This window comes from Diabrotica virgifera, chromosome 4 (genome assembly GCF_917563875.1).
Source record: "Diabrotica virgifera virgifera chromosome 4, PGI_DIABVI_V3a".
Taxonomy (NCBI): Eukaryota; Metazoa; Arthropoda; class Insecta; order Coleoptera; family Chrysomelidae; genus Diabrotica; species Diabrotica virgifera.
Genome location: NC_065446.1, coordinates 175,851,353 through 176,428,068, shown reverse-complemented (window position 1 = coordinate 176,428,068; position 576,716 = coordinate 175,851,353). Strand labels below are relative to the sequence as shown.

The window sequence follows — 576,716 nt, the reverse complement described above, 5'->3', positions numbered from 1 at the left end:
CAATCAAAAATTAGGTTGGAGAAAATGTAACCCTCAAAATTCAAAATCGGTATACGTTAAAAAAAATGCATTTTCTCGGCTTTCCACGGAGCAATTTTCTTCATTCTTTTTTTGTTCCCTAATAACTCGAGTAGAGCCATCGAACTAACGCATTATTAAATGTCAAACTTGCTTTTGTTTTGTTATAATAGATTAATTTATTTATAAGAACAGAAAACTACATATTTTTTCCAGTTGTAGGCTTTTTTTAGATAAACTTACTACAAGTGTACCTTTTAAAGTTAAAAACATAAATATTCTCATTTGAAAGTTGTATAATTATTTAAATAATTTTTATTTAAACAAATTAAAATTTTGTGTTATAATAAATAAATTAATTTGTTATAACAAAACAAAAGCAAGTTTGACATTTAATGATGCATTAGTTCAATGGCTCTACTCGAGTTACTTGGGAACAAAAAAAGAATGAAGGAAATTGCTCCATGGAAAGCCGAGAAAATGCATTTTTTTAACGTATACCGATTTTGAACTTTGAGGGTTACATTTTCTCCAACCTAATTTTTGATTGGAATTTTGCTATTTTTGGCAATTTTCACACGTATTATTGATAGTTTTTATTATAATAATATATGTTATGAGTATTTTAAGGATATGAAAATTGGTGTGGAGAAAGAGGACAAAAATAAAAAGGTGATGGTTTAAAAATTATGATCCTATTGTTTATATCTTTGCCGTAAATTCCGGTCAACTCAGGAATTACTCATCATAATTAAACGTTTTTTCTTTTATAAGAAGTGTTTTGCTGCTGCTTTTCGAATACCGTTTTTACAATTTAATTTGGTTTAATATTTCCCGAGATATTCTATTTGTTTATAAGCCAAAAAATTCTTTATAATTTTAAAATATTCCTGAGGCCGCTTAAATTGTCCAACTTCCATTCTGTAAACTACATTAGATAGGTATAGTGTCTTTTTATGAAAAAAATCATAGTTATTCTTATGCATCATAATTATTGTTGTTATTATAGCGAACGTAAATTTTTAATGAACAATTCAATTGTTGCTAAACTGTTCATTCAATTTCCATCGGCTTCTGGAATTATAATCTATACGAAAAGGGCTTTTGCATTATCAAGTTATTTAATTATTGATTAACAATTACTTATCTAAACCTTTAGTTAAAAATTAAAGATTTTGTTGGAAAACCCCGCTTTTTCCGGGGAAAGTTTTCGTCGAAGTAAATCGGAAAAAAACACGTCTCTATGCAGAATTTAATTGCGGTGAATTTTTATTTGCGTGTTTTTGGTCTAAAGTTAAAATCTTTGGGGTTATATAGCAAAAATTGAAAAAAACACGATTTTCGGGCGCCATTTTGTTTATAAAAAAAGTAGCACACTATCTGCGGACTTTGCATATCTATATTATTAATATATACAATCATAAGATTCGATTCCAGCAATAAAATTGCTGGTAAATAACTTTTCCCAAAAATGGCCTATTCTCCGATAATCAGCCCAGACTATATCGAGATTCACTTTGACACTGACGTTAGTAATTTCTTTTTTGAAAAGTTCAGTTGTCAGAAGTGACTGGATAGTACTACACAACCAACGCATCTGCTCATAGCCAATATTATTAATAGTAAACAGACATAAAAATAACATAAACCTTACGCCAATCAATAACTATTTATTTACACCATTATAATGTATTGATAACAAATGACAAAATTATTTATTGTACAAAATAAAAATATTTTGTAGAAATAAACTCCACAAAATTGTATGAGATTAGTAGACACTCCCACTATTTCTAATAATTCTTCTTTTTTTTAATGAAAGATTAAGCTGATTTTAGCAGTTAATAGTGTGAGGTAGGAATTTTTGTGTTGCATGTTTCCTATTCCGAATGTATCAACATGAATCTCGGTAGAGCGAATTCAGTATACCTCAGATTTCGTTGAAGTTGAACCTCCATCGATTTTCATGAAAAGTGGTGAGTGATTTGAGGCTACCTCAAGAAACAAAAGTGATACGGTGCCAACTTGTGCTCTTACCCTGGGGGTGGATGCCACCCCTTCTCGGTGTTGAAAATTACTTTACTTCAAAATAACCCCATAAATCGATAGAGGGACAAATTCTAAGCAAAATTTGTTTTATGGAGTTATTAAAATTAAAATTATTAAAATAAATCAATACTTTTTGAGTTATTAAAGATCAAAGATTTTAATTTTCCTTGAAAAAAAATTCATGTTTTAAAGCAGTTTTTTATAAAAAACTCAAAAACTTTTTAACAAAAAGTGTTTTTACAAAAAAGTTATTATTACCAATAGCCCAGTAAATGAACGGGAAATACGGCGATACAGTGTAATTTTCAGGGGCAACTCCGAATTGCATGAAAATTTGGATATAGGTTTTACTTACCCTCCACTTCAAAGTTGAAATTGTGCCGTTGGTTGCTTTTACTTGGGGGGTGACAGTCGCCCCTTCTCGGGGGTAAAAAAACATATACTCAAGATAAGACCGGAAATGGATAGGTAAATTTACTGATTTTAAGCAACTTGTGTACTATAGAGTTTTTTATGTAAGTAAATACTTTTCGAGTTATTTTCGATTGAAAATGTTTATTTTTCGACAAAAAAACTACGTTTTCTGACGGTTTTTCGCAAATAACTCAAAAAGTAAATATTTGATCGAAAAAAACATCTTTAGCAAAAGTGTAGCTTATAAAAAACTGAAAAAAGTGTGTATCACTAGTCAGAGCTCAATCCTTTTGATACCGTAGGTAACTGGGATGAGTTACTGGGATCAATTTTCCCCTTAGAGGGAGTGTGAGCCGTATTGCTAAATCTGGAAATTATTATTAAATATTTCTAGATTTATGGTTTATAAAGCTTGTTAATATATGGCTAAACAGTTGTTTTTCGTCGTTCCATCCCTACGTATATGTCTATTATGCTCATTAGGGTAGCTTTTTATACTCAAACTTGACAAAACCAAACAGAAAAAGCTATGTCCCTGCTGCCTATAAGTCTGATGTCATTTGTACTGAAAACTTGAGAAAAACTGCACTATAGGCATATACACCAGGGAAAGTATGCATATTAAGCAGAACTCTCAACGGAAATGGCACTGCATCATCCCTAAGAACACAGAGAACTCACAGAGAACATAAGCCTCCCCTAATTATGGAGCAGCAAGCCTACGTCTCTCCGATGAGACTCCAATGAGAGTCGAAAATCGTTGATTCAGAGTGCTGGACTGCGCTCCGTATTCTAAGTGAAAAATAAGATTGTTTTGCCTTCGCATTGCAACTGAATAAAAATGGTACACATTTTTATTTATATTAGTATTACTCCTATAGAGTAACTAGGTCCATTTTCCGTTGGAACTTTACCAAGCTGCAGACGGGGGTTGTGAATTGCATAGTGTAGAATTCCTTCCCTTTTGTCTTCACTGCAGCATCCGTTTGGCTTGCATATTGTAGAAGCCTTGGAGGTGTCACCAGGGAAATGGACCAATAAGTTTTCAATTTAAAAATCTTTTAGTAATATTTTTAATATTTTTCAATATTATTAATGTCGCTATTAGGATTGAAAACTTTACCTTTCAATTGCCAGATGACGTTAGTCACCTAATCCATTCACGTCAGTTGCGGTGTGGGGGATAAACTCTCGTTGTTGGTCAATCAGAGTATGGAGCAGCAGGCCTACGTCTCTCCGATGAGACTCCAATAATAGTCAAAAATCGTCGATTCAGAGTGCTGGACTGCATTCTAAGTGAAAAATAAGATTGTTTTGCCTTCGCATTGCAACTGAATAAAAATGGTATACATTTTTACTCCCCTAAGTTCTTCCAGTTTTGTCGGTCTTGGGCTTTCTGTAACCAATTCCCAGTAATCCTTTTGACGTCGTCTGTCCATCGTGTAGGTGGTCTACCTCTACTTCTTCTATCTGCTCGTGGTCTCCACACTATAATTTTTGGGTTCATCTCCCGTCCTTCATTCTGACTACACGGCCCGCCCTCTTCAGCCATGCTATTCGCTCGATGACATATGTGACGCCTGTTCTTCTTCTGATTTCTTCGTTTCTGACTCTGTCTCTGTGAGTCAGTCCAAGTAGTAACCGTTCCATTCTTCTTTGGGCAACTCTAAGTTTGGTTGCTGTGGCCTGGGTTAACGATAATGTTTCGGCGCCGTAAGTCATGACTGGTAGCACACATTGGTCGAACGTCTTCTTTTTTTTTTGGCTTGTTGCTCTTGAAGATGTGTGATAGAGCTCCATATGCGGCCCATGCAAGGTGATCCTTCTTTGTAATTCGGCAGTTTGATTGTACCTGGCAATTTGGATTTCATGTCCTAAGTATTTATATTTATGGACCAATGCTATTTCGTTGACGTCGACGCGACGTTTGGATTTTCGCGTGGTACCATCAGGTTTGTCATATATGTATTGTGTCTTTCCAAAATTTATATTTAAACCAACTTTCTTACAGGTGGCATCTAACTCAGTAAGCATAGCTCTAATCTCTTTTATGTTGTCTGTTATAAGTTATAAGAACTATGTCGGTTGCGAATCGTAGGTGTGCCAGCCTTTTGTCGTCGACATTTATTCCTTTGGCGTCCCACTCCAATTGTTTGAAAGCATATTCAAGTACCTACTGCCGTAAAGTGTTTAGGAGATAAACTGTCTCTCTGTCTAATTCCTCTTTTGATTTTTATAGCTTTGGCATCATTGTGTAGTCGTTAGTCGGACGGTCATGGTTGCATTATTGTATATTATGTTCGCTATCAGTTTGGAGTACCGATAATCTATACGACTTTCCTCCAACGCTCTCGTTATGCTGTTAATTTCTATATAATCAAATGCTTTGCGAAAGTCTACGAAAGCCAAGACCAATGGTTGGTTGTATTCGATAGATTTTTCTATAATCCCTTTTATGCAGTGGAGGTGGTCGTTAGTGTCAAAGTTTTTCCTAAAACCTGCCTGTTCTCTAGGTTGGTAAAAATCTAATTTTGTTTCCAGTCTACTTGTTATTATTCTTGTGAATAACTTGTAGAGGGGGTTTAATAGGCTTATGGGTCGGTAATTCTCGAGGTTTGCTGGATCGCCCTTTTTGTGTAATAATATGGTAAGTGGGTGTTTCACTTTGGTGTAGACATAAGTTGAACAGTCCCTTTATGTTCTTTAAAAGTCTGTCTCCTCCAATCTTTACGAGGGTGGAGAACGTTCTGGAAAATCAAGAGAGAATATTGGGCGAGAGACGAAACAAGCTGCAGATGCATAGACTGCATGCTGAAGAGGCGGTTGATATATCCAAAATTACTGGGGGATATAATATATCTGTATCTGTAGTAAGAAGGGTGAGTTAAGTAAGTCCCACTGCACTTATGACACAATTGACCCATTGTGCATCCTTCCAGGGAGCTGTCGTCCTTAGCTTGTTTTGCACCTGGCATTTCCAGAACGGTGGACAATGCCCGGGCATCTCCTTTATATGGGCAGATGTAGGCCAAGGTTCGCCGAACGCGTAGTCTTGTATTGACGACAGCTCCGGACATTCACATAGGACATGCTCGACAGATTCGTCTTCTTTCAAGCGTAGGTTTTTCCTGGTAATTTCTGGACTCAAGGTTATCTATAGGCCAGGGTAATAAGCCAAAAATATACCCTGTTCGTGACACTCGAACAGCCAGGGTACTAAAAATAGTTATTTTCCTAACTAGTGCGTAAAGTGACACTTTCACGCACGAGACACTTTCCGCATGCGTTAGGAACAATATTTTTTTCTAGGGCCGTACGTTTGGAAAAAAAGCCACAAAAAATAAAGTTATATCAATTTTTATTTAGAAGTGAAAATACACAAATTAATTCTTTGACAAGGTTCTCAAAACCAAACTTTCAATATAATGGGTTACCACGACGACGATATTGGTTTCCATGACGACGATTCAAAACCATTGAAATTGTCTACTGATCTGACTTTAAAATATTATGTCAAAATTATTTTATTTCATCGAATTGTCACGGTCCCAGGCCGGCCCTGTCAACGCCAGAACTTTCTGGCGACGAACTGTCTGAGGGTGAGAGGAAACTTGTTTACGATCTAGAAGGCCATCGAATACACCTTTTTATTGCTCTGTAAATAATACTTACCTTTCGATTTTTCTGGAAATCAGTAGATTAATTTTATAACTATATAAAGAAACATTTTTTGGAATTAGAGTTTAGTCATAAATTTGTAGCCGTCGCGAAATAAATTGTAAATAAATTATAATAAAGCCGTGGTTATTTTGTAACGTATAAAATTAGTGTAGTATTTTCTAATAAATTAATTAATGTTAAGTGTTTATCGTATTTTGTAAAATAAAAGGTATAAATTCATTGTTTTTCATTTGTTTAGTTGTAAGTTACTAAAAATAAATAAAGTCAACTAAAATTAAACTTAGTGCCTAAAAAAAAACATAAATAATAAAATAGTATAGTCAACCGCGTAAAAAGTCAGTATTATAACATTGGTGATCAGAAGTGGGGATATTTTAAATCAACATAAATTTTCGCGTTAAAATACAGTGTGGAATCTTTAATAATAAATAAATATAAACCGTAATAAATAAAGTGTGTGACCCTGACCATGCCTTCACAGCATAAGCAGAAAATTACTGATCTGCTCGTTAAGGAGCTACGCAACGAATTGAAGGAGAGAGACATGGACACTACTGGGAAAAAGGCTGATCTAGTCGAACGTCTAAAGAACGCTCTGCAGGAAGAGGGTCAAGATCCAGAAACCTATTTGTTTGAAGACAAGCATGCTGCTTTGATCTCGAAAGTTTCTGGTGAAGTTTCGACAGACATTACATCGTTAGAGAACAAAGTTTCTGGAGACATAACATCGTTAGAGAACAAAGTTTCTGGAGACATTACATCGTTAGAGAACAAAGTTTCTGGTGAAATCTTCCAAGTTTCTGGCGAGATTTCGAAAGTTTCCTCGGATGTTTAGAAAGTTTCGGCGAATATAACATCATTAGAACATAGAATTTCTAGTGATATTTTGAAAGTTTCGGGTGATATTTCATCCCTTGAAAGCAAGATGATTGACGAGATCTCTGCTAGCATCTCTAAAGTTACCTCCGATTTTGACGACAAGATATCATCCCTAAAATCTACTTTTGAAGAAAAGATCAAGGAAATAGAAAAGAAAATGGAGGAAACGGAAAAAGTAGACAAAGGGATGGAACCCATCCTAACAGACATTAAAGATGATGAAACCAAATACAAATTGGAGCCACGGCCGATAGTTGAAGGGAGTGTAGGTCATGCTCGTGTTAAGGTGCCAAATTTCGACGGAAAGTCATCATGGAACAACTACATGAAACAGTTCGAATCGGCGGCCAAAGCGAACGGATGGTCCGAAAATGAAAAGGCTGTAAACCTCACTATTGCTCTTCGAGGCGACGCTTTGGATGTCCTCCAGACCATAGCCGTAGAGGAGACAGATGACTTCGAGCAGCTTAAAAAGAGACTGACTATGCGATACGGGCACGAACATTTAGAGCATGTCTATCAGTCGCAGTTTAAAAATTGAAGACAAAAGAAAGATGAAGCTCTTCAAGAAGCTCTACGAGGTCGATATTGCCAGGTTAGTACGATATGCATATCCAACAGCTCCCGAAGACATGATGGAAAAGTTGGCTGTTCAAACATTCATTGATGGCCTTCGTGATCATGAAATGCAAAGAACACTGCGATTAGCTCGTCACAAGAAGCTGGTCGATGTCTTGTCTGCCGCCCTCGAATACGAATCAGCTACCCAGGCCTCTGGCGGGTACAGTAAAGTTAGGACTGTGAAAGATGAAGAGGATGAAGACAAACTGGACCAGATTGTCAATATGATAAATGGCATTTCATACAAGAAAACGAAGACCATAAGGTGCTGGAATTGTGGTGAAATGGGACACGTACGGAGTTCATGTAAGTACCCTAGGTACAATAACAATCAAAAGACTCACCAGCAGGAAAACTAGAACGGGTCGGCCTTAGGGGGGCAGCTTCGACCCGCAATTTTTCCAAAGACCCTCTCATACTAATAGCTTCTTTGAAATGTCGTGAAGATAGTGTATATGTAGAGGGAGAGATAAATGGTAACAACTATACATTGTTGGTGGATATCGGAGCGACCAGGACCATTATACGACCGTCAGTTTTAAACAGTCGTAAGAAACTCTTACCAACGAGGTTGCGACTGCGGACTGCCACAGGTGAAAATGCCAACACCCACGGGGAAATCCAGATACAATTAGGGATTGGAGCAGAAAAGTTCGTCCATACTGTCATAGTTGCAGACATCGAAGAAGATGTTATATTAGGAATGGACGTAATGAATTTGCATGGATTTCAATTAGATTTTAAGAATAGGGTAATCAAAGTTGGCAACGAGGAGGTATTTCTTCATCCACATGATGACAGCACTGTGCTAGCAGCCATTAAACAAGATACAGTTGTGCCTGCGAGGAGTGAAACGATCATCGTAGCGCGGCTACAGTGAATTGTAGAAGAAGGAACACCTGTTATGATGGAGCCATGGAACCACGACGATGAGGTTGGCCGAGGAATCATAATTGGAAAGGAATTGGTTACTTCTGCTAAAGAAATTCCCGTGAGATTGATTAATGTCAACGACTACCCAGTGACCATCAAGAAGGAGACAAAAGTAGGAACTTGTGTACCTGTGACGTCCATAATCCGTCAGACGACAACATCAGATAATTCCAACGACAAGTTCGACCAAATGGTTGCAGTTGCAGGCCAATCTCTAAATCAAATGGAAAAAAGGAAATTAAGGGAATTTCTTAGGCAATATCGTGACATATTCGTACCGAAAGGAGGAAAGACAGGAAGAACGACAGTTGTCAAACATAAAATTGACACTGGTATCACTAGGCCACTGCGTCAAACAGCTCGACGATTACCACAGGCGAAGAGAGAGGAAGCTGAAAGGATTGTTCAAGAAATAAAGAAAGACGGGGTGATAGAACCTTCTACGAGCCCATGGGTATCTCCGGTGGTCCTGGTCAAGAAGAAAGATGGAACTACGAGGTTCTGGGTGGACTGCCGTTTGTTGAACAATGTTACCAAGAAAGATAGTTATCCTCTGCCTCGGATCTACCACGTTGGACACATTGTCTGGAAGTAAATTGCTTTCTACGTTGGACTTGAAGTCTGGATATTGGCAGGTAGAAATGGATCCAGTGGACAAGGAGAAGACGGCCTTCACGACAGGATCTGGATTATGGGAATTCAACGTTATGCCGTTTGGACTCTGTAATGCTCCTGCGACATTTGAGAGGCTTATGGAAAATGTGTTGAGAGGGTTATCATGGAAAACGTGCCTGGTGTATTTAGACGACATAATCGTTTTGGGGAAGACGTTTGAAGACCACCTGAAGAATTTAGAAGACGTTTTTAATCGACTTAAAGCTGCCCGGTTAATGTTAAACCCCAAGAAATGCAAGCTATTTCAACGTAAAGTCAATTATTTAGGTCATAAAGTCAGCAAAGGAGTGGCCGTGGATAAAGGAAAAATCGATTCCATTAAGGAATGGCCTGAACCAACTGATAAACATAAGTGAGAAGTTTTCTGGGACTATGTACTTACTATCGGAGATTCATTAAGAAGTTTGCAAAAATCGCTAAGCCATTAACGCGACTTACAGAGAAAGCAAGGGATTATTGCTGGGATGGAGACTGCCAAATGGCCTTTGAAACTTTGAAAAGGCATTTAATTACAGCACCAATACTAGGGTATCCACTACCAGAAGGAGAGTTAATCTTAGATACGGATGCAAGTAATGTGGGAATTGGAGGAGTGCTGTCGCAGGTCCAAGGAGGACAGGAACGAGTCCTTGGATATTTTAGTAAAGTGCTTTCAAAACCTGAACGAAATTACTGCGTCACGAGAAGAGAACTTCTAGCAGTAGTAAAATCAGTGTAACACTTCTATCAATACCTCTATGGAAGGAAGTTTCTAATCCGAACTGGCCATGCCGCCCTTAAATGGTTAATGCAGTTTAAGAATCCAGAGGGTCAGATAGCCAGATGGATTGGAACGACTTCAGGAATACGATTTCAAGATCGAGCATCGGGCCGAAGTTAGCCACAGGAACGCTGATTCTCTATCTAGAAGACCGTGCCCAGCAGAGTCTTCCCATTGCAACAAAACAGAGTCAAAGGAAGCAGCAGTACTAAGAACAACAGTGGTCAACGACGAGTGGACGCCTACCAAGATCAAGGAAGAACAAGAAAAAGATCCAGTTTTACAGAAGATTCGATAATGGAAAGAAGAAAACCGTCGACCATCTTGGCAAGAAATATCAAGCCTATGCTCAGGAGTTAAGACGTATTGGGCCCAGTGGGACTCACTTATCTTGGAAGACAGCTTGTTTAAACGAGTAATGGAAAATGATGATGGTTCAGCGAGGAGAACACAGTTGGTGATTTCCAAGGGCAAAGTAGCCGAAGTACTTCGTCAGTTACACGACAGTCCATCAGGAGGGCATTTTGGTGTAAAGAAAACCCTTCAGAGAATTCGGGAAGGATTTTATTGGATGAATAGTTCCGACAATGTGAAGGACTTGTGTAAGAAATGTACTACCTGTGCTACAAGTAACGGACCCTACCGGAAAAGAAAGGCTCCTATGAGACAGTATAATGTTGGAAGTCCGTTTGAAAGAATAGCTTTGGATATTGCCGGGCCATTTCCAGAAAGTGACAATGGATTACTTCACGAAGTGGGTTGAGATCTACGCAATTCCGGACCAGAAGGCCGCCACTATTGCAGATGTGCTAATCAAAGACTGTATCAGCCGATTAAGAGTGCCCCTGGAGATCCTTAGTGATCAAGGAAGGAACTTTGAGAGCGACCTATTTCAGGGAATCTGTGATAAAGTAGGCATGAAGAAGACAAGAACCACGGCCTATCACCCGCAATCGGATGGAATGGTGGAGCGTATGAATAAGACAGTCGGCAAGTATTTGACAAAGATGGTGTCCAATCATCAGCGAGACTGGGACCAGTACCTTCCGTTCTTAGCAATGGCCTACAGATCTGCTGTTAATGAATCAATGGGCCAAACACCAGCAAAAGTTCTATTTGGACGCGAGATGCGTCTACCTTGTGATTTAGAGTTTGGATGACGACCTGGAGAAGATGTGGTTGGAGAGGATTATGTGAATGAATTGCGAAAAAGAATGGACGATATACATGAGTTGGTCCGTTCTAATCTTCAGATCGCTAGCGACCGAATGAAAAAACGATACGATACGCAAGCCGAGAAGGGATGTTTCAAGGAGAACGACAAAGTCTGGTTTTATAATTCAAAGAAGCGAACAGGTTGTTCTCCCAAGTTGCAGCAGTTCTGGGAAGGTCCGTACCTCATTGTCAAGAAAATGAATGACGTTATCTACCGAATAAGCAAGATTCCTAGGGGAAAGCCGATGATAGTCCACCATAACCGGTTGGCGCCGTACGAGGGAGACCACGACGTAAATGAAGAAGTGGAAGTAAACCAAGTTCGAGAAATACCTGACCTCATGTTTGAGGAGTTCATGGGGGCCTATGGAGGTACCGGTAAAGCGAGACATGGTGTTACCACTAAAGAAAAGCGAGATCTACTCGCACTTCCCGATGACTATTCACTGGCCCATACCATCCTGGCCAGTATCAAAGACGCACGAGGGTTGTCATCTGCCTTTCGAAGGAAGTTTGGTCGAGTTGCAGAACTTCAATGCCAACTGCCAGCTCCTGGTAAAGCATTGAAACTCCAAGATGCATCACGTTACCTATTCTATCTGGTAACAAAAGACACTGTCCATGACCAACCTACCTACCAAGATGTATGGGATGCATTATTTCAATTAAGAGAGCACGTGTTGGAGTCCGACGTGCAAAGTTAGCCATGCCAAAGTTAGAATGCCGCCAATAAGACTGGAGAGTTATCCGAAATATGGTAGAAGAAATTTTTGAAGACACCGAGGTCCAGGTGTTAGTCTGTTGCAATCCGCATAGTTACTGGTGCGGAGCGAAGACCGTCCCCTGCCACTTTTATACAACTGAGAGTTGTAAAAGAGGGTCCAGTTGCAGATACCAGCATCCAGTTCGAGTCCCGACAAGGTTCCAGGAAGAACCATCTTTTGAGGAGGAGGCAATGTCACGGTCCCAGGCCGGCCCTGTCAACGCCAGAACTTTCTGGCGACGAACTGTCTGAGGGCGAGAGGAAACTTGTTTACGATCTAGAAGGCCATCGAATACACCTTTTTTATTGCTCTGTAAATAATACTTTTCTTTCGATTTTTTTGGAAATCAGTAGATTAATTTTATAACTATTGATGTGATCTTGATTATTGATATGAGATAATATTTTTATATGTCATTTAATTTAATCAGTGCATTAATAATAATCTAATTAATTTACCAGATCACATATCAATATGTTTTCAATCTCAGGGCTTTTTATAAATTTAATTACTTACTTACGTGGCTTCTAAGTATTTCTCAATGGTTCCTAATCGGGATAGGAAAGAAAAGAGTAAAATAATACACACATATGGGTTACAATTATAATCAAAATATTGTTTATTTTATTTAAATGGCAATCACTGCTTAATATTTGCTATATCTTATTATTCTTAAACATAACATTTACACATGGGAATCTTATTTCCTTTTGGTTTCCAATTGAAAGTTTTTATTATCATTTAACTCTTGTGATTTATTAGCAACAATTCTATTTAAGTTTGATGAAGCTTTTCTGATATTATTGATTATGTTCTTCAATTTTAAATGTGGTATTTAATACGAAAAACCCATACATTCATGTCCAAACAAATGAGACTGACCTTTTTCTGGTGAACTGAGAATGTCTTCACACAAGACCCGTTTCCTGCTATCCTTGGCTGCGATCAAAACCTCGTCCTGGCTTCCAGTAATGTTCTCCTTTGAAACTAGCTCGTATATGTTCTCGTTCCTGCTTCTGTCGTGATGCTGTGTTCTACCTTTTTCGAAACTGCAATCAGCTACCGGGAACTCTTGGCTCAAGGAGGTTCTTTACTCTCAACCTGGCCTACCTCTCGTTCCACGATAGATCTCCACACTCACGGAACTACACCGGCTTTCTCACTCTCCGTACACTACCGTCTACTACTGGACTTCACTTCTCGACAGCTCAAAACATTCTGATCTCTCTTTTCAGTCATTCACCTACTTTCTAAATATCCCTTCCAGATTCACAAATCAAACTTCCACCACCAACTCTCATTCGCAGTATTCCTCAAAACCAATTTTTAATCTTTCTAAATATGCTTAATGGATTTCAAGAAAAAATAGTTAATTCCCATTCTAAAATTACTTTCTACTATTTACAAAATTTAATGACCTATTATCTACTTCAACTGAGTCTTATTTAGCATAGGCTAATGATCGAACCTTCCGCGAACAACGATAATGACCTATTATGTATTTCAAATGAGTCTTATTTAGCATAGGCTAATGATCGAACCTTCCGCGAACAACGATAATGGTACGCGCCATTCACTTTGTTTATTCTCGGCGCATTGTCCCGAGTTTCGTAAGCTTCTTCTAATCACTTCTTAAAATTACATATAACAATTTGTTGTATACAGGTTGTTCTACATTTATATGCCCGTGGTTGAGAAAATTGAAAATATTTTATATTAAATTGAATCCTTTTTATAATTATCAAAATTTAATTTTCATATCCAATAGAAATATAACAAATCCCCGCCTTGTATTCGATAAAATTTATCTGCATTTTTAAATAAATTTTCTCGAGGCAAAACCAACTCCCTGTATATTTCCTTACTTTAATCTACGTCTTATACCCCTTCTTCTTGTATTACTCTAATTAGTCCCACCTGTAGAGTAATTGTTTCCTTATTTTCAGTGTCCTCATCCTGTGTTAGAGTGTCGGCTATTATGTTGTCTTTCCCTTTTTCCCATATCAATCTTCTGTCTTTTTCCTCAGATTTTTCACATACTTTTACCGTGCATTCTGCATCCTCGTTTTCATATGCCTCCTCTTCAAATGCCACTGTTTCGATCATATCTTTTTCGCTTTCATTTGTTAGCTTTATTTCTTCTTCTCCTGAGCTCATCTCTTCTTTTGAGGAATCCCAGTTTTCTTTTGCTTCTGATACTCTCAAATTTTCTTCTTCTGGGCTCAACTCTTCTTTTGAGGAGCCACAGGTTTCATTTTCTTTTGTCTTTTTCTGACTTTTTTTCCCTTTTCTTCTTTGTCCTTGCTTCGTTGCCAAATTTATTTCCACTGTTTGTTCTTTACCTGATTCGTCCGTATTTTGTTTCTCCTGTTCCTTGTCCTGTTCTTTTTCTTTTTCTTCTGTTAGTTTCATCGTATTATTTTTAAAATCTATCACTACATGTTTTTCTGCCAATTCGTCAACTCCTACTATCATGTCATGTGACATGTTTGGCATTATTACACATTGTAGTGCATACATATTCTTACCCAGTCGTACCATTACTCGTATGCCTTCATTTATAGTTGCCAATGTCCGTTTGTTTGCGCCCACTAAATTTACCCTAGGTATTTTGTAAATTAAATTTGTTAAGTTAACTTCTTCTATTAGTTTTCTGTTGACCAATGTTATTTCAGATCCAGTGTCTATCATAATTTTAATTGGTTTCTCGTTGATAAATCCATCCACAAATTTTAAATTAACTCCATTTTTCTTTTCGTTGTTTCCTGCCAATTTAATAAACTCCTTGGGGTGACAAAAGATTCCTGTTTGATTTTTGGTTTTTAGTGAGCGCCGTCGTGAAAAGACGCCGGTTGCTCATCGTTGTTTATATTTTCGTCATAATGTCTCTCTCCGTCATATTCATCTGTCTGGGTATTATTTACTTCTCTTCTATTTTCTCTTGGTCTGTCGGATCTGTTTCGGTTTTCTCGATATCCCTGTTCATTTTGTCTACCATTATTTCTGTTTTCTTGATTTGCGAATGTGGTGTTTCTATTCTGGTATTCTCGATTTCTGTCCTCATTCCATTGCCTATTTCTTTGTTCATAATTTCCTCTTCCGTTGTCTCTATTTTCGTTTTCCCTTCTGGGATTAAAATCTCGTCTTATATAGTCCCTCCTATTTTGATTTCTATCTCTGTAATCCTGTGTTTCTCGGGGCCTGTAATCTTCTCGCGACCTTCTTGATTTTCTTTCTCTTAAACGTGATTCTCTTATTTGTAGGATTGGCATAAACTATCTATGTCTTTGTAGTTTTGCAATGTGATATGGTCTTCCAGCGTTTCTTCGAAATGTCTTGCAATCAGTTCGACTAATTGTTCCGATGAGTAATTATATTGTAAATGTTTTGCGTTATAGTAAATTTGTAATGCATATGTCCTTTCTGATATACCCATCCTATCATTGTATTTCCCATTTTGCAATTCCTTGTTAATTTCCAATTGTTGGACCTTTCCCCAGAAATAATTCAAAAATTTTTGTTCAAATTGTTGCCAATTGCCGAATTCTTCTTCTTTGCTATCGAACCATAGGCTTGCTTCATATTTGAGATGGTTTCTGATAGTTTCTTTTGCTGTTTCGAAATTTCCGATGTGCTGTATTTTCTTTTTCAGGCTATTTATGAACGGCACTGGGTGTAATCTTCTTACATCCCCGCCAAACCTTATCTTCACGTCATCTGTGCTATGTATAACCATTTCTCTTCTTTCTCCGACATTTTGTTGAATATTGATTTCCGCAATCTTTCTTTCCACTTCTTCTATGTCTGCTTTAATAGCGTTTTCCAACTTGTTTTCCAAATTTTCTATTTCCTTTTGCTGGCAATTCGTTATCTCCTTTATTTTGATTTTTATTTCTTTAATCTCTAACTCCTGTTTCTCGCTCTTTTCTGCAATCTCCTCTATTTTTTTAACCATTTCCTTCTTAATACTCTCTATATTTCTGTTGTTTTCTTCTATGGCTTGTTTTGTTTCCTGTTGATTGTCATCCATTTTTTTCTCCACTTTATCCATTTTCTTTGATGTTTCTTCCTGATTTTTATCCATTGTCCTTTTTGCTTCATCCATTGCTTGTTTTGTTTCTCTTTGATTGTCATCCAGTTTTTGTTGTGTTTCATCCATTTTCTGTTCCATTCTTTGTGACTGGAGTTGCATCATTTGTAATAATTTATCTATTCCTGATAATTCTTGCTGTTCTGATGCCATGATTGTCTTGTCTAAAATATCTTCTTGGTCTGAATTATTCTCTTGATTTGAATGTTCTTTTTGTTTTTTGTTGTCTTTGCTTTGGCTTCTTGTCACAGACATTTGTTTTCAAGAAGTACTGTCCCCGCCAAATATGAAATTTTACTAGTATGTTACCAAGACGACTTTTTCTCACCCAAATATTATAAATTGTCAATAAATATATCAAATGTAAATATCGTAAAAATAAAACATTAAATCAGTTATGTAAAATTTGTACCTAAAGAGATCTAAAATTTTATGTTATCAAATGTAAGTATCTCACTTTTTACCACAGGCATATAAATTTTCAAATACCGGCTTTACTCTTTCTATCCTTCAAATTTGCCACTAGAAATACTTTTCAATGCTTTCCACGTTGGACGACAGTTGATGTGATCTTGATTATTGATATGAGATAATATTCTTATATGTCATTTAATTTAATCAATGGATTAATAATAATCTAATTAATTTACCAGATCACATATCAATATGTTTTCAATCTCAGGGCTTTTTATAAATTTAATTACTTACTTACGTGGCTTCTAAGTATTTCTCAATGGTTCCTAATCGGGATAGGAAAGAAAAGAGTAAAATAATACACACATATAGGTTACAATTATAATCAAAATATTGTTTATTTTATTTAAATGGCAATCACTGCTTAATATTTGCTATATCTTATTATTCTTAAACATAACATTTACACATGGGAATCTTATTTCCTTTTGGTTTCCAATTGAAAGTTTTTATTATCATTTAACTCTTGTGATTTATTAGCAACAATTCTATTTAAGTTTGATGAAGCTTTTCTGATATTATTGATTATGTTCTTCAATTTTAAATGTGGTATTTAATACGAAAAACCCATACATTCATGTCCAAACAAATGAGACTGACCTTTTTCTGGTGAACTGAGAATGTCTTCACACAAGACCCGTTTCCTGCTATCCTTGGCTGCGATCAAAATCTCGTCCTGGCTTCCAGTAATGTTCTCCTTTGAAACTAGCTCGTATATGTTCTCGTTCCTGCTTCTGTCGTGATGCTGTGTTCTACCTTTTTCGAAACTGCAATCAGCTACCGGGAACTCTTGGCTCAAGGAGGTTCTTTACTCTCAACCTGGCCTACCTCTCGTTCCACGATAGATCTCTCCGTACACTACCGTCTACTACTGGACTTCACTTCTCGACAGCTCAAAACATTCTGATCTCTCTTTTCAGTCATTCACCTACTTTCTAAATATCCCTTCCAGATTCACAAATCAAACTTCCACCACCAACTCTCATTCGCAGTATTCCTCAAAACTAATTTTTAATCTTTCTAAATATGCTTAATGGATTTCAAGAAAAAATAGTTAATTCCCATTCTAAAATTACTTTCTACTATTTACAAAATTTAATGACCTATTATCTATTTCAACTGAGTCTTATTTAGCATAGGCTAATGATCGAACCTTCCGCGAACAACGATAATGACCTATTATGTATTTCAAATGAGTCTTATTTAGCATAGGCTAATGATCGAACCTTCCGCGAACAACGATAATGGTACGCGCCATTCACTTTGTTTATTCTCGGCGCATTGTCCCGAGTTTCGTAAGCTTCTTCTAATCACTTCTTAAAATTACATATAACAATTTGTTGTATACAGGTTGTTCTACATTTATATGCCCGTGGTTGAGAAAATTGAAAATATTTTATATTAAATTGAATCCTTTTTATAATTATCAAAATTTAATTTTCATATCAAATAGAAATATAACACTATATAAAGAGACATTTTTTGGAATTAGAGTTTAGTCATAAATTTGTAGCCGTCGCGAAATAAATTGTAAATAAATTACAATAAAGCCGTCGTTATTTTGTAACGTATAAAATTAGTGTAGTATTTTCTAATAAATTAATTAATGTTAAGTGTTTATCGTAGTTTGTAAAATAAAAGGTATAAATTCATTGTTTTTCATTTGTTTAGTTGTAAGTTACTAAAAATAAATAAAGTCAACTAGAATTAAACTTAGTGCATAAAAAAACATAAATAATAAAATAGTAAAGTCAACCGCGTAAAAAGTCAGTTTTATAACAGAATTATCAGTAGTAATTGCACAAGAGCTCTGAAATTATTGAATTTTTCGCGAGTGACACTTTGACAGTTTTAATTTCACGAGCCGATGGCGAGTGAAATTATGTCAAAGTGTCACGAGAGCAAAAATTCTATATTAATTTCAGAGGTCGAGTGCAATTTTTTGCGATTATTTCATGAATAAAACTGTTCAAAACCAAAATTTTATTGTAATTTATTTATGTAAGTACCATTAAACACACAGTTTTTATAAATATTTGACGATTGAAAGTCATCACTTTTATAATTTTTAAAACATTAATTGTCATTAATGTCACTGAATGTATTTTTTCGTAGCAACGAAGGGCATCTGACGTAATATACTTAACGACGGGAGATTATCAAAAATTATCGATTTAATTCAGATTTCTGTAGCTTTCTATTGGTCAGAATCTCCTATGAATCAAATAATCGCGCTAATTTCATTAAAATATGAACACAATAAGATAAATTTGAAATAAATTAGTAAATAATATCTAAATATTAGTTTATTGCATGTATAATAATATATTATGATGCCATATTACAAGGTATTTTACTTTCCCGCACGCCGTGAGGGAAAATTTACTTTCACGGACGCCGTACGGGAAAGTGCAACTTTCGGAAACTAAATGCGTGCGTGAAAGTGGCTCTTTTAGCACGGCCGTAGAAAAATGCATTTATTAGTAATAAATAATTATGCAAAAGTCTCGTCAATTTTTCCTTATAAACAATTTGAATAACTTTCCTGTTATGGCCGGTACAAAATTTTTTTTACACATTCTAAAAGATGGCCTTTTTACACGAACTTAAAAAATAAGTTAGGTCAATTAGGGCCAAAGTTAGCAACATTTTTTTAAAAATTCACAGCTAATTTGTTTATAATAAATAATGATCGAAATTAGCGCTCTTTCGCTTTCACAGACACGAAGTATTCACAAAAAAATTTTGGTTTTATTTGCTCTTCAAGGGAGTCGTCACTAAAGCTTCAAAAATGAAGTACAAACGCGACCCGCTTGCAACCGACGAAGTTGAAGTATAAAATCCATGATTGAAAAATCAACTTCAAAATCCTACAGTCTTTTGTATCTTGGGAACCAACCAATGGATTTTAATGTTTTTTTTAATTTGTATGTACTTTTAGCGTACTTTACAAATATGGAGTCAGTTGATTCGTAAATTATACTAATTAATTTAATTTGTTTAAACAAAAAAAAAAAACATTTTATTTAATTTTTTACCGGGTTTTAGGTGCACAATTATAAATGTAAAACGCTGTACTTATTTGAAAATAAAAAATATTAATCTTTGTTTTTATAATCATTTTATAACGTTTTCACATATATTTTTAATTTAAGGCATGTTTTTTTTATTTAGCTAATGCCTCGACAACTAATGGCCATTGGCATGGTAGGTACGGTAAATTTTTGCAGTTAGTTACCTAGCGTCATGTGTAGTGTGTGTGTTGAGTAAGTGTCTTGTTACTTTGCAAAGTCGACGTCATTATCTTTGCAAAGAGACGTTAATTGTATCCGAACGTCTGCGGTCCCTCCGGTGAGTACCGATTCCACAAGGACAGAAACTATTTTCATTTATTAATTTATAATAAATAAAAAATTTCTGACCCTGGTGAGATTCGAGCTCACGTCCATTCGGACCTTTCGATCCAAAGGTAGGCGCTCTTACCACTGAGCAACAGAGGGGGTTTTAAGGCAAGTTAATGATTTGTTAAATTGTCAATTAAAAGATTCAAATTACTGCAACTCTAAACAAATTTATAGAGTAAAAGTCACACTTTTATTAAAATTTTTCTTTTTTATATAGTAATTTATACAGAGTGAGTCTGTAATTTGGAATAAATTCAATAGCTATAATACTAATTGTTTTTTTTTTGAAGAATTCTCAGATCTGTCGATTAGTATTTCAAATCGAATTTTTTTACATACAATAATAATGTATAGAGGGTGTCCGAATGTAGAGATATGACGTCATCGTTGATTTTCTTAAATGGCAACACTATCATTTTGATAGCTACTTTAATAGCGTGTGTAAAGTTATACATAACTGCAAAATATCAAATTTTTATTCCCCATCATTTACAAGATAATAAAACATAATTTTAAATCTCTAAATTGGGACACCCTGTATACATTATTATTGTATGTAAAAAAATTCGATTTGAAATACTAATCGACAGGTCTGAGCATTTTTCAAAAAAAAAAACGATTAGTATTTTAACTATTAAATTAATTCCAAATTACAGACATAACTTTATTTTTTATTATCTTGTAAATGGTAGTAAATAAAATTTGATATTTTGCAGTTATACCACCCTATCTAAATAGCTATCAACAGTGTTGATATTTAAGAAAATCAACGATGACGTCATATCTCTAAATTGGGACACCCTGTATACATTATTATTGTATGTAAAAAATTTAGATTTGAAATACTAATTGACAGGTTTGAGTATTTTTCAAAAAACAATCAGTATTTGACTCAATTTGACTAAATTACAGACTCACTCTGTATATATATTTATTACAATTTTTTATCAATCATTACATACATATTATAGTTCTGCACCTAAAACACTGTAAAAAAATTTTTTTGAAAAAAATTATTTTTTTAAACAAATTAAATTGTTTATTACATAATTTATGAATCAACTGACTCCATATTTATAAAGTACTTTAAATACAAAGTACATACAAATTAAAAAAAACATCAAAATCCATTGGTTGGTTACCAAGATACAAAAAAAAAATAATGTGTGTACTTTGTACGCACGTAAGAAGTTATACTTCTATTATATGATTTCAACGAAACCAATATACTTTAAACAGTTTCTTTACTACTTTCCAAAAATTTTTATTAAAACAATACCAAAAATTAAAAAAATAAAAGAATAAAACACACACAAACACATTGAAAAATGCCACAAATGATTTCTGAACAATAATTGTTGCCAAAAATTTTAATTAAATACGTATTTTCTGAAAAAAATTATATAATAATATACTTACAATCATAAAATGTATAAAAAAAAATAAAAAAATAATAACTTGCATTGGGGTTCGAACTCGCTTCCCGTCTATCCCGCCGTACGAAAGTCAAAGCGATTTCCCACTGCGCCACCTTCGCGTATACGTCATGTGGGAATATACACAAACTGAACGTTTACACCATAAACTTTTCGACATTTTGTTTATTTATATGAATTTAATCAAATTATTAGTTTAATTTTTGTCGAATTAAAATACAACAAAATATAGAGTAGGAAAACGATATATTATTAGATGAAGATTTGTAGAAAGTTTGTTCGTAATCAGATATGTAAATTAAAGCATTGCCTACTAATAGGTAAGTACATTATTTTTTTACCTTCATAAAATACAAACATTTAACGCAAAAAGAGGAAAAATCAAGACCTGAGTTTCCATCTAGACAACCTATATATAACCTAGATAGTTTTTACAACGACTCCACAGTCTTCTTGTATAGAATAAGACTAGCCGAAAAGATGAAAAACGAACCTACAGGATCGCCTGAAGAAATGTATAACACTCTTAAAACGTATCTACACGAAGCGGCAAATGAGGCTGTAGGAGAAAAATCATTAGTAGAAACACGGAAAAACTACTGGTGGAACGAGGAACTAGAGGATCTTATAAAACAAAAGAAAGAACTTTATAATAAATGGCTAGCCTCACAAGACCTAGAAGACAGACAAATGTACAAAAGGTACTGCTATATGGTCAAGAAGCAAGTAGCGAAAACAAAAAACGAATTCTGGGACAGAAAATGCCATGAGATCGACAGATTATTAGGGAGCTCAAACCTGGAAAACTGTAAGAGCCCTCAAAACTAATAGAAACGAAAAAGTAACGATAGACCCAATAGGACAAGAAACGTGGAAAAACTATTATGCAGACTTACTAACTGAGAAAAGAGAGAAATTTAAGAATGTTAATTACGACTTCCAAATTACTCAGAATAACTGTGATCCATTTACACTAAAGGAAATAAAACAAGCATTATCGAAAATGAAAAACAATAAAGCTCCTGGGCCCGGAGGTATACCTGTGGAACTCTTTAAATTTTCCCCGGATGTAGTATTGGAAAACTTGACGAAAATATTTAATAAATGTCTGAATGGAGAAAAGATACCATCCGAATGGAAAACTGCAAGCATAAGCTCCATACACAAGAAAGGGAGTAAACATGACTGCACAAACTACAGAGGACTCAGTGTTATAGCTTCTGCAGGTAGACTGTACGGCAGAATACTACGAGATAGAATAGAAAGTCAATATGAGGACTGGGAGGAGCAGAGTGGTTTTAGAGCAGGAAGATCGTGTATTGATAACCTGTTTTGTATAAAACAATTAATTGAAAAATTACTAGCATAAGGGAGTCAGCTACATCTAGTATTTATAGATTTGAGGAAAGCCTATGACAGTGTACCGGTAAATAGACTTTGGGAATCTCTAATAGAGAACAATGTACACCCACAGTACATTAATGCGGTGAAAAGTTTTTACCAAGGAAACAGTAGTTATATAAAAACGAGAGATGGACACTCAGAATACTTTCAGGTTAACAAGGGTCTAAGACAGGGATGCTGCCTGTCCCCTACACTCTTCAAAATTTATATAAACACGGCTCTGAAGAAATGGTTCAGAAAATGTAAGAAAATGGGAGTACAAATAGAAGAGGGTAATCTGACTACTTTGTTATTTGCTGACGATCAGGTGTTTCTAGCGGAGAATACAGAGGACAATGCTTATATGGTTAGAAAACTGATAGAGGAGTATGAAGATTGGGGTCTGGAAATAAATACAAACAAAACAGAATATATGCCAATAGGCTGCACAGGCGAAGACCTAGACTTAGAAGGAAAAATAATAAAAAACACTAAAGAATATAGATACCTGGGAGTTACATTGACGGAAGATGGAAACGACGAAACAGACTACAACAAAAATTAGGTAGAGGAAGAGCCATCACAAGTCATATGGAGTTACTATGGAGTAAAGATATACGAGAAAGTACAAAAAAAAACAACTATATAAAACATTTATTGAAAGTACAGTTACATATGGCTCAGAAATCTGGACAATAAATAAGAAAATGCAGAACCGAATAAACGCAGTAGAGAACAATTTTTGGCGAAGATGCTGTAGATTAACATTACACGATCATGTAAGAACCGATAGAATAAAAGAAATGATGAAGGTGAAAACAACATTAACGGATACGATAGAGAGAAAACAACTATCCTGGTACGGACACATGAGAAGAATGAATGATGAGAGATTACCGATTAAAAGTCCATAGACCAAAGTACATAGTACCGATTAGAAGACCAAAAAAGTCTTGGGAAAAAGGGATCAATATAGCCATGAACAGAAGAAATATAGAAATATATTCATGGCAAAACAGAAAACAATGGCGTTCGAATTGCGATAAACGGCCTATGATGCTGTAAAACAGTCGCTATATATATTTATCTATATATATATATATATATATATATATATATATATATATATATATATATATATATATATATATATATATATATATATATATAGAAGAGGGCGAAACACATTTCTAAGAACAGGTGTTTATATCTTTGATTCTATTCAAGAAATTTTTCCCAACCTGAAATGGTGGATGTTTGAATTGTTCGTAAGGGGATTTTTCCACATTCTCTATTTCATTTGTTTGATTTAGTTACGTTTGGTCGGTAAACCAATAACTTAGATCTTTTGATCACTGAGTGTGTTTCAAAGATTTACATCTTTTGTTTTTTTGTTTTTCAAACATATATTTTACTTATAGTAATTAGGGAATTAAAACGTGAGGCTGTCATGGTCAGATTATGCGGCGTAGATATACGCTCCTGCTATGTCTGGGTCTCGAATGTTGTTTTTTGATGGAATGTGTCTAAAGATATTCAACCTCTCATCTTTATTGATAAGCCCAGAGAGGTTGAAGAGGGCGAAACACATTTCTAAGAACAGGTGTTTATATCTTTGATTCTATTCAAGAAATTTTTCCCAACCTGAAATGGTGGATGTTTGAATTGTTCGTAAGGGGATTTTTCCACATTCTCTATTTCATTTGTTTGATATATATATATATATATATATATATATATATATATATATATATATATATATAATTTTAAGTTTCTGTGGGTTGGAGTCAATAAAAAAGGGTTTAAATAAAATGAGTTATATTTTTTACATCATTTTTGTTTCCACTTTATTAGCAACTCTGTATTTTAGCTCTTGAAAAGGAATGTAATTAACATTCGAAAGCTTGAGAGATATAAAATAGTTTTCTAAAAGCCCTTTTTTATTGACTCCAACCCACAGAAACTTAAAATTGTTTTTTAAATAAGTCAACATAGTACTTCTTTTTCTATATATATATATATATATATATATATATATATATATATATATATATATATATATATATATATATATTATTTTTTTACATTTTCCAAAAAGGTATGAAGATAATTTTTTATTGCAATACAACTGAAACATTTAGAATTACGTACCTGTGGCTTTTCAAAACTATTTAAAAAGTCACTACAATTATAAATTTGATTTTATTTCTGTCCTCACAACAATAAAAACTAATATATTTTATACCTACAACATTTTTGTTTACCGGTAACCTCCATATTGGACAATTTATTGACAGATCATTTCAACACCCAATCAGAGCCCGTATAACGACTAATATCATACTGTCGGTGTGCGCATGCGCCCAGTAAAATAAAAATTCACTCCCAATCGCGCCTAAAGAATTATAACTTCAAAAACTGTAGGATTTTGAAGTTGATATTTCAATTTTAGGTCGCACGGATTTTATGCTTCTACTTCGTCGGTTGCAAGCGGGTCGCGTTTGTACTTCATTTTTGAAGCTTTATTGACGACTCCCTTGAAGAGAAAATAAAACCAAATTTTTTTTAATACTTCATGTATTTGAAAGCCAAAGAGCTCTATTTTCGATCCTTATTTATTATAAACAAATTAGCTATGAATTTTAAAATAATATTGCTAACTTTGGCCCTAATTGACCTAGGCTAACTTATTTTTTTTAAAGTTCGTGTAAAAATGCCATATTTTAGAATATGTAAAAATAATTTTGTACTGGCCATAACAAGAAACTTATTCAAATTGTTTATAAGGAAAAATTGACGAGACTTTTGCATAATTATTTATTACTAATAAGTGAATGTTTTATTAACTTTTTTTAAACAAGTTTGAAAGTTTAGCTCAGTGGTTCCCAACCTTTTATGTCTGGCGACCCACCTTCTGATATTTTTTCATATTCGCGACCCATCCCTCACCCATGATGGCTACTAGCATACGCTACTCAGCTACTGTAAGAGCCACGCCGCGACCCACCTGAAATATGTCCGCGACCCACCGGTTGGGAAACGCTGGTTTAGCTTATGCTCTTTCATTTGACACCTGCAGAATGGTTCTAACATTATGTTCTTCTGACTTATGTTATTGCAAAAAAGCTCTCTGGGATAAACAATTTGAATAAAATATAAACTATTGAATGATTCGCTTCGAAATTTTTGTCCCATAATACGCACCAAAGAACCCTCATTTGACAAAAATTTCAATGCTGTACACTAATTTCTACAATAGTTATTGCAAAATTAATTTTTTTGCAATTTAAACCTTTTTTCTCACTTATATTAACCTTTATCAACCTTTATATTAACCGTATATCAACCTTTGTAATACGTCATTTTAAAGCTTTTTCCATGCTCTCCAAGATGTTTGTTCTAAAGTAACGATAAGGTCCACTGTTTTCCCTTGATTTGAAAAAAAAAAAGGAAAAAGGGACGTTTTTGACACTAAATTGTTTATAAATAAAAGTGGTCGCCAGATCCTACGCAGGAAATAGTTACAATTTGTTCTCATAGGTATTACCTGTAGAAAAAACGCTTCAGTACCCTGGCTGTTCGAGTGTCATGGAAAAAACCTTATTACCCTGGACCACTACCATAAAGATATATAATAGTTATTTATGAAACAGTTCGTGAAGTATGCTTTTTGCGAAGGCACGCGATATTTAGAGCACGAGCGACAACGGAGCGAGTGCTATACATCGCGTAAGTTCGCAAAAAGTACTTCACGCACAGATTCATACAATATTTTATCTACTCTTCGATAAACAAATAAAAAAACTGTAACTATTCGTCACTGGAATTGATTTCTATTCTACAATTTTTAGAACTTTGACATTTAAAAATCCTAACTACTTTCAAACCACAAAACTGTCAAAAATTTTGTTGTAAGTCATTGCTCATATTGTCATCACCATGACAACGCGAAAGTTAAGGATATTTGATTATATGAAAGTGTGCCAAAAAACCCATTGGAAGTGTGCGAAAAAGTAAATCCCATTTAAAATACATTATTACTTCACGCACACTTTAAACCCTTCACGCACTGCTATCTATAATGACAGTTTTCACAAACTAAAAACTGATACATATACATAATATGACAGAGTAGATAAAGGATTTTTTCTACGAGCGTGCAAAAATGTCTACTTTCGCGCACGCGTTTTAGTTTAGAAAGTTTTACTTTTTCGCACGCGTGTTACTTTTCCGCACGCGTTTTACTTTTCCGCACGCGTGTTAATTTAGATATGTTAATATGGCCTTAAAGTAATTATAATACATGCAATAAACTAATATTTAGATATTATTTATTAATTTATTTCAAATATATCTTATTGTGTTCATGTTTTAATGAAATTAACTCGAGAATTCGATGAAATAAAATAATTTTGACATAATATTCGAAAGTCAAATCAGTAGACAATAACAGTGGTTTTGAATCGTCGTCATGGAACCAAGATCGTCGTCATGCTAACCAATTATGCTGAAAGTTTGGTTTTGACAACCTTGTCAAAGAATTAATTTGTGTATGTATTTTCATATTAATTAAATTAATTGATTAAGATTTGGTCATTTTTTAAAGACTCGTAGAAAAAATATTGTTCCTAACGCTTGCAGAAAGTCTCTTTTCCGCACTCGACTGCTTGCCGAACTCCCGCTTCGCGTCGTTCGGCAAACTGCAGTCGCGTGCCGAAAAGTATGACTTTCTGCACTTCTTAGGAAAATAACTATTTTCTAGTATTTTTTGTTAAAATTGTTTTGCTAGTCGATACCCTAATTAAATTTACACTTATAACGGTTAATAATACGATATCGACATTAGTTGCTGTAAATCAATTATTTCTAGTTATGAAATTTATATCTATACATTAGCTATGATACTTACTAAAAAATAAAACAACAATTTTTTCATACAGAAACACCAATAAAAAATAAAATATAATCGATTCGTTTCTTTACACAACCTTTATTAGCTTAAGCAGTATTATTTCTGTATGGTAAGGATGTTCAAGGGTAGTTTATATGTAAGTAATTTAAAAATGAACAATAACAAAATCAATAAATGAGCAGAACTAAAGCCTGGACCAAATTGTGCAAAGTGGTAGAAAATCTCCAATAAATTTATAATAACAATAAAATAATTCCACGTCAAACGAAATCAAGAGACGTATTATATTTCAGTTCAATCAGAGAGTGCCATAAACACCCTTACTAATGTTGTTCTGAAGCTATTTCCTTGTGGCATTTTTGTAATCAACTATTCTAAAGGGGAAATAAGCCACAATTTAACTAAAAAAATGATTTTATTAACGTTTCGACGTCCAAATCGGATGTCGTCAAAATACAAAGTATTAATAAATTAAACAAAAATGTTGTTTAAGGAAAAATACCGAAACAGGTCAATTTTTATTTTTAAATTATGATATTTTGACATATATATCATACTAGTGACGTCATCCATCTGGGCGTGATGACGTAATCGATGATTTTTTTAAATGAGAATAGGCGTCTTGTGTTAGCTTGTTTGAGAGGTTATTCAATTCTCTATTCAGTAATATAAACATTTACATAATTATTTATACAGGGTGTCCAAAAGAAAAATTTTAAATTAAATTGTTTGACAAAAAAAAAGAAGAATGTATGTAATTTATTTAATTCAAAATACATTTTACTGCTGTCAGAAATCAGAAAAAATGTTTATTTCACAAATAAACATTGCTTTTCGCTTAGATTAAAATGTTTAAACTTCAAAGAGGAAAGTGGCTGGTGGGAGCTGGTTTGAACATTTAATTTAATCGAAAAGTAACGTTTATTTGTGAATTGTTTTCGGGCAACAGTAAAATGTATTTTGAAATAAATAATACATACATTCTTCTTTTTTTGTCAATTAATTTAATTTTAAAATTTTTTTGTACACCTTGTATAAATAATTATGTACATGTAATTGTAAATGCTCCCATTACTAAACAGAGAATTAAGCCTTTCAAATGAGCTAGCAAATCATGCTCAGATGGATGACGTCACTAGTATGACATGTATGCTAAAATATCATAATTTAAAAATAAAAATCGACCTATTTCGGGATTTTTTCTTAAAGTCACCGGTTTACGAAATAACGAATATATTCCTTGCATTTGCACCATACTGTATATTCTCAAACCGTTTATTCGATGAAGACGGACGCGCCCCACTCTTTTCTTTAACAAACGTGTTGGATTTTTTCAATTTTTTAACGAATGTCTGAGATGTTTGTACATTTAATCTGTCTAACAGTTTTTTTCGAATAATCCTTCAAGTTTGATGTTTTTTATTTTTTGCTTTTTAATTGATTTTTTATAATATTTTTAATTTTAGTCACTCGTAACTAAAGAAAAGCATTTCTTAAAAAATCTTTTTTCATATTTTTTTATTTTTTACTTTTTAGTCTTACACTTTTCAAACATTAAATATATCGTCATGTTTAAAAAAGGATGTATGTGATAGACACATTTTTTGCATTAAAGTAACGTTTACACGTATCCAGTAACTGGCACCAGTCTCACTGGAATTCCAGTGGCATGAAAAATAGACCTCCTTTCTATTCGAGACAGCAGCGCTGGCAGACAGCGCTCACAGCGCTGGACTGGCGCAAAAAAGTGTTTACATGATGCCACTACCATTCCAGCGCTGTCGTGTCTCGTGTCAGTGCGACTGGCGCCAGTTACTGGATACGTATAAACGCGCCTTTATTTCAACATTTGATACATACATTGTACATTTTCTATAATTTCTTCATACATTTCTTAAATCAAAATCATTATTTACACCTAATACAGTTTTCGCAGTCTTTTTATCTCTTCTAATGCTTTACTAGTGCACGGTGTAGACCCTGTTAATTTCCACTCCATCCATTAACGGTTCGTAACAAACTTTGAATGAATACGCCAAAAGGAATTCTAATATTAATTGTAGCACGAAACGTCTCTACCGGTGGTTTTTCTAAGACTACGTTAAAAACACGAATTTTTTAAATTCGAGTTTTGGTTGAAGTTTTGTTTCCTATCGTATTGAAATTTGACACGAATAAGCGCCGATGTTTATATAAACAAAGATATGAGCGTTCAAAATCGTCGCCGCTTAGGATTTTTATAAACATGATGCACAAACATGAAAAGTAGTCGGAATCGGCAAACAATTTGAAACTTTATTGTTTATTTATGAAGCATAACGTAAAAAATTAACGTTAAGAGGAAACAGTAGCGATCAACAGGTAGCTAAAACGCGTTCCAAGATTGCGGCTGTAATTTTGAATATTTTCTCGAGATATTTGCCACACGTATTCGTAATATAATAAAGAATGGCGGTACAGAGCCCAATTTGAAAAATATATTAATATGTGGAAATTACTCTGTAATTAAATACAATATTAAAAAAACGAGCCTGTACCGCCATTAAGAAGAACAAAAAAATACACTTTCTTCAAATAAACTTTTTTATCCGATGCCTAGATTTTGTGTCATTTTGGAACTACTAAAATTTTTTATTTCATTAGTAGTTCCAAAATGACACAAAATCTAGGCATCGGATAAAAAAGTTTATTTGAAGAAAGTGTATTTTTTTGTTCTTCTTAATGGCGGTACAGGCTCGTTTTTTTAATATTGTATTTAATTACAGAGTAATTTCCACATATTAATATATTTTTCAAATTGGGCTCTGTACCGCCATTCTTTATTATATTACGAATACGTGTACCAAATATCTCGAAAAAATATTCAAAATTACAGCCGCAATCTTGGAACGCGTTTTCGCTACCTGTTGATCGCTACTGTATCACCTTAAAAGTGAAATTATGTTTAGTTCATATAATTAGCTACAATCTGTAAAAGTTTCAAGTTTCTACATTGTAAAAAACAAGTGAATTTAAGCATTTTCCATTAAAATCGTTTTTTAACAATTAATAAACATAAAAAAATTTTATTGACTATTCGTGTATTGTTCCCGCGAATGCATTTGTCTGCAAATTTTCATTCATTTGCATTGAAGAAAAGGCAGTTAAATTATCGTCTAAAGATTTGACCCAAACGATTGAACTAAAGAAAAGCGTTTAATTAAAAATGTGCAGCTCTTACTACTAAGAGATCTTCGGATAATTCAAAAAACAAAATTTTAGGAATACCTACGGGAAAATACGAAAGGACTGTGAAACAAAATCAGCTCTTCAATTTTTCCACAGAATTTTTTAAAGTTAGGAGACAACATCCCAGGCACCCAAGTGACGTCAATAACGTCGAGGAAACGTCAGTTTTTGGTTCAATATATACACATGTTTGAACATTACGTCATATAGACGTCTTTTGTAGGTGATTTTAAATAAGTAAGATTAATGACGTTAAAATACGTTCAACAAACGTTTTCATTTCATGCTTTACCTTCTCACGACACAAAATGGGGAGGAGCTTAAAACTTACATAATATATCACTTATATCGACTTAAAGTACGTTAATGTTACTTTTCAATAATGATATAAAATACAGGGTGTTCCATTTAACATTACTGAGAAAATAATGTACTTGAACTTTGACTCACCCTGTATTTGATATAAAGAAAATTAGCAATATCAATAATTCTCAAAAATTTTGACAATAAATAAAAAAATATGGCATTAATAAACCATTGCTGTTGTGCTTATTTTTATTTATACAGGGAGTTGAACTTGTTACGATTTTCATACAAAATTGGTTATAACTTTGTAAATACCCTGTATAACATTACAAACCTTTATATTTTTGTGATGGAGAAGTTAACACGATTTCGAATATAAAATAAAATATAACGTGTTCCATTAAAAAAAAACATAAGTTAGGTCTGCCACTGTGTTATCGAACACCCTCTGTAACATTCTAATTAATTTTGTAATGTGGAGCTCAAAGGTGGCTAAAATTTTTTTATTAACTTTTATTGCTATCTATTACTATAGCGGAGCTATTGAGCTTTACCCTACTAATCAATCACCCTGTATATGCTGAATTGAGGGTATTGTAATTCTATGCATTTTAGAGAGCCTTCCATTTGGTTGTACTTTTAGCCTATGGGCTAAATTTAAAACGATGAATAAAGGTTGTGTATTTTTAAAACCATAAAATGAAAAATAAATCTAAAGGAACGAAGTAAAAACTACCTTTTTGATATCACGTATTAAAACCGTGATCAAAATGACGTCAATTATGGTGGGAACAATTCACGTGACTTTCGACGTCGAAAAAACGTAATAAACTGACGTGGTTTGGTGATAATTATGACTTCTTTTCAACGTTTTGTAAACGTAATTTGGTTGGCTGTGACAACGCTCCTATTCATCCCCGTCCCCGTATAATGTCAGCTAAGCAATAATTGTTTATTACCAGAATAATAAGAAATGATGTCAAAACGCTATTTTATAGAGCTTCAAAAACCATTGTAACTGACTAAAATAGGCATTATTCAAATTTTAATAGTTTTTGAATTAAACTCTAAACTATCGTAGGACAAACTTTAAAGATGTCTCGAAACTTTGCTTTTTTACTCTTTGAGCGGAAGTGCGACATGTACCTACCTACAAACTGATGCAAGAATCTTGAAAATCAGAGTACAAAAATATTAAAGTTATAGGTTGTCAAACTTAATCAAAAATATTTAGTGGCGGAATTTTGTGCCGGGGAGTGTAGAATAGTATTTTGTGATCGAACCCTTGGATGACCTTGAAGAGCAGGTGGTAAGTTATTGCCCTATGTACAGCTGTTTTTTGGAACAAAGATGTTACCTACCAAGCATTTGATTTTTCTATGGATTACGTATAGGTACTGTGTATACATTCGAAGAATTCGCTCTTACCTGCATTCATTACAAATTCATTCATTTTGTCTGCCAAGTAAATTTTTTTCTAGTTTTCTAGGTGAATTCTGTTTATTTAGATTTTTAGATTCACAGGAAAGAAAGAAATTATAAGCATAAAGAATTATGTCGACTATTAATAAAAAAACAAAGAATCAAAGAAAAATACATAATATACATTTATTTTCAGATTTAAATATAACAAGCAATTCTCCTGGATGTGACCGGAAGATAAACCGAAAGTCGATATTTGAAGCGTATAAATGCAAATCCAGACATTTGACGTATTTATAAGTTGTTTTGAGTAAAATGCAAAAACCTACCAAAATCGTAATTTGACACCCATTATCATCGCGTTTTAACCAAAATTTTCTATGTAGGTATTAGGTATATTTGATAAAGATATTTACAGTCCCGGCGCTAGGGTATAAAGTGCCCGCCTGCAGAACTTGCACATAACAGGCGCCGTTCGGGTTTTTTAATTCAGTTATTTTGTGTAACACCAACAGACAAAAAGATCATTTCCACCACCCGTTATCACCGGCCCTGGATATTTACTACTGAATAACACCAAATACTATTGACTGTACAGTCAATAGTATTTGATAACACATACAGAGGGGCTAAATTATGGAATAAATGCATTTTCTCTAAAATGGACGATTTTGGAGAAAAATACCGAAACATGTAGATTTTTATTTTTAAATTACAATTTTTTGGTATATATGTCATACTAGTAACATATGTCATACTAGTAATCGATAATTTTTTTTAAATAGGAATATGGGTCGTGTGGCAGCTCATTTGAAAGGGTGAAAAAAATGTTTATTGGACAAATAAACATTGCATTTTGCTTAAATTAAATGTTCAAACTGCCAAGAGTTAGGTGGGAGGTTGTTTGTGATTTAATTTAAGCGAAAAGAAATGTTTATTTGTGAAATAAACATTTTTTTCTATTTTCTGACAGCAGTACAATGTATTTTAAATTAAATAAATTACATACATTCTTCTTTTTGCGTCAATTAATTTAATCTAAAAATTATTTTTTTGGTCACCCTGTATAAATAATTATAATAATAAAGTAAGTTATCAATCGAAGTGGCACAGAAAACGACAATAAATGTAGTCTCCATACCACCAGATTGACAACATGTGGAATACTTTCTTTGGTTACACCTCCTGAGATTTTCAAAATTTATAAATCAAACAGGATGCCGAGGAAATTAAAATGAGAGAATTTTCTCTCATCTTAAAATTCTCTCATCTTAATTTCCCCGGCATCCTGTTTGATTTATAAATTTTGAAAATCTCAGGAGGTGTAACCAAAGAAAGTATTCCACGTGTTGTCAATCTGGTGGTATGGAGACGATATTTATTGTCGTTTTCTGTGCTACTTCGATTGATAACTTACTTTGTTTTTCGGTAGATGGCTCTAGTTCATCCGTGACATTTCTTTCTTTGCAATTCGGAAAGGCCCAAAATATGATACGTGGATACGTCGGAGAGAAGAGGATATGGGACTACTGTTGAGGGGGAAAAGACCTCCGAAACCGGTATAGACTCTTCCTGCACTCTCCGATTTAACCAGAGTATTATGTAGCTGCTGCATTTTCGTGTTGAAAAGAAATTGAAAATGTTTATACATTTTTAATTATACTAATATTTATATTACTGAATAGAGAATTGAACACCCTTTCAAATGAGCTACTACACGACCCCTATTCCCATTTGAAAAAATCATCGATTACACCATCACGCTCAGATGGATGACGTCACTAGTAAGAAATATATGCCAAAAAATTGTAATTTATAAATAAAAATAGACCCGTTTCGGGATTTTTCTCCAAAATTGTCCATTTTAGAGAAAATGAATTTATTCCATAATTTAGCCCATCTCTGTATATCAGACTTATTAGTAAAAAGATATTTTGATTTAAAAATTAGACATGTCTGGTTTTGCACGTGAGACTTGCATACGTCTGCTTATGCACTTAAATGAACCTCAACTGATTTTGCATTTCTTATTTTTTATACCGAATATTGATAGCCTCGTGTGTAGTACTAACAAATAACAATCGTCTTAAAATAAAACCAAATTTTAAAAATAATGCTTTTAATGAATGTTTTTAAAATGAATTTTAATTAACCAAACTAAATTATCAATGAATATCAAACAGGTTAATTGGTTTAAATGCAAATGTTTGCTTTTGCACGTAACGAGTGTACACAAATGTTTGGTTTTGCATCTAAGGTATGGTGACCAAATCATAAACTTTAAAAAACGGGACACATCCAAGGAGCAGTGGCGCACCTAGAATTTTTCTCTGGGGGAGAGGGTTGGTTGGGCGTCGAATTTGTTTTGGATTTTTTGTGAAAGACATGTTATATTTTCCTACTTTTGTATATTTTTCATATGCACTGGGGGGTTTAATTACCAAAACCCCCCTGGGTGCGCCACTGCCAAGGAGGGTTTGGAGCGATACCCAAACAGGTAGGGGAAATTAAAACATGGTCTTTTAGCTAATTTGGGACCTATAAATCCTTTTCAATTTACTTTTGAATGTGTAATTTACGTACGATATATGATCAATACTGCGAAACAGAAAACTATAAAACTCCGCCAGAATGGCATGGATCAACAACCCGTCAGAACAAAACAGGGAAGAATACAAAATATCGAGAAACAAAGCCAACTCAACATATAAAAAGAAGAAAAATGACTGGTTTCGCTGGAGGATATTGAAAACGACAGAGAAAACTATCAAATACAACAATAATTTTACAAAAAAGTCAAAGTAGCAAAAAAATACGCCCAGCATTAAAACAGGAGGACTAAAAAAGCAAAAAAAGAAAAACCTTGTTTGAGGACAGACAGATTAGCAAAATATGGGAAGAATATTACGAAAAAATGGTATTCACTGTGAAGGAAATACACTGCGATGAAGAAGTAAGGCAGTACAAGATAACGACGAAGAAAAAATTTTCACATAAAATGAAATAACTGTGGAATAAAATACGGAGAAAGAGAACAGGGAAGACTTACGTAAAGGAATAAACCAGCTAATACAACAAATATGAACAAAACAGACTACCAGCCGATTGGAACGGAGGTATTATAGTAGGTACCTATATACAAAAAAGGAGATCTAGACGAGTGCGAGAATTACAGAGCAATAACTTTATTAAACAACACATATAACATTCTAGAAAATATACTTAACATTAAGACTTAAATCATGCACTGAACGAATATTAGGAAAATACCAGAACATGTTCAGACCGGGGGAGGTCGACGATTAATTCCATACATACAGTGGAGCAAATAATTCAAAAATCGAGAGAATACAACATAGAAATGCACCTAATATTCATGGATTTCAAAAGCTTTTTTGATACAACCAATCGGACAAAAATTATGGAGCAGCTAGAGAATGTTGGAATCCCAGAAAAATTAAGACATAATATGCTAACAGTGAGCCTAAAGAACACCAGAGCAAGGATCAGTTTCAACGGAAGAACTTCTAAGGAGACTAATGTACACAAAGGCGTAAAACAAGGTGACTATCTTTCCGACAGTATTTAATCTGATATTGACAATATCAGATATTGACATAATCTGTAATCATAAGGATGACAAACTTGCAAACAAAAACATTATTACAGATCAACTTCAAATAGTAACATATGCAGATGATTCAGTCATCACAGCGAAGACCAAGATAACACTTGCAGTTGGAAAATTACATAAGGAAGCGAAGAGAATAATAGGACTAGAGATAAACCAGCTCACAGCCAAATACTTGGCGATAGGGAAAGATGAACCAACTCAGAAATATCTAATAACACAGAACCATAAATTTGAAACTGTATCCACCTTAAGCTACTTAGGAGTAAAAATAGGGAAAACCGGAAAAGAGAGAACAGAGGAAAGAATTCTGAAGGACAGAAAAACATCTACACGGTAGAAATCTGCTGAGAAGCAAGACTCTAAGTATAATATGAACCTATATAAGACCTTAATAAGACTTGGTGTTACATATGGGATGAAAACAACGACGATTAACAAGAAAGAGGAAGATAGCCTTCTGAAATTTGAAAGAAAAATAATGAGAACAATACTGGGCCAGGGCCACAATGTAACAAAAGAGGGAGAAATAAGAATGAAAACAAATGCAGAAATTGAAGAAAAATTAAAGAGAGAAAATATAGTCAGATAAAAAAACTCAACCCAACGCAAATACGGGACATTTAGGCGTCCAGAGATACTTTTTCGGGACTCCGCGACAAATCGTTAAAAAACGGGACAATCCCGTTTTTACGGGACGTTTGGTCACACTAATCTAAGGCTAAGTTTAAACTGTCAATAAAGCCATTCAAATGTCTGTTTATGGACTTAGAAGTCAGAAAATCGAATTCGTAGCAATTTTTAAATATGGAATCAATATATACATAACTAATTTGTTGTAAAAAATGTCAAATTAATGTCTGATTTTGCATTTATACGCCTCATTTGGACTCTTCGTGTAACTTTGTGTCCGATTGATATAGATAGATAATACATACCTACTTTTCACTTACCAAATCTCTATGGCTCTATAGAATCCGACTTTCTCCACGTCTGAGCAGAATTATACAGTGCGTCCATAAAGTAACGCATAAATTCGTTATTTCGTAAACCGGCGACTTTAAGGAAATATCCCGAAACAGGTCGATTTTTATTTTTAAATTAAGATTTTTTGGCATATATATCATACTAGTGACGTCATCCATCTGGGCGTGATGACGTAATCGATGATTTTTTAAATGGGAACAGGGGTGATGTGATAGCTCATTTGAAAGGGTATTCAATTATCTATCCAATAATATAAACATTAACATAATTATTTATACAGGGTGTTCAAAAAACATTTTTTAAATTAAAATAAGTGAGACAAAAAGAAGAATATATGTATGTAATTTATTTTAATTCAAAATACATTTTACTACTGTCAGTAAAGAGAAAAAAATTTTATTTGACAAATAAACATTGATTTTCGTTTAAACGAAATGTTCAAACTGCCAAGAGACAGGTGGGTGGCAGCTTTAACATTGAATTTAAGCGAAACACAATATTTATTTGTCAAATAAACATTTTTTCCCTGTTTTCTGACAACAGTAAAACGTATTTTGAATTAAATAAATTACATACATTCTTCTTTTTGTCTCAATTATTTTAATTAAAAAATGTTTTTTTGAACACCTTGTATAAATAAATATGTTAATTTTTATATTAGTGAACAGAGAATTAAATACCCTTTCAAATAAACTATCACATGACCCCTATTCTAATTTAAAAAAAACATCGATTACGTCATCATGCCCAGATGGATGACGTCACTAGTATGATATATATGCCAAAAAATCGGAATTTAAAAATAAAAATCGACCTGTTTCGGGATTTTTCCTTAATATCGCCGGTTTACGAAATAATGAATTTATGCGTTAGCACTGTACTTTCTCTAAGCCAAGCCGCACACCAAAGAAACATGAAACGAAAAACATGTTTCATGAAAAGAAAACACTGCTAAACAAATCTCAAAGTCCGCCTACCAATGAAACGAGTGTTATTCATGCTCATGACCAAGGGCGGATCCAGGACCGATTTTCGGGAGGGGCCATGAACTTTTTTTGGGGCGGGGAGCAGAGGTACCGGGGATAATTTTTAAAAATTAAGGTTACAATGATGAGTTTTAAGTTTTAAGGCACTTTTCACATACTTTTACCATGTGTGAGAAGTGCCTTAAAACTTACCATTCCTGCCGTAGTACCGATTCCTACACATTTCTTCGGATCCAAGTACAGTTCTTTCAACAAGTTTAATACTATTTTCCCAATGCTTCTCCTGTTAGGCCTTGTTCTTTCCCTCTTTCTTGATTTTCACTAATTATTTTTAGGTTCTCGTAAACGTCAATGAATTTGACAAATTATTCACGAATGTTGTTATTGTGTATGTATCTCATATTTACAAAAAGCTGTTCCTCGTGGGATACTTCGGTTGTTTCGTCAAACATGACAGAGTAATAATTTGTATTGTGAACGTGATTCATTATTTGTTCAATTATTTCTTCACCACAACATGTTATTAATTGATTTTCACTGGTGCTGATAATGTATGTATGTTGCTAAGGAAGATGCTGTGAATAGGTGTTATTTAAGAGACTTATCTCCTGATGCTATTTTGAACCTTAACAGTTCCTCTCATTGCTATGTCCAGCATCTTCGTCCAGAAGCAGAAGGCCATCATCACGGTGGACTGTTAGAGGAATATTTTGTCGACCTAAGAACACTATAGATAGACCCTACTATTGGTCGTAATCTTTCTTTATTTTTTTGTATCTGTTTAGACCTCTGAGAGTCTATCTAGTTAATGACTAACTTTTGGGGAATGCGATTTGCGATAACTTTGTAGAAAATTCAGCTCAACCTAAACGCACTCCTTGTGGTATGATGTTTTTTCATGGGTTTGTGTGGCTCCGTCTTTTCTCATGAGTTTGGCGAAAGATGTTAAAGGTTTCGTGACAAGGCTTTGAGCTGTCATCCCTTTATTGTGACGATATTTTCCATTAGAAAAATAAAACGCAATACTTGTAAAACAATTCCTTCTGACTGTGCAAAAATACCAACCAACTCCATTGTTCTAAGTGCTGATGACCCAAGTAACGCTTCATTTCTTTTTTATTATTGGTGTGTATAGAATATGGAAATTGATGCGACTTTGGCGGCTGTCAAGGTCGTTATAACGATTGGCAGTTTGTAAAATTATCAACATTTTGATTTATAAAACATCCTATGTCATTTTTGAAGCTTCCGTTACTGCCTTTTTCAATTCTATTTTTTGTTTTTTAACCAAGAGAAGTGATTCAAATTTACCGCGCCGTAATGCTTGTTTCTAATTGGTCCAACCGCAGGCAAGTTTACTCCACTGTTATTAAATTTTGACACTATATGACATTTATGAAATTTTGGCACTTCGGTTTTCTGCATTATTCCTTTAATTTTTAGATTTTTAGTCTACTTTTATATAAAAAACAGTTGTTTTTAGAACTCTTTAGCGATGTGTCAGTATAATATAATATGTATGGATTATCAACGAAAGCTGATATGCTCAACAAAAAAAGAAGATGAATTTCTTTTCTAGTAGCTTTCTTGGGTGTGAATCTGTCTTTTTAGTTTGCTCCTCTTGGTTAAAAAATCAACTATAGTTCAGAAAACATATTTATCCCCTGTTTTGTACATATGTGTTTGAAATTAAAAACATTTGAACTGCAAATATTTAAATTTATATTTTTTTAAATTCTCGGAGGGGGCCACGGCCCCCATGGCCCCCTCCCTGGATCCGCCCTTGCTCATGACACATTTTTATTTTCGGAGAGTTTCATAAATGGCCGGACATATATTTGTTTAGCAGTGGTTTATTTCCATGAAACGTAATTTACGTTTCATGTTTCTTTGATGTACACAGTACATACCTATAGATTGAAAGATAAATTTTTGAAATAAAATAATTTTTAAACATTATTAACTTTTTGGTTAGTTAAAAAATATATTTTTAATTAACGTGTTTTTTAATAGCGTATTAGTAAAACTCAGGCACATCTAAAAAAGTATGCGTATGCGTACCTATCGAGTAAAAAGTAAAATGCTGTACGGGAACAGTAGGTACTAGGGGAAAAGCGGGCAAAATGGGGTACTTAAGGTTTAAATTGAGATTTAAGGTACTAGCGTTGATTGATGTATTGGGGCTATTAATATTTCAATCAACGGTACTAGTACACTTTAGAAGAACAAAAACAAACATTTTTTCAAGAATTTTTTCTCACAACCTTTATTAAATGAACTTAAAACTTTTTACATATTAATATGTAACTCTTGGAGCGTACAAAAAATATATAATTTTTCATTTATGCACGTACACTAATATTGTATAGGGCGCCAAACTCGAGGCTTCGAAAAAAAGTAGTTCCGATGGCGGACAGTTAATCACATGATTGGGATCACCGAAACAAAAAACTCGTACGGCATTTGCAAAAGGAAGGTTTCTTACGTGACAATTTACCACCGGCAGTGAAAATTCTGCAAAAAAAAATTGTACGGAAATTTGAAAAAATTTTGTGAAAAAATCGCCCTTTTTTCTTCAGTTTTTCATGGTTAAAAAATATTAAATTTTTATTTTTTGGCCAAATTGTGGTAAATTGTCACTTAAGAAACCTTTCTTTTTCAAATGCCGTACGATTTTTTTGTTTCAGAGATTCCAATCCTGAGATTAACTGTCCGCCATCTATTTTCGAGGACTCGAATTTGGCGCCCTCTACAATATTAGTGTACATGAATAAATAGAAAAAGATATTATTTTTGTACTCTCTAAGAGTTAGATATTAATATGTAAAAAGTTTTGTGTTCATTTTTAATAAAGGTTATGAGAAAAAAATCTTGAAAGAAATACTTAATTTTGGTCTTCTAAAGTGTACTAGTACCTCAAAAAAAATCTGTAACTTTTAAGGTCTTGAAATAAGACAAATAATATCATTGTTATAGTAGTAAGTAACTATTTATAAGTAAAAATTACCAATCTTATGGAAATTAGGTCCCAGTGGATTTAGTTCATACTTTGGGAAAATACTCTTTGAAGCATTGTGATAAAAAGTTCTCATGGGCACAACTCGATCGTATGGAGGATTTTCAAGATATAGAGGTACAAACTCGGAAAATTATAAGATTTACTGGGTATTCCAATTCTCTGAGTTACTGGTTATCTGGCAACATGTAGAAGTTTGGATCAAAGAAAAGTACTAGTAGTCTAGGATTTTTTCCTGGTTATCCAATGGCGATCTTTCCTTTGACCTTGACCTTCAACGGACGTCATCTTCTAGAGTTTCGAGGGTTTTTGGCATTAAATTGATATAAACAGATTACTCATGGGTTTTTGGGATCGCTAAACACGAAGATGCCATCAGAATTGACCTCCGGAGCACGTGGTGGCCAGGGCTATGGCAGGGGCGTCATCTTCTAGAGTTTCGATGGTTTTCGGCATTTAATTGATGCAAATGAATTACTCAATGAGCCCAATCCGCTACAACCTGTACACAATGGACATAGAAAATGTTATATCACAAAAGTCCAAAATTATTCAATACGCCGATGATGTTGTTATTTACACCAGTAGCAAATCAGAAGACAAATGTATAGAAAATATCAACACTGAATTTACAGAAATCCAAAAATGCCTAGACAACATGGGACTTTCCATATCCGAGTCCAAAACCAATATATGTATTTTCTCTAGAAACAGAAACAACTATCAAAGACAATTAACAATAGGAAAATATAAACTCTGTATTAGTAACTCTGTAAAATATCTTGGTCTGCATCTAGATAGAAAACTATTATGGAAGGACTGTATCCACCAAATTATCAAAAAGACAAGTAATTCTATAAATATTTTAAAAGCGTTTTGTAAAGCAAAGTGGGGAGCAGACCCAAATACGGCTTTACTATTCTACAAAACAGTGGTACGATCAATAATGGATTATGGAAGTCAACTCTATGGAACAGCAGCAGATACACATCTAAATAAAATCTAGATACAACAAAATAAATGCTTAAGAGTTTGCCTGGGATACCTATCTAAAGTTAACGCCCATAAACATTATACAAGCTGAAGCCGTGGAACCTCCTCTTAAACTAAGAAGACAACTATTGAGCAGAAAATTCATGATAAAAACTATTTCCAAAAAGCTTCTTACCTCAATAGTATACAGTCACTAACAGTTCAAGTTTTGACCCATAGATACTGGCACTTCAAGAAACCCCCCTCATAGTAGAAACTTTCTCAGAAATAGCTGACATTACAGATATAGTCTATTCCAACCAACTCCCCCCGGTTTTAATTTACTCACCTGAACAATTTTTTTTACGTGAAATTAGAACCTAATATTTTGAAAGTCAAGAAGTAGCATGTATCAATCAAAGTTCAACGAAACAAAAAACAAATACTGGCCAAACTATGATTCTATATTCACTGATGGATCAAAGTCAAAAGAATATACCAGTTGTGCCTTTTACCATTTTGAGGAAAATACTGACAAAAAATGTATTTTACCAAAGGAAGCTTCCATATACACTGCAGAATTAACAGCAATAGTGCAAGCTATGATATATATATATATATATATATATATATATATATATATATATATATATATATATATATATACTCGGCTCTAACCACGACAAATTCATAATATGTACGGACAGCAAAAGTGCAGTAGATAAACTTAAAAATGTTAAAATAAATAGATCAGTTAATCACATTGAAGCAAAAATTCTGTATTTACATAATGAGATACACATCAAGAATAAAGTCGTCATATATCTATGGGTAAAGGGACACGCAGGTATAACAGGTAATGAAATGGTGGATGCCTTAGCAAAAACAGCCTCAACATAAGGAGAAGAACTAAATCTTAAACTACCCCCGTCTGATTTATTCTTAAATCAAAGAAACAAAATAAATGAGATGTGCCATAACCTATACAGTGCATCAACAACCGGAACAAACTTTTGTAAACACCAGCAAAGAATCCCCAGAAAACCAAGGTTTTACAAAATACCAAACAGAAACTTTGTCGCCACAATAAATCGAATACGTGCTAACCATGCACTAACACCTTATTATAACCACAAAATGAAAATTACAGACGATCCACTCTGTAGTTGTGGTAAAATGGGTACATTGGTACATGTTTTACTTGAATGTCCAATAAATAATGTAAACTTAACAAACTATATAAAAACTTAATTCACTACAAGATAAACCTTCCAATAGACCTAAATTGTATTATTTTTTCAGGAAATAATGATATACTTTATGTACTTCATCAACACATCATAAATTGTAAACTAAAATTGTAAAATTACTAACCAATTTTGTAAGCAATTCTGCGAAAAAACTAAATGTAAAGCATTATTACAGGAAAAAAAAGGTGATTACAAAAAAAATTAATAAACCAATTAAAATAAAAAAATATAAAAAACAAAAATAAAGAAGTAAATAAAATAAAAAAACAAAAAAAATAAAACAAAAAAAATAAAACAAAAAAAAATAAAACAAAAAAAAATAAAACAAAAAAAAATAAAACAAAAAACACACACACAAAGAAGGCTGAAACCTCCGGGGTGTTGAACCGGGTTGATGCCCTAGCGCTGTGAAGAAAAAAAAAAAGAAATTAAACACCTTACTAATGCTACATATTACTAACAAAACAAATGAATACATCATGCTCAAGTTTGATACTATGAAACAATTTACACAAATTAATTATTCAATCTAACATAGTCTGGCTAATTGGTTCCCACCAAAGCCATAAATTCCACGAAAAAAAATCCACTTAGACCTAATTTCCATAAGGTGTGCGGGGTACTTTTTCTTATTATGTATATGAAAAAACAGAAAATAATGTAAATTACGCCATTATGCCCATCGGATAGGATAAAATGGCGTACGAAATTGAAAACAAGAAAAGCCTATTCACAAAATTCGCATCCAAGTACTGCTTCATCATCCTCATTTTCTACACCTGCACATGAATTTTAAGCCCATTTATGGCAACTGGAACAGCTCATCCATCCTTCTGTGGAACTTAAATTAAAGTCCACGAGGAAAAAATTTCCTGTAGTTGGCTGTATACCATTACAAAAACATAAAATCCTTTATAAAATTAACAAATATACCTTTTATAAAGGATTTTATGTTTAAATAAAAGTCTCCGCAGAAACATCTTTGCCTTGTGAATCCGACTCTACTTTTTTAGTTTTTTTTTTCAATTTCGATTTTTTACTCGTCTGTGATTTGGTTTGATCATTTTTCTTTTTGCTGATTTGGTCACAATAGCCTGCCTTTATTCCTGAGCCAATTCCAGCTACGTTTTGTAAGGTGAAGACGTTAAAATGGCGGTTTTTTATACGTGTTTCTGGGTTTGATTTACCTTAGGCACTTGTCTAAAATAAGATACATATTAGGTTTGTTCCAACTTGTAACGCTTCTGCGCAATAGATAAAATGCGTTCCAACTGAAAATGGACCGTTCATTGTACCGTCCCTTTGTCGTTCCAACTCAACTTGGGATCGTCCGACGTACGGTTTCTGAATCGTCATTTCAGTACACTCGATACGCATCGTATCCGCCATGTTTTACCGTAGCGCCTTATGGGAAAACATGGCGGATACGATTCGTATCGAGTGTTCGTAATCCGGGCCCTGGTCAAAAGCTATTACCGTTTGGACTGACCTGCGCATTATGCAGTACCTCCAAAAATTCTCATTTTAGTTCAGGTTCAGGTGGTAGTTTTATTTTTATTTCAAAGTATTCAAAGTGAAGTTAAGTGCTGTCAGCCGCACTTTTATATTATTTATTAACATTTTATTATTATTAACTTTTTTTTTTCAATTATTAGATTATTTTTGCTTCAATTTTATTGATTCTTCTTTTGTTTTTTAAGTATTTCTCAGTCTTGGTCAATCGTTCATTATAATAATTCACACAATTCTAATTTGACAGGTGTATTTGGTGTTTATGTACATGGAATTTCTTTGTTCTGTTTTATTATCATTTAAATATTGGGGTATTTTTAGCCTCAGTACTTTGGTATTTTTGATTTTTAAAGTACCAAGTTTGCATTATTTATATTTTATGTACATATAAATCTAATAATAATTTGGTATCGTTTTCGTTCCATTTTATAACCGAACTTGATGTTTGTGTTTTGTGAAGATGGTTCTGGCGTGGATAAACAATTACGTATTCTCATAAATATAAATAGGTATTACGTATTCTTATGCACAATGTTTCAACTAGTAACTTACTAAGGTAACTAATATACATTTTTCAAATTTATTAAGAAAAATAAATCACTATTTCTGGTTAAAATACAGAAAGAGGACACAAAGTGGCCAACAAACAAATGACAAAAAATAAATTGTTGTTATTTATTTATTTTTTGCCTTATTTTAAACAAATGGCCAGAATTCAAACCGTCAAACAAATAACCAGTACTTAGGATAGTGTCAAAATCCGTTCCAACACGTCTCACCTTCGCCACAGCCTGCGTGCCGTAAGCGAACGATGCTAAGTCAAAGCATGCGCATAAAATCGATGCCAAACAGTTTCGTGATCGTTTAAAACCGTACAAAAGTGGCAGTTGGAACAAACCTATTATTTTTATTATGCCCATTAGTTATACAGGGTGTCTGCGTAACTTGGAACCATATGGGAAACTTTTTTAATATCAATTTTACGAAAAAAAGTCATTCTTTATAAAGTGCTCTGCATAGTCTAAAACCTAAGTTGCAATCATCAGATATCAAATTTTGTCAACAGTATACGAGGTATGTCAAAAAATATGAATTTCGCTCAAGAGCAAACTACCTTTATATTTCAAAATATCAAAAAATTTTATTATGAAAAGTTATTTGTAATTAAAAACCATATTCAAATATGCAATAACAGCTTGCTACTTGAAAAAAAAATTTCTGAAATTTTCCTAAATTACCGATTCCGAACATCATTTTTATTTATTAGACATGTAATAACTCTTTTATTAATAATTTTAGGAAAAAAAGTTATTCTTCATAAAAATATGTGCATAGTCTAGGCCTCAAGATGCAATCATCAGTTATGCAAGTTTGTTAATTTTATACGAGGTGTGTCAAATAATATGAATTTAGAAAGAGTTTCTAAATTCTTTCTAAATTCATATTATTTGACACACCTCGTATAAAATTAACAAACTTGCATAACTGATGGTTGCATCTTGAGGTTTAGACTATGCACAGATTTTTATGAAGAATAACTTTTTTTCCTAAAATTATTAATAAAAGAGTTATTACATGTCTAATAAATAAAAATGATGTTCGGAATCGGTAATTTAGGAAAATTTCAGAATTTTTTTTTCAAGTAGAAGGCTGTTATTGCATATTTCAATATGGTTTTTAAATAAAAATAACTTTTCATAATAAAATTTTTTGATATTTGGAAATATAAAGGTAGTTTGCTCTTGAGCGAAATTCATATTTTTTGACATACCTCGTATACTGTTGACAAAATTTGATATCTGATGATTGCAACTTAGGTTTTAGACTATGCAGAGCACTTTATAAAGAATGACTTTTTTTCGTAAAATTGATATTAAAAAAGTTTCCCATATGGTTCCAAGTTACGCAGACACCCTATATTACATTTTGCCCAAAGAGCAGATATTGAGATTATGACCTGTTTAAATTATTGAAAGTATTTATTTTTTAACATAATAACAAAGAAATTCTTTAGAACTCATTCACTGTTAGTTGGAAGTAATTTTATTTAATAATAAATTGGTTTAGTAATACTAACGATGGATTATTTTTCCGCCAATATTATAATTCAGTTAATTAAAAACGCACATGTAGGTACTGTTCATAAGAATCGACTAACAGCTAATTATACCTGCATTATGACAGAAACTGTCAACAGGCGTAAATAATATAGACGGAGAGGCAGGGCTGAAAAATCTATTTGAATTTACTAAAGCTAGATTTTTCACAGTTGATTACTGTGAGTGTGTAGAGAAACATACTGCAGTCGGTCAAGCGAAACGTAGAACAGGGGTTACTGAGAGGGTATCAAAGTTGCTTTCCTACGAAGGTAATTATTTCCATTTACTAAGGCTGAAACTCAGTACACACATTCTAAATTAAATATAAATAAAAGTTATTACAGTCGGTCAGCTGTATGACGGGACAGAGCCGGTCGGTCGGCCCCAATAGTTGATTGAGGAAATGAAGCATTTTGGCTCGCAATTTTTTCGTCCAGCATGGATTTACTTGAAATTTTCACAGAAGGTAGGGAATAGTCCAAGGATCATTTTATATATCATGCCGCTATCATACGCTAAAATCTTGGGGGTGGTTGCCACCCCATCTCGGGGGTGGGAATTTTTTTATTACATTTTACCCATGTAATTCGATGGAAAATGTGATTCTAAGAAAAAAATGTTTTTTACATTTTCTTCGTAAAACTAATATTTTTCGAGTTATTCGCGCTTGAATATTACAGTTTTTCGACGAAAAAATCGACTTTTTTTAGAGGGTTTTTTGAGAATACCTCGAAAAATATTCTATACATTTTTGGCGACAAAAAGTTTCTTCAAAAATGATTTTGTAGGATTTTTAAAGAGCTATAAGACTGTGTAAATTAAATTCCGTAAGGTCTCTTAGTTTTTAATTGGGGCGGGTTTAAAGGGCTCGAATAAGGGGGTGTTTGTTGGTAAATAGAGGTTTAAACAGCTATAACTGGCTAACTGTTTACTGTAATGAAAATATATGCAAAGGGTAATTTTAGTCATTAAAAAAGCTACAATTTAGTAATTTTTAATTTTTTTCGTATCTTCAATATTTTCGGAGATATTTTGAAGTAAAAGGTGAAAAATACCAAATTGCAAAAAATCAATTTTTGTTTAAACTCCAATTTTTCCAAAATTAGGCATTTTAAATAGGTCAAACTCCTTGAGTGTATTGATAATATAAATATAAAAGGAACTACAGAAAGGTGAAGACCAATTTTAAATTAGGAAGGTAGTTAAGGAGTTGTTTTCACTGATTTTTTCGTAGAGAAAAGCAGGTACCGACATTTTTTTTGATTATAAGTCGCTTAATTTTTATGCTAGAAACTTTTTATTATTTTTTTGAACGGTCTAATTGTATACTTGAATAAAGATTATTTAAGTTTTCCTCTAAAAATGCAATTTTTTCCCATTATTAGGCTTTGAATATTTCAAATTATGAATTTGAAGAAAAAAGCTAACCTTTAACATGCCGTATCTTGGTTTATATTGGTCTTGAAGATATTATAAGAAAAGAGTTTGATTTGTGTTACTAAAAGATACAATTTCGATATCTACAGTTTTTTTGATTAAATGCATATTTTTCGAGGTATTCTCAAAAAACCGATTTTTTCGTCGAAAAACTTTTATTTTCAAGCGCGAATAACTCGAAAAATATTAGTTTTACGAAGAAAATGTAAAAAATATTTTTTTCTTAGAATCACTTTTTCCATCGAATTACATAGTTAAAATGTAATAAAAAATTCCCACCCCCGAGATGGGGTGGCAACCACCCCAAGGTTTTAGCGTATGATAGCGGCATGATATATAAAATGATCCTTGGACTATTCCCTACCGTCTGTGAAAATATCAAGTAAATCCATGCTGGACGAAAAAATTGGGAGCCAAAATGCTTCATTTCCTCAATCGACTATTGGGGCCGACCGACCAGCTCTGTCCCGTCATACAGTTGACCGACTATAATAACTTTTATTTATATTTAATTTAGAACGTGTGTACTGATTTTCAGCCTTAGTAAATGGAAATAATTACCTTCGTAGGAAAGCAACTTTGATACCCTCTCAGTAACCCCTGTTCTACGTTTCGCTTGACCGACCGCAGTATGTTTCTCTACACACTCACAGTAATCAATTGTGAAAAATCTAGCTTTAGTAAATTCAAATAGATTTTTCAGCGCTGCCTCTTGGTCTAATATAATTTCATTAACGTCGTATAGATGGCGCAAGTGATATTGAAAAAAAGGGAGGTACCCCGTTTTAGGCAGCTACCCCGTTTTGCCCGCTTTTCCCCTACAGCAGCTTTAACAGAACTTGGAGTATGTTTTGGAAAACGTACTTACAAATATTTTGTTTCGGGCGCCGCGCCGGGTGTTTACAGCATAAAAGTCGCAGCATATTATCATGCACGTAGCGTTTCCAGCACGTAACGTTTAGTTTCCGAAAAACCTGATTTTACAAAGATGTGTCTGATACGATACGTTCCAGACAGTGTGCAAATTTACACCAAATGCGCAACTGCCATGGCGGCCATATTTTGAAAATATCACATTTTTAAATAAGATAAACACAAAAATTAACGCTGAGCGCGCTTAATTGTGAATTTTAAATTGATAAAAAAGTAAGGCAGATCGCACATATCATATTATACACTACACAGTTGTCAGACTCGTGTGGGGAGTGAGTCAATACCAAATAAATAGATACCCTCTGAGCTATAGAAATTAAACATTGAGACCATGATTAATATAGTTTATCATTCAATAAGGGCTTCCTTTTTCCAGTAACTCTCGCATTCCATCTCCTCAATTCGTTTTTTAACGCACAAACAGTCTCCAAGATCCGTATATTTCGGCCATAATTTATTATTTATTAAATCGTAATCAAAAACACCATATTCAAACTTCACGAATAGCCAAAACGTTGACCTCCAACTACACTAGAGCCGCCAAGCTAGAGAAATGGCGTACATAGGTGCCATTGTTCATATTTATAACCAATAAAATCAATATTTTTCGGAAACTACCCAGGCAACCAAATAACGTTTACAAAACGTTGAAAAAACGTCATAATTATCACCAAACCACCTCTGTTTATCACGTTTTCTCGACGTCGAAAGTCACGTGAATATGTCCCACCATAATTGCCGTCATTTTTATCACTTTTTAAATACGTGATATCAAAAACGTAGTTTTTATGTCATTTTTAGATTATGTTTCATTTTATGGTTTTAAAGATACACAATAATTATTCGTATGGGCGTTGTTGGTATTGCAATTTTTCATTTAACCGTTTTAAATTTAGCCCATAGGCTAAAAGTAAAACCAAATTGGAAGTCTCTCTAAAAGTAAAACCTATAAGTATAGAATTTTCACTTTTTATATATACTTACTGTGTCAAAATTGAAACAACATATAAACTAATAAATAATTTATTGTTAAAAAACTAAGTTTTCAATCTAATAGCACATAAAACAACATCAAAAAATGTCATTCTACATCCTACCAGACTGAAAACAATGGGAACCTTCTCTGGTAACACCTCCGAGGCTTCTACAATTTGCAAGCCATAACGGATGCTGAGACTAAGGAAGATGAGGGAATTTTACAATTTATAATTCACGTCCCATCTGCTCAGCGCGGTAAAGTTCCAACGAGAATGGTTCCCTTCGTACTCCAATGGGAGTAAACATAAATCAAAAATGAATAACCATTTTCAATTTCGTTGCAACACGAAACTACAGTCGCATCATTATTCCAGTTCAATCAGAGAGTGCAGCAAGCACCTCTACCCAGGCCCGGCCCTAGGGATTTTGCCGCCCTGGGCAAGATCGGCGACCTCAGCCACCCTCCTTAGTAGACCCATGACTCACCACGTTACTTCAACGATCATCAAGATTTTATTTTTATTGATGTGTGCTTTGTGCTAAATTATTTAATATGCCATTTTCTACTTTAATTGAACAATACACGGTTAAAAAAACATATTTGCAAAATTTTCATGAGATTTTAATACATTACTACAGCATTTCCCAAACGGTGGGTCGCGACCCAGTACAGGGCCATGAAAGCAAAATGCCGGGTCGCCTCGCCTCGTCGCTTCAGATCTTCAAGTGAACATGAACATCTTTTACACTGCGAAGTTCGTTGGCTATCAAGAGAGAATTTTTTAAAAAGACTTATTGAATTAATGGAAGAAATTTCACTATTCTTAGAACAACATCCACCAACGGCTATGGATGCAATATTTCAATTTAAAGACAGTTTTCATTATGTCAATTGGTTAATCAAGGTAGCCTACCTTTGTGGTATTTTTTATTACTCGAACAATCTAAATATAACATTACAAAGTAGCAATTAACTGTATTTAAGGTACAAGAGAAGGTGCCCATGCACCACGCACCAAGCACCAAGCACCACGCACCACGCATCAAGCAACGCGCACCAAGCATTATGCACATCGCACCAAGCACCACGCACCACGCACCAAGCACCACGCACCACGCTCCAAGCACCACACATCACGCACCAAGCACCACGCACCAAGCACCACAAACCACGCTCCAAGCACCACGCACTAAGCACCACGCACCAAGCACTACGCACCACGCACAACGCACCAAGCACCACGCACCAAGCACCACGCACCAAGCACCAAGCGCCCCGCACCAAGCACCACGCACCAAGCACCACGCACCAAGCACCACGCACCAAGCATTAAGCACCACGCACCACGAACCAAGCACCACGCACCGCGCACCAAGCAACACGCACCAAGCACCACGCACCACCCACCAAGCAACACGCACCAAACACCACGCACCACACACCATGCACCACGCCCCAAGCACCACGCACCACGCACCAAGCACCACGCATCACGCACCACGCACCAAGCACCACGCACCAAGCACCAAGCACCACGCACCAAGCACCACGCACCACGCACAACGCACCAAGCACCACGCACCAAGCACCACGCACCAAGCAACACGCAGCACGCACCATGCACCAAGCACCAAGCACCACACACCACGCACCAAGCACCACGCACATCGCACATCGCACCACGCACCTCGCACATTGCATCACGCACCTCGCACATCGCACCTCGCACATCGCACCTCGCACATCGCACCTCGCACTTCGCACCTTGCACCTCGCATATTGCACCTCGCACCACGCACTTCGCACCACGCACCTCGCACCTCGGACCTCGCACCTCTCATTCTCACACACACCAGTGTATGTAGTGAGTATGTAGTATGTAAATAGTGGGTCACGAAGGATAAACACAAAAATAACCGGGCCACGGAAAAATAAGTTTGGGAAACGCTGCATTACTATATATTAACATGTTTTAATATCCAAAAACTTACTATCCATATCCATAATTATACACTTACATTTTTAAGTAAGTAGCACTCTACTTATCTTTGGCACGGGAAAAGTCTTTTAATAATTCTCCAAGATCCAAGGACTCAGCTATTTCATGTTCAATAGAGATTGTCGCTAGATCACTCAAACGTTCCTGTGACATAGTTGATCTTAAGTAATTTTTTATTAGTGAGAGAGAGAAAAAGCTTTTCTCCCCAGAGGCCACTGTCACTGCTAGGGTTAATAAAATCCTCAAAGCTACACTAACGTTGGGTGCGAAATCAAAATCATACTCTCTAATTATTTTTAGGGCCTCTAGAGGTGTATTCTTGGGCTTCACAATCGTGGAAAGTACTTTGAGCTCATCTTTTAGATCAGCATAATTTAGATCTTTTGACTCATCAAAAGTTAAAGCATCACACAGCTTAAAACATTTATCTGATAAATCATGCGTCTCTTTGGCGTCTGTCAAATAGCCCTGGAATTTTAAATCACTTCTGAGAGACTTAAAATGGATTTCCGTTTTTCCTAATAAACTCACAGATTGATACATTCTTTCATATCAATACTCTGCAGGAATTTGCTGACTACGTTGATGTGAAGTAAAATGTGCCATATTACCACAGAGCAAAGAAAAGTAAAATCACGGATTTTATTTTAAACTATTTTAGCGTTGTTTTTATTGACAGTGATTTCTACAACAGCATCGTAGATTTCTTCAATTTGGTATCTGATCGGAGTAATTGCATCAATTTTCATCTAGTTCCCATCTAGTTGCGGACAAAGGTTTCAATGTTATGCCATAAATATGATTTTTCAGTATAGCCCAACGATGAATAGATGCTGAGAAAGAGTTGAATTTTTGTCACTACACAAGTAAAAGAAAGAAACTGCAAACTGTGCGGCTTTAGCAGCATCGTTCATGACTAAGTTGGGTGAATGGCTAGAACATGGGACAAAAAGTTCTTCACTTTCATGTTTGTCCCATTATCATACCATTGTCCTCTCATATTTTACAAAGGTTTTCTCAGTTCATTCAGTTCTTGCAAAATAACTAAAATTATGCTATAATACTTTGCCGATTTCAAAAAGTGTTAAATTTTATTTTTGATTTGGTCATGGAGGAGTTGATTAATTTCTTTTTGAATACGTTTTTCCAAGTAGTGATGTTGATTGTTATTAACATTCGTTGTTCTCCTAATGTGCTCTTGTAAAAGAGAATCAAATTTTCCAAAGAGCTCAACAAGCTTTAAAAAATTACCATTGTTGTGATGTAAAAGTTTATCAGAATCGCTCCTCAATGGAAGACACTATTATTGTGCTAAGAACTGCATTATTGATATAAGTCGTTCTATTACATTTTTCCAATGACGAGTTTCTGAATTTGAAACTTTTTGTGTTTCTTTGTCTATGGTTTTGCCAGATTCTAGTCTAATTACTAGTTCTACCACTGTCGCTGTAACTGTAGATGAGCTGGAGACTTAGCGTGGCTGGACAAAGTTTCAGCCATATGTTTCCAATTATTATATCCTTTTTCAGTAAATTTATTTTTTTAAGTGAATTTCTGTGAATTTCATTTAGTTCTGATCCCGATTAGAAGAAGGCGGTGATGAAGAAGAAGACGGTGTTGTCGATTTCCCGCCGAATGAATCTTGCAATTGTTATTGTTTCACTTATTTAATTCTCGTTTTTACAGTTGCATTTTTGCCGCTGTTGTTCATAATATTGATTTTTTATCATATTAAAAACATAATTTATTATTTCTTCAATTTCAAAAATTGGATGTCCTCTAAAATTTGCCGCCCCTAAATGTGCCGCCCTGGGCGGCCGCCCAGTTCGCCCACCCCTGGGGCCGGGCCTGCCTCTACCGGTTTCGAAACTTATTAGTCTCTCATCAGGGTCTCTCATCAGGAGGCATATATGCTGCTCTCTCTCTGACCCAACTAGGACAAACCCCGGCGTGCAGTCACGAATTGCAACGAACGAAATGGCAGGGATGCCCTAACGGCAACTGCTATCAAAAAACTAAGTTTTCAATCTAATAGCACATAAAAAAACATAAAAAAATGTCATTCTACATTCTACCAGACTGAAAACAATGGGAACCTTCTCTGGTAACACCTCTGAGGCTTCTACAATTTGCAAACCATAACGGATGCTGAGACTAAGGAAGATGAGGGAATTTTACAATTTATAATACACGTCCCATCTGCTAATAAGTTTCTAAACCGGTAGAGGTTCTTGCTGCACTCTCTGATTGAACTGGAATAATGATGCGGCTGTAGTTTCGTGTTGCAACGAAATTGAAAATGGTTATTCATTTTTGATTTATGTTTACTCCCATCTCCCATTGGAGTACGAAGGGAACCATTCTCGTTAGAACTTTACCGCGCTGAGCAGATGGGACGTGAATTATAAATTGTAAAATTCCCTCATCTTCCTAAGTCTCAGCATCCGTTATGGCTTGCAAATTGTAGAAGCCTCGGAGGTGTTACCAGAGAAGGTTCTTATTGTTTTCAGTCTGGTAGGATGTAGAATGACATTTTTTGATGTTGTTTTATGTGCTATTAGATTGAAAACTTAGTTTTTTGATAGCAGTTGCCGCTAGGGCATCCCTGCCATTTCGTTCGTTACAATCCGTGACTGCACGCCGGGGTTTGTCCTAGTTGGGTCAGAGAGAGAGAGCAGCATATGTGCCTCCTGATGAGAGACTAATAAGTTTCGAAACCGGTAGAGGTGCTTGCTGCACTCTCTGATTGAACTGGAATAATGATGCGGCCGTAGTTTCGTGTTGCAACAAAATTGAAAATGGTTATTCATTTTTAATTTATTGTTAATTTAATTAAACTCGATAACACATACTTAGTTCATTAACAGAAAATGAACACCAAATTAAAACATTAAATTCGTGTTGCAACAAAATTGAAAATGGTTATTCATTTTTAATTTATTGTTAATTTAATTAAACTCGATAACACATACTTAGTACATTAACAGAAAATGAACACCAAATTAAAACATAACCTCAAACAGTTTTCAAGAAGAATTATTGTATTAAACTTACTCACTTAAGAAAAACTAATGAAAATCTCTTAATTAACAGGTTTCTTCAACTCAATATCTAAATGAAAAGTCTTATTTTACCACACAAAGCACCTAAACAATAAATGAAATACTTACGGAAATTTTGCTCCTCCCAATTTTGTGACGTTAGACTGTCAGACTTATTAGGCTGCCTGAAATGAAAACGTTTTTAGGCGTATTTTAACGTCATTATTCTTACGTGTTTAAAATCACCTACAAAAGACGTTTATACGACACGTATATATATCTTCAAACACGTATATATATTCAACCAAGAACTGACGTTTCCTCGACGTTATTGACGTCACTTGGTTGCCTGGGTAAATGCTACGTGCTGGAAACGATTCTTGCATGATAATCTGCCGCGACCTTAATTATGAACAACTCACACTGTCTGGAACGTATCGTATCAGACACCTTTCAATAAAATCAGGTTTTTCGGAGACTACGCTACGTGCTGGAAACGCTACGTGCATGATAATATGCAGCGACCTTAAGGCACCATTATAGTGTATAAGTTATTGATAACTCTACATTCCCCTATCTCCACTTTTTAAACATTTATTTCCCGATGTCAAATCTCTGAGTCACTTAGTCTCCTTAAGCTACTTCAAGTCTCTTCTAGATCCTCAACCATAGGGTTTTTCAACGATTCTCATTTGTTTCGAGCTTCTGTCATATGTTGTATAATCTGTGTACCTATTATTATACATGGATTATACGACATATGACAGCAGCTCGAAACAAATGAGAATCGTTGAAAAGCCCTATTAATATAATTTGTTTAGTCAAAAGGTTTTTTAATCAATAGTTAATTTTGTTGGACCCACTTCTTTTCTAACAAATTATATCAAATATAGCAGACAATAATAATTTATTCTATAATTAATATCTTAGAATCGTACAAACATGTACCTACACTTTAACATTTTCTTTTGTCCTAGATGTTATAAACATACATAGCAATTTTTCCATAAGGTATTGATTAATAATTATATTGTATTGTTCGTCGCTATAACTTTTCCCATGCGTCACGATTCATTTTCAAACAAATTATGTCAAAACATAAAGTGAAACGAGCGACGGCGCTCCTAGCGGATTACTAATTCAACTTTCACCGGTAATTTTTAAATTTATTATTTAATTGTTATCGCTTAACATTTACAACGCAAAAAAGTAATTAAATTGTAATCGATTTTTTTAAGATTTTACTAATCATTTTGACAAAAATTCTATTGATAAAATATGAATTCCTTACTTCGGATACTTTCACAATTATCGTGTAGATGGCGCTAAGATTTTTAGATTAAATTATAATAACATATTACGAAACATTAAAAAAACTTAAATTCAGTATTTAAAACTAAGTATATTTATAGTCTGGGCTGATTATCGGAGAATATGCCATTTTTGGGAAAACTTATTTACCAGCAATTTTATTGCTGGAATCGAAGCTTATGATTATATATATTAATAATATAGGTATGAAAAGTCCGCAGATAGTGTGCTACTTTTTTTATAAACAAAATGGCGCCCGAAAATCGTGTTTTTTTCAATTATTGCTCTATAACTCCGAAGATTTTAACTTTACAACAAAAACACTCAAATAAAAATTCACCGCAATTAAATTCTGCATAGAGATGTGTTTTTTCCGATCTGCTTCGATGAAAATTTTCCTTGAAAAATCCGGGTTTTCCCAACAAAATCTTTAATTTTCAAATAAAGTTTTAGATAAGTAATTATTTACCAATAATTAAATAATTTGGTGGCTTAAAAGCCTTCTTGGTTTGGATTATAGTTCCAGAAGCTGGTGAAAATTGAACGAATATTTTAGCAACAATTCAATTTTTAATTAATAATTTACGGTCGCAATAATAACCAAAATAATTATGATCCACTGATGAAACTTTGAAATCTTATAAAGATGAGATGCCTATTTAACATTTTGTCGACAAAATATAAATTTTTTATTTTTTTGCATAATCTTCAAATGTTTAAAAAAAAATAGTTATAAACAAATTAACGTTTATCAGAAAGTTTTTATTATATTCTAATTTTAAAAAATAGTTAGAATGCGTATTTTAAATATCTTGAAAATGAATGTTTTAAACCTTTTTTACAACCATTTGCAAAGAAGTTATGAAACAGCAAAGTAAACATACGATTACTGCGTTGTTTATAATTTTTTTTAATTCTTTCAAATCGTAAAAGTAAATTTAAAGTACAAGCTAATTACTTACAAAAAATATCGAATATTAGTTTAACGGTTATATTTTAATTAAAGATTATACATATTTTTATTTGTAATTTACACGCGTGAAAGTAGACTAATACAGTACCGTAGCTATGTATTGTATTATACCCGTAGTGTAGGAAACAGAGGTTGAACCTTGCAAAATGGACACAAGTCCGGTTTTATTTTTTTTTTTCTGTTATATCAAGGGGTGCTTATTATAAGACTAACTTTTTCTGAAAAACTTCGACCCGGAACCACCCTTTTCATCCCTTTAAAGGAGGTAATTTGTGGTTTTTGCGGAACGTAGCCCTTCCTGTACCTTTTACAAAAAAAATTTTTTATAGAAATATGAACAGGACTATATTTTCTACGATTTATTTCCCGACAGCATATGTCTGTCATTCTGTCATCCACCGTATAGCGGAGTTGGCGCCCCAAAGTTGACAAGTTTTTAAAAAATATGTTTTTAAAAAAAATATATTTTTCCCTAACTGTAACGGAAATTAAGAAGAAATCCTACGGCAATTATTTACAAATAAGTGACTGATTTTTTGGTATAGGTTTACCTTAAGGGTAATTGCCCTATTTTTAATTACAGGGTATTACATTTTAAAAAACCCCTCTTTATACCATCTGAACCGTTTATGCTAGAGTAAAAAGACTTTCAGCGATTACCCATGTACTGGTGCTATTTACAAATTTGTATAATGCACCCCCATTTTTTCCCAGAAACCATCCAAAAAAAGAAGAATTAATAAATAAAATGATTTTCTTGGAATCCTTCACATACAATGCCCTTTATTAATATGCTTCATATATCATTTTGTGCACGTTATTATTACCCATGCATGGACACTAAAAGCCATTTCCTAGTGCAACCCCTGTAGCCAAAAAAAAATAAATAAAATGGGTGGCTGAATTTTTTTTTTGTTTTTTGCTTTTTGATCCATATGGGCATATGCTTCATCAATAGTGCTTTTCAAAAATATATATGATTATTGCAACATCCCTGCGGAAACCACCCCTATCCTTGAAAATATACTGCAGAAACTACCCCTATTCCTTGGCGAGGATGTTTTTACGATTTTCTCATTACCTATGCATTCTTTTTAAACAAAACTTATATAAGGTTAAAGACCACTATTTACTCTAAAAATTAGGTCCTATTCATTTTTTTCGTATGAGCAACCGTTACGGCAGTGGCGCCGTAAACCTCATATATGCTTTGGCGGGCTCCAGTTTTTGTTTTTTTTTCGTCATCTGTTCGTTTTATTGATAAAGTACTTATGTAAAATAAAACAACACAGTATAATCTACAAATTATGACCTATGCACATTTTACATTCTTTGCTCCCCAATGCCACAGTGGTGGCCCAAAATCAATTTTTCCATATTTTCGCCACCTACACGCATTTTATTGCATTAATGCTACCTTAATAGCACAATATTCACCCCAAGTGGTCGCTAAGCAGTGGCGGATCCAGGGAGGGGTGATGGGGGCGATTACCCCCACCCCTCTCAAACCAAGTAATATTATATTTAAAGATTATAAAAATATTCATTTATTTTTATTGAAATACTTATATTATATTAATATAATTTTTATAAGAATGACTTTTTATGCTTTAGCGACAGTGGCGGATCCAGCATCGTTAAGAGGGGGATGCCAATTGGCTAAATTTCTATAAAAATAAATGAATACTTTTATAATCTTTAAATATAATATCACTTAGTTTGAGAGAGGGGGAGGTGATCACCCCCATCACCCCTCCCTGAATCCGCCACTGCTTAGCGACCACCTAAGGGTAAATATTGTGCTATTAAGGTAGCATTAATGCAATAAAATGCGTGTAGGTGGTGAAAATATGCAAAAATTGATTTTGGGCCACCACTGTGGCTTTGGGCACAAAGATTGTAAGATGTGCATAGGTCATAATTTGTAGGTTACACTGTGTTGTTTTATTTTACATAAGCACTTTATCAACAAAACGAACAGATGACGAAAAAAAAAACAAAAACTGGAGCCCGCCAAAGCATATATGAGGTTTACGGCGCCACTGTGCCGTAACGGTTGCTTATACGAAAAAAATGAATAGGACCTACTTTTTAGAGTAAATAGTGGTCTTTAACCTTGTATAAGTTTTGTTTAAAAAGAATGCATAGGTAATGAGAAAATCGTAAAAACATGCTCGCCAAGGTATAGGGGTAGTTTCTGCAGTATATTTTCAAGGATAGGGGTGGTTTCCGCAGGGATGTTGCAATAACCATATATATTTTTGAAAAGCAATATTGATGAAGCATATGTCCATATGGATCAAAAGGCAAAAAACAAAAAAATTCAACCCCCCATTTTATTTATTTTTTTTTTTTGGCTACAGGGATTGCACTACGAAATCGCTTTTGGTGTCCATGCATGGGTAATAATAACGTGCACAAAATGATATATGAAGCATATTAATAAAGGGCATTGTGTGTGAAGGATTCCAAGAAAATCACTTTATTTATTATTTCTTCTTTTTTTTGGGGTGGTACCGGGGAAAAAATGGGGGTGCATTATACAAATTTGTAAATAACACCAGTACATGGGTAATCGCTGAAAATCTTTTTACTCTAGCATAAACGGTTCAGATGGTATAAAAAGGGGTTTTTAAAAATGTAACACCCTGTAATTAATAAAAGGGCAATTACCCTTATAAGTGAAACGTATACCAAAAAATCAATCAATTATTTGTGAATAATTACCGCAGAATTTCTTCTTAATTTCCGTTACAGTTAGGGAAAAATATTTATTTTTTTTAAAACATCTTTTTTAAAAACTTGTCAACTTTGGGGCGCCACCCCCGCTAAACGGTGGATGATAGACAGATGCTATCGGGAGATAAATCGTAGAAAATATAGTTCTCTTCATATTTCTATAAAAGAAATTTTTTGTAAAAGTTACAGGAAGGGTTACGTTCCGCAAAAACCACAAATTACCCCATTTAAAGGGGTGAAAAGGGGGGTTCCGGGGCGAAATTTTTTCAGAAAAAGTTAGTCTTATAATAAGCACCCCTTGATATACCAGAAAAAAAATAAAACCGGACTTGTGTCCATTTTGCAAGGTTCAACCTTTGTTTCCTACACTACCGTCAACATACACAACTCACGCGAGTTTAAAGCGTGTCAGTCGCTTCCAGTGAACATCTCCGGCTCTGTATCAAGCCTACTTTCGCGCTAAAAATTACAAAAAAAAGTATTTTTAATCTTTGATTAAAATAGAACCATTGAACTAATATTTGATATTCTTTGTGAGTAATTAGATTGTACCACAGACTCACTTTTAAGCTTTGAAACAATTAAAACAAATTATAAGCGACTAAGCAATCGTATATTTACTTTGCTGTTTCATAACTTTTTTGCAAATGGTTCGAAATTTTTTTTGAAGCATTCATTTTCAAGACCTTTGAAATACGCATTTTAAGTATTTTTTAAAATTAGAATATAATGAACAATTTTTGAGAAATGTTAATTTGTTTATAACTATTTTTTTTAACATTTAAAGATTATGCAAAAAAATAAAAAAATTATATTTTGTCGACAAAATATTAAATAGGCATCACATCTTTATAATCTTTCTAAGTTTGATCAATGTCTCATGATTATTTTGGTTTTCATTGCGACTGTAAATTGTTAATTAACAATTGAATTGTTGCTAAAATATTCGTTTAATTTTCACCGGCTTCTACAGTTATAATCTATACCAAGAAAGCTTTTAATTCACCAAGTTATTTAATTATTGATAAATAGTGGAGTCAATGAAGGTGGATATGAGTTATTACCTCAGATTTCGTTGAACCTCCATCGATTTTCATAAAAATTGGTGAGTGGTTAAAGGATACCTCAAGGAACAAAGGTGACATAGTGCCAACTTGCGCTTTTTGCATTTTAGGCGTGAAATACACCCCTTTTTAAAAATTATTTTTTAGATTTCTGAAAGTGCAGTCACTGTAAGTTTTCACTTCCTATTTCGTTGAACCTTCATCGATTTTCATGAAAATCGGTAAGTAGTTAGAGGATACCTCAAGCAATAAAAGTTATATAGCATCAACTTGCGCTTTTGAATTTTAGGGGTGCAATACACCCCTACTTTTTAAATTGTAAAAAATGCAGATTTCCGCATTATGGCGCAAGTAATCTTTAATTAGGAAAAATAAATATTTGTTTTATAATTATGTGCATGAATTACATTTTTTTTAATTTTTCAAACCTTATAGTAACCAAAAATCCGAAAATTAACAAGTCGAAAATCACGAAAACCTTATTCTTCTATATTTCTGAAAGTGTAGTCACTGAATGTTTTCACCCACGATTTCTTTGAACCTTCATCGATTTTCATGAAAATTGTTGATTAGTTAGAGAATACCCCAAAAAACAAAAGTGATATGGCACCAAGTTGCGCTTTCTGCATTTTAGGGGTGAAATCCACCTTTTTTTTAATGATAAAAATGCAGATTTCAGCATTCTGGCTCAAGCAATCTCGTTTAATTAAGTAAAATAAATATTTCTTTACATTTATGTGCATGATTTATAATTTTTATTAATTTTTCAAACCTTATAGCAACCAAAAATCAGAAAATTAGCAAATCGACAATCACGAAAAAAATTATTCTTTTATATTTCCAAAAAGGCAGTCACTGAAGCTTTTCACCCCTGATTTCGTTGAACCTCCATCAATTTTCATGAAAATCGGTAAGTAGTTAGAGGATACCTCAAGAAACAAAAATGATGTGGTACCAACTTGCGCTTTTATCCTGGGGGTGGATGTTACCCCTTCTCATGGGTGAACACTATTTTATTAAAAATAACCCCATAATTAGATAGAGGAGAAAATTCTAAGCAAACTTTCTTTTATCAAGTTTATAAATTTTTTATTTAATAATATTTCATAATTTAATAAAATATTATTGGTACAGTAAAACCTGCCAATAACGGCCACTAAAAATAGAAAACAATTGACCGTTATAGAAATGTGGCCGCTAATGCTAGGTTTCCTTTTCCACAAATACATAAAATATAATTGAAAATTTATTTATTTTAGTAATTAAAGCAAATCTAATTAAATATAATTCTACAAACAAACGGAACATACTAAAACTAAATTCAATTTACTACAATATAAAACAATATCTATACGAAAAACAACTACAAGAAAAACAGAATTTTTGTTTGTTTTACATTTTTTTAGATAAACGAAACATACTAAAACTAATTTAATATAGGTAATACATAATATAAAACAACATACTATAGCTACTACGAAAAATACGCTTATCACTAAAGTATCGTCGTGCTTTCATGCTATATTCAACAAAACCAACTTGGTACGGCCTTTAATTAGATATCGCAAATCACTTTGGCTGATTTTGTCTGCATATATATTATGTTTGAAGAATCCCTTTTTTTGTGAGACTGAATATAGGACATTTCTCAAGTATGAATTCACATTCATGGTATATCGTTGCTATACAGGGATAATAATCTGTGCAATGTTATGGTACAGGCTACGTTAAATATGAAGTAAATGTGGAAGATATACACTGGTTATTCATTTAAATTTAATTTGATTGTTTTTTAATCGTTTACAATATTTAAAATAATTAAAGACATAAAGTTAGGGATTTCAAAAATAAATTCAGTTCTCACTGGCAGGGTGGGAAATAATAAAGTGCCATACAATATCATTTCATTATAATGCTCATTACAGGCATTACAGGCTGCTCCGTTTGAGAAAACTCATACTCTCAAACTTTGAGAAAACACTCATTCAGTTTCGACCAACCCTGTATTAGCTAAAATTAAACGTTTTGCTAGATTAATAATTTTTAACAATAATAGACTATATTAAAAATCACTTGAACATAAATTGATTTTCTGATGTCAAATCACTACAATTATACAGGGGGTGAATATTGCTATGAAATTTGAAAAAAAAAACGTACTTATCTTTTAAACTACTTCGTATAACATCACAAAACTTGATATTTTAAGAAATAAAACATAGAGGAGAATCCAAAAATGTAAAAATATACAGGGTGTTCCATTAAACAAAAGATAATTTTGTTTCACCCTGTCAATATGGATGGCCCTGTATATTTGGAAATGTATTTAAATTCTGATATTATCTATGCCCCAATCTCACCTAAATAAACTTTTTTCGTGTCTCCTACAACAAACGACTAATTGGACTTCCCACAACCTGTATACATACAAAATCTACGCTATAAAATTTTTTCAAAGAAAATGTTATTGGTTTTTTTTAAAATAACTCAGTTAATTTTTGAAATATGAGATTTATCCAAAAACCATTACAGAGCTAAGTAAACGGTCTATAACACTGTATTAAACATAATTTTCTAAATCCTTTATTTTTTTTAAATACAAGGTGAAATATCCCCGGTTACATGGTTCTCGCAGTAAAATTTAGGTTTTAAATGTTTCTATCTCGGTTATTTTTTGTCGTAAAAAAATATTAAAAAAAGAAAAAGCTTAAATAAAGTTAAAAATAAAATTTTGTTCTCTACCATTTTTTAAGTATATCGAGTATTTTGGGAGTTATTTATTATCAAAAGAAAATGAAATTCACGAAAATTGGAAAAATTCTAATTTTTTAATCGTATTTTTTTTTCAAAAATATGCATTCTAAACCGGTCAAAATTGTTGAAGTTATTACTCATGTTAAAATAAATATAGTTTTAAATGGGTTACTATAAATTTTAATTTTTGTGGAAATGACGTATGTTTCATTTTTCATTCTTCCCCAAAAAATCTGAAATGGTCCTCTTATTTCCATCATAACTTGCTTAATTTTGATGCTATCGACTTCTTATATAGCTTTTTGATAGTTACCTTTGAGTACTTTATTAAAATGTTTAGTATCTATATTTAACAAAGTGCATCGTTTTCCTGTTATTTAAGCTTGAATACTAAGATTTGGGTACTCGCGGAAAAAAAATATACATTCAATTGCATATAACTCACTTTGTATATGTAATAAAGGATTTTTCGAATAAGGGGTTTATTTATTTTTATATTATCTTCGATTTTGGTAATAACAACTTTATATATATAACAAATTTCCGGTAAACGTTTACAGACTTGTCACTACTGGAGCTCGCGAATTTGTAAATATCCCCTCTACATATAGCCCTTTTTAGGGATATTTTTACAAACAAATTTTACATTGTTTGTGATTCATGGTATACAGCCAGTTATAGGGATTCAATTTCCTTGTGGATTTTCTTTCGAAATGGTCCAGCCGATTAACGTTAATTTCTGTGAAGTTCTTCTCAGGTATAGAGGTAAGAGGTCTTCCAATTAAAAAATGTGAAGGTGTGAGACAAGAAAAATCGTTAGGATCGGAAGAAAGAGGAGTAAGAGGTCGTGAATTTAAAATTTACTCAACTTGAAATAAAATAGTTTCAAAATCTTCATATATGAGAAAAGCCTCGGAGAGAACACGCTTTAAATGTCCTTTCATGGACTTTACACCAGTCTCCCAAATACCACCGAAATGAGGGAAGTAAGCGGGAATAAAATGCCAAGCAATTCCTTGAGAGAGAAAGATATGTTTTCATTATTAATATTTAAATTTTTTCCAAATTCCAAAAGATGATTGTTGGCATCTAAAAAGGTAGTAGCATTCAGCCGTGTGATGGATGACCGAAGTTATCTTTAACGTTTGAGTTAAAGTTAAGATTACTCTCAGGTATAACGATTCCCATAACTATTTAGGTAAAATTCGGTGTGATGTATTCTGCAAAGTTATGAGATAGTTATTTTTTCAACATTATATTAGAAATAACATTTGGGGGACAAAGTTTGACGTAACAAAGAGAACCTTATATAGAAATAGTACAAGTTGGAGTGAGCGCGAGAGATTGTTCGGAACATGCCTCAGAATGGGTAGATGACCGTAAAAGTAAATACCCATCGTCGGCCACCGTCGATGACCGAACAGTGCCGAACAGCAAACAGCTGTTCGGGTTCGGTGGTGTTTCAAACGGTAGATAGAAACAGGGTTGCCAGATTGGTGTATTTTCCCACAATTTTGAGGTAATTTGAAAGCGTCTAGGGAAATCTTTCTAAGCAGAAATTGTAGTGGAATTTTTTGGAGGCGGAAAATTATGGAGCATTTTAAGGGGTCATGATAAATTAAATTTGTGAATGTACATAGAACTGTATATTATACTCCCATATAATCGAAGACGATAGAAACTATTAATTATTTCCAGGGCCCTCGTTGATAAGTAGTATAATTTTGGTTTACTGTTCTCTTCATTTGACTACTAATTTATTAAAATTCGGCAAAAATTTAAATTTTGGGTATTTGAGATTCAATTTGAGGGAATTTCAGTTTCTAAGTGGGGAATTTATAAAATATTATCTGGTAACAGTGGATAGAAAGCTCACTAGGTACTTAAAATAAAATTTCAACCTATATCTCTCGATTTGATTTTTGCATAATTTTTAAAATTGTATTACCCTTCTTATCTATTATTGATTATTAAATTATTAGCTTCTAAATTCACTTGATTTCTGTCTAAAAACAAGTCAAAAGATGAACCTAACCTTACATATCCTTACATAACTACAAAGTTATCTCATAACTTGAGGTTTAACGTCGCGTTATAAAGTGACAGTTGATATATCAGATAACTCAAGAATTGTCAAGAAATAACGCAAGTAGTTAAGTTAAATATTATAACATCACACCAATTCGAGGATTATAACTTAACTACAGAATAACTTTACGTTAAAGATAACTTCGGTCATCCATCACACGGCTGAATCAGCTGAATAAAGGGCTTGGGGTTTTCCCCGTCTGGAAATAAATGATTTCAAAGCTGCTACGAAAGCAATACTTGTCAGGTCAATAACGATTTCTAGGTGAACGGCCTTGGACGAGAGGCAAATAAATATGCTAATATAAGTCTTATAAGTTTTAAATCCGCGACCGCGTCTGTCTTTTAAAACAAAAGGTCCCGCATGGTCAACGCCAGTATTAATGAAGGGAAGGTATGAAGTCACTCTAAATTATTCTGGGAAATTTCCCATAAGGGGAAAGTTGGAAGCGGGTCAAGCCCCGCTTGAATACGATAGGATACGCTTCCAAGACGATAGGATAGTTCACCTCCGGATATTACTAACAGCGACGGACCCCTAATAACATTAGCTGAGGTAATAAAAGCCATACAATCATCAAAAGATGGCAGAGCAACAGGATAGCAATGTTTTAGAGGCTATAACTTCGTTCTTCAATACCATTTATACCAGCGGACAATTACCTAATGGTTGGTCCAATTCATTATTCATAGCTTTACCTAAGAAGAAAACAGCAAAAACCTGTGCTGATTATAGGACCATCAGTTTGTTAAACCATTTATTGAAAAGTTTTCTAAAGGTAATACATGGTCGTGTCTACAATAAATGCGAGGAATAACTAAGTGACACACAGTTTGGTTTCCGTAACGGGTTTGGAACCAGAGAGGCATTGTTTGGGATGAACGTACTTGCTCAAAGATGTCGAGATATATCTGTAGACATATACTGTTGTTTTATTGACTTCCAAAAGGCATTTGAATCGTGTTAAGCACTCTATATTGATCAAAGTTCTAAAAGCATAGGAGTACATGTGTGTTGTAGCACATTTTAAAGGTTATTCAATTATCTATATAATGTAGTAAGGTAGTAAGGTATTATTTATACGGGGTGTCCAAAAAGTTTTTGAACTAAATTAATTGACACCAACAGAAGAACGTATGTAGATTATTTAATTCAAAATACATTTTACTTCTGTCAGAAAAGAGGAAAACATGTTTATTTGAAAAATAAAATAAATATTTCTTTTCGCTTAAATTAAATTTCAACTTGCCAAGAGACATATGGTGGGTGGCATCTTTAATTGAATTTGCGCGTAAAATTATATTAATTTGTCGAATAAACATTTTTTCCTCTCTTCTGAGTTACTCTTGAGTTAAATAAATTACATGCATTCTTCTTTTTGTCTCAATTAATTTAATTCAAAAAATTTTTTGGACACTGTTACATAATTAAGTTAATGTTCTATTCTCATTGAAAAAAAAAATCATCGATTACGTCATCACGCCCAGATGGATAACGTCGCTAGAATGATATATCTGTCAAAAAATAAAAATCGACCTGATTCGGGATTTACCTCGAAAATCGCCCATTCGCAAAAAAATGAATTTATTCCAACCTTTATGTGCTAATCAGCATAGCAAAAATGTAATAATCTGAGCTCTAAAAGAGCTCTAAAATTATTGAATTTTTCCCGAGTGACACTTTGACAGTTTTAATTTCACGAGCCGAAGGCTAGTGAAATTATGTCAAAGTGTCACGAGGGCAAAAATTCTATATTAATTTTAGAGATCGAGTGCAATTTGTTGCGATTATTTCATGAATAAAACTGTTCAACACCAAAATTTTATTGTAATTTATTTATGTAAGTACAAATTGGTACAATTAAACACACAGTTGTTATAGATATTAATTTGACGGTTGAAAGTCATCACTTTTATAATTTTTAAAACATTAATTGTCATTAATGTCACTGAATGTATTTTTTTTTGTAGCAACGAAGGGCATCTGACGTAATATACTTGACGACGGGAAATTATAAAAAATTATCGATTTAATTTAGATTTATGTAGCTTTCTATTGGTCAGAATCTCCTATGAATGAAATAATCGCTGTAATCAAGCGATAATTGTCGATTACACAAATGGGTGAGTGTAATTTTCAGTAGTAATTGCACGAGAGCTCTAAAATTATTGAATTTTTCCCGAGTGTCACTTTGACAGTTTTAATTTCACGAGCCGAAGGCGAGTGAAATTATTTCAAAGTGTCACGAGGGCAAAAATTCTATATTAATTTTAGAGATCGAGTGCAATTTGTTGCGATTATTTCATGAATACAACTGTTCAAAACCAAAATTTTATTGTAATTTATTTATGTAAGTACAAGTTAGTACAATTAAACACACAGTTGTTATAAATATTTCACGGTTGAAAGTAATCACTTTTATAATTTTTAAAACATTAATTGTCATTAATGTCACTGAATCTATTTTTTCGTACTAACGAAGGACATCTGACGTAATATACTTGACGACGGGAAATTATCAAAAATTATCGATTTAATTTATTCTATTGGTCAGAATCTCCTTTGAATGAAATAATCATAATAATCATCCTTTTTATAATAATATGTATAACTACCAATTCTTACAGTGCCCTGTAAAGTTGTTGTTCATAACTTAAACCGCACATAATTAAAAACACTGGTATCATAAAGAAATAGATTAATAGATCAGGGAATTAAGCACTAAAAGCACCGAAATAAATCGATTTATAAATACAGCACCTAGAGACTTACCTACAACTTTTTGCATTGTGTTCATGATAATGTAAAAAAAAGTCCACTATAGAAAAATGGGTGTAAATGCTTAATTGCATTTTAAAGTGCATAAAGTGCATCCAAAAGTGCATGAACAGGTCAAAATAAGCCAGATAAAAGGGCCAGATTTTGGATTTTGTTACTTGAGTGTTTTTGGTTGGTGGACCGTTCGAGGGTTATTGGCACTAAATTGATGGAAACAGATTACTTGGAGGTTTTTGGAGCCGCTGAATACGAATGCGCCATCAGAACCTACCCCCGGAGCACCTGGTGCCCAAGGTCACTGCTAAGGCATGTTATCTTCTGGAGTTTGGAGGGTTTTTGAGAACCAGGTATACTGGGGGCAGTGGCGGCTTGTGGTAATTTAAAAAGGGTGTTCAATTAAGGAATGTAATTATAGAAATGGTGCATAAGAGCCGCGGGCAATTGTGGCAAAGGCAAAAAAATTTTGAGGGCCTTGCCAGTTTTTGTCTAAGTTTGATATCATTTATTACTATTGTTCCTATATAAATAAAACATAAAGGAAATATGACATACGTTTTATTATCGTATGCAATACATTAATAAATCAAAGCGAATTAGAAACAAAATTTAAACTTTAAAAATAATATAAAAATGTCTGTAATTTTTGTATTCAATTTATTGAATTTATTCATTTTATTTATACAAAAAATCCATTCTTCGATTTTTGTGTTTTGCAAAAAATCGATAACACGAGCATTAAAGTATGAAGATAACACCAACAGAAAATATTGTACCAAACTGTGAACCGAAACGCTCCACTGGTCTCTGGGTGCACTGCACAAATCCTTACTGTTTTAGATAGGCGAAATGCTGTTTCGCTGATTTTAAGATTTCTCTTTCTAACTATACGGGTAGGTTAGTACCGGCTGGTTCAATTTGAATTCTGCACCAGAGCATAAGTATCTGCATTTGCGACGTGCATCCAGCGGCGTAGAGCAAATAAATATGACTCATAAATAAAGTTATATTTTAACGATTCTATGAGATTTCAAAAATATATTTTAATGATACCATAGTATTAATGAGATTTAAGAAAAAACTTTATTTTAATGAAATTTTATTGGGTGTTCACTGCACAAGTGAACCAATGGAGAAACCGCTCCTGCTGGGGGTCAGTTTAATAATATTAATAATAATAATAATAATAATATAACTCAGGGAACCACTTATTTAATACCGAAGGATCAAAATAACACCCAAGATCCAGCCAGGTACCGCCCAATTACTTGTCTTCCAACTTTGTATAAATTGGTCACATCCTGTATAACCCGGCGTATCTACCAACACTGTGCTCTAAACAATATCATAGAGCCTCAACAGAAAGGATGCGCTAAGGGTTCTATGGGTTGTAAAGAACAACTTATCATCGACTCAGTCATTTCTAACCAGGCATTCACCAAAAAAAGGAACCTCTTTACTGCCTTTATTGACTACAAAAAGGCCTTTGATTCAGTGCCGCATGAATGGCTTATAGATATATTAAGAATATAAAAAGTCGATGATAACATAGTGACTTTTTTAAGGCATATAATGACAAGTTGGAAGACTAAAATTCACCTCCAAATACCTGGTGAAAACAATATCGAAACGGAAAATATCGCAATCAACCGGGGCCTGTTTCAAGGAGACTCGCTGAGTCCATTGTGGTTCTGTTTGGCTATGAACCCTCTATCACAGCTATTAAACTCCACTGACTCAGGTTTTAGCATTAAAAACAACAATACTGTACTAGCGAAGCTTAATCATCTGTTGTATATGGATGATTTGAAATTAATGGCTTCTACTCGAGACAATCTAGAGCAGATGCTAAAAACAGTAGAAACATTCTCTAATGATATTAATATGCAGTTCGGCCTAGACAAGTGCCGTGTTTTGAATATAGTCAGAGGAAAGGTACAGCCCGGTGGATTCGATATGCAAAATGGCCAGAACATCGAGGCCGTGGGTGAAAACGATATATACAAATATCTTTGAGTAAAGCAGGCGCGGAAAATTGACCATAAGCAAATGAAAACTGAAATAACTACTGAGTTTATACGAAGGATAAAACAGCTGCTTCGTTCACAGCTTAACAGTAAAAATTTGTTTAAGGCACTAAACACCTACGTTTGTTCCGCACTTAGCTATTCATTTAGTATTGTTAAGTGGACAAAAACAGATATAGAAAATCTTCAGCGAAAAGTACGAACACACCTCACAAAGGCACAAAAACACCATCCTAAAAGTGCAGTAGAAAGAACAACATTACCACGGAATCTGGGAGGACGAGGACTTATGGATATAGGTGAGCAATTAGATAAACAAATGGCTAATTTAAGAACTTATTTTCAGATGCAAGCTGAGACATCTACTCTACATCAAGCTATTTGCGCAGTAGATGACACAACACCGATCAAACTGAGGGAACCAGAAATGCGCATAAACCACCTCACTAAAGACGAAAAACTGCGCACCTGGATGGCTAAACCTCTGCACGGGCGACATCCCAATGAGGTCAGCCAAGACTATGTCGACAATACAGCGTCGAACTATTGGTTGACATCAGGAAAGATGTTCCCTGAAACGGAGGGTTCATTACTGGCCATTCAGGATCAGGTTATACCAACCAGAAATTACCTGAAATATATCATCAAAGACCTTCAGGTTCAAAACGGCAGATGCCGATATGGATGTCAAGCCCAAGAAACCATCGCAGCATCTTACAGGGGGCTGCCAGGCATTTGCTGCAACTGAATACAAGGAACGGCATGACGCAGTGGGAAAAATCCTTCATCAAGAGATAGCTATCAAGCTGGGACTTCTCCAAACGGATCATCTCCCGTATTATCAATACGTCCCTGAGAGTATGCTTGAGGATGGCAACTACAAGCTATACTGGGACCGCACTGTGCTCACAGACCAAACAGTGGCACATAATAGACCAGATCTTGTACTAGTTAATAAATTAACAAGATAGACAACACTAATTGATGTGGCGATACCTAACAACAATAATCTACGTAGTAAATTTACTGAAAAGATCGCCAAGTACAGAGATCTGGAAATTCAAATACGAAGGCAATGGAGAATGCAAAGTACCCAGACGATACCAATTATTATCTCTACTACTGGAGTCATTCCGAAGACCCTCCTCGAAAGCATAAAAAAGCTGGGTCTAAATGAACACCTTTATAAGACCATGCAGAAAGCTGTACTACTTGCGACGGCCAGATGCGTACGAAAATTTCTGGGAGAAACTCCAGCATACCAAGTCACCTAGGGCTCGAAAACACGGAAAGAGTCCCACCAGAGCTCAATCCTTTTGATACCGTAGGTATCTGGGATGAGTCAATTTTCCCCTTAGAGGGAGTGTGAGCCGTATGGCTAAATCTGGATAATAATAATAATAATGCTTTCTGGGTATCCGTAGCGCCAGTACCCAGAGAGTAGCAGGGATACTTGCCGTGGAACAAAAACTGACACCTGGCAGTAGGTATAAAATGCACACCTATGAGAATGGAGAATAATAATTTATGTTTAGGATCGCTGCCTGGGGATCGCCAGGGCACGTCTGGAGCCGGCGTTGGACGTGACAGCATCCGGGACGTCGGTGGCAGGGTGTTGAGGAGGCGGGCCCCTGTCATACAATCAGCTACAGCCCAACCACAACCACAACCACAAGCGAGCCAAACAACAACAAGAGCTCCACCCGCCGAAGGTGCTGCGCTGGATCATCAGCCGGCGCTCACTCAAGCGGGACGGCCGAGGCAGCGCATGAAATGGACTGTGTCCATTAATGAAAACATTTTGCGCTTCTACTACAAGGTGACAAACCTCGGTCAAGAAACAATCGGCTACCGACAACAGCTGTATGCCGAATTTTGCAGGACGTACCCAGATATTCAAGTATCGGAGCAACGAGTATCAGACCAATACCGGGTAATTATAAGAAACAACCTTATCCCAGAGACTAGACGCAATATCATCAGAAGCGAAGTCGAACGGGAGATCCATAACGATGTTGTAATTGAAGATCAAGTCCCCAATGAAGTTCATGAGCAGATTCCTGAGCTTGCCATACAAGAAACTCAACCTGACAATACAGAGCAGGAAAACAACGAGCTACATGATAACCTAGTAAGCGAAATGGCACGTGCTGTACAAGAGTTTAATGGAACAAACCCACTTAGCAGACCACCGCTACCACGAATAAACTCTTGTAAGAGACTAGGTGTGCTGTTACAAATTGTGAACACTGAAGTCCTACCCAATTATGTCGTAGAAGCCCACACATTAGAGTATCTGCACATGCTAATCTACTGTGCAGCAACAGCAATTGCTAATGTAATGGGCATTAAGATCAGAACACGACGGGGTACTAATAATGGAAGGACTGGTAGCAGAACTGCACCCTGGGAAAAAAGACTGCTCGGAAAGATTGAATTCCTGCGTAGGGATATTGGTCAAGTCACAGAATATATACGAGGTGTAAGAAGTACAAGAGTCATCAGGAGAGCTGAAGAAATAATACGGAATACTGCAAGGCACTCAAGATACGATCCAGAAAACAACACAGCCCAACAGTGCCTGGATACATTAAAACAAAGACTCTCAGTTTATTCAGGACGACTAAGAAGGTACAAAGTGAGTAACAACCGAAAATCCGACAATGCCCTTTTTGAGACTGCTGAGAAGGCGTTCTATCGAAAACTCAATTCCACCGTAGAAAATCTCGATAAGTCTTACCCAAGCCAAGAAGAAATTCATGAGTTTTGGGGAAATCAACTTTCCACACCAGCTGCTCTTAACAACAATGCTGGATGGATAGAAGATACGGCACAGAACTGCCAGCACTACACTACTACTCTCTACGAACCCTTCACCACTGAAGAAGTCTCAAATATCATCAAGGAGCTTCATAACTGGAAATCTCCTGGACCAGACGGAGTTCAAAACTTTTGGCTCAAGAAGTTTTGGAGTGCTCATGAATGCTTATCAACACTAATTAATCATGTTATTTCTAATCCGCAGGATATACCATCATTCCTAACTCAGGGAACCACTTATTTAATACCGAAGGATCAAAATAACACCCAAGATCCAGCAAAATACCGCCCAATTACTTGCCTTCCAACGTTGTATAAATTGGTCACATCCTGTGTAGCCCGGCGTATCTACCAACATTGTGCTCTGAACAATATCATAGAGCCTCAACAGAAAGGATGCGCTAAGGGTTCCATGGGTTGCAAAGAACAACTTATCATCGACTCAGTCATTTCTAATCAAGCATATTCCAAAAAGAGGAATCTATTTACTGCTTTTATTGATTACAAGAAGGCCTTTGACTCAGTGCCGCATGAATGGCTTGTAGATATATTGAGAATATATAAAGTCGATGATAATATTTTTACCTTTTTACAACATATAATGACAGAGTGGAAAACTAGAATTCACCTTCAAATACCTGGTGAAAGTGACATCGAAACTGAAAATATCGTAATCAGCCGGGGCCTGTTTCAAGGAGATTCGTTGAGTCCTCTGTGGTTCTGTCTAGCTATGAACCCACTATCTCAGCTATTGAACTCCTCAGATGCAGGTTTTAGCATCAAAAATAACAACAATGTGGTGGCTAAGCTTAATCATTTATTGTATATGGATGATTTGAAATTAATGGCTTCCACTCGAAACCAACTCGACGAGATGCTAAAAACTGTAGAAACTTTCTCTAATGATATTAGTATGCACTTCGGACTAGATAAGTGCCGTATTTTAAATATAGTCAGAGGAAAAGTACAGCCCGGAGGATTCGATATGCAAAATGGCCAGAACATCGAGGCCATGGGTGAAAACGATATGTATAAATATCTTGGAGTAAAGAAAGCGCGGAAAATTGACCATAAACAAATGAAAACAGAGATAACTACTGAGTTTACACGAAGGGTAAAACAGCTGCTTCGCTCACACCTTAACAGTAGAAATTTGTTTAAGGCACTAAACACCTACGCATGTTCCGCGCTTAGCTACTTATTTGGTATTGTTAAGTGGACAAAAACAGATATAGAAGCTCTTCAGCGAAAAGTACGAACACACCTCACAAAGGCACAAAAACACCATCCTAAAAGTGCAGTAGAAAGAACAACATTACCACGGAATCTAGGAGGAAGAGGACTTATGGATATAGGTGAGCAATTAGATAAACAAATTGCTAATTTAAGAACTTATTTTCAGATGCAGGCTGAAACATCTACTCTACATCGCGCTATCTGCGCAGTAGATGACACAACACCGATAAAACTGGGGGAAGCAGAACTGCGCATAAACCACCTTACTAAGCACGAAAAAGTGCGCGCCTGGGTGGGTAAACCTCTGCACGGGCGACATCCCAATGAGGTCAGCCAAGATTATGTCGACAATATAGCGTCGAACTACTGGTTGACATCAGGAAAGATGTTCCCTGAAACGGAGGGTTCATTACTGGCCATTCAGGATCAGGTTATACCAACCAAAATTTACCTGAAATATATCATCAAAGACCTTCATGTTCAAAACGACAGATGCCGATATGGATGTCAAGCCCAAGAAACCATCCAACATCTTACAGGGAGCTGCCAGGCATTTGCTGCAAATGAGTACAAGGAACGGCATGACGCAGTGGGAAAAATCCTTCATCAGGAGATAGCTATCAAGCTGGGACTTCTCCAAACCGACCATCTCCCATATTATCAATACGTCCCTGAGAGTATGCTTGAGGATGGCAGCTACAAGCTATACTGGGACCGCACTGTGCTCACAGACCAAACAGTGGCGCATAATAGACCAGATCTCGTATTAGTCAATAAATTAACGAGACAAACAACCCTCATTGATGTGGCGATTCCTAACAACAATAATCTACGTACTAAATTTACTGAAAAGATCGCCAAGTATAGAGATCTGGAAATTCAAATACGGAGACAATGGAGAATGCAAAGTACCCAGACGATACCGATTTTTATGTCTACTACTGGAGTCATTCCGAAGAACCTCCTCGAAAGCATAAAAAAGCTGGGTCTTAATGAACATCTTTATAAGACCATGCAGAAAGCAGTTCTACTCGCAACGGCCAGATGTGTACGAAAATTTCTAGGAGATACACCTGCATACCAAGTCACCTAGGGCTCGAAAACACGGAAAGAGTCCCACCAGAGCTCAATACTTTTGATACCCTAGGTATCTGGGATGAGTCAATTTTCCCCTTAGAGGGAGTGTGAGCCGTATGGCTAAATCTGGATAATAATAATAACTTTTATTGACTATAAAAAGGCCTTTGATTCAGTACCGCATGAATGGCTAATAGATATATTGAAAATATACAAAGTAGATGATAACATAGTGACCTTTTTAAGGCATATGATGAGAGATTGGAAGACTAAATTCACCTCCAAATACCTGGTGAAAACAATATCGAAACCGAAAATATCGCAATCAACCGGGGCCTATTTCAAGGAGACTCGTTGAGTCCATTGTGGTTCTGTTTAGCTTTGAACCCCCTTTCCCAGCTATTAAACTCCACTGACTCAGGTTTTAGCATTAAAAGCCATAATACTGTGGTAGCGAAGCTCAATCATCTGTTGTATATGGATGATTTGAAATTAATGGCTTCCACTCGAGAACACCTAGAAGAGATGCTAAAAACTGTAGAAACATTTTCTAATGATATTAGTATATGCAGTTCGGTCTAGACAAGTGCCGTGTTTTGAATATAGTCAGAGGAAAGGTACAGCCCGGTGGATTCGATATGCAAAATGGCCAGAACATCGAGGCCATGGGCGACAACGATATGTACAAATATCTTGGAGTAAAGCACGCGCGGAAAATTGACCATAAGCAAATGAAAACTGAGATAACTACTGAGTTTATAAGAAGGGTAAAACAGCTGCTTCGTTCACAGCTTAACAGTAAAAATTTGTTTAAGGCACTAAACACCTACGTTTGTTCCGCACTTAGCTATTCATTTGGTATTGTTAAGTGGACAAAAACGGATATAGAAAATCTTCAGCGAAAAGTACGAACACACCTCACAAAGGCACAAAAACACCATCCTAAAAGTGCAGTAGAAAGAACAACATTACCACGGAATCTAGGAGGAAGAGGACTTATGGATATAGGTGAGCAATTAGATAAACAAATTGCTAATTTAAGAACTTATTTTCAGATGCAGGCTGAAACATCTACTCTACATCGCGCTATCTGCGCAGTAGATGACACAACACCGATCAAACTGAGGGAAGGAAACTGCGCATAAACCACCTCACTAAGGACGAAAAAGTGCGCGCCTGGATGGGTAAACCTCTGCACGGGCGACATCCCAATGAGGTCAGCCAAGATTATGTCGACAATATAGCGTCGAACTACTGGTTGACATCAGGAAAGATGTTCCCTGAAACGGAGGGTTCATTACTGGCCATTCAGGATCAGGTTATACCAACCAGAAACCTGAAATATATCATCAAAGACCCTCAGGTTCAAAACGACAGATGCCGATATGGATGTCAAGCCCAAGAAACCATCCAACATCTTACAGGGGCTGCCAGGCATTTGCTGCAACTGAATACAAGGAACGGCATGACGCAGTGGGAAAAATCCTTCATCAAGAGATAGCTATCAAGCTGGGACTTCTCCAAACGGACCATCTCCCGTATTATCAATACGTCCCTGAGCTTATGCTTGAGGATGGCAACTACAAGCTATACTGGGACCGCACTGTGCTCACAGACCAAACAGTGGCACATAATAGACCAGATCTCGTACTAGTTAATAAATTAACAAGACAAACAACACTAATTGATGTGGCGATACCTAACAACAATAATCTACGTAGTAAATTCACTGAAAAGATCGCCAAGTACAGAGATCTAGAAATTCAAATACGAAGGCAATGGAGAATGCAAAGTACCCAGACGATACCTATTGTTATGTCTACTACTGGAGTCATTCCGAAGAACCTCCTCGAAAGTATAAAAAGGCTGGGTCTAAATGAACATCTTTACAAGACCATGCAGAAAGCTGTACTACTCGCAACGGCCAGATGTGTACGAAAATTTTTGGGAGATACACCTGCATACCAAGTCACCTAGGGCTCGATAACACGGAAAGAGTCCCACCAGAGCTCAATCCTTTTGATACCGTAGGTATCTGGGATGAGTCAATTTTCCCCTTAGAGGGAGTGTGAGCCGTATGGCTAAATCTGCATAATAATAATAATATCCTGTGGGAGTTTTTAGTCAGTTCTTCTATCAGGCGCGGCCCCCTGCGAATGGGGGATGCTTTCTGGGTATTCTTAGCGCCAATACCCAGAGAGTAGCAGGGATACTTGCCGTGGAACAAAAACTGACACCTGGCAGTAGGTATAAAATGCACACCCATGAGAATGGAGATAAATAATTTATGTTTAGGATCGCTGCCTGGGGATCGCCAGGGCACGTCTGGAGCCGGCGCTGGACGTGACAGCATGCGGGACGTCGGTGGCGGGTGTTGAGGAGGCGGGCCCCTGTCATACAATCAGCTACAGCCCAACCACAACCACAACCACAAGCGAGCCAAACAACAACAAGAGCTCCACCCGCCGAAGGTGTTGCGCTGGATCATCAGCCGGCGCTCACTCAAGCGGGACGACCGAGGCAGCGCATGAAATGGACTGTATCCATTAATGAAAATATTTTGCGCTTCTATTACAAGGTGACAAACCTCGGTCAAGAAACAATCGGCTACCGACAACAGCTGTATGCCGAATTTTGCAGGACGTACCCAGATATTCAAGTATCGGAGCAAAGAGTATCAGATCAATACCGGGTAATCATAAGGAACAACCTTATCCCAGAGACTAGACGCAATTCGATCAAAAGCGAAGTCGAACGGGACATTAATAACCAAGAACAAGTTTTAGATCAAGTCCCTAATGAAATCCTCGATGAGCAGACTCCTGAGATTCCCATGCCAGAAACTCAACCTGATAATACACAACAGGAAAACAACGAGCTGCGCGATAGTCTAGCAAACGAAATGGCTCGTGCCTTACAAGAGTTTAATGGAACAAACCCACTTAGCAGACCACCGCTACCACGAATAAACTCTTGTAAGAAACTAGGTGCGCTGTTACAAATTGTGAACACTGAAGTCCTACCCAATTATGTCGTAGAAGCCCACACATTGGAATATCTGCATATGCTAATCTACTGTGCAGCAACAGCAATTGCTAATGTAATGGGCGTTAAGATCAGAACACGACGGGTTACTAATAACGAAAGAAGTGGTAACAGAATTGCACCCTGGGAAAAAAGACTGCTCGGAAAGATCGAATTATTACGTAGGGATATTGGTATAGTCACAGAATACATACGAGGTGTAACAAGTAGAAAAGTCATCAGAAGAGCTGAAGATATAATGCTGACTACCGCAAGACACTCAAGATATGATCCAGAAAACAACACAGCCCATCAGTGTCTGGACACATTAAAACAAAAGCTCTCCGTTTATTCAAAACGACTAAGGAGGTACAAAGTTAGTAACAACCGCAAAAGCGACAATGCTCTTTTTGAAAGTTCTGAAAAGGCGTTCTATCGAAAACTCAATTCCACTGTAGAACGTGTCGATAAGACTTGCCCAAGCCAAGAAGAGATTCATGAGTTTTGGGGAAATCAACTTTCCACGCCAGCTGCTCTTAACAACAATGCTGGATGGATAGAAGAAACGACACAGAACTGCCAACACCACATTACCACCCTTTACGAACCCTTCACTACTGAAGAAGTCTCAAATACCATCAAAGAGCTTCACAACTGGAAATCTCCTGGACCAGACGGAGTTCAAAACTTTTGGCTCAAGAAGTTTTGGAGTGTTCATGAATGCTTATCAACACTAATTAATCATGTTATTTCTAATCCACAGGATATACCATCATTCCTAACTCAGGGAACCACTTATTTAATTCCGAAGGATCAAAATAACACCCAAGATCCAGCCAAATACCGCCCAATTACTTGTCTTCCAACCTTGTATAAATTGGTCACACCCTGTGTAGCCCGGCGTATCTACCAACACTGTGCTCTGAACAATATCATAGAGCCTCAACAGAAAGGATGCGCTAAGGGTTCCATGGGTTGCAAAGAACAACTCATCATCGACTCAGTCATTTCTAACTAGGCATATTCCAAAAAGAGGAATCTCTTTACTGCCTTCATTGATTACAAGAAGGCCTTTGATTCAGTGCCGCATGAATGGCTTATAGATATATTGAGAATATATAAATTCGATGATAATATAGTGACCTTTTTAGAGCATATAATTACGGAGTGGAAGACTAGAATTCACCTTCAAATACCTGGTGAAAATAACATCGAAACTGAAAATATCGCAATCAGCCGGGGCCTGTTTCAAGGAGATTCGCTCACTCAAGCGGGACGACCGAGGCAGCGCATGAAATGGACTGTGTCCATTAATGAAAACATTTTGCGCTTCTACTACAAGGTGACCAACCTCGGTCAAGAAACAATCGGCTACCGACAACAGCTGTATGCCGAATTTTGCAGGACGTACCCAGATATTCAAGTATCGGAGCAACGAGTATCAGACCAATACCGGGTAATTATAAGAAACAACCTTATCCCAGAGACTAGACGCAATATCGTCAGAAGCGAAGTCGAACGGGAGATTCATAACGATGTTGTAATTGAAGATCAAGTCCCCAATGAAGTTCATGAGCAGATTCCTGAGCTTGCCATACAAGAAACTCAACCTGACAATACAGAGCAGGAAAACAACGAGCTACATGATAACCTAGTAAGCGAAATGGCACGTGCTGTACAAGAGTTTAATGGAACAAACCCACTTAGCAGACCACCGCTACCACGAATAAACTCTTGTAAGAGACTAGGTGTGCTGTTACAAATTGTGAACACTGAAGTCCTACCCAATTATGTCGTAGAAGCCCACACATTAGAGTATCTGCACATGCTAATCTACTGTGCAGCAACAGTAATTTCTAATGTAATGGGCATTAAGAACAGAACACGACGGGGTACTAATAATGGAAGGACTAGTAGCAGAACTGCACCCTGGGAAAAAAGAGTGCTCGGAAAGATTGAATTGCTGCGTAGGGATATTGGTCAAGTCACAGCATATATACGAGGTGTAAGAAGTACAAGAGTCATCAGGAGAGCTGAAGAAATAATACGGAATACTGCAAGACACTCAAGATACGATCCAGAAAACAACACAGCCCAACAGTGCCTGGATACATTAAAACAAAGACTCTCAGTTTATTCAGGACGACTAAGAAGGTACAAAGTGAGTAACAACCGAAAACCCGACAATGCCCTTTTTGAGACTGCTGAGAAGGCGTTCTATCGAAAACTCAATTCCACCGTAGAAAATCTCGATAAGTCTTGCCCAAGCCAAGAAGAAATTCATGAGTTTTGGGGAAATCAACTTTCCACACCAGCTGCTTTTAACAACAATGCTGGATGGATAGAAGATACGGCACAGAACTGCCAACACTACACTACTACTCTCTACGAACCCTTCACCACTGAAGAAGTCTCAACTATCATCAAAGAGCTTCATAACTTGAAATCTCCTGGACCAGACGGAGTTCAAAACTTTTGGCTCAAGAAGTTTTGGAGTGCTCATGAATGCTTATCAACACTAATTAATCATGTTATTTCTAATCCGCAGGATATACCATCATTCCTAACTCAGGGAACCACTTATTTAATACCGAAGGATCAAAATAACACCCAAGATCCAGCAAAATACCGCCCAATTACTTGTCTTCCAACTTTGTATAAATTGGTCACATCCTGTGTAGCCCGGCGTATTTACCAACACTGTGCTCTGAACAATATCATAGAGCCTCAACAGAAAGGATGCGCTAAGGGTTCCATGGGTTGCAAAGAACAACTCATCATCGACTCAGTCATTTCTAACCAGGCATATTCCAAAAAGAGGAATCTATTTACTGCTTTTATTGATTACAACAAGGCCTTTGATTCAATGCCGCATGAATGGCTTATAGATATACTGAGAATATATAAAGTCGATGATAATATAGTGACCTTTTTACAACATATAATGACAGTGTGGAAAACTAGAATTCATCTTCAAATACCTGGTGAAAGTAACATCGAAACTGAAAATATCGTAATCAGCCGGGGCCTGTTTCAAGGAGATTCGTTGAGTCCTCTGTGGTTCTGTCTAGCTATGAACCCACTATCTCAGCTATTGAACTCCACAGATGCAGGTTTTAGCATCAAAAATAACAACAATGTGGTGGCGAAGCTTAATCATTTATTGTACATGGATGATTTGAAATTAATGGCTTCCACTCGAAACCAACTCGACGAGATGCTAAAAACTGTAGAAACTTTTTCTAATGATATTAGTATGCACTTCGGACTAGATAAGTGCCGTATTTTAAATATAGTCAGAGGAAAAGTACAGCCCGGAGGATTCGATATGCAAAATGGCCAGAACATCGAGGCCATGGGTGAAAACGATATGTATAAATATCTTGGAGTAAAGCAAGCGCGGAAAATTGACCATAAACAAATGAAAACAGAGATAACTACTGAGTTTATACGAAGGGTAAAACAGCTGCTTCGCTCACACCTTAACAGTAGAAATTTGTTTAAGGCACTAAACACCTACGCATGTTCCGCGCTTAGCTACTCATTTGGTATTGTTAAGTGGACAAAAACAGATATAGAAGCTCTTCAGCGAAAAGTACGAACACACCTCACAAAGGCACAAAAACACCATCCTAAAAGTGCAGTAGAAAGAACAACATTACCACGGAATCTAGGAGGAAGAGGACTTATGGATATAGGTGAGCAATTAGATAAACAAATTGCTAATTTAAGAACTTATTTTTAGATGCAGGCTGAGACATCTACTCTACATCGCGCTATCTGCGCAGTAGATGACACAACACCGATAAAACTGAGGGAACCAGAAATACGCATAAACCACCTTACTAAGGACGAAAAAGTGCGCGCCTGGATGGGTAAACCTCTGCACGGGCGACATCCCAATGAGGTCAGCCAAGATTATGTCGACAATATAGCGTCGAACTACTGGTTTGACATCAGGAAAGATGTTCCCTGAGACGGAGGGTTCATTACTGGCCATTCAGGATCAGGTTATACCAACAAGAAATTACCTGAAATATATCATCAAAGACCCTCAGGTTCAAAACGACAGATGCCGAGATATGGATGTCAAGCCCAAGAAACCATCCAACATCTTACAGGGGGCTGCAGGCATTTGCTGCAACTGAATACAAACAACGGCATGACGCAGTGGGAAAAATCCTTCATCAAGAGATAGCTATCAAGCTGGGACTTCTCCAAACAGACCATCTCCCGTATTATCAATACGTCCCTGAGAGTATGCTTAAGGATGGCAACTAAAAGCTATACTGGGACCGCAGTGTGCTCACAGACCAAACAGTGGCACATAATAGACCAGATCTCGTACTAGTTAATAAATTAACAAGACAAACAACACTAATTGATGTGGCGATACCTAACAACAATAATCTACGTAGTAAATTTACTGAAAAGATCGCCAAGTACAGAGATCTAGAAATTCAAATACGAAGGCAATGGAGAATGGAAAGTACCCAGAGGATACCGATTATTATGTCTACTACTGGAGTCATTCCGAAGACCCTCCTCGAAAGCATAAAAAAGCTGGGTCTGAATGAACATCTTTATAAGACCATGCAGAAAGCTGTACTACTCGCGACGGCCAGATGCGTACGAAAATTTCTGGGAGATACACCTGCATTCCAAGTCACCTAGGGCTCGATAACACGGAAAGAGTCCCATCAGAGCTCAATCCTTTTGATACCGTAGGTATCTGGGATGAGTCAATTTTCCCCTTAGAGGGAGTGTGAGCCGTATGGCTAAATCTGGGATAATAATAATAAAGGTCACCTCCAGCGCCGGCTCCAAACGTGCCCTGGCGATCTCCAGGCAGCGACCCTAAACATAAACTATCAGTCTCCATTTTCTCTCAAAAATAACAACAATGTGGTGGCGAAGCTTAATTATCTGTTGTATATGGATGATTTGAAATTAATGGCTTTCACTCGAAACCAACTAGATGAGATGCTAAGAACTGTAGAATCCTTTTCAAATGACATTAGTATGCACTTCGGACTAGACAAGTGCCGTGTTTTAAATATAGTCAGAGGAAAACTACAGCCCGGAGGATTCGATATGCAAAATGGCCAGAACATCGAGGCCATGGGTAAAAACGATATGTATAAATATCTTGGAGTAAAGCAAGCGCGGAAAATTGACCATAAGCAAATGAAAACTGAGATAAATGCGGAGTTTATACGAAGGGTAAAACAGCTAGAAATTTGTTTAAGGCACTAAACACCTACGCGTGTTCTGCGCTTAGCTATTCGTTTGGCATTGTTAAGTGGACAAAAACGGACATAAAGAATCTTCAGCGAAAAGTAAGAACACACCTCACAAAGGCACAAAAACACCATCCTAAAAGTGCAGTAGAAAGAACAACATTACCACGGAATCTAGGAGGAAGAGGACTTATGGATATAGGTGAGCAATTAGATAAAAAAATTGCTAATTTAAGAACTTATTTTCAGATGCAAGCTGAGACATCTACTCTACATCGCGCTATTTGCGCAGTAGATGACACAACACCGATCAAACTGAGGGAACCAGAAATGCGCATAAACCACCTCACTAAAGACGAAAAAATGCTCACCTGGATGGGTAAACCTCTGCACGGGAGACATCCCAATGAGGTCAGTCAAGACTATGTCAACAATACAGCGTCGAACTATTGGTTGACATCAGGAAAGATGTTCCCTGAAACGGAGGGTTTATTACTGGCCATTCAGGATCAGGTTATACCAACCAAAAATTACCTGAAATATATCATCAAAGACCCTCAGGTCCAAAACGACAAATGCCGATATGGATGTCAAACTCAAGAAACCATCCAACATCTTACAGGGGCTGCCAGGCATTTGCTACAACTGAATACAAGGAACGGCATGGCGCAGTGGGAAAAATTCTTCATCAAGAGATAGCTATCAAGCTGGGACTTCTCCAAACGGACCATCTTCCATATTATCAATACGTTCCTGAGAGTATGTTTGAGAATGGCAACTACAAGCTATACTGGGACCGCACTATTCTCACAGACCAAACAGTGGCACATAATAGACCAGATCTTGTACTAGTTAATAAATCAACAAGACAAACAACACTAATTCATGTGGCGATACCTAACAACAATAATCTACGTAGTAAATTTACTGAAAAGATCGCCAAGTACAGAGATCTGGAAATTCAAATACGAAGACAATGGAGAATGCAAAGTACCCAGACGATACCTATTATTATGTCTACCACTGGAGTCGTTCCGAAGAACCTCCTCGAACGCATAGAAAAGCTGGGTCTAAATGAACATCTTTACAAGACTGAGATGTTTGGTACAAAAACACTTATGAGCCCAAAACAAATCTTTAATAGACTACATATCAAACACAACTTTTTAATTCTTTTACCTGTAAACTGACTGAAATATAATGTGATAATTAGCAATACATGAGCGTCGCGAGTGGGGTTTATAATTACATGGCCAATACATTACATCACTCCTGTTATGTTGCTATTGTTACGTGGATAGATTGGAATGATAATCTTGCGGGGTTGAATGTCGAGTTGAAACACTGACTAACTTTATAACTTTATTTACGATTTACAACATCAATCAACATAAGGTTACTAAGATGTTGTTTCGCGGGGTGGTCCTTTAGGACACCCTTCTCGCAGGACGGCTCACTAGCATAGTAACGATCTGAATAATAACAATACTACAATACAATAATAATACAATACAATAATGATAATACAATAATAATAATCATATCAATCCCTCTGTGGGCTATTTATATCTCCTTATAATTTGGACTTTGAAAAGTAAAACTATACGTGAGTCTCCACGAGGTTACACAAACAAAACTGCATTAATCAACCTTCGTTTTGTTTGCATATTTAGAAACAATATCTTTTGTAACAACTGAAATTATTTAAAATTATATACATCTTTTGATACATATTATATTATACAGTAAGGAGTTTTTTTCCCTTACTGTACACCTCACCCTAAAATTCTACTGATAACTAAAGTTAGGAACACAACAAAACTAAACTTCAAAATACTACATTTCGAATCCAAAACGTTTTGGTTCTTTTCTAGATCTTACTGGACGTCTATGTGGGGTGCCTGGCTCTTGGATAACATCACATTTTGAGAGTCTAGCTGAGGCTCCCCACTTAGATTTCCTGTTGAGTTTGTAGCGGCTTGGATAACATTTTCCTCGTTATTTGGAATATCATTTTCCTCTGAGCTATCGTGCAACGTCTCCGCAAATGTAATACCTTCTAAATTACTATTAAAATCTATTTTAATTTGATTACAATGTCTTTTCCACGTTAAGTTTACTACCTAACGGATTTACCAAATATGATCTTCAGCTCTTCTATCTAAAATTCGTAAAGTCTTTGCTTTGCACCACTACACCTTGATGTTTCTATAATCTTTAACTAAAACGATATCCCCCACTACAAACTCTACCTGTCTCCTCCCCCTATAATATTTTTTATTATTTTCTTGCGCTTGCATCAAGTTATGTCTAATTTCTGTTAAATCAACTGGATTCTATTGTTGTTTTTGTAAATCATCAGGTTTAATTAAATCTAGACGCGTTCGCAACGCCCTTCCAAAAAATATCTTAGCGGGAGAAGTACCTGTCGACAGGTGCACTGTGTTCCTATATGTTAATTAAAATTTAGACAATGATAAATGAATATTTTTTTGATCAATATCTTTTAACAAAAAATTCTTTACTGTTTTAACGCTATTTTCAGCAGCACCGTTGCATTGTGCAGAAAAGGAGGGTATTGTTATATGTTTAATACATACCATTAATTAAAGTAAAATGTTTAAATTCTTGCGATGTTAGCTGTGGGCCGTTATCGCTGACAAGTACTTCCGGTAAACCATAACGAGCAAAACACTCCCTAAGTTTAGCAATCGTAGCCATTGAGGTGATTGAAGACATTGGAAAAACTTCCACCCATTTAGAAAAAGCATCCAAAATTATAAGAAAATTAGTTTTTCGTGTTTCGGCAAAATCTATATGCACGCGTGACCAACATTTTGAGGAATGCTCCAGCCTTGCAAAGGAACCTTAGGTGGATCTGCCTGCATGCTCTGACAAGGAATGCAATTCTTGCTGAGAACTTCAATTTCTGTATTTAATGATGGCCACTAAATATAAGACCTAGCTAATAATTTTATCTTAACTATACCAAAGTGAGCTGAATGCAATTCATTCAGTAATTTATTTCGTAGTTTACTAGGAACAATTACTCTTTGTCCCCACAATAAGACGCCATCTTCAATAGATATTTCATTTCGTTTAAGGAAGTAGGGTTTAATTTCTAAATCAACTTATGTTAGCCATTTGGCCATAACATATTTAGTTACACGCAGAGCCGGATTTAAGACAGTGGGGGCCCCTGGGCAGAATTTGTGTGGGGGCCCTACCTCCTACCATTAAAAAAATGTTGACCTACTTTTATAAATATATTTTAAAAAAATAAAAAGTACAAGAGCTGTAACTTGTTACAGTAAAATATTAAAAATAATAGTAAGATGTATGGTTAAAGTCTGGGAACTTTTCGAGATATTTGAATTGAAAATTCCTTGAATATGTGGTATATATCTAGTTGCATTAAAACATTGTGTTCAATGCTCATTATGATTCAAACATTCTTGGCCCATCATAGACCGAAGTCGATTTTTAATTAACTTAAATTTTGAGAATAATCTCTATCCACTGCAGTTAGTTAGCATCAGTACTAAATATAAACAAAGTGTCACCTCAACATTTGGAAACGCATCATTCATATTCTTTTCTTTTACCAGTCGGTACATTTGAAGTTCTTTGCTTATATTTAATGAGCCGATTGCCTCTTTAAATGAACTGAAGAATTCTACAAATTATATCAGATGGACACCTAAGTTTTCATGTAAATAATTGCTATATTGGTAAGCGTGAATGCAAGGACTATGTAACGTGAATGCAAGGACTGCAAGGTAATAGTTAGTGAGACAGTAAGCCAACAACATAAGCTGCTTGTTCTGGACATCGAAGTAAAAAGCGAAACTAAACAAAAATATCGGAGAGGACCACAAAAAATCAAGTGGTGGATGCTAAAAGATGAGAAGGAAGGTCTATTCAGGGAAAGAATAGTAGAAAAAATATGTTGGAACATGAAAGGAAGCCCTAACACAATTTGGAGAAAAATGGCCAATATTATTAGAGAGACGGCTATTGAAATACTTGGGAAAACGTCAGGAAAGAAGTTTTGAGGATAAAGAGACTTGGTGGTGGTCAAATGAAGTACAAGGAAAAATAAAAGAGAAGAGAAAATTATATAAAAAGTGGCAAGAAACCAGATCGGACATATATCTTCAAAACTATATGGTCGCCAAAAAGGAAGCGAAAGTAGCAGTAGCAAAAGCTAAAGCAGAAGCGTATTCAAACCTATACGATCAACTTGATACCAGGGAAGGCGAAGCAAAGATATATAAAATAGCCAAACAGAGAGCAAAGAAAGCAAGAGATTTTAATCAGATTAGATGTATCCGAGATGAAAATAATAAAATACTAATTCAAGAAAAGGATGTCAAAAAGAGATGGAGAAAGTATTTTGACAGTTTATTAAATGAAGAATTTAACAGACAGCCTGTGGAGTTAACGGAGACAGTAACAGCAATGGTTACCAGAATAACAAACGAGGAAGTGGCTCAAGCGCTTCAAAAATTAAAGAAAGGAAAAGCACTCGGACCAGATGATATTCCTGGGGAAGTATGGAGAGCATTGGGAGAGACAGGAATAAGTTGGCTAGCAGGTCTATTTAATAGAATTATGGAAGTTGGACAAATGCCAGACGAATGGAGAAGCAGTATAGTACCTGTCTACAAAAACAAGGGAGACATACAACAATGCACAAACTACAGGGCTATAAAACTACTTAGCCACACCATGAAAATATGGGAGAGAGTAATTGATAGACGGATACGTGAAGAAACTGAAATATCCGATAATCAATTTGGCTTTATGCAGGGCAGATCAACAACAGATGCAATTTTCATTGTAAGGCAACTGATGGAAAAATATAGGAATAAAGAGACCAACACTCATATGGTATTCATTGATCTTGAGAAAGCATATGATAGAGTTCCTCGAGAGATTCTGTGGTGGGCACTCAATAAGAAAGGAGTCCCTGGCGAATATGTAAAGATTGTGAGAGATATGTATGAGGGAGTAACGACTAGTGTTAGAACAGGTGTGGGAGAGACTGATAAATTTCAGGTGAAAGTAGGATTGCACCAAGGCTCGGTGCTTAGTCCTTATTTATTCTCATTAATTTTGGACCAGATAACAGCGAAACTACAGGGTAGTATTCCATGGTGCCTAATGTATGCTGATGATGTAGTGTTGATAGGAAATTGTGAAAGAGACTTAGAACAAAAACTGGAACAGTGGAGACAAGCCCTGGAGGAAAAAGGTCTAAAACTTAGTAGGACAAAAACAGAGTATTTGGAATGTTCATTTAAAGATGGAGTTACTACAAAGAAAATGGTATCTTTGGATGGTGAAATGATTGTGAAAAGCAATAGTTTTAAGTACCTGGGATCGGTATTACAGGGTAATGGAGAAATAGATGCAGATGCATGCAGTAGAATTAGGGCTGGATGGATAAAGAGGAAAGAAGCGAGTGGTGTGTTGTGTGACAGAAAAATTCCAATGAAGCTGAAGGGAAAATTCTACAAAACAGCCATAAGACCGGCTATGATGCACGGAACTGAATGTTGGGCAGTGAAAAAGAAAGAGGAACAACGAATGCATGTGGCGGAAATGAGAATGCTTAGATGGATGAGTGGAGTGACAAAGAAGGATAAAATTAGAAATGAGTATATTAGGGGAAGTCTAGGTGTGGCACCAATTGATGCCAAAATGAGAGAGCATAGGTTAAGATGGTTTGGTCATGTTCAACGTCGAGACGTTAATCACCCAATACAAAGATTAGCTGAAGTGCAGATTCCTGGTAGGAGTAGGAGAGGAAGACCAAAGAAGACCTGGGCGGAGACGATAAGGCAGGACATGTTGGAAAAGGGGATTAACATTGATATGACCCAAGATAGAATTGTGTGGAGAAATGCAATTAGAGAAGCCGACCCCGCATAGGGATAAGGCAAAGAGAATGATGATGAATTGCTATATTGGTAAGCTTTAGTGAATTAGCTTCAATTTCATTGAGAGTTAAATTTTACAATTTTCCAAAATGATGTAAAAATCCAAAATTGGAATGAATGAATTCATATGCAGAAAGTCTCTGACTTAAAAAGGTAATGAAGTGATCTATAATAGCGATAAAATTTTGAGTTCTAAACTTCTCTGATGTTCTCATATTTTTCGAAATTGTCACGTCTTGCCTGTATAATTTATTTAAGTGATCTAAGTGCTACCACTCCTGAATTAAGGTCAATATTTGGATCTTAAAGAATACGACTTGTGCTGTTTGTCCTCTCTAATATCCTCTCTGTGTCCAGTAAACATATCCGATTATAAGTATAAACCATTTGCATCGATACGAGTTTTAAATTGTTGCTCATCGTCTTCTGAAATTTTGGATAATGCTTCTTTAATCTGATTACAACCTTTAACTAGCTCTTTTGCGGCATCACCTCCATCTCTAGATTACCATCTAGTAGTATTTGCTCTTTTAGGAACAATAATATTTCTGCCACGGTCTGCGTTGCTATCGCTTAAAAACGCAGCTTTTAAACATTCGATTAACAAGTTGTATCTACATAGAGGAAGTGAAAAAAATATATACATAGGTAGTTCTAAGAAAATGAGAGAATGATATGCTAATGCACAATTAACCCGGTGTTAAATTAACACCCAGTTGCAGCTTTTGAAACTAAATTTAGGCAGTGGGCGGCACAAGGGATCCACAACGCCAAGATAATATTATGTTCTATTTTACCCTGAACACCATTGTATTTTTCACTGATAACTGACGCATTATCGTAGGACGGTGCCCTGCAGTTTTTCAAATCGATATCATGTTCTTGCAAAAATGTCATTAGATAATTAAATAAATATTCTGCTTTATGACCGCGATTTGGCAAAATATGGTAAACTTTTAACAGGAGTGAAACCTTCTATGTAACGAATTAAAACAGTTGATTGATCGGTATGAACTGAATAATATTTTGACTTCTTAATCATTGAAACTGTTTCATTTAATATATTTTGACCCATCGGATGTACAATTTCCTCACATATGGTTGATGAACAGTGGCGGCTCGTGATTTTTACAATAGGGGAGGCTATACCTAACTGTAAAATATCTAGACAAATTTTCACTAGCAAAAAAATGCGCCCAAAAATGTAATTTAAGGTCCCATTTTTTGACCATTTTTTATTTACATTTAGTCTAATTATAGTTAGTATAATCATAGTTAGTCTAATTATAAAAGTTTAATACCAAAGTTTGTGTCGTTTATTTGTTAACAATTCCATCTATTTGTAAATAGATACCTCGCATATCAAAATAAATACAGATTTGAAGTTTTGCAGTCCATACATAATAATCCTGTCGCCAGGGGGGGTACAACGGCCTCCTTAATTCAGATGGACTTACCCAAGTTTTTTTTTATGTATTTTGACCCGTAGAACACGAATTTTTTGGGTAACAGTTGATCCGGATGTCGATAGGATTGTTATAAACAAAGAACTTGAGGAATTACATAGCAGCGATTTTTCACAAAACAAATCATTTTTTTGTATTTTTTGGTGATTCTCAGCAAAAAATGGTCTTACAAGTTTTTTCGTAGGATGCATAGTTTTCGAGATAAACGCGGTTGAACTTTCAAAAAATCGAAAAAGTGCAATTTTTGAACCGGAATAACTTTTGATTAAAAAATAAAATAGCAATTCTGCTTACTGCATTTGAAAATTCAAGTCAAATTACATCTGTTTTGATTATTTGCATTGCTAAAAATTAAGTTTTTATTTGTCAAACTAAGCTATAAACACATAGTGTTTCCCGTGCCAAATGCATGCGTTTTAATGTACGTAATATACGTAGAAATTCTGTATGCGCGCCTACTCGTTCGATTTCAAATTAGAAATGCATTGAAAACACCATTCAATCACTATGTGTTTATAGCTTTGTTTGACAATAAAAAAATTATTTTTTAGCAATGAAAATAATCAAAGTCGATAGAATTTGTCTTGAACTTTCAAATGAAGTAAGCAGAATTGCTATTTTATTTTTCAATCAAAAGTTATTCGGGTTCAAAAATTGCAATCTTTCGATTTTTTAAAAGTTCAACCTCGTTTATGTCGAAAACTATGCATCATACGAAAAAACTTGTAAAAACATTTTTTGCTTAGAATGACTCAAAATATACAAAAAAATGCTTTGTTTTGCGAAAAATCGCTGTTATGTGATTCCTCAAGTTCTTTGTTTATAACAATCTTATCGACATCCGGATCGACTGTTACCCAAAAAATTCGTGTTTTACGGGTCAAAATACATAAAGAAAACTTGGGTAAGTCCATCTGAATTAAGGAGGCCGTTGTACCCCTACTGGCGACAGGACTATAATGAAGCTTCAAATTATTTAAGATACTCAACTAAATTTTTTTAATTCTAAACGCGGCCTACTGCGAATTCAAAAACACCATAAATTACCGATATTTTGCTTTGAGTTAGAGATATCGGAAAAAGTTATTTGAGCAAGTTGTTCCAAATATTATTATAACCCCACATACCAAATTTCATAACAAAATCCGCACTTTTAGATTTTTCATTATTTTTAGTCAGGACCCTAAAATTCGTTGTCCCGAGACGCACACAACCACGCAACGGAGCCGAGAAGCTATTCTGCCTCCCTTGGTATATCTCCGAGCAGCGTGTGATGGCACCGTAGATACCACTGTTAGGAGACCGGGTCTCCTTAAACGCCTGCTGCGCTGCACGGAGCATTAGCAACGGAGACTGCTGGGCTTCTCGGCTCCGTGCTCCGTTCATGCATCTCGGGATAACCCAGGGTCCTGCCTACAATAATATGTAATAAAACTGAGACGCATCATGCGTTCTAATGCTAATGCTCCGTACGTATGGATAATTAGTGATAATATGGAATTTACACGTTGTATAATAGTGAGAGTGCTTGTTTTTTTCGCGATTCATGATAAACAAAACAGTGTAGAGTGTGTAAAAAATTTATGGGGAGGACGAGCCGCCACTGTTGATGAAAGAGAAAGGTAGATGGCATGTCCGCTTCCAGGATTTGAATATTTATTAATATGGTGCTTCAAAAATAATTTTTATGGATCACATGATTTTTATGATCAATTATTGATCATATTCAGCTAATAACTCGAGTAGGTATTTCCAAATAATTTCCATTTTGTGATGAACTCGAAAACTCATTTTCATCAAGAAATGCTAAATCTTGTTCACAAATAAACTTTATAACACTAAAATCAATCTTTGATTAACCATTTTCCAATAATTCTTTATTTCTTGTGTCTGTTTTGCTATTCCAGTATCAATACGCCCAATATCAATTCTTTCGCGTGCTTTAGACATTTCGTAATCCAGAAGCCTACGATCTGTATGTTTCCAATCAGAAAATCCTCTGTGGCTAAAATGTGTACGAACACTAGATAATAATTTACCAACGAAACAATACACTCACCCGATGGAAGGTAAAAAACATAACCATGAACAATGTATTATATCACCCCTACGTTCCTTCGTTTTATACTTGTCATGCATTGTTGAGTTCCTGTATCTCCTGCCAATATCTGTTTAAATAAAAAAAAACACCTCTAACGTTTGGGGATTTGTGGGGGCCCCCGAAATGTAGGGGCCCCGGGCAGCTGCCCAGCCTGCCCTCCCTTAAATCCGGCCCTGGTTACACGAGACAAAATCGGATCTAATTCTGTTTCTTTCCTTATATCATTCACATTAATAGGAATTTCTTCGCTTTCTGCTAAATAATTCAAATTAACAGTTTCCTCTATATTAAACTTGGAAGAATCTAGCCTTATCGACTTATTTGAAGGCAATCTACTTAAAAAGTCTGCTACATTTTTTTGTGTCGATACATGCTTTATATTAAAATTGAAACCACGTAAAAATACTGCATATCGCTGCAATCTATTGGCCGCCGTAATTGGTATCTAGGGCCAAAAATGGATACCAACGCCTTGTTAGCTGTGATTAAATTGAACTTTTTCCCATATAAAAATTGGTAAAAACGATTGATTCCCCACACTATAGCCGTTGCTTCTTTATCTAGAGTTGAATAAGCTCTTTCGGTATCGCTGAGCGTTCTATATACTAGCAAAATACAGTAGGAAAAATGAAAGAATACCCATGGAAGAACATATAAAACACGCTGTATTTTCCTATCACCATGTCACTCAAAAAATTGGCCAGCGCAAGTACATGTAATAATTATTATTACATGTACTTGCGTTGGGCAATTTTCTTTGTGACACGGTGACAGGAAAATACAGCTTGTTTTATATGTTCGTTCATGCGTATTCTTTCATTTTTCCGAGTGTATATTGGTTTTTCGCTACCATCTTTAAAACTATGTGAGGGAACAGCTCCGATCCCATAATCTGAACTATCAACCGTCTAGGGTTGGGTCGTAATGAACAAATACTAGATCTGAAGCTAACATTTGTTTAATAGTGTCAAAGGCTAAATTGACATTCTTCATTCCAGTGCCAAACTACATTTTGTTTTAAAAGCTTATATAAACAATGAACAATGTTTGGGAGATTTGGAATTAATTGATTATAATAATTTATACTTCCCAAAAACGATTTTAGTTGTGTCACATTCGTAGGTTCCGGGATTTCCTCAATAGCACGAATTTTATCTTTACTTTTATGCAAGCCCTTTTTATCGATTATAAATCCGAGATAAGTTACTGATTCCGCGAAAAAATAGATATACTTGGCATATTGAGAAATATTTGTTCCATAATACGTTGGAACTGGGATAGACCTAATACAACTCCGTACAGTAGACGATTAAATGCAAATAATCCCTTATGAGTACTAATAACCGTATATTTCCGAAAATCTGGATGAATCACAACTTGCTGATAAGCTTGACTCAGGTCAATTTTAGAAAACTCTTGACCACCCTGTAACTTAGCAAATAAATCATCGATCCGTGGTAACGAATATTTATCCGCTTCGATAAAAGGATTGATAGTTATTTTGAAATCACCACAAATCCTAACACCTCCATCATTTTTTAAAATCGGTACTATGGGTGTTCCCCATTCCGAAAATTCAACTGCAGATATAATGCCCTCCTGGACCATTTTATTTAATTCCATCTCTACCTTGTTCCTTAGAGAAAAAGGAACCACTCTGGGTTTAAAAAATTTAGGTCTGGCATCTGGTTTAATAATAAATTTTAACTGAAATTTATTAAATGTGCCCAATTTGTCAGAAACTACAGTGGGAAAATCTTTCATTAACCAGCCCATTATTTCATTATTTTTATCTGCTTCAATAAAATTTATTTCCCTGAAACCCATATTATAACACCTAATAAAATTTCTACCTAGCAAAGCTGGAGTTTCTCGATGCATAACATAAAAATCTAAATTATTTGTTTGTTTTGAAAAAGTTACTGGTAAGTTAATTTTGCCCTTAGGATGAACCTTGCCTCCCGAAAAATTAACTAACGATACATTAACTTGAGGTAATGGCTGTGTATTAAAATATTTATTATATCTTATTACCTTTAATATTAATATAAATTGGCGGATCATTATTTGATGATATACATAATACAGATGATTCAGTTCCTTCTTCCAATAAATTTAAAAATCTATTTCTACATACCAGTTTTAAGTGTCCTCGAACGTTACATAGATTGCAGATATAATCCTTATAGGGACATACTGAAGGTGAATGTCTTTTAGCACACCTGAAACACTTTTGAACACTAGCACTGAACTCACGATGAAATCCGAACTATTTCTCGGATTTCCTGAAGTTGAAGGTCTAGACTCTTTAAATCGCCGTTCTTGTTGATGTGCTCTGGCATCAGCGTTGCCAGGCCCAAAAAATTTATTTCCCCAAATAGTGTTTTAAAAGTCGCCAGATTTTCAACAGAATTCCCCAGATTTATAAGGTTTGTTCCAACTCGATACAAAACCGTTCTTGAATCGTTACGCGCATGCGCAATAAAGAAAATTTATGCGCAGTTACGCATTTCTCGTTACTGCGCATACTCGTAACCGTTCAAGAACTGTTTTTTTAGGGAACCCCAGGGAATATCATTGTTCGCGGTAGTCATAATTCACCAAACTGTATTGAGTGTGGCGTATTATGTGGAATCAGTCACCACGATCTTGTCGTTGTAAAACATTTAATATTCACATAATTACTGGACTTTCTAAAATAACTATTTTTTACTAAATTTAATAACATATTTTAGCCAGTTTGATTTCCCCAGATATTAGTCATTTTAAAAAAGTTTTTCCCCAGTCCCAAAGTTTATCAATTTTCCCCAGTTCTGGGGAAAACTCCCCAGACCTAGCATCCCTGTCTGGCATCCGCACGTCCGCACGCTCTGTGATACTTGCAATATTTCCTTACTGCAACTTCCACCCATTATTTGACACACCTCTCTTTCTTCTACTGGTTCCATTTTCACCACACTTCTGCTATCTACTTCGTTAATGCCAGTTATAACTGCTTCTTCAATTTGTGCTGTTTCCATAGCTTTATTAAATGTGATATCTGACTTCAGTGCAAATAGCGTATTCTTTACTTTTCCATCATTATATTTTGAAATAAACATATCTGTTAATTTTGTTTCCAAATTATTTCTAAATTTACAAATACCGCTAGTTTTTTTAAACGTACACTCCAATCTTGTACACTTTCACTTTTTGTTTTCGAAGCACCATAAAACTTTGCCCTTTCTACCCACTATTAACAAGTTTTGTTATAGTAGCTATCTAGGCTTTTTACACTGACATTGAATTCACATTATTCAGGTTTTTTAGGCACGGACAAATCGGATAACAAAATGTAAGCTTCTTCTGAAAGGCTATATAACAAAATAGCTCTTTTAATAGTAACATCTGTAATTTCTCTAGCGATGTAATATTGTTCTAGCCTTTTAATAAAAACATTCCATTCACAAATTCTGGGATTAAATTCCAAATTTAACGATAAATATAATTTTCCGTCTTTCGACATTTTGTTTTCATTTGCTCATATCATGCTCATATCAAACACAACTTTTTAATTCTTTTACCTGCAAACTGACTGAAATATAATGCGATAAATAGCAATACATGAGCGTCGCGAGTGGGGTTTATAATTACAAATTACATGGCCAATACATTACAAAGACCATGCAGATAGCTGTACTACTCGCAACGGCCAGATGTGTACGAAAATTTTTGAGAGATACACCTGCATATCAAGTCACCTAGGGCTCGATAACACGGAAAGAGTCCCACCAGAGCTCAATCCTTTTGATACCGTAGGTATCTGGGATGAGTCAATTTTCCCCTTATGCCTCCTCTACACATCGGCAGACGTGTCCGCGGACGGCATCTGCGTATGCATCCGCAGATGTGTAGATGGGGTAATTTGATCATCTGTTGTTTACCTCGGACCTCTACGACGCATTAGTTTTCGCAGTGAATTCAAAGTAGATATTGCGTCACCCGAGAATTAACAAAGACTGAATGATTTACAGATGTGTACCTACAGATGTGTGGTCACCTCGTGATGATACATCGGCAGATGCATCCGCAGACGCGTCTGCCGATGTGTAGAGGAGGCATTAGAGGGAGTGTGAGCCGTATGGCTAAATCTAGATAAAGGTCACGTCCAGCGCCGGCTCCAGACGTGCCCTGGCGATCCCCAGGCAGCGACCCTAAACATAAACTATTAGTCTCCATTCTCATGGGTGTGCATTTTATACCTACTGCTAGGTGTCAGTTTTTGTTCCACGGCAAGTATTCCTGCTACTCTCTGGGTATTGGCGCTACGAGCACCCAGAAAGCATCCCCCATTCGCAGGGGGCCGCGCCTGATAGAAGAACTGACATAAAACTCCCACAGGATAAAGGTCTTTATTAATATTAAAAAAAAGATACAAAAGTAACAGAACATAAAATTTGAGGCGAGATTCAGTACGTACGTTACTTTTAACAATATTCAGTAACGTATTCTTAAGTGGGTATTACAATTACATTATCCTAAATTCAGGACCGATATTCAGGATACGATTTAGGACACTAAATTCAGTCACCGAAGCTCGCGATTACACCATCCTAAATGTAGGATCGTAAATTATAAAAGACAGGGTTTTAAAACCAAATGTTAAAACCACAGGGGTTCGGTTTAAGCAGGTAAAACTTTTAAAAGCAGGTAAAAAACAAAAGCTTTTCCTAATCAGATTTGAACAACCAGCTTGAGTGACGGACGTGTCGAGTGAATTACTTGTCGTGTCGGTGACATGTTTATCGTTTTGGGTACAAAAGGTACAGTATTGTACCAGATGTTCTCTGATTGTACACCCATCCGATTTTAGACGGCGCTGTACCGTCGCCCCCGTACGAAATTATTCCGATTCGACTTTTTTGCACAAATTTACTCAAAAATAGGTCCTTATAACAAATCCACAGGGTGCTGGGAGGTGCCGAGGTCGGAAAATTGTTAAAACATTTTTTTTTAAACAAATTCAAAAAATCAATTTTTTCACTTCGTATACTTTTTTTTAGATTTTATGAGTTATTCTGGGCAAAAAAGGTCTCTTGTGATTTTTCTCTAAAATTAATTTTTGTCGAGTTATACGCAATTTAAAATTTGAAAAATGCGAAAATCGCCATTTTCAAGGCTTAATATTTTAATTAAAAATAATAATTATTGTGAAAGTCAGAAAGTGACTAAATCAAAGTTTAAAACCTCTCCTTCAAGAGCCTGAAGAAATTTTGTCATTATTTTATTACAAAGCTATGATTTTTAATTATTAACAATTAGCGCTATATAATAATAATTTTTAATCGAGTTATTAAGCGTTGAAAATGGCTATTTCCGCATATTTCAAATTTTAAATCGCGTGTAAATAGACAACAATCAATTTTAAAGAAAAATCACAAGAGACCTTTTTTGCTCAGAATGACTCAAATTATCTAAAGAAATTGTTCGAAGTGAAAAACCTATGGATTTGTTATAAGGGGACGTTCAAGTATTACGTAACGCAGGTTGGGGGAGGGGAAGGGAGGGGGCAAAAATCTTCAAAAATTGCGGTACTTTTGAACGTCCTATTACGGTGCGTTACATAGGGGGAGAGGGGGTCAAAAATCTTCAAAAATCGCGTTACGTAATACTTCGCGTTAAAGTTTGTACAAAAAAAAAGAATGTGTGTGGACTTTGTACGCACCACGTAAGAAGTTATACTTTTATTATATAATTTCAAAGAAATAAATATACTTAACAGGTTATTTGTATTTTATTTAAATATTAAACTAACTTTCTTACCTACCACTTTTAAATTTTTTTTATTAAGACAATACCAAAAATTAAAAAAAAAATGAATCGTCCGGGATTTCTCGATCTCCGGTCACACGCTCGACCACTGAGGTATATTCCCTTTGCTTTGACAGGTTACAAGATTTCTCATACATACTGACAAATTTAATAGACCAAGTGAAGTATACAAAAATACTTTAAATATACTTACTATTATTATAAAACATCTTATTCCCGAGGAAGACAAATCCAAAGACACAAAAGTTATAATAAATAATACATTTACTAAAAACACTAATATATCCTTTTAATGACTTATTGGCGCTGACAGCGCTGATACATACATATCTTGAAAGATTAGCAACTAACTACATACTGTCTGTGTGCGCATGCGCCCGGTATTATAGAATTTCACTCCCCATCGTAAAGAAGTATAACTTCAAAAATCTAATCGAAATAATTTCGCTAACCGGAGAGACGATACAGCCTATAGCGCTAATTGTTAATATGTAATTAAAGATAACAGCTTCGTAATAAAATAATGACTAAAGTTTCTTCAGGATTTTGAAAGCGGGGGTATTAATCTTTGATTTTTTAATCAAGTTATTAAGCCTTAAAATAGCCATTTTCGCATTTTGCATTTTTCAAATATTAAATCGAGCATATCTCGACAATAATCAATTTTAGAGAAAAATGACTAGAAACCTTTTTTGCTCAGAATGACCCAAGTTATCTAAAAAATTTGTTCGAAATGAAACAATTATTTTTGTGAATTTGTATAGAAAAATTGTTTAAACAATTTTTCGACCACTGCACCGCCTGGCACCCTGTGGATTTGTTATACGGACCTGTTTTTAAGAAAGTTTGTGCAAAAAAATCGAGTCGGAATAATTTCGCTAACGGGGGCGACGTTATAGTCCCGACTATTTAGCCATTTAAGATGTCGAAAACCATCCTAATTAGGATGCTAACCGTCTAAATGCGATTACACTATCCTGAATTTAGGACATCCTAAATATCGGACACTAAATTTAGGAAGATGTAATAGCCTCTAAAATCCCCAAAAATCTCCGAGCAATCTGTTTGCATTAATTTAGTGCCGAAAACATACCCTCTAAACTTCAGATGACGTGCCTAGCAGTGAACCTGAGTATTAGATGTTCCGGTGGTCGATTTAAATGGCGTATTCGTCATAAGCGTCCCCAAAAGCACCCGAGTAACAAAATCTGGCACCTAATACACCTCTTTTGACATTTCTATTCACTTTTCGATGCATTTTATGGACTGTAAATTACTTATTAGAAGAATTTTTTTACTAAGCAACAAAATTTGATTAACAAAGTACTCAACTCCAAGAAAGTACCACAAAACTTTTATTAAAATTTTAGTTATTGTTATTAAAAGTATTGGACTCGTCTCGGCCCAAAACGAGCCATCATCAGGAAAAACCAAAACACATGAAAAAACAAAGAATTGACCTACAATACATAATAAAATTAGCGGAATGGGACGTTTCGATGCCGCCGGTTCATCGCCGGCCGTTTCGATGCCGCCGGTTCATCGCCAGTCCATTTCATCGCCGTCATATCTCACATTTCCTAGAATTCTTAATTAATACTAAAAATAACTAATAATTGTAACTGTCGAAAATTCGGAAATATATCAGATAGGGATTAATTGACTGGCGATGAATCGGCCGGCATCGGCATCGAACTGGCGGCATCGAAACGGCGGCGATGAAACGTCCTAGACCCTAAAATTAGACATGAAAAAACCAATATGTTGGGACATCGCGTTCCCATGTTAATTAACATTAATAAAAGCCTTGTGGTACCTTCTTGGAATTGAGTACTTCGTTACCTCTAGACCTGATTTGTGATACTCGTTCATGGTAAATTTTGTTAATTCATTAATATTTTGTAAAATTCAACTATACATTTCCACCCATTTTTCTATGATAAACTTTTTTCTGATGTCATCCTGAGCATAATGCAAAAAGTTGCAAGTTTCTAGGTGCTGTATTTAAAAATCGATTTATTTTTTCCTAAATGCCCTGGTCTATCATCATCATGAATGGTGCTACAGCCCTATGAAAGAGCCTCGACCTTCCCAAGTATATTACGCCAGTCAGTCCTATCCATTGCCAACCGTTGCCAGTTTGCTGCGCCTATTTTTCTCCCATCCTCATCTACACCATCTTTCCATCTAAGTTTTGGCCTACCCTTATTTCTACTTCCCACAGGTTGTGACATAAGGATTCTTCTAGGAGGGTTGTTATGCTGTGATCTTGCTAGATGTCCTACCCATCTTAGTCTTCCTATTCGTATAAGAGATACTACGTCTTTACCACCAAATATATGTTTATATCTATGGTATACCTCGTAGTTGTACCTCCTCCTCCAAATACCATTTTCACAGATGCCACCGAATATGCCTCTCAGGATCCTTCGTTCAAATATAAGCAGAAAGTTTTCATCTGCCTTGGAGATGGTCCATGTCTCCGATCCATATGTCAACACTGGTTGTATAAGGGTTTTGTATATGGTTATTTTTGTTTTTTGACTTAAGTTTCTGCTTCTCATATGTCTACTCAGTCCAAAATAGCATTTGTTCGCTAGGATTATCCTTCGCTTGATTTCTTCCGTCTTGACGTTCTCCTTGGTGATAAGGGAGTCTAAGTATGTGAATTTGTCCACCACTTCAAAGGTAGAGTTATCAACAGAGAATTGGTGACCGATGTTTCTGGTTCTATTGTTGAGTGTTGATGCCATCATCTTAGTTCTCTCCTCGTTTACTTTCAGGCCCATATTTTTTGAGGCATTTGAGAAGGTGGTATACATTTTTTCTAGTTTGCGTGTTGTGCGGGCAACTAGGTCCACGTCATCGGCATATGCCAAAATTTGGGATGATTTATTAAAAATATTTCCTCTGTTGTCTATTCGGGCATCTCTGATATTTATTATTTTTTAGGTGTTTTATTACATCCCGTACTTCTTGAATTGATGGAGGCTCTAATGGTGTATTGTTGGTTGCTCTTGGGTTCGGTTGATTTGGATCTTCTACTTCGATGGTAAGTAGTTCTTTATAGTGATCCACCCACCTTTTCAATATTTCTTCTTTTGTATTGAGTATGTGCCCCTCCTTATCCTTACATAGTCTTAGCCTTGGTTTGAATTCCTTTCTTGCATTATTCAGAGTTTTATAGAATTTTCTTGTTTGATTTTCCTGTTTTAATGCCTCAAGTTCTTCCAGTATTCTATTTTCATAAATTCTCTTTTTTCTTCTATGAATGTACTTCTCTTCTCTTCTAAGGTCTTTATATTTTTGTTGTTTTTCTCGGGTTCTTCTTTGCTGCATCTGTTTATATGCATCGTTCTTTCTTCTTGTAATGTCCTCACACTCAGCATCGAACCAGTCATTGCGTGATGGTGGTTTCTCTGGCCCTAGAATATTATTTGCTGCGTCTTTAATATTACTTTTACACATTTCCCATTGTTCGCTGGTTGTTAGATTCTCATTAATTATGCAGTTAGTTTCGATATAGTTTTGAAACCTTTCTACCGTTTGCGGATTTTTGAGGAGTTCAATATTAAGGCGCGTTGTTTTGGTACTTCTCTCCTTCTTCGCGTTTGAGATTCTAGCTCGAATTCTTGTGCCAATTAGAAAGTGATCTGAATCAATATTGGCGCCTCGGTAGGTCCGGACATCCATCAAGTTTGAGAAATGTCTAGCATCTATGAGCATATGATCAATTTGGTTGTTCGTTAATCCATCGGGCGAGGTCCAAGTTCCCATATGTATTTTTTTGTGTAGAAAACATGTGCTTCCTACGATCATGTTCTTTGCGGCTGCGAAGGTGACTGCTCGGTGCCCATTCGAATTGGTATTATTATGGAGACTATATTTACCGATGTGCGGTAGATATATTTCTTCCCCTCCGATTTTTGCATTCAGATCACCGATTACTATTTTAATGTCACTTCTGGGACAACTGTCATATGCTCTTTCTAATTCATCATAGAATTCGTCTTTTTCTTCGTCTTCCTTGTCCTCTGTTGGGGCATGTACATTAATAAGACTTATATTAAAGAACTTGCCCCTGATCCTTAAGCAGCTCATTCGTGGATTAATCGGCTTAAAATGTATAACCAAATGCTTGACTTTATTATTGACTATAAAGCAGGGGTGGGCAAACTTTTTTTAGTAAGGGCCACAAAATGTTTTTGGTCTATTACCGAGGTCCGCAATATTTGTTACCTTTCGAATTTTTAACTGTTTACTAATGTTGTTTAAGGGGGGAGTAGAATTTGAAATCATCATTTCAAGCACCTTTTTTGAATTCTGTTTAAGACTATGGCAGAATTATTGTATTTTTAAGTTAAATAATCATATCCAGTACAATTCAAAGAATATTCAAAAAAAAATTTCAAGACCAAATATTGAAAAATAAGCCAACGGTGGCAAATTTTTACCGACACCTCAAAAAAAATGGAATTTCCAGTAGACATCATAACTCGTCATTAGATCATGTGAAACAAAAAATTCAAAAATATTTTATTAGCTTATGAGTCAGTCTCTCGAGGTTTATCGCTGTCGAATTTTTGACGATTTTTGAGTTTTTGATATCAATTAAAATTCAATCAATTACAAAGTCAGAATTCAAATACCGAAATTTTTGGTAAAAAAGAGTGAAAATCAACATACTTCTTGTTACAAAAAATAAGCATAAAACAAAAAATATCTCGACGAGGTTAGCTCATGAAATGTCTAAAGAAAATATATGAAAAATTTCAGGTGGATCTGTCAAGTAGCTTTTGAGTTACAATGTCCACCGCCTTTCAATAAAGCAGTTGTTAGAAAAACACGTTTAGTTTTGACAACTTTTATTTTAAATTTCTTCTTGTCAAATCGTAAAGTGATGCACAGCGGAATATGTTTTGAATCGCAGAGAAATTTACAAAAGAAAGGGGAACACCTGTTGAACGTTTCTCACTACGCTCAAGCTGCTGCAAAGCGTGTCGAAGGTAGGGATATTAAACATGCTGTATTTCGGGTAATTTTCCTACTGTCAAACTGAAATTTTCAGAGAGTATTCTTGAAGCTATTTAGTCCTGTCGCCAGGGGGGGTACAACGGCCTCCTTAATTCAGATGGACTTGCCCAAGTTTTGTTTATATATTTTGACCCGCAGAATACGAATTTTTTGGGTAACAGTTGATCCGGATGTCGATAAGATTGTTATAGACAAAGAACTTGAGGAATTACATAACAGCGATTTCTCGCAAAACAAAACATCCTTTTGTATTTTTTGGGTCATTTTAAGCAAAAAATATTCCTACAAGTTTGTTCGTAGAATGCATAGTTTTCGAGATAAACGCGGTTGAACTTTCAAAAAATCGAAAAATTGTAATTTTTGAACCCAAATAACTTTTGATTAAAAAATAAAGTAGCAATTCTGCTTACCGCATTTGAAAGTTTAAGTCAAATTATATCGGTTTTGATTATTTGCATTGCTAAAAATTTGTTATTTTATTGTTATACAAAGCTTTAAACACCTAGTATGTGAGTGATGTTTTCAATGATTTCTCATTTAAAATCGAACGAGTAGGTAGAGTAGCAACAAGTGCAAGCGAGGCAATTTCTACGTAGCATGCGTTAAAACGCATGTATTAGGCACGGGAAACACTATGTGTTTATAGATTAGTTTAACAATAAAAGAATTAATTTTTAGCAATGCAAATAATCAAAACCGGTATATTTTGACTTAAACTTTCAAATGCGGTAAGCAGAATTGCTACTTTATTTTTTAATCAAAAGTTATTCGGGTTCAAAAATTGCAATTTTTCGATTTTTTGAAAGTTCAACCGCGGTTATCTCGAAAACTATGCATTCTACGAAAAAACTTGTAGGAATATTTTTTGCTTAAAATGATCCAAAAAATACAAAAATATGTTTTGTTTTGCGAGAAATCGCTGTTATGTAATTCCTCAAGTTCTTTGTCTATAACAATCTTATCGACATCCGGATATACTGTTACCCAAAAAATTCGTATTCTACGGGTCAAAATATATAAAAAAAACTTGGGTAAGTCCATCTGAATTAAGGAGGCCGTTGTACCCCCCCTGGCGACAGGACTAATTTACTTTCATATAAAATAATAAAAAAAATCGAAAGTTTCAAAATTTTCAAACCATATTTACTCCTCCTATAAGTACCACATTCACACTTATTTAAGCATAGTATTTCCCCTAAATAATATATATGTGTACATATTTAATTATTTTTATTTTATCTATGAACCTATTTCTTTTTTCACTAATATTCTTCTAAAGCTATTTTCTTGTTGCATCTTATGCAATTTACTATTTTATTTTAGAATAAGCCACAATTTAAGTTTGAAATTAAATTTATTTGATGTTTCGATTTCCACTTCGGAAATCGTTATCAAAATACAAAACATTAATAAATTAAGCATTTATTTAATTATTTTAATTTATTAATGTTTTGTATTTTGATAACGATTTTCGTAGTAGAAATCGAAACGTCAAATAAATTTAATTTCAAACTTAAATTGTGATAATCTGTGAGTGTGAAAATAACATATCTTCAAAATCTTTGACACCATTTTCAAAACTCGTCAGCAAGTTACAATGATTTTCTTCATAAATTTTAAACTTATTTTCTGCTACATTATTTAATGATTTTATGAGAAAAATAATTGGACCAATTCTTTCTTTTTTATATGATCAATGAATAGTTTGAGTTTTATTATAAAAGTTTCATTTTGCGTTCAAAACTTATAAATTTAGCAAATTCGTAGCAGTGTTTAATTTCTAAAAATATAGTAATTTTCTCCACTAATTCACAGCATCTTTTAAAAACATTTTCTAAACTTAACCATCGAATATGATTGTCGATTGTTGTTAAGACATCAATATGTTCTGTTTCTAACTCTTCAAAAAATGCTGTGAATGCACGATGATTTAAACCTATTGAACGAATAAAATTAACAATATTAGTTATAATTTTATTGAAATGACGAATTGAAATGTCTACTTGCAAAACATTTTTGCACAATACCTGCTGATGGATTATGCAGTGAAGAAAAGTAAATCAGGGAGTCAATTCTCGAGAACGATCGTTCGCTGAACGTATACGTTCGTGACGTAATGAGCGAACGTTTCTAAAAAATGCAATTCTGGAGGAATGAATCTTGAACGATTCGTTCGAAATCATCGCTCAAAGTGATCGTTCGACAACGAGTGGTCTTCATCATACGTTCGATAATAGTAACTTCGTTCTTCTTAACCTCAACTCTGTTTTTTGTTGTAAATAAGATTTTGGGAAAATGAATGTGGAAGATTTGATATTAGAAAATATGATGAGTGTTGTGAGGGAAGCTGAAATTTTAGTGGAAGACAGCCGCGAAAGACATTTTTATGATATATTTAGGTTAGATTCCTGGTAATTTTACATTCTTTCAAAAATTGATTGGTACAGTAAATAAGTTATTTTTAGATATATGTACTTAGTAATTATAAGATAATGAATGTAAATACACGTTATCCAGGCGCTACACATGATGAACTTATTTGGAATCAATACAACTACCAAAATGTGCCAGGAAATCTTTTTTTAAGATCAAGGTCATTTTACCTATTAGGTCAGAATTTATTTATAATATAGAGAATTGACCTTGAATTAGTAGAATAAGATTTAATTAGTACTGTTATATTATTATGAATTATTTTCACAATAATTAAAGAAATAAATTGAAAATTTACTGACTTTTACTAATTATTGCGTAATTACTAATTATTTAACTGAAATCATTTTTCATTTTCATAATGTAATATATTTCAATATTGGTGAATGAATGTGACAAATCAGGTTTTAAATAAACACCCAAAAAAAAACAGTTTTATCCCATGGAACACAAACTTTTCAATAATATTTACCACGATGCCAAATCTATAGATCTGTTAAAATGAGCGAATACGTTCATCGGAGCGAGTAGTTAAAAATATCCTCGAGAATTAACATTGCGGGAACTATACGTTCAATCAGGGCCGGCCCTAGGGTTTGCGGCGCCCTAGGCGAAAACAAATTTTGCGCCCTCATTACAGTTGAAAAAGTTCAACTAGCACTTTACCGGGACACGGTATTTCAACTCTGTGTTATGTTAATAATTTAATTTAATTTAATAAACCTTTGATTAATGACTGGGATATATAAATAAAATAACTGCTATTTTACATAACACAAACTTTAATTTCATAAAAAGCAAATGTAATTACATAAGACGTACTTTAACCAAAGGCATATGGGTTTAATGGGTCAAAGTTGAATTCTGTACATATAATTTTCATCATAAAAAACGGAGACTCAAAGTTAGTCTACAAATCTTTTATAACACTGTCTTAAACAATACACTGACTAACATATTGCAATATTGTTTGCTATTGGATTACTGTTCTATTAACTTCGGACTGAAAGTCACTTTTAAATACAGATTAGAAATTAACAGTATTTCTTGGCTAAAAACTAAAGTCCTAAGGGCACTTTTCTTGCTTTCTGCTTAGCAAATTCTTGAATGAGAACTTTTAAGTCTACTTGTCTTGCTCTCTCACTTTCAATAGATATTGTCGCCAGACCTACAAGTCTCTCCTGGCACATTGTACTGCGGAGATAGGTTTTAATTAATTTAAGTTTGGAAAAACTCCGTTCTGCACTAGCTACAGAAAGTGGCATCGTAAGCAAAATACGAAGTGCTACACATATGTTAGGAAATCCATTCTCAAGGTTGTGTTGGTAAATGTAGTTTAGGACTTCTTCAGGGCTTGATATAGAGTCGATGAGATGATGAGAAATTGCTTTCAATTCAGAACACAGTCCTACAGCATCAATATCAGATTCAATTAAACGTCCATCTTTTTGAATTCCTAATGATTTTTCTAAGTTGTTGCACATCGACTTAACCTCAGATGTAGTCTTGTTTTTAAGATCAGTAATGTTGTATAAAAATCCAAAGACACCAGATACTGTATTTAACTGGGAAAATCTTTCTTTTACCGCATTAGCAGCCGTGTCTAAAAGAGCAAAATAAAATTGAATCTTGAAACTTTCTGACGGGTCACTGGCAACATTTGCTGATTCATCTGTTGATTCATAATCAAACATTTTCTTCTTTTTTCTTATTCGGACCTTCTCCCTCTCAAAAATTGGTTCTATTCCAACTTCTTCTGCTACTTCCTTAGCATCAACCAGAACTCTCTGAAACTGTACATCACTTCTGGCTGTAACCAAAAACTCTTCGGTTTTTTTCAGGTGACTAACTGCTTTCTGGAGACTCAAATCCTTTTCTTGTAGTATCTTACTGGTTAGGTTTACCTGAAATAAAATATTGTGCCATGTAACAAGGGCAACAATAAACTTGAAGTCTGAGAGGTGTTTAAGTAATCCAAGTGCTTCTACCTTCGCAATACTGCCACTTGATCCTTTTAGAGAAGTGTCCTCAGAAATCTCCTCCAAAGCATCACACACATGAGACAAGTGGTACCGCAGAGGCGTTAGTGCATCAATTCGACTGGACCATCTTGTATCACTTAAGGGTTTTAATGTCAAAGCTGGAACATGACGGCGCAAAACATCCCATCGTCGAGTTGATGCCGAAAAAAACACATATGTTCGTTGAACCACATCGAAAAAAGTAGTAACCTCTACACAGCACGAAGCTGCATCGTTCACAACAAGGTTCAAAGTGTGTGAGCAGCATGGAACATAAAATGCACGTGGGTTGACATCTAAAATTCTCTTTTGAACTCCACTTTCTTTTCCTCTCATGTTGCTTCCGTTGTCATAACCTTGCCCACGAATATTCTCTACAGGCAAAGAAATCTCTTTTAACTTTTCTAAAACTACTTCCGTCATATACTCACCACTGGTACTTTCAGTGAGAGGCACAAATCCCAAAAAGTGTTCTTTTACAAGTACTTGATGATAACTAGATACTTCTGTTGAGGATGCCAGAGATGACTTTGGTAGTTCAACAAATCGAATAATAATTGTCATTTGCTCTACGTGACTAACATCTGGTGTGCAGTCTAAAATAATAGAAAAATATTTAGCCGTATGTACTGAGGACAATATATCTGCATTTATTGCATTAGCTAAAGTTTGAATCATCTCATTTTGTATATTTTTCCCTAAGTAATGAGTGTGCCTGTTGACATCACTTTTGATTTTTCTTAGATGCTCATTCATTATTGGGTCAAACATGGCCAAATATTCAATAAATTTTAAAAAATTTCCGTTGTCATTAACATCTAATTTTTCTGTCGTGCCGCGAAATGACAAGTTTTGGGACCCAAGAGTTTTGACGAGAGCAAACAGCCGTTCTAGAATTTTCTGCCAGTAAATTTCCTCTTGTTTTATTTTTTGTTCATAAACATTGTCAACAGTTAAATTTTTTTTAAGTGCTTTTTTCAGTGTTTTCCATTTTTCAAAGTTTTGAAGGTGATCATTTGATGTTTCGTGCGTTTCAAGGAGGGCCGACATATTGTGCCAGTCATTACAACCACTTTTGCCTAATGAAGAAGAGACATTTATGCCGCCAAACACCTTACAACAAAAACAGAAAACTTTGTCGGTAGATTTTGAGTATTGAAGATAGTCTCGGTACACATATTCACCATTTGGAAGCCTCCTTCTATAATGAAAGTCAGAAAATTTTCTGTTATTCACACCCTTCGGAAATTTTCCTTTTACTTGGTCAGGTCCATGCTCTACTAAAATGGTTCGTAAAGTTTGGCGATTAATATTTAGAGTGTCCCAAGACGCTGGATCAGCATAATCAAGCGTAACTTTGGGTGAGATTGAATTTTCCGGCAGTAATTCCACTGCATTATCTGTAACGTCAACGTCCATTTCAACGAAATTATTTTGAAATTCTTGCAGTTGACGTTCGTTGTTTTCTGCAGAAGTAGATGGCGGTTCAATAGCTGTTATCCTCCTAGGACATTCTTGAGGTTGGATCTGGATGATTCCCCCAGAAGTAGAAGGTGATTCAGTATCTGTTTTCTCTGTAGCATATTCTTGAGGTAGGAGCTGGTTGGTTTTTCCAGAGGTGGAAGGTGATTCATTATAACTTTCCTCCCTAAGAGTTGTGTCATTTGGTTTAATTAAATATTTTTCAAAAGACCCTTTAGCTTTTTTTGCTGACTCCTCTCTTTCCTGTCTTCTTTTCTTAAACCAAGAGCCCGAGTGTTTTCCTGACATCATATCTGGAAAGAAAACAATGATTGGATTAAGCTAACTTCATTTTGAAAAAATGAAAAAATTTTGAATGTCTTTACTCAAGATATGAAATTAGGATTACACCCCCAAGAAGCAAGGACTTCTCTTAAATAAAATTACATTAATAGCCTATTATTTTAATATTATTTATAAATACATTTAAAGTAGGCCTAATTTTGAAATCAATTTGATAGAAATTAGAAGTTAAAAAATTTTACAAAAAAATCCAATGGTCATTCTTGCTTAAAAAGTCAAGTTATACTGTTTTCAACAAAAAATAATTTGTTTTGATAAATATTTGGAAGCAAAATTAGAAATGTCCAGGTGGATTTCAAAACTAATAATTCATTCAACATTCATATTGTGTAATATTAAATAAATTAAACAACCACTCAGTTCGCCCAAATCCCAGAACAGCAGCCAGCATGACCAGCACTCAGCAGCCAGTTCCTAATCAATCACATCGGCATCGTAGGCGAAACAGAGGCAAGTGTTCACAAGGGGTTTTCTTTAAGTTATGATAATTAAACAATCTCAATTTTGATTTGATTTAGGCCTATATACAACAACAATATGACAATGGCCTATATGATATGATGACTGAAAAAAATTATAAATATGAAGAGTATAAGCTACTTACTTGTTAATTCAAACTTCCTTTTGCAGTTTTGTTATCGTAAATTAACAACTACTACTACTGTCAATCAATGCACAAACAAAGTCAACAACACTGCACTACTACACTAAACTGAAAAGTGAAAATGCATAACACGCAGCGCCCTAATGACAGACTAGTACTCTTATTCTGTTCACGCTATGACTGCTGGCTTGACTGAAGTGAAGAGTGTGGGGTTGCCGCGACCACTGCGCCACTAAGTAGGCTTACGCTCAGCGAGGTTGCCAAAACGAGTAATTAATGTTAACGTTAAGTTATAGTTTTGCGTTTTCTTATTTTATAAGACAACTAAAATAAAATATCCTTCACCTTTCATTACCCAGTGATTTTTCTGTCTCTGCGAGTTACACAACTACTACATGAGAAAGTACTACGTCCCTAATTTTGCGCCCTAGGCGGATTTTGCGCCCTAGGCGGCCGCCTAGTTCGCCTATATGGACGGGCCGGCCCTGCGTTCAATTTCATTCGTTCGTGAGCGTGTACGCTCAGGGAACGATCATTCTCGAGAATTGACTCCCAGGTTCTGGAAACTGTTGAACGTAATCTTTAAGTGTTCTCAACATTACAATATTTGCTCCTCTTAAATTTGGTGCTCCGTCAGTTGTTACACTTACTTGATGGTTACAAGTTAATTTAAACTTTTCCACACAGTTCCTGACTACTTCGAAAATATCATTTCCAGTTGTTGAAATTTGATGGATTTCATTAAGAAAGCCGATACATCTCTGTGCCAAAAAGCCAAATAAATGCCCGTGTTATTTTGAAAATTTCACACCTGTAATTTTGAACCAATCAAAATACGTTATTTTGACAGATCACCATGGCAACGGAGGTATTTTATCGGACATTTTTTGCTCGTGGGGTACCCAACAGCGAATTATAGTGGAAATTTTTTGACGTTTACAATAACAGAACATTTTTGACAGACTGGTTTTTATTTGTTTACATAATTTTTTTTTCTGGTTCTGGCTTTGGTTTAGAACTAGAACCTTTAGCCACGTAATTGTATAACTTATTACTAAGTCAGGGGAGTAATGTGTAGTGTGTGTGTTGAGTAAGTGTCTTGTTACTTTGCAAAGTCGACGTCATTGTCTTTGCAAAGAGACGCTAATTGTTTCCGAACGTCTGCGGTCCCTCCGGTGAGTACCGATCCCACAAGGATGTTTACATAATTTAAAATAAAACGCCAAAAAATTATTTTCTATCACTTGTAGTTACTCAAAACTTATGTAAAATTGAAGAATATACTATTTTCTATCTTGAAATGGTATTCCCATGCAACTACAATGAGTAGAAATTACGAATTTGAAAGCCTAAATAATTGCTGACAAAGCTATGGCGCGCTATTAATCTGTTCATGCAGCTTTGGATTTTCAAATGCAAATTTGGTGTGGAATTTTCTTACCGAATACCACGCGAAGTCAAATTAATATCCGGAAATTTTTTTTTGATCATGAATATTTTTAGAAAATTTCCGTCGTCTGCGACTCGGGAAATTTTCAAAATATTCATGACCTCAAAAAAATTTCCGGAAATAATTTGACCTCTAGTGGTATTACTAGTGAAAATTTGAGGAAAAATCACCCGCTGCGAAAGTGTTAATAATTAATAGCTGCACTATATTTAATTATCATCATCATGGCATCTACACTCCTGGCGGAGTAATTGCCGCCTTCTTTGGGCTCTTCCGATTCATTTGTCCCGGTGAATCAGTCCGCATTAACATGTTGGTTTGTGGTTAACAATTGGATAATAATTGGTTGTGTGACTTGGCATCTTCTACAATTTTTCTCTATTCGTTCCTGTTTTTGCCTGTGGTTGCTCATTCTGTAACTCCCATCTTCTTAAGGTCCTCAACTATCTGGTTTTTGGTCTTCCTCGTGGTCTGCCTGATATAGGTCTCCATTGGTAATTTTCTTGATAACGGCTTCTGGATTTCTCCTTTCCATGAGTCTCTGTGCCTTGATAAATCTGACGTTATCTTCTCCGTTCAAAAGTTCTCTTACTTCGTGGTTCATGAGTTTTCTAAATTAATTATTACCTAAGTTCAGTGGGCCTGCTATCCTCCGAATTATTCTTCTCTCTAGGATCCTCAATCTTCCTTCCTGTTTTTGTGTCAGACACGTTACTTCAGCACCATATGTGATTACTGATCTAATTGCTGAATTTAATTATCAATAATAGCAATAATTAAAAAATCTTTAACTTTAAATGAAAATAATTTACTTTTTTCCGCGGGCCGCATAAAAATGTTTAAAGGGCCGCATGCGGCCCGCGGGCCGCACTTTGCCCACCCCTGCTATAAAGGCTGTCCCAAATTCATGTCTAGTTCTATGGCAGCTATAGTACATGTTGTAGTTTGTTTTTTGGATTATGCCATGACATGTCCATCGTACTTCTTGTATTGCAGTAATATCGGCGTTATATTGTGCTAATATGTCGCATAGTTTGCGGATATTTCCAGGTTCGTTGAGTGTGCGAACGTTCCAGGTAAATATTTTAAGAGCATTGTCCTTATTTCGTTGCATAGGTCGTCGTTGAGATTTCCGTCCGGCATCTTTAACTTTCGATTTCGTAACTATGGATTTTTACAGGGTTGGGTAGTTAACCCAACGCCAAACCCCCTTTTCGGAGGGCCATTTCACCCGCTCTCGTCAGTTCCCGACCCAACTTTCCACCCGGGTTGGATACCGGATCTCCAGATTGGGTTGCTCGGTTAACAGGGGACACCAACGTGAAGGTGAGAGTCGGATTTGAGTAGAAGAGGCTAAGTGGAGTAAACTGGAATCAACTCCATGTTTTCGCATTCTACCCCTTTATCCCCCGCCCTGGTCTATACGAATTCTTATTAACTATGTTCATTACTGCCCGTGAACATACTCAATCAAAATAATTCTTCGAAAAAAAAAACATATATTAATCTAGACTGATCCTTCATTTATCAATATTGGTTGAGATATCAAAATACCTACGTAGCTAACATATTGGCTGCCAGCAACGCGCCTCTCGCGTTCTTCATATGATTCATCTTATGGGGTGTAATCTAGCTCGCGTCCGTTTACACGTGCACCCTGGGTAATGCTAAATGAGCTAGTGCGATAGTTAACGACTAGTCTATCTCTTATAGATCTCCTAGTCGTCGATATACATGGAAACAGCTACAAAAACTAGTTCTTCTCAGAACTATATGACAAGAAGCATTGGACCAATCCTCCGAATATGCCAACTAAATATAGAGGCACTTAGTAAATCAAAGTGTGAGGTACTATCTAAAATCCTGCTAGAAAATAACATTGACGTGGCTACCATTCAAGAAACTCATGTAGGTGATGAAACTGATCTAAAACGTAGGGGCAAAGTACCAGGATATGAAATCCTTGGTGTAACATATTGTAACATGACTATTGTAATTACTTATAATTACAATAAAACTAGCGGTTCGTATTTATATACGACTTTATTATTTATTTATACAAGTTTACTTTACAAACTTTAGCTTAAGACTAAACTCTATTCACAAAAATTATGCCTTATATATCCTAGTCGTTATTCTCGATCATTCCGGGCTAAGCCAGCTCTCCGACTATCGTGTGACCTTCCAACAACCGCGCATCGGTTCCACGTATAGCGTGCTTCGATCTAGACTTTTCTCGGCTTACGCCTTGCGGCCGGTGACTCATTGTTTTGCTACATTGCTCCCCTCTTAAGATCTGAGCGTCCCGATCAGCAACTCTAGATGAAGGCCCAGGATGGCGGAATCTACACGACTCTCCAGCTTTGCATACACCCTTCAAGAAGAAATAACAGTCTACTGTCTTTGAAGGATCCGACATCTTCGGGTTCATGCAACACACAGTAATTCGTACGCCAGTTTCTCTGAAGACAACTTCAAGCATGCTTCTCACAATCTTCCAATCCAGATTTTCTACTGCATGGCCTATTTTTGGTAAAGCCAAATCTTTGATGTCATAATTACACACGATTTTCTTCAAATTACTTAGAGCACGCCATATGTTCTCATAGCTTGGCGTGTCCGTATAAGACTTCCTGGTCACCATATACAGCAAAGATCGAGGACCATCTTCCAATCGCAGTACTCTTCCAATTTTAGGCTGCTGATTTCTTAACTCGTCCAGGCGGCCGAACTTTCTATTGAATACGGACGAGATTCCTTTAGTCATCTCGAGGTCTTGGGCAACACAGTGGGCTAGAGAGACGTTTTCTGGAACACCAAACAGATCTTGCTGAACTTCTGTGGTCACGCCGAATCTAGCACTCTTTCTTTCTGCGTAATTTGACATAAATTCCTTAAAACTTGGCTGTGCGGCATCTTTCATTTCCTGTTTTAGGACTCGGGCTTCTTCTGTTTCATTGGAGCCAGCATATGGTGCAAGACGATTTATGTGAATAACTTTTGGTTTACCGTTTGGCAACTTCTTAATTCTGTATATTACGTCATTTATTTTCTTCTTAACTTCATACGGACCTTCCCATTGTCTTTGTAGTTTAGGACACAAGCCGCGACGACGTTGTGGATTATAAAGCCAGACAAGATCACCTATTTCGAAGCTTTCATTCTTGCATCGAGAATCATATTGATCTTTCATTCTGTCACTGGCTATCTGGATGTGTTGTCGGGCAAATTCATGAATGTTGTTCATTCGTAACTTCAGGCGGTCGACGTATTCTTCGCCTGCAACATGTTCCTCGGAAGGTCTGCAGCCAAACTCTAGGTCGCAGGGCAAACGAACTTCACGACCCAACATCAGGCAGGTTGGCGTTTGACCTGTAGTTTCATTTACGGCCGAGCGGTAGGCCATCAGGAATAAATGAATGTGTTGGTCCCAATCTCGCTGATGTTCAGATACAACTTTGGACAAGTGTTTACCCATCGTTCGGTTCATCCTCTCGACCATTCCATCTGATTGAGGATGCAGGGGTGTTGTTCTGGTCTTATTGGCACCAATCAATTTACAAACGTTTTGGAAAAGAGCTGACTCAAAGTTCCGCCCTTGGTCGGAGTGGATCTCCAAGGGAACACCAAATCGGCTGAAGAAATCTTTAACAAGTACCTCTGCAACGGTAGCAGCTTCTTGATTTGGTAATGCATAGGCCTCGGTCCATTTCGTAAAATAATCCATGGCTACCAGGATGTATTTATTTCCAGCATCAGTTTCTGGAAATGGACCTGCAATGTCGATTGCTACTCTTTCCATAGGACTGCCAACATTATACTGTCTCATGGGTGCTCTCTTTTTACCAACTGGACCATTACCGGATGCACACAGTTCACATTTCTGGCACCATCTTCTTACATCATCTTTACAGTTCACCCAATAGAACCGTTCTCGAACCTTTTGCAGAGTCTTCGTAATACCAAAGTGTCCACCTGATGTACCGTCATGCAACTGACGCAATACTTCTGACACTTTACTTTTAGGTACAATCAACTGAAGCTTAGATTCTGTACCATCATCGTTCTCAAAGGTTCTGTACAGAAGATCATCTTTTAGTATCAGGCAATTCCATTGGCTCCAGTAGGCCTTGACTTCCGGACTACATGCACTAATGTTTTGCCAACTAGGTCTCTCACCTCGACGCATCCAATCCAATACTCTTTTTATACATGGATCATCTTCTTGGGCGTGTTGTAACTGTTGGGGCTGCCATTGTTCATTAACTACGGTGGTTCGTCTCACGGGGCAAAATCGTTCCTCTACTTTAAGCCGGTGATTACAACTTTCACCGCATGGCCGTATCGAGGAAGCATCTGTATTTGAACGAACTCTTCCAGCCCTCTTCACGCGTCTCTTCGGCATCGTGTCACGAATCACCTTCCGTACCATTTCCACCAAACGTTCATCTTTTCTCTTATCGCCTTTTTCCACGGCTATTACTCGATTGTTTCGTGAAGCTTGGCTAGCTGCTTCGTGTTCCAAGGCAATAGCAAGTGCTTCATCTAAAACTTTCGGTCTTGCTAGTCGTAAAGCTTTCTGTAGTTCATTATCTTTCAGCCCATTGACGAAGGTATCTACTGCAATTTCTTCCAAAACGCTGTCTGGCACCTCTGGATAAGCCAACCGCACAACACGAGCCACATCTGCTTCAAATTCTTGCAGATTCTCACTTGCTCGTTGACTTCTACTTCGCAGTTGTGCTTTGTATACTTGTTGTAGATGGGCATCTCCATAGCGTTTTTCTAGATGAGTGAACAAGGTCTGGTAACAATTTTCTTGACCCTTAGGAATTGATCTTAATATATCTGCAGCATCACCTCGCAAAGCAGCAGTCAAGGAAACAGCCTTTTCCTGTTCGGTCCAATGATTGGCGGTCGCAATAGCTTCAAATTGTCTAAGATATATGGACCAAGAGGACTTTCCATCGAATGGTGGTAATTTGAATCTCATATTATGCGACGTTTCGTCTCTCGGTAGTTCATCTTTCACTACAGGATCTAACGCTGCTGCATTAACTGATGGTTGTACTTTTGTATCGGTTATCATGCTCTCTAGTTGTTTGATCTTTTCTTCTACGGTCTCTACACTTTTCTGCATCTTATCGAATGTTCTAGAAACTTCTTCAAATTTCTCGTCATTCTGTCTACAAACGTCTTTAATTACTTGAGAAACACTTTCAAATTTCTCGTCGCTTTTTCTAGAAGTTTCATCGATCTTTTGAGAAACACTTTCAAATTTCGATAAGATTACTTGTTCTGCTGACTGGAAGTGGAACGTCTTTGGGTCTTCTCCGTTCTTCGTGAGGACATCCTCGAGTCGTGCTTGTAGGACTATCTTGAGCCCACTGCTGTCCAGATCCCGTTCCTCTAGCTGTTCACGGAGCTGTTTTACTGTAAGTTCTTGTAGCAACATCTTTGGTCGGCACACACGTACTTTCCAGAATGTCTTTTAACAGTCTTTCCGAATACCGAACAATCAACGCACTTTAACTATTCCCGACGAATAAAGTCCAAAAGTCTTTTAAAGTCTTTCCGAATACGAACAATTAACGCACTCCGGTTATTCCCGACGAATAAAGTTCAAAAGTCTTTTAAAGTCTCTCTGTAATTCACTTATTTATATCGCACTAAGTTTACCGAACACCGACACCAACTGTAACATGACTATTGTAATTACTTATAATTACAATAAAACTAGCGGTTCGTATTTATATACGACTTTATTATTTATTTATACAAGTTTACTTTACAAACTTTAGCTTAAGACTAAACTCTATTCACAAAAATTATGCCTTATATATCCTAGTCGTTATTCTCGATCATTCCGGGCTAAGCCAGCTCTCCGACTATCGTGTGACCTTCCAACAACCGCGCATCGGTTCCACGTATAGCGTGCTTCGATCTAGACTTTTCTCGGCTTACGCCTTGCGGCCGGTGACTCATTGTTTTGCTACAATATCACCATATATACGGCTGTATAACATACATCCGCAGCAACATAGAAAATGCCTATCTAGTGGACACCAGTACCAATGGAAACATTCAAATCATTACAGTAACAAACGAAGAACTTACAATTGCTAATATATACAAGCCCCCAGAAACCCAGTGGCCTCCAGAAGTACTGCCTCATCTTTACCATCCGGCAGTTTATATGGGAGATTTTAATAGCCATCATACGATGTGGAAATATCACAGCAATGACCAGAACGGCGAAGCACTTGTAGAGTGGGCAGAAGGAAACAACCTTAGTCTAATATTTAATGCAAAAGACAGGGGAACATTTAGATCCGCAGCGTGGAGAAAGGAATACAACCCAGACCTCTGTTTCTCAACCCAAAACTCTTAAAATCAACCTGTCAATATAACAAGAAAAGTCCTGAAGAATTTCTCACACAGCCAACATCGTCCAATAATATATGAAGTAGGCATCCAGGTCCCGATAGTCCGATCCACTCCCAGACCAAGATGGAATTTTCAGAAGGCAGACTGGCAAAAATTCTCTACTGAACTTGATAAAACTATAAGATGGGTTCCAGCCACACCGGAAAGCTACGATAGATTTGTAGGTGCAGTGATATCAACTGCAAAAAAGTGTATACCAAGAGGTTACCGCAAAGAGTATATTCCAGGCTGGAATAATGAATGTGAAGAACTCTACAATGACTATATAGAGAATGGTGACCCAGATGTAGCTAATGACCTACTGCAAACATTAAATGAAGCCCGGAGAGATAAATGGATAAAAACAACGGAGAAAATGGACTTTAAAAGATCGAGCAGACAATCTTGGAGCCTACTTAGAAAGCTAGGGGGAAGTGCCCCGCTCGTTCGAAAACCCCACTTTTTGTCCCCCGACCAAATAGCTAGCAGAATAGTGACCCTATCTAGGGCTCCACGTGACAAAGAACATACAAAATATATAAAAAAAGGAACTCAACAACTTACGTCAAACAGCCGGACATAACCCAAGGTTCTCCCACGAATTCACCAACGAAGAAATAACATCAGCCCTCCGAGACATGAAAACTGGCAAGGCGCCTGGTTTTGATGGGATACATCCTGAGTTCCTACTACAATGCGGTCAAAGGACAAGAAAATGGTTGGCTTCGTTCTATTCACTGATCCTTAGAACTGGAAACATACCAAAAGCTTTTAAAAAAGCAAAATAATTGCTGTATTAAAACCCAATAAACCCCACGATAAAGTTGAAAGCTATCGTCCTATAGCACTTCTCAGTTGCTGCTATAAACTGCTGGAACGACTTATCCTAAACCGAATAGGCCCACAAATTCTTGAAAATATCCCACTCGAACAAGCAGGTTTCATACCTAATCGAAGCTGCGCAGATCAGGTTCTAAGTCTAACTACGCATATAGAAGCAGGCTTCCAAAACAGGCAACAAAAGACGGCTGTCGTCTTTGTGGATTTGACAGCTGCCTACGACACAGTTTGGAAGGAGGGACTCCTCTATAAACTAACCAAACTAATCTCATACCAAATAATATTGCAACTAATAAACAACATACTCTCTGATCGATACTTCCAGGTAATCCACGGTAATGACATAAGCAAACAGAGGAAATTAAATAATGGACTACCCCAAGGATCAGTCCTTGCTCCGATGCTTTTCAACTTATATATATCGGACCTACCTGACACTGATGGAAGAAAGTTTGGCTACGCTGACGACCTAGCAATAGCAGTACAACACAAACAGTTTGAAATTACTCAAAACGTGCTGACAAACGACCTCAACAAACTATATGAATACTTCACAAAATGGCGCCTGATACCCAACTTAAATAAAACTGAGATAAGCTGTTTTCACCTCAATAACAAACAGGCAAACCAAAAATTAGAGGTCAAAATGAGAAATGTAGTACTACCCTACCAACCTTACCCAAAATATCTGGGGGTTACCTTGGACAGGACTCTCTCGTTTAAAAAACATCTACAAATAACTGCACAAAAAATAAGTAGTAGAAATAACCTTATCCAGAATCTTTGTGGTACCAACTGGGGCGCATCTGCGGACACACTACGAACATCTGTGCTAAGTTTGGTCTACTCTGTGGCAGAGTACTGTGCACCGGTCTGGCTAAATAGTCGTCATGTGAAGATAGTTGATACGCAGCTTAATATAGCAATGAGAATGATTAGTGGCTGCATCAAGACTACTCCACTATATTGGCTTCCCATCCTTAGCCATATACCTCCGCCTATCCTACGAAGACAAAAGGCCTTGATAACGGAGTATTCGAAAGTAAATAGCAACTTGCAACTACCAATCCATGAAGACATCCCGAGTTTAGCAGCAAACCGACTCCCATCCAGAAAACCACCCATAAGAACAGCCCAACAGCTAACGGCAGATGATTTCAATGTTACCTCCAGATGACGCACGCTGTGGACTGAGGAAGCCTTACCTGAAGTATCCAACCTTATTGACCCAGTCCAAAAGCCTGATGGCTTCGACCAGCCACGAAACATATGGAAGAGCCTAAACCGAATTAGAACGGGACATGCAGTATGCGCACACAACCTACATAAATGGGGGAAACAGCCTACCTCCAGCTGCGACTGTGGTGCTCCAGATCAAACCATCCAACACATAGTGGAGACATGTGAATTGAGGGCGTACCGAGGAGACCCAAAATACTTTTTCAAAACTACGCCTGCAGGCCTTGAATGGATAGCTTAACTCGACTTAAAGATATAACCTTATCTGTTTGTATTATCTTATATTTTATCTGTATTTTGTCTATGTTCGTTTTTATATAAGCTTATGTTTGTATTTTTGAATTATGTACTTACGTTTTTTTTACAATTATTATTGTATTTATTCCATGTATTGAGCCATACGCTAAATAAATCTTATGGGTCTATTATTTCGCTGGCACATGGAGAATAACATCTTATTGCGGGTGGCAGTCAAAAGGTTAAGCATGCTGGTGCGTAAAATATTAATAAAAACACAATATTGTACCTAGTTGGCTATGACACTAAATTTGCTTAAACATTTGACATACTATTTTTATAGTTTCAGCTGCATTGTTACCATTAATAATATGAACTTTTCTAATAAGGAACTGAATAATATTATGGTTTTTGTGCTAGGAGAGTATAACAAAAATGTGCTACTAGCATTAAGAATTTATTACCAGAAATTCCCTGATAGATGACAACCTAGAAGATAAACTACTTTTGAAAGTTTACTTAAACGATTTCAACAGACTAGACACTTAGATTGTGAGAACGGTCGTACTAATATGCAGATCCTCAGTGACACTAAGGATTACATTTAATTCATTTTATTCATTTACAATTTCAGTTCATTTACAGCTTTTGTTCGATTTCTCATAATCTAAGTATCCAGTCCGTTGAAACTGTTCTAGTAAACTTTCAAAAGTTTCTCTTCTTGGTTGTCGTTGATCAGGAAATTGCTGATTTAAAATTATTATTGCTAGTAGTACATTCTTGTTAAACTCTCCTAGCAAAACAAAAAAAGGTAATCAGGTTCTCATTAGAAAAGTTCATATTAGTAATGGTAACAAACAAAGCAATTGGAACTATAAAAATAGAATAATGTCAAATGCTTAAGCAAGTTTAGTGTCATAGCCATCTAGGTAGAATATTGTATGTTTTTACTAATATTTTACGCACCAACAAGCTTAACTAAGTAGGTATTTTGATATATCAACCAATATTGATAAATAAAGGATGAGTCTAGATTAATTTTTTTTTTGAAAAATTAGGTTTGATTTAATATTTTCACGGCCACCTAATAAAATTTCACGTAATTTCTGTTGCAATTAATGTTTGGCTTAAAGAATCACGAATAACTCACAAGTTAAAACACTTAGGTATAGGGAATGCTTAAGAAATAAAAAAGTACCATAAAATATTATTTTATTACAATACTAAAATACAGGGTGTTCCATTTAAGAAAACTCAGAAAATAGTCATTTCGGGTTTCGACCAACCCTGTATACTAAAATTAAACATTTCGCTATATTAATAATGTTTAGCAATAGTAGACTATATTAAAATTTGTTTGAGCATAAATAGAAATTTTATTGAAAAATCACTACAATTCTACAGGGTGTGAATATTGCTACGAAATTAATAAAAAAAAACGTAATTATATTTTAAACTACCTCATATAATATTACGAAACTCTATATTTTATGAAAAAAGACATCGAGAAGACATAGAATCCAAAAATGTAAAAATATACAGGGTGTTCCATTTGAAAAAACGTAAGTTTGTGTCATCTGTCAATATGGGTGGCCCTGTTTATTTGAAAATATGTTCAAATTATGGTCCTTTCTGTGCTCCAACTTTTACCTAAATAATTTTTTTCGTATCTCTTACGACAAACGAGTAATTGGACACACTAATGCCCCATCCTGTATACAAACTAACAAAAAAAGTTTTAGAAAAATATAAGCTTGTTTGAATTTTTCCGAAACAATGCAAGTTTTCGTTCTACGGTATGCGGCAAAATAAACAGTAAGGTCAGTTGGGGTAAGAGGTATTTAGGGTAAGTGCGACCACACAGGACAATAGAGCGATATTAACAGTTAGGGTCGGCAACACTGTGACAACATGTTCACTATATAGTACTTTTTAAGCCAGGGTAATATGGCAACTGCCCATTAATCGAGCAGTCAGCTGTCAGAATTGTAACCTCACATAGTCGTTTCAACTTGCAGATCAAGTAGGTGAGTAATTTTTTAAAAATCGATATTACTTAGACTTTTTGTTATTCTTCTACTTTTATGGTATAAGTATTATAAAAACCTAATAAACTAATGGAAAATTGTTTTATTTGCCGTATAAAAGCTGTTATTTTTTAGTTATCGATGTGGACGCACTTACCCCCAAAAATGTGTGGAAGGTTTAAGTGCGTCCACGTGTGTAACGCACTTACCCCCTTTCTTGGTTTCAATATTATGTTCGAATTTTTCTGATTTTCAGAAACATGCCGAGAAATTATACGAGAAAATCGCAAAGAGGTGCTAATAATTATACTAAGGACCAATTGCAAGCTGCCATCGAAAGCGTTAAAAGTAAGCAATTGTCTCTAAGAAAAGCAAGTTCCCTTTATAAAATACCTAAGATGACAATTCTGAACCATGTCACAGGGCGTAGGGGCACCAAGAGCAAACGTTTGGGGAGAGACTTGGATATTCCTTATGAAGACGAACAAAAAATTATCCAGGCCATTAAGTTAATGGAAAAGGGCGGATTTGGTTTGTCCAGATCAGAGGTGCTTGAAAAAGTTGGACAATATGTGATAAAAAATAAATTGAAAACAAGATTTAAAGACGGCGTCCCTGGCCCTGATTGGTTTATAGGTTTCCGAAAAAGACACCGACTCTCAATAAAAAAACCCCAAGCTGTAGAAATGGCAAGAAAAAAATGTGTATATCCATTTATAATATACGACTATTTTGATCTGCTAAAGCGTACAATTATTGAGCTTGGTCTGGAAAATAAGCCAGATCAGATATGGAATCTAGATGAAACGAGTTTTTGTGTAGACCCTAAAAAAACCAAAATTGTTGGTGCCATTGGAACTGCTGCAACCAGAACAATCAGCACTCCAGGAAGAGAAAACACGACAGTTTTGATGACTTGCAGTGCAGCTGGGTCAAAAGGAACACCCCTTATTATTTTTAAAGGCTTGCATATTTACTGAGAGTGGACTGCTTCAAAGGAAGATCCCTAAAAACCTGAAGTTTTTTATGCTGCAACAAAGAAAGGTTGGATGGAATCTCAGGGTTTTCAGAACTATTTCAGCAAAGCTTTAATTTCTGACTTTAAAGATAAGCTCCCTATACTTTTAATCTATGATGGCCATGCAACACACATCAGTATAAGTTTGATTGAAGAGGCTATGAAGGAACGAGTGACAATTTTAAAGCTTCCACCTCACTCCAGTCACTTACTTCAACCTCTAGATGTAGCCGTGTTTAAGTCGATTAAGGACAGATGGGATGCAAAGCTAGTTCAATGGCAACGTGGACACCCAGGAAATAAAATATTTAAAAAAACCTTCTCGGTGCTAACCAAAACAATATGGAAAGAGACAGACCCCGTAATAATTCAACACGGATTTAGGAAAGCCGGTATCTACCCCGTTAATGATCAAGTTATAGCCTCCGACAAGTTTCATCCTTCGGCGTACAAAAGATGGCAAAATAGTCAAACAGAAACAATACATGTAACAGCTGATGAAGATCCGAATAGAGAACCAGAGATTTTAAAGACTGGTCCATCCGGTACATCAGCTAATAGCAACATCTCCGATACTAATGAAGTCACAATTGAAGTCGCGGAAAGTCCAAGCCCATCGCATCGCCAACTAACACCCACCAATTGTACCCCTCACAGCACGTCCTTATGGCATGTAACCTTCGACCAAATTTTAGCAACAACTATGAAAATTGGTACAAAAGACAACGACGAAAAATAGCCCAAGAAAAGAGTAGCAGGTGGAGCGGAGGTTATTACAAGAAATGAAGTGCTAGTGCGCCTAAAAGAAAAAGAAACCGTACAAAAGGGGCCAAAACAAAGGAAAGGCACAAAGAAGAATAACAATGAAGTAGCAGGTAATTCCAGGTTAAAGGACATTTTGGACAGCGACGAAGACGATGAAGAAACAGTCGAATATGCAGAAGAGGATACGTTGGAAGATATACATGAACAAATTAATGACTGAAGAGAACGAGGAGTTAGATGAAATGACGAGAAGCTTGTCTGAATTATCTGTTGACAATTGGGTATTAGTTCAATTTCCAGGAAAGAAAAATATTAAATATTATGTAGGGAAAATAATACACCTTAAAGATAAAGAGGTAGAGATAAAGTTTTCTAGAAAAAGTGCATTTTTCATGAAAAAATCAATATTTAAATTTTCTTTGGTTGAGGACGTTTCTATTGTGTTTGAAACGGACATTATTAAGCTCTTGCCGGATCCCGAAATTGGAAGGCGAGGAGAAATATCATTTTAAATATCGTTTAGCGGCTAAAACGTGGAATAGCTTTAAAAAAAATTTGTTTACAATTTATCACCATGTGTACTTCCTACGTAAATAAATATAAGGATACCATTTACTTTACAATTTAACGATAAATCAAAGATATTTTGTTTTTTGCGTTTTAAGTTCTTCCTCTGTTTAAAGTTTACGAGCTTGTAACTTTTTTTTAAATAAAGATACTTTGAGTTTCAAAAGAGCTTCTTATTAACAAAGATTCAAGTAAAATGCTCTTACCTCCAGAGTAAGTATACAGGGTGTTTCATTAATAATTGTCCATATAGTAACTGAAGAAACCTTAGCACAAAATACGAAGATTTAACCTAAAACACTTAAATAAAATGTGGTTCCTTACTGAGTTACAGGGTGTTTTATCTAAAAATTTAAAAACTATTTTTGCTCAGCATTTTAAAACTATTCGACGTATCCTTTTCATGCTTACCAGAAAGTGCGACTACTAGACACCCTACTAAATTATGATAAACAACCGTTTATAGCTACTACCAGAGGCGTACGACAGGGGATGGTGGATGGTTGACCCTTCTCAAATTCTACGCCACTGGAAGAATTACTATTTTAGTGCTATTTTTAGATTCCCCAATACTTTGTACGTAAATAATATACTCTTCATTGGTAACGATAAAGTCATTAGTTTTCGAGATATTTGAAGTTAAATATGAAACGGCACAGTTATTTTGATTAATTTATGATATGATTATTATGATTAAAATTTAAAAATTATTTGTACCCAATACTTTAAAACTATTTGGCGTATCCTTATCATACTTGGCAGAAAGTGTAGGTACTTTACACCCTACTAAATTAAGATAAATAAACGTTTCTAGTTACTACCAGAGGCGAGACGTACGACAGGGGATCGTGGCTGGTTGACCCTTCCCAAATTCTACGCCACTGGCAAAATTGCTATTTTAGTGTAATTTTTTTATTTTGCAATAATTTTTATGTAGATAATATACTCTTGATTCGTAACGATAAAATGATTAGTTTTCGAGATATTTGAAATTAAAAATGAAGCGACACAATACACTGATTAAAATAACCGTGTCGTTTCATTTTTAACTTCAAAGATCTCGAAAACTAATGACTTTATCGTTACGAATGAAGAGTATATTATTTTCATAGAAAGTATTGGAGAATCCAAAAATGGAACTAAAATAGCAATTTCGCCAGTGGCGTAGAATTTGGAAAGGGTCAACCATTCACTTTCCCCCGTTGTACGCCTCTGGTAATAGCCAGAAACGTTTGTTTAACATAATTTAGTAGTCTGTATAGTAGCTATACTTCCTGCCAAGTATGGAAAGGATACGTCGAATAGTTTTAAAATGCTGAGCAAAAATATTTTTTAAATCTTTAGATAAAACACCCTGTAACTCAGTAAGGAACCACATTTTATTTAAGTGTTTTAGGTTAAATCTTCGTATTTTCTGCTAAGGTTTCTCCAGTTACTATATGGACAATTATTAATGAAACACCCTGTATATGCCGTATATAAAAATATATCTCCAAATTCGCTTTTACCCCAATTGAGCGGGGTAAGTGCGACCACTTGCCTTAAAAAAAATAATATAATTTTCTCTTAAACCGATATAAAAAAAAATTAAGAACTCAAGGTGTAGTTAATGCCTGTATCTTTCATTGTATTGACCGCGGGAAAAAATTGTATTGATCGCCGGGAATTTTTAGGGCACCTTCGAATGCTTTATATTTTAACTATGTTAATTTTGTATGGCACTTACCCCAACTGACCTTACTGAAATTCGTATGCCTCAAATTTGTATGTGCCGGGTGCCGAAACGTACTGAGTGGTTTCCGAACATCGTTATAACGTATGTGAATGTCGCCATAATGTTAGTTGGTTCAGAATAATAGTTCTCAGTTTTGCAGAAAAATTTTTTATGGTGGAGTACTATTTTCGGTCATAAGCAAAAAGGTCAGGAAAACAGTCCAGGCTTAAAATCAAACAATGGCTTTAGCAGGACGGGACAACCTGTCACACTGTCAGGGCGTCTCTTCGAATACTGCGCGATCATATTGGGAGTTGCCACTCACCAGAACCACAGAATATGTAACCATACAGAAGCGAATCTTACTGTCGTTTCCATTGATTTTGTGGTGACCGAAATATTTGACCTTATGCACCAGTTACAGAATAGAACTTGATGTTCTTAGGAATAGACCATTCCAAATTAGGTAATATTTTTTACAACTAGTTATTAATTAAATATGAAATATAAAATTTAATTATAAAATTAAATTAAATATAAAATAAAACATATATAAATATAAAATTTAGCGATAAACAACTGTCACGTCAGTCGCAAAAGTGAAGTTGCACCAGTTACGTTGACACATGAGCATGAAAATTATGTTACCGTTTTCGGCAGGAGTTTCGCTTCTGTGTGGTTATTTATTCTGTGCCAGAACTAACGCCACCAGATGCGTACATATGGGGAATGCTGAAGGAGTCAGATAGATCCACTGTCTGCCATTTCGGAAATGCGGAAGGGAATTAAAGATTTTTTCGTGCCAGAGGTAGTGGCGGATCTAGAAATTTTCCTTAAGAGGGAAAATTTGCCTTAGGGGGGAAGTTCCGATGAGTAACCACCCAACAGACATAAAAAAGATAAACTCAGATTACATAGAAGACATAAATAATAACTTATAGGCATTAAGTTCCCTTAATTTTCCTAACTAGCGTGTTTATTGGGTTGAATTTGTCTTTCTGTTGTTTCGGTTTCATGTCAGCTATACCCTATTCCACGAACATAAGCCTGTTTTGGATTACTTCGACAACGAATATTTTACTGTGCAAAATAAGAAGAACGAGAGTAAATTGCAAATTACATTGCTGTTTATTGGAATAATTATTGGCGCCATTTACTTTCGTACTTCTTATGTTGCACAGTAAAATATTCGTTGTCGAAGTAATCCAAAACAGGCGTATGTTCGTGGAATGGCCCATAATATATTGTTATGTTTGAACAATTTTTTTTCTTTAATTTTGGACCTTGTTAGGGATGGAAATTTCCTCATGTTTGCTCCCCTTAGATCCGCCACTGTCCAGAGGCATATTTAACATCTGTTTTATCGGGAACGTACGTCGTCGTGAATAATGTTCGCAAAGCTATATGATATATGATGTGGATTAGATATACAGGGTGTCCCGAAAAGATTGGTCATAAATTATACCACAGATTCTGGGGTCAAAAATAGGTTGATTGAACGTCACTTACCTATATACAATAATGCACACAAAAAAAGTTACAGCCCTTTGAAGTAACAAAATGAAAATCGATTTTTTTTCATATATCGAAAACTCTTAGAGATTTTTTATTGAAAATAGACATGTGGAATTCTTATCGCAGCAACATCTTAAAAGAAAATTAACGTGAAATTTGTGCACCCCATACAAATTTTATGGGGGTTGTGTTCCCTTAAACCCCCCCAAACTTTTGTGTACGTTGAACTTAAATTATTATTGTGGCATCATTAGTTAAACTAAATATTTTTAAAACTTTTTTGCCTCTTAGTACTTTTTCGATAAGCTAGTGTTTATCGAGATATTTTGAATATTTGTCGAATCCACCACATATTTGTATATGGTTAAGTACGATTATAGAGACTTGTTAATAATCTGAAAATTTATTTATAACTTACATTTTTAGGTATATTTTGAAGAAGAAGCCACATCTCGATAAAAGGTGACATCAAAAAAAGACTAAGAGGCAAAAAAGTTTTAAAAACACTGTGTTTAACTAATGGTATCACAATAATAGTTTAATTGGAACGTACACAAACATTCGGGGGGTTTAAAGGAACAAAACCCCCATAAAATTTGTGTGGGGTGGACAAATGTCACTATAATTTTGTTTTAAGATGTTCCTACCATAAGAATGATACATGTCCATTGTCAATAAAAAATCTCTAACAGTTTTCGATATATTGAAAAAAATCGATTTTCATTTTGTAACTTCAAAGAGCTGTAACTTTTTTTATGAGCACATTTGTACTAAGGTAAGTTAGGTTCAATCGAACTATTTTTGACCCCAGAATGTGTGGTATAATTTATGACCAATCTTTTCGGGACACCCTGTACAAAGAATCATAAACAACTCAATATTCATTTCAGTACTGTTTATTTTGCCGCATACTGTAGGTATATTGACTTCCTTTATAAGAATATGTTTTTATTAAAATTAAACCTGTGTTTTACTGAGTCTATTGTCTGACAGATCTAACCCGTCACAATCCCAGAAGAGAAGTAAAAGTGGGCTGCCATGTATTTGAATCGGGTCAACATTATAAGGGTAAGAAAACATACCCTTGAACTAAAAAATGTAAAGTTATTCACTAAAATAAGTCAACATGAGTATGAACATTTGTAATTAGAAAATTAACAATAGGTTTATGTTTAAATGAGTTTTTAAAATCATCATATTTACCTCACAATAGTGCATTTAATCAATTATTCATAAATAGATAACTATTAATTTTTGTAGGTACCTACAATGCATTACCTGCATTTTCGCATTATACAAATCTACTTCGTCGAGAGAATACGAATCTAAAAATTACAAAATTAGTTTAATAGATTGGTAAGTAGCTTTTTTTGTGTATATTTCTGTATTTCTACATTTCTATAGTGCTAATCTTTGAAAAATATACCGGGTGGTGAATCGTCAAACGGGCCATAGGAAAATCAATGGGAAATTCTAAATTATGGTACATTAATGGTATAGCCTTCCTAATTAGCAGTCAATTAAGGGACAAGGTGATAGATTTCAAAGCAATATGTGGAAGATTACTTTTGTCAGAATAAAGAACAAGCAATCTAATTTAACATTCATTAATGCATATGCTCCCACTGAGAATGCGAAACAAGAAGACAAAAATGATTTTTACAAGAAACTCGAAGAGATATATGAAAATATACCCAAGAATGACATATTAATTTTACTAGTTGATTTCAACGCAATGATAGGAAAGGAAGATATAAACAAGGACGTCGCTGGTAAGGAAACTCTCCACACAACTACGAATACTAATGGGATAATGCTTTGTAACCTAGCAGCAGCAACAGACACATTTATAATGAGCACACACTTCAAACACAAAAAAGAACATAAGGTAACGTGGCTAATACCAGGATCAACTGAGAGAATCAAATCGATCATATTTTGATTTCAAAAAAGTGGAGGAGAACAATTCAAGATGTCAGGTCGTACCGTGGTGCAAATGCAGATTCTGACCACTTCTTAGTAATAGGAAATATGGAAATGAAAATAATTAAAGACACAAAGAAATACACGAAAAGAAAAAATTGGAACGTAAGGAAACTAGATTCGGATACTGTTCAGAAAGATTATTCTAAAGAGTTTGAAGCAAATTTAAAAGTTACGAACCCTAATAACATAGAAGAAACGTGGAAAGAAATAAAAGGTCACATTTCGATAGCAGCGGGAAAAGTAATCGGATACAAAGAAATAAAAAGGCAAAAAGAATGGTATGACGAGGACTGCGAAACAGCAACCAGGGAAAAAAATCTAGCTCGAAAGAAATGGCTGAAAACAGGCAGAGAAGAGGATTTGGAAGAGTATAGGAGAAAAAAGAAAGACTCAGACAAATGCTGTACAACCAAAAAAAAAAGATATGGATTGATGAAGTTATAGAAGAGATGGAAGTAAATAGCAAGAATAATGTAAAGCTTTACAAATATATAAAATCACAAAATAAGAAGAAACCAACAGTTAAGATTGATGCCAAGGTATGGGAGAAATACTACGAAGAGTTATTTAAGTCGAGAGAAAGTTCTCTCGAATATACAAATAATGCAGACCTTGATGATGAAATCGAAATCGAAAAACCGTCATATGAGGACTTTTTACGTGTGATAAGAAACCTAAAACAAAAGAAAGCAGCAGGCCCAGATGAAATCCCAAACGAGCTAATAAAACGAGGCGGAGAAGAACTACAACGGAAAATATACGAGCTAATACTAAGGATTTGGGAAGAAGAAAGAATGCCCGAAGAATGGAAAACTGGATGGATATTTCCGATCCTAAAGAAAGGGGTAGAGATGCATCAAGTCAAACTAGTTTGATTTTATTCAATAAACTTGACTTGACTTGAAAATCAAACTTTTTTTGTAAAAAAGTTTGACTTGACTTGATTTTGATATCTTTAGGTTTGACTTGAAATCAAACTTCTTCAAACAGTTTGAAGTTTGAATGTCATATTGGCAATGTGTTTATTTCCAATTCTAATTGAGAGCGTACGGATTTTGTTGTGACTTATTTGGATAGGTCTGAATCTGTATTCTGCTACTCCGCAAATTAGTTTGTAGTTCATATTTAGACGTCCATGTTTGGCTTGTTTATTACGTTCGTTTTGAAGTGTGTGGCTTTGGGAGATAATATCTGAATGTGGATATTTTTTGGTTCAGAAAAAGTACCAGAACAAATTGAGTCTGATATTGAAGGTATTCCCACTGCAAAAATTAAGAGAAACAATCTGTAGTAGAAGCAGTATTAATTAAGAAAAATAAATATACTGATTTATTTGATGTTGCGGCAGGTAATTTCAAAACAATGAAAATTGCAAAGTGCATACATATTTCTATTATGTAAAAATAAAGAACAGCGTTATAAAATCACAAACAGTGAACTAATTCTAAAGGACAGCGTTATGCATAACTCGACCAAGCGCCATTTCTTTAAAATCGAGATAACAGCGGATTCTGGTGACACATAGCTAAAACTATCTTGGAAAAATCCCTGTTATTGTCACGTTAACGGTTACTAAGAAAAACAAAAATAAACCAAGCGACATTCTGTCTATTAAGGGTTTTTAGTTTTGCATAACAATACTATATTCATAACTGCCATTCTTAACTGCCATTCATAACTGCCATATATCCATAACTGCCATTCATAACAGTTTCGCAATTGTAGACTAAGCGCCGACTTTGGTCTGTTTATGCTAAACTAAGCGTTTGGCCAGAATAACAGTTTTGTCCCCATTAATGTACACATTAATTTTGAAGTTTCCGTCAAAAAATGATGGAATTTTTTTAAAGTGAAAATGTTGTGTTTATATATATGTAATTAAATTGAAAAATACAAAAAATAATCTTTATAAAATCTTTTTATTATGTCTAACGTGCTATGTACTAAGAATATAGTATAGTATAAGTCATAAAATGGACCTTTCGGGATTCTTCTATATTTTGAATTTTGAATGTTTATTAATCATTTATGTACTAAGAGTATAAATCGATAGCCTGTTTTTCATGTATAAATATTGATTTTATTCCAACAGTACAACTTTTAATTTCAAAAGTCTGCTTTGTAAGGTACAGGTCAACTTCTACTGTTAGTACCTTCTGCTTTCACTTACGCAGCTTGACTTATACTTTTAGTACACACCAAATGTTGAGATTCTGGGGGATTTGAGTAGAAGGGGTATGCCGGCACGACTATAGGTATAGGGAAATCAATGTGTTAGAGAGAGAAGTACCTTCCCAATGAGTAAGAGTGAGATAGATGCTGACGTCACAAGTAATCTTCCATAATGGAATCTACCATAGTTATTTTCCGCTAGATGACACCAATCCGCCATTTTTATTCCATTTCAGTATTTTTAGATGGCGGCATAGCCAAAACGGCACTAAAGCATATCTCCGTTGTTATTGGTCCGATCGTGACATGTGAGGTATCATAGGAAAGGGGAGGGGGTAACGAATACGTTAACACAAAAACAAAGATGGCGGCATAGCCAAAACGGCACTAAAGCATATCTCCGTTGTTATTGGTTCGATCGTGACATGTGAGGTATCATAGGAAAGGGGAGGGGGTAACGAATACGTTAACACAAAAAACAAAAATGGCGGCATAGCCAAAACGGCACTAAAGCATATCTCCGTTGTTATTGGTTCGACGTGTGAGGTATTGGAAAGGAGCGCGTTGGCTCGTGACGTACAAAGGGATCGTTGGAAAGAGGCACGTTGCATATACTATATTTTATCTACGACCATAACACAATATGTTATTTAAACCAATCACGTGCAGAAATCTAAGCTTAACGAGTTGCATGCTATATTTTATCTACGACCGCAACATATTCGGCATTTTTTTTTCCAATTCGCCATTTTTATTCAAATTCACCATTTTTATTCCAATTCACCATTTTTAGTCCATTTTTCCTTGACATTACGTCGAAGAAATCTACCATAGTTTACCTATTAGCCGCTAGATGACGCCATTGTTAGTCCATTTTTATTTAAATTTACCATTTTTATTCCAATTCGCTATTTTTATTCCAATTTGTCTTGATACCGATATTACGCTGAAGGAATCTACCATAATTCGTTCTAAATATGATCTCAAATAAAATCCCTTACATAAAACAAATTGAATTCATCGATATGAAAAAGAACTTCGACTGAGTTGACAAAGACAAAAAAAATCTAGAAGGAAGATATTTAATAGAAAAAGATTGCAAATTTTCAAAGCAAAAGTCTTTTAGAGTAATTCGATTGAGAAAATTATATATACACAAGTAAAAAGAGAGGCATAGACAATAAAAGTTGTAGGTATGTAGTACCTAATGACAAAGACAAAAAAAATCTAGAAGGAAGATATTTAATAGAAAAAGATTGCAATTTTTCAAAGCAAAAGTCTTTTAGAGTAATTCGATTGAGAAAATTATATATACACAAGTAAAAAGAGAGGCATAGACAATAAAAGTTGTAGGTATGTAGTACCTAAACGGCTTAACGTAGAGAGGCATATATTTTATCTACGACCGTAACATAATTTATGTGTAAGCGATGGTGACATCTCATTAGCATTGGTCTGATTGGAGATTGTGGTACGTTAAAGGTGTGGGGAGTATCGAATATGTTATTTAATCCATAAACTAACCGTTACGAGCTGCATACTATATTTTATCTACGGCCATAACATTTGGTGCCACCAATTCGCCATTTTTATTCCAATTCACCATTTTTATTCCATTTCAGTATTTTTAGTTAAACTCGCTATTTTTATTCCAATTTGTCCTGATACAGATATTACGTTGAAGGAATCTACCATAATTCGTTCTAAATGTGATCTCAAAATCCCATACATAAAACAAATTGAATTCATCGATATGAAAAAGAACTTCGACTGAGTGCATTATAAATGACAAAGACAAAAAAAAATCTAGAAGGAAGATATTTAATAGAAAAAGATAGCAAATTTTCAAAGCAAAAGTCTTTTAGAGTAATTCGATTGAGAAAATTATATATACACAAGTAAAAAGAGAGGTATAGACAATAAAAGTTGTAGGCATGTAGTACCTAAACGGATTAACGTAGAGAGGCATAGACGTAAGGAGAGACGTGGACAATAAAAGTTGTAGACATGCCTAAATGGCGTAACGTAGAGAGGCATAGACAATAAAAGTTGTAGGTATGTAGTGCCCAACGGTATGGGCGCACAAAAAAATTTCCTAGATCTACTGACAAACTGGGCATTTCGCAACATCTAGCAACAGCGCCTCCCATAAGAGTCTGTGTATTAGAGTTAGATAGAAAATCAATTTTTCCCCAGATGCTGGGGGAAATTAAAAAAAAATTTAAGGTCCATTCTGCTCATTTTTGTCTCGTTTTGTGGTGGAGGCCCGACTTTTACGTCACGATTGGACCAATAAAACAGAAGATATAACTAATGCCCTTTTGGCTGTATCCTGAAAATACGTAACTAATGCCCCTGATAACGTATAAGATATAATAGAAGCAGTATTTTGATATGTCCAATCCATCCCTCTCTGAGAGATATGCGAGGTATCATGTGATTTAACAAATTGAATAATATAGAAAAATTAAACATAACATCATGCCATAAAGACATTAGATACAAATGATTTAACCACCAGACACAGAAAAATCAAATAGAGCAGAATGTTAAAAAGGAGTTCTGTATCTTCGGTCCTCTTGGTGCAATAGGGACATACGAATTCTCAAATGATACGATTTAACCAATAGAGTTCAGTGACAGAAAAATAAAATACATCATGTCAAAAGGGTCTTAGATACGTATTTTCCGTCCAATCGCAACTTACAGTACCTCAACCAATAAAATACAATGGCATAAAAATCAAATACATCAGCATGTCAAAAAGGCTTTAGTATTTTCTTTTCTACTGAGAAACATCCAAATCTTTCGTAAAATATTATACACGGGCGTTCTTTCTATATGTCCAAACTAGTAAACCTCTTATTTTTAACACGCAACTCTCAATATTTACATTATTTCTTCCTAGAAAATATCAGTGTATCAAAATGGAATACAAATATATGCAAACCACCAATTGCTAAATCTATCATTATATCGCTAATACCTAAAATACATATCAGATAAATTCTTTCGCTAAGTCCAAACCACCGATATTTCTCACATTATTTTCAAACCAGATTTAGAGTTCTAGTCAAGCATAAAAATCAAATACATCAGCATGTCAAAAGGGTTTTAGTATTTTCGTTTCTACTAAGAAACATCCAAACTTTTCGTATACTATCGTGTTGTATACTTTTGTACACTATTGGTTTTTATAATTTGTTTAAATTTTTTTAATAAATGTAGCAATAACTTCGAAATTATGGCATTTAGTTGTAGGGAAAATAACATGAAAAATAATCAGTATTTCTTTAGGACTTCAAAACTCAAATAACGACTTCTTGTCCTATTAGAAATACGGAATTGGATTTCCAGAAAAACGGAAAATCTGACAACAATGTAATTGTCACTATAATATAGACCGCCTCAGAAAATTCATACCCATCAAAATCTATAAAAATCTTGCAAGCCGTTTCCGAGATAATTGAGTGTTTCCATACATAAAACTCACTCTGTATGCAAACCAGATTTAGAGTTCTAGTCAGACATAAAAATCAAATACATCAGCATGTCAAAAGGGCTTTAGTATTTTCGTTTTTACTGAGAAACATCCAAATCTTTCGTACTCTATTATACACAGGCGTTCTTTCATTATGTCCAAACTAGTAAACCTCTTATTTTTACCATGCAACTCTCAATATTTACATTATCTCTCCCTAGGTGCAAAATGTCAGTATATGAAGCATAAATATATGCAAGCCACTAATTGCTAAATCTATCATTATATCGATAATACCTACAATACATATCAGATAAATTCTTTCGCTAAGTCCAAACCACCGATATTTCTCATATTATTTTCAAACCAGATTTAGAGTTCTAATCAGTTGGAGAATACAAATTTTTGTTATAAAGTACGTTTTAAATGTGATCTCAAATAAAATCCCATGCATAAAACAAATTGAATTCATCGATATGAAAAAGAACTTCGACTTAGTGCAATATAAATGACAAAGACAAAAAATATATCTAAAAGGAAGATATCTAATAGAAATAGGTCGCAAATTTTCAAAGCAAAAGTCTTTTAGTATAATTAGAGTAATCCGATTGAGAAAATTACTTATTATGGGTATACACAAGTTAATAATAAGCAAAAAATCGAACTTCTATTGATCCAATCAAAAAAAATCAAATACATTTGTACTATGAGAATGATCTCCGAAAGGGAAATCGATAGGTCAAAATAAACTAATTTTAAAGTAAAAATGTGGCTTATTCACAATAAAAATAATAAATAATAAATTTTCTTGCGCTCCTTATTGTTTTACGAAAGATACAAAAAAAAACACGAAAAATACACGATACGTAGGTAGAAAATAATGTCATTATTAATTATGACTTAATCATTCTTTCGAATGTTTTTAGTACGCATGACTCTAAGAATTTACCCTGGTATGATTCTGGTTTCGAAGGATCTTTGGACGGTTTTAAAATAATTCGAACTAGGTTTCGAAGGATCTTTGGACGGTTTTAAAATAATTCGAACTAAATATATTCTTACCAACCATCTGGAAACTTAAGGTGTGTGTCGATATAATTCTTTATTTGCACTAACGCCATTACTACAATCGGAAATTTTCTTAATCATTCTATAAGTACAGTATTTTAATTGCATTTTAAACAGGTTTCTAATTCACTTATGGAAAAATTAGAATTAGAATCAGAATCAGATTAGAACTTTCATATTGTGATACATTTGTCTATGGAAGAAAATAATACGGTATGTATAAGATACAAAATTCAAGCATTGGAAAAGCCATACAAGAGGCACACCAAATTCAAAAATCTTGACTATTTAGTCTAAACATGAATTAAAATTTCTAGTTCTATCTTCTAGCTTCTCATCCAGCTTGAAATAGGATATTAGTATTCATATTTATTATTTCAAAAATTTTAAGATATCGTGTCTTTTGTTGTAGGTATACTGTCACATTTTCAATACATATTACCCAATTTTTACTTACCCATCATCGAGTTAATTTATAAATGCAATAAGTAACTCCTTAAGATATTATGCTTTCAAAAAACGCTACCAACCAATCTCCTTCATATTGGCTAGTTTCAAATGTATTTCTACAATTACACCATTATTTGCCGAAATATTTTAAAGCAGTGTTGACAACGTCTAAAAAACTGTACATAATTTGGTACATAAATATCAAAAATGATGATCAAAATTGCTTTTATTAGATGATTATTAGCTCTCTTTATCCAGCTAAAATAAAATAAATAAAGAACTTACATCGTCATATCCATATACTGTTTTGAAAACCGAGGACTTGGAAGCTCCAATAAGTCATAACTCGAAGTTTGAAATAGTAAATAGTATATCAGTGAATGTTTATGCTTTGGAATTAAATCAAGTTAAGGAAAAATAATTTTACGAATTAGTGCCTGCTTGCCTAAACAAAACAAACTTGATAGACATGTAAATTTGAATCTTATTCAGGATAAATATTTTCTAAAATTAAATGATTACCTACGACTCTCATCGTAGTGACGATGGAAATATTGAAATAAAATATCATTACTGCTGGAAAAAAAGGTGTCTAGGTTGTTACACTATATAACCAAAAAAGAAAACTAATTCACCCAGATTTATTGGAAAAATTTACTGTTTCACCGTATCATTAAAATCTTACAAAAAAAGAAATATCGAATTAAATAAACAATACATAATAGAACTAAGAAGTAAATTACGAATATCAGAGTGCATGAGATACGAAATAAACATCTTACAAGCAAAACTATCGATACAACAAATACATATTATATACATTATTCACTTGAAAATTTTAAAGTAATGTTGGCTGAATGTCCAAGAAACTGAGTATATTTAGCCTCTTTTACAATATTTCTGAAAAACTTCAACGAATTTGTCTATTTAGCGAAAAAAAAATCTAATTCACGCAGTTTTATCGGAAAACTTTGCTATTTACCATTTTTATTCACTGTCTTTTTAATCTGTTGAGTAACATCTTTAATTTATTTTGATTTTTAAGAAGTTTTCTAACCTCCTCTAATTACGATTTTTTGTAGAATTTGGACTGGTTGTATTGAATTATGATAGGTATGTGTATCTGATTACGCAATAATTTCAAAGAGACATTCTTTGTAGCTTAGTATAAATTGGTCTTCTAATACTAAAATATTATAAAAAAATAATAGAGTAAAGCAATACAGGAGACTTAAAAATGGTTTAAAATCTCATGAAATCTTGTTTATTTAGTCTAAACATGAATTAAAATTTATATTGTTCATACTTATTATTTCAAGATTTTTAAGAACGTTTCTAATTATCCATCATCCAGTTAATTTATAAATTATGAAATAGGTATCACTATGATATATTATGCAGCAATAACTATGTTTTCAAAAACTATACCAACCAATCTCTTTCATTCTGACGATGTATTTATACAATTACAACATTATTTACTTAAAAAGTTTAAAGCAATGTTGGCTGAATGTCCAAAAAACTGAGTATATTTAGCCTATTTTACAATATTTCTGAAAAACTTCAACGAATTTGTCTATTTACCGAAAAAAAAATCTAATTCACACAGTTTTATTGGAAAAATTTACTATTTCACCATTTTATTCACTGTCTTTTTAATCTGTTGAGTAACATCTTTAATTTATTTTGATTTTTATGAAGTTGTCTAACCTCGTGTAATTACGATTTTTTGTAGAATTTGGATTGGTTTTATAGGATTATGATAGGTATGTGTATCTGATAACACAATAATTCCAAAGAGACATTCGTTGTAGCTTAGTGTAAATTGGTCTTCTAATACTAAAACATTATAAAACATAATAGATTAAAGTAATACAGGAGACTTAAAAAAGTGTTAAAATCTCATGGTACAAAAAAGAAAATGTCTCGAGTGTGAATTTAAAAATGGAGTTACTACAAAAAAGAAGATGGTACATACCTTTGAATATTAAAAATATTTGAAAAATTTTAATTTTTTTTTTTGTAGATTGTGTAGTTAATACTAAAAATTAGTAAGGAAATAAAAATGATTATAAATTAAAAAAATCTTCGACGTTTGTTCTTAGAGCATGTGAAACATTAATAATTACCAAAAAATTTCAGTAGGTACCTTTAAATATTAAAAGTATTTGAAAAATTTTAATTTTTGTAGATTGTGTAGTTAATACTAAAAAATTAGTATGGAAATAAAAATACATATCAATTAAAAAAAATCTTCAGCGTTTGTTCTTAGAGCGTAGTTCGAGTATGCCCGAACTTTCCCGATCCCCAATATATCTACTTCTTCTTGTAGTGCTCATCCATTTTGGATGTTGACGATTATCCTAGAAATATATACTTTGCATACTAATGTACTGAAAAGATTTGTAGTTGTTGTGCTGCACCACATATATAGATTTTTTAGCCAGAAAATCCTTCACCTTCCTGGTTTTCTTCTACTTTTCTCTGTAAAATTAGTTGCAGCAGTTCATATCTTCGCTCTTTCTTACAATGTGTCGGATGTATTCGATTTTAACTGTTTTATTGTGGGTACCAGCTCTTTTTCTTTTTTAATTCTTAATAAAATAATCTAATTAGTTACGTGATCTGAGTAAGATATATACAAAAATAAGAAAAAAATGTTTTATTTCTTTGGAATAAAATAAAAAAGCCAAGTTGGTTGACTGGTTTAAAGTATTGCAGTGCAGGGGATTTGAACCTATGATCCAACACTTACTTATTTTCAATGCAATGTAACAAAGTCTTAAATCGCTCGACCAACGTGGCTTTGGAACTTTGCTCTAAAAAACAACGATGATATTCACATGTTATGACATTCCTATTGACAATAAAAAGAAATAAAATGTTTTTCAAATAATATTTTATTCAAAATACTGTTATTTAGAGTGTGAGCTTTATGATTATAAATAAAAAAATCTTTGACGTTTGTTCTTAGAGCATGTGAAACATTAATAATTACCAAAAAATTACGGTACCTTTAAATATTAAAAGTATTTGAAAAATTTTAATTTTTGTAGATTGTGTGTGTAGTTAATACCAAAAATTAGTGTGGAAATAAAAATAAATATCAACTAAAAAAAAATTTTCAGCGTTTGTTCTTAGAGCGTAGTTCGAGTATGCCCGAACTTTCCCGATTTCCCAATATTAGCTGTGAGTTTTGGCTTAGGATACCCATATAAAAAGCATGGAAAACGAAAAGTTTCAGCGTTTGTTCTTAGAGCGTAGTTCGAGTATGCCCGAACTTTCCCGATTTCCCAATATTAGCTGTGAGTTTTGGCATAGGATACCCATAGGATCCTGGACGCTCATATAAAAAGCATGGAAAACGGAAAGTCTACCTTGGACAGAGGAATCCTGTGATGGACATTTAAGTCAACCTTGGACAAAAATTCAATACAAATTAAATGGGTCAATTCTCTATTAGACATGATACAGTTTAGCTTGGACTGAACTATTCTAAATAAAATTCCAAGAGTTATCGATAACTCTTGGAATTTTATTTAGAATAGTTCAGTCCAAGCTAAACTGTATCATGTCTAATAGAGAATTGACCCATTTAATTTGTATTGAATTTTTGTCCAAGGTTGACTTAAATGTCCATCACAGGATTCCTCTGTCCAAGGTAGACTTTCCGTTTTCCATGCTTTTTATATGAGCGTCCAGGATCCTATGTTATTTAAACCAATCACGTGCAGAAATCTAAGCTTAACGAGTTGCATACTATATTTTATCTACGACCGCAACATATTCGGCATTTTTTTTCCAATTCGCCATTTTTATTCAAATTCACCATTTTTATTCCAATTCACCATTTTTAGTCCATTTTTCCTTGACATTACGTCGAAGAAATCTACCATAGTTTACCTATTAGCCGCTAGATGACGCCATTGTTAGTCCATTTTTATTTAAATTTACCATTTTTATTCCAATTCGCTATTTTTATTCCAATTTGTCTTGATACCGATATTACGCTGAAGGAATCTACCATAATTCGTTCTAAATATGATCTCAAATAAAATCCCTTACATAGGATCCTGGACGCTCATATAAAAAGCATGGAAAACGGAAAGTCTACCTTGGACAGAGGAATCCTGTGATGGACATTTAAGTCAACCTTGGACAAAAATTCAATACAAATTAAATGGGTCAATTCTCTATTAGACATGATACAGTTTAGCTTGGACTGAACTATTCTAAATAAAATTCCAAGAGTTATCACATTCGAAAAGTGTTTTTTGTATTACTAAATAAAATACCAAGATGTTACATATTATTTATTAACAAATTATAATAATTCTAATAATTTTAAAATGGTTTCTCTTTGCAGTTCTGCCTTTTTATTTAAACCTAAATTCATTAGTTCACTAATAATTTTTCGTTTTTGATGCATTTTTTCCTTGTATGATTTTCGTATCGCCATCCCACGTTCACTTTTGTAAAATGTTCTTCTCTTTTCATTTGCTTCATTTTTCCTTCTAATACCTTCCTCACCTCTTTCACACTTGCAGGTTGATTTGACATGTAGTTCATGCTCTGATGTATATTTTTCTAAATTGCTAACGCCTCTGCTCGCTAGGGTAGAAATGTCTTTGCGTATACCTGCACAGAACTTTCCTCTCGAATGTAACCATTCTGATTTAAATACTCTTCTCTCGTAATGGGAGTGAGGTTTACCTAAAAGTCCATCTCCATCTCGACGAAGGGGTTTTTGACCATCAGCACAGGCAATGTATCTCAAAACACCAACACAATGATCCAAACAAATAATTTTTCTAAATGTAGTTTTTGGATGTAGTCTTTTCCCTGCACGTTGTAGTTTCTTCTTGTAAGCCAACATTGTAGATCCATTCGTAAAATGAATTAATGAATGGAGATGTTCATGTGCAGTACTTCCGTCGTCTGCTACTAAATGACAACGGCAAATGGAATACCATTTTACATTAGGAGCACATGCTAGAAGAGAAAAATCACTCTCATTTAAGAGTAAATGATACCATTCTCTTGGTGACTCTTCGTAATCCTTCGCCATATCCGCCGGAGAAAGAGCATTAATGTCGTTGACACTCAAAAGAGCCAGATAGTCACTTTTTGACAAAATAGACATATTTTAACTGGATACTTAAGAACAAAGAACTGAACTCTTAAAGCTGTCTCACTAGACTAAACGAGTCCTTACAACGTCGTTAAATTTATCTGCCAGTACAGCTTCCCCCACCCTAATTGATTACCTTACGCATGCGTCATTCACGCGGTCAAAGGTCAAAGTCTTGTTGCCTAGACCTGCAATAATTAACCAAGTTAATCCAACAATGTCGATCTGCTGTTCTGACACAGTACCTAAATCACAACTCCACGTTCGATGTAGATAAATTATGAATTAAATTATTTAGATATAAATTGCAGTTGCAGAACGTGGGGTTGTGATTTAACAGCAGATCGAAATTGTTGGATTAACTTGGTTAATTATTGCAGGTCTAGACAACGAGACTTTGACCTTTGACCGCGTGAATGGCGCATGCGTAAAGATAAAAAGCATGGAAAACGGAAAGTTTGCCTTGGACAAGTGACGCCGTCACTTGTCCAAGGTAAACTTTCCGTTTTCCATGCTTTTTATCTTTACGCATGCGCCATTCACGCGGTCAAAGGTCAAAGTCTCGTTGTCTAGACCTGCAATAATTAACCAAGTTAATCCAACAATTTCGATCTGCTGTTAAATCACAACCCCACGTTCTGCAACTGCAATTTATATCTAAATAATTTAATTCATAATTTATCTACATCGAACGTGGAGTTGTGATTTAGGTACTGTGTCAGAACAGCAGATCGACATTGTTGGATTAACTTGGTTAATTATTGCAGGTCTAGGCAACAAGACTTTGACCTTTGACCGCGTGAATGACGCATGCGTAAGGTAATCAATTAGGGTGGGGGAAGCTGTACTGGCAGATAAATTTAACGACGTTGTAAGGACTCGTTTAGTCTAGTGAGACAGCTTTAAGAGTTCAGTTCTTTGTTCTTAAGTATCCAGTTAAAATATGTCTATTTTGTCAAAAAGTGACTATCTGGCTCTTTTGAGTGTCAACGACATTAATGCTCTTTCTCCGGCGGATATGGCGAAGGATTACGAAGAGTCACCAAGAGAATGGTATCATTTACTCTTAAATGAGAGTGATTTTTCTCTTCTAGCATGTGCTCCTAATGTAAAATGGTATTCCATTTGCCGTTGTCATTTAGTAGCAGACGACGGAAGTACTGCACATGAACATCTCCATTCATTAATTCATTTTACGAATGGATCTACAATGTTGGCTTACAAGAAGAAACTACAACGTGCAGGGAAAAGACTACATCCAAAAACTACATTTAGAAAAATTATTTGTTTGGATCATTGTGTTGGTGTTTTGAGATACATTGCCTGTGCTGATGGTCAAAAACCCCTTCGTCGAGATGGAGATGGACTTTTAGGTAAACCTCACTCCCATTACGAGAGAAGAGTATTTAAATCAGAATGGTTACATTCGAGAGGAAAGTTCTGTGCAGGTATACGCAAAGACATTTCTACCCTAGCGAGCAGAGGCGTTAGCAATTTAGAAAAATATACATCAGAGCATGAACTACATGTCAAATCAACCTGCAAGTGTGAAAGAGGTGAGGAAGGTATTAGAAGGAAAAATGAAGCAAATGAAAAGAGAAGAACATTTTACAAAAGTGAACGTGGGATGGCGATACGAAAATCATACAAGGAAAAAATGCATCAAAAACGAAAAATTATTAGTGAACTAATGAATTTAGGTTTAAATAAAAAGGCAGAACTGCAAAGAGAAACCATTTTAAAATTATTAGAATTATTATAATTTGTTAATAAATAATATGTAACATCTTGGTATTTTATTTAGTAATACAAAAAACACTTTTCGAATGTGATAACTCTTGGAATTTTATTTAGAATAGTTCAGTCCAAGCTAAACTGTATCATGTCTAATAGAGAATTGACCCATTTAATTTGTATTGAATTTTTGTCCAAGGTTGACTTAAATGTCCATCACAGGATTCCTCTGTCCAAGGTAGACTTTCCGTTTTCCATGCTTTTTATATGAGCGTCCAGGATCCTATGTAAGGGATTTTATTTGAGATCATATTTAGAACGAATTATGGTAGATTCCTTCAGCGTAATATCGGTATCAAGACAAATTGGAATAAAAATAGCGAATTGGAATAAAAATGGTAAATTTAAATAAAAATGGACTAACAATGGCGTCATCTAGCGGCTAATAGGTAAACTATGGTAGATTTCTTCGACGTAATGTCAAGGAAAAATGGACTAAAAATGGTGAATTGGAATAAAAATGGTGAATTTGAATAAAAATGGCGAATTGGAAAAAAAATGCCGAATATGTTGCGGTCGTAGATAAAATATAGTATGCAACTCGTTAAGCTTAGATTTCTGCACGTGATTGGTTTAAATAACATATTGTGTTATGGTCGTAGATAAAATATAGTATATGCAACGTGCCTCTTTCCAACGATCCCTTTGTACGTCACGAGCCAACGCGCTCCTTTCCAATACCTCACACGTCGAACCAATAACAACGGAGATATGCTTTAGTACCGTTTTGGCTATGCCGCCATCTTTGTTTTTTGTGTTAACGTATTCGTTACCCCCTCCCCTTTCCTATGATACCTCACATGTCACGATCGAACCAATAACAACGGAGATATGCTTTAGTGCCGTTGAAATGGAAAAATATTGAAATGGAAAAATACTGAAATGGAATAAAAATGGCGGATTGGTGGCGCCATCTAGTGGAAAATAACTACACTATTCCATCGCTGTGACGTCAGCATCTATCTCACTCTTACTCATTGGAAAGGTACTTCTCTCTCTAACACATTGATTTCCCTATCTTGGTAGTCATACAAACGTTGGTCATCTACTGATTTGTATTGAAAAAATGTAGATAATCCAAATTTGACCATAAAATTTCAAGGAATTAACATCCATTATGTTTTCCATCTTTTGCGTTATTTTGTCGGTTATTAGCGCACTCATCACTGTATATCATTTTGAGGATTTTTGTCAGATATTGATAATATTCTATAGAAAACATTCTATATTTATGTATTTTATTTATACCATTTTTAATGTTTTGTCTTATATGTAAGTTTTTACGGACTTTTGTTGTTTTCATTTATATTATTTGATTATTCTTTTAAAAATCATTAATAAGTTTTGATTTTGGAATTGTCAAATTTATTTTAAAATAATAAAAAAGTAGCAATATTTTTTTTTATAGATTATGCAAAGTAGAATGGTTTTATTTTGATGCATTTGAAGTAGATTCTGAACCGTTTGATATTTTATAAAAAGGTTTTAGAAATAGTATTTTCTTTCTTTTCTCAAAATCGCCAAGTTTTATTCTGAATATCCATTTCAGTGTTAAAACATATTTTGCAAAGTATATGAATATACAGGGACTTACAAAATTATACTCAATTTGGTCTAACTTACAGACCTGGAAAAAGGGGTTGGTACGGAAACAGATTTTTGAGGTTCTTTGTTTTCTTCCTTTTTAACTTTCCTGAACCTTTTTTTATGACTTTCGTTCTGTCGTTGAAGACGGTGCCGATGTTTATTGTTACCGGTTATAAAAGCAGACAATTATAAAAATAGCTAGATCCCATTTAAACCAAAAACTGTTCATTTAGTATTTTTTTTATTTAATTTTGTTGTGCGTGCTAAAAAATAGTTTACTGTGAAAGTGTCAGTGTTCTATTGTACATGATTTTTAAAAATGAGTAGAGGGAAACAAATACTAAAATTATTGGAACTAAAGGATGATTTATATGGCACTCAATGTATTATTAAATTTCTTATCTTAATTGGCAACTGACATGTCTATCTCAATAAAAAAGTATATAAAAAAAAATAAAAAAAAATAAAATACAGGATCCTTTGTAAAAGGTATATTTAAAAGACCCTAATAATGGTTACATCACAAAACAAAACGTTTTCGGATTAACAAGTAATCCATTATCAGTGTTAAGCCAATAACATGCATGCGTGAGCCACCAAAAAGTTATGGGTAAAAACCCTTTAAAAAATATAGTCGACACTCAATTTTCAATATGTGAGGTTCATCCCTTTCATATCACATCCACGTGGGTTAGAGTCCTGTGTTACCCTGGGTAATATCCAGGAATATTTGCAACATCTAACTATTTTAAACATAATAAGTAGTATAGTATAATATAAGATCTTATACCTTTTAAAGGGTTTTTACCCATAACTTTTTGATGGCTCACGTATGCATGTTATTGGCTTAACACTGATGATGGAATACTTGTTAATCCGAAAACGTTTTGTTTTGTGATGCAACCCTTATTAGGGTCTTTTAAATATACCTTTTAGGAAGGATCCTGTATTTTTGTGATTTATGGTATACAGCCAGCTACAGGAATTTTATTTTCCTCGTGGATTGTTAAAAAAGTATATCTACGAAATAAATTATTTTTCAAACTCTTTCAAACTAGTTTGACAAACAGTTTGAATTTTCAAACCTGTACGATTGACCAGTTTGACTTGACTTGAATTATTTGTCAGAAGGATTGACTTGAGTTTGACTTGAAATTAAGTCAAACTCAAGTCAAACTCAAGTCAAATTCAAACATTCAAGTCAAACTTGTGCAACTCTAGAAAGGGGACACTACAAAATGCAACAACTATAGAGGAGTAACACTGTTAAACAGCTGCTACAAGATATTGACAGCACTAATCAGACAAAAACTCTCAAAAGACATTGAAACTAAAATAGGAGACTACCAGCACGGATTTAGAGAGGGAAGGTCAACAATAGACGCAGTTCACATAATCACACAGTCAATTGAGAAATGCTACGAACATGATATCGACTTACACATCCTTTTCATAGATTTCAAGCAAGCCTTTGACAGCTTAACAAGACCCGACCTAATAGAAGACATGAAAAACCTAGATATACCAATGAAACTTATAAAACTTACGAAAATGACAATGGAAGGATCGACTGCAGCAATAATTACAGATAACGGTATCACCAAAATTATAGAAATAGCAGGTGGAATACGACAAGGTGACTCTCTATCAACGTCATTATTTAATGTCGCAATAGAAGGAACAATAAGAGCTACAGTTTAAAGGAAGTATTTACCTACCTGAACAGTTTAAAGGAAGAATTTACGAAGTTATGCAAGGAAGCATCCAAAAGGCGTTTAGAAATAAATCAAAACAAAACAAAATACCTAATTTGCTCAATAAAAAATGCAGATAATGTAACAAGTTTAAATATTGGTGAATATAAGTTTGAAAAGGTAGAACACTTTAAATATCTTGGAGTCTTAGTTAATGGAACTAACGATAGAAGCATCGTAATCAGAGAAAAAATCCAGGAAGGAAACGGAGCCTACTGGAAATACAATAACTTCCTAAAAGATAAGAAGCTTACTCAGAATACTAAACTGAAGATTTACAAAGCAGCAATTAGACCAGTAATCACATATGGTGCTGAGATAATGTAGTAAGAGGACTTCTGCAAGGAGAAGACATCATTAGATTTATCAAGGCACAGAGACTCAGATGGATGGGACATATAGAAAGGAGAAATCCAGAAGCCGTCATCAAGAAAATTTCCAAATGGAGACCTGTATCAAGCAGACCACGAGGGAGACCCAAAACTAGATGGGGGAACCAGATAGTCGAGGATCTTAAGAAGATGGGAGTCAGAGAATGGGCAACCATAAGCAAAAACAGGAACGAATGGAGAAAAATTGTAGAAGATGCCAAGTCACACAACCAATTGTAAAACCAAAATGTTAATGTGGATTGATTCACCGCGACAAACGAATCGGAAGAGCCCAAAGAGGGCGGCAATCACTCCGCCAGGAGTGTGGATGCCATGATGATGATGATGATGATTAATTTTTGTATGTACCTACAATGCATTACCTGCATTTTCGCATTATAAAAATCTACTTCGTCGAGAGAATACGAATCTAAAAATTACAAAATTAGTTTAATATATTGGTAAGCAGCTTTTTTGTTTGTATATTTCTGTATTTATACATTTCTATAGTGCTAACCTTTGAAAAATGGCCGCATATGAAATGCCTCCCGAAAAAGGGTTTCTTACCTGTCGCTAAAATGGTCACATACGAATTGCCTCCCAAGCTTTAAATAAATTACATGCTTCTAATCTTTATGTGAAGGTGAGACGTTGCCACATCTTCGTCCCTTTGTAAATTTTTGGCAAAATTGGTATTTTGTTATTTAATTTATTTTATTTTCAACCTTTATTGTATTAAACATTATCGACACTATGCGGTATTTGTAAATTTCAACTAACTTATACATATGTAATTAGTTTTATAACCATTATAATATATTTTATAATAACCATTATTTTTTGTTATTAATAATTTAACAAAAATGCAAAAACATAATAAGTATTTTATAAGAATCCTAAAGATTGACGGTTTGTTCAAAGCTAGTAAGTTCATTAGATTATAATATGGGGGATAAACGTTTTCTTGCAATAGCTGCATATTCAACAAATTTCTTTTTCTACGAGCGTGCAAAAATGTCTACTTTCGCGCACGCATTTTAGTTTAGAAAGTTTCACTTTTCCGCACGCGTGTTACTTTTCCGCACGCGGTTTTTACTTTTCCGCACGCGTGTTAATTTAGATATGTTAATATGGCCTTAAAGTAATTATAATACATGCAATAAACTAATATTTAGATATTATTTACTAATTTATTTCGCGAAATTAACGCGACAATTCGATGAAATAAAATTATTTTGACATAATATTCGAAAGTCAAATCGGTAGACAATAACAGTCGTTTTGAATCATCGTCATGGAAACCAAGATCGTCGTCATGCTAACTAATTATATTGAAAGTTTGGTTTTGACAACCTTGTCAAAGAATTAATTTGTGTATATATTTTCATATTAATTAAATTAAATGATTAAAATTTTTAAATTTTTTAAAGACTCTTAGAAAAAATATTGTTCCTAACTCTTGCAGAAAGTCTCTTTTCCGCACTCGACTGCTTGCCGAACTCCCGCTTCGGGTCGTTCGGCAAAACTGCAGTCGCGTGCGGAAAAGAATGACTTTCTGCACTTGTTAGGAAAATAACTATTTTGTCACATATTTGTCACATGCAAAAAATATATGATCCAAGTCACTTATTGTATTGCAATTTTCACACAAATCCGACTGTATTTTGTTGATTTTATATAGATGTGCGGGATAACAGGCATGTCCAAATTTTAGTCGAGAGATAGTAACAATATCGTGTCTTGAAAAATCTAAATTTTTATGCCAATTATCTGTCGGGAGTTTCGGATGTAAAAGAGCATACCTTGTCGGACAATTTATACAGTATTGACTCCATTGAAGTTTCCAGTTATCATGTAATCTGGTTTTACTTATATTATGGTTATACATTCTTGAAGTCCAATATCACTCAATGTTTCCTAGCCACTGAAAATGCTCTCTTTTGCCAACTGATCTACTTTTTCATTATTTTCGAGTCCAATATGAGCTTCGATCCACGTGAATACTATATTACACTGCATAGTTGTTAGATTAGATAATTCTTTTTGTTTGTTTATATTCTCTTTTGTAAATTGTGCTAATGGGCTAAATGTTGTCTAAATACTTGAAAGTTTATTAGTTCCTGCATCAGTCAGTTTGTCTATTTCGAGCTTGTCAGTTCGTCGATTTCAAGATCAAATTGTATTTAAGTCATAACATCCGAAATAATGGACAACGATAAATGTCAGTCAAAAGGGCAAACCTTTACTATCAATTGATGGTTTTACATTCGGTTTTCAAAAAATGTTGGCCAAAGTTACAGTAAAACGGTGGACATGTACTAAAAAACCTGCATATCATTTGTGAAAACACAAGGGTGTGAAAATACGATAATTGAATCAATATTAGATCATAACCACGAGAATGCTTCAAAACAAAGTGATGGTGTGGGCTGTGCTTTTTATATACCATCACTAGATGTCAAAGAAAAATTTAAACTGAATTCCAATACATCAATATTTTCAGCAGAAACCATAGCTATCATAAAAGCATGCCAACACGCCGAAAATAAAAATCTAAAAAAATAAACATATGTATTATTATTATCCGACTCATTATCAGTTTTAAAAAGTTTCTCTAGTCAACTAGACGAAAATTCTGTTAACGTAAATCCCTACATAAAAGAATTAAAAATACTTTAAGGTAAAAGTACCTATTCATGGAATTATAAAATGGAATTATAAATATGAGAGAGATTAGAATCGGAATTGGAATTACCCAGAAAAGCTGGATATTAGATTGTCGGTAACAACTTTCTTTTCTAAAAAGAAATTTGTCGTACTGTGAAATATGTATGTGAAACAAATTTTATGTACACTGCATTAAGAATTAGAAAAATCAACATAGATAAGATACTACCTATTTAAATTATGATTTGGCAACATTTTGTCATTATATAGAGATTAAATAGACAAAATATCAGCCTAAATGATATTTACCTGAAAATGTGGGAGGCATTTCGATAACACCGTGAAAAATATACCGAGTGGTGAATCGTCAAACGGGCCATAGGAAAATCAATGGGAAATTCTAAATTATTGAATTCCTGCTTCTCTAATTATTTTACATCAAAATTCATGAAAAACTATTTGTAGAGAACTGTAATTTCTATTAAAAATTGTTACTTGTTCTACGAATTAACTTTACTTTACTTGGGACCGTTCAAGTATTACGTAACGCAGGTGGAGGGGGGGGGTCAAAAATCTTCAAAAATTGCGTTACGCAATAGTTAAACGCCCATTAGAGTGCGTTACGTAAAGGGGAGGGGGGTCAAAAATCTTCAAAAATCGCGTTACGTAATACTTGAACGCTCCCTTAATCAGTAGACCCATTTGTACCTTTCGGTGTTGGGCCATTTATAATACAATTCATTAAATTACAATATTTTACAATCTTCTGAATTGTCCTAGCTCTTAACGAACTTTCTCCATTCCTTCCTATTGGATGCTATCTGTGTTGCTTCCTGCCAAGTCTTACCCTTACTCTGCAGTATCTGCGAAATGTCACTGTTCCATTCTTTAATGGGTCTTCCTCTTCTATTCTTACCTATTGGTTTGGCGTCCCACACTCTTTTCACTTGTCTATTATTGTCCATCCGGGTTAGATGTCCGAACCATGCCAATTTTTTCTCCTTGATTGAGTCGAGTATCGGTTTGATTTTGAGTCTTTCTCTTATATCTTCATTTCTGATTCTATCAGTTCTTTTTACTCCCATCGTTCTTCTGAGGTATTTCATCTCTGCTGCCTGTATTCTGTTCTGATGTCTTTTGTTTAATATCAAATTTTCTGCTCCATATGTCACCGTAGGTCTATATATTGTTTTGTATATTGTCATCTTGGTCTTTGTTGATATTTCTTTGTTATTAAGGAATCCTCTATCTAGTGCTTGGAATAGTTTTCCTGTGTTTTCCATTCTGTTGTTAAGATCGTCCTCGATGTCTCCTTTGTTGTTGATTACTGTTCCTAAATATTTGTATGAATTTGTCTGTATTATTTGATGTTGGTCTATCATTACTTCTATTTGATCTTCCGTCCCTTGTTTCCTTGATATATTTTCATTATCTGAGTCTTCTATTTATTTACGTTTAAGTTGTATTTGCTTGCTTCTAGGTTCCATTTCTGTAAGTTGTATTTCAGTTTTTCTGCTGTTTCCGCAATTAATACTATGTCGTCTGCAAATATACACATCTCAGCGTTTATCATTTGCATTCTGTTCCAACCGATGCAGTATTTCTTGAAAGTTTTCTTACATTCTTTCACTATCTCATCTATTACATTTATGAATAGCACTGGGCTGAGACTTACCCCTTGTCTAACTCCTTGAGTTGTTTCAAATGGTTCTAACTGTATATTTAACATTCTTACTATATTTGTTGTTTTCATGTATATACTCTTTGTTGCTTCTATCAGTTCTTCACTTACTTCCTTCTTCTTTAGGCTTTCCCATATATCTTTTCTTTTGACTGAGTCGAATGCTTTTTCCATGTCTATAAAGCTCAGATATATTTCTCTATTTTTCTTTAATGCTTGTTCTATTACTTGTTGCATGGTGAATATATGGTCTTGTGTGTTGTGTCCTTTCCTGAATCCACTTTGTACGTCCTCTAATTTATGTTCGATTTCTTTTCTGATTTTCCTTTCTATTATGGTTTCGTATACTTTTGCTGCTACGCATAGTAGTGATATACCTCTATAGGTAGTTCTTACAGTCTCTTGTGTTTCCTTTCTTTTAAATAGGTTAATTACTGCATATGTCCATTCTCTGGGTATTACTTTTCTCTTCCATATTAGGTTATACATATACAGCGTGTTAGTAAATAAGTATGAAAAAATTTAAGGGCTAATTCTACATGAAAAAATATTGCCGGTTTGTTCTATAAATATATGTCCGCAAATGATTCGTTTCCGAGATACGGGGTGTTAAAATTTTTATTTTAAACTGCCAATTTATTTATTGCTCTAAGACCAGTTGAGCTATTGAAGCGTTTTACATGTCTGCTCATATGGGAACAAGGAAAGACTATCTATAGAGATACTGGGGGGTAAGAATGGGGCTAAAGAAGAAGAAGCAGACACATAAAGCCTCGTTGCGGGACGGCAGCTCATTTGTTGTGCGGGAGCTAGGTCGCAGATTCGTTAGGGAGGGTGAAGGGGTGTTAAGATGACTACACTACCATAACTAAATACATAAGGGTACTTACTCTGACTAGAGGATCTTTCTACTATTTAACAAAAAGGGACGCCGTTTGAAATAAATCCTCTATTTCACCTATGGGTACTTACTGGATACTTTCTTACTTACGGGTACCAATCGGGGGGACAATCATCATTGATTCCTCTTTGGGGTTACATTGGGACAACATCTTTCCTTATTATTGGCTTCTATGCCATATTCTTTCTTTTCTTCTGAACTAAAACTTTCATACAGTTGCATTAGTTTTCTGTTAAAATTTTTCCAAAGGCTACAGAAATGAGATGATAGATACACTTTCACAAACATTTATTTAAAACTTTACGGTGGTTTTTTTTTAAACAAACAAAAAAACTTTTAACAGGAAATGATTTTACAGGACAAAATATCTACAAATCTTTTACATTACAAAAAAAATCTTCAATTTAACATAACAAAAGAATGACAAAAGAACTTGTTGGACAGTGTATGTCAAAACAAAATTTTGACGCAGCTGTCAAAGGTCAAAGTCACTGTCATTTTAATTTACAAGTTGCATCATGAAAGCACAAACAACTATTATTTTTCAAAACTCTTTACCAACAAAAATATTTATCCATTTGGGATCCTTGCAAAATTTAAAAAAATATATCATACCATATTTAAACAAAATCCTTTATCACACGTCACAAACTACACGGAAAGGGGGTTCATCTACAAACAAACAGGGTCATCGACCTGAGGTGGGCTTCATGGCTTCCTTTTTATTTCGGGGCAATCAACTGGATAAACATCACGGGACTGGAACTCAAAATGTCTACATCAGGACATCAATCGGGACTCGGAAGACTTCATTTAAACAGGAACTTGGACAAGATACAGGGACTTCATACCACGCCGGCGTATAGTACTGCGTCACAACTCAAACACAGTGTAAGAGCACCCAACTTCACTACGGGGTAAAAAAAAAACATCGTGCCCTCACACTAGATCTTCCAGAACGACATACTATACCCTTTACCGGCGGATAACAAAAGGCACCACGCCCTTTTGGGGTGAGTCGGCAAGCGATCTTCACGCTTGAAGAAATCAAACCGGACTGATCTGCGCTTCGGTCTGAAGCCACAGATCGGGGAAAATACGACGGAAGTACCGAGCGATTTTGATCCTTAGGGATGCTTAGTTGACAAGAACTCAACTTTCAGTTCAAGATTTGTTCTAGAAAGTTCATCTACGCATTAGAACTGTACTTTTGTCAACACTTCTTACAAATTCTGTTTTTGCGTCTCAAATAAACAGGAATCTTGTAACACATTGAAATGTTGCTGCAATACTTCATGGCTGTATACAGGGTCGGCTTGGGATCTTATAATGATATTGAACTTCACAAAATAAATTGGAAAATAGACATTTTTTTGGGAATTGGGATTTTAAATTAATGTTGGAGTTTTTTCAAACGCTACAAAGCCTCCGCGCAAAAGAGAAACCTGGATAAGATTATCCAGTTTTCGATAACAAACAGAAAAAAATCCAACATGGACATCTTAGGTGTGACAGGACAACAATATCAAAATATTTAGATAATGGCTAGTGGGGATTAAACAAAACAAAAAAGTCGTTAGGGATTGGGCTAGCGTGCCATCAATCGCCAGACTCTTTAAAGTCGAGTAGACTTAAATGTTTCTTGACTCTACAAAGAACTGTAGGTGACAAGAGTTTCTGTGCCTTGGGAAAGAAACTAAACTTGTGCCCTGTGTGGACCTCGCTGACATCCACAGCAGTAACACAAGTGACATACCAGGGCAGACACAGCCTTGTCACCTCGTTGCCTAACCGCGAGCGGTTCACAAAAACTAAAAAGTTGATGTTTGACAGATAAACATCTGCCCAAACTCTGCTAACACCTAGCGAGTTTCACGGGACATTTCGGCAACGGTTCTGCAAAACGAGGATTTAGACAATCCAGTCTAAACACCTCAGTGAGACAAAATCTCACCAACAACTTACTTCAACAACTCATTCAAACAAGACAGGGCTAGACAAAGGGGTATATGACAACAACAAGGGCTAAAATCAAAACAAGACTAACAAGGGGGAGGGGGTATGTGTGACAACAACAAAAGACCAAAAAGACTAGTATACTGGGTTCAAACAGGATATCAAACTTTTTAAACAAGACTAAGGGAAATGAACGCAACATATGATATAGAGAACACTACATCATTACGTTTTCACTCAACAGTCCAATCTAGGACATAAGAACCTTTCATGAATATTCACTAGACAACTCTCTCATTTTCAAATCACAAACTGGGGGAAGACTTCATTTTCAAAACAGGGCTACACTTCACTTTTCGAAACAGGGGATAGACTTCATTTTTCAAGACAGGGGGGTTGGGCTTTACTTTTCAAAACTGGGGATAGACTTACTTTTCAAAACTGGGGGCATTTCATTTCTCAAGACTGGGGGTGGACTTTATTTTTCAAAACGGGGGGCTACTTTTTCAAAACAGGGGGTGAAAGCAACACGCAAGGGGAAGACCAAAGGGACATTGGAAAGTATGACAGTTCTGACGAACAACCGCTTCCATTTATCGACCGAAAGCAAGCTTCACCTGTACTCAACGCGGCCAGATCCTAACCTCACCAGCCTTGTCACAGCTTCTGCTCTTGGCCTACTTTCAATCAACAAAGAGAAGAGAGGTCAACTAACTATTCGCCAAAAAAAATCAAACCCCAGCACGGACACGGGCTAACAGACAACACAGGCTAATAGACAACACGGGCTAATAGACAACACGGGCTAATAGACAACACGGGCTAATAGACAACACGGGACAACAGACAATGGGCTCTAAAACTTCCAGACAAAACAGGGATAGACAAACAAACAGACAACAACATACTTTTTGACTTCTAGATATACTCAGGGGCTTACAAACACAAACAATATTGAAATTTGGTTCCTATATGAGCTCACACGGGATAAGACATTTCTTGCTCCGACTACTAATGAAAGTGTTCACAGATAGCTGAACAACACTTCCTTCATCACGAGTATTACACTTGTGACATGTCAGATACAAAAAGACATACTTCATTCACGGGGGGACTTCAACTACTTCACTGGGGGGGAGACTTCAACTACTACTTCACGGGCTCTTTTTAACTAACCTCTGGCATCCTTTTGACACCTACAAAGATAGATTAGTCAAAAAAAAAAAAAAAAACAAGGGGCAACACAGACAAGGGGGGGGCTTTTTCAGGGGCTAACTTCTACACTTCAAGACAGTTATTCTCAAACAGTGTCGACAGAGAACGCTATCTTCAAATCTAAAAGTGACAGCTTTTCTCCTGGCTGCTTAAAAAAAACACAGAAGTGGGGGGCCTCTCCACGGTTTCCCTCTTCACTTCTTCACGGGGCCACTTCTCAAGGGGATGACTTCTCAATGGGATGACTTCTCCAACTAACCTGTGGCATGACATACACCAACAGAGATAGGCTTCGCTGGAAAAACAAGGGACTACTCTCACACAGACTATACGGGGCTAAGCTCATACACGGACCATACCAACAACATCACACATCTAATCAAATGACCAAATCAATAAATCACAAAAAACGATTATTCTGTAAAAAAACTGTTGATCTATAGGAATACATGCAAAAAATACAACATACTGTTATACTTCATAATTGGATTCAATATTCAAAATATTTAACGTTACTTTTAATCAAAATTTTCAAAAAAAATTTTACGTTACTTTTTTATTCAACTGTTTGTCTATATATTTCATCTATATTTTCAAAAAAATTCAAATCAATGCTTTCATCATGGGTACAATATCAATACAATACAGTTAGTACGCTACAATAACATACAATTCTGTTCTACGATACTTACAATACAATACAATACCAGTATACATATGGGGTTACAAGTTAAATACACTATGATGTATGAAATGGTACATGCCTATACAATCAACAGCACGACCAAATCAACATCACAACAAAATGTGTACATACTTACACCTCTTTGGAAAAATTATTAACTTTTGCAACAAAAACTACAAAAATGGGCTCTTTCATGGGGACTAACAGACTGAAACAGTTTCGGGGGCACTAACAGACATGAAACAGTTTCTGGGGGCAAGACAAGAGGAATCTGGGCTAAACTACATGGGAAGACTTGGGCGATATTTACTCGGGTCAAACTTCAGGGTGTACGTTACAAATGTAACACTAAGTGGGGGGTGGCTAAAGACATTGGGGACTAGTAGATAGGCTAACTACTAGTTGAACATGTCTACAAGCTAGACTTGTAACAATGGGCATACAAAACATGACACGAGTCGAGCTTCCATGTTATCGGAAACACTTGCACCACAAACTGAGATCGGCTACCCAAGACGGGCACTGCCTAACAGTTGTAGTACAAATGAGACCGAAAGGAGGCTAAAGGGATATGGTAGTGGGCACATGCTAATGGGGTCAGGGGGTAGAAATAACACGCCCCACGTTGTCGGGGCCAGTTGAAGCATTCAACTGGACAAGACAACTACTGGATACTGAAGGAGGCAGAAAAATGAATCGGCCCCACGTTGGGCGCCATTTGAAGCGTTTTACATGTCTGCTCATATGGGAACAAGGAAAGACTATCTATAGAGATACTGGGGGGTAAGAATGGGGCTAAAGAAGAAGAAGCAGACACATAAAGCCTCGTTGCGGGACGGCAGCTCATTTGTTGTGCGGGAGCTAGGTCGCAGATTCGTTAGGGAGGGTGAAGGGGTGTTAAGATGACTACACTACCATAACTAAATACATAAGGGTACTTACTCTGACTAGAGGATCTTTCTACTATTTAACAAAAAGGGACGCCGTTTGAAATAAATCCTCTATTTCACCTATGGGTACTTACTGGATACTTTCTTACTTACGGGTACCAATCGGGGGGACAATCATCATTGATTCCTCTTTGGGGTTACATTGGGACAACATCTTTCCTTATTATTGGCTTCTATGCCATATTCTTTCTTTTCTTCTGAACTAAAACTTTCATACAGTTGCATTAGTTTTCTGTTAAAATTTTTCCAAAGGCTACAGAAATGAGATGATAGATACACTTTCACAAACATTTATTTAAAACTTTACGGTGGTTTTTTTTTAAACAAACAAAAAAACTTTTAACAGGAAATGATTTTACAGGACAAAATATCTACAAATCTTTTACATTACAAAAAAAATCTTCAATTTAACATAACAAAAGAATGACAAAAGAACTTGTTGGACAGTGTATGTCAAAACAAAATTTTGACGCAGCTGTCAAAGGTCAAAGTCACTGTCATTTTAATTTACAAGTTGCATCATGAAAGCACAAACAACTATTATTTTTCAAAACTCTTTACCAACAAAAATATTTATCCATTTGGGATCCTTGCAAAATTTAAAAAAATATATCATACCATATTTAAACAAAATCCTTTATCACACGTCACAAACTACACGGAAAGGGGGTTCATCTACAAACAAACAGGGTCATCGACCTGAGGTGGGCTTCATGGCTTCCTTTTTATTTCGGGGCAATCAACTGGATAAACATCACGGGACTGGAACTCAAAATGTCTACATCAGGACATCAATCGGGACTCGGAAGACTTCATTTAAACAGGAACTTGGACAAGATACAGGGACTTCATACCACGCCGGCGTATAGTACTGCGTCACAACTCAAACACAGTGTAAGAGCACCCAACTTCACTACGGGGTAAAAAAAAACATCGTGCCCTCACACTAGATCTTCCAGAACGACATACTATACCCTTTACCGGCGGATAACAAAAGGCACCACGCCCTTTTGGGGTGAGTCGGCAAGCGATCTTCACGCTTGAAGAAATCAAACCGGACTGATCTGCGCTTCGGTCTGAAGCCACAGATCGGGGAAAATACGACGGAAGTACCGAGCGATTTTGATCCTTAGGGATGCTTAGTTGACAAGAACTCAACTTTCAGTTCAAGATTTGTTCTAGAAAGTTCATCTACGCATTAGAACTGTACTTTTGTCAACACTTCTTACAAATTCTGTTTTTGCGTCTCAAATAAACAGGAATCTTGTAACACATTGAAATGTTGCTGCAATACTTCATGGCTGTATACAGGGTCGGCTTGGGATCTTATAATGATATTGAACTTCACAAAATAAATTGGAAAATAGACATTTTTTTGGGAATTGGGATTTTAAATTAATGTTGGAGTTTTTTCAAACGCTACACTATGAAAATGAAATTTGGTGAGTTTTAGGAAATACTTATTGTGCATTTTTTGATATCCAATTAAGAATTTTGTATTCATCATTGGCGCGCATACGGGTAATAGTCAGAATTTTTTTAAAGAAAAAAATAGTACCCCACTGAGATCTTTCAAATTAAAAATTATTTGGTGCCACTGCGGTATGCGGTCTACCGTCTAATATGTGGTCTACGGCAATTTAGCTGATTCGGCATGCGGTCTACGTACAAAAACAAATTAGAGAAACTATTACAAACATTACTATTTTATTATTACTAACAGCTTCACTGTTCAATTGGTAATTATACAAAGAGTCTACATTCTACCACATCCAATACTATTTTAATATTAAATATCATGCAACCGCAGTATCGGTTTTTGCCTGAAAGGAGGAAGACCTAAGGCGAGGCGCCCATTGAGGTGGAATGGCCGTGGCCCGTGGCGTGGTATTGGTTATTAGAGATGGTTCGGCCAGCTATTTTGATATAGCAGTTGCTTTTTTATTTTTCATTATTCAACATTTTCAAGATGATATGAGAAAAGCAAAATCATATTTGTTTGTTTTGTTTGAAAAAGCATTGTTGTTGGTATTTAATGTGAACATATAAATAATAATTGTTACTAAAATAATACATCTAAGTACGAACATTTTTTGAAATGACAAAAAAATTTAACAAAATACATGGTGGTTGTAATATTTATATGGTCGTAGTATTTATTTAAATTTTCTGTTGTTTTCACCCAATTTTGAAAAAATGTGAAAACTTTGAATTATCCACGTCCGTCTGTCCGTCTGTCTGTCTGTCTGTCTCTCTGTAATCACAACTCCTCCGTCAATATACCAGCTAGAATGACAAATGTGGTGTCAAATGAAAGCTTATAATCCAAGGATAGTACTAAAGGTGATAAATTTGATCTAGGCTGTTTGTCCGTCGGTCTGTCCGACCGCGAATATAACTTCTCCGTCATTATACCAGGTAGAATGACAAATGAGGTGTTAAATGAAAGCTTATGATTCAAGGATAGTACTAAAGGTGCTAAATTTGATCTAGGCTGTTTGTCCGTCGGTCTGTCCGACCGCGAATATAACTTCTCTGTCATTATACCAGGTAGAATGACAAATGAGTTGTCAAATGAAAGCTTCTAATCCAAGGATAGTACTAAAGGTAATAAATTTGATCTAGGCTGTTTGTCCGTAGGTCTGTCCGACCGCGAATATAACTTCTCCGTCATTATACCAGGTAGAATGACAAATGAGGTGTCAAATGAAAGCTTATAATCCAAGGACAGTACTAAAGGTGATAAATTTGATCTAGGCTGTTTGTCCGTCGGTCTGTCCGACCGCGAATATAACTTCTCTGTCATTATACCAGGTAGAATGACAAATGAGTAGAATGACAAATGAGGTGTCAAATGAAAGCTTATAATCCAAGGATGGTACTAAAGGTGAGATATTTGACCTAGGCTGCTGTACGTCGGTCCGTCCGACCGCGAATATAACTCTACCGTCATTATACCAGGTAGAATGACAAATAATGTGTCAAATGAAACATTATAATCCAAGGATGGTACTTAAGGTGATAAATTTGATCTAGGCTGTCTGTCCGTCGGTCTGTCCGTCCGCGAATATAACTTCTCCGTCATTATACCAGGTAGAATGACAAATAAGGTGTCAAATGAAAGCTTATGATTCAAGGATAGTACTAAAGGTGCTAAATTTGATCTAGGCTGTTTGTCCGTCGGTCTGTCCGACCGCGAATATAACTTCTCTGTCATTATACCAGGTAGAATGACAAATGAGTTGTCAAATGAAAGCTTCTAATCCAAGGATAGTACTAAAGGTAATAAATTTGATCTAGGCTGTTTGTCCGTAGGTCTGTCCGACCGCGAATATAACTTCTCCGTCATTATACCAGGTAGAATGACAAATGAGGTGTCAAATGAAAGCTTATAATCCAAGGACAGTACTAAAGGTGATAAATTTGATCTAGGCTGTTTGTCCGTCGGTCTGTCCGACCGCGAATATAACTTCTCTGTCATTATACCAGGTAGAATGACAAATGAGTAGAATGACAAATGAGGTGTCAAATGAAAGCTTATAATCCAAGGATGGTACTAAAGGTGAGATATTTGACCTAGGCTGCTGTACGTCGGTCCGTCCGACCGAGAATATAACTCCTCCGTCATTATACCAGGTAGAATGACAAATGAGGTGTCAAATGAAAGCTTATAATCCAAGGATGGTACTAAAGGTGAAAAATCTGACCTAGAATTTTCGGTTTTAGAAATGAAACCGGAAGTGCTTTTTTAAAGTAGCCGGAGTAGTATAAGCGATATATTATTCGACGTGCTTTAGCAAGATGGGAACAAATGTATACTTTTGGTTTTTATATCATTTCCGGTTAAAAAATTTTAACCGGAAGTGCCATATTATGGACACAAAAATAGTACATGTGATATATTTGAAATTTGACCTCGGAGTTGCGGTTGTAGAGCTGCAATAGGAAGTACCGTTGGAAAGTCACTGAAATAGCATAAGATATATTATTCGACGTGCGTTAGTAAGATGAGAAAAAATATTTGGTTGTAATATTTATATATTTATTATTTATATGGTTACTATGGGTACTAAAGGTGAGAAATTTGACCTAGGATTTTAGAATAAACCGGAAGTACTGTTTAAAGTCGCCGGAGTAGTATAAGCGATGTATTATTCGACGTGCCTTAGCAAGACGAGAACAAATGTATAATTTTGGTTTTTAAATAATTTCGGGTTAAAAAGTTCTAACCGGAAGTGCCATATTATAGACACAGAAATAGTACATGTGATATATTTGAAATTTGACCTCAGAGTTGCGGCTTTAGAGCTGCAATAGGAAAATACCGTTGGAAAGTCACCGAAATGGGGGCAAATGGAAATAGTATAAGATATATTATTCGACGTGCCTTAGCAAGATGAGAACAAATGTATAAATTTGGTTTTTATATCATTTCCGGTTAAAAAGTTCTAACCGGAAGTTAGGCCACATAATAAGACGGGAAAAGTACTCCCCGCTAAGGCTCATAATCCAAGGAAATATCTCGGGAAAGAGAAATGTGGGACGTAGGAGGATTTATACAAATACAATAGTTCAGAGCTGCAGCCAACAAAGTTAAGATTGCTGTGATGGTAGCCAACCTCCGATAGGAGACGGTACTTCAAGAAGAAGAAGAACCGGATGCTTTTTGGGTTCATATCATTTCCCGTTAAAAAGTTCTTAACCGAAGTACCATATCAGATTCGCAGAAATGGTACATGTGACATTAATTGAAGTGTATTGAAAAGTCGAGTTTAAATCTTTTGTTCCGGTTTTGAAATTATTTCCGTTTAAACAATTATGACCGAAAGTTTAGTAAAAATGACTAAAAATTAGCGAAATATTTTATCCATCAAAGCAAAGTTACACGAAGAGTTCAAATATCGACTTCCGGTTCTACTTTCGATCCCCATGGGTGAAAACCTAGGACTTAGAAAGTTCAATTATTTGTAGTTAATTAATACATAATTTGTGAAATTAGAATAATAATTCTTATGATTTATGCGTTTTATTCACTTTGTAAAGATTTTTTTTGTCAGCATTGTAATATTATATTACAGCGCAGTAGACTAAGTACTATATAGTAGCACCGATTAACTTTTATTTCTTTAGTTTGCCAACCTCAATGCTAAAAATCCAAAGAAGCGAAAACATCATTATTGGGTGCACCCTATCTGGCAAAAAAAAATAAAAATTTGCAATTTTTACGTTTATAAAAAGGATTTGAACTTGAAGTGGTGGTATTTTGGAAGTGCCGCGCCGTAGCGCCAGTCCCCTTGCCACTAATCGACAGCAGGTTTAATTTTCGAGTGGTACTCGAATGGTGACCACGTTGAGTTTGTGTTGCAATATACGAGGACGTATTTAAAAATTTAAAAATCATACAAGACGATCAACAATTTAACATAAATATATTAAATATTTATTTATATAGAAACTTTTTAATTCCTGGATTTTTCGGTAAAACTCTTTTCGGCTATTTGCCATTTTTAATAAGCACTTTAATTAATAATTATTATATATTGCTAGCTTTGTTATTTGACTATTGACACATTATGGCAGAGAGTCAAATCAAGAATTGAATCTAGCATCTCAAAAATCCAACAAGTAAAAATGTAAGTACCAGTTATAGGAATATCCCTGTTTATGGAATATAAATTAGAGGTCCCGAAACGTTTCCATTTACTTTTTAAGGGGGTAGGCGCAAAATCTTGGTCCAATGCTATTTAAGTTCATTTTTTTTCATTTTTTCGAATGCTGAAAAATCCAATAAATATTTTTGAAAAATTTAAACGCAGAATGAAAGACTACATTATTACCGAGTTCCGAAAGTGTCTTAAAATATACAAAAAGTTTAGTTTGAATTAAATACTTGAAATTAAAAATCACAATAAATTTTCTCTTTTTTTCACGCCTGTATATTATAATTATAAACATTATAAAAGTTTTCAGGGACTTTCGGCCCTCGGTAATAATGTAATTTTTCGTTATGAGTTTGAATTTTTCAAAATACTTATTAGTTTTCTCAGAATTCGAAAAAAAATGCATTTAAAAGCATTGGACCAAAATTTTGCGCCTACCCCCTTAATAAATTTATCCGTTTGTTGAAATATCTTTTAATAAAATAATACCGCTGTTTATAATATTTTTTAACTAAACGAATAAATTTTTACGTACAATATCCTAAAAATTTAAATTATATCGGGTATTATGCTTTATTGCAAATGCCTCAAAGGCCTGTATAGCTGTTTTATATTATTAAGGCCGATTCACATAATAGCTCAGGTCACGCTCCGCTTACGGTCAGCTCAAGCCACGATCAAAATATTCTCTCGGAGAAACCACGCGGTCAAAAAAAGGGACAGAACTTGACCGTCGCGTTTAGTGCGGATAGCATGATTAAAATGCGTGTAAGAATAGTTGACCGAACCTTGAGCTGAGCGTGAGCGGACCGTGACCTGAGCTATAATGTGAATCAGCCTTTAGGGTTTCTCAGGTAATAAATCGACCGCTTACCGCCAATACCTCCTATCTACATAAATAGAAATTGTGCAGGAGGAAGAAAAAACTAATTATTTTTTTATTTTTTATATTACACAACCCTGCTTCTATAAGGTAAAATACTATAGCTTTTTTCATATTTTAATATAGTTACTAGGTGTTTGTAAGTAATATAAAGTTTACATATTTGACTTAGGAGAAATTGGTAGTATAAAATTGAAACTGAAAGGAAGTTGGTAGTAAATGGACTTTTATTAAAAATGCATATTCACAACTAAAGTTTTCATTCTAACGAAAATAAAAGTTTTAAGTCTACTTATTTATGTGGCAAGGAATCATAGAAGCCATGACAGTCAGATGGTATGACCGTTTTAAGTTCCTGCAGGTGTTTAAATTTGGTGGCCGTTATAGGTATTGGTGTGTTGTGCATAGGTTTGTATTCCGTAATGACTGGTATTTGCCGTGGTCGTAATGGTAAGTCTGTCCAATCATCATCAAAGTTGAGTTTAACTTGGATGTTCCCAGTAGGTTTGTACATAATTGCTTTAATGTCCATTACCCTCGGGTCACCAACCTTACGCCCAGGTCGTATAGTTGTGTATCTCCAGGTTGACTCATCTGCGTAATTTTTGAAAAAATTGTGTGGAATCATCAGAGCTTCATATGGAAAGGGACGGGTTCTAGCTTCTTTTGTCGCTGCCAAGTAATCGCTAGGTAAATAAATATTTCTGTTTTTCAACTTACGTTCTATAGCACTGTGCACCGCGTCCCCTTCCATTTGCGTATGTCCAACCTCGAGGAACTTTTGAGTCATGGTAACGCCATGATGCATACAAAAATTTAACAGTGCATTAGCAAGAATTGCATTCCGATTTTGGCTTGTGCATCCGTCTGTAAAAAGAATAATTGGTAAGCGCTTAGATAAACAGTGTCTTTCCAGGTAATCTATTAATAATGAGGCAAAAGTGGAAGCTGTAACATCACTGTCGATTTCGGAAAACCAGTAGCAGGTGGCGTGATGAGTAGTCGTGTCGTATACTGTGAAATTATGGCATGCCAATTTGGTTTTAAAATAGATCGCACTGGCAGTTATACAGGGACTAACTTTAACTGCTTGTACATCAGCGGTCAATAAAATGCATTCATTTCTTACTGCCCTTCCTTTGTCACACATTTTTTCATTTCTAGCTTTGTCCTTATTTTTTATGTGTTGCTCGTAAAGTTCTTCACTTAAATTACCAACGGAGTGTGCTACACAGGTGTCACACATATCCTTTTTTAACTGGTGAATGGACAAATTCTTGCTATGAAATACTTCATTAAACTTTTTCATCGAGAATGCGGAGGTATTTTTTGATGAACAGTATTCTTTATAGATATTATATAGATTGGCTTGCGATTTGTAAAGTGGTTCTAGGAAAAGTTTATTAGTATTTTTTCGATTGTAGTGGGATGGCATTTTAGGTAATGCATCCAAAAAGTTATCGAGATGTCTAGCCTGCATGTCAACATTAACCTTACTAGTTTTTCTTCTATTCAAGTTGGCATTGTTTTGTGATGGATGCATACCGTAACGACCTTTTTTAACCCATGATTGAACCGTAAATGAACCCAAACAAAGGGTGTTGAGGAACGTGGTTCGACATACAGGCCGTCGAAGTGTGTTCCCATGCTCATCATTTCCTGGTAGTGAAAATTGGAGAGTATTACTGCGTCTAGACGTATTTTCTGTAGTATTTCGTTTTGTACTTGTTGTATGGACGTTAGTAGATACAAAAATTTTTCTCTGGTCCCATGTTAGGTCGGACCAAAAATGGTGAAATAAATTTTTTCTGTCTTCGTCACTTATTTGTTCACATACCCTTTTCTTGCTTCTTTTGCAGAAGTTTGATTCACACCTTACTCCCAATATTCTTTCCGGTCGCATTTTATTTTGTTTCATTTTTTCATGTTTTGGATTTGTGTAACCCAAGTATTTTTTGCCTTGCATCCTGAGTAGTTTGTTATAATTTTTTTTCCATTGCCCTTTGTCTCCTTTTCTTTTACGTGAATTTCCTTCTCTCAAGTCTCCATGGAAAATTTCTTGGGTGTATGTTACATCATCTGCGTCAGTTAGCAGCTCAACTGGAGAAGAACAAGGAGATACTGCTTCTTCGGATGGTTGGTAACTACTACTTGTATAACATTCTGAAAAGTCACTCGAATTAGAACTTGAATCTGCTGAATCCAAGGAAGCTTCTTTTTGTGTCAATGGAAATGTTTGTGTTGAACATGGTTCAACGTTTGAAAGTGTTTTTGATAACTCAGTAGGTGTAGGTGTATTTAGTGTAATGTCACACTCCTCATTTCGTGAAGATATGGGTTGTTCAAATGGTGTAGTAATTGGAGGCGTAATTGATGGTGGTGAGGTCAGTGAAGCTTTATATAACAGCGGCAACTGTGCATTACAACGTTCTAGAATCTTGCGAGTTCTAGGCAACATGTCTATCTGTAATGGAAAAACAATAACTACTAACTGTTATTTTGCGAAGCTTCGTAACGTAATCGTTAGTATAATAATTATTGACCTGATATTAACAGTTATTAATCTATACGACTTAAAATACGTATTTCATTACAAATGTAAAACACCAACATCATAAATCTTATCTTATCTACAGTCAAAATACTATTACTTTTAATTAGCCCAACAACTGTTAAGCACAGAAATACCTCCTATCTTAAATGCCCTATTATATAAAAGTTAATTTACTTTACATTTACAAGAATACCAATACCTCCTATCTAGAAAACATGACTAAAAAAATAGTATGGCATCATAAAACTATACATTTTAACGCGAGTTATTAGTAAACTATTTATACTAAATACTATTCATAATAAACATGCTAAAATATACAATAAAACTTACATTTTGTTTTGGAATTGTTTGCAGCACACGTGTCTGTCACAATATTATTATAGGTTATACGGAAGATAGAAGTTGTTGCTTCTTTGAAAAGTACGGATACATTTAGAAGGTATTGTCATACAAAGAGTTTCTCACATTACAGATTACGTACAAATACGAGTCATTGGCACATAATACATTTCGCTATACATTAGTAGATGGCGTAAAAACCTCATTTTCGACAAAACTGTTAGATAGGAGGTATTGGCGGTAAGCAGTCGAAATACTTTATAACAACTGTTATACAAACTCGCCGACAAATTTACTGGTGGTAAAATTATTTTACTTTTCTACAAATTTCTATACAGTGCCCACCTACTTACTTCGTCTAATCTACTTACCGTTGCACGTGATCCGCGTCATAGCCCGTGACGTCACATGATACCAACACGAAATATTTTGGCGGTAGGTGTGTTTTTTTAGAATCATTTTTCCGAGTACACGGGAATTACAGCCACTAGATATATTTTATTATATACGCGTAGAAATAATATTTGAAGATTTCTATTAATGTTAACTTAAAGAAATACACAATAATATGTTTCATTTCATTTGTATACCTAAATGGACTATAAAGCGTTTTTATGAAGCACATTTGTTCGGAACACACTATAACTGTAATCGAACGAATGTGACATTTTAGCATAAATTGGTAACATTTATTTGACAGTTGCGGTGATGATACTTCATATTTGTTTTTATTCTTTATTATAAGTATATTTGTTTTATTATATTTACTGTTTATATTATTTACTTTAACTTAAGATTATAACTTAATTCTTGTTTTCTATTTCTAAAGTTTTTATTTATTTACATTGAATATGAATTTGTTTTTTTGTATAATCCACTTCCGCAAAAATTATGTGATATACTTGATTTAAAATGACTTTAAGAATTATTGCGCGATCCCTCTTCAGGTGACAGCCATAACTTTGATTTTTTTAAATGGGAGAGTACATTATGTGACACCTCATTTAGAAGCCTTTAAAACACTGATTACAATAATGTATAATAGTTTAATCCTTTTTGAGAGCGTAGGCAGAAAATTTCGGTTGAATTCTTTTTAAATGCAATCATATTTTCGAATCCTGAGAAAACTAACAAGTAGTTTTGAAAAGTTTAAACACACAATGAAATATTACATTATTACCGAGGGACAAAAGTCCCTTAGAATAAACAAAAAGTTTCTTTAGAGTGATATATTTAAAATTAAATATCACACTCAATTTTCTCTTTTTTTTTTCGCCCCTGTAACTTTTTATTAAAATAAACATTATAGAATTCCTCAGAGATTTTTGGATCCTCGGTAACACTGTAGTCTTGTATTTTGCGTTTAAATTTTTTAAAAACACTTATTAGTTTTCTTAGGATTCGAAAAAAATGAATGCATTTAAAAATAATTCAAACGAAATTTTGCGCCTACGCTCTCAAAAAGGATTAAAGTATTATATATTTTTGTAATCAGTATTTCAAAGGCTTTTAAATGAGGTGTCACATTATGTACTTTCCTATTTAAAAAAAATCAAAGATGTGGCTGTCACCTGAAGAGAAAACAAACTTTGGAAAACTGTATGTTCTACACTACTCACGTACTTTTCAATACTATTTTACTTGATGTTATTAATTAGGAATGTGCAGGGCATTGCTATATATTTCATTTGGAGCAATTTCCGAAGTGGAAGTTTAATTTTACCTCCAAATTCAAATCTTTCCAATTCAATTCCTAATAATATTGTGGCTTATTCTCAGTTAAAACAAGTAATAATTGGACTTCGTAAGTCCTAGGTTTTCACCCAAACTAATCGAAAGTAGAACTGATAGTCGATATTTGAACGCTTCGTGTAACTTTGCGTCGATCGATATACGATTTTACTAATTTTGAGTCATTTTGACTAAACTTTGCGTCATCATTATTTAAACAGAAATTACTTCAAAACAGGAACTAAAGATTAAAAGTCAACTTTTCAATACTCTTCGATTGTTGTGTTACATATACTATTTCTGCGACTATAGTGGCAATTCTTGTTAGAACTTTTTAAGCGGAAATGATATAAAAACCAAAACCAAAATTTTTTCTCATTTTGCTAAGGCACGTCGAATGATATATCGCTTATACTATTTCGGTGACTTTAGAACAGTTCATACGGTTGCAACTCTAAACCCGGAAGTCCGATGTCAAATGTCTCATCTTTAATACCATCCTTGGGTTATAAGCCTTCATTCGGCACTTCATTTGTCATTCTATCTGTATTAATAATGGAGGAGTTGTATTCGCGGACGGAAAGACAGATGAACAGACAGTGATGGAACCGAAAGTATATATTTATTCTCTTCTTGCAAAGTAACGTCGAATAATATATCACGTGTACTATTCCGGTGACTTTAAAACAGTACTTCTGGTCGCATTTCTAAAACCGGAAGTCCTAGGTAAAATTTCGCACATTTATTACCATCCTTGGATTATAAGCTTTCATTCGACACCTCAATTGTTATTCTATCTGGTATAGTGACGGATGAGTAATATTCGCAGTCGGACGGAAAGACGGATAGACAGCCTAGGTCAAATTTCTCACCTTTAGTACCATCCTTGTATTATAAACTTCCATGTGACATCTCATTTGTCATTCTACCTGGTATAATGGCGGAGGAGTTATATTTGCGGTCGGACGGACCGACGGACAGACCGCCTCGGTCAAATATCTCACCTTTAGTACCATCCTTGGATTATAAGCTTTCATTTGAGACCTCATTTGTAATTCTACCTGGTATAATGACGGAGGAGTTATATTCGCGGTCGAACGGACCGACGGACAGACAGCCTACGTCAAATACCTCACCTTTAGTACCATCCTTGGATTATAAGCTTTCATTTGATACCTCATTTGTAATTCTACCTGGTATAATGACGGAGGAGTTATATTCGCGGTCGGACGGACCGACGGACAGACAGGATACGTCAAATATCTCACCTTTAGTACCATCCTTGGATTATAAGCTTTCATTTGACACCTAATTTGTCATTCTAGCTGGTATATTGACGGAGTAGTTGTGATTACAGACGGACAGACAGACAGACGGACGTGGGTAATTCAAAGTTTTCACATTTTTTCAAAATTGGGTGAAAACAAAAGTAAATTTAAATAAACAGTACGACCATATAAATGTTACAACCACCATGTATTTTGTTATATTGTTTTTGTCAGTTCAAAAAATATCCGTACTTAGATGTATTATTTTAACAATAATTATAATTATTTATATTATTTATATGTTCTCATTAAATGCCAACAAAACTGCTTTTTGAAACAAAACAAACAAATATTATTTTGCTTTTCTTATATCAACATGAATACGTTGAATAATGCTGAAAAAGTAACTGCTGTATCAAAACAGCGAGTCGGCCACCTCTACTCAATACCACGCCACGGGCCACGGCCATTCCACCTCAGTGGGCGCCTTGCCTAACACTTCGGTCCAAACCCAACTTAGAGTGAGAGAACCGCAGGGCAGGAGGTATTTGACCGCTGCGCGCAATCACAACCCACCCTTTTTATTATCACTAAACGGTCTTTTCAGCGTTTTAAATTAACACTCAAGGCCCATTTCGTTGATTCAAGTTTATATAGGCAACCCAAATTACACGCCGCTAATCCTCGGTTCGGGATTTAGACAGAATAACACGTGAAGTGTGACGTAAAGCACAAGTATGACAAGTAAAGTATAAATATAAATAATAAATAAAAAGTTTGTAATAGTTTCTCTAATTTGTTTTTGTACGTAGACCGCATGCCGAATCAGCTAAACTGCCGTAGATCGCATATCAGACGGTAGACCGCATACCAAACTAGAAACTCTGCCGTAGACCGCATACCGAAGTAGCACCAATTATTTTTAAATTCCACAATTAATTTTTGATAAAAAACCTTTCTTGCCTTTTTTTCATATGGTCCACCGTTTTTATGCAGCAAAATAAAACATCTTGACGCGTGTTTTTCATTTCTTAATACATTATCAAGAACTATCCAATATAATAATACTAAACTAGAACAATAACAGAAAATATTACTAATAAGATTGTAACTAGGTGCAAAGCTGCAAGAAATGTTTAAAATGATCTCCTTTACAGGTAACAGAAGAATTTTATATTCATCATTGACTCGCGTACGGGTAATGGTCTGAATTTTTTTAAGAAAAAGATAGTTCGCCACTGAGATTTGTCAAACTAAAAATCATTTTCAAATTTCTCGTTCAATTTACAACAAAAAATCTTTCTTGTCTTTTTTACATATGAGACGCCGTTTTTATGCAAAAAAATAAAATAGCTTAACGTTTACAAAGTATTTGAACTAAGTTCTTATGCATATGGAAACCACCTCAAATACTTTGTAAGCGTTAAGATGTTTTATTTTTTTGTATAAAAATGGCGCCTCGTATGAAAAAAATGTAAGAAAGATTTTTTGTCGTAAATTTAATGAGGAATTCAAAAATAATGTTTAGTTTGACATATCTCAGTGGCGTACTATTCTTTTCTTAAAAAAATTCAGACCATTACCCGTACGCGCGCCAATGATGAATATAAAATTCTTCTGTTAACCTGTAAAGGAGATCACTTTAAACATTTCTTGCAGCTTTGCACCTAGGTAAAATCTTGTTGGTAATATTTTCTGTTATTGTTCTAGTTTAGTATTATTATATTGGATAGTTTTTGATAATGTATTAAGAAATGAAAAATACGCGTCAAGATGTTTTATTTTTCTGCATAAAAAAGGTACACCATATGAAAAAAGACAAGAACGGTTTTTATCAAAAATTAATCTTGGAATTTAAAAATAATTTTTAATTTGAAATACCTCAGTGGCGTACTAATTTTTTCTTTAAAAAATTCAGACTATTACCTGTATGCGCGCCAATGATGAATACAAAATTCTTAATTGTATGTCAAAAAATGCACAATAAGTACCTCCTAAAACTCACCAAATTTCATTTTCATACCTCAACTGGTCTTAGAGTAATAAATAAATTGGCAGTTTGAAATGAAAATTTTAACACCCCGTATCTCGGAAACGAAGCATTTGCGGACATATGTTTGTAGAGCGAACAGGCATTATTTTTCATGTAGAATTATCCCTTAAATTTTTTCATACTTATTTACTAACACCCTGTATGTATAACAATTTTTCTTTTGTTTTTACTCCTATATATTTCATCATTTCTGGTGCTACTTCATCGCTTCCTGGTGCTTTTCCAATCTTTATCTTGCTTATTGCTTCTTCTAGTTCTTCTTTTTCTATAGTTTCTGGATTTTCCGTGTTTCTCATGGATACTCTTTTGATGTGGCTTTCCTTCTCCATTGTATTCGCTTCTCCATTCAGTATCAGTTGGAAATGTTCCCTCCATCTTTCCATTATTGTTTTATCGTCATTTATTATTGTGGCTTCCTTGTTCATTATTTGTTTCAGTTTCGTTTCTTTGTTGCTTCTTAGGTTTTTCAGTGTTCTATAAAATAATTGTACGTTTTCTGTGCTGTTTTCTTCCATTTTTTCTCAGAATTTTTCCCAACTTTTCTTTTTCTCTTTCTTAACCATCTCTTTAACTTTTGTTCTTTGTCTCTTATAATTTTCATATTTCTGTTGTGTTTTGTCTTGTATGCATTCTTTCCATAATTTCTTCTTTTCTTTTATTTCTCTTTTCACTTCATCGTTCCACCAATACGTTCGTTTCCCTCTGTTGTTATTTCTTGTAGTTCCACATATTGATTTAGCTGTTTTTATCATCGCATTTTGAAATTTTCCCCATTCTTCTTCTATTGTTTCTGTTATTTCATGTTCATTGTCCATCTCTTTCTCTAGCCCTTCTGTGTATCTTATTTTCGTTGTTTCTTCCCTTACTTTATACATTTTTATTATTTCTTTGTGTTTTCTGTTTATGTTCTCATTTCTTTTTATTTTTTTCTTTTGCTTTTGAATGTGGTTCCTAGTAGATAGTGGTCACTACCAATTTCATAACTCCCTTTCACCCTTACGTCTCTTATCCAGTTCTTCTCTGTTTTTTGCGCTATAGTATAGTCTATAATTGATTGTTCGTTTCTTGATTTGACTTTTCTTGTGATCTTGTGTATCCTTTTATGTTAAAAGTGTGTTTTCATAATCACCAGGTTATTGTCTAGACAGAATTCAAGTAGTAATTTTCCATTTTTGTTTATTTTTTCCTCCCCATAAGGTCCGATGACATTGTTCCATTTTTCTGCTTCTTTCCCCACTCTACTGTTCATGCCTCCTGTGATCACAATTTTCTCTGTACAATCATTTATCACTTCTTGTAATTTGTCCCAGAACTCATTCTTTTCGTTTTTTGTTGCGTCTTCTTCTTCCTCTGTATCCATATATATGTCTACTCTTAGTATACGTTCGTTGTAATATATCCAATTTTTTACTTTGTTGATACTATCCTTCTTAATCATGCACGCTACTCCTGCCTGAGCTCTCTTCGTTTCTTCCACTCCACTGTATATTAGTAACATTCCGTTTTCTAATATTATTGATCCTCTACTTTTTTTCTTTGTCTCTGTTATAGCTACTATTTCAATGTTCTTATCTCTAATTTCTTCCCCCAGTTCTATTTCTTTCCCATTTATACCTCTTACATTCCATGATACCATTTCCAAAATTGTTCTGTTTTTTCTGTGTTTAAGTTGTACTTCAATTTGTTTTTCCTTCCGTTTGTGTTCTTATCTTTAAATCTGCTCATGTCGCTGTTCTGTGCCTGTTTTGTTTCTCGGTCCATCATTGTGTTTTCTTCAGCTAGTTTTTTGAACAAGTTGGTTCTGTATTGTATGTTACTTTTTCTATCCGGCTTGTTTTTTGGTTCCACTTCCATTTAATGCCTTCAATAACTATGAATCCATATCCAATTTTTGTCCTTTTCCCATTAGTCTTTTCATCTGCTGCTATCTTCCTAAGGTTTCTTTGTATTTCTATCTCTTTTAATGTTAGGTCACATTCTATATTTACTCTATTTTGCTTATAGCTCATTAGTTTACCCTTGGCTTTCAGTATTTTCATTTTATCTTCGAATTTTTTACATTCGATAACACACATTGTTTCATTTATCTTTTGTACCCTATTTATTTCTGTACCCTATTTTTGTACCCTATTTTACTCCCATTTTTGTTTCTATGAAGTTCTCTACTTGCTCTGCTTCTATTGTGTCTAGTGGTAAGCCTCTCATTATTAGGTTATTTTTCTTCTTTTCTTTCTGACATGCTTCCAAGGTTATTTCTATTTTATCTATTTTTTGTTTCATCGTAGCCATTTCTTTCTTTAGATTTTCATTTTCTCTTATTATTTCTTTCATTTGCAATTTGTATTCACTATTTTCCTTCCTAATTTCTTTTAGTTCCTCAATCATATTACCCATTGTATTTTTTATATATTCCAGGTCCTTGTTTTTCTTTTTATTATCGCTTGCTAATTGTCTCATTAGTTCCATCATTTCGTTCTGGCTGCTGGTTTCATTCGTTGATGGTTTCGACCTGTCTGGTGTTCGGTTCACTTTTCTGCTCCTGCTAAATATATCTAGCTCCTCTTTGCTTTTTCTTTTACCGTCTTCATTAATGCTATCATTACCATCTGCCATCTTTCTTCTTATTCAAATAATCTACGAATTAAACGTATTCCAAAATTTGGCAAAAATACAGGGTGTAACAAAAATACAGGTCATAAATTAAACCACATATTCTGGGACCAAAAACAGTTCGAATGAACCTAACTTACCTTGGTACAAATATGCACACAAAAGAAGTTACAGCCCTTTGAAGTTACAAAATGAAAATCGATTTTTTTTTAATATATCGAAAACTATTAGAGGTTTTTTGTTGAAAATAGACATGTTGCATTCTTATGGGAAGAGCATCTTAAAGAAAAATTATAGTCATATTTGTGCACCCCATAAAAATTTTATGGGGGTTTTGTTCCCTTAAACCCCCCAAACTTTTGTGTCCGTTCCAAATAAATTATTATTGTGGTGCCATTAGTTAAATTCACTATTTTTAAAACTTTTTTGCCTCTTAGTATTTTTTCAATAAGGCAGTTTTTATCGAGTTGCGGCTTCTTTTTTAATATGTTTACATAAAAATTTTATGAGGGTTTTGTTCCTTTAAACCCCCCAAATGTTTGTGTACGTTCCAATTAAACTATTACTGCGGTACCATTAGTTAAACACAGTGTTTTTAAAACTTTTTTGCCTCTTTGTATTTTCTTGATAAAGCATCTTTTATCGAGATGTGGCTTCTTTTTTAATATGGTTCAAAATATACTTAAAAATGTAAATCATAAATAAATTTTCATATATTACATATTACCAAGTCTCCATAACCGTACTTTACCATACCATATACAAATATGTGGTGGATTTGACAAATATTCAAATATCTCGATAAAAACTGACTTTTGAAAAAAGTACTAAGAGACAAAAAAGTTTTTAAAAACTTGTGTTTAACTAATGGCTCTACAAAAATAATAAAATTGGAACGTACACAAAAGTTTGGGGGGTTTAAAAGAACCAAACCCCCATAAAATTTTTATGGGGTGTCCAAATTTCATTATAATTTTTTCTTAAAATACTACTGACATAAGAATACCAATTGTCCATTTTCAATAAAAAATATCTAATAGTTTTCGATATATTGGAAAAAATCGATTTTTATTTTGTAATTTCAAAGGGCTGTAACTTTTTTTCCGTGCACATTTGTACTAAGGTAAGTTAGGTTCAATCGAACTATTTTTGGTCCCAGAATATGCGATTAAATTTATGACCTGTATTTTTGTTACACCCTGTATATAGTACATTTGCCAGAGTATTATTAGTCCAACCGTGAGAGATTTGACCTCTAAAACTCATACGAACAAGCTGAATGTTACTGACTATTTCACTAGACTATTTTTAACTGATAAAACGTCATAGCAATGCCACGTTTCCTACTGACAAAACTCCTTTCCTACTGACAAAAATCAAGATTTGGATGCCAGTCAGGTGAAGAAATCAAAAAATTGTTTTCGGAAAATGTCCCATTGAACACTCAGAGGTCCATTTGGACCCAATTTTCGGAGTTCCTACGGGTGAGAAAGGCAATGGCGAAGACTATAAAGAGTCGTCTGTAAAGTCAATGTGGAATACTACAGCAAAAATGGTGCAAGAAAAATAGGTATTTTACGGAGTACGGCATAAAAATCGACCCTTTCACAGATATATCTTTCAAATGTGCAAGATTGGCCAGAGATACCAAGCGGAGGCAGCTTCAAAGTGTTTAAGAAAAAAGAAAACTCAGTTCAAAAGCATTATCTACCGAAGAACTATTAAAAATCGTCCAAATCTACGACGAGGAAACCTCCGATGAAGCACTAAACAGTGTTTTCACCTTTATTTAATTTGAACTTGCTTGGAGAGGCAATGAGGCCTTGGTTGAGGATCTTGGTTCAAAAACTGTCCACTTGGAATCAACACCGTATCTAAGTGGACAAAAATGTCAGCTGAAAAAATTGGAATATAGTATGGTATAGTTAGACCCAAACCCAGACATCCAAAGTGAAAGTTATCCTCCAACACCAAATTGTTCTATATGGTCCACATAAGGTTCAGAAAAAAGTCACACCATTTTGAGCGTCGGGTTTGGGGGGAGAGGGGGGAGAAATCTGCAAATTCGTAGTTTTTTACGTTTTTCGTCAATATTTCTAAAACTAAGCGGTTTAGCATGAACAACCCTCTACACAAAATTGTTCTACATTAAATTTGAAATAAAAAAGGCCCTAAATTTTTTTTCTACTTTTTCTATACGGCTAGTTGCCAAAAGTTGTGACTAGTATTTATATACTCCTATACCAAATTTGGGCCGGTTTAAAAAATAATTAACCGGGCCCCCTGGCCCTTCAAATTTTTTTTTGGTCAATTTTTTTTTTCAAATTCTTGTACAAGGCTAGTGGCTCAAAGTTGGAACTACTATTTATATAATCCTATATCAAATTTGGGCCGGTTTAAAAAGTAATTAACCGGGCCCCCCGGCCCTTAAAGAATTTTTATTTTGTTAAAAAAATGCTAGGGGCTATTAAAAAAGCTTCTGTTGTCATATTATATTGTTAAGCGAAAGAAAGATAATACAGTCGACAGGAAAAAATACTTAAGCTTTTAAATGCCGTTTTAGAAGATCTAAATTAAATTTTCAAAAATAATACAACGCTGGTCATCGACAAAAATAAAATTCGGAGAGGAGTTAAGGAAAACAGACGGCAACTCTAGCGCGAGAATAAAAATTTAAACAACTCAATTAAAGGGCTATACTGTGATGAAAGAAAATATCAAACCATGGTCTTCGGAAACGAGAGGCGAATTATGAAACCTGAAGACCATATAGCTTTAATCGAAGGACCCGGTAATTTATATTTTGGGTACTTAGCTCTGAGCCATTCTCGTGTCATAGATATTGTCGAAGGAATATCTATTATTATTTACAAAGCCATAATATAGATCTAAGCAGTTTAAGTGTTATGGGATGTGATAGTACAAATGTCAATACGTCTGGAAGGTGGAATCATTGGAATTATAGAAAGGCGAGTGCATAAACCATTACAGCGGAATGTATGCCCGTTGCACGCTACTGAACTTGCCTTGCGATATTTTCTGCAAAAACTAGATGCGCACACAAAAGGTCCCTATTCATATTCTGAGCTGATTGGATCCCCTCTTCCCAATTGCGAAAAAATGCCTGTTATTAAATTTAAACCCATAAAAGCTATGCTGCCTCTTGTAAACGAAAATGATCTAAGTCCAGATCAACAGTATTTATTCGAACTATATAATTATATAGTTTTCTCCAATATTATAATAATAATAATAATTTGAGATGGAATATGTTCTCAAAGTTTGGCAGAGAGAAGTCCAGGATGGCACAAACACGTTGGTTCATGACAGCGAACCGCATTAGAGTTTATGTAGCTACAACTGATCCTTTGTGAAAGCTTAAAGATTTTAGCTGAGTTTGTATTACAAGACAAGTATATTCTCGTATGAGGTTTGAGATAAAAACTTAGCCAAGATTAAAATATGGTGCCAGGCATCTATGGAAAGTAATACAGGCCTCGAGAGATTTTCCGAGTAATGTCTCATCAATTATCAATAAAGTTATTCACGACAATGCTTAATTTGCACACCCGGAAGTCATTCAAATTTGTATGTTAACAGATTCACGTTAACGTATTAGAGAGGTTGCTGTCAGAAAAATTTTAAAATGTAGGAAGGCTGGTAGAAAATTGCGTTTTCATAGTAACCCAAATCCCTAAATCAATTCCGATACAGAAGATTACATACATCTCATAGTGGGCGGGTGGAACTCGCCATGCAGCTACCTCATCGTGATGAGTTCTGGGTTAAATAAATAATAATACACAAAATAATGTTAAATATGTCCATAATAGTTCAATGTAACAACCTTTCGTGCCGAATATTGATTCAAGCAAAGAGGAGCACAGTTCACAGCGCAAAAATAGTAAATAAATATGAATTGTTTAGATCTACCCCTCTTTTATATTTTTAGTCCTGGGGGCTGGTTAAATTTTTTTAAATCATGATGAAAATTTCTTAATGAGATAGTAGCACCGATATTAATATTTTAGACACTAGCCCGCCCCAAAAATAAAGCAAAAAAAAAATAATTTTGTTAGGCCCCCGGGGGCCCGGTCAAAAATATTTTAATTCGGCCTATGTTTGGTACACAGTATTAGGACTACCATACACAACTTTTTTTTACTAGCCCGTTTAAAATTTCCCAAAAAAATTATTTTTGCCCTTTTTCGGCCCGGCCTACTATGCATAACCCTTCTAAAATAAACGGTTACAAAGTTACGGAGGTAGTATAGTATAATTGGTCCAAAAAAAGGCCTAACCCAGACATCCAAAGTAAAAGTTTTTCTTCAACACCAAATTGTTCTATATGGTCCACATATTGTTCAGTAAAAAGTTACACCATTTTGAGCGTTCGGTTTGGGGGGAGATGGGGGACAAGTCGGTAAATTAGTAGTTTTTTTACGTTTTTGGTCAATATTTCTAAAACTGTGCTTTAGCGTAGGGAATGTTCAGAATGTTCTCTAGAAAAATGTTCTACATAAAATTTAAAACAAAAAAGGTTCTATACATAATCGTTATAAAATCAACGGTTCTAGAGTTACGAAGGGTGAAAAATGGAGGTTTTCGATACTTTTTATATTTACCGATTTCTCCCCCCTCTCCCCCCAAACCCGACGCTCAAAATGGTGTGACTTTTTTCTGGACATTGTGTGGACCATATAGAACAATTTTGTGTTGAAGGATAACTTTCACTTTGGATGTCTGGGTTATGCCATCTTTTGGATCAACTATACCACACTAATACGGAATAGACACAAAAAAACATAAAATAACAAAGCATTTTCATTGATCTTCTGCTGTGTCAGCCTTGTTCAAATGTTCAAGCAAGGTGTTTCTGAACAGGAGTTAAATAAATTAACGGGTCACTCAAATTCAAGCTCTCTAAAACCATATCTGCAGCTGGATTCCAATCACCACCAGAAGTTGATCGAAAATCTCAGAACAACAAATAAAGCGCTGGACCTTCGAGTTACCAAATGCTACAGGTCAATAATAATACACAAAATCATGCTTTGGTAGAAAAGAATGGGCAAACTACTATAGCTTATAATAATTGTACATTTAATATCGTTAACAAATAAGTAAAGATTATGTTTCGTTGATATGGTGCATTAATTGTCTCGTGAAATAGTCTTGTCGAATATCATTCGAGAGAAAATTATTTACCGACAAAATTTTCTTCTGGTTTTATTCAAGTTTGTTGCCTTTTGGCAATTTTCGCTTATGAAATTTTGACAAAATGAGTCGAAATTTAACATTTAACATTTAACATTTTAACAATTTAACATTTTAACAATTTAACATTTTAACAATTTAACATTTTAACATTTAACTGTCGAAATTGAATTCGCGAAAATTGCCAGGCAACAAACTTTCATACCAGTCGAAAAGATTGCCGGAAAAATTTTCTCTTATAATATTATACATATATGAAAATATGCCCTATGTTACGATAGCGATTAGCGAACGTGCAAATGAGAAATATTTTTATTGGTCTTGTGGACCAAGGAATGTCTCAGAGGAACATAGTTCAGTGATAAATATAACACAGGGTGTTGTGTCAAAAACCTATGTTAGGTATCAGCAGGGCTGCTTTATCCATTAGGCAATATAAACAGTTGCCTAGGGCAACTAATTATGAGAGGACGGCAAAAATACTGTACAAAATATATTTGTATATAGAAATTAAAATCGAATAACATTTAAGTACATCGTACATCTATCAATGGAATATAAGTGGGCATTCATTCCTAGAAAACAAATTGCATTTTGTTAACACTATTCATTCAAAAAGGACAGAAGTCGTAAATTTAGGGATTATTGGGCCGTCGGCAGCACCGCAAAGACGGCGGGCGCATTGTTCTATAATTTTTTTTAAACTGAATCCTTTTGGGTTATTCGTGGTTGAAAATTTGCCAGTTTCATTGAAAAATGTCGCCTTTTGGGACGGTTTTTGCGAATACCTTAGAAATTATGCATCTAACGAAAAAAACTATATAAAATATTTTTGTAACTTATGAAAAATCAAAGAGATTCGTTCCTTCATAAGTCTTCTAGTGATAACATAAAAAGAGATATGGTAGGTGAAATGAAATTTTTTTTGTGCATGCTCAAATGGGTGTATCAATTTAATAACAGAGAAATGGTCGATTTTAAGGGTATAATGCTATCAATATCTTTTGTAAGTACTGCCTGAAAAGACCTTTAAAATGACCACACTGTTAAATTTCGAATACATTCAAACTAAGCGAGATATGGTGCAACAAAAAGGATGACTAATTTATTTTAAGATAAAATGCGAAGTATGTATATTTTAACCCCTCATCCACCAGATTTATATGCATCGTTTTGCTTCTACAATACCTTTTACTATAGTGTTATTTCTATGTTCAACAAGTTGGACGGGTTTAAAATGTATGGTTTTTGAAAAAAATAAGATCAAATTATAGAGAGCATTATTAAGTTTTAACTAAGCGAGATATGGTGCAACAAAAAGGATGACTAATTTATTTTAAGATAAAATGCGAAGTATGTATATTTTAACCCCTCATCCACCAGATTTATATGCATCGTTTTGCTTCTACAATACCTTTTACTATAGTGTTATTTCTATGTTCAACAAGTTTTACGGGTTTAAAATGTATGGTTTTTGAAAAAAATAAGATCAAATTATAGAGAGCATTATTAAGTTTTTTTTTAAATCTTTCTTTTTCTTCATGTAACATGTAACTCGAAAATGATAATAATCACTTTCGAATTACATGGAGAAAAAGGAAGATTTTTAAGAAAATTTAAAAATGCGCTCTATAATTTGATTTTATTCTTTTCAAAAATCATTCATATTAAACCCGTCTAAGTTTTTGAATATAGAAATAACATAATAGTAGAAGGTATTCTAGAAGAAAAACGATGCATTTAAATTCTGATGGATGAGGAGTTAAATACACTTCTCATTTTTCCTTTAAATACATTAGTCATAAGTTTTTTGCACCATATCTCGCTTAGTTTGAATGTAACCGACATTTAACAGTTCTCGTTTTAACGGTCTTTTCAAGCACTACAAAAAGTATTCGTAGCATTATACCCCTAAAATCGACAATTTCTCTGTTATTTTAAGTTGAATACACCGAATGAGCATGCAACAAAAACATCTTTTTCCACCTACCATCTCTCTTTTTATTAAAACTAGAAGATTTATGAAAAAATTAATCTCTCTGATTTTTCATAAACTACAAAAATGTTTGATATAGTTTTTTTCGTTAGATGCACAATTTTTATGGTATTCCCAAAAAACGGTCTCCGAAAAGTGTCATTTTTCAATGAAAATGGCAAATTTTTAACCACGAATAACTCAAAAAGCATTGAGTTTTCAAAAAAATTTATAAAACAGTTATTGCTTAGAATTGGGTTCTCTGACCACTTCCAGTGTTGGTTTGATGAAAAAAATGTTCACCCCCGAGAATGGGTGGGAACCACTCCTAAGTTAAAAGCGTCATAGGATATAGCCTAGACTTTGTTTCTTGAGCTATTCCCTACTTACAGTGAAAATATCAAGTAAATTGATGTAGTAGGATGGGATTCTGAGTCAAATACCCTCACTGACTGCACTAATAGATACCTACATCATTCATACATTAATGCATTCACTTAAAGGTTCATTTGGATACCACAATAAAATCACCCAATCACCAATAATTGGCATACCTAAATATTCAAAGAAGAGTGGATTGAAAGATATTTTCCCTAATTTTGATATTGCTTTGCGCATTTATTTGTGCCTCCCAGTTGCCAACCAACGTGTCCGCTGAAAGGTCATTTTCGAAAATGTTAAGAATTTAAAATAGTCATGAAAATAATTTCCGATCAAGTATGACGCAAGAACGTCTTAACAATTTGTCGATTTTGTCCATAGAAAGTGACGTAACAAAGGCGATAAATTATGACATTATTGATGATTTTTCCAAAGAAAAATCAAGAAAAAAATCTGATGTGATCGAACTGGAATGACAATTTTTATTTATTCTTAATTAAATAAAAAAAAGATCCAACAATTTCTCATCTACAGCTCCAAAAGCAGCTTTTGGAAGCTACAGGTGTACGTGTTTCAGTTAAAACGATAAAAAAAGAGTTCGTGTGTACAGGATTGTACAGCAGGTGACAGTCACGAGTTCCTGAGTTATCCAGGCAGCACAAAATTGATCGTATAAATTGGTATCTTCAACACCAAAACAAGAAAATTGGAAACTGACAAAATTTGCTATTTTCAGACAAACCCAGAATTTTTGTAAAATCACATGACCGACCAATTCGTATACGTGGAGGGTAGGGATTTCAATCCAGCAGTATTTTCAATCCAGCTGGATTTTTGCAAGATTGGCCTGAATCCAGCTGGATTCAGCGCGGATCCAGCAAAATGTGGAATCAAAATAAAAACACGATTTTAATGTTTTTTTGTGTGTATGCTAAATTTCTAAACAACAGAAACATTAATTATTTAGTTTTTTGAAAGTGATATCTTAAAAACATACGCCTTACCTACTTCGCACAGAACTGCACATATAGCCAGTAGCGGAGAAAGCCCTTCCGGCCTCTATGCTGGTCGGTTTTAAGGTCATTAAAAATAGTCATAGACCATTGACAAACGATCGCCTTTCACTCCTTCGGTCTCATAAACAGCCATTACCTTTTCCAAAATATTACCGTAATCTTTTTGAGAATCAGTTTCTTTGGCTATAAATGTTTTCTCTGTCTCGTTTCAATTCAATCTCAAGTTCTTGTTCCAAAGTAAAATTCACGGGTTCCGAATTAGTTAGCCCATCTTCTTCCATTATCTCTTGCACTGGTTCCACAGTTACTTGTTTATTTATACGAATCAACAAATTTTTCATCTCTTGTCGCATTGCATTCTTTTTCGGTATGGGGAAGTAACCAGGATTGTTTAGACCTTCGTCATACTTTTTTTGATTTTATAAATACACTAATGTACCTTAATGAAGGAGGAATATGAACAGTGGGGCTTGAAAATTAATGTGGAAAAAACTAAATACCTACCCATAGGAGCTGAGCTAGCCAATATCGAACTAGAGGATAATGAACAAATCACATCCTGTAGTGAATACACGTACCTGGGAGTAATCTTCGATAGAACGGGAAAATACGATGAGGAAATAAAGAAAAGGGTAACACAATCTAGAAGAACAATTGGATGCCTAAATGGAATACTTTGGAGCTCCGAAATAGGAATACAGCGAAAATACAACATCTATGAAACACTTATTAAAAGCAGCCTACTTTACGGAGCAGAAACTTGGAGAATAACCGAAAACAACAGGAAAAAATTAGAAGCTGTAGAAATGGATGTGTTTAGAAGATCGTTAGGTATATCCCGTAGGGAAAGAATTCGAAATGAGGAAGTAAGACGACGAATTGGAATAGATGGTTACTTAACAACAGACATTGAGAGGAAACAGTTGATTTGGTATGGTCATGTTCAAAGAATGGAAGACACAAGATTGCCCAAAAAGATCTTGGAGTAGGTACCACCAAACCGCAAAAAACGAGGAAGACCCAAAAAGACGTGGAAAGACCCAAAGCAATGAGTACAAGGGATCTTAGAGATGGCCAATGGGATGATAGAAGGACGTGGAAGTTAGGCATCGGACAACGTCGAAAGACGTTCTAAAACCGATACATACATACATACCTGTAATCTCATAGAGGCGCCGTTCCGTGATTCTGATGCGTAGTGCTTCCGATAGATCGGCATTAAGGCTAGAGTCCTGGCTATTTAGTTTGTCTAAGACAAATTTCATGGTTGTGTCGGCCGTTATCAAAGTGGACTCTATTCTGCAAAGAGCTTCTTCTTCTTCTTAAGGTGCCGTGTCTGTATTCAGACGTTGGCCGTTATCATGTTTACAATTTCCTGAAACCTCTCTCCTCTCTATCAGCTGCTGCGCGACATAATTCTTCTACTGTGCAGCCACACCATTGTCTAATATTACGCATCCATGAAAGTTTCTTTCGACCAATCCATCTCTTTCCCTCCACTTTTCCTTGTATTATAAGGCGAAGCAGATGGTATTTAGGTCCTCGAATTAACCCGTGTTGAGCTGCCCCCCCCCCCACTTGCAAAAATTAAGAAACAAATAGCCCTGATTTATGAGCTATTTATGAGCTTTCATATTCCGCAAACTAAAAATTTTGAGCTCGTTCCACTGAGCAGGAATTTAATACTTTAGTGGGGGGCTGACTCAGCCCCCCCACTACTTAAAAATAGGAATATTGAATCGGTTTTTGCGGCAGAATTACGAGCTATTTATGAGCTCTTGAAATTATATAGTTTCGATTTTTGAGCTCATCCCCTTCACCTCCAAACAACCCTTCAATTGATTTAACTTAAGAGAAAAATGCTGAGAAAACTTAAAATATATCGTATTGCGAATATAATTCCTATAGCTTATATACTCTAAGAATAAACTATTAAATCACGTGCATTTTGATTATTAAGCTACAACCCCTTCGCAAGAAAACCACCCTATCTTCCCGGCTTAAGAGAAAGTTGTGCTTAAAATGCATTAAATTAATTATTTGGCGACTACATATCATTTAATAATTTATAAGCTTCCAAATTACGCGCATTTAGATCAGTAAATTGCAATTTATTTTGTATAGTGCAGTCACTGAAAGTAAAAATCAACGATTACCTTCAATTTCGGTGAACCTTCATAGATTTTCACGAAAATTGGTCAGTGGTTAGAGGATACCTCAAGAAACAAAGGTGACATGGTACCACCTTGCGCCTTTACCCTGAGGGTGGATACCGCCCCTTCTCGGGGGTGAAAATTATTTTATAAAAAATAACTGCACAAATCTATAAAAGAACAAATTATAAGCAAAATTTATTATATAAATCTATTAAAATAAGTCAATACTTTTTAAGTTATTAAAGATCAAAAACTTTAATTATTCGTGTAAAAAATGCATGTTTTGAAGCGGTTTTTCGTAAATCACTGAAAAACTGTAAGTTTTTACAAAAAAGTTAATAGTAGTTTAATTCGTATAGCTTATATTCTAAGAATAAACTCTTAAATCACGCGCCTTTCGATTATTGAGCTACAACCCCTTCGCAAGAAAACCACCCCATATTCCCGGCTTAAGAAAAAGTTGTACTTAAAATAATTTAAATTAATTATTTGGCGACTAGATATCGTTTAATAATTTATGAGCTCGCAAAATATACGCATCTCAATTATTGAATTGCCATTTTCTTTCTATAGTGCAGTCACTGAAGGTAAAAATCAACTATGAACTTCGATTTCGGTAAATCTCCATTCATTTTCACGAAAATTGGTGACCGGATTTTGATGCTATCAACTTTTTCTGGAGCTCATTTTTGATACGTATTTCTAAGTACTTTGACAAGTATTAAGTACCTAAGTGCTATAAAATGCATCTCTTTCCCGTTATTTAAACTTGAATCCTTAGATTTGAACAGTCGCAGAAAAAAATATACATTTAATTACCAATAACTTACTTTAAATTAACATTAAAGGGTTTTTCAAGTAAGCAATTTATTGTATTTTTTATTAGCTTCCATTTTAGTGATGAAAACTTTTTTGTAAAAACTTTTTTAGCAGTTTGAACAGTTTTTGAGTTATTTATGAAAAATCGCTTTAAAGCATGCATTTTTTTTCACAAAAATTAAAATATTTAATCTTTAATAACTCAAAAAGTATTGATTTATTTTAATCACATTATATAAAAAATTTTACTTACAATTTGTCCCTCACTCGATTTGTGGGGTTATTTTTAATAAAGTAATTTTCTCCCTTGAGAAGGGGTGACATATACCCCAGGCTAAAACCCCAAGTTGTTATTGTCAATTCGTGAAAATTAATGGAGATTTACCGAAATCGAAGGTCATAGTTGATTTTTACCTTCAGTGACTGCACTATAGAAAGAAAATGGCAATTCAATAATTGAGATGCGTATATTTTGCAAGCTCATAAATTATTAAACGAAATGTAGTCGCCAAATAATTAATTTAAATTATTTTAAGTACAACTCTTCGTTAAGCCGGGAATATGGGATGGTTTTCTTGCGAAGGGGTTGTAGCTCTATAATCGAAGGGCGCGTGATTTAAGAGTTTATTTTTAGAATATAAGCTATACGAATTAAACTACTATTAACGTTTTTGTAAAAACTTACAGTTTTTCAGTGATTTACGAAAAACCGCTTTAAAACATGCATTTTTTTCACGAATAATTAAAATATTTGATCTTTAATAACTTAAAAAGTATTGACTTATTTTATTAACTTTATATAATAAATTTTGCTTTTAATTTGTTCTTTTATTGATTTGTGCAGTTATTTTTTATAAAATAATTTTCACCCACGAGAAGGGGCGGTATCCACCCTCAGGGTAAAGGCGCAAGGTGGTACCATGTCACCTTTGTTTCTTGACGTATCCTCTAACCACTGACAAATTTTCGTGAAAATCGATGAAGGTTCACCGAAATTGAAGGTAATCGTTGATTTTTACCTTCAGTGACTGCACTATACAAAATAAATTGCAATTTACTGATCTAAATGAGCGTAGTTTGGAAGCTTATAAATTATTAAATGGTATGTAGTTGCCAAATAATTAGTTTAATGCATTTTAAGTACAACTTTCTCTTAAGCCGGGAAGATAGGGTGGTTTTCTTGCGAAGGGGTCGTAGCTCAATAATCGAAATGCACGTGATTTAATAGTTTATTCTTAGAGTATATAAGCTGTAGGAATTATATCCGCAATACGATATATTTTAAGTTTTCTCAGCATTTTTCTTAAGTTAAATCAATTAAAGGGTTGTTTGGAGGTGAAGGGGATGAGCTCAAAAATCGAAACTATATAATTTCAAGAGCTCATAAATAGCTCGTAATTCTGCCGCAAAAACCGATTCAATATTCCTATTTTTAAGTAGTGGGGGGGGGCTGAGTCAGCCCCCCACTAAAGTATTAAATTCCTGCTCAGTGGAACGAGCTCAAAATTTTTAGTTTGCGGAATATGAAAGCTCATAAATAGCTCATAAATCAGGGCTATTTGTTTCTTAATTTTTGCAAGTGGGGGGGGGGGGGCAGCTCAACACGGGTCTCGAATTATATGGCCGAAGTATTCTGTTTTTCTCGTCTTTATGATGCTTATGAGCAGACGTTCTGAATTCATCATTTGAAGAACATCTTCATTGGAAGTGTGCGAAACCCACGATATCTTCAGGATTCGTCGATATATATCCCACGATATATCGATACAGGTTTCTGTTACATAAAACTGGTTTCCAGGTCATAAAAGCCTTCCGTGATATTTCGATCCTAGTTATTATCTCTTACTTGACCTTGATCTATATTAATCTTTCCAACTACCATCTACTTTGTTTTTGAAATGTTGATTTTAAAGCCTCTCCGATAACTTGCTTCACTGACAAGATTTAGTAGTGTCTGAAGATCTTGTAAATTTTCAGCAAGAATGGCTGTATCGTCAGTGTATCTAATATTGTTGATTACTTCTTCGCCTAGCCTTACTCCTAAAGAGCTTCTACAGCTGGTTAAAAGTGACGATTAACTCATTGATTATTGACCACTCGCCAACAGAGAATTTTATCGTAGAATCAATGTATATCAACGCTTTATCGATGCAAACTTTTAAGCTATAGAAACTTTCCAGCACATTGAGCTACTGCCAGCGCGATAGAATGGCAAGTTGCCGACGCACGGCTTTGAATAAGGAGGCTAATGAAGACATTAAGTAACTTATTTCGAGTTTAGCACGTTTGCGGATCCGCACGGTTTGCTGGATCCAGCATGTATAAAAAGCGCTGGATCCAGCTGGATCGCTGGATGCTGGATCCAGCTATTGCAATCTCTAGTGAAGGGTGGTGAAGACCAGAAATAACGAAAACTACCAGATCTGTTCACAAATATGAAGTAGGAAGTGTCATGTTCTGGGGAGCCATAATGATCGGTAAAAACTAATTTAATTTTTGTCCAACCAGCTTTAACAGATCGCAGGTTTGTTGATTTGGTTCTAGAACCTATAGGTAGGTTCAGGAGAGGAGAAATGAGAGAAAATTTAATTTTCATGCATGACAATGCACCTATATAAGTTTTATTCTTTATAAAATGATGTGTGTTCGTTGTGGAATTAAATAACGAAACTATTGAAGGAAATGCACAAGTTTTATTTACATGTTAACAGCTCAGAGTACAAAACGATACTGAATTAAAGAATACAAATACAAAATATTTCTTAAAATCTTTCATAGTCCTGGCACATATCATTGACACTTCGAAATTATCAGCTTGGGTGTTCCTCATCTGCGGTGTAGACTAGATATTGAGATAAAAATGCACACAGTGGCGTGCTCGCCATAACATATATACCAGCAGAGTGACTACAGATTTTCTTGAAGCAGAAGATATCATTCTTCTGCAGTCCTGCTTGCTCACCCGACCTTAACCCTACACAGAACTTGTGGGATATACTTAAAAGAAAAATTAGAGCCCGCTTGGATAATCCACAAAATACTGCACAGCCAGTACAAGCTTCTCTTGAAAAATGGAACTACATACCCAATTTGATTAGGAGCATGCTCACGTAAATTGAAGCTTGCATAAACTGACTAAAAAAAAAAACATAAATAATAAATAGAAACAATTTAAACATTATTTGTTTTACATTGAAATTTTTCATGCTATTGAAATTAAAACAAATAGTTTCAATTTTTTATTTCCAGACTTTATTGTTTGCTTCAATTTATTTATATGTGTTGGGGAATAAACTGCTTTAAAATATTGTTTCACTTCGTATGTTGGTTTTTTTTTTAATTTAAATTCGCTTGAAATTATAAGAAATACCAGATGATTCCATATAAGTTTGGTTGTGTGTATCTGTTGCCCCATAAATTGTAAATTTTTAACTTAAGAGGCTACAGTAGCGATCAACAGGTAGCATCAAACGCGTTCCAAGATTGCGGCTCTAATTTTGAATATTTTGTCGAGATATTTGGCACACATATTCGTAATTAATAAAGAATGGCGGTACAGAGCCCAATTTCAGAAATATGTTAGTACGTGGAAATTACTCTATAACTAAATAAAATATTGAAAAAAGCAGCCTGTACCACCATTAAGAAGAAAAAACAAATAAACTTTCTTCAAATAAACTTTTTTATCCTATGCCTAGATGTTGTGTAATTTTGGAACTACTAAAATTTTTTATTTCTAACAAGAAATCGAACATATTATAACTAAATAACTAAGAGCTCTAAAATTATTGAATTTTTCCCGAGTGACACTTTGACAGTTTTAATTTCACGAGCCAAAGGCGAGTGAAATTATGTCCAAATGTCACGAGGGCAAAAATTCTATATTAATTTTAGAGTTCGAGTGCAATTTGTTGCGATTATTTCATGAATAAAACTGTTCAAAACCAAAATTTTATTGTAATTTATCATTTTATATTGTAATTTTAATTTGTAATTTTATATTGTAATTTTTACGTAAGTACAAATTAGTACAATTAAACACAAAGTTTTTATAAATATTTTACGGTTGAAAGTCATCACTTTTATAATTTTTAAAACATTAATTGCCATTAATGTCACTGAATGTATTTTTTCGTAGCAACGAAGGGCATCTGACGTAATATACTTAACGACGGGCAATTATCAAAAATTATCGATTTAATTCAGATATCTGTAGCTTTCTATTGGTCAGAATCTTCTATGAATGAAATAATCAGTAGTAATTTCATAAGAGCTCTAAAATTATTGAATTTTTCCCGAGTGACACTTTGACAGTTTTAATTTCACGAGCCGAAGGCGAGTGAAATTATGTCAAAAGTGTCACGAGGGCAAAAATTCTATATTAATTTTAGAGATCGAGTGCAATTTGTTGCGATTATTTCATAAATAAAACTGTTCAAAACCAAAATTTTATTGTAATTTATTTATGTAAGTACAAATTAGTACAATTAAACACACAGTTGTTATAAATATTTTAGGGTTGAAAGTCATCACTTTTATAATTTTTAAAACATTAATTGCCATTAATGTCACTGAATGTATTTTTTCGTAGCAACGAAGAGCATCTGACGTAATATACTTGACGACGGGAAATTATCAAAAATTATCAATTTAATTTAGATTTCTGTAGCTTTCTATTGGTCAGAATCTCCTATGAATGAAATAATCACTGTCATTTTGACAAACCTGCGTCAGATTTTCTCTAATCTGTTCTGTCATCTTTATCGATATCTGTTCAGTGCAGTAGTGTGTTAATTTAAGAATTCGTTTTTGTTGTTTCATAGGAAAATAGTGTTTATTAATAGTTAATTTATTGTATATTTGTTGTTGTTGTATAAGTTGTTGGCCTCTTTGAAAGAATAGATTGTTTTTAATTGTGAGTTTTAGTTATATGTACTCGTAGGTAGGTAAGTATATTTTACGTAAAAATATTTCGAATTCTAATGCGAGTATATAAAGTTTTAGGAGGATTTTTTATTCTAAAAATATTATCAATAGTTTAACAAAATGGAAAAAGTAAATCAAACGAAAAATAAAGTGAAACCTTTCAAGAAAAAGTCCATTAAAAAACGTGCCAAAATTATGCGAAAATCGAAATTTGTTTCGCTTCACAACAAAAACTGATTGTTTATTATTGTTTTATTATTAGATATTTCATGCAAATACCTTTCTAAATACCTATCTTAACATAAAATTTTCACCCATTTTGGTTTATTTTTATAAATATCTATTTATTAATATTAAAATCGTTTTCTATTACTTCCATTTAGCGCTACTATGATATTGTCAAAATATTAATCTTAGATAATGTCAAAGATTACCACTGTTGCCAAAGTTTATGATACTATCTCCCGAAATTATATTTTGTTGCTACCTGTTGATCGCTACTGTTTACTCTTAAAAAAAATTATTATGAATTATGGATAGTTTTGTTCTAGCATTTTTCTAAATAATTTCAAGCAAACCTACTTTTGAATTTTATATAAACTTTGATAATATTTGTTTTACTTTACATTTTTATAATTTGCAGCAACAAAATGTCCGTAGCAGACTTTTTCATAGATAAAAATGTATTCATTACTGGAGGCAGTGGATTTCTAGGAAAACTGATAATAGAAAAGCTTCTAAGATCATGTCCAGGCATCGGAAAAATCTATGTTTTGTTAAGACCAAGAAAAGGTAAAGCAATTGAAGAGCGTCTTGAAAAAATTATCGAATCACCTGTAAGTAATTCCTGATAATTTATCGTTTAACAATATTATTTAAAATCGCACGATATTGTTTATACAATGATGAGCGCGCTAATAACCGCCAAAATAACGCAAAAGATGGCAAACATATTAAGTTGTGAGATAAAAAGAGATGAAAGTACTAGAGGTAGGCAGTTTTGCGACACAAGCCTGTAAATGTAGGTACATTATATTTATTATTTCCCACCTTTAGACGTATCAGAGGAGTATGTCAACTAAAACTGTCACTGTCACAGTGGTAGTTGCCAAATTTGTCCGATACGTCTAAAGGTGGCAAATAATTAATAGAATGTAAGTTTCTAGGTTTCTATTGCTAAATTTCCCATCTCTGAAGTTTCATCTCTTTTTATCTCACAACTTAATATGTTTTTCGTCTTTTACTTTATTTTACCGGTTATTAGCGCACTCATAACTGTAGATACATACATATATTAAAAAACTAAATACCTACTAAAAAACAATGATATTTTTGTAAAATCAGATGAAAAGCAGTAATATACTTTTCGTATATATATTTACCATCCAACATCTAGGGTCATACCAATAATAATTAGAGATGCAACAAGTCAAACTAGTTTGATTCTACTCAACAAACTTGACTTGAAAACCAAACTTTTTTTGTACAAAAGTTTGACTTGACTTGATTTCGATATCCAAAAGTTTGACTATAATATTGCGCATCGTGGTTATTTCGAATTCTAAATTGAGAGCGTACTGCATTTAGACGAGCAGCACACCCCAAAAAAACGCTTATTTCTCGAGATACTGACCACGGAGAGGTGAATGGCCAATTTTTGTCATACTGTATGTTTTTGATAGTGCTGAAAACGAAAATGAGGTTTATTTTAAATTTTAAGTGGGGAACATTGTCAAAATCGCAATTTTACCCTAAAAATAAAAAAAATGAAATCACGTTTTTTTGCGTTTAGTAATAACTACAGCTCTGTTTAATTTTAATATTTTTTCTAAAAATTGTACAGCTGGTTCCTAAAAAAACTGATACGACTCGTAGTAAGATTTGATTATTTTGAGCTGTGTTTGATTGGTCTGACATTATTTTATATAATGACATAATTATTATTATTGACACATGATAGTATTGATACATGATATTATTAGACAAATAATAAAATAAACAAACAAACAGCCATTTTTTAAGGTTGAACGAGTTGAACAGAATAATAGTCTAAGAACTAGTGAACCCTCCGACTAACGGTCGTCCTGTAAGGTTAGAAATTTGTCTAGTGATAATTCATAGCACACCAAGGCTAAAAACCATGACCTGGCAGGCATCAGCCGTACACGTGTATCTACCAGGTGAATCGAAAAGTGCATAGTTTAGGGGTAAAATAAACTTTCTCCTGTAAGGTTTAAATTTAAGTATGTATTTGAGTAAGTCATTTAGAAGAAATGTGTACAATGACAGACGATTCTGAAGAGCATAAGACCTTGCCAGGCGAGGGGAAGGATTAGGGGTTTTCCTAAAATTATTTTTTTTGTATCGAACAAATTTTTTTTTAGGTTTTTTGAATCATTTCCAATAGAAAAGGTCTTTAGTGATTTTTCTCTTAAGTTAATATTTTTTGTTATATAAGCGATTGAAAATTTTGAAAATTGCGAAATCGGCCATTTTTAACCCTAAATCGGACATTTATCTAAAAATTTCAAAGTTGCCAAGGTAGGTGGATATTGTTTAAATATTGATTGATGAAATCCCAAAGAGTTTTTTTCAATACAATATCGGAAACCCCTTTGCTTTTTAATTGCTAATCAAGCGGGCGCGACACTGTAGTATAAGTGAGGACGTTTGAGTTGGCATAAATTCATTATCTCGAGAATAAGCAAATTTCAAGAGAAATCGTCAGACAGTTCGATGTTAATTTTTAAATTAGGACTTTTTGGTATATATATAATACTAGTGACGTCATCCATCTGAGCGTGATGACGTAATCGATGATTTTTTTTAAATGAGAGTAGGGGTTGTGTGATAGCTCATTTGAAAGGTTATTTAATTCTCTATTGAGTAATATAAACATTAACATAGTCATTTATACAGGGTGTACAAGAAAATTTTTCTTCTATTTGTCAAATTTAATCAAAGTTAATTTAATAAAAAAAATTTTTTGTACATCCTGTATAAATAATTATGTTAATGTTTATATTAGTGAATAGAGAATTAAATAACCTTTCAAATGAGTTATCACACAACCCCTACTCTCATTTAAAAAAATCATCGATTACGTCATCACGCTCAGATGGATGACGTCACTAGTATTATATATATGCCAAAAGTCCTAATTTAAAAATAAAAATAGACCTGTTTGAGGATTTCTCTTGAAATTTGCCCATTCTCGAGATAATGAATTTATGCCAACTCAAACGTCCTCACTTATACTACAGTGTCGCGCCCGCTTGATTAGCAATTAAAAAAAAAGGGGTTTCCAATATTGTATTGCAAAAAACTCTTTGGGAATTCATCAATCAATGTTTAAAGAATATCTACCTACCTTGGCAACTTTGAAATTTTTAGATAAATGTCCGATTTAGGGTTAAAAATGGCCAATTTCGCAATTTTCAAAATTTTCAATCGCTTATATAACAAAAACTATTATCTTAAGAGAAAAATCACTAAACACCTTTTCTGTTTGGAATGATTCAAAAACCATAAAAAATTGTTCGATGAAAAAAAATAATTTTAGGAAAAACCCCTAATCTTTCCCCTCGCCTGGCAAGGTCTTATGCTCTTCAGAATCGCCTGTCATTGTACACATTTCTTCTAAATGACTTACTCAAACACATACTTAAATTTAAACCTTACAGGAGAAAGTTTATTTTACCCCTAAACTATGCACTTTTCGATTCACCTGGTAGATACACGCCTGTCAGGTCATGGTTTTTAGCCTTGGTGTGCTATGAATTATCACTAGACACTATGACCGTTAGTCGGAGGGTTCACTAGCTCTTAGACTATAAGTTATCTGACAAATTTTAAGTTTTGGCAGTGACACTGACAGCATGTAAATAATAAATATTTATCCTTCAAAACACACTGAGTCGTATCAGTTTTTTTTAACCAGCTGTACAGTATATGTTGCACACAATAGTATCTGTTTCAAGCTTTTAGTCTTATTCTAGTAAAAGTTATGAATTTCTTAAAGTACAAGGTGCAGATTCGTGAATTGCAAACTTTAATCGCAAAAGTTGGGTGACACAATTTGAAATTTAGATTTTTAATTACATTATTGTTAAAGCATAGAGTACAAATAAGTTTTCTGGAAAGTTTTAGATCAAAATGTTTTATAGAAAACAAATGGTGCAACTTTTAATATCGACGTTATAAATCCCCAAAATAACGCTAATTTTTCGAGATACTGATCATGGGTGGTAAATGGCTAATTTTTGTCTTACTCTATGTTTTTGATGGTGATGAAAACGAAAATGAAGTTTATTTTGAATTTTAGGTGGGGGAACATTGTCAAAATCGCAATTTGACCATAAAAATAAAAAAAATTAAACTAAATTAAACAAAAGCTAAATTTCAAATTTCGTCACTCAACTTTTGCGATTAAACTTTACAATGCACAAATCTGCACCTTGTACTTAAAAAAAATCATAACTTTTAATAGAATAAAAATAAAAGCTTGAAACAGGTCTTTGTCTTCAAAAATGTTAGAACTATATACTGTATAAATTTCAGAAAATATATTAAAATGGAATAAAGTTGTAGCGAGGTAAACGCAAAAAAACGTGATTTCATTTTTTTTTTATTTTTAGGGTAAAATTGCGATTTTGACAATGTTCCCCCACATAAAATTAAAAATAAACCTCATTTTCGTTTTCAGCACCATCAAAAACATACAGTATGACTAAAATTGACTATTCACCTCTCCGTGGTCAGTACCTAGTCATTTTGGGGGTGCCTGCCGCTCGCCTACTTTTGTTTCAACTTATTTGGACAGGTCTAAACCTGTATACGCCAGGGAAATAAGGCAAAAATATACCATGTTCGGGACACTTGAGCAGCCAGGTTGCAAATGGGTTTTTTGGGTACTATAATATACCTAATACATTATAAATACAAAAATGCCCGTGACAGTTCGGACGAGAATTTTAGTTATTAACAAATAAGGGGCAAAAATGACAGGTTTTTCGTTTAAATCGCTACAGGTAAAAATAAGGTAATTAAATATCTTATTTATAGTATCCTTCTTTTAGTATATGAGCAAAGGTTTTAAAATGGCTGTTTTTGAATTTTAATCCGATTCTTTGTTGCTTCGGAAATTTCAAAAAAACATTAAAATTTCGAAAATAAAAAATTGCTATAACTTTTGCGAAAATGAACTTAAGACTTTCATATTGCATGAAAAGTTGAGTCAAACAGTCCATATAATGCACAAAAAAAATTTAAGACGATTCGTCAATTAGTTTTAATATTATTCAATTTGTTTATCCCAAAGAGCTTTTTTTCGCAATGTTATTGTTCAGAAAATAGTAATAATATAGCAATTCTGTGGAAACCACGTGAAAGAAGAATAGTTATATTTTCAAAGCATTTAAAAAAATCGTTAAAAAGTCATTTTTATCATTCCGAAAACATTTTTCTAAATGGCATTCTTGGCTTAAAAACAATTTGAATAACTTTGTTAATATTGACCCTAGACTAAAACTACTTTGGGATTTGGAAAGCTGGTATTTTTACACGAATTTTCAAAAAAAAAGAACATTTTGCCTAGATTAATTAGGGTCAAAGTTAGCCACTTTTTTTATTTAATTCACAGCTACTTTGTTTATAACAATTAAGCAACCTAACTATCGCCATTTTGAAGTTCAAGGTATATAGTTTATGTGTAAAGTTTGACTAAACTTTGAACTTCAATAAAGTGGTTAATAAAGCTTTAAAAATTACGTCCTAACGAAATCGATTCGTGGTCGGTGGAGGGGAATAATTATTAAAATCCATGCACTCAAAAAATTAAATTAATTCTTTAAACATAATATGCTCCAATTAATATCTCTGAAGCTTTTTGATGGATTTTGATCATAATTTTTTAAATTTGTATCTACTCGTAGTCTTGTAGAGTACTTTATGTACACATAAATCCACCTAACATTACAAAATGTTAGAGGAAACCCCCTTCTCACTCAGGGATATGAAAAATAGATTACGACCGATTCTAAGACCTACCGAATATATATATATAATTTCATAACAATCGGTCAAGCGGTCTCAGACAAGTATGGCAACTAACAGTGTGACAGGAGAATTTTATAGATGCAAATATAGAGATGCCTATTAAATAATAGGGATTGGTGACAGAAGAGTGAAAATTAAGGAGTGTATGTATTTTTTAATTCTACTCCATATAAAATTAAGGTAGACAATTTTGTACAAAAAAATAAAAAAAATGTCAAGGGGGCAACCCCTTATAATTTATGGGCATGAAAAATAGATTAGAAACTATTCTCAGTCAGTGGCGGCTTGTGATAACTTAAAAAGGGGTGTTCAATTAAGTAATGTAATTATAGAAATGGTGGATAAGAGCCGCGGGCAATTGTGGCAAAGGCAAAAAGTTTTTGAGGGCCTCGCCCGTTTTTGTCTAAATTTGATATTATTTATTACTGTTGTTCCTATATAAATAAAACATAAAAGAAATATGACATACGTTTTATTATCGTATGCAATACATTAATAAATCAAAGCGAATTAGAAACAAAATTTAACTTTTAAAAATAATATAAAAATGTCTGTAATTTTGTATTCAATTTATTGAATTTATTCATTTTATTTATACAAAAAATCCATTCTTCGATTTTTGTGTTTTGCAAAAACAACGATAACACGAGCATTAAAGTATGAAGATAACACCAACAGAAAATATTGTACCAAACTGTGAACCGAAACGCTCCACTGGTCTCTGCGTGTACTGCACAAATCCTCACTGTTTTAGATAGGCGAAATGCTTTTTCACCGATTTTAAGATTTCTCTTTCTAACTACAGGCGTAGGTTAGCATCGGCTGGTTCAATTTGAATTCTGCACCAGAGCATAAGTAAATATCTGCACTGCAGCGGCGTGGAGCAAATAAATATGATTCGTAAATAAAGTTATATTTTAATGATTCTGAGATTTCAAAAATATATTTTAATGACACTATAGTATTAATAAGATTTAAAAAAACTTTATTTTAATGAAATTTTATTGGGTGTTCACTGCACAAGTGAACCAATGGAGAAACCGCCCCTGTTCTCAGTCCTACAGAATTGCTGTATCATATTATCATTTTCTGAACAATAACATTGCAAAAAAGCTCTTTTGGATAAAAAATTGAACAAAATTTAAACTAATTGACGAATCGTCTTGAAATTTTTTGTGCATGATATGTACCGGTTCTCTCAATTTTTCGTGCAATATCAAAGTCTTAAGTTAATTTTCGCAAAAGTTATAACAAATTTTTTATTTTAGAAATTTTAGTGTTATTTGGCAATTAACGAAGCAACAAATGATCGGACCAAAATTCAAAAACTGTCATTTTAAACCTTTGCTCATCTACTAAAAGACGAATACTCCAAATAAGGTATTTAATTACCCTATTTTTATCTGTAGGGATTTAAACGAAAAAACTGCCATTTTTTACCCTTATTTGTTAATAACTAAAGTTCTCGTCCAAACTGTGACGGGTAATTTTGTATTTATAATGTATTAGGTATATAGTACCCAAAAACCCATTTGCAACATGGCTGCTTAAAACCTTATTTCTCTGGACTAGTACTCTGCTACTCCGCAAATTAGTTATAGTTCATATTTCGAAGTATTTACCTTGACTTGTTTGTTACGGTCGTTTTGAAGTCTGTGCTTTGTGCGATAATGGCTGAACCTGAACCATTTTCAGCTCAGAATACGTACCAGAACAAAAAATTAAGTCTGATTTTGAAGGTATTTCTACTGCAAAAATTAAGATAAAAAAATCTGTAGACGAAGCAGAATTAATTAAGAAAAAGGCGGCATGCGACTGCAAAAAAATGAAAATTGCAAAGTGCATATTATGCAAAAATAAAGAATAGCATTATAAAGTGATAAATAGTTTTTTAAAACGACATCTGATGCAAAGTCACAAAAAATGCATTGAGCTTACTCTGAAAAAATATATTATTTTGTTGTTCCTTCATAAATTTTTGTTGAAGTAGATTAAATTACACTTGGTATGATAAAAAACCATCCAATGAATTTTTTGTTGTAATCTAGTAACACTCAAATAAAAAAGTGAAATGGTTGACACATTATCACCAATTACCGATAAAACAAAACTTGCCAACAAGCAATTGTATGCGTACATGAATCATTTTCTTGAATTTACGACTCCATTTTGACTGAAATCGCTACCCGTATCAAGTTATTTTTATATGGGACTCATTATATTTATAATTTGGTTATCTTGATTGGCAACTAACATTTCTATCTCGACAAAAAAAGTATATCTGTTACAGTTCAAGTTGATTATCCAGTTGGAGTTGACTCCAACTAGTTGGAGTCAACTCTAACGGCTGGTTTCAGTACAAGTTGATTATAAATATAAAATGAAGATTTATATTCAACATTTACTAGTAAAAGTAGACTCCAACTAGGAAAAGTATACTCTTCCCAATGCCATTTAGTAAAAGTTGATTCTGATTCACACAAACAGCCGATTCTAGAAATTAAATGTTACTGAATATGTTCAAATTAGTCTAGACTGTATCGTCGCCCCGTTAGGTAAATTACTCCGATTCGAATTTTTGGCACAAACTTACTCAAAAAGAGGTCCTTATAACAAATCTACTAGGTGCCAGGCAGTACCTTGATCGATAAATTGTTTAAACAATTTTTTTAGAGAAATTCACAAAAATAATTTTTTCACTTCACAAAATAATTTTCCTAACAAGTGCAGAAAGTCATACTTTTCCGCACGCGACTGCAGTTTGCCGAACGACGCGGAGTTCGGCAAGCAGTCGAGTGCGGAAAAGAGACTTTCTGCAAGCGTTAGGAACAATATTTTTTCTACGAGTCTTTAAAAAATGACCAAATCTTAATCAATTAATTTAATTAATATGAAAATACATACACAAATTAATTCTTTGACAAGGTTGTCAAAACCAAACTTTCAGCATAATTGGTTAGCATGACGACGATCTTGGTTTCCATGACGACGATTCAAAACCACAGTTATTGTCTACTGATTTGACTTTTGAATATTATGTCAAAATTATTTTATTTCATCGAATTCTCGCGTTAATTTCATTAAAACATGAACACAATAAGATATATTTGAAATAAATTAGTAAATAATATCTAAATATTAGTTTATTGTATGTATTATAATTACTTTAAGGCCATATTAACATATCTAAATTAACACGCGTGCGGAAAAGTAAAACGCCTGCGGAAAAGTAAAACGCGTGCGGAAAAGTAAAACTTTCTAAACTAAAACGCGTTCGCGAAAGTAGACATTTTTGCACGCTCGTAGAAAAAAGGTATTTTGTGATTTTTCTCTAAAATTTATTGTTGTCGAGTTATACGCGATTTAAAATTTGAAAAATGCGAAAATAGCCATTTTCAAGGCTTAATAACTCGGTTAAAATCCATTATTATGAAAGTCAGAAAGTGACCAAGTTTATAGCCCCCTCTACAAGATCCAGCAGAAATTTTTTGTCACTATTTTATTACTAAGCTTTATCTTTAATTAACAACAATGAACTAAGTGCGTATTAGGCGGCCGTCAATGGTGAGTGCTAAAGAGATGCACCATTCCAGCTGTCCAATATCGTATGGCATTTTTGCCTTTCGGACAGTTCCGGCGCCAATTACACCTTTAACCCTGTTTCAAGTAACTAGTGTCGATGTACACTAGCCCAGGGGGACCTACGGCTTAACGTGCTCTCCGAGACACGGTGAGACGGCTCGTGTCATTATTGGAAATGAAAATGGTTTGTCGTTGGCAGGGCTCGAACCCACGTGCACTGGCGTAAGAGGCCAGCGATTATGCCGTTACTCCACGGCCGCTCGCTCGACTTTCACAATAATTATCTTTAACCGAGTTATTAAACATTGAAAATGGTTATTTTGGCGATTTTCAAATTTTAAGTCGCTAATAACTCGACAACAGTCAATTTTAGAGAAAAAAAGGCCAAAGGATCTAAAAAAAAATTGTACGAAGTGAAAAAATTATTTTTGCGAATTTGTTTAAAATCATTGTTTATCGCCAAACGTCACTAAAATCATTCATTATTGTACTCATTTGCCCTCATTTTCGGCAGTAAAGTATCACTTTGTTGTATTGAAAGAAGAATGTTACTTTACCTGCCGCGATTATTAATCAAATTAACCGAGATTGAATGTAAGTGGTCAATGGCAGCAATCGATTATTTATTTGAGTGAAATTAAAATTTATTTACTTTAATTATTAAAAATATTGTACAAAATTTATCTTATTATTAATAAAATTTATGACAAAAAGTAAAATTCTGTAGTGTTTCGCAATTATATTGATACAAAATAAATCAAAACTTTACAGATTTATTAATTAGGTAGGTATACATTATTGATAACTATCGATTAAACATCAAAACCGGCCATCGTGCAAAAGTCATCTGTCATTACTGTCATACGAATTTTTTATTTCGTCTAAAATTAAAAAAAATTCCTCAAAGTTGTAAGTAAGTGTTAATGTTTTTTATGATTGACGAGACAATTTTGTACGCACCACCTCAATACTCTTTATCGAACGCGTCTGTTGCTCGCTTCGCTTCCTCTGCTCGTAATATCAGACTCGTTCGATAAAGAGCCACTTTACTGACTTGGTACATAAATAACTATTAAACAATTTTTCGACCACGGTACTGCCTAATACCGTCTGTCCGACAGCGAGTATAACTCCTCGTTAATTATAACAGGTAGAATGACAAATGAGGTGTCAAAGGAAATATTAATATCCAAGGATGGTACCTACTAAAGGTGACAAATTTAACCTAGGCTGTCTATCCGTCCGTCCGCGAATATAACTCCTCCGTCATTATAACAGGTAGAATGACAAATCTTCTTCTTCTTCTTTTTGTATAGACATTACTTTGTCTGTTTTTTCAATGTGCCTCTAGTAAGTTGTCGTTCCATCGTTTTCGTGGTCTTCCCACTGAACGTCCTCCTATTGGGGAACCGTCTCTCGCTGTCCTGACTACATTCTATTCTATTCTTCTGTTTCTTACCCAGTTATTACTGTTATCCACCTTGCATCTCCGTCGTATATCTGTACTTCTAGCACTGTCCTATAGAGTCTTACTATCGATTTTTCGAAGGGTTTTCATCTCGGCTGTTTCGAGCAATCTTTTTGTCCTCTCTGTGTCGGGGATGTGTTTCTGCCGCGTATGTCATTATTGGTCTGATGACTGATTTGTAAATTCTGCCTTTCATTTCTTTTCCATATGACAAATGATGTGTCAAATGAAAGCTTATAATCCAAGGATGGTAATATTCATTTTCTTTTTTCATCCATTAAATCCAATATTTCCTCTGTCATCCATCTTTGCTTCCGTGGTCGCTGTTTTGTGAGCATTTCAGTTGCCGTTGCAAGGGCGTGTCTGATTTCCTCCCGAAGGCGAAAGTTAAGGATGTTTAATTGTATGAGTGTGCTAAAAAACAGTGCGAAAAAGCCATTTAAAATACATTGTTACTTCAGACACATTTTAAACCCTTCATGTACTGCTATCTATATTTACAATTTTCACACAATAAAACCTTTACTTACATAATATGAGATAAAGTAGATAAAAATTACTTTTGTGAATTTGGTTAACAAAAATTGGTTAAACAATTTTTCGACCGCGGTACCGCGTGACACCCTGTGCATTTGTTATAAGGATTGTTATACGGATGTACATATTTCTTTGAGTACGTTTGTGCAAAAAATCGAATCAGAATAATTTACCTAACGGGGGCGACGTTACAGACTATACTAATAAGTAGTTGAAACGGTCAAAACAAAGAGACGCACACTCATCAAAAATGCACTTGAGATTCTCGTATAATCAACATTTACTGAATCGATCCAGTAAGAGTCAACTCCAACTAGTAAATGTTGATTTAAATTTTTAAAATCAACTTTTACTGCTCGTTTCAGTTGGAGTTGACTCCAACTAGTTGGAGTCAACTCTAACTGAGAATCAACTTGAACTGTAACATATCTACTAAATAAATCATTTTCTAAAACTATTTCAAACTAGTTTGACAAACAGTTTAAATTTTCAAACCTGTAACCACTGACCAGTTTGACTTGACTTAAATTATTTGTAGCAAGGATTGACTTGAGTTTGACTTGAAATTAAGTCAAACTCAATTCAATTTCAAACATTCAAGTCAAACTTGTGCAACTCTATCAATAATAATGTTATTTAAATAAATATCCCGCTTAACACTATTCTATCACCTCTTTCTATCATACCCCTTTATTCTTCTAAAGAATATGTAAAGCATCATTGGGCGTATTGACCATTGGGCGTTTAACGTGGATTAGCATGTGAATAGCCTCAAATAAAATATTGTAGATGTAATCGCGCGTTATCAAAACGCGCGTTAGGCCGATGTCAGATTATGCGTTTTGACCGGATGCGTTTCCGCCGCATCCGGTGAAAACGCATAGTGTGACAGATCGGTCCGGTTGCGTTAGAAACGGATGCGTTTTGAGTCATCGGTACGCGCTTACAAACTGCACCAGACTAAACGCATAGTGTGACAGGTCGGTCCGGTTGCATTGGAAACGGATGCGTTTTCACCGCATGCGGTCAAAACGCATAATGTGGCATCGGCCTTAAGCGGTTGTCATGTGAACATGGCCTAAAAGTTTTATTTCCAAACTTATCATTCCTGCTAAATATGACTTCGTTGGTTAAAGTCTAATCAAAAACAATTTTCTTTTTTACTTCTTTCACTTTTAGGGCAGGGTAATAAGGATTATCTCGGGACACTCAAAGATCCACGTAGCTGACTACATTTTTAGTTATTGTAGACAGGCCCGGACTGGCCCGCCGGCCCACCGGCCATCGGGCCGGTGCGCCTTTTGCCTTGGTTACTATCTATCCATTAAAAAAATTAAACGCTGAAAAAAATTTTTTTTTGAACTGTTACACAAATATGATGCAGCTACCATTCCCCTAAAAAATGTTTCTACTGCTTGTGATTCCGCCGTTTGGCACCAGAAACCTACATAATGAAGCCAGTGGGTACAACAAAATACCAGATATCAGATAATCAAATAACGTAGGCTATTCGGGCGCCTTTCATGGATATCAATATCCGCTCCGAGAACGCGCAGCGCCCTCGAAGACCATTTTTACGATTCCGGCGCCTTTTGTAGGTATTAATGTCCGCTGTTCCTGTTATAATAAATTGCTTAGATGCGACGAACGGCGCCCTCGAAGACCATTTTTACGATTCAAACGCCTTTGTGTGTATCAATATCTGCTCCGAGGACGCGCGCGCCCTCGAAGACAATTTTTACGATTCGGGCGCCTTTCGTAGGTATCAACATCCACTGTTTCTATTATAATAAATTGCTTGTATGCAACGCACGGCGCCCTCGAAGACTATTTCTACGATTTGAGCGCCTTTCGTGGGTATCAATTTCCGCTGTTTCTATTATAATAAAAAGCTTAGATGCAACGCGCGGCGCCCTCGAAGACCTTTTGTTGGTATCAATATCTGCTCCGAGGACGCGCGGCGCCCTCGAAGACCATTTTTAAGATTCGGGCGCCTTTCGTATCCACGGTTTCTGTTATAATAAATAGCTTAGATGAGTCGCGCGGCTATTTTACGATTCAGGAGCCTTTCGTAGGTATCAATGTCATCTGTTTATATTATATTACAATAGTGTTACATCCCACAATTGGCCTAATGAGTGCAGTTTTCTGCGCGCCATAACTAAATCATACATACAGGATTTTTGCACCCTAGAATCATACATCATAATGAAGCCAGTGGGTACAACAAAATTCAACTCGTATCAGGTAATCAAAGGCCAACACACATAGCTCGAAAATGGCACAAAGGTTTTTCTGACCTCTTATGGTTCAGTTGTGCGGCGAGCCTTAGCTTCTCCGGTATGACTCCGTCTACGGTACCGTATGCCAGTTACCTTTCGGATCTTTATCCATCCAACGGCCTCGCCGAGTTCCAACTCAGTAAAGGGTACCGCCTCTATGAAACAAGTAACACTTAAACGTCTGTTCTCCACTTGAGGAAAGCGCTCCCGTATTAAACAGTCTCTTCTCCTCGGGCAGGGGATAGTGTGTCTTTTCCCCTTCTGTTAGATACACACCATCTTGAAACACTGTCCCCAGATACCTCTTTTGAGATCCTGAAGCAGGTTACTCCACTTTTCTCTCTTCAATCATGTAATCTCATTTCTGTACTGGTTCTGCATTCGCTTTAATTCATTGATTCTCTTTTTCCTGCTTGAAATTTTAATAACCTCTTCCACTCCATTCTTACTCTCATACAATTCGTTCTCTGATATTCAAGCCCCTCATTCTACCAGTACGGTTATTTTCTTTCATACCACCCATTTGACCTAACACAAGCCAACTCCGGTGCCCCACTCAGATCCTCGATCAGCTCACTCACATCCTCGCATCTCAGACCAATCAAGCTAAAAGCACCCACAAAGACTTACTCATTTAAAAATCTCTTTAGATCGATATCTTCATCTTTCCGTTTCTTCCTTTTGCTCGCTAGTTCAAAACTCACATATTTATGTAAGCTGAGTGATTCTTCTTTTAAAACAGTCCAGCTTACGACCCTGTTTAGAAGTAACGTTGAAACCAGCGAGATGTCCGGAAAGTATTTACTATTACCTACGAACGTAGGTGCATGGATCCATTATCATAGGTATTTCCCTCTCCCATCTTGAACTCTTTGGTTCCATGGACGATCGTTCACATTCAGGTTACCGGCGCATCCCCTTGTCCATCCTTTATTTCAAAAGTTCTAGAATTATATTTTTGTCTATACTTACGCACTCTTTTAAGTCAGACATTGTCATTCTAGTTGGTCGGAGTTGGTCATTCTAGTTATTCTGGTGTAACAAACTCATGTATTGATTGGTATAGTACTGTTCTCTTAGCATTGTCGTACGCGGCTTTGAAGTCAACAAATAGACGATGGGTTTTACCATCGGTAACCGGAGACCGGTACACTCTCCGTCCCAGCCTCTTGGATAATCGAGTCAATATACTCTTCATATACTCAAAGCGGGACATTTGGTGAAACATAGCAATTGCACACCATCAGGTATCAAACTTGTACTTCAACATACCGATTCTTAACAAAGTGTCTGGTGATGCCAACTCCTCGGTTCATCACGTATATGGTCACGTTAAATCTCTTATCTTTAATGATTCTTTGTTGAGAGACTAAATGTGATAACATTCCCTTCGTGTGAGTACCTCTGCAACGTCGTGAGCGGCCCTCGCCCTTCCCATATTTATTTAAAGGAACTTCGAATTAGATGGTTCTTATCTCTCTAACATACCTATAGGCTGTCTGAGTTCTGGTCCTAGGTGCTTTCATCCACCCTTTCCTCATCCCTTGTGGCCAGGTGTCTCTTAAGCCCCCGCTTTTCGAGGATGAGTTTTTTATACTGCGGGCACTGTAAGCTGTGGGCTCTGTGACCGGATTCTTTACAAGTGAGGCAAAAAGTCGCCTTATCGACTTACCTTAAAAGTATCGTGCCTGGTGCCCCCTTTGCCACATCTGTAGTAGGAGTCCGTCATGTTTTCTCCCTTGCAATCGGTTTTACTATGCCCGAACTGCAGGCATCTAAAGCAGCGCTGGGCATGCAGTCTCTCTCGAATCTTGCACGAGTTCCAGTCAATTGGTATATGTTTTCTTTCCAGAGGCTTCTTGGCTGTGATGTGTGTCAGTCCGACCATGACGTTTGTGTTCCCTTCTCTATTTTCCCTTCCTCCGTGCGGGCCACGATATTCTTCTTCAGGCGCTTGGCCTGTTCTTTCCCTGCCACTTTGAGGGTGAAGTCCTCGTCCGTAGTATTCTTAGCGCTTGTGATGCTAATCGCCTCCTTATTTGTGTCTAGGCTACCCTTGATTTGCTTGAGCAATTCGGCATGGGATTTTCTACCTTCCTTCATGATCACCTTCTGCGTCTACATCCTACTTTCCCCGCATTCATACTCCACCTGCGCGAGGTGAAAGTCCATACCCATAAATCTAACTTCCAGGAGCTTCCTGAAGTTCCTACCTTTGTAGCCCCCACTACTCTTAGGGACGCCTCTCTGGTCGCCAGTATCTCCATGTCTTTCCTCAATTTAGAAATAATTGCCAGTAGTCTCTTGTCCCCGTCGATTTCCGTCACCCCTTTCTCTACAGGGACCATGAAAATATTCTGACGGTTTTCCCTGGTCTATTCCTTCTGACCCGTCCTTGTCATCGTACTCATAGTACTAAGTTGGAAGTACTCCACCTTTCCTGGTTTGTAAGTACCTCCTGCACATACTCCCAGTTCCTGTTTTTCCTTGTCAGGTCGTGGAACCTTTCCCCCTCACTGATTCCATGACCACTACTAAGTCGCATGTAGGTTTATCCTATCTTCCCGGTTTGGCGACCCTATAGTGAGCTTCTTCCCATCTTTATGATGTCCTTTATTTTTTAAAGTCTCTTTCTCCTGAGTTCAGAACCGTTGCGATCATTTCTATCTCTTCTTCACTAAGTTTTTCGGGAAAGAACTCTTCGAAGCCGACCTGTGTGGACACTCCTGCCGTTTCCTTAGTCGTTCCTTCCTCACCGGTGTGCTCTACTATTCTATTTCGTTTCTCAATGCTGCCGAGGGCGACTTGTCTGAGATTGCTCTTCATGTCTTTGGTGACTATCTTTAAGTTTTTTACCTCATTCTTGATCTCGACCTTCGTGTTTGTATGGTCGGACATTAGTTTCACTAAATTATTTGAAACTCTGGTAAGTTTATCCATTGTTCTTACCATAACTGTTATGTCGGAGCTCTCCTCCTTCTCTCTAGGTCTTTTCTCCCCAAGTGAGGAGCTCCTTTGCAAGGTTGTCTCCCCTGGGAGATCCGTCTTGGTCAGGTCCCTACCACTGACCGGAGATCTTCGAACAGATCCCATTCTTCCGAAGATCATAGTCTCTTTCTTCCTCTTTCCCTCTTCGCTTAGAATTTTTCCTTTGTTCCCTTTACTAGAATGAACACCTTATCATCTCATTCATACCTTGTTAAAGCTGCACCACCACCGGTGACACGCTCCATTCTCACTTCGTTTTGTTTTATTTTTTCCTAAGTGATTAAATACTTATCCATATAGTTCCCGCGATTAGGAGAGAATTATACTGTCCGGCGAGGCAGTGAGCCCTTGCCCACGCTAAGGCTTGAATTACAAAGGACTTTCGCCAGTTCTCCGAGGGCTCCGTTTGCGAGCGACTGACATTATGCCATTCACTGCTCATTTACGGATCACCTGAAACAGTGTGATTGCGGCTTTTTTATCGAGGTTTACTCTGCTATTTTAGAGCGCTCTAAGAATTCGAAATAATTTTAAAAGTACCTTCTGTTGAACACCAATGATCATGATTGTTGATCAATGTTTTTGAACCAGTAGATTCTTCTGTAGAAGCAGTTGAAAAATGGTAAATTACTTTATTGTTTTAAATTAATATTAAACTTAAAAAAATTCACAAGTAATATTAATTTACTTTACATGTAGGCCTGGATCTTGCGTACCAAAAAAAAGTTGTATAATAGCAAGCTGAAAATTTGTTAATAAGTTAACAGTGTCTAATCGGACAAACTTTGATGTACTTGTGTTTGGAAACACTGGAACAGGGGAAGTTTTAATTGTACAACAGGTTAAAAATTTGGAACGTCAGACTACGAAAACGTCCCATGTATTTTGTCGGACAGAACTTCCAATTAATTTGTTTCCCTTTCATTCAACTCTTATGCAAAAATCAGACTGCTATTTATCACCAACATAATTTCTGTCATTTAACATGTTCTACGTGTCTGACTTATTAAAATGCTCAGTTGGTACCAGTCTGATTTTTCCATGAGAGTTTAATGAGTGAGTAAAAAATAAATTGGAAGTTCTGTCCGACAAAATACATGTGACAGTTTTCGTAGTCTGACGTTTCAAATTTTTAACCTGTTACCACAATTAAAACTTCACATATTCCAGTGTTCCCATACATCCAAGTTTATCCGACTAGACATCGTTAACCTATAAACACATTTTCAGCTTGCTATTATACAACTTTTTTTGGTACGCGGGATCCAGGCCTAATGCACTAGGATTTCAAAAAAGTTTGATGCAAAAGCTTAGAAGGGGGTCTGGCGCCTTTGTTTAGAGATTGGGTTGGCGCCTTTTTTAGAATTTGGGTTGGCGCCTTTTTTAGGAGCCAGTCCGGCCCTGATTGTAGACCTATAGAAAGAAAACCTACCTGTTTCCTGCCTGGAGTTCACGTCCGTTTTTTAATTATTAACAATTTAGTGCAAAAATCGCGATTTTTTTCGATTTTTTGCACCCTATTCAAAAGCTAAATAGTTGACATAAAATAACAAAATTCAATTTTTTAGAACATTGAAAAACCTTCAAAATGCCTATTTTTTAAAATTAAAAAGTTAATTTGTTGCTACGCAAACTACAAAATAAGTGAAAATCGTTATTTATTAATAACTTTTATTAAAACAAACTTAAAACTTTAGTGTTTCAACCAAAGTTGGGTATTGGGGTACTTAACAAACCCTCAAAATTTGAGACCGATCCATTAATTAGTTTAAGAGTTATCCTAATTGTTTATCCCAGAGACCTTTATTTTGCAATAACATAAGACAGAAAATAATGAAGATATGGCAAATCTGAGTATGCCAAATGAAAGTAGAAGAGTGATTAACATAGAGTGACATAGTATCAAACTGTATTAAAAAAAGATAAAAAAAAATTAATTAATATAGTCAAAAATACTAATGCCAAATTTTTGAAATTTTGTAGTTTATAAACATTAAGAAAAATTTTAAAAATGTTATCCGTAGAAACAATATTTTTATATATTCGAAAAGTTAGTATTTTAACACGAATTTTCAAATAAAAAAATTTAGCCTGGGTTCATTTGGGACAAAGTTAGCCATGTGTTTTTTTAATTCACAGCTAAGTTGTTTATAATAATTAAAGAATCTTATTAATGCTATTTTAAAGAATGGGATTTGTGTTTTTTCTTGAAAAATTTGCACAAACATTGTACCTTCACAGCACCCTCTACGATTTTTCAAAAATGTAGTTCAAACGATTGCTAGGGAAAACCTACAAATCCACCGAATTAAAATGCCGAAAAAGCAATTTCAAATTAATATAATTGTCTGTATCTCCGGATCAACTCAATGGATTTTGATCTTTCTTTTTTAATTGATATGTAATTTCTACGTGCATTACAAATATGCAATTTGTTTATAAATTTATTAATTAATAAACAGTCTAATTTGTTTAAACAATTCATGAAAAAATATTTTTTTACAAAAATCTATTTTTTTAATCATAGTATCAATAATGATCGTATAAAAAGTTAAAGTACACTTTAATAAATAAATTATTTTTATTAGATAATTATTTATTAAAGATAATTTATTTATTAAAGTATACCTTAACTTTTTCTATGATTAATAATGATAGTATAATTAAAATCATGGATTTTTGGGAAAAAAATATTTTTTCAAAAATTGTTTCAACAAATTAGACTGTTTATTAATTAATAAATGTCTAGACAAATTGCATATTTGTAATGTACAGAAAAATAACATATAAATTAAAAAAGAACGATCAAAATATATTCAGTAGATCCCGAGAGAAGTAGAGAATTATAGTAGTTTTAAGTTGACTTTTTAGTTTTTGAACTCGTTTATTTGTCGGTTCCCAGTTCCCCTTCACTTACCACGACTAGTCACCAATTGAACTACAGTTTTAAAAATTTGTGTAGAATACCAGCTTTTCCAATATCTAAAAGGATTTTTTCTACGGATAATAGTTTTAAAGTTATTCTAAATGTTTATAAACTACAAAATTTCAACAATTTGGCATTAGGATTTTTGACTATATTAATTAATTTTTTTATCTTTTTTTAAGACAGTTTGATACTATCACTCTTCTACTTTCATTTGGCATACTAAGAATTGCCCTATCTTCATTATTTTCTGTCTTATGTTATTGCAAAATAAGGGTTTCTGGGATAAACAATTAGAATAACTCTTAAACTAATTAATGGATCGGTCTCAAATTTTGAGGGTTTGTTAAGTACCCCAATATCCAACTTTGGGTGAAACACTAAAGTTTTAAAGTTGTTTTAGTAAAAGTTATTAACAAATAACAATTTTCACTTATTATGCAGTTTGCGTAGCAACAAATTAACTTTTTAACTTTATAAAATCGGCATTTTGAAGGTTTTTCAATAATTAAAAAACGGACGTGAACTCTAGGCAGGAAACAGATAGGTTTTCTTCCTATAGGTGTACAATAACTAAAAAAGTAGTCAGCCACCTGGATCTTTGAGTGTCCCGAATATGGTCTATTTCTAGCTTATTCCCCTGAAGTACCTTTTTTGCTGTTAATTTCATTTGGATTGGCAATATTTAGTAATTCACCTGCTTCATTCTCTGTGGATACAACCCGATTAGTTCTAAAATCACTAATAAAACTTACTAAATATTTAAGAAAAATAACTAAATGTGATAAATTTATAATTGGATGTACCTGGGAGGTGGCCATATATACAGCCTCTGAAGATATCTAATGAGAGTGAAACGTACGTAAGGGCGTTTATGGGCGATTATAGCCAGATAAAACCTTAACTAAATGTCTCTAAAATCTAGTTTTCAAATAGTTTTGGAAAACTTCCGGTCACAACTTTTAATTTTACAAATTAAGAGGCTACAGTAGCGCGTCATCAAAAACGGAAGACGCGGTCCAAGATTGCGGCTTTAATTTTGAATATTTTGTCGAGATATTTGACACACATATTCGTAATATAGTAAACAATGGCAGTACAAAGCCCAATTTGAGAAATATGTTAGGATGTGGAAATTACTCTATAATTAAATACAATATTAAAAAACGAGCCTGTACCGCCATTAAGAAGAACAAAAAATAGCTACACTTTCTTCAAATAAACTTTTTTTATCCCATATCTAGATTTTTTGTCACATTGGAACTACTAAAAATCTTTATCTCTAACAAGAAATCGAACACATTATAACTAATAATAGTACGTTCTTTAACGGTAAAATATTGCAAAACCTCTAAATTTTAAAAATCCGCTTGGAATGACTTGAAATTTGGCATACACATAGCTAACAAGTCAAAGAAAAAATAATGTGATATTGTGCCGATGTGTGCTTTTGCCCTAGGGGTGCCTTTCACCCTTTCTGGGGGGTGAAAAAATATACGTCCAAAGTAAGTTCGGAAATGGATAAATTGACTAATTTTAAGTAACTTTTGTTTTATAGAGTTTTTTCATTAAGTCAACAACCGCGCTTTTAGACGGTTTTTCGCAAATAACTCAAAAAGTAAGTATTTTGCCGAAAAAAGCATCCTTAGCAAAAATATAGCCCGCAAAAAATGTGTATATTTTAGGTATCTATACCTGGTAAAAGCAGAGTTATAGTTAATGAAAAATAGGTTCATATTCGTTTAATTCCAAATGGAATACTTTAACGTGAAATAACCAAAAAATTAAGCACTTTTTGAGGAAAACTCATTAAAAATTATTTAAAGTATTTAAAAAAGGTTTCATTTTTGTTTTATAAAAAATTTCTAGCATCAAAAGTAAACAAGTTACGCTCAAAATAAAGTTAGTCCCTTTTTTTTGATAAAAAATCGGGAAAATCACCTCCTAATTAGTATCTCCGATGAACTTAATCGTTACCACTTCACAAGTGTCTTTACTCGTGTATGTATTGTTTATATGATCTGTAAGTTTCATCGGTTCAAAGTCCTTATTTTTGCAAGAGCTGTAGTTAAAAGGGCTTGAACGAGTCACTGATCACGAGTGTATGCAAATTTAGAAACACAAAATCTTAATCAATTTTTGTCTTAGAGAAAAACAAAAAATACAAGATATTCAGAAAAGTAATACTGACTTTTTTGTTTTTTGAGATTTTTGGTATCTAACAGTTTTTAAGTTATTTTGAAAAAAAGCATATTTTTCAAAATTAAAAATTTTAAAAATATTATTTTAAAACCAAATTTTTTCAAAAATAAGCACTTTGAGTCAATGAAACTTACATAATATCATATAAACACAACTTAAGTTAAATAATTTGTGGAGCGGTAAAGATTAATTTCAGTTAGGTTGCCAATTAGGGGGTGATCTTCCCGATTTTTTTTTTGCCAAAACAAAAGGGAGCAACTTTATTTTGAGCGTAACTTGCTTAAATTTGATGCTAGAAACTTTTTATAAAATCAGAAATAAAGCTTTTTTAAACACTTTAAAAAAGTTGTAATAGGTTTTCCCCAAAAAGTGCTTTATTTTTTGGATATTTCACGTTGAAATAGTCTATTTGAAATTTGGCGAATATGAACCTATTTTTCATTGCCTATAACTCTGCTTCTACGAGGTCCAGAGGCCTCAAGCGTACACCATTTTTTTATTTTTTCACAGGCTATATTTTTCCTAAGAACGTTTTTTTCGACAAAATACTTACTTTTTGAGTTATTTGCGAAAAACCGTCTAAAAACGTGGTTATTTTGTTGAAAAATGAACATATTCACTCGCAAATAACTCGAAAAGTGTTGACTTGGCGAAAAAACTCTATAGAACAAAAGTTACTTAAAAATAGTTAGTTTATCTATTTTTGGACTTATTTTTGACATATATTTTTTCACCCCCAAAAGGGGGTGAAAGTCACCCCCAGGGCAAAAGCACACATCGGCACAATATCACTTTTTTGCCAAATTTCATCTCAATCCAAGCGGTTCTTTAAAATTTACCGCAAAAACCGTGATAGAATGTACCTACTATAACTGATTAGGCAACATACAGAAATAGTTACTGTCATTTTGACCAGCCTGCGTAAGATTTCTAAGTATAATAGCATGATTCTCTTATCTGTTCTGTTATCTGTATCGATATCTGTTCAGTACAGTAGTGTATTATTTTAAGAATTCGTTAGTGTTTATTTATAATTAATTTATTATATTTTTGTGTAATAAAACTAAGTTGTTGGACTATTTGAAAAAATAGATAATTGTTAATTGTGAGTTTTACTTTTAGGTAAGTATATTTACGTAAAAATATTTCGAATTCTAATGCGAGTATATAAAGTTTTAGGGGGATTTTTAGTCTAGAAATATCATCAACAGTTTAAAAATTAAATTTTAAATTTAAATAAAAAACCAAAATACACGCTTTTAATAAATTTTTCACCTATTTTGGTTAATTTTTATAAATATTTATTTACTAATAATAAAATTGTTTTCTATTACATCCAATTAGCGCGCCTATGAGTTAATGTCACAATATTCAAATTATGTTAAATAATCCCGACGCACTGTTGCCAAAGTTTCGCAGAACTTTCAAAAAAATTTGCTACTATCTCCTGAAGCAGGGCCGTGCCGTGATATGATGCGGTGAGGCAGTCGCATCAGGCGGCATTACAAGGGGGGCGGCATAATCATTAAAATCAAAAATTAAAGTGTAAGATTGTGTAAAAATGTTGTCAGAAACTATAGAAAAATTGAAAAGTTAGAGAGACAATATCACTAATGACAAATGAAAATTTAATAAAATTGCAGAAAATCTTGATATAAGTTGCGAATTTTCAGCTGAAAAAGAAAATTCGAGCCAGGATAAAAAGCGTTTATTTGATTACGAAAAATCTGTAGACGGGCTCTTAACAGATGGAGCTACATTTAAAATGAATTTGTTCATCTATATATTAATCCGGCCGCTCACGGTACTGCGGTGTCGTTCGACAAAATCGTCAATGATATCAATTCTGCAATACTGAAGCAGATAGACTGTCTGTCTGCGGTAAAATTGTACGACTTTGTTGGATGCACGGTAACACACGATCAAAATGTTTGCCGATTAGGTCGAATTCGACCAAATTGATCGACGCCGCAGTATCGTTAGTGGCTGGCTTTATGCATTGTCGTTAAGTGGGTAGGCGCAAAATTTGCTTGTATGTAGAATCATTTTAAGTGCATTCATTTTTTTAGAATCCTGGGAAAACTAATTAGTATTTTTGAAAAATTTAAACGTAGAATAAAAGATTGCATTATTACCGAGGGCCGAAAATCCATGAAAACCTCTATAATGTTTATTTGAACAATTTCAGGGGTGAAAAAAAAGAGAAAATTGAGTCTACTTTTTAATTTCAAATATCTTATTCAATAGAAACTTTTGTTTATTCTAAGAGACTTTCGGCTCTCGGTTTCTTTCTTTCAGTCATTCAATCTGTTTTTCAAAAATATTTAATAGTTTTTTCAGGTTTCGAAAAAAAATGAATGCATTTAAAAAGCATTGCAAGCAAATTTGCGCCTATGCTCTTAATTCTTTGATTGATCGATTTTCGCTTCTAGAAACTCATAACTTTGTAAGCGTTAAGATATTTTTTGCATAAAAACGGAGCGTCGTATGAAAAAAGGGGAAGATATATCTTTGTCACAAATTAAACAAGGAATTCAAATTTTTTTTAATTTAAAATATCTCAGTGGCATACTATTTTTTTTTTCTATAAAAAAATTCAGGCCATTACCAATATGCGCGCCAATGGTGCGTATAAAATTCTTAGTTGTATGCAGTGGCGGCCCGTGAGGTAGTGCCATAGAGCCATGGCACTACCTTGCTAACTATCCATAAACATATTTTTTATCTTCAAAACTTTTTAATTCCTATTAATTTTTTTGTGTGTATTTCTTTTGATCTTCATAAATTATATAAAATATGGCAACTATGGGCGCAATACAATCCCTGCCGACAGCGGAGAGTATTCGACAGGAGAATCTCCTTCGCGCCGAAGTCAGTACTGGCACGAGTAAAGAGAGAAAGATTTTACGAGCATTATATGTAAGTGACAGAGAAAGAGCTATATTGGACTATTAGTATACCTTAACATTAGAATCTCTGTGCCAGGCACGAGGGTACAGGGTTGCCAGATTGGGGGAATTTCCCCCAAATTTGGGGTATTTTTTCTTATTTGGGGGATTTTTTGGGGGTATGCACTGAATGGGGGATTTTTTGGAGGAAAATTTTTTCGCATTGGGGTTTTTTGGGGTATAATTTTAAGAACACATTCCATTGCTTGGCCGATTTTGAATTTCAAGTTATAAACTGTGATTCACAAAAATCTTATATAAATTCATTTACAGTCGATTCTGCCATCTAGTACAAACTACTTAACTTATTTTGTAAAGCATTACAGTTTTCTTCAATAGCGACACAACAAAATTTGGTGAGGGCATGAAGCCAGGTCTATTTATTTTGAGTTTCTTTACGTGCTGGTTTGTCGCTTTTATTATGTATATTTTCTGTTAAAAAGTTTTTGTATTTATAATTAAACTTTTGGTGCATCATGATCGTGGGTATTTTGATAATATTTTGATTATTTCTTAAGTTTAATTTATTAATTGACAATAAAGATTAGTATTTTAAAATTTTTTTGGTGGTTTTTCGCTAGAAAAAAAACTACAAATGTTATAAGGTGTTGTGGAGCTTTCGAGTTAGCTTTAAGAGGTCACGACGAAAAAGAAAATTCAGAAAATAGAGGCATATTTAAGGAGCTGGTCAATTTTAGCGCCGAATTAGACAACGACTTAAAGGTTCATATTATTCAAAGTACCAGATCTTTCAAAGGTCTACCTTCTCCGGACATTTAGTTGCTTCTAATTTATTTATGTCGGAGAAGTTTTCTGCTTATAAGCATCAGTTCTCCGAATCATTTCTTAATGAACCATGGAGACTGGAGACAATTTTAATTTTTAAGAAAAACTCGGTTTAAAACTGAATTAGAAGTAGGTACTGTATTAGCGAGACGAATTAAGTACTACCTCTGGGGCTGTTTCGCTATCGGTTTTATTGTAGAGGGAAGGTTCAAAAAGCACATTTGAAGAAACTATTAAACTTTTAAGTATTTTAGTTACCATTCCTATATCAACATCTGAAGCAGAACGCTGTTTTTCGATGTTTACATCGAAACCTAGTGCTTTAGGTATGCTATCTGCAGAAAAGCATTTTGTAAATTGTATTGATAATTTTAATTATAAAGTCATTGAAAACTTTGCAACCAAAAAATAGAAGAATGAACTTCATATATCGTAAACTTTAAAAGTGACATTACAAAAATTTGTGCATGTGTGTGAATAATGAAATAGTATTATTTTTATAAATTGGTAAATAGAGACTAAATCGTAATAACAATTTTCAAGCACTATCAGCAGTAAATGCTGGTGGTAGGTTAAGAGGTTTTTATTATTAATTAATTTACGGAACTGTTTTGATCAATGTTGGACAATTGCTTGGCACCTCAGATCAATAAACTTAAGATATGTACATAAGATAAAAGTATCCGCGCATATTTTTTTTAGTTTTTGTTGTCAGTATACCTTTTTTTGACAATATCGTGAATCCGTCACTAAAAATTTTGGCGGCTGCCCGAGTTGTGGCACTACCTTCTTAAAGTGGTACGAGCCGCCACTGGTTGTATGTCAAAAAATGCACAATAACTACCTCTTATATACCTCAATAACTACCTTATGCACAATAACTATACCTCTAATAAATAAATCGTCTGCTTGTAATCACAATTTCAACACCTCGTATCTCGGAAACGAAGCATTTGCGTACATACTATGTTTATCGTGCAAATTGTCATTATTTTATATGTAGAATTGCCCATTAAAGTTTGTCATACTTATTTAAAAACAACCTGTATAAGGGGCGGCATTTTAAAGACTTGCATCATATTGAAAATATGTACCGCACGGCTCTGTCCCGAAGTTATAGTAAAGACGCGCTACTGTTGGCTCTTAAAGTCGGTACACCTACCTTATATTTGAGCTTTTCAATGCGCGTTCATAGAGATATATCATACGTCTAGTTTTGAGATATAAACGATTTATCTAAACCAGTGTTTCCCAAACTTATCTAAAGCGCGACCCCTTTTTGTTAAAAAAATTGTTCACGACCCCCTACTCATCACCCAAACCAAAATAGCGACAAAAATAGCGTGCCTAATTTACAACTGATGGTTTCTCAAATTTTATTTTACTTTACTGTTTAAATTCAAACTAAATACATTTAAAAAATTCAACAATTATTTTAATAATTGCGATCTGTCCCACTAGTACACTAGTAGTACTTCTGCCAGACTAGCATTTACAATAAAAATAAATAATAAAAAGTCGACTACACATTGTACACCGCGACATCTTTGTGTCTACATCGCAATACTTTTCCATGATATTCGCGAAGGCTCTACTCCTTACTTCGCTACTAGATGGCACTCTGGAACGTTCTCGTAGCCTCGTTTTGGCTTTATATAAGCGGCGATGTGCAATGAGACCTCAGTTCGAAACAGCACGTTGTGGCGAATGCAGCGGTATTAAGTAAAGAGTAAATATTTTGCGACTTACGTATTCCCGTTTACGTATTTACGTCTACGATAAATTACAAATTATGGATAAGTTTTTAAAAAGAAGTGCAGAACCATCTACGTCTGAAAGTGGCAGTAATAAAAAGAAAAACAGACTTTACAGTGATGAATATCTTAAATATGGTTTTACCATTATTTCCAATAAACCACAATGTGTTATTTGTGGAGAAGTATTGTCAAACGAAAGCATGAAGCCATCAAAGTTACTTCGACATTAAAATAGCAAACATCCAGATAAAAAAGACAAACCCGTAGAATTCTTTGAAAGAAAGCTGAACGTCCTTCACAAACAGCAAGATACTTTTCAATTGGCAACCACTACTAACGAAAAAGCATTATTAGCAAGTTATAAAGTTGCTTATCGCGTTGCCAAAACTAGTAATCCGCACACAATTGCTGAAAATCTCATTTTGCCAGCAGCTGTTGAAGTGGTACATATAATGATTGGTGAAAAAGAGTCTGCAAAGTTAAAAACAATACCTCTGTCAAATAATACTATCCAAAGAAGAATTAGTGATATGGCAGAAGATATTCAAGCGCAAGTTGTGGAAAATCTTAATAAATGCACGTACTTCTCTCTTCAAATGGACGAATCCACGGATATATCTAACTGTGCCCAATTTATTACGTTTGTAAGATATGATACAAATAATGGCATTCAAGAAGATATTTTATTTTGTTCCCCATTGGAGACCAATACCACTGGAAAATGTTTATTCGACAGTTTTGTGAAACGCACAAGTAAATATGTTATTGACTGGGGAAAATGTATTGCTATATGCACAGATGGCGCTAAAGCTATGACAGGACATCAATCTGGTCTTGTCGTCAGATTACAAGAAATAATGCCTAATGCCACATGGAGACATTGTTTTTTACATCGAGAAACTCTGGCGTCAAAAGCTTTACCTCCTGAAATGGACTGTGTTATGAAATCCATCATTAAAGTTGTAAATTCCATTAAAGGAAAAGCTTTACAGACCCGTATTTTTCGAAAAATCTGCGAAGACATGGATGCTATATTTCAAAATCTTCTTTATCACACCGAAGTAAGGTGGTTTTCAAGGGGCAACGTCTTAAAAAGAGTATTTGACTTAAGAGCAGAGCTTTTAATGTATTTGAAAGATGAGAAGTCCCCATATGAAAATCAATTTTCCGATCCTATTTGGCTTTTGAAACTAGGTTTCCTTGCTGATATATTCGAACAATTAAATATTTTGAACAGTAATTTGCAAGGTCGCGACATTAATATAATTACAGCCACAGATAAAATTAAGGGGTTTATAAGAAAAATCGATTTATGGTCAACTTCACTTGGCAAAAAGCAGCTCGATTCATTCCAGTGCGTTCAGGAAATTATAGAAAATGTATGTTACAGTGCTACAAATTTTGAACAAGTTTATGCAGGCATGCAAGTTACTTTGCTTAATTTAAAACAACAGCTCTGTGATTATTTCCCCGAAGAAATTCAAAACAGTTACGATAGTTGCAGATGGATACTGAATCCGTTTTTAGCCGATTCCTTTCAACATGCTGAAATACCAATAAACATGAAAGAACAACTTATTGAAATATCAAGTGATGGAATGTTGAAGCTCCAATTTTTTTCCCAGAACCCGGACGAATTTTGGACCAAAAAGATGCAGGAATACCCTCAGTTGGCGAATGAAGCTGTAAAATGTTTGGTTCCATTTGTAACATCATATTTATGTGAGTTAAGTTTCTCGTCTATGACTGCCATTAAAACAAAAGTGAGAAATCGTCTCGTACTTGAAAACGATATAATTGTGTGTGTCTCAAATACACAGCCTAGATTTGAAAGACTAGTTTCAAAAAAACAGGCGCATGGGTCTCATTAACATTGTAATATTTGACTTTATTTTTTTCTTTTACTTTTAAGGACTTTAAATATTTAGTTTTATGTTTCGTTTGATAATTAATTGTTAATTTTTATTTACGGCTTTATTAAAATAAAAATACATGATTTAACAAAGTAGTGTTTTTGTCTTATTTTGGAAATTTCCGGCGACCCCCCTAGTACCTCATTGCGACCCCCCAGGGGGTCGCGACCCACACTTTGGGAAACACTGATCTAAACGATAAATACAGGGTGTCCAGAAACTCTACGGACAAACTAAGACAGGAGATTCCTCAGATAATTTTAAGACATTTTAACCTGATTCATATAGTCCGAAAATGCTTCCTAAGGCAGCTAGGGTTCTTTGAAGATGGCGTCTTGTAATCAGTTTTTCTTAAATAATTCCACAACGCTTATATTTAGAAAAACGAAAATTGGTACACTTACTTATCTTCCCAAGATAAATCTATTCCATCTATTGCGAATTTCTAGTACCGGTCATAGGCGTCCGTTTTGGGTAGGGCTACGGTTATTTTATCGCATGACTTTTATGTCTTTAACTTTTAAGCATTTTTGATACTGGATTATTAAATTGTAAGATATTCTAGTGCTAAACGTTACTCTTGCTTTAAGTCGGTAGGATACATCGTTTTCTAGAAAAATCGATTTGAAAATTTTTCGTTTTTTGAATATCCAATTTTTTTTTAACCGTTTAGAGAAACGAAAACTGGTACATTTATTTATATTCCAGAGATGAATCGATTTCATTAATTGCAAATTTCTAGTATCTGCCATATGCGTCCGTTTTGGGTAGGTCAACGGTTATTTTATCGCATAACTTTTTTGTCTTTAATTTTTGAGCATTTTTGACTCTAGATTATTAAATTATGAGGTATTTTAATATCAAAAGTTACTCTTGCTTTAAGTTGGCAAAATACACCGATTTTTTTTATTTTTTTCAATTTTTTTTTAAATTAAAAAAACGAAAAACTTTCAAATTGATTTTTCTCGAAAACGGTGTCTTCTACCGACTTAAATCGAGAGTACCTTTTAGCACTAAAATACCTAACAATTTAATAATCCAGTATCAAAAATGCTTAAAAGTTAAAGACAAAAAAGTTATGCGATAAAATAACCGTTGCCCTACCCAAAACGGACACCTATGACCGGTACTCGAAATTCGAAATGGATGAAATCGATTTACCTCTGGAAGAGAAATATGCCCACCAATTTTTGTTTTTCTAAATTGAAGAGTTCTGGAGGTATTTAAGAAAAACTGATTACAAGACGCCATCTTCGAAGAGCTCTAGCTCCCTTAGGAAGCATTTTCGGACTAGATGAATTGGGTTAAAATGTCTTAAAATTACCTCAGGAATCTCCTGTCTTCGTTTGTCGGTAGAGTTTCTGGACACCCTGTATATGTAACTTCCGGTTGCAACTAAAGAACCGAAAGTCCAAACTGAAATTATTTACCATTACTGTCTTGCCCTATTCAAGTACTGTTATTTGACACCTTATATTTTTCTTTATCGTCCATAACAACATAGGAGATGTGACTACAGACGGACGGACAGACGGACAAACGGACGTTGATAATTCAACGTTTTCACCATTTTTTTAATGATGTAGAATGGATGAAAACAATATTGCAGCAAGATGTATGCATATTACGGTATAGAGGAGCAGGGCCCCGTAAGGGCTACTGGCGCCTGTGTACATAAAAGGAATTTGGCGCCCCTTAAGGCATTTTGGATCATGTTTTTTATTTATTGAAGTTATAATTCTTTAGGCGCGATTGGAAAAAATGTTGAGAGTTAATTTTTATAACAGTATGAAGCACGCGCACACAGATAATATTAATAAAAACGGAAGTCTGAAGTCAGTTACTAAATGTTGTTCTGAAGCTATTTCCTTGTGGCATTTTTATAATTACGTATTTTTTATGGGAAATAAGCCATAAATATTGGCGATATCATTTTAAAGTCTTCTACTTTAAAATGTATAATATACGTCTGAATTGCCAATATAAATGAGTCAGATTAAATAAATTATTAGAAGAATTTTTTTACTTAGCAACAACATGTTTGTTTTATTTTAATAGTATTTTGTATTTTGACAACGAAACCCGATTTGGGCTTCGAAACGTTAATAAATTCATTTTTTAGTAAAATTGTGGCTTATTTCCCATAAAAAATACGTCAGTTACTAAATCTTTCAACTTCGTTATAAAATCAAAAATTATAGATAGCTAGGTATAATAGAAAAATAAAAAATTCTTCTGCTATTGGAGAAGCGATATTTTCAGAGACTTTGCTGTTGCAAATTCATTAATTACATCGCTAAAATTTATACCATCACAAAGGCTATAGCGGGATAAGATGGTAAAATCTGCACTCGGCTCGATTCTTACTTGGTATAGGGTAATCGAAAGTACATACCTAAAAACCCCCTAACCAAAATTTTAGCTTCCTACGTGGCCCCAGGTGTCCACTATCGGAAAAAATGTGTTTTTTCAAAAAAAAATTTTTTTGAGCGAACCTTTGTTTTAAAAACTGTCAAAAAATTTTTGAATATAGATTTTTATGCCCAAAAACATACTGATTTTTTCAGATTTTTCGGATCAAAGTTAAGCTCAGGAAAAATTTTTGAATTTTTCAAAAATTTTTTAGGTTATGTAGATAATTTTTGGCTAGCTCCGAAATATTTTTTTAGTGTATTTTTTTCACTCTTTTCAATGGCGAAGATAGGTTTGCCATTTTCTCGCCGGAAATTCCTCAAAATTTGAAAAACCCATTTTTTAGTGTGTCCCCCTCATATTTTTAGCGTTTACTGAGCGATCCTTTGATTTAAAAAATACGAAAATATTTTGAATTAAACATGCATTGTTTTGTCCAAAAGCATCCAGATTTTTTTGATTAAAATTGAGCTCAGGAAAAATTTTTAAATTTTTCAAAAAATTTTTAGGTTATGTAGATAATTTTTGGCTAGCTGTGAAATAATTTTTTTTAGTGTATTTTTTCCACTCTTTTGAATGGCGAAGATAGATTTGCCAGTTTCTCGCAGGAAATTCTTTAAAATTCGAAAAAACTCATTTTTTAGTGTGTCCCCCTCATATTTTTAGCGTTTACTGAGCGATCCCTTGATTTAAAAAATCCGAAAATATTTTGAATTGAACATACATTGTTTTGCCCAAAAGCATCCTGATTTTTTCAGATTTTTTTTGATTAAAATTGAGCTCAGGAAAAATTTTTGAATTTTTCAAAAAAATTTTAGGTTATGTAGATTTTGGCTAGCTGTGAAATAGTTTTTTTTAGTGTATTTTTTTCCACTCTTTTGAATGGCGAAGATAAATTTGCAGTTTCTCGTCGAAAATTCCTCAAAATTCGAAAAAACTCATTTTGTAGTGTCCCCCCCTCATATTTTTAGCATTTACTGAACGATCCTTTGCTTTAAAAAATCTGAAAAAAATTTTGAACATACATTGTTTTGCCAAAAAATACTGATTTTTTCAGATTTTTTGGAAAATTGAGCCCAGGAAATTTTTTTGAATTATTCAAAAAAATTTAGTTATTCAAAAAAATTTAGGTTAGTAAAAGTTAGTTAGTAAAAGTTTAGGTATGTAAGTAATTTTTGGCAAACTTCGAAATAATTATATTTTCGTAAATTTTTTCTTTCGTTCTTTTGAATGACGCGGCTAGATTTGCCATTTTCTCTCTGGAACTTCCCTACAATTCTAAAAATTAAAAAAAAAACTGTATTGATGTCTTCCCCTCCTCACATTTTTAGCACATAAACTGCATGTCAATTAACTACTATTTTTTGATAACTACTACAAACTATTTTTGATATTTTGTTTGTTATGTCTATTGATATGATCAGGTTTGCCATTTTCAGACCAAAACCTGCTCAAAATACAACAAACGCTCTTTTTTGATATTTGTCACGCATTAATTAAATTAATGCGTGACAATAACGATTTTTGCTCCCCCTTTATTCGAGTGGTGATTATCATTTACATATTATAATTTATGGATCAAATTAATAGATATATATTTATTTTCATATTGAACCTTTTTTTGTTTCAATTTTTTTTAATAATAATGAAATATATAATTACAAAATTACAACCTAGTAAACTATATGCTCTAATTTACATTAAAATACTAGTTTGAGTCTTCGTCACTATGTATCTTAGTTTATTACGGGATCAGTATCTGATATGTATGATAAACAAGTCTGAAAGCATTTTTGCTGGTCTAATAATTTTTGACTTATACCTAGCATTGCTAATAAGATAATAAATGATTGCTGCAATGTGAGAACAGGACCCTACGCCCTACAGTTCCTAATCCGTTGGCACAGTCACAAGCATGGCGCAAAATACCTCCGTACCTGGCTTGACCTAACTGGTAGGTCGCCGAAAAAAATTCTTTTACATCCCTTTCGTTCATCTCCGGAAAATCATCAATTTCTTGACCAGTTAGTTTTACCGCAGTAGTGGGCCGCCTGAACCATCTCTGTGTTTTAACCTCTAATGCTAATGTATTTTCCTTTGATTTGGAGTCCAAAATTCTTCGAATTATTATCTCTTGCAATCCATCATCATATTTATCACTATAAGCATTTACCAAAAGTGTTATTGGGGAAACATGTAATCTTAGCATATGAAGCAGCTTTTGGTATAAGTCTATTGTCCAATTGCTGGTGAAAGGACTTGTATTTTTTGCTAAGGATGCTATGGATTGCCTTCAAAACCCATATCAGTTTTGTGAAGAAGCAAGATTCATTTGCTTCAATCGCACTTAAATTAGACTTTTTTATTCTAAGGCATGCATAAGAACCTTGAATTCTTGATTTTTAGGTAGGGTATCACATCCCTAAAACCTCTGTCCACGATGCAAACATCACCTTCCTTCATGACACCAGTGATGATCCAGTTCTTATACCAACTGGATCATCCATTACTTTTCTCATAATAGTTGTGTCGGTTTTGGTAATTATTTTTACATTTTTGACGACGTAAATATGTCCCATCAAAAACCAAAGCAAGTTCATCATTGAAAAGCTTTTTTACATAAACTGAAGTGTGGTTGATTATTAAATCATCCATTTAATACATAGCATTCTGGAAATATTCCGCAGATATTGGTTATATTATGTCTATTTAAATTATGAACCAGCCTTACACCTAAAGGTAGAAATGCTTAGGACTAAGTAAGTAAGTAAATTACGAACTGGATCATCAAATAATCGTATTTCATCTGTTTTCCTATTAAAAAATTAAATAAAAGTTTCAGATTTTTATCATCGGTTATTAACTCGTTTGAAAAAATGATGTTTTAGCAAAATATTTTGGTGTAAAAAGTATTAAAAGAGTCACGTATAAATTAGATTATGTGCTTAAAATATGGAAGAACATATCAAAAAAGAACTTTTGTTTTGGTTTGAAAACGGCAAACCTGATCATGTCAGTAGAAATAATAACAAACAAAATAGCAAAAACCGTTATTTATTGATATGCAGTTTATGGGCTCAAAAATGGGAAGGCGAGACACCAAAAAAGTGTTTTTTTATTTTTCGAAATGTGAGGAAGTTCCGAAGAGAAAATCTAACCCCACCATTTAAAAAACGAAAAAAAAAAATCACGAAAATATAATTATTTCGAAATTTTCCAAAAATTACTTACATACCTAACCTAATTTTTTTTTTGAAAAATTCAAAAATTTTCCTTGGCTCAAATTTAATCAAAAAAATCTGAACAAATCAGGATGCTTTTGGGCAAAACAATATACGTTCAATTTTATTCGGATTTTTTAAAGCAAAGGATCGCTCAGTAAACGCTAAAAATATGAGGCAGGCACTAAAAAATGAGTTTTTTCGAATTTTGAGGAATTTCCGGCGAGAAAATGGCAAATCTATCTTCGCCATTTAAAAGAGTGGAAAAATACACTAAAAAAAATTATTTCGCAGCTAGCCAAAAATTACCTACATAAACTAAAAATTTTTTGAAAAATTCAAAAATTTTTCCTGAGCTCAATTTTAATCAAAAAAATCCGAAAAAATCAGGATGCTTTTGGACAAAACAATGTATGTTCAATTCAAAATATTTTCGGATTTTTTAAATCAAGGGATCGCTCAGTAAACGCTAAAAATATGAGGGGGGACACTAAAAAATGGGTTTTTTCGAATTTTGAGGAATTTCCGGCGAGAAACAGGCAAATCTATCTTCGCCATTCAAAAGAGTGGAAAAAATACACTAAAAAAAATTATTTCTCAGCTAGCCAAAAATTATCTACATAACCTAAAATTTTTTTGAAAAATTCAAAAATTTTTCCTGACCTCAATTTTAATCAAAAAAATCCGAAAAAATCAGGATGCTTCTGGAAAAAACTATGTATATTCAATTAAAAAAATTTTCGGATTTTTTAAGTCAAGGGATTGCTCAGTAAACGCTAAAAATATGAGGGGGGACACTAAAATATGGGTTTTTTCGAATTTTGAGTAATTTCCGGTGAGAAACTGGCAAATCTATCTTCGCCATTCAAAAGAGTGGAAAAAATACACTAAAAAAAATTATTTCGCAGCTAGCCAAAAATTATCTACATAACCTAAAAAATTTTTGAAAAACTCAAAAATTTTTCCTGAACTCAATTTTAATCAAAAAAATCTGAAAAAATCAGGATGCTTTTGGACAAAACAATGTATGCTTAATTCAAAATATTTTCGGATTTTTTAAATCAAAGGATCGCTCAGTAAACGCTAAAAATATGAGTGGGACACACTAAAAAATGGGTTTTTTCGAATTTTGAGGAATTTCCGGCGAGAAAATGGCAAATCTATCTTCGCCATTCAAAAGAGTGGAAAAAATACACTAAAAAAAATTATTTCGCAGCTAGCCAAAAATTATCTACATAACCTAAAATTTTGTTGAACAATTCAAAAATTTTTCCTGAGCTCAATTTTAATCAAAAAAATCTGAAAAAATCAGGATACTTTTTAGCAAAACAATGTATGTTCTATTCAAAATATTTCCGGGATCGCTCAGTAAACGCTAAAAATATGAGGGAAGATACTAAGAAATGGGTTTTTTTGAATTTTGAGGAATTTCCGGCGAGAAACTGGCAAATCTATCTTCGCCATTCAAAAAAGTGGAAAAAAAATACACTAAAAAAAATTATTTCACAGCTAACCAAAAATTATCTACAAAAGCTAAAAATTTTTTGAAAAATTCAAAAATTTTTCCTGAGCTCAATTTTAATCAAAAAAATCTGGATGCTTTTGGACAAAACAATGTATGTTTAATACAAAATATTTTCGGATTTTTTAAATCAAAGGGTCGCTCAGTAAACGCTAAAAATATGAGGGGGGCACACTAAAAAATGGGTTTTTTCGAATTTTGAGGAATTTCCGGCGAGAAAATGGCAAATCTATCTTCGCCATTCAAAAGAGTGGAAAAAACACACTAAAAAAAATTATTTCGCAGCTAGCCAAAAATTATCTACATAACCTAAAAATTTTTTGAAAAATTCAAAAATTTTTCCTGAGCTCAATTTTAATCAAAAAAATCTGAAAAAATCAGGATACTTTTTAGCAAAACAATGTATGTTCTATTCAAAATATTTCCGGATTTTTTATATCAAGGGATCGCTCAGTAAACGCTAAAAATATGAGGGAAGACACTAAGAAATGGGTTTTTTTGAATTTTGAGGAATTTCCGGCGAGAAACTGGCAAATCTATCTTCGCCATTCAAAAAAGTGGAAAAAAATACACTAAAAAAAATTATTTCACAGCTAACCAAAAATTATCTACATAACCTAAAATTTTTTTGAAAAATTCAAAAATTTTTCCTGAGCTCAATTTTAATCAAAAAAATCTGGATGTTTTTGGACAAAACAATGTATGTTTAATTCAAAATATTTTCGGATTTTTTAAATCAAAGGGTCGCTCAGTAAACGCTAAAAATATGAGGGGGACACACTAAAAAATGGGTTTTTTCGAATTTTGAGGAATTTCCGGCGATAAAATGGCAAATCTATCTTCGCCATTCAAAAGAGTGGAAAAATACACTAAAAAAAATTATTTCGCAGCTAGCCAAAAATTATCTACATAACCTAAAATTTTTTTGAAAAATTCAAAAATTTTTCCTGAGCTCAATTTTGATCCGAAAAATCTGAAAAAAATCAATGTGTTTTTGGGCATAAAAATCTATATTCACAAACTTTTTCACAGTTTTTAACGCAAAGGTTTGCCCAAAAAAAATTTTTTCGAAAAAACACATTTTTTACGATAGGGGACACCTGGGGCCACGTAGGGAGCTAAAATTTTGGATAGGGGAGTTTTTAGGTATGTACTTTCGATTGATCTATACCAAGTAAGAATCGAGCCGAGTGCAAATTTTACCATCTTATCCCGCTATAGCCTTTCTTGTTCCTAATTGGAACAAGAGAATTTGATTTTCCTAATTGAAAATTGCTAATATTGCTAGCCCAGACAATCTTTTTCGAAGCATTGTCGATCTTAAATAATGTTTAATGATTTTTAAACTTTGAAAAAGATAGCTCTCCAGAAGCTCCATACATAGTCTGGGCTGATTATCGGAGAATAGGCCATTTTTGGGAAAAGTTATTTACCAGCAATTTTATTGCTGGAATCGAATCTTATAATTGTATATATTAATAATATAGATATGCAAAGTCCGCAGATAGTGTGCTACTTTTTTTATAAACAAAATGGCGCTCGAAAATCGTGTTTTTTTCAATTTTTGCTCTATAACTCCAAAGATTTTAACTTTAGACCAAAAACACCCAAATAAAAATTCACCGCAATTAAATTCTGCATACAGATGTGTTTTTTCCGATTTACTTCGACGAAAACTTTCCCCGGAAAAAGCGGGTTTTTCCAACAAAATCTTTAATTTTCAACTAAACTTTTAGAAAAGTAGTTGTTAATCAATAATTAAATAACTTGGTAACGTAAAAGCTCTTTTCGTATATATTATTATATCTTATTTTTTTATTATTTCGTCCATGTTCAGGTTGAACAACAGAGGACTTAGGGAATCTCCCTGTCTTATCCCATTACCAGCTTCAGTTGGGTCAGTTAGTTCTTCATCTACTTTTACTTTTATTGTGTTGTTCTGGTAGATATTTTCGATCGTTTTAATTATTCCTAGAGGTACCTCTCTTGCGTACAATAAATGGATAACGTCTTTTAATTTTACCCTGTCAAATGCCTTCTTAAGGTCCACGAAACATAAGTATGCCGGTTTGTTGTATTCTAACGATTTTTCTTGAATCTGCCTCATTATAAATATAGCGTCGGTGCATGATCTTCCCGACCTAAAACCTTGTTGTTCTTCTGCTAATGTTATAATTTTATTCAGTTTGTTTGTTATTACTTTGGTCGTTAATTTTAGTGTTGTGTTTAATAAATTAATTCCTCTGTAATTCTCCGGGTCCAATTTTTCTCCCTTTTTGAAGAGAGGTATTAGGATGCTTGATCTCCATTCTTGTGGTAGGTATTCTGTTTTTGAGTCGGCTAAAACCCACGAAGACTTGTAACGTCACGGAGTAAGTAAGTAAGCTTTGGGGGTGGAAAAAGCTTTGTGGGCAAGTTACAACAGGCTCAAAAACCAATTTTGTACCAATACACTGCTAACTGCTATAGTTTTAAATGTCTACTTCTAATTTTTATTTTTTTGCTAATAAAATGTTGATTTCTTTGTTTGGTATGAAAATGTTATTTCCATTACATTCTTAATTTTAGATATTTAATCCATTGCGTCATCAAAATCCAGATGCTTTGAGGAAACTCATTCCAATTAAAGGCGATGTTTCGGAATTAAATTTAGGTTTGTAAATTTACACTATATATTTATAAATCCTGTTGAGCTGCCCCCCCCTCACCTTGCAGAAATTAAAAAACAAATAGCGCTAAATTACGAGCTTTGATACGGTATATGAGCTTTCATATACCGTAAATTAAAAATTTTGAGCTTGTTACACTAGGCAGGAATTTAATTTTTTTGTGGCTGAGTCAGCCCCCTCCACCCATTACTTAAAAATAGAGATTTGCGGCAGAATTACGAGGTATTTATGAGCTTTCGAAGTGATATAGTTTCGATTTTTCACAAACAATCCTTTAATTGATTCAACTTACGAGAAAAATGTTAAACTGAAGGAAATGACTGAAGAAAATGTTTAAATCGGCAACATTGCTTATTACACTATCGTTGTTTAATCGCCGAATGACGGCGGAGGACGGAGCGACGGTGCATTAGCGTGGGAACTGGGGACCGTCTAGTATTCAACGGCGCGCAGTGTTACCATGTGTTGGATGTATATCTAATTTAAAACTAAACATGCTGTATAAGTATAACCATTCAAAAGATACGAGGGGGAGGGGACTTTTAGCTAGCAATCTATAGATTCTCTAGACCAAAGAATTAGTGGAAATAAGCATGTAGTTCTGTAAAGTCATCATCATCATCTTGGTGCTACAGCCCTTAGAGGGCCTCGACCTTCTCAAGCATTCTACGCCATTCTGTTCTGTCCCTTGCTTGCATTTTCCAGTTGCCGACTCAGATCTTCTCGGCATTATGTGTTACCCCGTCCATCCACCTCAGCTTTGATCTACCCCGTCTTCTCATTCCCACGGGTTGCGCTGTTAGAATCTTTTTTATCATGTTCGATTCAGGGGCCCGGGCTACATGTCCTGCCCACTGCAGGCGGTTTCGCTTAATTATAGTGATAATATCTTTTCCACCAAACGTATGCTTGTAGATATTCTGCAGTTCAAAGTTATATCTACGCCTCCATATTCCGTTCTCACAGACCGCTCCGAATATCTTACGTAGCACCTTTCTTTCAAAAATCGACAGAGCGGATTCATCTGTTTTAGTTAGCGTCCATGCCTCTGATCCATATGTGAGAACGGGGACTATCAATGTTCTATACAGCCTTATACGAGTTTTTTGAGACAGACGTTTGTTAGCTAAGTACTTTGATAGACTATGATAACACCTGTTTGCAATTATTATTCGTCTTTTTATGTCCTCTGATGTGTTATTATTGGGGTTAACCGATGTCCCTAGATATATGAACTCTTTGACCGCTTCGAAGTTTTGGTCATTGATGATTAGATCTGCGTCAATATTTCCAGCTCTTGTGTTTGTGTTAGTCGCCATGAATTTTGTTTTATTTCGATTTATATGTAACCCCATTTGTTCTGCTGCTGCTACTAGCTCGGTTAGGATTTCCGCAGTTCTCGCTCTGGTTCTTGTTATAATGTCCACGTCGTCTGCATATGCTAGAATTTGGACAGATCTATTGAATATTGTTCCCCAGCTATCTATATTAGCGTCTCGTACGACTTTTTCTAATGCTAGTTCTGTAAAGACAAGGTGTTAATAATTATTTAATAATTTTAGGTATAAGCAAAGAAGATCGAGAGTTACTAGTTAACACTGTAAATATAATATACCATTCAGCAGCTTCAGTTCGTTTTGATGACTTCTTAAAAGACGCCATTATCTTAAACGTTCGAGGAACGAGAGAAGTTGCAAAGTTAGCCTTGGATTTAAAGAGTATTTCAATATTTGTACATATATCAACTACTTACTGCAACTGTGATAAATTGGTAGTAGAAGAAAAACTTTATCCAGCTCATACAAGCTGGAGAGATGCAATCATGTTAGCCGAGGAATGTGATCAACAGACATTAGAGACTTTAACTCAAAAATATATTTCTCCATTGCCCAATACATACACCTTTGCAAAATCTTTAGGAGAACATGTTGTCAATGACTTGTGTCAAGGAAAGATACCAACTATAATAACAAGACCCTCGGTAGGTGCGTACAATTTACTGTCTTTTCAACAAAAATAATTTTGTGCATTTAGTTTAAAAATACTTACTTTAGTCAAACATTTCCAAAAACTAATAATAGGGCAGTCAATGACGGTATTTGGCTCCGAATTCCATCCTACTACATCGATTTACTTGAGATTTTCACAGTCACAATAGATCAAGAAACAAAGTCTACCCTATGCCGATGTGCGCTTTTATCTTGGGGGTGGTTCCCACCCCTTCTCGGGGGTGAAAAATGTTTTCGTTAAAATAGCCACGGAAGAAGCTAGAGAACTTAATTTTAAGCAAAAACTGTTCTATAACTATTTTTTGAAAACTCAATACTTTTTGAGTTCTGCGTGGTTGAAAATTGGCCATTTTCATTGAAAAATGTCATCTTTTCGGTCGGATTTTTGCGAATACCTTAAAAACTATGTATCTAACAAAAAAACTAGGGTCTAGGACGTTTCATAGCCGCCGTTTCGATGCCGCCGTTTCGATGCCGCCAGTTCGATGCCGATGCCGGCCGATTCATCGCCAGTCAATTTATCAATATCTGATATATTTCCGAATTTTCGACAGTTACAATTATTAGTTATTTTTAGTATTAATTAGGAATTCTAGGAAATGCGAGATATGACGGCGATGAAATGGACTGGCGATGAACCGGCGGCATCGAAACGGCCGGCGATGAACCGGCGGCATCGAAACGTCCCATTCCGAAAAAACTATATACAATATTTCTGTAGGTTATAAAAAAAGGGATTCGTTCCTTCATAAATCTTCTAGTTAAAATACAAAGAGGGATATGGTAGGTAAGAAGAGTTTGTTTTTTTGCTGCATGCTCATATCGGTGTATTCAACTTGAAATAACAGAGAAACTGTCGATTTTAGGTGTATAATGATACTAATAACTTTTGTAGTTCTTAAAAAGACCTTTAAAATGAGCAATACTAAATGTCGATTACATTCAAACTAAGCAAGATATTCTGCAAAAAAGTTGATGACTAATGTATTTTAAGAAGAAATGAGAAGTATATTTAATCCCTCATCCATCAAAATTTAAAAACATCGTTTTTCTTCTACAATTCTTTTTATTGTAGTGTTATTTCTATGGTCAAAAAGTTGGGCTGGATTAAAATGAATTGTTTTTGAAAAAAATAAGATCAAATTATAGAGTGCATTTTTAAATTTTCTTGAAAATCTTCCTTTTCCTCCATGTAACTCGAAAAATATAAGAGATACGAAAAAAGATACATACCACACAAAAATGTAGGGCTTTTTCAGATAAAAATTTTCTTTTTATTTTTCATTACTTTATGTCTTATCATTTTCAAGTTACATGGAGAAAAGGGAAGATTTTTAAGAAAATTTAAAAATGCTCTCTATAATTTGATCTTTTTTTTTTCAAAAACCATTCATTTTAAACCCGTCAAATTTTTTGAACATAGAAATAACACTATAATAAAAGGTATTGTGGAAGGAAAACGATGCATTTCTATTTTGGTGGAGGGGGGTTAAAATTACTTTTCATTTTTTCTTAAAATACATTAGTTATCCATTTTGATTGCAGCATATCTCGCTTAATTTTAATGTAATGGACCTCTGATATAGCTCATTTTAAAGGTATTTTCAAGCACTACAAAAGGTTTTAGTAGGATTATACGCCTAAAATCGACCGTTTCTCTGTTATTTCAAGTTGAATACACCAATTTGGGAATGTACCAAAAACCAAACTAATTTCACCTACCAGATCTCTTTTTGTATTATGACTAGAAGATTTATGAAGACAAGTGTCTCTTTGTTTTATTTTTTTATAACCTACAAAATTGTTTAATACAGTTTTTTAGTTAGATGCATAGTTTTTAAGGTATCCGCAAAAAACCGTTCGAGAAGGTATTAGGTTTCAATGAAAATGGCCAATTTTCAACCACGAATATCTCAAAAAGTATTGAGTTTTCGAAAAAAAATTATAGAACAGTTTTTGCTTAGAATTAGGTTCTCTAGCGAATTCCGTGGTAATTTTAAGCAAAAATTTTTCCATCACTAAGAAGGGGTGGGAACCACCCCACGATAAAAGCACACATCGGCATAGGGTAGACTTTGAATTAGGAGATAAGTAGAGGCTAAGCAAAAAATTTCATTAAAATCTAGGCAGTAGGATAGAATTCGGAGGTAATATCCTCTTCTTGCTCCCATTGACTGGCGTATAACTAAACCCACAAGAAAAAAGTTTTCCAGTAGTTAGCTGTATACCATATACCATAATACAAAAAACGAATAAAATCCTTTATAAAAGGTATATATTTAAAAATCCCTAAAAAGGGCTACATCACAGAACTAGTTTTCTATTGGATGACCAATCATCATCAGTGCTTACGGAAAATGAATATAACCTGATAAGATAATGCAAAGTTTTTAAAATTTTGACTACGACTACGGTTTAAGAAAAGTTGTAGGTTATACTCACGTGATCTAACATGCTAACCACCAAAACACAATATTGTAAAAATATATGGGTAAAAACCCTTTAAAAGTAATCCGTCAAGGAAAAATAGATTAAATATGCGAACTTAAACATGGATGTTCAAAATATTCCCTCTAATATGCTCTAGCTAGGTACCATCTGAGCTCTAATTCGACTTGTTCACATGATGACAGTCTGATAGCAAGTGAAGATGACATGGGGACTCTTGAATGATGCCATGACAGAAGTGACAGTTCCGCAGGAAGTTGAAAATTTAACCTGTGAAATTTGAAGACGATGGTGTAAAGCTTGTTAAATTAAGAAAAATAACAACAAACACTCCACTATGATAAATAATCAATTAAAATAAAATAAAAAATGAATGGGTTGCATGTGTGAGTCCATACTATTGTAGTAAAGAAAAGAGAGACGTTCTCACAAACAATTGATTTTACAACTGACGACCGGTTTCGCTGTCTACAATATTCACAGCATCTTCAGGTCACGGTAAAAATTAAATGCTACAAATAACAAAAAACCAGAGTTAGTTAAGTGGTCTGGTTGAAATCAAAGGGTAATGATAAAGCCAATATTAAAGTATATATATTTATGCATACATATAAATACTAACATGTACGTAAATATGGATTACAACCCTCACACTCACATGCATGCACGTATTCAAATGTAGTGGCAACAAAAGTATGTTAAGTATAAGTATAAAATATACAGTTACTTTCCGGTATAAGGGAAGAATATAGTAGTATTCAATATCATACTTTTTCTCTATATTATGCTAAAGGGAGAGACGGTAGAGGGACAGATTTGAATGTAATGCATTAACAAAACCAAAATAATTGGCAGGATCTTGAGGGGATTAGTAAGGAAACACGACATTAAACCGTGAAACCAAAAAATTTTTGTTAGTTATATATAAAGTGATGTTATTTTTATTTTTTAATTAATAGTGTATATTTTAATTTAGTTGGGATTATTAGATGTTGTTCTGGATGTTCAAGAACTAATAGATGTAAGATTGGTTGTGCAATTTTCCTAAACCAGAATTGGTCAGTTGTGTATTAGTTGTGGTGTGATTGTGAAAATATTTTAATTTGTTTTGTTGGAGATATTGAAATTAAATTGAACAATAGTAATTAGGTAAAAATTTGCTAAAAATTTTTTAATATTAAAAGTGTCAAACAATAAAAACATTAATAAATAATTCAGAATTAAAGTGAAGTGTAAAGGTAACTGTACATGAAATTAAATTTATAGTAATATAAAGTTATGATTATTTGTGCAGCAATGAGATTTTATGCGATATTACTTACTAAAAAAGTTAGAAAAAGGTAGAAAAAGGCAAATATGAAAAAATCATTCATTTATGTTAATATCTGTTGAATGTAATAAATAGTTGAGTAGATTGAAAGTTAATCTCAAAAGATCTTTGAAAAAGTTACATGGTTGAGCTGAATTATCTGGTTTCTTTGTAAAGTTAAAAAAGTATTGAAAATTTTTTTTTGTTTTAAAGTCGATAAATAGTCGAGAATCTTTTGTGTTATTTATCGACTTTAAAACAAAAAAAAATTTCAAAACTTTTTTAACTTTACAAAGAAACCATATAATTCAGCTCAACCCGGTAACTTTTTCAAAGATCTTTTGAGATTAACTTTCAATCTACTCAACTATTTATTAAATTCAACAGATATTAACATAAATGAATGATTTTTTCATATTTGCCTTTTTCTACATTTTTCTAACTTTTTTAGTAAGTAATATCGCATAAAATCTCATTGCTGCACAAATAATCATAACTTTATATTACTATAAATTTAATTTCATTACCTTTACACTTGACTTTAATTCTGAATTATTTATTAATGATTTTATGGTTTGACACTTTTAATATTAAAAAAATTTTAGCAAATTTTTACCTAATTACTATTGTTCAATTTAATTTCAATATCTCCAACAAAACAAATTAAAATATTTTCACAATCACACCACAACTAATACACAACTGACCAATTCTGGTTTAGGAAAATTGCACAACCAATCTTACATCTATTAGTTCTTGAACATCCAGAACAACATCTAATAATCCCAACTAAATTAAAATATACACTATTAATTAAAAATATAAAAATAACATCACTTTATATATAACTAACAAAATTTTTTTGGTTTCACGGTTTAATGTCGTGTTTCCTTACTAATCCCCTCAAGATCCTGCCAATTATTTTGGTTTTGTTAATGCATTACATTCAAATCTGTCCCTCTCCCTCTACCGTCTCTCCCTTTAGCATAATATAGAGAAAAAGTATGATATTGAATACTACTATATTCTTCCCTTAGGAAGCTCGCATACCAAAAGCGATATCCGATCGATATATTATGTAACACGCAACATCCCATATAGTCCAGACTGTATCGTCGCCCCCGTTAGGTAAATTATTTCGATCCGTCTTTTTTTGCACAAACGTTTTTACTTAAATAAAGGTCCTTATAACAAATACACGGTGCCGGGAGGTGCCGCGGTCGGATAATTGTTTAAACAATTTTTTTAAACAAATTTAAAAAATCAATTTTTTCACTTCGTACCAATTTTTTTAGATTCTTTGTGACATTATGAGCAAAAAAATCTCTTATGATTTTTCTCTAGAATTAATTGTTGTCGAGTTATACGCGATTTAAAATTTGAAAAACGCGAAAATAGTTATTTTCAAGGCTTTAACTCTGTTAAAAATTATTATTATGAAAGTCAGAAAGTGACTAAATCAAAGTTTAAAGCCCCCTTACATGATCCTGAAGAAATTTGTGACATTAATGTATTAAAAAGCTGTTATTTTTAATTATTAACAATGAGCGCTAACAGCGTATTGAGGCGGCCATCGATGTGGGTGCGAGTAAGATGCACCATTGGACTGCCGGAATGGTGCATCTCTTTTGCACTCACATTGACAGCCGCCTAAATACGCTTTCAGCGCTCATTGTTAATAATTAAAAATAACAACTTAGTAATAAATTAATGACACAAATTTTTTCAGGATCATGTAGGGGGACTTTAAACTTTTATTTTTTCACTTTCTAACTTTCATAGTAATAATTTTTTCCGAAAATCGGTCAGAAATTTAGATATTTTTGAAAGAAACGTTCGATATTTCCTTATACTTAGCCATTGCCTGGAAATGAAAAATAACTGTACGGAAATGTTATTTTCCACCCACCTCTACCGAAAGTATACTTTTCCGGACCTGATTGTAGGGAGCAAAGTTGTACTTTTCCTCCCTAGGGAGGAAAAGTAAAAGTGACGTCATAGTATTTCATTCATGAAATATAACTTATTGACGCCCTGTGCAATATCTTTTTTTATTACTTAAGTATCTATACATTTTAACGTTTATTTATAAAACACCCAGTAGTTTGCAGAATGGTAAAAAACAGTAAATTGTTATTTTGATTTAACAATGTTTACATTAATAATTTGACTTATATTTGACAGTTGACAGTTATATTGTACCTACTTGTTAGTTTTAGTTTTAATAAATTTTGTTGGTTAGTTACATAAATAAATTAAGTAAAAATGAAAAAATGACTTGTAATTTGAGGAAGGTGGAAAAACCATATGTATAACATGGGAGTAAAGTGCCTTTTCCTCCCTTGAATGATTATTGCCCTCCGCTACGCGTCGGGCAGTAAACTTCATTCTCGGGAGGAAAAGTAGCACTTTCCTCCCTTGTTATACAAATAGCTATTCCTTACTATACATAAGGAATAGTATATTGTACAACAGGGAGAAATATGTCATTTTCTCATGTGTTGTATACTGTACTTTTTCTATGGATGCGGTTGTGTCATGACGTCATGAGTTTAAACTTCAAAATTGAATAATTTAGGTGCTTTTACGTATATTATATACATAAATTGAAATAAAATACATATACATGTAGTTATTTAATATTCTTAAAATTTATATACTTACCTTTTTTATTTAAAATTCTAATTAACAGTTATTTTCGAACAGTTTTGAAAGGTAATTCCTGGTAAGTTTTGCTCCAACACATTTTATTTGACAATATTAAATTGTGCTTGTATTGTGCATGTTACCATGGAAACGGCGATCATATATCGTCGTCTTAGTACTATAACTTAATAACTCCAAAATTGATGTTTTTGAGATAACTAGTTCACAAGATGTATTTTATTTGCCTCCATATTGTGTAAAAACTTGATAGCTCGCTCCAAACGGGTTAAGTATTTATTTATGATTGACGAAAGTTGATAAAACTCAAATGCCCCTAACATTAAGTGCTAAAAGTTGACAAAGATAAGTTATCAAGCTATTATTTAATCGAAATAATCGTGAATACGACATACACTGAATGCTATAACTAGATAACTCGAGTTATCTAGTTGTAGCACATGTTTTTTCTGAAACCATTGAGCTTACCACATAATTGCTATCTGTTTATTCGGTTCATTTTAATGCAAGAATTGTTAGCAGATCTGGTAACCCCCATGGCAGGGGGCTAATTTTCAACAAAATAATGTATAAAATATTAGTTGTGTTAAAAAGTTCACTTATATGCAACTTGACACAACATGCGACATTACCAAATGTTAACATTATAGTAGTGCTAAAAGTTGATAACTTTAATTTTTCATGGTTTTTTCCATATTGGAAAACAAATTTGCACCGTATTCCTAAATATGTAGATCAGTTTCCAAAAAGTTAAGGAACAGTATTTGAGAGCCGCAGAGAGAATTCCGTATTTACCAACATCATGGTAGCAGCACAAATATCTTTAAAATCTTTAAACTCGTTTATCTCAAAACTACTAATTTCGTGTTATCAAGTTATAGTATTAAGACGACGATATGGAAAACCGTACGAGAACCCGTGAGAAAAAATATTTCCCACTGCAATGGCCGACTTTTCTCACTGCATGAGAAATTGTTCGTTTTGAATGTATGTAAGTACTGAGAGAAGTTGCACATTGTATAACATCCATAGAAAAATATTTTTTCCTTAGAGCAGATTCAGAACAAATTTATTATAAGTACTGTCAAAAATAAGCAAATACGTCAAATTTGACAATTCAATATTTTTGTTTCTATAGTTACAAAACATGTACTTGGTGACATCACGAATATTTGAGTCAGAATATGTCTATTTGAAAATTTTAACATATTTATTTTAATATAATTTAAATGTTAGATTTTCGAAAAAATAGTATGTATACCTTGCAGGAAAAGCAACATTCCCGGACTCTGTATTCCCTTGTCTCGGCTTGCGCCTCGACAGCAATCTTTACATCGTCCGGGAATGTTAAGCTTTTCCTACTAGGTACACAATGTACTATTAACCGAGTTATTAAGCCTTAAAAATGGCCATTTTCTCTCGTTTTTTAACTTTTAAATCGCGTATAGCTCGACAACAATCAATTTTAGAGAAAAATACAACCGACCTTTTTTGCTTATAATGACCCAAAGAGTCTAAAAAAATTATACCTACGAAGTGAAAAAATTGATTTTTTGAATTTGTTTTAAAAAAATATTTAAAAAATTTTCCGACCGCGCCACTTCCCGCCACCCTGTGGATTTATTATAAGGACCTGTTTTTGAGTAGGTTTGTACAAAAAAACGAATCGGAATAATTTACCTCACGGGGACGATGACACAGTCTGGTCTAATATGTTTCAACGGTTAACAGGCATCCCTTGAACGCACTTAAACTAAAATTCCTAGAATTCCGATGCAACGGCGATCGGATTCTCAAGAAAAGGGCAGTAAAGAGTGCCCAGATGTGCAAATGTGTGTGTTTGGAATTAGGGCGTAGAATATAATTAGGGATAATAGGATAAATTTATTTAAGTTTTGAGATAATAATACGTTTATTTAATTCAATTTTTTACAATGATTTGTTTACTTACAAAATAAACGTAAAAAAGTCTTAAAAGGATAAACGTGCTTGTTGACTTATCTATCTAATGTTTACAGATTAATACCTATTTACAGTTTTTTGACAAATCATTTTTTTAGAGATTCTAACTATGTTCGACCGCAGACGTTCGGATACAATTAGCGTCTCTTTGCAAAGACAATGGCGTCGACTTTGCAAAGTAACAAGACACTTACTCAACACACACACACTACACATTACATCTGAGTTAGTGATGTTATCCAATTTCGTGGCTAAAGGTTCTAGTTCTAAATCAAGGCCAGAATCAGAGAAAAAAAAACATGTAATTTTCTAGTATAATTTAAATTTATTAAATTGTTACACAGATCCTATTTTTCTTTAGTCCAAGTATTAAATAATTTTATATGTTCATAATATAACATAATCTAAATCTTTCTACTTAACGGTGCAAGGTGTTTAAAAAATACATTTCATGTATCTATATCATATACAAATCGTCTCCACTCTTGTTTATTCTTAGCCCTTCGCTTCGCTTCAGTCCCAGTTGTGTTCTTCTCTTACAATGCTGTTTCTTATTCTATCGCGTCTTGTAATTCCTTTTACTTTTCTTGGGTACTTCATGTCCATTGAGTTTATTCTACTTTTCGATGATTGTGTTAGCACCCAGCTGTCATTACCATAGGTAAGGATTGGCCTGAAGATCGTTTTATATACCTCTATCATTGTCCTCATCTTGCCTCATCCTTGCCTCATCCTGCTGCTTACTCCTTTTTTCCAATGAATGCTCTGTTTAAGCTGTAGTAGATTCTGAACGGCATGATTATCCTTTCGTTGACTTCTTCTTCTTCTGATCTTCCTCCATTTTATATTTTCACACCCAGGTATTTATATGTTGTTACTTGTTCTAATTTCTGGTTATTTATCTCTATATTTACTTGTTTATCCTCATTTCCCATGACCATTATCTTTGTTTTCTCCATGTTTATGTTCATATTTCTTTCTTTAATAATATAAAAAAAAACAATTTTTATATAAATAAAAATTTGTGATATTTTTAAAGTTAATGCTGACGGTAAAATATTGCAAAACCTATAAATTTGTAAAGAACCCTTTAAAATAACATGAAAATCTGGCATAGACATATGTAAGTAGGTAGCATGTGGGGCGAGTTTCATCCCTTCCCGAGGGTGAAAATTATACGTTCAAAATAAGGCCGGAAATGGATAAACTACGTAATTTTAAGCAATTTTTGTTCTATAGCATTTTTTCACTAAGTTAAAACTTTTCGAGTTTTTGAGAGTAAATATGTTCATTAAAAAAAACACATTTTTATACGGTTTCTTGCAAATAACTCAAAAAGTAAGTAATTTTATCAAAAAAAAAACACTCCTAGCAAAAATGTTCATGTCTGTTCATGTAAAACAATTACTGGACTATGAATAATGTTAAATGCATTCAGTGGGTGCGTCATCGACTCATTTTTCTTTCTTTTCTCTGACATCTTCTTAAAAATTGCCAAGCTACAATAACATCTTTTTCGCTTGAAGACATTTTTCAAATACTGATTGATATTCGGAAGTTCCAAAATTGGCACGCTCCTGTATTCTACATAATGATAAAATGTGTTATGGGACGTTATCTCTGTTGAGTATAAACAAATGTACGTACGCTATTATGAACTGTGCAACATTTTACGTATGAATTTTATTGTATGTGTTGCATTTGGTCTGAGAGCTTCCTTATACCGGAAAGTAAGTGTATATTTTATACTTATACTTAACATACTTTTGTTGCCACTACATTTGAATACGTGCATGTATATGAGTGTGAGGGTTGTAAACCATATTTACGTACATGTTAGTATTTATATGTATGCATAAATATATATACTTTAATATTGGCTTGATCATTACCCTTTGATTTCAACCAGACCACTTAACTAACTCTGGTTTTTTGTTATTTGTAGCATTTAATTTTACTTTTACCGTGACCTGAAGATGCTGCGAATATTATAGACAGCGAAACCGGTCGTCAGTTGTAAAATAAATTGTTTCTGAGAACGTCTCTCTTTTCTTTACTACAATAAAATAAAATAAACTACACTCCTGGCCAAAAAAATCGGGACACCTTAAAAATGGGTCATTTTTTATGTCTCGAATCTCCTAAATATGTTGTCCGATTTTAGTGATTTTTTTAATATGTTATAGCCTTATGCTCTAAGAATATGGATGTAGTAATAGTGTTGCTGAACATGTAAATGTCGTTGTATACCGGGTGTAACAATAATACTGTGTTTTTTTCCTGAAAGTTCGTAACACCCTGTGGAATATTCTAGAATTTAAAAAATATTGAAATTAAAACTCAATTGTAGCCTTAGCCTTTCTTAACATTCTGCTTTTTGACTCATTCACTTATGTTGTATAATGAAAAAGTTAGGTACTTTGACAACTAGCCATGTTCTTAATCAATACAGGGTGTTTCTAAATAAGTGCGACAAACGTTAAGGGTTAATTTTGCATGAAAAAATAATGACAGTTTGCTTTATAAACGTACGTCCGCAAATGATTCGTTTCCGAGATACGGGATGTTGAATTTATTCTTACACACTGACGATTTATTTATTGCTCTAAAACCGGTTGAGATATGCAAATGAAATTTGGTAGGTTTTAAAAGGTAGTTATTTCACATTTTTTGACATACAACTAAAAATTTTATATTCGCCATTGGTGTGCATACAGGTAATATGACCGGGTAATATGACCGGTATGCACGCCAATGGTGAATATAAAATACATAATTGTATGTAAAAAAATGCGCAATGACTGCTTCTTAAAACCCACCAAATTACATTTGCATATCGCAACCGGTTTTAGAGCAATAAATAAATCGTCAGTGTGTAAGAAAAATTCAACATCCGGTATCTCGGAAACAAAGCATTTGCAGCCTTATGTTTATAAATCCAACGGTCATTATTTTTTCATGCAGAATTACTCCTTAAAGTTTGTCGCACTTATTTAGAAACACCCTATATTGATGAAGAACATGGCTACTTGTCAAAGTACCTAACTTTTTCATTATCCAGCATAAGTGAATGAGTCAAAAAGCAGAATGTTAAGAGAAGCTAGGGCTACAACTGAGTTTTAATTTCAATATTTTTTAAATGCTAGAATATTCCACAGGGTGTTACGAACTTTCAGGAAAAACACAGTATTATTGTTACACCCGGTATACAATGACATTTACCTGTTAAGCAACGCTATTACTACATCCATATTCTTAGAGGATAAGGCTATAACATATTAAAAAGATCACTTAAATCGGACAACAGGTTTAGGAGATTCGACACATCAAAAATGACCCATTTTTAAGGTGTCCCGGTTTTTTTGGCCAGGAGTGTACCTAGATGTTGTAGTTATGTAGTTAAACTAGATGTATCAATGGAGGTGGTAGGCAAACCACATTACACAAAAATTTTAATTTTTATTATTGTCAATAGACCAGGATTTAGAAAAGCAATTTTGTGTTGGTTTAAAGTTATCGAATTTATTTAACTTATTGGTAGCTGTTGGAATTTGTGTAAGTTTAAAAAGAGGTCACAGTGACTGGGGTGTCAAGGGTAACCGAAGTGTAAAAATGTCTTAAATAATCTAGGATATATATCATTAAAAACAAGCTCAGACTTAGGCGACTAATTCCCAAGGACCCCGCAGGCTGCCCGGATCCCTAAGGGTTTGAAACCAAACCGTCATAAGATGTAGTTTACAGTAGTGAGAGGAGAGGATGAGAGGATGAGAGGATGGAATATAAGATGTCTATGAGGAAATTAATGAGAATGGGACATGAAAGGGACCCAGAAATAAAAATAAGACTTTGATTTGGTTTTAATATAGTTGAGTGTTATATATGTTGGTAATGGCAGATTGATTAGCTGGGGTGAACATAGTCATATGCAGAATTATGGAGGTGGGTTGTATGTAGATGAAAATTTAGATAATGTGGATATGTGTGATGATATCAATAATTTATATGTATGTTATGGATAGATGAAAGTGGTTTGATGGGTGAAGATGAAAAGAAGATTATTCTGGATTGTACCAAATCAATTATAAGAGTGAATGTGGATTTGATTGATTTTAGAAATCAATGGGGGGATCAAATCCACCCCAATATTAAATTCACCATGGAATTAGAGTCATCCCAATCAATTATGAATTTTCTTGACCTCACTATTACCAGATTAAATGACCACTTCGATTTCAGTATCTTTAGGAAACTGACACAGACTGACCATGCTATACCACTATCTTCTAACCACCACATGTCACACAAATTTGCCGCCTTTCACAGTTACATAAATCATCTTGAAACCATTCCCTTATCACAATCCAATTACAATAAAGCAATAAATATTTTTAAATAATATATACCTTTCATAAAGGATTTTAGTAGTTTTTTTTTTAATAAATAAACATTGGTGAAAACCTACTCAGAGTAGATCGGCGGTTAAAGTGTTAAACTAATCATTATGTAATATTACTAAAACTGTTACATATTTTATTATACACAATACACAAGTGTTACGTTAATGTTGGTTACAATTCTAGTAATAAATACCTTCAATACACCAGGGCATTTAGCACAAAATAAATCGAATATTAAATACAGCACCTATAGACTTGCAACTTTTTGCATTGTGTTCAGGATGATATCATGAAAAAAATTACTATAAAAAAATGCATTTTAAAGAGCATAAAATGCATCCAAAAGTGCATAAATATGTCAAAATAAGTGCATTAGGGCCAAATTTTGTTACTCGGGGGTTTTGGGGTCGCTGAAAACGAATCTAGCCTGGTGCCCAAGGTCACTGCTAAGGTGCGTTGTAGTGATAATATAACACTCTGTAGAAAACAGTAGCGGGTTCAAAGCGGGTCTCACGGGGTCATGACCCCCCACCCCCCAAACGAAAATAGGTTTCAATTAAATAATCCAAAAAACCGCGTGCTCTCAAACAAAAAAAAAGGGATTTTAGGCCCATTTCAAAAAACTTATTGTCTCTTCTTCTTCTTATACTTGTTGTAGTTCTGTCGATCTGTTAATTCCGATGTTGGAGTATTTCTTGAGAGGTAGACTGCCAGCTATCTCTCCATCTTTTTGGTTGTCTCCCCGGTGGTCGCTTGCCAGCTGGTTTTCCTTCTAGCGCAATTATTGGTAGTCTGTACTCCTCCATTCTTTTTAGGTGACTGAATCATTCTCTTCGTCTTTGCCTACCCCATCTTACTACACCTTGCACGCCACATTGTTCCCTGATGATATTGTTTCTTATTCTATCCCTTCTTGTCTTCCCTGTTATTGCTTTTAGTGCCTTCATTTTGGCTGTTCGTAGCACGCTTTTGTTTTTATTGGTGTCTTCTCTTGATTCAAGACCATAGGTCATAAAACAGGTCTGATGCATGTTTTATAAATTCTAACTTTGCTGTCCATTCTCATATATGGGTTTTCCAGACGACATCTCTCTAATTTACTCAAATAATTGTAAACCCACTTATCCTAGGGGTGGTAAGACTAAGTGACCGTGCGAAGCTGGGACAAATAATCCCGGACAAAAAGTCCCACAAATTATCCCTGGACAAAAAATCCCCGGACAAAAAATCCCCGCACAAATAATCCCCGGACAAATAATCCCCGGACAAATAATCCCCGGACAAAAAATCCCCACAAAAAATCCCGGACAAAATATCCCCAAGAAATATTTGCTGCGAATAATTCTCTACTAGAAGTTTTCCCATGAATGCAATCGATGCGAATGTTTTTCAGCCTCAGTGCATGAGAGTTATAGATAGCAATCGCCATGAAACCGCTTTTTGGTACGAAAATAAGGAATAGCAATTAAGATTAAGCATGAATTGTAATTTCGATTACCAAATTTCGAATTCCAATTCCATGTCGAAAACTTCAAATTTTACATGACAAAAGAGTGCGAGTTTTTTAAAAATCATGGAAGATATGGGGGGCTAAGGCAGTGGTAATCATGTTACATATAATTATTCACTTAAATCTTTTGCTCACTCTGTTTTGAATAATTTTGAATAACTATGTTCAAAACATTGCGTATTCGTGATGATAACAAACTGGTGGCGTTGAAAACAATAATCTCGATTGTAATGCAAAAAAACCTGTTCCTTTTCCGCTGGCCTTGAAAACGAGAGTCTTGATTGTAATGCAAAAAAACCTGTTCCTTTTTGTAAATTTAACGCCATCATCATTAATGTCGTTATAACTCTTCGACAGTCTTTGCTGCGGTTACTATTACCTTTCATGTTTGTCGGTCCTGTGCCACTATTTCCAATTATCTCACTCCCATTTTTTCCAGATCTTCTCTGACTGCATCTTTCCACTTTTTTCTAGGCCGTCCTACAGACCTTCTCCCATCGCTCCTCTTCCCGAGCAGCTAAGAAAGATTTTTGAAAGAAACTCACATTTTTTTGTCATGTAAAATTTAAAGTTTTCGGCATGGAATTGGAATTCGAAATTTGGTAAAATTTCGGGAAAACTTTTAGAGCAATATTCAGCAGCAAATGTTTCTTGGGGATTTTTTGTCCGGGATTTTTTGTGGGGATATTTTGTCCAAAAACATTTGTGAGGATTATTTGTCCGGGATTTTTTGTGGGGATTTTTTGTCCGGGGATTTTTTGTCCAGGGAGAATTTTTTGGTGGGATTTTTTATCCGGGATTATTTTTCCGGGGATTATTTGTCCAGACCCCCTTTATTATTGTTTTAACTCGTATTAACCTTAACGCGGAGTAGCGAAATAAATATAACATTAAACCCGACGCTTCGTTATAACTGTTTGATGCGTATAAATATAAAGAATAGTGCAAAGACAGGGAATCGGTATTTTGATGTTAGACACTAACGTGTCGTAATAGATGGGCTAGGTCACGATGTCATTATAATTAGTTGTATGGGTTAGTCATTGATTGTTTAAATGTAAATATAATGTTATCTGAGTTTAAATCAATAAACGACCAAAGTAACCGTATCTCAACTACTAATCATATTTATTTACCACAACTTTATCTTCAGGAGTTTCGAAGGTTTGCGTCCTTTAATGTCTGGAAATAGATTACCGTGCGGTCTTTGGGGTCGCTAAATAGGAATACGCCATCAAAAGCGACTAACGGAGCACCTGGTGCCCAGGTTTACTTTTCAGGAACGGCGTCATTTAAAGTTTCGATGCTTTTCAGCGCTAAATTGATGCAAAAAGATTACTAAGAGGGTTTTGAGGTTGCTGAACAAGAATACGCCATCAGAGCTAACCCCGGCGCACCTTGTGCCTAAAAACCGTCCAAACTTCAGAAGAAAGCATGCCTTAGCAGTGACTTTAAGCACCTGGTGGTCCGGGGGTCGGTTCTAATAGCGTATTCGTATTCAGTGACCCCAAAAATCGGGTAATCTATTTGCATGCATTCAAGGCAGAAAATCTTCTGAAGATGACATGCCTTAGCAGTGACCGTGGGCACCATGTGTTCCGGGTGTCAATTCTGATGGCGTATTTGTTTTCCTAACCCATAAAATCTCTCGGGTAATCTTTTTGCATCAATTTAGTGCCGGAATCGCTCGAAACTCCAGAAGATGACGTGACCCTAGACACTAGGTGATCCGGTGATCCGGGTGTTGGTTCTAATGGCGTATTCGTTTTTAGCAATCCCAAAAATCGCTACTTTAAAATGCAATTATGCATTTTCACCCATTTTTTTATAGCACAGTTTTTTTTTTGGTATCATCCTGAACGTAATGCAAAAACTTGCAAGTCTCTAGGTGCTGTATTTAAAGATCGATTTATTCCGGTGTTTTTAGTGCTAAATGCCCTGCGCTACAGATACTTTTTTAATAGAACCATCCAGCTTGGTGCGTCCACTGTTTAACATACACCTTGTAAGTATATATATACTCCAATGTACTAATGAATATCTGTTCGGACTCTCAGAATGACGTCTCGTCGGGAAAATACGGATGATAACACTGTATTCCTTCGTACGCTCAGCATAAAGTTTCGGCTGTGGTAGGCGAAGCAGCCTCTGCTATTGACCATTTTAGCTATGGACTTTCTAAGATTTTCGTAGGGCTAGCCGTTTCTTTACATTACTAAGTATAATTATTTTATGGGAAATAATTATAAATAAAACACCAGTTGTTGATGAAATAATGTCAGCCGCAGAGTGAGGAACAGGGGCAGAGCCCCAAAGTGTAGGTGACTCTAGGACAGTGGTGGGCAAACTTTTTTATTGTGGGCCACAAAGTTAAAGAAATTCTATATGAAGGTCAGAATTATAGAAAAAATGGATTTTATGTTAAAGCTATATGTATACTACGCCTGTCTATGGGCCGGATTAAATACTTTCGCGGGCCGGAGTTGGCCCGTGGGTCGTACTGCTCTAGGACCTAGGAGAGCCCGTGAAGGGGAACTTGGAAATTGTCGGTTTTATAGCCGCGTTTGTAACGTTATTTTCGGGATTTTCACGACCTAGGTCAATGGGAAATTAGGATTGGGGTTAGAGGCGGGGCGATGCGCATCGGCGTGTGCTTACTGGTCTTCGGACTAAGGCACGCAGGAGACAAAAGACGGTATGAACATGTTTTGTTGAATACATACCTACTATAGACGATAATAGTGTATTATCGTCACAGTCTCCCTTTTTTGGATGGAAAATATTACACTTTCGTACCACTTTGTTGGTATTTTCTCTTCGTTCCATGTAAGTGTCATTAAGGGCCGGTTTTTCAGTGATGGGTTAACCTATTTATTTTTCGGTCACCGAAATATTTATGGTTAATCAGTTTTTCAGTACTAGGTTAGAGATAGCCCGTTTAAGTTAACCAAGATTTTAACCGATACTCGTTAGATGGTTTAACTCCGAAGTTTGTGGTTACGCTTGCGCATGGGTGCAGTGAATGCATCAGAGTCGAATTTGGAATGATTATTTTGAAGAGAATAGTTAGGTTATGTTATTTTATTTTTATCGCGGGAAGTATTCTTCCTTGTTATTATTATAAGAAAATTATATATTACTATCGTTATTATAATAGGAAGGAATTATAATAATACAATAGTCTCCCGTTTTATACCACTGTGGCTTTGGGAGTATAGCAGGGTAGTCTGCTATATCTAGGGCCTACGTATACAAGGAAGGTAACAGGGCCAGTGCTACGCTTCAACCGCCTATTATTACCCCTGGTTTTACCCAAGGTACTCATTTTATTCAGGCTGAGTCGACCTTGGGCCTATAAACATTTTTAAAAATGTCTAGTTGTTCTTGCCGGCGGTAGCCTGCCGGTTTTGCCCCGGTTACGGGGCAAGATGGGAATGTATTTTAGTCAGGCTGGCAAAGTCCATAAATATTAGCACCTTCGTTTTTATCCTCAAAACCTGCGCAGGTATTATGAGCCCATCCATTGCAGACACTACACACTACCCATTCTTCAGTTGACCTCAAATATAAGTATCCACAGTAGACGCAACCACAATCTTCATCATCTTCTGATAAGTCAGTGTACATCTCGTTTTCTTCTTTAGTTTTCTTTGATTTTTTATATTAGTTTCACTTTTAGTCAGATTCTTCTTACAAAGTTTAAATACTGTAAAGTAGTGGCAATTTAGGAGAGCGGGGCAAGATGGGATAATATCCCGTCTTGCCGACCGTTTTGCCTTAACAGACATCATTTCAAATAAAATTGGTAATTTCTAACGTCAAAGATATAAAACGGTTCACAGCACGCAATATTAAAATTCAGTAACATATCTATCATATTTGAATGAAAAACGTGATAAAACTTGCTTACTCACCTTACAGCACTTCTATAAATATCACCAAAATTTTAACAAAACAAAAGAAAACTGATTTTATGTCTGTAAAGAAGCACACTACGTGACTAGAAGTTTCTTTCTAATAATGACTGAAGTGAGTCAACCCACGTTCGTTCGGCGCTATTGCCGATATTATGACGACTATAAGTTATGCACACCGACGCATTTCCCGTTCTGCCCCGAGCCTCGTTTTGCCCCGGTCTCCCCTATCTGTAATTGATTTTTCCATTTGTCGCCATTGTCTTTTGACATCATTGCTGGGGTCTAATATGTTAGACCAGAGCATATTAGACCATTACAATATATTAGACCATTATAGTTGGTAAGACTTTGTTTACAGTTGATAAACTTTTGTGTAAATTGTCCTCTTGTCCGCCATTTATCAGCCTGTGTCTTTATAAATTTGTAAAAAGCTCAGGCAACAGTTAGTTATCAAGGATTCTGCACTCCGACTTATAGATAATTTTCTCTGTGTCTAGATAGATGTCGCTAACGAGTCCGTTCGCATTTAATATTTTATTTATATGCATACTTCGACAGCTTAAGACCCAGTTCGCTTCGGGATACACTGCATGCGTTTCTGAAGACGCTGAAAAGCAGAAATCATGGTCAGCCGATTGTGGTGGCCCCGAATCGAATTTAATCTAAAGCTGTCTTTGCTTCCTTTTTATGTAGGTACTTATATATTTTAACATTTTTATTTCTTGCAGTAATGAACACAGAATCCGATCCAATTCAAGGATATACCGATAATTTTAATGGACCGGTTGGATTAGTTACCGCTGCAGGAAAAGGTAATAATATATTGGAGTAAATATGTTGTATTATACAGGATGTCCAGATACTCTCCTAACAAACGAAGACCAGAAATTCCTAAGATAATTTTAAGACAATTTAACCCAATTCACCTAGTCCGAAAATCCTTCCTAAAGAAGCTAGAGCTCTTTAAAGATGGCGTCTTGTAATTAGCTTTTTTTTTTAAATACATCCAGAATATTTCTATATAAAAAAAATGGAAACTGGTATGCCTATTATATATCTTTTGGGTAGGGCAACGGTTATTTTATCACATAACTTTTTTGTCTTCAACTTTTAAGCATTTTTAACATTGTATTATTAAATTGTGAGGTACATATTATATCACAATGCTACTATAAAATACTTTTGTTTTAAGTCGGTAGGATACACCGTTTTCTAGAAAAATCGATTTGAAAATTTTCGTTTTTTGGATTTGAAAAAATTTTCAATAATAAAACTATCTAGCAAAACGAAAACTGATACGTTTATTTATCTTCCAGAGTTGAACCGATTCCATCAGTTGCGAATTTCTAGGACCGTTCAAATGCGTCCGTTTTAGGTAGGGCAAGGGTTATTTTATCGCATAACTTTTTTGTCTTTAGTTTTTAAACATTTTTGACACTATAGTCCATCCCACCTTGACTTTACAGTATAGGGAATATAGGCAATGCATTTCTTATGGGAGTTTTTAGCGCGGTGATGCCGATTTTATCAAAAAGAATTTGTAATCGAACATTAGAGAGATTAAATTAAAACTGTTTTAAAAAGACAATCTACAATTTTAGGATTCGTATATGTTTAAGTTTATTACCAGAGAACAGCAGTTCTCGCCAGTGGCGCACACCTACTCCCCCTACACGCGACACTATATATACACGAAATTTTCGATTTCCTTAATCTGACCGAATTGAAAATTGGGCCAACTCCCATCTTAAAATTCAGGAAAAGACTCACCCATTCATATGCCAGCCATAAATTTTGGTCCAAGGGTGTGGATTTTACGGCCCTTCCGATTTAGGGTCTGTTTTTCGTTTTCGTCCCCAAAACTCCCAAATACCCCAAAACAAGAAAAAACCACCCAAGTACTTCGAAAAACTAAACATTGAGTCTATACAGAACCAAAACACAAAATGGTTGTATAAAAGACGTTTAGAACAAAGATTTGAGATAAACCCAGTAACAACAGGTGAAGGAGTAAATGAGACATGGGCAAAAATAGAATATAATATATTACAAGCCGCAAAGGAAAGCATAGGGGTCAGAAAAATTAACCTGAATGCAACCAAAATATCAAAGCCCTGGTTCAATACTGAAATAAGAGATCTAGCGTATGAGAAGAGGAAAGCATACCTACAATACTGCACTAACAAAACACCAAACAATTACCAACAATACAGAGACACAAGAAATGATATTAATTCTAAGATAAGAAATATATAAAGGGAATATTGGACACGCTTTACCAAAGAAATGGAACACGATTTGTATGGGGCGCAAAGAAAAGTTTGGAAAATACTAAAAAATAGGAAAAAACCCATTAACGAATATAGAAGTTTAAATAGAATAGAAGCAGAACAATGGACCGCCTATATAGAAGAACTATATAAGGAAGATACTATAGTACCTGAAGAAGAGGAAGAAACAGGAAATGAAGACGAATCCAACTTAGACACAGAACTAGAGATCACAAAAGAAGAAATAAGGAATAACATACGTAAATTAAAAAACAGAAAAGCACCAGGACCCGATGGGATACCAAATGAACTCCTGAAATACGGAGGAGAAACCTTAATCGAAAACATAGAGATCCTCTTTCAAGAAATAATATGTAGCCAGAGTGTACCAGACCAGTGGAGGACGAGTATAACAATACCTATACACAAGAGAGGAAACAGCAAAGACCCTAGCAACTACCGTACCATCACCTTGCTGAGCACAACTCTTAAACTCTTGACAAAAATACTTGCCAATAAAATAAATGAAGAATACACAATTAGTGAGGAACAACAAGGTTTTCGGAAAAATAGGTCCACAATAGACGCCATATTCATAGCCAGACAAATTGCTGAGAAAGCACTGGAATATAATAAACCTGTATTTATGTGCTTTATAGATCTGACTAAGGCCTTCGATTGTGTAAGATTGTAAGATGTGCTAAGATTGCTAAAGGAGAAAAATCAGCCCAACAAGATGATAAGGTTAATTAAAGACATTAATACGAAGAACAAAACCAGAATAAAAGTCGAGAATGAACTAACATCGGAAGTAGAAATCAACTCAGGAATCAGACAAGGGGATAGCTTGAGCCCATTGATTTTTAATTTAGTCATGGACAAAATCATAGAAAACATTAAAGGTACTGGAAATGGATATAAGATGGCGGAAAAACAAATAAAAATCCTCTGTTATGCTGACGACGCAATCTTAATCTCCGATAACGAGGATAACCTACAGCGAATGGCACAAACTTTCAATACAGTGGCGAAGAACTACAACATGAAAATATCAACAGCCAAGACAAAATCCCTGGTAGTGTCAAGGGACCCCATAAGATGCAAATTAGTAATTAACAACGAACTAATTGAACAAGTCTCGAGATTAAAATATCTGAGAATCGAAATATGTAGTTATGGAGATGTTAAAGAGAGCGTCCGAAAGCAAGCAAATAAAGCCAATTACGTGTCAGGATGTCTGAGGGATGTCATCTGGAGAAACAAAGATATGAGGCTGGAAGGGAAAGTACGCATATACAAATCATGTGTAAGACCGATCATGACGTACGCGACAGAAACAAGATGTGACACAGCAGAAACCAAGAGGATACTGAGAACATCAGAAATGAGAACGCTGAGGTCAATAACTGGGAAAACACTGAGAGACAGAATACCGAACGACAGAATAAGAGATCTCTGTAACATACAACATATAGTACGGTGGGGAAGACAGAGACGACGAGAGTGGAATCAGCATGTAACGAGAATGGACAGCGAGAGAATAGCCCGTATAGCCAGGGATTCGAAGCCAACAGGCAAGCGACCAATAGGAAGGCCCTTTAAAAGGTGGCGAGATAGCTGGCAGTCAACATCACAGCTACGAATACAAGCGCAAAATCGGTAAGGAACAGGCCAAGGGGCCTATTATAAGAAGAAGAAGAAGAAGAAGAAGAAGAAGAAGAAGACCTTTGCTGCTTCTAATAGTACTGATTATTACCTTTCCAACGCATGTCTAATTTTGAAAATCAGTTATACCGTTCAAAAGTTATCGAGCTCAGAAATATGAGTCAATTTTTATTTAAAAAAGGGAAAATGTTTGTGGATATGTATGTATGTATATATGTATTAATTATTTATATGGGAAATAAGCCACAATTAAAATGAAAAAATAATTTTATTAACGTTTCGACGCTCAAATCGGGTGCCGTTGTCAAAATACAAAATATTACTAAAATAAACAAAAATATTGTTGCTAAGTAAAAAATTCTTCTAATAATTTATTTAATCTGACTCATTTATATTGGCAATTCAGACATATATTATACATTTTAAAGTAGAAGACTTTAAAATGATATTGTCAATATATGTGAGTTGCGCTCCTGGAACGACTTACTGAAAGATAGTTCATTCGATTATGAAATCAACCGCAACTCAAGAATATCCGTCACAAAAAAATTATAGCATGTGATCTGCCTTTAAAAAGACAACCAAATGCAACGACAGTAAAATTATCGCGTTAGAGACTTCATAGTAAATCACAATGGAAAACCAGGAAAAACCCTGTGATACTATCCCGACATCGTATGTATTGGGTCTTACATTTAATTTACTCTCAAAAAATAATACCACATTCTGACTTGTAACATGTTTAAATTATAAATAATATTAATAATACTAGATATATAAGTAATACTAAAATATAAAATATGTACTAGATCGATATTATTGACTTACTAATCTTGGTATTTTCTCTTTATTGACTTCCTCTTTCATGGGTATGGGTAACCACATCCTACTGCATTCTACCGAGGAATTTGCGACACAATTGGTTTCATTTAGCATAATTAGAGCCGCTTCTTTGATTTTTCTCTTTTTACTATCTGATTCTTTCAGGACTATACTTGAATCTCTCCACTGAACTCTATGTTCATTATCCCATGCGTGTTGACATATTTGAGATCTATCAAATTCTCTATTTTTAATATATGTATGTATGTATGTATGTATGTATATGTGTGGAAAAGTTAAACCGATCTGAATTTTTTTTCTGTGTTTGAAGAGGGGGTGAGTGTCGATTCAGAACCGGTGTAGTTTGTGAGTTTTGACTACCCATAAGCCAGCTATAGGACTTGGTAGGCAGGTACAAAACGGCATATTTTTTGGCGGTATAATATATCTTCGGTTCAAAAAGAGACAGGAGAACAGTAAATACACCAAATCAATAGCGTTGAGTTAGGCTTTCAAATGGTGTCTAAGCTGTCAGGATCAGACATACACACAGCTCAGTATAGCCGAAAAACTGAAAAACTAAACTTTGGAAATTTTAGTTTTTCGACAATTACTCAAAATTTCAACCTACGAATTACGCCAATAACTGAGCGTTTGTAGAAGGACTCTAGACGAATCTAACGGTGTATACTTTATATCCGGGAAATTCGAATTTTTAAGTTATAGGCTTCATAAATATGATCAAATCTATTTCTTATGGGAAAAACGGTTTTTAAAGCTCAACAATTCCTGTAATAGCTTCAGTTATCATACTTGACCTTAAATGCATAATATACCACTTGTCAATACGTTTCAAACTCATGTTTAGTGAACAAAATCGGTTAAGCCGTTTAGAAGTTATTAAGCTACAAAAGTATAATCTAATTAAAGATTATTCCCTAAATGGTTTATGTAGTTGTAGTGGTTACGACGCTAATTTGATCTGGCAACGGGCAATCCGAGTTCATTTACTGGCCATCCCAATATTTTTTCAATCTATTTCGAATATAAATAAAATCTAGTGTACATTCGATGGACACTAGATCATTTGGGAGATAATGTGACAAAGGCGACCATTTATAAAGCTTAACGTGTAATCGAGAAACATTGCATTCAACTTTATACATTTATTTATAAATAACTTTGAAAAACTCCTGATACAAGAATAAAAAACCGCTAAACGCCGTAAAAATGAGTGGCGCATACAATATTTCAGCTACAAAAGATCTGATATGAATATTACGTGGCGCGAAAATGTATTTTCATTTTGATGCAAAACAAAAATCTAGTTTTATTTTGAAATATTTTTTCATAATATTTGGTAAATTTAAAGTAAACGCGCCACAAAAGAGTTTCAAAATTCAAACTGTATCAAAGTTACTCTTTTGTGGCGCGTTTACTTCAAATTTAGCAAATATTATGAAAAGATCTTTTAAAATAAAACTAGAATTTTGTTTTGCATCAAAATGAAAATACATTTTCGCGCCACGTAATATTCATATCAGATCTTTTGTAGCTGGAATATTGTATGCGCCACTCATTTTTACGGCGTTTAGCGGTTTTTTATTCTTGTTTGATATTACTATAGTTATTACGTATCATCTCTTGCTGTATATTCCTCAGTTTCCCAAGTTCATACATACTTCTTAAGTCACGTATCAATACAAGGGCGAACCCCGCTCCGTGTAGCAGCTCGAATTGATACGCTATGAGCTCCCCCACATATAAACTGCAAACCGGTTGATCGAAAAGGGGAGCACCGAGTGGGGTTCGCCGACGTATCCACTATCTGGAGCTGCTACACGGAGCAAGGTTCGCCCTTGTATGGATACTTGACTCTACGTAGCAAGTAGCAGCTCCACATAGTGGATACGTTGGTGATCGCCGCTCATCCTCTTCGATTCAACCGGTTTGCAGTTTATATGTAAGGGAGCGCATGCCGTATCCATTTGAGCAGCTACACCGAGCGTGTATCACCCTAGTATGGATACGTACCTTGAGATTCAGAAAACCATTTGCTTTTCGCTAGAAGTAGATGAAACTTCTGATTATCATGTCATTCACAATTATCAATTGTTGTTCGATACGCGTTACGTGGTAATATTTATGAAAGGTTTTTAGGTTTTACAGACGTGAGTAAAGGCAATAAGACAGAATATATTTTTGGTGTTTTAAAGAACAGATTAAAATGTTTTGATATCAAAAATAAATTGGTAGGGCAAACTGGGGCAAACTTATGACGTGATGTCCGGTGAATTGAATGGTCTCCAGGCAAAGGTTAAAACTATTGCATCACAATCTTTATCTACTCACTGTCATGCGCATAGAATGAATTTAATTTTGCAAAATACGTGTAAAATTTTTAAAGATTATCGTCTTTTCTTGCCAGTTTACCTCGCCTAAACGGACTACTATTTTAGAACAATTTGTTTCGAAAAAATGCAAACAGTTTGTCAGACACGATGAAATTTTAAATCTCGGTTGGTTTTCACTGTAGCAGATTTTTGTGAACAGTTTTTGGAAGTTTTTTATTTTATTATCGAAGGCGACGATTTTGAAAGTGGTGATATCTCGATCCGTGAAGCAATCGGTTTGAGAACTGTATTAAATGATTAGTATTTTAATAGTCTTTTAAATATTTTTAAGAAAGTGTAAGAAACCGATTTGATATTCATTGTTGTTCAAAATCAGTCAACTGACATTATTAATTCCAAAAATAGAATAAGAAAGCTGGTGCAAAATATCAGAGATTTTCGTAATGATAGTAGTTTCCAACATATACGCAGTGGCGTTTTGGATTCGCTTGATATTTCCGAACCATCCCAAAAAAGACAAAGGCATGATACATATCTCGAAAAAAGAGTATATTTTGACATTTTGGATACCTTCTATTATGCAAATAGATACTACTTTTTCGAATTTTGAAGATTTGCAAATTTTTGACCTCTTTGACGATTCAAAATTTAAAAGTTAGGTACCTTCGCCACAGAAATTCCAAGATATTTATTATTATGGTATGTTTAACAGTAAATGGTTGAGTTCAATTAGTTACCACTATAAACATCCTGGATTAACCTATAATAGTATAAAAGGCCCGGTTTCAGGTAAAATTTATTTCAAGCTTTATTATGGGAGTACCGTCTAGTCAGTGTTAATTGTCAAAAGACCAACTCTGTCTACCTCGTTTGCTTATCGCTCTGGGTGGGTCTTAACAATGGGCCAGGTCAGATAAATTTAATAATATTTACGACCGCACTAATTGAATTCAACCATTAACTGTTGAACAAACCATACAAGTTAGGTACTTAAAAATTATGCTGATACGAATATTTTCGGAAAGTGGGATAAGTTACCAAATATGTATAATTTTATATAGTAAGTACTGCCATTCATTACAACAAACTGTTCATCTCTTATGACCACTCTTCTTCGGCCTCAAATGAACGGGATTTCTCTTGTCTCAAAAGAATCAAAACGTATTGTCAAAACACCATGAAACAAGAGAGAATGTCAAGTAAATCAAACAAAAAAAAACACAAAAAAATTTCCTAAGGTGATTTAAGCCTTTTAATTAGATGGTATACCTATATGAGGAGACAAAAAAACCTTGCCGACCCTGTCTCTAAGGCCACGAGCTGCCACTGTTACATTGCATATAGCGATTTTGTAGGCGGATTTGTATATATTTATATTTAGTAAACAGGTATTTCGCTGACTAACGGCCTAGAAAGCTCTGTCGTTACTATTGTTTCTTCCCCGTCGAATCTTGGCATCCGAGAACCATGATTAGTAGGTTGTTGATTGTCATTTCTGTAGTGGGGGATTGCTTATACCGGCAACCATTCGGTGAAGAGTAGGTATGTAGTAGAAATAAATATGGTGACCTGTCTGCCCTCGGAAACCTAATAGCCATTCGGGGTTGAAAAAACAAGAGGTAGCCAAGAGAGGACAATAGGAAAGATTAAAGAGATTTAACTCAAGACCAGTCGAAAAAGAGTAAAATATGAAAGCGCTTATGATACGCCAGGACCTCGATTTTCGACGCTTCGCTTCGTTATCGTGTTATCGATCATTCGTTATATGTACACTAAACAGATACGAAGCGAATACGTTCGATAACGAAGCGAAGGGTCAAAAATGGAGGTGGGCCTCCATTTTGACCCTTCGCTTCGTTATAGCACGTATTCGCTTCGTATACTAAACATATACGAAGCACCGTTCGATAACGAAGCAAAGGGTCAAAAATGTCCGGACCCTAAGGGTCTTGGTGCGTTTAATAAGCGTATGAGTATTGATACACTTTGTATACCCGCTCATACTTCGGGGTGTTGGCTACAGACTGTACGGCTCGTCCATCATGCCATAGCATGGAGGCTAAGGTGCACGCCGTTTTACAATGTAAACACCCCAACCTCTATTGATTATGTATATAGGCTATTGATTATGTACTATAGAAAGGAACTACAACGTTTACAGGGTTTTATTATTTCATATGGTCAATTAATCTCTATATATGAAAAAACCGCAGAGTGCTACCATTTAGAGGGGTGCGTTTTTGAGAAATGAGTAAATTAGTCTCTGGGCACAGGTTACATTAGAAAGAGTTCTAAGCACTTTTGGTACAAACACGTCTACATAAAAATTGTTTCTGGTTAAATTTCCTATCTAAATATCACTTCTTAAAGTCAAAGATACTTTTTTTTTACAAAAATATATTCAAAAGAAAAAGCAACCCAAAAGAAACCCAAAAGAAAGAAATTTTGTTTTTTGTCCCATAACTTTTGTCCACGGGGATATAGGTATAGACATTGCTTTACAGAAAAAAAAACTTACATATTTTTTATTTAAAATGTTGTTTAGTAGAGGTCATTAGGATTTACAGTTTTCGAAATATGATTTTTCAAAATTCGTCACTCACAGCAATTTTGGTCATTTTTCCTTGTTATTTCTCAAATATTGTTCTGTAACTTTTTTCTACGGAATTTTAGGCATATGCAATGGTACATGCAAGAGGAATAAAAATCAATTACCTTTAAAATGTTCTACTGTATAATGTTGTACGACTTATTTTAAAGAGGTTATCTTATTCAAGACTTTATACATTTAACGAGGTTTTATATTTTTTACGATTATTTTTTAAATTTCCCAGTATAACTTTTTTTTTCTACATTTAGGTATATATTGTTTAATAAAAAAGAAATCTTATTCTGTTTACTTTAAAATGGTGTATTATAAAAAATTCTAGGATTATTTTTGAATAAGATATGCTTTTTCAAAATGTAATAAGTACTTGCAACGATTTTTGATTTTAGGATTATTTTTTAAATTCCTCATTATAACTTTTTTATGTGATTGTGTGTTAGGATTGAATCTTATTTTTTATAGGTAATACTTTGGATCCAATTGACTCTGCCGGGCAAACTTCAAAATATGGATTAATTCCAATATTTACTGTCAAAGCTCCTGCACCACAAGCTTTGCTTAAAAAAATAGCATGTAAATGTACAAAAAACTGCGGTTGTAGGAAGATAAGAATTAGTTGTTCAATATTCTTCAAAGGGTGCATGTGCATGGGTTCTAATTGTGGGAACTCTAAGATAACTGAGGTGTCAGAGGAAGATATTAAAGCTAATGCTAACGAAGAAATGGACTTTGATTTTGAAAACTTTTTAAATGTCAACGTTTAAATAATTTTAACTAAAGTGATGTTTTCTAAGTCTAATGTTTGTGTAATTTTTGTAAAAGAAATAATTTTAAATAATACAGGTAAAAAAGTATCAAAGAATCACTCGGTTTCCATTACATATTTAAATATAGATGATACACCATTTTAAAGAACAGAAAGTAAGCCCTCTTTATTGAGCAATATATAGTATATTCATGTACAAGAAAAAAAAAGTTATAATGAGAAATTTCAAAAAACCAGTAAATAATGTAAAAAATAATTTTTTTTATATTCGGTATTATATAATATATAATATAATATTATATAATATATAATAATATTATCTAATTTTTATATTATATTATAAAAAATCGTTAAAAGTATAAAACCTTGAAAAACCATAATCTCTTTAAAGACTATTTTAAAGGTAATTGATTTCTATTCCTATTACGTGTACCATTGCATATACCTAAAGTTACGTAGAAAAAAGTTACAGAGCAATATTTGTGAAATAACAAGGAAAATTGCCCAAAATTGCTGTGAGTGGGGAACTTTGAAAAATCATATTTCGAAAACTATAAATCCTAATTACCTCTACAAAACAACATTTTAAAGAAGAAGTATGTAGGTTTTTGAAGTTATACTTCTTTAGGCGCGATTTCATTGAGGGTGAAATTTTATTAATCTGCGCTCATGCGCACAGAGGCAGTATGGAGTTAGTTACTAAATGTTTTAATTTATGTATGTATCAGTCCAGAAAAGGTGTGGAAAGAATATATTAGTGTTTTTAAATATATTTTTCTACAAACGTGTTAAAAATGCAATTTATAGCACTCCATAGGAGCGTTAAAAATGCTACTTTAAAGCACCAGTGCTTTAAAAATTTTAAGGCACTGCAGTTAAAAGTGAATTGTCAAATTGTGAAACGTCAAAATATTTATATTTCATTTATTAACATTAATATTAATAATACAACTTGCGCAATTTGAAAAAGGTGGTTTAAAAGGTTTTTTAAAATTTAATTTAAACTGTATTATTGCATTTTTAACACGTTTGTAGGAAAAAACTATTAAAATTTGTTAGAATATACAAAAATAAAAGTAGATGTTATTCTGATTTACGTATTGACAATACAGGCAGTTTTGATGTAATGTCAAGAAAAATATAAAAATGGAATGTCAGTCAAGTTCAAGTAAAAGTTTTTGTAGGTATTGTCCTGTAATTGAGAATGAATAAATTATAATTGTTGATATATAAGATGTTTGTAGAAAAAATATTGTATGATATAGGTACGTGTTAAAAAGTATATTTTTAAGGCACTTACGTGAATTGCAGAATGAGCGAAGCGAATCTTTCATACGAAACTTTCACATACGTGCCTTAAAATTGTACTTTTAACATTATTTATATCATAAATAGGTAACTATTATTATAATTTTTGTGTATTTGGACTTGTCTACCTCGGGAATAAGATAATAAGTAATAATATTTAAAGTATTTTATAATTCACTTCGTCTGTTTGTCACTATGTCTGAGAAATCTTGTAGCCCGGATAAACAAAAGGGTATAGCTCAGTGGTAGAGCGTTGGACTGGAGATCAAGAGGACCCCGGTTCGAATCCTGGTGTTTTCTAATCTTTTCTTAATTTTTAGTATTGTTTTAATAAAAATTTTTGGAAAGTAGTAAGTAAAAATTAATTTAATGTTTAAATAAAATACAAATAAACTGTCCGAAAGTATATTTATTTCATTGAAATCATATTTAGAAGTATAACTTCTTACGTAAATTACATTTTTTTTCTGTAAAGCAATCTATACCTATATCCTCGTGGACAAAAGTTATGGGACAAAAAACAAAATTTCTTTCTTTTGGGTTTCTTTGTGCTTTTTCCTTTGAATATATTTTTGTAAAAAAAAGTATCATTGACTTTAAAAAGTGATATTTAGATAGGAAATTTAACCAGGAACAATTTTTATGTAGATAATTTTGTACCAAAAGTGCATAGAACTCACCATGTATCCTGTGCCCAGGGACTAATTCACCCATTTCTCAAAAACGCACCCCTTTAAATGGTAGCACTCTGCGGTTTTTTCATATATAGATGTCCATTGACCATATGAAATAATAAAACCCCGTTAACGTTGTAATTACTTTTAGCATGGCCCGACATATAATAAACCTGGATCCCGCGTATCAAAAAAAAGTTGATTATTAGCAAGCTGAAAATGTGTTAATAGCTTAACGGTGTCTAGTCGGACAAACTTTGATGTATGGGAACACTGGAACAGGGGAAGTTTTAATTGTGGAACAGATTAAAAATTTGGAACCTCCAATTGATTTGTTACCATTTCATTAAACTCTAAACACTGGAGTGTGGAATCATAGAATGGCGATGAAGTTGATTTCACTCTAAACAAATAAAATGAGAAGCACACTGTACAGTGCCGGATTTAGGGTACTTGCGGCCCTAGGCCAAATTACCCCGAGCGGCCCCCGATAACCTCCCGATTATGTAATTAAAGCATAAAGACTTAATAATAATAGATAATAATTAAAACTTTTATTTTAATTTAGTTTTTAAAATTCGTAATACAAGGTATAACATAAATGAATAGAAATGCCTCTAATTTCTAATGTTCTATTTGAATACGGACATAAATATGTTGAAATGTATTCACTAATTAAATAATCTTGGTTTGCAAATTGTGCTAAAACCCCAAAACAGTTCTAACAACAATTTCTATATTTATAGAAATTTCTAAAGAGAAAATTTATAGAAATATTTCTATATTTATAGAAGTCTTTGTGATGTTGGTTTTTCGAAGGATGCTGAAGATCTCTTGGACAGATCACGTGACCAACAACGAGGTACTGAGAAGAACGGAGACTGAGAGAGAAATAAATATTGTAAAAAACAGAAAAACTAATTATCTAGGACATAATTTACAGAAGAGAAAGATACAACTTTTTACGATTCATAATGGAAGCGAAAGTGGAAGGAACAGGAGATTCAGGAAGAAGAAAATACTCCTGGCCGAAGAACGTAAGAGACTGGACAGGCATGGAAACACATTCGAAACTAAAACCGCTCAAGAATGAGAGCAATTTGTTGTAGTGATAGCCAACCTTCAGTAATGGAGAAGCCACCAGTCAAGTCACAACAAGAAGATAGGAAACATATAAATCAAAATGTTAGCAAACAGCAGTTATTTGTAAAGTTATTAATATTGCTAAAATTATTATATTATAAATTAGTATTGTAGTTAATTGTTAAAATTAAATACCATTCAAAAACCGAATTAAAAAGACATTATGTATAAGTAAAAGAACAAGCAAAATAATATGAACTGTAGGTACATACTAGTAATAGGCTACGGTACTGAAAAATAAAAATAAGAACACAACAAATAAACTTCTAGATCGTTCAATTCATTCTTCATTATTCTCTTATACTGAAAAACGTCAATGTCATGTTCTTAATTTAGATAAAGTTGGATTAGTGATTAACATTGACACTGCCTCCACTCCATACTCATATCCAATCTCATATCTAAACTCTAAACACTGACTTTTCTAGCTTTTTTGGCGGCAAAATCTTTAATCAAATTGTTAAAATCCAAGGCTTGAAAAAGCTCGCACTTGAAACAAAACCACCCAAACTAGACAATCTAGAATCTTCTTCAAAAGTCGAGTTCCTCAAGTAGTTTTTGATTCTTTTCAACAAGCTGAATGATCTTTCTCCACATGCTTTAGATGTCATCATGCATAGTAGAATGCGCAAAGCCGTGTCCATATTCGGAAATAATGTTGTTAACTGTTTTTCATGAATGAGTTTCAGATACTCCAAAAGTGTATTCTTAGGAGGCATGGTAATCTTGTTATCATGAGGTTCTCTTTCTTCATTAAATATACCTTTAACAAAGCCTTTGAACTGTACACACCCTTTTCAAAGTCACCATCTATATCGATTTGATACTTTTTAGTCAAAATAGAAACTTTTACCCTGATTTCTTCATTGAAAATTGACGATAAGTTATTTAAAAATTCAAGTTCTTCATTAAGACCGAAATAAACTTCGGACCTTTCATTCAATTCTGAATAAAGCGTGTCAATTACAACATTGAATGTATTAATCTTTAAGTCTTCTTTTCCATTAAAGTGGGGTTCAGTGGATTCATCTTCTTTGTCTTCGCCTTTTCTTTGCAGGCTTCTTTTTATTTCAAGAATATAGGTTTCATTTTTAGACAACTCTTCTCCTCATTTCTCATTGGAATCAAAGTTGTTTCTCAGACTCAACGCGTACTCCTTTAGAGATTTGTATATTGCAAGTCACATTCAAGTCTGTAGCAGTCTTTGCAATGTTTTGCTACTCTTGTCAAAACGTTGTAAAATATTGTACCACGTGTTTAGTAGAATAACCATTACCTTATCTGAAAAATTGTTTACTGATTTCAATTCAATTAGTAAACATTTTTTTACCAAAAATATTTTTTTTACAAAACGCTGAGGACCCCTTTTGCTTGCGGCTCTAGGCCGCGGCCTAGTCGGCCTAGTGGTAAATCCGGCACTGACACTGTACCTAATGTCACGGTAGCTCTAGTCTCAGAGATTATAGGGATGGATTCTTATGGATGTTATGGGAGATGTGATGCTGTTTATCAGATCAGACTATGAAAAGCAAATTTAAAAAAAAGAAGAGATATTATAACGATCGGTGTCAGGTCTTATTTTTCAATCATCAGTGAGCGCCACCATATCTTTCAGCTAACCTAGGAGAAACATGGAAACCACACAAAACAAACATGGTATACATAGTCAGATTACACTAAGAAAACAATATATGGAATATTTATTAGGATGTTGCCTACCTTTACCGTATTACCTAATAGATACACCTCATCATCTGAAATAGAGTTAACGATATAAAAAAACTAGGAATAGTGAAAAACGGTAATAACGTTAGAGTATGTTCTATTTATCTTTCAATTAAACAAAAAATATATAATTTTATCAAACCGAAAAGAAGATATTATTATTAATTACTATGTATTATTAACTTATTTTTAAGACGCCGGAAAGCTTTCTTAGTCTTCACAAATAAAAAATATATAATATAATATATAATATTATGTAGCAGAGTATTCTTATTTAAATAGGAGACAAAATTCTTTAGAAACTAAATAAACATGTAATATTAATTTAACAAAACACTGTTTTTAAAGAAACTATTAAAACTATTATTTTCGAAACGTCTAATACTCAGAAGAACGCTGTAATATTTTCAATTTTCCAAAAAAAAACAAGAAAAGGTGGATTCTGTCGTCACGTTTCGAATCGATGAAAAATATTAAATAAAATTGATTACTTTAGATTTCCAAATGGGTAGATGGTGGAAATTCTGCAGCAGGATAAGCAACTGTTGTAAAACAATCAAAATATTGTTGATTCTCGTACAGGCCTCAAAACGAAACGGTCTCAAATTGAACTGGTCTCAAATAAACGGCGCGGCGTATCAAAACGACGGCGTCCTACCAAAATACGCTACCTCGCCAGAGCCGGATGTAAGGCAGTAAGGGCCCCTGGGCAGAATTAGTGTGGGGCCCTACCTCCTACCATTGTTGTTATTATTAGAAATAGTAGATAATAAAAGGTACAAATAAACGTAAACAAACTATTTATTTTATAACCGAGCCGTATTATAATAATATACAACGAAAGAAATTAAGATGTGTCTTGTACAAAATACACTTCTAGACTAAAAATATCAAACACAAAACTACTAACATCGTTCTCACATCCATATGTCTTGTAACACGATACTTTTATGCAATTTTACGTAAGAGTGTATACGACCTAAATAGTTTCGTAGAATCGGCCACCCATTAAGAAAGGACTCCACATGTTTCTTCTAACACTGAACAAAAATAATAACCAACATCCCCTCGCAACTAAAATTATTTTTGAATTAGTCAAACAGACCCCCTTTACTACTTAAGTACTCTAACTTAACCCTATTCAGCGGCTTAGTCAACATAGCAGCTATCATATCCTCGGTAGGACAATACTTAAAGTTAACAACCCCTTTTTCATGCAATTCCTTTACGAAATGGTACTTTGTATCGATATGTTTTGTCCGATTACTGAATTTGTGATTTGCTAAAAGTTTTAGACAGCTTTGATTGTCTTCGTATATAACTAATTCCGGCTCTAAACCCACAAATTCCTTTATAACCTGTTTTAGCCAAATTGCTTCCTGACATCCTTCAGCCAATGCTATGTACTCTGCTTCAGTTGATGATAGAGACACGCAATTCTGTTTTCTACATCCCCAATTTATAGGCGAACCCCGTAATAAAAATATATACCCGCTATTTGATTTTCTGTTCCCTTTGTCTTCTGCCCAGTCAGCGTCTGCATAGCCGTATAATGCACTATCTGTTCCTTCTTGTCCTAAAATAAGCTTTTTATATTTAGTTTTCTTTAAATGTCTTAACACCCTCTTTGCTTTATTCCAATCTACTTCTTTTGGATTTTAATTCTGTTGTCTTAGTATGGTGACGCTTGCCAATATATCCGGTCTAGTATTTATCGCAATATATAATAAACCACCAATCAGTTGTTGATATATTTCACTGTTTTTCACCGGCTTTTCTCTGCGAGGCTTATAGTATCCAACATCCAGCGGTATATTGAACTCTTTTCCATCTTTCATCATAAACTTGTTCAGCAATTTGTCAATATAACTGGCCCGATTTAAACTACATAACCCTTTATTGCACATTTCAATCTTCATACCTAAATAATCTTGTAATAATCCCAAACTCCTTATATAAAAATTACACTTTAGTTTCTCTTCAAATATATCAATTATTACTTGTGCATCCTTTGCTGCTATTAAAATGTCATCCACGTATATAAGTACGTAAACCCTTTCATTATTTATTTCATCATTGATATATAAATATGTATCATTATTGCTTTTACAAAAAATTTTCCTTAATGACGTGATTTCCTCTTGCATAGCTTGCTTCCATTTTTCACTATCACTTCTTTCAAGCGCTTCTTTAAAGTTTATTGGTTCTTCTTCTTGGAATTCTGTCAACTTTGCTATGTAGCGCTCAGGTGGAACACCTTTATTTTCTTAATTCTCTATATCGAGATCTGTATGTCTGTATCTAATTGATAGTTACAATCACCGTCATCGTCATGGAATTGTTTCCAACTTAAGCTTTCATACGTGTTAGATGTATCCGTAGAATTTTCTATTTCCTCCGTGTTTTCAAAATTTGCAACCTCTCTGTCTTCTACGTCTTTTGGACTTTGGTCTATGCAATGTATGTTGACAGTTGCTGGAGTGCTCCAAAACACTCAATCCATGGTCCACAGTTGAAAGTTTGTATAAGTCCGGTGAAGGCACCGCACTCGCGACGACTTCTCCGTGTAAAACGATTTTACACTCGTTTTTATCGAACTGCACATTATGTCCCGCACTTGTTAGCTTTTTCACCGAAAGCAGATTTGAGTCTAATCCCGGCACATACAACACATTGTCGATTTTTAAATTTTCCACTCCCGATCCAGTCACGCACTCAATAAGTCCTGTTCCTATACCCTGAACCTCGGAGTATTGCCCTTTCTCCGACAAACTTACAACGCCCTTTCTGCTACCGTCAAATTGGGTATAGAATCCTTTATAATTAACCATGTGGCTCGAAGCTCCTGAGTCCACATACCACGAAGCAGAATCCCTTTTTCCGTCCCTTGAGCTATAATTGACCATAAAACATTTACTTTATTGGCCTTTTCCTTTTTAAACGCTTTGTACTTAAAGCAATCTCGTTTAAAATGGCCCTTACGGTTACAAAAATAACACTGCCTTGCTTCTGCCTCTGCCCTTGCAGTACCATTATTTTTGTTATCCTCGTATACTGATTTCATCACCGACTCCTCCTGATTTCTTCCCAAAGCTCCCTGACGTCTCCTGTACTCATCTATTAATTTACTCGTAACAAATTCTAGAGTAAATTCACTCAATGGCCTACTTTCCAGCGCTGTAATCAAAAAACTGAATGAGTCTGGAAGACTTCCCAGCAAAATTCCTGCTGATAACCTGTCGTTAATTTCCTCCCCTAAGGCGGCCAGTTTATTCAACGATTCTAGGAATAAACTAATGTGTGCTTCCATATCACCATTCTCCTCTAGCGATAGCCTACAGATTTTCTTTAACAAAAACACCATACTAGACAAACTTGATTTCTGATGATACTCCCTTAGCGCTACCCACGAATCGCGCGCGAATTCCCTGTTCCGAACTCACTCGAAACTATTTCCCATAGATCAGCATTGATGAGCAACATTTTCACTAAATAACTCCACGACTGATAGTTCTTGCCGTTCAACTTTTCGACGTTATATTTCGCACTCTCCGTCATTATGTATTCGGTTAACACGAAAACTTCGCGACTGTACACTTTTAATTATTATCTTAATACAGGTGAGCTAAAAAACGTAACTGAGCCCAGAACCTATTAGAAATAGCAGATAATAAAAGGTACAAATAAACGTAAACAAACTATTTATTTTATAACCGAACCGTATTACAATAATATACAAACCAAAGAAATTAAGATGTGTCTTATACAAAATATTCTTCTAGACTAAAAACATCAAACACAAAACTTCTTCTTCTTCTTCTTTAGGTGCCTTGTCTGTATTCAGACGTTGGCCGTCATCATGTTTACAATTTCCTGAAATCTCTCTCTATCGGCTGCTGCGCGAAATAATTCTTCTACTGTGCAGCCACACCATTGTCTAATATTACGCAGCCATGAAAGTTTCTTTCGACCAATCCATCTCTTTCCCTCCACTTTTCCTTGCATTATAAGGCGAAGCAGGTGGTATTTAGGTCCTCTAATTATATGGCCGAAGTATTCTGTTTTTCTCCTCTTTATGATGCTTATGAGCAGACGTTCCGAATTCATCATTTGAAGAACATCTTCATTGGAAGTGTGCGAAGCCCACGATATCTTTAGGATTCGTCGATGATAGCACCACAATTCGAATGCTTCTATTTTGTTTAGCATTGTGGTTTTTAACGTCCATGTCTCACAACCATACAATAGGATAGACCACACATAACATTTCAGCACCTTCTTTCGAATATTCATCGACAGGTTTCTATTACATAAAACTGGTTTCCAGGTCATAAAAGCCTTCCGTGATATTTCGATCCTAGTTATTATCTCTTCATCAGAGTCACAATTTACATTTAACCAGCTGCCAAGGTACTTGAAATGATTTACCCGTTCTAACTCCTCTCCATCAAGAGAAAGCTGACCTTGATCTATATTAATCTTTCCAACTGCCATCCATTTTGTTTTTGAAATGTTGATTTTAAGGCCTCTCCGATAGCTTGCTTCACTGACTAGATTTAGTAGTGTCTGAAGATCTTGTAAATTTTCAGCAAGAATGGCTGTATCGTCAGCGTATCTAATATTGTTGATTACTTCTCCGCCTAGCCTTACTCCCTCTTGTCTGTCATCCAAAGCCTCCCTAAAGATTTCTTCAGAGTACAGATTAAAAAGGGTGGGTGATAAAACACAACCTTGTCGTACTCCACGTTTTACGGCAGTTTTTCAGTACGACTGTCTCCAATTTGGATAGAGGCTACTTGATTGTAATATAAGTATTTCAGCAGTCTTATATCGTAGTGGTCAAGTCCTGCTGCCTGCAGGCAATCGAAAAGTGTATCATGTTGTACTCGGTCGAATGCCTTCTCGAAGTCCATGAAACAAACATAAACGTTCTTTCGGAATTCACAACTTTTTTGTAATAGAACGCGCATACAAAATAGTGCTTCTCTAGTTCCTAGACCATTTCTAAATCCAAATTGCTTATTACCCATTCTAGTTTCGCACAGAAGGAATACTCGGTTTTGTATAATACGTAAAAGTATCTTAAGTGTGTGACTCGTCAAACTGATTAGTCTAAAATCGCTGCATTTGGTGGGCCTGCTTTTCTTTGGTAATGTTATAAACAGTGATTCCAACCAATCATCTGGTATTTTTCCTTCGTTGTAAATTTTGTTAAAGAAAGTAGTCAAGTAGGTAATGTTTTCCTCATCCAAAAGTTTAAGTAGCTCAACAGGGATTTGATCTGGTCCAGGTGCTTTATTATAGAGGTCCCAGTATACTGGGACCTCTGTCTAATTGGTTGTCACAGGTAGTATTTGGAGCATTTTCTCGAGAAGCATCGTCAAAAAGGTCACTGATGTGTCTCTCCCATTCTTTGCACTGTTGTTCGTGATCACAAATTTTTCCGTCTGCGGTTTTAAGTACGTGAGCATTTTTCTGTTTTCTAATTCCGGAGGTATATTTAAGTTTCTTATGGAGGTTGAAACTGTCATGCTTTTTTTGGAGGTCTTCTATTTCTTTACATGAATTCTCCAGCCAGGATTCTTTGGCCTGTTTAATTTTTCTTTTTATGAGTTTGTTAATTTCACGGTATTTGGATAATATTTCTATTTTTGTATTTTCGTCGAACTTCCATCAAGTCTAGAATTTCTTGGTTCATCCATTCATTTTTTGCCAACATTGTAGCTGTTTTTAATGATTCCCTTACGTCCTCTAAAATCGAGTTTTGAATATCGTACCAACATTCGTTAATAGTTCTGTTTTCGTTTGGTATATTTGATATTCTGTGCATTTTACTATTTATCTGCTGTGCTATGTGTGCGCGCGTTTGGGTGTTTTTAAGGGGGTCGAGATATATCTTACTAGGCTTAGTTGGCTTTGTTAGTTTCTTTAATTTAATTTGTATTTTGGAGCAGAGTAAATTATGATTTGAGTTTATGTCGGCGCCGGGGTAAGTTCTTACATCTTTAATATTGTTCTGAAAGCGATGGTTTATTAGGATGTAGTCTATTTGATTCCGTACTATTTTACCTTGATGTCCATCTTGAGGGGATTTCCACGTGTAGAGACGCCTTTCTGGAAGTTGAAACCAGGTATTTGTAATGACAAAACTACTAACATCGTTCTTACATCCATATGTCTTGTAACACGATACTTTTATGCAATTTTACGTAAGAGTGTATACGACCTAAATAGTTTCTTAGAATCGGCCACCCATTAAGAAAGGACTCCACATGTTTCTTCTAACGCTTAACAAAAATAGTAAAGTTGAATTCCAACAGTTATAACTATGATATATATATATGTATATATATATATATATGAAACTTAAAGCTAAAATCAATATCAATAAAAGAATTAATATTAAAAATAAACTCACCAGGCTTCCGGGTTGAACTGCTTTCGACGTCCTCTCTGACGTCATCTTCAGGACTTCCGGGGTCTCAGTCTCCTGTGGCTCCAGACACTACACTCACTACTCACTGCACTACTGTTGTTGTTGACGCTGGGGCGGTTATTTATACCGTGGACTGGCGCGACAGACGTGGTTGTCGATGACGTGGCTGTCGATGACGTGGCTGTCGAAGACGCGGCGGAGTGGGAATCAGCGCGAAGACTATTCGGAGCGGGATTTGGATTGGCGCGAATATTTTTGACGGCGGGAATTGGAGCAGACGATGTTTTCTCTAGGAGGGGTCTCCAAGTCGAAGGTAAACGGATGACGTCATCTCTTTTATTGAGACAATTTGGCCGTTTTTCGATTTCTATAGCTTCTCGGATAATCCTTTGTTTATAGAAGCGAATGGGGGCTATGGTTCTGGAGTGTTCAAAGTCAATTTTGTGACCTGTATGAAGATGGTGTTGGCCTAGGGCTGAAACTGAATCTGAATTGCGAACAGATATGGAATGTTCATAAATCCTATTTTGGATTCTACGATTGGTTTGTCCTATGTAAGATCGGGGGCAGTCTGCACAAGGAATTTCATAAACTCCGTGTTGTTCATTTGGAATGTTGTCTTTTACGGATCGGACAAGAGATGAAAGTTTTTGTTGGGGGGTAAATATTGTTTTTATTCCTCGTGGTTTAAGAATTCTGTCGATTTTGTCAGTAACACCTCTGATATATGGAAGAAAAGCTTTCGTATGATCAGAATCAGACTCATTGGGTTTGGATTGAGCTGAAGATTGAAGTTTATGGATGCTCCTATCGATGTGATTTTCGTGGTAACCGTTTTGGATGAGGGCTTGTTTTAAAGAAGAGAGTTCAGTAGATCTACTTGCATCATCGGAAAGGCGTATTGCCTAGCTCGGCCTAGAAATCAACGACGCGGTTCAACCCGGAAGCCTGGTGAGTTTATTTTTAATATTAATTCTTTTATTGATATTGATTTTAGCTTTAAGTTTCATTGTATTAACCGCGGAAACCTTTCCGAACATATATATATATATATATATATATATATATATATATATATATATATATATATATATATATATATGTATATATATATATATATGTTCGGAAAGATTTCCGCGGTCAGGTAAATGAAAATTACTAAGTTCTCGGGAAGAACCGCGTTGAGAATTTATAACTCGACGTTTCGGCACCCTTTTTGGAGCCATTATCAAGAGGGGTATGGTTCCGTTCGAGTTCGGGGTCTCAATCTGCCTACTCCCCTCACTCGTGACGTACCAGTAGTGTCTTGTTCTCTAGGAGAACGGTCAAGCGGCACTGAGGTCTCAATCTGCCTACTCCTCAGTGGGCAACCATCGCCCCTGTCCGCTCCTTAAAATCGAGAATCATCCGTGAAGCCATCGAAATTGAAAAACGCCCTCACAGCCTAAACACACGCGATGACGCCAAAAGACTGCCGGCAACATGGCGACCGCTGCTTCGGCGAATCCCCACGTCAGTCGATCCCACTCAGGCCTCTCCCGCGCATACAGTTCCCGCGCGCACTGAGAGTATAAAAGGAGCTACACAGGCGAAGACAGGTCGTCACTCGACACTGAGGAGTAGGCAGATTGAGACCTCAGTGCCGCTTGACCGTTCTCCTAGAGAACAAGACACTACTGGTACGTCACGAGTGAGGGGAGTAGGCAGATTGAGACCCCGAACTCGAACGGAACCATACCCCTCTTGATAATGGCTCCAAAAAGGGTGCCGAAACGTCGAGTTATAAATTCTCAACGCGGTTCTTCCCGAGAACTTAGTAATTTTCATATATATATATATATATATATATATATATATATATATATATATATATATATATATATATATATATAGTATACGGCCAACTACACGGTTTTCCTTTTTAGAAATTAAAAAAATGTGGATCTACTTTCATGCACCTGACGCACCTAACGCACCTAACACCAGTTATGATAGAAGGATTATTGTTTGCGGACGACGTCGTTCTCTTAGCAGACAACCCGAGAAAAATGCAGCGACTAACTGATGTATGGACTGAGGAAATAGAGAAAATGAAATTAGAAATAAACATCAGCAAATGCAAGACGATGAAAATAGGTCAGCAGGAGCAGGAGATTGAAGGCGAAACACGAGTGTTCTGTAAAGGACAAGAATTGGAGAGGGTGACGGACTACGAGTACCTGGGCACGATAATATCGAATGACGGAAAGCGAGACCTAGAAATTGCAAATAGGACAAAGAAAGCTACGAAAATATATTATGCGATTAATAATACGATACTGGGAAAACGGAAACCAGCCAGGAAACAAAAATGCATGTATATAATACAATCACAGTACCAACTCTTCTATATGCAAGCGAGACATGGGTCACAAATAAGGCTACGGCTCCACGGGCGGGAAATTGACGCTAGCAGTAGCAGTAAAATGAACTTAAGGTTCCGCGGAACGGAATAGGGATAGCCGAACTGTACCGACTACAGGACTTGTGCGTAGTCGGTTCAGTTCGGCTATTCCCATTCCGTTCCGCGGAACCTTAAGTTCATTTTACTGCTACTGCTAGCGTCAATTTCCCGCCCGTGGAGCCGTAGCCTACAAGACATGAAAGTGACATAAATGCAGCAGAAATGAAGCAGCTGAGAAAAATAGCTGGAAAGACGAAGATGGACAGGGAAAGGAACGAAAACATCAGAAACGTGCTGTCAGGAACCAATAGAGAAAAAAATTGAAAAAAGAAAACTGAATTGGTTTGGACATATAACTAGGATGAACGAGAACAGACTAGTAAAGAAGGTGACAGATGCCAAAAGACAGGGGAAAAGAAGAAGGGGCAGACCTAGAAAGGGGTGGATGGAGCAGATCGAGGAAATCGGTACAAATAGAGGGAAAACAGTGCAACAGATGAAGGAAATGGCAGGAGACCGGAAGGCGTGGAAGAAATGGGTAAAAGATGGATAGGTGATACCAAAGTCCGACGCTCTTATAGGGCATAAGGACAACGAGAAGAAGAAGAAATTAAAAAATTGTGGATCTACTTTCATAAATATATTTTTAAATAATAAAAAATAGAATAACTGTATCTTGTGATAAGTAATATATTAAAAAAATATATGAAAAAATTTTTTTTAAGAAACGCTTTTCTTTAGTTACGAATGACTAACATTAAAAATATTATAAAAAAATCAACTAAAAAGCCAAAAATAAAAAAAAAATTGAAGAAATCTAACACATTTGTCAAAGAAAAACGTGGCGCGTCTTCATCGAATAAACAGTTTTCGCCCCACGCTTTTCTTTAACGAATGTGTTAGATTTCTTCAATTTTTTTTTATTTTTGGCTTTTTAGTTGATTTTTTTATAATATTTTTAATGTTAGTTGTTCGTAACTAAAGAAAAGCGTTTCTTAATTTTTTTTTCATATTTTTTTTTATTTATTTACTTTTTAGTCTTACACTTTTCAAACATGAAAAGTAGTCGGAATCGGCAAAAAATTTGAAACTTTATTGTTTATCAATGAAACATAATGTAAACAATTAACGAAAAAAGTGAATTATGTATAGTTCATATATTTAGCTACAATCTGTAAAAGTTTCAAGTTTCTTCATTGTAAAAAACAAAAGAATTAAAGAATTTTCCGTTAAACTCGTTTTTTATTTAAACAATTAATAAACATAAAATTTTTTTTTATTAATTATTCTTGTATTGTTGCCGCGAATGCATATGTCTGCAAATGTTTAGTCATTTGCATTGAAGAAAAGGCAGTCAAATTACCGTCCAAAGATTTGACCAAAACGATTGAACTAAAGAAAAGCGTTTAATTAATTAATACGCCAAAACGAATTCTAATGTTAATTGCAGCACAAAACGTCTCTACGGGTGGTTTTATAAGACTACGACAAAAACCCAAATTTTTTTAATTCGAGTTTTGGTTGAAGTTTTGTTTCGTATCGTATTGAAATTTGACACGAATAAGCGCCGATTTTTATATAAACAAATATATGAGCGTTCAAAATTTGAAACCTTATTGTTTATTTATGAAGCATAACGTAAACAATTAACGTAAAAAGTGAATTATGTATAGTTCATATCATTAGCTACAATCCGTAAAAGTTTCAAGTTTCTACATTGTAAAAATAATTTATTCAACCACTTAGTTATTATACAATATACATATAACAGACCTAATTAATATACTTATACTGACTGATTCATCCGGAGGCAGACCTAGACACAAGGCATCTGTTTGTCGGATACCTCCCACTGATGTCAGTCAATATAATATACAATGTACATATAATTTATTAAATACACTGTCTATAATATGTATAAATTAAAGTAAAATATAAATCAAAACATTCAATAACAATAGCAAATCGATACATTTCTTTTTAGATTTTAACTGTTTATGTGATTTAGTTTTTTTTTTTTATTAGATGATTATTAGATGATTAGATGAAAGAGTAAAAAAGGAGAAAATACGAATTGGTTGTGCAAATCAAATTCAAACATTTTCAAATATTTTAAACATTTCCGGGTTACTGATAATTAAACTCTTTACTTCTTTACTAAATTTATGTCTTATATTAATTTCTTTTAAATGCGTTGGTAACATATTAAATAGTTTAGGACCATAATAGGAAAATGATCTCTGCGTCACAGTTTTTTTAAATAAATTAGTATTTAGATGTAGATTAGTAGCTGCTCTAGTAATTGAAGTTTTTTTATTGTTTTTTACTTTTGAAAATTGGGTCCTTAGGAGACATTGGTGTATATAAATTTGACGTATTTTGAATAATTTTGTTTCTTGGTAGAGTAGAGATGTTGAGTGTAATCTAGGTTTTTTAAATATTATTCTAAGTAAAATATTTTGTGTAGTTTGCAAATTTTTTAAATTAGTAGAGAATGCACCACCCCAAATAGTTATACAATATCTTAGAACTGATTCAACTAATGAATTATACATCATAATAAGATTGGACTTAGATAGGATGAACCTTACTTTATAAAATTTATGTATTAAAGCTCTTATACGTTTAGAGACATAGGTAATATGATGTGACCACCTTGTGTGATGATCAATCATAACACCCAAATATTTTATTACAGGGGTTTGTTCTAGTATGGGGCAATCACATATATTATCTTTACATCTGGGATTATGCAGTCTAATCTTTAAAGATGGTTGGTCCGTAACTGTTGGGGAAAATGTTACATATTTTGTTTTCTCGACATTTAAAGTTAAAAGGTTATGATTTAGCCAAATTCTAATATTTTTAAGACAAACCTCTGTCGCAAAATGCACTTCTTCCCAAGTATTTCCTGTAATTATGAGTGCAGTATCATCTGCGTAACATACCAACTGTCCCTCAAAATTCTGGATTGTTGCAATACTATTTATGTATACGAGAAATAAAATAGGTCCTAACACCGTTCCTTGTGGTATCCCCATCTGAACATTAATATTAGTGCTTATTTTGTCACCGATTTTAGTTTGCTGCGTTCTGTTTGTTAAATAATTTTTAAAAAGATCTAATGCAATACCCCGAATACCATAATTATTCAATTTACCTAACAGTTTGGCATGAGATACCGTGTCAAAGGCTTTAGCCAAATCCAGAAAGACTGCTAGGCATTTTTTAGAATTATCGAGAGCTTTAATTATTGTTTCAACTAGATTCAATGCGGCATCTTCTGTACAGGATTTTTTTCTGAAACCGTATTGAATTTTAGAAAGAACATTATGCTGATCCAGAAAGCTAACCAATCTATTTGTTAATACTTTTTCAAATAATTTAGCAAAGTTATTTATTACAGATATCGGTCGATAATTAGTTAGTTTATTTCTAGAACCGCTTTTGAAAATGGGAGAAACTATAGATTGCTTCCATTGCGTAGGTATTTGTCCTGTTGAGAGACTGAGATTTATTATATGGGTTAATGGGCCCAATATATTAAGATGAATATATTTTATTAATTTGCTACTAATCTTATCGGGACCAGGAGAACAATTATTCTTTAAATTAGATATCAAAATAGTTATTTCGGCCTGCGTTACCGGTTTTAAGAAAATAGACGATTCTATATAAACATCTCTCAACAAATTATCAGGTAAATTTGAATTTTCTATTTTATTTGCCATTTTCATTCCTAAGTTTATAAAAAAATTATTAAACACATTTGCCTTATCTGTATTATTTTTAACGCAGTCCCCATTTTCATTAACAATATCAATATTAGAAATATCTAGTGTATTTTTACTTCCTGCAACCTCATTAATAATATTCCATAATTTTTTAGTATTCCCATGAGTACCGTATAATTTTTGTTTATAGTAATCATTTTTCTGTTTTTTTATTAACACATTAAGTTTATTTCTATATTCCTTATACTGTGCTTCTAGAATGGGTGTAGGCGTTTTATTTAGTTGTTTTTTGAGGATATGACGTTTATGAATGGATGTTATTATTGCCGTAGATATCCATGGTTGTAATTTTTTGTATTTGTTATTTTTGTTGACAACAATTTTAGTGAAAGAGTTTGTAATTGTGTTTATTTTATTAATGAAATTGTTGTAAGAAATTTGAACATTATTATTATTAATTACTTCAGACCATGATTCATTTTTTAAATAATTATTTATTTTTTTAAAGTCAATTTTTTTGTTGTAATTTTTTTCTTTATGTTCTGTATTTATACTGTCACAGCTTTTAAAGGATATCAAAACAAATGGCGAAAAATGATCTGTCATATCGGTTTGAAAAACTATCGAATCTATATCAATTTTACTTTCTATATTATTAGTTTTCCTAATAAATATATGATCTATTGTTGTCTTAGAATCAGAAGTAACTCTTGTAGGTTTATTGATATAAGAGATGAAACCATATGTATTTAATATGTTTAGATACCTAGTTGTATCGGGTGTATAGGATTTTAACAAGTCGATATTTATATCACCTACATAAACTTCAAGATGTTGCATATCCAACTGCTGCAGATATTGTTCCAGATCGTTTAAGAATATTTGAGTATTTGTTGCAGGTGGTCGATAATAGGCAGTTATCCCAACTGAATAATAAGTATTTAAATGTTTCGTTAAAAATTTCACGCGGAGAAATTTACTATCATTTATCTCTATAGTAGGGATGGCGGTTTTTGAAAAAACACCGGTTTTCGGTTATACCGTTTTTTTTTGCTTACGGTTTAACCTGGCGGTTATAACCGGATAAAAAAACCGGTTTTTCCAAAAACCGGTTTTCGTTTTTTTAATCCAATAAGTTACAATGTTACATTTACAATGTACTTTAGTTTGCTATACTCCAGTCGACTCGATACTCGATATCAATATGATGAAAATTAGTACTATCGAAAGATCATCAATATCATAAATAAAACACAATTTTTAATAAAACCATATTATTCTATCAATTATTATATTTATTTAATATTCTATTATTATTATATATTTATTGATTATTATTAAATATAATATAGCGTAAGATTAATATATACATGTTGCAATAATTAATATACAATTTAACCCAACTATTTCAGCTTATAAAAAATTTTCCAGACTCTTTCAAATGGGATTTAAAAAAAAATAATATCAACATAAATATTTTACTTAAAAATAAATTGGATAATGCAATTTATCTTTTATTTTTACTACAATCAAAAAAAATTATTATGTATTTCTTTTAACACGTTTGTATATTTGTATAATAGGTACATTTTAACTCATTTAATACTTCCTCTATGGGTGTGTCGTTTTGAAAACGTAGGGAAATCCTTGGAGATTCGTATTCGTAATCGGTAATTCAATATTCATAGTAATAACATTATTTTGGTAATCAGAAAAAGTCATTCACCCACTTTCGATGTCAAGAGTCAAGTGTGAAAAATATATGATGTTTGCGTCTACTTCAACCTGATCACTTCTTATGTAAATATTATGATTACAAATACCTTTTCAACGAAATATTATAATAAAACTTAATTGTTTCTGGCTGATGTGAGTTTGCACATTCAGTTTGCACTTTCAGTTTGCTTCTGTATTTATAAAATAAAATTTTAATTATGGTTTTGTTTGGAATAATTACTTGAGAGTAATAATTATGATTGGGATCCAAAATAATACCTAACCTAATCCTAATCACCGTAAAAACCTAATAACCGGTTTTTACTTTAAAAAGAAAAAACCGGTTATAACCGGGAGAAAAAAATCAACCGGTAAAACCGGTTATTTCGAAGTAAAAAAACCGGTTTTAGGTTTAAACTGGTAGGTTTTTCCCATCCCTACTCTATAGTACTAATTGTAGATGATATACTATCTTTTATATAAATCACCGTACCATCGCATTTATTTATACACGATTCATTATAATATATTCCGTAATTCGGAATATGAAAATCATTTATATTTACCTCCCTAGTTTCGGATAAAATAATTATGTCCAAAAGATCCTTACCTGATTCTAAATATATGAGCAGTTCATCAAAATGCTTTTGTAAACTTCGAATATTAAAGTGAATCACACCAATTCCATTCTCCCATTTTACCCTCTCCAGTTCAAGTAAGTAATCTTGAAAATTATTATATTCTTTTGTATCGATTTCCTGACTATTATCTAAAATTTCTAGATATTCAAGCATTTAGTCATAAATTGTACCTGATATCCCAAAATTTAATCAATCGTTTATTAAAGCGAAATAGAAAAATGGTATCGAAAACAAAAATTTAAAGCCTTAAAACCTAGAGAGCATTAGCAATAATACAATTGATAAAACACATATTATTTACAAATTATAATGAGTTCTGTATTCATCAAAGTATTTAGAATTTTTTATTATTTTTACGTTACCGTTTCGACAGACGTAGATTTTACCATTGTCAGTCCACACATTTTTTAAACCCACAAGACTGGTTAGCTGATTTACCAATTCCAATTTTAAGTTAGTGAGATCTTCCTTAATAACTACCCCAGTACCCTTTAGTAGCTTCTTCTTAGCGTAGACTGTTTGCTTATTCTCGATTGTATTTAATTTAAGGTACACAGCCCTAGCTTTATCCTTGTTTTGTTTACCAATTCGATAACATATAAAAAGCAAGAGAATTTAAGCATTTTCCATTAAAATCGTTTTTTTTTATTTAAACAATTAATAAACATAAAAAAATGTTTATTGACTATTCGTGTATTGTTCCCACGAATGCAAATGTCTGCAAATTTTCATTCATTTGCATTGAAGAAAAGGCAGTCAAATTAACGTCTAAAGATTTGACGCAAACTATTGAACTAAATAAAAGCGTTTAATAAACATGGTAAGATGTAGGTATGGTTAAAGTCCGGGCGCTTTTCGACATTTTTTACTTTATCGTACTACATACGTAGTATAGTATAATAGATAAAGTTATAGGATCGTGCAAAAATTTTTTTTTCAGATTTCACTATTTTTCAACGTTTTGAGCCCCCCTGAGTGTAAAAAGCAAATAAAAAAAAAACATGTCGGAAGTATGTACACGTACCGTACGTATGTACGTACGTATGTCGCCAACGCCCAGCAAAAACTACCGGATCGATTTCGATGAAATTCGGTATAGTACATTCTTTGACGGTTTTTGCGGTAAATTTTAAAGAACCGCTTGGATTGACTTGAAATTTGGCATACATATACATAATTATGTCAAAGAACAAAAGTGATATTGTGCCGATTGTGTGCTTTTGCTCTGGGGGTGGGTACCACCCCTTCTCGGGGTGGAAATATTTAACGTCAAAACAACCTCGGAAATTGATAGATATTTCAATTCTGAGTAAAAAATCTTATATACGACTTTTTCGCTAAATTGATATTTAGCGAAGTTATTCACGATCAAAATTGATGATTTCCTACATGAAAAATGCATGTTTTTGAGTGGATTTTTAAAAATATCTCTAAAATTATGCATTTTTACAAAAAAAGCCATTATAATCAAAAAGACACTTTTAAATTAGTGAATGGAGTGATGTTCTTTAAATTATTATAGCAATAACACAACCTAAGTTACAGCCTACTTAAAATCGGGGTTTTTTCGAATTAACCTTGAATCAAACATTTTATCATTAAATAACGCAAGAAATAGAGATTTTTAGATAAAAATTATGGAGACATCTTTTAAATATTTTACTGATACCTTTAAAAGGTGCTACGATAAAAGTGATTTGGATAAAAAATGGCTGAGTTATTACAAAAACAAAACGATTATGTCGTTGAAAAATCAAAAGAATAATTACTTAAATTGGTGAATTTTCCACAAAAATAAAAACTAACATTATTCCATACACAATTACGTTTATTTATAGCCTGACTACACGTTCTGAGATTTTAACCAGTTTAAAGTGCTTATTAGATTTGAAAAAAATTTCAATTTAGTATTAAATTATTTTTTGATATTTTATAAATGTTTTCCATTTTTCCAAAATTACTTGAAAACTAAAAGAAATCTGAAAAATATATATCAATACTAAAATGTAGTATTTTTCATACTAAAAGTTACTCAGTTTTTCAATGTCTGTATGGTAAAAACTGAGTGAGATATTTATATTTTAAGTTTGCACGTAAGTGTGAGAAGCAGTTTTCTAAGCTCTTTGAATGGCATGCTTTAAAAATCAAAGACCTTCAGAAAGTCCAACTTTTGAAAACTTTTAGCACTTACAATTCCCCACAAAATAAGCTTTGGAACAATGAAATATCTTAATAATTACAGAAGTTATCGTTAAAAAAACATACTGAAACTTTGTCGAATATTTTTTAAGCGTTGATATAAGTATTTTATTTTTTTTTCATGAAAAACGCGCATTGTATGAAAAAAGGGAAGATATATTTTCTGTCATAAATTAAATAAGTAACTCAAAAATGCTTTTTAATTTGAAATAGCTCAGTGGCGTACTATTTTTTTTAATTCAGACTAGTACCCGTATGCGCGCCAATGGTGAATATAAAATTCTTAATAGCAAGTCTGTCAACAAATGCGTAATAACTACCTCTTAAAACCCACCAAATTTTATTTGCATATCTCAACCGGTTTTAGAGCAATCAATAAATCTTCAATTTGTAAGAGAAATCTCAACACTTCGTATCTTGGAACTTCATTAGCTACGACTCTGGTTCTACTAGGTCTCCAAACTTCATACATACACAGATTTTTTCAGTTTTTCATAATCTATATTTCTGCTCGGAATATTTTTTCGATAAAATACTTAATTTTTGAGTTATTTGCGAAAAACCGTCTAACAACTTGGTTCTTTTGTTGAAAAATGAACATATTCACTCGCAAATAACTCGAAAAGTATTGACTTAGTGAAAAAACTTTATAGAACAAAAGTTGCTTAGAATTAGTCAGTTTATCCATTTCTGGACTTATTTTTGACCTATATTTTTTCACCCCCGAGAAGGGGTGAAACTCACCCCCAGGGAAAAGTACACATCGATACTATTTCACTTTTTTTCCTTGACTTATTAGCTATGTGAATGCCAAATTTTATGTCAACCCAAGCGGTTGTTTAAAATACAGGTTTTGCAATATTTTACCGTGAGTGAATGATCTAATAAATCTATTTGTAGGGGTAGTTTATAAGGGTTGAAAATATCAAATACCTAATAAACTAAATTGCAAACATAAAATAAAGTTTAGATCACTACAAAATACATCATTACCTAATTTAAAGTTACAAAATATTTTTTATACAAATTCTTATTTAGAGGGTAGTTTTTTAGGGTTTAAAAATAGTTATAAGCTGTAAAATACATTTTAATATGAAAAACAATCAAATTCCTATATTTAACATACTATTTATAGACCAATCAAGTTAGTAAAAAATAAGCCATTTTTCGACATAACGGAAAAGACGAGCTGTGACAGTTGAAATGTGTAGTACGAGATATTATAAAAAGACTACCATCTTGGGATTCATCAATTTTTTAGTGGAACAGTTTTTAAATAAACAATCAAAACGTCAAACTTAGTTTTTTGCTCATAACTTAAAAACATGTTTATTTAGAGATTTGACGTCCACAGGTAACTTTTTCAGAAACAAAAGATACATCGAATGAGATACGTTAAATAAAAATCGGTTAATAAACAAAAAAGTTATTGCAAAACGGATGACAAAATCGCTGTTTTTGAATATTGTTAATAACAATCAGATTGTCGATTCAGATTAGCCTAGCGGACTGAGGCGCACGATTGAAAAATCTATAGTGGATATGCTATGCGGTCGAAGCGATCGAGGTTCGTGCCCCAGCCCGGTGAATAGAAAAATAAAAAGGCTGACGTCGTAGTCTAAAATTCTAAAAAGAATCTACGACTTGGTCTGGAATAAGCTGGTGTCTGATCGGCCTATGAAGGAGCAGTACGGCAAGGGATAAGGGCTTGCGGCTCGGTGACACTCCTCCATAGATCCCTACCGGAAGGGCATTGACGCCTAAAAACGGTGTATATATATATAATAACAATTTTATTGTTTATTAAAATATGTTTAAATATACCAAAACTTGAGCGCATTATAGTGTTTGGTTGGTGTGCAAAAAATGGTCCAGATATGTTAAATAGTTTTTGCGAAATTGAATTTGTTTATAAATTTTTTTGAAAAACGAGCTAATTTCTAAGGCTGGTCCAGTTAATTTGGCTGAATATATCTCAATAATCAGGGGCCTATTTTGTTCGTTAAGATGTATACTAATAATGTATGAAAAAAAAAGTTTAAAAAAATTGCATTTATGTACACAAAATTATTTGTTAATAAATAGCACTTTTTAAGCTTATAAACAATTACAATAACTCCGTAGAAATTAGATCAAATTAAATGGCAATAAAAAATACGGAAAGCTGGTTAAAATACACAACTTCTAAAAAAAAATTAAGGTTCTACGGCCCTTGGGGTCTGAGATAACCCCTTTTTTTAAATCACTGTTACGTTAATTAACAACATTAAGAGCTGAAATTAACCAATCTTTTATAAGAAAAGTCAAAGTTTCTAACAAAGTGTTTAGCAAGAAAAAATATTAAAAATTGTTTAAACAGGAGTGCTATGAACAATGAGTATTTTGCGTTCCCATTAAAAGAGTAAAAACTAGTGGGCGTAGCCGAATGAGATGAATTCGCGCGCTACCATTCGTTAGGCCGTTGCAGCTCATTTTTGACATTGACAGTATATAGGATTTCAAGCTTAATATTATTAATATTTTGGTAGAAACGTGAATTTTATGAATATTTTGTTGCACAGTATTGAAACATTTAAGTGTTTTTCTTATTTAATAATTGTAACAAATAATTAATGGTAAGTAAATATATCGTTAATTTTGAAATCAACTAATATTATAATACATACTATTATTAAAATTGAAATTTATTTCCATAATAAAATTAGTGTAGTATGTAAATGAATATTTAAAGTTTACGTGATAATGAAAGTATGATATTATTAACATTAGATCAATCAAGTTAGTAAAAACTAAGCCGTTTTTCGACATAACTGAAAAGACGAGGTTTGACAGTTGAAATATGTAGTATGAGATATTACAAAAAGGCTACCATCTTGGGATTCATCAATTTTTGAGTGGAACAATTTTTAAATAAACAATCAAAACGTCAAACTTAGTTTTGTGCTCATAACTTAAAAAGTTGTTTATTTAGAGATTTGACGTCCACAGGTAACTTTTTAGAACAAAAAGATACATCGAATGAGATACGCTAAATGAAAATCGGTTAATAAACAAAAAAGTTATTGCAAAAGGGACGACAAAATCACTGTTTTTGAATAATGTTAATATCAATTTTATTGTTTATTAAAATATATTTAAATATACCTAAACTTGAGGGCATTATGATGTTTGAATGGTGTGCAAAAAATGGTCCATATCTGTTAAATAGTTTTTGCAAAATTGAATTTGTTTATAAAATTTTTTGAAAAACGAGCTTATTTTTGAGGCTTGTCCAATTAATTTGGCTGAATGTATCTCAATAATCCGGGGCTCATTTCCTTCGATAAGATGTATACTAATAGCCTATGAAAAAAAAAGTAGGAAAAAATGACATGTACGTACACAAAATTATTTGTTAATAAATAGCAGTTTTTAAGCTTATAAACAATTACAATAATTTCGTAGAAATTAGATCAAATTAAATGGCAATAAAAATACGGAAAGCTGGTTAAAATACACAACTTATAAAAAAGAATTTTAGGTCCTACGACCCTTGGGGTCTGAGATAGCCCCTTTTTTTTGAAAAAATCACTGTTACGTTAATTAACAACACTAAGATCTGAAATTAACCTATCTTTTATAAGAAAAGTCAGATTATTTAACAAAGTTTTTAGCAAGAAAAAATGTTAAAAATTGTGTAAACGGTAGTGTTATAAGCAAAGAGTATTTTGTGTTGCGACTAAAGTAAAAACAAATAATGGGCGTAGCCGAATGAGAATAAATTCGCGGACTACCATTCGCTAGCGCTAGCTTTGATTTGAAGCTTAATATTATATTTATATATTGTGGTAGAAACTTGAATTTTATGAATATTATTATGTTGCACATTTATTTAGCAAAATTATATTTTAAATAAATAAACTTAAAAAATAACAATAAAAAGGCCACTTTCAAAAAGGTTTATACATCCTATTAGCTGCTTTGTTTTGGATAATTTTGCAATGGAAATAAAATAAATGTTATTATTTTAATGTGGTACCATAGATAAAAAAATAGTAAACTTGGTACAGTAGAACCCGATTGGTAGGTATAGGCTATTTTTTCTTCTCTATTTTGAATCCGTGTGTAGTCCAGGCTGTATATCGTCGACCCCGTTAGGTAAATTATTCCGATTCGTATTTTTTGCTCAAACTTACTCAAAAAAAAAGTTCCTTGTAACAAATCCAGAGGGTACCAAGAGCTACCGCGGCCGGAAAATTGTTTAGACAATTTTTTCATTAGTTGAATAATTTTAATTAACGCAGCATTAAAACATAGGTCCTGAAGAAGTTTTCTGGAAAATTTCAAGTCAAAATATGCAACAGAAAAAAAGTTACACGACCTTATAGACGAGTGGTACTCCCCAAAAAAAACGCTCATTTCTCGAGATATCAACCACGGTGTGGTGAATGGCTAATTTTGGTCTTACTTTATGCTTTTGATGCTGAAAACGAAAATGAGTTTTATTTTGAATTTTAGATGGGGAAACATTGTCAAAATCGCAATTTTACCCTAAAAATAAAAAAAAATGAAATCACGTTTTTCTTAAAATTAAAAGTTACACCACTTTTTTTCTATAAAACATTTTGTTCTCTCTACTCTAGATTTTAACGTAAAATTAATTAAACAGCTGAGTTTCAAATTTTGTTACTCAACTTTTGCGATTAAACTTTGCAATTCAAGAATCTGCACCTTTTACTTCAAACAATTTATAACTTTCCTTATAGCAAGACAGAAATATTGAAGCAGGTCCCATTGTCTTCAGAAAGGTGAGAAATATATACTATAAAAATTTTAAAAAATATATTACAATGGAACAGAGTTGTAGCAAGTTAAACGCAAAAAAAACGTGATTTTTTTTATTTTTAGGGTAAAGTTGCGATTTTGATAATGTTCCCCCACGTAAAATTCAAAACAACCCTAATTTTCGTTTTCAGCACCATCAAAAATATAAAGTATGACCAAAATTAGTATCAGAATCTCGAGAAATAAGCTTTTTTTGGGGTGTGCCGCTCGTCTATAAAGTCACATAACATTTTTCCTATTGAATATTTTAAATTAATTTTTTTTGGAAAACTTCTTCATGAATTATATTTTATTTCTGTGTTAGTTAAAATTATAAACTAAAAAGTTTGTCACTCAACTTTTTTAAGTAAACATGAAACTAACGAAATCTGACGACAAAATGTTTAAAAATTAACAACTTCTCTTTTAATGTGTTTAATCATTTTGGACAAATCTCATTGTTATCTACATGCTTCAAAGATAATATAGTAACATTTTTCAAAAGGAAATATTTATAGCGACCAAAAATACAGTGTTTTTGGTTCCATTTTGAACATGTTCCACTAATTCTAGAAAAAAATAAACTCCATATTCGGATTCAGAGACCTCGAAAACATAAGGAATGACGAAAATTTGTCATTCAAATTAAATTTGATTTTTGTGGTCGGTATAACGTAATTTTAGGAGTTGCTGCCAGTCGCCAACCGCGCCCACTATATACCGTCGGAACGCAAAATACTATTTGTTTATAACACTCCTGTTTAAACATCCTGTTTAAACAATTTTTAACATTTTTTCTTGCTAAAACTTTGTTGTAAACTTTGACTTTTCTTATAAAAGTTTGGTTAATTTCAGCTCTTAGTGTTGTTAATTAACGTAACAGTGATTTTTTCAAAAAAAAAGGGGCCATCTCAGACGCCAAGGGTCGTAGGACCTAAAAATTTTTTTTAGAAGTTGTGTATTTTAACCAGCTTTCCGTATTTTTTATTGTCATTTAGCTTGATCTAATTTCTACGAAGTTATTGTAATAATTGTTTATAAGCTTAAAAACTGCTATTTATTAACAAATAATTTTGTGTACGTATATGTAATTTTTTTTACTTTTTTTTTCATAGGCTGTTAATATAAATCTTAACAAAGGAAATTAGCCCCGGATTATTGAGATACATTCAGCCATATTAACTGGACCAGCCTAAGAAATTAGCTCGTTTTTCAAAAAATTTTATAAACAAATTCAATTTTGCGAAAACTATTTAACAGATCTGGACCATTTTTTGCACACCATTCAAACACCATAATGCCCTCAATTTTAGGTATATTAAAACATATTTTAATAAACAATAAAATTGTTATTAACAATATTCAAAAATAGTGATTTTGTCATCCGTTTTGCAATAACTTTTTTGTTTATTAACCGATTTTAATTTAGCATACCTCATTCGATGTATCTATTTTTTCTGAAAAAGTTACCTGTGGACGTCAAATTTCTAAACGAACAAGTTTTTAAGTTATGAGCAAAAAACTAAGTTTGACGTTTTGATTGTTTATTTAAAAAATGTTCCACTAAAAAATTGATGAATCCCAAGATGGCAGTCTTTTTGTAATATCTCATACTACGCATTTCAACTGTCAAACCTCGTCTTTTCCGTTATGTCTAGTAAAAACCTAACTTGATTGGCCTATTAACGTACCTACACATAATTTAGATTTAAATAACGCTTATATCGGCTGTTTTTAATTTTTGGCAAAAAAGGGTAGTTTGCACCCATTAAAAATAAAAAGTACACATTGTAGCCATATCACTTTTGAAGAGGAGGATAAGATGTGCTTATTTGCAAAATTTCTTCTAAATCGGAGCGGTTCTTTAGAAATTAGAGGTCTTGTAATATTTTACCGTTAACGAACGTACTAGTATGAGTATGTTTAAGAGAATTTTGTCGAGAAACTAAGCTTTAAAAAAACCTCTCAAAGGGGGGCCGAAATAGGGGGGTTATTTAGGGCCCATTTTTGCAAATTTTGACCGAAACGAATGAAATTTAACTCAAAGTTAGCTTATCGATAGGTAAATAGAAATACGGAATTTGACATTTTTAAATTCAAAATGGCGGCCAACATGGCCGACCGCCCACCCGACACATTTCCCTACCTATCTAAAAATTTGTTTAAAGATAAGTTTAATTTGAAAAAGTCGTTATATAGACTAAAGATGGGGCTATAAGTTATCGTTTATTAAAAAATATTATCGTTTTGCAGAAAAAGTTATGGGTTGCCTATATTTAAGGGGTCAAAATTTGACATAACTTTGAACCAGATTTTCTCAAAAATGGCTCCAAGGAATTTGTTTATTTTTTGATATATTTTTGACATCCTATCGGTAAATTGAATGACATTAGTCAGATTTCTTATCTCCCCATAGGAGGGGAGTTATGAATTTTCTATAAAAAAATATTTGACTACCCGTAACTTCCTTTGCAATAAAAACTAGAATTTGAAATTTTGCAGACATATATGGTACTTTATTATCTATTATCACAATAAATTTTACCCAAAATGTGGCTTCCAGTTAAACCGGAAATGAAAAAAAAATTTTAATTTTTCAGATAAGTCCTGTATATTTTTACACATTTTGAAAGAATTCAAAATTACCTTTCCAATGACATAAAACTCGTTGCTGTAGCTCAAAAACTCGAAAAGTTACAGTAAATAGAAATTTTGCTATAATCTTGTGTGTGTCCTCTCTCACGCGATCATAGCAGAGCATTATTATAGGGCAGTCAATGAGGGTATTTGGCTCCGAGTTCCATCCTACTACATCGATGTACTTGATATTTTCACAGTCATTAGGAAATAGCTCAAGAAACAAAATCTACCCTATATACTATGGCGCTTTTATCTTGGGGCAAATTTGGGAAAAATTGTTGGTCAACATAAGCACGGAAGTAACTAGAGAACCTATTTCTAAGCAAAAACTAGTCTATACTTTTTTTGCGAACTCAATACGTTTTGAGTTATGCGTAGTTGAAAATTGCCGATTTTCATATATCTTCACATATATATTATTATATTTTGATGAGCAGATTTCCTCTTTATGAATTGAAAAATTCTACAAATTGTACCAGTTTGACACCTAGGTTTTCATCTAAATCATTGCTATTAATTAGTATTAATGTCGGCAAGCTTCAGTGATTGAGTTTCAATTTCATTGGAAGTTAAGTGATATAAAAACCCAAAATTGCAATGAATAGATTCATATGCAAAAAGCCTCTGACTTAAAGAGGAACTGAACTGATCTATAATAGTAAAATTATGAGTCTTAAATTTCCCCGATGTTGTCATTTCAGTCTCTGAACATGTTCGATTAATTCAGTGAAGTCAGTCGAATAGTCCTTAAAAGAATATAAATTGATGAAGTGATCTAAGTGCCGCCTCTCCTGAATTAAAGTCAATATTTGGATCTTGGAGAATATGACTTATGTTGTTTGTCACCTCTGAGATATACAAATATTGCAAATATTCCTGTTTCCAGTAAACACACTCGATTATACAAACCATTTGCATCGCTACGAGTTACAAATTATTGCTCATCGTCTCCTGAAATTTTGCATAATGCTCCTTTAATCTGATTATAACCTTCAACTAGTGCTTTTGCTGCATCACTTCTAGATGACCATCTAGTAGTATTTACTTGTAGGAACAATAATATTTCTGAAATAAATGTCGACTCGATTCTAGTTTTCTGTTGACCCAGATATGAAAATATCAAAAGGCACCGCTAGGAAAATATTCCAAAAATACGGTTCAGAGAACCTATATGAAACAAGTCTTTGTACTCTCATACAGAGTATGGCATTAGTAAAAAAACAAAAATAGACGGTTTCGTTTTGATTTAAATCTGTCACCTGCCATCCTCCGATAGCGGTATTTCTAGGTCTACCTATTATCAAGGAGGCTATGCAAGAAGACAAATTTACATCAAAACTTCCGTAGTTCTCGGTATACAATAAAACTATTTATACCGGAGTAAGGTTAGAACGTCCTCTAACGGGGAATAAGTGAAATAAATGTCGACTCGAATCTAGTTTTCTGTTGGCCCAGATATGAAAATATCAAAAGGCACCGCTAGGAAAATATTCCAAAAATGCGGTTCAGAGAACCTATATGAAACGAGTCTTTGTACTCTCATACAGAGTATGGCATTAGTAAAAATACAAAAATAGACGGTTTCTTTTTGATTTAAATCTGTCTCCTGCCATCCCCCGATAGCGCTATTTCTAGGTCTACCTGTTACCAAGGAGGCTATGCAAGAAGACAAATTTACATCAAAACTTCCGTAGTTCTCGGTATACAATAAAACTATTTATACCGGAGTAAGGTTAGAACGCCCTCTAACGGGGAATAAGTGAAATAAATGTCGACTCGATTCTAGTTTTATGTTGACCCAGATATGAAAATATCAAAAGGCACCGCTAGGAAGATATTCCAAAAATGCGGTTCAGAGAACCTATATGAAACGAGTCTTTGTTGGCTCATACAGAGTATAGCATTTAAAAATACAAAAATAGACGGTTTCGTTTTGACTTAAATCTGTCTCTTGCCATCCCCCGATAGCGCTATTTCTAGGTCTACTTGTTATCAAGAAGGCTATGCAAGAAGACAAATTTACATCAAAACTTCCGTAGTTCTCTGTATACAATAAAACTATTTATACCGGAGTAAGGTTAGAACGCCCTCTAACGGGGAATAAGTGAAATAAATGTCGACTCGATTCTAGTTTTCTGTTGACCCAGATATGAAAATATCAAAAGGCACCGCTAGGAAAATATTCCAAAAATGCGGTTCAGAGAACCTACATGAAACGAGTCTTTGTTGGCTCATACAGAGTATAGCATTAGTAAAAATACAAAAATAGACGGTTTCGTTTTGACTTAAATCTGTCTCCTGCCATCCCCCGATAGCGCTATTTCTAGGTCTACTTGTTATCAAGGAGGCTATGCAAGAAGACAAATTTACATCAAAACTTCCGTAGTTCTCGGTATACAATAAAACTATTTATACCGGAGTAAGGTTAGAACGCCCTCTAACGGGGAATAAGTGAAATAAATGTCGACTCGATTCTAGTTTTATGTTGACCCAGATATGAAAATATCAAAAGGCACCGCTAGGAAAATATTCCAAAAATGCGGTTCAGAGAACCTACATGAAACGAGTCTTTGTTGGCTCATACAGAGTATAGCATTAGTAAAAATACAAAAATAGACGGTTTCGTTTTGACTTAAATCTGTCTCCTGCCATCCCCCGATAGCGCTATTTCTAGGTCTACTTGTTATCAAGGAGGCTATGCAAGAAGACAAATTTACATCAAAACTTCCGTAGTTCTCTGTATACAATAAAACTATTTATACCGGAGTAAGGTTAGAACGCCCTCTAACGGGGAATAAGTGAAATAAATGTCGACTCGATTCTAGTTTTCTGTTGACCCAGATATGAAAATATCAAAAGGCACCGCTAGGAAAATATTCCAAAAATGCGGTTCAGAGAACTTATATGAAACGAGTCTTTGTACTCTCATACAGAGTATGGCATTAGTAAAAATACAGAAATAGACGGTTTCGTTTTGATTTAAATAGTTTTATTGTATACCGAGAACTACGGAAATTTTGATGTAAATTTGTCTTCTTGCATAGCCTCCTTGATAACAGGTAGACCTAGAAATAGCGCTATCGGGGGATGGCAGGAGACAGATTTAAATCAAAACGAAACCGTCTATTTTTGTATTTTTACTAATGCCATACTCTGTATGAGAGTACAAAGACTCGTTTCATATAGGTTGTCTGAACCGTATTTTTGGAATATTTTCCTAGCGGTGCCTTTTGATATTTTCATATCTGGGTCAACAGAAAACTAGAATCGAGTCGACATTTATTTCACTTATTCCCCGTTAGAGGGCGTTCTAACCTTACTCCGGTATAAAAATAGTTTTATTGTATACCGAGAACTACGGAAGTTTTGATGTAAATTTGTCTTCTTGCATAGCCTTCTTGATAACAGGTAGACCTAGAAATAGCGCTATCGGGGGATGGCAGGAGACAGATTTAAATCAAAACGAAACGGTCTATTTTTGTATTTTTAATAATATTTCTGCCACGGTCGGCGTTACTCTCGCTTAAAGACGCATCTTTTTAACATTCGATTAACAAGTTGTATCTATATGTAGAGGAAGTGAAAAATACATATAGTTCTTCCAAGAAATCAAGGAATGCTATGGCAGCAGGACAACACTCAGCTGCAACTTTTGCAACTTGGAATCACAACACAGAGAGTGAGCGGCACACGGAATCCACACCGCCTAGACATTATGTTCTCTAATTTTAGCCTGAACAAAATTGTATTTTCCACTCGTAACTGACGCGTTGTCGTAGGACTCTACCCTGCAGTTTTTCAAATCGATATCATGTGTTTTCAAGAATATGATTAGAGAATTAAATATATCTTCTACTTTATGACCGTGACTTGACAAAAATATGAGAAACCTTTCAACAGGAGTGAAACCTTCAATGTAACGAAATATCACAATTAATTGATTGACAAAAATAATTATTATTATATGTGAATAATGTACTGATTTTTTTACGTTTGGAGAATTGTGGGGGCCCCGGGCAGCCGCCCAGCCTGCCCCCCTTAAATCCGGCCCTGTACCTCGCAAAATTTGGCCAAAAAGTCAGGACTTTTTGTGACTTTTTCACCACCGAACCATTTCACTAATTCCACACCCAAGTAAAATTCTGTTGAGAATCATCAAGTGTCGCATGCAGACATACCTGGATAGACAAATACCACAAGAACAGGCAGGCTTCGTGAAGGGTAAAGGCACAAGGGAGCAAATTCTTAATATGCGACAACTCATTGAGAAAGCACGAGAATTCAAAATTCCGATGATCATCTGCTTTCTGGATTATCAGAAGGCATTTGACTGTATAAACTGGACACTTTCGTGGAAAGTTTTACATGAGATGGGGGTTCCTGTTTTTTTGTTTTTGTCATTGTTTTTTTTGTTTTGAAACAAAAACAATGACAAACACACAAGACAATAGAAACGTAATACTAAACGACACCACAATAGAAGCGGTTAATGATTATATATATTTGGGACAGATTATAAAAATAAATAAGGAAAACCAAACAGCGGAGGTAAAAAGAAGGGTCAGATTAGCCTGGGCAGGATTTGGAAAATTAAAATGGGTCCTAAAGAATAAAAAAATACAACAATACTTAAAAACAAGAGTGTTTGACCAGTGCATACTCCCAATTCTCACATACGCATGCCAAACATGGACCTTGACCAAGGCAAACATGGATAAAATAATAAAGACACAAAGAGCCATGGAGAGAGCAATGTTAGGAGTAAAATTGACAGACAAAAAGCAAAACAACTGGGTCAGAAATAGAACAAAAGTCAAAGACGCAGGCCAACATATAACCAGGCTAAAATGGAGATTCGCAGGTCATAACGTTAGACAAACGGACAATAGGTGGAATAGCACGATACAACAATGGAGACCATGGACAGGAAAGAGAGCAAGAGGACGACCCCAGATGAGATGGGGAGACGACATTAAAAAGATAGGAGGAACGCACTGGAAACAGAAAGCACTAAACAGAAGCGAATGGAGGAAACTGGGGGAAGCCTATGTTCAGAATTGGACGAATTAAAGGGCAAAAGAAGAAGAAGAAGGGGGTTCCTGATCATCTGTCAGCTCTGGTGAAAAGCCTATATAAGAACAGTGAAACCAGAATAAGAATTCAAACCATAAGTCCGATGCTTTTAAAATAGGTAGAGGAGTCCGACAAGGATGTATTCTATCTCCAAGTCTTTTTAATTTCTATGGGGAGTATATAATGAGAAAAGCACTCGACAAATGGAATGGCGGTATTTCTATCGCAGGAAAGAAGATCTCAAATCTCAGATATGCAGATGATACAACATTAATAACTGCATCAGAAGAAGAAATGTCCAGCCTGCTGCAGCTAGTGGAAGCCGAAAGCAATAGATGTGGTCTCAAGATCAATAAACAAAAAACAAAAATTATGAAAGTAGATTATTCAAATTCACTTCAGACAACAGGAGCCTGAGCCTTGGACCAGTTTGAAGTGGTTAATGAGTTCAATTATCTAGGATCCTACATCAGTAATACAGGATCTTGTGAAACAGAAATACGTAGGAGAATAGGCATGGCCAAAAACGCTATGAGTCGATTATCGAAAATCTGGAAAGATCGCTCTTTGTCGAAGAACACCAAAATAAGATTAGTACGTGCCTTAATTTTTCCCATATTCAATTACGGATCCGAAACATGGACAATGAAATCGGACGACAGAAAAAGGATTGACGCCTTTGAAATGTGGTGCTGGAGAAGAATGCTTCGGATCTCATGGACGGAACACAGAACAAATCACTCAATCCTCCAAGAGCTTAATATTCAAACTCGACTTTCCTCTATTTGCCTCTCCACCGTCTTAAAATTTTTCGGCCATATTGCAAGAAGAAGTGATAATAATCTTGAGAGACTTATAATTTCGGGAAACGTTGAAGGGCGCAGAAGTAGAGGTCGCTCACCTATAGACCAGGGCGCATCTGTAAAAATATTAGTACATTTGGACGTTGAGAGGTGACTCAATTTTTTTTTGAAGAAATTGCTTGAAAATAACTTAAATAATAATATTTAAGTTATCCTCCCTCTCAAAAAGGTCCGGAACATTGTTTAAATAATCAAAATGTCAAAAAATGAAGGAAAAATTCGATATTTTTCTTCGTTTTTTGATTATAACTTTAAAAGTATTCATTTCCGGGAAAAGTTGTACTGACATAAAAGTTGCGTAATTAAATTTTCTATAATATGCAATTGGTTAAAAATTTAAAAAATAGTCACCCTTGTTGCAAAATAACAATAATTGCGAAAAAAAAACATACAAAAACAAGTATTCGCATTTTACGTTTTTCAAGAATTTATGCTACACCTAACACCTTCATATTTCACCCAGAAAAACTTTATGATACAGTAATACTGTAAATTTCAATAAGATCGGTTCAATAGATTTTGCAAAATAAATTTTTCAATCCAGCTTTCGCAAAAAAAAATTTTTTTAAAATGTTACAGGACTGAAAATAAAGCAGATAGCAAGTTGAATTTTTTTTGCGCATAGAAGTGTACTGTACCTTTCATTTGCAATTTGCAAAATTAAAATCGATTTAAAACGGCGTCAAGAATGTTTTTAAATAAACATTAATTATTGGTGCTACGCGCAGGACAGCGGATAGTTTTCTCTGATTGGGCACTCCAATGACCTTTGATAATGATTGATACATTTTAATTTTTATTACATTTCGATATAAATAAATAAATTTGTTTATTGCAAAATAAAAACACACACTATATCCTTTGAAATAACACTTTTTTTAGAAAAAACTTTCTTTGTTCATATATTTTAACTTAAAGAATAAAAGTTTATTATTTTTAAACATATGCAATTGTTTAAACAATATTTCACAAACAATAATATAATTAGTTTGATTTTTGTGGAATTAAAATATTAAAATACAACAAAATATAGAGTAAGAAAATAATATATTAGATAAATATTGGAAGAAATTTTGGTGGAAATCAACTTGTGGAAATCACACCGCTGTCCTGCGCGTAGCACCAAAAATTAATGTTTATTTAAAAAAATTCCTGACGCCGTGGTAATTAGTGGATTTTAATTTTGCAAATTGCAAATGAAAGGTACAGTACACTTCTATCAGCAAAAAGAAATTCAACTTGCTACATTTTTTATTTTTAATCTTGCAACATTTAAAAAAAATGAATTTTTTTGCGAAAGCTGGATTGCAAAATTTATTTTGCAAAATCTATTATACCGATCTTAATGAAATTGGCTGTGTTGTTTTACTATATCATAAAGTTTTTCTGGGTAAAATTTGAAAGTCCTAAGTGTAGCATAAATGGTTGAAAAACGTAAGATGCAAATACTTGTTTTTGTATGTTTTTTTTTTGGCAATTATTGCTATTTTGCAACAAGGGTGACTATTTTTTAAATTTTTAACCACTTCTATATTGTAGGAAATTTAATTACGCAACTTTTATGTTGGTACAACTTTTCTCAAAAATGAATAGTTTTAAAGTTATAATCAAAAAACCAATAAAAAAATTGAATTTTTCCTTCATATTTTGACATTTTAATTATTTAAACAATGTTCCGGACCATTTTGAGCGGGAGGATAACTCAAATATTATTATTTGAGTTATTTTCAAGCAATTTCTGCAAAAAAATTAGAGTCACCTCTCAACGTCCATCTCAAAACAGATGCGCCCTGGACTACTCGATGGACGGATCAAGTACAGAAAGTCAGTGGAAAAACATTCTCTAAATCCATGAGGGAAGCTCAGGACAGAAGCCGATGGAAAGAGATAGTTGCTCGTATTATAGGGAATCACGACACTCGGCAATGAGGAAACGACTGAGGAGGAAGAGGAGCCATTATTAAAGCGAAAGGAAAGGAAATATTTATTGAAAACTTACCAAAATTATTGTGTGAAGCCAGATTATATGCACAGGTAAATTTTAAATGTTTTAAATATTGAGACGAAACCATAGAAACAGAAAAATCTAAGTTTGTTTGATGACATATTCGACTGGAAACGAGACGAATAATCTTAATCATTTATTAGACAGTGACAGATACCTAGTCGGTGGATGATCAGAACTCAGAACAGATGACATTCGTTATGGAATAGGGCTTTTCATCGATTGTCATTTGTTTCGAGCTTCTGTCATATTATTATGTTGTATAATCTGTGTATAATATTAATATACACGAATTATACGACATATGACAGAAGCTCGAAACAAATGACTGTGAATGAAAAGCCCTATTTGTTGCGTTTGAAAATTGAATTTAGGTAGTTTAAGAGAATTAAAAGAGAAATAAATATTATTAAATTAAAGGTATACTTATTTCAGATCGTAACACCACTATATTTACACTGATACATATGTAACTTGAAAGATGTAGCAACTAACTTCACTTTGTCCTAAGCCCTTACTTCATACTGTTATTTTTATAAAAAATCACTCTCAAAAATTTTCCCAATCATTTGATCTTCTTGAAAATTTGGAATTAAGTTCACTTTACCCTACTCTTCAAACCTGACCTGCTCTCAAAGTATGCTTTTTATTTTTAAGGGGTGAAAACTACCCTTTTTTTTTGGAGGTCGTCTGACATATGTCTCCGATGGCACTGCAGCCTCATGGGCTTATTGTGCCAACCATCCTGCCTTTTATGTCACCCAATCCACAAGCTTGGTTCCACGTACCAAATTGTACATCCCTAGCATGGGTTGGGTGGCATATTCTGCTGGACTTAATTTTGGTTGTCCATAAATAGCCTGCCTTTTGTGAAAAAACTACCCCTTACTCCAATAAAATGAAAACTAATGAATTAAAGCGGTAATGGGCTATAATTATGTTCTTCTTTTCTTCTTCTTCCTACTTCCTTAATAGGCTTGCGCCTGTTCCATCTTCGGATGCCTCCTCATGCCATCCATGTTGTCACTCCATCTCTTCCTAATTATGTTCAAATGTGTTAAATGTTGATTGTTTTGAATCATGACTTTAATATTTTTAAATTTTAAAGTTCACCAACTCTTAAACACAACCCCTTTTATACAAAGATTATTTTAAAAATAAGGTAAAGCAACATGAAATTTTTTTATTTTGGATCGTAATAGGATAATTTCTTTCCTTTAAGTTCAAGAAATCTGACACTTATTTTTTTAATAATGCAACCACCAAAACCACCCCTAAGAATGAAACTTTTGTTAAAAATAAAGAAGTAGGTACTTTAATATGTAGTGCTTGTAAAGGTTAAACATAAACTTACTTCGATTCTCTCGTAGTCAACTTGAGTCCAAAAATATTTACCACAGTCTTACGAGAACCTTTTACGACTCAAAATCAACGACAAAGAAAGCTTTGAATTGCTAGTTAGGCTAACTTTCGCATAATCCGAACTTTTCGGAATCCGAACAGACTATCCCCCCAATTAGTTCGGATTTTCGGAGTTCTACTGTAGTTCTTCTGTTGCAGAAATATCCGTCATTTTGTTTGGTACCAAGGTGCCATTCATCATCATCAGTAGCTCGACAACCCTTTTTGGGTCCTGGCTTGTTCTAGGATTTTCCTCCATTCTGTTCTGTTCCTTGCTTTGTTCTTCTAGTGGGTAATCTCAAGTGTTTTCAGATCTTGTTCCACTTGTTCCATGTATCTAAGTTTGGGTCTTCCTTTTGACCTTCTCCCTACTGTTGCTTGCCTCATTATATGTTTTGGTGTTTCGGTCTCCAACATCCGTTCAACATGGCCCATCCAGCGCAGACGTCTGATTTTTATGGATGTTATGACGTCGGGTTCGTTGTATGCTGCGTATAGTTCAAAATTATATCTTCTGCGCCATACGTCATTTTCTTTCACCCCCTTATATATGTGTCTAAGGATTTTTAGTTCAAACGTACCTAATAAGTTTTCATCACTTTTCGACAGTGTCCACGTCTCTGATCCATATATAAGTACCGGTTTTATCAGGGTTTTGTATATTTTGCATTTGGTTTTTCTCGTGATGTTGTTAGATCTTAGATGTTTAATTAGTCCATTATATGTTTTATCAGCAATATGTATTCTTCTCTTGACTTCTTCGCTGACATTGTTATCTGCGGTGACTAGTGAACCTAGATATGTAAAATTTTTTACGCTTTCGATGTTATAGTCTCCTATTGTCAGATTCTGTAGGTTTCTTTGGCCTGTCGATTTGCTGGCCTTAGCTAACCAAGGTGCCACTAGCTTTTGTATTTCTTTGTTTTTTTATAAGCTTCAATTTTAATAAGAATGATTTTTTACCGAAAATTCGCAATTTTCGAGTTAATTATGAAGAACTATTGAAAAACGTGTTTTTTGGAATCTTCAATTGCGAATAACTCAGAAATTATTAAGTCAATGAAAAAATTTTATTCTACATTTTCATCATAAAATTTAATTCTCTATCGATTCCCGGTGTCATTGTGAAATTTTTAAATTTCCACTCCAGAGGGTTGCATTCACCCCCCGGGGTGGAAGCATACATTGGCACCAAGTCAGGTTTGTTATTTGCATAATTTTTGAGCTACTGTAATAAACTTCTTGTTTAAAATCACTAAGAAATATTTTGTTCTTCAGGTCTCGTAAGAGTAGGTTTTGGAAAACCAGATACCATAACAGATTACATACCGGCCGACTACGTTATAAAAGGAATGGTATTGGCAACCGCATCACAGGGAATAACAAAGTATGTATAATACACCACTAATCCACTCGTAATTCTTAATTAATTCTAAATTAATCTATTTTTTAAATTATACTATAATTATTAATCGTACTTATAATATATGTATTACTATAATGATTAAAAAATAGATTTTTGGAAAGAAATTGGTTTTCAAAAATTGTTTTAAAAAATTAGACTGTTTATTAATTATTAAATTTATAAACAAGTTGCATATGTGTCATGTACATAGAAATTACATACAGCGTGTGTCAGCCAAATGGAATAAATTCAATAGTTCAAATACTAATTGTTTTTTTGAAAAATGCTTAAGCCGGTCGATTAGTATTTCAAATGGAAATTTTTTTCATACAATAATCATGTATACAGGGTGTATTGGGATTCACAGCATCTGTTAGTAAGCATCTTATTAAGAGTAAGACAATTTCTTTTAATATTTAAATGTCCTTGGTAAACAAATACGCTTTGTTTTGTATAGACTTGATTGACCCAGATTACTACACAAGTGTATCAGTCATCGATATTGCAAGCGTCAGCTTTCCAGTGTCACATAATATTATTCTTTATTTATAATCAAGCTGATTTGGCATTTATAATACAAACACTTTCACTTTTATATAATATACAAAACATAGACAGGGAATTCCACATTCTACATTCTAAATTCATTGCATAAAGATTCATCATTGATATTTGAGACCCCAGAGGGGTGAACATACATTAGCCACCAACTCTTTACCGTAGTTACTCCGACTTGTGAATAAATGAATATACCGTAAGTAGTGTTTACTTCATCAACGCCTATATAGTAGGGGGTAACGAACCCCCAACTATCTGAGATGGTCCAGATAAGGAGGAACCACCATATGGCGATCCAAGACCAGGGAAGAACACAGGACTGGTAAACGGGACGAGTATGGAAATGGAAAAACGTCTATGGCTGAGGATCTTGCACCTCAAGGGCGAATATAAGGGGGGGGCCCCTCCCGAAATAAAAATAAATAAATGAAAAATGGTTGATGAAGTTAAAAAATACAAGTTAACACAAAATATTGAAGTGGATGGAGATTGATTGATTTTATGGAGATTGATATATACTGTTTGTTGTGCATGCTGGCTGTTCGGAAGGATTTATCCCACCCCAATAACCCCGGTTATTGGCCCCCCGCCCCAAAATATTTTCCTATATCCGCCACTGTTGCACCTCGACCACCCTAGAAAACAGTGTGGTATGTAGAAAAGGATGGAGACATCAGGCCTGACATGGAGCTTAATGGAACATGGTATGGAGATGAACATTATACGAAAATTGACAATGGTATGGGACGTGCAGCGCGAACTTTTGGTGATACGAACATTGACGTTTAAAAGTGGTAAGTCCATATTGTTTATCCTTATGGTATTTACATGATATAGTAGTAATTCGTATAATATAAACAATAATGATAATATGACATTAATTTAAGTTATACATAATCTAATTTTTACCTATTTTTATCGACTTAACCTATTTTTAATTACCTTTATTGCTATTACCGGGAATTTTTTTTACAAATATTATGGCTATTTATAGGACGTATTGATCCATTTTACATTTTTACATGATTTTTCTTACACATATATTTACTATTTTACACTATGATCATTTTTATCGACTTCTATCGAACTGATTTTTATAATGATGCATAATGATTGATATAATAATTTCCATTGCAATTTACTACTTTTTGACATATTTTATATATATATATATATATATATATATTATATCTCGTAAGACTATCGAATTTATGCGTTCGTTACGAAGTACAGGAATAAGGATAGAAAAATTATGAATAAATGAGTAGCAACAAAGTTACTTGGGAAGACTTCGTCAAAATAGTTGAGGAGATTACGCAAGAAGTAATAAGACAAAGCAGAAGGGTCTTGAAGAAGAAAGTACCCAAATCTAAGGATATACAAGAAGAAGTAACGACACAGTTAATTAAATTGTATAACAAGTTCACACACTTAACGAAGAAAAATTGGGAAGCGCTATCGGACAAACAAAGAGAAGCGTGCAACAAATATTTTGGAAGAATCAGAGACAAAGTTAGACGCTCATTTCAAGCTGTAAACTTAAGAACAGTAGTTCCAAGTTCAATACATCAGCCAATCGACAAGGAAATAGAGGAAGAACAAAGCGACGAAGAAGTAGAAGAGGAAAAAGTGACGAGGAGATAGAGGAAAAAATTAACGAGGAAATTAACAATAGAAGAGGAAAAAGGCGACATAAAACAAGATACAAAAATATTAAACATGGCTCTGACAATCAACGAATTTTTGAATATTGCAAGCAAGGTATTGCCCAACGACTTTGATGGAAGCGCAGGTAAACTACAACCATTTTTAGACGCATTAGAACTACTTGGAAAAATAGCAGGACATGAAGAAACAGCGATAATATTAATAAAGACAAGATTGACCAATAAGGCTAGAAACCTAATAACCACGGAAGATACGATTCCACGTATAGCCGAGGCACTGAAGAAAGAACTAAGAGGCGATAATCCGAAGACTGTAATAGCCAAGTTAGCCAAGAAAAGGCAAGGGCATCGAGATGCAGCAGTGTACGCATCTGAAGTAGAAGAATTAGCAGAACAGTTAAAAGTTGCATACATAGCGGAAGGAATAATGTTGGAATTAGCGAAGAAATATACGACGGAAACAGTGGTAGCAACAATGAAATGAAACGTTAATGCAGATAAAGCTAAGCTAATACTAGAGGCAGGTAACTTCACAACACCGCAGGAAGTAGTATGTAAATTTTTATCGATCGACACGACAGAAGAGAACGCACAGGGAAGAGTCTTAAATTATAGGACAAATTATGAAAATAGGACAGGACAGCAACAATACAGAAGAGGATACCATAACAAATACGATAGAGGGAGAAGAAATAACTTCGGACAACGGAACGAAGGAGAAGAAACGGAAAACCAACGGAACTACAGTCGAACCCGCTTATTGGAATAGCCTTCGTGCCAAGCAAAAATATTCCTATAACCGGGATATTCTAATACCCGATCATTGATGGCTGGTATAAATAAGTGTACCTACTGAATAGACCTACATAATAATAGTACATACTATGTATGTACCTACATTTACATTATATTTATATAGTTTTAGGGCCTTTTATGTCAATGATACAGCAGTGTAACTTATTTTATTAGAAAACCAAATTACATTTTCTGTGCATAAATCCATTAATAGGCATGAAATATGTGCAATATGTAAACATGTATATATTATCTTATTTAAAATGCATACGCCAAAATTACTTCTCATTTTTTTTTAATCTTTAAGTTAAACAAATTAAAAAAAAATACATTGAATTGGCCCTCCAGAAATCTTATAATATTACTGTTTAAACCCTAGCTTAACTATAAAAACATTGTCCAGTGCGACGCTTAGCAACGTGAGTTGATTAAAAGTTGTAAGAAGATACAGACGTATTTTTTTATTGCTCTGCGAAAGTATTACTCCAATTAAGTATTCATTTTACAATCGAAAGTTAACAACAAAAAGTCTAATTATAAATCAAATTCAATTACAAACGGTTAGGACTTGCCAAATTGGATGGAATATCCACAAAATCGAAAAAATCTTTATCTTTTGCCTCATCTTTCGCTTTAATATTGAGTTGGGTGGTTTCATTGTTTTGTTCTAAATCTTCAGTATCTTCGAAAACCGATAAATTATCGTCAAACGAAACAGCTCTTAAAAATATCCGTCCTTTTTTTTTTGTCGAATTCTGTGTTTTGATGAATTGGCACATTGGCAGGCAAAAAACGGATTGTTAAAATATTCAAACTCATGTCGGGTTTATGAATGGACAGGGCGGTTATCAATAAAAGAGAACATTTCTATTCTTGTCTGCCATTGTATTGTCGAAGTCAATAAACCATTAACCAATAAAATTTATAACCGCAACGAGGTAGGTCGCAATATAAATTTTTACAAGTTTTGTGAGACAAGTAAAAGTAGGTATTTTATGGCCTGTTGTATTTCGTAAAAAGGTCCAACTGGTGCGTAATAAAGTATTTATTATCTGAAAAATATAATAACCCAGACATAATTTTAATTTTTTTGGAAAATATGAATAAAAAGTTGTTCGTCCACTTGAATAATATTCGATTAAGCGATATTAATTAATTAAAACGTCTTCCTATAAGTGGATAAATTTATTAAGGAGTAAATAGAAACGTTTCGGGACCTCAAATTTCTATTCCTTAAACCGGGATATTCCTATAACCGGTACTCTAATAAGCGGGTTCGACTGTATTCGAACAGAGGATATAGACAATTTAACAACCAAACGTACAGAGGAAACTAGAGAGGAGGACGTAACAGAAACGTAAGTCTACTGGAGTTAGAGAACAGCCAAGAGGAACCAGAAAACCCGCAGTTGGGGTTTTGAATGAACGAAACATTGGGGATACACAGTCAGAAGTGGAATATAATATTTACAACTTCGACTTAAACCTAACGAATTTTGTACGAATGAAAACAGGAATCCTAGAACATACAAATACATTTATCATAGACACAGGAGCTGATATTTCAATACTGAAATGTTCACAAGATTTTATGAAGGAACATGTGAGACCAAACACAAAGGCGAAAATAAAAGGAGTAACTAAAGGAGAATTACAAACAATGGGAGAAGTTGAAACAACACTAGAAGTAAAATGATCTCGATTTGAGCATATCTTTCAATTAGTTGAACCTAACTTTCCCATTCCAACCGACGGAATCATTGGGAGAGACTTTATTTCAAACTTTCAATGCATACTGGACTACTCTAACCTTAAAATGCACATTAAAGAGGACAATGATTGTTACATTAGTACGAACATTTTGGACAATATAGATAATGACACGATAATAACACCGCCTAGATGTGAAATTTACAGAGTCGTAAAAAATTTTCAAACGCTGAAGAACGACAGGATAGTGGAACAGCAGGAAATACAACCAGGAATATTCATAGCGAGAGCAATTATTTCAAGTAATAATCCATACATCAAAATTTTGAACACAACCTACGAAACAGTAAAAGTACAGACAAACGCAATCAAAACATTAGACATTAAATTATTCAACATATTATATAGACTGATCAACGACAGCAAGGATAGGAAAAAAGAATTACGGGAATTATTGCAGTTAGACATTCTAGAATACATACGCGATAAATTAGTATCTTTATGCGAAGATTATTCAGATATATTCGCCCTAAGGCATGACATGCTAACATGTAACAACTTCTACGAACAGAAACTGAGAGTTAAAGACCAAACTCCGGTATATATTAAAAACTATAGGACACCTCATGCACAAACAGAGGAATTAAACCGACAAGTACAAAAACTAAGAGACCAAAGAATAATAGAACCGTCCACATCAGAATACAACAGCCCAGTAGTGCTGGTACCGAAAAAAGCTATAGATGGAAATAAACCATGGAGATTATGCATAGACTTTAGACAACTGAACAAGAAAATAGTCACAGATAAATTTCCTTTACCAAGAATAGACTCGATATTAGATCAACTAGGAAGAGCAAAATGGTTTTCAGTTATAGACTTAATGTCAGGTTTTCACCAAATACCATTAGAAAAATCATCGAGAAAATACATATCGTTTAGCACGGAAAATGGAGCATTTCAATTTACCAGATTACCTTTTGGATTAAACGTAAGCCCAAATAGCTTTTCAAGGATGATGTCAACAGCGTTTTCAGGATTAACACCAGACCAATTTCTTTACATGGACGATATAGTAGTAATAGGAATAGCTGAAAAACATCACCTAGATAACCTGAAAAGACATTCGAGACATGTCGAAAATTCAATTTGAAACTTAACCCAGGAAAATGTCAATTTTTTAGAAGAGAAGTAACATATTTAGGACATGATCTTTCTCAGGAAGGAGTATCACCAGACAAAGCGAAATATGCAACGATTGAACAATACCCGACACCTAAGACAGCAGAAGAAACAAAAAGATTCGTAGCATTTTGTAACTATTATAGACGTTTTATTCAAAATTTTGCTGAAATATGCAGGCCCCTTAACAGATTATCGAGAAAAGGAGTAGAATTTTTTTGGTCAGAGGAATGTGAAAAAGCATTCAATAAGCTTAAATCATCTCTGATGAAGCCACCGATCCTAAAATATCCAGATTTCAATAAACAATTCATCCTAACAACAGACGCATCCAACGAGAGTTGTTCAGCAATTTTAAGTCAAGATTATAACGGAATAGACCTACCACAATAGCATACGCATCAAGAAGTTTCAATAAAGGAGAATGTAATAAACCTATAATCATTAAGGAATTACTAGCGATTCATTGGGGAATTAATCATTTCAAATGTTATTTATATGGAGCACCAACATTTTTAGTAAAAACGGATCTTAAACCACTAACGCATTTATTTTCAATGAAGGAACCAACCTCAAAACTTACAAGGATCAGATTAGATTTAGAGGAATACGATTTCGAAATAGAGTATATAACAGGGAAAAATAACTACGCAGGTAGTCTTTCAAGAATAACATTGCATCAACTAAAGAACTTATACATAGACAACAATCATATACTAGCTATAACACGAGCTCAAGCAAGAGAAAAGGAGAAAGAATCAAGGAAAACGAAGACAGAAAGTGAACTCGCACTACAGCCAGAAGCCACCGAACAGACAGTAAGAAAGGTACTAAATAATTTAGAGGCGTATAGACTACCAATTTTGTCTTTTGGAGCAGAACTAATCTCACCAAGACTGAGCATTAGGGTCAAAAACAAAATAAAATGCAGCAAGAGCATAGCCACAGGATTCGATCATTTCGATTTAAACCAAACGTTGGCACAGCTTGATAAGCTAGCGGTAGAGAAAAACGGTAAAGTAAAAATATACGTAAACGATATTATTTTTAAATTGTGCACAATAGATGAATTTATTAAACAAGGTAACAAAATATTGAAGAATGTAGAAATATACATATGTGAAGTACCAGATACAATAGAAGATGACAAAGAAAAACACAGATTAATACGTCGCCTTAGTACTATAACTTGATAACTCCAAAATTGACGTTTTTGAGATAACTAGTTCACACGATGTATTTTATTTGCCTCCATATTGTGTAAAAACTTGATAGCTCACTTCAAACGGGTTAGGTATTTATTTATGATTGACGAAAGTTGATAAAACTCAAATGCCACTAATATTCAGTGCTAAAACTTGACAAGATAAGTTATCAAGCTATTATTTAATCAAAATAATCGTGAATACGACATACACTGAATGCTATAACTAGATAACTCGAGTTATCTAGTTTTAGCACGGGTTTCTCTGAAACCATTGAACTTACCACATAATTGCTATGTGTTTATTCGGTTCATTTTAATGCAAAAATTCGAGAATTGTTAGCAGATCTGGCAACCTCCATGGCAGAGGGCTAATTTTCAACAAAATAATGTTTAAAATATTAGTTGTGTTAAAAAGTTCACTTATATGCGACTTAGCACAACATGCGACATTACCAAACGTTAACATTATGGTAGTGCTAAAAGTTGATAACTTTAATTTTTCATGTTTTTTTCCATATTGGAAAACAAATTTACACCATATTTCTAAATAGATCAGTTGCCAAAAAGTTAAGGAACAGTATTTTAGAGCCGCAGAGTGAATTCCGTATTTACCAACATCATGGTAGCAGCACAAATATCCTTAAAATCTTTAAACTCGTTTATCTCAAAACTACTAATTTCGAGTTATCAAGTTATAGTATTAAGGCGACGAATAGAAGAATATCATAATCACCCGATGTTTGGAGGACACGTAGGAAATAATAGACTAATAAAGAAGCTAAAAGCAAGATTCAGATGGAAAATTTTGGAAAAAGACGTAAGAAAATACGTTAAACAATGTCATAAATGTCAAATTAACAAACCGAAAAGAACACATGTCGAAGAATTCGTGATATCGGACACTTCTTCCAAACTATGGGACATAGTATACATAGATACGATAGGTCCATTCACTAAAAGTAACGAAGGTAATAGATACTGTATAACAATTTTATGTGAACTCACGAAATACGCGGTCAGTATACCCGTGTGCAATAAAGAAGCTTAGACAATAGACCCAGGAATTTTTGATCATTTCATACCAACATACGGACTCATGAAGCAAATAAGAACAGACCAAGGCACAGAATATAAGAATGAAATAATGCAGGAACTAACAAAGCTACTAAAAATAGAGCACAACTTTTCAACGGCGTACCATCCACAGTCCATTGGAAGTTGCGAAAAACTGCACAGAACATTAAACGAGTACGTAAAAGCATTCATAGACGAAGACAGAGAAAATTGGGACGTGTGTTGCAGAATATTCACATACTGCTACAATACAACCAATAACGCGTATCATGTCTACACACCGTTTGAACTGCTATATGGCAGGAAGGTTAACCTACCGGAAGACCTTACACAAGAGATTCAACCATGTTACAATATAGATGCCTACTACAATGATGAGTTACGCTACAAACTACAAAGCGCACACGAGAGAGCTAGAACCTTCTTACTAAAGCACAAAAAAGAGCGACAAGAAAAGAATAAGCTCAAAGCAACACCACAACACTTTAAAATAGGAGACCTAGTCCTGGTAAAAAGGGAAGAGAATGGTAAGTTTGATAGTCTTTATGTAGGCCCCTTTATGTAGTGTTTACTTCATCAACCCCTATAGTAGGGGGTAACCAACCCCCAACTATCTGAGATGGCCCAAATAAGGAGGAACCACCATAAGGGTGTCCCAATTTAGAGATATGATGTCACCGTTGATTTTCTTAAAAGGTAACACTATCATTTTGATAGCTATTTTGATAGGGTGTGTAAAGATATACATAAATGAAAAATATCAAATTTTTATTCCTTACCGTTTACAAGATAATAAAAAATAACAAAGTTGTTTGATTCACGATTAGTTTACCGTGAATATACGATGCTATTAAAATATTACTTTAGCAAATTAAAGAATATTCGACGACACTTTTTGATAGAACTCTTTATTGATTGCTATACGTCTTTACAGATCAAAGTTTTGTTCGCTACTACCTACTAAAATTAGAAAAAAGCGCTCGCCCAGAAATCCCGTGTGGTAGGGAAAGCAAAAATGTCTTTATCTCTTCTACAAAATTTCACTTTGGAAAAAACGTAATTAACAAATCGTCATCATTGTCCTTCCAAGAAGCAGCAACATAGCTTGCCTCGCACAAACTTTCCAAATACCTAACTTTATAAAGAGAATCAGGAATACAATTGACAAATATTACCCAGAACTATGGGTAAGAATGAATGTATTTTAATCTATTAAGTGATTTCTGGAAAATAATTTACCCAAGCTTTAGGAATGTTCTGATATACATCTACATGTAAAATAAAATTGAAACAAAAATTAACTAAACCATAAGGAGACGGAACATGCCGGCCGCCTTGAACTAATAAAGTTCAAATGAGGTCGTCGGTTGACGTCGATAATCTAGTTGATCGGAAGTGGACACAACTTCTTCACGCAGCGGTTGTACTCTCCAGTTTTGGTTTTCAGAGTTATCACTCTGACAATGCCGTCCTCTTCAGGGTGCACCGACGTGATGCGTCCAACGGCCCATTGCAACGGGGGTAAATTGTCTTCAAGAATTAACACTAAAGCATCCACCATTATTCCATTATCAGAAGCATTAACGTTATTGCTGCTGATCAATTGATGAAGATATTCTTTATACCATCGCTTCCAGAAGTGCTGCTTCAATTGCTGGACATGCTGCCAGGCTGATAGTTTATTTGATGACATATCCAAAAAGTCAGTCTCAGGATAGCTTGTCATCGGACCACCAATTAAAAAATGTCCAGGGGTAAGGGGAAGAAGGTCATTTGGGTTAGACGACATAGGAGAAATAGGACGAGAATTTAATATCACCTCTATTTCAATAAGATAAGTTTCTAATTGCTCGTATGTTAACAAAGTATCCCCTACAGTCCGAATTAAATGATTCTTGAAGGACTTAACCGCGGCTTCCCAAATTACTCCAAAGTGGGAAGATTTGGGCGGTATAAAATGCCAAGCGAACCTTTCAACCTCCGAATATCTTTTAATGGCATTTTGATAACCTGACGAGTTAAATAATTCGTGCAGCTCGCGACTTGCCCCCACGAAATTGGTAGCGTTATCGGAATATACTTCTGCACATTTTCCTTGTCTAGAACAAAAACGACGAAAGCTGGCTAAAAAGGCTTCGGTAGTCAAGTCGCTTACTAGTTCTAAATGAATGGCCCGTGTAGACATGCATACATACACGGCGACGTATACCTTTAATCGTCTACGATTGCGGAACCTTTTCTCCTTGATAAACAAAGGACCGCAATAGTCAACTCCAGTTTTAAGAAAAGGTCGAGAAGGAGTTACCCGGTATTCGGGAAGGATACTCATTTTATGATTAGCCGGACGAGATTTTACGCGAAAACAAGGGATGCATCGTTGTAAAATTTTTCGAGTTACATTACGTCCGTCTAACGGCCAATAAATTTGGAGCACGGAGTACAAGGTAGCTTGGGGACCAGCATGTTTTAATTTTACGTGCTCTTCACGTATAATTAATCGAGTAATGTAGTGATGAGCTGGCAGCAAAATTGGATGTTTTTGAGACTCAGATAACGAGGACCGATCAAGTCTACCACCAACTCTTAAGATTCCGTTATTATCTAGGAATGGATTCAAAGGCACCAATTTACCGGTACCAATAACGAAATCTTTGTTTTTTAAAGAATTAATTTCTTTTGAAAATTCCGCGAATTGCGTCATATTAATTATTAAAGATTGCGAATCAACCAACTCTTGAGCATTTAGCTCGCTTAAATTGCGCTTATCTTTTCCCTTCAACCTTGCGTTAAGAATAAATCGACGAACATAGGCAATCACGCGAAATAGTTTATGCATTGAGCTGTATTTTTCTAAAATATTAATATTATTCAACAAAACTTGCATACAATTTATTGATTGAGGCCTTACCAATTTTAATTCGGGAATTTCGATCGAATCCAAGATTCCTTTCGGTCACGAAGACTGGATTCGCGATAACCAAGACGGACCGATTTGCCAAATATTATTTTCTAAAAATTCTGAGGGAAGCTGACCGCGCGATAAACAATCGGCTGGGTTGTCCAACGAGGAAACGTGCTGCCAATGACACCGACTAGTCAGGCTTTGTATTTCCGCAACCCGGTTGGCGACAAATGTGCGAAGAAGATACGACTGGGTATTAATCCAGTGAAGAGTGATTGTTGAGTCCGACCAAAAATACGTACCGCTGATCTCCAGCAAAAGAGAATGCTGAAACGTCGCATAGAGCCGAGCTAGAAGTAGAGCGCCGCATAACTCTATTACGCGGTAATAATAACGCGGTAATGATATTGAACTGAGGGGTGCTACGCGAGATTTTGCACAAATTAATCGCACAAAAATATTTCCCTCTAGCATCACAAAATTTTCGCTAGCATCACAAAATCCATGAATTTGGATACCAACGGGATTTGGTATTGTAATACACCGAGAAAAATTTAAATTTTCGATTGAGCTTGAAATGACAACCACAAATCGTAAATTTCGAGCGGAAGTGACATCCCAGGTTACTCCCGATTTCCAGCACATTTGCATAATTATTTTTGCGTATACGATAATTGGGCCCAACAATCCCAGCGGATCAAACAATTTTGCGATTTGCGACAAAATAGAGCGTTTCGTTACAGTTTCGATACCTGAAATGCCCGAGCTATAAAATAGAATATCTTCGCGAGAATTCCATTGAATTCCTAATGCCTTGACGGTGGCATCAGGATCTAGAGACATGTGAGTACTCTCAGCATGTTTATTTTGATCAACTATTAAGGAGCTATCATTTGATGCCCATTTTCGAAGAAGAAAACCACCTTTTTTTCAATGAGGACGGGACGCTTCTGCGCGAGTCTTTGCACCAGTGAGAAGATCATCGACGTAAAAGTCTCTGTTTAATGCAATAGCTGCGAGAGGATGAGCAGAACCTTCATCTTGAGCTAATTGCTTAAAAGTTCGAGTTGATAAATAGGATGCCGGCGCGGTACCGTAAGTGACGGTATTAAGAATGTACATACGTTTTTATCGGCTCTTGTGGATTTTTACGAAACAAAATTTTTTGATAAATAGCGTCATCGGGGTGTACGAGAATTTGGCGATACATGTTCTCTGCGTCGGCTGCCAAGTGCCAATACGAATGACGAAAACGAAGAAGAATGACAAATAAGTCATCCTGCAGCTTGGGACCGACCATTAAGGCATCATTGAGTGATATTCCCGTTGACGTTTTTGCAGATCCGTCAAAAACTACGCGATTTTTAGTAGTGAGACTATCTTGTTTTAATACTGCGTGATGAGGGAGATAAAATCCAATTCGTTGGTCATTTTTATCATTTTTATACATGTGAGTTAATTTCTCATATTCAGTCAAAAAAGCAGAATAGTCCAGCTGGAGAACAGGATCTTTACGAAAACGATTTTCTAGCGAATAAAAACGTTTTAACGCGCTATTGTATGAATTACCTAATTTCGATTTCTTGTGATTAAATGGCAACCTTACGATGTCTCTATCAGTAACATCCCGAGTAGTGTGACAATCGAAATGCTCTTCGCATGCTGTTTCTTCCGGCGACAAAACGTTGATGCTTGGAATTTCTTCCATCTTCCATTTCCCAGAAGCGATTTAGATTGAGGTCCGACATTGGACTATTTAATGAAAGATGACACGAAATATTTTGCAATTGAGATGAATGATTTATTTCACCTGCGACAATCCAACCTAGTTGGGTTTTTTGGAGAACAGCATTAGGCTGATTTTTCAACGATATCTGACCTACACTGAGAAGTTTGTAAAACAATTTGACTCCCAAAAGAGCATCTACTTCTGCGGGTTTACAGAATTCAGGATCAGCTAACGCGATATTTTTTGGTATTTCGAGTTTAGTAGGATTTATTTGAATCGACGGCATTGTTTTGCTGATCTGTGGCAAAATCAAAAATTCAACAGTTTTTTGAAATTTGCTAAAACGCGATTTGATTGTAGCATGCGCAGAATTTTTTATTTTGGTCGATAAATCATCTACCCCGGAAAATGTGATATTAACGGGTTTTTGATCCAAATTTAAAAATTGAGCCAAGGCTTCGGTGATAAAATGTGCTTGAGAACCGGCGTCCAAAAACACTCGACAAGTTTTGGCTTTTCCGATATCTACCACTGCGGTAGCTAATAGTACTTCCGTGGCTACATTTGCGTGCAAATTTAAGCTAGCACTAGGTGTATCCGTGTTTGTATTTTTATTGTTATTCGAAGCTCTTTTTGGTTTATCGAAATGCAACAAGCTGTTGTGTTTTTGGATGACAAACGCGACAATTGGAAGCGGTGCACTGCAAGACGCGATGATTTTTGCGTAAGTAATTAATACACCATCCACCCTCTTTTTGCAACTTCATAACGTTCAACAGGCGATAATGATGTGAATTCACGGCAGGAATTTATATAATGCTCACCGTCACAAAAAATACAAGTATTTTGTGAAGTAGTTGCAGTATAAGTTTGTTGATTTCGCGAATTCTGAGCCATATTCGACGACTTTGGTTTATTTGGTGGAGGATTTTTGATAGAAGATTGCTGAGATCGCGTGTTTTCGAGTTGAGCTTTTCTATTTAAAAACGACATCATTTGTTTCATTGTTGGATTACACGATTCGTTACTATTATCCTCCCATCGTTCGAGGAGACTATTAGTGAATTTGTATTTTAATAATATGACGAGAAAAGAATCCCACGAGTCGATGGGTTCACCAAGATTTTTTAACGCTCTTAAATATTTTTGAATATGATCCAAAAATGCACGAGTCGAAAATTCTTTTGACATGGACGGCGTGTCAATTAGCGATTTGATATAACTATCACGAATGAATTTTCGATCGTCATAGCGCTCTTTTAACAAATTCCACGCTACATCATAATTTTTAGGAGACGATTCGATGGAAGATATTATGTCCGCAGCTTCTCCTGTTAAACAACTTTTCAAATAAAATAGTTTTCTCGCGGGAGGAATGTTATTATAAATAAATCAAAAAAGCCCATCCACGTGTCTATAGTGCCATTGAAAATCGGTAAAGGAATGCTGGGAAGAGATGCTGCCGGGAAATTTGTTGCAAAATTATTTGCTGCCGACGACGACGATGAAGGAACGCTAGAAAATATTGGTTCTGCCGGTGTATCATCCAAAGTTGACAATTTTAATTTTTCCGTAATCCGATCCGACAAAAAATTGGTAGCAATTGCGTATGTTTTATAATATTGTTCCTCAAATTCTAAACGATAATTATAGTATAAGAGCTGTGAGACATTTTTGAGTAGGTATTTTAGGCAACCTGAAAATTTTTTAGGTGACTCTTCCATGATAGCCTAATACAAAAATGCCGGTCTGGCTGGAGGGTAGCGGTTATTTTCCCCAAAAATCCCCCCCAAAGTTAAAAAAAGGGTAAAAATTGTTATTACAAAAAATATCAATGACGTGACTTTAAAGTAAATTTAAATATTCAAATATAAAGAAAATAAACAGGCCAGGCGATTTGAGGGCGATTTTTAACTCTGCAAGATACTTGCATGGGCGCCCCAGGATTATTTTCAGGGGATGCATCTGAACTTCAGAAGATTTCATCTGAATCTGTACACACTATTAACGAGTATAAAATATACAACTATACATGAAAAGCTATGTACATTCCTTCCGGACAGGGAAGTACAATTATTATTTTGACAGGGTATTTTTTAATATTAAAAATAATTATTCTAAAAAGACAGGTTTTTTTTGGTGAAATTTTCCAACTGCCATGTGATCGAACAAATTACGCGTGCATATAAATTAAAAGCGCTATAGGTAAGCAGGAGTGTGAGAAAGAGCGTATACCGATAGCTGTTTGCATCCTCTGTTGTACCTGAGCGAGTCCGTTCACTCGAGAAAAATCACGTGACCTAGCGATCCCATGTTGTTGTGCCTCGAAACGTCAGAGTAACTATTATATATTATAGTTTTTTAAGTAACTTTTTCTTAATTAAAGGAAAATAATAGGTACTATACAATAGATTTTGCAAATATGATAGAAAAAGACAGATATATTATTAAAAAAGTTATAGGTAGAAAAGTATAAAAGTATAAACTAAATTAATTCTGTGTGCGAATCTTGTACTTCTTCTTCAAACTCCTCATCTGAGCTTAAATATTCACTGTCTTCTTCTTCGTCAAACTCCCCTCGAAACTCAGATTCCTCTTCTACATGATCTGTAAATAGTTGTAATATGTATTTATAATTAATTAAAAATTAATTACTGATTAATTAATTGAGTTGCTACGTATTCTCTGTCCTTTTATACGAAGTCGAAGCCTGGACAATCACGGGCGCATCTGAAGATAGACTTGCCATTGTTGAGATGTGGTGTTATCGAATAATGTAAAAAAATATCATGGACGCAACACGTAACAAACACGGAAACATTAAGAAAGATAAAAAAGGCAAAACAAACACTCAACACTATGAAAGAAAGAAAAATGAGCTACTTTATAATATAAGGAAAAGTATTAAGTATTAGTTATATAAGTAAGAATACGCAGCAACTCAATTAATTAATCACTAATTAATTTTTAATTAATTCTAAATACATATTTACAACTATTTACAGATCAGGTAGAAGAGGAATCTGAGTCTCGAGGGGAGACGAACGAAGAAGAAGAGAATGAATATTTATTTTGGCTCATTTTTCTTTCCTTTATAGTGTTGAGTATTTCTTTTGCGTTTTTCATCTTTCTTAATGTTTCCGTGTTTGTTACGTGTTGTGTTCATGATATTTTTTACATTATTCAATAACAGCACATCTTAACAATGGCAAGTCTTTCTTCAGATGCGCCCGTGATTGTCCAGGCTTCGACTCCGTATAAAAGGACAGAGAATACGTAGTAATTTAATTAAATTGTCGTTAATTAATTTTTAATTAATTCTAAATACATATTACAACTATTTACAGATCATGTAGAAGAGGAATCTGAGTCTCGAGGGGAGTCTGACGAAGAAGAAGACAGTGAATATTTAAGCTCAGATGAGGAGTTTGAAGAAGAAGTACAAGATTCGCACACAGAATTAATTTAGTTTATACTTTTATACTTTTCTACCTATATATTTATAATAATAAATCTGTCTTTTTCTATCATATTTGCAAAATCTATTGTATAGTACGTATTATTTTCCTTTGATTAAGAAAAAGTTACTTAAAAAATTATAATATATAATAATTACTCTAAAGTTTCGAGGCACAACAACATGGGATCGCCAGGTCACGTGATTTTTCTCGAGCGAACGGACTCGCTCAGGTACAACAGAGGACGCAAACAGCTATCGGTATAAGCTCTTTCTCACACTGCTGCTTACCTATAGCGCTTTTCATTTATATGTACGCGTAATTTGTTCGATCACATGGCAGTTGGAAAATTTCACCAAAAAAAAACCTGTCTTTTTTAGAATATTTATTTTTAATATTAAAAAATACCCTGTCAAAATAATAATTGTACTTCCCTGTCCGGAAGGAATGTACATAGATTTGCATGTAAAGTTGCATATTTTATACTCGTTAATAGTATGTACAGATTCAGATGAAATCTTCTGAAGTTCAGATGCATCCCCTGAAAATAATCCTGGGGCGCCCATGCAAGTATCTTGCAGAGTTAAAATCGCCCTCAAATCGCCTGGCCTGTTTATTTTCTTTATATTTGAATATTTAAATTTACGTTAAAGTCGCGTCAATGATATTTTTTGTAATAACAATTTTTACCCCTTTTTTTAACTTTGGGGGGGATTTTTGGGGAAAATAACCGCTACCCTCCAGCCAGACCGGCATTTTTGTATTAGGCTATCATGGAAGAGTCACCTGAAAAATTTTCAGGTTGCCTAAAATACCTACTCAAAAATGTCTCACAGCTCTTGGACCATTAGTAAGTTCATCCGATTATTTCTGTAATATTTCTAATTCCGTTTGAACAATTTCAAAATTTTCACGAACTTTTTCTATGTCCTGATACCGTTTTTCTAAGCTTAGAAAATCTTTTTCAGGATTGTATTTATTTAAAAAAATTTCATATACCGTTAAAGATCGCTTGGCATTACCGCGTTTGACATTAAGGGCTTTAATTACTTCTTCAGTCATTTTAAATTTTTATAATATATAGCAATAAAAATAAAACCAAATAACCGAAAATCCAAAATTTCTCATGACAAAACGGTAATAAATAATTTAAATTATATGATCAGTTTATTAAATTCATACTTCATTAACTCTGAGCAAACTCGAAATAGAGAGGATATTAATTTTTATGAATAGTAAAAGGAACAGAGCAAAAATAATGGATTAATTGAGTGGTTCAAATGACTTACTTTGAATTGGTGACTTTCGAGACTTCTAGTGATGACAGCTTACATTTGATTTGATGCTATGATGACCGTTGTTGCTAATGGTACAGGAATATGACGACGATGTGTGATGAATCCTTGAGAATTCCGACGAAAAGGCGATAATATATTCTTGAAACACTTCACTACGGTTTTATAGCACCACTACTACTATTCGAATCTTCACTTTATTTTGATTAAAGCAATACAACAAAAAGTTCTATTTTTCAACAATAACTACGCTCAGTTCTTCAAATATATCAAGCTAGAAGGACCATGTTTGTTTCACGATTAGTTTACCGTGAATATACGATGCTATTAAATATTACTTTAGCAAATTAAAGAATATTCGACGACACTTTTTGACAGAACTCTTTATTGATTGCTATGCGTCTTTACAGATCAAAGTTTTGTTCGCTACTACCTACTAAAATTACAAAAAAGCACTCGCCCAGAAATCCCGTGTGGTGGGGAAAGCAAAAATGTCTTTATCTCTTCTACAAAATTTCTCTTTGGAAAAAACGTAATTAACAAATCGTCATCATTGTCCTTCCAAGAAGCATCAACATAGCTTGATCCGCACAAACTTTCCAAATACCTAACTTTATAAAGAGAATCAGGAATACAATTGACAAATATTACCCAGAACTATGGGTAAGAATGAATGTATTTTAATCTATTAAGTGATTTCTGGAAAATAATTTACCCAAGCTTTAGGAATGTTCTGATATGCATCTACATGTAAAATAAAATTGAAACAAAAATTAACTAAAGCATAAGGAGACGGAACAAAAGTTATGTCTGTAATTTGGAATAAATTCAATAGTTCAAATAATAATTGTTTTTTTGAAAAATTATTAGACCTGTCGATTACTATTTCAAATGAAAATTTTTTTCATAGAATAATCATGTATACAGGGTGTTCCAATTTAGAGAAATATCGTCATCGTTGATTTTCTTAAATGGTAACACTGTCATTTTGATAGCCATTTTGATAGAGTGTGTAGAGTTATACATAACTACAAATTATTAAATTTTTGTTCCTTAACATTTACAAGATAATAAAAATAACATTAAATATCTAAATTGGGATAGCCTGTATACATTATTTTGTATGTAAAAAAGTTCGATTTGAAATACTAATCGACAGGTCTGAACATTTTTCAAAAAAAAAACAATTATTATTTGAACTATTAAGTTTATTCCACATTACAAACATAACTTTATTTTTTTATTATCTTGTAAATGTTAGAAAATAAAAATTTGATATTTTGCAGTTATGTATAACTTTACACGCTCTATCTAAATAGCCATTAAAATAACAGTGTTGCCATTTAAGAAAATTAATCTTTAAATAGGGACACCCTGTATACATTATTATTGTACGTAAAAAATTTAGATTTGAAATACTAATCGACAGGTCTCAGCATTTTTCAAAAAATCAATTAGTATTTGAACTATTGAATTTATTCCATTTGGCTGACACACGCTGTATACACTAAAAAAGATAGATCAAAATACATTGAGTACATTCGAAAATATAGAAAATTTTAGTATGCAGTTTCAAATTGTTTCTTCGGAATTTGAACGTGGATTTGTAGGTTTGCCTAGTCATCATTTGATCAACATTTTTGAAAATTCGTAGTAGAGTGGCCTGTGAAGGTACAATGTTTGTGCACATTTTGTGACATAAAATACAAATCCCATTCTTTAAAATGGCATTAAATAGGGCTTTTCATCGATTGTCATTTGTTTCGAGCTTCTGTCATGTGTCACATAATATTAATATATCTACGTCATACGTCTTTGGTTTGTATCATGGGTATATACCAATAACGTACGACGTAGATATATTAATATTATGTGACACATGACAGAAGCTCGAAACAAATGACTGTGAATGAAAAGCCCTATAGGTTACTTAATTATTATGATCAAATTAGATGTGCATTAAAAAACATGGCTAACTTTGACCCAAATTGACCCAGGGAAAAATCTTTTTGTTATAAAATTCATGCCAGCTTTGTGTAGTAGGTTATTACGGGATTCTGCCTTCAGACCGGTTTTTTTGTTAGTGTGCTTTATTAGTTAGTGTTCTGTCCAGCTATACTCCAAGGTATATTTGATGATTTGCGTGTTCCAGTTTGTGTCCGTTCCATATAATCTTCACCGCTCTTTTTGCCTCTCTCGATCTTAGATGTAGACTTAAGTTTTGGTGGAGTTAGGCTTTAGCGAGTTCCTGTCGTAGTAAATATTGCAAGGTCTCGAAGTGCTTCCTCAAGCCTTGTTTCGATCCCCTCAAAAGTTCTGTCCAATACTGTAACACAACTAATCCTATGATGTTATGGATGCTTAAACAAGGTGTTACACAAATGTTGGGATATGCTTTGGTAGCTCTAGTTTTAGAGACCAAAGAAGGTGGATTTTTAAAAGACTTTAAATATAATAGAAATTTAACTGCTCGGGAGGTGCCATCGAAAACCAAGAAAATGGAAGACGAAACATACACAAAACTTCAAAAAAGATAACTTAAGTAAAAAGTTAATAAAAATATATTATAGTTATCATAAAATACATACACATTTACATAAATATAAGTATAACATGACCTACCTTAGTGTTACTCAGTTAATTCCCATTTATTAACAAGAGAAAGGGATCAGATAATAATATTAATAATTCAAAAACATTATTGCGAATGAATCAAATTTTTATTAAAATAAAAAAAAATAATAAACTCATGATCTCTTGTAGATGTTACAGTTAAAGAGTCCATGTCCATTAGTCCATTTAGTTTACAAAATAAAAAAGTTTAAATCAAATACCTTGTTAGAGATAGTTCTGTCCTTATTCTTCTCGTTGCTATGGTCTAAGGTACTTACTTTTCACTGAATTTACATAAAAAGTACAAAAATGGTTATTTCCATGAAAAGTTTCAGCAAAACTAAATAAACTTCCAAATGATTCTGCTCATACTGACTTTTAAATAACTTTTGAGGTATTTAGCACTATTATTAGCACTTTGTTGCTAACATAAAATTGTTTTTGTGAGATGAATACTGTTTAGTTTAACGTCAACATTGGTTTTTTGATTTTGTATTAAAATATGTATAAAGGATGGGGGCAATAAAAATTTCGTCCCGTACCCGAGGATTAAAATCAGAAATCAGCCATCGTGCCTACAGCCTAAAGGGCTCTTTATCGAGTCCGGATTATAGCAGGTACCTTCGGCGCAATCGTCCCTTGCCCTTTCATAACGGACTCGATAACCTCTGACCACCTGCTATTATTAGTCAAAACTATCCTTACAATTCCTCCACCACAAATAGCTGCTATATACAAATAAAATTATCGTAAAGCTAATTGGGAACTATTCCAAGACTTCATCAACCATGACATTCCTCAATTAACAAATTTGACACAGGGATTTGTGTCTGGGGGTTATGAGCGCGAAGACTGAGTGGATTGAGTAGCTCAGAAGCCGCGTTCACACTCACAGCCGGTCCCAAGCCCGGATAAAACAGGAAGGTTGATGGGCCAGGTTAGCATCCTACCCTTTTGAAAAAAAAACAAGGCTCAAAAATCCGATATAAAGCTGACGAACCACGTAAAGAGAAGGAAAACGAGAAGTAAAAAGAAGCCCACAATCAGATTAGCAACATGAAACATCACTTCGTCCCATAACAAGACCAAGAGATAGTAGAAGAGCTGATAAACAAAACCATAGACATCTGTGCAATCCAAGAAACCAAGAAGAAAGGTAAAGGATAAAGAGACTATAACCAATATATTTTAGCATATAGTGGAGTGAAGAAAGAAGAAAGGAGTACGAGCAGGCGTAGGTATACTTGTCCATAAAAAATTTAAAGACAACATAAGTGACTGCCGTTACATCTCCGAAAGAATAATACATATGAACAGCATAATGGACTACCAAAAATTAAATGTCATATCTATCTAGGTATAGCCCCGAGGACTCCAAACCTAAGGAGGAACGAGAGGCATTCTACGAACAGCTGCAAACCATCCTCGATGACATACCTCCAGTGGCGTGCTGGAACTTTTCAAGCGGCCCGGTGATTTTATAGAAAAGCGGCCTCTCATCCTTATTTTACATTCTATGATCAGGACTTTTTTTCGTTATTTAAAAAAATATATAAAAATATAAATTACTTTTAACTCAAACATAAAACTGAATTCATTGATTTTTTTAAATTTACTATGTCTTTTTATAATATTACCACGTGTATAACAACATTACTTTCAGTAAGGCAGAAACTATAATTTCCTGAATAAATATATATGAATTTAATGTAATTAAGATATGTAAAAGTAAAGTAAAATTTTGAGAATTTTTCAATTATGAATTAAGTTGAATTTTAGTAAATCAATTATGATACAAGAGAGTACAAATACATACAAGTACAGTACAAACACTTCAATTTAACGATATCAAAATGTTAATACAACTTACCTAATAATCTAAACATTCTTTTGCAATTATTTTATAAAATAAATAACTCTCGATCAATAATTTCCGCCTTAAAGTAGATTTTTGAGTAGATTCGTAGATTATTTCATTTTTTTAGCCATTAGCATAAATGATTCCAAGTGATCTTGTATTTCAATGTTGAAAAGCTTCTTTCACAAGATACTTATATCATTGAAAGAGTTAATAAATGCTTACCTATATACTATATTTAACCTATATACTATATTTATAATATTGGATAAGCACACTGATATAAGTTATACTCATGCAAAACAGCGTAACAGCAAGCTACACAATCTTTACACTTTTTAGTACCACATGGAGGGGAAGTTTTCACGGTATCAACAACATTGTCATTTGTTACTTCATGTTCATTATCACTTAGATTAATAATATCATCCTTCATTATTTTCTGTAGACTGAGCATATTCATCATTAACTCAATCTTCTATAATTTCAGTATTTTGCAAAGTCCTATTTTTTAATACAATCCATTTATCTCAGTAAAATCGACGAGTTCTTCTCAACTGCAGTCGCAGATGTGGTAGGATAAAAGTTTCTTAATTTTTCAGTAACTGATGATTTACTGATGTGGTACGTGGTAATATTTTTTATTGTCAAAATTTTTAGGATGTAGAGTGTTTATATCATCATAAGACGATTTGTCTTGATCCCATCGTTTTTCGATACTTCCGATAATTTTGTAAAAAAAACTTATTTGGCCGGCCTCAAGAGGCCGCGGCCCATCGGTGATTGCACCGTTTCATTTATATGGCCAGCACGCCACTGCATACCTCATGAAGAACACTTAATTATTATGGGTGATTTGAATGCACGAATCGGAAATGAAATAGTTCCAGGAGTAAAACAAAGATTCAATGAAAACCATGTCAACGCAAATGGAGCACTCATGGCTTATGCTTTTAACGAACTAAAAATCAATAATACATTTTTTGGACCATAAGCTTCAGTATAAATATACGTTTGAAAACTCCAGGGTCACAAATCTATGATTGACTTTATAGTCACTAATAGAAAAATCCACCCAAAGCAGATTCTAGATATTCGAACTTTGAACTCAGCAGACGCAGAGAGTGAACACAAACTAATCCTAGCAAAAAATAAGAATGAAACTAACACCAAAACATTTTCTACAGGAAATCAACGAGGAAAAATTCAATGTAGAATCACTGTGGAACGATTCTACAATAGAAATGTACCAAAAGAGGCTAGCACAGAAGTTACAGCTGAAACAAATAGACGACATCGAAGATATAAACGCGATCTGGGATAAAATTAAAAACAACATTGAAGAGGCAGCAACAGAAGCTCTAGGAAAACGCAAAGTCATACTGAACAAAAGAAACAACAACAATATACCATGGTTCAGAAAAGAAATAAAAGAGAAATGTAAAGAGAAGTGAGTATAAAATGAAGTATAAAACATCAAACACTCCAGAATCCAGAGACACCTATAGAAGAATACGAGATGAAACAAAGCAATTGGTAAGAAGAACAAAAAATTAATACTGGGAACAGTTAACAAAAAGGGTGGAAAGCGACTTCTACGTAACACAAAAACAAATATGGAGATTCATAAGAAACCAACGAAAAGCAATGGCAGAATTGAAGGAATTAGTCCTGTCGCCAGGGGGGGTACAACGGCCTTCTTAATTCAGATGGACTTACCCAAGTTTTTTTTATATATTTTGATCCGTAGAACACGAATTTTTTGGGTAACAGTTGATCCGGATGTCGATAAGATTGTTATAAACGAAGAAGTTGAGGAATTACATAACAGCGATTTCTCGCAAAACAAAACATTTTTTTGTATTTTTTGGGTCATTCTAACCAAAAAATGTTCCTACAAGTTTTTGCGTAGGATGCATAGTTTTCGAGATAAACGCGGTTAAACTTTCAAAAAATCGAAAAATTGCAATTTTTGAACCCGAATAACGTTTGAATAAAAAATAAAATAGCAATTCTGCTTACCGCCTTTAAAAGTTTAAGTCAAATTATATCTGTTTTGAATATTTGCATTGCTAAAAATTTATTTTTTGATTGTTAAAAAAAGCTATAAACACATAGTGTTTCCCGTGCCTAATACATGCGTTTTAATGCATGCTACTTAGAAATAGCCCCGCTTGCACTTTTACCTCCTCTACGTACTCGTTCGATTTTAAATGAGTGTGTGTGTGTGTTTATGTTTTATTGGCACTGGTTTAAGCAACCAACTGGCCAGTCAATGTGTTTTGAATTCTCTCTTTTACAAAATATATGCTTAGTATCTAAATTTAAAACTATTAGTACTACTGTTTTTTTTTTACTCTGTTTTTTTTTATTATTTTTTTTATTATATTTTTTAACATTTTTTTTATTACATTTTTTATTTTTTTTTTATTTTTTTTTTTTTTAGTTTTTTTTTTAGTTTTTTTTTTTTTTTTTTTTTTTGTATATTTTTTTATCGCGCTAAGACCTAAACCCGATTCAACCTCGCGGAGGTTTAGATCTTAGTAACTTTTTATTTTATTTAATTATTTTTTTTTTTTTTATTTTTTTTTCTTTTTTTCTCAGAGCTTTAATTTTAAACAATTAACATGGTTGTACAAAATTTTATAAACATCTAGATTGTTTGATTGTAAAAGGTATATAAGATTAAAAGGAAATTGTACATTAATTTGAACTAGATTGGCAAAAAAGTTTGATATTTCAATAAAATGTAAAGGACATTCTAATAGCATATGTTGTAGATCAGCTAGCTCTCCACATAAACATTCATCATTATCTACAAGTCCTATTTCTCTTTTGTAGACTGGAGTCAGACAGTGATTACTTCTTATTCGACAAATAGTTTTGATAAAGCCTTTGTTGGAAACTTGATTAAACCATGTCTTGATGGGAAGTGTAGGCTGGATTTTTTTGTAATAATTTCCTTTGTCTGAATTATTGTATTGTTCCTGCCATTTCGTCCGTTTGATAGATCTCATAATAGAAATTATGTCTCCCATAGGAAGTTGATAAGTATGCAGAGTGGATTCCTTCGTTGTTGCTTTTTTAGCCAGATCATCTACTATTTCGTTGTTTTTTATACCAATGTGTGCTTTTATCCAACACAATATTATATTTTTGCCCGATTTCAAAGCTTCACTGTTCATTGCTATGATGTCACTGATGATATAATTTTCTGCAAAATTATGTACATTGTATTTCAATGTCTTTACAATGCTTTGGCAGTCTGTAAATATAACATAATTGAGTTCTTTTTGATTAATACATATTTTGTATGCTTCTTTGATTGCAATGAGTTCAGCTGTGAAAATTGTCATTTTATCAAGTAATCTGTTGTTTATTTTTATACTTTTTTGTGGGTAATATATAGCATATCCAACTTTTCCTTCCATTTTTGAACCATCCGTATATAATTTCTGATAACTCCCCCAGTTTTTTTGTACACACTGAAGGTGGTCTATTTTAGTAAGGAAGTCTGTCGCACGAATATTACTTAAATGACAGTTAACTGGAGATAAATAATCTTCATAATTTAGCTTTCGAGACGAGCTTTGTTCAATTTGGTGTATGTCGCCAATGGAATTAGAAACGTTGAGGAAGCTTTCCACAACTAAAAGCAGTTTCTTTTTTTCCCAGTAATAATGAGTTAGGTATGAGGTGGTTAAATGAACAATTTTATTTAATAGCAGTTTATCGTTAACCGCTGTTTTAACTATAAATTTCTCACTTAGGTATTCCCTGCGTAATGAAAGTGGAGGTTCATTAAGCTCACATTCCATGACCAATATAGGTGTGCTACGAAGATAACCAGTGCATAACCTAAGTGCCTTATTTTTGATCCTCTCGATTTTTTGGAGTACAGAGTTTGATGCTGAGCCATAAAAAATAGATCCATAGTCTAAGATTGATCTTATCAAATTTCTGTATAGTAATATTGATATGTTTGGATCAGCTCCCCAGTTACTGACACTTACAGTCTTCATGATATTCATTGCATTTTCCATTCTTCGTAATATGTAATTTGTGTGTTCTTTCCAATTTAATTTGGAGTCTAAAAATACGCCAAGAAATTTTATTGAAGTTTTATAAGGAATACTAGTATTATCAAATTGTAGATGGCTTTGAGGAACATATCGTTTTTTAGTGAAGGTAACAATGGTTGATTTACTCTCTGATATTGTTAAGTTATTATCGGTAGCCCATTTTTTTATAATATTCAATGTCGATTTAAGGTAGTTATTACATCTATCTATTGACTTATTTTCTGCATATATCGCAACATCATCAGCGTACTGTAGGATTTTTATGTGTTGAGGAAGTTTAGTTTCTAAGTCAGCAGTATACAGTATATATAATATAGGACTTAGGATGCTACCCTGAGGTAGTCCCAAAGATGTGTATCGGGAGTTAGATTGATCTCCATTTAATCTAACGTGAACTGCTCGATTAATGTATAAGTTAATGATGTTCCATGTTACTATCTCGGGTATTCCTATTTCCAACATTTTCGCGTATAGTATGTGAAGATTAACGTTGTCGTAAGCCCCTTTTATATCTAAGAACAAAGCACTAACTGCTTTCTTATAAGTAAAGGAACTATAAATGTCTATTAAAAAGTGGCAGAGGCTATCTTGTGTGGATTTACCTTTTCTAAAACCAAACTGACTTCTTGGTAATAGGTCGTTCTTTTCTAGCCAAAATTCCAGACGGTTTTTAATAAGTCTCTCATATGTTTTTAGTATACAGGAAGCCAGACCGATTGGACGGTAAGAATCCCAATTCTTTGATGATTTTCCTGGTTTTAAAACCGGGATAATAGTGTAAACGTGCCAATCGTCAGGAATCTTTATGCGGCGCATCCAAATTTCATTATATATATTTAGTAGTGCAGCCTTACCAATTCTTGAAAGATTTGATAGCATCGAGTAATGGATATTATCGGCACCTGGTGCTGAATTTGAGTTTTTCTTCAACGCAAAGTTTAGTTCAGTGGCAGAAAATGGTTTGACTAGGAAACGGATTGGTTCTGGATAGTCGTACAGAGCATTTAGTTGTAAATCAGGAATTACTAATTCTGCAGACGGCGGTGTGATATTTTGATGGAACTCTTCTATCCACGAAGCTTCCGACAGAATAACAGGGACTTTGTTCTTTGTTTTTCTATTTTTTATTCGGTTAACTTTTGACCATACATCTTTAATAGGGACTGACCTATTTAGGGATCCGACATAATCTCTCCAGCTATTTCTTTTAGTTTGTTTAGTGATCTTCTTGACATGTGCATCATCTTTTTTATACTTAAGTAGGTTTTCATGGTTTGGATTTTCTTTGAATATACAAAAACTTTCCTGTCTTCTTCTGACTGCTTCTTCACATTCTAAATCCCACCAGTATTTTCCTCTGGAAGTCGGTTTTTTTATTTTAAATTTGGGGATGCAGTAGGATGCAGTTGTATTTATATTGTGCAAAATTTGTTCATAAGAATTTATATCTTTAAATTGAGAGAATACATCTTCCGAATACTGTTCATATAATTTCCAGTCGACATTCTTTAAATTCCACTTTTGTGAATATGGATTATATGTATGAGTTGGTTGATCCTCTAACTCTACTCTTATAGGTGTATGGTCTGAACCAAATAGGTCTTGAAGTGTTTTCCAAGTGATTAGGTGGTTTAAGTCAGGAGTACAAATGGTCAGGTCTATTGCCGATTTCGAGAAGTTCCTAAAGAAAGTAGGAGAGCCATCATTTTTGAATATTAAATTATTATCGTCTATACAGTCCATCAAGATTTTACCTTTCATATCTGTTTGGTTGTCTAGGCCCCAGGCAATGTGGTGAGCATTAAGGTCACCTCCTATTATAAATGGTCTTTCTATAGATGTTATGAAATTGTTCCATTGTTGTAACAATAACTTGGTTCCTGGGGGAACATACATAGATATAAATGTGACAGTATATGACTTAAACTTTATTTTTATTGCTACTTTATTGACGTTTATTAAATCTACTTTCATGGTGACTTCCTCGTAATATAGGTTTGAATTTATTAAAATTGCTGAGCCACCGCCAACAGTTACTGAAAAGCGGTCGTCTCTGACAATATTGTACCCGTGAAAGTTATAATACTTTTCTGGTTTAAATCTAGTTTCTGACAATAATGCGATATCAACTTTCTGGTCTTCTAATAGGTGGATAAGGTTTTCTCTATTAGAGTTAGCTGATCTACAATTCCATTGACAAATTACCAATCTATTCATTATTATATAAGAGAGAACTTAAAACTGATTGAATTGAATTTACTAGAACTGATTTTTCTGGAATTTCAAAATTTTTGTGATTTATATTAGAGATAATACTTGTAACTATATTTGATATTAATTCTGTTAATTCTTTTGATGGTTCATGTATTTTAGATCCTTGTTCTGGATTAAATGTAGATTGATACGAAGAAGAGGTGATAATACCACCAGCTCTGTTGGACATGGGGTTTAACTTTATTATTTTTTGATGTTCCATTGTTACTTGGTCTGGTGAGGAAGAGATAGGTCGTTTGTATTTTGGTGGTTTTATTATTGTATATCTATTTGAAACTGAAGGTAGAGCGAACTGATTGGAAGATGTTTGAGACGTGGACAATTGAGTAAAGGAATATGAAGAGGATGGTGCATTCATATTTGGAGTTTGATGAGAATTTATTGAGGAATTATTGGCTGCTATAGATGCATAAGTTATCTTAGGAAAGAGTTTAATTGTTTCCTTAAAAGATAAGCTGTTTTCAGACATATAATGTTTTATTTTCTTTTGGCGATCAAATTCTGGGCATATCTCCCATTCATTAGTGAAGTGTTCACCTTCACAGGATAGACATTTTTTGTTAAACGATGATAAAGAACAAGAATCGGAAAGGTGAGATTCATGACACTTAAAACAGCGAGGATTACTTTTACACTGCTTACTCATGTGCCCATACCTATAGCAGTGGTAACAGATAATTACCTTTTGCTGGTATTTTTCAACAGTGTGTAAGACATGATTAATTACTACATACTTTGGTATATTCTGGCATTTAAAAGACACAATAACTGATTTTGTTGGATTAAATATTACTTTGTCATCTGCTACTATTTTTCTTGTTATTCGTTTCACATACTCAACCGAGAATTTGCAATGGTGATCAAATTCCTTTATTCTATTTTTAAGATATTCTTCCGATATATCTGAATCTATATCCCTTACTACACCTAGTTTAAACAATTGAAATTTTGGAATGTATGCGGTCAGATTTTTTTGAATAAGGAATTTGGAAGTAACTAAAGCATTTGCGCTACTATAATTTTTAAATGAGACCCTAACTCGGTTGCGTCCGATTGAGTCAATTTTTTTTATATAATTGTCAATTTCTGGATGTAACGTAAATAGGATCTCGCCTATTTTAACAGCGTTTAATTTTCCTGTAAAATTTAAACTGGAGTTTTCAATGAAAATGTAAAAAGGTCCTAAATCAATTTTTTCGTATAAATAAACAGGCCTGGTTTTTTCTGGTTGATCTGAGTTTACTAAAGTATTTTGTTTTTCATTAATATTGTTAAGATTAATACTACTACTTATCTTATTTTGAGGCTGGTTGGGTAGAAATCCATTTAAATCTTGTAAATCACAGCTACTATCCATCGAATTCTCAATATCAGGCGGTTCGCCTCCACTAGATGACTCCATAGAGGAGTTTTCAAGTAACGTTTAACTTATGAACACTTTCAAAATGTAAACTAAATAAGGAAAAGTTTAACAAAACTAAACAAACTAAATTAGAACGGTATAAATCAAATAATCCGCCAAAAATCAATATTTTTCGGAGAGATTTCCAAATTTAAATTAACTTTGACAATTATTTTGACGTATGCGATTTTAAATGAGAAATCATTGAAACATCACTCAAGCACTAGGTGTTTATAGCTTTGTTTTAACAATAAAATAATACATTTTTAGCAATACAAATAATTAAAACCGATATAATTTGACTTGAACTTTCAAATGCGGTAAGCAGAATTGCTATTTTATTTTTTAATCAAAAGTTTTTCGGGTTCAAAAATTCCAATTTTTCGTTTTTTTGAAAGTTCAACCGCGTTTATCTCGAAAACTATGCATCCTACGAAAAAATTTGAATGAACATTTTTTGGTTAGAATGGCCCAAAAAATACAAAAAAATGTTTTGTTTTGCGAGAAATCGCTGTTATGTGATTCCTCAACTTCTTGGTTTATAACAATCTTATCGACATCCGGATCAACTGTTACCCAAAAAATTCGTGTTCTACAGGTCAAAATATATAAAAAAAACTTGGGTAAGTCCATCTGAATACAGGAGGCCGTTGTACCCCCCCTGGCGACAGGACTAAATACAATAACATACCAGCAGACGAATGGGAAAGATACTTGACTGGACTGTTTAAAGGAAAGGAAAATAATACCTAATCAAAACAATAACCTACCTGAATTAAGGCACGAAATAGAAATCAGTTTTCAGGAAGTAGAAATAGCCGCAAATTCACTCAAAAATAGATAGTCACCAGAACTAGAAGGAATAACCAACGACCTTCTAAAATACGGAGCAGAAAATATGACCCTAGAGATGACAAAACTTATAATACAAAAATTAATATTGCACTGCAAGATACCAGACGCATGGAGAAACAGCATAATGATACCAATGTTCAAGAAAGGAGACAAAGAAGACCCCAACAAATTATAGAAGTATAAATCTACTGAACACCGCACTTAAGCTAACCACAAAAGTCCTAACCAACAAAATCAATAAACTAACAATTTTATCAGATAAACAACAAGGATTCAGATCCGGAAAAGCCTGCGTATAAGCCGTATTTGTACTGAGACAAATCACAGAAAAGGCTATCAAGTACAATAAACCAGCATATCTATGTTTTATAGACCTGACAAGACAAAGGCTTTCGATCGCATCCAAGTCGAGGACGTCTTACATTTACGGTATAGAAGAAACACACCAATCAATATTATACAAACCATCGAAAACATTTACTTTCATAATCGAATACAGGCAAAGATAAATGGAAAACTAACGCAGTTTATACCAGTACAAAGCGGAGTCAGACAAGGTGACTCGTTAAGCCCACTGCTCTTTAATATAATAATGGGCGAAATAATAGAAGCAGTACGTAAAGGTCATGGTTACAGAATGGGGAACAAAAAAATCCAAATATTATGTTATGCAGACGACGCGGCATTAATCGCCAAGACAGAAGACGATCTCCAAAGATTAACACTCATCTTCAATACAACAGCAAAGAAATACAATATGATAATATCAGCAGAAAAAGCCAAATGTATGACAATATCTAAATACCCATTACGATGTAAAATCGAAATTGATGGGAAAATAATAAAGCAGGAAGCAAGGTTCTTCCGTCTATTTAGATATCTGGGAATAGATATAACCAGTTACGGAGATGTTGAAGAGGAAGTACGACAACAAAGCTTAAAAGCAAGTAAAGCGGCGGGATCTCTTAATGATACAGAACAAACACCTAAGATAAGACACAAATGCAAGAATCCATAAAGCAACAATTATATGACATACACGGTGGAGACAAAACCTGACACATCTAAAACGAGACGACAACTAGAAACAACAGAGATGCAAATACTCCGACGAATATTTGGGAAACGTCTGTTGGATAGGGAGAGAAGCGAAAACAAGAATGCAATGTAGAAGACATAAATGGATGGGTGACAAAACGGAAACAGAAGTGGAACGAACACATTAGTAGAATGGCAGAGGATAGGATAGTACGAATAGCATGAGATAAGTCACCAAATGGACGAAGAAGTATTGGCAGACCAAGAAAAAGATGGTGCGATAACTTAAACTAGGATAGGAGGCTAATATTGAAGAAGAAACAGGCTTTAAAGCCTACATTCAAGAAGGAAGAAGAAGAAGAAGACACAGGGATTTCAAAAATTGAAAGTCTTGTACAAGAAGCTTCTACTCTAGCCATTCCAATCTTTTCTTCATGTGCCGAGCGTAGGCTATCAAATTGGCTATAGTAATATTGTTGACGGCAGCTCGGAAAAGGGATGCAGAGGATCTGTTAAACCATTCTCTCAGGTTTTTATGCCAATACTTTCTTCTTTGACCTGGCTCTCTTCTTCTGTCTACCTTGCCTTTTACTTTGAAAATGGAGTATATTATATCTCTCTAGGTGTCGCATAACATGGCCAAAATATTCAATTTTTCGATTTTTAACTGTTCTGACAACTTCCGTGAGCTTTCCAATCCGATGCAAAACAACTTCGTTACGAACTCTATCCAGCCAACTTATTCGTAAGATTCTCCTACACTCCCAGTTTCTTGAGAAGTGTATTCGTTAAAGTCCAACCTTCGACTCCGTACAAAAGAGTAGAGAACACATAACATCCCATTCCAATAACTAAATACAATCCATATACTCCAGCACTACTTCCTAGAATAATCATTAAAATCAAAGTAAAGCCACGATTAATCAGAGAATATAAAAAATTCAGAGACCCTTCGCCAAAAGAGACTCTCGACGTCAATCAGACTGGAGGTTAGCAAGCTGAAACAAGCACATTGGAGGCGAGTTACTGTTAGTCTGGACTACCAAGATGGTCAAAAGTTCTGGAACAATTTCAAAATTCTATCTAAACAAAAATCACAACCACGTTCTCATCTCATATTCAGTGATGTCATCCTTAATAATCGACAAGATAAGGCTGTGACCTAATAGACTACAGGCCCATGTCCAAAAATAGATGGGTCATATGAACCACCAGGTGACGTATATAGGACGATATAAGAGCATAAAATATTAAGATTCAGTACTATGCCGTCACTTGTAAGCAGTCCAACTGCTGGTGAGAATTCAAAAGTGAAGGTAGAGTGGGTACATTTTGGTCATATATTTTTGTACGGCATCTTTACCATCGATAGATCCATGAAAAATAATAGGAAAGCGCGCAGTGCCGTAACAAAATGGTGAGCCACAAAGTTGGTAATTTTTTTTTGATTTTCTAAAAGGGTAAATTTGGTCATTTCATTCTGTATTTTCATTTCATTATTCCGCAACGCCGTACAAAAATCATGCGACAAGGGGAAAAAGTTGAGTGTTGCAATCCTCTCTTTTTCCGTGGTCCGGGGGGTGATTTGAAACAACATCAAATTAATTTATTTTGAAAGTATTTTATGCATAGATAACATTATTTTACATGCCGTACATTTTCGTTGGTCCAAAGGTTTGTAGGAAAAAAAAGCTCAAGGGAAAATCCACAGAATGAAATGTAAGAAAAATCCATATAACGAAATGTAAGGCGAAATTTATGACGATATTTTTTATACGGCATTAAATAGTTCATTTGTACTGAATGCAATAATTTATAAAAAGTTAGTGCCGTACAAATCTGAAACTTCATATTGATAAAAAAGTAATAAAAGTATTAAATAAATATAATTTACACATTTATCGCTTAAGGAGCAACGTTCTCTTACGACGTTTAGCCTTTGTAGGCCTATCTCCTATAATACTGTACTGTGTGCTAAGTAGTCGGTTTCTAGTAGTATTTTTTTTTAAAGTGGTTGTTTTATTTATTCACATCATTACGATGAAACAAATCAATTATATACATGTATCAATAATGTTTGAAGGACCGGCCCTGGCAAGGTATGGTCAAGTTGTACTGATATTGTACTCCTAGTTTTTATTAAAAACAAGTGGTAATATTAAATAGTTTTTAAAATTAAAGTGTTTATCTACTAGATACTACTACGTAAGTCATATATACGTAATTATTACTTTATTATTGTGAAAAGAAAACGTTAAATAATAAATATACACCACCGTACAATCTTTTTTTGGATTAGCTAGCATGCGGTTGGTTTGTCACTTACCAGAGTCCGACTGAAGCTTTCGCCACCGCAGCTTAAGATGACTTCACATAATGTAAACACACCTTCCGATCTAACCAGTCCAGTAAATCAACGTTCGAATATAACAAACAGTTATGCATCAGCCGCTTCACATTCTTTTCCGAGTAAGACCCAAGCAAGTATTTAGTTGTATCGATAATGCTAAACTGCAGGATTATTTAATTCCGCTGGGCACAATAATCAACCCAAAAAATATCATTTTTTCATCTAGATTATCTCATAATAGAATCTGCATGTATTTGGCAAACAAAACCGTAGTAGATAATTTCATGACACAACATGGCTCTATAGAAGTACTCGGTGAAGTTGTAACAGCACGGAGACTTGTCTCTCCAGCAGAAAGACTAGTCTTGTCTGGTGTCTGCCCGTCAATTCCTCATCAAGTATTAGTTGAAGAATTACAGAATATCGGTTTAAAGCTTATTTCCCCAATAACATTTCTGAAAATTAGCTCGAATCTTCCGGAATATAGTCACATATTGAGCTTTCGGAGGCAAGTTTATGTAAGCCCTATAACATCATCAATTCCAGATTCTATTCTAATAAATTTCGACCAAACACCTTACCGCATATTTTTGTCACAAGGTACAATCACCTGCTTTATTTGCAAAAATACAGGACACATATCATCCCAATGCAATAACAGTTCAGTAACGGAATCAACTCTTATTGATTCAAACAATGAAGTACCAAATCAAACAGCTCCAACAAGTATATTACACAAGGTACCAAACACTCAGCAGTCATCAAGTGATGCATTATCAAATCCGAGCATATCACCTACACCTACAAATCTCCATTACCAAGAAATTACTAATACTCCTACTCATAGTAACACTTTCAATCAACCACATTCAGCGGCAATACCGTTTCCACAAACTTCGGAAGCAATATCCTCCAATCTATCAGCACCTCTTCCATTAGATATAACTGCAGAAAACTCTAATAAAACTGATACATCACCACAATTTTGTGAAACAACCATTTCAACAAATCTTACAAACAAAACTTCAAGCTCGACTTCTGTCACTACCAATGAGTCTGCTCCAGTACTTGAAAATGTAATAAAGCCACAACATCTAAGTGAAAACTCTAATAGCACTTGCGAAAACGCAAGGTCTTCCATGAAACGCAGTATTGGTGAGGTTGATACGCCTCCTTCAGACTCAGCAATTTCATCACAAAATCTGTTTGCAAAACCCAAATCCTCTAAACCAAAAAAACGGCGCTCATCTAAAGTCCCATCTACACGGGAAACTCTTGAAAATTTTATTGATAATCATACCCCACCATTCGTTTTAAATTACCACCAATTGTCCTTACTGATTGATAATGTCCAAGGCTCCCCCGACACTATTAGCGTCGTTAAAGAATTTACAACTGATATGGCTGGTTTACTCCATCCTTTACAAAGCAGCTATCAATATGCAAATGATAGATCTACAAAAACCAAGTTTACAAAGCTTCAAAAGAAACTACACAACCATTTAGGGAAAGAGATTTCTGACTTAGACAGTGACTCTTCTGTAGACAATTGTTCAGTATCATCTAACTCCGAATCTGTTAACAATATTCAACTCGATACCTCAATGGAACATTGATGAATTTTTCCATCGTCTCCCTATGCTACAGCTTCTTTTATCTGAATATTCTCCAGATATTATCTGTCTACAGGAGACAAACTCAAAGACCAATCAGTTGTACAATTCAAAATATTTCACTTGCTTCCGCAAAAACCGTACAGATGCAAGTCGTGCAAGCGGTGGTGTAGCAATAGCAATCGTTTCTTCAGAAAACAATCTTCTTCTCCGTTTAACCCCAGAATGTAGCACATATTCAGCTAAACTCTACGCCATATACCGTGCTGTGAAACTTCTTAACGAGCTTACACTCACAAAAGCCCTGATCATAACAGATTAAAACACATTTTTCCGAAACATCCTGTTGAAAAGTTGCTAAAATACCAGCTGTCCCAAGCTGATGAACATGGAAGAAGCGTCCAATTTTTATGGGTTCCCTCACACGTCGGAATAACAGGAAATAAAGAAGCTGACAGGACTGCACGAGAGGCAATTTTAAGTGATTTTTCGGAGCCGATAGGCAAGTGTGTTTCCAGTGACTTAAAAACTTATTTTAAAAATAAAGTGTTGTGTTTGTGGCGAAATGAGTGGTCTCTAAGCTGAATAAAATCAAAAATAATGTGTCTCAGTGGATTCCACCGTCGCGGAATAGACGAGAACAACAAATTGTGGTTGCGCGTTTACGTCTAATACACACCAGGTTAACGCACTCTTACCTTTCAACAAAGAAAAATCTACCTATATGTGATCAGTGTAACGTTCGATTAACAGTCGAACACTTTTTAACAAGTTGTAGTAAATATGACCAAGAAAGACAGCGCAACAATATTCCAAACGCTCTACCAGAGGCTCTAGGTCAAAACTGTTCCTATGACAATATAGTTAATTATCTAAGATCCATAAACATTTTGTACAATCTGTAGTTGTTTACTTTTGTTATTTATATTTTGTTCCGTCGCTAATAACCTTTTGGTGGATGCTACTTCTTTTTCTAATAAAAAAATAATGTTTGAAGTATATATTAAAGCAAAAAGTATAGAAAACTGGTGATAATGGGATTTACAGTTTCAATTCTTGGATATTATATACCTACACACCCTTTCACTTCAGTAGACGTCATAATGATTTTATCATAGTATCAATAATTGTTCTCTTCAAAAATATGTCAATACCGTACAGTATAAAATTAATGACCATAAAGTACTACACCTTTAAAATGGTAGCGTCATTTTCATCAGCCTAAAAGATATGGTCTGCATTAAAATGTACGGCATCATTTTTTTCTAATTTATTTACCTCAATACTATTTAAAACAAAGGATAAATGTAGAAAATTGCTATATTTTATTAATCTATAAATATTTAAACTTTTGCAATAATTTAAAAAATTTCTGTTTTTGTATTTCTCTATAATTTTTTTAGAACAGTTTCTTTTGAACGGCAATACTATATAACAAATGTATTTTACAATATCATGTTAAAAACAAAGTTGCCGTACAGAGTCAAATGATTTTTTTAGCTTTATAAATAAATCAAGTATACCGTGAAATTAACATAATTATTAATATACATTCAAATGAACAATAATTTTTTGAAGGCATTATTTGTAATAGTACTTTTGAGTGCTAGATAATTAGGCGAGCAGGAGATACCCCTAAAATAACCAGGTACTGACCACGGAGGGCCGAAGGTCTAATTTTATTCATACTTTATATTTTCAAGGGTGCTGAAAACGAAAATGAGGTTTATTTTGAATTTTATGTGGGGGAACATTGTCAAAATCGCAATTTTTACCTAAAAATAAAAAAAAATAAATCACGTTTTTTTGCGTTTACCTCGCTACAACTCTGTTCAATCTTAGTATTTTTTTCTGAAATTTTTACAGTATATAGCTCTAACATTTCTGAAGACAAAGGTACTTGTTTTAAGTTTTAGTTCTTATCCTAATAAAGGTTATGAATTTTTTAAAAGGAAAGGTACGGATTTGTGCATTGCAAAGTTTAATCGCAAAAGTTGAGTGACGAAATTTAAAATTTAGCCTTTTGATCACGTTTTTGTTAAATTAGAGAGTACAAACAAGTTTTCTGGAAAATTTTTGATCAAAATGTTTTATAGAAAAAAAAAATAGTGCAACTTTTATTATCGACATTAGAAATCCCCGATATAACGGTTATTTTTCGAGATACTGACCATGTGTGGTGAATGGCTAATTTTGGTCTTAGATTATGTTTTTGATGGTACTGAAAACGAAAATGAAATTTATTTTAAATTTTAGGTGGGGGAATATTGTCAAAATCGCAATTTTACCATAGAAATAAAAAAAAGCGAAATCACGTTTTTTGCGTTTAACTCGCTACAACTCTGGTCTATTTTAATATTTTTATCTAAGATTTGTACACTATATGTTGCTCACTTTTTTGCAGACAACGGTATCTGCTTTAAGATTTTATTCTTATTCTAGTAAAAGTTATGAATTTTTTAAAGTACAAGGTACAGATTCTTGAATCGCAAAGTTTAATCGCAAAAGTTAAGAGGCAAAATTTAAAATTATCTTATTAATTACGTTTATGTTAAAATATAGAGTACAAAGAAGTTTTCTGGAAAGTTTTAGTTACAAATGTTTAATAGAACAAAAATTGCGCCACTTTTAATATATACGTTATACGTCCCCAAAATAGCGCTTATTTTTTCGACATAGTGACCAGGGGAGGTGAATGGCTAATTTTGGTCTTATTTTATGTTTTCGATGGTGCTGACAATGAAAAAAAGTCACGAATTTTTACGTTTAACTCGCTACAACTCTGTTCCATTTTAATATTTTTTTTCTAAAATTTCTACGGCATATATTTCTTACCTTTGTGAAGACTATGGAAGTAACTGTAGTCTTTCAGTTTTTTTTTTTTGTAAAAGTTATGAATTTTTAAAAATTAAAGATGCAGATTCGTGAATTGCAGAGTTAAATCGCAAAAATTAGGTAACAAAATTTAAAATTTATCTATTTGACTAAGTTTATGTTAAACCATAGAGTTCAAAGAAGTTTTATGGGGAGTTTTAGGTCTAGATGTGTTATAGAAAAAATATGGTGCAACTTTTAATTTTAAGAAAAACGTGGTTTAACTTTTTTTTTATTTTTAGGGCAAAATAGCGATTTTGACAATTTTCTCCCACCTAAAATTCAAAATAAACTTGATTTTCATTTTCGGTATTACTATCGGCACCAATGATCAGTATCTCGAAAAATTAGCGTTATTTTGGGGATTTATAACGTAGATGTTAAACGTTGCACCATTTGTTTTCTATGAAACATTTTGATTCAAAACTTTCCAGAAAACTTTTTTGTACTTATGTTTTATTTTTGAATTTGATTTAAAATCTATATTTCAAATTTTGTTAGTCAAATTTTGCGATTAAACTTTGCAATTCACGAATCTGCACCTTGTACTTTAACAGATTCATAACTTTTACTAGAATAAGACTAAAAGCTTAAAGCAGAAACCATTGTCTTCAAAAAAAGTGAGTGATATATAGTGTAGAAACTTTAGAAAAAAATTTTAAAACATACCAGAGTTGTAGCGAGTTAAACGCAAAAAAACGTAATTTAATTTTTTTTTATTTTTAGGGCACAATTACAATTTTGACAATATTCCCCCACCTAAAATTTAAAATAAATTTCATTTTCGTTTTCATCACGGTCAAAAACATAATCTAAGACCAAAATTAGCCATTCTCCACCCATGGTCAGTACCTCGAAAAATAAGCGTTATATTGGGCATTTCTAATGTCGACATTAAAAGTTGCACCATTTTTTTTTCTATAAAACATTTTGATCTAAAACTTTCTAGAAAACTTCTTTGTACTCTTTATTTTAACATAAACGTAATTAAAAAGCTAAATTTTAAACTTCGTCAAACAACTTTTGCATTTAAACTTTGCAATGCACAAATCTGTACCTTTTCCTTTGAAAAATTCATAACCTTTATCAGGATAAGAATTAAAGCTTGAAACAGATACCGTTGTCTTCAGAGATATTAGAGCTATATACTGTAAAAATTTCAGAAAAAAAAAATTAAAACGGAACAGAGTTGTAGCGAGGTAAACGCGAAAATCGTGATTTCATTTTTTTTATTTTTAGATTAAAATTGCGATTTTGACAATGTTCCCCCACATAAAATTCAAAATAAACCTCATTTTCGTTTTCACACCCTCGAAAATATAAAGTATGAATAAACTTAGCCCTTCGGCCTTCCGTGGTCAGTATCTCGAAAACTAAGCGCTTTTTTGAGGGTGTCCCGCTCGTGTAAATGTTTTGGAACCGAAGCTCTACTTTTTCCAATCATCTCCCGGACCACGGAAAGAGACCACGACATTTTTATACGGCGTTGCGGAATAATGGATTATACCCCAGGCTGTGGGTGAAAAATAGGTCGATTTCAGGATATAATTCAGGAATTTTTGAAACCTATCAGGCCCCTGATTCTAAATCAAATTTCGACCAAAAACAAGTCGCTTTCAATATGGCGACTGTCGAAATTATTTGACACGGAGATGAATGAATGGCCAAAAGCGAGGTTAGGTTTAGTTTAGATGTGTTTTGTTTATTTCTTGCAAGGAAAACTAAATCAAAAGGTATTATAATATAGCTGGGTTTAATTGAAATTTGCTTGTTTTGAGGAATTAGATAGAATAGTATTAAATTAGAAATATAATAATTGAGAATGTCCACAACATGAATCATCAACTCAATGAAAGATGTGAGGTAATAATCTGGGAAAATTAGTAAAAAACAAGGAAAATTAATTACCAGCTATTTTATTGCTGGACATGCTGAAATCAAATCTTAAGATTTCCTATATTAGTAATATAGCTGTGCAAAGTCCACAGAAAGTGTGCTATTTTGTTTATAAACAAATTAGCACTCCGAAATCTTTTTTTTTATTATTGCTCTATAACTCCGAAAATTTTAACTTTAAACCAAAACACTCACATAAAAATTGACAGTAATTTAATTCTGCACATTGATAATTTATTCCAATTTCCTTCGACGGAAATTTTCTTCGGAAAATTCGGGTTTTCCAAACAAAATCTTTAATTTTCAACTAAAATTTGAGGGAAGTAATTATTTATCAATAATTAAATAATTTGGTGACAGTGACATAAATCTTTTTTGTTATGAGTGTCTTGAAGATATGAAAATTTGTATGTACAAAGAGGACCGGAATTAAAAGGTATCTAATGGTTCAAAGATTAAAATCCTGTTGTTTATAACTCTGTCGCAAATGCCGGTCAAATTTGACCGGTTATACCTGGAATCACTCCTCGCAATTCAATTTGTTTTTCTTCGAAAAGGACACAGAAGCCGTGCTCTTTTCAACAGCGTTAACTTAATTTAATTTAATCTAATATTTTCTGAGGGGTTCTATTTGTTTATAAGCCAAAAAATTGTTTCTTTATAACATTCCTGAGACCGCTCAAATGGTCCAATTTCAATCCTGTAAGGTACGTTGAATAGGTATAGCGCTTTTTTATATGAAAATCATAGTTATTCTGGTGTATCATAATCTTTCTGGTTATTATTTCGACCGAAATTTTTTAATTAACATTTTAATTATTGCTAAACTATTGGTTAGATTGTCGCCGGTCTCCTGATATACAGAGAGGGGCTAAATTATGGAATAAATTCATTTTCTCTAAAATGGACGATTTTAGAGAAAAATCCCGAAACAGGTCGATTTTTATTTTTAAATTAAATTTCTTGGCATATATTTCAAACTAGTGACGTCATCCATCCGAGCGTGATGACGTAATTATTTTTTTAAATAGGAATATGGGTTCGTGTTGTAGCTCATTTACAAAGGCGTTCAATGCTCTATTCAGTATTATAAACATTAATATCATTATTTATACAGGGAGGCCAAAAAAATTTTTGAATTAAATTAATTGACGCAAGAAGAAGAATGCATGTAATTTATTTAACTCAAAATACATTCTATTGCTGTCAGAAAATAGAAAAAAATGTTTATTTTGCAAATAAACATTGCTTTTAGCTTAAATTAAAAGTTCAAACTGCCAATAGGTAGGAGGGAGGCTGTTTGTGATTTAATTTAAGCGAAAAGAAATGTTTATTTGTGAAATAAACCTTTTTTTCTATTTTCTGACAGCAGTACAATGTATTTTGAGTTAAATAAATTACATACATTCTTCTTTTTGCGCCAATTAATTTAATTCAAAATTTTTTTTGGCAACCCTGTATAAATACCTAATGATATTAATGTTTATATTACTGAATAGAGAATTAAACGCCCTTTCAAATGACCTACCACACGACCCCTATTCCCATTAACAAAATTATCGATTACGTCATCACGCTCAGATGGATGACGTCACTAGTATGAAATATATGCCAAAAAATTGTAATTTAAAAATAAAAATCGACCTCTTTCGAGATTTTGCTCCAAAATCGTCCGCTTTAAAGAAATGAATTTATTCCATAATTTAGCCCCTCTGTATAATCTACTATAATAAATCTTTCATGTCTTCAATTATTTAATTATTGATAAATAATTAGGTACTTCCCTAAAATTTTAATTGAAAATGGCAGATTTTTTGGGAAAACTCGGATTTTCTGAGTAAAATTTTTGTTGAAGGAAATCGGAAAAAAAATAACTTTGTGCAGAACTAAATTACGGTGAATTTTTATTTGAGTGTTTTTGGCGCAAAGGAAAAATTATAGGAGTTACAGACCACTAATTGAAAAAAAAAAAAGAAGATTTAGGAGTGCTAATTTGTTTATAAATAAAATAACACACTTTCTGCGGACTTGTCATACCCCATATTACTAATATATGCAATCTTAAGATTCGATTTTAGCAATAAAATAGCTGGTAAATAATTTTTCCCAAAAATGGTATTTTTTCGATAATTTTCCCAGACTATCAACAAAATCCAAGAAACCGAAGCGCCAACCCAAATTCTGAGCAGTCTCAACATGATAAGGTTAATATCCCCAAGAATCGCTATACTCTCCGGCTGTCATGGCGGTGTCGAAATGAAATTGCGACTGTCGAAATGAATTAGAATCAGGCCCCAGGTGTTGTAAAGGACGATGCCAGGAATAACTTCTACTAAAATGTAACCAAAAATATTGTGCGCTTTTTTTTCTATTGCGATTTTCATTTGTTAAATTTGCAATTTTTAATTGTTAAAGTTTTAGTAAATTAAAAAACCTACAATTTGAGGTATGGTAAGTTTAATTTCGTTAATTGGTTATTGCAAAACAGCGTGCGAAAGGTCCAAAATGGCCGTTTTTTACAATTACATTATTTATTGTACAAATAATTTTTTTTTATTTTTTAAAGCTTTAAATTTCTTTCAATTCCAAACATAAAAAAAATTGTAAAGCCAGATTAACGAATTTGTTGCTTAGATATTATAAATTGTTTATCCCAAGAGGTCAAATGTCGATGGCTATAACTTTTTAAAAAAAAATCGTAGAGAGTTGGTAAAACATCTAATCTCCTTCTAAAGTGTTATATTTTCATATTCTGATGTAAATAAATGCGTAAAACATTTTTAAACCTCTAATTTTTGGGTTTGAAAATAAGGGGGCAAATTTCGTTATAAACATTTAGAGCTGAAGCGGCCCTGTACATCCTATGAGTTTTTAACTTACAGATTATTGTTGCTGAAGATGAAATGAAGATTTATAAAAAAATAAAAAATTTCTACGACCAACTGAAGCCGAGATAATTTTTGGGTTTGAAAATAAGGGGACAAATTTCGTTAAAAACATTTAGAGCTGAAGCGGCCCTGTACATCCTATGAGTTTCTAACTTACAGATTATTGTTGCTGAAGACAAAACGAAGATTTATAAAAAAATAAAAATTTTCTTCAACCAACTGAAGCCGAGATAATTGTTTTTTTTTTTTCTTAAGTCGTAGTGCCTTTATTTATAACAATTAAGAAGTTATTTTACAGTCATTGACTAAAAAAAGACTTATATTATCTTAAAATAAAAATTATTATAAAATATAATTACATTTAATTATTAAAAATTATTTTTAAAATCTCATTTCTGAAGAATTTCATTTCTGAAGAAATAATATTACAAAAATGATACATATGTATGAAATATATAACTATATTTTTAATTTTTTCATTGTTACATAAATATAATAATAATAATAATGTTACTTCTTACTATAATATACAATATAAAACTTTTTCTTCTTGTAGTGACTATTCTTTTTGGATTTCACATATAAAAGTTTATCAAGAAAAACAAATACAGCGGTAAATAGACTGTATATTATATTGGTAATATTATTATTAAATTGTTTTCTGTCAACATTTAATACAAGCTACGTAAACATTTTCCGAGAGCGCGGATTTGAAGCGAGCCGGGCGATTTGCAAAATTCGGCCGCTTGCAAAAGCACCGATTTAAAAAATAATTTTTAATAATTAAATGTAATTATATTTTATAATAATTTTTATTTTAAGATAATATAAGTATTTTTTTAGTCAATGACTGTAAAATAACTTCTTAATTGTTATAAATAAAGGCACTACGATTTAAGAAAAAAAAACAATTATCTCGGCTTCAGTTAGTTGTAGAAAATTTTTATTTTTTTATAAATCTTCGTTTCGTCTTCAGCAACAATAATCTGTAAGTTAGAAACACATAGGATGTACAGGGCCCCTTCTGCTCTAAATGTTTATAACGAAATTTGTCCCCTTATTTTCAAACCCAAAAATTATCTCGGCTTCAGTTGGTCGTAGAAATTTTTTATTTTTTTAGAAATCTTCGTTTCATCTTCAGCAACAATAATCTGTAAGTTAAAAAATCATATGATGTACAGGGCCGCTTCAGCTCTAAATGTTTTTAACGAAATTTGCCCCCTTATTTTCAAACCCAAAAATTAGAGGTTTAAAAATGTTTTACGCATTTATTTACATCAGAATATGAAAATATAGCTCTTTAGAAGGAGATTGGATGTTTCACCAACTCTCTACGATTTTTTTTTTAAGTTATAGGCTTCGACATTTGACCTCTTGGGATAAACAATCTATAATATCTAAGCAACAAATTTGTTAATCTGACTTTACAATTTTTTTTTATGTTTGGAATTGAAAGATCTTCATTTTAAAGCTTTAAAAAATAAAAAAAATATTTGTACAATAAATAATGCAATTGTAAAAAACGGCCATTTTTGACCTTTCCCAGGCTGTTTTGCAATGACCAATTAACGAAATTAAACTTACCATAGCTCAAATTGTAGGTTTTTAATTTACTACAACTTTATATTCAAAAGTTTTTCTCTAAAATCAATATTCTAAGCTGCAAAATTAAAAATCATCAAAAATTGCAAATTTAACAAATGAAAATCGCAATAGAAAAAAAAGCGCACAATATTTTTGGTTACATTTTAGTAGAAGTTATTCCTGGCACCGTCCTTTACAACACCTGATAGGTTTTAAAAATTCCTGAATTATATCACGTTACCAACTGTGTGGCTCACCATTTTTGTACGGCACTGGGCGCTTTCTTATTATTTTTCATGGATCTATCGATGGTAAAAATGCCGTACAAAAATATATGACCAAAATGTATCCACTCTACCTGCACTTTTGAATTCTGACCAGCACTCAGTTGGACTGCTTACAAGTGACGGCATAGTGCTGAATCTTAGTATTTTATGCTCTTATATCGTCCTATATACGTCACCTGGTGGTTCATATGACCCATCCATTTTTGGACATGGGCCTGTAGTCTATAAATGGTATTATCTGTGGGCTGCTAAAATAATATTTTATGCCAAATATCTTAATGTTACATATACAGTTATCTACTATAATACAGATAATAAATCTACTAATTTTCACAAAAAAATCCAAACACTTTTTGACTGTTAACAATTTGACATCTATCAAATTTTTAATTTCTCATAGCCTACTTTAGGCTTGTTTAATAAAATAAGCAGAAAATGAGGATTTATTGATGAAGAACATGGCTAACGTACCTAACTTTTTTATTATTTAATATAAGAGAATGAGTCAAAAAATAAAATATTAAGAAAGCCTAAGGCTAGAATTGAGTTTTAATTTCAATATTTTATGTATGCTAGAATATTCCACAGGGTGTTCCGAACTTTGAGGAAAATCACAGTATGATTGTTACATCCGGTGTACAATGATATTTACCTGTCTAGCAATAATATTATTACATCGATATTCGTCAGAATCGTCAGAAAAAGCGTGAATACTACAGCAGCTGTTATCTGTTCGAAACTTTTGGTGCCGCGATGAACAATAATCTGAGCTAATAGTCGAGGAAATGAAGCATTTTGGCTCGCAATTTTTTCGTCCAGCATGGATTTACTTAAAATGTTCGCAGAAGTTAGGGAATAGTCCAAGGATCATTTTCTATATCATGCCGCTGTACGCTAAAACCTTGGGGGTGGTTGCCACCCCATCTCGGGGGCGGGAATTTTTTATTACATTTTAACCATGTAAATCGATGTAAAGGGTAATTCTAAGAAAACAATGTTTTTTAAATTTTCTTCGTAAAACTAATATTTTTCGAGTTATTCGCGCTTGAAAGTAACAGTTTTTCGATGAAGAAATCGACTTTTTTAGAGGGTTTTTTGAAAAATATGCATTTAATCAAAAAAACTGTTGATATCAAAATTGTATCTTTTAGTAACACAAACCAAATTATTTTTCGGTAATATCTTTAAGACCAATACAAACCGAGATACGGCATGTTAAAAGTTAGCTTTTTTCGCCAAATGCATAATTTGAAATATTCAAAGTAAAATAACGGAAAAACTTTTGCATTTTTCGAGAAAAACTTAAATAATCTTTTTTCAAGTGTACAGTTAGGCCTTTCAAAATATAATAGTACAAAGTTTCTAGCCTGAAAATTAAGCGACTTATGATCAAAAAAAGGTCGACCCATGCTTTTCTCTATGAAAAAATCAGTGAAAACAACCCCCTAACTACCCTCCTAATTAAAAATTGGTCTTCACCTTTCTGTAATTCCTTTTATATTTGTATTATCAATACAACAAAGAAGTTTGACCTATTTAAAAGGTCTAATTTTAGAAAAACTGGAGTTTAAAGAAAAATGAATTTTTGGAATTTCCCATTTTTCACCTTTTACTTCAAAATATCTCCGAAAATACCGGAGATACTAAAAAAATGATGAACCACTAAATTGTAGCTTTTTTAATAACTAAAATTTCCTTGTGCACAGATTTTCATCACTGTCAACAGTTAGCGAGATATAGCTGTTTAAAACCTCTATTTACGAGCAAACACCTTCTTATTAAACCCACCCTTATTCAAAAATAAGGGATCTTACGGAATTTAGTTTACACAGTCTTATAACTCTTCAAAAATCCTACAAAGTAATTTTGAAAAAAACCTTTTATCGCCAAAAATTAAGGAGCTATGTTTATAAAACGAATTTTTTTTTCGAAAAATTCGGATAGTCCGCTTATGAATAATTTTCAATGTATGTATAATACCACAGAACCGGTTCGTATACTGGAAGATGACTAAAAAGCTATTTGTAATTGTATTTGTACATATTTGTAAATTCGTATTTTTGTGTAAATAAATGTTTTTGTAATTCTTTAATTCTACTTTTTTTTCTGTATAGATCCATTAAAATATCTACTTATAAAAACTGTAATGTTATTAAGGGTTGAAATATTATGATAGTATATCCTAAAGTATAAAACAATCATTATTCAACAAATCAAAACCAAATTTTACCCATATTAAAGTTTACAATGTTTTTATATAGTTTTTGACAATAAGGGGTAGTTTACACCCCTAAAAATATCCAACGCCCTTGAAACACGCTCAAAGTCCCCAGTCTAAATATCGCAAAGTCCGACCTTGTCGTTATGGGTAGAAATGAGACGGGAATCATATTCTGCATACAGAATGTGATACAGTGTGTTTTTCAACAGACCACACGCAAAACGAAAGATAATATTCTTCGAAACCACTAAAACATGTTTCCAATAGACCCCCGATAAGTGGGACACATGGCTATTGCAGTAGGTAGAGAGACAAAGAGATTTTATGGTTTCGGAGACACATTTTTGAGGATTTGTTTATGCTGCAACAGGAAGTTGTCTCATAAATAAGAATAGTAGATATTTGCTAAGTGCTCAGTTATAGAATTCAGGGAACCCAACAGAAATGCGACGCAGTAGAATTCGTGGAAACCCTTGGATGGTTACAAAAAGGACAGCGATTGTAATTGGTTGAAGAAAAAATCATGGCTTTAAGTGGGAGGCCTTGAGTATAATTTTCTAGCAGTCCGATTGGTAGGGAAATGTTTGGTATGATCCCTATTGGTCAAAGTAGGTTATGACTGTTAAATTGGGAAGTAACTTTCTTTTTTCTGAAAGTGGGAACCAAGTTTGAGAAGGTAGAAAGAATCAGTTCCATTAGGGCCATCATCATGTTCGGTTCTGTTAAGCAGTTCCATTAGGGCCATCATCATGTTCGGTTATGTTAAAAAGTTCCATTAGGGCCGCCATCAGGTGAAGTTTAGTTTTGAGTTCCAGGAGAGTTCAAGTTGAGTTAGCCTGGAAGGGTCCGTTGCTTGCAGCGGTACCTGAAGGGTTAAGTTAAAAGTGACGGTAAAATGTAATTACCAAGTATTCGGCCGGCTGAGAACAACAGCGCGGCGATGCAGTGTGATGGATAAGTGCGACTCCGGCAATTTTCGTTGCTATCAAGCGAATTGTCGTTAATTTGTAGATACCATTTTTGGTATTTTGTTTTTTTTTTCATGCAGTCAGAACCAGGAATGATGTCGTATAATTTTTCTATTTTTTTTTGTTACTAGTTTCAACCCCCTAGTTGAATACTAAGCTGGCTAGTAAATTTTGATCCAGTTTATTGAACTTTTAATAATTTTGTTCGAGTAATTGTAAATTTTGATCCAGTTTAATGAACTTTTAATAATTTTGTTCGAGTTGAACGAAATAGTTTTTTTGAGAATGCAGAATGCATTCAAAGCTGAATTTTTCTATACTAACTTTTTTGTAATGAACTATGGATAACCATATGTACTGTTGCTATGGCTATTAACAATGTGAAGTGTTTTTTGCGTAGTGAAATAGCGTTTTGGACTTGCGGACCAACCAGCAGCCAGAAGAAAACAGGACATTCATTGTAAAGGTATCATTTTTATGTTTATAGAACTTTTCGTTTCATTTTTTTTTTATTTTTGGTAATCTGGTCTCTATTTGTAACACCGAGAGATCAGAGATTCATTTTTTTTGCTCTTTAATAAATAATGTTTGATTTACAAAATATAAATTTGAATCGTAAGAATATTAAAGAATTGACTGAGTATAGAATTTTAAGTATAAAGTAAATAAGGTAAGTTACATTATAATATTTTGTATATTATGTATATCATTTTATTTGACTATGTTTTTTGTTTTATTTTGATTTATCTTCCTTTGTTTTATTTCTATTTTTTTGTATAAAGTTTGGTTTCCCTTAGGTAACCAATGGCGCCCAATATTTTATTTTTTCTTTATTTTTATTTTACATCCTTATTTCGATTTTTCTATCTTTTTAATTTTTCTAAGCTAATAAGAGTTTACTATGAACATCTATTAAAGAATCCACTCCCTAAATTCTCTGAGACTAGAGCTACCGAGGTACTAAAAAATTATGTAGCACGAATTTTGTCAAATCTAAGTATATCTTATGTTTATCTAATTTGTCGTGTTTCACCCTTAAGCATGATATATAATATGAAGTAGAGGGTGAGATGATCCTAATCCCAAATTTTTATGTAAATCGATGCAAGTAGAAATTATTCTTTTAGTATTTAGAATTTAGAAGTAAATTTTTTATATATAGCTCCAACAAGGTTGGTTTTAAGGGTTGAAATATTATGATAGTATAGCTTCAAACATAAAACAAATCATTATGTAACTAATGAGAACCAAATGTTGACAATATTAAAGTTTAAAATGTTATTTTATAATTTTTTACAAATAGGGGTAGTTTTCACCCTTAAGAAACCAAAAGCGTACAACGGCTCAATATAGAAAATGAACTAGAGGGTGTAATGAGCCTAATCCCAAATTTTTGTACAAATCGATGCTGGACGAAAAAATTGCGAGGTTTTTCCATTTTTTCAGCTTCATTTCCTCGACTATAAAAGTTGTTTTAAGCCGGGTCCAGACACGTGTAACGTGTAATGTAATATTACGTGTAATTTAGCATCAACAGTGTGGACGTCGCACGAACGTCCACACGAATCGTTTAGCGAATCTTAATTTCCACTCAAGTTCTACGAACATACCAATAAGGGAGGTCGTGACAGCAGGTAGTTTGTTTATACTGCTTTTATTTGTATGTACATATTTACTAACTGAAGACTAAATTTTTGGGATCCCAAATACCGGGGTTTTGTTGGTATGAGCAGGTAGATTCGTCAAGCGATTGCTCGCCACACGTCCAAACGGTAAAACTTTCACTAACGCCGTCCAAACGAGTGCTGCGAGCGCCTTTTTGTTCACGGAAAAAACCGACCCCCGATGGGTCCCGGCGAGCTCCAGCGCGAATGGTACATGTAATGCTCGTAGTGCCGTCCAAACGCAGAATTCGCGTTTCATTACACGTTACGTTACGCATTACATTACACGTGTCTGGACCCGGCTTCAAGTAGCGTCTTTTCTGATACAAATCAGTTTTCCACCATTGACGCACCGAACGTTATTTCCGGTCTTCGGTTAGTAAATATATACAAATAAAAGCAGTACCTACCTGCTGTCACGACATCCCTATTGGGCTGTTCGTAGCAACTGAGTGGAAACAAAGATTCGTTAAACGATTCGTATGGACGTTCGTGTGACGTCCACACTGTTGATGCTAAATTACACGTAATCTTACATTACACGTTACACGTGTCTGGACCCGTGCTTAGACGCCGCTATAAATGCGAGCAATGACGATAAATTGTTATGATTTATTGATTTTTTTAAAACTGGTTTAGACGCTGCGATATATTGTCACGAATGATTATAAATTGAAACAACTCGATCGTTACAATAAATTGCCCGCATTTATCGCAGCGTCTAAGGCAGCGTTTAGACACCGCGATAAATGCGAGCAATTTATCGATATCGATCGAGTTGTTTCAATTGATCGTCATGTGAAAACGGTACATCACAGCGATTTATCAGAATTTGAGTTGGATTGAAGTTGGTATCGGATTGCACCAATTTATTGTAACGATCGAGTTTTTTTCAGTTTATAATCAATCGCGACAATATATCGCAATGTCTAAACAGCTTTAAAAACATCAATAAATCGTAGCGATTCATCGTAATTATTCGCATTTATCGCAGCGTCTAAACGAAACTTAAACCAGCGATAAAACGCTGCGATGTACCATTTACACACGACGATAAATTGAAACAACTCGATCGTTACGATAAATTTCTCGCATTGCTCGCTGTCTTTACGATTTATCGAACAAAGTTCCTCATAAATCGGTCGTTTAAAGGAGATGTTTAAACTAACGCACACTTTTTAGGTCTTCTGATACCGTAGAAGTTTATAATCTTTCCTATAACCATATAAGCTGTATGTCTCTTAAAGGAATGACAGATATTGGAAAAAAGCTTTTTGTTGAACTTCCTTATTCGCAAATGCTTCGTTATCCCATCATGACTGTGACAGAAAATTTTTATAGATATTATATTGAAACGCTAATACTACACATGTTTCCAGCACTACTAATTGATTCGCTTTTAACAATATTTGGACAGAAACGACGGTGAGTATACACAATTATAATTATGAGATTAGTTAATCAATTAACATAACAATTATTAACATAATTGATTAAGTAATTTCATAATTGTAATCAATTATGTTTTCAGCAACCCAAACAAAGTTGACATTGACAGTTGGTGACAGTAATTAAATATTTGATAATGATCATTGTTGATTAGCGTTCGAACAACCGGCCCTAAGAGTCGTATATCAAAAATTTGCTAATCACTTTAGGCACCATAAGGCAAGGCGCATAAGGGTCGATTCTCACTATACCTCCCGTTTACTTTCCATACGCATGGCATTCCGTTTCCATAAAATATTATTAAATACAAATCATATAGTATAAGCAGAGTTGTAGCTAATGTAGGTTCTTCTTCGTCAAATTCCAAATCGAATATTTCAACGTGAAATAACCAAAAAAACGGAGCACTTTTCTGGGAAAATCATTATAACTTTTTTAAAGTGTTTAAAAAGGTTTATTTTTGGTTTTTAAAAAAACGTCTAACATTAAAATTAGTGAGTTACGCTCAAAATATTACAGGTCCCTTTTATTTTTTTGGTAAAAGGAATCGCGAGAATCACCCCCTAATTAGTATTCCAAATAAAATTAATCGTTACCGCTTCATAAGTTACTTTGCTTATGTATTCTTTATATGATCTGTAAGTTTCATCGGTTCAAAGTGGTTATTTTTGAAAAGCCTGTAGTTAAAATGGCTTGAACGAGTCAGTAATCACGACTGTATGCAAATTTTGAACCGAGGGCCTGAAAGTCCCTGAAATTCTATAATGTTTATTTTAAAAGTTACAGGGGTGAAAAACTAAGAGAAAATGTAGTGTGATTTTTTATTTCAAATCTGTCATTTAAAAGAAATTTTTTATTTATTCTAAGGGAGTTTCGGCCCTCGATAATACTTTTTTAGTCTTTCATTCTGCGTTTAAATTTTTTAAAAATATTTATTAGTTTTTTCAGGATGCGCACCATGTCCGTGGTGATATTTTCCAAATCAAACATTCTCTATCTTTGTCATACAACGCACTGAGTCGAATAGAATATGGTGACAAGACAGTGACAATTTTAAATATTTGACATGGCATCGGGAATATTTTGAGTTGTTGATTAAATAATATCTATTGATAGTGAAATTTAATAAAAAATTTTCCTCTTGGTAAAAGGTATATTAGTTTAAAAAGCCCTAAAGGGCTACAAACATAGAAACAAATCGTTTTCGCTCTGTAACAAGAGCATCATCAGTGTTACAAGGACATGGTGAGCCAACCAAAAAATACAAAGGTCAAAGCCTTTCATAAAACAGACAAAAGTCTTATATAAATGAACACATCGAAAAATCCAAAGGATGGATAAAATTCCTAAGGATACGGCCCTAGGGCAACATATGACTCCCACACGTGGTAAGTGGGTCAAAAGGTCACTTGAGTTGCCTGCCACCTCTTATAACATAATGGCCTAGTTACCATTTGACCAACTTACCACGTGTGGGAGTCATATGTTGCCCTAGGGCCGTATCCTTAGGAATTTTATCCATCCTTTGGAGTGTTCGATGTGTTCATTTATATAAGACTTTTGTCTGTTTTCTGAAAGGATTTGACCTTTGTATTTTTTGGTTGGCTCACCATGTTCTTGTAACACTGATGATGCTCTTGTTACAGAGCGAAAACGTTCTGTTTCTATGTTTGTAGCCCTTTAGGGCTTTTTAAACTAATATACCTTTTACCAAGAGGAAATTTAAGTTCTTCCTTGTGGATTTTTAATATTGATAGTGTATTTGATAAATAATTAATTTAAAACGTGAACTTAATAAAAAGTTATTTATTGTTTATTATTTATGGAAGATCCAAGCAGAGAATACACCAGGATATATTATTTGATCCAAGTATTTTGTTATTAAAGATGTTCAAAATTGTAAGCGTTCCATAGTAACAATATATTATTAAAAAACCACTTTCCCTTTTCCTCTGTTCTCGATTGAGTATTAGTTTTTGTTGTAAGTAACGGTTATCCAAGAACATTCAAAAACTGAACGAAACCGAAATAGCCATCTCTACCTTTCTAATGACAATGCCATTGTCAACCTAATGTTTATATCTGCAGTTTCCATATCAGTGAAAATTTTCCTACACGTAATATGCCGTGTAAAGAAAGAAAAAGTAAGGATAGTCGATTCGTTCCGTCAAATATTTGTACCTTTACTCTTAAACGAAAAAACTGCCATTTTGACCTTTATTTGTTAATAATTAAAATTTTCGTCTCATGCTCGGCTTCCAAGATAATAGTTAATAAGGTGGAGAACGAGCTCTAAACGAGGACCTAACTACACTAAATAACTACTTTAAGAACTGGCGCTTACATCCTAACACAAGCAAAACTGAAACCTGTCTCTTTCACCTGTCGAATCAACTTGCGGGCGATACTCTCAATGTAACTCTAAATGATACAGCTATCAAACATAACAAAAACCCCAAATATCTAGGCGTCACACTTGATAGAACACTCACCTTTAAAAGCCTTCTTACAAACGCAGCCGGTAAACTGAGAACAAGAAACAATATAATAACAAAACTTGCTAGAACAACTTGGGTTGCTTCTGCAGATACTCTTCGGACCTCTGCTCTAGCTTTGGTTTTTTCAGTGGCAGAATATTGTGCACCAGTATGGTTAAATAGTGCACATACAAATAAAATCGATGTCCAGCTTAATCAAACCATGAGAATAATCACTGGAACAATAAAATCAACCCCAGTGAGATGGCTGCCTGCTTTTAGCAATATTGCTCCACCAGATCCACACCGTACAGCAGAATTAGTGAGAGAGTACCAGAAAATTGTCGTAGCCAACGTACAATTACCAATCCATCAAGATATACCAGACATCTCAAAAGACCACCAGCGACTGAGATCTAGAAATCCTCCAATCAGATCAGCCCGAAAAATTGGTGTTTCCTATGATATACACAGGCAATGGTCTACAAGATGGATGCCAACAATAGCAGCAGGCTATATTCAGATATCCACCCAACTCAGGGTTTCATCGGATCAAATCTGCCGCGGTCCACCTGGGCGAGGCTTAATCGCATACGTACCTTCTTCTTAAAGTGCCTATCCGTTCCGGATGTTGGCGATCATCATGGCTATCTTGACTTTGTTTACCGCAGCGCGGAACAGTTCAGTGGTAGTCGTGTTATACCACTTACGTAAATTTTGAAGACAGGAAATGCGTCTTCTTCCAGGTCCTCTTTTACCATTTACCTTCCCTTGGAGAATCAGTTGGAGAAGGCCTTAACGTTCTTGATTTCTCATTACATGTCCTAGATATTCTAATTTTTTTGTTTTGATGGTTATGAGAATTTCACACTCTTTTCCCATTATACGCAGGACTTCCACATTAGTAATTTGGTCAACACAGGATATACGTAAGATGCGCCTATAACACCACATTTCGAAAGCTTCGAGCCGATTCATAGATGCAACAGTTAGTGTCCATGCTTCCATTCCGTAGAGCAGAACTGTAAATATGTAGCATTTCAACAGACGGTATTTTGTTTTTAATGCTATGTCTCGATTGTTGAAAATGGGTCTCATTCTAACGTATGCTGCTTTCGCTTTTATTATTCGCTGTTTAATTTCTGTTGAATGGTCCCATTGGATATTTAAATTCGTACCCAAATATATATATTGCTCAACTCTTTCGATATTCTGTTGGTTGATTGTAAGTTGAGCGTTTAGTATTGGTTTCTTACTAATTGTCATAAATTTGGTCTTCTTTATGTTAAGAGCTAGTCCGTATCTATTGCTGACTTCAGTTATACGATTTGTTAATATCTGTAAATCATTGAGATTATCGGCAAAAACTATGGTGTCATCTGCATATCTAATGTTATTCAACCATTCACCATTTATTAATACTCCTTTGGCACAACCGTCTAAAGCTTCCTTAAATACCCATTCAGAGTAAATATTGAATAGTAGTGGAGACAAAATACAGCCCTGTCGTACTCCTCGTTCTATTGCAATTTTATCAGTTAACTGGTCTTCTATTTTGATTTTGGCCGTTTGATTGTAATAAACGTTTCTGATAATTCTTAGATATTTGTTGTCAATTCCAATTTCTTGCATTAGAGTTATTAACTTGTCATGTTTTACTCTGTCAAATGCTTTCTGGTAATCTATAAAGCATACGTATATATCACATTTTACATCCCTGCATCTCTGAAATAGCACTTGCACAGCAAAAAGGGCCTCCCGTGTTCCTAGAGCATCACGAAATCCGAATTGTGTTCTTGTTAGTTGTTCCTCGCATTTTGTATATATTCGTTTGTGAATGACCTTTAGAAATGTTTTAAGTAAATGGCTCATAAGGCTTATAATTCTTGGTTCTATATGTACCGGACATGGTAAATGTGCTGATTTTCTGTTCAAATGGGGTCGTGTGGAAAGTCCACAGTGTGATTGCGAATCACCTAGCTAGACAGACCATAAGCCATTGTGTTTCAGACTGCCTAAATCGTGTCTACCGTGGAAACCTCCAGGAATTTGTAGAATGCTCTCCAGAAGCAATTGAATGGCTATGTACAATTGGACATTAATATTTATATTTTAGTGTTTGAATAATATAACTATTATATTTGTGTATTTATCGTACTGTGAAAGTCCATACGCTAAATAAATAATTCTCGTCTGAACTGTGACGGCATTTTTGTATTTCTAATGTATTAGGTATATAGTACCTATCCAAAAAACGCATTTGCAACCAGGCTAGCCAAGTGCCCTGACAAAAACCTTATTTCTTCACCGATTTCGGCTTGATGACTATTTTCTGCTTCGTGATTTTGGAGTATCATTTCGAAGACCAATTTCCGATACTTGGAAAATACTTGAAAGATGGTGAGGATATACCCAGGAACTGTTTGGAAAATAAAACAAACCCTTATTAAATAAGGCGACCACTGATAGCGATCGAAATATTACAAAAGATGACGTATTTTATGCAATAAAATTAACAATACACAATAAAGCTCCCGGCACTGATTAAGTACTAGAAAATATACTCAAATTGATCAACCAGAATCATATCAATACTTTTAGTTCATTTCTAAAGTAAATAATCAATATCATATTTACAAATAGCCCGATCAAAGCATACAAAAGTTGAAGAAAACCCCAAAAAAAATAAAGGAAGGATGAAAATTTGGGAACGGGAACGGAGCACTTTTCGGGGAAAACTCATTATAACTTTTTTAAAGTTTAAAAGTTTTAAAAAAACGTTTATTTTTGGTTTTTAAAAAAACTTCTAACATTAAAATTAAATGAGTTACACTCAAAATATTACCGGTTCCTTTTATTTTTTGGTAAAACGAATCGCGAAAATAACCCCCTAATTAGCATTTAAAATAAAATTAATCGTTACCGCTTCACAAGTTACTTTGCTTATGTATTCTTTATATGATCTATAAGTTTCATCGGTTCAAAGTGGTTATTTTTAAAAAGCCTGTAGTTAAAATGGCTCGAACTGGCTGTAGTCAGTAATCACCAGTGTATGCAAATTTTGAACAGCCATAGCATATAAAATTTTTGTCTAACAGGAAAACAAACAAAGAATGTGAGTGTAAGGATATACTTCTATTATATGATTTCAACGAAATAAATATACTTTAAACATTTTATTTTTATTTTATTTAAATATTAAACTAATTTTAATGCTTAAAGTTACTTAGAATTAGTCATTTTATCCAATTCCGGACATATATTGAATGTATATTTTTTCACCCCCGAGACGGGGGTACACCCTCTATTTTTGTAAAACGGAGGAGATGTAGAATTGTAAACCTTTTCTTATATAATAATAGACAATTTCATACCTATTCCCAAATTCTAATCCTTTCTTTATTTTTTGGGGGTCAGATTGTTCTTTGATCGGGCTAAAAGCGTTGATTGAATACACGAATGTGTATTCGTGTATTCAATCAACGCTAAAAGTCATACATTTTTAATTTACATTCCTGAAATTTCAAGTTTTTAGTTACTCTGTTTTCTAGACTAATATCAGGTTTAAGTTATGGTAGGTACATACGGTGCACTGGAATAAGTGTTACCCCCTTATTAACTTATTTATTTTTAGCATATAAGCAAAACGTTCGGACAGGTCGATTTTTAAAATAATCATAGTATATTATAGCATCAATGTTTCTAACTTTACGAGATCCCTCTTCAGGCGACAGGCATAACTTTGATTTTTTTAAATGGAAAAGTACATCATGTGACACCTCATTTAAAATCCTTTGAATTACTGATTACAAAAATGTATATTACTTTAATCCTTTTTGAGAGAGTAGGCGCACAATTTCGGTCGAAATATTTTTAAATGCATTCAGTTTTTTCGAATCCTGAGAAAACTAATAAGTATTTTTGAAAAATTTAAACGCAGAATGAAATATTACAGTATTATCGATGGTCGAAACTCCGTAAGAACTTCTATAATGTTTATTTTAATAAGTCACTGGTATGAAAAAAACAGAAAATTTAGTCTGATTTTTAACTTCAAATATATCATTCGAAAGCAACTTTTTGTTTATTCTAAGGGACTCTTTGCCTTTGGTAATAATGTAATCTTTCATTCTGCGTGTTAATTTTTCAAAAATACTTATTAGTTTTCTGAAGATTCGAAAAAAATAAATGCGTTTAAAAAGAATTCAACCGAAATTTCGCGCCTACGTTCTAAAAAAGGATTAAAGTAATATACATTTTTGTAATCTGTAGTTTAAAAGCTTTTTTCGACAACCATGTTAAAAATGCTATTTTTAGCACCCCATAGAAGCGTTAAAATGCTACTTTAAAGCACTAGTGCTTTAAAATTTTTAAGGCACTGCAGTTAAAAGTGAATTGTCAAATTGTGAAACGTCAAAATATTTATATTTCATTTATTAACATTAATATTAATAGTACAACTTGCGCAATTTGAAAAAAGTGGTTTAAAAGGTTTTTTAAAATTTAATTTAAACTTTATTATTGCATTTTTAATACGTTTGTAGAAAAAAAACTATTAAAATTTGTTAGAATATACAACAATAAAAGTAAGATGTTATTCTATAGTTGTTATGATTTACGTACTGACAGTATAGGCAGCTTTGATGTAATGTCAAGAAAAATATAAAAATGGAATGTCAGTCAAGTTCAAGTAAAAGTTTTTGTAGATATTGTCCTGTAATTGAGAATGAATAAATTATAATTGTTGATATATAAGACGTCTGTAGAAAAAATATTGTATGATATACGTGTTAAAAAGTACATTTTTAAGGCACTCATGTGAATTGCAGAATGAGCGAAGCGAATTCGAGCAAAGCGAAAACTTTCACATGCGTGCCTTAAAATTGTATCTAATACTTATATCATAAATAACTATTAAATGAGGTGTCAAATAGTCAAATGATGTACTTTCCCATTTAAAAAAATCAAAGTTATGCCTGTTACCTGAAAAGGGGTCGCGTAAAGTTCAAAACATTGATGCTATAATATACTACGAGTATTTTAAAAATCGACCTGTCCGAGCGTTTTGCTTATGTGTTAAAAATAATGAAGTTAATAAGGGGGTAACACTTATTCCAGCGCACTGTATACAGGGTGAGGCAAATAAAGGGCCTATTAGAAATATCTCGACAACTAAAGGCAACAGAATCATGAAAATTGGAATAAAGGGGTTTTGAAGGATGATCTATTACAGTGGAACCTCGATTATCCGTCAGGGCACCGGACCAAGGGTATGACGGATATTCGAGAAGACGGTTAACAGAACATTAAAAAAAAACTTAATTGATCAAACGACTAAGTGACACAATCAATGTTCGAATTTGAATCAAACTGAATTATGGTGACACACAAATATTGACTGTAAAAATTATTTTGCTGTTGCTGTGCGTTTTTATTTCGCCTTGCGATTCTAAAAATAGAGCACTAAAAGAACGGTATCATTTATCATTAATCATTACCTATTTAAATTGAAATCTAATCCAGAGCCCTGAATAAGAACAAAAATTATTTACATAAAAAATACGGTGGTGGCATAACTGCACGTGTACATTTTAACGAATTTCGTTTGGCTTATCGCAATGCTCAAACAAAATGAATTGATGACTAAATTTTTACTTCTCTATCTAATTAGCCTTCTTCGGTCCATCTTTGGACATAGGCCTCCCCAATCCTTTTCCATTCTTCTCTGTCTGTCGCTACAGTTATCCACCTAGAGCCCACGTGCTTCTTGACATCATCTGCCCATCTCATTTGTGGTCTTCCTCTGCTTCGTTTATATTGCCACGGTCTCCAATTTATGAGAATTTTGTTCCATCGGTCTTCCTTTTGTCTTATAGTGTGTCCGGCAAATCTCCATTTCAACTTTGCAACTTCTTGTCTAACATCCCTAACTTTGGTTTTCTCTCTTATCCACTCGTTTCTCTTTTTATCCAATAGTTTTATGTGCAACATTTGCCTTTCCATTGCTATTTGCGTCTTTATGATCTTGTCCATGTTTGCTTTTGTAAACGTCCACGTTTGGGAACCGTAAGTGAGAACAGGGAGTACGCATTGATTGTATACCTTGGTCTTAAGATGTTGTGGATATCTTTTGTTTTTAAGGATGTAGCTTAGTTTTCCAAATGCCGCCCATGCCAGTCTAACTCGTCTTTTGATCTCTGCTGTTTAGTTTTCCTTGTTAAGTTTTATAATTTGACCCAGATATATATAATCATGAACTTGTTCTATTTCATCTTGTCCGATCCTCATTGTGATGTCCTCATCTGTATTTGTTATGATTTTGGTCTTGCTGTAATTCATATTAAGGCCTATCTTTCCGGCTTCTATGTCGGGTTCTTTCATCATTTCAAACAATTCTTCTTTTTTATCGGTTATCAATACGATGTCATCGGCGTACCTCAGATGGTTCAAGCGTTGTCCACAAATTTTTATACCTTTTTCTTCCCATTCTAATCTTTTAAAGATATCTTCCAGAACTTGATTGAAAAGTTTCGGTGATATTGTGTCACCCTGTCTTACGCCTCTATTTATTTGAATTGATTGTGTTCCTTCGTATACTTTAATTGTTGTTGTGGCATCTTTATATATATATATTGGCTATATTAGGTCTGTATATCTGTGGTCAATTCTGCTGTTAATCAAAGAACTTTTCACTGCCCAATGTTCGACACTGTCAAAAGCCTTTTCGAAATCTATGAACGCTACATATAGAGGGATGTTGTATTCATTTGCTCGTTCTATAAGGATTTTCATACTTAATAAATGATCACTTGTGCTAAATCCCTTTCTAAAACCAGCTTGTTCTTTCGATTGGTATCCGTCGAATTTTGTCGTCAATCTGTTGGTTAAAATGTTTGTTAGGAGTTTATACATTACATTGAGGAGTGTTATAGGACGGTAGTTTTTTATATCTGCTTTGTCCCCTTTCTTGTGTAAGATAATGGTTACGGATTCCTTCCAGTTGTTTGGGATTCTTTTTTCTTTTAATATTTTGTTAAAAAGGGAATAGAGAGTATTAATTACCACTTTTCCACCATATTTCAGCATCTCTGTAGTTATTCCATCTTTTCCAGGCGATTTGTTGTTTTTCATTTCTTTCAATGCCTTCTTTATTTCTGATTTGCTTATTTCTGGCTGTAATTCTGAATTGACATTTTTTATTTTCGAGTTAAGTTGGGTTTTTATTTCTTCTGATGGTTCCTTTTTTGTTTTATATAACTCTGAGTAGAAATGTTGGATTATATTTATGATGTCGTCTTTAATGTTTGTTTCTACTCCGTTTACGTCTTTTATTTTGTTTATTTCAAATCTGCCGAGTTTCGGTCTTAAGCATTTCATATTCTTGTTGTTCTGTATTACTTCTTCTATTTTTATTTCTTGTTCTTTTCTCTTAGTTTCTTTTATCATTTTGCTTATTGTCTTATTGATTTCTACATATTCTATAGATTTCCTTTTGCCTTCTTCGACAAGCTTTCTTCTTTTATCCATAAGCTTCTTTGTTTCTTCTGATACATAGTTGTCCTTTTTAACATCCTTTTTTGCTATTTCTTTTCCTGATGTAACCATCGTTGCTGTAAGTATGTTGTTTATTTCGTCTATATCTTTATCATCACTGTCTAATTTTTCGGTGAATTGTTCTTTTAACAGGTCTTTGTATTTCTCTTTATATTGCCCTAGTTTGTTTCTATCTACTATATCCGAGTTTCTTATTATTTTTCTTTTCATCTCATAGTTACCGTCGATATTAATTTTTGCTCTGACCTTCCTGTGATCGCTACCTGTTGTGAATTTGTTAAGAACTGTTACATCTTTAATGATATATCGTTCCGTGGACAGTATGTAGTCGATCTCATTTTTTGTGGACCCATTAGGGCTGATCCATGTCCATTTTCTTTGGGACTTTTTTTTGTAGAAGGAGTTCATTGCGTATAGACGCTTTTCTTCTAGGTAGTTCATCAAAGTAGCCCCTCTATCATTTCTCTGGCCGTATCCGAAATTTCCTATTTTAGTTTCTTCTTTGTTTAGTTTCTTACCCAGTTTAGCATTGAAATCTCCTATTACTAGTGTGAGACGATTTTTATGTTCTTCCATAGCCTTTGAAATATCTTCATAAAATAGTTCGATGTCTTCGTCATCATAAGCTGTCGTGGGGGCATATACCTGGATAATTTTAATTGATGTTCTTCTTATTTTGAGTATGACATAGGCGACACGATCTGATATACCTTTGATTATTTGAACATGCTTACTTATGGTTTTATTTATTATAAATCCTACTCCAAAATTACTATTCTTTTCATTTCCTTTATAATACAGTAGATTCCCGGAGTTTAGCTGTATTCGGTTTTCTTCTTTCCTTCTAGTTTCCGATAGGCCTATGATATCCCATTTTATATTTTTTAGTTCTTCCTCCAGTTCATGTACTTTTTCATCCGTGGACATTGATTTAATATTGTATGTCCCTATTGACAGATTGATAGATTTTCTTGGTTTCTGTTGTGTTCGTCTTAGTGGGTTTTTGTTTTTATCTATCAAGAGCGAATTATTGCCTCCCCCAGAATCCGTGAGGCAGACCTTTGAGGTGTGGGATTCAGAAATTTCCTTACCCACCTGGGGACCATTTCCGTTTGTTTTATTATTCGCCATGATAAAAAGAGGGGGGTAATGGCAGTTAAAACACCACGCTTGCCATGCGGGTTGGTGAGTTCTTATTCAGCCGCCCACTCTGGGTCAGACGCTGTTTGTAGCCGCTCACTCTGAGACAGACGCTACTGGTTTGTGAGATTATACTATCCCTAAAATCAAGGGTTGCCAGCTCCGCCATCTTCGCCGTACCGGAAGTATTCTTCGTCGCCTTGGATGCCGTTCTGGACTTCATCCGTGACCCTGGACAAGGGACCCTTAGCAGGTGCTAGCTTCCCGGGTCAGGAAGCTCCTGGAATCTGCAGGGGGCAGAGATTGATTCACTTTCCCTGATAGGACTATCCAATAGAATCCGAGGGACTCCAAAAGGAGTTCCTACCCGCTACCCGAAATTTTTACTTATGTAGTCAATATAACTTATGTATAGACCCTGACGGTTAACAGAGGTGACGGTTAATAGAGAGACGGATAATCGAGGTTCCACTGTAAATGAAAATATTTTCATCTCTTTGCAACTTCCGGTTATACCGGAAGTTGCTTATAACTTCGTTTTTTTAAATGGGACACCCTATATATTTTTACATTTTTGGATTCTCTTCGATGTCTTCTTTCTTAAAATATGAGGTTTTGTAATATTATACAGGGTATTCTAGAAGATAATTACGTTTTTTTATTAATTTCGTAGCAAAATTAACACCCTGTAGAATTGTAGTAGATAGTTTGACATCTAAAACTCTACTTACGTTCAAATGATTTTTAATATACTCTACTATTGTTAAGAATCATTAGTATAGCTAAATTTTTAATTTTAGTATACAGGGTTGGTCGAAACTCGGAATGAATATTTTCTGAGTTGTCTTAAATGGAACACCCTGTATTTTAGTATTGTAATGAAATGATATTTTATGGTACTTTTTTATTTCTTAAGCATTCCCTATACATAACTGCTTTAATTTGTGCTTAATTATTAATCGCACCAACAATCTTAACTAAGTAGGTATTTCGATAGCTAAACCATTATTGGTAATTTTAAGGACCAGTCTGGATTAATATGCATTTATTTCTGAAAAATTATTTGGGATTGAGTATTTTCACGGCCAACATAATAAAATTTTACGTATTTTTTGTTGCAATTAATGTTTAGCTTGAATCACCAATAACTAACAAATTAAAGCAGTTAGGTATAGGGAATGCTTAAGAAATAAAAAAGTACTATAAAAGATCATTTCACTACAATACAAAAATACAGGGTGTTCCATTTAAGAAAACTCAGAAAATACTCATTCCGAGTTTCGACCAACCCTGTATACTAAAATTAAAAATTTAGCTATACTAATGATTCTTAACAATAGTAGAGTATATTAAAAATCATTTGAACGTAAGTAGAGTTTTAGATGTCAAACTACTACAATTCTACAGGGTGTGAATGTTGCTACGAAATTAATAAAAAAACGTAATTATTTTTTAAAATACCCTGTATAATATTACAAAACCTTATATTTTAAGAAAGAAGACCTCGAAGAGAATCCAAAAATGTAAAAATATACAGGGTGTCCCATTAAAAAAAACGAAGTTATAAGCAACTTCCGGTATAACCGGAAGTTGCAAAGAGATGAAAATATTTTCATTTAATAGATCATCCTTCAAAACACCTTTATTCAAATTTTCATGATTCTGTTGCCTTTAGTTCTCGAGATATTTCTAATAGGCCAGTTATCTGCCTCACCCTATATAATTTCTTCTAACTCAAAGCAATGTCTTTTGGCAAGTTTCTGAAAATTTATTATATGTTTATCTTTAAGACATTTTATTGATTTAAACACTTTTTTAATTATAGGTTGGTTAAATTGGTAAGAAAAATTTATATTGCATATACTGTACTGGCTCCTTTCGTGTGCAATACATATTGGTTTTTAAATGATAAATATATAAACATGCAAAAGGATTTGAAAGAAGAAGATTCTGCATTTTCATTTAATTACAAAAGTTGGACCGACGAAGAAATGTACGAGTTTATCAAAGGAGGGAAACTTGGTATGGAAGTATATCTTTTTGGAGAAAAACTTGGTGTTACTGGATCGAAAGCTAAACAAAAAATGATGAAGTAAGTTAATATTTTTTCGCATACAGGTAGGCTATTGATTATGTTCAAAATAAGAAAGCTAAAAGGAACTACATATAACGTTAACGGGGTTCAGGGCCGTGTCGTGCTATGATGCGGCGAGGGAGTGGCATCAGGCGGTATGACAAGGGGGGCGGCAAAATCAGTAAAATAAAATGAAATTGTCAGATTGTGTAAAAATTTTATCGGAAACTATAGAAAAAATGAACAGTTACAGACAATATGGCTAATGACCAAATGAAAATTTAATGAAATTGCAGAAAATTTTGATATAAGTTCCGAATTTCCAGCTGAAAATGAAATTTGGGTCCGGAGAAAATTGCGTTTATTTGACTACGAAAAATCTGTGGACGAGCTCTTAACAGATGAAGCTAAATTTAAAATAAATTTGTTCATCAATAGTTTAGACATTGCCGTTAACCCTTAAACGCCCAAGGGTGGGTAAAAAATGTCCACCTAATGCATATTCCTTTGTAACATATTTATTACGTGTTTAAAAAATTTTCAAAAATTATTTATTGTTAAAAAGACAGCCCTTTATCGAATGTTAATTTGGTTCTACCGATATTTTTGAAAATAAAATTAATATCTTTAGGTAAATATGGGTGGGCACAAAAAGTACACCCTTAGTAAAACTTGTTACTAATGGTTTCTATATAATTTCTCGTTGGTAGGAACAAAATTAATATAAATATCGACGTATAATTACATAATCGACATAATTATCCGCCAATAAGGAGGCTGAAAGGAAGAATTTGGAGAAAATCGACAAATCTGAAGTACCGGCTTTTACTAGTATGTTAATTTTGATGTACATTGTAATTTTGTTATAAGGTTTGTAAATTGTTTATATTAATATTTTAGAAGATGCTGTGTTTATTAAGCATAAGATTCTTAAGTTTAATCCATTTCCAACCACCCTCAATAAATATATTAGCTATTTTCTAGGTGGACATTTTTTTCCCACCCTTGGGCTTACATGGAACCAAAAAAAGGTTGGGCGTTTAAGGATTAATTCTTTGATTAATCGATTTTCGCTTCTAGAAACTCATAATAAAAATTTTAAAATTTTATATGATATTTTTAAATTGAGGTACTTAAATATATGACAAAACACTAGAAAAATATTGTATGAATCTTCATTCCATACTTTCAATAGAAAAAAATATGATGATATAATGATCTTCTAAAATAATTACGTGATATATTTCAAATGATACCATACTCCATGAAACCTTTAGAGGTTTTGAACTATTTGTGCCAAAATGGAAAATGATCTAATTTCTTCATACCCAAATGTAGTTGTAAACTAAGAATTTTATTAACACGATAGCTAGTGGGGAAAGAAATTTTTCAAAATTAAAAACTATTTACGAAGCTCCATAAAACAAACAAACTAAAAAATTTAGCACTTATTTCAATAGAATTCTCACTAGCTGCTACACCTATCTGCCCCAATAGAATACACTAATCTGATTGACGAGTTTGCCAGAATCAGAATTAAAGTCAGAAGGGTAAAATTATAATTTTTGTAAATGTTACTTAATAGCATAGGCGCAAAATTTGCTTGCAATATTTTTTAAATCATTCCTTTTTTTTCAAATCGTGAAAAAACTAATAAATATTTTTGAAAAACTTAAACGCAGTTTGGAAGATTGCAAAAGGGCCGAAAGTCCCTTAGAATAAACAAAAGGTTTATTTTGGATGAGATAATTAAAATTAAAAATTACACTCAATTTTTTTTCACCCTGTATCTTGTAACCTATTCAAAGAAACATTATAGAGATTTTCAAGGACTTTCGGCCCTCGGTAATAATGTAATCTTTTATTCTGCATTTAAATTTTTCAAAAATACCAATTAGATTTCTCAGGATTCGAAAAAAAATTAATGCATTTAAAAAGCATTGCAAGCAAATTTTGCGCCTGCCCACTTATGTAGTGTTAATACATATTTCATTTAATTTAAAGTATGCTTTGTTTATAAAATAAAAGTTTTCGTTAATTTTGTGTAGTTCCTTTTAATAAAAATAAAAGATAAGTTTCAATTATATTTAAGGGTGGCATTTCGAAGACTTGCATCATATTGAAAAGAGGCACCGCACGGCTCTGACGGGGTTTTATTGTTTCATATAGTCAATGGACCTCAAATATGAAAAAACCTCGGAGTGCTACCATTTAAAGGGGTGCGTTTTTGAGAAAGGGGTGAGTTAATCCCTAGGCACAGAGTGCATTAGGGTGAGTTATAGGCACTTTTGGTACAAACACGTCTACAGAAAAATTGTGCCAGGTTAAATTTACTATGGAAATATTACCTTTTAAAGTCAAAAATATTTTTTTCACAAAAATATATTAAAGAAAAGCAAAAAAACACCAAAGAAAGAAATTTTGTTTCTTGTCCCATTATTTTTTTTCCCATTATTTTTAGGCATCGCTTCACAGAAAAAAAACTTCTATCCTTTCTCTTTGAAATGACGTTTGGTAAAAGTCTTTAAGATTTATAATTTCCAAAATATGATTTTTCAAAGTGTGTCACTCAGAGCATTGTTGTGTCATTTTGTATTTGGGTATTATTTTGCATACAATGTTCTGTAACGTTTATCTGCGCAGTTTTAGGTATATTCAATGGTAAATTTAGTAGGAAGAGAAGTCAAGTAGAGAGAAGATAGGAAGAGAAGTTTTAAAATGGTCTATTATAGAAGGTTGTATGACTATTTTTAAGCAAGATATGGTTTTTCAAAGTGTTATACTTTTAACGATTTTTAACATGTTTTACGATTATTTTTAAATTTCTCATTATAACTTTTTTAGACGAGCTGAACACACCCCAAAAAACGATTATTTCTCGAGATACTGACCACGAAAGAGATACTGACCACTGACCAAGAAAGAAATTTTGTTTCTTGTCCCATTATTTTTTTTCCCATTATTTTTAGGCATCGCTTCACAGAAAAAAAACTTCTATCCTTTCTCTTTGAAATGACGTTTGGTAAAAGTCTTTAAGATTTATAATTTCCAAAATATGATTTTTCAAAGTGTGTCACTCAGAGCATTGTTGTGTCATTTTGTATTTGGGTATTATTTTGCATACAATGTTCTGTAACGTTTATCTGCGCAGTTTTAGGTATATTCAATGGTAAATTTAGTAGGAAGAGAAGTCAAGTAGAGAGAAGATAGGAAGAGAAGTTTTAAAATGGTCTATTATAGAAGGTTGTATGACTATTTTTAAGCAAGATATGGTTTTTCAAAGTGTTATACTTTTAACGATTTTTAACATGTTTTACGATTATTTTTAAATTTCTCATTATAACTTTTTTAGACGAGCTGAACACACCCCAAAAAACGATTATTTCTCGAGATACTGACCACGAAAGAGATACTGACCACTGACCAAGAAAGAAATTTTGTTTCTTGTCCCATTATTTTTTTCCCATTATTTTTAGGCATCGCTTCACAGAAAAAAAACTTCTATCCTTTCTCTTTGAAATGACGTTTGGTAAAAGTCTTTAAGATTTATAATTTCCAAAATATTGTAGCGGAAGAGAAATCTTGGCCGATCCCCGTATAACAGTAAACACCTCGAGAATGACGTAATCGGATGTGCTAGGCCTCGCCGGAGAATTCTGGAAGGTACGTCACGTAGGCGGAACAAGCCGATAGCTCGAGATGGGAGTCGATTGTTCCAGAATAACAACTGGGTATAAATACGGGCATATTTTGTGAATAAGTTTAGTGTATAAGATAAATTCGTCTGTAACTTATATAAATAAAGTCGTATATAAATTACGAACCGCTAGTTTTATTGTAATTAGAAGTAATTACACTAATCACGCTACAGTTGGTGTCGGTGTTCGGTAAACTTAGTGCGATATAAATAAGTGAATTACAGAGAGACTTTAAAAGACTTTTGAACTTTATTCGTCGGGAATAACCGGAGTGCGTTAATTGTTCGGTATTCGGAAAGACTTTAAAAGACTTTTGGACTTTATTCGTCGGGAATAGTTAAAGTGCGTTGATTGTTCGGTATTCGGAAAGACTTTTAAAAGACATTTTGGAAAGTACGTGTGTGCCGACCAAAGATGTTGCTACGAGAACTTACAGTAAAACAGCTCCGTGAACAGCTAGAGGAACGGGATCTGGACAGCAGTGGGCTCAAGATAGTCCTACAAGCACGACTCGAGGAAGTCCTAACGAAGAACGGAGATGATCCAGAGACGTTCCACTTCCAGTCAGCAGAACAAGCAATCTTATCGAAATTAAAAACTGTTTCTGAAACGATTGATGATACTTCTAAGATAAGCAACGAGAAATTTGAAAGTGTTTCTCAAAAGATCGATGAAACTTCTAGACAGAACAACGAGAAATTTGAAAGTGTTTCTCAAAAGATCGATGAAACTTCTAGAAAAAGCGACAAAAAACTTGAAGAAGTTAGTAAAAAAAACAATGAGAAATTCGAAACCATTTCTCAAAAGATCGATGAAACTTCTAGAAAAAGCGATGAGAAATTTGAAAGTGTTTCTCAAGTAATAAAAGACGTTTGTAGACAGACCGACGAGAAATTTGAAGAAGTTTCCAGAACATTCGATAAGATACAGAAAAGTGTAGACGACAATAAAGAAATGCTAGAAGAGAAGATCAAACAACTAGAGAGCATGATAACTGATACAAAAGTACAACCATCAGTTAATGCAGTAGCTTTAGATCTTGTAGTGAAGGATGAAACACCGAGAGACGAAACATCGCATCATATGAGATTTAAATTACCACCATTCGATGGGAAGTCCTCTTGGTCCATATACCTTAGACAATTCGAAGCTATTGCGACCGCCAACCATTGGACCGAACAAGAAAAGGCTGTTTCCTTGACTGCTGCTTTGCGAGGTGATGTTGCAGATATATTAAGATCAATTCCTAAGGGTCAAGAAAAATGTTACCAGACCTTGTTCACTCGTCTAGAAAAACGCTATGGAGATGCCCATCTACAACAAGTATACAAAGCACAACTGAGAAATAGAAGTCAACGAGCAAGTGAGAATCTGCAAGAATTTGAAGCAGATGTGGCTCGTGTGGTGCGGTTGGCTTATCCGGAGGTGCCAGACAGCGTTTTAGAAGAAATTGCGGTAGACACCTTCGTCAATGGGCTGAAAGATAGTGAAATACAGAAAGCTTTACGACTAGCAAGACCGAAAGTTTTAGATGAAGCACTTGCTATTGCCTTGGAACACGAAGCAGCTAGCCAAGCTTCACGAAACAATGGAGTAATAGCCATGGAAAAAGGCGATAAGAGAAAAGATGAACGTTTGGTGGAAATGGTACGGAGGGTGATTCGTGACACGATGCCGAAGAGACGCGTGAAGAGGGCTGGAAGAGTTCGTTCAAATATAGATGCTTCCTCGATACGGCCATGCGGTGAAAGTTGTAATCACCGGCTTAGAGTAGAGGAACAGCGTTGCCCTGTGAGACGAACTACCGTAGTTAATGAACAATGGCAGCCCCAACAGTTACAAGACGCCCAAGAAGATGATCCATGTATAAAAAGAGTATTGGATTGGATGCGGCAAGGTGAGAGACCTAGTTGGCAGAACATTAGTGCATGTAGTCCAGAAGTCAAGGCCTACTGGAGCCAATGGAATTGCCTGGTACTAAAAGATGATCTTCTGTACAGAACCTTTGAGAACGATGATGGTACAGAATCTAAGCTTCAGTTAATTGTACCTAAAAGTAAAGTGTCAGAAGTATTGCGTCAGTTGCATGACGGTACATCAGGTGGACACTTTGGTATTACGAAGACTCTGCAAAAGGTTCGAGAACGGTTCTATTGGGTGAACTGTAAAGATGATGTAAGAAGATGGTGCCGAAAATGTGAACTGTGTGCATCCGGTAATGGTCCGGTTGGTAAAAAGAGAGCACCCATGAGACAGTACAATGTTGGAAGTCCTATGGAAAGAGTAGCTATCGACATTGCAGGTCCATTTCCAGAAACCGATGCTGGAAATAAATACATCCTGGTAGCCATGGATTATTTTACAAAATGGACTGAGGCCTATGCATTACCAAATCAAGAAGCTGCTACCGTTGCAGAGGTACTTGTTAAAGAATTCTTTAGCCGATTTGGTGTTCCCTTGGAGATCCACTCCGACCAAGGGCGAAACTTTGAGTCAGCTCTTTTCCAAAACGTTTGTAAATTGATTGGTGCCAATAAGACCAGAACAACACCCCTGCATCCTCAATCAGATGGGATGGTCGAGAGGATGAACCGAACGATGGGTAAACACTTGTCCAAAGTTGTATCTGAACATCAGCGAGATTGGGACCAACACATTCATTTATTCCTGATGGCCTACCGCTCGGCCGTAAATGAAACTACAGGTCAAACACCAACCTGCCTGATGTTGGGTCGTGAAGTTCGGTTGCCCTGCGACCTAGAGTTTGGCTGCGGACCTTCCGAGGAACATGTTGCAGGCGAAGACTACGTTGACCGCCTGAAATTACGAATGAACAACATTCATGAACTTGCCCGACAACACATCCAGATAGCCAGTGACAGAATGAAAGATCAATATGATTCTCGATGCAAGAATGAAAGCTTCGAAGTAGGTGATCTTGTCTGGCTTTATAATCCGCAACGTCGTCGAGGCTTATGTCCTAAACTGCAAAGACAATGGGAAGGTCCATATGAAGTTAAGAAGAAAATAAATGACGTAATATATAGAATTAAGAAGTTGCCAAACGGTAAACCAAAAGTTATTCACATAAATCGTCTTGCACCATATGCTGGCTCAAATGAAACAGAAGAAGCACGAGTCCTCCAACAGGAGATGAAAGATGTCGCACAGCCAAGTTTTAATCAATTTATGTCAAATTACGCAGCGAGAAAGAGTGCTAGATTCGGCGTGACCACAGAAGTTCAGCAAGATCTGTTTGGTGTTCCAGAAAACGTCTCTCTGGCCCACTGTGTTGCCCAAGACCTCGAGATGACTAAAGGAATATCGTCCGTATTCAATAGAAAGTTCGGCCGCCTGGACGAGTTAAGAAATCAGCAGCCTAAAATTGGAAGAGTACTGCGATTGGAAGATGGTCCTCGATCTTTGCTGTATATGGTGACCAGAAAGTCTTATACGGACACGCCAAGCTACGAGAACATATGGCGTGTTCTAACTAATTTGAAGAAAATCGTGTGTAATTATGACATCAAAAATTTGGCTTTACCAAAAATAGGCCATGCAGTAGAAAATCTGGATTGGAAGATTGTGAGAAGCATGCTTGAAGTGGGCTTCAGAGGAACTGGTGTACAAATCACTGTGTGTTGCATGAACCCGAAGATGTCGTACCCTTCAAAGACAGTAGACTGTTATTTCTTCTTGAAGGGTGTATGCAGAGCTGGAGAGTCGTGTAGATTCCGCCATCCTGGGCCTTCATTTAGAGTTGCTGATCGAGACGCTCAGATCTTAAGAGGGGAGCAGTGTAGCGGAAGAGAAATCTTGGCCGATCCCCGTATAACAGTAAACACCTCGAGAATGACGTAATCGGATGTGCTAGGCCTCGCCGGAGAATTCTGGAAGGTACGTCACGTAGGCGGAACAAGCCGATAGCTCGAGATGGGAGTCGATTGTTCCAGAATAACAACTGGGTATAAATACGGGCATATTTTGTGAATAAGTTTAGTGTATAAGATAAATTCGTCTGTAACTTATATAAATAAAGTCGTATATAAATTACGAACCGCTAGTTTTATTGTAATTAGAAGTAATTACACTAATCACGCTACAATATGATTTTTCAAAGTGTGTCACTCAGAGCATTGTTGTGTCATTTTGTATTTGGGTATTATTTTGCATACAATGTTCTGTAACGTTTATCTGCGCAGTTTTAGGTATATTCAATGGTAAATTTAGTAGGAAGAGAAGTCAAGTAGAGAGAAGATAGGAAGAGAAGTTTTAAAATGGTCTATTATAGAAGGTTGTATGACTATTTTTAAGCAAGATATGGTTTTTCAAAGTGTTATACTTTTAACGATTTTTAACATGTTTTACGATTATTTTTAAATTTCTCATTATAACTTTTTTAGACGAGCTGAACACACCCCAAAAAACGATTATTTCTCGAGATACTGACCACGGAGAGGTGACTGGCCAATTTTAGTCATCCTGTATGTTTTTGATGGTGCTGAAAACGAAAATGAGGTTTATTTTGAATTTCATGTGAGGGAACATTGTCAAAATCGCAATACCCCAAAAATAAAAAAATATATCACGTTTTTTGCGTTTACCTCGCTACAACTCTGTTCCATATTTTTTCTGAAATTTTTACGGTATATAGCTATAACATTTCTAAAGGCAACGATACCAGTTTCAAGCTTTAATTCTTATTCTGATAAAGGTTATGAATTTTTCAAAGGAAAAGGTGTGGATTTGTGCATTGCAAAGTTTAATCGCAAAAGTTCTGTGAGGAAGTTTAAAATTTTGCTTCTTAATTACCTTTATGTTAAATTAGAGAGTACAAAGAAGTTTTCTGGTAAGTTTTAGATCAAAATGTTTTATACAAAAAAAATAGTGCAACTTTTAATGTCGACATTAGAAATCCACAATATAACGCTTATTTTTCGAGATACTGACCATGGGTGGTGAATGGCTAATTTTGGCTTTAGATTATGTTTTTGACCCTGATGAAAACGAAAATGAAATTTATTTTAAATTTTATGTGGGGGTTTTAAATATTATGTGGGGGCTGATCTATAAATTCAGAAAAAAAATTGACTAACGAAATAGTTATCTTGTTTTTATCACCGTCTATTGAACTATTAGATTTATTGGGATTAGGTGGTAGAGGCTGTAACGGGCCAAATCTAAAAGGAAAGGTGTTAGAATCTGTAGGGGATTGTGAAACAGGAGTAGATACTTTCCTTTTTTATGTGCATTATGTTCAGTATTAATTCCACTAGGTCCAGGATGAGTAAAGTTTGTTGATTTTTTCATATACGGTCTTGGAAAGGTAGGATGAGATGACGTAATGTCATCAGATATGTTAGGTAGTTTTGGAAAATTTTCTTCAAGATTTAACAATATCGAAAATTTATTGTTACTAACAAATCCGGAAAAAGATGATTCTTTATACCTTTTTGCTTCTAGAAATGAGATTTTTTGATGTAACATAATGTTTTTAATTTTTTTTTTGTTCCTCATAAACGGGACATCTTTTGGAGATCGAAATATAATCTTCACTTTTACAATGTATACAAAAAGTTTTTTTAGTGTCGCATATGTGACTATCATTTTTAATTTCTGCACATCGTATACAAAATTTTTGTGTGCTCTTGCATTGCTTAGAAATGTGACCAAATTTCAGACACTGTATTGCCCTGCCTACAAATCTTTCTACCGGCAAATACACAAAATTAACTACAGTTCACCAAATATAGCTGAAAGTGTGAAAACGCGTGACGATCATGATGCGCATTTGTCAAACGACGGACCTCGCACTCGCACTGACGGTCCAGACCGTTTGTATGTGGGTTCTCACTACATTGTTAGCGCAGGCAATGGGAATTTCACACTTTTAGCTATATTTGGTGAACGTACGACATTAGTTAGCAAAACATTTCCATCAAATGTAACTATAATATTTCGTCTGGGGACGTATTCTGTTTTACCGTCTTTATCTACCTTTCTATGCATTCTTTTAATGTCGGTAATTTTAGCGGAAGAGTCTATATGTTTTTTTTAAATAATCAGTATCATACCTCGTATCTACATCATGAATTATTCCCTGGATTTCCAAGAGATGGTTAGGGATATAGGCTTTTAAATTTTCATCCTTTAACTTATGTGTTACTAAATGGTTTGCATCCAAAACAGATTTTAAAATGACTTTAACTCTATTTTTTCCCATAGATTTAATTTCTTTTCGGTTTTTTATTTTAAGTTTTTGATACAAAATTTCCCCCACCACCATTGGGTGTAAACGAGAAATGTTCTGATTATTTAAATTCTCGATATATACGCAACAATTATGGAAATCATAATTATTAGAAGAAATGTTATATTACTTCCTTTGTTTTGTCAGTGTTACCACCGGAATTCGCACCAATTTCCATGTCTTGGCCTGGAGAACTTGTAGCAACACTTAAATCGCATATTTGCGTCTTATTGTTATTTTCCTCCCCCATTAGGGGAGGTAAATCACATAATTTTCACAACAATTCCAAATATTTAGCCGATGTATTTACACAAAATTTAAATTATAAATATAAATATTGATTTTCAATCACCGCAAAAACTTATCTATCGCTTAATGTGGTTTTAAGGACCGTCTGTTTACTATACCGATGCCACAACGAACGCATTTTTAGGTTAAAATTGCGATTTTGACAATGTTCCCTCACATAAAATTAAAAATAAACCTCTTTCTCATTGTCAGCACCATAGAAAACATAAAATAAGACCAAAATTAGCCATTCACCGCCCATGGTCAGTATCTCAAAAAATAAGCGTTATTTTGGGTATGTATAACGTCTATATTAAAAGTTGCGCCATTTTTGTTCTACAGGGTGTCTCATTGGGAAACGGAAATACTTTGATGGTGAATAGAGGTCACCGAGGCCGTTCTAGGTATACCAAATTTTTTGCCCTACCGCCTTTTATATCCGAGTTACAGGGTGTTTTATCGATTTTGCTCATTTCTTTCCTAAGCCATAACTTTAGAACCACAGTGTATATTTTTTTAATATTTGGTACACATATGTCTCATTCAAATCCCAAACGACCCACATACTAATCACAAGAAAAATCCAGGTCCGGATTAACAAAAAATTATAAAGTAATTGTGACCTTAAAATAACACCCTGTATATTGAAATTTTTAAAATCTGTTTGCATATTTGAAAAGAGCACAAAAAACTAAGTCTAATGGTTCGCTTCGATTTTTCGGCCAGACAATTTTTTTACTTTAATTTTGAAATTATATTGAATTTTTTAAGAACTCAACATTTAAAAGCAGGTATTATTAACTTTTAATTATACATTATTAAAGTTTTCGAATAAATACTCATTTTAAAATAAATCAATACTTTTTGCCACACTGGAAAGACCCAATTAATAATCACAAGAAAAATCCAGGTCCGGATTAACAAAAAAACAAAGTAATTGTGACCTTGAAACAACACCCTGTATATGGACATTTTCAAAATTTGTTTGCACATTTGAAAAGACCACAAAAATCCGAGTTCATCGGTTCACTTTGATTTTTTGTGCAAAAATTTACTTTAATTTTGAAATTAAATATTATATTCAAATTTTTAAGAACCCTGAAATTAATAAGCAGGGTTTTAAAGCACTTTTAATAATAAATCATTCAAGTTAATGAATAAATATTAATTTTAAAAATAATCAGTTATTATTTAATGTGTTAAAAGGACTCACTTATTAATCACAAGAAAAATCCAGGTCCGTATTAACAACAAAATACAAAGTAATTGTGACCTTGAAAAACACCCTGTATATTGAAATTTTTAAAATACGTTTGCACGCCTGAAGAGAGCACGAAAAACTAAAATTAATGTCCCGCTTTAATTTTTTGTGCTGACAATTTAATGACATTACTTTTGAAATTATACCGAAATTTTTATTACGAGTTCCCAGAGTTCTTAAAAATTTCGACATAATTTCAAAATTAAATTAATTAAATTGTCTGTCCCAAAAATTGAAGCAAACGATTAAACTTAGTATTTTGTGCTCTTTTCATACCTATGTGCAAACGGATTTTGAAAATTTCAATATAAAGGGTGTTCTTTCAAGGTTACAATTACTTTATAATATTGTTTTGTTAATCCGGACCTGAATTTTTGTTGTGATTTGTAAGTGGGTAGTTGGAATGTCGTAAATAAGTATTGATTATTTTTAAAATGGGTATTTATTTAATAAATTTAATAATTTATTGTTAAAAGTGCTTTAAAAATCTGCTTTTTAATTTCAGTGTTCTTAAAAGTATCAATATATTTAATTTCAAAATTAAAGTCATTAAATTTCCTTCACAAATAATTAAAGAAAACCGATAAACTCAGATTTTTCATGGTCTTTTTAAACGTACAAACAAATTTTGAAAATTTCAATATACAGGGTGTTGTTTCAAGCTTTATGTTTTGTTGCTTTATGTTTTTTTGTTAATCCGGACCTGGATTTTTCTTGTGATTAATAATTGGGTCGTTTCAATGTGGTCAATAAGTATAGATTAATTTTAAAATGAGTATTTATTCAATATAGGTCGGTCTTGACGGTCCAGTTAGCTGGGGCTCAGTCTATCGACAAGTTTAGTGGATTTGCGATTTACGGTCGCTGGTTCGAGCCTCAGCTAGGTCATGAAATTTATAAAATGCCAACGCCGTAGTATAAAACTCAATAGAGTCTACGGCTTGGTCTGGATAAACTGGCGTCGGATCGGCCTATGGAGGAGCGGTACGGCAAGGGATAAGGGCTTGCGGCTTGGTGATACTCCTCCATAGATCCCTACCGAAGGGCGTTGACGCCTAAGAACGGTGTATACATACATTTATTCAATAGCTTTAATAATTTATAATAATTAAAAGTTAATAATACCTGCTTTTTAATGTCAGAGTTCTTAAAAAACTCAATATAATTTCAAAAGTTAAGTCATAAAATTGTCTGGCCGAAAAATTGAAGCAAACGAGTAGACTTAGTTTTTTGTGCTCTTTTCAAATATGCAAACAGATTTTCAGAATTTCAATGTACAGGGTGTTGTTTTAAGGTCACTATTACTTTATAATTTTTTGTTAATCCGGACCTGGATTTTTCTGGTGATTAGTATGTCGGTCGTTTGGGTTTTGAATGAGACACATGTGTACCAAATATCAAAAAAATATATACAGGGTGGTTCTAAAGTTATGGCTTAGGAAAAAAATTGGCGAAATCGATAAAACACCCTGTAACTCGGTTATAAAAGTCGGTAGGGCAAAAAATGTAGTATACCTAGAACCGCCTCGGTGACCTCTATTCACAATTAAAGTATTTCCGTTTCCCAATGAAACACCCTGTATAAAACATTTGAAACTAAAACATTTCAGAAAATTTCTTTGTACTCTCTGTTTTAACATAAACGTGATTAGTAAGATAAATTTCAAATTTTGCCACTCAACTTTTGCGATTAAACTTTGCAATTAACGGGTCTGCACCTTGTACTTTAAAAAATTCATAACTTTTACTAGAATAAGACTATAAGCTTAAAACAGATACCATTGTCTTCAAAAAGTGAGCAACATATAGTGTACAAACCTTAGGAAAAATATTAAAATGGACCAGATTTGAACTGAGTTAAACGCAACGTTTTACGGTAAAATTGCGATTTTGACAATATTCCCCCACCTAAAAGTTAAAATAAATTTCATTTTCGTTTTCAGCACCGTCAAAAACATAATCTAAGACCAAAATTAGCCATTCACCACCCATGGTCAGTATCTCGAAAAATAACCGTTATATTGGAGACTTCTAATGTCGATAATAAAAGTTGCACTATTTTTTTTCTATAAAACATTTTGATCTAAAATTTTCCAGAAAACTTCTCTGTACTCTCTGTTTCAACATAAACGTGATTAAAAGGTTAAATTTTAAATTTCGTCACTCAACTTTTGCGATTAAACTTTGCAATGCACAAATCCGCACCTTTTCCTTTGAAAAATTCATAACCTTTATCAGAATAAGAATTTCTGACAGGCGCGTTTTGTTTTATCGTCTTGCAGAAAATTTCAAAGTTAAATACAGAGCGTTTACTTTGTAATTTGGTATAGGACATTGAAGGAAGCGCTAAAATCGGCAACATTGCTTACTATTCCACTATAATATCGATGTTTAATCGTCCATCGGCAGATTCAAACCAATAATTAAAGTTTGGAAATTACTCATTTACAAGGAGTAGGTAACCTAATACGATTGTTAAATTAATACCGGCAGTGGTTATCTACATTATCGTTTATTGCTTACTTACTATTCCTCGTTCAGCCTTCCCCTCTCTTTAACTAATAATAATAATAATAATAATAATGACTTTATTGCTTTTTTTTCAAAAAAAAAATACAAACTAGACAAACAGTAATAATTATAATTATAATAAAGCAAAAGGCGACGTTCGCTCTTAGATGATGTTCCTAGAAACACCAGCCAAGAAGCGCTCTTCCACGTAACCGCAAAACTTTGAAACCTCACCGCTCAGCAAGAGTAAGCATAGTACGTTCTTACGATGTCAGTTGGACCAGTATAAAAACAAAATTCGACACCGATTGTCGGCACCGTTTGTAAAACATAGGCGGCGCAATAGAAATCAATGAGTAAACTTTTATTTTTAAATTATGGTTCAATATTTGTTAAACAGTAATAATGTTGTTAACTGTTCACATTTCTTTATGAAATTGACACCAAAGATAATTAAAAATACATAATACAAATGAAATTTAACGTGCTTATTAATTTGAGAACTAAAGAAATAAAACTACACTTTGAATATACACATAAAATACATGAAAATGAACAATTCCTCTTCCAGTCGAATTGTCTAATTCATGACTAATGAAGAGATCACTTTTACTACTGTATAGTATTTTTACTACAAAAGCGATATTACGTAGGTCAAAATTTTTGACGTAAGAGAACTGTCAAAACATTAGAATGTAACTCTTCATTATATCCATGTTTATAATAAACATGGCAATAATGAAAATTCACATTCTAATGTTTTGACAGTTCTCTTACGTCAAAAATTTTGACCTACGTAATATCGCTTTTGTAGTAAAAATACTATACATAGGACATATTTTTGACAAGTTGAAATATATCACTATCCGTGTGTTCAGAACTTGATTCGACACTTGTCGTGTTTATAACTACCACACCAATATTGGAAAAGAAGTGAAAGGCGCATTTTACACAACAGTTATCAGACCAATAATGACATAAATACGCGGCAGAAACACGACTTGATACAGAAAGGACAGAAAGAATGCTAGAAACAGCAGAGATGAAAATACTTTGAAAAATCGATGGGATATGGGAAGAGGTAGAAGTGCAGATATACGACAGATATGCAAGGTGGACAACATCAATAACTGGGTAAAAAGCAGAAGAGTATAATGGAACAACTACATGAGCCAAATGACAAAAAACAAAGTAGTAAGGACGGCGAGAGACGGTTCCCCAATAGGAAGACGATCAGTTAGGTCTGTATCCCGCGTATGAAAAAAAAAGTTGATTAATAGTAAGCTGAAAATTTGTTAATAGCTTAAACGGTGTCTAGTCGGATAAACTGTGATATATGAGAACACTGTAACAGGGGCAGTTTTAATTGTGGTTAAAAATTTGGAACGGTCAGACTTAAACTCTCCGAACAGAGATTAAACTCTCATGCAAAAATCAGACTGCTATTTATCAGCTGTCATAATTCCTGTCATTTGACATATTCTAAATGTTCCACTCATTAAAACGCCCATTTGGTGATAAATAGTAGGCTGGTTTTTGCATGAGAGTTTAATCTCTGTTCGGAGAGTTTAAGTCTGTTCTGTCGGACAAAATACATGTGCCGTTTTCGTGGTCTGGCCGTTCCAAATTTTTAACCTGTTCCACAATTAAAACTTCCCCTATTCCAGTGTTCCCATATATCAAAGTTTCTCCAACTACACACCCTTAAGCTATTAAAAAATTTTCAGCTTGCTATTAATCAACTTTTTTTTCATACGCGGGATCCAAAACTAAGTGGGAAGACCACGAAAACGATGGAATGACAACTTACTGGAGCCACATTGAAAAACAGACAGTCATGTCTACACAAGAAGAAGAAGAAGGAAAAGAAGAAGAAGACATTAATATTGGTGACAAAGCAAGATAATATTTTTATTTTACTTGAACTTGAGCTACAAAATTTTTCCAGATGTCACTTTTGACTTGTAAGTATATATATTGTATTAAAACAGAAAATAGTGAAGAATTACCAAGAATGATGGAAGCACTAGATAGTGAATCGACAAAGATGGGACTGAACATCGCTTACAGTAAAACAAAAGCCATGACCAATCAACAAGGAGAACCAATAATTACAGTGGCACAAACAAGAATAAAGCAAGTAAAAGAGATATTCTAGGACAAATCACTAAATTAAATAAAAAAAATCAGACCGAAGAAATAAAAAAAAAATAATAAGATTGGCCTGGGCATCACTCGGAAAACTGTCTTTTATTCTAAAGGAAAAAAATACCCCCAATACCTAAAATCAAGAGTCTTCAATCAATGTACACTCCCTCTCCTCATATATGGCTCTTAGACATGGACACATACAAAGGAAAATATGGAAAAAATAAAAATATGAAACATGAAAAATTCCATTAATTACATTATCCAATCAGCGGACTGAGCAAATTGACGTCATTAAATCTCGCATAATATATGGGACATCCTGTATAAACAATACAGTTTCAGTATAATACAATACAATAAAATTTAAAATTGATCATTAAAAGTATATAATACTTACAAATGCAATTTAATGTGCATATTCATTTTTTAAGTACTAAAGAAATGAGACAAAAAATGTATTATAAAAATAAAATAATTGTAAGTTATGACGACGACACTGTTTATTTAGTGTTTATATTGCTTGCCGCCTTTGAAACATGAGAAGGTATTTTGACCAGATAACGATATGATTTGAGCCTAAGCACTTCCGAACAATTTGACCAATTACTCTTCAGTATTGCCCAATAAGATACGTCAGAAAGTAGTAAGCCACACCCGCGTCCATGTGGACTAATACAAGGAGTGATCAATTTTGAAGCAAGCAAATGTTTATATGGTTTATCTTTATTTCTATGCTCTTCGTAGAATTATTGACCGGACCCCAAAAATGCTTCTGGTCCAACTGACATCGTAAGAACAGTAAGCAAGTAGTGAGGTATGGCATTTCATTTAATATAGAGATGGAAATTACCGCTATTTAACGGTATCGTTCCCAACGTTACGAGATATCGCCGTAATAGGTGACAGTCACCTATTATTTTGTCACCATATTACCAGATGCATGTTAGATAATTCACGTTGTCCCGTCCCGTTCTCGTACATGCGTTCTTGACTTGCCGGGCCGAAACGACGAGCTATTTCGTTACTGTGAGTAACTTCTAGTCAAAGCGACACTTTGTCACTTTTTTGTAACGATTTGCTGGTGTGGTGCTATCACACACAAGATAAAACAAAAATATATTATTTATTTGTCAAAGAGTAATTACCCAATGTACAACATTACAAAATAGTAAGGTATACAATTTTAAAATTTAAATAGTTAAGTACATGCCATAAAGTTAAAACTAACATAGACAAAATAAACAGTGAACGAAATGACAAAATAATTCCTAATAAAATGTAAATTATTTCTTTATGCCCTACAGTGTTCAGAAATGGTACAAATATACCACCGTTTGCGTATAAACAATATCCCAATCTGTCATAAAACTCCTGCGGACAGATGACAGAGTCTCTGCTGTAACAGAATTGGAGACGTCTCTTATTCGAGTTTTTAATTCATCCAAGATTTGGGCTCTAGCCTCAGGATGATCGTAGATGGTGTTTTTTAAATATCCCCAAAAAAAGTCCAGGGGTGTAAGATCTGGAGATCGCGCAGGCCACTTAATATCACCTGTTCCACTGATAACTCGATTCGGGAAAGTATTGTTTAAATACTCCCGAATTATTCGTGCGTTGTGAACTAAACATCCATCTTGATGGAACCAAACATTCTCCAGATTTATATCGGGAAAATTGATAATAGCGGGAAGAACATGATTCTGCAACAAATCGAGGTATTTTCTGCTGTTCAAGTTGCCCTCAATAAAAAATGGACCTATTATGTCGTCGGCTTAGGGACACATAAACCTAACTACATTTCGGGTAAGCCGACGATGTAGTCTCCTAAAATACCAGTCCAGACGTTAACTTTTTGGACGTTAAGTTCGGCAAACAACACTTCTATGCCTGGTTTTCCCGAGCCCAATACCTTGTAATGGAAGGATCATGTCTCCCTACTAACGAAACAGAAGATTTATCAGTGAACAATATGTTTTTAATAAAATTTGGATCATCATTAATCTTCGTCATTAGATTTTCACAAAACTCCATTCTTCGAAAGTAATCGTCTGGATAAAGCTGCTGCGTTTTTACATATTCAAAAGTCTTGTAAAGTCGGTTCGCTAAACTTAGACACAACTGGCTAGTGATTTTAATAAGTAATTTTGACAATTTGGTAAAATTGGCAAAAAAATAATTACTAAATAGTTAATAATTACTAAATACTTAGTTAATAATTTTGCCAATTTTGGCAAAATTGGCAAAAAATAAAAATATTACCTACTAAAATCACTAGCCAGTTGTGTCTGAGTTTAGCGAACCGACTATAACCGTGCTTTTTCCATACTTTAGTTACAGTAGCATTGCCAACATCCAACTCTTGAGCAACGTCTTTACTTGAATGTGTTGAATTTACGTCGATTGTAGCACAAATTTGTGTATCCCGGTATTCTCTTTCCTCAACTTTTTCTGGTGACACTTCTTGAGGGTGGCAATTTCTGCATTGTTTGAGGCAATAACAATTTTCAAAATTTTTAACAATATTATGAATTGTTTGTACGCACGGAATTGGTCTCCCCTCACAAAACACAGAAAATAAATCTACACACTGTTGTCCGGAATTACCACTGTAAAGCCATTTTCTTGTTGTAGCCTTTTCTGCTGGAATATAAATTGACATGGTAACAAACAGAACAAAACAGATCAAAATAGAAACTCAAATTAAAAACATACATTGTATCGTCTTAAACAACCACGTAGAATTTGAATAAATGAAAGAATTGCCGCAAAATGAATTGGCACAAAATGAATTGGTGCGAAATGGGGTGCAATAAGTTACATTTCAAGAAGATATCGTTGTTTAAAATGACATTTTAACTGTTAAAGATGTAACTGAAAAAATGTAGGTATCTACTAGTTCGGATAATAAAATATGTTATTAAAATCACTTTGTCACATAGGCGTAACCATGGGGGGTTTTGGGGGTTATAACCCCCCCTCCATTGGGATGTACTTTGAGCTCTATGCGCTTAACACCATACCCTTCAGAGACCTTCCAGTAGTTGTAACCCCCCCTTTTAGGTAGTTGTAACCCACCCCTTAGGATCATCCTGGTTACGCCTATGCTTTGTCAATTTTTCTCTTTCCACGATTATTAGTCTCTTTATTGCATAGTAATATAAATTATTGCAATCACTGAGTACGTAGTTGGTGAAAAAAGAATCCTATTAATTAATAATGAATAAGTAAAGCTTAAAGCAATTAACAAGCAAGGATTTTTAAAAGAATATTCAAAAACTAAAGAAATAGCCACCTCTATTTTGAAGATGAAATTATGACTATGCTACACTCTTCTTGTTTATAATACATGTCTAATAAATTATCATAAGAATCCAGGGCTGATTGAATTTGGGAATCCGGCAATGAAATTGATACTCGTTAATGATTACACATGCCGCCGACACTTTTAATGTTTACATGTCTATAAATTATAAAAATATCGTTTATATGTAACTTACTGCATGTGGGTATTGCCATTTTAAGACCCTATCTTTAATCGGCAAGTTAACAACAGTGTATATTCAACGAGTATTATTGGTTATTACTTATTACGCATGAATACAGACTTGTGATGTTATTGCGTATATCAATAGTACCTTTATTTTGATATTTTATAACTTTCTGTAATTAAAACATTACGACATGAAAAAATGTTGATACTAGTTTGAACTAATGTACAAATCCAAATATGGACAGTCGTTGGTGCCTAATTATGGAATAGCGGATTAAGTGTAAGTGAGCTAGCTCATTATGATTGTGCTGGTCCAGAGTTTCATACATGGATCTGTGATGTCTGCAAGTGAATTAAGCTACTTCTTTCATATTTCATAATTTTCTTACTTAAATTTATTTGATCTCAGATGTTTATGTCTATTTTCGTTATTGATATGTTGGTTTATGCCTATATTCCATATATGGGTACCTATTCCATATTTGGTTACTCATTTGGGATTTTTTTTTGTTTGATTTGTTCTTGATAATTAAGATATTTAATAGAAGGCTTTTAATTACTACATAAAAATGTATGACTGATGTTTCATAACATTAAATTGTTTTCATTTCTATAAAGGTATTATTTTATATTCCCAAAACAAAATGGTATTCCATAATTGGCGACTTTCCTCTACAGTATGTCTAAAATTGGCCATTCACCTCTCCGTGGTCAGTACCTGGTCATTTTGGGGGTGCCTGCCGCTAGCCCATTTTTCTTCTAGATTTAGGTATATATGTTACCGGCCAAACCCGATTTCAGGAGAAACTAGTTTGGCCTAATCCAAACTAGTTTTTCCTAAGCGCGTTAGGATAGATAAACTAGTATGGCCTAGGCCAAACTAGTTTGTCCTAGACCAAACTAGTTTATCCTGATATAATAAAGACTCACACTTCAGGATAAACTAGTACGGCCTAGTCTAAACCAATTTAGCAGAGTCGAAAGTAATTTAGCGAACATGTAAGGACTTTAACATGCGGGGAATTCCCAAATCACGTCCCAACAGGGATGGTAAAAAAATTATACATCGTTATACTATACTGTCTCATAAATATGATACATCGAATGAAGATATTGATACATGCTACTATAGATCAATATATTCTTGTGTAATTAAATAATATAAAAAATAATAAATAAAAGGATGAGGTTTTCTCCAAAAATTAAAAGAAAAGATACACTTACGAATAAAATCGAGTACGAATTAATATTGTTTTCACCAATTTTCAAAAAATGTAGAGACGTTGAATTATCCACGTCCGTTTGTTCGTCCGTCCATCCGTCTGTCTGTCTGTCCGTGAACTTAACCTCTCCGTCATTGTACCAGATAGAATGACAAATGAAGTGTCAATTGAAAGCTTATAATTCAAAGATGGTACTAAAGGTGAGAAATTTGACCTAGGCTGTTTGGTTTGTCCGTCCGACCGCGAGTTATTTATTTATTGAGCCGTGCTAGTTCTCTGAATTACTTTCTTGGCTTCTTGGCTTTTTCCCTTTATGAGTTTGCCGTTTTCGTCTTCCATAGCACTCTATTCTCCCAGTCGCCATCTCTGAGGTCTCTATCTATCATAGCATTTCCTATGTGGGTTTTTCATCTCACAGCAGGTCTTCCTCTCCGTCTTCCTCCCCGCGGGTCCCAGTCCAGTAATCTTTTCGGCCACCTGTGCTCCGGCATTCTTTGTAGATGCCCGTACCATTTCAGGTCTCTACTTTTACTACCACAACTTTTTTGTAATTAAGCATTCTAATTCTATTCTGTCTCATATTTCCTCTGTTCTTGCTCTATCCTACCTGGTGATTTGTAGACACCTTCTCATAAACTCAAATTCAGCTGTTCGTATTTTATTTCGTATTATTGTTGTCACTGGCCATTATTCGCTCTTGTAGGGTAATATTCAGTACTATGCCCTGAAAAATCCTTTTTTGTTTTCTTTAGTTAGAGTGTTCTTCCATATCACTCCATGGAGTGCTTTCGTAGCTTGTTTTCCCAGTACTATTTTCATTTATATATCTTTCATACAAGTGCCGTCTCGGTTTATCATTTAACCTAAATACTTAAAAGTCTTACAACTCTTAATAGTGTCTTCTAAACTTACATTTAAATCAGCAACCAATCTGTAATCAATTTAATCAATTATATACTTTCGACTAGATTAAATTGGTTTAGACTAGGCTAAACTAGTTTATTCTGATATAAAAACATACACTTCAGGATAAACTAGTTTGGCCTGAAGTGTGTGTATTTATATCAGGATAAACTAGTTTGGCCTAGGCCAAACTAGTTTGTCCTGAAATCGGGTTTGGCCGGTAACATATACATTGCTAAATACAAAAGAAAGCTTATTTTCTTTACTTTAAAATTGTGTATGTATTGTAAAAATTCCTATTATTTGACATATTCTACGTGTCGGACTTATTAAAATGCCCAGTTGGTGATAAATAGCAGTCTGATTTTTGCATGAGAGTTTAATGTAATGAGAGTGCAACAAATCAATCGGAAGTTCTGCCCGACATAATACATCTGACGTTTTTGTAGTATGACGTTCCAAATTTTTAACCAGTTCCACAATTAAAACTGTCCCTGTTCTAGTGTTCTCATATATCAAAGATTGTCCGACTAGACACCGTTAAGCTAAACAAATTTTCAGCTTGCTATTAATCAACTTTTTTTGGTACGCGGGATCCAGACATACTCCTAAATGTACAAGAAAAAAGTTATAATGAGAAATTTAAAAAATAATCGGTAAAAAATAAAAAATCGTTAAAAGTATAAAACTTTGAAACCCATAACTTGCTTTTAGGCCATAAAATGGCCTATAAAGTTGCCTTTCGGCAACTATAAATTCTAGAGACTTCTACCAAACGTCGTTTTAGAGATAAAGGATATTGTGAAGCAATAGCTTTACATATATCCTCGTGGAAGTTTTGGGACAAAAAACAAAATTGCTTTCTTTCGCGTTTTTTTTTATTGTTTTTAATATATTTATGTAAAAAAATATTTTTTACTTTAGTTTAAAAGGTGATATTTCGATTGTAAATATAATCTGCAACAATTCTTCTGTAGACGTGTTTGTACCAAAAGTGCATAGAACTCACTCTAATGCACCCTGTGCCTAGGGACTAATTCACCTCGTTCTCAAAAATGCACCCCTTTAAATGGTAGCACTCCGCGGATTTTTCATATTTAGAGGGCCACTGACCATATGAAACAATAAAACCCCGTTAACATTGTAGTTCATTTCTAAAGTACATAATCAATAACCTATTATTCGATTCGCTTTCAATAGTGACACAATTTAGAGTTAAGGCAGTTTTTGTCTGTATTTCTTCTCAAATTCAATAATGGAGTTTATTGGTGTTTTGTTTTTCTTTAATATTTGAAATGGTAATAGAATAAGATATTTAAAGTATTTAAAATGACAGCCATTACAAACAAACATTGATTTTTACGAACACACTTTTTTAAAAAAGTTTATCTGGCGGCCATCGTTGTTTGATGCTAATATATAAAATTAATTTTAATAATAAATTTCATTTTTAGGTATTGGCTGGCAGAAGTAATATTTAAAACGATCCTCCTTACTGTATTTTTGTGGATTTTTATGTATAAATTGAATTTTTTTAATTTAGCGACTATTAAAACTATTTCTTATTTTAACAGTTTAAGTTCATAAAAAGTATATACATATATATATATATATATATATATATATATATATATATATATATATATATATATATATATATATATATATATATATATATAATGTAAAAAACTAAAAATATATATGTGAATATTATTATTTATTTTATTACACATTTTCCTCATCATCCCTTGAGCCCTTATCAGGATGTGGTGACGCTCTAAATAAATTGGTCATTTCAGAAACATGAGTAAATTTTTGACAATATTTAATTCTCTTCATAAATCTATTTTTTATGTGTCAAGTAGAAACAACATCAATCTCGACTTGTAATGAACTGCAGCTTACATCAAAAACCTATTCCATTTAAAAACCACATGAGTCATCGACTGATGTTGTTGCTGCGCGGATGCCAGTGTATGTGGCCTGATGTTTGACTACATGCAAAATCTTCAACTTTCAATTATTTCTGTGCAGGAGACTGTTTATTTACGTCAACTAATCTACAAGATCTTTGGAATTCATAATATGCACAAAAAAATTAGGGGATGTTTTACACCTACCACGAGCGTCAAGCCCGAAAGTGCCCCAATGAAGTTGTTTCATTTCTTGTAGATTATGTCAAGTCTGAAGAATATTTTTGAATTTAAAAGTGGTGGCCTAAACATTATAAAAACATATACTATCTATATAAAATTATAAATAAAAATAAAATAATAAATTAATACAATAAAGTAGATACACATTTATTGAAACAATGTAACATTTTGCATTTTAGTGCTTCAAATAGTACCTAAAGATATTGATATTGCTACTGTAACAAATCAACAATGGCACAGTATATTATATAGGTCCCTCTTTATACTGTGACAATGGTACCTAATTTATTATACCTCCGAGTTACAGAAATAAGCAAATTTCTATACCAAATAAATAACATACAGTTTGTTAATACCCTTTCGTATTATTCTATGAACGATGGGTGGATATTGACCATCAAATACGGAGAATTGTTTGAATTCTGCACTTGAAGACAATAGAGAGATATCGAAACTCGGAGTTAAAAGTTCCTTTATTACAGGATCTTTTAATAAAGGACAAATACAGGACATGTGTAATGAGAGTTATCGAAAAGCAGTTTTAAGGGATCTTTTATTTTGACAAATGACATTAAATATTTTTGTAAATATAAAATAAAAATAACCTATAAAATTCTATTTGTAATCTCGTATAAATAAGACCATAGAAGAGTGAATAAGACCTTATTATAGAGATAAAAATTAAAATAAGAGTAAGAACAAGACAATTAAGAATAAGATCATTGAAAAGAGTAAAACGTTGAATTTAATTATTTTGTCATTTAAAGAACAACATAACCCATAATACTTAACATAAACCATAGTACAACATGAAAGTGAAATTAGAAATACTATGTTATAAGGGAGTTAAGGAGTTGTTAAATACTTTTGCATATTATGGGTATACGAAATGGAGAATTTATGGACAATGTATCTGTTAGGGAGCAGTTGAAGTGCTGTGTAATTAATCACAAATTGCTTCAAGAGCTGTTATTGAAAGAACATTTTGTATTTTGAAGAGAATATTTCCAATATTAATATGTGTAATAAGATGCAAGTTATATTTAAAGAATAATATGAGCTTGTTCAGTTTTACTAGTTTTACAGTTTCATTGAAATTTGCACTAACAAATATGAAGGTGGTGCGATTTAATGGAACAAGCTTTGTTGTTTATTTGGGTTTATATTTATGACTGCCGACACTAAATCCATTCGCCAAATCGAACATGCTGTGGCAGTACATTTTCAAACAGGAGCAAATCTAGTGCAACTACATTTTGTGTGTGTTTGTTTGTGGTAAAATTATTCGCAATTTAAGGCAAGTTTAAATGGTTAATGTTGATAATTTTATTTTTATTGGACTGCAGTTTGCTAGTAAAGTTATAAATAAATAGGTATAGTATATATATAGTTTAATATTGGTGTCTGATTTTAAGTATTTTATTATTAGCAGTTTTTTAATAAATTTATAAATACATATTAATGTTTGATTTTACGTATCCTTTAAAATATGTTATATCACTTTCCGTTAAAAGGACTTCCACAACTAGCAAAAATGTATGAACAATTTGTTTTAACGGGTTTTGTAGAACCGTTGATACACAGATGCGTTGCAGAGCACATATAGAAAATTAAACAGATTGTGGATGAGTGGAATGCCCTATACAAAGCTTGAACGCCACAAAAGCGACTAAAATCCAGGAAAAGCTTCCTTGGAACAGTGCAGGATGAGTATTTTCCTCTTCCCTAGGTTCAATGAACCAGACAATCTCTAGACCTAGACTTTAAAACACGGAAAACTATAAATAGGATAAGACCAGGGGTCGCTCCAGTAAAATCAAACATTATAAAATGGAGGAAAATAGACCAAGCTGATGTGAACTGTGACTATGGAAAAATACAGAATATGGAACATCTTCTTACATGCAGAAACTATCCTTGTACCCTCGAAGATTTGTGGCTCGGCAACAAAGATGGAGCCGACATAGCCCAAAACTGTGTTTTAAAGGACAAAAATAATAGATGAATTAGCTTTATGGTGGATGAATTATTTTGACAGTATATTTAAATAAACAAAAGCTGATGGCACGAAAGTGTAATACTTTTGGTTCAAAACGATATAGATTCTAATACATCAAGGATAAAAAATTTCAAAAATAAATACTTAACCACTTAAATCTTTGTTTTATTGTATGAACCCGTTTATATTTTAATACCATTTATGTTATATATCTGTTGAATTGAACTCTACCTTTGAATGCAGAATTTGAACAAATCCTAAACTTTTCCACAATGTCTCAAGTATGATACTTGTGCATTCAAATTAATTGAAATTAGGAAGGTACATCTTATATATCTGTAATAAAAATATTTATTTCTATACAAAAATGTCTGGAGTTTAAATGAGTTGTAAAGAAATTCTATGTCTGATTATTGTACCTAATTATTAAACACTAAAATTATTTACAAAAATTATATTTAAATTCCTGTTTACAAACTTTTTCTAATAACTCAATGGTCTTAAATATTCTTTTTTATATTGATTTGGGTCAAAACATTAATAATCTATATCTGAGAATAAACTGTTATTCCTTTATTTAGGAGTTCTTTTTAATAAATAAAACTTCAACTTAGATCAAAAATATCCAGATGTGATAAAAACATAAATAAAAGTGAAGTTAGACGACTTTCTTTTCTTGTTTCTTCACATAATTTGACAAATATGTCACATTTTTGACACGTTACGTCAAAATACAGGATCCTTTATTAAAAGATTTTTGTCCTTTATTTTTCCTTAAATACAGGCGGCCTGTATTTTATTACAGGACAAAAATAAAGGATGTGATACTGCGCTTGCGTATATGTCAAAATAAAGGATCTTTTATTAAAGGACGATGTTAAATGGGGTTTCGATATCTCTCTAATAACGACGCTTCCGCAGGTAAAAAGATTTAGTGACAAATAAGTCAGAAAATAGGAAACACATTGTGAGATGTATAATAATAAATAAATTAAAAATTCAGCAAAACTGCGTAGAACATCGTAAATTATCAAAAAAAAGTATTTAAAATTGGATAGAAAATATACATGAGGTATAAAAAAGTATCAAATAATCGAAAAATGTGCTAAAATGCAAATATGTATAATGCAAAATTGTAAAGAAATTTTTTGTTTATTAAAATAAGGTTTGGACAACACAACACAAAAATTAAAAATCTCACTGTTTAAAATGTTTGGATGTCATCCTCCTCGGCGTTTGTCCTCCTCTAGGTCATTAAGAATCCATAGGCTATGTCCAGACGGTGGTAGCAGAGTCTGAATGCTCTTCGGCGTTCAGTTACCAGAAAGTGACAGGCTACCCCGGTAAACTCCATGAGCTGTATGGGGTTGATGACTTCCAAAACTCCTCATCCGGTCGAGGAATCAGGAACATGGACTGCTTAGGCACTTCAGAAAAACTCCAGGAACAGGAATCCTCAGCGTAGTTGATTAAAATGTTGGGCGCCTCATAGGGGCACATTATAATCCATTGGATTGACCTATTCATTGATGCTCTAAATGGCCCGATGAGGCAGTCGGACGCTGTGTTATGCTGTGAAACAGCGTCTTCATTTCTTTACATAATAATATACAATGTAGTATATTTATAATATTATACAATTCGTATAAATAGGTATAATATAATTCCTTAAATTATGAAAATAAGTGGTTGATGAATAAAACTCTAGGCGGGAGCCCTAACGACGACAACGACTGAGAGATCAGCTCTCGAACTTCGAATTGATATGGGTGAATCGAAAATCTATCGCCTATCGTTATAGTTTTTTGAACAGAGAAACCAGGTAGTGGGGGCGATTTTCAGACGTCCAGAAAACGTCCGTATTTCGTCCAGTAGAAGGTCGTCCAACATCGGACGTCCGAAGGACGTACATATTTAGTAAACCGAAGGACGTCCAAAGGACGTTCATATTTATTCCACCCGAAGTACGTCCAACGTCCATGGACGTTAGGACCAAAAATGGACCTATTTTGGACGTCCAGAGGACGTCGTGTGCTATTAGGGTTAGGTCTATAAAAAGGTAAGGTAAATATGTACGTATTTACTAAAAAGTATGTTTTAGTTAGTTTATAAAAAAAGTTAATTATATTAAATAATGATTAAATAGAGTAAAAATATTTGATTTTTGTGTTCTCTTAAAAAAATTTAATTTATGTTCTTAAATTTGACCCTCCTAGGATAAATACTACACTGTTCGAGTGAAAGGAGCAGATCATTATCTGTTAACAACTATAAACCGTTTATCCCTTTTCGTAAAATCCGTGAATTGAAGGTCACCGACCATTTGTGGCACCTTTAAGAAGCTCTTTTTCTTTAACATTTTATTAAAATACAGGGGCAATAAACAATAATCCACACTCAAGACGTGGTCTGAAGGCAGGCGGCAGGTATCGACAGCATGCAAAACACAACGTGACACAACCGAAGGCCGGCAATTGCAACAAGGGTTGTAAATGCAGGTTTTTTCTACTGATAAACATTACCATTATAAAAATATACTCTAATCTCTTTATATAGAGAGAAATAATTAGGTCATTAGGTGAATGTATAATGTTAAAATTGGTATCCGTTTGAAACTACATTCTACATTCTGTTAAAATTTTAAAGCAAAAAATATAGTTTCATTCTTCACATCTTTATTTATTTCAATGTATATTTTATTCGAAATTGTTTGGTTAAAATTATTACTACCAAAAAAGCAAGACCAGCAAGACTCTTGCAGCAAGACCAAGACCAAGAACAAGACCGGCTAGTGCAAGACCAAGAACAAGACTGCCTTTTAGCTGCAAGACCAAGACCAAGACCAAGCTTGCAAGAACAAGACCAAGACCAAGACTAGCCTGGTCTTGGTCTTGTTCTTGTTTTGCTCATCACTATGGGCACTCAATAAGAAAGGAGTCCCTGGCGAATATGTAAAGATTGTGAGAGATATGTATGAGGGAGTAACGACTAGTGTTAGGACAGGTGTGGGAGAGACTGATAAATTTCAGGTGAAAGTAGGACTGCACCAAGGCTCGGTGCTTAGTCCTTATTTATTCTCATTAGTTTTGGAGCAGATAACAGCGAAACTACAGGGTAGCATTCCATGGTGCCTAATGTATGCTGATAATATAGTGTTAATAGGAAATAGTGAAAGAGACTTAGAACAAAAACTGGAACAGTGGAGACAAGCTCTGGAGGAAAAAGGTTTAAAACTTAGTAGGACAAAAACAGAGTATTTAGAATGTTCATTTAAAGATGGAGTTACTACAAATAAAATGGTATATTTGGATGGTGAAATGATTGTGAAAAGCAATAGTTTTTAAGTACCTACGGTCGGTATTACAGAGTAATTGAGAAATAGATGGAGATGCATGTAGTGGAATTAGGGCTGGATGGATGAAGTGGAAAGAAGCGAGTGCTGTGTTGTGTGACAGAAAAATTCCAAATGAAGCTGAAGAGAAAATTCTATAAAACAGCCATAAGACCGGCTATGATGTACGGAACTGAATGTTGGGCACTGAAAAAGAAAGAGAAACAACGAATGCGTGTGGCGGAAATGAGAATGCTTAGATGGATGAGTGGAGTGACAAAGAAGGATAAAATTAGAAATGAGTATATTAGGGGAAGTTTAGGTGTGGCACCAATTGATGCCAAAATGAGAGAGCATAGGTTAAGATGGTTTGGTCATGTTCAACGTCGAGACGTTAATCACCCAATACGAAGAATAGCTGAAGTGCAGATTCCTGGAAGGAGTAGGAAAGGAAGATCAAAGAAGACCTGGAGGGAGACGATAAGGCAGGACATGTTGGTAAAGAGGATTAACATTGATATGACCCAAGATTGAATTGTGTGGAGAAATGCAATTAGGGAAGCCGACCCCGCATAGGGATAAGGCAAAGAGAATGATGATGATTAATTAATAAAAAAAAGAAGAATTGCTTTTATTTTGTTTATTTAATTATATTATAGTTACTTATAGTTACATATAGTTTCACCACGCTAACATTTCGAATAAAATTTTATTGTGGCACGTTACCTACCTATTTAAAAAGGAATTTTTATGGCTTTGTGGCACTGACATCAAAAAAGGTTCTCCATCCCTGCTATAGACTATAATACGTACAACTCTTGACATTTTTCATTAATTTTGTGGCAGCAAACAAAATAGCGGCGCCATCTAGTGGTATGAGTTGATAACCACAAACTATGCATTTAAAAGAAAGGTATTTTTATACGATTAAATAAAACTTTTTACTATCGTTAGTTTTATTTACATACTCTTTTATTAAAAGATTAAAATATTTATCTATAAAAGTTTTGTGACAATTTGTATATAATTTTGAAATAAACACACACAAATTTACACACTCTCTTGTATATAATTTTGAAAATACCTTTTAAATATATCATTAATTTTATCTGAAGCTCCCTTTATAAGTTACACCTAAATTTCACACTATAAGGTGTATTATTAAAACCTTTAGCCCTAATAATAGAAAATAAATTTTCTATACAGTCTTGGGTTAGCCTTCTTGTAAAAAAATTTCAGCTAAACACCCTCTCACCGGGGTGAATGTGAGCAAAGTAATACACTTTTTTGTGTAAAAATACCAACACAATTTACCAAGATTAGCTAGGTATCCAAAAATTAACAAAATTAAATTTGTATGTTTACGTTGGGAAAACGTAGTTATCAACTTGAGCCGGCAGAGGCGCTAGTGGCAACGAGCTGCCAGTTTTCTGTGGGAGTTGGATGTATTATAGTCTATATTTGCCAGAACACACTTAGCCGTATTTTTCGACCATTAGCCGAAATCGGTGTTTGATCGCAATATTAGCGTGTCTACTTAAGTTGGAAACATATGGAAAACTTTTTTATTATTCATTTTACGAAAAAAAGTTATTCTTTATAAAAAGTTATGCATGCTCTAAACTCTAAAACCTAAGATTCAATCATCAGATATCAAATTTTGTCAATATATACGAGGTATGTCAAAAAATATGAACTTCGTTCAAGAGTAAAGTATTGTCCTTTTCATGATCATTTTTCAGTGCGTAACAAATGATAGGAAAAAGGGTAAGTCCGTGATAATACACATTTATGACATTTATTCTAACATAACATTTTAGTTAAATCTGACAGTTGTCACATTTTATTTTTAATATGGAATAAAAACAAATCAAATGTGTTTCTTGCATTTATAAAATGGTATTTTCTTTGATTTGTATAGTCTTATAAATTATACAGATTATATTTGTAATATTATTATCTAATTAAAAAAAAAATTTATTATGAATAACTAGAATAAATGTTATAAATGTCACCGACGAAATGTAATCACCGACGTGCCTTTTTTCTGTCACATACAATTTAATGCGTTAGAAAGAAATCGAAAAACTGTGACGCACTGAAAGATGATCATGAGAAAAGAATACCTTTATTTCTGTCAATATCGAAAATTCTTATTATAAAAAGTTGTTTGGAAATAAAAACTAAGATCAAATATGCAATTACATGCTTCAAATTGGAAAAAAATATTTTCCAAATTTTTCTCAAATTTATTGATACTAACTTCGGTTTTATTTATTACACATACGATAACTTTTTTATTATTACTTTAACGAAAAAAGGTATTCTTTATAAAAAGCTCTGTATGTCCTAAGACCGAAGTTGCAACTATCAGATATCACATTTTATTAATTTTATACGAGGTATGTCAAAAAATATGAATTTCACTCAAGAGTAAAGTACCTTTATTTTTCACAATATTGAAAACGGTTATTAAAAAAGTTGTTTAGAATTAAAAACTGTGTTTCAATATGCAATTCCTTTTAATTGAAATGTTGTGAAATATAAAGGTACTATAATGTTGAGCGAATTTCATATTTTTTGACACACCTCGTATAAAATTAATAAAAGTGAATATATCATGCTTGTATCTTAGATTTTAGACCATGCAAACCTTTTTATGAAGAATAACTTTTTTTCGTAAAATGAATAATAAACGAGTTATCATATTTGTAATAATTAAAAACGATGTTCGGTATCCATAAATTTCAGAAAAAATTTAAAAGATTTTTTTTCAATTAGAAGCATGTAATTGCATATTTGATCTTAGTTTTTAATTCCAAACAACTTTTTATCATAAGAATTTTCGATATTGAGAGAAATAAAGGTACTTTACCCTTGACCGAAATTCATATTTTTTGACATACCTCGTATAATATTGAGAAAATTTGATATCTGATGATTGAATCTTAGGTTTTGGGGCATGCAGAACTTTTTATAAAGAATAACTTTTTTTCGTAAAATTAATAATAAAAAAGTTTCCCATATGTTTCCAACTTAAGTAGACACGCTGTATAAAATTAATTTTAATAATTACATTTTTAGGTATTGGCTGGCAGAGGTAATATTTAAAACGATCCTCCTTACTGTATTTTTGTGGATTTTTATGTATAAATTGAATTTTTTTAATTTAGCGACTACTAAAACTATTTCTTATTTTAACAGTTTAAGTTCATAAAAAAAAAGAATGTGTGTGTACTTTGTAAGCACGTAAGAAGTTATACTTCTATTATATGATTTCTTAAAAATAAATATACTTTAAACAGTTTGTTTTAATTTTTTTTTAAACACCAAACTAATTTTGTGCTTACCGCTTAAAAAAATAAAAAAAAAAGTATAGGTTTGCTCCGGATTCGAACTCAAGACCTCTCGATCTCTGGCCGAATGCTATATCAAATACGCTACGAGGACTGTGTCTGTATCGGTTCGGACGTACCTAATGACAATTCACGGTAACAAACAGACAAGGTGAAGTATAAGAAATATACAATAAAATGTTTTAATAATACTCATCTTACTCCTGAGGAAGACAAATCCAAAGACACAAAAATTATAATAAATATATTTACTAAAAACACTAATATATTCTTTTTGCGCCTTTTCTTGCACTGATATATTTATATACTTCGTCTAATTTACTAACCGTTGCACGTCATCCGCGTCATAGCCTGTGACGTCGCATGATACCAACACGAAATATTTGGGGGTAGGTGTGTTCTCTTTTAGAATCATTTTGCCGAGTACTCTGGAATTACAGCCACTAGACATATTTTATTATATACGCGTAGAAATAATATTTGAAGATTTCTATAATGTTAACCTAACGAAATACACAATAATATGTTTCATTTAATTTGTATACGCTCTGAGCTTCGCTGGTGTCGCTCCTAGCGGACTACTAATTCAACTTTCACTGGTAATTTTTAAATTTATTATTTAATTGTTATCGCTTAATATTTACAACGCAAAAAAGTAATTAAATTGTAATCGATTTTTTTAAGATTTTGCTAATCATTTTGACGTTCTATTGATAAAATATGAATTTCTTACTTCGGATACTTTCACAATTATCGTGTAGATGGCGCTAGATTAATTTATAATTACATATTACGGAACATTAAAAAAACTTAAATTCAGTATTTAAAACGTAAGTATATTTAAGGTAAAAATATATACTGTAACAATAACGAGCGTTCGGGTATTTATTTACGACTTTATTATTTATTTATACAAGTTTACTTTACAAACTTTAGCTTAAGACTAAACTCTATTCACAAAAATTATGCCTTATATATCCTAGTCGTTATTCTCGGTCATTCCGGGCTAAGCCAGCTCTCCGACTATCGTGTGACCTTCCAACAACCGCGCATCGGTTCCACGTATAGCGTGCTTCGATCTAGACTTTTCTCGGCTTACGCCTTGCGGCCGGTGACTCATTGTTTTGCTACATTGCTCCCCTCTTAAGATCTGAGCGTCCCGATCAGCAACTCTAGATGAAGGCCCAGGATGGCGGAATCTACACGACTCTCCAGCTTTGCATACACCCTTCAAGAAGAAATAACAGTCTACTGTCTTTGAAGGATCCGACATCTTCGGGTTCATGCAACACACAGCAATTCGTACGCCAGTTTCTCTGAAGACCACTTCAAGCATGCTTCTCACAATCTTCCAATCCAGATTTTCTACTGCATGGCCTATTTTTGGTAAAGCCAAATCTTTGATGTCATAATTACACACGATTTTCTTCAAATTACTTAGAGCACGCCATATGTTCTCATAGCTTGGCGTGTCCGTATAAGACTTCCTGGTCACCATATACAGCAAAGATCGAGGACCATCTTCCAATCGCAGTACTCTTCCAATTTTAGGCTGCTGATTTCTTAACTCGTCCAGGCGGCCGAACTTTCTATTGAATACGGACGAGATTCCTTTAGTCATCTCGAGGTCTTGGGCAACACAGTGGGCTAGAGAGACGTTTTCTGGAACACCAAACAGATCTTGCTGAACTTCTGTGGTCACGCCGAATCTAGCACTCTTTCTTTCTGCGTAATTTGACATAAATTCCTTAAAACTTGGCTGTGCGGCATCTTTCATTTCCTGTTGGAGGACTCGGGCTTCTTCTGTTTCATTGGAGCCAGCATATGGTGCAAGACGATTTATGTGAATAACTTTTGGTTTACCGTTTGGCAACTTCTTAATTCTGTATATTACGTCATTTATTTTCTTCTTAACTTCATACGGACCTTCCCATTGTCTTTGTAGTTTAGGACACAAGCCGCGACGACGTTGTGGATTATAAAGCCAGACAAGATCACCTATTTCGAAGCTTTCATTCTTGCATCGAGAATCATATTGATCTTTCATTCTGTCACTGGCTATCTGGATGTGTTGTCGGGCAAATTCATGAATGTTGTTCATTCGTAACTTCAGGCGGTCGACGTATTCTTCGCCTGCAACATGTTCCTCGGAAGGTCTGCAGCCAAACTCTAGGTCGCAGGGCAAACGAACTTCACGACCCAACATCAGGCAGGTTGGAGTTTGACCTGTAGTTTCATTTACGGCCGAGCGGTAGGCCATCAGGAATAAATTAATGTGTTGGTCCCAATCTCGCTGATGTTCAGATACAACTTTGGACAAGTGTTTACCCATCGTTCGGTTCATCCTCTCGACCATCCCATCTGATTGAGGATGCAGGGTTGTTGTTCTGGTCTTATTGGCACCAATCAATTTACAAACGTTTTGGAAAAGAGCTGACTCAAAGTTTCGCCCTTGGTCGGAGTGGATCTCCAAGGGAACACCAAATCGGCTGAAGAATTCTCTAACAAGTACCTCTGCAACGGTAGCAGCTTCTTGATTCGGTAATGCATAGGCCTCGGTCCATTTCGTAAAATAATCCATGGCTACCAGGATGTATTTATTTCCAGCATCGGTTTCTGGAAATGGACCTGCAATGTCGATTGCTACTCTTTCCAGAGGACTGCCAACATTGTACTGTCTCATGGGTGCTCTCTTTTTACCAGGAGGGTAAACTAGCTCGCGTCCGCAGAAGAATTCTGCACGTGCCCTCTGGTTAACACTAAATGAGCTAGAACGAACAGGCGGCCAAACTATCTAACGATCTCCTGGCCAATACACAACTGCAAACATGAACGCCCAACCAAGAAATGGTTCTTATGAGAACCAAGCGACTAGAACTCTGGGACCCATTGTCCGGATTTGTCAGATAAATATTGAAGGCATTAGTCGATCCAAAAGCGAAATGCTGTCAAACATACTACTTTCTAACGACATCGACCTGGTAGTCATACAGGAAACCCATGCTGCGAACGAACAACAACTCGCAAGTAGAGGCAAAATTCCAGGCTATGATCTTCTGGGAGCAACCTATCACCATGCTTATGGTACCGCCAACTACGTAAAAAACTCCGTAGAAAACGCTCACCTCATATCTTCCACCATGCAAGATAATATACATTTGACCGTTACCAAAATAGGTGAAATGGAAGTGACAAATGTTTATAAACCCCCAAGTATTACATGGCCAAGCCACGTCATAGACATAAGGCCCCATCCCGCCATCTATTTAGGTGATTTTAACAGCTATCATCAAGAATGGAAATACAGAAATAACGATGAAAACGGGGAGACACTGCTAGACTGGACAGAGAGTAACGATGAGACCGAGAGTCTTCGATGCCAAAGACCGGGGCACTTTTAAATCGGCGGCATGGAAACAAGAGTACAATCCAGATTTATGTTTTGTGAGCAAAAACCAGAAAAGCTACCCCTTACCAACCAAGAGAAGAGTACTTCATGACTTCCCGCATAGCCAGCACAGGCCGATCATTATTGAGATTGGTATCCAAATCCCACTAGTCACAACCATTCCACGACCACGCTGGAACTTTAACAAAGGTAACTGGCCCGCCTTTACCAACGAACTCGATAAAATCCTACGATGGATTCCACCAACATACAAAAATTATGAAAGGTTTAGAGGGGCAATAATTGCTACAGCAAAGAAACACATTCCCAGGGGCCATCGTAAGCAATACATACCAGGATGGAGTGAGGAAAGCCAAAACCTCTACGAAGAATATCTTGAAACCGGTGAAAGTGACATTGCGGACGAACTTCTCCTGAGCCTTGATGTAGCAAGAAGGAAGAAATGGACAAATGAAGTCGAATCGTTAGATTTCAAAAAGTCTAGCCGTAAAGCGTGGTCGCTCCTAAGAAAACTCGGAAGTGACAAACTGGCAACACGACAAATCCACGACTTCAACCCTAATAAAATTGCATCACATATAGTTGCCACCTCCAGAGGAGCATGTGATAAAAAGTTTACCACTACTATAAAAAGGGAGCTTAAACATCTAAAAGCTGCCTGTCCATCAGATACAGAGTACTCCGCACCGTTCACTCCAGAAGAAGTCTCAAACGCCATCAAAGACATTAAACCTAACAAAGCTCCTGGTACAGATGGTATACCTCCCGAATTCCTGATCCATTGTGGGAAATTTGCAAAAACCTGGTTGTCTAAATTCTATACAGATATACTCAAAACAGGTAACCTACCAAACATCTTTAAACAAACAAAAATCATAGCCATTCTAAAACCTGGAAAACCAACAGACAACCCAGCGAGTTACCGCCCCATCGCTTTACTCAGTTCAGCTTACAAGCTCCTCGAAAGACTGGTCCTGAACAGAATCGGCCCAAAGCTACTTCAAAAAAAACCAATTGAACAAGCAGGATTCAGGCCTCAACGAAGCACCACTGACCAAGTGCTCTCTATAACTACCTACATAGAGGCAGGTTACCAAAGAAAACTGAAGACGTCTGTGGCATTCATCGATTTATCAGCTGCATATGACACGGTTTGGAAAGATGGCCTCATCTATAAGCTCCTGAAAATAATCCCCTTCAAAGCAACCGCCCGACTCATAAACAAGAATAAAAAACCGCTAAACGCCGTAAAAATGAGTGGCGCATAAAATATTCCAGCTACAAAAGATCTGATATGAATGTTACGTGGCGCGAAAATGGATTTTCATTTGATGCAAAACAAAATTCTAGTTTTATTTTAAAAGATTTTTCCATAATATTTGCTAAATTTGAAGTAAACGCGCCACAAAAGAGTAACTTTGATACAGTTTGAATTTTGAAACTCTTTTGTGGCGCGTTTACTTCAAATTTAGCAAATATTATGGAAAAATCTTTTAAAATAAAACTAGAATTTTGTTTTGCATCAAATGAAAATCCATTTTCGCGCCACGTAACATTTATATCAGATCTTTTGTAGCTGGAATATTTTATGCGCCACTCATTTTTACGGCGTTTAGCGGTTTTTTATTCTTGTATCAGGAGTTTTTCAAAGTTATTTATAAATTAAATGTATGAAGTTGAATGCAATGTTCCTCTATTATACGTCAAGCTTTATAAATGGTCACCTTTGTTGCATTATCTCCCAAATCATCTAGTGTCCATCGAATGTACACTAGATTTTTTTCTATTCGAAATAGATTGAAAAAAAATATATTGAGTTGGCCGGTAAATGAAGTCGGATTGCCCGTTGCCAGATCAAATTTAGCGTCGTAACCACTACAACTGATAAACCATTTGGGGAATAATCGTTAATTGGATTATACTTTTGTATCTTAATAACTTCTCTAAACGGCTTAACCGATTTTGATCAGTAAACATGAGTTTGAAACGTATTGACCAGTAGTATCTGATGGATCTAAGGTCAAGTATGATAACTGAAGCTATTAGGTACAGGAATTATTTAGCTTTCGAAACCGTTTTTCCCACACAAAATAGATTTTATCATATTTATGAAGCCTATAACCTAAAAATTTGAATTTTCCCGGATATGAGGTATACATCGTTAGATTCGTCTTGAGTCCTTATACAAACGCTAAGTTATTGGCACAATTCGTACGTTGAAATGTTGAGTAATTGTCGAAAAACCAAAATTTTCAAAGTTTAGTTTTTCAGTTTTTCGGCTATACTGAGCCGTGTGTATGTCTGATCCTGACGGCTTGGACACCATTTGAAAGCTTAAGTCAACACTATTGATTTGATATATTTGCGGTTCTCGTGCCTCTTCTTGATCCGAATATATATACCCCCAAAAAATATGCCGTTTTGTACCTACAAAGTCCTATAGCTGGCTTATGGGTGGTCAAAAGTCACAAACTACACCGGTTCTAAATCGGCCCTGACCCCTCTTTAAATACAGAGAAAAAATATCAAATCGGTTTAACTTTCAAACACACATACATACATATCCACAAACATTTTCCCTTTTTTAAATAAAAATTGAGTCACATTTCTAAGCTCTATAACTTTTGAATGGTATAACCGATTTTCAAAATTAGACATGCGTTGGAAAGGTAATGATCAGTTCTATTAGAAACCGCAAAGGTTGGACTTAAATTTTCGAAGTTTTTGGGAGTTTTGGGGACCAGAACGAAAAACAGACCCTAAATAGGAAGGGCCGTAAAATCGACACCCTTGGACCAAAATTGATGGTTGACATATGAATGGGTGAGTCTTTTTCTGAACTTGAAGATGGGAGTTGGCACAATTTTCAATTCAGTCAGATTTAGAAAATTGAAAATTTCGTGTATATAATAGTGTCGCGTGTAGGGGGATGTATTTCTGCGCCACTGGCGAGAACTGCCGTTATCTGGTAATCTTTCCGATATAAAACTAACAGCTTCGATAACTAATAAATCGAAAACTATTAATTTTATCAAAAAAATGTATAATGAACATTTGTTGTTTATAATTAACAAGAATAAAAAACCGCTAAACGCCGTAAAAATGAGTGGCGCATAAAATATTCCAGCTACAAAAGATCTGATATGAATATTACGTGGCGCGAAAATGGATTTTCATTTGATGCAAAACAAAATTCTAGTTTTATTTTAAAATATTTTTCCATAATATTTGCTAAATTTGAAGTAAACGCGCCACAAAAGAGTAACTTTGATACAGTTTGAATTTTGAAACTCTTTTGTGGCGCGTTTACTTCAAATTTAGCAAATATTATGGAAAAATCTTTTAAAATAAAACTAGAATTTTGTTTTGCATCAAATGAAAATCCATTTTCGCGCCACGTAATATTCATATCAGATCTTTTGTAGCTGGAATATTTTATGCGCCACTCATTTTTACGGCGTTTAGCGGTTTTTTATTCTTGTATCAGGAGTTTTTCAAAGTTATTTATAAATTAAATGTATGAAGTTGAATACAATGTTCCTCTATTACACGTCAAGCTTTATAAATGGTCACCTTTGTTGCATTATCTCCCAAATGATCTAGTGTCCATCGAATGTACACTAGATTTTTTTTATTCGAAATAGATTGAAAAAAAAAATATTGAGATGGCCGGTAAATGAAGTCGGACTGCCCGTTGCCAAATCAAATTTAGCGTCGTAACCACTACAACTACATAAACCATTTCGGGAATAATCGTTAATTGGATTATACTTTTGTAGCTTAATAACTTCTAAACGGCTTAACCGATTTTGATTAGTAAACATGAGTTTGAAACGTATTGACCAGTAATATCTGATGGATCTAAGGTCAAGTATGATAACTGAAGCTATTACAGGAATTATTGAGCTTGAGAAACCGTTTTTCCCACAGGAAATAGATTTTATCATACTTATGAAGCCTATAACCTAAAAATTCAAATTTTCCGGGATATGAGGTATACACCGTTAAATTCGTCTTGAGTCCTTCTACAAACGCTAAGTTATTGGCGCAATTCGTAGGTTGAAATGTTGAGTAATTGTCGAAAAACCAAAATTTTCAAAGTTTAGTTTTTCAGTTTTTCAGCTATACTGAGCCGTGTGTATGTCTGATCCTGACGGCTTAAACACCATTTGAAAGCTTAAGTCAACACTATTAATTTGATGTATTTGCGGTTCTCCTGGCTCTTCTTGATCCGAATATATATACCCCCAAAACATATGCCGTTTTGTACCTACTAAGTCCTATAGCTGGCTTATGGGTGGTCAAAAGTCACAAACTACACCGGTTCTAAATCGGCCCTGACCCCCTCTTCAAACACAGAGGAAAAATATCAAATCGGTTTAACTTTCAAACACACATACATAATATATATCCACAAACATTTTCCCTTTTTTAAATAAAAATTAAGTCACATTTCTAAGCTCTATAACTTTTGAATGGTATAACCGATTTTCAAAATTAGACATGCGTTGTAAAGGTAATGATCAGTTTTATTAGAAGCCGCAAAGGTTGGATTTAAATTTTTAAAGTTTTTGGGAGTTGTGGGGACGAGAACGAAAAACAGACCCTAAAGAGGAAGGGCCGTAAAATCTACACTCTTTGACCAAAATCGATGGTTGACATATAAATGGGTGACTTTTTTTTCTGAACTTTAAGATGGGAGTTGGCCCAATTTTCAATTCAGTCAGATTTAGAAAATCGAAAATTTCGTGTATATATAGTGTTACGTGTAGGGGGTGTGGGTGTGCGCTACTGGCGAGAACTGCCGTTCTCTGGTAATGTTCAAAATTAGACATGCGTTGGAAAGGTAATGATCAGTACTGTTAGAAGCCGCAAAGGTCGAACTTAAATTTTCGAAGTTTTTGGGAGTTTTGGGGACCAGAACGAAAAACAGACCCTAAATAGGAAGGGCTGTAAAATCGACACCCTTGGACCAAAATGGATGGTTGACATATGAATAGGTGAGTCTTTTTCTGAACTTGAAGATGGGAGTTGGCACAATTTTCAATTCAGTCAGATTTAGAAAATTGAAAATTTCGTGTATATAATAGTGTCGCGTGTAGGGGGGTGTATTTCTGCGCCACTGGCGAGAACTGCCGTTCTCTGGTAATTTTTTCGATATAAAACTAACAGCTTCGATAACCAATAAATCGAAAACTATTAATTTTATCAAAAAAGTGTATAATGAACATTTTTTGCTTATAATTAATATTTTTACCAGCATTTGCGGTCAAAATATAATAAAAAATTTCCACCCTCGAGATGAGGTGGCAACCACCCCATGGTAAAAGCGTCTTTCGGCATCATATAGATTTTGATCCTTGGACTATCCACTACTTGTTATCAAATTTTCAAGCAAATCTATCCAATCTATAAAAATTGCGAAGTGAAAAATTTCAGTTCCTGGACTAATTATACTTTTGGAGCTCTATAACTTCTGAACGGTTTACCTGATGTTGATCACTAAACATGAATTTGAAACGTATTGACAAGTAGTATCTGACGCATCCAAGATCGAGTATGATAACTGAACGTATTACAGGAATTATTGAGCTTGAAAAACCGTTTTTCCCATAAGAAATAGATTTGATTATACTTATGAAGCCTATAACTTAAAAATTCGAATTTTCCCAGATATGAGGTATACACCGTTAGACGCGTCCTGAGTTCTTCTATGAACGCTCAGTTATTGGCGCAATTCGTAGGTTGAAATTTTGAGTAATTGTCGAAAAGCCAACATTTTCAAAGTTTAATTTTTCAGTTTTTTGGCTCTGGTGAGCAGTGTGTATGTCTCAGCTTGATCGATTAGGCGCCATTTGAAAGCTTAACTCAACCCTATTGATTTGGTGTATTTGCGGTTTTCCTGTCTTTCCTTGAACCTAAGATATATACGCCCAAAAAATATGCTATTTTGTATCTACCTAGTCCTCTAGCTGGCTTACGGGTAGTCAGAAGTCAAAAATTAGACCGGTTCTGAATCGGCCCTCACACCTTCTTGAAACACAGAAAAAAAAATTCAGATCGGTTTAACTTTTCCACACACATACATACATACATACATACATACATATCCACAAACATTTTCCATTTTTTAAATAAAAATTAAGTCATATTTCTGAGCTCGATAACTTTTGAATGGATTAACCGATTTTTAAAATTAAACATGCGTTGGAAAGGAAATGATCTGTGCTATCAGAAGCCGTAAAGATCGGGCTTAAATTTTTGAAATTTTTGGGAGTTTTGGGGACGAGAACGAAAAACAGGCTTTAAATGGGAAGGGCCGTAAAATCCACACCCTTGGACCAAAATGGAGAGGTAACATATGGATGGACGAGTCTTTTCCTAAACTTTAAGATGGGATTTGGCCCAATTTTCAATTCAGTCAGGTTTAGAAAATCGAAACTTTCGTGTATATATAGTGTCGCTTGTAGGGGTGTTGTGCGCCACTGGTGAGAACTGTCGTTCTCTGTGGATACTATGCTGAGCAGTATTAACTTTCGTGTAACCATGGGAACTACAGTGAGCAAACAGAGAACGCTTAACAACGGCCTCCCCCAGGGCTCCGTACTTGCACCGCTGCTATTTAGTATGTATATAGCTGATATGCCCCCTACCAGATCTAAAAAATTTGGATATGCAGACGACTGGGCACTTGCAACTCAAAACTCCTCAATACAAAACTCCGAGGCAATCCTAACGGAAGATCTGGAACGCCTGGTTAAGTACTTTAAACAATGGAGACTTAAACCTAACCCCAAAAAAACCGAGGTTAGCTGTTTTCACCTGAACAACAATATGGCCCACACAAAACTTAAAGTGTACATTGATAACCAACTGCTCACGCACAACTATAATCCCAAGTACCTCGGCGTCACCCTGGACAGAACACTCTCCTTTAAGAAACATCTTGAGAACACCGCAGCAAAGCTGAGAACCCGTAACAACATCATACAGAAGCTTTGCGGGACTACATGGGGCTCAACAGCAAGTACACTTCGGTGTTCAGCCCTTGGACTCGTATACTCCGCAGCTGAATACTGCTCCCCTTTTTGGCTGAACAGCGTTTACACAAAAATTATAGATACTCAGCTCAATGTCGCCATGCGTCTCATATCTGGAACGATCAAGTCTACACCTGTGGAGTGGCTTCCACTACTGAGCCACATACCTCCACCTAACCTTCGTCGTCAGCATGCTCTGCTTAGAGAATTCCAAAAGCTGCTTAACAACCCGCAATTACCTATACACACATATGTCGCCGACGCTAACTCACATCGATTGCGCTCCAGAAAACCTCCGACTAGAGATGCAATAAACTTGAGTTCCAACAATTTCCAAATGAACTCCCAGTGGAAGAACATGCAGAGCGACAGACCGAAGCTAATAATGAGAAACACACCATGCATCACAGAAAGTCCACCAGGTTTTGACCTCCCCCGAAAATCATGGTCAACTCTTAACAGGATAAGAACGGGTCATGGAGTCTGCGCAGATTCCCTTTATAAATGGAAAATGAGAACCTCTGCTGAGTGCGACTGCGGCGCCGAGAAACAGACCATCCAGCATATGATTTCCGAATGCCCTCGGAGAAAGTATGATGGAGATCCTCTGGACTTCGCCTCTGCAACACCAGCGTATGTGTGATAATGTTGTGTATCAAATTGCCATACGCTAAATAAATAAAAAAAATCTTTTTACCAACTGGACCATTACCGGATGCACACAGTTCACATTTCCGGCACCATCTTCTTACATCATCTTTACAGTTCACCCAATAGAACCGTTCTTGAACCTTTTGTAGAGTCTTCGTAATACCAAAGTGTCCACCTGATGTACCGTCATGCAACTGACGCAATACTTCTGACACTTTACTTTTAGGTACAATCAACTGAAGCTTCGATTCTGTACCATCATCGTTCTCAAAGGTTCTGTACAGAAAATCATCTTTTAGTACCAGGCAATTCCATTGGCTCCAGTAGGCCTTGACTTCTGGACTACATGCACTAATGTTCTGCCAACTAGGTCTCTCACCTTTCCGCATCCAATCCAATACTCTTTTTATACATGGATCATCCTCCTGGGCGTCTTGTAACTGTTGGGGCTGCCATTGCTCATTAATTACGGTGGTTCGTCTCACGGGGCAAAATCGTTCCTCTAATTTGGCACAGTGATTACAATTTGCACTTCATGGTCGTCTCGAAAGGGCATCAGCATTTGAATAAACTCTTCCGGCCCTGTGTTCTATATCGTAGTCATATTCTTGTAATCGTTCTAACCATCTTGCCATCTGGCCCTCTGGATTACGGAATTGTATGAGCCATTTTAGAGCAGCGTGATCGGTGCGAAGAAGGAACTTTCTGCCATACAAGTATTTATGGAAATGTTCGCAAGCCTTCACTACACCCAGCAGTTCTCTTCTGGTAACGCAATAGTTTCTTTCTGGTTTCGACAGGACTTTGCTGAAATAAGCGATGACTTTTTCCTGTCCATCCTGGATTTGGGAGAGAACAGCTCCTATGGCACTGTTGCTAGCATCGGTATCCAAAACAAATTTTGCTGCCTGTCCCGGGTAGCTTAATATCGGTGCACTGATCAGAGCCATTTGTAGTTGTTCGAAAGCTTTTTGGCACTCTTCACTCCATGTATATTCTTTGCTCTCCTCCGTCAACTTTGTTAGGGGCTTGGAGATATTGGCAAATCCTTTGACAAATCGTCGGTAATATGTACATAAGCCAAGGAAACTTCTAATTTCATGTTTATCTTTTGGTACTGGCCAATCTTTAATTGCTTCAATCTTTTCAGGATCAGCTGTTACACCATTACTCGATACAATATGTCCTAGGTACTTAACTTCTCGTCGAAACATGTGACATTTCTTCGGACTTAACTTCAAGTTCGCTGCCCTCAATCGTTGAAAGACTTCTATTAGATTCTTGGCATGTTCATCAAAGGACCTTCCAACCACGATTACATCATCTAAGTAAACCAGGCATGTTTTCCACGTTAGACCTCTTAAAACTGCCTCCATTAATCTTTCAAATGTGGCAGGGGCATTACATAAACCAAACGGCATAGCCGTAAACTGCCAAAGCCCTGATCCTATCGAAAATGCGGTTTTCTCCCGATCGGCTGGCTCCATGTCTACTTGCCAATATCCACTTTTTAAATCGAGTGTGGAAAACCAACGAGAACCGGAGAGAGTATCCAATGTATCGTCTATTCTGGGCAAAGGATAACTATCTTTTTTTGTTACCGCATTGAGCTGGCGGTAGTCGATACAAAAACGCGTTGAACCATCTTTCTTCTTTACCAGAACTACTGGTGATGTCCATGGACTGTTCGATGGTTCAATTACCCCTTGTTTGTCCATATCCTTGATAATCTCTTCGGCTTCATCTCTTTTCGCAAATGGAAGTCGTCTAGGCCGTTGTCTGATTGGCTGAGCGTCTCCGGTATTTATTTTATGCGTTACTATGCTTGTTTTGCCCTTATCCTTCTTATCAATAGCAAAAACATCTTGATACTCTATCAGCATAGACGTCACTTTTTCCGTTCGTTCATGATCAAGATCTTGGCATCTTTCAATGATCATCTCAACAAGCTCCTTTGGATACTTCGCCTTCGATGATTTCTCATTGGTATTCACAGAGCAAATTGAAGCCACGGGAACACACTGTCCGATCAAAGCTCCTCTACTTAACTTGATAGCAGTTTCCCTTAAATTCATAACTCTTACAGGGATGACATCTCGAACTTTTACCAAAGTTTTCGCCGTTAGGAACTCGACATTATCCACATCTTCGACCATCCTTAAACTTCCCTCTCGGCAGTGTCCATCAAGCATGGTCATCAGAATTTTCTCACTATTACCGGGTATGGTTACGTCGCATGTAGTAAGTAAGCGGATGACATCTTCTTTGTCGTCGTGAAAGGGCAACTCTTCACCATTGATCTTGAGAACTCCATTTTGAACATCCAATATTGCCCCCACTTTCCTTAGTACGTCCATCCCCAATATGAATTCGTCGGAGATCTCGGCAATTAATACTTGATGTTCAACTGTGGTCTGGCCAATGGATACTGACATATTAGCCTCGCCATATGTATTAATTAGCTCACCAGTCGCTGTTCTAAGCTTTACTGTTGCAGGTGATAATTTATTATGGTCTCGTACTATATCTGGACGTGCGATAGTTCTCGTTGCACCTGTATCCACCAAAAATGATCTACATCTATTACTGATACGACCTTCGATGTATAAGTTGTGGATTCCACCGGAGGACGTAAGGTTGACAGTTACTATGGGGGCTCTAGTTCTCGAGGTCGGCAGTTGCCCCTTGGTGTCGACCCGCTCTAGTTTTCCGACGGCTGTACGATCTTCTTACAATTACGACGAATGTGGCCTACGTCTCCACAATTCCAACATCTAGGCTCGCGTCTCTTTGGCATCTGATTACTTAATACTCTCCGTATCATTTCCTCCAGACGTTCATCGTTGTGTTCGTCACTTTCTTCAATGGTTCTTACTCTATGGCCTCGTGAAGTTTGACTAGCCGTTTCGTGTTCCAATGCAATAGCAAGTGCTTCATCTAAAACTTTCGGTCTTGCTAGTCGTAAAGCTTTCTGTAGTTCATTATCTTTCAGCCCATTGACGAAGGTATCTACTGCAATTTCTTCTAAAACGCTGTCTGGCACCTCTGGATAAGCCAACCGCACCACACGAGCCACATCTGCTTCAAATTCTTGCAGATTCTCACTTGCTCGTTGACTTCTACTTCGCAGTTGTGCTTTGTATACTTGTTGTAGATGGGCATCTCCATAGCGTTTTTCTAGACGAGTGAACAAGGTCTGGTAACAATTTTCTTGACCCTTGGGAATTGACCTTAATATATCTGCAGCATCACCTCGTAAAGCAGCAGTCAAGGAAACAGCCTTTTCTTGTTCGGTCCAATGATTGTCGGTCGCAATAGCTTCAAACTGTCTAAGATATATGGACCAAGAGGACTTTCCATCAAATGGTGGTAATTTGAATCTCATATTATGCGACGTTTCGTCTCTCGGTAGTTCATCTTTCACTAAAGGATCTAACGCTGCTGCATTAACTGATGGTTGTACTTTTGTATCGGTTATCCTGCTCTCTAGCTGTTTGATCTTTTCTTCTACGGTCTCTACACTTTTCTGCATCTTATCGAATGTTCTAGAAACTTCTTCAAATTTCTCGTCATTCTGTCTACAAACGTCTTTAATTATTTGAGAAACACTTTCAAATTTCTCGTTCTGTCTACAAACGTCTTTAATTACTTGAGAAACACTTTCAAATTTCTCGTTGTTCTGTCTACAAACGTCTTTAATTACTTGAGAAACACTTTCAAATTTCTCGTCGCTCTGTCTACTAACTTCTTCAAGTTTTTCGTTGTTTTTTCTAGAAGTTTCATTGATCGTTTCAGAAACAGTTTTTAATTTCGATAAGATTACTTGCTCTGCTGACTGAAAGTGGAACGTCTCTGGGTCATCTCCGTTCTTCGTGAGAACTTCCTTGAGTCGTGCTTGTAGGACTATCTTGCACCCACTGCTGTCTAATTCGTACTCTTCTAATTGTTCACGGAGCTGTTTTATGGTCAGTTCTTGTAGCAACATCTTTGGTCGGCACACACGTACTTTTCACAATGTCTTTTAAAAGTCTTTCCGAATACCGAACAATCAACGCACTTTAACTATTCCCGACGAATAAAGTCCAAAAGTCTTTTAAAGTCTTTCCGAATACGAACAATTAACGCACTCCGGTTATTCCCGACGAATAAAGTTCAAAAGTCTTTTAAAGTCTCTCTGTAATTCACTTATTTATATCGCACTAAGTTTACCGAACACCGACACCAACTGTAACAATAACGAGCGTTCGGGTATTTATTTTCGCCTTTATTATTTATTTATACAAGTTTACTTTACAAACTTTAGCTTAAGACTAAACTCTATTCACAAAAATTATGCCTTATATATCCTAGTCGTTATTCTCGATCATTCCGGGCTAAGCCAGCTCTCCGACTATCGTGTGACCTTCCAACAACCGCGCATCGGTTCCACGTATAGCGTGCTTCGATCTAGACTTTTCTCGGCTTACGCCTTGCGGCCGGTGACTCATTGTTTTGCTACAATACCACAGCTTTGACCAACTAATATTTTTTATAATTAATGTTTTTAATTTTAATTTTAAATTAATCACTTTCACATTTATGTCAAATTTCCGGTAAAGGTTTACAGACTTGTCACTACTGGCGCTCGCGAATTTGTAAATATCCCCTCTACGTACGAACTCACAGCGTATAAATGGATTATAAAAGCGTTTTTATGAAGCACATTTGTTCGGAACACACTGTAATCGAATGAAGGTGACATTTTAGAATAAATTGGTAACATTTATTTGACAGTTGCGGTGATGACACTTCATATTTGTTTATTTATATTATAGTATCTGTTCTATTATATTTACTGTTTTTATTATTTTCTTTACTATAAAAAGATCCTCTACTATAAAAATATAAATTTCACCTAATTTTATCACGACTTGGAATAATCGAGGTATCTGACAACTTTATTAGTTGTTATTGTAGACATATACAAAGAAACCTATCAGCTTCTCCCAAGAGTTCGGAGCCGTTTTTAAATAATTAAACAATGCAGTGCAAAAACACTTGCACTGCAAATCTTAAATGATTATTATTAGTCCTGTCGCCAGGGGGGGTACAACGGCCTCCTTAATTCAGATGGACTTACCCAAGTTTTTTTTATATATTTTGACCCGTAGAATACGAATTTTTTGGGTAACAGTTGATCCGGATGTCGATAAGATTGTTATAGACAAAGAACTGGAGGAATTACATAACAGTGATTTCTCGCAAAACAAAACATATTTTTGTATTTTTTGGGTCATTTTAAGCAAAAAATATTCCTACAAGTTTTTTCGTAGAATGCATAGTTTTCGAGATAACCGCGGTTGAACTTTCAAAAAATCGAAAAATTGCAATTTTTGAACCCGAATAACTTTTGATTAAAAAATAAAGTAGCAATTCTGCTTACCGCATTTGAAAGTTTAAGTCAAATTATATCGGTTTTGATTATTTGCATTGCTAATAATTAATTTTTTTATTGTTAAACTAATCTATAAACACATAGGTTTCCCGTGCCTAATACATGCGTTTTAACGCATGCTACGTAGAAATTGCCTCGCTTGCACTTGTAGCTACTCTACCTACTCGTTCGATTTTAAATGAGAAATCATAGAAAACATCACTCACATACTAGGTGCATACTACAGTTTACAGCTTTGTTTAACAATAAAATAATAAATTTTTAGCAATGCAAATAATCAAAACCGATATAATTTGACTTAAACTTTCAAATGCGGTAAGCAGAATTGCTACTTTAATTTTCAATCAAAAGTTATTCGGGTTTAAAATTTACAATTTTTCGATTTTTTGAAAGTTCAACCGCGGTTATCTCGAAAACTATGCATTCTACGAAAAAACTTGTAGGAATATTTTTTACTTAGAATGACCCAAAAAATACAAAAAGATGTTTTGTTTTGCGAGAAATCGCTGTTATGTAATTCCTCAAGTTCTTTGTCTATAACAATCTTATCGACATCCGGATCAACTGTTACCCAAAAAATTCGTATTCTGCGGGTCAAAATATATAAAAAAAACTTGGGTAAGTCCATCTGAATTAAGGAGGCCGTTGTACCCCCCCTGGCGACAGGACTATATTACTTAATTTTTGTTCTCTATTTCTTAAGTTTTTATTTATTTACATTGAATATTAATTTGTTTTGTTGTATAATCCCCGTTTACAATAATTATGTGATCTATTTGATTTAAAATGGATTCAGGATTTTTTTATATTTTGGCAACTATGTCAACTTAGATGTCTGGTGTAGATAATGACGTGCAACGGTAAGTAAATTAGACGGACTGTACATAACTTGAAAGATTTAGCAACTAAACGCCATACTGTCTGTGTGCGCATGCGCGCAGAATTATGAAATTTTACTCTCAATCGCGCCTAAAGAAGTATAACTTTAAAAATATATAGATATAATGTAGTGTGAAGATTTAAAATATGTATGTGAATAACATTATTATCATTTATTTTATTACACATCTCCCTCATCATTCCTTGAGCCCTTTTCAGGGTGTGGTGATACTCTAAATATTGTTAGCTTGCTGTCTCCATTGGCTGTGGTCCTGTGTCCTGTGCCAGATTGACTGCTTCTGGCACAGAAAGAATCACAGATTATGAAATATTTTTAAAAAATTTGTTGATGACGTCAATAATGATGTGTCGTCTCAACTCACACCATACCCCAGGAAACGAAGCCGAAAAAGCTCTTGAAAAATCAAAAAATTATATATACTGCCTGCTATTTTTCAACTGGAATATCTGGAGGAAGTCGAGGAAGTTAATAGAAAATGCGTACCATCTCGTGGGTATCGAAATTTTTACAACATATTTTAGCAAAAAAAGCATTCATTCATTTTAATATTGTGAAAAAACTATGTATGTAGTTGAAAACGCCTTTCTTGAAAATACTTGCTTTTTAAAATGAAATGTTCTAAATTAAAAATCTTTATATAGTACAGGGGTGGCCAAACTGTGGCTCGCGAGCCACATGCGGCTCTTTGAAGGATTATTTGTGGCTCTCAATAAATAATGTCCTGAATTACTTTCAATTTTTGTGTTTTAAAATGTCTTAAATTACTAACAACAAATTTAAATAACTAAGTGTAACATTAGGACTTAGACAAGGAGACCCCTTCACCGTTGCTATTCACTTTGGCCTTAGAATATGTAATAAGTAAAATATCATATATCCCGTGGACTTACCGGGTCACAAATGAGGAGATCCTTAGAAAAATGGGGAAGAACCGAGAGCTACTAGAAACCATCCCGCAAGGAAACATAGTTGGAAAGCGAGGTCCAGGAAGAAGAAGAACATCCTGGTTAAAGAACCTCAGAATCTGGTTCAACAAAACATCTGTGGAGCTTTCTCGCGTTGCTGCAGATAAAATAAAGATTGCCATGATGATCGTCAACATTCGTCACTGACAGGGGGATTTGCGAACCGAGGATCAAATTGCTGGAATTTTATGATGATCTAGATGCAATCCCCCATTCTACAATAGACATGAGAGAGGTGTTTTCACAACTCAAGGAAGAAACAGGTAGTCTGGGCCTTCGAATAAATGAAGATAAGACGAAATACAACTGCATTGGTGACTCTGTATGGTACTAAAAACATCGTCAGACATATAAAAGCTTAGATAAGATGGACAGGTCATGTAATAAGATCAGAGGAAGACAGAGTGTTAAATACAGTGTTTTTTGAAGATCAGTGTTTTTGATTTCGGTAGATCAGTAGGCCGTCCCAGAAAAAGATGGAAGGATGATGAAGAATCGAAGTACCCTGAATTAGTAAAGGCGGCTTATAGCATTATTTGAAACGATGTGAACCATTTTATTTCACTTTAAAATTCATGAAATCCAAACAGTGAGAGAAAAATTTGATACCTTTTTGCACTTTTTAAATAATTGTTTAGTTGCGGCTCCCGAAAAATTTCAAATTTTGAAAAATGGCTCGGACTATCAAGGAGCTTGGCCACCCATGATAGTACATTCTTTCACGGTTTTTGCTCTAAATTTTAAAGAACCGCTTAATTTGACATGAAATTTGGCATACGCATAACTTAACTCCGCCTGGGGTGGTGATGCTGGGTGAATCGAGTAGCTCAGAAGTCACCATCACTGCCGGTCCCAAGCCCGGGTAAAGGAGGTGAATGGGTATACAAATACCTTATTATTTTCTCTCATCTCTTCTTTTGTAGTACAAATAACTGATTTAGCGGACTGTATTTTTATTAAACCAATAATTACAAAAATTATTACAGAATTACGTTTGATGCTACCGCATCGAAAAGTCTTAGTTGTTCTCTTTTCTTTTCTTGTCTCACACGAAGCGCGCACTTCAGACGGTCGAAAAGCGTCACAAATATTTCGCGTGGTTGCCACCTTTCACTTCTTTGTTCATGGAACTGAACATGCCGCCCCCGTTGAACTGCCGCTGTAGGGATTCAACAGATATACTGATCGGTGTGGCAGCTAGTCAATAGGTAGAGGACACACCTTACTAAACGCTCTCTTCACTGAGCCCCTTGTAGTCTTTACAGTCACCACACGAACTATTTTGTCCTTGCCAGGATGCACCTCAATAACGCGGCCAATCAGCCACTGGTATGGGGAAACATTATCTTCTTTTATCAACACCATGGTACCTGGCTTTAACTCACCAGTTGAAGATTTCCATTTACTTCTTGCTTGAAGAGACTGCAGATACTCTCGATGCCACCGCTTCCAAAAATGGCAGGTCAATTGTTGAAGTCTTTCATGAACTTTGAGCCTGTTTGCCGGTACATCATCAAGTTGTCTTTGAGGGAAACTGGTTAGGGTTCGTCCTATTAGGAAGTGGGCTGGTGTTAGGACTCCTAAATCATCAGGATTTTGGGATAAAGGGATTAATGGACGGGAATTAAGAATCGCTTCAATCTGAACCAATACTGTATACAACTGTTCAAATGTCAGATGAGCATCCCCAATTATTCGCTTAAGATGAAATTTACAAGATTTTACGCAAGCCTCCCAGAGACCACCAAAATGAGGGGCTCGAGGAGGTATAAAGTGCCATTCTATTTTATTTTCGGCTAAAAATGATTTAACTTGTGTGTTATTTGTGGAATCATAAATTGCTTGGTACACCACCTTAAGATTATTTGCAGCACCAATAAAGTTGGTACCATTATCAGAGAAAATGTCACTAGGCAGACCCCGTCGCGAAATGAATCACTTTAAGGCGTCCAAAAACGTCATATAGGAGAGGTCTCCTACCAACTCAAAGTGAGTGGCCTTGGTCGTGAAGCATACGAATACGCATAAATATGCCTTTACTAATTTTTTAGAGCGCAATTTACCGTCCTTTATCATAAAGGGACCGGCAAAATCTAATCCAACCCTACTAAAGGGATGAGAATATGTTACTCGGGAAGACGGAAGGTCTCCCATTTTTGGAGCCATTAGGCGTGGGTTTGACTTATAACAGATTAAACACTTTCTTATTATGCCTCTTACCACGGTTCTGCTGTTTAAGGGCCAAAATTGCTCCCTCAGACTGCATAAGACTGCCTGAGGACCAGCATGTAACATCTTTTGATGTTGATATCTGATCAATATCTTAGTGAAATTGTTTTTATCGGACAATAACAAAGGAAATTTTTGGCTGTAGGGTAGGTCAGAGTTTTTTAATCTGCCGCCCACTCTTAATAAATTACCTTCTAAAAAAGGATCCAAGGATAAGATTCTACTTTTCTTAGGCAATACATTACCGGAATTTAACGCATCGATCTCCTTGGAAAAATCTTGTCTCTGTGCCAACATGATTAACGCATTTAATGCCCTATCTAACTCAGCAATTGTTAGAGAACTCGTTAATCTAGACTTGTGATTCTGAGCGTTGTACCTAAATCTAAGACAGTAGCCCGTAACTCGCAATAGCTTTAAGTATGAGGAATAGCGTTCCAACAAATCGAATTCATTTATAGTTAAAAAATTTAACGTTTTATTTTTCCGTCTTTCTGGAATGTATTCAGTATAAACTTTATTCTGACGAGACCATCTTAAATGGGACGTTCCCAGCCAATCGGGACCATGCCACCATAACTGCGACGAGGTTAATTCCATTGGGCTCATTCCACGTGAAACAATATCAGCGGGATTTTCTGGAGAACGCACGTGACCCCATTGCGATGCCTCTGTCAACTCTTGTATAATAGAAACACGATTGGATACAAATGTTTTTAGATCACTAGGTTGCATGGAAATCCAAGCAAGCACAATTGTGGAATCAGTCCACAAATACGTGGAGGATAACTTCACGTTTAAGGTATCTATCACCTTTTTCGTTAGCGTAGCTGCCAGTACAGCTCCACATAATTCGAGTCGCGGTAAGGATATACTTCTGAGCGGCGCGACTCTGGATTTTGAGCATAGAATTCGAGAATAATAGGATTCATTATCGGTTTTTGAGACCAAATATATACATACACCGTAGCCTGCAATAGAGGCATCCGAGAAGGCATGTAATGTAAATTCAACTGCGTCCACCATGCTTACCTGCCTTGGTATAGAAATTTTATCAATATGCGACAGCTGTTTATAGAAATTAATAAACGATGAGAACAAATCAGCTGGAACAGTTTGATCCCAATCAATTTTTTCCTTCCACAGTTGCTGTAGAATTAGTTTGACACGTATGCATACTGGACCTATTAACCCTAATGGATCAAATATTTGCGCGATTGTAGATAAAATAAATCTTTTAGTAACTCGCTTATGTATACGCTCGCTAAAATTTACCGAATAACCTAATTCATCTTTATTGGAATCCCAAATCAAACCCAAGGTTTTTACTGTTTTGTCGTCTGTAATGAAGTACTGTGGTAAATTTATATCGTTATCACCTTCCAAAATTTTCTGGTCATTAGACGCCCATTTACGGAGTATAAAACCCGCATCTGACAGCATGGCTGAGATGTTACATTTAAATTTCTGGGCTTCCTCAATCGTAGAGGCCCCAGTGATTAAATCATCCACATAGAAGTCCCTTAAAATTATACGACTCTCTTCGGGATATTGCTTCGAATTAATTTGTGCAATTTGATGCAATACTCTAGTTGCAATAAATGACGCAGGAGCAGTGCCATACGTGATAGTATGAAGTCTAAACTGCTTAATTTCCTCGTCAGGATTAAATCTCCAAACAATACGTTGCAAATCGCGTTCGGATTCCTTTATGTTTACCATACGGTACATTTTTTCGATGTCACCAGTAAATACGTAGTTGTGACAACGAAATCTAAGAAGAATAGAAAAAAGTTCATCTTGTATATTCGGACCAGTTTTCAAGACATCATTCAGCGATAAACCGGTAGAAGTTTTAGCAGATGCGTCAAAAACCACGCGACACTTCGTCGTTAGGCTTGACTCTTTAATTACACAATGATGTGGCATATAATATTTTATGTTAGACATTTCGTCATTTTCATTAATTAAGGACATATGACCTAATTTAATATACTCTTTCATAAAGGAATAATATTGATCTTTTAATTTTTCATTTTTAGATAGGCGTTTTTCAATACTATACAATCGACGTATTGCGCCATCTTTGGATTCACCCATTTTGTTTAATGTTGCCTTGATAGGCAGACTGACAATGAATTTGCCGTCACCACCTCTAGAAGTAGTTTGTTTGAAGTGCTCTTCGCACTCCAATTCTTCTTGGGATAGCCGAGTAGTAGTCGGACATTCCTCAAGCTTCCAGAATTTTTCTAGCTTTTCTTGAATATCAAGATTTTTTATGTTTAGATTGCATATATTATTACAAGAATTAAATAAACTTATAGGTCCGGAGAGTATCCAGCCAAGATGCGTCTTCTGGAGCACAGGCATGTTCTTGCCACATTTTATCTGGCCAACACACATTAGTGACCAAAATATACTAGCACCTAACAATACCTCAATAGGTTTAGATTGATTAAAGTCAGTGTCTGCGAGTTGAATATTTTTAGGAAAGTTGATGGCCTCCCTATTAAAAGATATACCCGGCAAGTTGTCCGTTATTTTTTCTAACGCCAAAAAACTAAGATCTGCATGAAATGACTTGTTCATTGAATATATTTTAGCTTTAGTTGAATGGTTTATTCGTATCAACTTTTTACTTATACCGGACGTAGAAATATCTACGTTAGATTTATTAAGACCTAGTTTTGTTAGACAATTATAAGTCATGTAGTTTGATTGACTTGCGGAATCTAGAAGAGCTCTGCATTTTACAAAGCATCCACTTTTATCTTGAATATAAATATTCGCAGTAGAGAGTAAAATATATTAACTTGAGTCACTACTCGCTAGTACTGTTTCATTAGTTGGAAAATACAACTCATCCTTATTTTCTAAACTTGAAGAAAACAGATTTACCTGTCTATCACTTGAAGTTTCTTCTCCAACTTCAGTGCTCGTCGACGGATTATTTTGATTGGTCGATTTTTCTAAGTGTAGCAACGTGTTGTGATTCCTGTTGCATTTGCGACAATCTTCACTTCTACAATCCTTGTTAGCATGACCTGCTCGTAAGCATTTAGTGCAAAGTCTCAATTTTCTAATTTCCTTTATCCGATTGTCAACAGTAAGTTTTAAGAAACCTTGACAATAATATATTAAATGAGATCCTTTGCAAAAGTTACATATTTTATTATTCTGTTGAGAAACATGGGTATAAGACCTATTTTTTGACTTTCTAACTTCGCGAGAGCTTTCGTTAGTAGTATCTGATTTGAGTTCTAACATTTCCAAAGCCTGACAACGGGTAGAAAGAAATTTAATGAATTCATCATAAGAAGGCAATGTGGTTACATCTGATAAAGATAATTCCCACTCCTTTCTTGTTTTATTGTCTAGCTTGGATGACACGAGGAAAATAATTATAGAGTCCCATTCTTTAACGGACTGCTTAAGATTTTCCAAGGCACGAATATTTTTTTGTAAAGTATCTAAGAGATTTCTTAAGTCTTCCCTGGATTCTTTATTTAGAGAAGGAATTTCGAATAGAGCCTTTATGTGGCTATTTATAATTAAGCGCGAATTCTTATATCTCTGGCATATAAGGTCCCAAGCTACAGAGTAGTTTGCATCGCTGACCTGCAAGGATTGAATTGTTTGTAGCGCTTCTCCTTTTAATGAAGAAGAAAGGTAATAAAACTTTTGAATGGATGACAGATTTTTATTAGTATGAATAATATTGTTGAATGAATCATAAAACTGCATAAATTTTTCCAAGTTTCCGTCAAATTGAACTAAACTGAGGGGAGGTAACTTAATATTTACAATTGGATCAGACATTTGAGACGATTCTGATGAAAAGTGTGAACCGCTAGCTATGGAGCCACCCAAAATCGAACGAGCTTTTGAAACAGCTGCATAATATGCCGATTCAAAACTATCTCTCTCACTATTGTGATCTTCATTGTCCACCAAGGACTCTAAAGCTGACTGACATATATCAAATTTGCTTAACGTCTCTTCAACCTTTTCGAGCCTAGCCATTAGCTCATACTGATCCAGCTTTTCTTTATTACTTGTTAGATAATTACTGAACCTAGTTATCTGACCTTTTAAATTTGCTCTTTGTGATTTTAGTGACTTAATTTGATCGTCAGCCTTTTTTTATATAAAATGTATTATTTGTATATATCGAACAGCTAAACTAATGTATGAATAGTTTTTATTTGCTTTTATTTTATATTTTTATATTATATTTATTTTATTTTATTCAAATAATCTCAACTTAATTAAGAATTATTACGGGAAAAATGAATCAAACAGATTTCCTAAGATTTTATTTTTTATGCACAAGCGACGTATGAATATGAACCGCTCACGCGTATTAAAATAGATCCGATAATGCTATGCAAAATTATTATATCAAACAAATATTAAATACCTGCAATAATAATCCACAATAACTTCACAAGATTCTATATGCAATTTATATGACAGAGTTTAAAATAACGTAATGCTTTTCTATTTAATATATTTTATAATATGCATGCAACGAAATCAAAGATGAATGCCAATCTTTACGTTTAACGTGCAAAAAATCAATAATATCGATTTATATTGTTATATTGGTTCAAATTGTTGCTATCATAAGGCAAATTTAGGAACGTAAATGTGTAAAAGGATGGACTTACCCCCTGATTAATGATAATACGGCAATTTTTATACGGCTTCTTGGCGGCAAAAATGCGGCTATCTCACAGGTGTACAAGTCACTGATTTCACAAGTTTAAATTCGGCTACGAAGACCAATGAATGGGTATACAAATACCTTATTATTTTCTCTCATCTCTTCTTTTGTAGTACAAATAATTGATTTAGCGGACTGTATTTTTATTAAACCAATAATTACAAAAATTATTACAGAATTACGTTTGATGCTACCGCATGGAAAGTCTTAGTTGTTCTCTTTTCTTTTCTTGTCTCACACGAAGCGCGCACTTCAGACGGTCGAAAAGCGTCACAAATATTTCGCGTGGTTGCCACCTTTCACTTCTTTGTTCATGGAACTGAACAGGAGGAGGGTTGAAGAGCAAGGCTAGCAACCTTCTTCTTCTTGTAGTGCCTATCCGTTTCGGATGTGGGCGACCATCATGGCAATCTGTACTTTGCACACTGCTGCTCTGAAAAGATTTGTAGTGGTTGTGTTGAACCACGTACGTAGATTTTTCAGCCACGAAATCCTTCGCCTTCCTGGTCCTCGCTTTCCCTCTACTTTTCCCTGTAAGACCAGTTGCAGCAGTCCCTATCTTTCACTGTTCCTCATGATGTGACCGAGGTATTCGACTTTGGCTGTTTATTCTGATTAACAGCTCTTTTTCTTTTTGCATTCTCAGCAAAACACCCTCATTAGTAATGTGGTCGGTATAGGATATCTTCAGGATTCGACGATAAAGCCACATCTCAAAAGCCTCAATTTTCTTGCAGGTGTCGTCTTTGAGAGTCCACGACTCAACTCCGTACAACAGTATAGGAAAGATATAACATCGTAGTAATCTGACTTTTATGGGTATCGACAAATCATGACATTTGAACAACTTTGACATTTTTTGAAATGCAGATCTTGCTTTCTCTATCCTACATTTGATTTCTATAGAATGGTCCCAATTTTCATTGACGTTCGTACCAAGGTAGGTATATGTTTTTACTCTTTCTATTTGTTGACCATTCACACTGATTCGTCCAAATTGCTGTTTGTTCTTAGAGATAATTATACATTTTGTTTTCTTAGTGTTTAGTGAACGTCCGTATCTCTGACTGACCTCCGCGATTCTGTTCATTAACTCCTGCAGGGCTTCAGAACTGTCAGCGAATACCACAGTGTCATCTGCGTATCTTATGTTATTGATACATTCTCCGTTAATTCGAATTCCGGCCTCAACATCATCCACTGCTTGTTGAAAGATTTCCTCAGAGTAGATGTGAAACAGCAGTGGGGATAGTATACATCCCTGACGGACCCCACGTTTGATTTTGATATCGTCGGATTCTCCTGCCTCTGTCCGGATAGAGGATGTTTGATTCCAGTACAGATTGCTGATTATCCTTAAATCACAGGTTTTAATTCCAATATTGGTTAATATCTCCATCAGCTTGTCGTGCTTTACTGTATCGAACGCTTTATGGTAATCAATGAAACATGCATAAATATCGCAATTTACGTCTCTACATCGTTGAAATAGCACTTATGTACTAAATAGAGCCTCTCTTGTACCCACTGCATTTCGAAAACCAAACTGTGTTCGGCTGATTTTTTCTTCGCACAGTCTATATATCCTTTGATGTATAATTTTTAGAAATAGTTTAGCTAGCAACCTACCCTTCGTAAAAAAAACAATGCTCAAAGAACTGGAACAGTAGCCTCGGATACTGGATGGAATAACGATGACGACCTAGCGAGAAAACGGAAAAACCGAATGTGGAAAAAAAAACCTGAAGAGAAATATTCTACGATTGGCATGCTGGAACACTACATCGTGGAACGCTAAAGTCCAAGAAATTATATTAGAAGTAGAAAAGCACAAAATAGACATATGTTCAGTCTCAGAGACAAAGAAAAAGGGTAAAGGTAACACAGTATATAGAAATCATATATTCTTCTACTGCGGAGTAGACAAGAACATCAGAGCACAAGCAGGTGTTGGCATATTAGTAAACAGGAAATTTGAAAATAGCATCGAAGAGGTTAATTACACCAACCAGCATATAATGATTTCAATGAAGTTAGCTAATTAAAAAATAAATATTGTTGGCATTTATGCACCAGATGTAAACAAACCAAAGAACGAGAGAGACGAATTTTTCGAAAAACTTCAAGAGACCCTAGATAGATTGCCACAAACAGAAAAAATATTCTTGTTGGGAGATTTCAACTCAAGAATAGGAAGTACACCCATCCAAGGAATAATGCACAAGTTCAACGAAGCACCAACAAATGATAACGGAGATTCACTAATAGAGATATGTGCACACAACGAGTTGCGTATTAACAATACATACTTTGACCACAAAGAACAACATAAATATACATTCACTAACACAAGGGGCCACAGATCGATGATTGACTATGTGATAACCAACAGAAAAGTTCACCCACGGGAAGTACTTGACGTACGCACAATGACGTCTGCGAATGTGGGAACGCAACACGGAATGGTCATATGTAAGTACCGTCACGCGTACATAATAGAGAGAAAGAAACCACCTAACTACATCACCAAGTTCAACATAGAATCCCTACAAGACGAAAGTACTAAGGATCCCTACCAAAAAAAGACTTGAGGAAAAGATCAGTCTTAGCCCTATTGAAATCACAGACAATATAAACGAAGCATGGGAAAAAATAAAAAATCATATAACTAGTAGTGCAAAAGAAGCCATTGGAGAAAGAACAATTGACATAAACAGCGGCAGAAACCAAAAACCATGGTTCACACAGGAAGTCAAAGATTTAGCAAAAGAGAAGAAAGATGCATACGTAAGATATAGGTATTAACAATAGGACCCCAGAAGAGTATCAAAGATATAAATCAGAAAGAAATAGAACAACTAACACAATCAAAGATCTAAAACAAATATATTGGGAAAAATTCTCAAATGACATGGAACATGATTTACGAGGAGGTCAAAGGAAGGTATGGAACATGTTGAGGAACAGGAAGAAGCCGGTTACCGAAGAATTACAAATTAACGCAATAAAACCAGAAGAATGGGTAACTCATTTCGAGAATCTATACAAAGACGATAATAATGAAGTACAAAGAAATATACAAAGAAATGACTTACAAAACATTCACCAAGAAGAAACAGAGAATGACAACATCACCCAAGAAGAAGTAAACGAAGCAATCAAAAGATCAAAAAATAGAAAATCACCAGGTCCGGATAATATACCAAATGAATTAATTAAATACGGAGGTACAAAAATAATAGAAGAGATAACAACATTATTCCAAAAAATTGTAAACAACATGACAGTACCAGAGGAATGGAGAGAGAGTATAACAATACCCATCTACAAGAAAGGCGTAAAGACAGATCCTACGAACTACCGAGGAATTACACTACTCAATTCTACATCAAAACTATTGACAAAAAACAACAGGGTTTTCGCCCAAACAGATCTACAATAGACGCTATTTTCATAATGCGACAATTAGTTGAGAAATCAATAGAATTCGACAAGCCCATGTTCACATGCTTTGTAGATCTGAAACAAGCATTCGACAGAGAACGATTAAAGGACGTGCTCACTATCCTTGAAAAGAAAAACATAGGTCAGAGGTATAGAAACATAACCAAAGAGCTCAATAAATTCAACAAAACACGAATTAAAACCACACACGGGCTCACGGAAGAACTCAAAATCAATGCAGGCATTAGACAAGGGGACAGCCTCAGTCCATGTCTATTTAATTTAATAATGGATGAAGTTATAGGTAGTGTTAACATAATGAATCAGGGATACAAAATGGGTAACCGAACCATGAGAATACTTTGCTACGCAGATGATGCAATCTTAATAGCCGAAAACGAAGATGACTTACAACGCCTACTACAAAAATTCAAAATAACCGCCGAAAAGTATAACCTGACACTATCCAAAGAGAAAACCCAATCGATGGTAATATCCAGGAACCCAATTAGATGTAAATTAGTAGTGGACGACCATATAATCGAACAGGTAATGGATTGTAGATACGTAGGTGTGGAAATATCTAGCGACAGGCATCTGTGGCAAGAATCAAAACAGCAGGCAACGAAAGCAGCGAGAATATCTGGTTTCCTGAGGGATATAATCTGGCGGAATAAATATGAGCACCGAAAGCAAAGTCCGCATTTATAAGACATGTGTTAGACCCGTACTGACATACGCAGCTGAGACAAGGGCCGAGACAACAAAGACCAAACAAATAATGAGAACAAGAACAACAGAGATGAAAACCCTAAGATCCATAAAAGGTATCACACTCAGAGATAGAATACGAAACGAAGACACATTGAGAGAGCTAGGCGTTCAAGACGTAGTGAGATGGACAAGAGCGCGACGACGCATGTGGGGAGACCACGTAGATCGGATGGACCCTGAACGTATGGCGCATTGGGCGAAAACACAGAAGCCCAACACCAAGCGACCCATAGGAAGACCCAAAAAACGATGGTACCAGAGTTGGAGCTCCGGATCGCAGCAAAGACTGTAAAAGAAGAAACAGGACATAGTCCTATTACAAGAAGAAGAAGAAGAAGAGAAGAAGAAGCATAGCTTACATTTCAAAGAAAAAAAGTGATATTCTGCCGATGTATGCTTTTGCCCTGGGGGCGACTTTCACCCCCTTTTGGGGGTGAAAAAATATATGTCCAAAATAAGTTTGGAAATGGGTAAACTGACTAATTTTAAGTAACTTTTCTTCTATAGACCTTTTTCGCTAAGTCAACACTTTTCGAGTTATTTTCGAGTTATTTTAGAGTGAATATGTTAATTTTTCAACAAAGTAACCACATTTTTAGACGGTTTTTCGCAAATAACTCAGTAAGTACTTTGCCGAAAAAACGTTCTTAGCAAAAATATAGCCTGTAAAAAAGTAAAAAAATGGTGTACGCCTGAGGTCTCTGGACCTCGTAGAACCAGAGTTATAGTAGGTAAATGAAAAATAGGTTCATATTCGCCAAATTTCAAATAGAATATTTCGACATGAAATATCCAAAAAATTAAGGACTTGTGTTTAAAAAAAGCTTTATTTCTGTTTTTATAAAAAGTTTTTAGCATCAAATTTAAGCAAGTTACGCTCAAAATAAAGTTGGTCGCTTTCGTTTTGGCAAAAAAAAAATGGGGAAGACCACCCCCTAATTAGCAACTTAAATGAAATTAGTCGTTACCGCTCCACAAATTATTTTACTTATGTTGTGTTTATATGATCTGTAAGTTTCATCGATTCAAAGTGCTTATTATTGAAAAAATTTGGTTTCAAAGTAAAATTTTCAACAATTTTAATTTTGAAAAATATGCTTTTTTTCAAACTAACTTAAAAATTGCTAGAGATACCAAAAATCTCAAAAAACAAAAAAAGTCAGCATTGCTTTTCTGAATATCCTGTATCCTTTTGTTTTTTTATAAGACAAAAATTGATTAAGATTTGGTGTTTCTAAATTTACATACATTCGTGATCAGTGACTCGTTTAACCCCTTTTAACTACAGCCCTTTCAAAAATAAGGAGTTTGAACCGATGAAACTTACAGATCATATAAACAATACATACGCGAGTCAAGAAACTTGTGAAGTCGTAACGATTAAGTTCATTTGAGACACTAATTAGAAGGTGATTTTCCAGATTTTTTTACCAAAAAAAAGGGACTAACTTTATTTTGAGCGTAACTTATTTACTTTTGATGCTAGAAATTTTTTTTACAAAACAAAAATGAAGCTTTTTTAAACACTTTAAATAAGTTGTAATGAGTTTTCCCCGAAATGTGCTTCATTTTTGGTTATTTCACGTTAAAGTATTCCATTTGGAATTTGACGAATATGAACCTATTTTCCATTAGCTATAACTTTGCTCCTACTAGGTATAGAGACGTGATATATACACCATTTTTTTTTTAAATTTTTTACAGGCTATATTTTTGCTAAGTATGTTTTTTTCGACAAAATACTTACTTTTTGAGTTATTTGCGAAAAACTGTGTAAAAGCGTGGTTATTTTATTGAAAAAATGAACATTTTCACTGTAGTCCATTCTTTCACGATTTTTGCTCTAAATTTTAAAGAACCGCTTGGATTGACATGAAATTTGGCATACATATAGCTTACATGTCAAAGAAAAAAAGTGATATTGTGCCGATGTGTGCTTTTGCTCTGGGGGTGACTTTCACCCCTTCTTGGGGGTGAAAAAATATATGTCCAAAATAAGTCCGGAAATAGGTAAACTGACTAATTTTAAGTAACTTTTGTTCTATAGAGCTTTTTCTCCAAGTCAACATTTTTCGAGTTATTTGCAAGTGAATATGTTAATTTTTCAACAAAATAACCACATTTTTAGACGGTTTTTCGCAAATAACTCAAAAATTAAGTATTTTGTCGAAAAAAACGTTCTTAGCAAAAATATAGCCTATAAAAAAGTAAAAAAAATGATGTACGCGTTAGGTATCTGGATCTCGTAGAACCAGAGTTATAGCCAATGAAAAATAGATTCATATTCACCAAATTTCAAATAGAATATTTCGACGTGAAATATCCAAAAAATTAAGCACTTTTTGGGGAAAACTTATTATAACTTTTTTAAAGTGTTTAAAAAAAAGCTTTATTTCTGTTTTTACAAAAAGTTTCTAGCATTAAATTTAAGCAAGTTACGCTCAAAATAAAGTTGGTCCCTTTTGTTTTTGCAAAAACAAATCGGGAAGACCACCCTCTAATTAGCAACTTAAATTAAATTAATCGTTACCGCTCCACAAATTATTTTACTTATGTTGTGTTTATATGATGTAAGTTTCATCGATTCAAAGTGCTTATTTTTGAAAAAATTTGGTTTCAAAGTAAAATTTTTAAAAATTTAAATTTTGAAAAATATGCTTTTTTTTCAAAATAACTTAAAAATTGTTAGAGATACCAAAAATCTCGAAAAACAAAAAAAAGTTAGATTTGCTTTTCTGAATATCATGTATTTTTTTGTTTTTCTGTTGGGCAAAAATTGATTAAGATTTGGTGTTTCTAAATTTGCATACATTCGTGATCAGTGACTCGTTTAACCCCTTTTAACTACAACCCTTTCAATAATAAGGAATTTGAACCGATGAAACTTACAGATCATATAAACAATATATACAAGAGTCAAGAAACTTATGAAGTCCTAACGATTAAGTTCATTTAAGATACTAATTAGGGTGTGATTTTCTAAAATTTTTACCAAAAAAAGGGACTAACATTATTTTGAGCGTAACTTGTTTACTTTTGATGCTAGAAATTTTTTTATAAAACAGGAATGAAGCTTTTTTTAAACACTTTAAATAAGTTGTAATAACTTTTCCCCGAAATGTGCTTCATTTTTGGTTATTTCACGTTAAACTATTTCATTTGGAATTTGACGAATATGAACCTATTTTTCATTAGCTATAACTCTGTTTCTACTAGGTGTAGAGACGTGATGTATACACCATTTTTTAAAATTTTTTACAGGCTCTATTTTTGCTAAGAATGTATTTTCGACAAAATACTTACTATTTGAGTTATTTGCGAAAAACCGTCTAAAAGCGTGGTTATTTTGTTGAAAAAATGAACATATTCATTGCCAAATAGGTAACTCGAAAAGTATTGACTTAGTGAAAAAACTCTATAGAACAAAAGTTACTTAAAATTAGCCGGTTTATCCATTTCCTGACTTTCTTTGGACAAAAATTTGTTCACCCCCAAGAGGGGGTGAAAACCACCCCCAGGGCAAAAGCACATATCGGCACAATATCACTTTTTTTCTTTGACTTGTTAGAGTATGCCAAATTTCATGTCAATCCAAGCGGTTCTTTACAATTTAGACTATTTAGAGGTTTTGCAATATTTTACCGTTAAAGACCGGACTACTGGCAAATAACTCGAAAAATATTGACTTAATGAAAAAACTCTATAGAACAAAAGTTACTTACAATTAGTCAGTTTATCCATTTCCGGACTTACTTTGGTCGTATATTTTTTTCACCCCCCAAGCGGGGATGAAAACCACCCCCAGGGCAAAAGCACACATCGGCACAATATCACTTTTTTTCTTTGACTCGTTATCTATGTGTATGCCAAATTTCATGTCAATCCAAGCGATTCTTTAAAATTTAGAGGTTTTGCAATATTTTACCTTTAAAGAACGTACTAATACTTAAACAAGAATGTGTGTGTACTTTGTACGCAAGTAAGAAGTTATACTTCTATTATATGATTTCAGCGAAATAAAATACTTTTAACAGTTTATTTTTGTTTTATTAAATATTAAACTGATTTTAATAGTTACTTACCACTTTCCAAAAATCAAAAAATAAAAAAAGGCAGCAATTGTCCGCATTTGAACCCGGGACCTCTCGATCCGTAGTCGAATGCTGTACCAATGAGGCTACGAAGGCATTGTTTTGACGGTTTCTCGGATAGTATAACAAACCACGGTAACAAATAGACGAAGTGAAGAATTAAATAAAAATGTTTTAATAATACGTATTACCTTATTCCCGAGGAAGACAAATCCAAAGAATAAATATATGATTTAATCTAATTTAATTTAAATATATAATTTAATCAGATTAGATGTATCCGAGATGAAAATAATAAAATACTAATTCATGAAAAGGATTTCAAAAAGAGATGGAGAAATTATTTTGACAGTCTATTAAATGAAGAATTTGACAGACAGCCTGTCTAGTTAACGGAGACAGTAACAGCAATGGTTACCAGAATAACAAACGAGGAAGTGACTCAAGCGCTTCAAAAAATAAAGAAAGGATAGCAGTTGGACCAGATGATATTCCTAGGGAAGCATGGAGAGCATTGGGAGAGACAGGAAAAAGTTCGCTAGCAGGTCTGTTTAATAGAATTATGGAAGTTGGACAAATGCCAGACGAATGGAGAAGCAGTATATTAGTACCTGTCTACAAAAGCAAGGGAGACATACAACAATGCACAAACTACAGGGCTATAAAACTACTTAGCCACTCCACGAAAATATGGGAGAGAGTAATTGATAGACGGATACGTGAAGAAACCGAAATATCCGATAATCAATTTGGCTTTATGCAGGGCAGATCAACAACAGATGCAATTTTCATTGTAAAGCAACTGATGGAAAAATACAGGAATAAAGAGACCAACGCTCATATGGTATTCATTGATCTTGAGAAAGCATATGATAGAGTTCCTCGAGAGGTTCTGTGGTGGGCACTTAATAAGAAAGGAGTCCCTGGCGAATATGTAAAGATTGTGAGAGATATGTATGAGGGAGTAACAACTAGTGTTAGGACAGGTGTGGGAGAGACTGATAAATTTCAGGTGAAAGTAGGATTGCACCAAGGCTCGGTGCTTAGTCCTCATTTATTCTCATTAGCATGGTGCCTAATGTATGCTGATGATGTAGTGTTAATAGGAAATAGTGAAAGAGATTAAGAACAAAAACTGGAACAGTGGAGACAAGCTCTGGAGGAAAAAGGTTTAAAACTTAGTAGGACGAAAACAGAGTATTTGGAATGTTCATTTAAAGATGGGAGTTACTACAAATAAAATGGTATTTTTGGATGGTGAAATGATTGTGAAAAGTAATAGTTTTAAGTACCTAGGATCGGTATTACAGAGTAATGGAGAAATAGATGGAGATGCATGCAGTAGAATTAGGGCTGGATGGATGAAGTGGAAAGAAGCGCGAGTGGTGTGTTGTGTGACAGAAAAATTCCAATGAAGCTGAAGGGAAAATTCTATAAAACAGCCATAAGACCGGCTATGATGCACGGAACTGAATGTTGGGCAGTGAAAAAGAAAGAGGAACAACGAATGCATGTGGCGGAAATGAAAATGTTTAGATGGATGAGTGGAGTGACAAAGAAAGGTAAAATTAGAAATGAGTATATTAGGGGAAGTCTAGGTGTGGCACCAATTGATGCCAAAATGAGAGAGCATATGTTAAGATGGTTTGGTCATGTTCAACGTCGAGACGTTAATCACCCAATACGAAGAATAGCTGAAGTGCAGATTCCTGGAAGGAGTAGGAGAGGAAGACCAAAGAAGACCTGGGGGGAGACGATAAGGCAGGACATGTTGGTAAAGGGGATTAACATTGATATGACCCAAGATAGAATTGTGTGGAGAAATGCAATTAGGGAAGCCGACCCCGCATAGGGATAAGGCAAAGAGAATGATGATAATTTACTAAAAACATTAATATATTTTGTCCACGCTAATTAAATAATTATTAATGATAAAAATAATAGGTAATAATTTTATTATTGTGAGATGTAATATTTAAAATAATTTTGAACCTAATAATTTTATCAGTATGTAAACCTATTTTATTTTTTCAATCCAAAACCGTTTGTCTAATGAAAAAAAGTCAAGAGGTTCTTTTTGTTAGCAACTAATAAGAGATTACAAAACTGATTTTTATTTTGATAATAAACAGTGGCGTGCCATTTTTAATGTAATAAAATTATATTTTGGTCAATATCAACGGTTCAAAAAAAGGTAGATAATAAATTCTTTTCATTAAATTATACAGAAATTTATCCTCTTTTAAAATATATAAAAATAATATACCATTACATTTGTTTTTTTTTTTTGAAAAAAAATCAAAAATTTGCTACCATTTCAGTTAACGCCATCTAGCGGCGACAGCAAACGTCAAAAATTTAAAACCAAATAAGCGTTTTGTAGTGCAAATTATGATCTTTCATATGAGCCTAAGTTTGCTAAAATCGGTCAAAAGAAACGGAAGAAATCTTGGTTTGTTTAAAAAAAACAATTGAACTTCCCCCACCGCTTTATTTTGATAGATAGAACAAAACGTTTTAGACAAAAAATGTAGGGAAATGGTCTGTAAATATGAAAATGATATCGATAAACTTTCATTAGACAAAATTCTATAAAAATCCCATTTTTCTACTTTGTGTTGGTTGTTACGCCCTCTAGCGGACGTTTGACAAACTCGAAAATAATTCCCAGCAATTTCTCTTGGCGACTTTTATCACCATTTTTTTTTCTCAAATCTATACGACCAATATCTTATGAGATATGGCCGCTCGCTACCCTTAACTGATCACCCTGTACACAAAAAGAAATCTTTCGGGCCAATGCTTTTTAATTGCATTCATTTTTTTCGAATCCTGAGAAAACTAAAGTATTTTTGAAATATTTAAACGAAGGATGTAGTGTAGGAAACAGGGGTTGAACCTCGCAAACTGGATACAAGTACGGTTTCATTTTTTTCTGGTATATCAAGGGGTGCTTATTATGAGACTAACTTTTTCTTAAAAAATTCCGTCCCGAAACCCCCATTTTCATCCCTTTAAAGGGGATAATTTGTGGTTTTTGAGAAACGTAGCGTAGCCAGCGGCGGATCCAGCATTGTTAAGAGGGGGGGCCGATCGGCTAAATTTCTAGATAATTTTCTACCTAAAATATACCGACCTGTTTTAGCCTACCGGCCCACCGGAAAGTCTTGTACTATCTCTGTATCTGTAGAGTAGGGAGGGCGAGTCTCTGTCCCACAGCACTTAGGCCACATATGCGCCATTGTAGGTACATCCTCCCAGGTGGTTGTCGTCCTTAGCTCATTGTCCATCCTTCCATTTCCAGGAAAGTGGACAAATCACCAGGGGCCATCTCCCCCATGTCGGCAGGTGTAGGCCAAGGCTCGCCGAACGCATACTCTCGTATTGACGATAACTCCAGACACGTGCTCGACAGTTTCGTCATCTCGTTCATACTTCCTGATCCCAGTGTGTGGAGGTGTTTGCTTAGTTGATAATGGCCAATTACAAGACCAACTGTCAAGCGTAGGTTTTTCCTGGTCATTCTCAAGTAATTTTCTGATGCTGACTTCCCAAGGTCCCTTAGTGTTACCTTGGCAAGTCTACATTTTGGCCCTTCTTCCCATCTTTTCACGGTTTGCGTGTGGGAGTGACATTTGGCAATTTCCGCGATTGTTGCAGTTGACCAGCCAAAAAGATCACCAGGTCGTTTGAACTATGCTGGAATTTTTGCCCATACCCCATTTTATACTAAGGTTCAGTGATCTGGAGTATATCCCGCATCCTGAGCCTTCTTCCATTTTGGAGACATTGGTGTAGATGCAATATGCATTTGTTACGTTTGAATCCCTAGGTTATCTTGATTCCATTTTGTAGGGTTTGTCGAAGACAAACGTAGGTTTAATTGAGTCGCCTCCATGGCCTGCATGTAGCAGGGGTAGTGCCTCCAGCTCACCCCTCCAGAAACGACATCTCAATTGTCCCTTTCCTACATCTAGGTTTACACCCACTGAACGCAATCACATTATAGTCATCAGTGTCACCTCTTTGATATATATGTTTAAAGGAGTGATGCCAATGAGCAACTCCATTGCAGCAGTTCGTCTTGTTTTCATGGCATCTGTTATATTTACGCAAGCCCTCCGCTGAATATGGTTTAGTTTGTTGATCGCTGTTGACTGTAGAACTTTTAGTACCCAAGCAATAGCTCCGTAAGTTAGTATTCGCCTAATGACAGTAGTGTCGATCCAGACGATCACCCTTGGCGAAAGGCCCAAGTGCGTCCAACGGTTCGCCGATATTTTTCTTAGACAATATATGCTCTTTTAGCTCTAAGAAAGTTCCATGTTAACTTCCTGTCAAGGGTAATACCAAGGTATTTCACCTCTTCAAAAAAGTTTAGACTGCATTTCAGAATCCTTGGGGGTATTAAGCTCGTGATCCTTCTTTTTTTGGTGAAGAGGACTATCTCAACCGTTTTTGCTGAGTTGGTTAACCAGGGTATCCAAAACTATGTTCCAGAGGAGTGGTGATAACACCTCCCCTCCTGTGGACATCCCCTCGTAAGCATGCCTCTACCTAACCGAAACGTTTTCTACATTTATGCTTATTGCTCTATTGGAGAGCATATACTAAATATCCATTCGCTCACGGCCAGGGGAACATTCCTGATATTGAGCTGTTGGGCGATGGTTGGGAATATTGTTTTATCAAACGCTCCCTCAATGTTTATGAATATAGCTAAGGTAGATTCTTTATTGTCCAGCGATCTTTCAATTCTTCCCACTACTTGATGCAGTGCAGAATCAGTAGATCTTCCCAAGTGTATGCATGTTGATTTGGATGAAGTGGGTTATGAACCAGAACTTCATCCCTTATGTACCTCTCGCATAGCCTTTCATTCGTTTTCAAGAGAAAAAATGTTAGGCTAATTGGTCGGAAAGCCTTTGGTAGGGTGTAATCCATCCTATCTGGTTTTGGTATGAAGACCACACGTACCTCTCCCCACTCTCTAGGAATATATCTTAGAGCCAAGGACTCTCTGATCATTCCCACAAGGGGTGGCAAAATAATATCCAGTCCCCACCGTAGTAGAGCTGGATATATGCCGTCAGGCCCTGGTGACTTAAAAGGGATGAAGCACTATATGGCCCATCTTACTAATTTCCTTACTAATTAATGTTCTGGCAAGATGCCAGTCATTCGGTGTGGGTATGATTATTTCTTCCATTTATCTCGGTGCTTTTGAGGCACTAGAATCGGGGATGTGTGTTTTCATCAGAATCTCAGCACTTTCGCAAGGTTGTTTACTTCCATTTTCCTTCGTTAATATGCCAATGTGGATCTTTTGAGAGCGCTGTTTGTAGCCTGGAAGCCTGCGGAAAATCTTCGATTTCCGAAGACGAACAGGTGTCCATTTGGATCAGTTTTTACCTCGTGGTGGAAAATGCAACATCTCGCAACTGACATGTCTGGATTTTGCGCCGTTAGCCTCCGTAGTACTCTTTCTGGGTCGTCGGTTGTGGTAGTAACATCCTCCGAGATCCATAAAGAGGCTTTACAGTGACCTTGCCGTACTTCTTATTGCGCCGTTTTCTTTCGAAGGTTGGCGATTCAAATGGCGACTATCGCTTTGGAAAGTGCTGGACGAAAAATGTCTGCGGATGAGCGGTCAAACCGTCTTCTCAGGTCCTATAGCCACGAGTTCTGGTGTCTTCCTTCCTACTGATCTTTTGCCCTGTACTTTATCTTCCAATAGGATTTGAAGTAGTTCATACCTTTCCCCTCTCAACACATGGCTCTAGTATTGTATTTTTCTTTCTTGGGTTATTCTTAGTAATTATTTTTGTTTGTTCATGCCGTACGGGTTTACCTTGTCTATGATAGCGACCCTAAGGTGTGTCAGTCACGGAGGCTTCCACGAAGCTTTGGGAAGTGACAGTGGCGTTTCCACCGCTGCGTACCTTCTTGTGCTTCTGTGGCGTGCCTTCCGTGGAAGTGCTTGTGTGAAGGCGCTTACACCGGTGGCTGTCGGTTCCTGATTTCCTTTGTAGGTGGAGCTATTGACAGCATCTGATGCGGGCACCTTCACCTTTGTTTTGGGAGGGGTTGGAGAGGGATGGGTGGCCTTCTTTTTACCTCAGCGCCACAGGGTCTGTGGTCCTTTGGTCAATTTCCCTGAGGTGATACTTGAACAGCCTCTGCTTGAGCCGAAGTTTGAGGTAAAGATTGTAGTCCATTCTCCACTCCGGCTTCAGACTGAGGTGAACGTTTTTAGTCCTGTACTAATAAAATTTATTTATAATTCATATAATATATTATATCTTAACGAATATTATTGTAATTATAAAAAATGTCTAATTATCCGTTTGAAAAAAAAATAAATCACTTGGTTTGAGAGGGGGGGGCCGATCGCCCCCATCGCCCCCCTTGGATCCGCCACTGAGCGTAGCCCTTCCTGTACGTTTTGCAAAAATTTATCTTAATAGAAATATGAAGAGGACCATATTTCCTACAATTTATTCCCCGACAGGATATGTCCATCACCCACCGTTTAGACCCAAAGTTGACAAGTTTTTAAAAAAGACGTTTTTTAAAAGAAATTATTTTTCTCCCTAACTGTAATGGGAATAAAGAAAAAACTCTGATTTATTTGGTATAGGTTTCATTGAAGGGAAATTGCCCATTTTTTAAAAAAACCCTGTTTATACCATCTGAACCGTTTATGCTAATGCTAGAGTAGAAAGACTTTCAGCGTACCCATGTACTGGTGTTATTTACAAATTTGTATAATGGACCCCCATTTTTCCCCGGTAGGTACCACCCAAAAAAAAAGGAGAATTAATAAAGAAAGTGATTTTCTTGGAATCCTTCACACACCATGCCCTTTATAAAAATGATTCATATATAATTTTGTGCACGTTCTTATTAAGCATGCATGGACACCAAAAGCGATTTCTTGTAACCCCTGTAGCAAAAAAAATAAAACGGGGCTTGAAAATAATTTTTTTTGCTTTTTGACCCATATGGGAATATGGTCCATCAATAGATAGGGTTTTTCATAAATACAGTCGGAAAAATGAAAGAATACCCATGCGCCATCGATAATATGCATACGAATCAAATCAAAAATTTCTAGTCAAAACAAAGTCTAAACGAAGTTAATACTGAAAGTAAATGGATGTGACTACCACCCCGCCGTACGATTTTTCGCTACATAAGAATGTGTCAAAAAATTTTTGTGATATTATTCTTTTTCTGATAATATATATTTATTGGTGATAAATGTTACTATTACTACCGTAATTAATTATTTGATATAGATTTTTTTTTAATCGTTTATTCAGCAATCTGTTAGTTATAAAAATTCTAACAATAAGCGTCTTTGGGGTTTGAAATAAAAAAGAATTGACGTTAGAGAGGTCAGTGCAATGACTGGACCTCTAGTATGGAACAAACATGACATTCCGATAATATGCTACATACAAACATACATTTTACATTTACAAACAATACATATATCTAAAATATAAACACAATTACGGTGAGGTATAAAACTTATTTATAAATAAGGTCCAGTGGATTTTTACGTTTTAGTCTGTGAGTTTGTTGACTATTATCAAGCAAGTTTATTGCCAGGGCATTTGGATGGCTTTCTAGGCGTTTTATGTACCGAACACTGCACTGAACTATCACTTCACTGATCGTAGGTACTTCTAGATCACAATAAATGTCTTTGTTTGACACGAACCATGGGGCGTCTGTTATAGAGCGTAACACTTTGGATTGCAATCTTTCCATTATGGATATGTTGGATTTTGCTGCTGTACCCCATAGCTGGATCCCATAGGTCCAGACCGGTTTGAGTATTGTATTGTATACCAACAGTTTGTTACGTATAGACAACTTCGATGTTCTGCCCAGTATCCAATAATGTTTACGAAATTTTAAATTTAACTGTTGGCGCTTTTTCCATATATGTGTTCTCCATGTCAAAGTTTTGTCCAGGTGCATACCAAGGTATTTAACGCTTTCGGCTTGTGGAATTGCTTTGTTATTTATTTCTATATTAGGCGATATTTTACGACATTTTGTAAATATGATATGTTGTGATTTTGATTCATTGATCTTTATTCGCCATTTCTTTGTCCACTTTTCAATGTTCCTAATATGCCTTTGAAGAGATTCGGTAGCTGTTGTGGGATTTTCATCTGTGACTAACATAGCTGTGTCATCTGCGAATGTTGTAGTCGTTACATTTTCATTTGTGTAAATATTAAATATAATATAGGACCCAGAACACTACCTTGAGGGACTCCAGATCGTATAGGGTAGATTTTCGATGTATCTGCTTCATGCTTGACACGGTAGTACCTTTCTTCTAAATATGATTTTAGTATAGTAAACATTGAATCAGGAACGTTAATTTTTATTTTGAAGAGCAACCCTTCATGCCAGACTTTATCAAAAGCCTGACTGACGTCAAGAAAAAGTGCAGAACAGTACTTTTTTTCTTCAAAAGTTTTATTTACTATATCAACGACTCTATGAACTTGTTCTATTGTTGAATGCTTCTCTCTGAAACCAAACTGGTGATCCGGAAAAAGACTATTATCAGTTATTATCTTCATTAGCCTGGTCGCTAATAGCTTCTCAAATAGTTTAGCTAGTACCGGTAAGAGACTAATAGGACGATAAGAGGTATGTTCGTGAGGTGGTTTACCATGTTTATGGATCATTATTATATCAGCAATTTTCCATTGCGTTGGTACAATTTTCAGCCTTATTGCGGCGTTGAATAGTTGTGTTATCATAATTACACCTTTATCTGTTATAAGGTCATAGCCAGGAGCTTTTTTGGTTTTTAATCTATATTGAATAGTATTTTTTACATCTCTTTTTGTTACTGGCTTCATTTGCTCACTTGGCTGTTGGATTGTTGCTAGACCTTCATAGATAGCCTCATCTTCTTCAGCACTGACAGAGGGCAGAGGTTGAAAAACTTCTTCAAGATATTTTCCAAATGCCTCTGCTTTTTCTTGATCTGTTCTCGACCATGAGCCATCTGGATTTCTTAATGCTGGTATGTGTTTACTGGGTCGTTTTAATTTCCTGGTTGCCTTCCAAAGTGAATAATCGGTATCTGCTGTTGGTGTTAAATTTTGAAGATAATTTTCGATGTAGGAGTTTTTGTGCTGTAGTATTGTATTTTTCAGCTGTCTTGCGGCTCTATTGTAGTTCATTTTGTCTTAATGCTGCCTTGTGTTTTGCCATATCTTTCTTAGTCTCCTCTTCTCTTTAATTTGATTTCTTATATTAATAGGATTGTTTCTTTTATTATGTGTATCTTTACATTTTGGAGTGGCATTCCAAGCAGCTTCTTGGAGAAGTGTAGTAAATTCATATACTGCCAATTCAAGTTCATCTTTTGTTTTGAGAGAAATATTAAGGTTTATTTTTTGATGTATTTCTTCCCTGAACTCATTCCAGTCAGTTTTATGATTGTGCAGTTTTGCTGGACGTTCCTTCTCAACAAATCTTGAATTTAGCGTCGCTATTACAAGGGTATGGTCTGAAGCAATTTCATAATTTGGTACAATATTTAGATAGCCTTCTCCAAAACCTTTGCTTACAAAGAAGTCAAGACAGTCCGGAAGTCTACTAGGGTCAGTAGGCCAGTAAGTAGGTGTGTAACTAGATAAGTGTTTGAGATGTAGTTCCTGCATCACTTGAAAGAGGATTCTACCTCTACCTGGTGGAGAAAGTCGAGAGCCCCAACTCACATGTTTTGCATTATAGTCAGCACCGGCAAGAAATCTATTACCTAGTGAATTAAAATAATTAGTAAATGATTCTTTATTCGGTGGATAGTTTGGTGGAAGATATGCTGCAGATATTGCTACTTGTCCAAGCCAATCTTCTATGATAATACTTGCTGCCTGCAGGTGTGGCTCTTTTATGTTACCAAGGTGATAGTGTTTAATCCCTTTTCGAATAATAACGGCTGCACCTGCTCTAGCGTGCCTTTCAGCATCAGGGTGTGGTGCATTATAAATTATATATCCATAAAATTTAAGGTTGTGGTTGCTTGTTAAATGTGTCTCTGATATTAGCATTATGTCAATATTGTTTTCTAACAGGAAATATTGCAATTCGTTTTTATGATTTGCTAGTCCATTTGCATTCCAGAGTCCTACCTTAAGTAACTCACCCATTTGTTTTCAGAGAGAGTGCATGTTTGAGTTCTTCTCTGATTTCTTGTGTAAGTTCATTTATGGTTTTTTGCTGTTTTTCCAAAGTTTGTTGGAGAAATAAATTTTGTTGTTGCAGGTACATGTTTTGTTGATTTAGATATGAATAGATATCATTTGTAGCTATATTTTTTGATGTAGCTTGTGCATATGTTAATCCAGTTTTTGGTTGGTTCGGGCTTGACGTAGGTCTAGGGCCAATATATTGCTACGATGTAGATGGATAAATTGATTCGGTTTTTTGGAATTCATTTTTATTATTATTGTTGTTCGTGTTCTTTGGAAATCTCTTATTTAATAATTCAACGTAGACTTGACAGCCTTTATAATTCGCAGGATGAGCGCCCCCACATAGAATACATTTTGCTGGTTTTCCGTCTTCTTTCTTCTTTGCACATTTACGGTAGTCGTGTTGTCCAGCACACTTGACACATCTGTATTGTAGTGTACATTGATTTCGTGTATGACCATAATTTTGGCATCTTTTACATTGGACTATAGTTTGTTTCTTCCTTGGGGCTTCAAATCGAATTACTGCATTTAACAGAGTTCCTATTTTATATATATCATTGTTGTTTTGCTTTTTTTCTAAATCTATGAAGAAGAGATCACGTGGTTCATTTGTTGCCCGATTTTTTACATTCATTGGGTGTTTAACGTTATGTCCTTGTTTTTTTAAGACATCTATTATATCACCTTGCGGAGTACTATGATGAAGATTCCTTAGCACAACTCTGTATAGTTTTTCCTCCGGTAATTTGTAGGTATGCCGTACTATTTTGTTAGCATCCAGGGTTTCTTTAATTAATTTATAACTCTCAACTGTGTTTGGTTGAATTTTCATATTATTGTTCGTTAGTAATTTGTAAGTAAAATCCACTGTTGCTGATTTTATTAAGCCTAAAAGTTTTTGGACTTCTTTGGTAACTCCGTATAAAATAAATGGTGGAATTTTTTCCTTTTTGACAGGAACATCATTTTCTTTTTCTTCTTGTTCATCGTGGATTTCATTTAATACTTCAAAATGATTATTTATTTTGACAGTATTATTTTCTTCGATGCGTGGTTTTGCCTTTGCTTGGTTCGTTGGACTGTTGTTTATTCTTTTCCGTTTTCCTTTATACGATTCTACTCATAGGCGTAACCAGGGGGTGGTTTTGGGGGTTATAATCCCCCCCCCCATTGGGATCGACTTTGAGCTCTATACGCTTAACACCATACCCCTCACAGACCTTCCTGTAGTTGTAACCCCCCTTTTCAGTAGTTAACCCCCCCCCCTTAGGATCATCCTGGTTACGCCTATGATTCTACTGTTTGGAATTCATTTGGTTCGTATATTTCATAGTGTTTAATTGTATCTACATCGCCATTTTCTCCATCTTGGTTTGGCGAAGAAACTTCGATGGAGTGACTAGAAGTATTATTAAGGTGTTGATTCTTTCCTATGTTGCGTATATTTCCAGTTTGAGACGATGATGTACTCTGGTATGCCGGCTGATCGGAGATTTGTCCATTTTGTATTTCCATCGGTTGTTGCAAACCATATTGTAAATGTTGGTTTGGATCATTCAAATTTTGAAACACGTTACTAGGATGTATTTGAAACTGCTGGGGATATCCATTGTGCGAGTAGGGTTGATTTTGGTTTGTAGTAACGTTTGGAATAATATAATTTGCTTGGTAACCGCCACCACTGGTTCCTTGCATTTTATTGCTTATTGATTATATACACAATAAAAATGATCATTATTTTTGTTTTATATTATTTAAAATGGAGTTTTTATTTCTTACCTAAAATGCTGGCAGTATCACTAATTGCTATTTTATTACTTTTAAATTTTATTAGACACGAGAAAAAAGCTGTCTCCTCAAAGGTTCGAATGAGATCAACCTTTTATCAACTTTAATTGTTTATTAATAGCATTTATTTACAGTACTGAAAAACTGAATGTAAATATATACGGAGAGCCAACACGTCCGTTTAGTTTCGATGCTTGATACTTACTGATATATATAGATTAATAATATGTACAAAAATAATGAGTAAGCAAATATAGTATTATGAATTTCTCCATGTTAAAGTTGCCAGTGGACGTAAATAGTAACAGGAATTTAAAAAATGTCGTTTATGTCAGCTGCATTAAGTGATTAAAATGAAAGTAAACTTAATGAATTCAGATCATTTTCCAGACATTATCTGCAAATAAATGTACATTCGTAAAAATATAGGTAATGTAATTTCATACACTATGATTGAAAAGTCAGAGTAATATGTACACGTTTGGTAAACTCATAGACAGAAGTTAACCATATTGACAGATGATTACTTACAAATGTTATTGACGTATTATAATTAAATAAATACTTACCAAACCAAAAATACAATATAATATCACAATAGTTTTTAAAAGAACCGAGTTTATTCAAGTAAATACGACTGATTATTAAAATTTATAAACTCTACCGAACCTAACCCAGTTTCACTGTCAAAGTGACAGAAATTGAATCTGTCAGATTATAGTTGACCAGCACGATTACTCGAATAGTAGTTTATACAATCATTATCTCTACTGATGTTGAATGTTTTTCTAAGAATGACATTAGAAGTACAGAAATAGTCAATAAGTGTGAGTTTAAATTTTCTACTAAATTAATATAACTACGTTGAACAATTGTATCGCCGTCTCACTCGGTCAATTATAAATATGTAACTGCGTATGTCTTGGATAACGTTTTTGCTTAGTAGACAACACTTAATAATCTATCTCTCTCGTTTGTTATTTATAGAAAAAGGCAGCAAATCCAAAATATGTGCTTGATATGATCGTTCATGGGCATTCTTTCATTTTTCAAACTGTATATATGGTTATTGCAACATCCCTGCGGAAACTACCCCTATCCCTGAAAATAAGTTTGGCGAGCATGTTTTTACGAGTTTCTCATTACCTATGCATTTTTTTTAAACAAAACTTACACTTACAGAATTAAAGACCACTATTTGCTCTACAAATAAGGTCCTATAATTTTTTTTCGAATAAGCAACCGTTACGGCACAGTGGCGCCGTAAACCTCAGAAATACTTTGGCGGGCTTCAGTTTTTATTTTTTTTTTTCGTCACCTGTTCATTTTATTGATAACGTACCTATAGCAAATAAAAAAATACACTGCTACACGTTATTACCTATGCATATTTTACTTTCTTTGCACCCTAAAGCCAAAGTGGTGGCTCAAAGTAAATCTTTGCATATTTTCTTTAAATTCTCCTTTTTTGGGGTGGTTCCAGGGAAAATATGGGGTGCATTATACAAATTTATAAATAACACTTGTTTGTACACGAGTAATCGCTGAAAGTTTTTTTAGGCTAGCATAAGCGGTACCGATGGTATAAAAATGTTTTAAAATTTAACACCCTGCAATTAAAAAATGGACAATTGCCTTAAATGAAACCCATACCAAAAAATCTGCCACTTGTTTGTGATTAATTGCCGCAGGGTTTCTTCTTGATTCCCATTACAGTTAGGAAAAAATAATTTTTTAAAACATCTTTTTTAAAAACTTGTCAACTTTGGGGCGCCACAAAGTCCCTTAGAATAAACAAAAAGTTTCTTTTGAAGGAAATATTTGAAATTAAAAATCACACTCAATTTTCTCTTCCTTTTCACCCCTGTAACTTATTAAAATAAACATAGAAGTTTTCAAGAACTTTCGACCCTCGGTAATAATGTAATCTTTCATTCTGCGTTTAATTTTTTAAAAATACTTAAGTTTGTTTATAATTCGAAAAAAATGAATGTATATAAAAAGCATTGGCCACAAATTTTGCGTCTACGTTCTTAATCGAGATAGGAAAGGACAAATTAAACGCAATAAACACTTTTTTATATTTAATTGTACTGTTTGCCGAAAACGTATTGTGAAATATTTTTACAATTAATCAATACTTATTTTTATACATTCAGAAATATACAAATATATTATTTTTGCACGTTAATCTAACATGTTTAAATGTATTTGTAACGTATGTTTTTCTTATCCCTATATTTATACACATGAATAAATATGTAAGATACTGCTTCTAGGGACAAACAAAGTAAATAGAAAATAAACTTAAAATATTTCTACAAAAATATATAACAATTTTAATACATCATGATATAGACCGAGCTGTATCGTCGCCCCCGTTTCGCGAAATTATTCCGATTCGATTTTGTTGCACAAACTTACTCAAAAAGAGGTTTTTCTAACAAGCACAGGGTGCTGGGAGGTGCCGCGGTAGGAAAATTGTTTAAACAATTTTTTTTAAACAAATTCAAAAATCAATATTATTTCTAACAATTTTTTTTAGATAATTTGGGTCATTCTGAGCAAAAAAAGTTCTCTTGTGATTTTTCTCTAAAATTGATTGTTGTCGAGTTATACGCGATTTAAAATTTAAAAATGCGAAAATGGCCATTTTTAGGGCTTAATAACTCCATTAAAAATTATATTATGAAAGTCAGAAAGTGATCAAAGCAAAGTTTAAAACCCCTCCTTCAAGATCCTGAAGAAATTTTTGTCACTATTTTATTACAAAGCTGTTATTTTTAATTATTAACAATTAGCGCTATAGTCCAGGCTATATCGTCGCCCCCGTTAGCGAAATTATTGCGATTAGATTTTTTTGCACAAAGTTACTCAAAAAGAGGTCCTTATGACAAATCCACAGGGTGCCAGGCGGTATCGTAGTCGAAAAATTGTTTAAACAATTTTTTTTAAACAAATTCACAAAAATAATTTTTTTACTTCGAACAAATTTTTTTTAGTTGGGTCATTCTGAGCAAAAAAGGTCTCTTGTGATTTTTTCCCTAAAATTGATTGTTGATGAGTTATACGCGATAGGCTTATTTATTAAGCCTTGAAAGGCTATTGTCGCATTTTTCAAATTTTAAATCGCGTGTAACTCGACAACAATCAATTTTAGAGAAAAATCACAAGAGACCTTTTTTGCTCAGAATGACCCAAGTTATCAAAAAAAAAAATTTGATCGAAGTGAAAAAAATATTTTTGTGAATTTGTTTAAAAAAATTGTTTAAACAATTTTTTGACCAAGGTACCACCCGGCACCCTGTGAATTTGTTATAACGACCTATTTTTGAATAACTTTGTGCAAAAAAAATCTAATCGAAATAATTTCGCTAATATTGGGACCGTGCAAGTTCGACAAAGCGACCCCTATTTCTACGCTCTATACTAAAATTCGCACTTTTAATTATATTGGCCAATTATATTAGTCCTGGTTACTGTATAATTGTCAAGGCCATAGTCCAAAAAAATAATAAGAAGATAAAATAAGATTCAGGTTATGTTGTGAAAACGTCAACAATTGTATGTAGTAAATAAAATTAGTTAAAATGCAGTACTGCAAGCAAAATAAAATTAATTAAATTTACCTTTATATAATACTTGCATATCATATCAATATTGTGGAGCAATATATAATTTTTCTGCTTCATTGACAGAAGGTATGAAATATACGTCAATTTGACAATTTCAATTGACAATATGAATTATTTAAGACAGTTGCAATATTTCTCCGCGACTCGCGCAGGGTCGTTTCTCGTTTCCCCTTCCAAGTACTTGCACTCCGCGAATAACAAAGGCGACGATACAGCCTGTACTATAGCGCTAATTATTAATAATTAAAAATAACAGCTTTGTAATAAAATAATGACAAAAAATTTCTACAGACTCTTGCAGGAGGTGTCTTAAACTTTGATTTGGTCACTTTTTGACTTTCATAATAATAATTTTTAATCGAGTTATTAAGCCTTGAAAATCGCTATTTTCGCATTTTTCAAATTGTAAATCGCGTATAACTCGACAAAAATCAATTTTAGAGAAAAATGACAAGAGACCTTTTTTTGTTCAGAATGACCCAAATTATCTACAAAAAATTTATTCGAAATAAAAAAAAATTTGTAAATGTTAAAAAAAATTGTTTAAACAATTTTTCGACCACGGCACCCCCTGGCACCCTGTGGATTTGTTATAAGGTCCTCTTTTTGAGTAAGTTTGTACAAAAAAATCGAATCGGAATGATTTTGCTAACGGGGCGACGATACAGCCCGCTCTAATAAGGGTTTCTTATTATTGAATGACCCATTTGACTTGACACAAATAAAGTCAAAGCTATGTACTGACACTTAAAAATATATAACTATCCTGCCCATGCTGGCCCAGCCAGTCACGAGGTCAGTTACAAAAAACAATGATAGTAAATGCAACGGAATATACATCACGTGTTATTAAAGAAAATTATAAGGGCCATTAGAGACAAGAATCTTTTCGACAAAGAATAAAGCTTATCATTATACTTTATATCACGTTAAGAACGGAAAGTTTGGTTTATGCAGATCAGTGTTGCCAAAACACTTGTTGCTACTAGTTTGCCGATATACGATTTATTCTCGATACGATTGAAGCGGCATCGGCGCGCTTCTATCGTCCATAAGAAATACGTGGCCCTATCTACGCAACGTTTCGTTCTTAACGTGAAACGCTTTATAGTGTTTTTCGTTAACTCGTGGACAAAAATATGGAATATTTTGAAATTATCCTGTGAAATGAAATATTTGTGCTACATACCTTCCCTCCCTTCCATACCTTGCCCTCCCAGTGTCATAGAAATATGATTTCTTTTCCGAATCCGATGTTTTAAAGTGTCATTAGAATAAAAAATGAAAAGTAAAACCAAAGGTAAAAGAGATGTAGGAAGAAGACGAACCTCCTGGTTATGAAATCTAAGGGAATGGTGTAGTCTGAGCTCTAACCAACTAAATAGAGCTGCTGTAAGTAAAATACGAATTGCCATGTTGGTATCCAACCTTCGATAGAAGATAGAACCTTAAGAAGAAGAATAAATTCTCTTCCTCTTCTTCTTCTTCATGTACTATGTTTTATGTACTATAGTACTCATGTACACTCCGCGTCATAAAAAACTGGTACACTTTTTTTCCCAATGTAAACCTGTGTTCAGACTGGACACAATGGCTCGTGAATCACGGCGTTCTTGCCATCACAGACAACGGAATTGCACTAAATCTAAATACAAAAAATAACGTTCAAAATTGTATAAAGTTATTAGAGAGGTATTACGTTTATCATTAACAACAAAAAACCGTATCTAATAAATTTAATAACCAGAGAAATGATTGGGTTAATCTTAAAAAATCCACATTGTATAGAGCGGACTAGGTCCAGTCCTCGATGACTTATTTAATAACTCGACATCAGTCAGATTTGACAAGTTGGTCAACGTCATCATTTTTAACGTAAATTTTCAAAGTAAATTTTTAGTGTAGGAACTTTACAACATGTTTTATTGGAATGTACTAGGTTCCAAAGAGAGTCTCAGTTGCTTAGAAGGGAACTAGAAGGTGATCCGACATTAACTGATGTGTTGTTTAAAAATTTAAACTCAAAGACATTAATCGCAGTGCAAAAGTTTTTAACATCAACAAAGACTCGTGTGTAGCTTGCTTAAAAACTTTAGACTTTATGCTTGCTTGCAATGCATGTGCTTAGTGCGGTTTTGTGTGGTAGTACTAGACCATTAATAGTAGAACTTTAGTTATGGAACTTATAAACAATTACAAAGTTTTTTTTTATCTCTTAATTATTTCAGATTCAGGAGCTATGAGCTTAAGCCCAGATGTACCTCAGGTACGGCTCTTGAATATTCAAGTCTATATTCACGGATCCTGGCCGGATAGCCCTGGCAGCTAAGGCCATTCAAATGAAGAGAAGAAGAAATTTTTAACGATGCCATGAGCTTGGCCGAAGATGAAAACTTAGCAGTAAATTTCATTAACTCATTGCCCAGAAGATTACAAGCAGTGATTAATAATAATGGAGCTATGGCAAAATATTAATATTTTAGCAGTTTCGAATTTTATTGTAATACATATATTTAAATTTCACACTTGTTCAGTGTAAAAGTTGTTCATTTTGTATTAATTTCAAATTTTAATTTTTCCAGTGTGTTTTATTTATTCTAGTATCCCACAACTGGATACAGTTTTGTGCTATTGGGACCGTGCAAGTTCGGAAAAGCGACACCTATTTCTACGCTCTGAACTTTTATTCGCACTTTTAATTATATTGGCCAATCATATGGTCCTGGTTACTGGATAATTGTCAAGGCCATAGTCCAAAAAAAATAATAAGCAGAAAAAATAAGATTTAGGTTGTGTTATTCAAACGTAAACAATTGTATGTAGTAAATAAAATTAGTTATTAGAATGCAGCATTGCAAGCAAAATACAATTAATTAAATTTACCTTTATATAATAATTGCATATCATATCAATATTGTGAAGCAATATATAATTTTTCTTCTTAAATGACAATAGGTATGAAATGTACGTCAATTTGACAATTTCAGTTGACAATATGAATTATTTAAGAAAGTTGCAATATTTCTTCGCTATTCGCGCACGATCGTTTCGCGTATCCCTTCCAAGTACTTGCACACCGCGAATACTTTACGAGAAACCAATCACACCTCTCGATTTGAAATTAAACATAATAATCTAAAGTCATATCTAGATTTATTATCTGTCATATCTGTCATAAATTATAATTAAACACGAACTAATGTAAGGGAATTGAAATGATGGAAAATTACAAAATTAATAGGAGAATTTTTTAGGATGCATGTTTAAATAATTGTGACTGACTAATCGAGAATACTCGATGTTGTTTTAGTTTTTAGTATACTTACTAAAGACTTGCGGTCTGTCGCACAGCCCTGCTTTTAGCTGGTTTGATGTAATATTTTCGTTGAACTGGCAACGTTGCCCTAGAAATTAGAATGACATTGTGACAAGACCAACTTACACAACTTGAAAAACACGATTTTCGGTTATAAGAGTTGTACCAGTTTTTTATGGCGCGAAGTGTACTTACTTACTTAGTCCTAAGCCTTTCTACCTTTAGGTGTAAGGCTGCGAAGTGTACTATGCTATCTTAATTTTATTCACTGCCACCCTAAATAACATGTTTGTATCAACACCATACCAATCTCGCAAGTTCTTCAACCATAAAGTTCTTCGTCCTGGACTGCGTTTGCCTGCTATTTTTCCTTGCATAACATTTGGTAGCAACCTATATTTGGGACCTCTCATTACATGTCCGAAGTACTCCAGCTTTCTCTGCTTGATGCTTTTTATAATTTCAGTAGTCTTGCTAAGACGTCATGCATACACATACGTACACACTTATACTCAAACGCAAAATACACATTACATATATTATACTATTAACGTAGTAAATATATTTCTTCTACGACCGTTTAATAACATGCTCATTATTTACTATTTTTGAATAGATTAGAATTACTTTACCTGTGAGTAATAGTTCATTACTTACGGGTTGAAGTTAGGTTCAAGTGGTACAAGCCACTTTTAATAATATATTATTCGTATATAAACTGCAAATAAAATTACTTAAAATTTAATTAAACTTTTATATTTTTGTGATGGAGAAATTAACAGGATTTCGAATTTAAAATAAAATATAGGGTGTTCCATTTAAAAAAACATAAGTTTGGTCTGCCACTGTGTTATCCAACACCCTGTAACATTCTAACTAATTTTGTAATGTGAAGCTCAAAGGTGGCTAAAATTTTTGTTATTAACTTTTATTGCTATCTATTACTATAGCGGAGCTATTGAGCTTTACCCTACTAATCAATTACCCTGTAGAGGACACCAATTCGAGTCTCCCACGCTTACAAACACGATGGTATATGTATTACTTCTGTCCAGAGCCCCTTTTATTTGATCTGTGGAAATGAAATGTCTTAATTTAATATTGCCCAATGAAGTTTTCTTTCACGTATGTTTAGCTTTATTAGCATACTATAGCACCACTTAAATTAGCACACAAATAATTATTGAATATAGTCATATCTTTATTTTTAAAATAATACTATAATATAAGAATAGGGTAAAGAATTAAATTTAATATTCTATTAGTTTGCTGAGTTCCTTAACATATATCTAGAGATTTCCAGCACTCTAACAGAACATCTCACCACCCAAAAGCATTATTTTCTAGTTTCTAATAGAGTTTTTAGACCCTCTACGTTTTGAAGGACGTTAAACGTAAAACGTTATACTTGTCATGCGCATTGAGTAATAAATAAGGAATAACGTTTTTAAAATCGTTTTTGAATTGTTTCAGAAACTACGCTAAAATAGATTAATGTTAATTGACATTTGACAAACGTAACCTATAAAAGGGCAGTTGTGTGCTATAACCTATTTTATTTTAATTATTTGCCATAATGGAAGAAAATATTGAAAATATATTAAGTCGACGAAGACACGGAGAACTAATATATCACAATGTGATGAGAGGCTTAATTCTTAACAAGACAATTCAGTCAAGTGTCAGATTTCTCAAGAAGTTGTGTAATTTAGAAAATTGAAGACCTATTTACAAAAAACAACATAACTGTATGTTTAATATTTCTGTAATTTTTTAGTGTAAAAATACAATTTTTATGAAAGAATTGGAAATTTTAATGATATTATTTATAGATATATGTATCTATAATATTTATAAATAAAATCATTAAAATTTCCAAATTCTTCATAAAAATTAGGTTTTTACACTAACAAATTACAGAAATCTTAAACATACAGTTATGTTGTTTTTGTAAATAGGTCTTCAATTATTCTAACAGATTTGCCAAGCGGAATATATTATCTGATTATTACCTGATCGTTTAAAAAAAACAACAAATTTGGATTATAATTTCATACATCATTACAATATTTTTTATTATAGTTACCTTTTGTTTAGCCCATATGATTTTTTTTTCGTTTTTTATGATTTAGATATATGGCACTTGGCACTAGAGAGTTTTTAAGCCCTTTATTTCAGAAACGTTAAACGTTATACGTTATTTTGCTCATGCGCAGTAACAGAAAAAATAACGTATTACATACTTTATTAGCGGATAAGTTATCCCCTTATTTAGGTAGAAATAAGGTTCACGTTATTAAGGGATTACGTATTTATAAGATTGCCAAATGCCATATATCTAAATCACAAAAAACGAAAAAAGTCATATGAGCTGAACCAAGGACAACTAGAATAAAAAATATAGTAATGATGCAGTAACGATGTATAAAATTGTAATAAAAATTTGTTTTTTTTAAACTATCACTTAATAAACATATAACATAACCTGCTTGGCAACCCTGTTAGAATTTGAAAAATCTAACACTTGGCTCAATTGTTTTGTTAAATTTGGTATGGGTGGTATGGATGTTTGGTGTTCTTAAAGTGGTAAATTGTCTTTGGTGAAGGTTTTAATACATTTTCAATATGTTCTTCCATTATGGCAAAATAATTCAATAAAATAGGTCACAGCACACAACTACCGTTTTTATAGGTTACGTTGGCCAAATGTCAATTAACGTTAATCTGTGTGAGTAGTTTCTGAAAAGATTCAAAAACTATTTTAGGTAAACACGTTATCGCTTATTTACTACTCAATGCGCATAACAAGTATAACGTTTTACGTTTAACGTACGTCAAAAAGTAGAGGGTCTAAAAACTCTCTAATATTACAAATACGTAATCCCTTAATAACGTGACCCTTATTTACACCTGAATAAGGAAATACCTTATCTGCTAATAGACAGCTTTTAGACCCTCTACTTTTTGACGTACGTTAAACGTAAAACGTTATACTTGTCATGCGCACTGAGTAGTAAATAAGGGATAACGTGTTTACTTAAAATAGTTTTTCAATCCTTTCAGAAATACGCACACAGATTAACGTTACTTGACATTTGGCAAGCGTAACCTATAAAACGGCAGTTGTCTGCTATAACTTATTTTATCGCCAACCGTCACTAAAGTCATTCATTATTGTACTCATTTGCGACAGTAACTAGCACTTTATTGTACTGAAAGAAGAATTTTACTTTACCTGCCGCGATTAATCAAATTAATCGAGATTTAATGTAAGTGGCCGATGGCAGTAATCGAATGGCGAGTATTTGAGTGAACTTAAAATTTATTTACTTTAATTATTAAAAATATTGTACACAATAGGCGATATTATCAATTAAATTTATATCAAAATGGAAAATTTTGTAGTATTTTATAATTATATTCATATAAAATAAATTAAAACTTTACCGATTTAGTAATTATTCAATATTGATAACTATCGATTAAAAATCGAAAGCTGCCATCTTGCAAAAGTTATCTGTCATCGCTGTCATGAAATTATGACGTCTAAAATTTAAAAAGTTTTTAAATTGTAAATTGTAAGTAAGTGTTAAAACCAATGTCAAATTGTTGGCGATAAAATTTTGTATGCACCACGTCAGTCCAGACTCTTTATCGAACTCGTCTGTTATTCGCCTCGCTCGCTATGCTCATAATATCAGACTCGTTCCATAAAGAGTAACTTTACTGACTTGGTACCTACATAAATGACTATTATTGAATTATTTGCCATAATGGAAGAAAATGTATTAAGACGTTCACCAAAGACAATTTACTTTAGGAACGCAAAACATCCATCCTAAGTTTAACAAGACAATTCAGTATGAATTCAGTCAAGTGTCAGATTTCTCAAGAAATGGTGTTATTTAGATTTTTCTACCAGGGTTGCCAAGCAGATTATTATTTTTTTTTTATTCTAGTTGTCTTTGGTTCAGCTCGTATGACTTTTTTTTTTCGTTTTTTATGATTTAGATATATGATATTTGGCAATCTTACACATACGTAATCCCTTAATAACGCGAACCTTATGTCTACCTAAATAAGGGGATACCTTATTCGCTAATAAAGTAATACGTTATTTTTCAGTTAATGCGCATGAACAGAATAACGTATAACGTTTAACGTTGCTGAAATAAGGGGCTTAAAAACTCTCTATTAAAGTAATCCGTTATTTTTATGTTAATGCACATGTGCAGAATAACGTATAACGGTTTACGTCACTGAAAAGGGGCTTAAAAACTCTCTAATAATGTGGTTTCTATTTATTCAATTTTCAGACTGATTTTTACGACTAATCTTAGCTGATAGTAAAATTGATTATATGAAATTCCTATTGCCAATTCTAATTTCTTGATAGATAGTACAATAAGCGCAGTTTCACACAATAAGAATTTGAACGTGACGACATTCCAATGGTGGTTTGAGCAATGCCATGGTAACTTTCACATTACACGGCGACTTCACCGAACTGCCGTGTAATGAGAAAGGTACCATAGGATTGCTCGAGCCACTATTGCAATGTCATCGTGCGTTCTAGCGACCGCACGTTCAAATTCTTAGTGTGTGAAACTGGGTTTACACAGTGTCTTAAAAAACTTGTAATAGAATACGTTAATTTTAGGATTAGTCTGTGTGTTTAAATTTTTGTACCGTGAGGAAGGTGGGCATATTTAAAAAAATATTTTCTAATAATTTTTTTGAGTATTACCAGAATTAACAAAATATTTAAGATGATAATATTGATAAATTGTTGAATTGGCAGTCATATTCTCTTTCACCAAGTTTTTTCTTGAAGGGTTAGTTGATACTTAAATTTTATTAATTTTTCTGAGATCTATCTTTAATCCGTGTGCACAGCAAATGTTCTAAATCGAATATGTTTCTTGGCAGTAATATTTTGTATCCATACAAACGTGAATAACAATACAATTTATTGCCGCTTCATTCATCCAGGGGTTTAGTAAAAAAATTGTAACTGACTTAACTGGTACATTTGTGCCGCTTGTTATTGCATAGAAGAATAATCAAATGCAAAACATTTATTTTGTCGAAGTTATCTTGACAGTTCTAATATTATCTTCAAAACTTAAAACTAATAACAGCCAAATTGTGACACACTATACGGGATACGTCGAAAATATGCTTTGTTACACTAAGCCTCGACGACGTTGTGGATTATAAAGACAAACAATCAAACAATGCCTGGTTGCATCAACAGATATTAAGCTTAAGATGTGCCTTAAGCTCAGCTTACGATACATATGCGCTGCACCATTCAGTATTAGATAAATTTTCAGCTTGCCACGTGGATTGCATAGATAAGAATAGAAAATTATGGTGCAACGTAATTGAGACTTAAAACGGCCCTATCTATAAACTGAGCTGGGATAAACTAGAGCTTAGGATTTGTTGGTGCAACCAGTCATTAATCTTACATCGAGAATCATATTTCATATTTATTTTTCAATCTGTCATTGGCTATCTGGATATATTGTCGGGCAAGTTCATGAATGTTGTTCATTCTTAACTTCAGACGGCCGACTTATTCTTCGTTCGCAACATGATCTTCAGAAGGTCTGCAGACAAACTTTAGGTCGTAGGGCAAAAGAAGTTCACGACCCAATTTCACGCAAGTTGGGGTCTGGCCTGTAGTTTCATTCACAGCCGATCCCAATTAGAATAAATGAATGTGCTGGTCCCAATCTCTCTGATGTTCGGATATAACTTTGAACAGGTGTTTGACCATTGTTCGGTTCATCCTTTCGACCATTCCAAATAATTGAGGAAGCAGGGATGTCGTTCTGGTCTTATTGGCACCAATCAATTTACAAACGTTTTGGAAGAGGGTTGACTCAAAGTCATCCCTTGATCGGAGTCAATCTCCAAAGGAACAACAAAGCAGCTGAATAATTATTTAAAAAGTTCTTACCATATGCCTCAGTTAATTTTGTAAAATAATCCATGGCTACCAGGTTCGCCTCCATCATATGTTTCTGGAAATGGACCTGCAATGTTGATTACTACTCTTTTGGTAAAACCACCAACATACTTCATGGGTATTGTCTTTATTGGGTATTACCAATTGGACCACTGCCGGTTGTACAAAGTTCACATTTCCGGCACTATCTTCTTACATCATCTTTACAGTTCACCCAATGGAACAGTTCTCGAACCTTTTGCAGAGTCTTCGTAATACCAAAGTGTTCACCTGTGGATATTGGCAAGTAGACATGGAGCCAGCTGATAGGAAGAAAACCGCACTCTCGATTGGATCATAGCTTTGGCAGTTTACGGTTATGCCTTTTTGTTTATGTAATGCTTCTGCTACATTTGAAAGATTAATGGGCGCAGTTTTAAGAGGTCTACCATGCCAAGAATCTGACAGTAGTCATTCAACGATAGCGGGCAGCCAAGTCCGAAGAAATATCCATGTTTCGACGAGAAAATTAAGTACTTAGAACATCTTGTATAGTATACAGTAATGGTATAACAGCTGATCCTCAAAATATGCCAGCAAGAATTGGCGAATAATAAAAGATAAGCATGAAATTAGAAGTTTCCTTGGTCTATGTACATATTACCGACGATTTGTCAAAGAATTTGCCTACATCGCCAAGCCCTTAACAAAGTTGACAGAAGAAGGCAAATAATATTCATCAGGTGAAGAGTATCAAAAAGCTTTCGAACAACTACAAATGGCTCTGATCAGTGCACTAATTTTAAGCTACCGGAGACAGGCAGAATGTTATCTCATACATCCAGGACTGACAAGAAAAAGTCATCGCTATGTCAGTAAAGTCTTGTCGAAACCAGAAATAAACTATTGCGATACCAGGAGAGAATTACTAGGCGTAGTGAAGACTTACGGACATTTCCATAAACCCTTGTATGGCAGAAAATTCCTTCTTCGAACGGATTGCACCGCTCTAAAATGGCACCTACACTTCCGTAATCTAGAGGGACAGATAACAAGATGGTTAGTACGATTACAAGAATATGAGATCGAACACAGGGCTGGAAGAATTCATTCAAATGCTCATGCCCTTTTGAGATGATCATGCAGTGCAAATTGTATTTCATGTCTTAGACTAGAGAAACATACTGCGGTCGGTCAAGTGAAACGTAGAACAGGGGTTACTGAGAGGGTATCAAAATTGCTTTCCTACGAAGGTAATTAAATCCATTTACTAAGGCTGAAAATCAGTACACACATTCTAAATTAAACATAAATAAAAGTGATTATAGTCGGTCAGCTGTATGACGGGACAGAGCTGGTCGGTCGGCCCAAGTGAATGTACAGGGTTATTCACTATATTTTGACCCCCTTGTAAACTGCTTTATTTACAGAATTAGAAAAAAATGTAAAATACAAAAGTTATTCTATTTTTAAATTATGATTTTTTGACATACGTAAATCGTTCAACTGGACATAGGGAACATACATTGTATATATTTAGATACATAAATACATGCATTGTATTATATTGAGATACTTGTGGCAACTGAGTTTGACTGACACAAAAATAAACGTCAAAATATGACAAAATTTTTGGCCTAACGGAATGAGAAAATTGTTTAGTTTTGAAATTAGTTTTTAAATAAAAAATATGTTTAAAATTACAGTAAAATTATTAACCCATCAATCATAAACTTTATTTTTTATTTATTTATGGACAGCCTTGCTTCAACAGTCACTCATTCTATTCGTTCTAACCCTAACCGCTCTAATGCACCAAAAACTCGTACTTACTCGAACAGAAGCTGCAACTAACACAACTTAGCGTAGTTGCCACAATTCTCTAAATGTATATTCCCTATATCCAGCTGAACGATTTACATACTGTATATATCGTACTAGTGACGTCATCCATTTGGGCGTGATGACGTAATCGACTATTTTTTTTTAATGGGAATAGGGTTATTCAATTCCCTATTCAGTAATATAACATGATTAATTATACAGGGTGTCCAAAAAATTTTTTTAAATTAAATTTATTATTAATAATTAAAAAAAAAATTTGGACACCCTGTATAAATAATGATCTTAATGTTTATAGTACTGTATAGAGAATTGAATAAACTTTCAAATGAGCTAGCACACGATCCTTATTCTTATTTTAAAAAATAGTCGATTACGTCATCACGCCCAGATGGATGACGTCACTAGTACGATATATATGTCAAAAAATCATAATTAAAAAATCTAATAACTTTTATATTTTACATTTTTTTCTAATTCTGTAAATAAAGCAGTTTACAAGAGGGTCAAAATATGGTGAATAGCCCTATATATTCATTGGGGCCGACCGACCGGCTCTGTCTCGTCATACAGCTGACCGACTATAATAACTTTTATTTATATTCAATTTAGAATGTGTGTACTGATTTTCAGCCCTGGTAAATGGATTTAATTACCTTCGTAGGAAAGCAACTTTGATACCCACTCAGTAACCCCTGTTCTACGTTTCGCTTGACCGACCGCAGTATGTTTCTCTACACAATCACAGTAATCAACTGTGAAAAATTTAGCTTTAGTAAATTCAAAGAGATTTTTCAGCGCTGCCTCTCCGTCTATAATTAGCCCTCAACAGGCTACAAGACGCCATTTGGGGGGATGCGTCGAGGATAGAGAGCTTCTTGGCAAGACATTAGTGCATGTAGTCGTGAAATCAAATCCTACTGGAGTCAATGAAATTATCTATGTACTAAAAGATGATCTATATTATTCTCATACTCATAGTTTGGATTCTTCTTTTGTCGAATAACGAGCTACATGAATGCACCGTTTAAGTTAACTTCTAAAAACAACATCTAGTACTGATATGTAAATATTTTTAAACTTTACAAGCAATCATCATCAGTCGGTACATTACCATACTAAAGATACTTATTGTTGTATCTGTGTTGTTTTATAGTTTTTGGTTTTTTGGGCTTGAGGATAAGGTGCAAGTCGTTGACTCCGAAACTAGTTGTACAACAAATATCTTGTAAACCATTTGCGAGTTTTGCGCCACTATTCATCACATATACCCTATTCCACGAACATACGCCTGTTTTGGATTACTTCGACAACGAATATTTTACTGTGCAAAATAAGAAGCGAACGAAAGTAAATTGCAAATCACATTGATGTTTATTGGAGTAATTATTAGAGCAAAATACTTTCGTAATTCTTATGTTGCACAGTAAAACATTCGTTGTCGAAGTAATCCAAAACAGGCGTATGTTCGTGGAATGGCCCATACATTAATATCGTTGCACGTCATTATCTACGTCAGAGATCTAAGTTGACATTGTTGCCAAATTACAAACAAATTTCTGAATTCATTTTAAATCAAATATATCACATAACTATTGCAGAAATGGATAATACAACAAAACAAATTAATATTCAATGTAAATAATTAAAAACATTAGAACTAGAAAACAAGAATTAAGTAATAATCGTACGTTAAAGTAAATAATAAAAACAATAAATATCATAAAACAAATATTTATAGTAAATAATAAAAACAAATCTGAAGTGTCTACAATCCAACTGTCAAATGAGTGTTAACAATTTATGCCAAAATGTCACCTTCGTTCGATCACAGTTAAATTGTGATCCGGACAAATGTGCTTCATAAAAACGCTTTATAATCCACTTATAAAAATTAAATGAGACAAGTTATGGTGTATTTCTTTAAGTTTACATAATAGAAATCTTCATATATTATTTCTAGGCGTATATCATAAAATATGTCTAGTGGCTGTAATTCCTGTGTAGTTGGCTAAAAGATTCTAAGAACGAACAGACCTACGACTTAAATATTTTGTGTTGGTATCATGTGACGTCACTTGCTATGACGAGGATGACGTGCAACGTATTTATACTGTATGAACCATAGGTATATTGGATTCACATATACACAGTTTTCATCAATAGGGAACTTGCACATTTTTTTATTACATAATAATGTTCAGTTTTGTTTAAAAATGAGATTTCCAAAATGTCACGCTTCAAAAACTCAGAATATCTTATAAGTACAAATTTAAAATCTTCTGTGTATTTAAAATAGTTCAAACGACCCTTGAGGTCACTTAATTATATTTTATTTATGTTTATGGTTATACATATCCATATTTTAATGACATTTATCGTATGTCATTTTAATGATATACAGTGATGAGCGCACCAATAACCGGTAAAATAACGCAAAAGATGGAAAACAAATTAAGTTGTGAGATAAAAAGGAATGAAACTAGTGGAGGAGGGAGATTTAGCGATAAAAACCTATAAACTCGCATTATATATTATATTTATTGTTTCCCACCTTTAGACGTATCAGAGGAGTATGTCAACTAAAACTGTCACTGTCACAGTGGCAGTTTCCAAACTCGTCCGATACGTCTAAAGGTGGGAAACAATAAGTAGAATGTAAATTTATAGGTGTTTATCGCTAAATCTCCCACCTCCACTAGTCTCATTTCTTTTTATCTCTCAACTTAATGTATTTTCGATCTTTTGCGCTATTTTGCCGGTTATTAGCGCGCTCATCAGTGTATACCAATTTGTTGAGATTGGAAAATCTATCAAAATATTTATAAAACTACAGTTGAGTCCGCGAGTCTTTACCCGTGCGTCATTAATACCTGGCGAGATAAAACACATACTTTTTATCTAGCATCATTCTCTTCCACGCATGAAACTAAATGACAAACCAGCTGTCGCCTGTTATTAAGTAAAAACACATGTTATTTTTTATGAACGAGCTAGACTCAGTGCATTGAAAAGAGATAGGTACAAAGAAAGACTTGGGGATGTTTTCACATATTTTAAGTACAATTTCTGACAGTTTGTTTAATTTTTTGCTGTTATTTTGTCGAATTTTTGCATTTAAGTTTTTTATAGTATACAATCAGTTGTTTTCACAACTAATTTTATATTATAGTTAGAAATTTTATGATAGGTTTGTTATTTTACGATAAATTTTGACAACGTACAAATAACCTCATTGTTGACACAGTTAAGGAATACTTGTGTTTAATGTTCCGCCAAAGTGAATAAAATATCGAATTTTTTATCGAATTATCGAATTTTTTTATAAATTGTTTATTTATTTATTAATCAATGATAATAAAAGAATTTATTAAGCTACTTCAAATGTAGCTGTAATTATGCACCAAAATGTTAAAGCAAAACTTAAATTTGATATTCTATTAATTTGATAACGTCAAATTTTATACTACAACCCGTGATCGGAATAATATCCACTTTCTGTCACTTACTGTTGCGTTTTGTAAATTTCCGACTTATTTCGTATGTTTTAAATGATGACGCACGGGTAAAGACTCTTGGACTCAACTGTAAGTGTCAGTGTCAAAACGAATGTCAAATTTAATTAATTAATGGCGAGGACATCCAATACTACAATTATATGACATCACGAAAAATGAGGACGCGTTTTGGGCTGGCGTCTCTAATTTGAATTTTTAATCGTCTTTAGGGGCCATACGAAAGAAAAAAAAATTTTCGTTGATATATCGCACTAATAATACAATAGTGTTGTAACTCAAAAAGTTTCGAATTTGACATAACACTATATTCAGACGTAAAATTCAATTACCTACAAGTCAATAAAACCGTCGTTTTAATAGTGCAAAAATGAATAAGAGATGGCGCCATAAGACGTTATTCATGACTGACCGACTGTCGTTATCGCCCTCACAATATTGTGCCATTTTTAGTTGCGGCCAACAGTGATCGGGAACGTACGTGTTGCTTTGCTCATCATTTTGAGTTTCCACGTTATTGCTGAATCAGGTATGTAATTTGCATATCTATATTTTGAGTTATTGCATTCTTGTTGATTTAAACCTAACCATAACATTGTTGTTTTTCTACTTATTACACTATTCCTGATTTACACAAGCACGTTTTAAAATAATATTTTTACTAACGACACTATTATTGGTTCAGTTCATTATTTTTGACATGCTACACTATTGTTGAATCATAACTTTAAACCATTTTTTTGTTGTTTGTAAAACATTTGTTAATCATTATCTATTTTTCAATCACCGTATAGGAATAACTCATTTAAAATGTGCAGCAGTGTTATTAAAAAAGCTTACTAAATACTAACTATTTTATAAATTTAGGGTTACCACACTCTTCGTGACATTCTTGTTCATTTCGTCAATTACCTATGTTAATAATAATTACTTAATTCATTTTTAAGGGGGCGATTCATAGCAACAAGTGGGCGATTACTTGTTGATATGGCAACAAATGTTGAGGATGGCGAGCAGGAAAACTCTTCACCGTCGTTATTCCCACTGGTGAGTACAAATAATGAACCTGGTGCCCAGATAGAGAACAGTGACGTTACGAAAATACAACCGGCACCTATACCTTCACCATTTATGAGTCATCAAAGTACTTCAAGAAATTGACGTAAACAGTGACCTTTAGTAAGGTGTGTAATGTTAAACTTATTACAGAATCCAACCAAAGGCAATATCACATTTCACCGGTGCACTCAGACCAGAGCGACTTTGGTTCCGATAATTCCGACCGAGATCCGCATTTCGTTCCTGTTGTGCAAAGGATAACCTATAGTTTGTTTCGAAGTCGAACAGTAAAACCATCAAGTAGCTCTTCTACTAGTAGCTCTTGGAAAACGCAGAAAACATGGCAAATTACGCGGGAAACATGGCAAACAACATACTGTGGAACCGGGGATCTATGACGGTGTCAAACATTTTATAAACGCTATACCACGCTTCGAATAACATTACTTTAGAGCTCAGACGTCACGGGAATATATCCAGTGTGACAAGTCATTAGCTGATTTATATCGAGACTACAAAGATGAATGTACAGAAGAAAACTTCAAATCATTTGCGTCTGCAACTACTTTTAACCGCATTTTTACTTAAGATTTTAACATCTCCTTCCATACACCAAAAAAGATCAATGTGATCTTTGTGAAAATTTCAAAAATGCTGATGAGGATGGAAAAAACAGTATTGTTGTGACGTACGAGAACCACTTGAAAGAAAAAGAACTGTCCAGAAAGGAGAAAGAAAAAGACAAAAATGCCTACATAGATTCAACCATATTCGCCGTATATGACTTGCAAGCTGTGCTGCCAGTACCAAGAGGCCAAGTTTCATTATTTTTGTATAAAAGTAGAATTAACTGTTTTAATTTTACAATGAGCGACAAAGAGTCCGCAAAATTTCCCAAAAACTGACGTAAACCGCAGAAAAAAGTTAGTAAATCAAATTGTAGTACCACAAAATATTTCATAAATAATGTCATAACTAAAAATAATATTCCATTTCGAACATTTTGCTTAGAACAATACCGTTTTAACTCAAAATTATTAAATAAGTTTACTGGCAGTATTTTTATTTAACTAAAAGTATAAAGAAACTTCCTTTTATATTAATTAGAAACACATTATGCATTAATTTTTTGTTTACCTGCAATAGGAAATGAGTAATGGGGTTTTCGTTGATTCTGAAAAATCATCTTTTTTGAGTTACGACACTATTGTATTATTAGTGCGATATGTTTTAAATTATGTTCTGTTGTGATTTATAGCATTTTTTTCGAATTTAACATTTTATGCAAGTTCCCTATTATCTTGGGTTTTCAAGATTGTTATAAGTTGACCACGTCTGGGATCTGTAAGTCAGAACATGTACGATATGTGTCTTCCTCTTAATTTCGACGTATTTTTTTGTTACAAAAAAAAAGAATGTCGTCGTGAAATTGGAATTTTGCCACGTTGGATAGACGGGGGGAGTCAGATTCAAATTTTAGATCTCCCCTTTAGTCTTCTTTAATCCAACCTTCGTATGGTTTGCAAGTAATAGAAACCACGAAGGGGTAACCAGAAAATAGGTCTCATTAACAGTTTATTTCTTGAGAAATAAAACTTTAAATTATTTTTTTGTTTTTCATAGATTTCAGGATGAAAGTGTTACAAATGTAGCTCATCTCAATCTTATTATTCTGTTCAGTTTATTTTATCTATCACAAGTAAATACAGCCTTAAATATTTTCTATATTTTTTCTTCTTCTTCAGGTGCCATCTCCGCTACGGAGGTTGGCAATCATCATAGCTATTTTAATTTTTGAGGCAGTAGCTCTAAATAGTTGTTTTGAGCTGCATCCACACCATTCTCTCAGGTTCTTCAACCATGAAATTCGTCTTCTTCCGATGCTTCTTCTGCCATCTATCTTTCCCTGCATTATGAGTCGTAGGATGCCATACTTCTCGCCCCGCATCACATGTCCGAGATACTGTAGCTTCTTTTCTTTAATTGTAAGTTCAACTTCCTTCTCTTTATCTATTCTTCTCAGTACTTCATTGTTTGTAACTCTATCTACCCAGGAAACCCTCATAATTCTTCTATAGGTCCACATTTCAAAGGCGTTAAGTCGTATATTTTTTCTGCTGATATTTATTTCCCATATGGCTTCCGTATTAGTCATAGTCATAACTTATGTTTTCTTAAGGTTTATTTTTAGTTGTGACCAAGATTTTTTTAAACAGTTTCCATTAATGCAGATTCCTTTATTGTTAATTATTCCTTTTAAAGTAATCGCTTTATTCCTACAAATATCTTGCAACGATAGGGTTAATATTTTGGATAAGACTGTATTCGCTTGTCTTAGTCATCTAACTAATTCTAATTCATTATATTTAAAAAACCTCGGTCAAAAAGATTGTACAGAGGACGTCGAAATCTCAGAACAGTCAAACCAGATGCTGTCTAATCCGAGTTCTGAATTTTTTCATTTCTTTCGACCCTGGACTCACTGTAACCATCACGTTACCGCTATATTTTGCGTTTCAGATGTTCTAATCTCATTCTAGCTCTTTTCATTTATGACACAATAACCGTCTGACTACTCTGATAGAAATAGTCTGATTAGCTCGTCACATAAACCTAAAAAACAAACTAAAAATCTGCAAACTACAAAAATCCAAAACCATTAATGATGGCCTGGAATCACAGTATAACATGGCTATATTTAGCTTCTATCTATCGTTCAATGTATAATTTGAACAACTAAAAATTGCTAGGAAATTAAATAAAAATATAATATATATACTTCCGTGATTTACTATCATTTCAAGCCTTCGCATAAAAAAACTATATACATATATCCTCTACATTTATAAAAAAATAACATGTCCTAAAGAAACAAATAAATATACAATTAAAAGCATGCTTCGTTCGATCTCAATTTCCATGGAGGGTAGAAAGACCGATGTTTCTTGATTTTTCCTCAATTGGCACAAAACTTACTGCCATCTATGCAGCAAGTATTGTAGGAGAAGAGACTAGCACTTGTTGACGTCTGGAGGTGTTACTAGATAGTCGTCCATCCTTTTGTGGTCGGACAGAGCATTCATTGTGTACTGGTCTTGGGGCAGTTCTGACTTGCGACGAATTAAAGGTTTACTCAAGTTGCGTTGCTTTTTATTCTGAAGAAAATAAAGATTAAATTTAAAACTATGTTCGCATAATTAGTACAGTCACTGAAGATGGGTATGAACTTAACTTACGTGCATAGAAATCGGCCCACTTGAAAATTTGGTGATTTTTGATGTCTCATATTTCCTAAACCTGTTGGCCGATTTAAGTGATTTTTTGAACATGTTATAACCTGATTATTTAACAATACCACTGTAATAATATTGTTGCTACACAGGTAAATTTTCATTATATACCGGGTGTACCAATCAAACTGTGTTTTTTTCTCAAAGTTCGCATCACCCTGTGGAATATTCTAGCATTTATAAAATACTCAAATTAAAGCCCCCACTATAGCCACATGTTTTCTTAACATTTTGTTTTTTGATTAATTCGATTATGTTGGATAATAAAAAAGTTAGATACTTTAACAACTAGACATGTTCTTCATCAATACACGGTATTTCTAAATAAGTGCGACAAACTTTAAGGGGCAATTCTGCATGAAAAAATAATGACTTTGGCTTTATAAACGTATGTCCGCAAATGTTTCGTTTCCGAGATATGGGATGTTGAATTTTTTCTTACAAACTGACGATTTATTTTATTGCTTTAAAACCGGTTGAGATATGCCAATGAAATTTGGTGGGTTTTAAGACGTAGTCATTGCACATTTTTTGACATGCAATTAAGAATTTAATATTCACCATTAGCGCGCATACGTGTAATATGACCGATCATATTACCCGTATGCACGCTAATGGTGAATATAAAATTCTTAATTTTATGTCAAAAAATCTGCAATAACTATCTTTTAAAACCTACCAAATTTCATTTGCATATCTCAACTGGTTTTAAAGCAATAGATAAATCGTCAGTTTGTAAGAAAAAAGTCAACATCCCGTATCCCGGAAACGAAACATTTGCGGGCATACGTTTATTAATTTATTAAGCCAACTGTCATTATTTTTTCATGCATAATTACCCCTTAAAGTTTGTCGCACTTATTTAAAAACACCGTGTATTGATGAAGAAGATGTCTAGTTGTTAAAGTACTTAACTTTTTATTATCCAACATAATCGAATAAATAAAAAAAACTGAATGTTAAGAAAACCTGCGGCTATAGTTATGTTTTAATTTCAGTATTTTATAAATGCTAGAATATTCCACAGGGTGATGCGAACTTTGAGAAAAAAACACAGTTTGATTGGTACACCCGGTATACAATAAACATTTACCTGTTTAGCAACCATATTATTACAGTGGTATTTTTAAAGAATCAGGCTATAAACATGTTCAAAATATCACTTAAATCGGGCAACAGGTTTAGGAAATATTATAAGCCATCAAAAATTACCAAATTTTTAAGTGGGCAGATTTCTATGCACGTTAGTTTATTACCTCCGATTTCGTTGAACCTCCATCGATTTATATGAAAATTGGTGAGTCGTTAGAGGATACCTCAAGAAACAAAAGTGACATGGTGCCAACCTACGCTTTTATCCTGGGGGTGAACGCCACCCCGGTGTACGCCATCTCGGGGGTGAAAATCATTTTATTAAAAATAACCCCATAAATCGATAAAGGGACAAATTTTAAGTAAAATGTGTTATATCAAACTATTAAAGTGAAAGGCAATTTATGTTTTATTTAGATTCAGAGGCAAAGCATACTCTGCAGACAGCGCTGTTTCTGGTATAACCTTCGTCAGTACAGATGCTTGCCCGTCTCTTAATCAACACAAAACCAAATTGCCTATTTAAGGGAAATTTCAAAGATAGATTGAAATCCCCTTTGAGGACGCTGCCGCGACATCTATTAAAGAAAGTAGAAAGGTCTCAGATATGGAATACATTATTAAAATAATATACTTACACTAATTTAAATCTAGACGCCTTCCTTATTAGAACCATTCTCTGTTCTCTGAACATCCTGAATCTCTGCCTTCTACAATTTACAAGGCATAGAGACGACGAAAATAGAAAACGGAAAGGGTTCTACAATATGCAATCACATTTCGTTTTCCTTCATCTAGGAAAAGGTACAAGAAATGGTTCTTAGTACTCACAATCTGAGTAAAGATAGAAGTGAAAGGCATTTTCTTGTATCTTTTCCTAGATGAAGGAAAACTGAATGTGATTGCATATTGTAGAATCCTTTCCCTTTTCTATTTTCGTCGTCTCTATGCCTTGTAAATAATTATAGAAGGCAGAGATTCAGGATGTTAACAGAGAATGGTTCTAATAAGGAAGGTTTATAGATTTAAATTAGTGTACCTATGTATATTATTTTTAATAATGTATTCTGTATCTGAGACCTTCCTACATTCTTTTCCCAAACTATTAAAATAAATTAATAATTTTTGAGTTAATAAAGATGAAAATAAATAATTTGGTTTTTGCGTAAATAATTCAAAAACTATAAGTTTTTACCCCAAAACCAAATTTGAAGCTAATAAAAAATCGAATAAATTCCGTACTCGAAAAACCTTTTAATATCAATTCAAAGTGAGTTATAGATAATTCAATGTATAATATTTCTTTTCGGCGAGTATTCAAATCTAAGTATTCAAGCTTAAATAATTGGAAAACGATGCCTTTTACAATATTATACTTACTAACAAACTTGTCAAAGTATCTAGAAATACCTATCAAATGAGCTCCAGAACTAGTTAATAGCCTCAAAATTTATGCTCCAAAAATTTTTACGAAAAATGGTATTTTTTGTTAGAATAACTCCGTTAATTTTAAAATCCAAATATTTTTATCCAAAAACCATTTGAAAGGTAAATTCAAGGACTATAAAATCTTATTATACTTTTAAGAGGATGGGCACGTATTTTCGGCTGCAATGCTATTCAAATGGGGATTCATTTTTTTCGAATCCTGAGAAAACTAATAAGTATTTTTGAAAAATTTAAACGCAGAATGAATGATTACGTTATTAGCGAGGGCCGAAAGTCCCGTAGAATAAACTTTTTATTTATTCTACGGGACTTTCGGCCCTCGGTAATAATTTAGTCTTTCATTCTGCGTTTAAATTTTTTAAAAGTATTAGTTTTTTCAGGATTCGAAAAAAATGGACACCATGTCCGTGGTAATATTTTCCAAATCTATCTTTGTCTTACAACGCACTCAGTCGAATAGAATATTGTCAGCATATTGTCAGTCAGAAAGTGACAATCAGTGACAATTTTAAATATTTGACATGACATCGGGAATATTTTGAGTTGTTGGTTAAATCATATTGATCATGTATTTGATAAATAATTGATTTAAGACGTGAACTTAATAAAAAGTTATTTATTGTGTATTATTTGTGGAAGATCCAAGCAGAGAATAGGTAGGTACATCAGGATATTCTGTGATCCAAGTATTTTGTTGTTAAAGAAGTTCAAAATTGTAAGCGTTCCATAGTAACAATATATTATTAAAAAATCACTTTAACACTTTTCCTCTTTTCTCGATTGAGTATTAGTTTTTGTTGTACATATAAATTATTACAATCACTGAATACATAGTTAGTGAAAAAATTATCACATTTATTAACTGAATTAATAATTTGCAATTATACAAATAACAGTTATCCAAGAACATTTAAAAGCCATCTCTTTAAGGTAATATGTAATGACATTTTCAAGTAGAATGACATTCTAGTAATGTTTACATATCCATACCAGTGTGAATTTTACTACACGTAATTTGCCGTTTAAAGACATAAAAAGTAGGGATAGCCGTAAAATATTTGCGAATTATGTACCCATGGCCTTAAGGTTATTACTTATGCTAAAGTAAAGAAAGTTTTATAGGGATTTGAACTATCAACTTCTTCTAGAGCTCATTTGCTAGTTATTTCTGAGTACTTTGATAAGTGTTTAATAAGTATATGTATTTTATAAAATGCATAGTTTTCCCGTTATTTAAACTTGAATATTTCGATTTGAGTACTCGCCCAAAAAAATATACATTAAATTACCTATAGTCACTTTGAATTTGCATTAAAAGGTTTTTCAAGAAATTTATTCGATATTTTATTAGCTTCAACTTTGATAATTGTAACTTTTTTATAAAAACTTTTTGAGTTATTTGTGAAAATCAGATTTAAAATATGCATTTTTTACAAAAATTAAAATTTTTGATCTTTAATAACACAAAAAGTATTGATTTATTTTAATAACAAATTTTGCTTACAATTTGTCCCTCTATCGATTTATGAGGTTATTTTTAATAAAATAATTTTCACTCCCGAAAGGGAGTGGCATCCACCCCCAGGGTAAAAGCGCACGTTGGCATCACGTCACTTTTGTTTTTTGAGGTATCCTCTAACTATTCACCAATTTTCATAAAAATCAATGAAGATTCAATGAAATCAGAGTAAAAGCCTTCAGTGACTGCACTAAATATTTATTACAATGGAGTATTTATTTGCCAAGAATAGGAAGAAGGAAGCACTTTACCGAAAGTCATGCAATTTACAATATTTTTAATGGCCAATTAGTACACATTTATTAAAATGTATAGTTTAAATATTATTATTCTTATTTCAATCTACAATACGCTACATTTGTTATAAGTAATTCAACTTACACATAATTAAAAACGTTTATTGGATTTTAAGTGAAATAAAATTTCTTTTTCTTCCACCAGATTTTCATTGATTTTGACCAACTATTGAGTTAAATTGAACTAATTTTTGGTTAATGATAAAGGAACATGTAATCCAGGGAAATAAGGTTTTTGTCGAGACACTCACCCAACTCACAGGTTGCAAATGTGTTTTTGGGTACTTTTTATATGTATCATTTGTTGCTTTATAAATTGCAAAATAAGGCTAAAATTTGGAAAATCAAAGAATTGCTATAACTTTTTCAAAAATAAACTTAAGATTTTGATATTGCATGAAAAGTTGAGTCAAGTAGCCCTTATAATTCACAAAAAAATTCAAGAAGATTCTTGAATTAGTTTAAATTTTATTCACTTTGTTTATCCCACAGAGCTTTTTGAAGTTATACTTCTTTACGATCGAGAGTGAAATTTTATAATGCCGGGCGCATGCGCACACAGACAGTATAGTTCGTTGCTAATCTTTCAAGATATGTATGTATCATCGCTGTCAGCGCAAATTAGTCATTAAAAGGATATATTAGTGTTTTTAGTAAATGTATTATTTATTATAATTTTTGTGTCTTTGGATTTGTCTTCCTCGGGAAAGATATTTTATAATAATAGTAAGTATTTTTGTATACTTCACTTGGTCTATTAAATTTGTCAGTATGTATGAGAAATCTTGTAACCTGTCAAAGCAAAGGGAATATAGCTCAGTGGTAGAGCGTGTTATCAGAGATGGAGAGGCCCCGGGTTCAAATCTCGGACGATTCATATTCTTTTTTAACTTTTGGTATCGTTTTAATAAAAAATTTTTAAAAGTGGTAGGTAAGAAAGTTAGTTTAATATTTAAATAAAATACAAATAACCTGTTAAGTATATTTATTTAATTGAAATCATAATAATATAAGTATAACTTCTTACGTGCGTACAAAGTACACACACATTCTTTTTTTTGCAATGTTATTGTTCATAAAATAATAATGATATAGCGGTTCTGCGAAAATCACATAAAAAAAGAAGACTTATATTTTTAGCGTATTTAAAAAAATCGACAAAAAGTTATTTTTACCTTTCCAAAAACATTTTACTAAAGTAAAATATAAAATAAGTAGTTTATTGAATTTTATATGAAATCGCAAGATGGAAAGCAGACAAGATAATATGCAAATGGACAAATAGAAAAAATGAAAGTGGGCAAATAATCAGTGACCAACTAATCCAGAAAGCCACTGCGCATCCGCTAGGAAAAATATTCTAATTCGGATTTTTTGCACAATCTTACTCAAAAAAGGCCCCTTTTAACAAATTTGCATGTTGCCAGGACCAAAAGTTGGTCAAAAATTTTTTAAACGTTTTTTTTTTGTTTTTTTCCTAAAATTATTTTTTTTGCATGGAACAATTTTTTTAGGTTTTTTGGATCATTCCAAACAGAAAAGGTCTTTAGTGACTTTTCTCTAAAGTTGATAGTTTTTGACATATAAGCGATTAAAAGTCGAAAAATTGCGAAATCGGCCATTTTTAACCCTCAAAAACTATGTGAAATGAAAATTTGAATGTTGCCAAGGTAGGTAGATATTCTTTAAACATCGATTGATGAAAACCCGAAGAGTTTTTTGCAATACAATATTCAAAACTCCTTTGTTTTTTAATTGCTAATCAAGCGTGCGCGACACTATTTTCCACCGTTGCATGTGTATGCACTATGGTGCAAATGAAAGGAATAAATTCGTTATTTCGTAAACCGGCGACTTTAAGGAAAAATCCTGAAACAGGTCGATTTTTATTCTTAAGTTATGATATTGTGACATATATGGTATACTAGTGACGTCATCCATCTGGGCGTGATGACGTAATCGATGATTTTTTTAAATGAGAATAGGGGTCGTGTGGTAGCTCATTTGAAAGGTTCTTCAATTATCTATTCAGTTGTATAAACATTTACACAATGATTTATACAGGGTGTCCAATAATTTAATTTTTTTGTCAATTTGCCAAATGATTTAATTTAATAAAAATTTTTTGGACACCCTGTATAAATAATTACATATGTACATGTTTATATTACTGGATAGAGAATTGAAAAACCTTTCAATGAGCCAGCACAGGACCCGTATTCTCATTTAAAAAAATAATCGATTACGTCATCACGCCCAGATGGATAACGTCACTAGTATACTATATTATGCCACAATATCATAACTTAAAAATAAAAGCCGACTTGTTTTGAGATTTTTCCTTAAAGTCAGCGGTTTACGAAATAACAAATTTATTCCTTTCATTTGCACCACACTGTATACACATGCAACGGTGGAAAATAGTGTCGCGCACGCTTGGTTGGCAATTAAAATACAAAGGGGTTTTTGATATTGTATTGCAAAAAACTCTTCGGGATTTCATCAATGGATGTTTAAAGAATATGTACCTACCGTGGCAACATTCAAATTTTCAGTTTTTCACATAGTTCTTGAGGGTTAAAAATGGCCGATTTCGCAATTTTTCAATTTTTAATCGCTTATGTCAAAAACTATCAACTTTAGAGAAAAGTCACTAAAGACCTTTTCTGTTTGGAATGATCCAAAAAACCTAAAAAAAATTGCAAAAAATAGCTAAAAAAAAACCATGCAAAAAAATAATTTTAGGAAAAAAAACAAAAAAAAAACGTTTAAAAAATTTTTGACCAACTTTTGGTCCTGGCAACATGCAAATTTGTTAAAAGGGGTCCTTTTTGAGTAAGATTGTGCAAAAATTCCAAATTAGAATATTTTCCTAGCGGATGCGCAGTGGCTTTCTAGACTAAACAGAAAGTCACAGAAACCTGGAAGCATTATTTTCAGACCCTACTTGAAACACAAGTAGACATGCAAGATGAAATGGTTACGAACTACGTAGAAGAGAATGAAGTAGAAAATGGAGTAGAAGCTCCAACCATAGAGGAAGTTCTCGAAGATATTAAGGCCCAGAAAAACAATAAAGCCCCAGGAGTTGACGAAATACCAGCAGAACTGTATAAGGTAGGTGGAGACCACCTAGCAAGTCCCATCCACGCGCTCATCAAAGGCATATGGCAAGAAGAGAAAATACCCGACGACTGGGAGAAAAGCATAGTATGCCCGATCTATAAAGAAGGAACCATGAAAAACTGAAGAAAACAGAGACTTTTTTTCACAAAATTTTTTTTAATTTCCGGAATTTTTTTTTGCGTAAATTTTTTTTTGCGGAATTTTCCACTGACGGTGGTAAATTGTCACGTAAGCAACCTTCCTTTTTCAAATGCCGTACGATTTTTTTTTGTTTCAGAGATCCCAATCCTGAGATTAACTGTCCTCCATCGGAACTACTTTTTTTCGAGGCCTCGATTTTGGCGCCCTCTATAATATTAGTGTACTATAGTTGATTTTTTAACCAAGAGGAATAAACTAAAAAGACAGATTCACACTCAAGAAAGTTACTAGAAAAGTCACCAAATTCATCTTCTTTTTTCGTTGATCATATCAGCTTTCGATGATAATCCATACATATTATATTATACTAACACATCGCTAAAGAGTTCCAAAAATAAGTGTTTTTATATAAAAAGTAGACTAAAAATCTAAAAATTAAAGGAATAATGCAGAAAAAACAAAAAATCGCCGATATACTTAATTAATCTATAAAATGAAAGAAGTGACAAAATTTGATAAATGTAATTAGTGTCAAAATTTAATAACAGTGGAGTAAACTTACCTGCGGTTGGACCAATTAGAAACAAGCATTACGGCGCGGTAAATTTAAATCACTCCTCTTGGTTAAAAAACAAACAATAGTATGATACAATTGATCCAAAAGATGGCATAACCCAGACATCCAAAGTGCAAGTTATCCTCCAACACCAAATTGTTCTATATGGTCCACATAATGTTCAGAAAAAAGTCACACCATTTTGAGCGTAGGGTTTGGGGGGAGAGGGAAGGGGAGAGAAATCGGTAAATTCGTGTAGTTTTTTACGTTTTTCGTCAATATTTATAAAACTATGCGGTTTAGCATGAACAACCTTCTATACAAAAATGTTCTACATTAAATTTGAAATAAAAAAGGTCCTATGCATACTCCGTCTAAAATGAACGGTTCCAAAGTCACGGAGGTAGTATAATAGTATAATTGGTCCAAAAAAGGCCTAACCCAGACATCCAAAGTAAAAGTTTTCCTCCAACACCAAATTGTTCTATATGGTCCACATATTGTTCAGTAAAAAGTTACACCATTTTGAGCGTCCGGTTTGGGGGAGAGATGGGGGGAAATCGGTAAATTAGTAGTTTTTTACGTTTTTCGTCAATATTTATAAAACTATGCTTTAGCGTAAACAATATTCTATACAAAAATATTCTACATAAAATTTAAAATAAAAAAGGTCCTATCCATAATTGTTATAAAATCAACGGTTCCAGAGTTACGAAGGGTGAAACGTGGATGTTTTCGATACTTTTTATATTTTTTGGGCAATTGATGATGATTTTGGGTGATGAGGTTGGCGTTTCTTCAAGGGCTTATCACTAAACTACCATCGACCACTGAAATAGCAAATTTTGATTACAAAACACAATTCTGTTAAAGAAAATTTCTTTAATCAGTAATACCTAATATTATAAATTGCCCAAGAAATAAAAAGGTATCGTAAACCTCCACTTTTCACCTTCCGTAACTCTGGAATCGTTGAATTTATAACAATTATGTATAGGACCTTTTTTGTTTTAAATTTTATGTAGAATATTTTTGTATAAAATATTGTTTACGCTAAAGCATAGTTTTTAGAAATATTGACGAAAAACGTAAAAAAACTACTAATTTACCGACTTCTCCCCCCATCTCGCCCCCAAACCGGACGCTCAAACTGGTGTAACTTTTTACTGAACAATATGTGGACCATATAGAACAATTTGGTGTTGGTGGAAAACTTTTACTTTGGATGTTTGGGTTGGGCCTTTTTTTGGACCAATTATACTATACTAGCTCCGTAACTTTGGAACCGTTCATTCTAGAAGGATTATGCATAGGGACTTTTTTATGTATTTCAAATTTAATGTAGAACATTTTTGTGTAGAAAGTTGTTCATGCTAAACCGCATCGTTTTAGAAATATTGACGAAAAACGTTAAAAACTACGAAATTACCGATTTCTACCCCCCCCCCCCCAAACCCGACGCTCATGTGACCTTTTTTCTAAACATTATGTGGACCATATAGAACAATTTGGTGTTGGAGGATAACTTTCACTTTGGATGTCTGGGTTTAGGTCATAGTTATACCATACTATACGTGCATAAATGAAAAAAGATATACTCTCTAAGAGTTAAATATTAATATGTAAAAAGTTTTATGGTCATTTTTAATAAAGGTTATGAAAAAAAATTCTTGAAAACATGCTTAATTTTGGTCTTTTAAAGTGTACTAGTACCTTAATAATGTATTAGGTATGTAGTACCCAAAAAATCCATTTGCAACCTGGCTGGGGCAGTATCCGAACCAGGTATATTTTGCCTTATTTCACTGAAGTAAGGATGAGTGGACGAATTGAAGAGATGTTATAAAACACTAGCTAAAATAACACAGTATTTGTTGCTGTTTTTCATTATTTAAATCATTATTTAAATTTTTATATGCCTTTATTTGGAAATGGTCTTTTATAAATATTTTTGTACTTACCGATCCTAATCTTTTTTCTTGAACCGTAATTTTTCTCCTACAAAATAAAAAGACCATATCAAGCTCCCAGAATATATTTACTATTTCAAATAATATTTATTCCAAACAATCGTGACGTGGAAATTAGTTTCCAAGCACATTTATACAATTTTTAAATTGTATAGAGAAGACTTCTACTGATGTAAGTATAAAACAACAAAATGTCTGTGTTATTGTAGCAAAGTGTTTCCAAAATAATAGTAATGTTTATACGATCGCCTTTGATAAAAGCCATGAACATTTCTATTTTACTTTGTTTTAGAAAGTTGTTTTTTAATTATAATTTGCGTCAAAGTAATACAGTGTATAATATATCCCTTAAATCCAAAAACTAATTACTGATTGCTCTAATATGTTTATAATATATTTTCCCCATAGTAACGATTACAAAGTGCCTATACGATTAAAAAGTTTTTAAGGATTATAATAAAGTTACAAGCTATAAGGTAGAGTTAGAATTATAGAAGCGCATATCACATGTTTAGAAAATAATGGTAAATGAGTTAGTTCAGTTTATGGAAGATACAAGAAAATCGTTGTCCATTTAAAGCGGGGCATTCACGTTCCGATTTGTGGTCCCACTTAGTAGGACTACTAGTTGGATATTCGGCTCCATTCACGGCTCGACTTTCTATCTTATTAGCGCTCCAACTTCAGTCCTTGTCTGTTTTTACGGTGGTGTACATCGCTCGGCCAAAAAATATATAGAGTAGCTGTAAAATATCTCCACAACTACTGGAAAAGGTGATACCAGAAACCTGCAGGGCTATTTATCAAGTTCTTCAATATTGTTAAAGTAACAAAACAGTAATTTGTATTTGAAGGACTACGTTTGAAAATGGAAATGTCAAACATAAAGTAGATTTAATGAAAATTCTGGTTTATCCGCATTAAATAAAGTAGTTCATATATGCCATCACATTATATTAAAAGATTTCACATAAAAACATGTTTGCATTTCTTCCGTTCCTTAACGTCATTCTCTCTGATTCATCGGTCCCATATCTTCAATATCCATTTTTATCTGATATGGATCCTACCATTATTTTTCTTAGCCATTCCTTTGTTTTCCTTCCAGAAATAATAACACTATTTTTTTTTGTTTTCTCTCTCAAATAAAGCCTTTCTGATTATGTGGCAAATCCACCTAGCTGTTCGTATTTATATCTTTTGTGTCCATTATTTTTATTAATTCTTCTCTTCATTCCCTCGTGCCATTTTCATGTCCCCAAAAGCTTCGAGCAGCTTTCCTTCCCATATATCTAGTTTAATTTCGTCTTGTTTGATCATGTTTTAAGTCTTACACAAATAACTAGAAGCCTTATTGTCCAGTTTGTCCGAAATAGTTATCTTATTTTAAAAATAATTAAAAATAAAATCAGTATATCTACTTTTATTTGAATTGTTTGTTTTAAAACATCGCCTCTTTGTTGAGGTTCTCTTTCTGTCAATGTTTCTTGGAAGAAGACAACTTAGATCTTTTTGCAAAAATCTTCAATAAAAAATATATACAAAACTTGCAAAATTCCACAAGATTGGTTAAATTTCGTTTATCCAACATCCAACAACACCATTCACGCTCCCACTTCGTCGCCAGTCGGAAGTTGGATCTTCGAGGGATCCCTCAAAATGTTCCGACTCGTACCACTAGATTACTAGATGTACGATTAATCCAGCTAGCTCATTCACGGTCTGATTTCAGATCCAACTACGAAAATTTGACCACTAGAGGGACCACAAATCGGAACGTGAATGCCTCGCTTAAGGAATTCGTCAATTTTTTGTTTATTTATAACCCACAAATCAACTTTTCTCAGGAAGTAGAAAAAACGCTCCATTTAAGTCATTTTATGAGGAATTAACCTAATATTTTTTTTCATTAATTTATAGATGAATTATTGTTCTACAAATTAATGAAACAAACTATTAGGTTAATTCCTCATAAAATTACTTAAATGGAATGTTTTTTTTACTTCCTGAAATTGTGGGTTACAACCTTTTACCTTTCAACCGTCGATACGATAACAAAATCACTGGGTATTTCGTATATTTATCAAAGGTGATTTCGAGTGGAATCGAAACCAATTAATTCAGCTAAAATGACATCAATTAATGGATTTATCAAGAAAACGGATAATGAACATAGTGCAAATTATGGTGCAATAACCCCAGAGGTCAGCGATCCCTATCAGCAGTTTTACCTTTTATATTCTGCATTTTGATTTTGTATAAAAGTAATTTCATTGTAATTAATTTCAGTTATTTTCGATCAATTAAAAGTGAAGTATATTTGTAAAAGTTAATAAAGGGTTTTTTTAAAAAGTACCTCAGTGATTTTAAACCTTTAAGTGGCACAGTGCAGTAATATAAGTGGGAGAGTGCTTTAGAAGATCCTCGTCGTCGTTTTTAAACGTTTGCCCGCTACGAACCAACTTCCAGGGAAAACCATAGCCGTTCAACCCCAGAAGTCTACGGAAGGCCAGTGTCAAAGTGTAAAAATCCATTTATATGCCGAAAGACGATAAGAAGAAAGCAGAAAAGAAGCCAGTTCCTACGAAAAGAAATGCACCAAAGCATAATCTTCTATCTGTAAGCAAATTGAATATTTTTTCTAATCCTAATTTAATTGCTTCACAAATTTCATCGCTTATAATTAGTAATTCTCTTGCAACTATCAGTGAATCGATTGCCGAACCTGGTGCTGCTTCTATTTTGCAAAATAACTCAGTTGCTCAATTTAGTTAAAAAGCTAACGGTAGTTCTTCAAATAATACTAAAATAAGCTTAGATATACCTTCTATAATTATTACTCCTGCTCCCGCTAGTCAATTAGATACTATTGCCGTGGCACCCGCTCCCGCTCTTGTTTTTGATGTCAATAAACATCTATCTGGCGTACCTGATTACGATGGAAACCCTAATGAAATGCATAACTTCATTGAAGTTACTGCAATGGTTCTTGATCATTTTTGGGATCGTTCTAATACCGAAAGCTTTCAAAATCACATGATGACTCGAGGCGTAATGAATAAAATTAAAGGACGAGCTCGAGAAGTCATTTCTGTACATGGGTGTAAAGACTGGCCTACAATAAGGACCACGTTAATACAAAATTTTGTCGACCAACGCAATGAAAATTCGCTCACCCGAGATATGGTAAACTTGAGCAAGGGCCCAATGAATCTCCCCAACAATTTCATGAGAAAGTGATGTCACTTTTAAACACAATTTCAAATCATAATATCGAACTCCATAACGTAAATGAAGCCGTAAAAACCAGCAAAAAGGGATTGTTTCAACAATAAGCCCTAACTACGTTCCTAGCAGGATTAAGGGAACCAATAGGATCAACCATAAGATCAATGAGGTCTACGCTCAGAAGTCTCGCTGTCGCTCTCCGATTTATCCAAGAAGAGAACAATATTAGATACTTACAAAAAACAACAAATTTCTCATTGCCAAATAAAACTACTCACATACAACCGCAGAGACAGCCGCAGTTCGTAACAGCACCACAATGGCAACAACCCATGCCCAGTCCACAGTTACATCAACCATTTTTTGGAAATAATCCAGGACCGTCACGACCACAACAGTCAACATTTAATCTAAGATGGCCAATACAACCCGCTCGATTCCAACCACGGAAACAACAAGCCATAACAAATACACAACCTCCAAGACCTAACCCATGGGCAAGCAAACCACCGCAACAGTACAAACCAACACCGATGTCTGTAAGCACACGTCAAACGGGATTTAACAGAGTACAAAGCTTCAGAAATTTTAGACCACAGCCACAGCAACAATGAACTCCAAATTTCACTGTAGAAGAGCTGTTTAACATTGAACAGACACTCAGGACCTTCTTTGTTCCAAATGATCCAAAGAACCTAAAGTAATGTCTACTCGGGCCGAAAAAATTAATTTTTATAAACTATTTAATTTTTTTTAATAAATGTAGCAATAACTCCGAAATTAAGGCATTTAGGTATAGGGAATATCATATGAAAAATAACCAGTGTCTATTAAGGACTTCAAAACGCAAAAATATACAGGGTGTTCCATTTGAAATAAGAAAGTTCATTAGATTTCCAGAAAAACGGAAGATTTGACAACAATGTAATTGCCACTATAATATCGGCCGCATTAAAAGACCCCCACCCACCAAAATCAATAAAAATCGTTCTAGCGGTTTCCGAGAAATTACCGTGTTTCCAGACTTTTTCGCAACCCTGTATATGTTGTGAACTGTTTTACGGAAAAAGTAGATAATATATTTATAGTCGCCAAGGCAAAAAACGTGGAATTCAAAAATTGAAGCTTTAAATTAATTGGAAAGTATTATCTATTAAGATCAAATAAAAATATTAGCAAGACAAAATACATTTGCATATAAAAAACAATGAAACAACTACTGTTAAGAACAATTAATTTAATAGATTCAAAAGACCTGCATTTATTATTATTAATTTTTTTTATTATTAGTTATTATTATATTGCGATGTTAAAAATATAGCGGGGATAGGAAGTGGTTAATGGTAAAATAGCGATAAAAATATTAAAGAATATTAAATATACCTACCCAAGTATCAAGATACAGAAAGTGCTGAAGCTTTTCTACTTACTTCCAAATCTTCATCTTTTAAACAACTTAAATTGAGCTCATCGTCGTTTTCAGGACTCGTGATGATGTTGTTGATTAAATTGTAATTTCTCGTGACGGAATCGTATTCCGGCTTTCTCGAAGCTAATACTTCCACTTTGTTCCATAATTCTTGACGCTGATGTTCCCTTTCCTTTTCTCTAAAAATATAAAACAAATGTTTAAAAACGTCTGTCTATCGATAGAAAGACGGTCAGACGATTGTGGAATAATTTTGAAAAACTTCTTTTACTAAAACAACTTTGCTGTCCAATATACTATACAGGGCGGTCCATATTTTCGCCTCGGCCTCTGCACGGAAAACGACTTAATATTTAAAAAAAATTTCTTCACATTATACAGGGCCATTAACACTACAATCTAAAAATAAAATAATTTCAGGGTGTTGAAAAAAAGAGTGGTATATCAAAGTTTTGCAGTATTTTAAAAAATTTTTTTTTATCATTTTATTACAAAGTTTTTGTAGTATCAAAGTATTTTTTCTTATGGAACACCCTAGATCTGATGACATTTTTGAATTTTTCTTAAAAAATAAGGTAAACTTTTATAAGGGTTCCATATACCTAAATGAAGGGGGTTTTGATTTATTTCCATTTTTATAAAAATGTATGGTTCTGAAAAAAAGAATGTGTGTGTACTTTGTACGCACTTAAGAAGTTATACTTCTATTATATATGATTTCAACGAAATCAATATACTTCAAACAGTTTATTTATCCAAAACAGTTTTATTTTTTTCCAAAAATTTTTATTAAAACAATACCAAAAATTAAAAAAATAAAAGAATAAAACACACGCAAACACATTGAAAAATTAAACAAAGAAATTATTTCTGAACAATAATTGTTGGGAAAATTTTTAACTAAATACCTACGTATTTTCTGAAAAAAATATATAATAAATATACCTACAATCATAAAATGTATAAAAAAAAATAAAAAAATAAAAATTTGCATTGGGAATTGAACCTGCGTCTATCAGGTTGTTAGATTATTTTGAATTTAACTACCGAGACATGTGAATGAAGTGAGAAGATATAACAACTAACAGTTTTAACATTTTTTTGGCAGTTGCTTATTCTCTTAGTTTAATCAAATAAGTTTGATTCTTGTGAAATGAAAATACGACAAAATATCAAATTATGTAAATCAAAGCATTACCTACTAGCTAGGTAGGTACATTTTCCAAATAGGTATGTAATTTGTAATCTTTTATTACAATACTGAAACATTTACAATAAGGTACGTACCTGTTGCTTTTAACTATTTAAAAAGTCACTACAATTATAAACTTGCTTTTTGTCTATGTCCTCACAACAATAAAAACTAATATACACAACATTTGTTTATCCATAATCTCCATAATATTATTGAACAATTATTGACAGATGCTTTTAACACCCAATCAGATCCCGTATAACGTTTGAGCGACTTATACCATACGTGACCATACTGTCGGTGTGCGCATGCGCCCAGGAAAATAAAAATTCACCCTCGTGCCTAAAGAAGTATAACTTCAAAAATAAATATTTACAAATCTAAGAATCGCAGACAAATTTCTTCTTAATAATAGACTATTTGACATATTTAAACAGATATTTATTGTAACAAAATTTTGTACAGGATTGTCAAAATATTAGATTATTCTATTGACAAATTCAAGCTGTAATAACATACTTATTTCAAAGGAAAACCCTGTATTTTATTAGTCTAAAGTGTGGAAAATTTACTTATCTTTCAATCTATATTAGGGATTCCTATACCTATCTCCCTTCATTCTTGAAATATTTTAATATTTCCTAATTTGTAAGCTTCAACAATATTACTTAGAATAAAGTATGTCGTGTTTGTGTACAACAAACACATCACCAAACACCGGCGATATGCTTAGACAAGATACTGTCATTAATACAATTTACATTTTTATCATTTAATCACACAGAGTGTTGTATTATTTTACTTGAATTTGGCCTACATGTGATATTGAATAATATTCTTATATTATATTAAACTGCATACCCTATAATATTATTAAAATCAAGTAAAATAATACAACACTCTGCAGTGGCGGCTTGTCCTATGAGGCAGGTGAGGCAGTGCCTCATTAGTATATCAATCGACTATTTACGTTATTTCGTTGTTTTATAATCAGTTTTTTAAATATAATTTAGCTTTTTGAAATTTCCTAAATACCTTTATTTTTATGAAAAAAATTAAAATCGGTACGGCCCTGACTCTTTATCTTTTTATACGTCTTCCACGTGCCAGTATTATATGCATCTATGCATCATGAATCTCATTCCAACTTTCTCAAATCATTACATTTGAAGCTAGCCTCACACCATCTGCAACAGTATGGGACAACGCCAACAGTAAAACCGGCAAAATTTGAAAAATGTGCCACCGATTCTAGGAACAAAATTCATTCATCCTTGAGGCTGGCCTCAGGCTCCGCGGAACGGAATAGGAATAGCCGAACTGAACCGACTACAAGCACCAAGTCGATTGCAGATCATAGCTTTCTATTCTATGCATACGCGGTATATATGAATGGTATATTTTAGAAGTTTATGGATACGTATTTAAAACATTGTTCATTTTAAATCATTGTTCATTATCGCCTAATATATTATTCTAAAGCTATTTCTTTGTGGCATTTATGTAATTTATTATTCTAAATGGGAAATAAGCCACAATTTAACTTAAAAAATTATTTTATTAACGTTTCCACTTCCACATCGGACGTTTACAAAAAAAAGTAGTTTTTAAGTGTTTCAAAAATGTTGTACTTTGTGTTTGTTTTTCTTTTTGTAAAATATATAACCAATAAATTATTTTTTTTATTTATTTGTTACATTTACATACAAAAGTAGTTTTTAAGTGTTTCAAGAATGTTGTATGTTGTAGTTGTGTTTTTTTTGTAAAAATTTTTTGAATATAGTTATTCAAATCAGAGTGAGCCAAAGATTTAAGCGAATAATATTGCAACATGATTCCCACAGCCTTAGCTCATTCCCCATATCTTCCACGATTTTTGAAAAAACGCACACTCTTTTGTTATGTAAAATTTGAAGTTTTCGATATGGAATTGGAATTCAAAATAACTCTATGCACTGAGGCTGAAAGCATTTGAGTCGATCGCATTCACTGGAAAAGTTTTAGAGAACTAATAGACAGCAAATATTTCTTGAGGATTTTTTGTCCGGAATTATTTGTGGGGATATTTTGAATAAAAATTTTTTGTAGATTATTTTGTCCGGGATTTTTTGTGGGGATTTATTGTCCGGGGTTATTTGTCCGGGGATTTTTTGTCCGGGGATTATTTTTCCGGGGATTATTTGCCTGGGGATTTCTTGTCCAGGAATAATTTGTGAGGATTTTTTGTCCGGGATTATTGGTCCTAGATTAGTCCTAGCGTTATGACGTCACAAAATCGACCTTCCGGCCATTAAAGAGAAGCTAACCATAATAATAAAATTCCTCAGGTGTAGACTCGGACAAACATAAGTTTGGGAATATGATTCAAAACTCGATGATGCGCAGTGGTTCTTGTTTACTAGCGTTACCATGGAAACGGCCAGTTTGCTGATCGCCAGTGTCGTAGTTAGAAGTGCATTACGTATCGCAGAGAGTGTTACTTATTGGTTTGATCGTGTTGGATATTTTATTAATAGTTTTTAGCTTAGTGTTTGGTATATTAGTAGTAGTAATTAGTGTATTATTAAGACATTTAGTGTATCTCTAGTGTGTTAAGTTAAGTCATTAGTTATTTAACAATATGCCTCATAAAAAGATAGGAATCAAAGGGCTGGGATTGAATAGCCAAGCAAAGGCAATCATTTATAATGTTACTACATTTATGGAACAAGAGGCAGCACATTTCAAAACAACCGAAAACCTGTTAATACCTTTAAGTAAATTGACGTAAGTATTGTTAATAACATTTTATTTTCTTGATATTAAAGTTACTATTATTCTTATTTTCTTATTATAATTGTATTTATGAAGTTTCATCAGATTCTTCTTCTTCTTTAGCCCATTTCTATCCACCTTTGAACATAGGCTTTCCCCAAATCTTTCCATATCTGTCTGTCCTTGGCTGCGCTTTTCCAGTGAGTTCCTGTAGCTGCGTCCACGGTCTCCTGTTTTGTATTTCAGCCTTCCATCTTTTATCTTCCTGTCTCGCATTGTGGCCTGCAAATCTCCACTTTAACCCTGAATATGCTCAGTTACATTTTTTACGTTTGTTTTCTCTCTTATCCATTTGTTTGGTTTTCTGTCTTGAAGTGTTATTCCCAACATGGAATAAAACATGAATTAATACAATATATATTTTCTGTGAGTCCTTTCTATTTTGTTTATGTTGGCCTTTTTTAATGTCCATGTTTATGAGCCATACGTCCTAACAGGAAGGATGCCCTGATCAAATACACAAGTTTTTAGGCACTGTTTCTTCTTTCACGCCAATCTTTTGCAATTTTTTTCGCAATATTTTCGTTTAGTAACATTTAACATTGGTAATTGTAGGGATAGGATTCTAGCAGCGACGGGTATAAGCAAAAACACCTTAACCAAAATAAGAAAAGAAGGTAGAGACGTAAATAAAAATGAAGCGACTAGTTTATCTTTTAAAAGTCCAAAAAGAAAACGTTGTCGTTCCAAAAAAATTGAATTTAGCAGTGGACAAGTGAAAACCATAAAAAATATTATATACGACTTCTACACCATCGAGAAAAGATCCCCTACAATTAATGGTAAATAGTTTAAAAGTTAAAAAACTATTAGTTAATGGGAAATTGATACCTATATTTTTTATGGTAAATAAAATAGAGTAAGTAAAATTATAAAACAATTGTTTGTACCCGTTTAGAACGAAATAAAAGTTTTTTCGTAAACACACTGATATAGATGCATTTTTAACAAAAATGGTAGATAGATACAATTCTTTTACACTTTTATTTACTTAGAGTATAAAAGAAGATTTAATTTCCAAATATTTTAACGATTTCTATTTAATTAAGGTATCTATCAAAAACTAAAGAACAAACAAATGGAATTTCCAGGGTCAAAGGAAACATTAAGGAAAACGATAATTGGATTAGGCTTTAGGTAACATAGTAAAAGTAATTATTCAGCTTAAAAAATAAAATTGTATAATGGATAATGTATTTTAAATTGATATTTTGTTGACATCGTTTTAGTTCAACTTTCTACAATTTACAGTTATGAAGAATGTTTTTTCAAAAGTACCAAGTATTTATAATCGATAATTTGTTTAAAATTCGATTTCCGAAATACTTCAAATTCCAGAATAGATATCTTAGAACCATCTGAAGAATCGTAATTAAAACTTTGTTTAGAATCATTGTTTAGAAAATAAATACATTAGAATTAGTAAAAATAAACACTTGTTTAATTTTTTTTATAGTTAAAATCCTTCCTTTCTGATAATGTTATTAAATAATTGTAAATATTGAGGAATTTGTCATATATTAAAGTACTCCTAATATTTTGCTCATTATTTTATCAAATGCAACTGATTATAAGCTTCATAATTATTAAAAACTATGAAAATAAAAAGAAAAAAATTCATTCTTCGCTTTAATTAAATATAATTTAGGTGCTATTATAATTTACATACTTATAAAAATTTATTTCAAATCTGCCTGTTTTCGTCCGCCACTGGTAGAAATGGTTTGCTTGTCTGCGCGAAACGCTACGTCGCAATCCCAAACTTATGTTTGTTCGACTCTAGTGTGCCTCACCACCTTCTACTATCACGAGCCGCCCCTGACACTTTGTGTGAGTAAATGATACAAATGTAAATTGTATTTAAGACAGTATCTTCTCTAAGCATATCATCGGTGTTTGGTGATGTGTTTGTTGTACATCACCACGACATACTTCATTCTAATTGTTAAAGCTTACAAATTAGGAAATCTTTAAATATTTCAAAAATAAAGGGAGATAGGTGTAGGAAGCCCTAATATGGATTGAAAGGTAATTAAATTTTCCACACGATAAACTAATAAAATACAGGGTGTTTCAATTAAAATAAATATGTTGTTACATCTGTAATTTGTTAATAAAACAATTTAATATTTTGACGACCCTGTACAAAATTTTGTGAAAACAAATATCTGCTTAAATATGACAAATAGTTTATTATTAAAGTCTGGCAAACTATCTAAGAGAGTCATTAATATTCAGCTGAGCGGGGTGCTATTGTCTGAGTTAAAAAATTCCATTAAAAATGGGTCTATCTGTTTTATAAAATTAAACCTTTCTTTATATAATTTCACAACTCGGACAACGGTACCCCGCTCAGCAGAACTACATAAGAGAGTCATTAATATTCAGCTCCGCGGGGTACAATTCTTCAAGATATGAAATTATATCAACAAGGGATCTACCTGTTTTATGGAATAATCTATTGTTTATTTAAGTACACATTTTCATCAATAGTACCACGCTGAGCTGAATAGTAATGACTCTCTTAGTTTGCTTGCACAACTATAAGACCTAAGAAAAATTATTCAATTCTTAGATTCGTAGATATTTTTTTTAAACCTTACATTTTTATAAAAATCGAAATAAATCAAAACACTCGGTGTTTAGGTTTAGGTAACTCTTATACAATATAGCAGGGGTGACCAAGTACCTTGATAGTCCGAGCCATTTTTCAAAATTTAAAATTTTTCGCGAGCCGCAATTAAACAATTTTTTAATAAGTGTAAAAAAGGTATTAAATTTTTCTCTCGCTGTTTGGATTTCACGAATTTCAAAGTGAAATAAAATGGTTTACATCGTTGTTTCAAATATGCAAATAGTTCTACAAGCCGCCTTTACCAATTCAGGATACTTTGATTCTTCATCATCCTTCCATCTTTTTCGGGGACGGCCTACTGATCTTTTACCGTCTCTCAAAAAACACTGCCTGTAACCCTTTTGCCTTCCTCTGATCTTACGACATGACCTGCTCATCTTATCTTAGCTTTTATATGTCTGACGATGTTTTTAGTACCATACACCGTGACCAATTCTGAGAACTTTTCACATTTAACTTCCATGTGTAACAATTGGGCGAATAATTGGCATGTACACTAATGTACAGTCTTAATTTAGATTGTTTTTTAGCAGCTTAGATCTTAATGATGATGATAGAGAGTGTAATGCTCGATTGCATACAGCTATCCTTGCTGAGACCTTTTTTATATGTTGTTGTCATCTGTGATTACTGCCCCTAGATATTTAAACTCTTTTACTACTTCGAAGTTGTGGTCATTTATAGTTATGTTGGATTTTTGGTTAATATTATGTTCTGCCTGACTCTTGGTCTTGGATTTTTGGTTTCTGACATGTATTTCATCGTCTCTTCATTTATTCGAAGGCCCAGACTACCTGTTTCTTCTTTGAATTGTGAAAACACCTCTCTCACGTCTCTTGTAGAATGAGCGACTGCACCTAGATTATGAGCAAAGGCCAACAATAGTTTTGATTCTCGATTCACAAATCCCCCTATCAGCTCAGATGATATTTTACTTATTACATATTCTAACGCAAAATTGAATAGCACTACTAATAAGGGGTATCCTTTAAGTCCTGATGTTACACTTAGTCTTTTATATTTTTTTGTTCCCAGTAATTTAAGACATTTTGAAACACAAAAATTAAAAGTAACTCAGGTAGGTACATTTATCGAGAGCCACAAATAATCCTTCAAAGAGCCACATGTGGCTCGCGAGCCACAATTTGGCCACCCCTGCAATATAGCTTATTTTTTAAGGGTAATTAAAAATGTTATCAGATATAGGGTGTTCGATAAGAAAAATATAACTCTGATATACCACTATTTTTTGGAGCACCCTTTATAATTCACATTATTATTAGATTGTAGTGTTAATGGCCCTGTATATTACTGTGAAGAAATTTTTGGAGTTATAATTCTTTAGGCGCGATTGGGAATGAATTTTTATAAAAGGCCACGCGCATGCGCACTCAGACAGTATGGAATTAGTTGCTAAATCTTTTATGTATGTATCAGTGCAAGTAAGGTGTAAAAAGAATCTATTAGTGTTTTTAGTAAAGATATTTATTATAATTTTTGTTTCTTTGGGTATGTCTTCATTGGGAATACGATAATAAGTCGTGAGAAATTTTGTAATCCTTATAAACAAAGACACTATAGCTCATTGGTAGAGCTTTCGACTGCAGATCTAGAGGTTCAAATCCGGGTGATTTTCCTTGGTATTGTTTTAGAAAAATCTTTGGAAAGTATTAAGTATTAAATTTAGTGTAATCTTTAAATAAAATACGAATAAACTGTTTAAAGTATATTTAATTTGTTGAATTCATACAGGGTGATTGATTAGTGGGGTAAAGCTCCTTAGATCCGTTATAGTAATAGATAGCAATAATAACAAAAATTGTAGCCAACTTTGAGCACATTTTAAAATTAGTTAGAATGTCAAAGGGTGTTCGATAACATAGTGGCAGACCAAACTTATGTTTTTTTTTTAAATAGAACACCCTCTATTTTATCTTATATTCGAAATCCTGTTAACTTCTCGATTACAAACGATTTAGGTTTGTTATGTTATACATCGTATTTACAAAGTTATAACCAATTTTATATGAAAATCGTAACCAGTTCAACTCACTGTATAAATAAAAATAAGCACAAAAGCAATGGATTATTGATGCCATATTTTTTTATTTATTGTCAAAATTTTCATAAATGATTGATACTGCTAATTTTCTTTATATTGAATACAGGGTGAGTCAAAACGCAAGTACATTATTTTCTCAGTAATTTTAAATGGAACACCCTGTATTTTATATCACTATTGAAAAGTACCATGACCGTACTTTAATTTTTATATAAAATTCCCTATGTCTAAATTTATTAGTTTTCAAGATATTTTCCTTTTTCAGAGCAAATTATTAATAGGGCTTTTCATCGATTGTCATTTGTTTCGAGCTTCTATCATATGTTGTATATGTATAATCTGTGTATAATATTAATATACACGGATTATACGCCATATGACAGAAGCTCGAAACAAATGACTGTGAATGAAAAGCCCTATTACGGGTATAAATCTCTCCAAATTTTAAGTAAGCCATGACTGAATTATCTAAAACTGACAATTTACCATTACTGATTATCAATCTGATAATAAATGTAACAATGTAACAAATAAAGAAAGAAATATAATGTATTAGTAATAAATTTTACAAAAAAAAAACAACCACAACATACAACATTTTTGAAACAATTAAAAACTACTTGTGTATGTAAGTGTAACAAACATAACGAAAGAAAAATAATTTATTAGTTATAAATTTTACAAAAAAACACAAACACAAAACACACCATTTTGCGAAAACAATTAAAAACTACTTTTGTATGTAAATGTAACAAATAGAGAACGAAAAATAATTTATCAGTAAAAAATTTTACAAAAAAAAACATGAACATGAAAAATTGAAAGCTAATTTTAATAAAATATTTTAAATATTTAATTACATAAGTTGTTCAAAATGACCTCCTAACGCATTTATACATGCCTAAAAACGGTCACTGAATGAGTTACTTACACTACAAAGCATTTGTAAATTAACACTTCGAAATACACTTTGTATTCTATTTTTCATCTCATCTCTTGTTGTTGGAGGCATTTTATAACCTTCATTCTTAAAGTAACCCCAAAAAAGTCAGTTAAGTTTATTAAATTCTGGTAATCTGGGTGGTCACGCTACTGGTCCATTGAAAAATAAAAATATCTAGAAAACTAATAAATTTAGACAGAGGGAATGCTGTATACAAATTAAGGTACGGTAATGGTACTTTTCAATAGTGATATAAAATACAGGGTATTCCATTTTAACATTACTGAGAAAATAATGTAGTTGCGTTTTAACTCACCCTGATCAGATATACAGAAAATTAGCAATATCATTTTTAGCAATAGCATTTTTAAAAAATTTGACAATAAAAAAATATGGCATCAATAAACCATTGCCGTTGTGCATACTTTTATTTACACAGGTACAAAGTACACACATACTTTTTTTTTAATATTAAGTCGTTTTCCCTACAGAGATCGAGGCGAATAAGATGGACCACCCTGTATAGGTATGATTCAAAGAACTTAAATAGTCGAGGCAATTAAGCACTAATAAAACCTACCAATTTTCGGCAATAAGCCTAAACGTCTAACTTAAGCAAAACCTTTTGACATTCGATTCAGAAGAGCATCAGGAAAAAACCTTTAACATCAAAGTAAAAAACTCCTTAGTAGTAGGTATAATTTGATTAAAAATCTTAAAATCCAAATGGATTACATAAATTTCTTCAGAACGAACGTTTTCGGACTTATCAGTCCATCATCAGTGAACTCATGTACTTTCAATAGCCCCAAAACCAAACAGTGGTTATATGTCGAATTCAATTTACATTCTTAAATCGTAAAATTATAAAGGCGATGTTAGCGGATACTTTCCGGGAACATTACAAGACCCTACCTGAAATCTCAAACAACCATCTTGTTCAACTACAGTTTGCCAAGTGCTACTTCAGTTCATTCAAGATCATTCATAGAAGAATAATATGGTTAATGAGTCTCATATTGATAGATCGCAGTTTGGCTTTCGGAAAGTCCTTGGAACCAGAGAGACAGTTTTTGCTCTCCAGATGCTTATACCGTGGTGTAGAGACGTTGATAAGGATGTGTATTTGTGCTTTGTGGATTTTAGAAAAGCATTTGACAACGTCAACCATGAAAAATTATTAGATATTCTGCGAAAGACAGATATTGACGACAAGGATATTCGGATTGTGGTAAACCTATACTGGGGTCAAACAGCAAGAGCAAAAATTGGCAACGAACTTACTGAAGAGATCGAAAGAGGTGTCCGGCAGTGGTGTATCTTATCCCCTCTCCTATTTAATATTTATTCCGAGGAAATATTTAAAAAATGTATGGAAAATGCAAGTGAGGTCATAAAAATAAACGGTGAGTTAACCAACAATAGAAGATATGCCGATGTCACGGTAATCCTTGCAAGTAGCATAGATGAATTACAACAGGCAATGGTGAATCCTTAATTCCTTAATTCAGTTAATGATGAATACGGCCTGTGCCTCAACTTCAAGAAGACAAAATGGATGCTGATAAGCAAAAAGCAACAACCTGCTCGACAGTTACGGATAAACAACATAATAATTGACCATCTAGAATCTTATCATCATAATAGGCAACGTTCACAACGGACAGGGCACTTGAAGAAGAAGAAGATTCCTTCTCAGTGACTATTAGATATGAAAATTTAGTAGATTTATAATCTACTAAAGATTATTAATTAAAGAGGATATTAAGGTAGATTATTAATCTAAAAATAAACTTACTTTTGTCTTTCTTGTCGATACTGTTGGGTACAATCGTCAAAAAGTTTCTGATCCATTTCCATAAATAACTTTAACGCGTTATAGATTAATCCATGAATTGTTTTATTCCAATGACTTTTAGAGTTTCTATATAAACTGGGAAACATAATAGGTAGTATTTTAACCACGTTATCTGATACTAGTGACATCACATATTCGTTATTCCAATAATACAGTGCTCTCTCTGCAACCTACACAAATTAAATAAATCAATAATTAGTAAAATGAATTTGTTAAAATAAGTCAAACTACCTACACTTGCGAGCAAAAAAAATCGACTCACTCGATGAATTGTATTTTATACTTAGTAATTCCATGTTGTCTTCTTTGAATTAAAACAACGAATGAAAAAAAATTGTCTATTATAGAGCTTCCAAAAAATTATTATTTCATGCAAATTGGCAACGTGTTAGAAAATTTGCCTACTTTTGTATGGCATAGAGAATGCAGCAAACATTGTATCGGGTCTACGCAATTTAGACCTCTATGAATCCGCCGGTGGTCGTCTCAGTCGCTTTTCAAACATTGATATGTGTGTACACTTCGAAGTGTAGTACGTGGATCGTGTATGTTTTGGAGTGGTATATCTTTAGAAGGAAAAACAGAGCGTGTGTTCGTGTCCGGTGGTAGTCGCGGAGGGGGTTTGACAGCGGATCGTTACATTACGGATATTTTCCAAGATCATGTTCCTTACACCGGCTACATAGTCGACGGATTTATGCTAATACATGATAACGCAAGATGTCACCAACGAATATACAGCTCCTAGAAGAAGCTTATATATGAAACAGATGGTCACGTTTATAAGCAGGCTTGTTGAGGGATGTTGCGGCCGCAATGCGTGCGGTGGTAGTCCGTAGTCGCTGTCAGGTCTATGCACCTCCATGGCACCTACTCAGTTGGAACGCAAAATCCTATGCTAAAACGTTACAGGGCCGTACTTTTCTATCAGAGTATATATTCGTTGATGTCACACAAATATTACCTGGCCAAAGATCACCAATATAACAATAATGGACTGGCTTCCATTGAGTTCGGGTTCTTAATCCAGCACCATGGACGGTGGCGGATCTAAAAACTGTATTATATGAAAAGTGGAAAGCGATTCCTCAGGAATCAGCCAGAAACTTAATAAGGTCCTTAAAATCTTGCATGGAAAGTATAATACAACGCAAAGGAGGAAATACTCAGTATTAATTCTATAAAAGTTCAGTATTACATTAATTGCATAATGGCTTTCATTCATAACATATTTTCTCACATACAATACTAAGTCACCTTTGTTATGTTATTTAGTTACTAACTTTATAAATATTGGTGTCGTTGCAATAAAACTTACCTCTGTTCACAATATTTTACTTCTAATTTTACATATATGTGGACAGACACTTGCCAAACAGCGTAGACAAAAAAATATAACTTATTTTACTTTTGAGTAGGCTTTTTTGCTCCCAAGTGTAGTTAGTTATTACTACAAATAATGTTTCTAGGTCAGTATATAATGCAAGTGTGGATTTCTTAAATTAATCAACTTATAATATTATTTATATATCAGAGTCACTCTCTTTGCCTTTATCCCTATGTGGGATCCATATATTCTAAAGGATAGCTTAAGGCCTTTATTTTGAATATTTTGCCTGTATATACATAATATATCAATTAAATTGCCTGTAATGCCGCGTCCGCATTGGTAAATTTTTCGTGCGTACCAGCTGTTCGTCGCAAATATTTGCGTGCTCGAAGTAAATTGTGCTAGTGTGGACGTGTTCGTCGCATAAATCGCACGCAAGAATTTTCGACGCACACAACCACGCTCCATTGGTTATCGTTTTCGAGCGAAGATCAAATGATTTGACCACCGCGTCCTCACTGATAAAAATTTGCGCCGAACCATTAGTTCAATACGCACGAAACATTTACCAATGTGGACGCGCCATAATATCAACTAAAATAGCCAAACACATAAAAAAGAAAGGAATAACACCAGCTTTCAGGACAAACAACTTAAGCGAATGTATTAAGAACAACAAGGACCAAATGAAAAGCACTTACACAGTTGTGTGTACAAACTTCCAAGCGGTGTCTGCCCTAAAACTTACATCCGCCAAACTGGTATAAACTTTAACAAACGTATAACAGAACACAAAAGGGCTTTCAATAATAGAAAAACAGCTTCTACGCATGCACTTCACCTTCTAGATTATAATAATTATTCTTTCAATGACCAATTTCAAATTCTCCATATTCAAAATAAAGGCCTTAACCCATTCGCTGCCGATAACGCGCCAGCGCGTGATATGATTACTTCAGTCAGGTGCCGTTCAACACAACAGTTCCTAACCGAGTTCCAACCTCTTCGATAGGCAGCAAATGGGTTAAGCCAGCCTTATTAAAATCTATGGAAATTAATAAATCACAAAAAAACAGATATAATTCTAAATGACCAACTTGAGACAAAAAGCTTCTCCTCCCTAAACTTATTCAGTTAAATACTACACACACCGGCAACATTAGCCGAACACCTTAAAAAGGGGACATGTTTGATGTCTCGAATTTCTTAAACCTGTTATGCGATTTGAGTGATTCTTTTAGCATGTTATAGCCGTATCATTTAAGAATATCGATGTAATAATATTGTTGCTGGACAGGTAAATATCATTTTATACCGGGTGTAACAATCATATTGTGTTTTTTTCTTAAAGTTTGAAACACCCTGTGGGATATTCTAGCATATATAAAATATTGAAATTAACACTTAATTATAGCCTTAGGCTTTCTTAACATTTTCTTTTTTGATTCATTTGCTTATGTTGGAAAATTAAAAAGTTATGGGCTTTAACAACTAGCCATGTTTTTCATCAATATATATCCTCATAGTAGAGGAGGAAAGTATGCTAAATTTGCAGTTATTCGAGCGTTATGGGGACCTATTGGTTTGTGAAGAGTGGGTGCTAAAACCAAAAAAAGTTAAGTTTTCCATAAAGTGTGGGACTCTCCATTTTTTAATTTAATTTTCCATTTCCACCAATCGTATTTTTTTCGATTACAGCGCAATCTATCCATAATTGGAAAAAATGTTGCTTATCTTTACGTAAAGAATCCAAATCTGCAATAAAAATTGGGGGCTCCTATTTAAGATTTTAAAGTAACCCCCACCCCACCTCCGCGGGGGGACGTGTTTGGTGCCATTCGATAGATTTTTGAAAAATACTGAATACGTGTATTTTGCAGTTTTACGATCTGATGTTCATTTCGCGAAATATCGTATTTAAAATTTTTTTACCCCCCACCCCTCTCCGTTGGGTGAAGTGTTTAGTATTATTCGATAGATTTTTGAAAAATATTGAAACCCCCACGTATTTTTTAGTTTTTCGATCTGACGTTTATTTCGCAAAATATTCGCTTTTTTGTGAAACTTAGTGACTCACCCATTTTCTTACGGCCCGCTCAAATCGTCAGATTTTTGAAATATACACTGTTTTGCATGTACTTAACTTACCTTATCTTAATCTGACGATTTCGAGCTTTTCTAAGAATAGATAATTTGTGATAATCCCATGTGATAATCTGACGCGCTCGAGTAACTGCTTAGTTTAATAAACAAGTCTAAAGTAATTCAATAGATGTATTAAATAAATAAATTAATAAGCGATGTAAGCGATGTCACAATGACGACGAGGGGAGAAGATGGAGAAATACGGAAGAGAATAACACAGGCAAACATAGCTTATTTTGCCCTCTCCCATATATTTCGGTCTAAAAGTGTCCACCGAAATACAAAGATGAGAATCTATAAAACTTTAATTCGACCAATAACATGCTGTGGCAGTGAAGCCTGGGTCCTGAAAGAAACATCCAAAAACAAACTCGATACATTCGAAAGGAAAGTACTGAGGAGAATACTAGGACCTGTGAGAGAAAACGGAATCTTCAGAAGTCGATACAACAACGAACTTTATTAACTTTATAAGGAAGTACCGCTGTCAGACTTGATTAGAATACAAAGATTGCAATGAGCCGGACATGTGATAAGAATGGGAGAGAAAAAGAGCAATGAATGTTAGAATGACACAGTAGAAGACACAGTAAACAGCGACGCACAAGCCCTTTTAGGAGTCCGTGTATGGAGAAGAGCAGCCACAGACAAACAAGGGTGGAGGCAAAAAATAAAGGAGGCCAAGGCTCAATTTGGGCTGTAGTGCCATAGTAGAAGAAGAAGCTTCGAGGGGCGTTTTAATGTCAAACGCTGAGCGCACATGCATTGTAATATTCAGTATTTATTTTGCCATGCTTTTTTACAAATTTTACAACATCGACGAAAAATGAACATCAGATCGAAAAACTGCAAAACACACGTATTCAATAATTTTGAAAAATTTATCAAATGGCACCAAACACGGGGGGGGGGGGGGGATTTAATTTAAAATCTTGAATAGGAGCCCTCAATTTTTATTGCAGATTTGGATTCTTTACGTAAAAATAAGCAACTTTCATTCGACACGTTTTTTCGAATTATGGATAGATCGCGCTATAATCGGAAAAAAACGATTGTTTCAAAGGAAAATTAAATTAAAAAATGAAAAGTCCCCTACTATATGGAAAACTTAACTTAACCTTTTTCTGGCTTTAGCACGTACTCTTCACAATCCAATAGGTCCCCATAACGCTCGAGTAATTGCAAATTTAGCATACTTCCCTCCCCTACTATGAGGATCAATTGATGAAAAACGTGGGTAGTTGTTAACGCACATAACTTTTTTATTATCCCACATAAATAAATGAATCGAAAAGGAAAATGTTAAGAAAGCCTAACTCTACAATTGAGTTTTAATTTTAATATTTTACATATGCTATAATATTCCACAGGGTGTTCCGAACTTTAAGAAAAAAACACAGTATGATTGTTACAACCGGTATAAAATGATATTTACCTGTCTAGCAACAGTATTATCACAACGATATTCTTAAATAATAAGGCTATAACATACTAAAAGAATCACTGAAATCGGACAACTGGTTTAGGAAAATCGAGACATCAAACGAGTCCCATTTTTAAGATGTTCGGCTAATTTTGCCGGTGTGTGTATAAAGTATAGACGCATAGTAAAAACAAATCAATGGAGAAGGCACTCTGCCGAAATAGCCGAATTTTGTGGAAGTATTGAAAACAAAAATTTTCAGTATTTCTTTGTTAGATAAAATAAACTTCCATCAAGTAAGGGTCGAATCCATCACTTGTTTAAAAAATTTATCCTTTATCATGATAATGGCACCTTTAGAATTCTTCTCACGTCACATAGCTTATTCTCCTGTGTATATCTAATCCTAATTAGTTCAGTCGGCCTAACCTTTCCCGGCGAGCTACCCCAAATTTTATTATTCTAACCTTTAGGGGGGTCATTAGCCCCCCTAATTCTGTCGCCGCGTCAGCCGGTTGAGAGGGAATTTAAAGGAGAACCGTTTTTGCTCAATATCTCCGCCGTTTTCAACTTTTCAACAAAATGGTAAGGTCGATATTTTCCGAGTTAGCCCATCATAGGCCAACATCCTATTTGTAGGATACTAAAAATTTAATTTTTCTCAACGATTAAAATTTATTTAAAGTACACCACACACATCTTATGGAAAATACACTGCGCTCCAAAATTAACGCATAATTCTAAAAATCCTGTTAAATCAAATAATTTTAATGTTTCGATTTTTGTGATAATATATTATTGTTACCTGTTACCCACGGTATATTGTAAAATTTATCGAAAAAACGGTAAAAAACGCTGATGTTTTTATCATTTTTTACAAAAAAAAAAAATAATAAAAACATGCTAGTCGTGCATCATTTTATTTCGAATTTAGTTGGATTGGAATACACTGTGCTAAACGTTTAAAGGGTTTTTTCAAGCTTATTGAGTGTTTTTTCAGTTGAAATGAACCACCAGCAGCAAGAAAATCGAAATTTGCCAGAAAGTGACTGTATTAGAATGGTTACTCTTCGCGAAGACACTTCGTTACACTCAGGTCGAACTCGCTGAACGTTTTAACGTCATTCAGTCAACCATTTCAAGAGTGTTAAAACGTTTTTCTGTTACTGGAAGTAACTCGAGAAGACCCGGTGAAGGCCATGGAAGGGTTACAACTCCTAATCAAGACCGGTTTTTGACACTTCGTACACCGAGACAAAGGTTTGTTAGCAGTACAAAATGAAATTTTTGGATTGTTATAACTTTAGATCAGCCAAAATACGATTAGAAGAAGACTTGCCGAAAACGACTTACGCCCTGGAAGGGTACCAACTGGCCCATCATTGACCAGAGACCATAGAAGGCAAAGATTACATTTTGCTCGTGAACATGTTGATTGGAATAATGACTATTGGGGAAGAATATTGTTCACCGATGAATCCAGGTACTTCTCATGATCATTTTTCAGTGCGTAACAAATGATAGGAAAAAGGGTAAGTCCGTGATAATACACATTTATTGCATTTATTCTAACATGACATTTTAGTTAAATCTGAAAGTTGTCACATTTTATTTTCAATTTGGAATAAAAACAAATCAAAAGTGTTTCTTGCATTTATAAAATGGTATTTTCTTTGATTTGTATAGTCTTATAAATTATACAGATTATATTTGTAATATTATTATCTAATTAAAAAAAAATTATTTTTTTATTATGGCGCCATCTATCGACAACTAGAATAAATGTTATAAAAATGTCACCGACGAAATGTAATCACCGACGTGCCTTTTTTTCTGTCACATACAATTTAATGCGTTAGAAAGAAATCGAAAAACTGTGACGCACTGAAAGATGATCATGAGAAATACTGTACTGCCTTTTTTCTGATGACAGGAGAAACATAGTGTACAGAAGGCCTGGGGAACACTACGCACAATGTAACACCGTACTGTACAGTATGGCGGCGGCTCGGTAATGGTGTGGGTGGGATTAATTGGGAGGCTCGTACGGAATTAGAATAGATCGCGGGCGGCTTACATCGCTGAGGTATATAACAGACATTTTAAAAGAGCATGGCGCGCCATTTGCACCATTTATTGGGGATAATTTCATGCTTATGCAAGATAATGCCAGGCCACACATGGCAAGAATTGTGCAGCAATATCGTCATTAGGTTGGAATTCCTGCCATGGATTGGCCTGCGAGAAGTCCTGACCTCAACCTAATAGAATATGTTTGGGACATCATTGGCAGACAACTACGACAACTACCTAATGCACTAAACACATTAGATGAACACTGTTTTTGCGGTTAGTTGAAATTTGGGATCAAATTGATCAAGAAGGAATTAGAAAGGTAATTCTTAGTATGAGAGATCGTTGTCAAGCTGTAATAAATGCCAGAGGAGGCAATACTCGATACTAGTACTCGGTACTAGAACTTTCTTGAACTTTATCAATTCCGTCATATAATAATTATATATAACTTATAATTATTATAATGTTAGTTTGTTTAGATTAGTTGTTTGTTTAGATGTTTAGATTTATGATGTTATTTAGTTAATTTCAATACATTTTTTGTAAAAAAAGAAAAGTTTTTTTATTTAAGTTGTTCTAAAACAACCATAAAGCAGAAAAGAACAAACAAAAAATTTTTCATTACAACTCAAAATAAGAATTTTAAAATTATGCGTTAATTTTGTAGCGCAATGTATGTCACTCAAAAAATGTGAAACATGAAATAAAATTGACATTAATAGATTGGTCTTGAGATATTTAATATCATTCAAGACATTCATATCATATCATTCGCGCCAACTCTGAATTTTGATTAATAATGGCGTAAATTGTAATTAAAATTTATAGAAATCACATTTTTGAAGTCTATAAAACTGTCATTCATAAATACTATTAGTGTAGTCGCGTTTACCCAGCGTGAGATAAGCGCATTAGAGGAATTATATACTTTTGTACGCCTAGCCAAATTAGGTGTGCCTACTTGATTATCTATAAGCCTCTGCCTTAAAGATTAATAAAGTGGCGATTCCGAAAATAATTTTCCTCTTTGACTCAATTAAATTCCCATTCGATTTTAGATTTATTTATATCAATTTACGCCGTTATTATTCAAAATTCAGAGTTGGCGCAAGGATATAAAATGATTGTAATTTTGAGACGAATATATTTATGTAAATTTTATTTCATTTGAGTGACATTATATTTTCCATAAGATGTGTGCGGTGTTAAACGGTAATAAACTGAACTATAAACTTTGTTTGATTAAAAATATTACCAACACTAATTCAATAAAAAAAATTATAACATTCAACAAAGTTGACCTTGTCTATATTTACACATTTAATAATAAAAGTTTCATTTCGCACTTTTTATCTTTCAATATTGTTAAGTAAGGTTTATTACACAAATATTCATAAATAAATCTCGGAAACATACATTGTTGAATCGTCACTATAATTTATTTTACTGTCCTATAAATAGGTCACTGGTCCTTAGCTATATCAAAATATGCTCCACTTTAGTACTGACTTCTATTTGAATATGTGCAGAAATCGTTGGGAGTTTTTAAAATGTTTCATTTGTTTATTGCGATTTGCACAAAAAGTTTTGGGGTATCACATTTGGGGAAAATTATTTCACGGTAGGTACATCAAAAGTTTTTATGGACGTAAGATAAGATGGTAAAACGTGAAAAGCAGAGACGATGTCAAGGAGATAATTTGTAAAGCCAACATACTGTTGGAAAATGTGCTTTAACGTTTCAATATTTTGAGGTCGTACGTAGGCAGTAAAGGCGTGAGCGTAAGAACTTGCGGGGATTAGTTTTACAGAAATTGATTTTGTTCAATATCTCGGCCATTTTCAACTTGTTCACAAAATGGCCAGGGCTTAATTGTTGCAATTGCGATTGCTTTAATCAACTTTATGAAATAAATGTACATAAACAAAAATAGAGAGAATTGGGTTTTAATCCAATTTTGATTTGTTGTCCTAATACACTAAGCATCAAAATTAACGCACCACCTTAAAATTGGGACATTTTTGATGTCTCGTATTTCCTAAACCTGTTGTCCGATTTGAGTGTTTATTCTTCAAAAATACCGATGTAATAGTATTATTGCTAAAGAGGTTAGTGTCATTGTATACCGGGTGTAACAATAATAGTGTGTTTTTTCCTCAAAGTTTAGAACACGCTGTAGAATATTCTAGCGTATATAAAATATTGAAATTAAAACTCAACTGTAGCCTTAGGCTTTCTTAACATTTTGCTTTTTGATTCATCCTCTTATATTAAATAATAAAAAAGTTAGGTACTTTAACAACTAAAAATATTATTCATCAATACAGGGTGTTTCTAAATAAGTGCGACAAACTATAAGGGGTAATTCTGCATGAAAAAAATAATGACCGTTTGCTTTATAAACATATGTCCGCAATTATTTGTTTCCGAGATACGGGATGTTGAATTTTTCCTAACAAACTGACGATTTATTTATTGCTCTAAAACTGCTCGAGATATGCAAGTGAAATTTGGTAGGTTTTAAGAGGTAGTTATTGCGCATTTTTTGACATACAATTACGAATTTTATAATCACCATTGGCGTGCATACGGGTATAAACATTTTAGATACATCCCGTATGCACGCCAATGGTGAATATAAAATTCTTAATTGTATGTCAAAAAATTCGCAATAACTACCTCTTAAAACCTACCAAATTTCATTTGCATATCTCAACCGGTTTTAGAGCAATATATAAATTGTCAGTTTGTAAGAAAAAATTCAACATCCCGTAAGCATTTGTGGACATTATGTTTATAAACCAAACGGTCATTATTTTTTCATGTAGTACCCCTTAAAGTTTGTCGCACTTATTTAAAAACACCCTGTATTGATGAATAACATGGCTAGTTGTTGAAGTACCCAACTTTTTTAGTATCCCACACCACATAAGCAAATGAATCAAAAAGCAAAATGTTAAGAAAGCCCAAGGCTACAGTCGAGTTTTAATTTCAATATTTTATATACGCTTTAATATTCCACGGGATGTTCCAAACTTTGAGGAAAAACACACTATCATTGTTACACCCTGTATACAATGACACTTACCTCTTTAGAAATAATATTATTACATCGATATTCTTGAAGAATAAGGCTATAATATGCTAAAAAAATCACTCAAATCGGACAACAGGTTTAGGAAATACGAGACATCAAAAATTTCCTATTTTTAAGATGGTGGGTTAATTTTGATGCTTGGTGTATTAACATTTAAGACATCTATGACAAGCCTAACGAGACACAAGCATAAGCGCCCATACCCATGGGAAGGGGGGGGGGGCTAGCCTTTCGGGTGCTATAAACTATATGTATATGTATTGCTATCCAAAGTATACTAAATGTAATGTGCAACATTACATTTAGTATACTTTAGTATACTACATATACTGTATATTTAGTATACAATAGGAAATCGCATTTGCAATTCAGTTCTTACCGCTTTTGTCGAAAATGTGAAAGCTGAAAATGTGAAAAGATATTGATCAATAACGGTTCTTCTTTAAATTCAAGCTGGCGGCGGTGAACCACATACAGACCAGGTCCATAAGAACCTGGTCTTCCGCGTTTCTGGGGTCCAGGCTGCACCGGGCTCCCATGTCTGTCAGAATCAGCAGGGGCTGCAAATCTGAGCTCCCCCTGCTGCCCCGAACGTCTAATCGTGCAGTAACCTTAGGCCTCACAGAAAGCCACAAGTTCCTTTAAAGGCAACTACCTCATCCGACTCGGCTGCATAAAGGCCAATCCCAGGATCTGCCACCTCTAATAGGCCAATGCCGGGCACGTCTAGGACATGTAAGGAAGTTTCCTCCTCCTCATCACATAGATGGCACCGAGTGTGCCATCCGCCAATCCCAGCAGATGAAGGTGTCGCCGGAGTCTACAGTGGCCGGTGAGCATACTGAGTATACTGAGAGACATCAAAAATTTCCTATTTTTAAGATGGTGGGTTAATTTTGATGCTTGGTGTATTAACATTTAAGACATCTATGACAAGCCTAACGAGACACAAGCATAAGCGCCCATACCCATGGGAAGGGGGGGGGGGCTAGCCTTTCGGGTGCTATAAACTATATGTATATGTATTGCTATCCAAAGTATACTAAATGTAATGTGCAACATTACATTTAGTATACTTTAGTATACTACATATACTGTATATTTAGTATACAATAGGAAATCGCATTTGCAATTCAGTTCTTACCGCTTTTGTCGAAAATGTGAAAGCTGAAAATGTGAAAAGATATTGATCAATAACGGTTCTTCTTTAAATTCAAGATGGCGGCGGTGAACCACATACAGACCAGGTCCATAAGAACCTGGTCTTCCGCGTTTCTGGGGTCCAGGCTGCACCGGGCTCCCATGTCTGTCAGAATCAGCAGGGGCTGCAAATCTGAGCTCCCCCTGCTGCCCCGAACGTCTAATCGTGCAGTAACCTTAGGCCTCACAGAAAGCCACAAGTTCCTTTAAAGGCAACTACCTCATCCGACTCGGCTGCATAAAGGCCAATCCCAGGATCTGCCACCTCTAATAGGCCAATGCCGGGCACGTCTAGGACATGTAAGGAAGTTTCCTCCTCCTCATCACATAGATGGCACCGAGTGTGCCATCCGCCAATCCCAGCAGATGAAGGTGTCGCCGGAGTCTACAGTGGCCGGTGAGCATACTGAGCATAATGGAGCACCTTCTACGGTCAAGAAGAAGTTGGGCTGTGAAATTCTTGTGTGGCCCCACAATGTTTAACCTAGTCTCAAACCTCCACAGCTGGCCCAGGAGTGCTGGAACCTCCGCAGAAATATCTCCTTGAGATTACCGCGATCGGTACTAAAGGGCAACCCAACCGCAGGTTCGGATCTCACAGGCAGAATAGATGAGTCCCGTCTTGCCAGGGCGTCAGGTCGTTTGTTCCCCTCCACACCTGTGGAGTACCCATACGAAGCTAACCCTGTTGGTCAGAGCAACCTCATCCAGCGCTCTCTTGCACTCAAGAACCAGCTTAGAGCTGACCTAGGACGCTTCCAAAGCCCCTAGCGCTACTTGGCTGTCAGAGTAGAGTAAATTACAAACAATTGTTAATACACTCACATGCAAAAAAACGCAACGGAGAAAATTTTGGTCAAATTCAAAGTATTTCAGTTTTTTATTTTTAGCCCTATTTTGATATTTTTTAGCACACTGTGTAAAAATTTGTAAATTTTAAGTTGCTATAGTGAGTTTTTTAATAAAATTTTGTATTTGACTTAATCGAAAGGTGGTTTTTTATCCTAACTTTTAAACATCCTGTAAAATAATTCCCTTTGAGAATTTTCGTAAATTTTGCAACCTTATTTTTCGGTTGCAACCATGTCTCCTAAGCATTGTATTTTTTGTTTCATGTCAAAATATGCCTTGGTTCATTTTTTCGAGCCAAATGAATTTGCCACCCACAATTTAGGACTTTTTAAATTATGATTATTTTGGAGTTATTTTGTAATACGTGGCTGTGGTGACTGTTGTCATTATGTCATATTGACACTTACATTTTGTTTACCTATGATTGATCATGGTTCTTAGTGTCGAAGATTGTGCGCAAGCCGTTGCTCTGGTTGAATATGGGCGAAATTATGAATATGTGGCTAGAGTACTACACACTCATCGCTCTACCATCCAAATGGTAGTGGAACGTTTTATACGAACTGGAACAAACAAGCGTAAAGCGGAAAGTGGCAGAAAGCGCAAAACTACTGCTTTAGATGATCGTTTTATACGAGCTTTGCGGGATCGTCATTTAACAGCGGTGCAAACAAGAAATCAGCTTCAACAGGTTCGAGGCAATAACGTAAGTGTATTTACAGTTCGTCGAAGATTACATGAATTTGGTTTGCAAAGTTGCAGACCAGCAACTGGGTCCAAATTACTTCCACGGCATAGAGTGGCTAGACTACAATTGAAGACCTTGGGACCAGAAGGGGGCATGCCACCAAACAATATTTTGGAGAAAAAATCATTTTAAACTTATTTTCAAATCCTTTAGCCATAATCCAAAGCCCATAATCCAAAGCATAATAATCCAAAGCCCATAATCGTTTGGAAATATGATATTAAATACACAATAAAAGTAACACATATGTTTATTTAACGGTTCTTGAGTTTTTGAACATTTTTTGAAAAAATATGAGGCTTATCCCCTTTTGTATAAAAAAATATATTCTAAAATATGAACATAAAATGCAACAATAAAATAATTCAGTTGTCAATATTTCAATATCTGAAAAGTCGTCCAAATGTTCTGTGTCTTCCAATGGTTCATTATTCTCAGTATCTGGTAGAATCTGTTGGCAAGCACCAATTTCTGCCTACACTGTTTTTTGCAACCGCAAGGTGCACCTAATTTTTTTGGTTCTATTTTCTTCCCTTTTGTATTTATATACATATTCGTAAACTAGATTTTTTTCAGTCCTGCGCTTAATTTTTTATGTCGTTAGGATCCTTGTGTCTCCATCTAGAAGGCGCCTCCTTTTCTAGAGTTGGCAAGGAAACTCGAGAAGTCTGTGGGGTATAAACCTATTCATTTCCCTATAATGAAGTAGGTATTTTACTAAAAAGGTATAAGCCACAAACAACCTTTAGAACAATATTAATATTTTTAGGTTCGAAAAATATAACATAAGGGGACAAGCCACACAGTAAATAAACTTACTGTTCCTGAGTTTATATTTTCCCAATCGCTGCTACTTCCTGATACTGTATAGTCTTTGTCATCTTCGCTTTTATTTAACAACGGATCTTGGTCACTCTGTTCAGAATCAAACTCAGGAAAGTCTATTTTCCGTTTACATGCACGGGAATGTTCCGCCGCCATGTCGATTACTACTGTGGCTTGTCTCCTTCTGTTACAATATAAAGTAATGGTGACACAACGGGACTTAACTACAGCGGCACCATCTATGAGAAAACTGCTGAAATTTTCTGTTTGGGACATTAATATGGTCTTAAAATGTGCGATTTCTACTTTAACTCATTTTTGACGAAATTGTGGCTTGCCCCCTTCTGGTCCCAAGGTCTTCAATTTTCCAGGGAACATTTACATTGGAATTTAGGACAATGGAGTAATGTTCTTTTTACGGATGAGTCGAGATACTGTCTCCACTCATCAGATGGGAGAGAACGAGTATGACGTCGAACTGGAGAGAGATTTGCGGAGTGTGTAACGGTCACGTTACGAAAGTAGCTCTTTAATAATTATTATTATTTTCCCTCGGTCTCTCATTTAAATTCTCGTATAGGACCACTGAGGTGACGTCATACCTCGGTGATGGAACGTACTTCACCTATCGAGAATTATTCGGGTTCTGAGAGAATTTGACGTTTACCTTGGCGGAGAAACGCCTCTCGTTCTTTACTTGACTGTGAGCTGTGGTGTCGAATAGATATACCATATAGAATGGCGGATGATTTCCTCCAACTTATTTTATCACATAAGAAATTTAACGTAAAGTAAAAAGTTACCACCAGGGATTGTCTGGAGTGAGGAGACATGTGGGTGACAACTCCTGTTGGAGTATAAATAGGAATCATTCGGTGAGATCTACTTTTTCATAATAATTTTTTTATGTATAGCCTTGGTTTTTGTTATGGAACATTAGATATACTTGGTTCATTTTTAAACTTTCTTAGTCAATCTATTAAGGGAAGGATGTAGATTATTTCGATCTTTATATTATCTTTATATCGATCTTTTATATTAATGTGGTTTTTGGTTTTACATAACCAAACATTTTTGAAGTCCTCAAATTAATATTGAAAATAATTACCATTTCTCTGTAGGTTTTAAATTATTCGACATCCAATATTTTATAAATTCAATATATTTTTACAGATATTTCCTCAAATAAATCATTTCAATGTCATTTGTCCATGTATTCACACTCAAAACAGTTCAAGGTTACCTGAGATTAGTTTTTGTTCCATCTTAATGATCGGTTTTTCTATGTTAATGCTTCTAAAAAGTTTCCTCAATTATTTCTTCTTCCCTTTACTTTTTGCTAATGTTTAAAATGGGAAATAAAACTGGGAATGTTTTTAGCCATTTGGGAGAAACCCTACCATGAAGTCATAGACCTTATTTGACCACCTAGAGAAACCACTACAGCCACAGTCAAGTCATCATGGGAGTATGTCGATTTGGGAACAAGCTATGGGAGCGTTCCAGCTCAATTTTCGTCTTGGCACCTGGGCCTACAGGAGTCATGGGGTCGCACCATCCTGGTGCATCATTTTCTAGGATGCAACCGCAACCTCGTTTGGGAACATTTAGTGAGGTGTTGTAGTAACTATTGGTTTTTTTATATTTCAGACTATCTGTTAAATACACTGTTTTTTTTTCAGATTTAGGTTACCTCTGGTTTTTTTTGACATATTTGTATATTAGATTATTTGGTTCCCAAACTTTGTATCTACGGTAACTTCTTGTGCATAGGAATAAGCCTAGAGAAAATTAGGTTTTTAATGCTTTATTATTGCTTTGATATTGGTTTAGGTAATTCGGGTAAATTTATTTTTTAATATTACTAGCTTGTTTCCCAAATATTTTACTGTTATTCGCTTTATTTCATTTGTTCGGATAATTTAGGTCATCGTCGGTATTTATCTCAACTTCATTTCTACTTTAGTCAATTGTATATTTAACTTGCTTCCTTCATTATTGTATTTTCCCTTAGTGAGGCTTGGGCCTATTTATTTATATTACTTTTAATATTCATCGGTTTCATTTGGTTGTACGTAGCAGGCGTACTATAACCATTTGGTAGAAGACTTATGTAATTTTGTACCCTATATGTAAGTAAGAGGTATATCTTTTGTACATACATATAGCAGGACTGTTGTTATATGATATATCAGGTTTAACTTAACTTCTGTATAACTTATGTCATTTTAGAGTCACATGATATACACTTTGTGTAACTCAGAGATTGTCAAAAATCTAGTAGTTATTTTTAATAAATATTTCTTTATTTTGTATATCAATTATTTTATTACTCCTTTATGTTCATTATTACAGATTTAATATACTTATTTAATATTTGACAGCAGTGTAAGATACCTGGGAAAATGATCGAAGATCATTTTCATGGCGCCCATGATTAGTTAGTTTTATTTATTTTGTTCGTTTTTAGTCATTATCCATCTTCATTCAGTTTCAGTACATTATTCTTATTTTATTATTTCATCTTTTAGTCATCATTACTATCTATATAGAGCTACTGTTCTTCGACAGGCATGCAAACGAGCCGTATCCATCCTTGAGTGTCAAGTTGCTCTCTTGCATCTATAGCTAGCCAACTCTATTCAGTTTGCCTCTGTCTCTTCCCACTTCTACTTCTATCCCTTCTAATTCCCCTTTCTTCAGTACTACTGCACTAAAGTAGTATTTTTTTTATTTTTCTTACTTCGGCTTCTCAACGTAGAAGTCACTTCACCCTTTCTACACACCCCACTCTCTCTCTTCATTTTTATACCAGTTCTTTTCAGCTACAACTATTTAGTTACCAAGTCTTTTTTTTTCTTTCTTACTTCTGTTGGAGTATATCTTTTTACTTTCACTCCAACAGAAGTTTTCTTCTTTTTGTTACAAGTGCGCTTTCAGTCCCCGCATTAGCCATGGAGGGGGTTCGGTGATGGTACGGGCAGGAATATCCCGAGAGGCGCACACTGAATTGGTATTTATTGAGGGTTCGTTGATTGCACACCGATATATTGAGGAAATTTTAGCGATGATTTTCTATTGATGCAAGATAATTCGCGACCCCACTCTGCAATGTATGTCACGCAATATTTTGAGGAAGTTGGAATTAATAAAATGAACTGGCCAGCGTGTTCGCCAGATCTGAACCCAATAGAGCACGTTTGAGACATGCTTAGTAGAAATATTAGAGGTCGCGAAGTCGCACCAGCCTCAATTAACGAACTTCGCTTGACTCTAGAAGAGGAATGTTATATAGGCTAGGGGAGGCAATACAAAGTATTAAGTTACATTTTAGTAGTTTTTCTTTGTTATTTGCTACTTAGGTTAAGTTACACTTAAGTTATTTTTTTATGTTTTGTTATTGTTATCATTGTTCATTAAAACCAAGATCATGTCGTTGCTTTTAATCAATATTTAAATACAGTGCTTCTGGGATGTCGATATGACATTCCTTCGATATCAGTCATCAAAGCCCACATCGTTGTATTACAAATTAATACAAAAGATAATGGTAATAATAGGAAAAGTCGTAAATTGTGGGTGGCAAAGTCATTTCACAAGGTTTTACGAAAATACGCTTTCGGAATTATTCCACAGGATGTTTGAAATTAAGATAAAAACCACCTTTCGGTTAACCCCGTATAATAAGTCAAATACAAAATTTTATTAAAAAACTCACTATACCAATGACCAAATTAAAATTTAGGGTAGTTTATAATCAACGACCAAATTAAAATTTATAAATTTTTACAAGTGCGCTAAAAAATCATCAAAATAGGGCTAAAAATAAAAAAACTGAAATACTTTGAATTTGACCAATGTTTTCTCAGTTGCGTTTTTTTGAATCTGAGTGTAGTAGGAATAAACAACTTATTTTACTTTCACGAACCAAATTATATATCTTTATTTTCTAAACGCATAACTATGCATAATTATTACTTCATAAATGATAAATTTATAGATATTGCTTAAAAATAACGTACCTGAAAATGCGGCGAGCTAACACACTTGGCTAACTGGCGAAATAATGGTACCATGACCTTTTGAAATTCCGCGGGTTCTATCACATCGAGTATTTCTTCAAGTTCGTTAAGGAACATCACCTCCTTGGGACTGTGCGTCTTTGGCCAATACTTAAGTAAACTTTGAATAACTGACTGAGTAAGAGAAGCATCCTTTTCTAAGAATTGGACTACACAGTAGGCCAATTGTGGATGGTATACTGATAAACTTTTGACTTTATGTAAAGGCATCAAAGCCCTTAATAGAAAGAGCTAAAACACGATAAAAAACGTTATAACATCTAACTTTAATTTAAATTAAACAAAAATAATAAAAATACTGTCAAATTAATTCGAAATGTCAAATAAAGTATCTTGAAAATGGGTCCACTCATGAGCTGGGTGTGTGACATATAAGAAGTAACAACCAATTACCTATTTTTAATGGGAAATAAGCCACAATTTTACTAAAAAAATGATTTTATTATTAACGTTTCGACGTCCAAATCGGAAGCCGTTGTCAAAATATAAAATATTTTTTTTTTATAGCCCAAGTCGGGTGTTTTAGGCAAGAAAAAATAATATGAAAGTAGATGTTGCTCTGAAGCTATTTCCTTGTGGCATTTTTATAATCAACTATTTTCAACATTATTTTGTATTTTGACAACGGATTTTTTTCAACATTATTTTGGAGTCGCGCCAGCTGACAGACATTTTCGTTATTAAACAAGTACTAACAACCAAAATAAATTCATAGAATCCGTGCCAAAATCACCGCAAAAATTTGACACTATCTCCCAGACTATATAGTCAGATACATAAAATCTCTTCGCTTAGTAAGAGAAGAAACATACAGAGACGCCCACACTCAGTATGTCGAGAAGGATAACTAACTGAACAGCACTATGGCCCAGATGTAGAGGAAGGCCTAGAAAAAGATGGCTGGATAATGTATAGGGTGGCCGGAAAGTCCCTTTACATCAATGAATTGCTGTTGTTCCACTACAAAGGGAAAAAATAATAACACAATTTTGTACGTAAGTTATTTATTACTTATTTATGTATCTAAAATCTCGGTGTGCATACCTCCATTATCGCAACACAACTTGGTGCGACGCCTTGTTCGTATGCTCATCCATCCCAGCATGTCCGGAGTTACGAAGACGTAAAATCTTGGCGAACTCTGTTTTGCAAGTCCTCATTTGAAACATATCTGTGTTTTATAATCTCCCCTTTAATGAAACCCCACAGTACATTGTTCGGCGTTGTCAATTCTTAGACTTTTTGAAGACCAAGGAATTGAAGAACCTCGCCCAATCCATCGGTCCGGTCAAATTTCATTCCGGTGATTGCGAATAGCGAGAGCAAAATGGGATGAGGCGCCATCTTGTGAAAATAAAGAAGGCTTCACTTGTTAATCCTTTCGCGTGTTATCTTGCGTTGTTGACAGTGCAATACCAAACTCTGCAGAGCGTTTCCGCGTCGACTTTATCAATGAACGTTCAATGGAATCCAGCACATGTTTTCGAGTGCTTGGTCTTCCACTTCTTGGTGCATCGAGAACGGTTCCCGATGAAAAAACCTTCTTCTCCCACGAGAGCAAAGTTGGTCTGGATGCTGATGGTTTTTGAAAACCAAAATATCGACCATTGTTTATTGTTATGACGACGTTCGTCTATCCACACTGCAACGACCAAACGCTTCTCAATTGTATACTCACTTGTGTCCGCCATTACATTTCAATCTCAACTATTGTTGTCTGTATGCGTGACCAAACAGGTGATCTTGATGCTGCGCATGGGCAGGAATACCAACAAACGTTGGTGCGGTGATGAAACATTATTATTTTTAGTGTAAAGGGACTTTCCGGCCACCCTATAGAAGAAGATATAAGAGAAATGAATGTTAAAGACAGAAAATTTCAGTGCAAGGACAGGAAGAAATGGAAAAGAGTCACTGTAGGGACTGTAATGCTTGATGATGAATAATTATCCCCAATATAATTTTTCTTGTAACTTTTCCCGTTAAAATTCAGTGAGAGATATAGGTATTTACCTTATGTTCATCTTTTAAAGGCAATGCAAATCCGTTAATGATGGAACCTAAGATTTCTAATAACTCAGCAATTCCATTATGGTGTTCGGTTTCATAAATAAACCTATAAAACACGTTACTGATTTGCTTCCTGATGAATGCTCTAAGGCCAAGAAATTTGCCATATATCCTATGTAATGTAGTCTTAAGTAAATCTCTCTCCCTGGGATCCTCTGAATCGAATAGATCTAATAGTTGTAATACGAATTTTTGGTCTATGTATCTAAAAATAAACAAAAAAAATACATAAATATCCAATTACTTTCATACTAATTAAAATATACTCAGTGACATTAGAAGTGTTACACCCAGAAGGAATCATTTCTTGAACTTAATTTTTTGGCAACATGGTACATTTTCATCAAGAATGAAACGATAACATTTGCAAGACTTTTTGTTGACAGATAGTAAAAAAAAATTAGTAATGTCTTTGGCGACCCCCTAGCTGAATACACTCCTGTGCACGTCTAGGCATTGACAAAATGAGATGTTAGATGTCCGCTTGTGGCACCTCGTTCCAAGCAACTTGAATTTCATGGATTAACTGTGCCAGAGTCTGTGGAGGATGGTGCAAAGTGGACAGTCTCCTCCCCATCATATCCCACACATGTTCGATAGGATTTAAACGCAGTGAACGGGGTAGCCATGGCAAAAAATTAACGTTAGCTTCTTGGAGGAAGTCCATAGTTCGATGAGCAATATGGGGATGCGCATTGTCTTTCTGAAAAAATGCGTTTCGACGGCCGTCTAGATAAGGCAGTAAAGTGGTTTGTAAGATGTCATCAACATAACGCGCATCTGTCATATTGCCTTGAATAAACAAAAGTGGTAATCGGCTACCATAAGCAATAACCCCCCAAACCATTACTCCAATTGTCCTGTGTAGATGCCTCTTAACAGCAAACCTGATATCTCGTCGCTCTCCACGGCGGCGTCTTATCATCTTACGACTATCATGCATGCTTAAACAAAATCACGATTAATCGCTGAATGCTGTATTATGCCATTCTGACACCCAATGCTGTCGTTCTCTGCACCAATTTAAACGTTGATGACAGTGGTCCGCAGTGCAAGGAAACACTCGTCGTGGGCGGAATGAAACCAGTCCCAAAGGCTCGAATGACACTGTATAGGGTACGTGTAGTAACAAGTCTACCTTCTGCTCCAAACCCTTGGTCAGCGATTTGAAGCGTAGTAGAATAGAATAGAATAGAATAGAATTTATTTCATCAAATATACAAAATTTCTTTTGTTTTTGACAAGTCAAAAGAGTACGTACCTACATTATAAAATTTTGACAAAATTTAAAAGATAAATATTATAAATTATAATGAACAGATATATACAAACAGGTACTAACAAATTTAAACAATTTAACACACTATGTAAAAACGTAAAGACATGAAATAAACTTAAAAACATGAAATATCGTCATAATCGGCAAAAAAACCCTGACCAAACTAGTGTACTTATTATAATGTATTATAAGCGGTACCTAAGTACTCTGTCTTTGTGTAAAAACAATGCTTTAAAAAGTGTGATTTTATTTTATTTTTAAACGACTGTAAATGAAGACTTTTTACTTCATCTGGCAAAAAATTGTACAAACTAACATCAGTTGAGTTTTTTATACTTTTCGTCAACCTAAAACGTTGTGCTCTAATAGCATCGCTCGATCTTGTATGGTGATCATGGAAGTTGGAGTTTATGTTAAACTTACTTTTGTTGGAATGAATTTCAATCAACGTCTCATATATATAGAGTGAAGATAGTGACATAATACCTAACTTCTGAAATAAAGGTTTACAGTGTTCCCTATACTCTGCTCCTGCAAGTATCCTCATTACCTTCTTTTGTAACTTAAAAATTCTGTCTGCGTGACAAGAGCCACCCCAAACAGTTATTCCGTACTTTAAATGGCTATGGAACAGTGCAAAGTAGATCATTTTAAGGGTACTTTTAGGGATCATAAAAAGTAAGTTGCGTATCAAAAATATAGTTGTAGCAAGTTTAGAACTTAAGTAGTCTGTATGAGCACTCCAGTCCAAATTATCATCTAGGAAAATTCCTAAGAGTTTAACACTATTTCCTAAGACATACTTCCGGTCAGAACTAAACATCAAATTCTGATTTTTGTCTTCATTTAGCTTCAGACCATTATGCAAAAACCAGTTTTTTGCTTTCTGAGTATCACTATCTATTTTAATTTTCAAATTATGATGATTAATGTCAGTATTTATGAGAGTGTTATCATCTGCAAAGCACACACATTTTATGGGAAAAGTGTAGTGAAATAGATCGTTCAGATAAATAAGAAACAAAGTGGGTCCTAGTATTGAACCTTGAGGAACCCCGTATTCGACCGTGTTCAAATCAGAATAGCTATTATTAAGAAAAACTGCCTGTTTTCTATTTGTTAAATAAGATCGAAATAGATTGAGAGTGGTTCCCCTTATACCATATTTATGCATTTTTTCCAACATTAATTTATGCGAAACACAGTCAAAAGCTTTGGATAAATCACACAATGTCAAAGACACGAAATGACCTTCCTCCATGCCGTCGACTATATCTTTCACAACTTTCTGTATAGCTTGTGTAGTGCTGCACTTTTTTCTAAAGCCATATTGGTTACAGTGAAGTATTTTGTGTTTATCTAGATATTCTATCAAACGAGTATTAAGAATGCTTTCAAAAATTTTACCGAAAATGGGAATGATAGAGATGGGACGGTAATTTCCAATTTCATCTAAAGACCCTTTTTTGAATAGTGGCAACACTTTTGTTACTTTTAGTACATCAGGGAAAATCCCCTCAGTAAGGCAATTATTATAAAGTAAAACTAATTTGTCAATAACAATATCAATAGTTTCGACAATTATTTTTTTGTTTAAAAAATAAAACGGTCTCGCCGAGCCAGGAGTCTAAAGGGCCTATCTTGACGCCCTGTGGTACGCCTCGGTTGACCAGTTGGTCTTCTTCGTATTCATCCACCTTTGTTTGTCCACACACGACACACTCGCATAATTGACATTGCCGTACAATTAACACTACGACCAATTTCGCGATACGACAAACCCATATCTCTATAGGTAATAATTCTACCCCTATCAAAATCGCTAAAATGTTGGTAATTTTGGTGTCTTCGAACTCAAGGCATATTCTTGCACTGAATACAATTAGACTGAGGAATAATAACTAAAAATTTCTGTACCAACCGGTCTTCATAAATTGGTCTTTTCACAAAAAAATTTAAAGATAAAACTTTATTTTTACAAAAACTATAAAAGATAAAACATTGATATTAGAGAGTTATTGCCAACGTCTTTTTAGTCGGCCTGTAATAAAAGATTCTTTATTTTGACATATAAGCATGCGAAGTATTGTGTCTTTTATTTTTGTCCTTTAATAAAATACCTGTATTTAAGGAAAATTCGAGGACACCCTTCTTTTAATAAAAGTTCCTTTATTTTGACATAACGTGTCAAAAATGTGAAGAAAAGTCTAACTTCACTTGTATTTTGAATTTATCTTGTCGTTTCTTTTGATTGATAATTTTATTGTGGGATTGATATTTGATTAACTTTCATCATTAAAGTTGTATGTTGGGTTTTATTTATTAAAAAGAACTCTAAGTAATATTCTCAGATATAGATTATTGATGTTTTGACCCAAAGGAATATAAAAAAGAACATTTTATTGAAGCTTGAGTGATTACAAAAAGTTGTAAAAAGGAATATTATGTAAATAAAAAGTGTTATTAATTACAATGATCAGACATAGATTATCATTAACTCATTTAAACTCAATATATTTTACATTTTTGTATAGAAATAAATATTTATTATAGATATGAGGTAATTTCAATAAATTTTAAAGATGGTTAGGATTTGTTAAAATTCTAGATTCAAAATAGAGTTCAACAGATATATCACAGGTTAGGTTAACAAAATAAAATAAAGGTTTAAGTACTTATTTATTTTTGAAAATTTAGTCTTTTACAGATTAGAATCTATAAAGTTTTTAATCAAAAGTATTAATACACTTTCATTTTCATGCCATCTTCTTCTTTTGGTTCCTATCCGTTTCGAATGTTGGAAATCATATTAGCAATCATAACCTTGCTAGCTGCAATTCGAAACAGTTCCATTGATATTCTCTGTCTACTGGGTCTTCTCTTACCTTTGACTGTACCTTGCAATATGTACTGCAGCAGGGAGTAACGGTGCTGATTTCTCATATGTGTCCCAGATACTGCAGTTTTATGCGTTTAATGGTAAACACAATCTCCAATTCTTTCTTCATTCCTCCTAGAACCTCCTTATTCGTGATTCGTTATCCATTTCATGCCATCAGTGTTTGTTTATTTAAACACTGCCAAAAAAATTAATAAGAAACCACCATAAAGCTTAATTCTTCTATTATATTTTTGTCTATGGGGAAGTTTATTTGACAGATTAGATATTAGAGGTCTTTTCATTTCCAGATAACTAATTATTGCGAAGTTTATATAACAGTATCCTTAGTATCTGTCTTTTCAGCTCCGGATAACTAGTTAACGGGAAGATTTTCTCTGCCAGATATCTATTAGTATCTTGTCAGATAAACTTCCTGATAACTAGTTATCCAGAGGTGAAAAGAGAGGGCCATAATGGATCTTAATGAACAATGAACATATTTTAAACGATAAAAGATCAAACGCCAATAGCATGTATATATTTATAAATTTATTATTTAAAACCTGCTAATGATCATAAAATACTTAAAATCAGTCCCCAATATAATATTTATATTTATTTATAAGTTTATTAACAAACTGCAGTCCAATAAAAATAAAATTAGTTTAAGCTAGCTTTAAATGTCGAACAATATTTTTAAACAAACACACACACAATTTAGTTGCATTAGATTAGCTCCTGGTTGAAAATGTACTGCCACAGCTTCTATATCAATGTCAATAGCACACTCATTTGCCAGTATTTCAACGTTTTCTCTATTATCTACTGCAATATTATGTAAAACTGAACAAGCTGATATTATTCTTTGAACAAAAGGTAACTTGCATCTCATTACATATGTTAAAATGGGAAATCTCTTCAAAATACCAAATGTTCTTTCAATAACAATTCTTGAAGGGGTTTGTGATTGATTATAAAACACAACTTCTGTCTGAATGTTCTGCAATGGTGTCATAGCTAGTTGTAGTTGAGGACTGGATATCCACTATTCCCTAATAATATATTCTGCAGAAATTCCCCATTTTATATACCCATAATCCAAAAGTATTTAAAAACTCCTAAAATAGTAGGTATTTCCAATTGCACTTCCATATTATTGAACGATGAGTATTATGGGATATAAGTTGCTGTCTAAACATCTTTAAATGATAAAATAATTAAATTTAACGTTTTACTCTTTTCAATTATCTTATTTTAACTTTTATCAACAAATGGAATGTTATAGGTTATTTTTATATTTACAAAAATATTTCATGTCATTTGTCAAAATAAAAGATTCCTTAACTGCGTTTGCAATACCACTCTTTTAGACCCGTCCTGTATGTGTCCTTTATTAAAGTATCCTGTAATAAAGGATCCTTTATTTGCCGGTGGCAATAACTCTCTATTGTTATCATAGTATGCTTTAAATATAGTCATTGTGCTGCCAAAAAATTAAGTTAAAATGATTCCTTCTGGGTGTAACACTTCTAAAAATGTTAATTCCCCACTTAAATATCATTACTGTTATTTAATTATCATTGATTTTTTGCGTCGGTCAAGGATTTACAATACCGTAGATACAATAGAATCCAAAAAGCTTTTATGGTAATGCGAATGAAACACGAACGATGGACAAAACAAGTCTTAAACTATGTTCCATGGAATAAAAGAATGGGAGGAAGACCAGCATTATAATGGAGAGAAGGAATCAGAGGAATAATAAGAGATACAGTCATAAATGAAAAGTAGACCGACCGAAAAAGGTGGAGATCGAAATGTGGCATGAGGCAGAGGCTGCAGGACTCCCGTAGATGAAACGGCTACTCTGAAAAAGTCATTTGGGGCCGTCCATTAATCACGTGAGGTTTTTTTTTTGGCATTTTTTTAACCCCCCCTTCTGTATTGTGACATTTCGTGATTTTTTATAGACTCCCCCTTCGAGCCTCACGTGATTAATGGACGGCCCCTTTGATGCATGTACAGTAATTAGGGATTGCAATCCAGCAGCATTTTCAATCCAGCTGGATTTTTGCAAGATTGGCCTGAATCCAGCTGGATCCAGCAAAATGTGGAATCACAATAAAAACACGATTTTAATGTTTTTTTTTGTATTCTAAATTTTTAATTTTTTTTTTAATTTCTAAATTTTTAAACATGAATTACGTGAATGAATCAAATATGAAGCGACCTTTCCGTCTCCGTTTAGCATAAACTGGCGGATATGTCTAAATTAGTCCTGTGGTGGCAGGTTATAGTCTAATGTGTGAGTGCGCGCTACCGCCTGTTCTCTAATGACGTGCAGCCAGTTACTGTTGCGATGAGCGAGAGAGTAGTGCCATGTTCGGTTGCACAACGCATTGTTATCAAATTCCTTGCAAAAGAAAATGTTGGTCCCGCTGAAATTTGGCGAAGACTAAAAAATCAATATAGGTAATCAACAGTGTCCAATACACAAGTGAAATTTTGCCATAGACAAGTTCGTGAAGGACGAGATGCCGTATAAAACAAAAGTCATCAACGACGTCCAAAAATTGTCCGATAAAGGCGAGAACTTGTTTGTCTGCAGGCAAAGTTTTAGTGACATGTTTTGGGATTATCGGGGCGTTTTGTTGCTAAATTTTCTTCATGAGAGAGGAACCAATAATGTAGCTTATTACTGTAGTCAAAAGACTATACGGTCCAAAAGGACCGTTTCGAGTTGCCTATAGGCCCAAAAGACGTGGATGTCGTATACGAGATGTGTTGCTCTTGCATGACAACGCCCGACCGCATACAGCTGGCAAGAAAAAATAGCGGAAATGCATTGGACTCTCGTTAAACATCCTGCATACAGTCCCGATCTTTGACCATGTGATTACCACATGTTCGGTCCATTAAAAGATGCACTAGGCAGAGCGCGTTTTGATGATGATAATCAAGTGGAGCAATTCGTGAGCAATTGGTTATATACCCGCCCTCATTCTTTTTATGAAAATGGAATACAGAAACTTCCTAGCCGCTTCAAAAAATGCATACAGAAGGAAGGAATGTGTATAGAAAAATGAAGTATTGTTTAATTGTAATTATAATTCAATAAAAAAATTTAGCAAAGGTCGGTTCATATTTGATTCACCTCTCGTATTTAGTTTCTTGGAAGTGAGACCTTAAAAAACATAGGCCTAACCTACTTCGCACAGAACTGCACATACAGCCGGTTGCGGAGAAAGCCTTTCCGGCCTCTGTGCTGGTCGGTTTTAAGGTCATCAAATAGTCATAGACCATTGACAAATGATCGCCTTCCACTCCTTTGGCCTCATAAACTGCCATTTCCTTTTGCAAAATCTTTTCGTAATCTTTTTGAGAACCAAATTTTTTTTGGTTTAAAAGTTTTCTTTTTCTCGTTTCAATCCAATCTCAAGTTTTTGTTCCAAAGTAAAATTCACATCTTCTTTCATTATGTCCTCTCACACCGGTTCCAGAGTTACAGTTGAGTCCGCGAGTCTTTACCCGTGCGTCATTAATACCTGACGAGATAAAACACATACTTTTTATCTAGCATCATTCTCTTCCACGCATGAAACTCATGACAAACCAGCTGCCGTTTGTTATTAAGTAACAACAGATGTTATTTTTATGAACCATCTAGCTAGACTCAGTGCATTGAAAAGAGATAGGTACAAAAAAAGACGATTCGGTATGTTTTCATATTTTAAGCACAATCTGTTTGACGTTTCTGCTTTGTTTACTTTTGTGGCTGTCAGTCAGTTGAATTTTTTGCGGTTTTTGTCGAATTTTTGCGTTTTGAAGTTTTTTTATATTACACAAACAGTTGTTTTCACAACTAATTTTATATTGGGCTTTGAAATTTTAAGGTAAATAATTATATTTTGGCAGTTAATATTTAAAACATACAAAGCTAACGTCATTCACACAGTAAAGAAATGATTGTGTTTAGATTTCCGTCAAAGTGAATAAAATAATAAAAATAAAATATGTTATTGAATTTTTTTATAAATTGTTTATTTATTTATTAATCAATAATAATAAAATAATTTATTAAGCTACTTCAAATGTAGCTGTAATTCTGCACAAAAATTTTGAAGCAAAACTTACATTTGACCATATATTTGATAACGTCAAATTTTATAATAAAACCCGTAATCGGAACAGTAGCCACTTTCTGTCAGTTGTTGTTGCGTGAAATAGATTTCCGACTTATTTCCTATGCTTTAAATGATGACGCACGGGTAAAGACTCGCGGACTCAACTGTACTTGTTTATTTATACGAATCAACAAATTTTTCATCTCTTGTCGCATTGCATTCTTTTTCGGCATGAGAAAATAACCAGGATTGTTTAGTCCTTCGTCATACTTTTTTGATTTTGTAAGTACACTAATGTATGTATCTGTAATTTCAGAGAGATACTGTTCGGCGATTATGTTGCGTAGTGCTTCCAATAGATTGGCATTAAGGCTAGAGTCCTGGCTATTTAGTTTATCAAAGTGGACTCTCTTCTGCAAAGAGCTTCTACAGCCAGTTTTACCGGTTAGAGAGTGGCCATCAACTCATTGATTATTGACCACTGGCCAGCAGAGAATTTTATCGCAGAATCAATGTCTATCAACGCTTTATCGATGCAAACTTTTAGGCTGTAGAAACTTTCCAACTCACGGCTTGAATAAAGAGGCTAATGAAGACATTCAGTAACTCGGGACACTATAAAAACCATTAGAGTCAAAAATTACTTCAGGATGTTCAGTACTAAAATCATTTATGCATTCGAAAATTGCGTAATGTCTCTCGCCATTTTGTGACAAATTTGTAAATTTAATTTTCTTTTAACTCAACACAACAGGAAATAAAAATGCGAAGGAAATTAGAATGCAACGGCATTATCATTTATGAGAATAATTTCGACATTATTCGACGCCTATCGGGACGTCTGACGGTGAGCATCCAAGAAGGATTATATTAACAAGATTTAAAATTAAAAGCCATAAAACTGACGTGCAGTATACTAGGGCAGTCAATGAGAGCAAGAACAGGTTATTACCTCCGAATTCTATCCTACTGCATGGATTTTAATGAAATTTTAGGAATAGCCTGAAAATATCTCCTTATTCAAAGTCTATAGGCCTTGGGCCCGCATATACAATTATTATTTATGACCACACCGTTGAAACTTTTTGTACTTGTTATTTTTGTGGAGTCGGACAAATTTTGAGCTTGGCGCATTATGGTAGTGGGGCGTTTGTCTGTCAAGCGGTGACGAATTTGTCAATTTTATGCAAGAAAAAAATTTATTACCACATTGGTCATTCTATTTTAATCAATGGATTTTATCATATAAACAACGAAAACAATTTTGTCGGACAAAAATATTGGGGCATATGACGCGTCGGACACGCTAAATATGTCAAATTTATGAAAATAATAAATTTATTACCACATGGATAATTTTAACGGTATCTACCATAAAACATTTTTACAATAATGTGGTAACCTTGTCGGACAATTTTCACGGGGCATATGCGCAGTCGGACGCGCCGAAGATGTCAATTTCCTGAAATTTTTTTATTTACAACCATTTTTCCGACAACATTAGTAGGTTATAAGTAATTATATTCTTAATCAAAAAATCAAAGTGTCGGACAAAAATATTGGGGCAACTCGACAGTCGGACAAAAAATTTAATTTTTATTAGTAAAGTATACTTTCAAATTATGCTGGGTTCGTGCATCCCTTATCTTTACAACCATTTTTCCGACAAAAGTAGTAGGTTACAAGTAATTATATTCTTAAACAAAAAATGTAATTGTCTGACAAAAATGTTGGGGCAAACGAACAGAAAACTTAATTCTTTTAGGCTATCGACGAGGAGGTATTATCAAGAAAAAAATTTAAAACAGTGTTTCTCGGTTACTTTTGAATCGATTTAGCTGAAAATTGGTACACACACTAAGTAAAGCATTTAAAAGGGTATGACGTAGATCGGAACCCAAAAAGAGGGAAAATTTTAGAAAAATTGTGATCTGATAATTTGTGTATATACTCCTTGAACAACGACAAACATCGTTCTGTATTTTTTCTCGAATTAAAAAAAAATTTTCAGCACATGTACCTATCAGGTTATAAGTAGTTATATTCCAAATCAAAAAATCTAAGTGCCCGACATAAATAGTGGGGCACATCCAAAGTCGGACAAAAAATTTAATTTTTATTAATAAACTTTATTTTGATAATACCTCCTCGTTGATAGCCTAAAAGAATTAAGTTTTCTGTTCGTTTGCCCCAACATTTTTGTCAGACAATTACATTTTTTGTTTAAGAATATAATTACTTGTAACCTACTAGTTTTGTCGGAAAAATGGTTGTAAAGATAAGGGATGCACGAACCCAGCATAATTTGAAAGTATACTTTACTAATAAAAATTAAATTTTTTGTCCGACTGTCGAGTTGCCCCAATATTTTTGTCCGACACTTTGATTTTTTGATTAAGAATATAATTACTTATAACCTACTAATGTTGTCGGAAAAATGGTTTTAAAGGTAAGGGTTGCACGAACCCAGTATTGTTTAAAAGACAGTTTATTAATAAAAATTAAATTTTTTGTCCGACTTTGGATTTGACCCAATATTTTTGTCGGACACTTAGATTTTTTGATTCAGAATATAACTACTTATAACCCGATACTTGTGTCGGAAATTTTTTTTAATTGGAAAAAAAAACTACAGAACGATGTTTGTCGTTGTTCAAGGAGTATGTACGCAAATATCAGATCACAATTTTTCTAAAATTTTCCCTCTTGTCCGAAATTTTTTTGGAAAAATTTTGGGTACAGCTCTACGTCATACCCTTTTAAATGTTTTACTTAGTGTGTGTACCAATATTCAGCTAAATCGATTCAAAAATAACCGAGAAAAACTGTTTTAAAATATTTTTGGATAATACCTCCTCGTCCATAGCCTAAAAGAATTAAGTTTCCTGTTCGTTTGCCCCAACATTTTTGTCAGACAATTACATTTTTTGTTTAAGAGTATAATTACTTGTATCCTACTACTTTTGTCGGAAAAATGGTTGTAAAGATAAGGGATGCACGAACCCAGAATAATTTAAAAGTATAGTTTATTAATAAAAATTAAATTTTTTGACCGACTTTGGATGTGCCCCACTATTTAGGTCGGGCACTTACATTTTTTGATTTGGAATATAACTACTTATAACCTGATACATGTGCTGAAAATTTTTTTTAATTCGAGAAAAAAATACAGAACGATGTTGTCGTTGTTCAAGGGGTATGTACAAAAATTATCAGATCACAATTTTTTTAAAATTTTCCTTCTTGTCGGAAAATTTTTTAAGAAAATTTTGGGTTCCGATCTACGTCATACCCTTTTAAATGCTTTACTTAGCGTGTGTACCAATTTTCAGCTAAATCGATTCAAAAGTAACCGAGAAACACTGTTTTAAATTTTTTTTTTTGATAATTCCTCCTCGTCGATAGCCTAAAAGAATTAAGTTTTCTGTTCGTTTGCCCCAACATTTTTGTCAGACAATTACATTTTTTGTTTAAGAATATAATTACTTGTAACCTACTACATTTGTCGGAAAAATGGTTGTAAAGATAAAGGATGCACGAACCCAGCATAGTTTGAAAGTATACTTTACTAATAAAAATTAAATTTTTTGTCCGACTGTCGAGTTGCCCCAATATTTTTGTCCGACACTTTGATTTTTTGATTAAGAATATAATTACTTATAACCTACTAATGTTGTCGGAAAAATGGTTTTAAAGGTAAGGGTTGCACGAACCCAGTATTGTTTAAAAGACAGTTTATTAATAAAAATTAAATTTTTTGTCCGACTTTGGATTTGACCCAATATTCTTGTCAGACACTTAGATTTTTTGATTTAGAATATAACTACTTATAACCTGATACTTGTGTCGGAAATTTTTTTTAATTGGAAAAAAAAACTACAGAACGATGTTTGTCGTTGTTCAAGGAGTATGTAAGCAAATATCAGATCACAATTTTGCAAAAAATTATATTGCCTCGCAGACTTAAAATGCGTTTATCTCGAAAACGGTTGAGTTTAACGAGATGAATATAGTAACCTTTTTTAAGTATAAATGTTAAGAGAATAAAAGTGTTGATTCAAAAGGTATGTAGAGTGAGAAATAAAACAATTGATCCTATTAAATGAGCGCTGAAAGGCGTATGTGGCGCCCTCTGGATAATATATCATTTTTGGTGGCAAAGTTAGATATATTGTCCCGAAAAACCCCTGCTTACCGAATTTCGTGTTATTATCCCATGCCTGTTAGGAAATATTCAAGAATAAATAAAATAAAAGTTTAACTTTATCACCTTGTATTTCGGTTATTATCAACTTTCGTACTAAGGTAAGTTAGCTTATATCGACCTATTTTAACCTCAGGAATCTAAGGTTAAGCTATGACCCATTCTTTACCAAACACCCTGTATATGTACACTCTGGACCAAAATTAATCAACCACCTTAAAAATGGGTTATTTTTGATGGTTTGTATTTTATAAACCTCTTGTCCGATTTAAGTGATTTTTTCGTAACATTAGCGCCTTATTCTTTAGCAATATCCCTGTAGTAATATTGTCGGTACACACATAATTTTTATTGCAAAGCTAGTGTATGAATCAAACTGTGTTTTTTCTCAAAGTTCGCATCACCCCGTGGAATATTCTAGCATCTATAAAATACTAAAATTAAAACCGAACTATAGCCTCATTCCTTCTCAACATTCAGTTTTTTCATTCATTCGTTTATGTTGGATAATAAAAAAGTTAAGGACTTTAAAAACTAGCCATGTTTTTCATAGACAAAGTGTGTTTTTAAATAAGTATGGCAATAAGGAGTAATTGTGCATGACAAAATAAAGTCAGTTTGCTTTACGAGAAAAACGTATGTCCACAAATGCATCGTTTCCGAGATAGGGGGTGTTGAAATTTTTCTGACAAACTGACGATTTATTTATTGCTTTAAAACCAGTTGAGATATGCAAATGAAATTTGGTGGGTTTTAAGAGGTAGTTATTGCACATTTTTTAACTACAGTTAAGAATTTAATATTCACCATTGGCGCGCATACGGGTAATATGAGCCGAAAAATACGTAATTTAATATGAGGTCAAAAATGTATAAAAATTAATTTTTTTTAAATTGTACCAAAACGCCCCATTATTTTTGTCTGACAAGTGGGTCCAATATGCATTACACATGTAAAAAAACAGTACAAAATAAAAATAACATCTGTGGTAATAAATAAAAAAATTTCAGGAAATTGACATCTTCGGCGCGTCCGACTGCGCATATGCCCCGTGAAAATTGTCCGACAAGGTTACCACATTATTGTAAAAAGGTTTTATGGTAGATACCGTTAAAATTATCCATGTGGTAATAAATTTATTATTTTCATAAATTTTAAGTTATTTTTTGGGTGTAACTACAATGATATTATGCTAAAAATGATGGTGTATCGCATATTTAAAATGCGTTTATCTCGAAAACGGTTGAGTTTAGGAAGATGAAAGAAGTATACCTTTTTTAAGTAAAACTAATAGGAAAATAAAAATTTTAATGTCAAAATTATACAGAGTGAGGGATAAAAAAAATTGAACGTAATAAATGAGTGCTGAAAGGCATATGTGGCGCCCTCTGGGCAATGCATAATTTTTGGTAAGGAATTTAGATTTCTCGACTCAAGAAACCCCCAGATATAAAATTTCATGTTGTTATCTCATACCTATCAGGAAATATTCAATAATAAATAAAAAAAAGTTTGATTTTGACACCCTGTATCTCGGCTATTATAAACTTTGTACTAAGGTAAGTTAGCTTAAATCGGCCTATTTTAACCTCAGGAACCTGAGGTTAAGCTATGGCCCATTCTTTACCAAACACCCTGTATGCATAAAAATTACTTTTTCTTTTAATTGTACCAAAACGCCCCATTATTTTTGTCCGACAAGTGATCCAATATGCGTTACACATGTAAAAGAACAGTACAAAATAAAAATGACATCTGTGGTAATAAATAAAAAATTTTCAGGAAATTGACATATTCGGCGCGTCCGACTGCGCATATGCCCCGTGAAAATTGTCCGACAAGGTTACCACATTATTGTAAAAAGGTTTTATGATAGATACCGTTAACATTATCGATGTGGTAATAAATTTATTATTTTCATAAATTTGACATATTTAGCGTGTCCGACGCGTCATATGCCCCAATATTTTTGTCCGACAAAATTGTTTTCGTTGTTTATATGATAAAATCCATTGATTAAAATAGAATGACCAATGTGGTAATAAATTTTTTTCTTGCATAAAATTGACAACTTCGTCACCGCTTGACAGACAAACGCCCCACTACCATAATGCGCCAAGCTCAAAATTTGTCCGACTCCACCCAAATAACAAGTACAAAAAGTTTCAACGGTGTGGTCATAAATAATAATTGTATATGCGGGCCCAAGGCCTACTACCCTATGCCGATGTGTGCTGTTGTCTTGGGGGCGGTTCCCACCCCTTCTAGGGGTGGAAAATTTTTTGGTTAAACAACTACGGAAGTTGCTAGAGAACCCAATTCTAAGCAAAAACTGTTCTATAATTTTTTTTTCGAAAATTCAATACTTTTTGAGTATTCTTGGTTGAAAATTGGCCATTTTCATTGAAATATCCTTTTCAAACGGTTTTTTGCGAATAACTTAAAAAACAATGCATCTAACTAAAAAAATTATATAAAACATTTTTGTAGCTCATAAAAAAAACAAAAAGATTTGTTCCTTCTTCAATCTTCTAGTTATAACACAAAAAGAGATATGGTAGGTAAAAAGAGTTTGTTTTTTTGGTGCATGCTCAAAGCAGTGTATTCAACTTGAAATAACAGAGAAACGGTCGATTTTATGTATATAATGCTACCAATACCTTTTATTGTGCTTGAAAAGTCCTTTCAAATAAGCAATATTAAATGTCGATTACATTCAAACTAAGCGAGATATGCAGCAAAAAATTGATGACTAACGAATTTTAAGAAAAAAATTGAGAAGTATATGTAACCCCTCACCCATAAGAATTTAAATGCAACGTTTTCCTTCTACAATACATTTTACTACAGTGTTATTTTTATGTTTAAAAATGTTGAGCGGGTTTAAAATGAATGGTTTTGAAAAAAATAAGATCAAATTATAGAGCGCATATTTAAATTTTCTTAACAATCTTCTTTTTCTCCATGTAACTTGAAAATGATAAGAGATACTGTTATAAAAAATAAAATAAAAATGTTTATCTAGAAGAAATCTTCATTTTTGTATGACATCTTTTTTTTGGCATCTCTTATCATTTTCGAGTTACATGGAGAAAAAAAAAAGATTTTTAAGAAAATTTAAAAATGCGCTCAATAATTTGATCTTATTTTTTTCAAAACCCATTCATTTTAAACCCGCCCAACTTTTTGAACATAAAAAGAACACTATAGTAAAATGTATTGTAGAAGGAAAACGATGCATTTAAATTCTTGTGGATGAGGGGTTAAATATACTTCTCATTTTTTTTCTTAAAATACGTTAGTCATCAAATTTTTTTACAGTTTATCTCGCATAGTTTGAATGTAATCGACATTTAATATTGCTTATTCTAAAGGTCTTTTCAAGCACAACAAAACTTATTGGTAGCATTATACACCTAAAATCGACCGTTTCTCTGTTATTTCAAGTTAAATACACTGATTTGAGCATGCACCAAGAAAACAAGTTTTTTTCACTTACCATATCTCTTTTTGTGTTATAACTAGAAGATTCATAAAAGAAAGAATCTCTTTGTTATTTTATAAGCTACAAAAATGTTTTATATAGTTTTTTTAGTTAAATGCATAGTTTTTAAGGTATTCGCAAAAAACCGTTTGAAAAGGTGTTATGTTTCAATGAAAATGGCCAATTTTCAACCAGGAATAACTCAAAAAGTATTGAGTTTTCGAAAAAAAAAAATTATAGAACAGTTTTTGCTTAGTATTAGGTTCTCTAGCAACTTCCGTAGTTATTTAAGCAAAAAATTTTCCACCCCCGAGAAGGGGTGGGAACCGCCCCCAAGACAAAAGCACACATCGGCATAGGGTAGGCTTTGTTTTTTGGGCTATTCCCTAGTTACTGTGAAAATATCACGTAAATCGATATAGTAGGATAGAATTCGGAGCCACATACCCTCATTGACTGCCCTATACAGGGTGTGGTATTAGTGCGAGAAAGTCCAATTACTAGTTTGTCGTAAGAGATACAAAAAAATTTATTTAGATAAAACTTGGGGCATAGAGAAGACCATAATTTACAAATATTTTCAAATATACCCATATTGACAGGGCGACACAAACTTATCTTTTTTAAATGGACCACCCTGGACATAATTAAATTCTCCTCGATGTTTTCTTTCTTAAAATATGTTTTGTAATGATATACAAGGTAGTTTAAAAGATAATTTCTTTTTTATTAATTTCGTAGCAACATTCACACCCTGTATAATTGTACTGATTTGACATAAAAAAATCTTTTGGTGTCCAAATGATTTTTAATATAGGTTGTCTACTACTGTTAAAAATTATCAATATAGCGAAATGCTTTATTTTAGTATACAGGGTTGTTCTAAACTCGGAATAAGTATTAAATGGAGTTAAAATATTCTTAAATGGAGAAATGAGTATTTTAGTATTGCAATGAAATTATATTTTATGGTACCTACTTTTTTTATTTCTTAAGCATTCTTATTATATTCGCATCAATTCAAATATTTTATTCCTAATCCAAAGTAGTTGCAAATTCGTGAAATATATTATAGATTCTATTAGGACTTACCGTTTTGCTATATTAACCTGAAAATCGGGTGCCTCGAGTACCCTAAGAAAGAGTTCGTAGACGAGTTGCAAATGTGGCCAGGCAGCCTCGAGTGTTGGCTCGTCTTCTTCGGGATCAAATTCAGCACCGTTAGGATTCGACGATGGTGGAAGGGTTCGAAAAAGGTTAACAGCAAACTGAAAGATTGAAAAGCAAATCTTACACATTGAACAATGAACTTAATGATTTGATTTAGTTTTATAAAAAATGCCATATTCTAGTAACATCGTAAAAATACTCTTTTGTACCCCTACACCTCGACCTAACAATATCTTTTATTTGAACTCTAGAATAATAATATAATAATCTTAAAGTGGGAAAGTTCCCGGGAGCCACTGCCGCCGATCCTCGCCACTGTGGCGTTCATTACAAAATCATTGGGGCTACAAAATCGTCTGTTTAAGCCACTTTGTGGAACCACTCAGTAGCGCTGCACAGTGGCTCGTCTGCTTCGGTTCTAAAACCGTCTACCCACGCTCTGACAAAAGCATCTGACTGTCATGGCTGACAACGTTGGGTCTCACTGTTAGAGCGTGTGTATGCTTGTCGCACGACAAAACTGAGTAATCCTGACAATCAGGCTGACAGATTTTGTCGGGTGGTCTTGGTATTCCAATATCCTGACAAATTTGTCGTGTCAGGACCTGTGTAGCGTTGTTGGCCTGATTTCTGACTCCAATAAGGATGAATAATTGTTAATAATCTATACGGATGGTTTTTGTAAAGCGGTGGACGCCAACCACGTGTTAACTATGGAAGATCTATAATATAGAGTACATATAGTACATAATTTACTACCTGGTGATGTATATTTAACATGTTAACGGCTTATACACAGTAGGTTTAGAAAAAATGTAAGTAAAATGATAATTTTAGATATACCATTTACCACATTCGTATTAAGTTGTTTATGTCGTTCTTTCCGTATTCGTTAATGCTCTATTTATACACATATGACGTGTTAACTATGAGAATTTACTACTTGGAGCTGTATATTTTAAAACGTTGCACATTTTGTACTCCCAATTATGACGTTAGAAATTAAAACATAAGGCTTATACACATTATGTTTAGACAAAATGTAAGTACAGTGGAACCTCGATAACTCGGATTAATCGGGACCGCGGCCGATCCGGGTTATCGAAAATTCGGGTTAGCCGGAAAATACGGTAAAAATTAATAAAATACGGTATACTTACAGATAAACTCCGTTATAATTGAAATAACATGAAATATATACAGCATGTCTACTTAAGTTGGAAACATATGGAAAACTTTTTTATTATTAATTTTACGAAAAAAAGTTATTCTCCATAAAAAGGTCTGCATGCTTTAAAACCCAAGATTCAATCATCAGATGTCAAATTTTATCAATATTATACGAGGTATTTAAAAAAATATGAATTTCGTTCAAGGGTAAAGTACCTTTATTTCTCTGAATATCGAAAATTATAATTATGAAAAGTTGTTTTTAATTAAAAACTAAGATCAAATATGCAATTATGTGCTTCTAATTGAAAAAAAAAATATTTTACAAATTTTTCTCAAAATGAATACCAAATATCGTTTTTATTTATTACAAATATGATAACTTTTTTAGTATCCATTTTACGAAAAAAAGATTATTCTTCATAAAAAAGCTCTGCATGGTCTAAAATCTAAGATAAAGCCATGATATATCAACTTTATCAATTTTATAGTAGGTGTGTCAAAAAATATGAATTTCGCTCATGAGTATTATAGCACCTTTATATTTCACAATATTTCAATTAGAAGAATATAATTGTATATTGAAACATAGTTTTTAATTCTAAACAACTTTTTTAATAACAATTTTTAATATTGTGAAAAATAAAGGTACTTTACTCCTGAGTGAAATTCATATTTTTTGACATACCTCGTATAAAATTAATAAAATGTGATATCTGATGGTTGCATCTTAATTCTTAGGACATACAGAGCTTTTTATAAAGAATACCTTTTTTTGTAAAAGTAATAATAAAAGAGTTATCATATGATGTGTATCTAATAAATAAAAATCAAAAAGTTAAGTATCCATAAAGAGAAAAATTTGGAATTTTTTTTAATTAGAAGGATGTAATTGCATATTTGATCTTTGTTTGTAATTCCAAACAACTTTTCATAATAAGAATTTTCGATATTGAGAGAAATAAAGGTACTTTACTCTTGTACGAAATTCACATTTTTTGACATATCTCGTATAATATTGATAAAATTTGATATCTGATGATTAAATCATAGGTTCCACAGTATGCAGAACTTTTTATGAAAAATAACTTTTTTTCGTAAAATTAATAATAAAAACGTTTCCATATGTTTCCAACTTAAGTAGACACGCTGTATATGCACAGTACCTACTAGTGATGTAACGAATATTCGTATTCGCATTCGCATTCGCGAATATTCGCATGTTTTTGCATATTCGCATTCGCATCCGCATTCGCGAAATTTGTGCGAATGTTTTGCGAATATGAATATCAGAAAAAAATAATTTGAAGATAATATTAAGTTAATAAAATCAAAATCTATTCACTTCTCATCTTTTTTTATTAAGAAATGGTAATTTAACCTCAAACATGCAGCTACTCTCAAATGGAAATATGCAGGACACAACATTAGACAAAGAGACGGAAGATTGAATGAAGCGATAACTCACTGGAGACCTTGGGACTACAAAAGAGGAAGGGGCAGACCACAGAGGAGATGGTCGGATGACCTAAAAAGATACGCAGGGACCAGATCGACAGCATTAGCACTGAACCGAGAAGAGTGGAAAAATTAGGGGGAGGTCTACGTTCAACTTTGGACAAATGAAGGGCAATAGATATATAGAACTTAACCTTGTATAATCACATTATCAGCCTTCACTTTTTTTATTATTTGGTATTATGTAATAAAGCTTAAGTTTCAGATTCATTTACACTGAATATCAATTAACTTTTCATTAAAAATTTAGGAAACATTACAAACATATAAAAAAAATTAAAAAAAAAACTGAATATTCGCATTCGCATCCGCATTCGCGAATGTCGGTAGCAGATATTCGCATTCGCATTCGTATTCGCGAATGTTCAAAAAATGACATTCGTTACATCACTAGTACCTACACATCCAAATTATTAAAAACACGCAAACACAAACCTAAGCAAACGGAAGCAAACAATACAAGACAGTCACGATCAGTCAATACAGTCACAATCTACACACAATACAGTCACAATCGGAACAATGTTCCATGGGGCCATGAGTCATTTTTACTATCGTATACATAGTTCAAATTACACAAATACACATTATCTCTTAAATATTATATTACATACTATCCCTTGCAAGATAATTCGGATGGAATTCCCCAGATTAAGAGACTGGGCCGATATCAAGCACAAAATAATCTGGGGAATTCCATCCGAATTATCTTGTAACGGATAGTACATTTTAATTATTGAAATGTTTGTCTGATGAAAATCGGTCCGGGTTAACCGGACTTCCGGGTTATCGGGGGCCGACTTATCGGGGTTCCACAATAATTTTACGTTTTGTCAGGACGTGTGTAGAGCTGACCCCGACAAAAATGGTCGGGGAATTTGTCGTGTTAGAAGGTCAGGTTGTCAGGTTGTGTGTAGGCGGTTTAAATGATTTTTTGGAAATCGTTCAGTCGAATATTCGTAGAAATTTGTTTTACTGTTAGCTAGCTTTGGTGTAACCAATTCCTATAAACCACTTACCATATTTACAGCTTCTCCATATACGTTATCGGTTATCACACCCTTCTGTGTTGTAACATACTCTACCATTTCTTGAAGTGCAGTCCTTTTTACTTCTTTCCATTTTAAGTCAGAAAGGGGATCCGATGCGAAGTCAAAAAGCACGCAGCACTGTCTAAGTTTTTGTATGAATAAGTCTTCTCTTTCATCCGAAGGTGCATCTGTAAAGAAATAATATGTTGTTATTATTGATATAAAATGTATTTATAAAATATAATAATAGTGAAAAACTAATGAATGCTAAATATTGATCTCAACATTGTCTGTTATGGAAATTTGCTTCCAACCTTTGGCGAAGAAAGAAACAACAAGAATAGATTTGAAATATACGTGTATGAAAAACAATTGAGGGAAGTCAATTGGTTACTAAGCAAGTAACCAACAGCTGTTGAAAATATGCAGTAGTCTGCAATGTTTAAGTTTCGTATTCCGTGTTCTAGAAACCGCATTCATAAGACTGTAACGGGTGCGAAGGTCATTGATATATCACCCCTTAATTTTTTTGTGTTAAGACCGTAAGTACGCCCCTAGTATATTTTTTGTTCCACCCTGTATGCGGAATCCGTTTCGTAAATTGTACTGTAAGTGTGTGGAATTGGATCCCCTGATTCTCTTTCGTTTCTCACGATGTTAAATATCGTGTATCGTTCTCGAGATTTTGGCGTGAATATCATATCTGTTTTCGTCTGAGGGTCCTTGTTATGTTATTTTATCTAATGCCTCCAAAAGGATTTTGGTCATAATTCTTTAATAAGTAGAGCATTTGCTTGTCTTCGGCTAATTATCAAAAGAGTTTAATGTTTTTTTGAGACTGAATTCTGTCCGTTAGAGCTGGAATGCAGATAAGTGCCTCTGAGTTGTTTGTGTTAATCCAATAGGTTCGCACATGCAGTATTGCTGACGATGTGAGAATCAGGCTTTCCATGGGAGCCTAGAGGAAACTGCTTACATATAATGAGTATTTTCTTATTGGCTGAGAAACATGCATGGCGTCGAATTAGAGGTTTGGCGGAGAATGATTTTGCTTTTCTATTGGATAAACTATCTGATGATTGCTAGAATGGGAGGATTGCATGATCTTTAGAAAGGGCGTTGAATTTTAGAAGATTGTAGTTTGGGGAGATCGGTACATTCAGTTAGGTGAAAGCCGCCAAGAGTTGAAGTAGCTAGAGCCTCGGAGGGCCGCTGAAAGCGGTTCCCATTGAGTTTACGTATAGTGAAGTCCTTGTTCAATTTGAATGCAGAAGTCTTTGTGTTAGTAGTCGAGTTAAGTGTTCTTCAACGGTCTGAATACTAGACCATCATGGTATAATCAAGTCATGGACCACCGCGTTTTTCGCCGCTTTTAGGCCAATGCGATATTTCAGACCAGTCGGTATACCTAATTTCTTCGCACCCAGTCAGAAGTTATTTAGAGGTTTTTTTGTTAGCAGTTTCTAACATTGCCGTAAAAGCCTGAAACCTTTTTGCCTTTTTATTGATCCAGTTTAATATACTGAAGAAATAATAAGTTTCTTTAATATTTTGTTCGAGTAGTGCTAATTTGTTTTTGAGAAATACAATCAATGCTGAATTTTTCTATGAACTATGGAATTTTTTTTATGAACTATGGGAAGTAACCTGATGTACTTTTATTGTATCAATTCATTTGTAAAGTGACTTTAGTGAGTGAATTTGTGCCTTGGACTTAAGAACAACCAAGAAAATTCAGGACTGAAAAACTAAGAACTGTCTAGCAATAAAACACTGGAAACGTTTGTTTCCTATACTTCCACAAAATTTATTATATCTAAGTGACTACAGCTGTTTCGGCAGAGTGCCTTTCTCAAGTGATATAGTTTACAATGTGTTGGCCTTTTTAAGTCTTTAACTGAAGAGGTTGAGGAGTGGGGAGCTGTTTGTCTCGAGTTGGTCATTCAGAATTATATCTGTATTTTTCAATTTATTAATTTCCATATATTCTAAAAAAGATAGCTTAAGGCCTTTATTTTGAATATGCAGAATTTGAAACTCTTCATTGAAAGAATGATTATGATCTAGAAGGTGAAGTGCGTATGTAGAAATGTCTGTTTTTCTATTGTTGAAAGCCCTTTTGTGTTCTGCTATCCGTTTGTCAAAGGTTCTGCCAGTTTGACCGATGTAAGTTTTCGGACAGTCGCCACAAGTTAGTTCGTACACACCACTCTGTAGTTGCTTTCTCTTTCGGCTTTTATTGTTCTTAATATATTTGCTTAAGTTGTTGTTAGTTCTGAAAACTGGTGTTATTCCTTTCTTTTTTATGTATCTGGCTATTTTTGTTGTTATCTTGCCAGTATATGTGAGAGAGCAAAGGTACTGGGTTCTTTCTGTGGTGGTGGATACACTAATTTCAGGGCTTTCTTATGGAGTTTTTGGTTTAAAATTTTGTTAACTGTTTGTTCGTTATAGCCATTGTTTACTGCTATTTGTTTAATGATGTTTAGTTCTATCTCGAAGTTATTTTTTGTCATGGGAATTTCTGTCAGTCTATGTATCATGCTATGGTAGGCTGCTAATTTGTGTTGTGTAGGATGGCAGCCTACCATGTGTACCATGTGTGGCAGCCTACCTTATGTAGATTTAGCAAGTTCAGCATTTCCAAGTTAAAAATGTTGTAATGTTATAAACGTCACATCTTTGTTAATGTATTTTCAAATAATTATTTTATTCCAATTTCTTTATTACATACTTCATTATTTCTCAACTTCTTGTATTGTTTTTACAGGTTTTCGTTAACAATTAGTTGGCGCCCTCTATCTTTCTTTTCTGTAGGCAAAATTCTCTCTCTAGACTCTAGAGGTAGATACCTCTCTCTAGCTAGAGTATAACAAACAGATAACGTCCTTTAATTTGACCCTGTCAAATGTTTTCTTAAGGTCCACGAAACATAAATGTGCCGGTTTGTTGCATTCTAACGATTTCTCTTTAGACCAGGGCAGGGCGCATCTGTAAAAATAATAGTACATTTGGACGTTGAGAGGTGACTCAAATTTTTTTGCAGAAATTGCTTGAAAATAAATCAAGTAATAATATTTGAGTTATCCTCCCTCTCAAAAAGGTCCGGAACATTGTTTAAATAATCAAAATAGTAAAAAAATTAGGAAAAGTTCAATTTTTTTCTTCGTTTTTTGATTATAACTTTAAAAGTATTTATTTTCGAGAAAAGTTGTACTAACATAAAAGTTGCGTAATTAAATTTCCTACAATATAGAATTGGTTAAAAATTTAAAAAATAGTCACCCTTGTTGCAAAATAGCAATAATCGCGAAAAAAAAACATACAAAAACAAGTATTCGCATTTTACGTTTTTCAACCATTTATGCTAGACTTAGGACCTTCATATTTCACTTAGAAAAACTTTATGATACTGTAAAATAATACTGTAAATTTCATTAAGATCGGTTCAATAGATTTTGCAAAATAAATTTTGCAATCAAGCTTTTGCAAAAAAATTCATTTTTTCAAAATGTTACAGGACTGAAAATAAAGCAGATAGCAAGCTGAATTTTTTTTGGGTATAGAAGTGTACTTTACCTTTCATTTGAAATTTTGCAAATTTAAAATCGATTAACACCACGGCGTCAGGAATTTTTTTAAATAAACATTAATTATTGGTACGCTCAGGACAGCGGATAGTTTGCTTTGATTGGGCATTCCAATGATCTTTGATAATGATTGATACATTTTAATTTTTATTACATTTCGATATAAATAAATAAATTTGTTTATTGCAAAATAAAAACACATACTCTATCTTTTGAAATAACACTTTTATTAGCAAAAACTTTCTTTGTTCATATATTTTAACTTAGAGAATAAAAGTTTATTATTTTTAAACATATGCAATTGTTTAAACAATATTTCACAAACAATAATAAAATTAGTTTGATTTTTGTGGAATTAAAATATTAAAATACAACAAAATACAGAGTAAGAAAATAATATATTAGATAAAGATTGGAAGAAATTTTGGTGGAAATCAACTTGTGTGAATCGAACACCGCTGTCCTGCGCGTAGCACCAAAAATTAATGTTTATTTCAAAAATTTCCTGACGCCGTGGTACTTAATCGATTTTAATTTTGCAAATTACAAATGAAAGGTACAGTACACTTTTATAAGCAAAAAAAATTTTAACTTGCTATCTGCTTTATTTTCAGTCCTGTAACATTTTGAAAAAATGAATTTTTTTTGCAAAAGCTTGATTGCAAAATTTATTTTGCAAAATCTATTGAACCGATCTTAATGAAATTTACAGTATTGTTTTACTGTATCATAAAGTTTTCCTGGATGAAACATGAAGGTCCTAAGTATAGCATAAATGGTTGAAAAACGTAAAATGTGAATACTTGTTTTTGTATGGTTTTTTCGCAAATATTGATATTTTGCAACTAGGGTAACTATTTTTTTAAATCTTTAACCAAATCTATATTGCCGGAAATTTAATTACGCAACTTTAATGTCAATACAACTTTTCTCGGAAATGAATACTTTTAAAGTTATAATCAAAAAACCAACAAAAAAATCGAATTCTTCCTTCATTGTTTGACATTTTGATTATTTAAACAATGTTCCGGACCTTTTTGAGCGGGAGGATAACTCAAATATTATTAAGAAGAAGGCTTAGCAGTTTTTGCCTTTTTGCTAGAAGTTGCCGCTAGGGCATCTATGCCATTTCGTTCGTTGCAATCGGGGACTGCACGCTGGGGTTTGTTTTGGTTGGATCAGGGAGAGCAGCATATGTGCCTCCTGATGAGAGACTAATAAGTTTCGAAACCGGTAGAGGTGCTTGCTGCACTCTCTGATTGGACTAGAATATGATTCGGCTGTATTTTCGTTTTTGCAACGAAATTGAAAATGGTTATTCATTTTTCAAATATTATTATTTGATTTATTTTCAAGCAATTTCTGAAAAAAAATTTGAGTCACCTCTCAACGTCCATTTCAAAACAGATGCGCCCTGGACTACTTGAACTTGCCTCATTATAAATTAGCGTCGGTGCATGATCTTCCCGACCTACAATCTTGTTGTTCTTCTCTTCTACTAATGTTATATGTAATTTCATTAAGTTTGTTTGTTATCACTTTGGTTGTTAATTTTAATGTTGTGTTTAATAAGTTATTTCCTCTGTAATTCTCCCGGTCCGATTTGTCTCCTTCTTTGAAGAGAGGTATTAGGATGCTTGATCTTCATTCTTGTGGTATTCTGTTTTGTTCTATTATTTTTTGTATTTGTTTTAGTAGTTGTTTAGTCAGATCTTGTCCTCCATACTTTAGGAGTTCGTTCGATTCGTTCGTTTTTTGTATTTAACTAAAATAATGATAATTCCAAGTATCCCAATTTAAAAATAGAGGTTATAAATTTTATGTAGGAGTATTTAATGTATAAATAGTAACTTCATTCTTTGAAGCCGCGTAGAATATTATTATTCTAATTTTAACATTTAGAGTTTTAAAAAGCCGATATCCGTAATACCAAATTCTGTTTACAAACTATGAGCTATAAACGTAAGCGGAAATATAAAAATAGTTACTTTATTTTTCTTATCATCATAAAAAGAAATACACCAAAAACTCTGGCATTGAATTTAATTAGATGTTAATGATGAAGATAAAAATATAACTCCGTAATAAAATTGGAAGACACGGGAATATTCTCGATTTACATTTATGTAAAATTAGTCACACGTTTCTATACTTTCATGAAATGGATCATACAAAAATTACATTGATTTTTTTTTATATACATTTTGGTCTCAATCGATGAGATAAATATAGAAGACACCGTTTGCCTTTTTGCTAGTTGATGAGATTATATCCTTCAATTATCAGAAAAAAAAACAAACTTGGAAGCAATACATCAATGACTTAATTGCAGATAATAGGAATGAAAAAAATTAAACATTACCAACTCATGAAAATCTAAAAATTCTGTATCAGAAGCAATTAAAAACTCAAAAAGTGGTAAAGCGCCAGGTCCCGATGAAATTCCTGCAGAAATATTAAAAATCCTGAATGATGAAAATATAGAGTGTCTAACTAAATTATTTAATACAATATATCACGACGGTCAAATCCCTGATGAATGGTTAAAACCTATCTTTTTACCCTTACCCAAGAAAAATAATCCTAAATCTTGCGATGAGTACCGATTAATTTGCCTTAAGATCCACACTTTAAAAATACTACTCAAAGTTATTCAACAGCGTATATACAGTGAGCACGTAAAGGTTGGAATAAATTCATTTTCTCGAGAATGGACGATTTTGGAAAAAAATCCCAAAACAGGTCAATTTTTATCTTTAAATTACGACTTTTTGGCACATAGATCATACTAGTGACGTCACCCATCTGGGCGTGATGACGTCATCGATGATTTTTTTAAATGAGAATAGGGGTCGTGTGATAGCTCATTTAAAAGGTAATTCAATTCTCTATTCAGTAATATAAACATAAAAATTTTTTGGATTAAATTTATTGACATAAAAAGAAGAATGTATGCAATTTATTTAACTCAAAATACATTTTACTGCTCGCAGAAAACAGAAAAAAATGTTTATTTGAAAAATAATCATAGTCCAGGGCGCATCTGTTTTGAGATGGACGTTGAGAGGTGACTCAAATGTTTTTGCAGAAATTGCTTGAAAATAAATCAAATAATAATATTTGAGTTATCCTCCCTCTCAAAAAGGTCCGGAACATTGTTTAAATAATCAAAATGTCAAAAATTGAAGGAAAAATTCCATTTTTTTCTTGGGTTTTTGACTATAACTTTAAAACTGTTCATTTCCGAGAAAAGTTGTACTAACATAAAAGTTGCGTAATTAAATTTCCAACAATATAGAATTAGTCAAAAATTTTAAAAATAGTCACCCTAATTGCAAAATAGCAATAATTGCGAAAAAACCATACAAAAACAAGTATTCGCATTTTACGTTTTTCAACCATTTATGCTACACTTAGAAACTTCACATTTCAAACAGAAAAACTTTATGATACAGTAAAACAATACTGTAAATTTCATTAAGATCGGGTTAATAGATTTTGCAAAATAAATTTTGCAATCCAGCTTTCGCAAAAAAAATTCATTTTTTCAAAATGTTAGAGGACTGAAAATAAAGCAGATAGCAAGTTGAAATTTTTTTTGCTTATAGAAGTGTACTGTACCTTTCATTTGCAATTTTCAAAATTAAAATCGATTAATTACCACGGCGTCAGAAAATTTTTGAAAAAAACAATAATTTTTGGTGCTACGCGCAGGACAGCGGTGTTCGATTCACACAAGTTGATTTCCACCAAAATTTCTTCCAATCTTTATCTAATATATTATTTTCTTACTCTATATTTTGTTGTATTTTAATATTTTAATTCCACAAAAATCAAACTAATTTTATTATTGTTTGTGAAATATTGTTTAAACAATTGCATATGTTTAAAAATATTAAACTTTTATTATTTAAGTTAAAATATATGAACAAAGAAAGTTTTTGCTAATAAAAGTGTTATTTCAAAGGATAGAGTATGTGTTTTTATTTTGCAATAAACAAATTTATTTATTTTTATCAAAATGTAATATAAATTAAAATGTATCAATCATTATCAAAGGTCATTGGAATGCCCAATCAGAGCAAACTATCCGCTGTCCTGCGCGTAGCACCAATAATTAATGTTTATTTAAAAAAAATCCTGACGCCGTGGTGTTAATCGATTTTAATTTTGCAAAATTGCAAATGAAAGGTACAGTACACTTCTATATGCAAAAAAATTTTCAACTTGCTATCTGCTTTATTTTCAATCCTGTAACATTTTGAAAAAATTAATTTTTTTTACGAAGGCTGGATTGCAAAATTTATTTTGCAAAATCTATTGAACCGATCTTAATGAAATTTACAGCATTGTTTTAGAGTGTCATATAATTTTTCAGGGTGAAATATGAAGGTCCTAAGTGTAGCATAAATGGTTGAAAAACGTAAAATGCGAATACTTGTTTTTGTATGTTTTTTTTTACAATTATTGCTATTTTGCAACAAGGGTGACTATTTTTTAAATTTCTAACCAATTTTATATTGTAGGAAATTTAATTACGCAACTTTTATGTCAGTACAACTTTTCTCGGAAATGAATACTTTTAAAGTTATAATCAAAAAACCAAGAAAAAAATCGAATTTTTCCTTAATTTTTTGACATTTTGATTATTTAAACAATGTTCCGGACCTTTTTGAGAGGGAGGATAACTCAAATATTATTATTGGATTTATTTTCAAGCAATTTCTGCAAAAAAATTTGAGTCACCTCTCAACGTCCAAATGTACTAATATTTTTACAGATGCGCCCTGGTCTATCATGGCTTTTCGCTTAAATTAAATGTTTAAACTGTCACGAGGCTGGTGGGTGGCTGCTTTAATATTTAATTTAAGCAAAAAACAATATTTATCTGCCAAATAAACATTTTTTCCTGTTTTCTGATAACAGTAAAATGAATTTTGAATTAAATAAATTACACACATTCTTCTTTTTATGTCAATAAATTTAATTCAAAAAAAATTTTTTTTGATGTCCTGTATAAAAAATTATGTTAATGTTTATATTACTGAATAGAGAATTGAATTACCTTTCAAATGAGCTATCACACGATCCCTATTTTCATTTAAAAAAATCAACGATGACGTCATCACGCCCAGATGGATGACGTCACTAGTATAATATATATGTCAAAAAGTCGTAATTTAAAAATAAAAATTGACCTGTTTCAGGATTTTTTCCAAAATCGTCCGTTCTCGAGAAAATGAATTTATTCCAACCTTTACGTGCTCACTGTATAAAAAATGCGAACAACAATAATTAGACAACACAAAGCTTGGATTTAGAGATGGAATGGTAACAAGAGAGGCAGTGTGCACAATGACGGTACATACTATTAAAAAAATGCAGGGAATATAAGAAAAACGTATTCATATGTTATATAGATTTCCAGAAAGCGTTTGACAGAGTTCAACATGGTAAACTCATACATGCATTGAAACACATACAGCTAGATTCCAAGGATATTAACTTAATCAAAAATCTATACTACAATCAAACAGCGGTCGTACGGGTGAAAGATAGTGAGACAAACCAAGTGGAAATTCAAAGAGGAATCAGACAGGGATGCGTGCTGTCGACACGCTGTTAAAGTTCTGTTAGAGTTCTCAGAGTTCTTAAAAATTTCAACATAATTTCAAAATTCAAGTCATTAAATTGTCTGCGCAAAAAATTGAAGCCAACCATTCAACTTAGTTTCTTGTGCTCTTTTCAAGTATGTAAAGGGATTTTGAAAAAATAAGTATTGATTATTTTTAAAATGAGTATTTATTCATTAACTTTAATAATTAAGTATCAAAAGTTAATACCTGCTTTTTATATCAGTTCAGAGGATCGGTACGTATTTTCGGCTGCAATGCTATTCAAATGGGGATTCATTTTTTTTTCGAATCCTGAGAAAACTAATAAGTATTTTTGAAAAATTTAAACGCAGAATGAAAGATCACGTTATTAGCGAGGGCCGAAAGTCCCTGAGAACTTCTATAATGTTTATTTTAATAAGTTACAGGGGTGAAAAACTAAGAGAAAATTTAGTGTGATTTTTAATTTCAAATATAATATTCAAAATAAACTTTTTATTTATTCTAAGGGACTTTCGGCCCTCGGTAATAATTTAGTCTTTCATTCTGCGTTTAAATTTTTCAAAAATATTTATTGGTTTTTTCAGGATTCGAAAAAAATAAACACAATGCTGTGGTAATATTTTCCAAATCTATCTTTGTCTTACAACGCACTCAGCCGAATATAATATTGTCAGCATAATATTGTCAGTCAGACACTGACAATCAGTGACAATTTTAAATATTTGACATTGCATCGGGAATATGTTGAGTTATTGATTAAATATTATTGAAATATAGTGTATTTGATAAATAATTGATTTAAGACGTGAACTTAATAAAAAGTTATTTATTGTGTATTATTTGTGGAAGATCCAAGCGGAGAATACATCAGGATAATATATTCTGTGATCCAAGTATTTTGTTGTTAAAGATGTTCAAAATTGTAAGCGTTCCATAACAATATATTATTAAAAAATCACTTTAACACTTTTCTTCTTTTCTCGATTGAGTATTAGTCTTTGTTGTACAAATAAATTATTACAATCACTGAATACATAGTTAGTGAAAAAATTATCACATTTATTAACTGAATTAATAATTTCCAATTATAAAAATAACAGTTATCCAAGAACATTCAAAACCCATCTCTTTAAATTGATGATGACATTTTCAAGTAGAATGACATTCTAGTAATGTTTACATATCAATACCAGTGTGAATTTTACTACATGTAATTTGCCGTGTAAAGACAGAAAAAGTAGGAATACACGTAAAATATTTGCGAATTTGTACCCATAGCCTTAATCAGTTTATATCAGAGTTCTTAAAAATTTTATAGTTATTAAGGTACCAAGGGTATTATAAGGATAATAACGCTTGAGGTCAAGGGTGCATATACCGAGGGCCCTTGGCCCGAGGGATACACTTTGACTGAAAGCGTTATTATCTATAATACCCGTGGTGCCTTCAACGTTTAATGTCCGACTAAATTATTCCATATATGCAAAAAATTTGAATGAATTTTGAATTAATTAGTTTTCAAATAAGTACATTTACCAGCAAATAGTCGTAACGTAATTGTGGTAACCATAGTTTTACTTAGGATGTTATTTGTCAACTTGACAGTATTTAACTAGTTATTTAAATTTAATGCCCTAGGGCGTTATTTTTCAAAATAACTGACTTCGAAATCATGTCATTATTTTTCAAATAATATACCAGTCGGACATTAATATATTTAATTTCAAAATTAAAGTCATTAAATTTTTTGCGCAAAAAATTGAAGCGAATCTACAAACTCAGTTTTTTGTGCTCTTTTCAAATGTGCAAACATCATCACGTAGCGCTACAACCCTGGGTGGGTCCTGGCTGACTGTACAACTGTCTTCCAATTTGTTCGGTCTTCCATCAACCTAAGGTCAAATGGAATAATGTTCATTTTCCGGAGATCTGCTTGGATGTTATCTCTCCATCGCATTCTGGGACGTCCGAGGGGTCTTTTGCCTGTAGGAATCTCCTCCCATACCAATCTTACAAGTCTCTCGTTATGAAGTCTGTGCACGTGGCCTGCCCATCTTAGTCGCTGTGATTTAATTTCTTGGACAATATCGGTGTCATTGTAGAGTGCTTTTAATTCGATATAGTCTGGGCTGATTATCGGAGAATAGGCCATTTTTGGGAAAAATTATTTACCAGCAATTTTATTGCTGGAATCGAATCTTATGATTGTATATATTAATAATATAGACATGCAAAGTCCGCAGATAGTGTGCTACTTTTTTTATAAACCAAATGGCGCCCGAAAATCGTGTTTTTTTCAATTTTTGCTCTATAACTCCAAAGATTTTAACTTTAGACCAAAAACACTCAAACAAAAATTCACCGCAATTAAATTCTGCATAGAGACGTGTTTTTTCCGATTTACTTCGACAAAAACTTTCCCCGGAAAAAGCGGGTTTTTCCAACAAAATCTTTAATTTTCAACTAAACTTTTAGATAAGTAGTTGTTAATCAATAATTAAATAACTTGGTAACGTAAAAGCTCTTTCCGTATGTATTATAATTCCAGAAGCCGATAGAAATTGAATGAACAGTTTAGCCACAATTGAAATGTTAATTAAAAATTTACGGTCGCTATAATAACGACAATAATTATGATGCATAAGAATAACTATGATTTTTTCATAAAAAATGCTATACCTATCTAATGTACTTTACAGAATTGAAATTGGACTATTTAAGCGGCCTCAGGAATATTTTAAAATTATAAACAATTTTTTGGCTTATAAACAAATAGAATATCTCGGTAAATATTAAACTAAATTAAATTGTGAAAATGGTATTCGAAAGACAGTGGCAGGACGCTTCTTTTAAAAGAAAAAACGTTTAATTATGACGAGTGATTCCTGAGATACAACCGGTCAAAGTTGACCGAAATTCACGGCAAAGATATAAACAATAGGATCATAATTTTCAAACCATCACCTTTTTATTTTTATCCTCTTTCTCCACAACAATTTTCATATCTTTAAAATCCTCATCACGTATATTATTATAATAAAAACTATCGATAATACGTGTGAAAATTGCCAAAAATAGTAAAATTCCAATCAAAAATTAGGTTGGAGAAAATGTAACCCTCAAAGTACAAAATCGGTATACGTTAAAAAAATGCATTTTCTCGGCTTCTCATGGAGCAATTTCCTTCATTCTTTTTTTGTTCCCAAGTAACTCGAGTAGAGCCATCGAACTAATGCATTATTAAATGTCAAACTTGCTTTTGTTTTGTTATAATAAATTTATTTATTTATTATAACACAATATTTTAATTTGCTTAATTAAAAATTGTTTAAATAATTATACAGCTTTCAAATGAGAATGTTTGTTTTTAACTTTAAAAGGTACACTTGTAGTAAGTTTATCTAAAAAAAGCCTACAACTGAAAAAAATATGTAATTTTTTGTTCTTATAAATAAATTAATCTATTATAACAAAACAAAAGCAAGTTTGACATTTAATAATGCGTTAGTTCGATGGCTCTACTCGAGTTATTAGGGAACAAAAAAAGAATGAAGGAAATTGCTCCATGGGAAGCCGAGAAAATGCATTTTGTTAACGTATACCGATTTTGAACTTTGAGGGTTACATTTTCTCCAACCTAATTTTTGATTGGAATTTTGCTATTTTTGGCAATTTTCACACGTATTATCGATAGTTTTATTATAATAATATATGTTATGAGGATTTTAAAGATATGAAAATTAGTGTGGAGAAAGAGGACAAAAATAAGAAGGTGATGGTTTGAAAATTATGATCCTATTGTTTATATCTTTGCCGTAAATTCCGGTCAAATTTGACCGGTTGTACCTCAGGAACCACTCGTCATAATTAAACGTTTTTTCTTTTAAAAGAAGCGTCCTGTCGCTGTCTTCCGAATACCGTTTTCACAATTTAATTTAGTTTAATATTTCCCGAGATATTCTATTTGTTTATAAACCAAAAAATTGTTTATAATTTTAAAATACTCCTGAGGCCGCTTAAATAGTCCAATTTCAATTCTGTACAGTACATTAGATAGGTATAGTGTCTTTTTATGAAAAAATCATAGTTATTCTTATGCATCATAATTATTGTCGTTATTATAGCGACCATAAATTTTTAATTAACATTTTAATTGTTGCTAAACTGTTCATTCAATTTCCATAGACTTCTGGAATTATAATATATACGAAAAGGGCTTTTACGTTACCAGGTTATTTAATTATTGATTAACAACTACTTATCTAAAAGTTTAGTTGAAAATTAAAGATTTTGTTGGAAAAACCCGCTTTTTCCGGGGAAAGTTTTCGTCGAAGTAAATAGGAAAAAACACGTCTCTATACAGAATTTAAATGCGGTGAATTTTTATTTGGGTGTTTTTGGTCTAAAGTTAAAATCTTTGGAGTTATAGAGCAAAAATTGAAAAAAACACGATTTTCGGGCGCCATTTTGTTTATAAAAAAGTAGCACACTATCTGCGGACTTTGCATATCTATATTATTAATACATACAATAATAAGATTCGATTCCAGCAATAAAATTGCTGGTAAATAACTTTTCCTTGTATTTTGCTAATTAGCCCAGAGTAATATGGGTTCTGATCCTATACTGGTTTGTGTTAATGTCGTGGTGAGGTCCGAACATGTTGACAAGTCCACATGTTGTCCCAACATGACATGTCCATATGTTGTCCCAACATGACAACATGTGGTCCGAAATGTGCAAACGGATTTTGAAAATGTCAATGCATTTTAAATGAGACATATGTGTACCAAATATTAAGAAAATATACAAGGTGGTTTTAAAGTTATGGATCCAGAAAGAAATAGGCAAAATCGATAAGACACCCTGTAACTGGGTTATAAAAATCGGTAGTTCAATAAATGTAGTAAGTATATCTAGAACCGCCTCGGTAACCTCTATTCATCATTCAAGTATGTATTTCCGTTTTTCCGTTTCCCAATGAAACACCCCGCATACAACAAAAATAATTTCCTTAAAAATGTTACTGCTATTACCCATGCTTTGCGAACTTGTTCGCGTGTTCGTCCCTGACCCTCATAATTCGCTAATAAAGAATTCCTGTGTAAGTAGTTCACCGTTCTGTACAATTTAACGTAAGTCATAATGGGCAATCGTCCAAAAACATAATTTGTTTTTACGGGACAAGTACAGGAGTGTCTCGTATATATCAAATTCTTAGCTTTCGACTGTCCCAGCTCATTTGCTTGATATTTTTGTTTTCACGAATGTACTGCAAAATAGCCCAGTAAATGAACGTGAAATACGGCGATACCGTGTAATTTTCAGTAGTAATTGCACGAGAGCTCCAAAATAATTATGGATTTGTTTCCCGAGTGACACTTTGACAGTTTTAATTTCACGACCCCAAGGGGGTGAAATTATATCAAAGTGGTACGAGGGCAACAAGTCGATACTAATTTTAGAGATCGAGGGTAATTCGCTGAAATTATTTCGTGAATAAAACTGTCTTTTTAAATCATTTAACTAATATTTTATTGATATCTTCACCTGAATATTTGCTAAATGTGTTTCTTGGTGTTCTCTGTGACAAGTTATAAAATATTACTTGTCATTGATGTCACTGAATGTTCATTTTTGCATAGTAACGAAGGGCATCTGACGGAATGCTTGACGACGGGATATTATCAAAAATAATCACTTTAATTTTTATTTCTGTAGCTTTCTATTGGCCAGAATCTCATATGAATGAAATAATCAGTAGTAATAGGGAACTTGCATAAAATTTTTAAATTTGAAAAAATGGTATAAATCACGACAGAACATAATTTAGAACCTGTATCAAAGATAAAAAAGTTTTGTTTGTCTTTCGTTTAGCCCCTAAAGACGACTAAAAATTCAACTTATACCAGCCACCCCAAAACGCGTCGTGACATCACGGGGTTGTATGTTTACATTCTACATCAATTGTATATATAATTTTAAATTAGACATTATAAACGTTAGTAAAAAATACAGTTATGTGACGTTAAAAGTGTTTTTAATCGTTTGAACTATTCATAGAAAATTTGTACTTTTACAAAATGGTTTTATTTTCAATAGTAAACCTTCTTTCCTTTCCTTCAAAAACTGTATCAAACTCCAATCTCAACAAACTGGTATATATTATTACAACGACATACGATAAATGTCATTAGAATATAAATATTTTTCCTTTATTCCCCGACGACGAGCTGGGCAAATACCCAAGTAGGTGGAGGCCAATAAACTAAAGAAGAAGAAGAATATACGTAAATATAACCATAAACGGAACCATATAGTTAAACTCTGTGACGTCACGGGTCGTTTGAACTATTTTAAAATAAAGAAGACTTTAAATTTGTACTTCTAAGTTGTTATGAGTTTTTGAAGCGTGAAATTTTGGAAATCTCATTTTTATACAAAACTGAACATTATTATGTAATAAAAAAAATGTGCAAGTTCCCTATTAAACGAGAGCTCTAAAATTATCGATTTCTGACACTTTGACAGCTCTAATTTCACGACCCGAAGGGGAGTCAAATTATGTCAAAGCGTCACGAGGGCAAAACAAATCGGTAATTTTTATGAGCTCGAGTGTAATTCGTTAAGATTATTTTATGAATAAAAGTGTTTAACTGTTTTTTAAATCATTTTAACTAATATGTTAATGATATCTTCGCTTGAATATTTGCTAAACCTGTTCATGGTGTTGACAAGTTGTAAAACATTAATTGTCATTAATGTCACTGAATGTTCATTTTCGCATAGGAACAAAGGGCATCTGACGTAATACTTGACGAAGGGAAATTATCGAAAAAAATTCCTAACATTAATATCACAAGAAAGTGATAATAAATTGACCATAATACGACAATTTTTCGAAAATTTGTTGCCTGGCAATAGACACGAGAGCCCGCCGGGCTCGAGTGACTATATACACTCCTGATTAGTGACATACACTCCTGATTAGTGACTCGTTCAAGCCCTTTCAACAACAACCCTTTCAAAAATAAGCGCTTTGAACTGGCGAAACTTCCACATCATATTACAAAAAGGCATAAATAAATTGTAAAGCTGTAACGAAAATTTCAATTGGGGTGCTACATAGGGGTAGATTTTCACGATTTTTTACCAAACAAGGGGCCAACTTTTGTTGCTAGAAACTTTTATAAAAAAAATAAAAATTTTTAAAAGCTTTTTAAACGCTTTAAAAAAGTTTTAATGAGTTTTACCCGAGAAGTGTTTCAATTCTTGGTTATTTCACGTTAAAATATTCGATTTCGAATTTGACGAATAAAAACGTATAACGTATTTTTCATAAGCTACAACTTTGCTTTTAACTATAGACTTATGCATGCACCATTTTTTTTGTTTTTTATAAGCTACATTTTTGCTAAGAGTGTTTTTCGATAAAATACTTACTTTTTGAGTTATTCGAAGAAACCTGAAAACGTGTTTTTTTTTTGTTGAAAAATAGACATTTGCACTCGCAAATAACTCGAAAAGTTTCTGATTATAGTTAAAAAGCTTTATAGAACAAAAGCTGATTAGAATTAATCAATTTATCCATTGATTGAGCCAAGTAAAAGCAATTAACGGCACAAGTCCAACCTTGAATTGGAAGTAGAACCTAAATCGACATTTTCATGCAAGTCGATGGTGATACTGAAAGTTACGCGGTATCGCCATATTTCAATTTCATTTACTGTGCTAACTGTCCCAGCTCCATTTGCTTGATATTTTTGTTTTCACGAATATACTGCAAAATATTCATAACTTTTAATTAATAAAATTAGATGAAAACCAGACTCTGTTAAGAAAAGAAGGTATACAACATACAGTGAGGACGTTTGAGTTGGAATAAATTCATTATCTCGAGAATGGTTGAATTTGAAAAAAATCCTGAGACAGTTCGATTTTTATTTCTAAATTAGGACTTTTTGGCATAATATATATCATACAAGTGACGTCATCCAATTGGGGGTGATGACGTAATCGATGATTTTTTTAAATGAGAGTAGGGGTTGTGTGATTGCTTATTTGAAAGGCTGTTCAATTCCCTATTCACTAATATAAACAATAACATAATTATTTACACGGGGGGCCAAAAATATTTTTTTTGCTTAAATTATTTGACACAAAAAGAAGAATGAAAGCAATTTATTTAATTCAAAATACATTTTACTGCTGTCAGAAAACAGGCAAAAATATTTATTTCACAAATAAACATTGCTTTTCGCTTAAATTCAATGTTCAAACTGCTAAGAGACAGGTGGGTGGCAGCTTTAACATTGAATTTAAGCGAAAAGCAATGTTTATTTGTGAAATCAACATTTCTTTCTGTTTTCTGACAGCACTAAAATGTATCTTAAATTAAATTTACATACCTTCTTCTTTCTGTCACAATTAATTTAATTAAAAATTAATTTTTTTTGACACCGTGTATAAAGAATTATGTTAACGTTTATATTACTGAATAGAGAATTAATTTCGTCACCACGCCCAGATGGATGACGTCACTATTATGAGATATATGCCAAAAAGTCATAATTTAAAAATAAAAATCGACCTGTCTCAGGATTTCTCTCTAGATTCGCCCATTCTCGAGATAATGAATTTATTCCAACTCAAACGTCCTCACTGTATGTAATTTATAGGCAGTATGTATATAGAAAATTCCTTTTTTTTTTCATTTATTCATAACAATCTTAAGGTCTTCTAATTTACATTTTGTTTTTGGGACGTGCTCGCAAAATGTTCCATGATGTTAGCAAATACCGCAATATTAAAAAAGCTTCAAAGAATGATTTAATAAAAGGAAAAATCTACCAAAAATCTAAATAAAGAAATACTTCGGTAATTATGTACAAATTTAGGACTATGCTAATATTTTCCGTTTTAATGAAAATTCAAATAACTAAATCACATACCAAAACCAAATAAAGATCTAATAATAGGGGAAATCCTAGTGGTTGGCTTTATTTATACCACAGTTTAAAAAAATTACAATGAAGTAAAAAAACTTTTAATATACAGTGATAAGTGCACTAAGAACCGGCAAAATAAAGCAAAAGACGGAACACATAATACGTTGTGAAATAAAAAGAGATGAAACTAGTAAAATTTTATAAAATTCTCCTGTCACAGTGACAGTTGCCAAACTCCTCCGATACGTCTAAAGGTGGGAAACTATCAATATAATATAATGTAAATTTATAGGTTTCTGTTAATAATTTCTGAATTTGGCAGACTAAGCTACATCCTTAAAAACAAAAGATATCCACATCTTAAGACCAAGGTATAAAATCAATGTGCACTCCCTATGGTTCCCAAACGTGGACGTTTACAAAAGCAAACATGGACAAAATCATAAAAATGCATAGAGCACTGGAAAGCCAAATGTTGCACATAAGACTAATGGATAAAAAAAGAAACGAGTGGATAAGAGAGAAAACCAAAGTTAGGGATGTTTGAGACAGAGACAGAGAAGAATGGAAAAGGTTCGGGGAGGCCTATGTCCAAATATGGACCGAAGAAAGCTAATTAGATAGATAGATTAATAATTTCACACCTCCACTATACTAAAATAACAATTAAGATGCACTAGAACAGCGTTTCCCAAACTTATTTTTCCGTGGCCCGGTTATTTTTGTGCTTATCCTTCGTGACCCACTAATTTTTTTGCATACCCTGGTGTGTGTGTACAACAAAACATATTTAAATATTTATTATAGTTTCAGATATTTTAATAAAGAATAATTAGCTCAAACAAAAATGTAATAAAACAAAACAAAAATCAAATACTTTATTAATGAGGAGTATGCAGTTTGTTGTTTCTGGTTAACTAAAAACTTCACGTTTGGAGGAAAAGAAAACTTCACGTTTGGAGGAAAAGATGTTAATTTTATTCTCAGGGCCGGTTCGACTTTCAAACGGTCACTATATATTTAGTTTTGAGGAAATCCAGAGTTGAAAACTCTGCCTCACACTTGTAAGTCGTAACAAAAGGAATTATATACTGTATCGCTTTTTTGGCTAAAATTGGGTACCTATTCCTAGCGGCAAAACAGCCAAAGATCTATCGGTGGTATTTTGTCAAATATGTCTTTGTATGCCAATATCTAAATCAGGAAGTCCTGTCTCGGATTCTGCGTTTATTGCAAATGGATTCCTTATCCATGCTTTGTTGCTGTGGATGGGGGAAAAATATTCCTTCAGATTTGCCACCAGTCCTAGCAGATTTTCCTTGAAAGCTTCTGAAATCTCATTCAACAATGAATTAAGGTGTTTTTTTTGTAGTTCTGTCAGTCAGTCCTTAAAAAGCAAGATGTGAAACGGAGAGGTGAGGCGACCCGGCATTTTACTTCCGTGGCACTATACCGGGTCGCGACCCACTATTTGGGAAACGCTGCACTAGAAATAACCAAACCAAGATACGTTGAATGTTACGAGAAGCACTCTCGAACAATGGTCTTTTTACAATTAGTGGAGTCACTCCACCTCCTATTTCGTTGAACCTTCATCGATTTTCATGGAAATTGGTGAGTAGTTAGAAGATACTTCAAGGAATAAAGGTGACATAATGCCAACTTGCGCTTTTACCCTGGGGGTGGATGCCACCCCTTCTCGGGGGTGAAATTTTTTTTTAATAAAAAAAATACCAGAAATCGATAGAGGTGCAACTTCTAAGCAAAATTTGTTATATAAAGTTATTAACATAAATCAATACTTTTTGAGTTATTAAATATCAAAAATTTTATTTTTTCTTACAAAATGCATGTTTTAAAGCTGTTTTTTACGTATTACTCAAAAACTATAAGCTTTTCCAAAAAAAAACTATTATTACCAAAATTTAAGATAATAAAAAATTTAATACACTCCCCACTTAAAGAACTAAACTAATGTTATTTCAAAGTGAGTTATGGGTAATTGAATGTATTTTTTTTTTCGACGAGTACTCAAATCTAAGTATTCAAGCTTACATAACGGGAAAACGATGCATTTTATAGAATATACTTGTTAAGCACTTGTCAAAGTACTTCGGAGTACCTATCAAATAAGCTCCAGTAAAAGTTAATAGCATCAAAATTAAGCAAGTTATGATGAAAATAAGAGAACCCTTTCGATTTTTTTTTTAGGAAAAAGTGAAAAATAAAACATACGCCATTTCCACAAAAATTAAAATTTGTAGTAATCCTCACAAGAATTTCTCTGGGTTAATATATTTAATGATTTCAACAATTTTCACCGGTTTAGAATGCATATTTTTGAAAAAAAGATGCAATTTAAAAAAATCATAATTTTTTAAATTAGCGTATTTTTCATTTTCTTTTGATAATAACTCCAAAATACTCAATATACGTAAAAAATGAAATATATCTAAATTTTAGTTTTTTCTGTTCCAAATACTTTGCCCATTTTACTATTTCCGTAAAGTAAAAAAGAACCGAGATAGAAACGTTTAAAATTTCAATTTTCCTGCGAGAACCATGTAACCGGGGCCATTTAACCTTTTATTGTTAAAAAAGTGAGAGATTTAAAAGACGAATTTCGACATTTTCTAATAGCTCTTGGAATCAACTTTTAATTAGTTTTCAGGTGAACCTGATATCTTAAAAATTAACGGAGTTATTTACAAAAAAACAATAATATTTTTTGGAAAAATTTTTAAAAGGTATATTTTGAAGCATTTTTGTTGCATACATTTTAATGCTATCAACTTGTTCGAGGGCTTATTTGATAGGTATTTCTATGAACTTTGACAAATGTTTGATACGTTTATGTTATAAAATGCATCATTTTGCCGGTATTTAAGCTTGAATACTTAGATTTGGGTACTCGACGAAAGAAATATACATTCAATTACCTATAACTTACTTTTAGTTAACATAGAAAGGTTTCTCTAGTAAGGAGTTTATTTGATTTTTTATTAGCCTCAATTTTGATAATAATATCTTTTTTGTAAAAACTTATAGTTTTTGAGTTATTTATGAAAAATCGGTTAAAAACATGCATTTTTCTCACCAAAAATTAAAATCTTTGATCTTTAATAACTCAAAAAGTTTTGATTTATTTTAATAACTTTATATAACAAATTTTGCTTATATAACAAATTTGTCCCTCTATCGAATTGTATTACTTTTAATAAAATAATTTTCACCCCCGAGGAGGGGTGGCATCCACCCCACGGTAAAAGCGCAAGTTGGCACCATGTCACCTTTGTTCCTTGAGATATCCTCTAACCCTAACCCCTCAGCAATTTTCATGCAAATCGATGGAGGTTCAACAAAATCGGAGGTAATAGCTCATATCCACCTTCAGTGACTGCACTAAATGTACCTATACATTGTAAATTATGATTTGGGAGTGATCCTCGCAACATTTAACGTGTCTTAATTTGTTTATTTCTAGTGCATCTTTATTGTGATTGTAGTATAGTTTCATCTCTTTTTATGTCACAATGTATTATGTTTTTCGTCTATTGCGTTATTTTGCCAGTTATTAGCACACTCATCGAGTCATCACGGTATACAGTTATGAGCGCGCTAATAACCGGCAAAATAGCGCAAAAGATGGAAAACATATGTATTAAATTGCGAGATAAAAAGAAATATAACTAGTAGAGTTGTTAAATTTAGCGATAGTAACATATAAATTGACATTATATTGATTGTTTCCCACCTTTAGACTTATCAGAGGAGTATGTCAACTAAAACTGTCACTGTGACAGTGACATTTCTCAAACTCGTCCGATGTATCTAAAGGTGGGAAACAATCAATATATGTCAATCTATAAGTTACTATCGCTAAATTTAACACTTCCACTAGGTTCATCTCTTTTTATCTCACAACTTAATATGTTTTCCATCTTTTGCGTTATTTTGCCGGTTATTAGTGCGCTCATCACTGTATAACTGTATATACAGCACTATTATATTTACTCACTAGGGCTGTAGCACTTCAGATGATGGTAACGATAGTATTAAATGTGAAAATGTAATAAAAAACCTTTCCCATTGTTTTTATGTTCTAATTGTTTTCTACCATATTTTATGTTTTCAAAAGATTTAATTATAAATAGAGTTTAAAAAATAAATTGCCATAAATACTGCATTACAGCATGGAATAAAATCGAACGAAACATCTGCAATGACAATTAAATTCTACCTACGGCATTGATATAAGTTTTAGTGTGTATTTTAACATTCTTTGTTTATAAAAGGCGTTTAAGATTTTATTTTAAAGAATATGTACCGACAAACGAGGCAAAATAAAAAGTATTTTCACAATACAGAAAGACAAGGACATCGTTATTTATATAGGGGCACGACTAAAATGAGAAGAAAAAATTGTAATACAATAAACGCATATTTAGCCGGGAGAAAAAGTGCAGAAAATTGACAAAAAATTAAACACGAATGCCATGTGAAAAAAAGATAATATCTCTCCAATTATACAGGGTGTCCCGAAAAGAATGGTCATAAATTATACCACACATTCTGGGGTCAAAAATAGTTCGATTGAACCTAACTTACCTTAGTACAAATGTGCTCACAAAAAAAGTTACAGCCCTTTGAAGTTACAAAATGAAAATCGATTTTTTTCAATATATCGAAAACTATTAGAGATTTTTTATTGAAAATGGACATGTATAATTCTTATGTCAGGAACATCTTAAAACAAAATTATAGTGAAATTTGTCCACCCCATAAAAAATTTATGGGGATTTTGTTCCCTTAAACCCCCCCCAAACTTTTGTGTACGTTACAATTAATTCATTATTGTGGTACCATTAGTTAAACACAACGTTTTTAAAACTTTTTTGCCTCTTAATATTTTTTCGATAAGCCAGTTTTTATTGAGATGCGGCTTCTTTTTCAATATATTTACGTAAAAATTTTATGGGGGTTTTGTTACTTTAAACCCCCCTAATGTTTGTGTACGTTCCAATTAAACTATTATTGTGGTACCATTAGTTAAACACAGTGTTTTTAAAACTTTTGTCTCTTAGTCTTTTGTTCATAAGTCACCTTTTATCGAGATGTAGCTTCTTTTTCAAAATGTACCTAAAAATGTAAATTATAAATAAATTTTCAGATTATTAACAGGTCTCTATAACCGTACTTAACCATATACAAATATGTGGTGGATTCGACAAATATTCAAAATATCTCGATAAACACTGGCTTATCGAAAAAGTACTAAGAGGCAAAAAAGTTTTAAAAATAATGTGTTTAACTAATAGTGCCACAATAATAATTTAATTGGAACGTACACAAAAGTTTGGGGGGGTTTAAGGGAACAAAACCCCCATAAAATTTGTATGGGGTGCACAAATTTTACTTAATTTTTTTTTTAAGATATTGCTGTCGTAAAAGTGCCACATGCCAATTTTCAATAAAAAATCTCTGAGAGTTTTCGATATATGAAAAAAAATCGATTTTCATTTTGTAACTTCAAAGGGCTGTAACTTTTTTTGTGTGCACTATTGTATATGGGTAAGTGAGGTTCAATCAACCTATTTTTGACCCTAGAATCTGTGGTATAATTTATGACCAATCTTTTCGGGACACCCTGTATACATTATCTCTCCATCACATCACACAAGTAATCGAAAATCAAACAACATTCAAACATGAGTTCCACCTAATTTTTGTAGATTTAAAAACGGTCTTAGTGTTCCTCTGAGTTTCCTTTAAAAGCTTCTAGAAAATACTAACATTAATAACAGTCTCATCGAAGCAGTGAAAGATCCATACGATATAGCCGTAAAAAATGGAATTTTTCCAAAATTTTTAAAAAAATTATTTTTACTATAAAACCAAATTTTTCAAAAAAAAAAACGGTCAAACTTACAGATCATATTATAAAAAATACAAAACAATTTAAAGTAAATGGTAAAGCGGTAATGATTATAAACACTTTAAAAAATATTTATCTACTCTATCTCATATTATGTATAAGTTTTTAGTTTGTGAAAACTGTCATTATAGATAGCAGTGCGTGAAGGATTTAAAGTGTGCGTGAAGTAACAATGTATTTTAAATGGAATTTACTTTTTCGCACTGTTTTTGATACACTTTCATATACAGTAAAACCTCCGTTAACCGAAATGATTGGGGGCGAGGCCGTTTCGGATAACAACAATTTCGGTTAAAAATAACACTGTTTTTGTAGTTTTCTTGTATCAAATTACATAGTATTGGAGAGATATATGTAACTGCAAAACATCGTTATCAAAGGAAACACAAAAGAAAATAGAAAATTTCTTTAAATAAACACTCTAAACATGTTCATTTTCCTTAATTTTATTGCTTATTTTAAATTTACTTTTTATTGACGAAATTATTGAAACTCAGCCATTTCGGTTAAACGATGTTTCGGTTAAAAAGGTTTCGGTTAACGGAAGTTTTACTGTAATCAAATATCCTTAACTTTTGCGTTGTCATGGTGATGATATGTGAGCAATAAATTACAACAAAAGTTTTGACAGCTTTGTGGTTTGAAAGAAGTTAGAATTTTTAAATGTCAAAGTTCTAAAAATTGTTGAATAGAAATGAATTCCAGTGACGAAGAGTTACAGTTTTTTTATTTGTTTACCGTAGATAAAATATTGTATGAAACTGTGCGTGAAGTACTTTTTGCGAACTTACGTAATGTATAGCACTCGCTCCGCTGTCGCTCGTGCTCTAAACATCGCGTGCGTTCGCAAAAAGCATACTTCACGAACTGTTTCATAAATAACTATTATAAACTTTTCCCGAAACCTGCTTTTTCGGTGATTTCACGTTGAAATATTCGATTTGGAATTAGACGAATAGAACGTATTTTTGATGAGCTACAACTTTTCTTTTACTCGGTTTATAGATTTTACTAATACACTGTTTTGTTAGTTTTCTTATAAGCTACATTTTTGCTAAGAATATATTTTTCGATCAAATATTTACTTTTTGAGTAATTTGCGAAAAACCGTCTGAAAACGTAGTTTTTTTGTCGAAAAATAAACATTTTTAATCGCAAATAACTTGAAAACTATTGACTTACATTGAAAAAACACAAAACGAATGGGTACAAAACACAACCAATAAGATTCTGAAGCCTATTTCTTGTGGCATCTCAATTTAATTTACTATTTTTGTTGGAAATAAGCCACCAATTTATTTTAACATTAAGGTTATTTGACGTTTGAATTTTCAAACAAATTTTGGTTTTCTTGCACTAACTTGAAGCAAACAAACTTGACTTGCATGCATTTTCTTCACTTTTATTTTACATTCTTTAATTATCTGATCCATGTAAATTATAAATACTGTTGGACTTAATTTTCCTCCTTGTATCAGACTCTTGTTTGTAGTAAATGGTTTTGATGTTCTGTTTTGATTGATGACATAATTCACATTGTTGTTGTAAATGTTCTTAATTACCCTAATACTTTTGTTACTTATACCTCTCTTCTCTAATATTTCCCAAAATTAATTTTTTTAATACGTGGGAATATTCATGTGGATTTTTATTCGGTTTATGGCCGCACTTCTAACATCCTTATTTTTATATTCCTTAATTTGGGCATCTTGGATTTTAAAGCACCCTATGTAACGCACAGCTGGCACAGCTGAATGTGGCTGCATTTTTAGTTTGTGCATCACAGTGTTGCCATGCTGTTTTCTATATACAGAATAAGCCAAATAAAAACGGAACATACGCAGTTAATACAGTGTATCGGAACTACATTTGAAATAGTCGACCAATATAAAAGTTCGACATACGTAAATGTGTAGTGGGTGGCCAGACTGAGCTGTAAAATATCGCGCAACAACATCGAACGGGCCCATCTTCGGCGTCGTGTCGTAAACAAATGGACCTGGGTCCAAATTTGTAGCTCATCTAACCACAACAACGAAAAAACCAAAACAATGTATTTACATCTCGCGACACGCCGTAATTTACATCCCCATCTGGTAATGATTTTTACTGCCGCTTCATTTTACTGCTCTTACAGACGGTAAAATCATGGCCAGACGAGGATGTAAACTACGGCGTCTCGCGAGATGTAAATACAGTGTTTTGGTCGTGGTTGTGGCTAGATGAGCTACAAATTTGGACCCAGGTCCATTCGTTTGCGACACGACGCCGAAGATGGGCCCGCCGAAGATGTTGCGCGTTATTTTACAGCTCAGTCTGACCATCCACTACACTCACCGCGGGACCCATTTTGCCGCTTCATTTTACTGCTCTTATGTCGCCGTAAATTGTCGCTTGTCTGGGCGTAGCCTTAGCCTAAAAGGAGACAGGTAGTTGAGTTGCTATTATTTATGTGTGTCAAACTTTTATATTGGTCGACTATTTCAAATGTAGTTCCGATACACTGTATTAACTGCATATGTTCCGTTTTTATTTGGCTTATTCTGTATTTCTTTCATAATTTCAATGTTAAATATACCTACAAGAATAATAGAATAATAACATTTACTTCTCCGTCATTATACTAGGTATAATGATAACTGAGGTGTCAAATTAAAGCTTATAATCCAAGGATAGTACTAAAGGTAAGAAATTAGACCTAGGTTGTCTGTCCGTCTGTCTGTCTGACCGCGAATATAACTCCTCCGTTACTATACCAGGTAGAATGACAAATGAGGTGTCAAATGAAAGCTTATAATCCAAGGATGGTACTGAAGGTGAGAAATTTGACATAGGTTGTCTGTCCGCCTGTCCGTCCGACCGCGAATATAACTCCTCCGTTACTATACCAGGTAGAATGACAAATGAGGTGTCAAATGAAAGCTTATAATACAAGGATCGTACTAAAGGTGAGAAATTTGACATAGGCTGTCTGTCCGTCCGACCGCGAATATAACTCCTTCGTCACTATACCAGGTAGAATGACAAATGAGGTGTCAAATGAAAGCTTATAATACAAGGATGGTACTAAAGGTGAGAAATTTGACATAGGCTGTCTGTCCGCCTGTCCGTCCAACCACGAATATAACTCATCCGTCACTATAGCAGGTAGAATGACAAATGAGGTGTCAAATGAAAGCTTATAATACAAGGATGGTACTAAAGGAGAGAAATTTGACATAGGCTGTCTGTCCGCCTGTCCGTCCAACCACGAATATAACTCATCCGTCACTATAGCAGGTAGAATGACAAATGAGGTGTCAAATGAAAGTTTATAATCCAAGGATAGTAGTAAAGGTGAGAAATTAGACCTAGGTTGTCTGTCCGTCTGTCTGTCTGTCCGCGAATATAACTCCTCCGTCACTATACCAGGTCGGACGGACAGGCGGACAGACAGCCTATGTCAAACTTCTCATCTTTAGTACCATCCTTGGATTATAGGCTTTCATTTGACACCTCATTTATCATTCTACCTGGTACAGTGACGAAGGAATCATATACGCGGTCGGACAGACAGACGGACAGACAGCCTAGGTTAAATTTCTCACCTTTAGTACCATCCTTGGATAAGCTTTCATTTGACACCTCATTTGTCATTCTACCTGGTATAATGACGAAGGAGTTGAGTTTGCAAACAGACAGACAAGACGGACGGACGGACAGACGGACGTGAACAATTCAATGTTTTCACATTTTTTCAAAATTGGTGGCCCGGGTCGGATTCAATGCCAATATCTACACAGACATATATTAGGGTGCTTTAAAATTCAAGATGTCCCTTAATTTTTGTATTCCCCTTTTATATTTTCCGACTACGACGCCATGGTAACTTTACACTTAGACACTACTTGGAAGAAAGTTGGCCACCGTCCTAGTCAACTTGGATAGAATCTGTTGATAGAATTGTACTTGGACGAGTAGGTGACACGATAAAAGTAGTTTCCAAGTGTTCCGCGCGCAGCGTCCAAATAGACTTGGATGAAGTACACTTGGAACGTGTCAACCCGCTCACACCATCAAAGTAGCTTTCAAGTGTTGCGCGCGCAGCGTCCAAATAGACTTGGATGAAGTACACTTGGAACGTGTCAACCCGCTCTAAGGGACTATTATCCGACCTCCCGTAATATGCCCTTGGGCGTAAGTTGAATGAACCATATTCGACAAAATTTATTAATGATGTTTTCACTTGTTCGGTTACTAAAAAAACCAAAACTCACCAAAAACGTCATAGACTGCAAATACACTTTTTATAGGTATACTGCAAATCAGATCTCTGAAAAATAACTGGCCGGCAAATATATGATTACCTCGCAGTATTGCATTTTTGCATACTATCACCGAATAACACAACTGCCAACGATATTTTTGATCTCCAAAGATAAAGATTTTTCAAACACTCAAACAAGAAACAAACGTCCATACCGGTTAAAACACCGGTATGGCTTGTCTCCTTCAATTCAACTGACTCCCTCTCGATACAATTCGGGAATCCTAGATATGAGTGGCGAAAATCTCAGACCCAGCCTCGCCAAAGAATATTTGTAAGACGCATATTAAAACATAGGACTTCTGGATGGTTACAACAGTAACAACCACATGCAATGATTACTAAAATTGTTCTGCTAGGGATTCATAGTAAATCGTAAGGAAAAAACTTCATGATATTATCCCGACGTGGTAAGTATTTGGTCTTACATTTAGTTTACTCTCAAAATTGACACCAAACTCTGATTTTATATGTATGTATGTTAATTTAAAATATAAATTATGTATCCTCGGTATGTATTGACTTATTAATAGTGGTATTTTCTTTCTATTGGTTTTATTTCCTCTTTTAATATGGGTGGGTAACCAGATGCTAATGCATTCTGCCGAGGAATTTGCCATTGCAAATGACACAAACTCGGCAGAATACAGTTGGATCTGGTTACCCATAATAGAAGAGGAAATAAATAGAAAGAGAATACCACTATTAGCAAGTTAATAACATATCCGAAGGTATATTATCATTTATGTTTAAAATAACATGCATACAAAATAATAGTTGGATGGTAGTATTGAGGTAAATACTTACACATGTCGGAATAGTTCTGTTGGTTTTTTCCACATGACTTACTATGGAATCACTAACAGGAGAATTTGACTGCCATCATTGCATATGGTTGCCTTTTTAAAGATAAATCGCATGTTATGATTTTTGTGATGGACATTCTTAAGTTAATATGTTTAATGTCAATAAAGTCGTCCCAGGAACGCAACTCACAATTATTGGCAATATCATTTTAAAGTCATCTACTTTAAAATAATAAATTACAACCAATAAGACTATGGAAAAATGGGCACAATTATACGCATAAGAAGTAACATGTTATAGAGACGTTATAAGTACACTGAATATTTTTTCTACGAGCGTGCAAAAATGTCGACTTTCGCGCACGCATTTTAGTTTAGAAAGTTTCACTTTTCCGCACGCGTGTTACTTTTCCGCACGCGTTTTTTACTTTTTCGCACGCGTATTAATTTAGATATGTTAATATGGCCTTAAAGTAATTATAATACATGCAATAAACAATATTTAGATATTATTTACTAATTTATTTCAAATATATCTTATTGTGTTCCTGTTTTAATGAAATTAACGCGACAATTCAATGAAATAAAATTATTTTGACATAATATTCGAAAGTCAAATCGGTAGACAATAACAGTCGTTTTGAATCATCGTCATGGAATCCAAGATCGTCGTCATGCTAACTAATTATATTGAAAGTTTGGTTTTGACAACCTTGTCAAAGAATTAATTTGTGTATGTATTTTCATATTAATTAAATTAATTGATTACGATTTGATAATTTTTTAAAGACTCTTAGAAAAAATATTGTTCCTAACTCTTGCAGAAAGTCTCTTTTCCGCACTCGACTGCTTGCCGAACTCCCGCTTCGCGTCGTTCGGCAAACTGCAGTCGCGTGCGGAAAAGAATGACTTTCTGCACTTGTTAGGAAAATAACTATTACTGTGTGTGTATGGTTTAAAAATAATAGCTATTTGTATAACAAGGGAGGAAAGTCTACTTTTCCTCCCGAGAATGAAGTTTACTGCCCGACGTGTAGCTTAGGGCAGTAATCATTCAAGGGAGGAAAAGGCATTTTACTCCAATGTTATACATATGGTTTTTCCACCTTCCTCAAATTAATAACAAGTCATTTTTCATTTTTACTTAATTTATTTATGTAACTAACCAACAAAATTTATTAAAACGAAAACTAATAATTAGGTACAATATAACTGTCAACTGTCAAATATAAGTCAAATTATTAATGTAAACATTGTTAAATCAAAATAACAATTTACTGTTTTTTACCATTCTGCAAAATACAGGGTGTTTTATAAATAAACGTTAAAATGTATAGAAATTAACGTAATAGAAAATAACGTCATTTTTACTTTTCCTCCCTAGGGAGGAAAAGTACAACTTTGCTCCCTACAATCAGGTCCGGAAAAGTATACTTTCGGTAGAGGTAGGTGGAAAAATTGTTTTCTTTCAGTATTTAATAGAAATATATATTTAACTAAACCTAATGAAATAAAGAATATGTGTGTGCCCTAGCAATGAGAAGTAAATATCACTCACTACCTTTTAACATAGAAAGGCGTCCCAAAGTCTGCATACTCCGAATAGCCAAGGAGCTTTTCACGAAAATCTTACCGGTTACTTCGATTGGTCCGTTGGTCGGTTTTCCAGTCATCACCGTCCCGTAAAAAGAAATCTTCGAAGGAAATCCGGTATTTTGTTGCAACTCGTATGCCACCGTCAGAGAATCAACACTAGCAGATGCCACAAGACGCTGTGGAAAGAAGGTGATTTCGGAATGCCTAAGGGACTATTATCCCGACCTCCCATAACATGACCTTGGGCGTAAGTTGAATGAACCAGATTCGACACAATTTATTAATGTTTTCACTTGTTCGGTTACTCCAAAAACAAAAACTCGCCAAAAACTTCATAGACTGCAAATATACTTTTTTATCGGTATACTGCAAATAAGATCTCCGAAGAATAACTGGCCGCTGGCCGGCAAATATATGATTACCCAACTGCCAACGATACTTTTGATCTCCAAAGATAAAGATTTGCCAAACACTCAAACAAGAAACAAACGTCCATACAGGTTAAAACGGATGTGGCTTGTCTCCTTTAATCCAACTAACTCAACTGGTTTTGTAAGACGCATATTAAAACATAGGATTTTTGGATGGTTACAACAGTAACAACCACATGCAATGATTACTAAAATTGTTCTGCTAGGGATTCATAGTAAATCATGAGGAAAAAACTTCATGATATTATCCCGACGTGGTAAGTATGTGGTCTTACATTTAGTTTACTCTCAAAATTGACACCAAACTCTGATTTTATATGTATGTTAATTTAAAATATAAATTATGTATCCTCGGTATGTATTGACTTATTAATAGTGGTATTTTCTTTCTATTGATTTCATTTCCTCTTTTAATATGGGTAACCAGATCCTAATGCATTCTGCCGAGGAATTTGCCACGCAAATGACACAAACTCGGCAGAATATAGTTGGATCTGGTTACGTGGTTACCCATGTTAAAAGAGGAAATAAATAGAACGAGAAAACTACTATTAGCAAGTCAATAACATATCCGGAGGTATATTATCATTTATGTTTTAAAATAACATACATACAAAATCATAGTTTGATAGTAATATTGAGAGTAAACTAAATGTAAGGTCAAATACTTACTATGTCGGGATAGTATCATAGATTTTTCTGCTAGTTTTTTCCTCATGACTTACTATGGGATTACCAACAGGAGAATTTGACTGCCATCATTGCATATGGTTTCCTTTTTAAAGACAAATCACATGTTATGATTTTTGTGATGGATATTCTTAAGTCAATGTTGGTTTCATGTAATTGAATGAACTATCTACCAATAAAGTCGTCCCGGGAACGCAACTAATAAATATTGACAATATCATTTTAAAGTAATCTACTTTAAAATAATAAATTACAACCAATAAGACTATGGCAAAATGGGCACAATTATAGGCATAAGAAGTAACACGTTTTAGAGACGTTATAAGTACAGTTAATAATATTTTTACTGTGTGTGTATGGTTTAAAAATAAAATTGTTTTCTTTTAGTACTTAATAGAAATATACCTATCTTTAACTAAACCTAATGAAATAAAGAATATATGTGTACCCTAACAAGGAGAAGTAAATACCTTTTAACATAGAAAGGCGTCCCAAAGTCTGCATACTCCGAATAGCCAAGGAGTTTTTCACGAAAATCTTACCGGTTACTTCGATTGGTCCGTTGGTCGGTTTCCCAGTCATCACCGTCCCGTAAAAGGAGATCTTCGAAGGAAATCCGGTATTTTGTTGCAACTCGTATGCCGCCTTCAGAGAATCAACACTAGCAGATGCCACAAGATCCAATCCGCTGTGGAAAGAAGGTGATTTCGGAATGCCTAAGGGACTATTATCCCGACCTCCCATAACATGACCTTGGGCGTAAGTTGAATGAACCATATTCGACACAAGTTATTAATGATGTTTTCACTTGTTCGGTTACTCCAAAAACAAAAACTCACCAAAAACTTCATAGACTGCAAATATACTTTTTATCGGTATACTGCAAATAAGATCTCTGAAGAATAACTGGCCGCTGGCCGGCAAATATATGATTACCCAACTGCCAATGATACTTTTGATCTCCAAAGATAAAGATTTGCCAAACACTCAAACAAGAAACAAACGTCCATACCGGTTAAAACGGATGTGGCTTGTCTCCTTTAATCCAACTAACTCAACTGGTTTTGTAAGACGCATATTAAAACATAGGATTTTTGGATGGTTACAACAGTAACAACCACATGCAATGATTACTAAAATTGTTCTGCTAGGGATTCATAGTAAATCATGAGGAAAAAACTTCATGATATTATCCCGACGTGGTAAGTATGTGGTCTTACATTTAGTTTACTCTCAAAATTGACACCAAGCTCTGATTTTATATGTATGTTAATTTAAAATATAAATTATGTATCCTCGGTATGTATTGACTTATTAATTGTGGTATTTTCTTTCTATTGATTTCATTTCCTCTTTTAATATGGGTAACCAGATCCTAATGCATTCTGCCGAGGAATTTGCCATGCAAATGACACAAACTCGGCAGAATATAGTTGGATCTGGTTACGTGGTTACCCATGTTAAAAGAAGAAATAAATAGAACGAGAAAACTACTATCAGCAAGCCAATAACATATCCGGAGGTATATTATCATTTATGTTTTAAAATAACATACATACAAAATCATAGTTTGATAGTAATATTGAGAGTAAACTAAATGTAATGTCAAATACTTACTATGTCGGGATAGTATCATAGATTTTTCTGCTAGTTTTTTCCTCATGACTTACTATGAGATTACCAACAGGAGAATTTGACTGCCATCATTGCATATGGTTTCTTTTTAAAGACAAATCACATGTTATGATTTTTGTGATGGATATTCTTAAGTCAATGTTGGTTTCATGTAATTGAATGAACTATCTACCAATAAAGTCGTCCCAGGAACGCAACTTATAAATATTGACAATATCATTTTAAAGTCATCTACTTTAAAATAATAAATTACAACCAATAAGACTATGGGAAAATGGGCACAATTATAGGCATAAGAAGTAACACGTTTTAGAGACGTTATAAGTACAGTTAATAATATTTTTACTGTGTGTGTATGGTTTAAAAATAAAATTGTTTTCTTTTAGTCCTTAATAGAAATATACCTATCTTTAACTAAACCTAATGAAATAAAGAATATATGTGTACCCTAACAAGGAGAAGTAAATACCTTTTAACATAGAAAGGCGTCCCAAAGTCTGCATACTCCGAATAGCCAAGGAGTTTTTCACGAAAATCTTACCGGTTACTTCGATTGGTCCGTTGGTCGGTTTCCCAGTCATCACCGTCCCGTAAAAAGAGATCTTCGAAGGAAATCCGGTATTTTGTTGCAACTCGTATGCCGCCTTCAGAGAATCAACACTAGCAGATGCCACAAGATCCAATCCGCTGTGGAAAGAAGGTGATTTCGGAATGCCTAAGGGACTATTATCCCGACCTCCCATAACATGACCTTGGGCGTAAGTTGAATGAACCATATTCGACACAATTTATTAATGATGTTTTCACTTATTCCGGATACTCCCGAAATTTAGATCGATTTGAAAGTGCACCTCAAACGGACGAAAGCGTTCATTCTCGCCCGGAGCCACCCGTTTATTTGTTTCTAGTCGAAAGACCGGATGGAAAATCGGGGAAATAGCCAAACCTTAGAAGAGAACAGGGTTAGAAAGACGCGGCGTTGCCAAAGTTAGCGGCAGACTAATAGTCCATTCACTCACGGTAAAATACACTCCTGGTGAAAAAATCCGGACACTTGCATTTTACATGTTTTTTCAAATTCTGTAGGTGTTAAGTAGTTTAAATGAGGAGCAAGTAAATATTACTAATAGAAGTCGTTTCTGTAAAACGTTAAAAAAGTTTTTTTTTCTCTGATTCTGGCCTTGGTTTAGAACTAGAACTTTTAGCCACGTAATTGTATAACTTATCACTAACTCAGGTGTAATGTGAAGTGTGTGTGTTGAGTAAGTGTCTTGTTACTTTGCAAAGGCGACGTCATTGTCTTTTCAAAGAGACGCTAATTGTATCCAAACGCCTGCGGTCCGTCGTTAAAAAAGTAATAATAGGCAAAATAAGTAATTAAAAAAAAGTATGTAGACCAGGGCGCATCTGTAAAAATATTAGTACATTTGGATGTTGAGAAGTAACTCATATTTTTTTGCAGAAATTGCTTGAAAATAACTCATATAATAATATTTGAGTTATCCTCCCACTCAAAAAGGTCCGGAACGTTGTTTAAAAAATCAAAATGTCAAAAAATGAAGAAAACATTCAATATTTTTCTTCGTTTTTTGATGATAACTTTAAAAGTATTCATTTCCGAGAAAAGTTGCACTGACATAAAAGTTGCGTAATTAAATTTCCTACAATATAGGATTAGTTACAAATTTTAAAAATTGTCACCCTTTTTGCAAAATAGCAATAATTGCGAAAAAAAACATAAAAAACATGTATTCGCATTTTACTTTTTTCAGCCATTTACGTTACACTTAGGTCCTTCATATTTCACCCATAAAAACTTTATGATATAGTAAAACAATACTGTAAATTTCATTAAGATCGGTTTAATAGATTTTGCAATACAGCTTTCGCAAAAAAAATCATTTTTTCAAAATGTTGCAGGACCGAAAATAAAGCAGACAGCAAGTTGAATTTTTTTTTACTTTTTGCAATTTGCAGAATTAAAATCGGTTAACTAACGCGGCGTCAGAAATTTTTTTAAATAAACATTAATTTTTGGTGCTACGCGCAGGACAGCGGATACGTTTGCTCTGATTGAGCATTCCAATGACCTTTGATAATGATTGATAAATTTTAATTTTTAGTACATTTTGATATAAATAAATAAATTTGTTTATTGCAAAATAAAAACACATGCTTTGTCCTTAATTACATTTTTTTAGCAAACACTTTCTTTGTTCATATATTTTAACTTAGAGAATAAAAGTTTATTATTTTTAAACATATGCAATTGTTTAAACAATATTTCACAAGTTTGATTTTTGTGCAATTAAAATATTAAAATACAACAAAATATAGAGTAAGAAAATAATATATTAGATAAAAATTGAAAGACATTTTGGTCGAAATCACCTTGTGTGAATCGAACAGCGCTGTCCTGCGCGTAGCACCAAAAATTAATGTTTATTTAAAAAAATTCCTGCCGCCGCGGTAGTTAACCGATTTTAATTTTGCAAATTGCACATGAAAGGTAGAGTACTCTTCTTTATTGGTAAAAAACTCAACTTGCTATCTGCTTTGTGTTCAGTCCTGCAACACTTTGAAAAAATGAATTTTTTTGCGAAAGCTGCATTGCAAAATTTATTTTGCAAAATCTATTGAACCGATGTTAATGAAATGTACAGTATTGTTTTATTATATCAGAGCGTTTTTCTGGGTAAAATATGAACGTTGTAAGTGTAGTATAAATGGTTGAAAAACGTAAAATGCAAATACTTGTTTTTTTTTATGTTTTTTTCGCAATTATTGTTATTTTGCAGCAAGGGTGACAATATTTAAAATTTTTAACCAATCCTATATTATAGGAAATTTAACTGCGCAACTTTTATGTCAGTGCAACTTTTCTCGGAAGTGAATACTTTTAAAGTTATAATCAAAAAATGAAGAAAAAAATCGAATTTTTCCTTCATTTTTTGACATTTTGATTATTTAAACAATGTTCCGGACCTTTTTGAGTGGGAGGATAATTCAATTACATATTATTATTATTACTATATGAGTTAATTCCAAGCAATTTCTGCAAAAAAATATGAGTCGCCTCTCAACGTCCATCTCAAAACAGATGCGCCCTGGACTAATGTAATAAAATAAGTAACGCGAAAAAATTAACATTGTTTGAAAAATTAAACTAAAGAAAAAATACAGTTTTAATCGAACACAGTTGACTGTTCCCGACGCTATTTACAGCTCTTGAATCGTTTTTGGCAATAGTTGCCTCTTTTTAATCTTTTTCCCTAAAATGTCTCATAAATGTTCTAATGGATTCATGTCAGGGCTACAAGCAGGCTAATTCAAAAAGAGAATTCTGACAGTATTTGGGTAGTCCATGGCGATTTGCGCAGTAAGTGAATGGCACATGCCGGTTAATACAAAGTGTCCGGGTTTTTTGACCAGGAGTGTACATATTACAAAACCTCCGAATTCTAAAGAACCGTTCCAATTTAGATGAAATTTTGCAAGTGTGCTTATTTTATCTTCCTCTTTAAAAGTGATATGACTAGAACAGGTGATCTTTGTTTTTAAGAGGTGAAAACTACCCTTTTTACCAAAAACTAAAAACAGCTGATATACGCGGTATTTAAATCTAAATTGTATAAGTATGTTAAATAAAGATCCGTTTCTCATTGTAAGAATGTATTTTATAGTTTATAACTATTTTTCAGTCCTTGAAAACTACCCGTTAGGTAAAAATTTGTAAAAATACTGTGCAACTTTAAATTACGTAATGATTGCAGTGATTTAAACTTTATTTTATATTTATAATATAATTTCTTAAGGGGGTAGGTTCAAAATCTTGGTCCAATGCTATTTAAATGCATACATTTTTTCGAATTCTGAGAAAACTAATAAGTATTTTTGAAAAATTTAAACGCAGAATGAAAAATTACATTATTACCGAGGCCGTCCCTGAAGAATTCTAAACGTTTATTAGTTATAGGGGTGAAAAAAAGAGAAAATTTAGTGTGATTTTTAATTTCAAATATTTCATTCAAAAGAAACTTATTGTTTATTCTAACGGACTTTCAGCCCTCAATAATAATGTAATCTTTCATTCTGCGTTTAAATTTTTCAAAAATACATATTAGTTTTCTCAGGATTCGAAAAAAAAGAATGCCTTTAAATAGCATTGGACCAGATTTTGCGCCTACCCCCTGAAGTATTTAATATTTTCAACCGTTAAACTACCCTTACAAAGAAAGGGCCCCGCAGAAACCTTATGGGAAATGGCTCTCTGTCAAATTCTCTGAAAGTTTGGGTTCTGGTAGTCCTTGATGTGTAGAACAAGAGACTCATGGGCGCGTAGCTCCAAAAAATCAGTTTTAAGATATAAGCCTCTGAAGTTACAGGTACAATGAGGACGTTTGAGTTGGAATAAATTCATTTTCTCGAGAATGGGCGACTCTGGAGATAAATAATTACTAATTAGGTCGATTTTTATTTTTAAATTATAATTTTTTGGCATATATATCATAGTGACGTCATCCATCTGGGCGTGATGACGCAATGGATAATTTTTTAAATAAGAATAGGGGCCGTGTGATAGCTCATTTGAAAGGTTATTCAATTCTCTATTCACCAATAAAAACATTAACATAATTATTTAAACAGGGTGCCTAAAAAATTTTTTTTGAATTAAATTAGGTGAGACAAAAAGAAGAATGTATTTAATTTATTTATTTCGAAATGTATTTAATTTATTTATCTCGAAATACATTTTACTGTTGTCTGAAAACAGGAAAAAATGTTTATTTGATAAATAAATATTGTTTTTCGCTTAAATTCAATATTAAAGCTGCCACCCTCCTGCCTCTTAGCAGTTTGAACATTTAATTTAAGCGAAAAGCGATGTTTATTTTTCAAATTAACATTTTTTTCTGTTTTCTTTACATTCTTCTTTTTGTCTCAATTAATTTAATTCAAAAAAATTTTTGGGCACCCTGTATAAATAATTATATGTTAATGTTTATATTAGTAAATAGATAATTGTATAAACTTTCAAATGAGCTATCACACGACCCCTATTCTTGTTTAAAAAAATCATCGATTGCGTTATCACGCCCAGATGGATGACGTCACTAGTATGATATATATGCCAAAAAATTATAATTTAAAAATAAAAATCGATCTAATTCGTAATTTATCTCCAGAGTCGCCCATTCTCGAGAAAATCAATTTATTCCAACTCAAACGTCCTCATTGTACCTATAACGTCAGAGGCGTATATCTTAAAACCATGATTTTTTGGAGCTACGTGCCCATTGAGTCTTTTGTTCTACACATCAAGGACTACCAGATCCAAAGTTTCAGAGCATTTGAGAGAGAGCCATTTCCCATAAGGTTTCTGCGGGGTCCTTTATTCAAAAAATGATTTTTGCTTACGGTAGCTTACATTTATTTTACTAATAATTATAAATCTACTTATAGATATGCACTTCTTCAAACCTTAACAACCACCCTTTAAAAACTAATGTATAAAAATTATTTACAGTCGGAAAAATGAAAGAATACACATGAACGATCACATCAATCACTTATTTTGTATTTGCTGTCATTTTCTATAAATAACAAACGTTTGTTTGTTATGTATTGTATGTTTGTTTTTGTATTCTTTCATTTTTCCGACTGTACTATAATTTCAAATTGCTCAATGTTGTGAGTGCAACAAAACAAAATTTCCTTATTATTTTTATTTTCTTCAATATTTGGTTGTTTCAACCCCCAAAAATAAGGCTACTAATCTACTAATACATACATAAACAATGTATAGTATACGATATTAAAGAGTATACGATTAGGTACGAGTATTTTCCTGCTCCAAAATACATAGTTGAAAAAAATGAAAGAATACCCATGAAGGATCACATCAATCACTTATTTTGTATTTGCTATCTTGTTCTATAACAAACGTTTGTTATTTATAAAAAAAGACAGCAAATACAAAATAAGTGATTGATGTGATCGTTCATGGGTATTCTTTCATTTTCCGACTGTATTTCATTGTTACAAAGCTTATTTTGTAGGGGATTGTAAGGGTTACAAGTTTTCAAAAGTTGGTCTTTTTAGAAATTTTTAATATTTAAAGCATACCATTTAAAAAGCTTAGAAATAGTGCTTCTCACAATTATGTGCAAACTTTAGTTTTTATCATAGAAAAATTTAGAAAAAATGTAAAATTTTCAGTAAAAAATACTACATTTTAGTACTGGTGTATATTTTTCAAATTTCTTCTAGTTTTCGAGTAATTTTGAAAAAATGGAAAAAAATTATAAAGTTTCAAAAAATAAATTTAATAAGTAAATTGAAGTTTCTTTTTTCAAATCTGGTTAAAATTCTACGACAAGAGTCAGTATATAAATAAGGCTAATTGTACATGGAATAATGTTAATTTTTAGTTTTGTGGAAAATTCACCCATTTGACTAATTTTTCTTTTAACGGCAATCGTTTGGTTTTTATAATAACTCGTTTTTGTTATTACGAATAAGTCATTTTTGATCCAAATCACTTTTAACTTAGCTCATTTTTAAAGGTCTCATTAAAATATTTAAAAACTATTTCTATATTTTTTTTTCGAAAAATCTATCCTTCTTACGTTATGTAATGATAAAAAGTTAGATTCAAGGTTAATTTGAAAAGACCCTGACCGTAATTAGGCTGTAACTTGGGTTGTATTGTCGCGATAATAGTAATTTAAAAGATAAGCATTCGATTCGATATTTTAGGTTTCTTTTTTTATTTTAATGAGTTTCGTAAAAACGCACTGTTTTAGAGTTATTTTTGAAAATCCACTCAAAAACAAGCAACTTTTAATGTAGGAAATCATCAATTTCTATCATGAATAACTTGGTAAATATCAACTTACCAAAAAAGTCTATATAAAATATATTGCTTAAAATTGAAGTATCTATCGATTTTCGAGGATATTTTGAGATTAAATATTTCCACCCCCGAGCAGGCAAAGAGCAAAAGCACACATCGGCACAATATCACTTTTTTTTCTTTGACAGGTTAGCTATAAGCGGTTCTTTAAAATTCTGAGCAAAACACCGTGAATAAATAGACTACAACACCGGGACTGTATTTACACTCACAAATTCGCGATTCTTAATATTATTATTAAACAACCGAATTGGTTAAACTGTACA

The 576,716-nt window shown here is 33.9% G+C and overlaps 4 protein-coding genes across 20 annotated transcripts in view; 2 read left to right on the top strand and 2 right to left on the bottom strand.

The window, feature by feature from the left end:
* The first annotated feature begins 130,914 nt into the window (after window positions 1–130,914).
* LOC114342489 (putative fatty acyl-CoA reductase CG5065) lies at window positions 130,915–400,601 on the top strand. 4 transcript variants are annotated; one of them, XM_050648569.1, is made up of 10 exons: window positions 130,915–131,028; window positions 193,756–193,948; window positions 232,282–232,366; window positions 233,945–234,367; window positions 253,330–253,413; window positions 303,169–303,277; window positions 354,522–354,764; window positions 367,785–368,051; window positions 391,263–391,405; window positions 391,476–391,521. In XM_050648569.1, the coding sequence occupies exons 2-9, from the start codon at window positions 193,763–193,765 to the stop codon at window positions 391,393–391,395; spliced, it is 1,530 nt and encodes a 509-aa protein (XP_050504526.1). In that variant the 5' UTR covers window positions 130,915–131,028; window positions 193,756–193,762; the 3' UTR covers window positions 391,396–391,405; window positions 391,476–391,521. The 4 variants fall into 4 exon arrangements, with proteins under 4 accessions (XP_050504526.1, XP_050504525.1, XP_050504524.1 ...); XM_050648568.1 differs by lacking the exons at window positions 391,263–391,405; window positions 391,476–391,521 and adding an exon at window positions 400,379–400,601; XM_050648567.1 differs by having other exon boundaries at window positions 391,263–391,521.
* A 23,486-nt stretch (window positions 400,602–424,087) lies between these two features.
* Window positions 424,088–425,302, bottom strand: LOC126883750 (uncharacterized). The gene has a single exon (XM_050649415.1). It carries the CDS (start codon window positions 425,300–425,302, stop codon window positions 424,088–424,090), a length of 1,215 nt encoding a protein of 404 aa, XP_050505372.1.
* A 43,136-nt stretch (window positions 425,303–468,438) lies between these two features.
* Window positions 468,439–576,716, bottom strand: part of LOC126883257 (serine/threonine-protein phosphatase 2A 56 kDa regulatory subunit gamma isoform) — a 244,275-nt gene continuing 135,997 nt past the window's right edge. For 4 of the 14 annotated variants that reach the window (XM_050648562.1, XM_050648564.1, XM_050648559.1 and 1 more), the window contains 7 exons: window positions 535,968–536,167; window positions 532,183–532,358; window positions 515,062–515,323; window positions 512,989–513,279; window positions 495,210–495,439; window positions 483,764–483,941; window positions 468,439–468,821 (listed from right to left, as the gene is read on the bottom strand). In XM_050648562.1, coding sequence (XP_050504519.1) covers window positions 468,678–468,821; window positions 483,764–483,941; window positions 495,210–495,439; window positions 512,989–513,279; window positions 515,062–515,323; window positions 532,183–532,358; window positions 535,968–536,167 — 1,481 coding nt within the window. In that variant the 3' untranslated portion in view covers window positions 468,439–468,677. Of the gene's footprint in view, window positions 468,822–479,096; window positions 479,134–483,720; window positions 483,942–495,209; window positions 495,440–512,988; window positions 513,280–515,061; window positions 515,324–532,182; window positions 532,359–535,967; window positions 536,168–566,743; window positions 566,871–568,369; window positions 568,708–570,003; window positions 570,481–576,433 lie in introns of those variants that run through there. The other 10 variants (XM_050648558.1, XM_050648560.1, XM_050648552.1 and 7 more) reach the window with 10 other exon arrangements.
* Window positions 487,291–488,963, top strand: LOC126883258 (uncharacterized). Its single transcript, XM_050648566.1, has 3 exons — window positions 487,291–487,723; window positions 488,327–488,553; window positions 488,821–488,963. Exons 1-3 carry the CDS (start codon window positions 487,578–487,580, stop codon window positions 488,910–488,912), a joined length of 465 nt encoding a protein of 154 aa, XP_050504523.1. The 5' UTR covers window positions 487,291–487,577; the 3' UTR covers window positions 488,913–488,963.

What these genes read in the sequence shown, in the direction of transcription:
- LOC126883750 (XM_050649415.1), bottom strand. Translation starts at nt 425,302, where the DNA reads ATGGCTAGGCTCGAAAAGGTTGAAGAGACGTTAAGCAAATTTGATATA.
- LOC114342489 (XM_050648568.1), top strand. Translation starts at nt 193,763, where the DNA reads ATGTCCGTAGCAGACTTTTTCATAGATAAAAATGTATTCATTACTGGA. An exon ending in AAAAAATTATCGAATCACCT is followed by an intron (nt 193,949 to 232,281) that starts GTAAGTAATTCC and finishes TCTTAATTTTAG; the next exon opens with ATATTTAATCCATTGCGTCA. An exon ending in GCTAAACAAAAAATGATGAA is followed by an intron (nt 368,052 to 400,378) that starts GTAAGTTAATAT and finishes TTACATTTTTAG; the next exon opens with GTATTGGCTGGCAGAGGTAA.
- LOC126883258 (XM_050648566.1), top strand. Translation starts at nt 487,578, where the DNA reads ATGCCTCATAAAAAGATAGGAATCAAAGGGCTGGGATTGAATAGCCAA. An exon ending in ATACCTTTAAGTAAATTGAC is followed by an intron (nt 487,724 to 488,326) that starts GTAAGTATTGTT and finishes TGGTAATTGTAG; the next exon opens with GGATAGGATTCTAGCAGCGA. An exon ending in AAGATCCCCTACAATTAATG is followed by an intron (nt 488,554 to 488,820) that starts GTAAATAGTTTA and finishes TATTTAATTAAG; the next exon opens with GTATCTATCAAAAACTAAAG.